Source organism: Jaculus jaculus, chromosome 8 (genome assembly GCF_020740685.1).
Source record: "Jaculus jaculus isolate mJacJac1 chromosome 8, mJacJac1.mat.Y.cur, whole genome shotgun sequence".
NCBI lineage: Eukaryota > Metazoa > Chordata > Mammalia > Rodentia > Dipodidae > Jaculus > Jaculus jaculus.
The window spans coordinates 117,409,234-117,953,235 of NC_059109.1; the positions used below are offsets into that span (position 1 = coordinate 117,409,234).

A 544,002-nucleotide genomic window follows, 5' to 3' on the forward strand; every position below is an offset into this window, starting at 1 on the left:
GAGTTGAGTTATTCATTCATTCATTTTATTTCGATATTTTGAGATAGGGTCTTGCTCTAGCTCAGGCTGACTTGGAATTCGTAATGTAGTCTTAGGGTGGCCTTGAACTCACAGTGAGTCCTTCTACCTCTGCCTCCCAAGTGCTGAGATTAAAGGCATGTGCCACCACACCTGGCTATCAAACGATTCTCTTAATGAAAGGACTGACTCTTCTCAGAACAGGGCGGTGTCAGAGGTTCTAAAAATGATAATTTACCTAAGATGGTGGAAGCCATTACACTTCTAAGCCTGAAGCTATGAGAGGAAAGCACAGCCTTTCAGAACCTGGACAGAAAGGTCCAGGCTTTAAGAAAGGCACCCCAGGACTGGAGAGATGGCTTAGCAGTTAAGGCACTTGCCTGCAAAGCCAAAGGACCCAGGTTTGATTGCCCAGGACCCAAGCCAGATGTACAAGGTGGCATATGTATTTGGACTTCATTTGCAGTGGTCAGAGGCCCTAACACACCCATTCTCTCTCTTTCTCTCTCAAATAAATAAATAAATAAATAAAAGTTGTTTTTTTTTTTTTTTAATTCTTTTTTTGAGGTAAGGTCTTGCTCTAGCCCAAGCTGACCTGGAATTCACAACGTAGTCTCAGGGTGGCCTCGAACTCTCGGCCATCCTCCTACCTCTGCCTTCCAAGTGCTGGGATTAAAGGCGTGCGCCACCACCGCCTGGCAAAAAAATAAATAAAAATATTTGATAAAAGAATGGTGCCCAACTGTATAAAGGCGACCAGTGCCACCCACAGCCAGGTGACCTTACTCTCCAACTTCATGGCAATCTCTTGCTGGGTCCTCCACTGGTCAAACTCAACTAGAAGCTACTGGGCAAGGGGCCTTGTGTTCAGGTGGGCCACTTGGGGCATGGCAAAGCTGAAGTAAGACACGGGCACATCTCTGCAGGGCCAGTGGAGGCTCTGACAGGCACACCAACCGGCCCCTACTCGGTTCAACACGCCCGCTGCCTTTTTCTTGATCTCAGCCACAACACAGACTTTGATGGCGCAGGCAGCCACGGCGCCCGCTTTTTCAGGGGTTAAGGTGCCCCACAGGGTTTCTCTCTCTGCTTTTCTTCCTCCTACAAGACATTGGCCATCTCCTACAAGACATTGGCCATCTGCAACTGCACCCACTTGCTTCTGTCCAATTCGGGTTCACAGGATGGAGGCCAACTCACTTCCAGATCTTTCTTCTTGTCATCCTGTCCATCTCTGCTGGTGCCCTGTCCAATTCTAAGGTGTCTCTTGTGTTCAGAAACTCTTGATCGCTCAGATTTTTCTTGCTGCCACCTGACTCTTCCCCTCTTCCCCTGACTCTTCTCCTCCACTCATTCACTCTATCACCTCTGGTAAGCTAGCTTTCTAGCCCTTCGCTCCTCAAAACAGTTCTGGCCACAATAGCCCCTTGATTGCTAAATTCAAAGGACTTTGTTTGCTTCTTCTTCTTTTTTTTTTCTTTCTCAGATTCCGGGGGTATATAGCTATGTTGATTACTTTCTCCTTGAAACCCTTCACTACCTTGGTTACCATGACAACCCCCCTCTCCTAGTTGTTTGTCACATCTCTCAGGCCCTTCTTCTCTTTCTCCTATGTCGCCTACCCACACCTCCATCAGCTCCTGAAGTGTCTCTAACTCCATCCAGTTGTGCCCTAGACACTCTCCCAGCCTCCTACCCCGGCCAGCTCCCTCATTCCTGAGTTTCCTTCCTGTTGACCTCTGTCTCTGAGTTGGTCCCTCCGCGAACCCACCTGGCTGTGTCCCTGTCCTCAGCTCTGCCTCTCTCAGACTGGGTCCACTGGTGTCTTCCTCAAACCAGCTCTCACACCGTGCCCTGGCCCAAACACTCATCATTATTCCCCAAGGGACCCCTGACACACAGGGAATTGGCCCCACCCTTTAACCTCAACAGTCAACGATACATTGCTGACTTTATTCACGAAATTGATCTCCCTTCCAAGAGGCTGTCACTTCCAAATGTGGTTTTAGCCTTTGCCGTACAGTATTCCCAAGCCCTAGTTCTGAACCCATTGCTGTGATGTAAAATCTTTCACCAGTGCCCACTGGCTGCAAGATAGTGGCTGAACACCGTGTGTACCCATGCAGAGAAAGATGTGTCTTCCTCAATCACTCTGCCACCTTCCTTCCTTTACATAGATAAGGTCTCTCACTAAACCTGGGGCTTGTGCCATGTTTTTGTTAGATGGGCTGATCTAGGAGCACCAGTGATCCTTCTGTCCCTACCTCCCCACCGGCACCGGGATTACAGGCAAGCCTGGTCATGCCTAATGTCTTATGTGTGTGATAAGGGTTGAACCCAGGTCTTCATGCTTGTGGAGCAAGCACTCTTACCCACTCAGCCATCTCCCCAGCCCTCATGCCTCTCATTTTCAGTCAGACCAGTGGTCACCCCTTCTGGAACGTTCTGTGCCGTATCAGTGTTCTACTGCAGCACTTATTGTACTGTATTAAATGGCCCACTTAGGTGTTGTGTGGTAGGATACTATCTTATATATTATTTGATGGCTACCCTCTTTTCCTTTCCCATTTTAAAACTTTTATATAACAGGGCACCCTACCTGGTATTGTGGAGTATAAGAAATGTAGGAGAGAGGGTCATTTAGTTTACAACACGGTCTTATGTTTTAGAAATAGCCATGGGCAGTGTGAAGCAAGTTTGCTGGATGCCTGCATGGAGACCCAATGGAGCCATGAGGATGAACCATGGGTTGCAGTGGGGACCCAGTGGAGATGCCGGGACCATGAGATGGAGGCCAAGGAGAGCTGCCATCCCCAGATGGTTTTCCAGGACTGCAAGTAGCCTAGCTTGAAGGGCAGAATTGGAATGCCAGAGACTTGTTGCTGTTTAGAATCATTAGACATAAGATTTATCACTGACTAGAGTTACTGGACTTGAAGCTATAGTGTCTGATGTCTTCCCTGGTTGTTTGAAATCTTGTATTGATTGAATATTCTTTGCTATGCCCAGTATCATCTTCTGCAGTGTGAATGTTTATTCTGTACCATTATGGGTTTGGGAGGATTTTTTTTCTTTTTCTATTATGGCTCAGTTAAAAGATCTTGGACTATGGGGAGGTATGAACACCATTGGAATTGATTAAAAAAATTATGGGGAAAAATTTATATAACAAACTACCCCAAGCTTTAGTGGCACAAGAACATAATGTATTATGTCTCGTGTTCTGGGGGTTGGCGGGGCTCAGCTGGGTGGCTCGTGCGTAAAAGCAGCTGCAGTCTGATGACGGCTGGGGCTGGACTCTCTGAAGGCTCAGAGACAGTGATCAGGAAGGCTTTGGTCGGGTCAGCTGTAGGGAAGGGGGTTGGCCACCAGCTGAGAATGCCTACGTGGGGATGCACCATGAATGGACTTCTCAAAGTGCAACCCAAAATGCAGCTGGGTTGTGAGAAGTGGGTTCCAAGACAAAGTTGCAATGTTTCTTAGACCTTGTCTCACAACCCCCAGAATGTCCCTTCTAGGACATTGTGTTGGTCAAGGCCACTATGGCCAGCCAAGATCTCTGAGAGCTACCCTCCTCTATTTCTTAGAGAGAGAGGGAGAGAGAGAGAGAGAAACTGGTGTGCCAGGGCCTCAGCCACTTCAATCAAACTCCAGATGCTTGTGCCACCCAGTGGGCACGTGCGACCTTACACGTGCCTCACCTTTATGCATCTGGCTAACATGGGATCTGGAGAGTTGAACCTGGGTCCTTAGGCTTTGCAGGCAAGTGCCTTAACTGCTAAGCTATCTCTCCAGCCCTCTTATTCTGAAAAAGATACTTTAGTTATTTGAGAGAGACAGAGAATGAGGAAGATAGAGAAAAAGAATGGGCACACCAGGGCCTCTGGCCACTGCAAACACCAGATGCATGTGCAACCTTGTGCAATCTGGCTTCATGTGGGTCCTGGGGGATTGAACAAGGGTCCTCAGGCTTTGTAGCCAAGTGCCTTAATGGCTGAGCCATGTCTCCAGTCCCTACCCTCCTCTCCTCAATGAGAGAAGGGGTATATACATACAGTGTGCGTAGGAAGCGACATGGACATCTTCACTCTCAATTCAGTGGGAGCTCTGGGGGTGGGTATGGGTTCAGTGGCATGAGCACAGTGAACACAGTAGCTCCAGAGCTCCTGGAACCCTTCAGCAGAGATGGGCATGCTTGATGACAGCAGCTTGGCTGTTATAAGGAGGAATCAGAGGGACTCAGAACTTGAAACTGAGACCATGAATACTTCCAAAGGAAGAACACAGATACCGTCTTTCTGCCAAAATGGGAATAAGAGTCTGATCAGCTAGTGGGAGGAAGGGAAATCATGTGGAGGTGTTACTAGATACTAGCTCTTCCCTTAAATTTTGAGGTACCCTGCAACAGGACTGTTGCCAAAAGCTCCCATCATGGCCTGGTGAGGCTGAGGGGCCCTGTGGAGGAAGGTGCTTGGCGAGGGGACCTGCATGTCCCTCTGGCACAGTAGTGATCGGGAGGGTGTGGCAAGTGGGTGAGGGCAGCCTTGGTCAGGGATGCCTTGGGTCAGGGGATGGCAGTGACTGGGCGGTGATGACCCAGCTAGGTGCATGTTCTTGGACCAGAGTAAAACTGGCGCTCCCAGAACACAGACCAGCCATGGAGAGAAGCAGGTGTGGTGGAAAGAAACTGAAAGAGGATTAAGATCTCTATAGGACAGGTCCAGTTTGGACTTCCTTTGTTTCCCTGGAAGTGGTGAAGTTTGTCCTCCTGAGCTGAGCAGGGCAGGTGGTAGTGGAAGGGTGAACTTGAATAATGAAACAGCTTATCCTGGTGGTGGGATTTCTGGGCCATCCTCAACCTGGCACTCTCTCCTGTGCAGTGAGTTCTGGGCCTAGGACTGCCTAGGCTCCAGCTCGTCTCCACCCACACTGCTTGGTTCAGGCCCGCACCACTTTGTACCACCTGGGAAGCTATGCCTCTGTGTGTTCTGCCCTCCTTCAGGCTGTGGGCCACCTTCATGCCCTTTCTTGAGGCAGCCAGAGGGATGGTCGACTGGACACAGCCCTTTTTTACTAATAAGAGTAAGCCTCTTGGGAAATCACTCTACACTCCAACCTTTTGATTTTGAATGGAATTCACCATCTATCATGGAACTGACCTTTATTGACCATCACTGACTGGCCATAGGGTGCACGCGGACTCAGCCCAGACTTCTGGAGCTCTTACCTGATGCTATGGAGCAATTGTCAGGTGCCAGCCCCAGAATCAACATTCTTGGGCATTGTCTCCTTGGACCCCATGATGCCCCATGGCTGGCACTCTGCTCTCCCCGTTTCACAATGAAGAACTGTTGGATAAAACAGTGAGTGGCACCTTGCACTAACAAGTGTCTATCCACCACCACTCTGGTGTCTTTCGTGTGTGTGTGTGTGTGTTGTGCATGTCCTGCTTTTGCTAGAACATCACATCTCCCAAGAGTCGTTAACAACAACAACATTTATTCATTTTCAGTGTGAACGGTCCAGAAGTCAGAGGTCCCAGGATCTCAGTTATGAGTCAGCACAGTGGTCCGAGTCTCCTTCCCCTCCTGATGGCTGTCAGAGCTCCAAGCACCATGTTTGCACCCAGCAGCACCTAGGCAGAAAGTTAAGGGGAACAGTGAAGCAACCTGACAGGTGTACATCTAATTAGGCAGGGGAGGGTGCCCCTGAAGCTGTCCAAGTCCCACCCTGAAAGTGGATCATGGCAGTTCTCAAAACAGCAAGCTGTACCTTCTTTCTAGCTCACACCATCCACTGATACCCCATGAGACAGACTTGGCGCTGGGTCCCTTGGAAGGGACTCCCTTCCACATCCCACAGCACTGTTTTACAATACTGTGATGGCTATCTTTTGACTTACAGGAAATCTAGTTGCCCTGTTTTTCTACTGTGTGTCTACCACAGTTCCTGCTTTCCCTCTGTGGCCTTGGCAGTCCTGGTTCCCCCCTCACTGCCATGCTGATGCAGGGCAGTACTGGTGTCCTTTCTGTAACCACGGCCACATTCACTCAACACAAAAACTCAGTCTCAATGAGGTCTGTGTTGTGTGTGTGTGTGTGTGTGCGCGCACATGCACACATTCAAAAGTTTTTAGAAAGATCTAGAAAAGCACACACTGTGCCCCTTACAGATGCTACCTCTGGGAAGAAGGAAATGGGGTGGCAGCAGGTGGCCAGCAGGGACTCCAGCTTCAGCTGCAGTGTTCTGTTTTTTAAAAAGAAGAATGTATTCATGTTTTGCTTGTATCATTAAACTTTAATTTGAAAAAATTCCCATTCATTTTCGGCCAATTATGCCAGCTCTGTGTGTTTGGCCCTGCTCACACGTTTGCGTCCAGGCGGGACGAAGGTTTACTTTGTGTGTGTCCATGAATGAAGCACAGTGATTAGAAAGTAGATTAAAAAGAAATGTAGCAAACAAAAGCAAAACAAAAAGGGGTGTAGAGAAAACCCATTCACAACAATACCAGAAACTAGAGAAATAAACTCATTAGGAGATGGGCATGCCGCAGGAGTGAAGGGCACGAGAGATGGGTGGCATAAATGCAGAGCACCTCCGAATTCATAGAGTAAACGGCACAGTATTGTATTGATGTCATTTTCCCCCAAATTAATCCTTGAATTCACAGAATTTGACAAGCAGGTTTTAAAATTCATGTGGAGGAGTGAGCTAAGATAGCTAAAAGGGAGATACGATGAGACATGGCATTTTACTTAACAGATATCAAAAGGTGGCAAAAAGCTATGGCAAATAAAATAGTCTGGTACTGACAGGAACAAATGGATGGATGAAAAAAAACAGGGGCCTCAGAGCCACCTAGGCATGGGGCCACAGTGTGTGAGGGAGCGAGGGAGCGTCACTCAGACCAGCAGAGAATGGAGGGACTTGTGCATCCATTGTGATGTGGTAATTGGCTGTCTGTTTGAGAAAGGTTACATGCTGTCTCAATCCAATCACAGAAACATATTCCAGATGCATTCAAGAACCAAGCACAAAGACTGCAAAATCATTACAAAAGAATAGAATCTATTGAAACCTTGGGAGTCAGGAAGGACTAAACATGATATGCAATAAAAAAAGAATAAAGGAGATTGATAAATCTGATTATAACAAAATTGGTAACTTCTGTCTAACAGAAGGATCTGCAAAGAGTCAAAAGCAACAGAGAGGCTGGGAGAAAATATCTGTCCATAAGGACAAGAGACCTCTATTCAGATGACAGTAGGGACATTCTACGTGCCAGTGAGCTAAAGACTGTCAGTGTCTAAAACAAGCAGAAACAGACAGACAACTCAGAGATGAGGATACACCTCACTAGCAAATAGGAAATACACATTTAAAAACATCACATTGGCAAATATTTGGCATGTGGCTGGATGCTGTAAATGGCATAGAATCGTGGAGGGCTCTGTGGGACAATCTGTTAAAACTGAGCCCGCATGGAGTGGGCATTGGGGCATCCCACTTCCTCATCACTGTCCGGAGATATATGTCGAGGAGGTGTGGACAAGGTTATCCTTGGGTGCTGCCCTGACAAGGGAGAGACAGGCAAGCAACTAAACATTCGTGGAGCCTGGAGATGGGGCGTGGGAGGCACTGAGTGCCTAAATACTATGACAGGCTAAAGGGCAAGAGCCTTTAGGCATCAGCAGGGCCATGGCATAAAGAAATGAGAGTGAGGGCTGGAGAGATGGCTTAGTGGTTAAGGTATTTGCCTGCAAAGCCAAAGGACCCAGGTTTAATTCCTCAGGACCCACGTAAGCCAGATGCACAATGGACACATGCATCTGGAGTTTGTTTGCAGTGGCTAGAGGCCCTGGTGTACCCATTCTGTCTGTCTGACTCTCTCCTATCTCTCTCTGCTTACAAATAAATAAAATAAAATAAAAAGATATGAGAGAGTGAAGAACATTGCTCCATGAACTATCAATTGCAGGACTCATTTGAAATACCTGTGGGGACCCCACCCTTTCCTGGCAGGAGACATGAAACTGGGCGGGGAAGAAGTCAGGTCTTCTGATGGTGGCAGAGGAGACTGCAGCTACATTCACGTCACTCCACCTCTAACAGGGAGAATGCATTCATGCTCTGCTTGTTTAATTAAAGTATAGTTTAAAAAGATTCTAATTTGTTTTCACCCAATTATGATGCCGGCTCTGTGTGTTTGGCCCTGGGAGGAAGTGCGTTTGCTGTTTGTGTGTCTGCAGAGTGAGCTCAGGCTCGGGGTTAGTAAACAGGTTGACATGGACGATGGAAAACAAGGGCCAAGCAAGTAAGAGCTGACGGGGTTGATAGCAGAACCTTTAAAGTAGCTAGGAATAATCTATCAAGAAATAGGAAAGACTTGGGCTGGGGTTCAGTTAGTAGAACACAGCCTCATATGCATAAGGCCATGGGTTTGTCAATGGCATAGGCCTGAAATCAATCCCAGCATTTGGGAGATGGAGGTAGGAGGATTGGAAGTTCAAGGTTACCCTTGGCTACATGGTGTTCAAGGTTAGCCTGGATTCCAGGAGATGCTATCTTAAAAATAAATAAATAAATAAATAAAAAGGCGAGATTTGGAAAAGCATGAAATGACAGGGACTGAGTAGGGTGCACTGGTAGCAGTTTTCCTCAGATATATCCCTAAATTCAGTGAAATCCCAATTAAAATCCCAGCAAAAATTCTTCTAAAACTTGACTGGCTGGTTCTAAAATGGAAAAGGACGAATACATGAGGATGGGCATGACACACCTGCCAGAGGCTAGGTCCAGAGCAGAACTTGTGTTTGCAGTTACTACAGCCCTACAGGAGCCAGGGGTCAGGGACAGCAAGAGCCCTGATGGGGACCATCTCTGGGGTCTAGCAGGGACAAAGGGAGCACAATAACATCATTGTGGAAATGGCTGTTACACTGGAAAACTTAATTATCCACTTTGAAATTTACTGAAATTAAATACCAATATCACACTAGAAATAAGCTTTGGGGCAGTTGTATGTGAAAACTTGAAAATAGCTATAAATAAAGAACAAAAGCAGAAGTTTCAGAAATAATGCGGAAAAATTATTGTAATTTCAGCAGTTGGAGGGCCTTTATTTATTTTTTTAATATGGAACGCTTCATGAATTTGTGTGTCATCCTTGTGCAGGGGCCATGCTAATCTTCTCTGTATCCTTCCAATTTTAGTATATATGCTGCCGAATTGAGCATTTGGACAGCCTTTATAAAGTAAGATTAGATTTTAAATTTGGCCTGGTCTGGTGGTTTATACCTGTAATCCCAATACTTGACAGCTGGTAGGAGGATCAGGAGTTCAAGGCCATCCTCAGCTACATAGTAAGTTCAAGGTCAGCCTGGGCTACATTATACCCCCATTTCATATAACAGAAAGAAGGAAAGACAGCAATAACAACAAAACAGTGGATGGCCTAGGATGAGATCCCTCTAAGTACTGCCCTGGAGAAACTTTCAGGAACAGCATGCACCTGCATGTTCTCTGTTGTGCTCTTCCCACCTAAGGAGATCTAACTAAGAGCCTATGGGTGTTTGGAAGAGGAAGCAGGGAGCACACATGAAGGAGAATGACATGGGTAAGGTTAGAAGCACCAAGGGTGGAGAGTAAACAAACAAGATGAAGTGGAAAGCACCTATGATATGGGAACATTTGTTCACAACACCTACATCAATGCTGTGGTCCTCAGGAAACAAAGCTGGGACATCAAGGCAGCGACCTCAGCCTCCGGCAGGGTAGGGTGGGGGGTGACCAGGATCTCAGGTGGCAGAGGAGACTGCAGCTGTATTCACGTCACTCCACCTTTAAAAGAGAGAATGTATTCATGCTCTGCTTGTTTAATTAAAGTATAATTTGAAAAGATTCTAATTTGTTTTCAGCTAATTATGCTGGCTCTGTGTGTTTGGCCCTGCTGTGTGCTTGTGCCCAGGGAGGAAGAGCGTTTATTCTGTGTGTGTTTGCAGAACGAGCTTGGTGATTAGTAAAAAGGTTCAGATGGACAATGGAAAACAAGGGCCAAACAAACACGAGCAGAGGGGACCCATCCACAGTTCCTGGCAAACCTTGGAAAGGGCTGAGGACTAAATTTGTTAAGAAATAGACAAGACTTTATCAGAGGGAAGGAGCAAACTTCCTTGAAAGGCACAATGTGACTACACCATGTGCATTGGTAGGGAGATGGTACGACCAACATGCCAGCTTATCCCTCTGACTTATCCCCAAGCTCAATGTAACCCCACCAAAATTTCCAGCAGAACAGATTAATTTTAAAATTCATTAAGTAGGACTACCATGCAAGAATGACTACAGCGATTTTGTAAAAACAACAAAGGTGAGATCTCTTTTGTCAGTTAGCAAAGCACATATCCAAGTTCAAGAGCACACAAACAGATCAATGGATCAGGCAGTCTTTCACAGACCTGCAATGGGGTTTAGTGTAGCAATTTATTTTATATTGCTGAGAAAAATGACCTGTATTCCATTAACAGCATAGGAACAATCAGCCATCCTTTAGGGGAGGTGGAGTAATGTTAGATTGTAAGACCATGCATATGAAATATGTGTGTGTGTGTGTGTGTGTTTTAAAATTTGTTTAAGTAAGAGACAGAGAGAGAGAGAGAGAGAGAGAGAGAGAGAGAGAGAGAGAGAGGGAGAGAATGCACACACCTGCGCCTGTAGCCACTGCAAACAAACTCCAGACGCATGTGTCACCCTGTGCATCTGGCTTTATGTAGGTACTGGGGAATTGAACTCTGGTCCTTAGGCTTTGTGGCAAACATCTTAACCACTGAGCCATCTCTCTAGCCCCTGAAATTTATTTTTTTATGATATAAAGGCTTAAATATATGTGTAAAGTATAAATATTTAATAAAAAGAAACCTGGGCTGGCGAGATGGCTTGGCAGTTAAGGCACTTCTCTGCAAAGCCAAAGGACCCAGGTTTGATTCCTCCAGATCTATGTAAGCCAGATGCACAAGATGGTACATGAATCTGGAGCTCATTTCCAGTGGCTGGAGGCCCTGGTGCACCCATTCTCTTCCTCTCTCTCTGCTTCTTTCTCTCAAATAAACAAATAAAAATAAATACTAAACAAAAAGAAACCTGCCTGGCATGGTGGTGCATGCCTTTAATCCCAGCACTTGGGAAGCAGAGGTAGGAGGATCACTGAGAATTTGAGGCTACCCTGAGACTACATAGTGAATTCCAGGTCAGCCTGGGCTTGTGTGAGACCCTACAAAAAACACAAAAGAAAAAAAAAAAGAAACAACCAAAGCCAGATGTGGTGGTGCACCCCTTTAATCCCAGCACTTGGGAGGCAGAGGTAGGAGGATAACTGTGAGTTTGAGGCTACTCTGAGCCTACATAGTGAATTCTAGGTTAGCCTGAGCTAGATTAAGACCATACCTTGAACAAACAAACAAACAAACACCAACCAAACAAAAAGAAACCAGAAAAAAATATTGTAACATTGATGTAGAAAAGGCTGCTTTAAGATTGCCCCAAAAAGTGTAGAAAAGGTCAGCAATGACTATACCAAAATTTAAAATTTCTCTAAGACAAAAGAAACCATTCCACTAAATGACAAAAATCACAATGTAGAAAAATATTTGTTACCTACAATAAAGCATTAGTATGCAAAAAGCATAAAAAGCTAAAAGACAGGGCTGGCGAGATGACTCAGTCATTAAAGGTGTTTGTTTGCAAAGTCTGATGGCCTGGGTTCAATTTCCTAGTACCCATGTTAAAACAGATGCACAAAGTGGTACATGCATCTAGAGTCCCTTTGCAGCAGCAAAATGTCTTGGCATACTCATATTCTTTTTCTCTCACATAAATATATGCATTTTTCAAAATCAACAAAAGACAAAACACTTTAAAAAATGGGCGTGGTGGCTCATACCTTTAATCCCAGTACTTGGGAGGCAGAGTTCAGGGCCACCCTGAGACTAGAGTGAAATCCAGGTCATCCTGAGCTAGAGTGAGACCCTATCTCAAAAAACAAAACAAAACAAAACAAAAAAACCCTAAAAATAAAAAAAGGAATGTGGGACATGGTGGTACTTATCTGCAATCCAGGCACTTGGGAGGCTGAGGCAGGAGTATCTCAAGTTTGAAACCAGCCTGGACTATGTAGTGAGATCTTGTGTGTAGGGGGCAGAAATGGGGGGCTGGAGGTTGGGGAATGTAGCTAGTTAGTAGAGTGCTTGCCTAGCCCGCATGAAGGTTGAGTTTGATCCCCAGCACTGTGTAAACAGGCATAGTGGCTCACACCTGTAATCCCAGCACTGGGGAGGTGATGGTAAGAGGATCAGAAATTCAAGGTCATCTTCAGCTATATAAGGATTTTGAGGCTGGGCTAAAGACCCTGTGAAAGAGAGACAGAGGGAAAGAAGGAGGGAGGGAGGAAGAAAGAGGAAAGAGGTAGAGAGAGGTAAAGGACACAGAGAAGAGAAGCAATTCCGAGGAGAAAATAGGCATGGACTCTGAACACAAAGATTTCAGCCCTGATGGTGCAGGGAGACGTACGTGCACTAACAGAAGTTTCTATTTTTCATTCACTCAATTGATGAAAACGTAAAGCTTGGAGATGTTCTGGCAGGAGGATGAATAGAAAGGCACTTTAGAGAACATTTTAGCTGCTTCTGTCAGACTTTAATGTGTGCTTCTCCTGTGACCCAACAGTTCCAGAAGACATTGTACGCGAGCGAAAAGGGAATATAATACCAATAGGCTTTTAAAGGTATCTTAACGGAAAACACTGGAAGTGTTGTAATAGCCAATCAATAGGCAACAAGTAAATAAATTGTGGTATTAAGTGCTTCCAGCCATCAGTGGCCAACTGAGAGAAGTGCTGGAGCAAACATGCAGATGGCTGCGTGAGGCGAGTCCCACAGGGCACAGTGCTAGGGAGCTGCACCCCCAGGGTGTGCACCACCTCTCCTCCGCAAACAGAAAGAAACAACACGAGGACAGACATGTTTTAAGGAAAAACACGACGGGCCCACAGAAGGCCTAAGCCCAGCTCCTGTCTACCGAGGGGCTGAGGGCTAGGGCGCAGGTGGAGACGGTGGGTGAGGGAGACGTTCTTAGCTTGAACACTCTGACTTTATTAAAAGAAAATGTATTCATGTATATTCATGTGTTACTTGTATAATTAAAATTTAATTCAGAAATTTGAATTCATTTCCAGCCAATTAGCTCTGATTTACATGTGTGCTGTGTTCTCTTTTGTGTGTCCAGGGACACAGCACATTTACTCAGTGTGTGTCTGTGAACGAGGCATAGTGATTAGTAAACTGATTAAAAGTTGGAAAGTGAAATGAAACCCTGGGCAAGTTTTTCCATTCACAAAAGCAGTGAAACTACTAAGGTACTCCAGAGTTTGCTCATTAAGAAATGTGAAAAACCCATATGACCAGAGTGGTTACCTGTCTCACACTCTGACAAGGAGGCGGGCATCACATTCACAGATGGGGAAAGCGGATGACATCTCAAAGATGTTATTTTTCCCTCTAATGCGGTCTCACTTGAGGGTTCCCCCCTCCCATGGAACTTTGACAAGCTGATTATAATACATAAAAAGAAACTGGCAATATAGCCAAGATAATTTCATAAAAGAATAGAGGGCAGGCAAGGGTACTGACCTTATCAGGCATTAAGACACATTATAAAGCTTGGCTCATTAAAATGTGGTACTGGGCCCCAAACGTACAAACAGATCCACAGCATGCAGAGGCAAGACAGAGGGATTTGGGAGAAAAGATGGTGGTCGTGGGAGGGCTTAAATTGGATATCCACTTGGAAAAAGATCCAACCGGCTCTGCCACACATTATATATCAAAGTATGTTTTGTATTGGTAATGACAAAACCATATGAAACAATAGCAGAGGTTTTGGATGCAAATGCATCAGCCCAGTCAGATGGGACTTTGACAGGGCACTTTCATAGCCATTGCAGACTTGCCTCCCTCCCGAACCTTTCACTCAGGCTTTTGGCCTGCATCCCCTCTCTCCAGCTCAGTCTGGATGAAAGGAGGTCTACAGTCATCTTCTGCCACCGGGGTAATGCTGGCATAATGCAGTTTCTCCTCCTCTGGCTTCCATTCTCTCCTACAGGGAATGTAAGGGACACTGGAGCCTTGTAGGGGGATGTGAAGTTAGTGTGAACACAGAGGATGAGCTAGGTAGGCCTCTCTAATTTCTCCCCACTTACCTGCTAAGACCCTTGCCACCCAAGACCTAAAATGCATCAATTGTTTTTTTTTTAATTCTATCATTGCAACTTCTGGAGAATTGTCAAACATTTTGGTCAAAGCAAGTTTGAATATTGACTTTTCATACTCCATTTTAAGACAGGACATACTGATTTGGTACCCAGATCTCATTGTCCTATTGCTGGGTGCTGAGAAACAGTATACTGGGATACTGCCCCAGGCCTGCGGCAGGATAAAAGTGGTGTGACTTAGTCGTGGTGGTGGGACACCAGTCAGGCAGAAGCTCCCTGGCAACATGGAGATCATGTTGCTCGCTAAAAGGTAAATAATTGAATTTTGCACCATTTGGTCAAATACGTAGTATTGCCCCAAACTAATTTCTCTTCCTTTACACTTGATCCTAGCCCCTCTGGGAGCTCATTTCAACTAATTGTCTCCATCCCTAATTGCTCAATTACTCAGGATCCACAGCCCAGAATATCTGTATGTCAGCACTGCTCTTGCCTCAAGATTAAGAATCCTGTACTCTGTTCCCTCCCCCTTACCCCATCTCCCCTCGCACCCTTCCCCAGGCAAGCCTTCGGTCCAGGCTGTCCCATAGGCCCAGTGTTTTCCCCAGGCAATGTCTTCCTCTTTACAACTTGGAGCATCGCTCCTCATGACACCTCCCGAGAGCAGGGCAGGGCCCTTGCCTTCGCCCGCCGGTGTTCCAGTCTCCTGCACAGCACCCATGTGTGGGACATTACACCTCGATGAGTGTGACTATCTGATGCTGTCACTGTCACCAAGTCCGGCTGGCACAGGGGTTCTGGGTATTTTACCTCACTCCCCAGAGGCTCCACAGTGCTGGGCATAGTGCCAGGCACACGGTGGGTGCTAAATTAGAGTACGGGAAGGTACAAACCTTTGCCACCAAAGAATGGACTCTTGCCACATCTGGGAGTCATTATCTGCTCGTGAACTTGCTCAAGCTTCCTGTCCTGTCCTTTACACCTCAAAGTCTTCCTTCTAGATTCCTTAAAGGACTCCTAGTGAGAGAGCATGCTGACATTATTCCAGTTTATGCACCTATACCCCCCACCCCATGCTCTTATTAAGGCCACTGTAAATCAGCTAATCCTGAAATCCAAAGGGAAAATTTCTGTCTTGATCTGATTGGAATTCACTGCCACATTTGACAGTGTTGATTACTTTCTCCTTGGAACCCTTCACTACCTTGGTTGCTATGGAAACCCCCTCTCCTAGTTGTTGGTAGCCAATTCTCAGGCCCTTCCTTCTCTGTCACTGGCCTACACCTTGATGGGCTCCTCAAATGTGTAACTCTGGAACTCACAGCTCTGGCCATGGCCCTCTGCACACCCTTCCTTCCAACACACTCAGCTCACTTTCTCTGTCCCTGTCACTCTGAAGGCAGTGGCCCATGCTGGGACTTCTAGTCATGTCTTTCCTCAGCCCTTCAACCTGGCATTCAGGTGACCACTGACTGGGCCCCAGTTCCTGATACTTTGGCCACCTCTTAACCATTCTCTTGTGTCTCTCACAGTTCACCCCAGGGGCATCCCTGACATGCACTTGAGGGTTATACTCAAGACACCTGGGCCAGACCCTCTCTTTTTAAAATTTTTATTTACTCATTGGGGGGAGGATGGGTGCATCAGGGCCGCCAGCAACTGCAAATAACTCTAGACGCATGCACCACCAAGCGTATCTGGTGTACATGGGTTCTAGGGAATTGAACTTAGGTGCTTAGGCTTCACAGGCATGTGTCCTAACTGCTAAGCCATCTCTCCAGCCCCAGACCCTCTCTCAATGGGACTCACTGGGAAGTCCTGGTTTCCATCCACCACAAGGGTTTTTTTTTTGAAATTTTAAAAAATTTATTTGAGGACTGGAGACGGCTTAGCAGTTAAGCGGTTGCCTGTGAAGCCTAAGGACTCCAGTTTGAGGCTCGATTCCCCAGAACCCACTTTAGCCAGATGCACAAGAGGGCACACACATCTGGAGTTCATTTGCAGTGGCTGGAAGCCCTGGTGTGCCCATTCTCTCTCTGTCACTCTCAAGTAAATAAATAAAACTGAACAAAAAAAATTGAGGGGGGAAAAGAATGAATGGGCACACCAGGGCCTCTAGCCACTGCAAACAAACTCCAGATACATGTACCACCTTCTACACCTGGCTTTTGTGGGTACTGGGGAATCAAACCCGGGCCCACAGGTTTCACAGGCAAACTCCTTAATGGCTAAGCCATCCCTCCAGCCCCACCACAAGGGTTTGATCCATTTCTTTCCAAGCCCACTGGTCTAGTAGTTATGGGGTCTCCCTCTTACCCAGAACCCCCTGACTGTGGACAGGACTTTTGATGGTGCAAACTGGAGGTTGTTGCCCTCTTAGCTTTGACTGCTGGTCAAGTATGAAAAAACAGAATTTGTTGCAGTCTGTCTAGGAGAGATCAGCAGTAACCCCACTACTAAACCCCTCTGCATAAGCTTCGAGACTGACCCAGACTCTATCCCTGTCATTTCTCACCCTTGTCCTTACTTCTCTGAGTCTCAGCTTCCTTCCATGTGAAACAGGGCTAAGGTTGGCCGGTCACCTTACTTCAGGCAGGTGCTTGGGGCTGTGATGACCAAACAGGACAATAGCTATCACCCTTTGGAACTATGAGGAGCTGGGCATACACTGAAGCCAGGGAGGATTCCCTGAGATCCACACAGTTTAACCATGACTTCTGCTTCCTTATTTGTTAATTACCACAGATGTATTTTTGGCAAAAAGAAAATATTTAAGTCTCCATTCCAGACATCAGAGTTCAGGCAGAAAATAATGATTCTGCCCCTACCTCGCTGGCTGCCTTGTTGCTAGGTGCCCAAAGGCAGAAAGAATGCATAAGACCCGACCTGGCCACCAGGCAGGACAGAGCCACAGCTAATTAGAGCTGCAGTCAGGACCCGCGGGGAGGAGGAGGCGCCGGAGAACGAACGCAACTGCAACCGCGGGGATCAAGTTCTCATGGGGGAACATGACTGAATTCTGCTCCTTCCATCAACACGCCTAATCCTTTCACCTCGACACTTAATCCCACTGCTCTGGGGCCCCTCTGCTGCCTGTCCCCACTCTGCAAGTCTGGCTGGGCCCGCCTTCCCCTGTCCCTGGGTGGCCCTAGAGGGAGGGTGGCTTCCTGGCCCTGCAGCCCCTCCGGTTCTCTGAGCCGGACTGGAGCGCTGTCCCCCGAGTGGCAAAGGTCTCCAAAGCTGTGGCCCAGCTGTGCCCTGGCCTCCCCCTGAGCTCTGTGCAGGTGCTGTACCTGTGGCCCCTCATCCTTCCAGAAGCTCCTTGCTGACTTCTGGGACCCTGTGCTCTTGTCTCCTGTGGCTCACCTGCAGTCTCCTGGGCAGGATCCATGCCGGGCCTGTCTCTAGTCAGTCCCAGTTGCTCTCAGGCCTGCTTCCTTTGAGTTCGGCCCTTTATCCTAGAAGCACATCCCCAGTTCTCTGTCCACTCTGCTGGTAGACACCCACACTTCTGTGAGTACCAGCAGGCAGGAAAACTTTCCTTCATGATCACCGGTCCTTTGAGCTTGCCTCTTTGTCCTGTACCAGGACTTCAGGTGAGAGGCCTGCAGATCTCTCCATGCATGTCTGTCCTGTCTAATTTCCATCCAGCACCAGCCTAGAACTTGTCTCCTGCCCCAGATCATTCTTTTCTTAGCTGCTTGCTGCTACAGGAAACTTCTGACTGAGGACCTAGTGGCTCCCTCCTACTTCTGGTGGGCACTCTGTCCTCTTACCCATGACTATGCTCTTTTGGATATGATTCGTGTTGATGGGTTTCCATACCAACACAGGCTCCAGAGCTTCCATTTTGCTTTGCTCACCATTTACCTGCGGTGAGGCTCTTGTTCTTAGACCCCTCTTCTCAGCTGGCATGTTCTTGCTAGGGCCAGATTACCCAAGTCGAGGGCTCCAGCTGCCATCAGTCCCAACTCAAATCTCCAGTTGAGACCCAGACCCTTTACCTAGCTTCTTGCAGACCACCTTGACAAAGATGCCCACCTTTGAATTAGCTTGTCCAAACTGAGCTCAACAGTCATTCCCAAGCCCCCATGCCTGTTCTTTCTTTTGGGTGTCTTCCCACCACCAATAGTAATGGGAAGGGCACCTTGACTCTCTTTAACCCAGTAGCAGGTCAGCGGGCAGGTTCTCCTAGCTCTATTCTCTGGGTTTGGTCACTTCTCTCTATCTTCTTGTCCCTGTAATCCAGGCCTTGCTGTCTTTACTTAGACCAAAGCTACACCTCCTCACTCAACAGCTCCCAGAAAGCTTCACATTTGCAGTGTCCACAGCAAGCCTGGTCCCATGTGCCAAGATAGTTCTAGCCTTCTACTGTCTACACGCCATTTTACTATCGGCCCACAAGCAGGGATCATACCTTAGTCATCTTCATGTTTTAAAACCTACCACCACATCTGACAGAAAGTAGGTACTCAACAGATGTTGCAGAAAAATACAGGCCATGTTCCTTCTCTCAAAACTTGTCATTTTCTTCTCTTTTTGATTCCTCTGTTACTTCCAGAATGCACAGATTTGCATTCTCACAGCAGTGATGAGGACTGTTCTCACCACCTTCATCAACACTGGATGGCCTTAAACTCCTCTCTTCCTAAGTTTTTGGTGAAAAGCTGTATTTCTGATCTTTGGCTATTAGTGACATTGAATGTTCTTTTCTTTTCTGATGGTGTTGGGGTTCAAACCCAGGGCCTCATGCATGCTAGGCAAATAATCTACCATTGAGTCACCTCCCTTCTGTCCAAAAGTGTGCTTAAGTCAGTTATTCTTTATGTTCTGTTGACATGACCTGCAAATTATCAGCTTTATTTTACTGTTGAAGTTTTGGGTAATTTCTTTCTATACATATTTTTATTATATTTATTTGAGAGAGAGAGGAAGGGAGAATAGGCATGCCAGAGCCTCTTGCCACTGAAAACAAACTCCAGATGAATGAGCCGCTTTGTGTGTTGGGCTTGATGTGGGTATTGGGCACAGGCTGGCAGGCTGTGTAAGTAAGTGCTTTTAACCACTGAGCCATCTTCCCAGCCCACTATCTACTACTTGTTGTGGATATACAAAGGGTTTTCCCATTCTGCTTTTTGCTTGTGATATTATTTGTCCTTGGAAACATGAAGTTGCAGTGTAGTCAAACTGGTTGGCCTTGGCCTTCTTGATGTCATTCTGGTTAATTTTGTTTGTTTGTTTTGTTTTAGCTTAAATAGACTCCCCATTCAGACACTGGTTAAATATTCCATTAAAAAATGTATTTTACTTAGGGCTGGAAAGATGGCTCAGTTGTTAAGGCACTTGTCTGCAAAGCTTAAGGACCCAGATTCGATTCTGTAAAGCCAGATGCACAAAGTGGCACAAGCATCTGGAGTTTGTATGCAACAGCTGGATGCCCGGCGTGCCCATTCTCTCTGTCTCTCTCTGCTTGCAAATAAATTAAAAAAATTCAAAATGATAAAAAAAATTATTTTATTTATTTGCATATGTATGTGTGGAGAGGGTGCAGCAAGGTCTCTTGATGTTGCAAAATTAATACCAAATGCTTCTATCCCTTTTTGTATCTAGCTTTACATGGTTGCTGGGGAATTGAACCAAGGCCAGCAAGCTTTGCCAGCAAGCACCTTTAACTGCTAATCCATGCAAATATTGTTTTCTCTGTGGCTTTTTGATAGGCTAATATCTCCTTTTGGCCTTTTAAAATTGCTTTTTATGATGGGTGTATACTTCATGGTGAGGCTGGAATAGTTTCTTTTTTTTTTTTTTAACTATTGGCCATCTGTATTTCATTTAAAAAATATTCATTCATTTAATTGGGAGGGGAGAGAGGAAAGAAGAGATGGAAGGAGAGAGAGAGAGAGAGAGAGAGAGAGAGAGAGAGAGAGAGAGAGAAAGAGAGAGAAAATAGGTACACCAGGGCCTCCTGCCACTGCAAATGAATTCCAGACACATGCACAACTTTCTCCATCTGGCTTTATATGGGTACTGGAGAATCAAACCCCAGGCTGTCAGACTTTGCAAGCAAGTACCTTTAACCACTGAGCTATCTCTCTAGCCCTGGAATAGTTTATTTTTTTCCTTTTTTTTTAGTTCTCATTAGTGAACTCTCATTAGTGAGTCCTTCTATCTTTCCCCAATGGTTCACTATTCCTGGCTGAATGACATAAGAGCCATGTCACCTGGACAGAGCACTAGGAGAATACAGGAAGGTAAGATCAGAAACAATGACAATGAGGGACTGGAGAGATGGCTTAGTGGTCTGAGGCACTTGCTTGCAAAGCCTGCCGGCCCAGGGTTTTATTCCCTACCACCTGTGTAAAGCTTGATGTGCTCCCCAAGAGACCCTGGCATGCCTCCCTCCACCCTCACTCAAATAAATAAACTATTAAAAACAAAAAGAGAATGAATGACAATGAAATACAGGCAGGCATTTTCAGGGTGGGAGCAGAGACCCTCTGGAAGTCCTGGCAGCAGAGAGTATGGAAAAATAGGTCACCTGTGAATGGACCAACCGCCTAGAGGCATCCAATCCTGCAAGGAAACATGACTCAGGAGTCTTATGAGAGACAGTCCCACCCTACCCCTCACCCACACCAACCTACCTGCCAGGACATGTTACCATCAGTGGGTGATCTTCTCAACCTGCTTCTGTCAAGTTCCTCTTCCTGTTGCTGTAGTCATCTTGATGGTCCCTCCATGCTCCAAGATGTGGACATGATGCAGAGTCTGGGGCCTCCCTGCTCAGTACTGTCCTGGGCTTCAAGGCGTCTGAGGGTGTGATGCTATAGCTGGAACGGAACTCAGGGATAATCTAGTTCAACTGTTTCATTTTACAGAATGGGAAAATGAGGCCTGGTGATCAGAGGTAACGCACAGGACCCTCCCAATAAGTCAGTGGAAAGCATTCTTATTGCAAAAACCCGTAAGAGGATTGATTTTGCCCAATTTGATTCCAGAGTATTTGGAATGATGGATTGTAAAAGAGTTACATAGTCAACTTGGTCATGACGTAGGGAAACTGAACACGATGTGAAAGGAATGCTGGAGTGGGGGGAAGGGGATATTTCTGCCAGCTCTCGGAGCAGGTCCTGAGTCCATCTGCTCCTCTGTGAAAAGCAAGAACCCCTGGTGATGGGAACAAACTCAACCACAACTGGGTAAGCCCAGGGGTCCTCAAATCTCAAGACTTTCAGTTTGTGACAACCCCAAACCTCTTGCACACCATGCAAGAGCTGTGTTCATAGCAGGGGTTGGTCCCCTAGTTGTGACCACTAGGTGGACATCAATTCTGAATAACCCACCCTTCCCGCTGGCCAAAGGATGAGACCCCTGGCTTGCCTTCCATGGTTATCAGCTTAGCACTGGTAGTTTTCTTCTTAGATCTAATTTCTTTTGCTTTTGAGACAGAATCTCATATAGCCCAGGGCTGGCCTGGAACTTACTATGTAGCTGAGGATGACCCTGAACTCTTGATCCTCCTGCCTGTACCTCTGGGATTATAGGTGTGTGCCTCCATGCCTGACTTTGATCGAATTTCTCATTTCAGATGTTTACTTCACATCAGCAAATATTTATTCGGCACTGCCCAGCAATGGCTTAAGGACAGGCGAGGTCGCTGGCCCAGTGCTAAGCCTCGCAGGCTGGGGTGGGCAGGTTGCTGCAAGCGTGCTATCCCAGGATAACCTCTACCGGCCCAACCAGCAGGTCCTTTCCAGCCATCTTGGGACACAGACCACCACTTGTCTACTGTTGGCCTTCCTGATGTTATTTCATTGCTTTGTAGCTTGAGGAAGATTCAGAGACTTCTTTTTTCTTTTTTCTAAAATATATTTTACTTTTAATTTGAGAGAGAGAAAGAGGCACAGGGAGATAGAGAGTAGAGACTTTTTTTTTTTTTTCGAGGTATGCTTTCACTCTAGCTCAGGCTGACCTGGAACTCACTATGTAGTCTCAGGGTGGCCTCGAACTCATGGTGATCCTCCTACCTCTGCCTCCCGAGTGCTGGGATTAAAGGCATGTACCACCATGCCTGGCACTTTTTCAGTATTCAAGTTCTTCTCTTACCTGGTTTTTCTTTTTTAATTCATGTGGGAGTACGGGCGCACACATGCCACAGAGCCCACGCCATGTCTGTGGAGGTCAGAGGATAACCTCCGGTGCCAGTCCCTCCCTTCCACACTGTTTGAGGCAGGGTTCCTTTACTGTCCTCAGTTGCACATGCCAGGCTAGGTGCCCGGGAGCTTCCAGGGATTCTCTGTCTTCCCTCCCATCTTGCCTGCGTGACTGGCCCAACTTTGTGTGAGTTCTGGGGATCCAAGCTCAGGGCCTCACACTTACTGGAAAAGTGTTTTACTCACTGAGCTATCTCTCATGCCCCTCATCTCTGGCTTTTAATGGTCTCATATCTCCTACTTGAGGTTTTCAAAGTTCGCTGCTCTTTTCTAACTGTGTCTCAGCTCACCTCCAAATCTCATGTTCTCCCCCGGGGCTCTACCTCGGCAACCCTTCTTCTTCCACTGATGACTGCTGGGAGTTCTGATAAGGACAGTAACTAAGGTAAGGCTCCAGACAGCAAAGGGACAGGGGGACTAAGGCTAGCTCTACCCCCCACCTGGGCAAGTGGCTTCATGTCTTTTGACATGACAGGCACAGTCTTGACCATGCAGGCTGCCTTGGGAAGCTCTGTGAGGTTCAGGGAGGTACTGCTGCCAAAACTGCTCATCACACTTGGTCCAGAAAAAGACTTGCCATATATTAGCTAAATAAAACGAGAATGGTCCAAACAGGCTCATTTTCACATTTCTAGCTCTTTCTCTTTAAAGGTGGAAGAAGCAACCTGCCTTTCACCTTCACTTGCTCCTTTCATGCCCTCGTCTTTCATGACATCATATCTGCCTCTGTCACTCTGCCAATCCCAAGAAGAATGGCTAAAGACCCAGCGATCCTGCTTTGGTCCTCATGTTGGTGGTAGTTGCCACAGAAAACCTCATGCTCTTTCTACTCCCACCCTGGCACCTTCTTAGGCCATCTCCTTGGGGAGGACTGGTGGGCCTCTCTGGCTGGCACCTGGAGAAGCAGGATAAGAGGCACATGGACATTGGTTGCAGCTAGACTTTGAACACTGCTCCAGCAATAGAGTGTGCCATCCTTGAGGCAATGTGAAAGGAAAAAAAAAAAAAAAACCAGCCAAGAGGGCTATAGAGATAGCTTAGCAGTTAAGGCATTTACCTGCAAAGCCAAAGGATCCAGTTCGATTCCCCAGGACCCATGGAAGGCGGATGCACAAAGTGGCACATGTGTCTGGTGTTTGTTCGCAGAGGCCAAAGGCCCTGGTGCAACCATTACCTCTCTATCTCTTTCTCTCAAATAAAATAAATAAATATTTTTTTTTTTTAAATTAAGCAAGGGCTGGAGAGATGGCTTAGCAGTTAAGGCACTTGCCTACAAAGTCTAATGACTCATGTTCAACTCTCCAGGTCCCACGTAAGGCAACAACACACAGTGATGCAGTGCTCAGTGTTGCACATGTGCACAAGGAGGCTTATGCATCTGGAGTTTGAATGCAGTGGCTGCTAATTCCCTCTTTCATTCTGTGTCGTTTAAAAAAAAAAAAAAAAAAAAAAAGGAACCTGGCTGGAGAGATGGCTTAGAGATTAAGGCGTTTGCCTGCAAAGCGAAAGGATCCTGGTTCGACTCTCCAGGACCCACATAAACCAGATGCAGAAGGTGGCACATGCATCTGGAGTTCGTTTGCAGTGGCTGGAGGCTCTGGTGTGCCCATTCTCTCTTTCTCTCTGCCTCTTTCTCTCAAATCAATCAATCAAAAAATTAAATATATATATATTTTTAAAAAGAGCCAAGAGCTCTTGAGATCATGACTTCAGCTGGCAAGGAAGCCCAAAGGCTGTTGTGTGGCTGAAAGAGGCTGGGTTGGAGGCTCAGAGATATTGGTGCAACTGATCAGCCAAAGATAGCTGGATCCAAATTAAAAGAAGATGGAGCAGGGAAAGACTGTAGGGCCAGAAAGGCAAACTAGAAGTGTGGAGGCCCAATCTAATCCTCCTGGTTTGGAGTACCAGTCACGACTGCACATCAGGCTGTGCTTAGAGGGCCTTAGGTGAAGTGGCTGTGGTGTGGGCAACATGCCTGTGGGCTCTAGTTCCTGACCGCGTAAAATGATACCAGATGGCACTCACAAAAACGGCCCTGCCTGTGGAAATAAATTTGACCAATAAGTGAAAACAAACAAAACAAAAAGCCAGCCATCAAAATGCAGCCCCCAGGTGCCCAGCCTGTCTGTGAGCAATAGGCTAGCTCCAACAGTGCCACAGCTGAGAGCCTGGGCTGCACGGAGGCTCAGCCTTTCCTCAAAGTGGGTGGAGGGTGCAAGGGCCCAAGCAGGGCTGGCATCCGCATGAGCGCTCACAGGGACAGGGTATCTGCGGCAGTGGGGCAAGACTGGAAGGAGGGCAGACAGTTCTGAGGCTGAGACCAATAGGATGCTCATGGTCTCTGAGTACAGGAGGAAGGGGACAAGGGAAGGGGAGCCGTGCATATGACCGACTCAGTTTGTGGTCTGTCAGAGCTCAGGAATCAAGGGGGGAGCAGGATTCACTGTGCTTCTGCCGCACAGCCTCTCCAGAGCGGAGGCTGACTGCAAGGCGTCCGCGCCCTGCCCTGCCCCCAGCTCACCTGCCTGCTGGAGACAAGAGATGCTCTACAAGCAGGCAAGCTCCCCACACTGCACCCGTGAGGTTGAGGGCACAGGGCAGGAAGAGAGACCAAGTGACTCCAATCCTCACATCCAGGTTCGACGGGGCACCTACCACATGTGCTCCAGTGCCAGAGAGGACACCAGGCGCCGGTGCCCTACATGAAGTTTGTATCTGTTCAGTACTAGTTCGCAAGATAATCTCTGTTCCTAAAGAGTTGCCAGGAGGGGATTCCTTTCTTTCTAGGAAAGATCAGTAAGTAACCCAACTCTTTCGGTAGTCTAGTGCTAACTGATTGAGCTACCCACCTACCCAACTATGGTGCCTATTGCCCAACAGGTACTATGCCAAACCTGGTCAGGTAGGTTGTGTCTCATCAAGGGGAAAACACTTAGGAGTCCTGAGTTGTTGGGCCCAGCAACAGGTCATGCACAACCATAGTGACCCAGCACCAGGGCATCAGTGAAGCTCTCCTCTCTCACAGACCTTTACCCAGCTGCCTTGGCTAAACATAAATATTCTTGACACTTCTACACTCCAGAGTAAAATCTTTTGATTAACTTCATTGTCTCAACACAATTTCTTTTAGTCAATATCTCTAAAGCTGAAGTAGAAGGATAAAGGTGACCGGTGTCTCATGGGAGGTGGCTTTGGAAGTGGTGAACTGTACACGGGGGAACAGGCCTCCAGGAGCATAAGCAGAATTGCAAGGTCACACACTGAGCAGTGGGAATCAAGCCTAGGGCCCCGTTACTTCCTGCCTCCCTGCCTCTCCTTTGGAAAGCTGCCACGACCAGCCCAGCGACCAGCGTGGGATGGGGACTGGCAGAAGAGGAGCTGCCCAAGTGCAGGCTCTCCACACGCTGCCCAAGAAGAGGTGAGAGGCCAGACGAATAGGAAGTGCAACCCGGAGTGGCAAGGAATTCACACGTGTCCCTGCCCTGGCTGCTCCTGAGGCTGAGCAGGCAGGGATCACTCTGAGAGACAGCCCAGTAAGGGCTGCGGCAGGGGCCACAGAACACAGGGAGTGATACCAAGGAGGCTTGGCCTTAAGGCAGATGCTAACGGTCTCATTTTAAGGTGAGGAAACTGAAGCTGGGGCAGCGGGTGTAGCAAGAGAAGCAGTATGAGCTAGGGCTTCTGGAAGCATCGCAGCAGGGCTCTTTGGTTTTCCAAGCCTACTCCTTACTCAGTGCTTGATCTCTTTCTCAGCTTCCCAAAGGCAGACAAGGTCTTCCCCATGAAGCCTCTGGCCAGCCTTTCCCTTGACCTGGAGCTAAGTTTCTTTCAACATAGCCAAACTCTTGTCTTCCCCTCCTCACACCCAGCTGCTCCTCCTCAGGCCCACCGAAGTAGACAGGACAGGGACCTTCTCCACAGCCTTGCTGCTTGTATTGCGAATACATGCAGCGTGTGAGCTACAATCCACCTCAATGCTGCTTGATTGGCTCTGGCACCAACCGCGCCACCAAACTCTTAGTGTGACAGTGCCTGGTCACCTGGAAGCTGGAGGACCTATTCTGGGGTCTGCCAGCAGTGATTTAGTGTGAGAAACCCTCGTAGTACCTCCCAATGGCTAGTGCTCTGACTTTTAACAGGCTGACCTCTTTTCCCCCACAAAGCCTTTTAGGGTCTGATTCTAAGACAGCCAGATTTTGGTGGTCTTTCATTTTACTTTTCAGCCCAGTCTATCTGTAAGCATGGAGATGTTGGACCAAGTGGTAGGAGATACACCTCATTCATTACTCACTGCTCAAACTAAACTCTCAGTATGAGCATCAGGGTCCCAGGCCTTCATTAGATCCTTCCCCAGACTCTCACAGCACCTGCCACAGGCCCTAGCTGTTGAACTGTGGGGTGACCTGCTCCATGTCATTTCCCTTCTCATTAGCCTGGGACTAGGAACTTGTGAGAGTCAACTTCACTTCACCAAGGTCTCAAGATCTTACCAAATGTGAGAGTCCAAGTGAATAAAGGGCAGACCTCCTCTAGAGCAGGAGTTCTCCTGGGCGATCCCCTCTGGGAACTCAGTCTCTAACAGGAAGTGTGTCCCAGGCACCACTAAGAGCACCCTCAGAAAGCTGAGAGTAGAAGTCTAGACAACCATCACCAGGGCAAAGAAAGATATGAGGAAAGCTTCCTGATGGAGGCAGGGTCTAACGCTCACGGACAAACATGGAGGCACGTGCAGGTGGATCCAAAAGTAGTCTTGCCACTTGCCACTAAGCTCGCTCAGCCACCTCCTCAACCGGGTCAAAGAAGAACCCTAAGATGCTGAGAGAAAGAACTACCAGAATAGGCTGGGTTTCAAAGCCTACATTTGACCTATCAGGAAACTGAGGCCAGAAGCAGGGCACTTTTCCAAAGCAGCTTGGCCCTCAGGCTCTCAGGCTTCTCCAAGGCCTGGCAGAAAAGAGACCTTCTTTTTGCTTTCCTGAAAGGTATTGGGGGGTGGGCGGCAGGCAAGGTGGGAAGCCCTGCTGGGTCCCCTGGAAATGGAGTGGACCACAGGCTCCTCATGGAAAGGGGCACAAATCTTCTGGAGAAAGGACTATACGTGACTCTCAAGCAGCCTGACCTAAACAGAAACCGGCTTTCTGAGGGAGAGCAAAATAAGCAATGAAGTTGGCTTCATTTGCTATCCAGGTGCCTCCACAGGAGAGGAGCAGCACAAAAGCCTTTGTTTGTTTGGCTTGTTTTTGGAATTTGCAGTTGTCTATTTTGTTAAATCTCCCCACTAGGCTAGAATCCTGAGGTCCCAGAGGGTCAGGCCTGGGTCCTGCCCTGCAAAACCACCCTGTCTGCATATGCAGCTCCTCAGCTAGTCAAACTCTGAAGAACCCCAAACACCCACAAAAGAACTGAGGGAGAAAAGCACCAAAAGAACAAGCAGATAGACACTCAGCAGACAGGGTCAATAAACGTTTTAAAAAATGCCTCTAAAAAAAAATTTAGAACGTCTCTAGAGCAGACACAGCTTTAGTAGCTTTTTCTTTTCTCTTCCTTCCTTCCTTCCTTCCTTCCTTTTTTTTTTTTTTTTTTTTAAACACAGGGTTTCATCTGTACTCCAGGCTGGCCTTGAACTCATAGTAATCCTCCTGCCTCAGCTGCCTGAGTGCTGGAATTACAGGTATGAGTCACTACATCTGTCTCTTTGGTGAAGGAAAAACATGGATAAGCAATGGTAGGGATGAAAAAGGAAAGTGAGGATGGGGAGTTAGTTAAAAGAACAGAAAATCACACATAGCTTTTCAGCAATAAAAGTCTAGGGAATACAGGTGATCTGTCCATGAGATTACCATATACTTGCACAACTATTTCCCTGGTCGACCCTCCGAGCAGGCAGTACTCTTGTTATTAGCGATTCAGAGGTGATGCCCAGCGCAAGGCCCTGCTGGGTCCCACAAGCCACGGCCGGAGGACCACGCGCACACCTATAGCACGCAACCACACCACTAACGTTCTTGGAGCCTTGTTTTCCGCCTGTTGGGTGGACAACCAGCCTTATTTATTCTTCCACTTGAAATGCTGTGAGGGGTTTCACTGTATTTTGACTTCAAAAGCAGCACCATAAAAACCCTTGATGATTACAGCCCCAGCTGTCTTACGGTGTTTGTCAAGGGATCAGTTACTCAAGTCTCCTATGGAGGCAACAATTTTGGGCGGGAAGCCATGGGAGCTGCAAATGTCTCATCTCTGAAAACTTTTGGACTCCCTCCTGTTCACTGCCTGGCCTGCCCCTTGCTCCCCCTCTTCCAACCCCACCATCTGCTCTCCAGAGAACAGATCAAATTTTCGGGCTAAGGTACTCTGGCGCCAAGGATTCAGCCCCTCTGTGTTTCCTTCTGCCCCCACCAACTCAGAAATCCAACACCACAACCCAAATCGACTGCAGCCACATAAAAACCACAAAGTAAAGTTTATAAAGCTTTATTAAACATTTCAAACAGCTGTGCAACGAACACATCAGAAATGAAAGCTCTAGGACAGCAGTCCAAATGTTTCACAAGTGCGGCCTCCCCTCCCGTCCCCTCACAGCCTGCCTCCAGCTCTGTCCTCTGTCTGGACCACACCGATCTCCCTCCGCAGGCAAGAGAGAGGGACACTTCCCACTGGAAGGACAACCATGCAGATCCCCAGTGGGCTGGGGCCAGGACAAAGTCTCATTTGCCAACACTTGTCATTGAAGCGCAGAGAAAATAAAAAGCAAGTGACAAGTCACAAGGTCTTCCCGCGTACTCTTCAGAGTGTGCAGTCAGTCTATGTGCGCAGGAACGGAGAGGCTCCCGGCAGGCAGGCGATGGCCACTGCTCCCCCGAGTTCTTGTCTGAACCATCCCGGAGTCCACTGTGCCAGTCACTCTGCAATCCCCATGCTAAATAAACACTGCAGTGGGACCTACTATGGCTAGCTACTACTAACCCTCAAATCAGAACACGTTCGGTAAAGCTTCTTCAAAAGGAATAGACATACATATTTGTGTACACACACACACAGACACATACACAGGGCACATCAAAAAATACCCAAACACCTATCAAGGGGATCGTGGCTGCTATGAAACACACGGCACTTTCCATTCACTCAGCTGGGTCTCCATGAACACACGACTAACTCCCTCCCGCACAGCATGCAGGAGACATGAGGAAGCCCCTCAGGAGCGCTAAGAGGCGGGAGGGAGGGCAAAGGGGGGGGGGCTGGGCCATGAGTCCAGACACCCAGGTCAAAGAGCAACATCGCTCTGTTGCTTCTTTCTTTAAAAAATGAGGCAGGTATTTACCGGAGGTCTCTGGACAACAAACAGTTGAGACATGATTTTGCCTCGCCTGCTGAACAGGGAAAGGAGGGTGAAAAAGCGAGGCTCTCGGGCGTCAGCAATCTCTTCAAATTTGAGATAAGTGCAAAGACAAGTCCTGTCTTGGACAGGTGCTCCCCCCAAAAGGAAAGGAGGAGGAGAGAACTAAAGGGAAATCAGGAGAGGGGCTGAGGAGGGAAGGAGGGGTCATGGAGGTGACAGTGAGACTGGCATTTTATCTGCCCAGGTCACACCAGGGTAGTTGATCAGGATGGGTGTAGACTCCTTGCAGTGATGAGCCATCCTGTCAGCAAGGACCCAGATGGTGACAGAACACACAACCACAAGACCACCCACGACTACAGGACTCTACAATAAAAGCACCCAGTCAGTGCTATTATTCACATTGTAAGGATAAAACATCACAGGCCAAAAAGGCGCCGTCAGGAATGTGGCACCCGCGGGGCTGCGGGATTTGAAACTCCAATGCTTGATGACCTATGTCAATGCCTCCCCTCCCGTCTTCTGCTTCCTCAGAAAGCTAACTCGGCAGCCATTAGGTGCCCACAACGCCAGGGTCATGGGCAGATTCTGGAAGCGGGGAATCAGAGCAGTGGTATAGGAAACAGTTTCCCCAGCAGCTATAGCAGATGAGGAAGAGGGCTGCCAGGAAAACCAAGGCACAGATCGTGCAAGGCTTGCGCTCCAGGAGGAAGCTGAGCAGGTAGAAACCCATGAACATGGAGTGGCTGAACCACAGGGCGGGGTTGAGGGGCTTGGGGATGAGGAGGACGGGCAGCAGCCACTGGAGGCAATACATGATCTCTGCCAGGCAGGGCCTTCACCAAGGCTGCCAGCCACCGCTGCAGGAACCGACCTAATAGGAGCCACTGGGCGCAGGTGGCTGCCCTCTGCTTTCTTCGACCCTCTCTCCAGGAGCTGAGCCGCTGTGCTCTCTGGCTGTCAGCCCAGGATCACCAAGGCAGCAGGGATCCTGAAGAGAAAAGTCAACACAACAAACAGACAAAGAACAGACAGACAGACAGACAGACAAAAAAAGAAAAAAAAAACACAGGAACAAAATGTATACTTATTTGGAAAAATGGATCATGGTCAACAACAGCAAATGTGAATGCCCTTTCCTCCCTACCCACCCATGAAGGTCTTTTTTTGCAAGTCACTAGCTTGGGCAGCCTCCTTGGATGTCTCCCCTGGGCTTCTAATGGGGGCTCCCCGGGAGGGCTCTTTGGCTCGGTCCACACAGTGGACTGGCTTAGCCTGGGTCCTGCCCAGCAGAGATCATGTATCGCCTCCTGGGGCTGCCGCCCGTCCTCAAAGGGCCCAGACCTCACAATTCCGCCCTGTGGTTGTCACAGGATGCCATGGGCTGGGTGCTGTGCCCCCATGTGGTAAGGAAGAGCTCTGTATCTGGTCCCTCACAGTGCAGGTGCTGTATCCACAGCAGTTATGTGTGCACTGCTAGCCTGGAGATGGCAGGCCATGGGTCCTCAGATCCTGGCAAGCTCTGGGAAGACACAGTAAAAATGGCAAGGAATAATTTAAGATGGCAGCAGGGGCCAGTGTTGCCTTTTCCCAATAATCCAGTATCATTTTGCCAAAACTAGCCAACTTCTTTGAAAGTCAATGCAGGACAAAATATCGCTGTGATACGGAGTCCAAACTGAACTCCCTTGGATCATTACACCTCCATCTGCTGCTGGCATGGTATAGAGCCTGACCTCTATGAGCTTTTAATCAAAATTAATATCCTGTTCACATTGGGGCAAATGCCAGTAGGTATCTTGTGCCAGGTAGCTTGCTAGAGGGAGATGCTTTCTGCTGGTCACTGGCATAGTAGGACCCTACTTGCACTCCTCATTTCGGTTTTCCCGCCTGCAAAGCCTGTGCTCCATGAAGGTTCTGCAAAGACGGGCGCTGGAAGAGGGACTCGCTTCCCTTTGAAAATTGGCCACTGCAGCCAGAACCCTTAGCGACTCCGTGCGAAACCGGTACAAAGAACTATGCTGAGGCAGACCTCCAGGGGCTTGGGGGAGGGGAGCGGAAGAAGTTGAAAACTATGCCCAAAGACATTAGGACCAATCCGTAGAACTCGACCATTCCTTTCGCGCGCACAAAGGGCGCCAAATCCTCCCGCATTCCTCCCACAGAATATACTATCACTTTAACTCACTCACTGAGCGCAGAGCTCTGGCCCAACTCCGGACAGTAGCGGCCAAGGCCGACCGCGGTAGGATCTCCCCGATACCATAAGAAGCGGGATGCGAAGAATCGGAGAAGGGTCCGTGTTGGGGGACCCTCACAGGGCAGATGACACGGTTTTAAAACACTGACTACTAGGAAGAATGCACAGCAGTGCCAAGGTTTCTAACAGGGGAACACTCGGCGGGACGGACGACCCACCCGTAGTCAGTTTTCGATCCGTGCGGGAAGTGCAGTCTAGGCCCGCACTGGGCTTAAATTTGCAAACCAGGGTGTGGATAGAGGGGCACCGCACCAAGCAGCTTACACCCCCTACACCCACCCTAGATTCTAAGTAGAGTCGTGACACCCTCCATTTTACACCGAAATTCAAAAGCGAGCACGGCGGAATCTTCTGGAAGGGGGCTACAATGGGACTCAGGAGGTGGGGGTCGGTGTGGAAAGAGCAGATGGATTTTTTTTTTCCTCTCCTGGCGAATGAGGAGCGCCCCCGGCCACCCCTCCTCATCAACACCCCCCAAGCGCGCATGCGCACTTGGGTGGCAGGAGGGTACTTAAGGCGCGGCCACTGCCGCTGCGGCAGTGCGCCCAAGAGCGGACTCCGAGACCCGTGAACCTCGGCAAACCTTCGCTCTCGACCACCCACCCACTCTTGGAACCATGGCAGCAGTGGCGGCAGCCTCGGCGGAACTGCTCATCATCGGCTGGTACATATTCCGTGTCCTGCTGCAGGTAAGCATGCCCGGGCTTTGGGTGGAGGGGACCCCCAACGCGTGCCCCCAGAACCCTTAAACTTAGCGTCGCGATTGCCGCCTCCCCGACCCATCCTACCCCGATTGCCGCGATCCCTGCCTAACCGAGTGCAGCGGTGGCACCTCGCGCCCCTGCTCGTTCCCGCGCCCACCTCCTCGCGCAGACCCTCCCCAGTGTGCCCGCGCCCAGCCGGGAACAAAGACTCAGGGGCGCGGCGGTCGCCCCGCTGCGGACGATCGCCAAGGCTTTTAGCACCTATGTGGTAAGAAAAACCCGCTACACTATAGGAGGGAGGCGGGGCGCTTGTGTGTACAGAGACTTTACAGTTCGCCCAGCAAAAAATTTCCGCCTTAAAAAATTGCGCATTGCGGGGAATTTTTCTTTAAAAAATGCACACATATATATTTACATATAGCACATGTGGGGTGGGATGAAAAACAAGTTAGAAAAGCATGTTTTAGGGAAAAAAAAGAACTTCACAAAAGAACCTCACAACAAATTAAATAAAAGGGGGAAAAATAGAGAAAACGCGCATTGCAGGAAAAAGAAATCAAAAGCACTTGGTAGGGGGAAAATGCATTAGATAAAAAGCGCACTGCAGAAAAGAAAATAGACAAAGGAACTAAGAGGAAAAATGAACTGGACAAAAAAACCACTTGGTATAAAACAATTAGAGGAAAAAAAGCCCTTCACAGGAAAAATGGGAGGGGAAAAAGCACTTCCAAAAAAGGACAAATGAGAAAATAAACGGGCAAAAGTGCTTTGCATAAAGATAAATCAGAATAAAGCGCTTTGGCAATGAACTCATTCACCCTACAAGCTCCCTTTGCAATAAGAATTCCCTGCTAAAGGAATCCTTTGCCAAAGAAATCGCATATTTCCTTCCAAGGTGTTCCTGGAATGCTGCATTTACTGGGTAGGATTCGCTTTTCGAAATCCTCCAGGGACACAGCCCATTGCGAGAAGTGAGGTATACCTAAGTTGTGGGTCCAATCAGCTTGCCGCCATGCAGCTCTCAGCACAGTTGGAAAAGCTCCAGCTGCCCTGACTCGTGGACAAGCTGCGCCTGGCCCGCCTCTCCAGCTACGCTGGACGGGCGGGCGGGGCCGGGGCGGGGCGGGGGTGGCCTGGCAGCACCGCACACACGCGCCGCGCGGCGGCCACTCCACTAAGAGAGGGCCCTTGGGTCTGTTTGTCTGTCTCTCACCGCAGGTGTTCAGGTACTCCCTGCAGAAGCTGGCGTACACGGTGTCGCGGACCGGGCGGCAGGTGCTGGGGGAGCGCAGGCAGCGCGTCCCCAACTGAGGGCCCAGCTCCCAGCCCTGGGCGGCCGTGTCATCAGGTGCTCCTGTGCATCTCGACCAGCATGGGAGCCAGCGCCGCGCAGGAATGGGGGGTCCCCTGTGCTCCCTCGTCAGAGGAGCACTTGCCAAGGTCAGTGAAGGGCTGGTAGGCCCTCGGAGAAGCAGCACCGACAATGACGACGATTTGAGATCCCTTCCCAGCCCCTTTGCACCGGTCCCACAGCCGGCGGGTGGGAGAGGAGGGGGGTGAGGGGAGCAGACCCTCGAGATCTGGGTGTAGGCACCGCATTCTGATCTGGACCAAGTCGGACAGCACCATCCAGCCCGCAAGCCAAGGCCATGCCAGCAGACCCCACCACGGAGGTCCAAACACCACACCAGCCAGCAGAATGGACATTCTGACATCACCAGCTGAAGCCCTGAATCTCGGTGCAGCAGAGAAGGCGCCAACTGCGTGCATCTGGCGGGACGGGAGGGCATGAGGGAGGGAGGAGGGTTAAGAAACGGAGTGGGGCCCTCTTACTGTCCCTTGCCTATGACACGCACATTCCTGCCTTGCTCCCCCATCCCCTTTTTCTCCTGCCTCCCAAGCCCCCTCCCCAAAATGTGTCACCTGATTCGGATCTGTTCAACCAGTAAATGAATCCCACCTTTGCCAAAACATCTTCTCCGAGCCCCCTGCCCCTCACTGATCTTGCTTTTCCCTGGTCTCACGCTGTTGTGGTAATATTGTGGTAATCGCTAATTGTGCTGATTGTTTAAGTGTGCATTAGTTGTGTCTCCCCAGCTAGATTGTAAGCTCCTGGAGGACAGGGACCACCTCTACAAAAAATAAAAAAAAGTACCTCCCCCGGCTCGCACAGTGTCCTAGGACCCTGCGGGGTGGTGGAGGCGCACCAAAAAGTTGTGTCTTGTGACTTTCTTTGCGGCAGCAACACTGGTTTCTAAAGCTGGGCAGATGTGCCTGGGGAATGGCACACTGCTTGGGAGGAGGAATGGGAGACAAGATGGGGGACACACATCCAGCCCCATTGCAACACTGTCCTGAGATAAAGGACTATTTCTCCTCCTCAGTGAGGAAAGTGACACATTCACCTGTCCTGGAATAAGGGACCATTTCCTCTCCTGGGTAGTAATGCCTTCATTTGGTAGTCCTAAAATGAGACTACAGCAGGTTAGCATGTTGGGGAAGATGGGAGGAGGGAAACGAGGTGGGAGGGAATGGCCCTCAAAATGGTGTCCAGTGGACCATGAGGGCTGACTGCAGAGTATATATAGACGTATGCCTCAGGTCTCTATTCAGGAGGCTCCTCAAGAAAATGAACAGCACGGGGGGGGGGGGGGTCCACTGGCTTGAGCAATGAATATGGGATAGGTGGTGTGGCATATCCAGGCCCTGGGACCACCCTATCTGGCCTTTCTACTTTCCAGCTCCACCCACTGGGCTCCCAGCATGCTCCCCTCCCATCACATGGGTGGAAGGGGGGGGCTGCTCTGCTCCCCTCCTCAGCAAACCAGAGCTCTTTTTACTTGGGGTCAGCCGTCTGCCTCTCCAAATGGTCCTGCCACCTGTTCAGCCTCATCTCTGGCTTTATCCTTCTCTGTCACTACACACCTGTTGCTGCGTCAACACCAAGGGAGGGGCTTGGAAGGCCATCAGTCTCTCTGGCCTCTTCTTCAAATCCCTTAGTCACAGTTGTCACAAACTCCCTGACACACAAAGTGCCTCCTCTCCTTGAACCTTGATCATGTCTACAGCCCCTGAGCAAGGCCCTGAAGTTTCTCGGGCCAGTCATCAACACCTCAAGAGAGACCTACAGCTTCATGCACATCAGAGAATTATGGGGTATGTAGTGCAGAATGTGTTCTGGTCTTGGCTTTCCTATCCATCAGCTCAGCCAGCCCAACTCTTGCCCCTCACCTTTAGTTCCTGGTAAGTTCCCAATGAAGCACATACACATCAAAGTGACAATCATCAGGACGTGAGTGAGATGTGTACTCCGAGATTCCATCTTCCTCAGTGGATGGCTATAGCTGCTACCACTGCCTTTAGATTAGGCAGGTCCCTTTGCCCCAGGGTGACTCATCGGTAGGCAATACCCACATCTCCTCCCTGAAGCCCATGTTTTGGCAGGCCTTGACACTGGGAGTTTCTGTGGTTTGCCCTACTGAACCACAGGGCCATGTACATATTTGAACATGTGTACTGAATGCACTCTCTCCTCCCCTTGGAGATGTGGGGCGGTGGGCCCAGATGCTCTAGCCTCAGCCCAAGTTAGACACTGGCTGAGTTTTATAGAGGCAGGTCAAAGCAGCATGGAGGGGTCTGGCTGCTCTGGACACAGCACATCCGGTCTCCCACCCCCAAGGCAAGAGGCTGCTGGGAACCTTAAGGTCCTTTCCTCTATCTAGTCACCAGCAGAGCTGAATGTAGGATGGTGAGGTCAAGACTTACAGGCAGGTAGCCTGTACTCCATGGGTGGAGCTGAACGTGAAATGTCCACTCTCCACTTGTAAGCAAGCACCTTTAGCTGCAGAGCCATCTCCCCAGCCCAACCTACTCCCCACTTGTGTCACACCCCCTAAGCCCAGTTATTCGGGCAGCATACTAAACCCACCCGAGAGGGAGAGGAATGTATTCATGCCCCACCCCTGTGCAATGCCTGTCCAGTCCAAACACACCTTGTTATAAAATGTTTCCACAAGCTATATGCCAATAAAACATTTTATTCTCATAGATAGCAATGAGGTTTTTTTTTCCTTTTTTTTTTTTATTACAAAGCCCTTAGTGCATGGAGCTAAATGTCCCCTTTCCCTAAGACAATTGCCACTTCTGCCCCCACAGGGCCAGGGACAGAGCAGAAGAGTTGTGAGGGGATTGCAGTGGCTTTGTAGGACTCCAGCAACAGATGGACTAAAGCCTCAGAAGGCAGCTAGTTGCCTGACCTATCAACATCAGAGGTAAGGGGCACTTAGTGCCACATCTTTCAGAGGTGTGGGGTATTAGCTGAAGCATCTGGACTGTGACTAAAAGAAGGGGTGTCTGTTTGAAGGCAGGGCAGGTACAAATTTCTTGACCTTTAGCTGTGGGGTCAGTGATAGCATGGGCTGTTGAGGGGAGCTTGTTCTGAATTACTTACTAGATAGCTATTTTCAAATTTGGATCCCCTCAGGAGCCAACACCCCAAAGGGAAATTCTAAATTTGCAGTTAATTCCTGCCCCCCCCCCCCCCCCGGATTCAAGCATGTGTGCACATGCACACAGACACAACACTGGGCTAACAACAGCCTCTTCGGGAAGACCACTGACCTCCTCCACATGCCCTGGAGACTGGTGGTCACCACCTTCTCTGAAAATAATCCCCTGTTTCCCCTCCCACAGGGCTCCTTATCCCAGCAGGATCCAGATTCCTGAGCATTCCCAGAGCACAGCCGGAAGTCAAGAGAGGAAGGCAACACATGGCTCTGGGTATATCAGACGATGACATGCTTGAAATGGAATGCATGTGTTTCAAAGATAGGAGAACAACAAAAAAGGACAGCCTAACCCAGATTCCTCTTTGAAACAAGACATTACAGATAAATGGTTGAACTGTTTTTTGGGCAGCAACTTTTAAGATGACCAATTTCAGGCAACAGATCTGGTTCCTGGAAACTGACCACGTTTTCAGCAACCAAATCTTACACTCGACATTAATTAATGCCCGATTTAAAACAAACAAATAAGCAAGATCTAACACTTAAGCTGGAACTTTTTTTGGGGGGTCCCGGTGTTGCTGAGCAGAAGGCTGACAGGAGGGTTGGACCATGTCAGGCAGGGAAGAAGAGAAGCTGTTCCCTGAAAAAGGACAAAAGGCGATCCGGACCTATAAACAGAAAGGCCGTTTCTTTTCCAAATCAGACCCCAGTTTCCCACTTGAAAGCGGACAGGTGGTGGTCTGGAAGGAAACTAGAGGTGGTTTGGGAGAAGGAAGGAAAAGGCAACTTCCCCCATCCCCCACGCTTCCTTTCCAGGCCACGAGTGTGACAGCCACCAGACATTCCGTCCCTTCTGGTGCCCTTGAGGGCCACCCCCGACACACGGGAGGGAGAGGGAGCGGGTGTCCAGAATTCGATGCAAAGTTGGAGGGAGGAACGCCCCGTGACCCGAAGCAGAGCCTCACCCTGTCACCCCAGACACCAAAGCGGGGGACCCCTTTTTATGTGCCTCTTCCCCAAACCCCTCCGGATAGGAAAACGAAAAAAAAACAAAAAAAAAAAAAAACGGCTGACGGGACGGGGCGGGGAGAGTGACAGGCCCTTGACAAGTTACGTCCCGGGTCGTGGGACAGGAGGTGTTCGCGGCGCCCCCCGCCCCGCAACAACCACCACATCCCGGGATCGCGTTGACCTTGGAGGCCACAAACGAGAACCCGGTGGTCCACTCTCAGGCCGGGAAAGGGGCTGCCCGCCGCGATCTCCCCGCCAAGGCCCAGGCTGGGGAGGAGCTGGGCCATCACCTGACGTCGGACAAGGGTGCACCCGTCCCTCCCCCCCACCCCCACCCCGGGTGCACGCTTAGGAAAACCCGGGCGAGGGACCCAGCGACGCCTAAGGTGACCCCGGAGGGCCAACATGGCGACGCGATCGCACCGAAAGGACCTCACATCCCGTCCCCGGGCAGGCTGACGCCACGGTACCTGCGAGCCCAGCCATGGCGCCGCCGCCACTGTCGCCCTCGCCGCCGCAGCCAGCCTCCACCACGGCTCGCCGCCGACGCCGCAGAAGCTGGGGAGACGCCCCCTTCGTCTCCTAAGTCGTGTGGGCTGAGGACCTCGCTTGGCTTCGGGCTGTCCACAGCGGACGCCTGACCGGACGGCACAACTCGGGTTCGCGCTCGCGCGCTGCGACCCTCAGGGTCAGCCACGCTCTGTCCTTGAGAGACTTTCTACGTGCTTCTGCAAGATTACGGAGGGCCTAAAGCGTCAAACCCGAGGAATTTTTAATCAGGCGCAGTCCGGACAGCCTCGAGCCGCGGGCCCAAGGCCCCCTCATGCATATGCAGCAGATTGTGATCCTCACTCGAACAGCTCAGCGGGCGTCGCTTGGAGTCACGGAGGAGCCTGGCTGGCCTCCCTGTGTTCCCTCCCGCCATCGGATTCTTCCACTCTGCGAAAACTTTTTTTTTTTTTTTTTCCGGGAAAACTTTCTCCTGGCTCAAAGTCTGGTCCTTTCACCAGGGCCTAAGACCCAGGCTCAGCATGTGGTTCCCCCTGGCTGATGAAATGTGTACCCCAGGCGTTTATGGGCTGGATGAGTCAGTGTGTTCGCTATTAGCTAATGGAGCACATTCCTGAGTGCCTACTGTGCGCAAGCGCAGTGCTGGAGGCTGGGGAGCGTTCTGACCCCGATTCGCTGGCAGCCTAGAGGGTGAGCGTTGGAGGACAGAGGAAAAGGCTGTCAGTAATCCCTATAGATACTTTAAAATCAGATCACTACATAATTACGCGTTGTTGGAGGAAGTGCTTGTTAGGCACACGGGGCTTGGAGTGATGGCTCAGCTCTTAAAGCGCTTGCCTGCAAAGTTCTAACGACCCCGGTTCGATTCCCCAGTACCCACGTAAAGCCGGCTGCACAAAAAGTGGTGCATGTAGTGGCTAGAGGCCCTGGAGCTCCCATTCTCGCTGCCTCTCTTTCCTCTATCTCTCTCTGCTTATAAATAAATAAAAATCGCAATGTCAAAAAAAAAAACACCCCCAAAACAAAACAACAACAACAAAAAAATCGTGGTGTCCTGTGGGGCTGGAGCAGTGTTAGGCGAGGCAAGAGTGAAGGGGAACTTATCCCAGCCGTGGAGGTCACATAGCCGGAGGGAGGGTGGGAGGTGATCAGAGACTAGGGCAAGTAATGACATTCGCATCATGGCTGTCACAGCTTTCCAGGCAAAAGGTAATGGTGGTTCATATAGATGGTAGCTTGGGGAGCTGAAAGGAAGTGGCGTGTAACAATGGATGTGGGGTGGCCACTAAGGACAAGCAGTGACCCTAGACCTCAGCGTTGGACATGATGGGGTGACGAGCCCAAGCAGCAGGGGACAATCTGGAGTGTGACTTTGAGAAGTTGTGTCTGAAATGCTTGAGCTCGGTGTTAGGTGGGGAGGGTGAAGACACAGTCTCCTGAGACTGGCACTCATTAGGGCATTCACGGTGCCCTCAGCACAGGGGTGATTTTTCATGACTCCAGGGACGGAAGGTGAGATAGGAAAGTGGGAGAGAAGATGGAGGAGGATTTTATGAGCTGGTATTTCAACAGGTAAAACACGGGGGGCAGGGGGGGGGCGGGGGAAAGGAGGGCTTAGGAAGGGGTTATGATCATGCTATATTGTTTATATGTACAAAGGTTGTCATTAAAAAGGTTGAAATAAAAACCTAGATTGATTAAACAGCTTTAAAAAGAGAAATAAAGGTGGTGCATGCCTTTAATCCCAGCACTTTAGAGGCAGCAGTAGGAGAATCGCCATGAATTCGAGGCTACCCTGAGATTACATAGGGAATTCTAGTCCAGCCTGGTCTAGACAGAAACCCAACCTTGAAAAATCAAAAATAAATAAGTACACAGGTGCCAGGAACGCAGCTGCATTGATAGAGTGCTTGCCTAGTATTCACAAAGCCCAGAAATCCATTCACAACACTACGTAACCTGGGCTCGGTGGTGTGCGGGCTAGGTGTGTGCCACCATGCCAGTTTGTAATTTGGGAGGTGGAGGCAGGAGAACCATAAGTTCAAGGTCCTCCCCAGCTACATAATGAGTTGGAGAATAGCCTGGGCCACATGACAGCCTGTCTCAAAAGGAAAAAAAAAAAAAAAAAAAAGAGGAGAAGCCAGGTGTGGTGACGCACGCCTTTAACCCTAGCACTGGAGAGGCAGTGGTAGGAGGATCGCTGTGAGTTAAAGGCCACCCTGAGATTACAGAGTGACTTCCAGGTCAGCCTAGGCTAGAGTGAAACCCTACCTCAGAAAACCAAATAATAATAATAATAAATAAATTAATTAATTAATTAAAAGAAGAAAGGAAGAAAAAAAAAAGTAGCCTGCTAGTGGCAGTGTCATGGAAAAATCTAGGTTCTTTTTTCTGCTGTCCTTGGATTCATTGCACACTCATGCCAGTCCAGTTCCTGGTGTGACATTTGAGTCAAGGTGCTGTCCACTCTTCCAGCAGGCTTGGCTAAGGCCTTTGCTGCCCTGTGGTTCATGTGCCACAGGATCAGTGCACCTGTGCCATGTACCCCAGGAGGGAAACCGAAGCCTTGTCAGTGAAGCTCTTGTTTAGAGTGGGTAGGCGCTGAGCACTGCGGGGATCTGGGACAACCAAAATTCTTCTACACTGCCCATGGTGGAGGGTGTTGGCACAGCCACTTCAGCAAACTGTGTGTCCACTCTTTTAGCACTGTGCTGTGACCTAGAATCTCCACTCCTACGGAGTGCCTCTGCCTTCATAGAGACTTGTGCAACAACGTTCACAGCAGAGGAATGTTTAGCTTAACTGGTCTGGAATTAGCCCAGCGTCTACTACTGGCAAAATGGACCAACTCATGTTGGCATAGTCAGCCAATGGAACCTATTTGTCACTCTGTAGCCATAGCTTTTGCATCAGGTTTCAAAATATTTCTATTTTTTAGAAATAAATCATATGGAGCCGGACATGGTGGCGTACACCTTTAATCCCAGTACTCGGGAGGCAGAGGTAGGAGGATCACCGTGAGTTCGAGGCCACCCTGAGACTACATAGTGGATTCCAGGTCAGCCTGAGCTAAAACGAGACTCTACCTTGAAAAACCAAAAAGAAAAAAAATCATATGGAAACCTACTTTTTTGGACAATGGAACATTCAGGAGCTGTAGATTGTTGCTAGAAAAATTTCAGTGCTAGGGATGAGATAGCTTCCAGTGAGTTGTTGGCCAGGGAGGTCTCTGATGCCCCCAAACATTATAGGCCATTGCTAAGGCCCTTGGTTTCCCACCAGGAAGCGATGGTAAGACCCTATTGCTGAAGACTCCACATATTTGGGCTGCAAGGCCACTGAGAAATTCTGCTGGAATCTTCCTTCATGTAGGCCAGCTGACAGAAAGCTGGAAGAAGCCATTCTGCATGCAGTTCAATGGGAGAAAGAAAAATCACCAGTGAGGATACTCAACAGTGGACACTGTAAGCCTTATATTTGGTCAGCCAGGCCAAATGAGCCAATGAGTGCAATAGTGGCATGTCTGTCATGGTGGAAACCAACTGCCCTCTAATTGGACAGGAGGCCCACTCCATGGGAGGGAATACATCCCCGGTACTGAAATCTTAAAACAGGGGTAGTCATGAGCCCTAGGGTTATAACATCTGCTGCTGTCTGGCTAATATTTTTTTATTTATTCATTTGACAGAGAAAGAGGGGAGAGAGAGAATGGGCGCACCAGGGCCTCCAGCCACTGCAAACAAACTCCAGATACGTGTGCCCCCTTGTGCATCTGCCTTACGTGGGTACTAGGGAACTGAACTGGGGTCCTTTGACTTTGCAGGCAAGTGCCTTAATCACTAAGCTATCTCTCTAGGGGGATAATTTGCACCTGTACTGAAACTATACTTGTCCCCTAAACAATATAGTCTAATAAGTATGTAGCACTTATATTACATGGGTCTAGACTGATGATGGATGTAGGAGGAGGTAAGTTACATGCAAATTCCACTTAAATGGGACTCAAGCATCCTAAGATTTTGAATATCCACAGGGGGTCTTGGAACCAAGCCCCTCTGGATTTTGAGTGACACATGTGTTTTATGCATAAAAGGACATATTGCTGGTACATGCAATGACACAGACTAATCTGACATACCATATGTGGGCTAAAGGAGCCAGACCCAAACCTGTGCATACTGTATGATTCTGTTGACTTCTAGTTCAAGGGCAGGGGACCCTCGCCCATGGTGTTAGCAGTCAAGAGTGGTGGCCCCGTTTCAGGAGGGGAGTGGGGAAGAAAAGGAGCAAGAGGGGCTTTGTCAAGGTAGGTGATCCCATGGAGCACCTGAGTTCAGACCCCCAGACTCCACGTAAAAACCCCAAGCCCAGTGTGTGAACTGTGAGAAGGGAGGTGGAGACAGGAGGGCTTCCTGGAGGCTCACGAATGTGGCAGTGGACAGCGATGGGTGACCCTGCCTCCAAGGAGGTGAAAGCAGGGGACTGACACGGAAGTAGTTCTCTGACCTCCACATACGGGGGCCCTCACAAATCCATGCACACACCAAATAAATTCTTGAAGGTGAGGGAGACACATCAGGGGGCTGCAAAGATGGTTCCGGGGCTGAAGGCTTTTATTTGCAAAGCTTACTGGCCTGGGCTCACTTCCCAAATCATCCAAGTAAACTAGACAGAAAAAGTGGTACAAGTATGCGGTATTCATTTGCAGCGGCAAGAAACTCTGGCGCGCGCGTGCGTGCACACACACACACACACACACACACACACACACACAGCTTTTTTTAAAATATACCTCAGCCTTTTAAAATTTATCTATTTTATTATTATTATTTTGGTTTTACGAGATAGGGTCTTTCTCTAGCCCAGGCTGGCCTGGAATTCACTATGTAGTCTCAGGGTGGTCTTGAACTCACAGTGCCCCTCCTACATCTGCCTCTCGAGTGCTGGGATTAAAGGAGTGTGCCACCACACCCTGCTTAAAAAATACTTTATTTGATGCTAAGTGTAGTGGTGCACGCCTTTAACCCCAGCACTCAGGAAGCAGAGGTAGAAGGATCACTGTGAGTTCGAGGCTATCCTGAGAGTACATAGTGAATTTTAGGCCAGATTGGGCTAGAGTAACACCCTACCTCAAAAAAAAAAAAAAAAAAAAAAAAGAAGAAGAAGAAAAAGAAAAATTTATTAGAGAGAGAGAGAGAGAGAGAATGAGTATGCCAGGGCCTCCAGCCACTGCAAATGAATTCCAGATGCACGTGCCATCTTGTGCATCTGGTTTTACATGGGTACTGGGGAACTGAACACGGGCCCTGTGGTTTTGCAGGCAAGCACCTTAACTGCTAAGACATCTCTCCATCCCCACAAGTTTTAAAAGAAACTGCATCCAGTTTTACTAAAGTCAAGGAACTTTATGAAAGCCATCCCCTCCACAAAAAAAATTTTTTTTAAAGAAAGGAGTATTAACACTTTATAATAGCTGGGAAGTGGAACCAGCCTAGATGTCCCTCAACTGATGAGTGGATAATGAAGATGTGGCACATTTATACAATGGAGTTCTACTCAGCGGTAAAGAAAAATGAAGTTATGAAATTTGCAGAAAAATGGTTGGACTTGGAATGGATTATACTAAGTGAGGTAACCCAGGCCCAGAAAGCCAAGCGCCACATGTTCTCCCTCATATGTGGATCCTAGCTACAGATGACTGGGCTTCTGCGTGAGAAGGAAAATACTTAGTAGCAGAGGCCAGTAAGTTGAAAAGGAGACATAAAGGGAAGAGAAAGGAAGGGAGGAGGGTACTTAATAGGTTGATATTGTATATATGTAAGTACAATGATTGAGATGGGGAGGTAATATGATGGAGAATGGAATTTCAAAGGGGAAAGTGTGGGGGTGGGGAGGGAGGGAATTACCATGGGATATATTTTGTAATTATGGAAAATGTTAATAAAAATTTAAAAAAAAAGGAGTATTAAAAAAAAAAAAAGCTGTTGCCAAGCAAGGATCAGAAAGTGTATTTTTGAAAGACAGCACTTCTAGTACTCTCTTGGTATTTGCCAACCTGTAGTGGGCAACTTTTTCCTGTCTCCACAAAATTGGAAGGGAGGCTGGCCTTCTCTCCTTTGTTCTGCCAGCCTCTTCCTCCCTGTCCGCCTGGGTTCTGGGACCTTGAATGGCTCAGAAGGCCTCTCTGCCCTAAAATTCAGCTAGGCTGACCTGAACTTCTTGCCAAGGCCTCCCTAACTTGTCCTCACCCACCTGACTGCTGCTCGGGCCCACTTTCAACTGAGTCTGTCCTTTCCTTACGCCCCCCCCCCCGCCCCTCCCTTTAACCCTTTGTTGTTTTGCTTTTTCGAAGTAGGATCTTACTGTCTAGCCCAGGCTGACACTACATAGTCTCAGGGTGGCCTTGAACTCATAGTACCTGGCTTTAAAAAAAAAAAACACAAAACATTAAATTTATTTATTTATTTGAGAGAGAGAATGGGCACACCAGGGCATCCAGCCTGCAAATGACCTCCAGATGCATGTGCCACCTTGTGCATTGGGCTTACATGGGTCCTGGGGAATAGAACCTGGGTCATTTGGCTTTGCAGACAGGCATTTTAACTGCTAAGCCATCTCCAGTCCTCCTTTGGCCCTTTCTGTCCACACTGCTAAGGTTTGGTCCTGGCTACTATCTTTCCTGGGCCTGTACCAGCCTCCTCTCTGTTCTCCTATCTCCTGTCTTACCCAGAATCACTGACATCCCTGCACAGCAGCCAGGGTGCTACTAAAGCGACCCTATGACTCTTCTTCCCCGGTCTTCATCTGTCACCCCCCCCCCCGCCCGCCCAGTCAGGACACTGTCTAGGGATGTAGCTCAGTTGGTAGAGCATATGTCTACCATGCACAAAGCCCGGGTTCCAACCCCAGCACTGTATTAAGCCAAGGGTGATGACACATCTGTGATCCCAATACTTGGGAAGTAGAGGCAGGAGGATCAGAAGTTCAAGGTCATCCTTGACTACATCGTGAGTTTGAGGCCAGCCCGGTACACATGAGACCCTGTCTCAAACAAACAAAAAAAAAAAAAAAAAAAAAAAAAAAGAAAAAGAAAAGAAAAGAAAGAAAGAAAGAGAGAGAGAGGGTTAGATTGATAGCTTAGTGGTGAAGACACTTACCTGCAAAGCCAAAAGACCCAGGTTTGATTTCCAGGACACACATAAAGCACAAGGCGGCGCATGCATCTAGAGTTTGTTTGCAGCAGCTAGAGCATGCCATTCTCTCTCTGTCTCTTCCTCTGCCTCTTTCTCTCTCAAATAAATAAATAAAAATAAAAATATTAAAAAGAAAGAAAGGGGAAAGAAGGAAAAGTGAGCCTCAAGACAAAGGGCACACGAAGCCTTGGCACTCAGCACATAGTAACCAACTGAGCACTGTATGGATGGGCAGGGAGCACCAAGCACACTGAGAGGGCAGAGATGGGCAATAACCAATGAAGCAAGGCTGGGCACACACACTTTCGGTGCTGCCTGACTGCAGTAACCGGAGGATGAGTGAGAGAATGAAAGACTGAGAACAAGCCCCGTCCTGTTTGGTTTTTTGTTTGAGGTGGAGTTTTGCTATGTGGTTTGGTTGGCTTAGAACTCACTATGTAGCCTAGGATATCCTCAAATTTATAACCTTCCTGTCTCAGCCACCTGAATGCAGGGAGTGCAGACGGGTACCACCATACCGGGCTTCCTCCCTTTCTCATGTGCTCTCCAAGTCTCCGATTTAACTGTTATCCAGAGTCATGGAATTCAATGGCAAATTTGAGGCTAGATGATCAATACTCAGGAATCAGTTATGTTGCCTATAAAACTATAGGTTTGTGAAATCAAACTGCTCTCCTGTTCCATTGTTCTGCTTAACATTTTTTTTGTTTGTTTGTTTGTTTTTCAAGGTAGTGTCTCTCTGACCTAAAATTCACTATGTAGTCTCAGGCTGGCCTCGAACTCATGGTGATCCCCCTATGTCTGCCCCCCAGATGCTGGGACTAAAGGCATGGGCCACCACACCCAGTTTAACAATTACTTCTTTTTTGTTGTTGTTGACCTTAAAACCCCAATGCTTATTACAAAGGTGAACCCTAATTCTTGTGATGGGCTTATCGGTAGGATTTCTGGTAGTGAGCTGGGGCCCCAGTTCGGGCCTCCAAACTTTTTGGATTCGCAGCCACGTTGTTGTTGGTGGAGGGAACAGCTACCAGCGGGGTGTGATCATACTGTATGAGGGTGTCTTTGATCTCCTTCTTGGAAGCCTCATCCACATGTTTCTGGTAATAGGCCACCAGGGCTTTGGAAATGGACTGCCGGATAGCATAGATCTGGGCCACATGACCACCACCCTTCACTTGGTCCCTGATGTCCACACCAGCAAATTGCTCCTTGCGCAGAAGCCGGGCAGGTTCCGGTAACCTGTACCCCCTCCATCATCTCCAGCGGGATGTGCCACCTAGTGGGCATGTGTGACCTTGCGCTTCTCTGACTAACATGGGATATGGAGAAGCTAACATGGGTCCTTAGGCTTCCCAGGCATAAGCCTTAACCACTAAGCAATCTCTCCAGCCCAACAATGACTTTAAAAATTTATTTATTTATTTATTTGACAGAGAAAGAGGGAGAGAGAGAACGGGTGCATCAGGGCTTCTAGCCACTGCAAACGAACTCCAGATGCCTGCGCCCCCTTGTGCATCTGGCTAACATGGGTCCTGGAGAATCGAACCTAGGTTCTTTGGCTTTGCAGGCAAACACCCTAACTGCTAAGCCATCCCTCTAGCCCTCAACAATTGCTTTTTAAGGGATCTGGGGATATTGCTCAGTGGTTAAAGATGCTTGTTTGCAAAGCCAAAGGATCCTGGTTCCATTCTCCAGGACCCTCATAAGCCAGATACACAAAGGGGCGCATGCATCTGGAGTTCCTTTGCAGTGGTTGGAGGCCCTGGAACATTCATTGTCCCTCCCCTCTCTCCCTCTCTCTCTCTCTTTCTCTACTTCTTTCTCTCTCAAACAAATAAATAATAATAATAATTTTTTTTAAGTGGTACATGTCTTTTCGCCATCTTGGAGGCCTGCTAGAACAGAACTTCTAAAAGACAAGTATGTCTGGAAGGCTGTGGTGCAAGGCCATGTTTTGCTGGTTATTAGCATTGTCCCAGGAACCAAAGGGAAATTTTGAAATTGATGGTGTTTAATGGCTGAAATCAAACTGAATTCTACTTGGGCAAGAGATGTGCTTATGTATACAAAGCAAACTTCTACCCAGCAACTGATGGTGGCAAACCCAATAAAACCTGAGTAATCTGGGGAAAGGTAATGGGGGCCCTTGGAAACAGTGCATGGTTCCAGCCAAATTCTGCAGCAACCTTCCCTCCCAGGCCAATGGACACGGAAGTCATGTGATGGTGTACCCCTCAAGGATGTAAACCTATGAAAAGTAAATAAATAAAAGTGCATTTGTGCTGGGTGTGGTGGGTACACGCCTTTAGTCCCAGCACTAAGGAGGCTGAAGTAGGAGGATGATTTCCATGAGTTCAAGGCCAATCTGGGACTACAGAGCAAATTCCAGGTCAACCTGAGCTAGAGTGAGAACCGACCTCTAGCCCCCTCTCTCCCCCAAAAGTGCATTTGTGCACTTATTTTAAAAATGTGGGAGCTGGGCATGGTGGTGCATGCCTTTAATCCCAGCACTTGGGAGGCAGAGGTAGGAGGACCACCATTGTTTGGGGCCACCCTGAGACTACAGAGTGAATTCCAGGTCAGCCTGGCCTAGAGTGAGACCCTACCTTGAAAAGTAAAAACAAAAAGGGGTGCATGAGAAATGGCTTAGCATTTAGGACACTTGCTTGCAAAGTCTAAGGCCCTAAGTTTGATTTCCTAGGACCCACATAAGCCAGATGCACAAGGTGGTGCATATGTCTGGAGTTTATCTGTGATAGCTAGAGGCCCTGGTGTGCCCATTGTCTCTCTCTTTATATCTGCCTCTTCTCTCTCTCTCTCCCTCCCTCTTTTTCTCTCATTTTTTTAAAAAATTTATTTATTTATTGATTTATTTGAGAGCGACAGACACAGAGAGAAAGACAGATACGAACTCCAGACGCGTGCACCCCCTTGTGCATCTGGTTAATGTGGGACCTGGGGAACCGAGCCTCGAACTGGGGTCCTTAGGATTCACAGGCAAGCGCTTAACCGCTAAGCCATCTCTCCAGCCCTCAATTTTTTTTTTTTTAAAGGAAGTGAGCAGGGCATGGTAATGCATGTTTTTAATCCCAGCACTCAGGAGGCAGAGGTAGGAGGATTGCCAGGAGTTCAAGGCCAGCCTGAAACTACATAGTGAATTCCAGGTCAGCATGGGCTAGAGAGAGACCCTACTTGGAAAAACCAAAAAGAAAGTGGCACATGCATCTGACATTTGTTTGCAGTAGTAAAAGAGCCTGGCATGCCCCTCACATACATACACAAGAAATAAATCCTTTTGTTGTAAGTCACCATGACTCTTACCAAGAACTAGATTCAGAAAATTGAACCTACACTGGAACAATACTTGAATTGTTAAAGCAACAAAGAAACTCTGCGACACTAAATGATTTAAAATGTAGGAAGAGGACTGTAGAGATGGCTTAGAGGTTAAGCACTTGCCTGTGAAGCCTAAGGACCTTGGTTCGAGGCTCGATTCCCCAGGACTCACATTAGCCAGATGCACAAGGGGGTGCACACGTCTGGAGTTCGTTTTCAGTGGCTGGAGGCCCTGACATGCCCATTCTCTCTCTCTCTGCCTCTTTGTCTGTCACTTTCAAACAAATAAATGAAAATAAACAACAACAAAAATAAAATGTAGGAGGAGGCCTGGAGAGATGGCTTAGTGCTTAAGGGGCTCTCCTGCGAAGCCCAAGGACCCATGTTCGACTCTCCAGTTCCCACGTAAGCCAGAGGCACAAAGGTGAGGCAAGCGCGTGGTCGCACATGCCCACTAGGTGGCGCAAGTGTCTGGAATTCAATTTCGGAGGCTGAGGCCCTGGCGCACCATCTCTCTCGCTCTCCCCCTCTCTTTCGCTCTCTCTAAAGATAAAATAAAAATTTAAAAATGTAGGAAGACATTACCAAGGTGATTTACGAATGAGGTAGCCAGGACACAATAGCTTATTCCTACTGCACGTTTACTGGCTGTGCATCCTGAAGCGAGTCACTCAACCCCTGCTTTCCCCATTTGTGAAGTGGGGAACATCAGGCCCTGTCTGATATGGTAGCTAGTAGTGGGAATTCAGTGAGTCCACACTACAACCTATCTACAGGCTGAAGAGGTAGCTCAGCACTCAAGTGAACTTCCTGCACAAGTGTGGGATCCCACATACAGCTGGGTGTAGCCACACATGCGCGCCTATAACCCCAGACCCACAAAGGGGAGCAGAGACCAAGGGATTTGCCGGGACTCATGAAAACAGCAGGTTCCCGCGTCAGTAGGCGACTCCGGTTGAAAATGAGGAAGGATGGAGGGACACACACACAGCTGTCCTGGAATTCACTACGTAGTCTCAGGCTGGCTTCGAACTCACGGCGATCCTCCCCACCTCTGCTTCCCAGGTGCTGGGATTAAAGGCGTGCCGTTCTCACTGAATACCCAAGACTCTGTAATTTATAAAGGAAAGTTTGTCTGGTTCATGGAGGCGGAGGCTAGCTTGTCCTAGAGCAAGTGCCTCATCTGGGGAGGGGCTTCTTGCAGCATCCTAACAAAGGTGAAGGTGTCCAGGTTTCTCCATCTCATCTTAGAAGGCCGTGAAGATCGTGGGAGCTCCTTCCTCAAAACCTCATTGACAGCTAAGGATTTCCCCAGAGCCCCATCACGTGGATTATGTGGTTAACATATGAATGTGCGGTTTAAAGTTTCCAGCTATGACTTTTGTGTGGGGCGCATTTAAACTACAGCAGTTCCTCCCCACCTGGCCTTTCAGAAGGCCGGATGCCTGAGCTCAAATCTCAGACTCGGATTTCACAACTGCGAGGCCCTTTTTGCTCAGTCTTGGAGCTCCCGCCCTTGGGAAGCAAAACCTGCCGATTTAGCCAGGTCTGTGGCGACACCCAGTGGTGTAATAAGAAACTGCCTAACCTTTCAAAATTTCTGTCTGCCTATTAATACAAAGAGTGATGATATATTTAGCTTTTACTGCGGTTTCAAGACACTGCTGCATGAAATACCTTAGTTACTTTTCAGCACAATCCTGTACCACATAGTCTGCTCATTTACAGAAGTGGACACAAAGGTTCAGGAAGGCCAGACATGGTGGCACACGCCTTTAATCCCAGCACTGGAGAGAGGCTGAGGCAGGAGAATTGCTGTGAGTTTGAGGCCAGCCTCAGACTACATAGTGAATTCCAGATCAGCCTGGGCTCGAGCAAGACTCTACCTCAAACAAACAAACAAACAAACAAACAAACAAACAAACAAACAAACAAAAAAGGCTTAGAAAGGTGGCATCCTCAGACTGTGGCTGCGCAGTGACACATGACTGGGCTACATTTGAATCCAAGCCATAAGGGCCTGAAGTCCCAATTCTCAGACTTTGATCCCTCTGAGTCTGGCCTGTGGATGACGAGGAGGTTAATTTCTATTGTAAACTTGACTGGATCAGGAATCAAATGAGAGACACGCACGCCTCTTGGATGGAGCTCTGAGGGCATTTTCAGGAAAGATTAACCGAGGGAGGAAGACTTCACCCAGAACGGAGCCCCTCTAACAACAGCCTACATATAAAGAGGTTCTTTTTGCTTTGATGCCAAAGGCTCCCTCCTCTGGGAGATGCAGCCCCAGATCACGTGAAACTGGAGGGGACAAGCGTCACAACATTCGTCTAACCCCGACTGAGGGTTCTTGGGCAATATACAACCTACTCAGCTGTCATGACACCCCAGAAACTAAGTTCTAGTCTCATATGCAAATAGAAAAGAGGGTTGAAGCTGGGTGTGATGGCGCACGCCTTTAATCCCAGCACTTGGGAGGCAGGGGTAGGAGGATTGCTATGAGTTTGAGGCCACCCTGAGACTCCATAGTGAATTAATTCCAGTTCAACCTGAGCTAGAGAGAGACCCTACCTCGGAAAACCAGAAAGGAAGTAAGAAAAAAGGGAGGGGAAAAAAAAGCCGGGCATGGTGGTGCATGCCTTTAATCCCAGCACTTGGGAGGCAGAGGTAGGAGGATTGCCATAAATTGGAGGCCACTTGAAACCACATAGTGAATTCCAGATAAACCAGGACTAGAGTGAAACCTTACCTCGAAAAACCATAAAAAAAAGAAGGAAGGAAGGAAGGGAGAAAGAAAGAAAAGAGGGTTGAATAGTTACATCACCCACCCTTACTCTTGTTTGAGAGACATTTCACACACAACAGAAAAGTCCTTACCAGAATGTCACCTCTTCCAGGTTCCCTGGGCCCTGTTCCAAGGCCATGTCTATTACAACCTCCTCTTTCTTTCCCTATCTGTCTACTGCTACAAACAGGGCTACAGGGGTCTGGGGAGATGGCTCAGCAGTGAAGGGAGCTTGTTTGCAAAACCTGCTGGCCTGGGGCTCAATTCCCCAGGCAACCATATATAGCTGGATGCAAAAAGTGGTACAAATAAATAAAATTTTAAAAAAGAGTTCATCTCCAGAAGTAAAAAAAAAAAAAAAAAAATTTTAAGGGCTGGAGAGCCAGGCATGGTGGTGCATGCCTTTAATCCCAACATTTTGGAGGCAGAGGTGGTGAATTGCTGTGAGTTCAAGGCCACTCTGAGACTACATAGTGAATTCCAGGATTCCAGGCCAGCCTGAGCTAGAATGAGACCCTATCTAACATAAATAACAACAACAACAAAAACAAACGGCTACAGACAAAGAAAGGAAGGTAAGATAGAGGGTCTTAATGGTGACCATCAGGGGAAACTGGCTCCTAAAACAGGGGTTTGCATCCCCACCACACTTGCACTTGGCTCCAGGGTTCTCCTGTGGGGATCAGTGGGCTTTCTAGGTATTTAAAGAAAGAGGTCCAAAAAGAAGGGGACATGAGAGCCAGATCAGCATGGGTGGGTTTCTCATTGATGTCCCCCCACACCTAGCAGGGATTGCCTGTCCCCATGAGCTCTCCCCAGGGGCTGCAGATTGGGAGGGGTATAGATCCCAAAGCCAGGATGGCTCCAGATCCTGGAGGGCTGGGTAGGCTAGTCCTAGCTGAGGCTCAGAGAAGGACAGACGTGCAACCTCCATCCCAGCACGTTCTGAGGCTGCAGAGCCCAGCAGCTTCACTACAAGGCCACCTCTCTGGGCCTGGGGTGTTCAGTCCTCCCTCCAGGGCTCCAGCTGTAAGGGAAGTGACTTCACCTCTGGCAACCCCAGATACCTTGGCTAATAAGTCCAAGCACCCCACCTCCATCCTAGACAGCTAGGATGTGTTTATGCAGGAGAGACTGGCGCAGGGCAGCACACAGTGTGTTCATCAAGGCAGGAGCTGCTCTTGGGGCCCCTAGGGTTCTATATGGGAGAGCTCTGATCCTACTCATTCCACCAGCAGAGAGACAAGTGCAGAAAATCTTTGTGGGGTCTCAGTGTTCTGCTCACAAACAGTGGGACTCACTGGGGAAAAAAAAAAAAAATATATATATATATATATATATATATATATATATATATATATATATATGCATACATACATACATACATACATAGGTTTTTCAAGATAGGGTCTCTCTCTAGCCCAGGCTGACCTGGAATTCACTCTGTATTCTCAGGGTGGCCTTGAACTCATGGTGATCCTCCTACCTCTGCCTTCCGAGTGCTGGGATTAAAGGCGTGCGCCACCACGACTGGTCTTGGCCCTGAATATACATATGTACTTATTTTTACTAGTGTGTGTAGTCATATGTTCATGTCACATAAGCACATGTGTGTACAGACGTTCTCATCCCATGTGCATGCATGCGGAGGCCAGTAGAGGTCAGGTGCCCTCTACTGCTCTTCTGCCTTATTTTCCTGGGGTAGAGTCTCTCACTGAAGCAGGAGTGCTCTGCTTTTTAGTTAGACTGGCTGATCAGGGAGCCTCAATGATTCTTCTGTCTCTACCTCCTCAGTACTGGGGTTACAGGTATGCGTGACTGTGGTGGTTTGATTCAGGTGTCCCTCATAAGCTTAGTTTTATTCTGAATGCTAGGTTCCCAGCTGATGGGGATTTGGGAATTAATGCCTCCTGGAGGGAGTGTATTGTTGGGGGCGGGCTTATGGGTGTTATAGCCAGTTTCCCCATGCCAATGTTTGGCACACTCTGCTGTTGCTATTGTCCACCTTATGTTGGCCAGGGGGTGATGTCCACCCTCTGCTCATGCCATCGTTTTCCCTGCCATCGTGGAGCTTCCCCTCGAGCCTGTAAGCCAAAATAAATCTCTTTTTCCCAGAAGCTGCTCTTGGTTGGGTGATTTCTACCAGCAATGTGAACTAGACTGCAACAATGACCATGCTGGCTTTGGGGGAAAAATTGTTTATATTCAAGGAGAGAGAGAGAGAGAGAGAGAGAGAGAGAGATTTTGAATGGGCACACTAGGGCAGATGCATGTGGGGATTTGAACCCTGGCGGTCAGACTTTGCAAGCAAGCACCTTCAACCACCGAGCTGTCTCTCCAGCCCCCGTGCCAGCTTTCTGTGTGGGGGCTGGGGGTCAGGCTTGTCGCTTGTGCTCTTACCCATAGAGCCCCTCGGGCCCTGATCATTCTTTGAATGCAGCGAAGTGACATGGGCTGCGTGCCAAGATCTTTGCAAGTGTTTTGCCACCTGCAGGGTGGTTCTGTGGTCACTGACAGGGATGGGAACCCTCTAGAGATTGCAGCAGGTAGCCCAGTCCCTTGTTCAAAAGTCATGAACAATTTTTAAAAAATATTTATTTGAAAGTGACAGACAGAGAAACAGAGAGAGAGAGAGAGAGAGAGAGAGAGAGAGAGAGAATGGGCGCGCCAGGGCTTCCAGCCACTGCAAACGAACTCCAGACGCGTGCGCCCCCTTGTGCATCTGGCTGACGTGGGTTCTGGGGAATCGAACCTCAAACCAGGGTCCTTAGGCTTCACAGGCAAGCGCTTAACCACTAAGGCATCTCTCCAGCCGTGGTTTTTTTTTTTTTTTTTTTTTTTGAGACAAGGTCTCTTGTAGCCCAACCTGGCCTTGAACTTGCTATGTAGCCAAGAATGACTTGAACTCCTGATTCTCCTGCCTCCACCTGCCAAATGCTGGGGTTATAGGCGTGCACTGCCACACCCAGTTCTGACATCATTTTGGTAAGGAGTTAGTTTTCAGCGTCCTCTCCCATCAGAGAAAAGGGTTCTCATCCCTCTTTGCAATTCCAGTCTTAGGCTTGACTGGCTACTGCACACTTTTCCTGGGGTGCTGATTGGGCCTCTCAAAGTTGAGTCCTGAACAGAAGGCAGACGCTTGCCTCCCTGCTTCACCTTCTCCATGCACAGTACGCGCCTGCTCTGCTGTCCACCCCTCCATTGGGTTAGTTGAAAACACCTTCGTGTCACCCTTGGCTCCCCCTTTCTGGGGGCTCTAACTTCAAAACAGCTCCGGAAGCCAGCAGCTCATGCCGCTGCTCACCCGGACCACTGTGATCGCCTCTGCACTGTCCCCGAGCTCAAGATCTAGCAGCTAGAGTGGCTTGTTAGAAATAAGTCAAGTCGTGGTTGCTCTGTCCTTCAACTCTTCAATGTCCTTCTTCCAGACCTCAATTTTTTAAAAAATATTTATTTATTTATTTGAGAGAGAGGGGGAATGAGAAAGAGGAAGAGGCAGATGGAGAATGGGCACACCGGGGCCTCCAGCCACTGCAAACAAACTCCAGATGCGTGTGCCACCTTGTGCATCTGGTTTACGTGGGCACTGGGGAATCAAACCTGGGTCCTTAGGCTTCCCGGGCAAGCGCCTTAACCACTAAGCCATCTCTCCAGCCCCCGGAGCTCACTTTAAAGCCTTATCAGATTGTCGTCCACAAGCTGGCTCCCTGACAACCCTCTGACCTCCTCCCCAGGCTACACCTGTCTCACCTGGTACCTTACCATTCTTAACATTATGCACTGGCCATGCCATCTGCCGGGCACCCTTCCCCAGACATGCCACGGCTTCCTTCTGCCCGTCCCACAGGCCTGCTCAGCTGCGGTCCACCGAACGAGGCTGACCTTGGCTGTTGCCTCCCTCACGCTCACAGCCCTATCATCTGGCTCCAGTTCAGTCTGGTAACATTTGTTTTTCAAATTTTTATTAATGACTTCCATGGTAATTTTATTAATGACTATCCCATGGTAATTGTCCTCCTTTCCCCCACTGTCCCCTTTGAAACTCCATTCTCCATCATATCCCCGCCCCATCTCAATCAGTCTCTCTTTTACTTTGATGTCATGATCTTTTCCTCCTCTTATGATGGTCTTGTGTAGGTAGTGTCAGGCACTGTGAGGTCATGGACATCCAGGCCATTTTGTGCCTGGAGGGAGCATGTTGTAAGGAGTCCTACCCTTCCTTTGGCTCTTACGTTCTTTCTGCCACCTCTTCAGCATTAGACCCTGAGCCTTGGAAGATGTGATAGAGATATTGCAGTACTGAGCACCGCGGTCACTTCTTTCCAGCACCATGATGCCTTCTGAGTCATCCCAAGGTCACTGCCACCTGAAAAGAGAAGATTCTCTACCAAAAGTGAGAGTAGCATTAATATAAGGGTGTGACCATTAAGAGAAGTGCCTACTGGGCGGTTTGATAAGCATAGCATATACATTTAGCCACAGTCTGGTAACATTTTACGTAATGGATTGATTTAGTATATTTGTTGCTTATTGCCTGTGCCCCCTTCCTGCAATGTACGTTGCATGTGAGCAGGAGGATTTTCCCACGGCAGGCATGGATGTGGCCCTGCGTCTAGCGCAGACACCAGGAAGTGTTTATTGAATGACTGGCTCAGAGGACCCCTGAGCGCACACACACGTGAGGAGACCTTCTCATTGCTGGAGCTTAAACCAGTGTGAAAACTAGAATCGAGCTGGGTGTCAATCCCAGCACTTGGGAAGTCAGAGGTAGGACGACGCCACTCTGAGACTACATAGTGAATTCTCGTTCAGCCTGGGCTAGAGCAAGGCCCTACATTAAAAAAAAACAACAAAAAAAACCCCACCTAGGATCACCTATCTATTATGTTAAAAGTATTTTATTTATTTATTTGAGAGGACACAGAGAGAGGCACAGAGAAAGAGAGAGAGAATGGCACCCCAGGTCCTCAAGCCACTGCAAATGAGCTCTAGATTCACGCACCACCTCGTGTATCTGGCTTACGTGGGTACTGGGGAACCGAACCTAGATCCTTAGGCTTTGCAGGCAAGCACCTTAACCGCTAACCAATCTCTCCAGCCCTACTTTATTGCTTTCAACTTCATCTCCATCCAGATTTGAGCGGTACTGGGGTGAGGTGCTGTTCTCATCCCTCCTATATTCTAGAAGTTAGATGCTAACATGCTCCATTCCTAAAAAAAAAAAAAAAAAAAAATACAGATCTCTGCCACCTTCCAGTCACCACGAGCATGGCGCAACCACCTTATCTTTCCCAGCAATGCCCTGGCCTAGTTTCTCAGCATCCTCACGAGCAAAAACATTACTGTTTTTTTTTTCTTTTAAAAATTCTAGTCACGTAAACGGGTGCAGCATTTCATTATCACTTCAGTTTGCACTCCCCTAATGACTAACTACATTGAAAATCCTTTCATGTGCGTGTTTGCTGTCTATATAGCTTTCTCTATGAAATGTTTATTTGTCTTTTTATCCGTTTTCAAAGAAAAAGTTATATAAGAAGTGAGTTTTGGGCCCAGGGAAATAGATCAGTGTACAAGAGCTCTTGCTGCACAAGCATGAGAGACCGAAACAGCTTGAATTAGTTCCCCAACACTCCTGTAAAATGTGTAGGGCTGGAGAGATGGCTTTGTGGTTAAGGCACTTGCCTGCAAAGCCAAAGGACCCACGTTCGATTCCCCAGGACTCATGTAAAGCCAGATGTACAAGGTGGCTGCATGCATCTGGAGTTCATTTGCCCTGGTGCACCCATTTTCCCTCTCTTTCTTAAATAAACAAATGAATAAAATAAAATATTTAAAAAAAAACCAAATTCACGGGCTGGAGAGATGGCTTAGTGGTTAAGCGCTTGCCTGTGAAGCCTAAGGACCCCGGTTCAAGGCTTGGTTCCCCAGGTCCCATGTTAGCCAGATGCACAAGGGGGTGCACGCATCTGGAGTTCGTTTTCAGTGGCTGGAAGCCCTGGTGCACCCATCCTCTCTCTCTCCCTCTATCTGTCCTTCTCCCTGTGTCTGTCACTCTCAAATAAATAAATAAATAAATAATGAACAAAAAAATAAAAAAAAAACACAACCAAATTCCCGTGGCTCCACACACCTGTAACCCCAGTTCTGCAGGGTTGCAGATGGGAGAACACAGGGGCCCTCAGGTCAACCAGTCTAATGGGATAAAGCAGCCGCTTGGGTTCAGTGACGATGAGAGACTCCGTCTCAAGGAAACAACATGGAGGAGCAGCAGCAGAAGTCTCCCGACATTTTCCTCTGGCCTCTGCACACATGCACATGAGGCCCACACACATGCTTATACTGCATGCTCCATACCACACATACATGCCAACATGAACAGTAAGTTTCATAGTAAATAAATGGATTATTTATTTATTTATAAGAGAGAGAGAAGGAGAGAAAGAGCCAGAGTGAAAGAGAATGGGTGCGCCAGAGTCTCTAGCCACTGCAAATAAACTCCAGATGCATGCATCGCCTTGCGCATCTGGCTTTATGTAGGTACTGGGGACTCAAACCTGGGATTTTAGGCTTTGCAGGCAAGTGTCTTAACTGCTGAGCTGTCTCTCCAGCCAAATGGATAAATAAATTCTTACATGCCAGTAGCAATCATTGGAAATGAATTGAAAAAAAAAAAAAAGGATTTATGCGCCTGGCCTTGTGGCACATACCTTTAAGCTTAGCACTCAGGAGGCAGAGGTAGGAGGATTGCTGTGACTTTGAGGCACCCTGAGACTACATAGTGAATTTCAGGTCAGCCTGGGCTAGAGTGAGACCCTACCATGAACAGTCCCCCACCACCCCCCAAAAATCTTCATGCTAGCATCAGCAAAACAAAAATATTTACCTTCCAATCCAACAAAAGGTATTAAAGGCCTCTACACTAAAAGTTACAAAACAGGGCTGGAGAGATGGCTTAGTGGTTATGTGCTTACCTGTGAAGCCTAAGGACCCCGGTTTGAGGCTCAGTTCCCTAGGACTCACGTTAGCCAGATGCACAAGGGGGTGCTTGTGTCTGGAGTTTGTTTGCAGTGGCTAGAAGCCTTGGCGTGCCTATTCTCTCTCTCTCTCTCTCTCTCTCTCTCTCTCTATCTGCCTCTTTCTCTCTCTGTCTGCCGCTCTCAAAAAAATAAATAAAAATAAAAAAATTACAAAACTGCTGAGAGAAGCCAAATATCTAAATAAATGCAGAGAGATACTGTCATAATGGAGCGAATGATTCACTACTAAGAAGCTGCTGGAAGGAGTGAGCAAGTTCTCTGGCGTCTCTTGTATAAGGACACTAATCCCATATATGAGGCTTTGCTCTTCTGAATGAATCACCTTCCCAGGGTCCTACCGTGTGACCACCACCACACTGGTGATTAGGTTTCAGCGTGTGATTGGGTGAGGGCACAAACCTTCTGCTCATAGCACCTGGGGTGGTTTGATTCAGGTGTCCTCTATAAACTGTTCTGAAAGCTAGGTCCTCAGCTGGTGGCAACTTGGGAATTGGAGCCTCCTGGAGGTGATGCATTGTTGGGGGCGGGCTAATGGGTGTTATATAGCCAACTTCCCCTTGCCAGTGTTCGGCATACTTTACTCCTGCTGTTGTCCACCCAATGTTGGCCAGGAGGTGATGTCCACTCTCTGCTCATGCCATTGTTTTCCCCTGCCATCATGGAGCTTTCCCTCCAGCCTGTAAGCCAAATAAACCCTTTCCTCCCACAAGCTACTCTTTTTTTTTTCTAATAAAATTTTGTATTTACTTAGAAGCATTCAGAATGTCAACAAAACAGCTGTATTTTTTTTTTCTTTTTGCAATTAAAGAGCGGTGTTCAGTTAACAGAACAACAATTACCTCGTATAAGCTGTATCAGAGACCAAAAAACCCCAAAAAAACAACCCACTACCATTCCCGTATATAACTGATCTGCGCTAACACAGACCTGCTTTAAATTTCCATGCCAATTTACAGCCCCCATAATGTACCAGGCAAGGTTAGTGGCTATTGAAAATACTACCAGGATAGGGTTATCTAAAGATACATTTGGCACTGTGTTAACTATACACAAAAAAAGACACTGTACAGTTTTTTAAATTTTCTTTTCTTTATTTTTATTTATTTGAGAGCAACAAACAGAGAAAGAGGCGGGGTGGGGGAGAGAATGGGCACGCCAGGACCTCTAGCCACTGCAAATGAACTCCAGACACATGCACCCCCTTGTGTATCTGGCTTATGTGGGTCCTGGGGAATCGAGCCTCGAACGGGGGTCCTTAGGCTTCACAGGAAAGCACTTAAGCACTAAGCCATCTCTCCAGCCCCACCGTACAGTTTAAAAACAAATCTTACACAGCCTTAAATTTCAACTTTTTTTGTTTATTTTTATTTATTTATTTGAGAGCAACAGAGAGAGAGAGAGAGGGAGAGGCAGAGAGAGAGAATGGGCGCACCAGGGGCTCCAGCCACTGCAAACGAACTCCAGACGCGTGCACCCCCTTGTGCATCTGGCTAACGTGGGTCCTGGGGAATTGAGCCTCGAACCGGGGTCCTTAGGCTTCACAGGCAAGTGCTTAACTGCTAAGCCATCTCTCCAGCCCTCATTTTTTTTCTTTAAAAGGAGTGAGCTAGCTGGGCATGGTGGCACACACCTTTAATCCTAGCACTTGGGAGGCAGAAGTAGGAGGATCACCGTGAGTTTGAGGCCTACATAGTGAATTCCAGGTCAGCCTGGACCAGAATGAGACCCTACCTTGAAAAACCAAAAATAAAATAAAATAATAATAATAATAAAAAAAATAAAAGGAGTGAGCTGTGTACAAGGGGGTTAAATGCTTTATAGACAAGAAAAAAACTGCACTAGAACCAACTTATTCATCACCATCATCTTCTTCCTCATCCTCATCTTCTTCATCTTCCTCATCCTCTTCCTTCTTTGTCTTGCTCTTTTCAGCCTTGACAACTCATTTTTTTCCTGCATCCGGTTTTCCTTTAGCTCTGTGGGCAGCAATATCCTTTTCATATTTTCCCCTCAGCTCTCCTTTGATTTGGGGGCGATATTCAGAACAGAACTAGAAGAAGGCAAGGAGGCCTCTTGGGTGCATTGGGATCCTTGAACTTCTCTTTTTGTCCCCCTTTAGGAGGGACATAAGTTTTCATTTCTCTCTCATAACGAGTCTTGTCCACCTTGCCCCTGTCTTCAAACTTTCCTTTTTCTTTCGCAGACATGGTCTTCCTCCTCTCCGAGCACTTCTTAGAGAACTCCGAGAAGCTGACAGAAGCATCTGGAGGCTTCTTCTGGTGTTCTCCCGGCAGGTTTGCTCAGAGAATGCGTATGATGATATTTTGACTCTGAGCTTCTTAGGGTCTCCTTTGCCCATCTTTAGTTGACTTTTTTCCTCAGCGAGACACCGAGAGTCCCCCAGTTGCCCGTTGGGCTCTCACGTGCCCTGGCGCTGTCTCTACGGAGCTCAATGTATTGCAATCCTGCAAACTGCTCTTGGTCAGGTGTTTTCTGCCAGCAACTCGAAGCTGACTGCAACAGTGCCCTTTTATTATTTTATCTTATCTACCTTTTTAATTTTGTTTTCACTCTAGCTCAGGCTGACCTGGAATTCACTATGCAGTCTCAGGGTGGCCTCGAACTCATGGCGATTCTCCTACCTCTGCCTCCCAAGTGCTGGGATTAAAGGCGTGCACCACCATGCTCAGCTCCATCTTATTTTTTTTAAATTTATTTATCTTTAAATTTTTAAATTTTTATTAACATTTTCCATGATTATAAAAAAAATCCCATGGTAATTCCCTCCCTCCCCCCTGACACTTTCCCCTTTGAAATTCCATTCTCCATCATATTACCTCCCCATCTCAATCATTGTACTTACATATATACAATATCAACCTATTAAGTACCCTCCTCCCTTCCTTTCTCTTCCCTTTATGTCTCCTTTTTAACTTACTGACCTCTGCTACTAAGCATCTTATTTTTTGAGACAGGGTCTTTCATTGAGCCTGGAGATCATCAATTTAGCTAAAGTAGCTAAGCAGAAAAGTCCCAGGGGTCCCCTGTCTCCACCTCCCCAGTGCTGGGATTACAGGTATGTGTTGTCACTCCTGGCTTTTACGTAGATGCTGGGGATCCGAACTCAGGTCCTCTTTATCCAAGCACATTACGCACAGAGCCATCTCCCCAGGCCCATTCCACTGGACTTGAGTGGTCATAGAGGCCCTCCCGTGCATCGTGCTTCTTCAAAGGGCTCACCCCCCTTTAGAAGTCAATTCAAGGGGCTGGAGAGATGGCTTAGCGGTTAAGCGCTTGCCTGTGAAGCCTAAGGACCCCGGTTCGAGGCTCGATTCCCCAGGACCCACGTTAGCCAGATGCACAAGGGGGCACATGCATCTGGAATTCGTCTGCAGTGGATAGAGGCCCTGGCGTGCCCTTTCTCTCTCTCTCTCTCTGCCTCTTTCTCTGTCGCTCTCAAATAAATAAATAAAAATAAACCAAAAAAAAAAAATAGAAGTCAATTCGCTTGGTTGTCACATGCCACTGGCTCTCCAATGGGGTCAAGAAAGGTCGTGACTTGGGCTGGAGAGGGCTCAGTGGTTGAGGCATTTTTGCCTGCAGAGCCTAATGACCTGAGTTTGATTCCCCAGTACCCATGTAAAGTCGGACTCAGAGGGTGGTGCTTGTGTCTGGAGTTCGACTGCACTGGCTGGAGGCCCTGGTGCACCCATTCTCTCTATTTGTCTTTCTTCTATCTCTCTGCTAATAAATAAAAATAAAATTTACCAAAAACCCCGGAAAAGTTGTGATTTTACAGATCGGTTGTCTTGTCTCGCGGCTAGGAGGAATACAATGTTCCCTAAGAGCTTCCACAGCCTGAGCAGAAACGGAATCCCTCGTTAATGAATCTCTTGAAATCAAGTAACCCAGGTTTGTTTCTATATAGTAACAGCAAACATGGGGGCCCCCGATTGAAGCAATACCATTCCTGATGTTGCCAGAGAGAATGAGGAGGTCCGAACCTTACAGTGTCTGTGTACAGAAACTTCCATATGCAAAGTTACATAATGCTAATGAATGAAATCAAAGATTTAAATAAGTGATCTATGTTCATGGATTAGAAGATATAATATAATGTCATTTGCCCCAAATTGATCTATACTTTAGTACAATTCCTATGAAAAGCCCAGAAAGGAGCCGGGCGTGGTGGCGCACACCTTTAATCCCAGCACTCGGGAGGCAGAGGTAGGAGGATCGCCGTGAGTTCGAGGCCAGCCTGAGACTACATAGTGAGTTCCAGGTCAGCCTGGGCTAGAGTGAGACCCTACCTCAACAAACCAAAAAAAAAAAAAAAAAAAAAAAAAGGCCCAGAAAGGTTTTGTAGACATAGGCAAATTTATTTTCAAATTTATAAGGAAAAGCACAATCTTGAGAATAATAAAGCTCAGATGAATGAAGCAGAGGTATAGAGGTATTACTGTGCTTTCTGGGAAGGGTTCGTGCTGGAGAGCTACAGAGATTTAGACAGCATCACACTGACAGAAGGCAGACACACAGGGAGTGAAGAGGGGAAACAGCCCAAAGACGGAGTGTTTGCCTGGCATCCATAAGGCCTGGGTTCTGGGTGCCTGCCTATAATTCTTGAGAGACTGAGGCAGGGGGATTGCAAGTTTAAAGTGGGACTGGGAGATACAGTCTGATCCAAGATCTTAGAGACACACACATATACATGCAGAGAGAGAAAGAGAGAGGATGAGAATATAACACACTCAATTACCATATAACCCAACAATATACTGTTGGGCATTTACCCTAGAGAAATGGAAGTTTATGTCTACACAAAAGCCTATATTTCACAGCTTTGTTTTATTTGGAGGCCATCCAGATCTCAAACAAGCTGCGATGTATCTGTGCCATGGACCACTACTTAGTAATGGAAGGAACAACAGAATCACACAGCTTGGATGAATCCCTGAAGAATTATGCTGAGGGGGAAAAAAAATCGATCCTCAGAGGTTCCATACGCATACTGTGTTTTATTTACAAAGCATTTTGAAATGACATTATAGTAATCGAGGACAGATCACTGGTTGAAGGATGTTGAGGATTGGATAAGAGAACAGACAGAGGAAAGTGGGTGTCTTTATAAGAGGGTCCTACAAGACTCTGTGGAATGATACTTGGGCTGCAAGGCCACTGAAAAATCCTGCTGGAACTAAGCTGATAACCTCCTCCATGTAGACCAGTTGACAGAAAGCTGGAAGAAGTCATTCTGCATGCAGTTCAATGGGAGAGAGAGGAATCACCAGTGAAGATACTCAACAGTGGACACTGCAAGCCTTATATTTGGCCAGCCAGGCGAAATGAGCCAACAGGCGCAATAGTGGCGCGTCTGTCATGGTGGAAACCAACAGCCCTCTAATTGGACTGGAGGTCCGCTCCATGGGAGGGAAGACATGCCTGATACTGAAAACTTAAAACAGGGGTAATCATGAGCCCTAGGGGTGTAACGTCTGCTGTTGTCTGGCTAAATATATATATATGCTCATCAAACTGCCCAGTAAGCACTTCTCTTAATGTTCTTACCCTTACATTAATGCTACTCTCACTTTTGGTAGTAGAGAACCTTCTCTTTTCAGATGGCAGTGACCTTGGGATGACTCAGAAGGTGTCATGGTGCTGGAAAGAAGTGACAGGAGTGCTCAGCACTGCAAGGTCTCGATCACACCTTCCAAAGCTCAGGGTCTATTGTGGAAGAAGTGGCGGAAAGAACAACGTGCACCTCCCCAGACACAAAATGGCCTGGATATACATGACCTCACAGTGCCTGGAGGAAAAACATCATGATATTAAAATAAAAGAGAGACTGATTGAGAAGGGGAGGGGATATGATGGAGAATGGAGTTTCAAAGGGGAAAGTGGGTGGGGGGAGGGTATTACCATGGGATCTTTTTTATAATCATGGAAGTTGTTAATAAAATAAATAAATAAAAATAAAAGAAAGCAATATATGTATGTATGTGTATATATATGCATATATATACATATATATACATACATATATATATATATATGGTTTATTTATTGGAGAGTGAGAAAGAGAAAGAGAAAGAATGGACATGCCAGGGCCTCCAGCCACTGCAAAAAACTCCAAATGCATGAGCCAACTTGTGCATCTGGCTTATGTGGGTCCTGAAGAATCAAACTGGGGTCCTTTGGCTTTGCAGGCAAGTGCCTTAACTGCTAAGCATTCCTCCAGTCCCCCCCTTTTTTTTTAAATATGAGAGAGTGAGAGAGAGGAGAAAGAGAATTGGAACATCAGGGCCTCCAGCCACTGCAATCATACTTCAGAGGCGTGTGCCACCTTGCGTGCTTGTATCACCTTGTGTGTCTGGCTTATGTGGGATGTGAAGAGTCTGACATGGGTCCTTAGGCGTCACAGGCAAGGGTCTGGCCCGCTAAGCCATCTCCCCAGCTCTACTCTTCTATTTTGACGTCATCATTTCCCTTCCTATTATGCAGATTTTGTGTAGCCACTGTCAGGGTATGAATATCACTATCAAGGCTGCTGTAGCAGGCAGCTTCAGTGAGATGAACTTCCAGACCAGGCGCAGTTATGGAGGAAGGGATATTTATCGAGGCTTACAGATCCAGGAGAAGTTCCATCATGGCAGAAGAAGCTGGCCTGCTCTTACAGGACCAGGCAGAGAAAGAGAGAGAGAGAGAGACAGAGAGAGAGAGGGAGGGAGAGAGAGAAGCACAAGCCCCAAAAGCCAAAAGCCACACAGCACGCTTCAGGAACTCCAGGCAGAACTAGGCACTTTGCATATCTTTTGATTAGAATTTCAAACCCACCACCACACCTTAGGGCTGGACCCTAAGATCCACCCAGTGACACTGCCTCCATCCAGCCAGGTGGATGCAGATGCAAACTACAAACTAATAAAATGCTGAAGGTATTGGGGGCCGTCTATCCAAACTACCACAGCCCCCTTGTGTCTGGATGACAGCATTGCTAGCACCCCTCCCCTCCCTCCCTTTGGCTCTTATGTTCTTTCCACCACCTCTCTGCCCAGGTCCCTGAGCTCTGGAGCGTGTGATAGAGATGTCTCAGTGCTGAACAGTCCACTGCTACTTCTCAGCATTTGGATGAGATTTGAGTCTCCCTAGTGGTCACTACCATCTGAAAAGAGAAGCATCTCTAACCAAAAGTAAGAATAGCATTAATATATGAGCATAAACAAATATTTAGGGTGCAATTTAGTGGGTATAATATATCCATTTAGCCAGACAATACCAGGCACATCCTGCTAGGGCTTATGGCTTTCCCTGCCATAGGTTTTTCAGTACCAGGAATAAATGGATGGAACAGGTTTCAAATCCAATCAGAGAGCAGTTGGTTTTCCCCATATCAGATATGCCACCATTTCTCCACTGGGCACATTTTGTCCAGCTGGCTAGCCAAGTGGCTTGCAGGGTTCAGTGCTGGTTGACACCATTCATGACTTTTCTCCCAAAGAAGCCCTCTGCACTCAAAGTGGCTTCAGGGTCTGTTTCTAAAGCAAGCAAAGAACAGGAGATGCCAGGTCACCTCTGTTTCCCCAGCCCCCCTGGAGCTGCAGGCTCCATGTGCCCAAGTGAGACCTGAAGTCAGTGCCCCTAAGAATATGCCACTTACAGCAGACTGTGGGCACAAGCAGAAGGCCTAGGTAGGGTGGGAAGGAGCACACTCCCTTCTTATTTATTTATTTATTTCCTTTGGTTTTGGAAGTAGGGTTTCACTCTAGCTCAGGCTGACCTGGAATTCACTATGTAGTCTCAGGGTGGCCTTGAACTCATGGTGGTCCTCCTACCTCTGCCTCCCAGGTGCTGGGATTAAAGGCATGTGGCACCATGCCTGGCTTTTTAAAAACATTTTTTAGAGGGAGAGAGAGAGAGAGAAAGACAGGGAGAGAGAGAATTGGCTGCCAGGGCCTCAGGTACAATCAAACAGACACTTGTAGCACCTAGTGGGCATGTGTGACCTTGCACTTGCTTCACCTTTGTGTGTCTGCCTTATATGGGATCAGGAGAGTGGAATATGGGTCCTTAGGCTTCACAGGCAAATGCCTTAACCGCTAAGTCATCTTTCCAGTCCCCTTTTAATTTTTTTTTCATTTTTATTTTATTTTATTTATTTGAGAAAGAGAAAGAGTGAGAGAGACGGATATATAGAGAGAAAGAATGGGTGTGCCAGGGACTCTAGCTGCTATAAATGAACTCCAGATGCATGAACCACCTCATACATCTGTCTTACGTGGGTCTTGGGGAATAGAACCTGGGTCCTTTGCTTTTACAGGCAAATGCCTTAACTGCAAAGCCATTCCTCCAGCCCCAAACTTCCTCCTCCTCTTCCTTCTTCTTTTTAATACTTTTGGGCTGGAGAGATGGCTCAGCAGTTAAGGTGTTTGCCTATGAAGCCTAAGGACCCAGGTTCAATTCCCCAGTTCCCACATAAACCAGTTGCACAAGGTGGTGCATGTGTCTGGAGTTGGCAGTGGCTAGAGGCCCTGGAAAGCTTGCTCTCTTTCTCCATAAATAATATTTAAAAAAATATTTTATTTACTTATTTATTTGAGAGAGAGAGAAAGAGAGAGGGAAAGGCAGATAGAGAGACAGAGAAAATGGATGCACTATGGTCTCCTGCCACTGCAAATGAATGCCAGATGCATTTGCTGCCTGTGCATCTAGCTTATGTGGGTCCTGGGGAATGAAAGCTGGCTCCTCAGGCTTCGTGGGCACGTGCCTTAACCACTAAGCCATCTCTCCAGCTCCTACACTCCCTTCTTAATTGGTTGAATCAAGTGAGCCAGCAACCCTCAGGCACGTGCCAATAAATCTTTGTTTCAGTTGCTTGGGCCTGGAGAGAGGACAGCTTGTCTCAGGACTTTTGCAGTGACTAATATTGCTGTGTGGGATGTTTTCCCTAAGAGGCCTCATAAGTCGTCTTCCCACTTCATCCAGGTCTTGTTTCAACTATTATCTCCCTAGAGAGGCAGCTCTCACATTATCCAAGATGCACGCCTGTTTGCTTTCAACTTTTTTTCTGTTTCAGCTCAACTTTGATGAGGAGTAATGTACAAGCAATAAAATAAAATATACTCATGTCCAAGTGCTCAGGTTTTAAAAATATTTTATTTATTTGAGAGAGGGGTAGAGAGAAAGAGAGAGAGAGAGAGAGAATGGGCATGCCAGGGCCTCCTAGCCATTGCAATCAAACTCAAGATGCATGGACCACCTTGTGCAGCTGACTTTATGTGGGTCCTGGGGAATCGAACCTGTGTCCTTTGGTTTTCCAGCAACCACCTTAATGGCTAAGTCATCTCTCCAGCCCGAGTGCAGTTTGGATGAGATTTGCCAAATCCATGTGCTCCAGCCTCGCCACCCAAGGGACAAGCCCGTCACCCCCACGTGTTCTCAGCCCCAGCAGGCACTCTCCCACCTGCTCTGTTGACTTGTGTTTGCTGTTCCCTGTCCTCCTCTGAGGGCCAGCTTCCAGATCTTCCACCGGGTCTGCCCAGTCGTCCTGCTGAGCCGCCTTTCTGTGTGGAGGGCCCGGTTGCTTATCTGCTCCTTAGGCGATGGACTTAGGGAGCTGCTTCCAATTTTTAGCTCTTATTACTAAGGCTGCTATGGACACTTTCACGCAAGTATTTGTGTAAATATAGTGTGTTAGTCTGTCCCTTCTTGCTAATGACAGTAACACAGAATGGATAAGCTTTTTTTTTCTCCTCGCTCTGGTCCAGGCTGACCTGAATTCACTCTGTCGTTTCAGGGTGGCCTTGAACTCATGGTGATCCACCTAGCTCTGTTTCCCAGCACCCAAGAGGCAGAGGTAGGAGGATTGCCACGAGTTTGAGGCCACCCTGAGACTACAGAGTGAATTCCAGGTCAGCCTGGGATAGAGTGAGACCCTACCTTGAAAAACCAAAAAGAAAAAAAAGAAAAAAAAAGAAAAAGAAAGAAAGAAAGAAAACACCCCTTCCCCCCCCCCCCAAGAAATGGTTTATTTGGCTCACAGCTCTGGTCTTACATACTTACATGGAGGGACTGGGTCTGGTAATGGCCTTCTGGCTGGACGAGCCACCAATTGGCACAGGGAGCAGCTGGCAGACCTGGCCACACTGGTTTTTACAGCAGAGCCACTCTCAGGAGAGACCATCAACCAGCCCATCTATCTTCTCACCTCATGAATGAGTCTCTCCATCCATGAGCCAACTTTTAAAGGCCCCACTTCTTTGCATGTATATGTGTGAGTGTGGGCATGCACATGCCATGCACATGTGTGGAGGCCAGAAAACAGCTTTGCAGCTGGGTGTGGGTGGCACATGCCTTTAAGCCCAGCACTCGGGAGGTTTAGGTAGGAGGATTGCTGTGAACTTGAGGCCAGCCTGAGATGATGTAGTGAATTACAAGTCAGCCTGGGCTAGAGCAAGACCCTACCTTGAAAACAAACAAACAAACAAAAATAGCTTTGGGTGTTGGTCCTTACCTTCTGATTGAGGCAGGGCCTCTTGTTAACCACCGGCCTGTGGTGGTCCGGGGGTTCTCCTATCACCACCCCCCATCTCCCTGTAGGCACACTGGGATCACGTGACATGTGGGTTCTGGGATCTGAATTCAGCTTGTCAAGCTCCTGCAGAAAGTGCTCTTCTCAGGCCTGGTCCCCCTGTCTTCTTTTTTATATTTAATTATTTTTATTTTTATTTATTTATTTGAGAGCAACAGACAGAGAAAGAGGCAGAAAGAGAGAGAGAGAGGGGAAGAGAATGGGCGCGCCAGGGCCTCCAGCCACTGCGAACAAACTCCAGACGCGTGCGCCCCCTTGTGCATCTGGCTAACGTGGGACCTGGAGAACCGAGCCTCGAACCGGGGTCCTTAGGCTTCACAGGCAAGCGCTTAACCGCTAAGCCATCTCTCCAGTCCTGTCTTCTTCTTTTTACAATACTTTATTATTTATTTGCAAGCAGAGAGAGAGAGAGGGAGAGAGAGGCACTAAGGTACCTAGCCACTGCAAATGAACTCCAGATGCATGTGCCACTTTGTGCAGCTGGCTCTATGTGGATACTGGGGAATCAAAATGGGCTCCTTATGCTTTGCAGGCAAGTGCCTTAACTGCTGAGCCATCTCTCCAGCCCCCAGGTCCCTCTTCTTAATAGCTCATAGTGAGGATTCAAATCCAACATGTGTTTTAGAGGGGTCACCCCAGACAGAAACCACAGCACGCAGGGTAGAATTGCTGGGTTATTAACCAACCTTGTATTCGCTGTGTAAATTATGTATTTTTTTCCCCATCACTTCACAGAAGTCAGCCCTCCAGGGCAGCGACTCTGCTCCGAGAATATGTGAACTGTCAGCAAGCTCAGCGCAAAGCCACCCGGAATGTATGAAAAACCGGTGGATGAGATTTAAACATCAGGGCTGGCGCCAGGGGCGGCCCGGAGCATCCTCCTTCGTGGCTGCGGGCTGAGGTGCCCAAGGGAGAGCCAGCAGGCCAGAATGGAAACCAGAGTCCCAGGCTGACTTCGTGACAGGTAGAGATGGGCAGTGCCTCCTGCCTCTTTGCTCGCTGTCCCTCCCAGACCTTCCCATCCCCAGGGCCTCCAGGACACAGAGCGCGTGGACACTCTGGCTGCGTGTCCAGGATCTGTCTCCCTTCCCCTTGCTTTCTGGACTTCTGGGAGGATGGGAAGGGGCCAGTGCTGCCTATCTGGAAGGGGGATGGCAACATGTGTGCGTTGTAGAATGGTCTGCATCTCCGAGGCTGCTGGGTGTCAGTATCTCTACCTATGTGGCCCCAGGCCTGGTGGCCCTGAATCCACCTCCTTGCCACTTCTGGGCTGCTGGTCCACTGGTCCACTGGTCCACTGGCCACAGGCAGGTGGAGAGCCCGCCTGCGCGTCTGTCGATTTCCAGCAGGGGGCGCCAACGCTCCGCGGAGAGGCCACAGAGGACCACATTCAGGATGGCTAACTGCTTCCATCACATCCCTGTCCCGGCCCGAGGCTGCTCAGATGTTTAAAACCCAAGTCTCCAATTGTACAGCACTAAACCTCTCTTTAGATTTCATGCAGATGGGAAGGGAGGGGGCCTCTACGAAAAACAGGGAGTGTTCAGACCTGCTCAGAGACAGGGGGTATGGACTCAAGAACCACTCTCAAGAGATCTTTGTGAGCTGCTAGGAAGTTCGTGAGCCAGAGTGAGTTATGGAGGGCAAGGCTGCAGTTCCAGAGCACCGCCTCATGAGCCACAGGCTGAGGCTCATTTCCTTCTTCTAGAAAATGGCTCTGCAGGTCCCCCAGTGCCCTTGGCCTTTTCTTTTGGTCCTAGCCCAGGCCAGAGGCTTCAGAGATGGTTGAAAACACTTTGCATTATCCAAAAATAACAGGCCTTTCTCCCCTTCCTTCCTTCCTTCCTTCCTTCCTTCCTTCCTTCCTTCCTTCCTTCCTTCCTTCCTTCCTTCCTTCTTTCCTTCTTTCCTTCCCTCCCTCCTTCTTCTTTCTTTGTATGCAGTCAAAGCCCTTGCCTGCCAAGCCTAAGGACCCAGGATCAACTCCCCAGAACCCACGTAAGACAGATGCCCAAGGTGACGCATGTGCACAAAGTTGCGCATATGCACAAGGTGGCGCACGTGTCTTTTTTTTCTGGTCTTTTCGAGGTAGGGTCTCACTCTAGCCCAGGCTGACCTGGAATTCACTATGTAGTCTCAGGCTGGCCTCAAACTCACAGCAATCCTCCTACCTCTGCCTCCCAAGTGCTGGGGTGTCTGTGGTCTTACTGCAGTGGCTGGAGGCCCTGGCATGCAAATTCTCTCTCCCTCATAAATAAATAAATAAGGTGGAGAGGGATTGAGGAAGAAACCTGATGTCAATCATCAGCTTCCACATGCGTGTGAATACAGGTGCAGGTACACCTATATGAGCATGTGCACACATGTGCCGTATACATGCACAGGCAACAGAAAGATAGGCAGATGAAGTGAGGAGGGGCCACTCCTCGGAGCTGCAGCTGTTGGGAGAGGTCACTTTAATGACGTAGCAGTTAAGCCTTGAGCTGAAAGATGAGCCCAGGCCAGCCAGGCAACGACCAGGCGAATAGAAGAAGTGAGTCCTGCAAAGATAAAAAGGGAAGGAGGCGAGCCTCTGGGCGTGGTGGCGCACGCCTTTAATCCCAGCACTCGGGAGGCAGAGGTAGGAGGATTCCCATGAGTTCAAAGCCCCCCTGGAGACTACATAGTGAATTCCAGGTCAGCCTGGGCTAGAGTGAAACCCTACCTCAAAAATCCAAAAATAAATAGATAAGTAAATAATAAATAAATGGAAGGGGGAGATCAGATTCACTCTTGAAAGACCCTTCTGGCTGCTGGATGGAGAGTGGGCTGGTGGTGGTGTGAACAGGAGCCTGAAGCCCAGCAAGGAAGCTGATGTTCTAATTCAGGGGAGCGACGTGGCAGAGGGGTGAAGGGCTCAGACCAGAAAGATAGCCCCAGAGGCGGGGCTTCTGCATTGATGTTGACAGGTCATGTTGTCTTGTGCAGTGGAGGAGAAAGGGAAGGATGTCACATGGCACCTTGAAAACTTGGGTGGGCATGTGTGCCCTTGACCATGTGGAAGGGAGAGGTGATTGACCTTGACCATTGATAGGAATGGAAGGATTCCAGAACAGGACGCAGCCCTCCTCCTGTCCCCCTGCCCTTGGAGTAGATTCAAGCAGCGGGCTCCTGAACTTGGCCTGGCCACAGACTGCCCTGGTGCTTTTGGAAACCCCATCCCCGTGCCCCGACCTGGCTCTGAAGTTCTCTGCTAAACTAACTCAACTAATCTGGGCCCAGTAGAAGCCTCAAACCTGGAATTCATCATCTGTTCCCACTAGGATTCTAGTGACCTCTGTCCTCCTCTGTCACATAGCCAGTCCCAGATGAGGGTTCAGGCAGTGGTGGAGAGTTTGAAGGGAAGAAGCGAGCGAGGAAAGGAAAGAGAGAGGTAGAGAGGGAGGGAGAGAGAGCGAGCGAGAGAGCGGTACAGAGGCCAGAGTGTCAGAAGCCAAGGAATAGCGGATGAAAAGAAGACACCCTTTTTATTCTGTCCTCATTTCTAAATTACTCTGGCTACCGAGGACAAGATTCCTTTTTCTTTCAAAAAGCAGCTCTCTGCGGAGCAGTACCCAGAGGCTGAATCCCAAGGGGCAGTGACTTCAGTGAGGGCGCTTCAGGCCACGTCTGCAGTCAGGGCCCAGGCCCTAGTCTTCTGGATCTTACAGGGCCCAGACATCCCTTGCCTTGGCAGGCTTGGGAGGCACATGGCACGTTCTCTCTCCCTGACTCTCTTCCCTGGGAATCGGTCTCTCAGGTCCACACGACAGCCCAGCTCGGCCCTCCTTCTTCCACTCCAGGAATGTTCCTATCTGTGTTCTATGTTCTATCTACAGGTGAAATCATTAGCGTTCAGACAGTGCAAACAACTTGCCCAAGGTCACACAGCAAGCATATGTTGTCAATAGATGTGGCTGTGGAGGTTACCAGAGACACTCCCCCCCGCACCGCCCACCTGCCCACATCCTTTCTTCTAGCAGAACACCACCACGTAACAGAAAACTGTGCCCGGGCATGGTGGCGCACGCCTTTAATCCCAGCACTTGGGAGGCAGAGGTAGGAGAATCGCCGTGAGTTTGAGGCCACCCTGAGACTACATAGCAAATACCAGGTTAGCCTGAGCTAGAGCGAGACCCTACCTATAAAACCAAAAAGAAAAAAAAAAAAAAAAAAAAAAACCAACCCAAAACTACAGATGCTCAAAAGGATCAAATAAATCATCTCTAAGGACCAAATAAATACCAAGGTGGGCCCGAGCATTAGGTTGGAGTTATGTTTGAGTCCCCATAGGCATCCTGTGCCAGGACCTCAGAGACTACCTTCACCTGATGGAACTCTTTCCCCAAAGCCAGCTGTTTCTGTCCCCGGAAATGCTTGGGAATGTCAACTGTGAGCTCTCCCTCCTCCCGTGAGTCCTGTAGCAGCTCAAATATATTATACATATTAAAAGAATATATTCTCTGGCAGCCCTGAAGGGGATAATGAAACCTATATATATATATCTATATATTTATACACAATGGATTGGCTGGAAATGCTCCGAGTATCCTCTAACTGTGTCAACCCTTTGAAAAATGACACAGGACCCACGCCTCCCCCACTGGCGGCTGGTGGGAGACATTAAAGATTTAAAAAAAAAAAAAAAAAAAAGGAAGGAAGGAAGGAGAAGAAAAAGGAGGCAGCTGTTTTTGCCCATGGCTGCGAGCAGCAAACTGTGTTTAAATATTAAAACCACCCATCACCCGGCCCAGCTGTCCGCCCCCTTCTGTGGCCTGGGAACTCAATGGGCCTCCCTTGGCTTGCTCGGGCTGAACTTGCCCGGCGGGCAGAAGCGCCCAGCCCTAGAGATGAGCTGGGGGAGGGGACCTGGGGAGCTCCTGGTCAGATCCCGGGTTTGTGGAGGCTCAGCTGGGGAATAGATGTGACGTGAGGAGGGAGGGTGTCAGCGGGGTTCGAGGCGGACGTGTGCTTCATTCTGGCTTTGGTGCTGTATGACCTTGACCTTGGAAAAGTCTCTTGTTTACTTATTTATTTTACCTACACCACGAGAGATCTGAACTGGAGTGTGGAATTTTAGGGGAGTAAGACTCCTCAGACATTACAAGCAACACTGGGGTGGGGAGAGGAGCCCAGGCCTTCCTGAGTGAGCAGTGTTTTATGTCACTACTGGCCTCTGGGGTCTCAGGCAGGGTCTGGCTTCCTCTGTGCTCCTGCTTCCTGTAAGAGAAGTGCTTTTTTTTTTTTTTTTTTCCTTTCTAAGGCTAGCCCAGGGCTGACCTGGAACTCACTATGTAGTCGCAGGGTGACCTTGAACTCATGGCGATCCTCCTACCTCTGCCTCCTGAGTGCTGGGATTAAAGATGTGCACCACCACGCCCGGTTCAGGGGAGGCTCTTGGTAGATGAGTGTGCATTCATCTGTAGCAACATTATAACAAAGGTTCTCAGGGGTGACCTGATGGGGGGGGTCTCACCCATGGCAAGACCCTTCCCATTCTATTATTCCCACCAGTGAAGAAATTCAGAGGCCAAATGAACTCCTTTGAGATTGGTGGGAGGGAAATTTCTGTTTGGTGAAGGATGGCTGTGAAGTTCCTTCTAATCTTACATTTATTTAAAGTTTTTTTCTTTTTGGTTGGAGAGATGGCTTAGCAGGTAAGGCATTTGCCAGCAAAACCAAAGGACCCAGGTTCAAGGCCCTAGGACCCATGTAAGCCAGATGCACAAGGTGGCATATGCATGTGGAGCTCACTGGCAGTGGCTGGAGGCCCTGGCACACCCATTCTCTCCCCCACCCTCTGTTTCTCACTCTCTCTGTGTCTTTCAAATAACTTTTAAAAAAAGTTTTCTTGTGTGTGCACACGTGTGTGTATGGGCATGTGTGTGTCATGACATGCATGTGCTGGTCAGAGGACAACCTGCAGGCATCTGTGCTTCGTGTTCTCAGACAGGGTCTCTTGCTGCCAAGAATGCAAGCTTTCACTTGCATCCAGCTTTATGTGGGTGCTGGGGAATCGAACCCAGTCAGCAGGCTTTGCATTCCAGGTTTGCCTGAGCAAGAGTGAGACCTTACCTTGAAAAACCAAAACCAAATCAAAACAAAACAATTTATTTATTTATCTATTTTTAGGTAGGATCTCGCTCTAGCCCAGGCTGACCTGGAATTCACTATGTAGTCTCAGGGTTGCATTAAACTCATGGCAACCCTCCTATCTCTGCCTCCTGAGCACTGGGATTAAGGGCCTGTACCACCATGCCCAGCTGCATTGGGTCCTTTAAAAATTATTTTATTTAGCCAGGCGTGGTGGCGCATGTCTTTAATCCCAGAACTCAGGAGGCAGAGGTAGGAGGATTGTTGTGAGTTCGAAGCCACCCTGAGACTACATAGTGAATTCCAGGTCAGCCTGGGCTAGAGCGAGATCCTACCTCAAAAAAACAAACAACAAAAAAAAATTATTTAATTTATTTATATGGAGAGAGTGAGAGACATAGAGAGAGAGGAGAGAGAGAGAGAATTGGCATGCCAGGGCCTTCCAGCCACTGGAATTGAACACTGGATGCTTGTACCACCTGGAGGGCATATACAACCTTGTGCTTGCCTCACCTTGTGCAGCTGGCTAACATGGGATCTAGAGAGTACAACATGGGTCCTTAGGCTTTGCAGGCAAGTGCCTTAACTACTAAGCCATCTCTCCAGCCTGCATTGGGTATAGATATTTTTTAGCAGGGCATAGTGGTGCATGCCTTTAATCCAGGCTCTTGGAAGGCAGAGGTATGAGGATTGTGGAGAGTTCAAGACCACCCTAAGACTACATAGTGAATTCTAGGTCAGCCTGAGCTAGAGTGAGACCCTAATTCCAAAAGACAAAAAAAAAAAAAAAAAAAAAAAGCCAGGTGTGGTGGCGCATGCCTTTAGTCCCAGCACTCAGGAGGCAGAGTTAGGAGGATCACCGTGTACAGAAGTGTGGAGACTCCAGAGCTGTATTACATCTAAAGGTCTTGTCCCAGCATGGGTGACACCACCCCCTACTGCATAGGTGGCGCTTCCTGTCCCTTAATCTTTCACCCTCAGCATACATACTCCATCTTCCCCCAAGACAAGGAGAGCTCACATATCATTGCAGACAGCTGGCTCAGGGGCTGGCGATGTCTCCCCACCCTTTCCTCTTTCTACGGGAGCACATCACCAGGCCCAATCAGGATATCGCTCTTGAGTGATTGCAGCTGTTTCTGATAAAAATGGCAACAGTTGTTTTTCTTGGGGCACCGCGTCACACAGCTATCTTCTTTGAGCCCCAGCTATGCTCATTGGCTTGACTCAATGCTTAGGTTGGGGTCCCGGAGCAGCCCTGGAGACAAACATGATGTGCTAGGAAGGCGGGTCCAGGTCAGGGGACTGGCAAGGGAGCAGGGCTACCTGACGGGGAAGCCAAACAAGGAGGTCATTTCAAGCAACACCCTGCCTGGTCCCAGGGGGCTGTGGGGCATAGGGCATGGTCGGGTAGAGCTTCAAACGTCTGTAGCTGTCAGTCATTGGCTAAGGGCCACTCCAGATGTGCCTGACCTCCCAGGGGCTTTGAGCACGTGGGAGCCCAGCCCCAGAACAGGCCTCTGAATGAGGTCACTTGTTCGCATGGACAAACGGAGGAGCTGGGGACACACAGAGCACACAGGAGGATCTGAAGTGGGCAGCAAAAGCGTGCTCTCCTAAACCAGGCACGGCGGCGCACGCCTTTAATCCCGGCACTCAGGAAGCAGAGGTATCAGGATCACGGTGAGTTCAAGGCCACCCTGAGACTACATAGTGAATTCCAGGTCAACCTGGGTTAGAGGGAGACCCTACCTTGAAAAACCAAAGGAAAACACACACACACACACACACACACACAAAAACATGTCATCTCCACATAGGTTAGGTCAGTTGTTCCTCACCACGGCACTAGGGGGCGGTATGATGGCTTTGCAGGTGGGACGCTGAGGCCTGAAGAGATGAGCCAACTTGCCCAGCATCACACAGCTGGTGAGCGTCAGAGCACAGCTGTCCCCAGCTCCTGTTCCTCTGCAAGAGACGGGGGATATGACTACTGTGTGGAAGAGAAGATGGCAGAGATGAGGGGAAGTCGTCAGCAGCAAGGGAGGAAAGGATGCTTGGAAAGACTTGGAGGGAGAGAGAGAGATCCAGAGGAAACTGGATGGGGGTGGAGGGAAGATCCAAACAGGGCTCTCTTCCCCTCCCCACAAATGTCCTCGGCCCAGCTCTGCAAAGTGGGGTGACAGAGGCGCCTGCTCACTGAGGCTCCGTTGGGGGACTTGAGTAAGAAAGCGCAGGTCTGGCGCCCACAGGACTGGTGGCCGTAGCTGCCCTGTCTCTGTGGGGCCAGAGGTACCAGCTGGAGCTCCAGATGTGAGCTGGACACTTGCCCGGGGACCACAGGCTGAGTTGTGAGAGTTCTGGAGTAGGTGACATCCTTGGGAAGGTCTAGTTTGGGGGCCCTTTCCACTCAGTGGGGTGTTTCGTCCCCCACTGTACTTGGGGGTAAAGCATGGAGAATCATAAATAGGGCATTCCAGGATGGTCAGGTGACTTCTCTGGGCCACTTAGTCAGAGAGGAGCAAAGAAGGTTTGATTGTGTGTGTGTGTGTGTGTGTGTGTGTGTGTTTCTGTCCCTAGGAACGTATGTATGAACACTCAGGCCTCTCTCACTCACGTGTCAGTGCACAGGCAGTGGCCCCTGCCCTGTGTCGGGCCTGGGGGTTGAAGGAGATGGAGAACCTGGCCTCAGGACGTCCACAGCCCAGGCAGGTGAGGGAGACAAGCTCCTCACACTCACATGACTGCTCCTGGCCACTCTGCCCAGTGCTCCCAGGGACAGCTCCAGGCTGGGAGAGGGGTGGGGGGACAAGGATGCCCCCAGCGCTGAGGAGGAGTCTATCAGCAGGCATGGAGGAGGGTGAAAGGCGGCTGTGCTCCAGCAAAGAGGCAGAATGTACCAATACCCAGGGGCTGTAGCACTGGGGCCTAGGCAGGCTCTGTGATGAGCTGGGTGAAGGGCAGTCGGCCGAGGCTGGTAGTGGCTTTGCCTAAAAGCTTAGGAGGGTGGGCTGGAGAGATGGCTTAGCGGTTAAGGTGTTTGCCTGCAAAACCAAAGGATCCAGGTTTGATTCCCTAGTGCCCATGTAGAGCCAGCTGCATAAGGTGGCTCATGCGTCTGGAGTTCATCTGCAGTGGCTAGAGGCACTGACACACTTATTCTCTCTCTCTGCCTCTTTCTCTCAGTCTCAAATAAATAAGTAGAAATAAAATATTTTATAAAATGTAAGTTATTGCTCTTTGTTGGACTATATTAGATCTGCCATCTGGTCTTCTAGCTTAGATATTCTGTCCTCTCCTTCATCCATTCTACTGGTGAGATTTTCTACAGAGTTTTTTTAGTTTATTAACTGTGTTCTTCATTGCTAGTAATTCTGACTGGTTTTTCTTTATTATTATCTATTTCCTTATTTATGTCTTGTATTGCCTTCTTTATTTCATTAAATTGGTGTCTTGCATCTTCTTTGATTCTTTTGATTTCCTCTTTGTTTCTTTTGATTTGTTCTTTGACTTCCTTGAACATATTTATAATTATTCTTTTGAAATCTTTCTCAGGCATTTCCTCCAACTCATTCTCACTGGAGGTCATCTCTGATGCATTAATACTTTTTGGTGGATTTATATTGTCTTGATTTTTGGTGTTTCTTGTGTTATAATGTATATATTTTTGCATCTTGGATTAAGTTAATGCTTGGATTTTCTAGTTTGCTGGGTATTCTTAGCTGTATCAATTGATCTGATGTTATATATCTTCAGATTAAGATGCTAGGTGTGGCTCTTAACACTCTCACAGTATCTAGAAAAGTGTTCCTAGGGGTTGAGTTTCCCTGCTATGGGAGTTTTCAAGTAGGCTGAGTGGAACAAAATACGGGTAGATTCTAAAATTTAACTAAACGCTGTACACATTCAATCAACAACGGCACCAAGTATGTATGCAAGAGTAGTTATTATAATAACCAGATCCTCTATCAACAAAGAGGTTAAGATTTCTGGTCTGTTGAGGGTTCCAAGTCAGCTTGTGACCAAGTGAGACCCTTCCCTGGTGCAATCCCAGTTACCTTTTTGGATGACTTCAGTCTCAGTCAAGTAGGCTGGCTGGGTCGCTGGACTGCTGTTCTGTTTTCTGGAGCTGGACACTGGCTTTTCCTGTGGGGCAAACCGAGCCTGGCAACTGTGGCCCTGCAGATGGGCACCCATGCTGCTGGAACCGCCGCCGCTGCTGCTGAAGCTGCTGCTGCTGAAGCTGCCGCTGCTGCTGCTGGGTCGGCCGCTGCCGCTGCTGGAGCCACCGCTGCTGGAACCTCTGCTGCCACCCCTGGGGCCGCTGTTGCCAGTGCCGGAGCTGCTGCTTCTGCTGCCGGAGCCGTGGCTTCCACTGCCGCTTCCGCTGCCAGAGCCGGGGCACCGCTGCCGGAGCTGCTTCGGCCTGCCTGTGTGGGCTCTGGATGCTCTGCGACTCTCCTACTTCTCTGCTGCTGTTTTAATTTCTCATACACCTCACTGTTTAGTAAAAGTGTGTGTTTTGCTGGGTTTTCTTTGGCTTTTTCTCCCCTAGGCTGCTTTGGCGTGGTTCCTATGCTGCCATCTTAACCGGAAGTCTCAAAATGTAAGTTATTTCAAGAAGCACTTTACTTTCCATCTTGATTGCCAATTAAGATGGGGAGCAGTGAGTTGGGTTGAATTTTTTTTGGGGGGGGATTTTCAAGGTTAGGGTCTCACTCTAGCTCAGGCTGACCTGGAATTCACTATGTAGTCTCAGGGTGGCCTCGAACTCATGGCGATCCTCCTACCCCTGCCTCCCGAGTGCTGGGATTAAAGGCGTGTACCACCATGCCCGGCTGGGTTGGATTTTGTGGGGCCAGTTTATTAGAGGGTGGGGAAGGTTCTGAGGTCAAGTCAGGTCATTGTACTGTGGCCCAGGGGCTCTGTTCTGGAAGGAAGGAAGCACTACCCCAAAGATGATGGTGAGAGAGGAGAGAGAGGACTAGGTAAACTGAGGCACAAAGCTGGGACTAAGGGAAACACGCTGTCAACGAACATCTTAGTTGATGCTGAAACCCTTACCCACCAGCCACCACCTTCACCAAGTGCTAACACCCCAGTTAACTGCGAACATGTGTGAAACCAAACTCATACTTGTGAGACACCCTACTTCCCGGCGAACACCCTGGTGAACAGCAAAGACGGTCATTGCCTGTGACTGCTCAGCAAAGCACAAGCACCTCTGTTGATAGCGGGCATCCACTTTAGTCAACAGCAAACACTCCCTAGTTCACAGCTAATAACTTATTTAATGACAGCATCTGAGACTGCCAGGAGGTTGGAGCTGGGTTCTAGCTGAAGGTTTATTCTATTTATTTTTTTTTTTTCTTTTCGAAGTAGGGTATCATTCTAACCCAGGCTGACCTGGAATTCACTATGGAGTCTCAGGGTGGCCTCGAACTCACGGCAATCCTCCTACCTCTGCCTCCGGAACGCTGGGGTTAAAGGTGTGCGCCACCACGCCCGGTTTAGCTGCGATTTTGGGTGGGGCAGGCATGCGCCCTGCCATCCTGCCTGTGGCCACAGTGCTAGCCGGGGCCAGGCCGCCCTCGCAGCAGCTGCTGGGTCACCTCCTCCAGCTCTGCCCACCCTGCCGGCAGCAGCCTCTGCTTGGACTCAGCTTGCGAGGGAGAGATGAAACGTGGAACGTGAAATGTATTATGTAGCTGCTGTCTGTGCGCCCCGTTCCCCCAGGGCCACCCGTCCTCTTTTGTGCCAGAGATGAAAGCCCAGGCAGGAGTGTGCAGAGCTGGGAGTGACTGGCAGCCACTCTCCTCCACTCCTTTCTCCTCCCTGTGAGCCACCTCCCCCCGCCTTCTCCTCTGTCCCTCGGGCTGGCTGAGTGGGCTCCTGTCTGTTGAACTCTACCTGGCTCTTCAGCTGTCACTCATTTCTGGATCCTTCTCTTGGCCCGTCATCTTTTCTCAAACTCTCTCTCTGCCTCTCCCTGTTTCTCTCTCCTCTTTTCCTTCCTTACTTCTCCTTTCCTTTCTTTTGTCCCTTTACACGTCATCCTCCAGATCTCAACCCAGGTGCCGCTTCCTCCTGGAAGCCCTCCCTGACCTCCAGCCCAGCTATACAGTTCTTTCTGCAACCGTGCTCTGGCCTTAAGAGCTGCTCCTTGGAACAGATGACGACAAAGCCGGGCAATGACTTAACACATCTCCCTAGCGTGTCACTCACTCTGTGCTATAGCCTGGGCTCCTGGTATACATAGATGGCTATGGTATCACTGTCTTTCTCTCTGCCTTGTCCTGGCTGCCCAGGTGCCCCAGGCAGAGAGGGGCACTCTGCCTGAACTTGCTTCTCTCTCCCCACAGCTCCTGCTGGCCCAGGGTGGACCTTGGCTCTCTGCCTCTTGTTCCCACAGCTTTCAGGGTGGGAATCAGTGACAGTATGAAGCCTGCAAGTCCTGAGGCCGCCAGGCCAGAAGGTTACCCACCACTCATGTGTTGAGGGCATGAAGTTTCCAAATAGACAAGACCCATCACTCCAGTCTCTGGTAACTCTACACACCTTCTGGCTCTGGGCTAGGCGTGTGATCTTGGAGTTTCTCTTTCTGTCTGTGGAGCTGATGGAGACCAAAAAAGAAAAGAAAAGAAAAAAAAAAAAAAGACACTGGATGTGCGTGTCATCTGAACACTAAAATGCCTCATTGGTGGCTGTGGCCACACACATCAGATGGGTGCTGTCCTCCTACATCTGGGCAGTCTGCAGACCTCAACCCCAAAAGTCCAGACTGGTGGGGGTCTTAGGATGCTGGAGCACTTCAGTGAGAGGAGCTGGAAAGGGAAAGCAGAGGCTGTTTAGGTATAGAATACCTACTGTGTGCTGGCTCGGGGCCAGGCTCTCAGGCTCCACTAGCAAAGAAAACAGACTCTGTACCTGGCTTCCCAGAAGTTCCCCCACACCACATGCCCAGCAGCCGGCTTTGAGCACCTACTGTGTGCAGCAAGGTAGAGCAGTGGTCATAACCACCCTCACCACCTCACATCTAGAGTGGTCTGCTTAGCCTTATAAAGACGTATCAGGGCTGTTAAGCGGTTAAGCACTTGCCTGTGAAGTGTAAGGACCCTGGTTCAAGGCTCGACTCCGCAGGACCCACATTAGCCAGATGCACAAGGGGATGCACACGTCTGGAGTTCCCTTGCAGTGACTGGAGGCCCTGGCATGCCCATTCTTTCTCTCTCTCTATCTGCCTCTTTCTCTTTGTCTGACGCTCTAAAAAAATAAATAAATAAAAATGAACACTTAAAAAAAAAAGAAATAGCTCAGCTAGGTGTGGTGGCACACACCTTTAATCCCAGCACTCAGGAAGCAGAGGTAGGAGGATCGCCATGAGTTCGAGGCCACCCTGAGACTAACGAGTGAATTCCAGGTCAGCCTGGACTACAGTGAAACCCTACCTCGAAAAACAAACAAACAAACAAACAAACAAAAAAATAGTTGGCTGGGGCTGGAGAGATGGCTTAGTGGTTAAGGCGCTTCCTTGGAAAGCCTAAGGACCAGGTTGGACTCCCCAGAACCCATGTAAGCCAGATGCACATGGGGGCACATGCATCTGAAATTTGTTTGCAGTGGCTAGAGGCCCTGGTGCACCCATTCTCTCTCTCTCAAATAAACAAACAAACAAACAAACTGGCTGGCCCCTCGCTCAGGGTCCCATGTGCTGGAAGGAGCTAGATCAGAGCCCAGATTCACCTGACTCTGGGGCCCTCATTCTCTGGGCTCTACCTGGCCTCTTTCCAAGTCTCAGTTTCCCTGTCTGTGCACTGATTGACCTTGAAGACCATCCAGCAGTGCAGGTCAGTGGAGGAATCTGGGGTTGGCACAGATGCCCAGGCACGTCCCTCCCCAGGCCAGGCTGGCTCAGCCACAGCGGAACCTCAGCTTCGAGTCCGGAGGTTGCATTTATTATTGCCTCCAAATGACTTTTGCATCCATTCATTTGCTGCGTTTTGATTTTGCATTCAATTTCCGGTCCATTCTAGTGTCTGGGCTACCTGGGGGATTCGAAATTGAGGCAGCCAGTCATGCTGTTTGGATATGCCTGACAGCACCCGCTCCTTGGAGGGATATGCGCCTGACTGGCCACAGCAGAGACGCTGGACATTGAGGGTTGCCTGCCGCCACCCGCTCCAGCCAGAACTGACCACATGGCTCTCCCGCCCCACCAAACTGGCTCCTCCTTATAACTTGACATGTCCCAAATGGTGACATACGGGGGGAATGCAGCCAGGGTGTGTATGGGGGGGCACGTTCAGGCATGTGGGCTCTGGATTTCAAAAGGCTTTGCCATCCTGCCAGAATGTGTAGGGTATTGGGCAGGGAGACCAGGATTCCTGTTCCAACCTGAGCCTCTGACCTCTCGTTTGATCGCAATCCATGGAGTTTTTCTAGTACAGATCTGATTCAGCTACTCTCTTGCTCTACCCTCTTGGGGTTCCCCACTGCCCTCAGCCAATACCTCCTCCTTCTTCTTTTTTAAAATTTTTCTTTATTTATTTGTGAGTGACAGAGAGAGAGAGAGAGAGAGAGAGAGAGGGAGAATGGGTGCGCCAGGGCCTCCAGCCACTGCAAATGAACTCCAGACACATGCGCCCCTTGTGCATCTGGCTAACGTGGGTCCTGGGGAATTGAACTTTGAACCGGGGTCCTTAGGCTTCACAGGCATGCGCTTAACTGCTAAACCATGTCTCCAGCCCATCTTCCTTCTTCTTTTTAAACTATTTATTTAAGAGAGAGAGAGAATATGGGCATGCCATATTGCAGGGCCTCCTGTCACTGCAAACAAAATCCAGATGCATGTGTCACTTTGTGTATCTGGCCCTATGAGGGGAACTGGACCCTGAACATGAGGCTTTGCAGGCAAGTGCCTTAACCACTGAGCAATCTCTCCAGCTCCCTCCCCCCATGCATTCTTGCTGAAGACTGGTAGGAGTAGAGGATGAGAACTCATACAAATAAGTGTGTGTGTGTGTGTGTGTGTGTGTGTGTGTGTGTGTGTGTGTCAGAGACAGAGAGGGAGAGGGAGGAAGGGAGAAGGAGAGACAGGGATCTTGCTAAGCTGACTTGCTAGAACTGGATTTTATTAGATGGGCACAAATGGGCCTAGGAGAAGTTTCCAAAGTCTCACTCAATGTGGGTCAATCTAGGAGGGAGCCTTTGTTTCTCCTAGCTTGCCAGCTCCACCATCCTGCCATCTGTGCCCATTCTTCCCTCCCTGGGACTGCAGCTTTCCATGCTAGAGGCATAAGGTACCATCTAGAGGGCACGATAGGGTGAGGGAATGGAACGACTTCCTACTTCACAAGTATCAGGGACTGTGGGCTCTTAGACGGTCAACACCATAAACTCAGCGCTCTTGTTCCCCCCCCCCCCACTCTAGCCCTGGCTGACTTGGAATTCACTTTATAGTCTCAGGGTGGCCTTGGACTCACAGGGATCCTCCTAACTCAGCCTCCCCGAGTACCAGGATTAAAGGTGTACACCACTACACCTGGCTAACCTCCATTTCCAGGAGGTCAGTGACAAGTTAAAAACCAAACACAGGGGCTGGAGAGATGGCTTAGCAGTTAAGGTATATGCCTGCAAAGCCTAAGGACCCAGGTTCAATTCTCCAGGTCCCAAGCCTGATGCACATGGTGGCACATGCATCTGGAGTTCATTTCAATGGCTAGAGGCCCTGACATGCCCATTCTCTCTCTCTCTCCCTCCCCCTCTGTCTCTAATAAATAAATCTTAAAAAAAAACACAGTTGTTAGCAGTAGTGACCTTCAGCCATGTGGCTTGATGTGGATCCATCTGGAAGCTGCAATAGTGAGTGGGGAAAAGGAGCAAACTGCAGAAGGACTTGACTTAGGTATTCTTGATGTAGATATCAAATCCCACCCATAGCGTGGTGCCATGCTCAAGCAGTTAACCGGGTGATGGGTGAGAAGACAGTGCACTCTGTTTCCCCTGAGCACTTCTTGCTCTGTTTTCTGAGAGCATTTTTTCTGGGGCGGGGCAGAGGGTGTTGGAGAGAAAGGGAAAGGAATTGCATTGGAGAGTTCCCTATAAAGGGGGAATTCAATTGCATCTGTAACTTTTTTATTATTATTATTATCAGTGGGGCCCTTTCTTCTTTTTCTTTTCAGTTTTTTTAATCAACAACTTTCATGATTATAAACAATACTTCATGGTAATGCCCTCCCTTCCCCCACTTTTCCCTTTGAAACTCAATTCTCCATCATATCCCCTCCCCCTCTCAATCAGTCTCTCTTATATTTTGATGTCATGATCTTTTCCTCCTATTGTGATGGTCTTATGTAGGTAGTGTCAGGCACTGTGAGGTCATGGATATCCAGGCCATTTTGTGTATGGGGGGAGCAGATTGTAAGGAGTCCTACCCTTCCTTTGGCTCTTACATTCTTTCTGCCACCTCTTCTGCAATAGGCCCTGAGTCTTGGAAGTTGTAATAGAGATATTGCAGTGCTGAGCACTCCTGTCACTTCTTTCCAGCACCATGATGCTTTCTGAGTCATTCCAAGGTCACTGCCATCTGAAAAGAGAAGATTCTCTACCAAAAGTAAGAGTAGTATTAATATAAGGGTATGAACATTAAGAGAAGTGCTTACTGGGCAGTTATAGTATATACATTTAGCCAGACATCAGCAGACGTTACACCCGTAGCACTCATGACTACCCCTGTTTTAAATTTTCAGTATCAGTGATGTATTCCCTCCCATGGAGTGGGCCTCCAGTCCAATTAGAGGGCAGTTTGTTTCCATCATGACAGACGCGCCACTATTGCACCCATTGGCTCATTTGTCCTGGCTGGCTGAATATAAGGCTTGCATGTCCACTGTTGAGTATCCTCACTGGTGATTTCTCTCTCTCCCGTTGAACTGCATGCAGAACGGCTTCTTCCAGCTTTCTGTCAGCTGGTCTACATGGAGGAGGTTACCAGCTCAGTTCCAGCAGGATTTTTCAGTGGCCTTGCAGCCCAAGTATGTGGAGTCTTCAGCAATAGGGTCTTGCCATCTATTCCTGGTGGAAAACCAAGGGCTTTGGCAATGGCCTGTAATGTTCTGGGGGCATCAGTGACCTCCCTGGCCAACAACTCACTGGAAGGTATCCCATCCCTAGCACTGAAAATTTTCTAGCAAGAATCTATGGCTCCTGAGTGTTCCATTGTCTAAAAGAGTAGGTTTCCATATGATTTATTTATATCCTCTTAGATTTTGATCAGCCCTCCTTCCACCTTTCCTTTATTCAATCTCTTCCCCTGACCTCACTTGGGCCTTTTCACCCCCATTATTCTATTTTCTACTTACATATATACAATACCATCCTATCATATCTGTAACATTTTGGTTCCTTAAAAAAAAATAACAAGAGATGCCGGGCGTGGTGGCGCACGCCTTTAATCCCAGCACTCGGGAGGCAGAGGTAGGAGGATCACCGTGAGTTCAAGGCCACCCTGAGATGACAGAGTGAATTCCAGGTCAGCCTGGACCAGAGTGAGACCCTACCTCAAAAAACCAAAAAAAAAAAAAAACAAAAAAACAAAAAAACAAGAGGAGTTGGGCAGATTCTCAGTGGTTAATACCTGCCTACCCAGGTTTGATCCTCCTCAGCACCCATATAAAGCAGGGCCCTTGTCTGTAATCCCAACATGTCTACTGCAAAGGGAGGTAGAGCCAGGAGTACCTGGAAGCTTGTGAGGCTTAAGGGAGACCCTATCACCAAGGAAAGTGGAAGGAGTAGAGAAATAGCCCAAATGATCTCCAAATGTGCCCTGGGTCCCACGTACACTCAACATATACATATGCACATGCATACACACAAATAAGTAGAAAAATAATCAAAAAGGGCTGGAGAGATTGAGCTGGATAAGATGGCTTAGCAGTTAAGGCATTTGCCTGCAAAGCCAAAGGACCCTGGTTCAATTCCCCAGGACCCACGTAAGCCAGGTATCTGTACAAGGAGGCGCATGCATCTGGAGTTCGTTTGTAGTGGCTGGAGGCCCCAACATGCCCTCTCTCACAAATAAATAAATAAATAAATAAATAAATAAATAAATAAATAAATAAATAAATAAATAAAATACATTTTAAAAAATGAAAGCACTGGAGAGATGGCTCCATGGTTAAAGGCACTTGTTTGCAAAGCCTAACAGCCGGGATTCAACTTCCCAGCACCCAGGCAAAGCCAGGTGCACAAAGTGGTACATGTGGTGCATGTGTCTGGAGTTCATTTGTAGTGTAAGGAGGCCCTGACACACCCATGCTTGTTTGTGTGCTTTCCCTCTCAAATAAATTTAAAAAAATTTATAGAATAGGCCAGGCATGGTATGCACACTATTAATCCCAGCACTCGGGAGGCAGAGGTAGAAGGATTGCCATGAGTTTGAGGCCACCTTGAGACTACTTAGTAAATTCCAGGTCAGCCTGAGCTAGAGGTATACCCTACCTTGAAAAAACAAACCAAACCAAACCAAACCAAAAACAATAGGCTGGAGAAATGTCTTAACAGTTAAGATGCTTACCTGCAAAGCCAAAGGATCTAGGTTCGGTTCCCCAGGACCCACATAAGCCAAATGCACAAGGTGGCACATGCAGCATCAGGAGGCCCTGGTGTGCCCATTCTCTCTCTCAGTCTACCTCTCTCTCTGCCTGCTGCTGCTTTCTTTCCCTGTCTCTCAAATAAATAAAAATTAAAAAAAATTGTTTTTGGTTTTTCAAATTCACTATATCCTCTCAAGGTTGCCTTGAACTCATGGCGAGCCTCCTACCTCTGCCTCCCGAGTGCTGGGATTAAAGGCGTGTGCCTCCAGGCTCGGCTTAAAAACAAAATATTAAAAAAATAAAATAAAATAAAAAAGCTAAGTAATAGCAGGTGTGCAGAGGATGCAAAGGTCGGTTTACCCTATGTGGGCACGTTTGGCTGGGCACGCTATGGAGGCGGTGAGGAGTGGCGTGGTTTGCGCACACCTGCCCTCCCTCCCCAGCTCATTTTTCTCACTTTCTGTTGAATTACTGCACCTCATGTCCATTGCTGCTTGTTGCGCTGTCTGTTCATTTTCGCTGCTGGGTAACATCCTATTGTGTGAAGACAGCGCAGGGCGCAGGTTCCCCAAGATCCCTCTGATGCTGCCGGTGGAGCGCAAATTGGTACAACTGCATTGGAAAACAATTCGGCAGCGTCTCACCAACTCCATCCCCAAGAGCCCCCGCCGCATACCCGCGCAGCAGCAGACAGGACTGGGACGTGTACGCAACAGCGGAGCCTGAAACCAGCCCCAAGGGCAGATGAAAGCATTGATGCACTGACACCGTGAGATGTTTAAACTCAACAAAAGGCGACATCTGAAGCAGGTCAGGCATGATTTTAATATTAGCTTGATTACATTATACATCAGATGCTTGAAAAAAATTTGTAAATAAAAAAGAAATTATTAGAGCTGGAGAGATGGCTTAGTGGTTAAGGCCTTTGCCTACAAAGCCAAAGGATCCCGGTTCGACTCTCCACGACCCACGTAAGCCAGATGCACGATTGGGCACATGCATCTGGAGTTCGTTTGCAGTGGCTGGAGGCCCTGCAATGCCCATTCTCTGTCCCTCCCTCCCTCTTTCTCTCTCTGAAATAAATAAATAAAATATTAAAAAGAAGAAATTATGAGCTTGGCACGGGGGGTGCACACCTTTAAACCCAGCACTTGGGAGGCAGTGGTAGGAGGATCGTTGTGAGTTCAGGGCCACCCTGAGACTACATAGCGAATTCCAGTCAGCCTGAGCTGGAGGGAGGACCTACCTTGAATGGGGCGGGGAGAGGGGGAGGAAAGTAACAAAAGAAACTGTAGGGTCAGAGAGATGACTTAGTGGTTAAGGCACTTGCCTGAGAAGCCTAAGGACCCAGGTTCAACTCTCTAGATCCCACATAAGCCAGACCCACAAGGTGACACGTGGGCAAGGTTGTGTATGGGCACAAGGTGGCACACACACCTGGAGTTCAATTGCAGTGGCGAGAGGCCATGGCACACAAATTCTCTCTCTGTCCCTTCTCTTACTTTCTCTCATGAAAAAAGAAATTATGGTTTTGTATGTATGTAGGTATGGGTGCTTCGTGGAGGTCAGCAAACCATCTTGGGATGTTGGTTATCTCTGTCTACCCCGTTTGACACAAGGTCTCTCGTTGTTTGCTGCTTGGAAGGACATTCTTTATTTTTTTGTTTCAACGTAGGGTCTCACTGTAGCCCAGGCTGATCTGGAATTCATTAGGTAGTGTCAGGGTGGCCTCGAACTCACGGCGGTCTTCCTACCTCTGCACCCTCCCCCCCCCCCCCCCCCCCCCGTGCTGGGATTAAAGGCGTGCGCCACCACACCCAGCTTGGGAAGGCCATTCTAGCTGCCGACTCTGCCTCCCACGGCTGTAGATGCCCCGGGATTACACCTGTTCTACCTTACATCCGGCTCCACAGGGGTGTTGTGTATCCAAACTCCAGCAGGCTTGTTGAGCGGCTGGTTTCAACCACTGAGCCATCTTCCCAGCCCCCCACCCAGAAACTGTAGGTTTATTTATTTGTTTGTTTTTTTCAAGGTAGGGTCTCACTCTAGCCCGTGTTGACCTGGAATTCACTATGGAGTCTCAGGGTGGCCTCAAACTCACAGAGATCCTCCTACCTCTGCCTCCCAAGTGCTGGGATTAAAGACGTGCGCCACCACACCTGGCTTCGGCTTTTTTGTTTTTTAAAGAGGAGGTAGGACAAATGTAAGAGCAAGAGGATGGAAGGAAAGGCACAGAATGCTGTCTTCTGGATAAGATGGCCATGACGCTCATGAACTCCTAGTAGCTGTGGTTTCCTGTACAAAACTGAGCCAGTCAATATTTCGTCATGAACAGAGGAGGGGCTCATGAGACCCCACATCTCGTAAAGCAGCTAGTGGCAGCTGGTGATTGCTGGGGGAGGGGGAGTCATGTCCTTCAGTAGTGTAGCCGCTGGGAGGGCGTAAACAACCCCCACCCATGACATGCAGGTGACCCTAATTTAATTCAGTGGATAAAAAAAAAAAGAGTGAAAGGACATAACTGGACAGCGTGCTCCAGTTATGCACATGCCCGAACACACAAGCCACGTGTCTGTGCGTGCACCTCTGCCTGCGTGTAAGGGGGACTTGGGGTGATGAGCCTGAACTTGCATATCTCCTCTGGCAAGTTCATGCACACCATCAATTTACTGTTTATTTTTATTTTTATTAACAACATCCATGATTATAAAAAATATCCCATGGTAATACCCTCCCCCTTACTTTCAATTGAAACTCCACTCTCCATCATATCCCCTCCCCCTCTCAATCAGTGTCTCTTTTATTTTGATGTCATCATCTTTTCCTCCTCTTATGATGGTCTTGTGTAGGTAGTGTCAGGCACGGTGAGGTCATGGATATCCAGGCCATTTTATGTCTGGAGGGAGCACATTGTAAGGAGTCCTACCCTTCCTTTGGCTCTTACATTCTTTCCACCACCTCTTCCGCATTAGACCCTGAGCCATGGAAGGTGTGATAGATATTGCAGTACTGAGCACCGCGGTCACTTCTTTCCAGCACCATGATGCCTTCTGAGTCGTCCCAAGGTCACTGCCATCTGAAAGGAGAAGATTCTCTACCAAAAGTGAGAGTAGCATTAATGTAAGGGTATGAACATTAAGAGAAGTGCTTATTGGGCAGTTTGATAAGCATGGTATATTCATTTTTCCAGACAGCAGCAGGCGTTACACCCCTAGAGCTCATGACTACTCCTGTTTTAGGTTTTCAGTATCAGGGATGTATTCCCTCCCATGGAGTGGGCCTCCAGTCCAATTAGAGGGCAGTTGATTTCCCCCACGACAGACATGCCACTATTGCACCTGTTGGCTCATTTGGCCTCAATTTTATTTTTATTTTATATTAGAGCAAGGGAGCAAGGTGGGGGAGGGAGAGAGAGAGAATTGGTGTACCAGGGCTTTAGCTACTGAAATTGAACTTCACATGCTTGTGGTACCTAGTGGGCATGTGCGACCATGCTCTTGCCTTACCTTTGTGAGTCTGGCTTACATGGTGTTACAGTCTGGTTCACATTGCTGGTAGAAATCACCCAACCAAGAGCAGCTTCTGAGAAAAAGACATTTATTTTGGCTTACATGCTCGAGGGGAAGCTTCACAATGGCAGGAGAAAACGATGGCATAAGCAGAGGGTGGACATCACCCCCTGGCCAACATAAGGTGGACAATAGCAACAGGAGAGTGTGCCAAACACTGGCATGGGGAAACTGGCTATAACACCCATAAGCCCGCCCCCAACAATACACTGCCTCCGGGAGTCATTAATTCCCAAATATCCATCAGCTGGGAACCTAGCATTCAGAACACCTAAGTTTATGGGGGACACCTGAATCAAATCACCACACATGGGATCTGGCGAGAGATGGAACATGGCTCCTTAGGCTTTGCAGATGAATGCCTTAACCGCCAAGCCATCTCTCCAGCCCCACACCATCAATTTTAGAGACTGTCTTGCGGTCTCTGTCCACCCTCCTTCCTACTCCTTCCTTTGCAGCCTCCTATCTCAGCTCCGTCCTGTTCTGTGGCACAACCAGCAATGGCGGGGCAGGGAGATTCTGAAAGAGACCTGCTGCTCCACAGCGTGGCTGAACAAACATGCCACATGTGGGTGCGCATGGACCCAGATCATGTCTATGCACATAGGCACATGTGCACTATAGTAGCTTGTTTTTAATATAGATTCCATGTAAAACATATTATTTATTTACTTGTGTGCACACAGAGACAGAGAAGGGAACGAGAGAAAGAGAATGGGCACACCAGGGCCTCTAGCCACTGCAAACGAACTCCAGATCCATGTGCCCCATCTGGCTTTACGTAGATACCTGGGAATTGAACCCAGGTTCCTAGGCTTTGCAGACAAGTGCCTTAACCTCTGAGCCATCTCTCCAGCCCTATCTTTCTTTCTTTTTTTCAAGGTAGGGTCTCATTCTAGCCCAAGCTGACCTGGAATTCACTCTAGAGTCTCAGGATGGCCTTGAACTCACAGCAGTCCTCCTACCTCTGCCTCCCAAGTGCTGGGATTAAAGGCATGTGCCACCGCACCCGGCAATATATTTCATATTTGGATTGGGTACTACATGGACATGGTAAACAAAACAAGAACAAAAACCCTTCACACAATGGAAAAGCAGGCATAAGAAAGCCCATGTCCCAAACAGCTGACTTCTGGGCTGATGGAAGAAGGACTTTCAAAAATTTGCTCCCCCTTGGGGCTGGGGCTGTAGCTGACTGGTAGAGCACTTGCCTAGCATGCTCACAGCCCTGGCTTTGACCCCAAGCACCTCACAAAACGGGAGTAGTGCTGCATACCTGTAACCCCAGCACCCTGGAGGTGGGGGCAGGAGGAGCAGGGGTTCCAGGTTGGGGTGAACTCTGCCTGGCTGAGTAGATGGTAGGGAGGGGTAAGCCAAGGGCACAGTGACTGATCTCCTGCTGAGAAGTACAGGGAAACAGACCCCGGTGAGATCAAAGACACTTTCTGGCTATTTCTAACTTGGGATAACATTGGCATCAACCTCATCAACCAGTAGCACGTGGCAGAGATGGCGGGACAGGCTCTTGATGCCCACCAGGGCTCCAGTCCCACTTTCCTGGAGATGCTCATCCAAGAAACATCTTGTGATATCGCTAAAGACTCCATCCTGTGCAGGGCCCAGGGCACGTTCGCTGCCGAAGGCCTGTGGCTTCCCCACTCGCAGCTCTTCTCTCACTACCAGGCCTCTCCAAGCTTGCCATTCTCTTTAAGTTTCAAGCTCCTGGTATCCAACTTCCACTCCTTCTCCTATCACTAAGAGGTCAGCTGAGTTGATTCTAGGCCTGCTGAGGCTCTGCCGGTCAAATGCAGGCTGGTTAGGGAATAGGAAGCATGACCATCTTCTCTCTCCACTACCTCTTCCCTGGCTGTTACACGGTGACATTGCCAATGTTAAGTTACAATAACATTCTTGGGCCTGGGAAGATGGTTCAGCAATTAAGGTATTTGCCTGCAAAGGCTAAGGACCCAGGTTCGATTCCCCAGTACCCACGTAAGCCAGATGCATAAGGGAGCGCATGCATCTGGAGTTCGTTTGCAGAGGCTAGAGGCCCCAGCAAGCCTGTTCTCTCCATCTGTTTCTCTCTCAAAATAAATAAAATACATTTAAAAACATAAATAAAACAAGCCACATATTATGGCACATGCCTTTAATCCCAGCACTTGGGAGACAGAGGTAGGAGGATTGCTGTGAGTTTGAGTCCTGTTGAGACTACATAGTGAATTCCAGGTTGGGTTGGGCTAGAGAGAGAACCTACCTCGAAAAACCAAAAATAAATAAATAACATTCTTGGGGCTGGAAAGATTTCTCAGTGGTTAGAGGTGCTTGCCTGTAAATCCTGCTGGCCTGGATTCAATTCCCTAGCCACCCATGTAAGCCAAATGCAAAAAAGGGCTCAAATATTTGGTGTTTGTTTGCAGTGGTAATAGGCCCTGGTTTACGTATGTGCACACATTCATGTGCATGCAAACTAATTTTTTTAAAAAGTAATATTCTTGGGGCTGGAGAGATGGCTCAGCAGTAAAGGCACTTGCCTACAAATCCTAACGACCTGGGTTTGGTTCCCCAGTACCCATGTAAAGCCAGATGCACAGTGATGCATGAATCTGAAAGTTGTTTGCAACAGCTAGAGGCCTTGGCATGCCCATTCTCTCTCTCTCTCTCCTTTTTTTCTCTCTCTCTCTCTGCTTGCAAACAAATAAATAAAAATAGTAATATTCTTGCTTTTCCCCTCTCCCCCCCCAAATTCAACATCAACCCAACTATGTAGTGAATTTGAGCTGAGTCTGGGCTACATGCAACCCTATTAAAAAAAAAAAAAAGCCAGAAGTTGGGCGTGGTGGTGTACGCCTTTAATCCCAGCACTTGGGAGGCAGAGGTAGGAGGATCACTGTAAGTTCAAGGCCACCCTGAAACTACATAGAGAATTCCAGGTCAGCCTGAGCTAAAGTGAGACCCTACTTCATAAAACCAAACAAACAAAAAAACAACAAAACAAAACAAGCCAGGCATGGTGGCACACACCTTTAATCCCAGCACTTAGGAGCCAGAGGTAGGAGGATCACTGTGAGTTCAAGACTACCCTGAGACTACACAGTGAGTTCCAGGTCAGCCTGAGCTAGAGTGAAACCCTACCTCAAAAAACAAAAAAATAAAAAACCCAAACAACCAAAAAAGACTGGGCTAGAGAATGACCCTATTTAAAAAATAAAAAACAAAAACGCTGAGCTGGAAATGTGGCTTAGCAATTAAGGCTTTTGCCTCCATGCCCCCGGCCAGCAGGGAGTTGAACCAGGACCCGAGGGGAAATTAACCTGGATGAGAGACAAGGGACAAAAAAAAGGAGACCAAGTCTATGCTCTGATCAAGGTCTCTGAATCTTTATTTTTTACACAGTGGTTATATAGGGGAAGAAAAGGAGGAATAAGCTGGCTGACGTGATTTAGGGCCTTGGAATTGTCAGGAAATCTAGAGGGGATGTAATCGGGTGTTTATCTAATCTTGCCTCAATGGCTTAACATCCTGACTGCGCGAGGCTTCACAGCCTGACCATAAACTGGCCTTTTGCAAAAGATAAGATTCTGTAAGCGTCTGTTGACCAACATTCCAGAAGCTGGATGGATCAGCTTTCTGAATAATGAGTCAACTTACGAACAGGCCCAGGCAAAATGGAGGGGCTTTTGCTCTATGGCTCCCAACACCTCCAAAGCCAAAGAACCCAGGCTCCATCCCCCAGGAGCCATGTAAAGCCAGATGCACAAAGTAGCACAAACATCTGGGGTTTGTTTACAGTCGTTAGAGGCTCTGGTGCACCTGTGTGTGTGTGTGTGTGTGTGTGTGTGTGTAGCAAAAATCTGGGCTGGAGAGATGGCATAGTGGTTAAGATGCTTCCCTGCAAAGCCTAAGGACCCATGTTCAACTCCCCAGATCCCACATAAGCCAGACACACCAGGTGATGCATGTGCACAAGGTGGCACACATATTCTGGAGTTCGATTGCAATAGCTAGAGGCCCTGGTATGCCAATTCTCTCTCTCTCATAAAGAAGGGCAAAAATTCCTGGTCCTTCACAAAAGCAGTAATAACAGTAGAAACATTTTCAAGTTCATGTTGTTGAACAATCAGAGATCAGGGGACTCGAGTCTCGAAGGTCTGCGTGCTCCCTGCCCTTCCTCCTCTGCCTCTCTCCATGTACCTCTTCTGTCTGGCTGTTCATACTGTCCTTTGTGACATCACTTATGAGGATGTAAACATCAGTGTTTTTCTGTGTTCTGTGAACCTCTCCAGCAAAGTAATCAAGCCTGGCCAGGGGACCGAGGGTCATGGTCAATGTGAAGTGTAGGTGACAACTATATTACAACCTGTTACTGACGTCTGCAGTAGAGGGTGGTGTCAAGGGACTAGGCTCTAATTTGTGCTCTGAGAGTCTTGAGCCATGGTAACTGTATCAACCAGCAGCCTAGCCACCACTGAAGGGCTCAGAGAACTGCTACCATGTGACCTGTGTGGCAGCTTCCAGAAGAGCTGCATTTCAAAGGTTTATCTTCACTGGACTTGGGCTCCCACTGTGTGGCTCTCTCCCATTGAGAACGCTGAGGAGCAATGGCTTAACATGGTGGCTCCCAGAGGCAGCCTGAACAGTGGAAACCTGCAAGATGCTAACCCAAGCTTCTGGAAGAAAAGCCTTGGAAATCTCCCAATTTGTTCTCCAAAAATGTAGGATCTCATGCAGGCACGTGTCTAGGAAAGCCAGAGCAAGGCCACAGCTGTTCACCTCTGGTGGATAAAAGGCTCGGCAGACAGGAAGTAAAATCTGAGTTTTCAATTCTCTCTGAACTCAGAGCTCATGATAAAGGCCATAAGACATACTGGTCACATTTATTATTATTATTGTTATTATTATTATTATTATTATTTTGGTTTTTTGAGTTAGGGTCTCACTCTAGCTCAGGCTGACCTGGAATTCACTATGTAGTCTCAGGGTGGCCTCAAACTCACGGCAATCCTCCTACCTCTTCTTCCCGAGTGCTGGGATTAAAGGCGTGCACCACCACGCCCGGTTACTGGTCACATTTTAGAGAAATATTTGCTTAGTCATCAGCTGAGCAGGAACTCCAATAGATATAATTGACACATCCTAGCTTTGACCTAGGAAAGTTACCATGCCAACAAACAGCAACAACCCAACCAACAGCAAACCAAGAGGCACTGATTCCCTGAGTTCCCATGTCATGGCATCCTGTGTAAAATGCAAGGTTCTTTTTCATTTGAGACCAGGTCTCATGTAGCCCAGGCTGGCCTTCTTATGTAGCCGAGGATAACTCTGGACTCCCAATCCCCCTGCTTCCACCTTCCAGAGTCCGCTGTTGAGAATGGGATGCAGGGCTTTGTGTATGCTGCTGGGGGTTATTTTGGAAGGTTCTGGAAACTTTAGGAGGTAGAGCCCAGTGAGAGGAAGTGTGTTACTGATGAAGGTTCTTTTGGGGGGGGGGGTGTATATCATCCTTGGTCTTTTCTTGTGTGTCTCTCTCATGCACTCATTCTTTCTGCTTCCTGTCCACTGTATGTGAAAAACCAGCTCCTCCTCATGTTCCAACCAGCATGTTCTCAAGCACAGGCATCAGGCAACCATGGACTGAACTCTCTGAAACCCTGAGCCAAAAGGAACTTTTCCTTCTTTAAGCTGTTGCTGTCAGGGAAAGTAATAGAGACACAAAAGTAAAAGCTAAAGGAAGGAATGTCTAGGGAGTTTGAGGAAAGGATCGGAATGTCTTACCAAACAGAGAATGGGAGACTAGCAACAAAGAAATTATTTTTTTAATGTGTGTGTAGTATGTGTGTGTGTGTGTGTGTGTGTGTGTGTGTGTGTGTACATGCATGTGGAGACCAGGGGAAGACGTTGGATGTCTTTCTCTGTATTCCATTAGAATCTATTAAAACCTGCCCCTTTCCATCTTTCATTAATTTAGGACTTTTTTTATTTTTATTTTTTGGTTTGGGGTTAGGGGCTTGCTGGTGTATCTTCCAATAAAACCAATTTTTTTGTTTGATTGGTTCTATACCTTGGCACATTCATCTTCTTTCTCTCTCCCTATACCTTGCTCTTAAATTTCCATTTCATTAATCTCTGCCCTGATCATTGTTATTTCTTGCCTTCTGCTTTTGGATTTGCCTTGCTCTGGTTCGATAAGATCTTAAGTTGCATCATTAGGTTCTTGATTTGAGTTCTCTCTTATTCATTGATTGATCGATTGATTGATTTATGTGCATATGGGAAGGTCAGGGACTCTCCCAGTGCAAATGAATGCTAGACACACGTGCCACATTTTTAAAATTATTTTTTAATTTATTTTAATTTTTCTTTGTTTATTCTTATTTATTTGAGAGCAACAGACAGAGAAACAGGCAGAGAGAAAGAGAGAATGGACGCACCAGGGCTTCCAGCCACTGCAAACGAACTCCAAATGCGTGTTCCCCCTTGTACATCTGGCTATTGTGGGTCCTGGGGAATTGAACCTCAAACTGGGGTCCTTAGGCTTCACAGGCAAGCACTTAACTGCTAAGCCATCTCTCCAGCTCACGTGCCACATTTTGTGTCCAACTTCATGAGGGTGTTGGGGAATTGAACCAGGACCAACAGACTTTGCAAGCAAGTGCCTTTAGTCATTCATCTGTCTCCCCAGACCTCTCTCTGATTTTTAAAAAAGATTGTATTTTTCTTTATTTATTTGAGAGAGAGAGAGAGAGAGAGAGAGAAGATGACTGTGCCAGGGCCTCCAGCTACTGCTAACTCCAGCTACAGCTAATGAACTCCAGATGTGTGCGCCCCCCTTGTGCATCTGGCCTACTTACTAGGGAGTTGAACCTGGGTCCTTTGGCTTTGCAGGCAAGCACAGTAACTGCTAGGCCATTTCTCTAGCCCCTCTGATTTGCTTTAACATGAGCACTTATTGTTATGAAGTTCCTCAGTAGCTTGCCTTAGCTGTAGCCCAGAGATTCTGGAATGTTGTGCTTTCATTTTCATATGATCATAGAAGGTTTAAAATTCTCCTCCAGCTGTCTTCAATAACCCACGTGTTATTCAATCAGTCAAGAGTGTACTGTTCACTCTCTAAGTACACGTGCAGGTTCTGTAGTTTCTTTTGCTATTGACTAGGTTTATTCGAGAGTGACACGAGGCCTGGAGAGATGGCTTAGTGGTTAAGCACTTGCCTGTGAAGCCTAAGGACCTCGGTTCGAGGCTTAATTCCCCAGGACCCACGTTAGCCAGATGCACAAGGGGGTGCACGTGTCTGGAGTTCATTAGCAGTGGCTGGAAGTCCTGGCGTGCTCATTCTCTCTCTTCTGTCTCTTTCTCTCTCTGTCATACTCAAATAAATAAATAAAAATAAATATAGGGCTGGAGAGATGGCTTAGCAGTTAAGCGCTTGCCTGTGAAGCCTAAGAACCCTGGTTCGAGGCTCGGTTCCCCAGGTCCCACGTTAGCCAGATGCACAAGGGGGCGCACGCGTCTGGAGTTCGTTTGCAGAGGCTGGAAGCCCTGGCGCGCCCATTCTCTCTCTCTCCCTCTCTCTGTCTTTCTCTCTGTGTCTGTCGCTCTCAAATAAATAAATAAAAATTAAAAAAAATATAGTGACATGATAAGATACAATAAATTATTTATTTGAAAGGAAATATTTTATTTATTTGAGAGAGAGAAGAGTGTGAGAAAGGGGGGGGAGAGAGAGAATGGGTGCACCAGGGCCTCCAGCCACTACAAACGAACTCAAGACGCATGCGCCACCTCGAGCATCTGGCTTATGTGGGTCCTGAGGAATCAAACCTGGGTCCTTAGACTTCACAGGCAAGCTCCATAACTGTTAAGCTATCTCTCTAGCCCCCAATAAATTATTTTATTTTATTTTTAAATTTTGTTCATTTTTATTTATTTATTTGAGAGTGACAGAGAAAGAGGCAGAGAGAGAGAGAAAGAGAGAGAGAATGGGCGTGCCAGGGCCACTGCAAAGGAACTCCAGACGCGTGCGCCCCCTTGTGCATCTGGCTAACGTAGGTCCTGGAGAGTCGAGCCTCGAACCAGGGTCCTTAGGCTTCACAGGCAAGTGCTTAACCGCTAAACCATCTCTCCAGCCCAAATTATTTTATTTTTTAAAAGGCAGCCATTATCTTGAAGGGTGTGATTCTTACTGTGTGTGTGTGTGTGTGTGTGTGTGTGTGTGTGTAAGTGTGGCTGATCCGGGTCCTCTTGTTGCTACAAATGAACACTCGGTGCTTGCACTACCTTTTATGTCTGGCTTATGTGGGTGGCTTGGGAATTGGACCAAGGCTGACAGACTGTGCAAGCATCTTAACTGTTGAGTCATTTCCACAGCTCCCTAGAAATTATTCATTCAGGGTCTCTCATCAGCTGTCCAGCAGGATGGAGTCACAAGGACTCCCCCTCCACAGGACTCAGTCACTCACACACTTTTCTCACCCCATCTTCCTCACTGACATTTGTAACATCGCGTGTAAACTTTGTTTTTTCTTTTTTTGAGGTAGGGTCTCACTCTAGCCCAGGCTGACCTGGAATTCACTCTCAGGGTGACCTCAAACTCACAGTGATCCACCTACCTCTGCCTCCCAAGTTTAGGATTATAGGTGTGTGCCACCACAGCCGGCCTTAGACTTACTTACATTTATTTATTTATTTTTGAGGTAGGGTTTCACTTTAGCTCAGGCTGACCTGGAATTCACTCTTTAGTTCAGGGTGGCCTCAAACTCATAGCGATCCTCCTGCCTCTGCCTTCCGAGTTCTGGGATTAAAGATATGTGCCGCCATGTCTGGCTTTCACTCTCTCTCTCTTTTTTTTTTTTTTAAATTACTGGGCTGGAGAGATGGTTTAGTGGTTGTTGCAGTCAGGTGTGCATTGCTAGCAGAAATCATCTGAACAAGAGCAGCTTGTGGGGAAAAAAGGGTTTATTTTGGCTTACAGACTCTAGGGGAAGCTTCATCATGGCAGGAGAAAATGATGGCATGAGCAGAGGGTGGACATCACTCCCTGGTCAATATAAGGTGGGCAATAGCAAAAGGAAAGTGTGCCAAACACTGATAAGGGGACACTGGCTATCCCATAAGCCCACACCCAACAATACTCTGCCTCTAAGAGGCGTTAATTCCCAAATCTCCATCAGCTGGGAACCTAGATTTCAGAACACCTAAGTTTATGGGGGACACCTGAATCAAAACACCACATTCCACACTTGGGGAAATGATAACTATCCAGGATGTAAAATGCAATGCATTCAGTCCATCTTTAAAAGTCCCCATAATTTTTTATCAATCCTAATGATGTTCATACATTCCCATAGTCCAAGATCTTTTAACTGAGCCATAATACCAAAAAATCCCCCAAAACACTCATAATGGTACAGAATAAACACTCATATTACAAAAGATGGCACTGGGCAGAGCAAAGAAATATTCAACCAATACAGGGCAAACATCAAACTCTATAGTTCCAAGTCCAACAACTCTAGTCAGTGACAAATCTCCAAGTTTGATAATTCTAACCAATAACAAGACTCTGGGGTTCTAATTCCACGCCTCTAGCTAGGCTACTTCCAGTTCTAGAAAACTTCATCCAGGGCTGGCAGCTCTCCTTGGCACCATTTCACGGTCCTGGCATCTCCACTGGGTCTCCACTGCAATCCATGATTCATCCTCATGACCACATGGGGTCTCCATGCAGGCATCCAGCAAACCTGCTTCACACTGCCCATGGCCATTTCCAAAACACAAGACTGTGTTACAAATTCAATGACCCTCTCTTTCCTGCATTTCTTACACTCCATAATACCAGGTAGGGTGCCAATTTGTTAATCTAGTGGGGAATAAAGCAGACTTTGAAGAACAGGACACTCCTTGAGCACTCAGGCCCCTTCAAAAGAGTCTACATTCTTCCTTTTGCCCCAGTGCAGGTCAGCTGGCCCAATCTCAAAGGTTGTAATCTCTCATATAATACAGCTGAATGGGTAGAAGTTTTAGCCCAAAGATTTCATTTCCATGCCATATCCCTCTGCTCATACCAGTCCATTTCTATGCAATGCAATCCTGCACAACTTCCCAGGACATGGGCATAATAGCAAACCTCTTACACAAACTGCTTCTAGCCCAGTCCAAGCAAAGCTCTTTCTTACCCTTGTAAGCCAAACCTCACAGTCCATAGTTCTTACTGCATTCAGGTCTTTCAACTCTGACCAGAATAATCCATTAAACTGTACTTATAGCACTGCAAGGCATCTCTTAGGCCAAGATTTCAAATCCTTCCACATTACTCTTGAAAATCAGCTCCAAAAGGCCAAAGCCACACGGTCAGGTGTCTAGCAGCAATCCCACTCCTTGGTACCAATGGTTAAGGCACTTGCCTGCAAAGCCAAAGGACTCAGGTTTGACTCCCCAGAACGCATGTAAACCAGATACACAAGGTGGTACATGTGTCTGGAGTTTGTTTGCAGTGGCTGGAGGCCTTAGCATGCTCATTCTGTCTCTCTCTGCCTATTTTTCTCTCAAGTAAATAAATAAATAAGTATCCAGGCGTGGTGGTGCATGCCTTTAAACCCAGCACTTGGGAGGCAGATAGGAGGATTGCTGTGAGTTCAGGGCCACCCTGAGATTACATAGTGAATTCCAGGTCAGCCTGGGCTGGAATGAGATCCTACCTCAAAAAAAGAGTAAAAGTAATTAAAAAAAATATTTGTGAGCTGAGAAAGAGAGAAAGGGAGGGAGAGAATGGACATATCAAGACCTCTAGCCACTGCAAATGCATTCCAGACATATGCACCACTTTGTGCACCTGTCTTTATGTAGAGTCTGGGGAATTGAACCTGGGCCAGGAGAACTTGCAAACCAGTGCCTTCACATACTGAGCCATTTCTTCAGTCCCTCTACTTTCTTATGCTCTTCTTTTAAAAGAACTCAGAATTAAGCCAGGCGTGGTGGCGCATGCCTTTAATCCCAGCATTTGGGAGGCAGAGGCAGGAGGATCACCGAGAGTTGGAGGCCACCCTGAGAATTCCAGGTCAGGCTGAGTTAGAGTGAGACCCTACCTTGAAAAACCAGAAAAAAAAGAACTCAGAATTAGACATCATGTACTGCATGCATATGTGCAAATCTGTGTGCGTGTGTTTCCAAAGGCAAACGCATGCATGTCTTTGTTTTTCCCTTTGAGGATGGTCATGGGTATGTGCTGGTGATTTTGTGTGAGCAGCTTAACTGCAGTGTGGCTGCATGCACCTCATATCAACATTTGTCACACAGTGCACAGGTGGCTCTTGAGTCTGTTTAAGGCATGCTTGTGCATGTGCCTATGCCCATGAGGTCAGGGAGCCCAAGAAAGGCCCCTCTGTAGCTCTCTGATTACCAGCCTCCTGTCGGGTGGCACCTGGGAGATGGGTAGGGTGTGAGTTGTAATGACAGCCTGTCGCCTGCACCCTCTTCCTTGCTGATGCCTGTCTGGAGACAGCCCCGTCAGCCTGGCCTCTGATGTGTGTTTTCCCTGACGGGAGGTGGCCGGAGCAGCTGTCAGGGCTTGCTGGCAAGGCGGGCTGCGGAGGTACCTGTCCGCTGCACCATGTAAAGCTGTCTTGGTGATGTGCCAGGAGCAGGAGGAGAGGGGCGGTCTTTCAGTGCATCTGGGCACCTTCTACTCTGCCCACATGGGGGGGGTGATCCCCAGGTTCTGCATATCCCTGAAATTACAGATCCACACCCCGTGCCCCAGATTTGTTTTGCTGGCTTTGACATTGACATTGATGTTGACGCGTGCGCACACCATTCCCGTTCTATATTGGATTTACACTGGGTCCTCAGGCTGATTGGGTTCCTTAGTCCTGGACTTCCAAGGCATTGGCCTCCCTCTTCTGCTAGCTGGTAAGCTTTCTCTTTCCAGTCCTTTCCCCAGTCCTCAGACTGTTCAACTTCAGCCAAGCAGGGCTTCTGTCATGCACACAACTTCCCAGGAAGGAGAATTAGGGTGGACTCCAGCCTCTGCCTCAACACAGGCATTTTAGGCTCAAGGCGGGAGCCTAGGTAAACTGAGCTCCCTCAATCCAAGGGAGCCAGGGTCAGAGTCGGACAGTGCAGGGTCTGGATCCCATGAAGGGGACACTGTTATAATAAGACCCCAGCTAGTAATAAACTTGAACAGCAGAGGAAACAGCCCATAGTTGACCTGCCTCTCAAGAGAAAGGGCCTCAGACAATGGGACTGAGTGTGGACTCCCAGGAAAGGGGCTCAGCTGGGAGGCGTTTCAGTGCCGAGAACATCTTAATCCTCAAGAGGCTGATGCAAGAGGATCTTGAAGTGAGGCAAGCATGAGCTACATACATAGTGAGACAAAAAATGCCAAAGAATGTGGCTCAGTGGTATGGAATCTGCCTAGAAAGTGAGCAAGTGTGGGGCCCTGGGTTCAATCCCCAGCACTGAAATTAAAAAAGGAAAAAAAAAAAAGCGCCTAAATGCTGTAAGAATTAGCTGTTATAAAGACCCGTCATGGTGACTGTCACACAGTGAGTGTCCTGTACTTGTTACCTGGTATGTCAGTCATATTGACTCAGTGTGCCAAGCCACACAAAGGGCCTTGGAAAAAAGGGTGAAGGTGGGCACAGCAAAGTTCCTGAGCACCCAGAGCCCAGTCTGGCGAGACTGAGAGGAAAGAGAGACAGAAGCGCTGGAGTGAGTGGTGCAAAGTCCCAACATTACAAGGCGGAGCCAGACGTAGTGGCGCGGGACCAGTTCCTGAGCGTGTGAGCCCAAACAGGCATGCCGAGCTTGGTGGGCCTTGACTCCACGCCAGGCACTGTCTCATTGAAAGTTCAGGGACGGGAATAGAGACTGTCGATCTCAGTTTTATGAATGGCGAAGCTGAGCCCTTGAGCTTCAGAGAGGTAAGACCCGCGCCGATGCCTGCTGCAGCCCGCTTCCGGTTATCTCTCCGTTGCCTGAGCTGTGCTCCCGGGATAGGCAGAGAGCTGCACAGTGGGCAGAGGTGGGTGCAGGTGCTGACCCGGCACCAGTTCTAGAACGTGCCAGGCCCTGGGTGAAGGTTTGTCTCTTGCCACATATGCAATCTTTTTTTTTTTTTTTTTTTCGAGGTAGGGCTTCACATTAGCCCAGGCTGACCTGGAACTCGCTATGTAGTCTCAGGGTAGCCTCGAACTCACGGCGATCCTCCTACCTCTGCCTCCTGAGTGCGTTGGGATTAAAGGCATGCGCCACCACGCAGGCTACGTATGCAATCTTGACCACAAACCGTTCTGCAGTCTTGGAGCCGGGCGTGGTGGCGCATGCCTTTAATCCCAGCGCACTCAGGAGGCAGAGGTAGGAGGATCGCCCTGAGTTCGAGGCCAGCCTGGGACTACAGAGAGAATGCCAGGTCAGCCTGGACTACAGCGAGACCCGACCTCAAAACAAAACAAACGTGCAATCATGGGATCTGACTCAGTTAAGTTTCCAAACCCGTGGAATTATTTCTCTGACACTGTGGGTGTGTCCTGTAAATAGACAGGAACTGTCCCCGTGACTAAAGAAGTGGGCACCTGAAGGGAACAAGGCACTGAGCAGTTGGGACGGGAACTCAGATCACTAGTTGCTCATTCATAAATAAGCAATGGTGGGCAGGGGGAGATTGTGGAGTGGGGGCAGAATTGAATCTCTCTAGGACTGGTCTTGTTGAGCCACCTAAGATAGATTGGATGGTGATAAGAAAGGCAGTGGGGAGTCCCATCAGGAGCCGGTGACACTGGGCGATGCTGACTTTGGATGACAAGCGACATGTGCAGGGAGGCCTTCTGCTGGGGTAGGAAAACAGTGTTCAGGGTAAGAAATAGCCAGGGCCGGGGCCATTAGCCTTATCAAAAAGCTGATTGCTCTTAGCAAAGTATTTAATTCGGTTTCCTGCTATTAGGGCCCCAGCCTGGACTAGCGAGATTATTAATTCTAAAGATAATCATTAGGCGAGGTGGATTGTATTTTAATATATGGCAACAGCGAGCTATTGTCATTTTTCCTTTCTATCTTGATTGCAGGTCACCCAATTAGAGCTGGCTTCCAGTGCCCCTTCCTGGAGGTAGTGAGATAAAGGCTTAATGTCCTCAAACAAGAGCTATCGGCTGTGACGAGAGGCCCATAAATATTAATAAATCTATAATTAGTCCCGTGGAAAGAGGTATCAATCCACGAGAAGGTTCCACCCATTAGTACTAAAAACCACTTTTGCTGGGAAAGCAAGACTTTTCTCTTCCAAACGCCAGGCTCTTTGTTCTGGAAGGAAGCAAGTCTTGGATATCACAGCCTCTGATCAGAGCCTCCTTGGCGACACACCACGGGAGGGTAGCCTGCCTGCTCTGAGGGGTCCCTAGGGAGAAAGGCTTAGCAGAGGAAGTGACAGGAGGATGGGGACTCCATGATCTTGTCTTCAAGTATTTTAATTTGTTGCATGTGTATGTGCAGGTGCACGTGTGTGTGGTGTGTGTTCAGGTGTGTTGCACATGCACGTGGAAACCAGAAAACAAAAATGTTGAGCTGGAGAGACGGCTTAGCGGTTCAGTGCTTGCCTGTGAAGCCAAAGGACCCCGGTTCCAGGCTCGATTCCCCAGGACCCACGTTAGCCAGATGCACAAGGGGGCGCAATGCATCTGGAGTTCATTTGCAGTGGCTGGAGGCCCTGGCGCGCCCATTCTCTATCTATCTGCTGCTTTCTCTGACTGTCGCTCTCAAATAAATAAATAAAAATTAAAAAAACTTAAAAATGAGCATTGTTTCTTGGGCACTACTCACTTTTTTTTTTTTTTTTTTGAGATAAGGTCCCACTCTAGCTTAGACTGACCTAGAACTCACTACATAGTCCCAGGGTAGCCTTGAACTCACAGCAATGCTCCTACCTCTGCCTCCCATGTGCTGGGATTAAAGGTGTTTGCTACCATGCCTGGCATTACCGACCTTTAATACACACACACACACACACACACACACACACACATAATTTATTTACAAGCAGAGAGATACAAAGAGAGAGTTAGTGTGTGTTGTGTGTTTGGGCATATCAGGACCTCTAACCACTGCAAGTGCATGCAGCATTTTGTGCATCTGGCTTATGCGGGTACTACAATGGCCTTCACCACTAAGCCATCTCTCCAGCTCATTATCCACCTTTTTTGAGATAGCATCTCTCACTGTCCTGGAACTTGCCAAGTAGGCTAGACTGGCTTTTTTTGTTTGTTTGTTTGTTTATTTTTTGAGGTAGGGTTTCACTTTAGCTCAGTCGGTTCTGGAATTCACTATGTAGTCTCAGGGTGGCCTCGAACTCATGGCGATCTTCCTTCCTCCTACTTCTGCCTTCCAAGTGCTGAGATTAAAGTAGATATTTTTAAAATAGTAATGCATATTGCTAGCCAATGAGCCCTGGGCATCCTCCCTAGCACTGTCAGTCTGGGCTACAAGTGTGCACCACTATACTTGGCTTTTTTTTTTTTTTAATAAAAACACAAGTTCTGGAAATGGAATTCAGAGATACATGCCTGCAAGGCAAGCACTTTATTGATTGAGTTATCTCCCATCCTATAATGATTTTAATTTGTAACTGAAAATTTAAGATACGACATTTTAGAGTATCAGAAAGACTTACTATTCATATAAGATTTGAGTGGCCAATGGACTAGTGAAGAGACTTATAGAGGTAGAAGAAACCCCAAGACAGAAATATGGCTGGGCAGTGAGAGGTCTTCTTTTTTCTGGTGTGCCTCACTGGTGCCCCAGGAGTTACTTTATTTTTTATTTTTATTTTTTTAAATCTTTTTCTCAAATTTTATTAACATTTTCCATGATTATGAAGAGCATCCCATGGTAATACCCTTCTCCCCCACTTTCCCCTTTGAAATTCCATTCTCCATCATATCCCCTCCCCATCAATCAGTCTCTTTTATTTTGATGTCATGATCTTTCCCTCCTCTTATGATGGTCTTGTGTAGGTAGTGTCAGGCACTATGAGGTCATGGATATCAAGGCCATTTTATGTCTGGAGGGAGCATGTTGTAAGGAGTCCTACCCTTCCTTTGGCTCTTACATTCTTTCTGCCACCTCTTCCGCATTAGACCCTGAGCCTTGGAAGGTGTGATCGAGATGTTACTCAGTACTCCAGTCACTTCTTTCCAGCACTATGATACCTTCTGAGTCATCCCAAGGTCACTGCCATCTGAAAAGAGAAGATTCTCTACCCAAAGTGAGAGTAGCATTAATATAAGGGTATATATATTAAGAGAAGTACTTACTGGGCAGCTTGATAAGCATAGTATATACACTTATCCAGACAGCAGCAGACATTACACCCCTAGCGCTCATGACTACTCCTGTTTTAAGTTTTCAGTATCAGGGATGTATTCCCCCCACATGGAGCGGGCCTCCAGTCCAATTGGAGGGCAGTTGGTTTCCACCATGACAGACATGCCACTATTGCACCCATTGGCTCATTTGGCCTGGCTGGCCAATTATAAGGCATGCAGTGTCCACTGTTGAGTATCTTCACTGGTGGTATCTCTTTCTCCCATTGAACTGCATGTAGAATGGCTTCTTCCAGCTTTCTGTCAGCCAGTGAGCGGCCTTGAACAGTCGAGCACTTCTGTCATGGTGCACCGCCCCACCTGAGACTTGAAGGTAATGGATTGGCCTACTCACGGATGGGAACCTACAAAACTTTGAACTGAAGCTCTTTCAATTCTTTTCTGACTCTCTCAGGCATTTTCTGACCAGCACAAGAAATACACAGCCTTCATGGGCTCATCTCCATGACTACCCACACACTGGGCATCACTACGCAGCGAAAGGCAATGTTCCTGCCCATGCACGAGGGCCCAGGGTCACTTCCCCGTGATGACCAATCTTCTGCTCTTCTCTAGCACCACACACAGCCCCACATTCTTTTTTTTATTTTATTTTTAAAAAATTTTCCGAGGCAGGGTTTCATTCTAGCCCAGGCTGACTTAGAATTCACTCTGTATTCTCAGGATGGCCTCAAACTCACAGCGATCCTCCAACCTCTGCCTCTTGAGTGCTGGGATTAAAGGTATGCACCACCACGCCCGGCCCATATTCTTTTTTTTTTTTAAATGTTTTTTTAAAATTTTTATTTATTTATTTATTTGAGAGCGACAGACACAGAGAGAAAGACAGATAGAGGGAGAGAGAGAGAATGGGCGCGCCAGGGCTTCCAGCCTCTGCAAACGAACTCCAGACACATGCGCCCCCTTGTGCATCTGGCTAACGTGGGACCTGGGGAACCGAGCCTCGAACCGGGGTCCTTAGGCTTCACAGGCAAGCGCTTAACCGCTAAGCCATCTCTCCAGCCCCCGGCCCATATTCTTTATAAAAAATTTTTTATTTATTTGACAGAGAAAGTGGGGGGGCTGGGAGAGAGAATGGGCACGCCAGGTCCTCCAGCAACTGCAAACGAACTCCAGACGGGTGTGCCCCCTTTTGCTTCTGGCTAACATGGGTCCTGGGGAATCAAACCTGGGTTCTTTGGCTTTTCAGGCAAATGCCTTAACTGATAAGCCAACCCTCTAGCCCATAGCCCGTATTCTTGAGCCCAGATAATTTCCGGCTCTGCTCTTTTCACTCATTATTATATCCCAGCATCATGGTGAATTGGTGGTTTTATAGCTACTATTTTCTTCCATATCACAAAAGTACTTGCCATTATAGAAATGACACAAAACACTGAGTACTCTTAACAGCAAGCCCATTATTAAAAACTTAAAGTTATTTATTTGTTTATTTGCAAGCAGAGAGGGACAGGGAATGAATATGGGCGCACCAGGGCCTTTAGCTGCTGCAAACAAACTCTAGATGAATGTGTCACCACGTGCATCTGGCTTTATGTGGACACTGGGGAATTGAATCTGGGGCCTTAGGCTTTGCAGGCAAGCGTCTTAACCAGTAAGCCATCTCTCCAGCTCCTATTTTTAAAACTTTAATAAGTAGCTGTCCCCTCTGTGGACATTTTTGGACAAGAAGGTCCTTAGTTGGAATTGACAGAGACCCAGCCTCAACTGGCTTGAAGAAAATTCACTTTGTTGGCTTAAGTAACGGGTCTCCTGACTAAGGTGTCTTCCCAGGGTTTCTATAGTAACTCCAGGTAAAACTCTGTGGGCTCTGGCTGCACATGTCCATGTTGGATCTGTCACCGAGGCTCTGAATGGCCAGTCAGAGAGCTCGCTGGGACAGAATGCCCGCCCAGAGCTGAAGGCTGGAGAAGGGAGGACTCCCCAAAAGCACTAGAGAGAAGACCGAGTAAGCCGGGTGTGGTGGCACATGCTTTTAACCTCAGCACTCGGGAGGCAGAGGTAGGAGGACCACTGTGAGTTCCAGGCCACCCTGAGACTCCATAGTGAATTCCAGGTTAGCCTGGGCTAGAGTGAGACCCTACCTCGAAAAACCAATAGCAAGAAGAGGAATGGAAGAGATGTTTCTCTGTTGTTTGGGACTAGAAATTCCTCAAGTCCAGCGAATGGGACTCATTTCCTTCATGATCTTCCTCTGTTCTTTGTTCTGTGCTCCTATATATATCGCCCCTCATATTCCTCAAGGTCAAAAAGGCCGTAGGACCTGAAAAATGAGGCATCACGTAGAGAAGATACACACTAACAGTCTGGCGACAATGAGCAGAGGGCAGGGAGATTTCTCAGTGGTTAAAGGTGCTTGCTTGCAAAGTCTATTTGCCAGGGTTTGATTCCCCAACACCCATGTAAAGCTACATCTTAAACGTGGCACATGAGTCTGGTGTTTATTTACCATATAAGACCCTGGCATGCCCCATCCCACACAAGCAAAAATAGGGGCTGGAGAGATGGTTAAAGTGGTTAAAGGCACTTGGGTTGTAAAACCTGAAGGTCAGGACTGGAGGGATTTGCAGGACCCACGTTCGATTCCCCAGGACCCACGTTAGCCAGATGCACAAGGGGTGCACACATGTGGAGTTCATTTGCAGTGGCTGGAGGTCCTGGCACATCCATTCTTTTACTCTCTCTCCCTCTTTCTCTGTCAAATAAAGAAAATATTTAAAAAAAAAAAACCCTGAAGGCCCAGGTTCAATTCCCCAGTACCCATGTAAATTCAGATGCACACAGTGGACCTGTATCATTTACAGTGGCAAGAGGCCTGGAGCCCATGCTCTTTCTCTCTCCCCTCTTTCTCAAATAAATAAATACATATTTTTTAAAAATTATATTATTTGTGAGAGAAGGAGAAAGAGAGAGGGAAGCCAAGCATGGTGGCCCATGCCTTTAATTTCAGCACTCAGGAGGCAGAGATAGGAGGATCACTGTGAGTTTGAGGCCACCCTGAGAAATGACATAGTGAATTCCAGGTCAGCCTGGACTAGAGTGAAACGCTACCTTGAAAAACTGAGAGAGAGAGAGAGAGAGAGAGAGAGAGAGAGGGAGAGAGGGAGGGAGGGGAGGGAGGCAGATAGAGAATGAGCATATCAGGGCCTCTATCCACTGCAAATGAACTCCAGACGCATACACTACCTTGTGCACCTGGCTCACATGGGTACTGGGGAATTGAACCTATGTCTTTAAGCTTCACTGGCAAGCGCTTTAACCACTAAGCCATCTCTCTAGCCTGAAAAAAAATATTAAAAAAAAAATCAATGGGAGCTAGGCATGCGGTGTAAGTAAGCTGGGTGTGGTGGCACATGCTTTTAACCTCAGCACTTGGGAGGCAGAGGTAGGAGGGTTGCCGTGAGTTTGAGGGCTCCTTAAGACTCCATGGTGAATTCCAGGTCCGCCTGAGCTAGAGTGAGACCCTACCTCCAAAAACAAAACAAAAACATAAAACAAATGAAAAAATTAACTGTGAGCCCTTGTGTGTACCAAGCCTAAACTCCTGTTGGGTCCCTGACATCCAGCCTAGGGAGTGGCACAGAGATGCTGGCATCAGATGCTGTTTGAGTAAGTGGCTGGAGCGGGTAGTAGCCTTTATTGAACACTGGGTGCCAATGCTCTAGTTCTGCGGACATCTTGACATCTTCTGCGGAGTTACTCCCATGATAACAAACATGCTATTTTATTTATGTCAGTATTAATTTACTATCGTCTGCCTGCCTAGGGTGTTCAGGATAGGCAAGATAACAGCTCTATATTTTTTTCCTTTGAACGTGCAATTTAGTGCGAGGGGAAACTGAGGCATCCGCATCAACTCCGCTGGGTGGTGCAGGGGGTAGGGGGAGGCCCAAGGTCCTGAGAAGAGTCTACACTAGTGAGAAGTAGGGTGTGAATCCCCTGAGTTTTCACACAGGTTAGAAAAGGAAGTGGGGGGGGGTGTCTGTCTAACAGCCTCTTTCTCAAGCCAGAACTGGTTTCAGCCAGTCCAGGACTGCTCCAATCTGGTCCTCCGCCTCCCTCTCCCCTCCGCTCCCCTCCTCCGCGCTGCCGCCCGCGCGCGGTGATTGACGCGGTAATTGGCGCGTAGGCCGCGGGCTAATTGAGGTGGGCTGCGGATCGCGGGGGGCAGCGGATGTGGGGAGCAGACGGAGGCGGGGGGGCGGCGGGGGGGGGGCTCCATTCCCTCCTGGACCTGGCGTGGGTGGCGTGGGGTCCTGCGGGGCCGATAGGTGATGTGCAACCTCTCCTTCCTCCCACGGGGATCATTGCAGCAGCTCTCCAAAATCTTGGGTAAAGTGTGTGTGTGTGTGTGTGTGTGTGTGTGTGTGTGTGTGTGAGAGAGAGAGAGAGAGAGAGAGAGAGAGAGAGAGAGAGAGAGAGAGAGAGAGAGAGAGACAGAGAGAAGAGAAAAGCTTACTGATGGGTCCTTGTCAATTACAGTAGCTAGGAGGCCAGCATCTCCCTCCTCCCTAGTTCTCCAAAATCTTGGGAAGATGGGGTTGAGAGAGAGACAGAAAGTGGCTTACTGATGGGTCCTTGTCACTTGTAGCAGCAAGGGGCCTTTGCTTGACAAGTAACTTCTCTTTGAGCCTGATGTTCATGATTCATTCCTTTCTTCCTTTGTTCAACACTTACATGTTGAGTGTCCTACAGGATTGAGTCCCCAAGAAGCTACCAGCTAAGGGGGAGATAAACCAGCACCTGCACTTAACAGACCATGGAGTTAAGAACAGCCCCCTCCCCCTACCCCACCGTGTGCCCTGGGCTGGCTGGGCCCTGTTCTAACTGGTGGGTTTCCTCTGCTTTTTCCATCAGGAAGAGCTGCTGTCAGGCAGAAAGCAGTTCCTCGCTTGTCTCTCAGCACACCCCGGGGAGGCGACTTCGAAGTTAGCTGCACAGCGTGGTGTGGCCCAGGGCAGAGGCAAGAAAACAGATGGGGCCCGGAGACTGGTGACCTGCAACTGGCATGGGAGGAGAGGGCACACTGGACAGGCCAAGCGGGATGACCCTTGCAGGCAATGCCCAGTGTGCAGCATAGTCTCGGAAAGGCTTGGGCTGGGTCACCAGAGGTGGCCAGAGTCCATTTCTGCTCATGTGTTTGAGAACAAGATCTGTTGTTACCAGCCAGCCTGGGTTTTCTTAGATTCTATTTGGAACAAATTCTATTTCTTTTTAAAAATATTTTATTTATTTATTTGAGAAAAGGAGAGAGAGAGAGAGAGAGAGAGAGAGAGAGAGAGAGAGAGAGAGAGGGAGGGAGGAAGAGGCAGATAGAGAGAGAATGAGCATGCCAGTGGCCTTCAGCCACTTCAAACAAACTCCAGACATGCGCCACTTTGTGCATCTGGCTTACATGGGTACTGGGGAATTGAACCAGGGTCCTTAGGCTTCACAGGCAAGTGCCTTAATCGCTAAACCATCTCTGAAGCCCCTATTTTGTAGATCTCTATGTGGAAACCGTTTATCTCAAGGCCAATCTACTTGACATCTGCACTGGACCCTGAGCTGGACTCTACCTTAAGGCCTTAAGCTATTCCCCCACCAACTAGAGTCAGCACTGTGGCCATGCCCCCCCCTGGGGTTATTCATGAGGCCAGCAGAGCCAAGGGAGCGCCCCAAAGTCTGTGGCTCCTGACCAAACCTGAAGCCCCCTTGCATGGTCCCAATGGCAGGGCCTCCTGGCTGTGGGAGCTGTAAGTAATGCCTGCTTTCAGCTTCTTTTAGCCTCTGTGGGTTGTCGCTCAGGACCACCTTTGTAAGTTAGACCCAAGCACAGGTCAGTTCCTGAGTCGTCTGGGGCTTGTCAAGAGGAGGGGCTGGAGATATGGCTTAGCGGTTAAGGCGCTTACCTGCAAAGCCAAAGGACCTCAGTTTGATTCCCCAGGACCCATGTAAGCCAGATGCACAAAGGAGGGCACATGCATCTGGGGTTCATTTGCAGTGGCTGGAAGCTCTGGTGCACACATTCTCTCTCTCCCCCCCCAACCCCGCTCTTTCCCTCTCTCAAATAAACAAATACAAATAAAATATAAAAAAAGAAGAGGAGGGGAGGGCCGGCCGAGGAGAGGGATTGGGAGGTGGGTGCCGCAGCGCCCCCCCCCCGGCCTGGCTAGAACTGCAGCAGGGGACACGGCTGCACCCCACGCCTGGCTCGCCCATCGCCAGAATTGGTTGGGACGTAAATCCATTCGCTTCTGCCCTATGTCTGAGAAAGGGGGCTCTCCCCTTCCTTGCCTCATCCCCACTGCATTCCCTTGTTGCAGCTGGGGCTAGACACCCCAGATCGGCATGTCTCGGAAGATCCCATCTGCAGGGCAGAGGCCTTTGACAGAGGCCAGCTGGACACAGTGCAGCGTGGCATGTGGCTACAGCTGACAGCCACGGGCTGCGGGGACGAGGGGGCCACAGTTTCCCGTATCCACCACAGGAGTGGACCAGTGGCAAGACCTGCAGCATCCCAACAGTGGTGACTGTCCTAGAGTGGTGAAGGCCTCTTGAGGACTTGATTGTCACCCCCTCATTTCCCTCTTACTCTCTGCCCTGTAGTAAATCTCATTCATTTGAACCCTCTCTGCTCAAACTAGGTTCTGTTTATCTGACTAGGCAATGACTGATGTATCTATATATTCCTGGGATAATTTAAAAGGTCTGGAAAAGTTCTCCTGCTCTCCTGAGGATGAGTACCATCTGGCCACATTACTAGGAAGATAATATCTGGATCTTGGTGGGTGATTCCTTGGTTTCTTCTGTGCTGGTTAGAAGCCACAGGAAGGAGAGATTTGGGCTGGGGAGGGCCTGGAGTTCACAGTAATCCTATGTAGGTGGCGCAATAGCTTTCTCTGGCCCTGTGCTCTTTTCCACATGATGCACCAGAGGGACTTTCACAAACCAGTCAACCAAGCATACCTCCTCCCTCCCAAGTCAAAGCCCCTTCTTGGCTCTCTGGTGCCCTGTCTTGAATGGGCCATCCAAGGCCAATCCCATCATACCATTGTGAGAGGGAGTAAGCAGTTAGGGCGACAGGGCCCCTGAGCATAAAAAGGCAGGATGGTCTGCACTTGCTGGAAATCAAAGGATGATCTCAGTTCTTTTCTCTTGCCTGGTTCCCTACACCTGTTTTTCCACAAACAACCTGGGCCCCTCTTTGGGAGGGAGGTCTCTCCTAGGATTTCAGCACTGTGCTTGGTCAAGTTCAGCCCCTGGAACTTGGTGTCAGGGCTTGTTTCTTCCTGAGACGGCCTCTAACCCTAACCAACCTGCTTCCCTCTGATTCACCTGAGCAGGCAGGTCGGGTTTGCCTCCATAAGCTTATCAGTATGTTTGTGAGGGGAGGGCATGCTCTCTGAGCTGCCTGATCACTTGGGAACTTTCAGCTGCTGGTGAGTTTCCCCTGGGCTTGGCCTGGGCCCAGCTGGGCTGAGCAGAGCTGAGGGGGAGAGCCCCCTAGGGCTTTTGACCCCTCCAGCTTCCTACATGGCAGGAGCTCTCTGAACTTTCTTTTCACTCTTTCCACAGTTTCCCCGGCCCTTAGCTCTATACTTTCTTTGGCTCTGTATTTCCCCTCAATGAAGATAATAATTTAATAATTATTTTTCTTGGTCTACTGTTATTCAATTCTTTTATTAAAATTAGAAACATACAGATGATTGGGCTTCTGTGTGAGAAGGAAAATACTTAGTAGCAGAGGCCAGTAAGTTAAAAAGGAGATATAAAGGGAAGAGAAAGGAAGGGAGGAGGGTACTTAATAGGTTGATATTGTATATATGTAAGTACAATGATTGAGATGGGAAGTAATATGATGGAGAATGGAATTTCAAAGGGGAAAGTGTGGGGGGAGAGGGAGGGTATTACCATGGGATATTTTTTATAATCATGGAAAATGTTAATAACAATTGTGAAAAGAAAAATAAATAAATAAATAAAATTAAAAATAATAGTGCTGAAAAATCAAATAAATTGTTCAAGAGGTTAGCACCATAAAAAAAAATTAGAAACCTAGGATTTGGGGTTCAAGGACTTTCCTGAACCCTTAGCACCCCATTACACTTGTAGGCCTTGTCAGTTCCTGTAAGGCTCTCCCTACCCCCACGGGCTGTCATCCAGCTGCTCTGGATTGCCTGTGACTATCTACTACTACCTGGACATGCTTCTTGCTCTGTTTCTCCCACCAGGACTTATGAAACCCTACTTGGATTCCCTGCACAGCTCCAGGTGCTACAGAATGGTGGGAGACATTCCGGAGCCTCTTTTTTCATCCCCACCCTCTGTTCTGCACATGCTGCTTTTTGCTTGGAATGCTGCTTCTCCCCAGCTTTCTTTTTCTTTTCTTTTCTTTTTTTTTTTTTAATTTTTTTTTTTTAATTTATTTGAGAGCGACAGAGAGAAAGACAGATAGAGGGATAGAGAGAGAATGGGCACGCCAGGGCTTCCAGCCTCTGCAAACGAACTCCAGACGCATGTGCCCCCTTGTGCATCTGGCTAACGTGGGACCTGGGGAACCGAGCCTCGAACCGGGGTCCTTAGGCTTCACAGGCAAGCGCTTACCTGCTAAGCCATCTCTCCAGCCCTTTTTTTTTTTTTTTTTAGAGAGCGAGACAGACAGAAGGAGAGAGAGAAAGAGAATTGCGCCAGGGCCTCAGCCACTGCAATCAAACTCCAGATGCTTGCACCACCTAGTGGGCATGTGCGATCTTGCACTTGCCTCACTTTGTGCATCTGGCTCACATGGGATCTGGGGAGTCAATCATGGATCCCTAGGCTTCTCAGGCAAGTGCCTTAACCGTTAAGCCCTCTCTCCAGCCCTCTGTCCGGTTTTCTGCCACTCCCCAACATTCTGATTCACTGTGTGCTGCCTGCAGGGCTACCAGAGAGTGCCTTGACCTTGGTCCCCACGCCCAGATGCCTTGAGTATTTTCCTTGTGCTCCCTGATCTCCCTCTTGCCCCACAGGCTGTTGGTTTACAGTGAGAGTCTCTGGAGGGTGGGGCCATGTCTGAGGTCACTTCTCTCAACAGTTTCTGGCACATGAAGTTGTTGAATGAAGGAAGGAGAGAAAGAAGGAAGAGAGGAAGAGAGGACAGAGGGAAGCTAGCTCATGACTAGAAAACCAGGCCACACTTTCTGGAAGGACATCACCGTGGGGGTTGTGAAGGGAGTCCTCAAGATCTTCCTAGGCAGACAAGAAAATTCAGGATGGAGCCTTCCTCAGCTCCTGGGGTCTGCAGCCTTTGGTCTGGCCCCACTGAGCTCCCCTCCCACTCTCATCTATGTGTTCCCACCTCATAAAATAAGGTGGGAAGCGTTGGAGGGAGACACCTGAAGTTCTGCTCCAGCCAGCACGGGCAAGCACTCCCTGCTGCAGGTGAGTGCATGGGGCACTGCATAGGCCCCTACGCGTGCATGCAACACACACACTCACCACGTCACACACACACACACACAAGATCCTACCTCAAGACCCACCTTCCTCTTTTTTTTTTTTTTTTTCTCGAGGTAGGGTCTCACTCTAGCCCAGGCTGACCTGGAATTCCCTACAGAGTCTCAGGGTGGCCTCGAACTCATGGCGATCCTCCTACCTCTGCCTCCCGAGTGCTGGGATTAAAGGCGTGCACCACCACGCCTGGCCAAGATCCAGCTTCTTGATGCAAATCAGATTTGGGTTCAGCCAAGTCATGGCTGTATGGATTTGGAAAATGACTTCACTTCCCTGCAGTGATCACAGAATTATATTCCAACTATGGTTGTTATGCTTTCTGCTGCTGGGGGTTTGTAAGAACCCAGAGCCTGGCAACTGTGTCCTCTTATCGTACTGCCTCTGATGGAGCCTGGAAGCCTTCAGCAAGGGGGGAGTCAGGGTTGAACTTGCTCCCCAGAGTTCTGGAGGTGGCTGTGGGGATGATGGTAGGGCTGGTGTTGGCTAGTCATTTACATACCTACCCAAATCCCATCTTTTAGTGCTTCTGGCCAATGGCTATTGTAAAGATTTTAGAGTGAAATAAAAAGAGAACCTAATTTTCAGAGTAAATTGTAGAACACAAAACAGAAGCATATCAGGCAATACTGTCTCATGAAAGTCAAACCTGTTTTCCCACTGACAACGCTGGGCTTGTCGGGAACCTCTTCTGCTGGGTCCTTGGGGTAACAGGGTCATGTAACTGAAAGAGACACATGTATGTGAGGCCTCCGGGGACTGGGTTTACAGATTCAGTCACATGTTTGCAAACGAGCCTAAATCTATTACACAAGCAATACATGCAGGGTTAAGTACTTAATTATTGCAGACAGAATTGAGAAGTCTCAGCCAGGCATGGTGACGCACGCCTTTAATCCCAGCACTCGGGAGGCAGAGGTTAGGAGGATCCCTGTGAGGTCACTCTGAGACTCCATAGTGAATTCCCGGTCAGCCTGAGCTAGAGTGAGACCCTACCTAGGAAAACCAGAAAAAAAAAAAAAAAAAGAGAGAAGTCTCCCTCCCCGATAGGCGCCCAGTCTCCTTTCACCAATAATAATTTATAGTTTATTCTTGCTTGAGAATTCCCATCCCTTTGCAAGTAGACTCACACAAATCAAATGTCAGTAGAAGAAATTATGAGATGTGAGGATGATGGCTAAAGGACACACACACACACACACACACACACACATACACACTGTGAGTGTGTGTTGTCAGAACCATGCCATGATATGCATATAGAGGTCAGAGGACAACCTCAGATGTCTGTCCTCACCTCACCTTTCAGCTGGTTCCACTCAGGGCCTCTTGTCTCCACTGCACTCACCAGGCTAGCTGGCCTGTGAACCTCCAGGGGTTTTTCTTGTCTCCGACTCCCATCTGACCACAGTAGCTTTGGGATTCCAGATGTGTGCTTCCACATCTGGCTTTACGTGGGTTCTGAAGATCTGAACTCAGGTCCACAAGCCAGCTCCCAGCCCAGATCCAGATATTCTTGATGTCAGTATCTTTTTCCAAAGCATCTCCTATTAGGGGACATTGTCAATCCCCTTGCGTCTTTTGCTGGTTTTGTGTTTCCCCATCTTCTGCATGTTTTACATCTATGCTTTGCATCAGTGACCTTCAGAGGTCCATCCTCAGCTTCTAGGGTCATCTCCCCATCCAACGAGTCTGAACTCCTTGGTGTGAAGTCCATGTGTGGGGGACTTGGTGACAGGCGGGCGCAGGGGTGTGCAAACCCAGTTCCCTTGTTGTCAGACTGGATGAACTCCAGGTAAAATGATAGCCCAGAGCTCCTTGAGGGATGTGGACAAAGTAGGAACTTTACCTAAAATCTCACGGTGGTGGTGCAGTCTCGAAGCTGGCCCTAGAACACTGGCCTCCTGGTACAGGTCATGGGTATAGGTCATGGTGTGACTTTCCTTCAAAGACTGGGTTCTCAAAGGCCATGGCTTCTGTGCTGGGACTGTCTCTTGCCCTCTCTCTCCTTCAGTACTCTCCCTGAAGTCAGCTGCCATCTATCCACCTGGATCCCCAGCTGCAGAATCTGGGAGATAATCAAAGCTTATTTCAGATGCTAAGCATGGGGCAGTTTGTTACGCAGAGCCTTGACTGGGTTTCCTTCCCACCACCAGCACAGCCAGCCCTCCTGCCTTTCAGGTGTCGGAGTCCTTTCTGCATAGGAGTCCTTGCCTGGCCCTGGGGGATTGGGTAGCGCCCTCTGCAAGCACTTGGAGGGGTGTGCGGCTGCTTCTGCCTTCTCCCTGATACCGTGCACGTCACACTTTGAAACTCAAATGGGTCTTGAACCAGGTAAGGCTGATTACAAATAGGGCTCTGTAGCAGCTTCTCGTTGCAGGGACAATGCACCCAACCAGAAGCAGCTATGGGAGGAAAGGGTTCATTTCAGCTGACAGGTTGTTTTTTTTTTTTTTTTTTTTGGTTTTTCGAGGTAGGGTCTCACTCTAGCACAGGCTGACCTGGAATTCACTATGTAGTCTCAGGGTGGCCTCAAAGTCATGGCGATCCTCCTACTTCTGCCTCCCGAGTGCTGGGATTAAATGTGTGCCCCACCAACACCTGGCTAGGGTTTAACATTTTATTGTATTTATTTATTTGAGAGGGAGAGAAATAGGCAGGTAGAGGAAGAGAGAGAATAAGTGCACCAGGGCCTCCAGCCATTGAAAACTAACTCCAGACACATGTGCCCCCTTGTGCATCTGGCTTGCATGGGTCCTGGGGAATCAAACCTAGGTCCTTTTAGCTTTGCAGGCAAGCGCCTTAACCACTAAGCCATCTTTCCAGCCCCAGCTTAGTTTTTTTAAAAAATTTTTTGTTTATTTTTATTTATTTATTTGAAAGTGACAGACAGAGAAAGAGACAGAGAGAGAGAGAGAGAGGTTGAGAGAGAGAGAGAGAGAGAGAGATTGAGAGAGAGAGAGAGAGAGAGAAATGGGTTGCCAGGGCCTCCAGCCACTACAAATGAACTCCAGATGCGTGTGCCCCTTTGTGCATCTGGCTAATGTGGGTCCTAGGGAATTGAGCCTCAAACCAGGGTCCTTAAGCTTGACAGGCAAGTGCTAAACCACTAAGCCATCTCCCCAGCCCAACTTAAACTTTCTTTTATTGATGGCTTCAATAATTATAGACAATAAACTGCTAATTTACTTCCCTCTCCAACTTTCCTCTTCACAAATCCACTCTCCATCATATCCCCTCCCCCTTTCAATCAGTCTCTCTTTTATTTTGATGTCATATCTTTTCCTCCTCTTATGATGGTCTTGTGTAGGTAGTGTCAGGCACTGTGAGGTCATAGATATCCAGGCCATTTTGTGTCTGGAGGAACGCGTTGTAAGGAGTCCTACCCTACCTTTGGCTCTTACATTCTTTTTTTTTTTTTTTTAATTTTTAGTTATTTATTTATTTGAGAGCGACAGACACAGAGAGAAAGACAGATAGAGGGAGAGAGAGAGAATGGGCGCGCCAGGGCTTCCAGCCTCTGCAAACGAACTCCAGACGCGTGCGCCCCCTTGTGCATCTGGCTAACGTGGGACCTGGGGAACCGAGCCTCGAACTGTGGTCCTTAGGCTTCACAGGCAAGCGCTTAACCGCTAAGCCATCTCTCCAGCCCCGGCTCTTACATTCTTTCCGCCACCTCTTCCACAATAGACTTGGAAGGTGTGATAGAGATGTTTCAGTGCTGAGCACTCCTGTCACTTCTTCTCAGCCCTATGATGCCTTTTGAATCATCCTAGTACTTGCCACCACCTGAGAAGAGAAGCTTCTCTAACCAAAAATGAGATATCAGCTTACAGTTTTAAAAAAATATTTTTATTTTTATTTATTTATTTGACAGAGAAAGGAGAGAGAGAGAGAGAATGGGCGCACCAGGGCCTCCAGCCACTGTAAACGAACTCCAGATGTGTGCACCCCCTTGTGCGTCTGGCTAACGTGGGTCCTGGGGAATTGAACCTGGGTCCTTTGGCTTTGCAGGCAAACACCTTAACCTCTAATCCATCCCTCCAGCCCTTGGCTTAAAGTTTTTTAAAAAATAATTAAAAAATTTTTTGTTTAGCTTTATTTATTTGAGAGAGACAGAGGGAGAAAGAGGCAGATATATAAAGAGAGAGAATAGGCATGCCAGGGCTTCTAGCCACTGCAAACAAACTCCAGATGTGTGCGCCCCCTTGTGCATCTGGCTAACATGGGTCCTGGGGAATTGAGCCTCAAGCTGGGGTCCTTAGGCTTCCCAGGCAAGCGCTCAATTGCTAAGCCATCTCTCCAACCCCCTCAGGTTACAGTTTTAAGGGAAAGTTTCATCATCATGGAGAAAAGCTTGGCAGCCAGCTCACAACATCACATACCCGCTGCAAAGAGAGAACAGCAAGAGGCAGCCCTCTCTCTGCATGGCTGTAGGGGCTAGGCCTGTCTCCAATGCACACCTCCTCCAGCAAGGCCCCTCCTCCCAAAGGCTCCACCGCATGGGGACTAAGTAGGAGGCTTAATCACAGACACTTGAGTCCATGGGACATTTACATTCAAACCACCACAGGCAAGTCTGCATCTCGGAGCCTCAGAGCTGATTCCAGGCTTCCCTCAGCACTACTCTGAGCATCCATCTCTCTGCCTGTGCCTTGTCCTATTGCCACTTGACATGTCTTTATCCTTCCCATGAAGCCCACATCCTAAACCCACCTTTCTAAAATGTAACCTGGTTCTTCTGCCAGAAACGAGGCTCCTACCCCCAGCTCCCTCAACCCACGCTCTGTCTGTCTGTCTATCTGTCTCTGCTGTTCTGTGTTCTCCTTCAGGAGTTTGTTTTCTTCTTTGATTCCTTTGAACTAGATATAACCATTTGTTGAAATCTTTGTCAGGCATTTTATCTAAAACAGTCTTGCTAGAGGTCATTTCTGATGGATTTATGATTTTTGGTGGGATTGTATTGTCCTATTTTTGTGTTTCTTGTATGTAGAGATTTTGCATCTTGAATTAATATGATGCTTGGGTTTTCTAATTATAGGCAGTGTTCTTAGCCATGTAAATCTGATTTTATGTATCTTTGGGGTAGGAGTTGAAGGTGTCAGGTGTAGCTCTGAGACCCCAAGAGAAGTAGCAGAGGTGACTCTAGCTGTTGAGTTTGTCTGCTAGTCAAGTATTGGAGTAGGCTGGGTGGGGCAATTTACTGGCAAATTCTAGAATTCAACTGAGCAATATACACATTCGATCAAAACCAGCACAGAGCACTTATGCAAGAGTGGGGATCAGGGCTGGAGAAGTGGCTTAGCAGTTAAGTGCTTGCCTGTGAAGCCTAAGGACCCTGGTTTGAGGTTCGATTCCCCAGAACCCATGTTATTCAGATGCACAAGGGGGCGCATGCATCTGGAGTTCATTTGCAGTGGCTGGTGGCTCTGGTGTGCCCATTCTCTCTCTCTCTCTCTCTGTGTCTATCGCTCTCAAATAAATAAATAAAAATAAACAAAAAATAAAAATAAATAAATAAAAAGAGTGGGGATTAAAACAAACAGATAATCGAATAAAGCCCTAAGGGTTTGTGTTACCCCACACCCTTAATCCTGTCAACTGGGAGGTTTAGATTTCTGGTCTGAAATGGGTTCCAGGTCAGCCTGGGGCCAAGTGAGACCCTGCCCCCAGTAATGACAGAAGAAAAAGACAAAGGCCTTAGAAATCAGGACACACCAAAGGCAACAATAGTCAACGCCCTCCTCGGTCCCTCTCTGCTGCGCTCTGGACCTGGCGTTCTGATGGGCTGTGCTGGATGACGTGTGTGTATGTGTGTGTGGGGGGGTGAATGAATTCTCTAGTGGTTCGGTGGCACTGGCAGTTGGGGGAAGGGAGGCTGAGCGGGGTGCCTGGAGTTGTACCAGGGCTGCTCAGCTGGTCCCATTGTGTTCTCCTTCAGCAGCCGCTCGGCGGTTCCCTGCTGTCTTCTCCTTCAGGTTTCTTGACTTTGTGATGAGGCTGGTGTGAGTGGGAAATATCCCTCCACCTGGTTTCTGCTCCTACGGCTCTGTGCCAACTGGGCAGGTGGGCACACGGATCAAGCTGCAGGTGCCTCGGTGGGATTCTGCCCAGTTTCCTTGTTTCTAGAAGATCTGAGTCTCTCTTTCTCTGCTGTGATTGGTAATAACTTACACACCCTCACTTTTTGGTGAAAGCGTGTACTTTACTGTTTTTCTGCTTATTTCCCTCCGCAGGCTGCTTGGGTGTGGCTACTATGCTGCCATCTTACCTGGAAGTCTCTCTCTGCTGTTCTGATGGCCTTTACCCAGCGTGCCATCATTCCTATTTGGGTGGGATCTGCATCCCTGCAGCTCTTTGCTCTCCGAGGTCCACCTCTTGGTGAGCGCTTGGCCCAGAAAGGTGGAGATTTGTGTGTGTGTGTGTGTGTGTGTGTGTGTGTGTGTGTGTGTGTGTGAATGAGTGCTTGCCTGGCCTAGCTAGATACACAGTGGATGAGCCAGGAAGGTGTCACCATGAAACTTCTGTCCATCTGCCTGTCCCCCACCCCACGCCCCTGAGCCACTCTTCAGACCTCGTCACCGGGGCTGACAGTCAAGACCCTTCCCATCCCATCTCTGCTCTCTCTGTTCTGCTGGACCCGCTCAGCTGCTCATAGTTCTCCAAGATCAGATGGCAACTGTTTATAGAGCTACTTCCGAGGCCCTGAGCCCAGCACCACATATCCAGCTGGCTCCTCTATGGGAAGTGCTATGATAAGCCTAGCTTTTTTAAGGTAGGGTGTCACTCTAGCCCAGGCTGACCTGGAACTCACTATGTAGTCTCAGGGTGACTTTGAACTCACAGCAATCCTCTTACCTCTGCCTCCTGGGTGCTGGGATTTAAGGCGTGTGCCACCACACTTGCCCAGCCTAGTTTTTCAGGCAAGGAAAGCAAGGCCAGGTCCCCAAGGCACCAAGCCCACTGGTGGAGGTAGATGCTATTGGGGCTCTGCCTTAGCTCTCCTTTTGTGACCCCTGAGGGTCAGTAATACAGGTCCTGTGTGCCTCACCCAAGGACAGTCTGGCCTGCTTCCCTGGGCTTAGCCAGCAGGCCAGGCAGCCCTCACTCCGGGAGTAAACTTCACCCAGTGGAGGCTCTGAGCCCTGCATCCTTGCCCCTGAGGGGCAGCTCTGAGTCTCTTGCACTTCTCCGAGAGGCCTGAGGTGTGAGCTCAGGGAGCCCTCAGCAGTAGCCACCCTGGGCTGGCTTTTTCATTTTCTTCCTGCCTAGCCTCACATCCCATGCCTTCGCCATGCTGTGATCATCCCCTAGTCCTAGGCGCTGAGGAACATTGGAAATCAGCCTTGGGAAATGGGATTTGCATCCTATCCGCTGTGAAGATATGCTGGCTGCCTCCTGGCGCGTGGTCCATCCTCCGCCCAATCCTCCACACACCCACCTGGAAGACACCCACCCCTGCTCATCACTGAGAGGAGCCATTGTACATACACTTTGATTAGGAAGTCTGCCTGACACCCCTTTCCTCACATAGACTGACTGTTCCCCCCCATACAGTGGCGGACGGACTTCTCTCCCAGCCACGCTTTGCTGGTCTTTGCTCTCCTACCAGGAGCTCTGGGAGGGATCGCACCTTCCTTCCCTCAGAAATGCCAGGCCCGTGCAGGGCTCAACACAGAGTGGGCACACTTCCACCTGGAATCCATTGCAAGGGTTCCCTCCTATACCAGCCCCGCCAAACACTTCACCTCCTTTGCCAGGGGGCACCTTGTTTTTCTCTGAGCCAGCCTGTCTGATCACCTCTACACCTGCCTCTTTTGTCACCTCCCTTTCCCGCTCTCTGTCTCTCCCTGCCTCCCTTCTTCCTTTCTCTCTCTGTCTCTCCAGACTTCCATCATACCTCTCATTATAGCCATTTATTTTCCTATCTGCCTCCCCAGCTGGATTGAAAGTCCTCCGCGGCCCACACTGTATCTTGTTGATCATTATATCCACACTGCGCCCCAGCGCAGAACCTGGTACGTGAGCATGCTAATAAATGTTTGTTGAATGATGAATTAATTAATTATCTAACACACATATCCCTGGGTTCCTGAATGGAAGGACACGAAAGTGCTGTAAATTACTGAAGACGCTGGATGGTGAACGGCAGAACCCAGCTCAAGTGCTTACACAAGAGGGGGCGTTTGAAGCCGGGGAGATGACTCAGAGGGTAAAGTGCCCAACACCTAAGCATGAGGACCTGAGCTCAGATCTCCAGTCCCTGCAGAAGAAGCTGGGCACAGCGCTGGAGAGATGGCTTAGCGGTTAAGCACTTGCCTATGAAGCCTAAGGACCCCGGTTCGAGGCTCGATTCTCCAGGACCCACATAAGCCAGATGCACAGGGGGCACACGCAGTTCGTTTTCAGTGGCTGGAGGCCCTGGTGCACCCATCCTCTCTCTCTCTCTCTCTCTCTCTCTCTCTCTCTCTCTCTCTCTCTCTGTCACTCTCAAATAAATAAATAAAAACAAAACAAAACAAAAAAAAGCTGGGCACAGTGGTGTGTGCCTGTGATCTCAGAGCTTGGAAGACAGAGACAGGAGGACCCTTGGGACTTGCTTGCCAGTCTACTCATCTTGGTGAGCTCTGGGTCCAGTGAGAATCAAAAAATCAGGTGGCTTATATTAACGCTACTCTCACTTTTGGTAGAGAACCTTCTCTTTACAGATGGCAGTGAGCTTGGGATGACTCAGAAGGCATCATGGTGTTGGAAAGAAGTGACAGGAGTGCTCAGCACTGCAATATCTCCATCACACCTTCCAAGGCTCGGGGTCCATTGCGGAAGAGGTGGCAGAAAGAATGTAACAGCCAAAGGAAGGGTAGGACTCCTTACAACGTGCTCCCCCCAGGCACAAAATGGCCTGGATATCCATGACCTCACAGTGCCTGACACTACCTACACAAGACCATCATAAGAGGAGGAAAAGATCATGACATCAAAATAAAAGAGAGACTGATTGAGATGGGGAGGGGATATGATGGAGAATGGAGTTTCAAAGGGGAAAGTGGGGGGAAGGGAGGGTATTTTGGGATTTTTTTTATAATCATGGAAGTTGTTAATAAAAAAATTTGAAAAGAAAAAAAAATCAGGTGGACAGTGATTAACTTCTGGATTCTACACGCATATGCACACATGTGCACTCACAGACACGCACACTGGATCTCACGGTGTAGTTTAGACTGGCCTCACATTCATTATCCTCTGCCTCTGCCTCAGTCTCCCAACTGTTACAATTACAAAGGTGCATTGCCTGGGCTTAAAACACGGATTTACTGGTCTAATCACTCAGAAACCCAAGTCTGAGCAGCTGCTGACATTTTCCCTTCTCTTTGTGCCTCTTTTATTTGTTTTCTCTAGATAAGGTCTTGCTCTAGCCCAGGCTGACCTGGAATTCACTATGTAGTCTCAGGGTGACCTCGAACTCTCAGTGATCCTACTACCTCTGCCTCCCAAGTGCTGGGATTAAAGGCATTCTTCATCATGCCTGGCGGTGCCTCTCTTCCCTCCCACCCCCCCCAAGGTAGGGTTTCCCCTTTAGCCCAGGTTGACCTGGAATTCACTATGTAGTCTCAGGATAGCCTCGAACTCTGCCTCCTGAGTGCTGGGGATTAAAGGTGTGCGCCACCACACCATGCACGGCTCACTATGCCTCTTACATAGCTATCAAAGGTCATAGAAGCGAGCCAAGGTAATGATTAGGAGAAACAGGTCCTGAGAGTCATGTGATTTGTTCAAGGTTACCCAGCAAGTTAGGAATGGGGCTGGCAGGACAGTTCAGGCCTGCGATACCATTCTGGACATAGAAGGCATCAGAGGGAGGGGCCCTGGCACTGGCTCATGCACCTCTTCCTGGCCTTACCCTCGTCTTTCCAAATGCCACTGAACGGGTCTGTGTCACATGCCTGGTGGGATTTTAAGATTAGCCCAACCACGTGGCAGCTGTGTGCATCTCTACCTGAGCTTGGCTCATTTCACCTGGGACGTGGGACAGTCATGGTAACCAGGTGCCCGCCTCCACCTTCGGCGAGGACTCCAGGAGGAGATGAGAGGAGAGTTCTCAGTGGAGGCCTGGAAGGAGGCAGTGGTGGTAACCAATTTCCGCTTGCCCAGGGCCATCCCATGGTCAAATCTCACATCCTAGAGACCCACTGACCCCAGGAACTGATGGGTGGGTTCTATCTGACAGGTGCCTACCCTTGGTACACCTTCAGAGGACTTCCTAGTCAGACCCACCAAGCCAGATCTCCCAGAGGAAGGGAAGGAGGGAGGGAGAGAGAGAGAGAAAGAGAGAAAGAGAGTCTTGCCCATACTGGTAAATCCTTTTCTGGAATTCGTGGCTCATTGCTGTCTAGAGCAATTGGCTGAGCAGTGGAGCCCGAGAAAATGGGACCAGGACCTCCTCTCCGCTCCCAGCTGTTGGGGACCTTGGTAGCTCCTGAAACTTGGCATGCAAGAACAGGTATCTAGGAAAGATCCCAAGCCTCACCCCACCTGACAGGCATTCTCCAACACCCGCACAGCAAGAACCGAGGCCCAGAGGGGGGCAGCAACAGGCCCCCATAGTCTCATGGCGGGTCACATCCAGCTGGCCTGATTGTATGAAAACTCAGTTTACGTGCATGTGGGGGTGGGGTGGGGAGTGGGGACACTCCTAAGTGACGGCTGTGTGGCGTAGGGAATGAGCACAGGTTCCAAGTACAGCTCCCTGAACTACACACTTGCTGAGGGCGCTAGGCCTTGGTGACGTATTTGTGAACTGAAGGTGATCATCCTGCCTGGAGTGCTGGGGGCGGGGGAGGGGGGCAGTGGCTGAGTGACCGGAACAGTGGACAGCGAGGTCCTTGTGTGGCTCTACAGTGCAGAGCCTTCCCAGGCCGCCTTCCTGACTCTGTGACTGGAGCTTCCCTGGGGCTGACTTTAGGCGTCATCTGAGCTCTCAGATCTGTAACGCTTCTCTTTCAAACGACTTGCTTGTCAAAAGCTTTGAGTAAAAGCATTTTATTTTATTTAAAACACAATTTTTACTTATTTATCTGAGAGAGACACAGAGAGTCAGACAGAAAGAGGGTAAGTATGGGCACACCAGGGCCTTCTGCCACTGCAAACAAACTCCAGACCCAAGTGCTACTTTGTGCATCTGTCTTTATGTGCGTACTGGGAAACTGAACCCAGGCCATTAGGCTTTGCAAGCAAGTGCCTCTAACCACTGAGAAATCTGCCCAGCCCAGTAAAAACATTTTAAAGGAATTTGACCCATCACTTGCTTAGTTTCTGAATGCTACTTAAATTCAAAACTATTCACGGGAAAATTTGAGCCTGAAGCACCCCAAATCTATACACCCCCAGCCCGCCTTTGTGCTTTATCATGGAGCCCACTAGATCCCCAGCCCCATGTCTCCCTGTAACCTCTGGTCCTGAGAGGAACTGAACCAGCTGAACAGAGGTGGCTTCTGGAGCCCCAACTCCAGACCCGTTCATTCCAGGGCATGAGCAGAAAGAGGAGCAGGAGCCAAAAGGAAGAGCCCGGCTTTTCCTGCGTCTGGGCTACTGCGGCATTTGGGTCATCGCATAGCAAGCTCCTTGCATTGTCCCAGACCATCTCCTGTCCGCCCTTCCAGCTCAATGAATTCAGTCACCTTCCTCGGGGACCATCCCTGGCAGGCAGCTCCAGATCGACTTCTTGCGTTGATGTCCCACCCCAGGCCCTGACGTCCTAACTGGAAACCTTTCCCTTGCTGAAGCCAGAGGCCCTGGAAATCAGAGTGGGTCCGACTTGGTGCTTTTTTGACGTGCCTCCTCGCAAGGACACCCCGGAGGTCCGGTACAACCCTGCCTCATTAAGGACGCTTAGGACAATGGGACACAGAACCCTGGATCAGTCTCGTTTGGGTCCCAAGAGGAACAGGGCCACTAGGCCTCCGGCTTGTCCCAGGTGTTGACATAGTTTAGCTCGGGCCCCCATCACTCTACCAGACACACGTCAGCTACTAGGGAAGCAGTTCAAGGGCTCACCTGGGTCTGTTGCTTAGCAACAGGCGGCTGTAAATGACATAACTCCAGACACTTTAACTAACCCCTCTGTGGCAGGCAGAGGATAATGAAAGCACAGGCAGACAGCAAGACAGAATTTGAAAACGAGAGCCAGAAACGAGCAAGTGCTGGGGAAAGTGGGACCCCCACAGCAAGCCCTGGAGGGCCTGGGATGTCTGAGTTAGGTAGCGGGCTTCTGGGTTCTCGGAAGCTCTGGGCAGGGGCTGGAGAGATGGCTCAGTGGTTAAGGCACTTACCTGCAAAGCTTAACGGCACCCGTTCAGTTCTCCAGTACTTGTGTAAAGCCAGATGCACAAAATGGTGCATGCATGTGGACTCCACTTTCAGCAGCTGGAAGCCTTGGTGTGTCCATTTTGTCTCTCTTCTCAGTCTCTCTCTCTCTCTACTTGCTAAATAAGTAAATAAGTTCTGGGTATAAGTTGTCCAGCCTTAAAAGGGATTTGCTGGGTTTGGTCCCCAATACCAGGTTAATCCTTCTGGGGCAGTAATGCCTGTAATTCCAGAAACTACCACCAGGAGGACTTTATTCACTCCAAGGACAGCCCACCCTCATGGCTGACTTGATCTAACAGATCCAAATCCCTAAATAGTAGGAGTTGACTGGAACCCAGATGGGGGAGGCTTTCTTTTTCTTTTTTTAAAATTTATTCTTTCTTTCTTTCCATGACTTTTTTTTTTTTTTTGGTCAGAGGTTGGGATGGAGGGGAAGATATGGGCTTGAAAAATGATAGGAGGCATACCCTTAATTAATAAGTAAAAGTCTCCTTCTTTTTTTTTAGCCTGGAAGGGCTCTCTGTTGAGTTTACTTAGTGAGTAATGTCCTAAAGGCCATCTCCACGATAGCAATTCACATCCTCAATGTGCAATCACACACAGGTACTTCAAATGTGACAGTGAGGGACCCCAGTTGTGCCCAGTCTTTTTTAAAACTTTATTTATGGGGAGAGAGGGAGGGAGAGAATGAGAATAAATATGGGCACACTAGGGCCTCTAGCCACTGCAAATCAACTCTAGATGCATATGCCGCCACATTGAGCATCTGGGTTTTACATGGGTACTGGGAATTGAACCCTGGGCCAGCAGGCTTTGCAAATAGATGTCTTTAACCACTGAGCTATCGCCTCAGTCCAGATGTGCCCATTCTTGACATAGCTGGTCCTTCTTAGCCCTCAGAATGAGCCAATTAACCAATCTCATCACTAGGAGGAGGCTCCTCCATTACCTAGGTTTCCCTAACCCTCTGACCCTCCTCCTTGGAGGGAGACTTTTTATTTAAAAGATATTTATATTTTATTTATTTCACAGAGGAAGAAGGAGAGCGAGAGCGAGAGAGAGAGAGAGAGAGAGAGAGAGAGAGAGAGAGAGAGAGAGAAAATGAACAGGCATGCCAGGGCCTCCAGCCACTGCAAATGAACTCCAGATGCGTGCGTCCCCTTGTACATTTGGCTAATGTGGGTCCTGGGGAATCAAACCTGGGTCCTTTGGCTTTGTAGGCAAATGCCTTAACCACTAAGCCATCCCTCCAGTCCCTGGAGAGGCTTTTTTTAAGCAGCAAGTTACTCTTGTCAATTCATGTGGTCCCCATAATGACTTTATGATCAGGGACATACTGAGCTGCTGCTCTGGGCCAGGCACTTCCCTGATGTGCATGCGAGGAACATGGCAGACAGTCTCATCAGGGGGAGAGTAAATCTGTAAATACAGACGATGGTCCGTCTTACGATTTGCTCACTTTGCAGCTGAGTGACAGTGATAACATCTACCAGAAGTGGGTTTGAGGTTTGAATTTTGATTCCCCCCCCACCCCAGTTGGCAATATGGGGTGTGATACTGTCTTGTAATGCCCACATGCAGGCCAATGAAAGTGTTCTGAGCATACTTAAGTTTGGCTGGGAAAAACTGGGTTATTCTGTGGGCTAAATGTATTAATGTTCTTTTGATGTAAGATATTTTCAATTTTCAGAGGATTTGTAGGGGAAAGTAACCTCATTGTAAGCCAAGGGGCATATGTAAATCATATGCTAGAAGTTTCCAGGCTTATGGGGAAAAATAAAGCAGAAAACAGGCTGGATACCCAGCCAATGAATTGGGCCACTGTGGCATCTGAACAAAAGCTAAAGAAGTGGGGCTGGAGAGATGGCTTCGTGGTTAAGGCACTTGCTGGCAAATCCAAAGGGCCCAGGTTCGATTCCTCAGCACCTACATAAAGCCAGATGCACAAGATGGTGCGTGCATCTGGAGTTCATTGCAGTGGCTGGAGGCCCTAGTACACCCATCCTCTCTCCCTCTCTCTTTCTCTCAAGAAGATAAATGCATAAAAATAATTTTGAAAGACCTAAAGAAGTGAAGAGCGACTCAGTTGGTGAGGTGCTTCCTTTGCCAGCACGAGGACCTGAGTCTGGTGCCCAGCACCTCTTGAGCCACTGGCCATACTGGCGAGGTGCAGACAGGTGGGTCCCTGGAGCTCAGTGGCCAGCCACTCTAGCCTAATGAGTGACCTCCAGGCCAATGAGAGGCCTTGTCTCAAGGGAGCTGGGGGGCAGTCATAAGGATGAAACCTTAGGTTGTCCTCATGCCTTTGCATGTATGTGCACACATGTGCATGCACGCCTGCACACACACACACACACACTCATGAACACCAATACCCATGAACACAATAAATAAATAATTTTTAAAATAACATTTTATTTTACTTATTAGAGAGAGAGAGAGAGGGGAAGAGAGAGAATGGTCACGCCAGGGTCTCCAGTCACTCCAAATAAACTCTAGACGCATGCACCACCTTGTGCATCTGGCTTACATAGGTCCTGGGGAATCGAACCTGGGTCCATAGGCTTTGCAGGCAAGTATCTTAATCGCTAAGCCGTCTCTCCAGTCCAAATAAATAAGAATGTTAAGGTGAGGAGTAGGTTGCAGCAGCAGGTGGGAGCCTGTGTGGAAGGAGGGAAGGTTTCAGGCTTGTAAGGTGACCAGTGTGGCTGCAGCAGGGTCAGAAAGGAGACAGATGTGAAGCCAGAGGGCTGGAAAGTCAGTGCACACGTGTCCCCAGAGGCGAGACTCTGAGTAATTCTCAGAAGGAGATGGGAACCCAGGGATGTAGGCATCAGATTTCCTAAATAAAATTACACGCTGAATTTGAATTTCAGATACAGAACAACAACAACAACAAAATTAGGGCTGGATAGATGACTTAGCAGTTAAGGCACTTGCCTGAAAAGCCAAAGGACCCAGGTTCAATTCCCCAGGACCCACATAAGCCAGATGCACAAGGGGGCACACACACCTGGAGTTCGTTTGCAGTGGCTGGAGGCCCTGGCGCACCCATTGCTTTGTCTCTCTTTCTCCCCCTCTTTCTCTCTGTACCTGCCTATTTCTGTACCTCTCTCTCTCTCTCAAATAAATAAATAAATAAAAATTAAAAAATTAATGCGATTTTGTTTTCAGTGTAAGTTCATCCCTTAACATTGCCTACGACATGTTTATCATAAAAGCCAAATGTTGTTTACCTGGAATTCAAATTTAGCTGAGCATCCTGGGTTTTACCTGGCAACCCAGCAAGGGCAGATTCTGAGAAGAGTGGTATGTTTGGAGTTGTAGTTCAGGTGAGGGGCACAGAATGAGGGACCTCATGGGGGAGGCAGGGCGCGCAATGGGCAGGTGAGGGTTGATGGGGGCTTGACCAGGCTGCTGGCAGGGAAAGTGGTGAGAAGGGGTCAGATTCTGGACACATTTTACAGGAAGAAAAAGCAGGGTATTCTGTTGGATTGGATGTGGGGAATGAACCTTTTCAGCTCATGACTTTTTTAAAAAATATTTTTGTGTGTGAGAGAGAAAGAGGTAGATAGGAGCAGATAGATGGTGGGGGCAGAGAGGAGAGAATGGGCATGTAAGGGCATCTAGCCACTGCAAAAAAAAAAAAAAAAGATGCATGCACCACAATGTGCACCTGGCTAATGTGGGACCTGGAGAATCGAACCTGGGTCCTTAGGCTTTGCTGGCAAGTGCCTTATCCACTAAGCCATCTCTCCAGCCCTAGTGGCATTCTTAAGTGACTACTTTGTAGAATGTCTAGAAGATGGGGCACAGGAGTAGAAGTAGGGAGTCCAAAGCAGAGGCAAGACAGAAGAGGGTGGCTAGATAAGAATGCTGTGTGTAATGGCAAGGAAGTGGGCGATCAAGCTGTTGGGAACCTTTCCTCTCGAGAGATGGTAATGATGCAGGTTTGGGGCTTGGCAACAGGGTAGGGAGAGGTCAACCTTTGGGGTCTCAGAGAACAGGAGTGACCATCGAGGTGGGAGATGATGAGGAGATTGACCGCCGACTTACTGTGGGCATGTCCACGTAGAGCAGCGAAGCAAGCTTCAGTAGGTACACAGCTTGGCGTTCCGGTGAAGGTGGGCACATTGGCTCCACACAGCAGCCAGAGCCTGGGAACCCGCCTTAGTTGTGCTTGCTGCTGAGAGCGTGTGGGCCGAGCTGCCCAGGAGAGGTGACTTTTTAGCTGGGACGATTAGACCAGGGTTTATGGGGAGTTGAGATGGGCACTGGGGCTTTGAATGGTGGGCAGAACTTGGGGAAGGGAAGAGATATACTGAAGGGGCACAGCACAGTCGCAGAGGTGGAGACAAGCAGCATGCATGTCTGGGATTGCAGAATCTGAGCCTAAGAGTGAGTGAGTGAGTATGTGTTTAAAACAACAAGGAGCTGGGCGTGGTGGTGCACGCCTTTAATCCCAGCACTCGGGAGGCAGAGGTAGGAGGATTGCCATGAGTTCAAGGCCACCCTGAGATGACAGAGTTATCTGGACCAGAGTGAGACCCTACCTCGAAAAACAAAAAACAACAACAAAACAACAAAAACAAAAAAACAAGGAGGGCTTAGACCTGCCCAATCAAAATCAGAGCCAACACCAGTGCTTTTCCCACATCCCACCTCTTTGGAATGCATTTCACCTCTTGGAAAAGAAGCCTCCAGACCATGGGTGACCTTTGGCAGCAGGCTCTGGGAGGAACCTCTTCCTCAGCTAAGATATCTTGGCTCTGCTTTTATTTCTTTTCTCTTTTTGAGAGAGAGAGAGAATTGGCACACCAGGGCCTCAGCCACTATAATTGAATTCCAGACACTTGTACCACCTAGTGGGCATGTGTGACCTTGCACTTGCCTCACCTTTGTGAGTCTGGCTTAGGTGGGATCTGGACAGTCGAACATGGGTCCTTAGGTTCGCAGGCAAGCGCCTCAACCGCTAAGCCATCTCTCCAGTCCTGACTCTGATTTTTTTTTCCAAATTTTTATTAACAACTCCCATGATTATAAAAAATATCCCATGATAATGCCCTCCCTCCCCCCACCTTCCCCTTTGAAACTCCATTATCCATCATATCCCCTCCCCTTCTCAATCAGTCTCTCTTTTATTTTGATGTCATGATCTTTTCCTCCTCTTATGATGGTCTTGTGTAGGTAGTGTCAGGCAATGTGAGGTCATGGATATCCAGGCCATTTTGTGTCTGGAGGGAGCACGTTGTAAGAAGTCCTACACTTCCTCTGGCTCTTACATTCTTTCTGCCACCTCTTCCGCATTAGACCCTGAGCCTTGGAAGGTGTGATAGAGATATTGAAGTACTGAGCACTGTGGTCACTTCTTTCCAGCACCATGATGCCTACTGAGTCGTCCCAAGGTCACTACCATCTGAAAAGAGAAGGTTCTGTACCAGTGAGAATAGCATTAATATAAGGGTATGAACATTAAGAGAAGTGCTTACTGGGTAGTTTGATAAGCATAGTATATACACTTAGCCAGACAGCAGCAGACGTTACACCCCTAGGGCTCATGACCACCCCTGTTTTAAGTTTTCAGTATCAGGGATGTATTCCCTCCCATGGAGTGGGCCTCCAGTCCAATTAGAGGGCAGTTGGTTTCCACCATAACAGACATGCCACTATTGCACCCACTGGCTCATTTGGCCTGGCTGGCCAAATATAAGGCTTGCAGTGTCCACTGTGGAGTATCTTCACTGTTAAGTTCTCTCTCTGCATGCAGAATGGCTTCTTCCAGCTTTCTGTCAGCTGGTCTCCATGGAGGAGGTTATCAGCTCAGTTCCAGTGGGATTTCTCAGTGGCCTTGCAGCCCAAGTATGTGGAGTCTTCAGCAATTGGTCTTACCATATATTCCTGGTGGGAAACCAAGGGCCTTAGCAATGGCCTATAATGTTTTGGGGTGTTTTTTTAAAATATGTATGAATATACAGAACCATGGAGACAGAAGACAACCTTGAGTGTTTTTCACCCATCTTTTTTGAGACAGAGTCTCTCACTGGCCTAGAGCTCACTAAGCAGGTGAGACTGGCTGACCAGCAAGTCCAGGGATCCCTTGTCACCACCTCCCTGATGTTGGCATTGCAGGGATCTGCCACCAGACCTGGCATTTTTTCTTTTAGGATTTTTTTTTGAGGCAAGCCCAAGAGACTGTTCTTTTTTGTTTGTTTGTTTGTTTTTGTTTTTCAATTCAAGGTAGAGTCTCAGTCCAGACCAGGCTGACCTGGAATTCACTATATAGTGTCAGGGCAGCCTTGAACTCAAGGTGATTCTCCTCCCTCTGGCTCCCAAGTGCTGCTAAGTCATATCTTTAGCCCTAAACTAAAAAAAATATATATTTAGGCAGGCATGGTGGCACACACCTTTAATCCCAGCATTAGGGAGGCAGAGGGAGGAGGATTGCCATGAGTTCGAGGCCACCCTGAGACTACATAGTGAATTCAAGGTCAGCCTGAGCTAGAGTGAAACTTTACCTCAAAAAACTAAATTTATATATATATATATATACATATATATATATATTTAAGACAGAGAGAATGAGAATGGGTGTTCCAGCTACAGCAAATGAACTCCAGATGCATGTGCCACGTAGGGCATTTGGCTTGCGTGGGTTCTGGGGAGCTGAACCAGGGTCATCAGGTTTCACAGGTAAGCATCTTAACCATTAAGCCATCTCTGCAGCCCAACACCTGGCATTTTTTTTTTGTTGTTGTTGTTTATTTATTTATTTATTTGAGAGTGACAGAGAGGAGGAGGAGAGAGAGACTGAGAGAGAGAGAGAGAGAGAAAGAAAGAATGGGTGTGACAGGGCTTCCAGCCACTGCAAATGAACTCCAGACGTGTGCGCCCCCTTGTGCATCTGGCTAACGTGGGTCCTGGGGAATCGAGCCTTGAACTGGGGTCCTTAGGCTTCACAGGCAAGCGCTTAACCGCTAAGCCATCTCTCCAGCCCAACACCTGGCATTTTTATGTGGGTTCTAGGGATCAAACTCACCTCCTTATGTTTTAAAGAAAAAATAGTTTACTTACTTTTAGATATTTTTATATATTTGCAAGGCGAGAGAGAGAGATAATGGGGACTACAGGCCTCTAGTCATTGTAAATGAACTCCAGATGCATGTGCCGCTTAGTACACTTGGTTTTACGTGGGTACTAGGGACTTGAACCCGAGCCATTAATTTTTGCAGGCAAGTGCCTTAAACCATTGCTCCATCTCTCTGCTTGCAAATACATAAATAATTTTTTAAAATTAGAACTGTTTAAAGAAAGAAAGGTTTGCACCCTTGTGTTGGTTTGAATGTACAATGTCCCCCATAGCCTCATGAGTTTGGGATTAAGCTTCATACTTAATCTCCCACCAGCGGCGCCTTGCTGGAGGGGGTGTGTTCCTGAAGGTGGGCCGGCTCTGCTTGCCACACTGAGCTCCCTTTATCTGCGACCACCCTGCTGTTGTGGAGATGTGATGATCAGCTGCTGTCTGCTCCTGCCATGATTCCCCTGCCATGGCTGAAACTTCCCCTCAAAATAGTGAGGCAGAAATCAACCCTTCCCTTCCACAAGCTGTTTCTGATCAGGCGTTCGGTCCCAGCAATGAGAAGGTGACTGCCACAATGCTGCACAAGGCTGGGGACAACCTCAGCGTCCGTCACTGTGAAAAAAGCATAAGCTAACCAGAATGATTCACGCCGGGGACCAATGCGCAATGATAGAAAGGAGTGAACTACACCGCCTGGGAACCAAGCTCACCAACATGACATCGAGTGAGCAAACGTAGGAGACACGAGATACACAGAGCAGGAGACCCTGGCCAAAAGTGAAACCGTGCAGCTTGAGCAGCCCCACACACCAGGGAAAAGGCACCAGTGTGTGTCTAAAAATGCAAAACAGTCACTTGCGGAAGGTGACAGCTTCTGGGAATGTAGGGTGGTGGAGAGGGCAGGGGAGCTCCAAGGACCCAAGCAATCCTCTGGTAAAGCAACTGTGCATTTGGATGATCAGGGTATTTTTGACAATGAGTGGTCTAGGGGGATGTTTTGATTGTTTATTTATTTTTTATTTTTATTTTAGAGAGAGAGAGAGAGAGAGAAAGAGGGAGGGAGAGAGAGAATTGGCATACCAGGGCCTCAGCCACTGTGATCAAACTCCAGATGCTTGCACCACCTAGTGGGTATGTGCAACCTTGTACTTGCCTCACCTTTATGCCTCTGGCTTATATCTGGAGAGTCGAACACGGGTCCTTAGGCTTCACAGGCAAACGTCCAAACTGCTAAGCCATCTCTCCAGCCTGTTTTTTTTTAATTTAATTTTTTTGTTTATTTATTTATTTAAGAGCAACAGACAGAGAAAGAGGCAGATAGAGACAGACAGAGAATGGGTGCGCCAGGGCTTCCAGCCACTGCAAATGAATTCCAGATGCGTGCGCCCCCTTGTGCATCTGGCTAACATGGGTCCTGGGGAATCGAGCCTTGAACTGGGGTCCTTAGGCTTCACAGGCAAGCACTTAACCACTAAGCCATCTCTAGCCCCTGGTTTTGTTTTTTTTTTTGAAAGAGTCTCACTACATAGCCAGGATGACCTCAAACTTGTGATCTTCCTGCCTTGTCCTGAGACTGGGATGTCAGGGGTATGTCACTATGCCTAGCCCTGAGCCTGGGTCTACAGCATATTTTCCTAATAGTGTGGCTATGGGCTTATGGGCAAGAGACCTTACCTATCTGAACCCTTTAGATCTGTTAAAAAAAAAGCATAAAGGACATGCTTGTCTCCTCCTTCTTTCCCTCCATCCCTTACATCATCATTCCTCTATTTTCCATTTGCTTTCTTAATAGGGTTCTACTCTTGCCTAGGCTGAGCTGGAATTCACTCTGTATTCCCAGGGTGGTCTTGAACTCATGGCAATTCTCCTACCTCTGCCTCCTGAGTGCTGGGATTAAAGGCATGCTTGCTTCCTTTCAACAAACATTTATTGGAAGTCTCCTATGTGGAAGGCTCTATTCAAAGAACTAACCCCAAGCTCCCTTGCTGGGCTTATATTCTCGAGGGCATGGATCAAACAAATTAACAGAGTTTCAGACAGCAGGAGCTATAATGGAAATACGCAAGCTTCAGGGAGAGAGAATTATGGGAGACCCAGCTGGGGTGGTCAGGGAGAGGGTCCCCAGAGGGATGGAGGATGAAGAGAGAGGCCAGTATGAGCAAAGGTCCTGACATAGGGAGGCTGGCAGGGACCTTGCGTATTGGAGTCACAGGGCAGCTGGATGCCAGCAGGCCAGGGTGAGCATGTCACGAGAAGCTGAGTAAGATCATGTGCTTGCAGAGTGTGTGGCATGATGCCCATGCTCAGGAAAAGCTGGTGGCCTTTTGCTCACACCTTCATGGGATTTGCAAGGCCATAGTTGAGAGGGCAAGTGGACATCTGAGGCAGAAAGAGGACCAGTACCTTGATGGCCTTCAAGGAGCACGTGTGGCTAACTGGGCTGGACTCTCTTTGTTAAATTCCCCAGTTCTATGCCAGGTTGTTCCCCACCCTGACTGGACATGTTAGTGCTTGGCTATGTGCTTTGCTTTGGCCAATAAGATGATAGCAGAGGCGTGGCCTGCAGGGACTGGGAAAGACTTGTGTGGTGGTATTAGACTCTGCCCTTGCTCTAGGCTCATCTGTTCGCGAGGAGGAGGAGGAGGCAGACAGGTGGGGACAGAGGACAGGGGACAGAGGAGCTACCTCAGCTGCCTCACATGTCTCAAAGCCAATGCTTATTCAGTACACAGACCTGGGCCTGACTCTAGTGGTTCTCAGATGCTGTTCCTTATCTGTCTTCACCCCAGCCCAGGAGAATGGGAATGAGGGATTAAAGCTAGGAATCTGGCTTGGATCTGTGGAGGCCTCACCACCAGCCCAGACAAGTCCTTCCATACAGGGCCTGGGTTTGCTATACCTTCAATGAGACCCCATGGCTAAGGGCCTCCCTGTGGGGACCATGTGCTTAATTTGTCCCATGTATCTCCCCTGGTATAAAACTCCAGCCAACTTCCCACAGAAAAGTCAAAACTCCTTAGACCAATACTCAAGGCTTGTTGCAGTCAGGTTCGCATTGCTGGTAGAAATCGCCCAACCAAGAGCAGCTTGTGGGGGAAAAAAAGAGGTTTATTTTGGCTTACAGGCTCAAGGGGAAGCTCCACAATGGCAGGGAAAATGATGACATGGACAGAGGGTGGACATCACCCCCTGGCCAACATAAGGTGGACCATGGCAACAGGAGAGTGTACCAAACACTGGCATGGGGAAACTGGCTATAACACCCATAAGCCCGCCCCCAACAATACACTCCCTCCAGGAGGCTTTAATTCCCGAATCTCCATCAGCTGGGAGCCTAGCGTTCAGAACACCTGAGTTTCAAACCTGAATCAAGCCACCTCGAGGCTCCACGTGGCATTCTTTTGTCCTCATCTGAAACTCAGTTCCTGCCACTCACCCAGAACTTTCCAGTCTCCTTGTCACCCCTGCCCCTGTTTGTGCCTGTTAGCCTTTGTGCCTGCAATTCCACCCACCCACAAAGCCTGGCTCAGCATCTCTCTGCTTTGTGAATTCTTTCCTACGGGGGTGTGTGTGTGGGGGATGGTTTGATTCTAACCAACATGCATTGAGCTCTTGCTGCCTGTTGCGAGTGGTCATCGTTAACATCTCCATCACAAGCAAGAAAAGGCTCAGAGAGGGGTGCAGAAGCCAGCACACGCATGCCGACAGCAGGAGCCCGCCCCCAGCAAGTGGGAAAATAATGGATTTGAGCACAGGTCTGAGTCTGTGTCCTAATTTGCCTCGCTGTGTCTCTTCTGCTCCCGTGAAGTGCACGGGGTCGACTCCCTCAGCCCCAGGGTCTCGTTACTTGTCAGGGACTAACTGCCATGCCCTTCTGGAGCAGCTCGGTCCCCCATCCCATCAACCACAGGTCGTCTCATGGGTAGGTTGTCGCTGTAGCTCAGGCTGACCTCGAATTCACAGCAATCCTCCAACCTCGGACTTCTCAGTGCTGGGATTAAAGGTGTGTGCCATCATGCCCGGCCTTTGTTTTTTTAAAACATATATTTTAAGTTTTTATTTATTTGAGAGGGATAGAAAGCAGGAGAGAGAGAGTATGCCAGGGCCTCTAGCCACTTGCAAACAAACTCCAGACACACATGCCATCTTGTGTACCTGGTTTATGTGGGTCCTGGAGAATCGAACCTGGATCCTTTGGCTTTGTGAGGCAAGTGCCTAAACCACTAAGCCATTTCTCCAGCTCAGGAGGTCATTCTTGCTGATCCCATTTTTGCAGAGGACAGAGGCTGAGAGGCTCACAGGACGAGGTGTCTGGCCTTGGGTCCTGCAGACAGTAAATGGTGATGCTGGGAAATACCGGGGTGATCAGATATCTCAGGTCCAGCCTCGACCTCTCAGCTGCATGGACTCTCATTTGATTAGATGTTTCAAAATACAGTCAAGGATGCCTTTTGGCCAACTCCTCAGGGATTCCGGGCTCCTCCCCGCCACCCCCCACCACACACATCCCAGCTATCCCTGCCTGTGGTCCCTATAGCCTGTGGCCTGATACTTTGACCCCTCCCCCACTCCTTGGGCCTCGGGCTGTGAAATAAACAAACACAAATCCAAATGACTTTCACTCTGCCCCTTCCAACTCAGTGATTTTGGAAGAGAATAAATACCGAAGCCAGTGGCATGAATAGAAATTAATCTAGAACTGCACAGGGATGTTTTTGAAAAAGAAAAAAAAAAAAATTCTCAATTTAAAATCTCAACACAAATAGACTCTTTTAAGGTCAAATGAAAGATAAATGTCGCCGGAAAGCAAAGAAGTCGTCGGGAGACGGGCCTCTCGCTCATTTCCGCTGCCTCTCTCATTCTGCTGTCCTTTAAGAGGGTTTGGGCTGTGTGTAGGCCAGAGGAGAACGTTGGCGTCCTCTATTCCTCCTCCACCTCGTCTCACTGAGCCTCGAGCTGCCATCTTCCCATCACACTGGCTGACCAGCAACTCTCCTGTTTCCACCTCCACAGGCATGAGCGCCCCATCTGGGTTTTTATGTCGATGTTCAGAACTGAACTCAGGTCCTCATGTGTGTGTGGCAGATGCCCTGACCCCCTGAGCCATCCCCCCAACCCTCATTCTCCCTCCCTCTGCTTCTTGGCCCCCTTCTGTTTTTATTTTGTTTTAGTATTCTTTTTTATATTTTGGCTTTTCGAGGTAGGGTCTCACTTTGGTCCAGGCTGACCTGGAATTCACCTCTGTAGTCTCAGGGCAGCCTTGAACTCACAGCGATCCCCCTACCTCTGCCTCCCGAGGGCTGGGATTAAAGGTGTGCGCCACCATGCCTGGCTCGTTTTTATTTTATTTTATGTGAATTGCAACAGGTTATTCTCTTCTATCCCTTCACCCCAGCTCCTGTTACCTTGGAAACCCTCCTCAGTGGGGTTATGGTCTTTACTGTAGGGTCTTCAAGGCCTCAGTCAGTCCCTGTGGGGGTAGTGAGGGGACCGTGTGTCAGGATGTCCTCCCCACTCTGGCTCTTACAATCTTCCTGTACCTCTTTCACAGTGTCCCCTGAGCCACAGCAGGCCTGTTTTGCCTCCCTTCTTGTCAGCCACTGGCTCTTCTTATCTGTGCGTCTGCACCCTCCAGTCTCACCGGCATAATTTCCACAGCAGAGTAGCATGACCTCGGCCAAGTCATTTCCTGGCTTTGTGCTTCCGTTTTCCTGTCATCACACTCAGAAATAGGCTCCTGCCTTGCAGAGGGATGCTGAGGATAACGAGACAGTCCTTGGTAGGGGAAAGTGACGTTTCCACTTTGTGACGGGCTCAGAGCTGGAGGGTGGGCAATGCCAGGCCTGTGCACCCTCTGGCCACTAGGCGATGTCAGTGGGTGAGCGTGGCAGATGGTTTTTGTGATCTTGGCTTCTTTCCTGTCAGATTGGTTCTATCTAGAGTGGTCCTGAGATGATATTGATTTGAAACAAAGGTGAAGCTGAGAGGTTTCTAAGGCCTGATGGGTAAGAGGCTCTTTATAGGTCAAATAAGAGCCACACAGAGGGGGAGGGATCTGCATGGAGTCTAAATGGGAGCCAGGGAGATTGTCCTGATGGAAGGGGAGCTCTCTGGCAGCTGTGGGAGAGTCAAACCCCGGGAGGAGCCAGTTGGAAGAGAGACCCGAGGACCCATCTTTTAAGAGGAGGAACACATCTTTCTTGGTCACCAATTGTCTCCCCAGGGCACAACACAAGGTCTGGCTCCATAAATATTAGCTGCAAGGCTGACTCGGTGAATGAATGTACCTGTTCCTAGAGCCTCCCAAGACAAGGCCAGAAGCCATTTCCCCAGAGCCCAGAGCCCTCGGCAGCACGTTCTCTGGCTGAAGACTGAATGCCTGCCTGTGTCTTCCAGCTGCAGCTGCTGCTGTTGCCGCCCACACATCTCTTGCAGATCAAGGGGCCCTGGGAAGGGGAATGGGCATCTCCAGGGTGGATCAAGAATGAGGGGGGCACCTGGACAGTACTTTGCCACATTGCCCAGGCCTCTGTGCTTGGCGGATTTGAAGCGTTCTGTCACCTGCAGATGGAGGATGGGACTGATGGAATCACGCTGGCTCAAGTACCATCTTGTCTCCAGGAGCACTAAACGGGCTCTGAGAAGAGAAGACAGGGACAATGGATAGACTGAGACACTTGCCAGGAGTTAAGAGTCCTGTTTTTCTGTTTTGTTTTTCGAGGTAGGGTCTCATTGTGGCCCAGACTGACCTGGAATTAACTTTGTAGTCTCAGGGTGGCCTCGAACTCATAGCGATCCTCCTACCTCTGCCTCCCGAGTGCTGGAATTAAAGGTGTGCCACCACGCCTGGCTCACGAGTCCAGGTTTCTAAAATCAAATCACAGCAAAACCCAGTAGAAAAAAATCACCCCAGAGCCCCTGGCTAGCAAGAACCACAGCAGTCATAGAACTGAGATTGCCACGCCCCTAGAAGGTGGGCATGAAGATGGAGACCCCTAGATAAGCAGGCTGCTTATGAGGGTGAGCGTGACGTGGGAGTTTGAGTGTGATAGTTTAAACATGTAGCTTCATAGACTCAGGTGCTTTATTAAAATTTAGTTGTGGGCTGTGTTGCAGTCAGGTTTGCATTGCTGGTAGAAATCACCCAACCAAGAGCAGCTTGTGGGGGAGAAAAAAAGAGGTTTATTTTGGCTTACAGACTCGAGGGGGAAGCTCCACGATGGCAGGAGAAAATGGTGGCATGAGCAGAGGGTGGACATCACCCCTGGCCAACATAAGGTGGACAATAGCAACAGGAGAGCGTGTCAAACAGTGGCATGGGGAACTGGCTGTAACACCCATAAGCCCACCCCCAACAATACACCACCTCCAGGAGGCATTAATTCCCAAATCTCCATCAGCTGGGATCTCCATCAGCTGGGAACTTAGCATTCAAAACACCTAAGTTTATGGGGGACACCTGGATCAAACCACCACATTCCACCCCTGACCCCATAAACTGATAAATACACATGATGTAAAATACAAGGCATTCAGTCCATCTTTAAAAGTCCCCATAGTTTTTATCAATCCTAGTGATGTTCATATAGCCCCATAGTCCAAGATTTTTTAACTGAGCCATAATACCAACCACACCAAATCCATAATGGCACAGAATAAACACTCATACTGCAAAGATGGCATTGGGCATAGCAAAGAAATATTCAGCCAATACAAGATTTACAACAACCAGGGCAAACATCAAACTCTGTAGCTCCAAATCCAACAACTCTAGCCAGTGACAAGTCTCCAAGTCTGATGATTCTAACAAGCAACAAGTCTCTGGCATTCCAATTCCGCCCCTCCAGCTAGGCTACTCCCAGTCCTGGAAAACTTCATCCAGGGCTGGCAGCTCTCCATGGCAGCCATCTCATGGTCCCGGCATCTCCACTGGGTCTCCACTACAATCCATGGTTCATCCTTCTGGCCCCATGAAGTCTCCATGAAGGCACCAGCAAACCCGCTTCACACTGCCCATGGCCATTTCCAAAACACAAGACTGTTTTGCAAATTCAATGACCCTCTCTTTCCTGCATTTCTTATACTCCATAATACCAGGTAAAGTGCCAATTAGTTAATCTGGGGGGTGGAGGATAAAGCAGACTTTGAAGAACAGGACACTCTTTGAGGAGCACTCAGGCCCCTTCAAGAGTCTACATGCTTCCTGTTGCCCCAGTGCAGGTCAGATGACCAATCTCAAAGGTTGTAATCTCTCAAGTGCTGCTGAACAGGCAGCAGTTCACCCAAAGATTTTTCTTTCTGTGCCATATTCCTCTGCTCACACAAGTCCATTTCTATGCAAAGCAACCCTGAACAACTTCTCAGGACATGGGCATAACAGCAAGCCTCACATAATCTGCTAGCCCAGTCCAGGCAAAGCTCTTTCTCACCCTCATAAGCCAAACCTCACAGTCCATAGTTCTTACTGCATTCAAGTCTTTCAACTCTGACCAGAATAGTCCATCAAGCTGTACTTACAGAATTGCAAGGCATCTCTTAGGCCAAGGTTTCAAATCCTTCTACATTCCTCTTGAAAATCAGCTCTAAAAGGCCAAAGCCACACAGTCAGGTGTCTAGCAGCAATCCCACTCCTCAGTACCACTTTACTGTTGCAGTCAGGTTTACATTGCTGGTAGAAATCACCCAACCAAGAGCAGATTGTGGGAAAAAAAGAGGTTTATTTTGGCTTACATGCTTGAGAGGGAAGTTCCACGATGGCAGGGGAAAACAATGGCATGAGCAGAGGGTGGACATCACCTCCTGGCCAACACAAGTTAGACAATAGCAACAGAAGAGTGTGCCAAACAAGGCTGGGCATGGTGGGGCACGCCTTTAATCCCAGCACTCAGGAGGCAGAGGTAGGAGGATAACCAAGAGTTCAAGGCCATAGTTAATTCTAGGTCAGCCTGGACCAGAGTGAGACCCTACCTCGAAAAACCAAAAAAATGAGAAAAGGGGAACATGCCAAACACTAGCAAGAAGGAGCTGGTTATAACACCCATAAGCCCGCCCCTGACAATACACTGCTTCCTGGAGGTATTAATTCCCAAATCCCCATCAGCTGGGAACCTAGCATTTGGAACACCTTAAGTTTATGGGGGACACCTGAATCAAACCACCACAGCTGGTTAAGGCATTTGCCTGCAAAGCTCAACAACCCAGGTTTGATTCCCCAGTACCCATGTAAAGCCAGATGCACAAAGTGGCACATGCATCTGGAGTTTATTTGCAGTAGCTAGAGGCCCTAGGGCACCCATACTCTTTTTCTGTCTGTCTCTCTGCTTGCAAACAAATAAATAAAATAGTTTTTAATAATTTTATTATTATTTAGAGAGAGAGAGAGGGAGAGAATGGGCATGCCAGGGCCCTCAGCTGCTGCAAATGAACTCCAGATGTGTGTGCCCCCTTGTGCACATGTGTGACATTATGTGCTTGTGTCACTGTGCATGTGGCTATGTGAGACCTGGAGATTCAAACTCGAGTCCTTAGGCTTCACAGGCAAGCTCCTTAACCTCTAAGCCATCTCTCCAGCCCAAATAAAATATTTTTTAAAAATTGAGTTTGTAACTCCAGCTCTTAGCAGGCAGGTCCTTACTAAAGAAAGAATGTCACTGGGGGAGGATTTTGGAGTTTAGCCCTACTGTGTGTTTGGGGGACAGACCTAGGTCTAGCCCTACGAGGTGTGTTGAGAGCAGTTTGAGCTCTGTGGTTTGTGTTTGCTGGTGTTTAGCTTGTTGCACTTGTTTTCATCTGCTTGGATCTACGGAAGCAAGTAGCTTCTTGCACCACTGATGGAGTTCCCCCCGGATTTTGTGAGCCTGAGATAAACCCCTTTCCCCCTGCGAGCTGCTTTTGGTCAGGTGTTTGTCCAGTGACGCAAAGGCGACTGCAACACGTGGGAAAGTGTAAAAGCAGGGGCTGAGACACAAAGCCGCGCGGTGGCCGTGACAGTCCCCAGGAGGGCTCTGCGGTGGGCACGGCAGAGCTGCTGGGTACACTCCTGTGACAGCCAGTTGCTGTGGGATGCAGGCTGCCCCCGAAGAAGTATTACTGTGAGTGGAGCCCCACAGGACGCTGACAGCTGGTGGTTTCTTGCCAGGGGCACTCCCTGTAACCGGTGGAATAAATCCTTCATTTCCGAAGGGAGAGGGAGGAGTGCATCACTGCGCCCTCAACAGCATGCTTCTCCCACCAACGCTAATCCCCCTCGCCATCCCACGGGCTCAGCAGTATCGTCCAGCTTTGCACACGAGAAGCCAGAATTTTGGAAAGTATATCAACTTGCCCCATGAATCAGTTGCTTTCTCATTGCTGGGACAAAGGGCCTGTTCATAGGGAGGGTCCTTCCACCTCAGCTGAACTAATGTAGAAGATCCCTCACAGACACGAAGGCAGATTTGTTTCCATACTGATTCTAAAGTCTGTCAAGTTGACAACCAAAGATCAACCATCACACCCCAAGCCATGCAACTAGTAACTCATTGTGGAGAGAGTCAGACTCTGGCCTTCCTTGCTCCTCAGTCCTTCCATTTCCAACCCTTCCTCTCAGCTTTCCATTTGTCATCCTCTCCCCAGACTCCACATGCTCAGTCTGAAGATCTTTCACACAGTTTCCTTTCCCCAAGCTTCACCTCCATGTGGTGAAAAGGGAGGTTGAGTTATAGCTTATTATTTTATTGTATTTTAGTATATTTTATTTATTTGAGATAAAGAAATAGAGATAGATGATAGATAGATAGATAGATAGATACATAGATACATAGATACATAGATAGATGATAGATGGTATGGGTGTGCCAGAGCCCCTTGCCACTGCACACAAACTCCATTTGCATGTACCACTTTGAGTATTTGGCTTTATGTGGGTACTGGGGAATTGAACCCATGCCAGCAGATTTTGCAAGCAAGAGATTTTAACCACTGAACAACCTCCCCATCCCCACTATTTTACATTTTTTTGCAGGGTCTCAGCAGGTACGACAGGCTGGCTTCAAACTTATAATCCTCCTGTCTCAGCCTCCCAGGTGCTGGGACTGCAGGCTGACATGCACCGCTATACCTAGAGGTATGAGATTCTTAACCAGAAGCTCTCAAAAGCCCATGAAATAGTAGGCCAATTTTTTGTATAAATGAGCATAATTTGGGGACTTAATGGACTTTTTCAGGTCAATAGTCCATGAAATTTCTTTCTTTCATGTGTGTGTGTGTGTGTGTGTGTGTGTGTGTGTGTGTATGTGTGTGTGTGTGTGTGTGCAGTCCACACATGTGGAAGTCTGAGGACAACCTTGGATGTGGGTCCTCACCTTTCACCTTGTTTGAGGCAGCGTCTCTTTAAAAGTTCACCCTTGATCCTTTTTTTTTCTTTTTTTTTTTTTTTTGAGGTAGGGTTTCACTCTAGTCCAGGCTGACCTGGAATTCACTTTGGAGTCTCAGGGTGGCCTTGAACTCATGGCTATCCTCCTACCTCTGCCTCCTGAGTGCTGGGATTAAAGGCGTGCACCACCATGCCTGGCTACACCCTTCCTCTTACCAGACTAGCTGGTCTGAAAGTTTCTGGGGGATTCTCCCATCTCCACCTCCCATCTCACTGAAGATGTGCTCAAATTACAAACATCCACTACGGTATCTGACTTTTTTATGAGAGAGAGAGAAAGAGAAAGAGAGAGAGAGAGAGAGAATTGCCATGCCAGGTCATCCAGCCATGGCAGTTGAACTCCAGACCATGCACCACCTTGTGCGTCTGGCTTATGGGGGATCTGGAGAGTTGAACATGTGTCGTTAGGCTTTGCAGCCAAGCACCTTAACCACTAAGCCATCTCTCCAGCCCTAGCATCTGACTTTTTACATGGGTTCTGGGAATCCAAAGTCAGCTATGGTCCTCACATTTGTATAGCAAGCTCTTTATCCACTGAGCCATCTCCTTAGCTTGAGAGTAGATGAGAGCTAAAGAAATAGTCTAAAATGCTTATGACTCTCAAAAGAAGCCGAGCTGGGTGTTGTGGTGCACACCTTTAATCCCAGCACTCAAGAGGCAGCGGTAGGAGGATCACCATGAGTTCTAGGCTACTCTAAGACTACATAGTGAATTCCAGGCCAGCCTGGGCTAGAGCAAGACCTTATCTTGAAGAAGAAGGAGGAGAAGAAGAAGAAGTTGAACTGGGATGGAGATATGGCTTAGCAGTTAAGACATTTGCCGGATTGCATAAGGGGGTGCATGCATCTGGAGTTCATTTGCAGTGGCTGGAGGCCTTGGCATGCCCATTCCCTCCCTCTCTCTCTGCCTCTTTTTCTCTCTTAAATAAATAAATAAATAAATTTATTTTTAAAAAAGAAGTTGAACTGAAAGATCATCTTGAGCACAGGGTTGCTGTGAGTCTGGGCCCTTGAGTGTTGAGGAACCACGGACAGCACCAAAGTCATTCAGAACCACGGACAGCGCAGAACAGTGGCTCTCCACGCAAAACCCATCAACTTCCGTATTGACCTAAAGCCTGGCTGGAGGAAGGTCCTGGCTGCCCAGAATCAGTGGGATGGTGAATTGGAATGGGCAGTAGACACAGATGGCTTCCCTCCCTCCTCATTTTTGTTAATGAAAGAGTCCCAAATGTCACAATTGTCCTCACAGTGACATCTCCCCCATCCTGGGGCTCACCCGTCCTTCTCCCCCCTCCCTCCCCACCAGTGACGAAGAGGGTTTTGAGCTGGGCAGTGGAGTACCCTAGTGACAGATTAGCGCTGCCAACCACCGACACAAAACCATTTGGTGTGGGGAAATGATAGATACTAACGCTCATTTTAAACACAGGCAACTGAATTCCTGCAGACAGGCGCCACGGCTGGAATTTAGGGCACAGCTGGTAGGTTCAGATAAGGTGCAGAAGCAACCCAACGATGTTACTTAATAATGAAAATGCGTGATTGATGCTGCTGTCTCGAGGATATAACCTCCCCATTTGGAGGTTTTCAGCTCCCAAATCATCCATTCCACTGTTGTTGTTGTTGGGTTTTTTTTTTTTTTCACCTTTCTTTTTTTGGAAAGGATATGTGTTGTGGGGAAGGGGAGTGGCAGATAAAGGGCTGTAGGATGGGGGCTGACAGCAAGAAGCTCATGATCCTAAAAGAATTTGAAGAAAAGTCCCCAAAGCTTGGTTTGAAGGAACGTGATGCTGTAAACTCATCTGGGGTAGCAAGTTCACGTGAAAAGTAATGGCTTACAGTTAACCCTCAAGATTTTTGTGGTCAAGGGCATCTTCACCACTCCATCCCCATTCCCGTGATGTCACAAAGAGCCAATCAGAGATTTGCATACAAAACTTCTGTCTCCACCTGGCTGTGAGCTCTAGGAGTGATGGGCCATTTGTGTACTGTTTCCTGGGCAGTGTGCCCCTGGGGGAGGCAACCACTCCATTCAGCATGTTCAAATCCTGTCTAGGCTAGACTACCCAAAGCTGTCTGTTTCTTGTGATGGTAAAAAAAAAAAAAAAATCACTGATGGCTGATCCCTGGAGACACCTCAGTCTCCTTCTTCTCCCTCATCTCTCTAGTCCAGCAGCCCAAGCCTGATGTTTTTCTCTCCCAAGTGGCTCTCTCATGAATTTCCAACTGTTCTATATTTATCCCCATAGCCTTAACAGACAAGTTTATCCCCTCCCCCCTTCCCCAAAGAGCCTCCTGGAATCCAGCCTCTCTACGCAATTTGTCTTTCTTCCTAGTTTTCAGAGTTACTTTCCCAACCAGAAACAGGTCATGCCCATCCTGTGCTTAAAGCCAACAGTGGCATTCAGCTTCTCATAGGAAAGCCACTCTTCTGAACTTGGCAACCAAAGCCTTGTGGGATTTGCTGCCCCTCATACTTGCTTTGACTGCAAAATCTTGTGCCTCCTGCTGTCTCTGCCCAAGTTGGCACATGTTCTTTCCTCTAATTGGCACTTCCTCTTTGCTATTTTTCAAAATTCAAGACTTCAAGACTCAAAGACCCCCCCCCCCAACCATCTCCCGCTTCCTAACAATGCCAAGTTATCTGTTACCTGCTATTAGAATGACAGTCCTTCTATAGCACACGATAAACTGTTGTACCTATCTCACCTGCTAAACGTGGGTTCAAATCCTGGCTCCACCAGCTATCAACTGACCTCCAGCACAGCACTCCTCTTGCTCACAGAGTTGTTCTGTAACAAGAGACAATCGATAGGCAGCGTCCAGCGTGGGCTCTGGAACACGGCAGGGACTCATCCAGTTCTCCAGTAGGGCAATATCGGGAGCATGGAGTCCACACGTGGCTTGGGAAATTCCCATCCTCGGTATCTCAGAAGCGGAGCCCAGGAACGAGTCTAGACCTAGACTCACTGAAGGGGTGCTCAGAAGAAAAGCCTTGCAAAAGGAGAGCAAAACGAGAGGGAAAGGAGGGGACAGGGAAGGGATCTGTCTTCAGCGGAGCCCATCTCTGTCTCCTCTCAACAGGCTCTGGACAAATGGCACCTCAAGGGCTCACCTTGGACACTCCACTGTCACCTGCCACTCTCTGTGGGGCTGTTCCCTGACGGGTGAGGGTGGGACCATCGCTCAGTAGCCCTGGTCAGCTGAGAGCAGCTCTTCAGAGAAGGGCAAACTGTTGAAAGCATTTAGTCCTACATGGGGATCGTGCCTCTGCCTGACAAGGGTGCCCAGGTGTGGTGCCACCACAGTCACAGGAAGAGTCCCTGTTTGAGGGCTGGAGAGATGGCTTAGCAGTTAAGGTGCTTGCCTACAAAGCCCAAGGACCTGGGTTCAATTCCCTAGTACCCACATAAGTCAGGTACACATGCTGGTGCATGTGTCTGGTGTTTGTTTGTGGTGGCTAGAGGCCCTGGCATGCTCATTCTCTCTCTTTCTCATGAATAAATAAATTTTTTTTTAGGGCTGGAGAGATGGCTTAGCAGTTTAGTGCTTGCCCGTGAAGCCTAAGAACTCTAGTTCAAGGCTTGGTTCCCCAGGACTCACGTTAGCCAGATGCACAAGGGGGCACACGCGTCTGGAGTTCGTTTGCAGTGGCTGGAAGCCCTGATGCGCCCATTCTCTCTCTCTCTATCTGCCTCTTTCTCTGTCTACCAATCTCAAATAAATAAATAAAAATGAACAAAAAATTAATAAAATATTTTTTATTTATTTTTTTCTCAATTTTTATTAACATTTTCCATGATTATAAAAAGTATCCCATGGTAATACCTTCCCTCCCCCCGCCCCACTTTTCCCTTTGAAACTCCATTCTCCATCATATCCCCGCCCCATCTCAATCAGTCTCTCTTTTACTTTGATGTCATGATCTTTTCCTCCTCTTATGATGGTCTTGTGTAGGTAGTGTCAGGCACTATGAGGTCATGGATAGCCAGACCATTTTGTGTCTGGAGGAAACATGTTGTACGGAGTGCTACCCTTCCTTTAGCTCTTACATTCTTTTTGCCACCTCTTCCGCATTAGACCCTGAGCCTTGGAAGGTGTGATTGAGATGTTACTCAGTACTCCAGTCACTTCTTTCTAGCACTATGATACCTTCTGAGTCATCTCAAAGTCACTGTCATCTGAAAAGAGAAGATTCTCTATCCAAAGTGAGAGTAGCATTAATATAAGGGTATAAATATTAAGAGAAGTGTTACTGGGCAGTTTGATAAGCATAGTATATACATTTTTCCAGACATCAGCAGATGTTACACCCCTAGGGCTCATAACTACCCCTGTTTTAAGTTTTCAGAATCAGGGATGTGTTTCCCCCCATGGAGCGGGCCTCCAGTCCAACTGGAAGGCAGTTGGTTTCCACCATGACAGACATGCTACTATTGCACCCATGGGCTCATTTGGGATGGCTGGCCTAAAATACTTTTTAAAAAGAGTCCTTGTTTGAAGGAGTTCAAGGTTGTGTTGTAACCAATGAAGGCTGACTTCAGAGTTTTTAGTTACCTTGAGCTTCATTCATTAAAGAATTCCACTATTCATTCAAAAAGTATTTGTTAAACATCTACTATGTCTCAAGCACTTGGTATACCTAGAGGTACATGTTAGAGCAAATGGTACCCATATATACCTCATAGTCTACTGAGGAGACTGTCGTAGTTTGAATGTACGTCTCCCATTGACTCAGGCTTTAAAATTAAACTGGTAATTTGGATATCCAGCTGCCTGGCTGGAGGAGGTGTCACTGGGGACAAATCCTAGAGTCCAGCCCTAACATGTCACTGGGGATGGATCTGAATTCCAGTCTAAAGGCATAAAGAGCCGGGATTTTGCTCTGTTGGGTCTGTGTGGGCTGGTGTTAGTGTTTACTGGCTGCACTTTTTCTCTCTGCCTGGATGTATGAGAGTAAACAGCTTCTTCCACCTTCAATGGAACTTCCCATGGGTCTGTAAGCTTGAAATAAACCCCTTCCCTCCCACCCACGTAAACTGTGTTTGGTTGGATGGTCATCCCAGCATTATGGAGCTAGCTGCGCTAGAGACAGATGCTCACCAGAGAGTTGTTTTCAAAGCGAGGTCTATGAAGAAAGGCACCAGGTCGGTCAGGGTCAGGGGTCGGTTAAGGAGGGCTTCCTAGAGGAAGAGCCTCTTTGGTGAAGACCTGAGAATATATGCCACTGAAGAAGGTGGCACACTTAGCTTGGCAAAGGAGCGTGCGTGACCATCTTCCTACTTCTCTCTTGAAGTCCTACTGCTTTAGAAGCATTGTCATTTACACCTGGGTATGGATGGGATTTTAATTATTTTCTTTGAATATTGTTTAAAGGGAATGAAGAAAAAGCCTAGGGGTGCTGAAGGCTTTGCAGAAAAGCTACAAAACAGTAGAAAAAGGGAGCTGGGCACAGAGAGGGGCTTGGTGACAGACATGCTGCTTTTGCATCTTGGGTCTGACGCCTGATTCTCTCTCTCATGGCCCCTCTCCCTCTAACAGATCTTTCAGCTGGTGGGAAGAAGCTTGAAGTTACCTGCACGCAGGGGCTGCCTTTCTTGAAAGCCAGAGGTGGCCATGTCTACCCAACACTATATAAAACCCTATTGCCCATGAGCCCTCGCCACTGCCTGAAACTTCCACTATGAGCATCTTGAAGCCTGGGCTCCAGTCCTTGGAGCTTCATTTTCCTTCCAGCTCTCCCCTGACCTGGAATCTGCTCCTTCCTCTCTGTGGATGTATGCTAGGGGTTAGATCAGCACCCCTGAGGTCCCGGCAGCCTGACCCTCAACAGGCTCCTTCCTCATCACTATTAATCTGCCAAGGCTGCAAACTCAGAGTGATCATCTAGAAGATACCCAGGCTCCCGAGCCCAGGCTAGACCCTTCTTGGTCCTCTGATTGGCAGAGACCAGGCACAGGGGCTGGGGAGAGAGCCCTGGAAAAGGCCCTCAGTCCCTGTGACCCTTTCAGTGATGCCAAAGTGATTCCTGCTCCTCAAATTGCCGCCTGCTGCTGTCAGACACGCTTCAAGGTCAAGGGTGTGCCTCTGCCCCAGACATAGCAATCATGGCTGTAATGGGCTGTAAACAGGTGAAGTTGCTGGAAGACGCTGTGGCTGCCGAGACTGGAACAATCAAGACTCCTTCCTCCTTAACCCTCTCCTGGCTCCCGACTTCCCTAGAGCTCAAACCCGGCTATCCAAAGGCTGGCTCACCTGGAGCTTCATTCATCTGCATGATAGCTCAGGAGTCCTTCACAGACGGGCAAACTGAGGCCCAGAGAACAGAGACTTGCCTGGAGTCTCAGAGCTATGATAGAGTGCAGAGCTCCTAACCTAAGCTCCTAACCACTGTTTTGTGTGTGTGTGTGTGTGTGTGTGTGTGTGTGTGTGTGTGTGTGTGTATAAGACATGGAGAAAGAACAAATAAACAAAGACAAATGACATTGGAGGCCAGTAGTCTAGAGAAAAAATGAAGACCTTTGAATCACACTGAGTTGAGTTCAAATCCTGGTCTGAATTTTTAAAAAATATTTAATTTTTATTTATTTATTTATGTGACAGAGAAAGAGGGAGAAAGGATGGGGAGAGAATGGGTGTGCCAGGGACTCCAGCCACTGCAAACAAATTCCAGATGCGTGTGCCTCTGGCTAACATGGGTTCTGGGGAATTGAACCTGGGTCCTTTGGCTATGTAGGCAAATCGCTAAGCCATCTCTCCAGTCCCCTGATCTGAATTTTGCTTGCTATGTGACCTTGGGCCCAGCCACTGCAAACAAGCTCCAGACGTATGTACCACCTTGTGCAACTGGCGTACATAGGTCTTGGGGAATCGAACCTGAGTCCTTAGGCTTCACAGGCAAGCACCTTAGCTACTAAGCCATCTCTCCAGGCCAAGATTTCTATTTTAACTAGGGATGGTTTGGGTGAGTTGAAAGGAATTAGGTGCAGGACATTCCTGGCACAGAGGCCTGTTCTTTTCTGTCCCCACCCTTCAGCAAAACAGGTGCTGAGACTTCTGGTAGAAGTGACCTTGGCCTTGTGCCTGCTGGATGAAAAACGGCGACCCAGGCCCCAAGCCCAGTCCCTCTGTGGAACCTTCTCCCCAGGAAGACAGGGACCCTGTCCGCAAGGTCATCCTGGGCCAGGAAGCTTGGAGCAGCCTCTCCCTCCATCCTGAGCTCTGCGCTGTGGGATGGGAGCAAAGACAGTGAGACCATAAATCAATGAGGAGTCATGATTCTTCCTGCATGGCCTACATGGCCATTTTATGTTGTGCTGCTACTTTTAGTGCAGCCACCGCCCTGCCTAGACGGGGGGATGCCCCCCCCCTTTTCTGAGGTGCTTCTTCCTGAGCCTGTGAGATGCCAGGCAGGAGGGCCCTGGTGAGTTGGGGCTGGATGTCACCTGGCTCCCCCTTCACCTCTTATCCTTCAGCTCTCCCCTAAGGGAGCTTCCAGTCCCCACAGGGAGAGTGGCAAGTGATCTGAGAGGAGGGAACTGGGACTCTACTGCAGACCGCGCCCATCTAAAGCTCTTTCCTCCCAGTTTTTATTTTTGTTTTGCCATGCTTAGGACTGAACCTAGGGCCTCATGCATGTTAGGCAAGCACTACGACTGAGCCACATCTGCAGCCCTCTTGCTTCTATTGTTTAGTTCTATTTTATTTTTTGGTGGGGGGGAGAATTGGGGCACCAGGACCTCAGCCACTGCAATCGAACTCCAGACGCTTGCGCCACCTAGTGGGAATGTGTGACCTTGCACTTGCCTCACCTTTGTGTGCCTGGCTTACGTGGGATCTGGAGAGTCAAACACGGGTCCTTAGGCTTCACAGGCAAGCGCCTTAACCGCTCAGACATCTCTCCATCCCTATTATTATTTATGTGTGTGTGTCCCAACTTCAAGGGTCTGTGCTCTTCTCTCACCCTTTTTGCAAACAAGGTTTCTTGATGCTGCAAGCCGGCGCCAGTCTAGCTGGCCTCCAAGCTTCAGATCTGCTGGTTCTGCCTCCTGTTGTCATAGATGCCTTATGACCACAGACACTTTGCATCTGCCTTTATGTGGGTGCTGGGCAGGACTGAACTCAGGTCAGCAGGCTTTGCCCCAACTCTTTTTGTAAAATGTTGAGCCAGAGTTTTACCCAGCGGTTCTTGAACTCACGCTGTAGTGCCCCCAGGCCTCAAACTTGTGATCCTCTTGTCTCAGCCTCCCAAGTGCTGGGATTATAGGTCTGAGCCACCATGTCTGGCTGCTCCTCCTCCCTTCTTCACCATCTGACACACTTAATATTTAATTTGCTAATTTTTGCTGTCTGTCTGTCTGTTCCAGCAGCCCTCGTGTGGGCAGCCACCCAGGTCTCTCCTTGCTATGCTCCAGTGCCCAGTGCTTAGGCAGCTGAGAAGAGTGTGGAATGGATTTAGCCTCTGAGTTGTCCTACAATTACAATCACCCACTGCAATTCATTCACAATACAGCAGTGCCAATAAATGACCCATCTGTTCCAGTCCTGTTGAGTCAGTGAAATGTAAAGGCCCTCCCCAGGGGGTCTCACAGCGAAGCCCCCACACAGGAACTATGCTGGCTGGCTGCAGTCACGTGCCTGGGCAAACTCCATACTCCGTGACCTTGGAGAGTTGTCCCCTGAGTCTCGGGTTTTACATGAGTACTGGGAAATCAGACCCAGGCCAGGAGGCTTAGCAGGCAAGTGCCTTTAATTGCTGAACCATCTTCCCTGGCCCTCTGTTTTCTTATTTATAAAACAATCAAATATGTTCCACTTAGAGACAATGAGAAAATGAGAGTGTGTTGTATCCAAGAGTGTGGCGTGCAGATAAAATAGTAACGAGAGGGAAATTCATAGTCTTTGATGCATTTGTTAGAGAGCAAGACAGGGTCTGAAGCTGCATCTCGGTTGGTAGAGCGTGTGCCTAGCATGCATGAAGCCCTGGGTTTAATTCCCAGAGCCTCGTCAACTGGGTGTGATGGGCCCACATCTGTAACCCTAGCACTCAGGAGGCAGAGGCAGGATGATCGGAAGTTCAGGGCCATCCTCAGCTACATAGTGAGATCAAGGCCAGCCCGGGCTATATAAGACCCCGTCTCAGAAACATCCAACGACAGGGCTTTTGCTTGCTCAGGGGTTAAAAGTTAAATGTGCCTGCTTGCAAGCCTGTCAACCCAAGTTCCATCATCCTCAGAGCCCACGTAAAGCCGGATGCGGGATGCAAAGTGGCGCGCACGTCTGGAATCTCAACACGCCTACAGCACCAGGCGGCAGAGCCAGAAGAATATGGAAACTCACAGGCAGCAGCAGCAAAACCAGTGAGGGAGACCCTGCCTCAAAGAAGATGGGAGGAGAGGAGAAACACATGAGGTTGTCCTTGGACCTCCACATGCACGCCGTGGTACACGGGGCCCCTTCCGTACATTATACACCTGTACACATACATGGGCTGAGAAACGGCTCCATGGTTAAGGCACCTGCCTACATACACAGAAATAAATAATAAAAAATTCACTAATAACGTAAAAGGAAATAAAAAAAAACTAAAATTGAAAATATAAAAAGAAAAAAAAATACAGTAGAGCAGCATGTGAGATGGAAATAATCCCACAAAGCAAGGTTGTGGTAAGAATGAGAAGACCAGGGCTGTGAGTTCGAGGCCAGCCTGAGACTACACAGTGAATTCCAAGTCAGCCTGGGCTAGAGGGAGACCCTATCTTGAGAAACAAAACAAACAAACCCAGGATGGGTGTGGTGGCACACACCTTTAATCCCAGCGCTCAGGAGGCAGAGATAGGAGGATCGCCATGAGTTCGAGGCCAGCCTGAGACTACATAGTGAATTCCAGGTCAGCCTGAGCTTGAGTGAGACCCTACCTTGAAAAACCAAAACAAACAACAACAACAAAAAAAAAACAACCCAAAAGGATGACATGTCTTGGGCCTTGAAAACTGTCCATACCAGTATGCCAGTGCCCAATTCGAGCGAGGTGGCTCTGAGGCAGAGGCAGATGGACATTCTTGCTATTTACTGAGCACTCACAGCCACCCAGGGCTCTGGACCATCACTATCTCTTTATTTTCATTTACTTATTTGAGAGCGATAGACAGAAAGAGAGAGAGAAAGAGGCAGACAGAGAGAGACGCCTGAGACCCCTTGTGCATCTGGCTAACGTGGGTCCTGGGGAATCGAGCCTCGAACCAGGGTCCTTAGGCTTCACAGGCAAGCGCTTAACTGCTAAACCATCTCTCCAGCCCCATCACTAGCTCTTTAGAGCTGGGACAAGACATCCAACCAAAGGCAGCTATGGGAGGAAAGAGTTTATTTTGGCTTATAGTCTGGAGGGGAATCTCCATCCCGGTGGGGAAAGCATGGCCCGAACAGGATCCTGTCACACATTGCTCCATGAAGTAGAGCTCTGGGCTTGGGGCTGGGCTAATAAACCTCTCAAGATCCATCCCCAGGGACAGCCCTCCTCCAGCAAGGCTCCACCTCCCACATTGCCACCAGGTGTGGGGCAAATATAAAGCTCATTCGCAAACACATGAGGTTGTGAGGGACACTTTACAAAGTGCTGCAGGAGCTGAGGCTCTGCGAGACTCATGAGCTGGGGACACCCCCCCCCCCCCCGTGTGTTGCAGGAAGTACCCGAGGGCAGGATGGTGACTGATTGGTGGTCTTCCTGAGGCATGCAAAGCAGGATCCCCTTCCCCCTTCTGAGTCCTAAGGCCTCAGTGACCCTACTGGAGATACTGGACTTTCTGTGGGTCAACGGGGCGGGGGGGGGGGCACCGAGGATTCCCAGCCGCTGGCAGACTGCTGGCGTGAAAGCAACTCTGAAGAGTAGGCTCCCCTGGCACAGGGGCAGGGGTCCTGACTGGCAGGAAGGAGGCGACCTCACCACCAGCTCCTTCCTCCCCAAGACTGGGGCTGGCAGCCGGATGCTCCCCAGGATGCCGAGGCGCACATCCTTCAGCGTGACATTGGAACATCACTGGGGGAGTGGAGGGTGACGGAGCACCATCCCAGGCGGTAATGGCTCCGGCGCCTAGAGGAAAATGACATAAATAATGTCCCATTAGAGGCGGCGAGCTGCTCCGTGGAGTGCCTTGTTTTGCTGGCAACATGATGGGCTTCATAAACAGACTCATTTATTTCCTGGGCCGTGTTCAGGCTAGGCGGGAGGTGTGGGGGAAAGTGATTGGATGGGGGTGCGGCTGCAAGGACACCCAGGCCCCAACTTTTGCCACATCCGACCCCCACTTGCTCAGTCCCACACCTGCTCGGTTTTTGGAAACCAAACTGCTTCGTCTACTGCTGCCACACAGGCGTCCCCCAGCCCTAGTTTGAGTGGTCTTATCTCTGGTGAGGCAGTCCCACACACGAGAAGGTATCCTGGAGACAGGCCTGCATGCAAATCCTGCCCTGGCAAGCGCGGCCTGGCCTCTTGGGTGGGTTGTGTAGCTGTTCTGGGCCGCAGGGCCCTCTTGAGAATGGTGGGGTTAGATAGTACTATCTTCCACTGAGACAGGACTGTGGGCTTCTTGGGCACAACCGGTTTCCATAAATAGTTGCTCATTTTGTCTCCTCTGCTTTGTACATAGCAGCGTGAGTTCTCTTCTCTGTGCAGGGAGAGTTCACTTCTGCTGTCTCCTTGCCTCTTGGAGTCCCTGCTTTGGGCACAGGCTCAAGGAAGCTTGGAGGATGCAGCCAGAGCTCTGGAAAGGGGGCTTGGAGTATTGTCCCAGCTTGAACACTGATAATCCACGTGACCTGAAGTAATGGGGGGGTGTCCCCTCTCTGAGCCTCTTCCTCCAAGATGAAACAAAAGATGAAACTGAAGGCCATTGCGATCTTTCTCACAATCCACTTCCAGGGTCCCAGGCCAGAGTGTCCATCCCTCTCTCCCTGTTGGGAGAAGAACGCTGCGCTGGAGACGGGGAGAATCCGGCTGGGCTCCTACTCTGTTGGATGGCTTTACACAAGGGCTGGACAGCTCTGGGCTTCTGTGTCTTGTTTGCAAAAGGGAGAGAGCAAAGCAGTCATTAGGGGGGCAGGTGTAATAAAAGTGAAATCACTGGATCAGTGGTATTCCCCGAGTGATGTACCACACACCGTTCACTGATGGAGCTGGGCCCTGGAGAAGAGAGTGTGACTATTTCGGAAGGAGAGAGTCAGGGAGGGAGAGGGGAGAGAGGGAGGGAGCTCGCCTTCGGCTCCTGGGGCACCAGACAGGGTGACGCCTGGTGGAGCACTGGCTTGGGATCCCTGTTTGCTCACACACAAAATGAACTTGGCTGCTCAAAACCACAAGCTGTATTCTGTGGCTGCTGCTCCCGGTTCCTGAATTGGTCACGAATCTCTCTGTTGCCAGGTGTGGTGAGGATCCGTCAGATGGCGGTGGGCCAGAGCCTCTGCAGGGCTCCCCTCTTCACAGCCTCATGGGCTTCCATTGATCCCTCCTCAGAGGCTTCCTGGGACCACCACAGCATGGTACCCTCAGACTGGCCATGGGCTCACAGGGTGCAGTATCCTCAACACCCCCCCCCCCGAGAAATCAGGTCCTAATGTCATTTTCACTGCACCTTATGGACACAGGAAGTCATAGCCTGCCCCATATCTAGAGGAGGGGATATTGGTTCCGCCTTCCCTGGGAGGAGCCTTATGGCCATCTTCATGAAAATCATAAGCAAGATGGGGGACACTGCTATGAACGTCTTTGGAAAACACAGTCTTTCTCAGAGTCGATGGTGAATGGGAGCTGAGCTGGCAAAGGAGAAGGGAAGAGGGTTCCAGGAGAGGATGCGTTGGTGCAAAGGTACTGAGGTGGAAGAGCCATCTGCCTCCGTTGTGGGGAAGCCTTCAGGGGGACAGTGCTAAGATAAAACTCTGGGACATGTGGAAGTGTCCATCCTACTGGGAGTCAGACAGAAAAGCCACCAGCAACAGACAAGTAACAGACAACATCACCTTGGGTTGTGCTGAGTGTGGAGAAGCCGGCGGGATCTGGATGTTGGGGCAGAGTGAGCTGTTATTTCAGGCTGGCAAGCCTTTCTGAGGAGATGCCCATCGAGCTGAGATCTGTGGCTGAGAGGCAACTGGCCAGTCACACAATGGCCTGAGAGAGACTGAGCTCCCAGGGGAGAGGCACAGGTGCCAGGGCCAGGAGACGAGAAGTGCGTGGCCGTGGGGCTGGAACTTGGGGTGCTGGTGAGCAGCTGTGTGATGACGGTAGATGGGGGAGGAGGGGAGGTCAGATTCTCCATTGCTCAGGCGAGGGGTCTGGACTGTTACAAAGCATAACAGAAAGCCATTGGAAGGTTAAGCAGAGGATAATGCAATCTGATCATGGAGTAACGGCCCCTCTGGTGCTGAGGGACTAAATTCTGGGCACAATACTTGGCTTCTCTTCCTGGTGGCAGTACAGATGTGCTGAGTGACCATGTGCTAATAACTTGCCCCCTCTGAGCTGTCAATGTGGAGAATGGGGTAGAGAGGATCAGGAAAGGAAGTGGGGGGGGCAGAAGAACATCCAGGCGAGGGATGGTGATGGCCTGAACCATGGGGGGGGCGGGGTCACAGTGGAGAGAGTGACAAGAAATGCATGGGACTACGGCAGAAGTGACGTGACTTAGTGACTGGCTGTGGAGCCAAAAAGTGACCCCTCACATTCTGGGAAAACTTGATCTCACGTGATAGGTCTGAGCACTTGGGCGACTGGCCCACAGTTACACAGCTTCCCCGTGGTGCCCTCAGGAGCAGAAGCCACGCACTGTCCCAGAATTCAGCACCTCCCTTAAGGTGAGTTCTGGACCTGCGGATGCTCCTGTCCCTGGGTCCTTGGCTTTCCTCTCTGTATGCCACTGCCGTGCCCTTCTCCTGGTGGCTCTACTCCTCTTTCCTCCCAGGATGCTTACTGGTGGCTCTGGCTGACGCAGACCCAGCAGGTGCGCCTCGCCAAGCTGTCGGCGTGATGAACAGCTTCCCTTGGCTGAGCAGATAACGGTACACACACAGGTCAGGGGGGGCCCGTGTAGCCCATCCATCAGGCCCAGAGCGGGTGGAGGCCTGGCACACCCTTGCGCCTGTTATCTGCCACAAATGTGTTTTCCCCCCAAGGTTAACAGGAAGAGTGACGGCCAGGCGTCTGACATCAGCAGCGCCAGCAAGCTGGAGCCAACTAGGCCTCCTCTTCCTCTTCCCTTTCCCTCCCTAGTCGGGCTGCTGGAAACTCTCATCAGCCTTCCCCGGAACACAGGCTTGAGCTGGGAGCACAGAATCTTTGAAATTTAGGTGTTCTGGATCCTTAATTCCTGGAGAATTGTGCACACTTTAAAAGCCATGATGCGCCGGGCATGGTGGCGCACGCCTTTAAGCCCAGCACTGGAGGGCAGAGGTAGGAGGATCGCTTCGAGTTCGAGGCCACCCTGAGACTCCATAGTGAATTCCAGGTCAGCCTGGGCTAGGGTGAGACTCTACCTCAAAAAAACAAAACAAAACAAAAAAAACCCATGATGCTTGGATCCTTTAGCTCATTTGGGTTCAAAACTTAATTGTGCCCCTTACTTGTTGCATGATATAAGTCAAAGAACTTCGTATCTCTGTGCTTCATGATGAAGACGGTAATAGTAGCTCCCCGTGGGAGGTTGTGGGATTAAAGAAGCTATTCTTGGGGCTGGGGAGATTGCTCAGTGGTTAAAGGGGCTTGCTTGCAAGCCTGACAACCTGAGTTCGATTTTCCTCAGCACCCTTGCAAAATCAGATGTCAGGTGGCACAGGCTTCTGTAATCCCAATGCACCTATGGCAATGGGAGGTGGAGCCAGGAAAAGCCCCATGTTAACAAGCAGCACCTGCAAAAGTGAATGAAGAGAAATTCCCTAAGATGCTCCTTGACCTCCACATGCATGGTAGCATGCCTGCATGCACGTGTGCTCATGCACACGCGTAAATAAAGATAGATTTTTTAAAAAAAAATATTTTTGTTTATTTATTTATTTGAGAATGACAGAGAGAGAGAGACAGAGACAGAGAGAGAGAGACAGAATGGGTGCACCAGGACCTCCAGCCACTGCAAATGAATTCCAGATGCGTGTGCCACCATGTGTATCTGGCTTATGTGTGACCTGGAGAATTGAACCTGGGTCCTTAGGCTTTGTAGGCATGCACCTTAATTGCTAAGCCAGCTCTCCAGCCCAACCTATTCTTTTTTTTTTTGCGACAGGGTCCTCATGTAGCCCAGGATGGCCTAGAACTTCTGATGCTCCTGCCCCCATCTCTCAGGTGTTGGGATTGCAAGGACATGCCCCCATATCCAGTTTAAGTTCTAATGTCTTTTTTGTTGTTGTTCATTTTTATTTATTTATTTGAGAGAGAAAGAGGCAGATAGAGAGAGAGATAGAGAATGGGTGCTCCAGGGCCTCCAGCCACTGCAAACGGACTCCAGATGCGTGTGCCTCCTTGTGTATCTGGCTAATGTGGGTCCTGGAGAATTGAGCCTTGAACCAGGGTCCTTAGGTTTCACAGGCAAGTGCTTAACCGCTAAGCCATCTGTCCAGCCCTCTAACGTCTTTTAAGTATGTAAAACAGTGTGTGGAACAGGAGTTACATCAGCAGAAATAAAGAGTTCTTGGGCTAGAGAGAGGACCTGGTGGTTACAGGTGCTTGCTTGCATTGTCTCATAAAGGGGACACTTTGCAAGGGCTGGAAGTGAGGCCATTGGAGTAATTGGAGGCATGAAGATGTTACGGAAGATCAACACCAGTCCTGCATCCCCTAGGTATTGTCTGGGACTGCTAGTGCTGTGGGATGTGGAGGGAACTACTGAGGGAACAGGATGCTGACACTGGAGGAAGTGATGGTCCCAAGAGTACAGGACTTGGGCTGCCTGGAGGGGACTTTAGCCCTGGAGATCAGAGCCACGGGCAGCAATGGAAGTGGCGGACTGGTGGAGAGAAGGCAGAAGGACCCCGGCTCCTCTCTCCAGCCTCTATGTCAGAAGTATGTCAGGGGGACTGAGGTCCACAGGGCCTCAGAGCCGCAAGCAGTATCTTGCAACATTCCTCAAGGGACTGTCCTACAAGAGACGTGCTGAGAAACAAGTTCTTAGTCATGTTTGGGAATGCTGCGTGCAAGGGCTCTGCTCTGCTGCAGATCTGCCAGGCGTGTTGCCTTTGCCGTGTTGAAGACATGGAGCCATGAAATGACTCAAAGCTCTGCTGCCGAATGGCATGGTTGTGGGATTGAGTACCCCCTTGCTCATCGGTGGTGACACAGTGTCAGCTTTTGAGTGCGCTGGGAACAAGGCAGAGGTGACGCTCGTCGTCAAGGGCCTAGCAGCCTCATGGAACGGAAGCTAATGGGTTGATTGGCATGTAAACTCATGAAGTCACATACGGTTTAGCATAGGGCTTTGCATAAAGTATATAAATGCTCACAATAAGCCATGAAACCTTCCTTTTTCTTTCTTTAGTGACCTAATCCAGGACTACAGTAGCCCCTGGCCCACAGGAGATGTCTTAGGAACAAGCCAGGTTGGTGGATACAGTTGGTTTATGCACCTATACACAGAGACACTCCAAAACACTGATACCAGCTTTTGAAATAGTAGTAGATTTTTTTTTCCAGTAATACGAATAGCATATCTTGTTTCATCTTCAAATGACTGCATTTTGTGTAAATTGTGTCTCGGAAGCAGTGGAATCCACCTAGGTGAGTTCTTTCTACGGACTATAGGAGTCATTCATTCATACTTCCATTCATTCATTCAACAAGCATTTGTGTCAGCTTTCTTAATCCTGTACAGCCCACTGAGCTCTGAGGACCCAGGCTTCTCAGCCTGCAGAGACCACAGCCTGTGCAACACACATTATGTGATGCCTTGTATATCGCAGTGGCTGTGGGAGGCCAGAGCCTGTGACCATCCAACCACGAGGGAAGGCTGCCAGGAAAAGATGGAGCCCATGCTGAAACTGAAGAGGAGACTGGAAGTTAGCCAGGGGTGATGACCAGTCTCCACTGTGGTCTTTATTTTTTATTTTATTTATTTATTTTTGCTGGGTGTGGTGGCACACACCTTTTATGAGAGAGAAAGAGAGAGAGAAAATTGGCACGCCAGGGCCTCCAGCCTCTGTAATCGAACTCCAGACGTGTGCGCCCCCTTGTGCGCATGTGTGACCTTGTGCTTGTGTCACCTTGTGTGTCTGGCTTATGTGGGACCTGGGGAGTCGAACATGACTCCTTAGGTTTAGCAGGCAAGCACCTTAACCACTAATTCATCTCTTTAGCCCACCATCATCTTTTTTGTTTTTGTTTTTCAAGGTAGGCTCTCACTCTAGCTCAGGCTGACTTGGAATTCACTCTGTAGTCTCAGGGTGGCCTCAAACTCATGGTAATCCTCCTACCTCTGCCTCCTGAAAGCTGGGATTAAAGGTGTGCACCACCATGCCCAGCACAATTTAACTCTTTTTTTTTTTGTTTTTGAGGTAGGGTCTCACTCTAGTCCAGGCTGAACTGGAATTCACTATGTTGTCTCAGGGTGGCCTTGAACTCATGGTGATCTGGTGATCCTCCTATGTCTGCCTCCCAAGTGCTGGGATTAAAGGCATGCACCACCACGCCTGGCTACCACTGTCATCTTCTAAAAAAAAATATTTTTATTTATTTATTTGCAAGGAGAGGGAGACGGAGAGAAGGGAGACAGAGAGAGGACAAGAATGGGTGCACAAGGGCTTCCAGCCACTGACATGCATGCACCATTTTGCACATCTGGCTTTGCCTGGGCACTGGGGAATCGAAGCTGAGTTGTTAGACTTTGCAAGCAAGTACCTTAACTGCTGAGCCATCTCCCCAGCCCCAGCAATTACATTTTATTGCTGGGACAAAACACTTACTGAAACAGAAGCAAACTTACTGAAGGAAACACTTTCTAGGGGAAGTTTCATCATGGTGAGAAAACATCTGGGCATTCCATCTCTGAATGTGTGGGGGAAGGAGTGCAGAGAGTGAGCTCTGAGTGGCACCAGTGGCGCTGGGCTGTAACACCCCAAGGTCCACCTCCAGCCACAAACCTCCTCCAGCAAGGTTCTGCCTCCCAAAGGCTCCACCAGCTGGGGATCGAGTCTGAAGCTGAGTCACAAACATATGAGGTTATGGGGGACATTCTACACTCAAGCGACCACATCACCCTCCTAAAAATTCCACTGATGAAGCTCCCTGATGGAAAACAACTTCTTAAAGCAAGCGTTTTCTCAGGTCCAGCTGCCAAGGCATACAGAGGTCGCGACTAGTAGAAGGACGGAGAGCCAGACTACATCTCAAGCTGCCAGAAAATCTTGCCACCGAAACTTGTCAGCAGAGCTGGACAGATGGCTTAGCAGTTAAGCCTCTCGTCTGCAAAGCCAAAGGACCCAGGTTCAGTTTCTCCAGGATCCATGTAAAGCCAGATGCACAAGGTGGCACACGCTTCTGGAGTTTGTTGGCAGCAGCCAGAGGCCCTGGCGCACCCATTCTCTCTCTATCTGCCTCTCTCTTTCAAATAAATAAATAAAAATTCAGCGGGGCATGGTAGCTCACGCCTTCAATCTTAGCACATAGGAGGCAGAGGTAGGTGGATTGCCATGAGTTCAAGGCCACCCTGAGACAACATGATGAATTTCAGGTCAGCCTGAGTTAGAGTGAGACCCTACCTCAAAAAAAAAAAAAAAAAAGCTTGCCTGCAAAACTTGCCACCATTGCCCACAAAGTTCTATTTCTGCAGGCGTGCAAAATACAACAGTTATGGAATCCTACAGGCTTGCACCAAGGTTGCAGAAAGCCACTGAGCATGGGTATTAATTGGCAGGGCCAGATCGCCTGCAAGGAAGCTCTGAGAAGTCATTGTGTGGGGCTTTGGAGGTGAAGCCTACATTGCCACAGAGATCTAGAGATACAGGAGATGCCAGAACTCTGGTACATCTGCCAAAGCAAGCTCAGGCATGGAGTGGGGCCAGCACAAGTGAGAGGCCGTGTGTGCTGCAGGCAGCGAGGCTGGGGGGCAGGGCCAGCTGTGGGTTTGGAGCCCCCAAGAGCCTCAGGTGCTAGACGTGGAGCTGCAGGATCTGGTGTTGACTCTGCTAGGTTTTGGCCTTGCTTTAGTCTGCCCTTTCCTTGCTATGCCCCATTCCTCCTTTTAGGAACAGGAATATTTGCTCTGTACCATGGTATGTGGAAGTATATGGGCTCACAGTTAAGAGATTGTGTTGAAAGCCAGGCGTGGTGGCGCACGCCTCTAATCCCAGCACTTGGGAGGCAGAGGTAGGAGGATCGCCGTGAGTTCGAGGCCACCCTGAGACTACATACTGAATTCCAGCCAGCCTGAGCTAGAGTGAGACCCTACCTCGAAAAACTAAGCAAGAGAGAGAGAGAGAGAGACTGTGTTGAAGCCAAAGGAAGGAGAGGAGCTTGTTGGAATACTGCCTTCCAGACATTAAATGGCTGTGGCACTCGTGACCTCACAATGGATGACATTATCTACACAAGACCTGAATGGTATGAGGGCAAAAAAAGAAGTGACGTCAAGATAGAAGAAGGAGGCTCGAAAAATGGCTTAGCAGTTAAGGTGTGTGCTGGTTTCATTCAGGGGTCCCCATAAGCTTAGCTGTTCCGAATGCTAGGTTCCCAGCTGATGGAGATTTGGGAATTAATGCCTTCTGGAGGCAGTGTATTGTTGGGGGCGGGCTTATGGGTGTTATAGCCAGTTTCCCCATGCCAGCGTTTGGCACACTCTCCTGTTGCTATTGTCCACCTGCTGTTGGCCAGGAGGTGATGTCCACTCTCTCCTCATGCTATTGTTTTCTCCTGCCATCATGGAGCATCTCCTCAAGCCTGTAAGCTAAAATAAACCCTTTTTCCCCACAAGCTGCTCTTGGTTGGGTGACTTCTGCCAGCAGTGTGAACCTGACTGCAACAAGGTGCTTGCCTGCAAAGCTGAAGGACCCAGGTTCGATTCCCCAGGATCCATATAAGCTAGAGGCACAAGGTAGCACATGAACCTGCAGTTCGTTTGCAGTGGCTAGAGACCCCGAAGCACCCATTCTCTCTACATATATCTGCCTTTTTCTCTCTTGTGCTCTCAAATAAATAAAATAATATATTTTAAAAGGTGACATCAAGGGCTGGAGAGATGGCTTAGGGGTTAAGCGCTTGCCTGTGAAGCCTAAGGACCCCGGTTCGAGGCTCGGTTCCCCAGGTCCCACGTTAGCCAGATGCACAAGGGGGCGCATGCGTCTGGAGTTCGTTTGCAGAGGCTGGAAGCCCTGGCGCGCCCATTCTCTCTCTCTCTCTCCCTCTATCTGTCTTTCTCTCTGTGTCTGTCGCTCTCAAATAAATAAATAAATAAAAATTAAAAAAAAAAAAGATGACATCAGTATAGAAGAAGGGGGCTGAAGAAATGGCTTAGTAGTTAAGGTGCTTGCCTGCAAAGTCAGAGGACCCAAGTTCAATTCCCCAGGACCCATGTAAGCCAGATGCACAAGGGTGCACACACATCTGGAGTTAGTTTGCAGTGGCTGGAGGCCCTGGCACCCCCATTCTCTCTTGCTCTCAAATAAATAAAGAAAATTTTTTTAAAGTAGAAGAAGGGCTAGTTGGAAAGAAGGGGTTCAGTGGAGGGGAAATAGGGAAGTGGGACAAGAGAAGTGGTGGGAGGTGATTATAATCATGATACATTGTGAATATGAATGGAGGATGTCAATGAAAAGTTTCAAACGTTGGGTGTGGTGGCACACGTCTTTAATCCCAGCACTCAGGAGGAAGAGGTAGGAGGATTGCCATGAGTTTGAGGCCAGCCTGAGACTACATAATGAATTCCAGGTCAGCCAGAGCTAGAGTGAGACACTACCACAAAAATAAATAAATAAATAAATAAAATAAAAAAGTTAAAAAATAGCCGGGCATGGTGGCTCACACCTTTAATCCCAGTACTGGGGACACTGAGGTGGAGGATTGCCATGAGTTTTAGGCCAGCCTAGGATCACAGAGTGAGTCAATCTGGGCTAGAGTAAGATGCTGCTTCAAACAACAACAACAAAAAAGATTGCCTTGAATCTCAGAAGAGACTTTGGACTTTTGGACAGTGTTGGAACTGTTAAAGACTATGAGAACTTTTGAGGTTGAACAAAATGCACTTTTTAATTTCTTTTTAGTTTAGAGAGAAGACAGAGGGAGAGAGAATTGGCGCCTCAGCCACTGCAATCGCACTCCAAACACTTCCGCCACCTAGTGGACGTGTTCGACCTTTCACTTGTCTCACCTTGGTACATCTGGGAGGTTTATGTGAAATCTGGAGAGTTGAACATGGGTCCTTAGGTTTTGCAGGCAAGCACCTTAACCACTAAGCCATCTTTCCAGCCCCCGAATGCAATTTGCTTATGAGGTAGCCATGAGTCTTTGAGGACCAGGGGAGAAACATAACAGCTTGAAAGTGACACATTTAGGGACTGGAGAGGTGGCTTAGTACTTAAGGCATCTGCCTGCAAAGCCTAACCACCCAAGTTTGATCCCTCAGTACCTATGTAAAGCCAGATGCACAAGGTGGTGCATGCATCTGGAGTTTGAGTGGCTGGAGACTCTGGTGTGCCCATTCTCTCTGTCTCTCGTCTCTCTCTGCTTGCAAATATATATACATATACATATTTGGTTGTCAAGTTTGTGGGTGATAGTTGATCTCCATTGTCAATTTAAACAGGTTCTGGAATCACCCAGGAGGCACACCTTCAGGCATGTGTATGAGAGTTTTTCCAGAGAGGGTTAGATGAGTGGGAAGACCCACTTTGAATGTGGGTGACACCCTCCTATGGGCTGGGGACCCAGACTGAATGAAAAGAACCAAAGGAGAAAGTGAGCTAAGTGCCAACACTCACCTCTGCTTCCACTGTGGAGGCAATGTGACCCCCACCCCATACCCCCACCTCCGTGCCTTCTGGCCATGCTATGCTATGTTCTCAAACCATGAACTAAAATAAACCCTTCCTTAAGTTTCTTTTTAAATAATCTTTATTTGGGATGGAGAGATTGCTTAGTGGTAAAGGCGTTTGCCTGCAAAGCCTAAGGATCCAGGTTTGATTCCCCAGGACCTAAATAAAGCCAGATGTACAAGGTTGCTCATGCATCTGGAGTTTCGTCTGTAGTGGCTAGAGGCCCTGGTGCACCTGCTGTTTCTATCTGCCTCTGTCTCTCTTTCTCTCAAATAGATAAATAAAAATGTGTTTTTAAGCCAGATGTGGTGGCGCATGCCTTTAATCCCAGCACTCGGGAGGCAGAGGTAGGAGGATCATCATGAGTTCGAGGCTACCCTGAGACTACAGAGTGAATTCCAGGTCAGCCTGGGCCAGAGTGAGACCCTACCTTGAAAAACCAAATAAATAAGCAAGTGTTTTTAAAATATTTATTTATTAGGAAGAGAAAGAGACATAGAGAGAATGGGTATGCCAGGGCTTCCTGCCACTACCAACAAACTCCAGATGCATATGTCACTTTGGTTATCTGGATACACGTGGTTACTGGGAATCAAACCTCAGCCACTAGGCTTTACAAGCAAGTGCCTTTAACCACTGAGCCATCTCTCCAGCCCCTTGAGTTTCTCTTGTCACACTAAGAAAAGTACTTAACATAATGTGTATTCCAGGAGCCCAGCCTGCCAAGGCCCTGATGGCTTGGGGTCAGAGCTGATCTTACGCCCGAGAGGAGGGAAGATGAGCTTGGTGCCTCTCTGCCCTGGTGATTGCCCTCCAGCATATGGCCTTGTGTGAGCCTCAGCTCTTAGTGGGACATGACCTCACTGGGACAATGGCAAAAGTGATGGGCAGGGGAGAGATTTGTGAACGGTCACGCATGGCATGCCACAGAGCCCTGTAAGTCCGTAACCCACGCACAGTGCGTGAGTCTCAGCCCAGCCCCGGCTCAGGCCCTGCTGGCCACGGAGGCAGGAAGTGATGCGGACCAGCCGAGTCTGCTGCCTTGCTGCCTTTGGAGTTCTACGCTTCCAGCTCTTGAAGTGGTTTGGGTCTTCCTGTGGTCCCTTATTAATATGTCAACACTCCAAGAGGTGTTAATCCATATTAGCTAATGCCTTAGTTAGCGCGCACTTTCATTAGCAGGTAACACCTCCCATTTGCAGCTAACTCCTCCGCAGAGCCAGCTGGCACTTAGTTGAGAAAAGAACCTTCAGGAATGGAGCTGGGGGGAATCAGCTCTGCCCCTCTTCTAGCCACGAGAGACCTCAGTTCCTGCCTCCATTAAGTGGGGCAATTTAGCCACAGCTCTTGGGGATGCTGCGGCTAATGCCTTACTTCTCACAGTTCTATGTATTTGTGGGTGTTCCACAGATGATTTTCATTTTAATCATAATTATATCTGTCAGCCCGAAGGGAGTCATGTTGTGTTAACCGGTGGGCCTTCCTCCCATTGCAGTAACATCTATCGCTTGCCAAGCTGCAATTGCTGGTTTGAGGAATCTGAGGGGTCACCCCCAACATGGACCTCATTGCACCCCACCCCGGCAGCAGGAAGAACACTACAGAACCACCCACGCCAGCTCTGGAAGCTTCCAGCCAGACATGGCACTAAGAGTTCTGCTCATGTCCCATGAGCAAGTGACAAGGCCACAGCTGCTGATGACGAGGCAGAAAATAGTCCTTTGCAGGGAGGCAACTGGCCAGGGGGTCGGCAACAGAGCTTCCCTCTTTCTCTCCCTTCCTCCTTGCCTTCTCTAATAGAGTCTCACGTAGCCCATGCTGGCCAGAGAAACTCATTATGCAGTTGAGGAAAACACTGAATTCCTGATCCTCTTGCCTCTGCCCCCCCCCCCAAAGAGTGTTGAAATTACAGAGGAACATCACTATACCTGGTTTCATGCAGTGCAGGGGATTGAACCCGGCACCTCATACATACTAGGATGTATTCAACTAGCTGAGCTACATTCCCACTGTTCAGTCTCTGTCTCCCTTCCCTCTTTCTGGAAGGGCTGGGGATTGAACCTGGGCCCGCAGACATACTAGGAAAGTCTTCCTCCCTTCCTCACTCCTTCCCTCTTTGTTTCCTTCCCACTTTCCTTCCTTCCTTCCTTCTTTCCCTCCATCCCTCCTTTCTTTCTTCCTTCCTTCTTTCCCTTCCTTCCTTCCTTCCTTTCTTCCCTCCCTCTCTCCCTCCTGCCCGCCCACCCTCTCTCTCTCTCTTTCTTTCTTTATTTCTTTCTTTCAGTGTTGGGATTGAACCTGAGACCTCAGACATGCTAGGTAAGCATTGTACCACTGAGTCATGCTCCAAGCCCTCAAGAGTTTTTCAGTGATCACACACCCTAGCGGTGTAGCTGGTCTATATTAGAAATCCCCATATGCATGTGTAAGAACATACAGAGAGAGAGAAGGAGGAGGCGGATGACGCAGCGTCTGTACGGGGTCACCTGCATGAAGAGGTGCTGTGTTCAAATGAAAAGTTTCCTACGTGCACCAGTTGCACATGAGGCTGACGCTGTGTGGCCCAGACCTTCTCAGGTGAGACGGGTGTGGAGACAGCCACTTAAGGAGCATTGGCTGACTGTGGCCAGGCCCACGCAGGACACTGATAGGACAGAGGGAGCGCAGTCCTTGAAGGACAGGTGCTGGACAGACCCTAAGACACACACGTGATCCTCCTCCCATTTCACTGGAGCCTCTGGCTGGCAGTGCCCTTCTCATTCCTTCATTACTAGACACCTGCTGTATGCCAGCCCCGACAGAGTACTAAGACATGGCAGTGGGTGACATTTGACAGATATAGACCCTCCTTTGAGCAGCTGGGGCCCAATAGTCAGTGGACGTTGTTGACTACACAGACAGGGACTCCCTACCTTGCACCCTGGGCTTCTGGGTTTTCTAACCAGGACGTGCTTGCGTGGGGTCCATACGACAGCATCCGTGTGTGGGCAGGGGGGAGGAGGTGCTGAAGTAAACACCGTGCACATTGAGAGGAGCGTATCAGATGCTGAGCCTTGCTGCCCTGGGCCAGAGGAGCTGCTAGTTTCATATGAAAAACATCAAAAGGGGGCTGGAGAGATGGCTTAGCCATTAAGCGCTTGCCTGTGAAGCCTAAGGACCCCGGTTCAAGGCTCCATTCCCCAGGACCCATGTAAGCCAGAGTCACAAGGTGGCGCATGCATCTGGAGTTCATTTGCAGTGGTTGGAGGTCCTGATGTGCCCATTCTATCTCTCTCTCTCTCTCTCTCTCTCTCTCTGCCTCTTTCTCCATCTGTTGCTCTCAAATAAAACTAAACAAAAAAATTTTTTTTAAAGTTATTAAAAAAAAAACATCAAAAGGATGGGGAAAGGACACGGGACACTCTCTTTTGGGTACTGTCTTGCTACATGGTCCACGTTGGCAGTGATCTTAAGATTCTCCTGCCTTAGCCTCCTGAGTGCTGGGAATATAGGCATGCCCCACTGTGTCCGTTTAATTAGAAGAGAACTTTGGGGAATGGTAAACTGTTCATTTTCTTGATCACATGGTATTCATGGACAACTCTTTAAAATGCACTATTAACCAGGCATGGTGATGCATATCTTTAATCCCTGCACTTGGGAGGCAGAGGTAGGAGGATCACTGTGAGTTCAAGGCCAGCCTGAGACTACATAGTGAATTCCAGGTCAGTCTGGGCTAAAGTGAGATCCTATCTGAAAAAAAAAAAAAATTGAACTGGAGAAATGGCTTAGCAGTTAAGGTGCTTGCCTGCAAAGCCAAAGGACCCAGGTTCAATTCCCCAGGACCCACGTAAGCCAGATGCACATGATGGTGCCTGTATGTGGAGTTCATTTACAGTGGCTGAAAGTCCTCATGCACCCATTCTCTATCTGCCTCTTCCTCTCTCTCTCAAATAAATAAAATAAATAAATAAATTAAAAAAATTTTAAAATAAAAGTAAAATATACTATTAATTGGATACATTTTATCACATGCAAATCACACCTCTGTGAAGTCTATTAAAAAATAGAAACAAGGCCGGGCATGGCGGCACATGCCTTTAATCCTAGCACTCGGGAGGCAGAGGTATGAAGATTGCCGTGAGTTCGAGGCCACCCTCAGACTCCATAGTGAATTCCAGGTCAGCCTGGGCTAGAGTGAGACCCTACCTCGAAAAACCAAAAAAAAGAAAGAAAGAAAGAAAAGCAACAAAACCAGGCATGGTGGCTCACGCCTTTAATTCCCTCACTCTGGAGACAGGTGTAGGAGAATCACCATGAGTTCGAGGCCACCCTGAGACTACGTAGTGAATACCAGGTCAGCCTGGGCTACAGCAAGATCCTATCTCAAAAAAAGGTGTGGGGGAGAAAAGAAAAGAAAAATAAAGAAATAGAGCAATTGGGAAGATTATGTACTTACTTGGGAGAGGCTCAGAGAGGTCAAGTGACTTGCCCGGGATCGCATGGAGTCAGAGAGAGCAGTGGGAAATGCGACCAGAGGCGGGGGTCCTAGCTCTCGCCCTGTGCACTTCACGACAGTGTCCATGTGTGAGTGTGGGGGTAGGGACAGGTGACAAAGTCTCAGAGTATGCCTGACTCGGAAACAGGCACCATGACAATGAACACGTACACTTCGGTTGTCTGCACAGACGAAAGCCTTGCGTGCTGAAAAGCCCCGTTCTCCATCAGCATCCACTCCACCCCGGGCAGAAGGATTTTAGAATAAAGTAACCAGGTGGCCCCAGTGTTTTGCCTCCTTCCTTCTTCAGCCCATCTGTCCTCCTGACTGCCTGGCCCCTCAGAATTTTGGGGGCTCTGCCTGCTGGGTTGTACCCCCAGCTTAATCTCCTGCCATTGATCCTGTTTATTCTTCCACTGGCTAGGGGGCCTGGAAAAAGGCTTCTGGGGGAACAGGGATCAATTGAGGAAGTTTACATTGGACCCACTCTATAGGTAGAGCAAGAGCGCTCAGAGAGGCCATGCACCTGGCTCAGATCACACAGCTTCACAAGCAGAACCGGGGCGCACCCCCTTCTGTCTGACTCGTGGCTCTGGGTCCATGGGGAGGAATACAGAAGGAGGCAGAGGGCTGGGAAGACCCTTTCCAAAGCTCCCTGCTCTCCAGCCAGCTCGGCTCTGTCAGAGGCTGAGGAGACCCCAGTACCCAAAGGGACAAGGCAGCCGGGGGTCTCTAGCTGAGTGACTATAACCCGCATTTTCCTTAATCTAAATTGAAAACTGCTCAAGTAGAAAAACCATTTCACTGCTTCATCTCTGAAAGCAGGGAGATGGAGGGGCAGGGCTGGGGCTGAGGGTATAGCCAGAGAGGACCAGGCAGGTGGCAGCAAGAATGGGCCCCCCCCCCCTGTTTCAGCTTGGCCCTGGCTGCCCCAGCCTTGCTCCATTGGCTGCCCCAGACCCACAGGGCCAAAGAGCTAGTCTGCCAGGTAGCAGCTATAGTCAGTCAACACACACTGAGATCCAACTGTGCCCTTCCCAGATCGTGAACAGGCTCCAGGGAGCGCAGGACACTCTGTGTCCTGACAGGGTTTCTCACTCCTTCTCTCCCCATGCACATGCCTTTCTCTGTCCAACAAATATGTCAGGAATACTCACAGCATGTCAGATACTATTCCAGGTGTGGGGATATGAAAATGACCCCGACCTCCTAGAATGTGCTGGGTGATAGAAAGAAAGAGTTATGAGCCGGGTGTGGTGGTGCACACCTTTAATCCCCACACTCGGGAGGCAGAGGTAGGAGGATCGCCGTGAGTTCGAGGCCATCCTGAGACCACATAGTGAATTCCAGGTCAACCTGGGCCAGAGTGAGACCCTACCTTGAAACCACCCCCCCCCCAAAAAAAAGGAAGGAAGGAAGGAAGGAAGAGTGATGTCATGGAGGGGCTGGGGAAAATGTCTAAGCAGGTTAGCACACTTGCCATGTAAGAATGAGGGCCTGGTTTACCCTGAGTTCAATCCTCAGCACCTGAATAAGCATCTGGGCATGGGCATGCACGTCTGTAACCCCAGTCCTATGAGGAGGAAGAGAGATTGGATACAGGCTGACGTAGTGGGGGTGGGTGGGAGGGGTGTTAAGAAAAACAAACAGGGCTGGGGAGATGGCTTGGCGGTTAAGCGCTTGCCTGTGAAGCCTAAGGACCCTGGTTCAAGGCTCGATTCCCCAGGACCCACATTAGCCAGATGCACAAGGGGGCACATGTGTCTGGAGTTCGTTTGCAGTGGCTAGAAGCCCTGGAGCGCCCACTCTCCTCTCTCTCTCTCTCTCTCTCTATCTCTCTCTCTCTGCCTCTTTCTCTCTCTGTCACTCTCAAATAAATAAATAAAAATAAACAAAAAAAATTAAAAAAAAAAGAAAAACAGACAGCTCTCAGTTCAATGAGAGACTGTCATATGAAAACACTTGGATGAGCAATGGAACACACACACACACACACACACACTATATATATACATTCACACCACACATAACACCCCCCCCCACATGTTCTCCCAAAAAGGAAAGAGTTATAGAATTGAACAAGACTGTCAGTGGTACGGAAGGGTCTATTCTTTGGGCGGGAGTGGGGCTGTGCTTTAGGTGGGGACATCAGGGAAGGCTTTCTGGAAGAAGTGATCTTTTAGCCAAAGGTCAAAGTAGGAGCTAAAGGTAGGAGTGAAGGCATTGATGGATCAGCAGATTGGGGTGGGATTCGCTGGCAACCTCAGGTCAGAGACTACGGCTCTGCTACCCGTCAGCTGTGTGATGTTGGATGATTTAGCTAATTTCACTGAGTTTTTTAAAAAGATTTTATTTTTATTTATTAGAGTCAGAGAGAAAGGGAGATAGAGAGAGAGAGAGTGAGAGTGGGAACGCCAGGGCTTCCAGCCACTGCAAAAGAGCTCGAGATGCATGCGTCACCATGTGCATCTGGCTTACGGGGGACCTGGAGAATCGAATCTGGTTCCTTAGGCTTTAAAGGCATGTGCCTTAACCGCTAAGCCATCTCTCCAGCCCCCAATTTCGCTGAGCTTTAAATTCCTCCCTTGTAAACATAAGGCCATTGTGAGGATTAAGTGGGTGTATGGAGGATGCCTAGCACATGCTGTTTAACCAAAGATGCAAACAGGAAGCCCCAGTGTGCGCCAAGGCCTTAGGGCAGGGAACTGAAAAGTGGGCCATGGAGAAAGGTCTGTGAAAAAGCTTGATACTGGCAAACACAGCCCCAGTACATGATGTAAAAAAAAAAATCCTGGTGTGCAGCAAAAAGGGCATAGGAAACAACCTGTGCACACCTCAGCTGGAGCTTACGCCTCTGTTCTTGCAGTCCGCACAACCCAGGGAAATAGTTTTGATCCTCCCCACTTTATGGATGAGAAAACTGAGGCCCAGAAAGGTCAACTAAGTAATCCAAGGTCACACAGCTGGGCTTGAGCCCAGATAACAGCAGACTCTCAGAGCCCACTTCCCACAGCAGTTTACTACCCGAGTTCTGAGATGGGATAGGGTAGCACCTGTGTCTGCATTGGGCTGTTTGTTGAGCTCCTGCCATCCGTTGGCTCCTGGGCTGGGCACGTTATGCAGGAAGCAGTCCGTCAGGGGTGACCTAAGTAGAATGTTTTCCCTAGACACTTTGACCACTGTGCAAATTTATACCAGCCCGTCATGTGTGTCAAGGGCCGTGGCATCAGGAAGATGACCAACCCAAGGGTGGGGTCAAGTATATCTGACCTGCTTAATGCCTTTGGACAAACCACTTACCATGGCCCGGCCTCAATCTCCCGGAGTGGGGGTAGGGCGTCCTACCTCCTGAAGCCATGAGGGTTGAATGAGATCATGAGATGGTGCTGGGCTCAGAGGAGGCCTGACCTCCGTCCTCAGGGTGAGACCTTCCTGCTGGACCACCATTCATGAACATTCTCCCTCTCCCCTTTGCTTCCCCCCTCCTCCACCTCCCCATTGCTCTGACTGTCCCCCCAGCCCTTCCTTCAGCCCCCAGCTCCAGTCTGGCCACCTGTGTAACCTCAGGCACATGCCGTGTCCCGTCTCTGGGCCTGATGTCTCTCCCCACCATGCCAGATAGCACTGAGGACATCACGCCCCCCCTCTCCTCCCTTCCTCCCTGGCTGGCCTTCTTGCCCCACCATCCATCCCTAGACTCATTTTACAGGTCACTTCCCTTTAATTAGCAGAGCTCCAAGCCTTCTCCCTTGCAAAATGGGGACGGCAAGTTCTTCAAAACCTCATTAACCCCCCTCCTCCCCACAGCCCCGCAGGGTCAGGCCTGTCTCAGGCTGGGGGACGTCACTTCCCAGCAGGTCGGAGTGTGAGTGTGCCTGGGGTGGGAGGGGCTGATGGGTTTGCTGGTTCAGACTATGCTCTGGCCACAGCATCCAGCCCAGCCAGTCATAGCCGCCTGGGGGTCAGAGGAGAGAGGGGCCCTTCAGCACTTTAATTGGAAAACTTGCCGGGGGATCAAGGGACGTGGGGAGCGGAGATGAACGGCTGCCTTCAAATGAATTAATATTTCACTTGTAGCTGGCAAGTTTCTCTGCTTTCATGTCACCTGGCTCTTTTTTCATTATTTTCTTCCTTTGAGGAGCTGCACAGCCTTTCACCGTCTCCTCTGTCGCAGCCCTAATTTTAAGGCAGACACTCTGGCGCTGCTCCGGAGAATCACCTGGGAGGAGCTTGCTTGCAACAGGGGGTGTCTGTGGGGGCTCTGGGGTCCTGTATGTCACCCCCTAACTCTGGGCTCCAGGTCAGGGTGCTTTGGCCTTTGAAACCCTCCTTCCCTTATCTAGTCTGAGGATCAAATGAAGTCATGCTCTTCGTGCCTAGCATCCACTTGAGGACCGCAGTGTCAGCGTGTGCCATGGATGTGCATTAGTTGTGAGTCCCCACCAAACCAAGGACTAACAGACTGATTCAAGAGAAATGACAAGTTATATCCTCCAAAGACCTGAATGCAAATGCTCCTGGCTGTTTTACTCCAAATCGCCCCAAACTGAAAACCATTCAACAGTCCTATCAGGTGGTGAACAGGTAAAGAAATGGCTGTGTGTCCACATATTCTTAAACTACGTGTCAGCGAAAAGAAACAGAAATGTGGGGCTGGAGAGATGGCTTAGTGGTTAAGGGGCTTGCCTGCAAAGCCAGAGGACCCAGGTTCAACTCCCCAGTGCCGTCCTAAAGCCAGATGCACAAAGTGGCGCATGCATCTAGAGTTCATTTGCAGTGGCAGACGGCCCTGACATGCCCATACTCATGGTCTCTGTCTGCTTCTTTCACTGTGTATCAAATAAATAAAAATATTTTGGGGCTGGAGGGATGGCTTAGCAGTTAAGGCATTTGCCTGCAAAGCCAAGGACCCAGGTTTGATTCCCCAGGACCCACATAAGTCAGATGCAGAAGGTGGTTCATGCATTCGGAGTTTGTTTGCAGTGGCAAGAGGCCCTGGCGAACCCATCCTCTCTCTCTCCCTCTTTCTCTGTCACATAAACAATTAAAAATAAAAATATTTTTAAAGGGGAGGCTAGAGACATGACTCAGTGGTTTAGGCATTGACTTGTAAAGCCTAAAAGTCCAGGTTTGATTTCCCCAGTACCCACATAAAGCCATATGCACGGGGTGGCACATATGTCTGGAATTTGTTTGCAGTGGCAGGAGGCCCTGGCAGGCCCCTCCCCCTCTCTCTTTCTGCTTGCCAATATATATATAAAACTTTAAATATTTTGCAAAAAAAAAAAACAAAAAAAAACCAAACAGATCTGATTCAGAGTGATCTAGTCTTCCCAGTGAGCTGCATGCAGACAGCCACCTCACCCCTCAGGTTGGGCCAGGCCTCCACCCTGACCTCCTGCACCCTCAGTGTGCCAGGCCTCCTACCCTGGGCCCCCTACATCCTTCAGTGTGCCAGGCTGCTGTCCAGTCATCTTGCAATTCCTCCACCTATGTGTCTTTCTGAGAGCCCACCTTCTTGGCTTTGGTCTCTTTCCCATACCCGATGCCAACAGATCTCCCACTCCTCCGCCCTCTGTGTCCTTGTCTTGCCTCCGGGTTCCTCGGCAGCCCTCCTCCTGTTCCCGTTACCTGTCTGTTATTGCTTGGCTATCTCTCCCTGCCTGTGGGAGGCTGGTCCAACCCATGTGTGTGTCCCTGAGGCCCAAGCCAAGACTTACGTTGGCTGAATCCATCCACCCCCTTCAGCTTCCCTCGGGAAGCCTTGGCTGCCCTTCGCCTTCTAGCTCACTCTTCTAATGACTTGGCCACAAGAGCCACTCCAGCAGCCGGGCTACCAGGGACTCACACCGGTTGGTCTAGTTGCCAAGGTCACGCAGCAGTGCTGGCTGACCTGGGACCTGTCAACTCCTTGCCTCCTTCCCCAGCTCTTGAGGCCAGCAAAGCCTGCCTCTGGCTCTCTTGGCTTTCTCTTGGTTAGATTATAATACAAGTTCTTAGTGTATTGTTGGATGGGTTTATTTATTCTTTTTTTTTATTATTTATTTATTTATTTGAGAGCTACAGACAGAGAGAAAGAGAGAGAATGGGCACGCCAGGGCTTCCAGCAACTGCAAACGAATTCCAGACATGTGCACCCCTTGTGCATCTGGCTAACATGGGTCCTGGGAAATTAAGCCTTGAACCAGGGTCCTTAGGCTTCACAGGCAAGCGCTTAACTGCTAAACCATCTCTCCAGCCCCATTAAATTTATTTTTATTTGAGATAGAGGGAGGGAGGGAAAGAGAAGAGAGGAGCGGAGGGGAGTGGAGAGGAGAGAGAGAATTGGTGCGCCAGGGCTTCCAGCCACTGCAAATGAACTCCAGACGCGTGCGCCCCCTTGTGCATCTGGCTAACGTGGGTCCTGGGGAATCGAGCCTCAAACCGGGGTCCTTAGGCTTCACAGGCAAGCGCTTAACTGCTAAGCCGTCTCTCCAGCCTGGGTTTATTTATTCTTAAATGTACACTCAGAAGCCCTCACCCGGAGCAAGTGGCGACCATTCCCAGCATGACAGTCAACGCTATCCCTGCTTTCCAAAGGTAACTATTCTCCATTCTCTCTCCATGTTCAAAACTGCTGACTCCTGAACTTCACGTACATACTTTGATCCGGTCTGACCTCTTAAACGTGACTTCTCTGACAGCATCTGCAGAAATACCATGTTGCAACAGGAGCCTTTTTTTTTTTTCTTTGTCATGACATATTCCACCAGATAGACACAAGGAACCACTCTGGCCACAGTGCGCGTGAGTCTCAGCGATAGAGAGGAGATGTCCCACGAGCACCTTTACGTTCCCTTATTCTCTGGGGCTGGAATGGCTGGAACCCTGGGTGGGCGTGGCTAGCTCCAGAAATGCTGCTCGTTGTCCAAAACGCTGCCCTGCGGGCATCCTGGGGGCTCAGCAGCCTGAAGGGTCTGAGCTGTCTCCCTGGGGCCTCTGCTTGGCTGGCTTTGGGTGCGTCCCCCTTGTTACTTTTTGGCCACTCACAGGGATCCCTGCACACCCTTTGCCATTCTTAGCAGGAGTGGCAGGGAGAGGGAGTCGAGCTGGCGAGTGGCGGTGCAAAGCTTTCATCAAGGGAAGCTGCTGGCTGGCTGAGCCAGCAAAGGTCAGGGGCCTGGCATTTTCCCCTCCACTGGTCTCTGCTCTTAGGGGCAATTAGCTGGCGGTGGAGCAGGGCGCTTAGCATACTAACCTGATCTGCTGCTCCGGGGGAGTGGCGCTCACCCTCTCCAGCCCACACCCCGCGTGCAGAGGGAGTTTGGGGTCGAGGTCCGAGAAGAGCTTCCTGCCCCTTGTCTCCCCGTCACCAGATGTTCTCTTGGGGGGAATGGGAGCAGAACCCCACACCACCCTGTGGTTGCGTGCCTTCGGGGACAGGGTCCTCCCCACGTCTCAGGCAGCTGCGACCTCACAGCACTCCTTCACGGCAGTGTTCTTTGTAACAGCTCAGAAACTAAACTGCAAGTCCACCAGAGGGGGCCAATTAAGTGAGTGATGTTATATGTTGATAAATATATAATGGAGGGGCTGGGGAGATGGCTCAGCCATTAAAGGCACTTGCTTGCAAAGCCTGCCAGCCTGGATTCAATTTCCCTGCCATCCACATAAAGTCAGATGAGCATTTCCTTTGAGGGAAAAGAGACCTGGTGCACCCTTGCGCTTAGCAGGTAAGGCGGTTCGATTCCCCAGGACCCACATAAGCCAGATGTGCGAGGTGGTGCATGCATCTGGAGTGCGTTTGCAGTGGCTGAAGGCCCTGGTGTGCCCATTCTCTCCACCCCTACTCTGTCTGCCTGTTTCCCCCCTCCAAACAAATAAATAACAAAAAGGTGCAAAACTAAAGCAATAAAAAAATGATGGCAATATAACTCAATATGGCGTGTGTACACGTGTGTGCAAGTGTGAGCAAATGTGTGTGGAGGCCAGAGGGCAACTTTGAGTGTCACGTCTCACCTCTGCCTTATTTGAGACAGGGTCCCTTGTTCACTGCTGCGCTCACCAGACCGAGTGGCCCATGAGCGTCTAGTGGATTCTCCTGCGTCTGCCTCCCTTCGCATAATAGGCACACTGGGATAAAAGATGGTGCTCTAGTGCCCTCCTTTACATGGATGCGGGGACTTGAACTCAGGTACTCAAGCTGGTGTGGCAACTGCCTTATCCACAGAGCTACCCACCACCTCCCAGCCCTCAAGGTCAGGGACTTTTTCCTCTTTTTTTAAATTATTTTTTATTAACAACTTCCATGATTCTAAACAATATCCCATGGTAATGCCTTCCCTCCCCCCACTTTTCCCTTTGAAACTCCACTCTCCATCATATCCTCTCCCCCTCTCAATCAGTCTCTCTTTTATTTTGATGCCATCATCTTTTCCTCCTATTATGATGGTCTTGTGTAGGTAGTGGCAGGCACTGTGAGGTCATGGATAGCCAGGTCATTTTGTGTCTGGAGGGAGCACGTTGTAAGGAGTCCTACCAGCTTCCCAGAGCCTGTTGAGCTCAGTGTGGTTGAGGGTGGGGGCCAAGAACAGCTTTCTGGTACCCTTGTGAGGTAGTTTGATTCAGATGCCCCCCCATAAACTCCGGTGTTCTGAATACTAGGTCCCCAGCTGATGGCAATTTGGAAATTAACACCTCCTAGAGGCAGTGTACTGTTGGGGGTGGGCTTTTGGGTGTTATAACCAGTCTCCCCTTGCCAGTGTTTGGCACACTGTCCTGTTGCTGTTGTCCATCTGACATTGGCCAGGAGGTGATGTCCACCTTCTGCTCATACCATCATTTCCCCCCTGCCACCATGGAGCTTCCCCTCAAGTCTATAAGCCAAAACAAACCATTTTTCCCCAAAAGCTGCTCTTGGTTGTGAGATTTCTGCCAGTGTTGTGAACCTGACTGCAACACCTTGGATGAGGGCCGGCAGCTGAGCAACCAGCCAGAGGCCGTCCTATGAAGGATGACTGTGAGCTCCCTGGCCTTGGATGCTTCTAAAGTCCCCTGGCATTGGGGAGAAGGAGGTCCTCTCTGCCCAGGCCAGCTCCCATGACAAGGGTATGCAGTCTAGGGAGCCACTTCTCCATCTTCTGAACATTGTCAGGGCTCTCAAGGATGGGGTGGGTGATCAGTGCCCGGCTATAGGACTTGATCACAGATGGGGTCTCCCTGGCACAGAAAACACGGGCCAAATCTGTACCCACTTTGAGAGCTGAGATAGCTGCAAAATATGGGGCTCCTGTGTTCTCTTGGCAGCCTCCAGCGATGCCTATGCTCCCGTCTTGCCCTTTGTGCTTCCCACAGTAGGAGCGGGTGGCAATGTTTCTCAGCAGATGAGTATAGGTCTCCATATTTTATAGAATGTGCTTTATGTAAAGAAAATGTCCTTTGTAGAACTCAGGATCCTTTTTTTTAAAACGTGAAACCAGACTTTTAAAAATATTTTATTCTTATATATTTATTTGACAGAGAAAAAGGGGAGAGAGAGAGAATGGGTGCCCCAGGGCCTCCAGCCAGTGCAAACAAACTCCAGACACGGGTGCCACCTTGTGCATCTGGCTTACATGAGAACTGGGGAGTTAAACCTGGGTCCTATGGCTTTGCAGGCAAAGGCCTTTATCGCTAAGCCATCCCTCCAGCCTGAAATCAGACTTTTATTATATAACATTGGAAATAAAATGCCACCACCCGATTAACTGTATTAAATAAACAACTACAACACCCCCTCCTCCAAAGGACTAGAAATGATGGCCAGGTAGTGTGCAAATGCTTCAGGGTGGAGAGGAATGTTTGTTCCTAATGAATTTACATATGATTACTTCTCATAACGTCTGATCCAATTGAATTGGCTTACCATGATTAGTAATTTAAAGTAAAATATCAATTGAAGGCCAACTTAAGCAATGGCATTAACTTTGGGGAGTTAATTCAAGATCAGTAACTGGAGAACTCTGCATGCATATATACATAAAAGTTAGGTAAATATATTTTTTAATATTTTATTTTTATTTATTTATTTGTTTATTTGACAGAGAAAGAGGGAGAGAGAGAATGGGCATGCCAGGACCTCCAGCCACTGCAAATGAACTTCAGATACGTGTTCCCCCTTGTGCATCTGGCTTACATGGGTCCTGGGGAGTTGAACCTGGGTCCTTTGGCTTTGCAGGAAAATACCTTAGCCAGTAAGCCATCCCTCCAGCCCAAGGTAAATATATTTTTAGAAAGCACTTCTGTGCCTAACATATTTCACGATCAAAGGCTAAGATTCTGCTTTTAATGAATACCATTAGAAAGGGTTATACACCATTCATCACACATCTGTCTCAAGAACAGCATGCTTTCAAAATTACACATTTTTAAAAAAAATAAGCATTAGAGTACAAACCACTACAGAGACACAGTCAAGATAATTCCAAATGCTACAGTGTTCATAGGCACCCTAGAGTCCTATTATTTTTTTATTTTACATTTTGGCTTTTTGAGGTAGGGTCTTGCTATAGCCCAGGCTGGCCTAGAATTCACTATGTAGTGTCAGGGTGGCCTTGAACTCACAGCAATCCTCCTAACTCTGCTTCTCAAGTGATAGGATTAAAGGCATGTGCTACCACGCCCAGCCTAGAGTCCTGTAATTATTTATTTATCTGCCAGGAGACTAAGAGACACAGAGTAACAGAGAGAGGGGGAGAGAGAGACTGGGCACACCAGGGTCTCTTGCCACTGCGAATGAATTCTAGATGCATGCACCAGTAGATGCGTCTGACTTTATGTGGGTACTAGGGAATTGAACCTGGTTGGCAGGCTTTTCAAGCAAACGCCTTTAAGGGCTTCAGTCCTTGAGACTTGGGCATTACAAAGTACAGTTACTAAAGTGTTGTAAGAGCTGGGGTCCAGCTCAGTGGTAAGGCAGGTACTTGGCATGGGTGAGGAAGAGGGTTTGATCCTCAGTGTGCACACATATGCGCACAGTTTTTAAGAATTCTCATATAGTAATGCACACTTTTCCTTATTTACACTTTCCCTGACAAGATCAAGCGACAGAAGCGAGAACTGGTGCACCTCGGAGCCGTGCTGAACCCCGACGGATTGCAGGAAATCCGCTCATACCTCATACCAGTGCCTTTGCAACTTGCTGCTTGTGCTCAAATTGAAGGAAATGAGAAATTTCAGTATGTGGCAAGTGAAAATAAGAATATAATTTCCCCATTCGAGTTCACAGACCCCCTGAATTCCATTTGCAGTCTGGCAGTCTCCGTTTCAACCCTGATATAAATGTATATTTATTGAAGTGGAAAGATGCTCCCAGTAGATTAGCCATGGGAAGGAGTAGGAGGAAGGCAGTGTGTGTAGGAACCCACTACTGCGAACAAAGCACGTCTGCATGTGTGTGTGTGTGTGTGTGTGTGTGAGAGAGAGAGAGAGAGCGAGAGTGAGAGAGCGAGAGAGCGAGAGAGCGAGAGAGAGAGAGAGAGAGAGAGAGGGAGGGAGGGAGGGAGGGAGGGAGAGAGAGAGAGATTCACTCAGCAAGCAGCCCATGGTCATCCGTCCTAACCCAGATCATTAACAACAAGAAAGACAGAATGAGTTTCCCCTTCCTGGGGTTGTGCACTGGAAAGTCATAATTTAAAACAAAATGTGGAGTGGTTGTTGCTTCCTTTCTTCCCCCTTCTTTCTTGCATACCTATATTTTGTAATTTTTCTCATCATGCATTTTGGCTTACTTCAGCCAAATATAAATAAAATATTTTTATCTTTTAAACATTCCTTTATTTGAGAGACAAAGACAGAGAGAGAGAATGGGTGTGTCAGGACCTCTAGCCACTGCTAGAAGGGGACTACTTGGGAAGAAGGGGTTCAGTGAGAGAGGAACAAGAGAAGGGAATGGAGCAAATATGGTCAGTCTGGGCTAGAGTGAGACCCTTTCTCAAAGACCAAATACACACACACACACACACACACACACACACACACACACATACATATATATTGTCAAATACATTATATACATGTAGAAAAATTGTCAACCATGTGTTTTGTGCCCAAGTCAGAATTTAGGATGGACGGAAATATACAAAAGTCTTAAAGGGTGAAAGTAAGATGGCTGCTCTCTCCTTTCTCCTTCTCTTCCTCCTTTTTCTCTTCTTCTTCCTTCTCCTCATCCCCCTTCTTCTTCTTAGCTTGGGCATTTGGGTAGCAAGAGATCAGGGTGCCTGAGATACAGACTGGAAAGTCAGGGGGTGGGGACCATGTTCTCACTCAACACTGTGACAAGATTCCTGAGCAAATCACCGTTACCGCTTATCCGAGCGTCTGGATGGTTGAATACAGTGACATGAGTCCTAAGAAGACGACCGTCACGTGACCCCACAAAGTCAGGCTGCTCCCAAGTGCTCTTCTCCAAGGAAAAAGTCATCCGAAGGAGTCTAGATTTTCCACCCCTTAGTCTGCAATGAGCGAAGGTTTCGCTGATTCCTGAGATGCCCCCGGTGCATTTTTCCTGTTGCCCCAGTGCCAGGCACTCCGCTTCTTTCAGAGGCGCTAATCTCTCCAGCGGCTGTACCTCTCTTGATCCCGACATTAAATGGGTTGTGCTGATTCCGGAGACACCTCAGTCCATCTTTTCTATTGTCCCAGTGGAAACACTTGGCTTCTTTATAACGGCACTAATGTCCTCATAGCTATACCTTTCTTGACTCCAGATGCATGCACTGCCATGTGCCTCTGGTTTATGTGGGTACATGGGGAATTGAACCTGGGCCCTTAGGCTTTTCAGGCAAGCACCTTAATAGTGAAGCCATCTCTCCAGCCCAGCAAAATATTTTTTAAACAAAGAAGAACGAATATGTCTGTGCCAAAATGAACTCTATCAGTAGGTAGTACTCCATCTCTGGCTGCTAGATCTGCTTCCCATGTGCCACAAAACTCAGCCCACCTCCATAGCCCACAACAGCCACCAGGAAGAGTTACTATCTCCCTGCTAAGCACTCCCTGACATCTGACTGACTCCTCACCTAGCATCATGTCAGCTTTTCTTTTTATTATTTTTAAATTATATTTATTTATTTTTGCTTTTTCTAGTGGGCATGCCAAAGCCTCTAGCCACTGCAAACGAACTTCCAGATGCATGAACCACCATGTGCATCTGGCTTATGTGGGATCTGGGGAACTGAACCTGGGTCCTTAGGCTTTGAAGCACCTTAACCACTAAGCCCCCTCATCATGTTTTCCCACAAACACACTGGTCTTTCTTTGGACTCACTCTGAGAATCCCACATCCCTCTGGCAGTGTAGAGTTGAGAGCTGAGCTCCAAATGGGGGCTGCCTTGCTTAGATTGCAAGGAGATGATCACCTCGATCCTTCCAGATGTCATCATTCTATTTGTGCCACTTAAGGCAACAATTACTTTTAAGCAGCTTTCTGTACCTAACGCACGTATTGCATGTACGGGCTGGCTCAAAACTACACAAAGGTGTTATCTCTGGTGTTATGGATTAGAAGAGTGACAAGTCTCACTGGGCTAAAGTGAGGGGCCGGCATGGCTGGGTTCCTCTCCCCGGACACTCGGGGGTTGCTTTCCTAACCCTTTCCACCTTAGAGAGGATGCTAGCTCCAGGCTTCCTTCCTGTATCTCCAACTTAGTGACGTGAGGCCGTGTCCTCCTTATGACACCTAATCTTTGGTTCTGATCTCTAAAGATCCCTGGGGATTACCTTGACCCACCCAGGGAAACCTCCCTGGTTTAAAACCCACTGCAAACTTCACTCCTTCTTACCAAGAACCCTAACATACTCATGGGCACTGGAGATTAGAAGAGGAAGGGCCCCTGAAGTGTGCAATGAATGGTTTTAGACATCCCAAGGTTCTGACCATCATTGCCACGGTCAGCGTTAGGACATTTTCTTCATCCCCAAAGACTCTTGTGCCTATCAGAAATTCCTGCCTCATAACACGCCACCCCACTAGCTTCCTTGCCCCCCAATCCTAGGCCACCACTGGTCTACCTTCCACCTCTGAATTTACCTGTGCTCGACACATTTCATGAACGGAATCTTACACTGTGTACGGCTTTCTGGCCGGCTTCTTTCACTGTAGCATAAGTCACCACTCTGATTCCTCTTTCTTGTCCAATAATACTATTGTATTACGTGCACATACCATAGTTTGTTTATTCGTCAGTTGATAGACACATGGATTATTTCCACTTTAAAAAAAAATTAATTAGCATTTTCCATGATTATAAAAAAATATCCCATGGTAATTCCCTCCCTCCCCCCGACACTTTCCCCTTTGAAATTCCATTCTCCATCATATTACCTCCCCATCTCAATCACTGTACTTACATATATACAATATCAACATATTAAGTACCCTCCTCCCTTCCTTTTCTTCCCTTTATATCTCCTTTTTAACTTACTGGCCTCTGCTACTAAGTATTTTCATTCCCACGCAGAAGCCCAGTCATCTGTAGCTAGGATCCACATATGAGAGAGAACATGTGGCGCTTGGCTTTCTATTCCCACTTTTTACTATCCCAGATAAAACTCCTAAAAAAAACAATGTGCATATTTTTTGTGTGAACATATATTTTGTCACTCTTGAGTAGGTACCTGGGACTGGAATGATCCTATGGAAAGCACATGTGGGACATTGTCAGAACCCACCACACTGCTTTGAAAGTGGCTGCTCCAATTCCTATTCCCATTAGAAGTGTACAAGGGTTCTGACTTTCCCATCTGCTCGACAGCGCTCATCAGTTCCCATCTCCTAATGCTACTATTTCTACTAGATCCATACTAGCTGGGCAGAAGGGGGATGGTATAGGTCTGAGTTGCGTTGCCCTGATGGATGAAGAGAGTGAGCACCTTGCTATGTGCTCTTAACCACATGGACACCTCTAGAGAAATGTCTATTCAGATCCTTTTGTCGCTGTACAAATTGAGTTGGTGATCTTTATTATTGTGTTGGAAGAGTCCTCAGTGCATTCTGGAAGCAGGCTCCTTACCAGATATATAGCTTGCAGATTGTGTGTCATTTGTCACACAAATACTTTTAGTTTGCATGAAAATTTTATCCATTTTTCTTGTTGCTGTTGTTGTTACTTGTGTTTTTTTTTAACACCTGGTTTATTTATTTATTTGCAGGCAGAAAGAGAAAGAAGAGAGACAGACATGTATGCTCAGGAATAATATAGCTGGGTCATATGATGGTCTTATTTTTAGTTGTTTTTAAAACATATTTTTTAATTTTAATTTTTTTAAACAATTTAGGTTCCGAAGCCCCGCGGTGGGTGGCAGCCCGGTCCAGGGAGTCGATGCCCTTCACCGGGGCTCTCTCCCAAGTGCGCTCACTTTCAGCAGCGGCGCGGCCGAGAACCGGCGGCGTTGGGAGCGAGGGAAGCCTGGACAGGCCGGAGTGCACGTGCGCAACTGTGGCCAACCGTGATGGGGTCGTGCTTCCACATTAATAAGACAGGTCTGCTGTGGGAGTCTAAAGAAGGCTGAGGAACAGGTGTCTACCATAGAAGAAGAACTTCCTGACCTGAGACCTGCCCAGAAGCTGGAGAAGCCTGGGAAACACTGGACTTTGGAGTCGCTGGACCTGCGGACTCTTGACAATTTCTGCCCAGAGTTGGCAAGATCTAAAGGACATCTGACCCAGACATTAGCAACAGCTGTGCCACAATGGAGAATTTGACCCAGATGATGGAAAGGAGAGAAAACAGTGACATTCAAGGACATGGCTGTGGATCTCACCCAGGAGGAATGGCACCGAATGAAACCTGCTCAGAGGAACTTGTATTGAGATGTGATGCTGGAGAACGACAGCAATTTAGTCACAGTGGGCTGCCAAGTCACCAAACCAGATGTGATGTTTAAACTGGAACAAGAGGAAGAGCCATGGGTTATCGAGGAAGAAGTGTTTTGGAAGCACTCTGCAGAAGTTTGTGAAGATGGTGAACACATCAAGAAGCTACAGGAAACACTTGTGAGCAAAGTCACAGCCATCTCCAAGAGAACTCTGGTTAAAGATAATGCCATTGAATGTAAAAGAGGTGCAAAGATATTTTCTCTGAGCTCAGACAGTATTACTTCAAGACAAAACTTCTATGGATGTAATTCACTTAATAAGGGTTTGGAACAGAATTTAGACTTACTTAGTTATGAGAAAGGTTGTGTAAGAGACAAAACTTATGAATGTAATGAATACAGGAAGTCATTTTACCATTGTTCACCCATGTGATAACTCCCTTTAATTGTAATCAGTGTGGACAAGACTTCAGTCATAAATTTGACCTCATCAGACATGAGAGAATTCATGCTGGAGAAAAACCTTATGAATGTAAGGAATGTGGAAAAGCCTTCAACAGAAAGGAAAATCTTACTACACATCAGAAAATTCATACTGGGGAAAAACCATATGTGTGTAATGAACATGGAAAAGCTTTTATTCAAATGTCAAACCTCATTAGACACCAGAGAATTCATACTGGGGAGAAACCTTATGCATGTAAGAATTGTTGGAAGGCTTTCAGTCAGAAATCAAACCTTCTGAACATGAGAGGATTCATACTGGAGAAAAACCCTATGAATGTAAGGAATGTGAAAAAGCCTTCAGCCAGAAACAAAATCTTATTGAGCATGAGAAAATCCATACTGGGGAGAAACCTTATGCATATAATGAATGTGGTAGAGCTTTTTCTTGAATGCCATCTGTTACTCTACATATGAGAAGCCACACAGGAGAGAAACCTTGTAAATGTAATAAGTGTGGAAAAGCTTTCTCTCAATGTTCAGTATTTATTATACATATGAGAAGTCATACAGGTGAGAAACCTTATGTATGTAGTGAATGTGGAAAATCTTTTTCTCAAAGTTTATCACTGACTGTACATATGATAAATAGTACTGCTGAAAAACCTTATGAATGTGGGCTGGAGAGATGGCTTAGCGGTTAAGCACTTGCCTGTGAAGCTTAAGGACCCCGGTCGAAGCTTGGTTCCCCAGGTCCCACATTAGCCAGATGCACAAGGGGGCGCACATGTCTGGAGTTCGTTTGCAGAGGCTGGAAGCCCTGGCGCGCCCATTCTCTCTCTCTCCCTCTATCTGTCTTTCTCTCTGTGTCTGTCGCTCTCAAATAAATAAAAATTAAAAAAAAAAACACCTTATGAATGTAATGAATGTGGAAAAGCCTTCAGCTGGAAAGAAAATCTTATTACACATCAGAAAATTCATACTGGAGAGACACCTTATGAATGCAATGAATGTGGAAAAGCTTTTATTCAGATGTCAAACCTCATTAGACACCAGCGGATTCATACTGATGAGAAACCCTATGCATGTACCATGTGTGGGAAAGCCTTTAGTCAGAAATCAAACCTCACAGAACATGAGAAAATTCATACTGGAGAGAAACCTTATCATTGGAATCAATGCGGAAAAGCCTTCAGTCAGAGACAAAATCTCCTTGAGCATGAAAGGATTCATACTGGAGAGAAACCATTTAAATGTAATGAATGCAGTAAAGCATTCTCTTGAATCTCATCCCTTACTCTTCATGTGAGAAGTCACACAGGGGAGAAACCCTATGAATGTAATAAGTGTGGAAAAGCCTTCTCTCAGTGCTAACTACTTATCATACATATGAGAAGTCATACTGGTGAGAAACCCTTTGAATGCAATGAATGTGGGAAAGCATTTTCTCAAGGATCATCCCTTTCTATACATAAGAGAGGTCATGCAGAACTCAGAAGAAGAGGACAGGAGTATGGTACCTCTGAAGACGTGACAGAGGAATTTGTACCGAGTTGTAATGTTGGAGAATTACAACAACCTGATCTCACTGGGTCTTGCTGATGCTAAGCCAAGTGTGATCTCCCTTTTGGAACAGGGGAAAGATCTCTGGATGGTTATGAGGAAGGAAACACAAGAACTGCATCCTGACTGGAAGCCCAAAAGAAGAACCAAGAACTTACCTCCAAAGGACACTTACAAAATTAAGTCATTGCAACAGACGATAACAAAAGAACATATGTGCTCTGACCTTGAGGGCACCGAGGCCAGGGGCAAGAAACATCACATGCCAGTTGGAGCAACAGCAAGGGCACCAGAAGGAACACTTGAGCCAAGCTGTGGTAACTGCTAGAAAAAGGCCCACTTCCCTTCAATGTGGTTCCCGCAGAGAAGCTCGTCCTGGAGAGAAATCCTGTGAATGTGAGAAACCTGAGAAAACGCTCCAGTGTCAGTCACGTTCCATTCAACATAACAAAATCATGACAAGGAAAAAAGTGCTGAATGTGGACACTGTGGGAAAGTCTTTAGCACTAAGACAGACTTGGTTAAGCATCAGAGATTTCATGAAAGTAAAAGTAGCAATGGAAAGAAGAAAAGTGCCTTTACTCACTGAAATTTCTAAACCTCAGAGCCCCCATACTGATGAGAAACCTCGTAAGTGTAAGGAGTGTGGGAAAGGCTTTCATTCTACCTCACAACTCAGTCACCATCAAAAGATGCACTTAGGTGAGAAACCCTACAAATGTAAGGAGTGTGGGAAGGCTTTTCCATCCACTGCACACCTGAATCTGCATCAGAGAGTTCATACTGATGAAAAGTACTTTGAATGTAAGGAATGTGGGAAGGCTCTCACACGCCCCTCCCACCTACTTCGCCATCAGAGAATGCACAGTGGGGAGAAGCCTCATAAGTGTCAGGAATGTGGGAAGACTTTCCGTTATGACACACAGCTTAGTCTCCATCAGCTCACTCATACTGGGGAAAGACGCTATGAATTCAAGGATTGTGCTAATGTCTAAGCTGAGCCTGCACCAGAGGGTTCACACTGGTGAGAAGCCCCATAAGTGTAAGGAGTGTGGGAAGGGCTTTATCTCTGAGTCACATCTTCTTCAGCATCAGAGCATTCACACTGGCGAGAAACCCTGCAAATGTAAGGAATGTGGGAAGGGCTTTCATCGTGGCTCAGAACTTGCCCAACTTCAGAAAGCACATGCTGGTGATAAGCCCTATGAGTGTAAGGAGTGTGGAAAGGGCTTTACTTGCAGCACAGAGCTTGTTAGACACCAAAAAGTTCACACTGGTGAGAGACCTCATAAATGTAAAGAATATGGCAAGACTTTTATTTGGAGATCAGAACTTATTCATCATGAAAGAAGCCATAGTGGTGAGAAACCCTATGAGTGTAAGGAAGGTGGGAAGGCCTTTGGTCATGGCTCAGAACTTAGTCGACACCAGAGGATTCATACTGGTGAGAAACCCTATAAATGTAAGCAATGTGGGAAGGTCTTTATTCGGGGTTCACACCTGACTCAACATCAGAGAGCTCATGCAGGACAGAAGAGTGAATGAAGAATTGTGGGAGGGTCATAATTGGACATCAGTAAATTCATATTGTTTTTAAAAGGCAAAAAAAATTAATTTATTTATTTGAGAAAGAAAGGGAAAGAGAGACAGGCAGATAGAGGGAATGGGTATACCAGGGCCTCTAGCCACTGCAAATGAACTCCAGATGTATGTGCCACTTTGTACATCTGGCTATATGTGGGCACTAGAGAATCAGACCCAAGTCATTAGGTTTGCAGGCAAGTGCCTTAATAGCTGAGCCATCTCTCCTGCCTGTTACTTATGTTTTTGACATATCTGTGAAACTATTGCCTAATCTAAGGTAACAATGATTTGTCACCATAGTTTTTTAAAATTTAATTTAATTTAATTTTTAAAAATATTTTTGGTTGGGCTGGAGAGATGGCTTAGCGGTTAAGCGCTTGCCTGTGAAGCCTAAGGACCCCGGTTCGAGGCTCAGTTCCCCAGGTCCCATGTTAGCCAGATGCACAAGGGGGCGCACGCGTCTGGAGTTTGTTTGCAGAGGCTGGAAGCCCTGGCGCGCCCATTCTCTCTCTCTCCCTCTATCTGTCTTTCTCTGTGTGTCTGTCACTCTCAAATAAAAATAAATAAATTAAAAAAAAAATTAAAAAAAAATATTTTTGGTTTTTCAAGGTGGGGTCTCATTCTAGCCCATGCTGACCTGGAATTCACTATGTAGTCTCAGGGTGGCCTTGAACTCATGATGATCCATTTACCTCTGCCTCCCAAGTGCTGGGATTAAAGACATACACCACATAAGTTTCTTGTTTCTTTTTTTCCTTCCTTGCTTCTTTTCTTTCTCTTTTCCTCCCTCCTTTTATCCTTTCCTCCCTCCTTTCTTCTCTTCCTCCTTCCCTCCTTTACTCTCTCTCTTTCATTCATTCTGTGTGTGTTGAGATATGGTCTCATGTAGCCTAGGCTGGCCTTGAATTCCCTATGTAACCAAGAATGACCTTGAATTTCTGATCCTCCTGCTTCTACTTCCCAAGTTCTGGGACTACATGATTGAATCATTATGACTACTTGCTCTACAGTTTCTGATGAGAGTTTAATAAACTTTAAACTTAGGGCTGTAACCCATTTTTAAAAATTAACTAATTTAGCCGGGCATGGTGGCTCACACCTTTAATCCCAGCACTCGGGAGGCAGAGGTGGGAGGATCACCGTGAGTTCAAGGCCACCCTGAGACCCCATAGTGAATTCCAGGTCAGCCTGGGCTATAGTGAGACCCTACCTCGAAAAACCAAAATAAATAAATAAATCATTTATTTTTTATTTTTATTTTTATTTATTTATTTATTTGACAGAGGAAGAGGAAGAGAGAGAGAGAGAATGGGCAAGCCAGGGCTTCTAGCCACTTCAAATGAACTCCAGATGCATGCACCCCCTTGTGCATCTGGCTAACATTCCTGGGGAATCAAACCTGTGTCCTTTGGCTTTACAGGCAAACACCTTAACGGCTAAGCCATCCGTCCAGCCCCATTTTTCTTTTTTGAGGTAGGGTCTCACTCGAGCCCAGGCTCACCTGGAATTCACTATAGTCTCAGGGTGGCCTCGAACTCATGGCAATCCTTCTACCTCTGCCTCCTGAGTGCTGGGATTAAAGGCCTGTGCCACCATGCCCGGCTCCAGCCCCATTTTTTTGTTGTTATTGTTCATGTTGACATATGGTGTGAGGTAGGGGTTTGGTTTTGTCCTTTCAAATGTGTATATCCAGTTGTTCTAGTACTGTTTGTAGAAAAGATGAGTTTCCCTCATTAATATGCTTATTTTTTTATTTACTTTTCTTTCTTTCTTTTTTTCAAGGTAGAGTCTAACTCTAGCCCAGGCTGACCTGGAATTCACTCTGTAGTCCCAGGCTGGCCTCAAACTCACAGTGATCCTCTACCTCTGCCTCCTGAGCACTAGGATTAAAGGTGTGCGCCACCATGCCTGGCCCCCATTGACATGTTTGTTCACAGCTATGTGGCCTTAAATGTGAGAGTTTATTTCTGGACCATGATTCTGTTCTGTCCATTGGTGTGTCTGCCAAGCACCATGCTCTTTTGTTTACTGCAGCTTTAAGCTTTGAAATCAGGAAATGGGACCCCTTTAATTTCGTTCTTTTTTTTAAAATTTTTTATTTATTTATTTGAGAGCGACAGACACAGAGAGAAAGACAGATAGAGGGAGAGAGAGAGAATGGGCATGCCAGGGCTTCCAGCCTCTGCAAACGAACTCCAGACGCATGCGCCCCCTTGTGCATCTGGCTAACGTGGGACCTGGGGAACCGAGCCTTGAACCGGGGTACTTAGGCTTCACAGGCAAGCGCTTAACCGCTAAGCCATCTCTCCAGCCCTAATTTTGTTCTTTAAGATTGTTTTAGCTATTTAGGAAACTGTGCATTTCAATAGACTTTTAGGATCAGCTTGTTATTTTCTATTTTAAAACATCCAGCTACGGGGACTGGAGAGATGGCTTAGCAGTTTAAGGCACTTGCCTGCAAAACCCAAGGATCCAGGTTCAACTCCCCAGTACCCATGTAAGCCAGATGCACAAGGTGGCACATGCATCTGGAGTTCATTTGCAATGTCTGGAGGCCCTGATGTGCCCGTCATCTCTCCTTTCCTCTCTCTGTCTTTCTCTTTCTCTCTCATAAAGAAATAAAATTTAGCCGGGCGTGGTAGCCCTCGCCTTTAATCCCAGTACTCGGGAGGCAGAGGTAGGAGGATCGCCATGAGTTTGAGGCCACCCTGAGACTACAGAGTGAATTCCAGGTCAGCCTGGGCTAGAGTGAGACCCTACCTTGAAAAAAAAAAAAAAAAAAGAAAGAAAAATTTAAAAACTTTAAAAACATCCATTTATATTTTTAAAAATTATCAACCGTTTTTGTGCACATACATCATGTATTTTGATCACAGCCTCCTCTCATTACTTTCTTTTGCCCCTCCCCATTTCACGGAACCTCTGCTTTTTTCCAACTTGTTCTTTTATTTTGATGTTATTTTTTTTTCCCTCAGGTCATCCAGACACGTTGAGTGGCCCATTATTGTTCAGGTCTTGTGCAGGCAATGAGAGCTCTGTGAGGTCGTGAACACAATGGCCACCTCATGTCCAGAAGACCACATTCAAAGGACTCCTTTGGTTCTTGCATTATTTCCACCACCTCTTTTACAATGGTCACTGATCCTTGGAGAGTGTGATATAAATGTCTCAGTGCTGAACACTCCATTGTCATGTCTTCTCTGCTCTTCAATGAGTTTTGAATCTCCTAGTTGTCACTGCCATCCGCAAAAAAAAAAAAAAAAAGAAGCTTCTTCGACCAAAAGTGCACGGCATTAATCTTGGACATAAATCAAAACATTTATTTATTTATTTATCAGTTCTTTAAATATTTTTTATTAATTTATTTTCAAGCAGAGAGAGATAGAGAGAAGAGAGACAGAGAGAATGGCACACCAGGGCCTTTAGCCACTGCAAAGGAACTCCAGATTCATGTGTCACTTTGTGCATCTGGCTTTTATGTGGGAACTGGAGAATTGAACCTGGATCATTAGGCTTTGCAGGCAAGTGCCTTAACCACTAAGCCATATTTCCAGTCCCCCAATTTTTTAAAATAAATTTTACTTATTTATTTGCGAGCAGAGATAGAAGAGAGACAGACACAGAGAGAATGGGCACGCCAGGGCCTCTAACCACTGCAAACGAATTCCAGATGCATGTGCCCTAAATCAAAATATTTATAAGCTACCCCCCCCACACACACACAAAAATCAAGTCAGGCATGGTTGTGCATGCCTTTAATCCCAGCACTTGGGAGGCAGAGATAGGAGGATTGCTGTGAGTTCAAGGCCACCCTAAGACTCCATAGTGAATTCCAGGTCAGCCTGAGCTATGGTGAGACCCTACCTTGAAAAACCAAAACAAAAAAAATTAGAAGGCAATTTAATGGGCACAATATATGCATTTATCCAAACAATGGTAATGCTGTCCCAGCCATAGGCTTTGGACAAGGAGTTCAGTATGTGCATGAATTTTCTCCTGTGAAGCAGGCCTCACATCCAGCCAGAGAGCAGTTGGTTACCCAGCCAACTGAAATCTTTATAGGAATTGCATTGAATTGGTTGATTAGTTTGAGGAGTGTTGCCATGTTGTGCACATTGTCTTTTGATCCATGAACATGTCTTTCTATTCATTGTCTTTAATTTCTTTCCAAAAAAGAAATAACATCAAAAGAAAAGAACAAGTTGGATAAAGAACAGGTTCAGTGAAATGGGGAGGGGCAAAAGAAAGTAATGAGAGGAGGCTGTGATCAAAATGCATCATGCATGTGCATAAAAACTGTTGATAATTTTTGTAAATATAGGTGGATGTTTTTAAAGTTTTTTAAATTTTATTTCTTTATGAGAGAGAAAGAGAAAGACAGAGAAAGGAAAGGAGAGATGACGGGCACATCAGGGCCTCCAGCCATTGCAAAGGAACTCCAAGTACATGTGCCACCTTGTGCATCTGGCTTACATGGGTACTGGGGAGTTGAACCTGGATCCTTGGGTTTTGCAGGCAAGTGCCTTAAACTGCTAAGCCATCTCTCCAGTCCCCGTAGCTGGATGTTTTAAAATAGAAAATAACAAGCTGATCCTAAAAGTCTATTGAAATGCACAGTTTCCTAAATAGAACAAAATTAAAGGGGTCCCATTTCCTGATTTCAGAGCTTAAAGCTGCAGTAAACAAAAGAGCATGGTGCTTGGCAGACACACAGATGGACAAAAATTTCTTTTTGTAGTTTCCAGACTACAAGCTTTGTGCCACCTAAGGATGGCATTCCTAAAAGAAAGAAGGAAAAGGTTGCACTCTTTCTGATGTTACTATGAATGAAAGTGTTTGCTTAACTCCAATTTTGTTGTTGTTGGTCACTTTTGGAGAGTAGAAACAGACTGATTTTTGTATACTGATCTTGTATCCTGAAATCTCGCTCAACTCATTTATAGTTCTACTTTTTAAAAGATTCCTCATAAAGTTATATATGCAAAATCATGTACTCTGTGAACATTAAAGTTCTTATTTTTTCCTTTCTAGTTCCTATGGCTTTATAAATTTGACTTTGGGGGGCTGGAGAGATGGCTCAGCACTTAAGATACTTGTCTGCAAAGCCTAATGACTTGGGTTCAGTTCCCTAGAACCCACATAATCCAAATGTAGTGCATGTATCTGGAGTTCATTTGCAGTGGTTAGAGGCCCTGGAATGTGCTCATTCATTCATTCATTTCCCCCCTCCTTGCAAATAGATTTTTTTTAATAAATAAAATACTTTAACATTGATTTTTACTTACTTTTTGTTTAATTGCCATGACAGGCTTTCAGTCAAATCTTGAGCAGAAGTGATAAGAGTAGATATATTTGTATTGTCCCTAATCTCAGGAGAAAACTGCACTTAGTTGTATAAAGTATATTATAGGTAGATATGAGTGTGTATGACCTTTATCATACTGAGAAAGTTCTATTCCTAGCTTGTTGTGTGTGTGTTTATTTATTTATTTGAGAAAGGGAGAAAGAAATAGAGAGAGAGAATGAGCAGGGCCTTTAGCTGCTGTAAATAAACTCCAGATGCATGTGCCACCTTGTGCATCGGGCTTATGTAGGTCCTGGGGAATTGATCCTGGGACCTTTGGCTTTGCAGGCAAATGCCTTAACTGATAAGCCATCTCTCCAGTGCTTATTGTGTGTTTTATCATGAAATAATGTTGAATTTTGTCACTTTTCCTGATTGAGATATCATACTGATCATAACAATCAGGGTTTTCATAAGTTATTCTATGATTTGGTACATTATATTGATTTTATATATTAATCCAACCTTGCATTCCTGGGGTAAATTCCACTTGGTCATAACAAATAATCCTTCTGTATGGTGCTAGACTTGCTTAGCATTTTCTTATGGATATTTCTATTTAGACTTGTGAAACTAATAAGTAGTTGTTTTTTTTTCCTTGCAATGTCTTTTAAAAATATATATTCTATTTATTTGAGAAAGAGGTGGGGAGAGAGAGGGAGAGACAGAGAAAAAAAAATGGGCATATCAGGGCCTCCTGGTGCTGCAAACAAACTCCAAATGCATGTGCTACTTTGTATATCTGGTTCTATGTTCATACTGAGGAATTGAACCCAGGCTGTCAGGCTTTGCAAGCAAGTATCTTTAACCACTGAGCAATCTCTCCAGCCCTTCAATGTCTTAAACAATCTTTCTATTTATTGGTTGCTTCTATTAGGAAAGAAAGGTATGGTGGCATACACCTTTACTACCAGTTCTTGGGAGGCAGAGGTAGGAGAATCTCTGTGAGTTCGAGGTCACCCTGAAACTACATAATGAATTCCAGGTCAGCCTGAGCTAGAATGAGACTGTGTCTTGAAAAACCAAAAAAAGAATCTTGTTACATAGCCCAAGCAGGCTTCAAACTCAAAATCCTTCTGCCTCAGCCTCCCAAGTAATATTATAGGAATGTACCAGCCCACACAGCTAACCAGCCTCCACATGCTGTCGACAGCAATTTTGTTAGTTGTCTGCTGTTCTCTCTGGTATCAGCCCAATGCTTCAGACCCAGACTGAACAAGAACCAACGTTGTTCCCTTCCATGTGCCAGTGTCCTCTTCTGTGATGATGAGACCAGACTCTTGAGAATTGCAGAGTTTTGCGACTGGAATAGACTCTTATTCCAGTTTTTTCCCCTGGAACCAAATATTAAAGGTTCTTCATTGCCCTGATGATAAGATATATTTGTGGTTTTGGGGGCTGGGAGATGGCTCAGCAGTTAAAGGTGGTTGCTTACAAAGCCTCATGACCTGGGTTTAAGTCCCCAGCCACCCACATAAAGCCAGGCAGGCATTCATTTGCAGTGGTAAAAGACTTGGTTCACCTCCTCCACCCCACACATGCAAATAAATAAAATTTTAAAATATATATGTAGACACACACACACAGTGTCTCCAAGGAGCAGGACGTGGTGGTGCATGTCTTTAATCCCAGCACTTGGGAGGCAGAGGTAGGTAGATCACTGTGAGTTCAAGGCCATCCTGAGACTACATAGTGAATTCCAGGTCAGCCTAGACAAGAGTGAAACCCTACCTTGAAAAAAAAAAAAAATCTCCAAGGCCTCTTGTTAAATGCAATACTAAATCCATAGGTCTGGGGAGAAGACCCCAAATCCTGCATTTCTCACAAGCTTTTGTATCATGTTGCTGCTGCTACTGATCCACGACCCATTGTGCGTAACAAAGAATCCAATCATTATTTCCCAAGCTTTGTTTACATAAGGCACAACATCATATTTTTACCATATTCTTCTTTCACCTATAAAATGAGGTTTTTTTTTTCCTTTTAACTGACTACCAATAAAATACCATCTTTCAGTGAAATTTAGACTCATCTGAGCATTAGTATGCATGAAATAACAGGTTTTATTGCTGCTTGTACTTTTAGTAATACATATTAAAAGATCTGTTCAAACATGAAGTAATGCATCTGTATACACTAGAAATGATCCCCCATACCACATTGCCCTGCCTTCTCCTGGGGCAAGTATGTCACTAGAACTTTCGGGGCCTGAGAATGTGGCTCTTGCCCTTTAAACACCATTACACTTTAATTGGACATTTTTGATTTGCGTCTCATGATTTGGGCCCATTTTTCTCTGCTGCGATTTGGCCAGTGATTCCCGTCTTTCCCTCTATTATCCGCTCTGATTAGCTCAGCTGCACCTGTCAGCCTTTATTCTTGTGAGCGAGCGGGTGGGGTGAGGTGTGCTGAAGTCATTAAAATGCAGGGGTTGGATCAGATTCACTCTTTCCTGTCTGCAGTGTTGGGAGCAAAGTCCTTGGGTCCCATATCACGGCTCCTGTTGGCAGCTCAGGGGACTCGGGACCCTGGACAAGACTGTCTGTGGCAGCCAGACATAGTGGAACACACCTTTAACCCCAGCACTGGAGAGGCAGAGGTAATGGGATTGCTGTGAGTTCAAGGCCAGACTGAGACTACATGGCAAGCACAGGATCGCGCCATGCTGACTTCATCAGGGGTCAGTCAGGAGCCCAACAGAGCTGGCTCTCTGTGGGCCTGCGTCCTTCCTCTAGGTGACTGGTGTTCTCAACTGTAGCAAGCAGGTGAATTCCATGAATTCTACCCATGTTCTTCAGAAGACAATTGCTCTTTTCCTTCCCCTATTTCTTCCTTCTTCCCTCTGCCTTTCTCTACATCCCACCCCAGGTTCTTAGACAAGGTCTCATGTAACCCAGGGCTGGCCTTAAACTTGCTGTGTAGCCAGAGGTCACCACTAACTTCTGGTCCTCTTGCCTCAACTCTCGTGTGCTGGGATTGCGAGCGTGAACTAACACACCCAGTGTTCACGCGGTGCTGAAGGTTGAATCCAGGGCTTTGTGCATGCTAGGCAAGCACTGTATCAACTGAGCTATGTCCAAGATCCCCTTTATTTTTTTAACTTTTACTTATTGGTTTACTGGGTTTTTTTTTTTTTTTTCAAGGTAGTTTCTCACTGTAGCCCAGACTGACCTTGGAATTCACTATGTACTCTCCAGCTGGCCTCGAACTCACAGTGATCCTCCTACCTCAGTCTCCTGAGTGCTGGGATTAAAGATAAACACCACCACGCGCAGCTATTTTTTCTTATATTTTTTCAATTAAAATTTAAAAAAAAAAAACTATTAAAAATGTAGATAGGGATGGACAAATGGCTCAGTGGTTAAAGGTACTTTCTTGCAAAGCTCACGGTCTGGGTTCAGTTCCCCAGTACCCACAGAAAGCCAGATATACCAAGTGGCACATGCATCTGGAGCTCGTTTACAGTGGCAGTAGGTCCTGGTGTGGCCATACTCACATTCTCTCTCTGCCTCTTTCTCTCTCTCAATAAAAAGTTGCATACACCCCTGCCCTGCTCTACTTTTGACCCTCCTTCCCATTCCCCTCTGCTGAACCCCCTTTTCTTTCTTTTTTAAAAAATATTTATTTATTTATTTGACAGAAAAAGAGGGAGAGAAAGAATGGGCACGCCAGGGCCACTAGCCACTGCAAATGAACTCCAGACGCATGCGCCCCCTTGTGAATCTGGCTAATGTCGGTCCTGGGGAATCGAACCTGGGTCCTTTGGCTTTGCAGGCAAATGCCTAAACCACTAAGCCATTCCTCCAGCCCCCTTTTATTTCTTTTTATCTTTTAAGAGCTGGAGAGAAGGCTCAGTGGTTAAGGAGTTTGCTTGCAAAGTATAAGGACCTTGGTTGGATTCCCCAATTCCTCCCTAAAGCCAGATGCACAGTGGTACTTGCCTCTGGAGTTTGTTTGCAGCAGCTGGAGGCCCTGGTGTGCTATTTTCTGCTTGCAAATAAATAAATAAATAAGTTGGGGGTCGGTGCTGGAGAGATGGTTTAGCAGTTAAGGTGCTTGCCTGTAAAGCCAAAAGACCCAGGTTCAATTCACCAGGACCCACATACAGCCAGATGCTAAATGTTGTGAATGCATCTGGAGTTCATTTGCAGCAGCTGGAGGCCCTTGCGTGCCCATTCTCTCTCTCTACCTCTCTTTCTCTCTCTCTCAAATAAATAAAAATAAAATACTTGAAAAAATTTAAATATATAATAATAATATGAAGTATAGCAAAGCTGGAATGTTTTGGCACTTAACATTTGATTCCTCCTTCTGCCTTCCCTCTGGCCTTCTCTCTTTCCTGCAGCCCCATTTTTTTTTTTTTCCTTCTCACCTTCCTACCTTGTCAGGCACGTCCAGTGGCAGCCAGAAGGGGAGCAGTGTGAGCCTAAACTGGGAAGATGGGGTGCAGTCGGATCGCGAAGCTACTGGAATGTCTGGAGAAGGACTGTGGTCTTGGAACCACCGGCCATCACGGCACAAGCAAGGCCTGGGGAAAGTGGGGTGGGAATGAGGCCCGGAGCTGGCAGTGGAGGTGGGGAAGGAGTGGTGGGGGCAGAAGCCAGAACCAGAGGGGTAGGGGTGCTGAGGTCTGGGAGGTCATGTGAGAAGAGTAGAAGCTGGAGACTGCACCCCTTTCTGCAGCTTCTGGGGGAGATGTAGTCCCCTTGTCCTCCTTCCTTTCCCACACCAGCCAGCCAGGCTGCTGCACCCCCTTGAAGAGCTTGCCCTCTCTGTGCCTGCAGCGAGATGACCCCTCACCTCTGGCTTCCCTGCAAAGACACCTTGGAACCCGCAGGCTTCTAGCATTTTACAGGCTGCTCCCCGCTCCGAGATTAATTTGTTTACTCCCTTGCCTGGAGACCAACCGAGAGAACTAATCGTCCATCAGCCCTGCTGCTCCCCCAACCTTGCCCCACCCTGCCCTCCATGTCCATTTTCTGGCAAAATATATAGTCGCCGCTGCCAAGGCTGCTTGGTAAAATGCTAATTTTCCCCTCAAATTAAAATTTGTTCCCTTATCCTCGTTTTAATAAAAGTAAAGCATCCAGAAACATTGCCGTGGCACGGAAAGGAAAAATCTGACATAATTTTCAAAATGCCTTCCGTCGGGCAGCTTTCTGAAGGGTCTGGTCCTCTCGCCCTGACCCCCCTGCCCATCTCTCCACCCCCTGAGGCAGCATTTACATTTCTTAATAGCCCCTTATTAATATTCATGAGAAGGGGTGGGTAATAATGGCTGAGCACAGAGCACTAATTCAATTTCCACCCGCCTCGGTGTGTTTACTTTATCATCAAGGGACCCCGGTTACTCAGTACAATTATTTATTCGGAATTAGATCTGGAGGCATCTGGACTGCTAACAGGAACCAAGAACAAAATGGAAGCTGGATTCTCTTTGTCCTGTCCTCCCAGGAGCCTCCTCCTGGCTCCCATCCGAGGCTCCAGGTGATCAACAGGCCTGGGGACCAGTCCACTGCTAGGCAGGCAATTCTGGAAGGAACTGTCCTGGGCTGGGTAGCGTGGGGTCCTGGCAGGAATCTCTCTTCAACATTGGTCCAAGAGGGATCATCAGACCCAACGGTGCTTAAGAGCATATCAGGCCAGAGGAGGGTCAATTCAGTCCAGCAGGGACACACACTGAGATTTAGTCATGGGCCTCCTGGAGGTGAGAGTTTGTGTCTTAAGCCCTAATAATAATATGGGAAAGTGGGGGAGGGGGGAATTATCATGGTTTAGTGTCTGTAAGTATGGAAGTTTTCAATAAATAAAAAAAAAGTTAAAGGCCAGGTGTGGTGGTGCACACCTTTACTCCCAGCACCGGTGAGGCAGAGGTAGGTGGATTGCTGTGAGTTCAAGGCCATCCTAAGACTATATAGTGAATTCCAGGTCAGCTTGGGCCAGATGCACAATCTCAATCCCCCCCCCAAAAAAAAAGTTTAAAAAAAATAACGTGTAGCCATTATCACCTTGAGTTCAATGTCACCTCCTTCAAGAAGACTTTCTTGGTCTCTAAGAGTTGTGTCACACACAGTCCCATTGCAACCCCCAGGGATGAGGTTAGCCCCTTGCCCACCTCGGTGGCCACAGCCATCTAGGGTCCTTTTCTCTCAGTACAGAGAGAGCAAGCCCATGGTCAAGAGCAAGCTTCCCTGGTCACCATGTGACCCCAGTACCCAGCCACGGCTATTACAGAAGTGTTGTCCAACAAATCCACATGGGTTTAGTGATCCGCTGTGTAGTTAGTTCTTCCTTTTATGAGACAGGGTCTCACCGTGTAGCCCAGGCTGGCCTCGAACTCTCATCCTCCTGCCTCAGCATCCCACGTGCTGGGGTTACAGGTATGTGAACTGTGCCTGGTTCCTGAGACTCTCCTTCCTTGCCTACAAATGGGAAAAAATATATATAACCACTTTGCAGGGGGCCCCCAGCATCTCAGTTTAGAGCCAGAGGTGCTGAGCTCAGAGCCTGACATGTCCACCGGTGATTCTTTTACCGTGGCCATTGTTATGTCTGGCTGGGCTCAAACAACCGTGGCAGGCCAAGACAGACCTAGAGGACTTGGGCTTTGGAGGAAGCTCTGCTCAGAAGATGAAAAGGACTCTTCCACATCAAGACATCTAGTAAGGCCTAACCTCAGTCTTCTTGTTCTCTTCTGAATTGAATGACCTGGAGAAGTTGCTTTCTTTTTCCTCCTCTGTAAAATGAGAAGAATGGATTTCTAGGCAAATTCAGTGAAGTCCCCTGTGTAATTGAGCATGGGAGCCCATTGATAAGCCAACAGGGCTCTGTGCTCTGGAACATAATGAGGGGTAGTGGTCCAGGATGGGGGTGACATAGAGGAATTTGTTAACTCGTTCTTTCACTCTCAGGGCCCAACCATGGTGGGGGTAGGGAGGGAGGATGGCATAGGAAACAGCTCTCCAGGGGCTCTGCAGCAGGTAGTGACATGGGAAAGCGGGTAGCAAGGCCGCCACAGGGTGCTGGGAAGCTCAGGCTTCCAGCTCAGGGCTCAGGGAAGAGTGTCCACAGAAGTGATGAGAAACTGGACCAGCGGGAAGGGGTTGAGTGTCAGGAACCAGTGCGAGTCCAGGGCTGGTGGGAAGAAATTGTCAATTGCCTATGATTGAAACATCCTCAGCTTACCTTCACATGCCATAGATTTCCCTGGTCTGAAAATAGTAGATGGAAAGTTCAAGAAAGAAAAAAAGTGTACGTTTTCCATGTGTGCTGTTCTGAGTAGGGTGCTGAACTCTTCTGCCCTTCGACTCCAACCCACCTGAACACGATGACTTTTTTGTCCAGTATTTCTTTTTTTTTTTAATTTTTTTTGGTTTATTTTTATTTATTTATTTGAGAGCGACAGAGAAAGAGGCAGAGAGAGAGAGAATGGGCACGCCAGGGCCTTCAGCCACTGCAGACGAATTCCAGACGCATGCGCCCCCTTGTGCATCTGGCTAACGTGGGTCCTGGGGAATTGAGCCTCGAACCAGGGTCCTTAGGCTTCACAGGCAAGTGCTTAACCGCTAAACCATCTCTCCAGCCCTTGTCCAGTATTTCTACGCTGCATACACTACCTGCTTGTTAATGACCCGGAAGCTGTCAGCCTGTGATGGTATGCTTGTATTCCAGCAATAATGGTCCCAAAATACAAGGGTACCATCGGTGACAATTTTCTTACAGTATTGTTATTCTTTTCTCTCTCTCTCCCTCTCTCTCAATTTTTTTTGGTGTGTGTATACGTGTTCATATGCATATGGGTGTACATGCCTGTGGAGGCCAGAGGTTAATATCAACTGTCTTCCTCAATTACACTCAACTATATTTTTATGAGACAGGGTTATCTCATTGAGCCTAGGATTTACCGGCTCCGCTAACCTAGCTAGCTAGCAAGTCTCCGGATCCTCTCATCTCTGCCTCCCCAGCACTGGGATTATAGTCATGCACCATCATGCTGGCTTTTTAAAAAATAGTTTATTCATTTATTTGAGAGCAACAGAGAGAGAAAGAGGCAGAAAGAGAGACAATGGGTGCACCAGGGCCTCCAGCCACTGAACTCTAGATGCGTGCACCCCCTTGTGCATCTGGCTAATGTGGGTCCTGGGGAATCGAGCCTTGAACCGGTGTCCTTAGGCTTCACAGGCAAGTGTTTAACCGCTAAGCCATCTCTCCATTCCTATGCTGGCTTTTACATGAGTCCAGACTTTGGTCCTCATGCTTGTACAGCAAGCATTTTACCCATGGAAGGGTTTCCCAGCCTCCAGTTCCTCTCTGTAAATATTCCAGCATTTGCCGCTTCTACGCTGACCTCTGGACTGTGAGCTATCGCTAGGGAGGGTGTCATGTTGTATCTCCAGCACTTGCGCACACAAATATTCCCCAGAGGTATGAATAAATGGATGAATTTTGATCACATGACTCTTCTAGCCAGGCCTCACTATTGTTTAGCAACAAAAGAGGCGTATGAGGAACATTAAGATAATAAGCACTTGTACGAAAATGATACCAAGCTGGGTGTGGTGATATAACTTACAATCCCAGCACGGGGAAGGCCGAGGCAACGTTGCTGCGTGTTTGAGGCCAGCTTGGGTTACCTATCATCCTATCATGACTTAGTCACAAACCATAGACACTATTCTACTAACGGAGTGACCGGTAAATGGGAAAAGACCCCTGTGAAGAACTTCGATGCTGGAACGCTTGGCCCACATCGGGCTATTCTGGAAGAACCAGCTCAGTGTTCTGGCTGGGACAGCTGCAAGTCAGGGCCAGGGGAGAAGGAGAAGGTAATGGACTTGAGACAGCATCTGAGAACAAAAGGCAAGGAGGATCTAGGGAGACGGCAGATGATTTAATCATTGCAGCCTCCCTCCTCCAAAACACCTGGCCCTCTTGTGCCCCGCCAAGTCCCTTCATTAAAATTTCTTGGAAATCTAGATGGGTTGGAAGGAAGTCAAGACTTGTCATCTTGAGTGCAAGGTGAGGTGAGAGAGTGCTGAGAAAGCACTGCTGTAAAAGCCAGCTGTGAAAGCTGGGCAGGTGGACTTAGGACCAGAGGGGACAGTGGGTTGACCTGTCTCAGTTGGGTTTTCCCAAATACAAAGCTGGAAATAAGGACCTGGGCACAGGAATGTATTTTGGGAGTGCTCCCAGGAAGCTGACTGAGGGGGCCAGGCAAGCAAGACCTGGAAGGAATTGGTCCTTGCCATGGGCATGGATGTTCAGTTCTGAGGGAAAATAGTTGTTCCCCCCCCCCCTTTTCTTTTTTATTTTAGAGAAACAAAGATATAGAGAGAGAATTGTCACAACAGGGCTTCAGCCACTGAGATCCAACTCCTGATTCTTGCGCCACCTAGTGGGCATGTGCTTGCCTCACCTTTGTGTGTCTGGCTAATGTGGGATCTGGGAGAGTTGAACACGGATCCTTAGGCTTCACAGGCAAGCGCCTTAACCACTGAGCAATCTCTCCAGCCCCCAAATCATTGGTTTTAAAGCCTGGCTGGGTGTCAGCCCACCGATTCCTAGTGCTCCAGGGTAGAGAATCACCCTGAGGGGTGGGTACGGGAACTCACATCCTGGGTTGTGCCTATGCAACCGTGGTGGAAGGGACCAGGGTTTCTGGGACAGCCATGAGGCGAAGGCTGGTTCTTGAGGAGAGATGCTGCTGATGTGCTGGGTACTGTGTATTCTGGTTGCCATTCTACAGGCTACAGGTGGGCAGAGGGGCTGTGGGCATGGGACAGCCAGAGAAACAGTTACATGAGACAGAGCCTCATGTTCTCCAGGCTGAGGCCTCAAAAGCCATGGTCCTCCCTCCATTTCTCCTTTCCACACTTACCAATGCCGTACTGTGTGCCAGGAACTTTGCTAGGCCCTGGGGAGGGTGTGTGAACAAGGTAGAGACCATGAGGCAAACACACAGATTTAGAAGGCAGATCATAGACGGGTGCTCGTGTAAATAGACAAGATGTTTTTGAGCATGTCAAATATCCCAAGAGATAGAAACAGGAAGGTAGAATCAAGAGAAGATGTGGGATGGTGCGGTAATAGTGGCAGGAATGTGATGAGGGTAACCAACTGCTCTCTGACTGGACGTGGGGCCCGTTCCATGGGTTGGAACTCATGTCTGGTACTGAAAACCTAGTCAAGAACTCGTGACCGGGGGTGTCATAGGTCCCAGAAGAGAAACTGCTGTTGTTGTTTGGCTAAATGGACACATTGCCTTCTAAATGCGTGTTTGTGCCCATAGGTGCTGCTTTTGGCTTTGGACAGAGAAGTTGTCTGTTTGTGATGGGTAGCAATTTCTGGGAGACTCAAAACTCATCAAAGTGCTGAGAATAAGTGACTGTTGAATGCTCCTCCCTAAATGGCTCCTCTGTATCATTCCCCCACCCCACCACCAAGGCTCAGAGAATGTTATGGACGATGGGGAGGAGGAGAGAATACACAAGACCCCAAGGAGAGGGAAGAGTGCGACGGAACACTGATGTCCCACGTGATGTGGCCGCTGAACTCGTGGACTCACAGCAACTGTGGTCGTCTGCTTGAGACCTGCACAAGAGTGGACCCTTCAACATTCTGTCATGGGTGGCAGAGGGAGTCACGAGGCCCCCACCCTTCCCTGAGGTGTCATTGGCAATTAATGGTTGCTGAGGGGGGAGGGAGATTTTTATTCAGTAGTGTAGCCACTGACAAGTTGCCTGTGCTCTGGTAAATAACCCCTAACCATGTCCATGCAGGAAAACCTAATTAAACTCAGTGGGTCACACACACACACACACACACACACACACACATGCAGATATGGAAGTAGAAGGGGACTACTTGGGAAGAAGGGGTTCAGTGAGAGAGGAGCAAGAGAAGGTAATGGAGCAAATATGGTCAAATAAACTGGACGTGGTGGCGCACGCCTTTAATCCCAGCACTCGGGAGGCAGAGGTTAGGAGGATCTCCGAGAGTTCCAGGCCACCCTGAGACTACATAGTGAATTCCGGGTCAGCCTGGGCTAGAGTGAGACCCTATCTCCAAAACCAAATATATACAGACACACACACACACACACACATATATATTGTCAAATACATTATATACATGTAGAAAAATTGTCAACCATGTGTTTTGTGCCCAAGTCAGAATTTAGGATGGACGGAAATATACAAAAGTCTTAAAGGGTGAAAGTAAGATGGCTGCTCTCTCCTTTCTCCTTCTCTTCCTCCTTCTTCTCTTCTTCTTCCTTCTCCTCATCCCCCTTCTTCTTCTTAGCTTGGGCATTTGGGTAGCAAGAGATCAGGGTGCCTGAGATACAGACTGGAAAGTCAGGGGGTGGGGACCATGTTCTCACTCAACACTGTGACAAGATTCCTGAGCAAATCACCGTTACCGCTTATCTGAGCGTCTGGATGGTTGAATACAGTGACGTGAGTCCTAAGAAGACAACCGTCACGTGACCCCACAAAGTCAGGCTGCTCCCAAGTGCTCTTCTCCAAGGAAAAAGTCATCTGAAGGAGTCTAGATTTTCCACCCCTTAGTCTGCAATGAGCGAAGGTTTCGCTGATTCCTGAGATGCCCTCGGTGCATTTTTCCTGTTGCCCCAGTGCCAGGCACTCCGCTTCTTTCAGAGGCGCTAATCTCTCCAGCGGCTGTACCTCTCTTGATCCCGACATTAAATGGGTTGTGCTGATTCCAGAGACACCTCAGTCCATCTTTTCTATTGTCCCAGTGGAAAACACTTGGCTTCTTTATAACGGCACTAATGTCCTCATAGCTATACCTTTCTTGACCTCAACTTTAAATACACTTCTTTTCTGGACACACTGCATCGTTTTCAAAATGCTCTGAGAAGACAACAGTGATTTGCTCAGGAATCTTGTCACAGTACTGAGTGCAAACATGGTCCCCACCCCCTGACTTCTGCTCTGTTTTTTTTTTTTTGTTCTCAAAACACACTGTAAATCTGGCGAAACGCAGTCAGCAATTCCCACGTCACAGCCTGGGTATTGGGCTGCCTTGAAATTCCCTCCACCAGAGGAATAAGTTGGCCAATTTTAAAGATTTTATTTATTTATTTATTTAAGACAGAGAGAGGGAGACACAGAGAGACAGACAGAGACAGAGAGAGAAAAAGAGAGAGAGAGGGAGAGAATGGGTATTCCAGGGCCTCTAACCACTGCAAACAAACTCCAGATGCGTGCACTGCCATGTGCAACTGGCTTACGTGGGACCTGGAGAATCAAACCTAGGTCCTTAGGCTTCACAGGCATGCACCTTAACGGCTAAGCCATCTCTCCAGCCCTAGATGGTCAATTTTAAACTCATCCTTCCACAATGTCTCAGGGCATGACAACATGCAGACAGGTTCTTGGCCAGAATGTAACAAATAGCCTCTAGTCCAGTTCTCATTTCTGCCTGAACCTCACGGGCACCGTCTTTATTGCTTCCATTGTAAGCTCCGGCCAAATCACCCACTAAGCTTAACTTACAGAATTCTATGCTTTTTGGTTTTTCAATATTTTATCTATTTATTTATTCATTTATTTAAGAGAGAGAGAGAGAGAGAGAGAGAGAGTATGGGTGCACCAGGGCCTCCTCCCTCTTGCAAATGAACTTCAGATACATATGTCACTTTGTGAATCTGGATTTATGTGGTTACTGGGGAATTAAACCAAGACTGTCAGGCTTTGAAAACAAGTACCTTTAACTGCTGAGCCATCTCCTCATCCCCCCCCCTTTTTTTTTCGAGGTAGGGTCTCACTCTAGCTCAGGCTGACCTGGAATTCATTCTGCAGTCTCAGGGTGGCCTCGAACTCATGGCAATCCTCTAACCTCTGCCTCCTGAGTGCTGGGATTAAAGATGTGCGCCACCACACTTAACTTTTTTTTTTTTTTTTGAGAAGGGTTTTGCTGTGTATTCCAGGCTGGTTTGACATTCACTATGTTGCCTTGGCTGACCTTGAACTTGGATTCTACTGCCTCAGCCTCCTGAGTGCATACAAGTATGGACCACCATACCTGGCTTAGTCTAAGACTCTTCCAGCCCAGTTCTCCAAAGTTAACCAAAACCCTCCCACAAACCACTTCAAAAAAGGCCTCAGAAACTCATGGTCTGGCATAGTTATGATGACAACTCCACTTCTCAGTGTCGATTTCCTATTAGTCAGTTTGCATCACTGTGACAAAATACCTCAACAAATCAATATAAGAGAGGAGAGGCTTATTTTAGCTGCTTGTTTCGGTCTGTGGTTGGCTGGCCCCGTTACTATTGGGCTTATAGTAAGGAAGAAACACTATGGCAAAATAATCTGGTAGAGAAAACTGTACACCTCATAGCAGCCAGAAAGTACAGAGAGAGGGAGAGAGAGAGAGAGATCTGAGGATGACACCTACCATTCAAAGGGACATCCCCGGTGATCTACTTCCTCCAGCTGATCCTCACCTTGTAGATTCCACCACCTTGCAATAAATTCATCCAATCAGGGTGGTAAGATGGCTTAGTGGCTAAAGTGCTTGCCTGCAAAGACTAACAACTACAGTTCGATTCCCCAGTACCCATGTGGAGCTAGATGTATGGGGTGGCGTATGCATCTGGGACTTGTTTGCAGTGACTGGAGGCCCTGGTGGACCCATTCTCTCTCTCTCTCTCTCTCTCTCTCTCTCTCTCTCTCTCTCTCTTTTTCTCTCTCTTTCTTCTCTGTCTGCTTGCAAATAAATAAATAAAAAATCAAACATTGAAAAACCCAAATATTAAGTCATGAACCCAACAATAGACTACTATTCCATCAAGGAGGCCACATTTCTTCTCTTTTCTTTCTTTGTTTCTTTTGTTTGTTTGTTTTTTGAGGTAGGGTCTCACTCTAGCCCAGGCTGACTTGGAATTCATTTTGTAGTCTCAGGGTGGCCTTTAACTCATAGTGATCCTCTTCCCTCTGCCTCCCCAGAGCTGGGATTAAGGGCATGCACCACCACATACGGCTCTTCAATATGTTTCTTAATAGCACTCCCACCTACAGACCAAGCTTTCAGCTCATGAGCCTTTTGCCCAGGGGCAGGGGGTGCTTCATATTCAAGCCACAAGACAGGTATGATGGCCGGCATCTATCATCTTAGTACTTAGAAGGCTGAAGCAGGAGGATTACTAGAAGTTCAAGTTAAGACCCGCCTTGGCAACACAGTGAGTTTCAGACCAGTTGAAGTTACAGAGTGAGACCCTACTGCAAAAAGCCAAAACTTATACCTAGGACTAGAGAGATAGTTCAGTGGTTAAAGGTGTTTTCTTGGAAGCCCAATGGCCAGGGTTTGATTCCCCAGCAACCATGTAAAGGCAGGTGCCCAAAGTGGCATGAGTCTGGAGTTTGTTTGCAGTGGTGAGAGGCTCTGGCACACCTATACTCTCTCCCTCTCTCTCTCATTCTCTTTCTCTTTGTCTTCTCTCATAAGTAGATAAATAAAAATACATTTCATATTTTTCTGTGGTGGGTTGAAAGTATCCCCACTGGCCAAAGTCCTAACCCCGTGTTCCTTTGTTTCTTGTTGTTTGTTTTTCTTTCTTTCTTTCTTTCTTTCTCCCTTCCTTCCTTCCTTCCTTCCTCCCTCTCTCCCTCTCTTTCTTTCTTCCTTCCTTTCTTTCTTTTTCCTTCCTTCCTTCCTTCCTTCCTTCCTTCCTTCCTTCCTTCCTTCCTTCCTTCCTTTCTTTCTTTCTTTCTTTCTTTCTTTCTTTCTTTCTTTCTTTCTTTCTTGTTGAGGCAAGTCCAACAGACTGGCCTTTGTGTGTGAAAGAGAGAGAGAAAGAGAGGGAGAGAAAGAGAATTGGTGGGCCAGGGCCTCCAGCCACTGTAACCAAACTCTAGGTGCATGTGACACCTTGTGTACATGTGTGTCACCTTGTGCGTCTGGCTTACATGGGATCTGAAGAGTTGAACATGAGTCCTTAGGCTTTGCGGGCAAGCGCCTTAACCATTAAGCTGTCTCTCCAGCCTTGTTTTATTTTTTGATGTAGGGTCTCGTCCTAGCCCAGGCTGACCTGGAACTCACTGTGTAGTCTCAGGGTGGTCTCTAACTTACAGCAATCCTCCTACCTTGCTTTCTGAGTGCTGGGATTAAAAGTGCACCGCCACACCCAGCTTTGGATCAGGTGTTTCAAGATATAAGTCAAGAATCTCAAGATGAAATCATCCTGGATAGGATTGGGGTGGACAATAGATCCAATGATAGGTCTTCTTTGTCTTCATCTCCTTCCTCATCCTCCTCTTTGCTCTTGTCTCGCTCTTCTTTCTCTTCTTTTTCCTTCTCTTCTTCCTCCTCCCCTCCCCCATGTCCTCTTTGTCTTTTTTTTTTTTTTAATATCTTTTGGTTTATTGAGGTAGGGTCTTTTTATTTATTTATTTATTTATTTGAGAGCAACAGACACAGAAAGAAAGACAGATAGAGGGAGAGAGAGAGAATGGGCACGCCAGGGCTTCCAGCCACTGCAAACGAACTCCAGACGCGTGCGCCCCCTTGTGCATCTGGCTAACGTGGGACCTGGGGAACTGAGCCTCGAACCGGGGTCCATAGGCTTCACAGGCGAGCGCTTAACTGCTAAGCCATCTCTCCAGCCCTGAGGTAGGGTCTTACGCTAGCCTAAGCTGACCTGGAATTCAGTATGTAGTCTCAGGGTGGCCTCGAACTCACGACGATCCCCCTACCTTTGCCTCCCGAGTGCTGGGATTAAATGCTTGTGCCACCACGCCCAGCTTCTTTGGCTTTTTTGAGACAGTGTCTAACCATGAAGCCCAGGTTCGTCTCAAACTCAACCCCTTCCTGACTCAGCCTCCAGAGTTGTGGGACTCCAGGCATGAGTCACTGTGCCTGGCTGAAAGGTTTGCTCATCAGGGAAAGGAGAAGGAGGCACGAGAGAGCCACTGTGGGGTGGCCATGAGACTGCAGAGAACAGAAACCAGGAGTGACAGGTCCACCAGTCCAAGGACTTCCGGGCTTGGCTGCAGCCACCAGAAGCAAGGAAGGAAGCTCGAGCCTGGTCCAGACATGGCCAAGTCTGTGGATCCCTTATTTTAGACTTCTGGCCACTGGAACTCTGGAAGAATACATTACTGTTCCTATGGTTTTAGGCCATCAAATTTGTGGAAATTTATGACAACGGCTCCAGAAAACAGAAGCAGAAGCCTGTGCATGCATTCCACTAACCCAGCACGTAGCTCTCAGCCTTCCCCAAGCCTCTGCTCACCTTCACGCTTTGGTGCTTGCCCCTAGAAATATTTTTTTAAATATTTATTTATTTGAGATAGAGAAGGAGGGAAAGAGAGAGGAAGAGAAGAAGAAGAGGAGGAGGAGGAGGAAAGAGAGAAAGAGAGGGCATGCCAGGGCTTCTAGCCATGCAAACAAACTCCAGATACATGTGCCACCTTGTGCATCTGGCTAGCTTACGTGGGTACTGGGGAATCGAACCTGGGTCCTTAGGCTTGGCAGGCAAGCACCCTAACTGCCAAGCCATCTCTCCAGCCCTGCCCCTAGGTGTTTTGCAAGGTTTGTACCCGAAGAGGGGAAAAGAAGCCTTTCAAGGTCTCACCCGACCCCTCACTCTGCAGGCTCCAGCTCAAGTATCACCTCCTTTCAGAATCCTGCTGTGTGTTCCCACCACCCCCATGGTATCCTCACACTGGATGTTGACATGGCTAGTCCTCCACCCACACCTGACACTGTGCTCCCTAACCACCGTCACTGTGCCTGATTCCTCTTGATGGCCATAGAGGCACCTAGCAGCTTTGGGCAAGGCAGGGACATTGATCGGCATTTGATGAGTGAATAAATGAAGGAAATGGTCCCTTCCAGTTCGGCTCTGCCTCTGTGGTCCCTGCCTCCCCAGGAAGAAGGGCTTCCTCAGAGCACTGTGGGATAACCCCTGATCACCAGCAGCAGTTGGAGAAGGGGTACCTGCTGGGACGTATACCTTAACACACACACACCCCACCCCGGCCTACGTTGCCAAGACCCTGTCAGCGGTGTGACAAACAGCTTGGGTGATGGCTTATAATGTCAGAGATGATGGAAACAGGGAGGCGCTGGCTGAAAGAATGGGTTAGGGACGCTTGTCATAACTTTATTTGTGGGAGGTGAGTTCCTGTCATCTGGGTGATAGATGGCAGCAGGGCCAGCAAATACAGACCCTGCCATTGTGTCTGTCCCCTCTCTCTAAGCCAAATGACTTTGGGGATGAAAAATGACTTCGTTGGGAGAGCCAGGGGCGGAGGGAGACTTCTGGGGGAGGGCTCTGCTGGTTGGCACCTTGGAAGGACTTTTGCTTCTTGCTCAGAACTGAATTTTGCCTAGTCTAGCCTCCCTCCTTCTCTTTCTTCCTCTTCCCCCTGCCCAAGGAGATTACTGAAAACAATCCCAGACAGATACCTTGTGTACCCTACCTCTCAAAAGTACCTTTAGGCCAGGCGTGATGGCACATGCCTTTAATCCCAGTACTCAGGAGGCAGAGGTAGGTGGATCGTCATGAGTTCAAGGCCACATTGAGACTACACAGTGAATTCCAGGTCAGCCTGGGCTAGAGTGAGACGCTACCTTGAAAAAACAAAAACAAAAACAAGTGCCTTTAGGGCTGAAGAGATGGCTCAGGAGTTAAGACATCTGCCTGCAAAGCCTAATGACCTGAGTTTGGTTCCCCAGTACCCACATAAAGCCAGATGCACAAAGTGGCTCATGCATTTGGAGTTTATTTGCAGTGGCTGGAGGCCTAGGCACACCTATTATCTCTGTCTATCTCTCTTCTCTCTCTCTCTGCTTACAAATGAATAAAAATATTTTTTAAAAACAAACAGCTAAAAAGCCAGGCATGGTGGTGCTTGCCTTTAATCCCCACACTCAGGAGGCAGAGGTAAAAGGATCATCATGAGTTTGAGGCCACCCTGGGACTACATAGTAAATTCCAGGTCATCCTGGGCTAGAGTTTGTTTGCAGTGGCTAGGGGCCCTGGCATGCCCATTCTCCTCTCTCTCTCTTTCTCTTTCTCTCTCTCTCTCTCTCTCTCTGCCTCTTGCCTCTTTCTCTCTCTGTCTGTTGCTCTCAAATAAATAAATAAAAGTAAACAAAAAAGTGAAATGCATGATATACATAGACAGAAATAATATAGTGAAATCTATCACTTTTACACTGAATATATGCCAATTAAAATATTGCCTGCTAGAGCGAGATGACAATTGTTGGGAAAAGAGAGTGTAAGAGGCAAAAGAGAAACAAGAGGATCTATACACGCTTGTTTGCTTACCCCAAACAAGTAAGTGGCTGTCCTTTTCTCCTTTCTAGCAGAACTTCCATTTGGGGGTATAATTATTCTCCAGAAAATGGCCCCGGGCTTTCAGCAGCTAAGTCACGAAGTTCCTGTTCCCGAGTCAGTGATGAGCTTGGAAGTAAGAAGAGGAACGATTCTGCCCGATGAGATATGAAGAACGTTTGCCTCAGGGCTTCTGGAAAAGATGTTTGTTGTTGTTCTCAAAAAGAAAAAGTCCCTGCTCTGTGGCAGGACATGGCCACGTCTGTGTGTAATGTCTGGAGTTACGGCAACCATCTTGTGATCCGATCGATCAAGCTAAGTGGTCAGGAGGACACAGCAGGATGTTGGGGAAGACGTCATGAAGCCATGAATGCACCGCAGAGTTTACTCTGGGAGTTGACACTCTTTTTCTCACGGTTACCCAGCTAGGTTGGGGATTTCCTTTCCCAGGCAAGGGAAAGAATTCTGAACCAAGTGGGTGTTGCCCAGCTTAGGCCCGGGGAAGGGTCTAAGGAAGCTGGGGTCCTGGTACAGGCTGCGCAGTCACACACGGGACTGGGGCCGAATCCCAGCCCGGCTGCTGGCTGGTTATGAGACTGCGGCCTGCCCCTTACTGTCCGAAACCAGTTGCTGGCAATGAGGGTAATGCTCACGTCGCAGGGCTCTGAGGGTAAAACGGGAGGCCTGCACAAGGTGGGGTGGGTGTGGAAATGCTCCAAACATCATGCTGATGACACCTGTTGGTGCTTTCATTATATTGTAAAAAATATTTTTATTTTTATTTCTTTGAGAGAGAGAGAAAGAAGCAGATAGGTAGATAGCCAATGGGTGCGCCAGGGCCTCTAGCCCTGCAAATGAACTCCAGACACATGCACCGCCTTGTATATCTGGCTTACGTGGCTCCTGGGGAATTGAACCTAGGTCTTTTGGCTTTGCAGGCAAGCGCCTTAACCGTTATACCATCTCTCCAGCCTCATTATTTTAAAAAATATTTTATTTATTTATTTATTTGAGAGTGAGTGAGAGAAAGAGGAAGAGAGACAGAGAGCAAGAGAGATTGAGAATGGGAACACCAGGGTCTATAGCCACTGCAAAGGAACTCCAGATGTATGTGCCACCTTGTGCATCCGGCTTTATGTGAGTCCTGGAGAATCAATCCTGGGTTCTTTGGATTTGTAGGCAAGCACTTTAACTGCTGAGCCATCTCTCCAGCCCATCTTTCAACCGATGTTTAAAGAGGCCCCCTTTAAGGCTGTTCTCACCTAAGCCCCACTTGCCCATGCCTGGCCCAGAGTACTGCAGTAAGTAAGGGTGGAGGTCGTAGCATGGTCTCCCTGGCTGTATTCATTATTTTTCTTATTACTGTGACCAAATACCTGACAAGTACCAGAAGGAAGGAAGAACCTATTTTGGCTTACAGTTCCGGGAGATACAAGTCCATCACGGCGGGAAAGGAAGTGGTGGCTGGTCACACTGCATCCAGAGTCAAGGAGCAGAGGGCCAGCAGGAAGTGGGGCTTTGCTATAAAACTCCAAGGCCTGCCCCGTTTCCTCTAGCAAGGAGCTGCCCTCTTAAAGGCTCCACAACCTTCCCTACCAAAGCACCGGCTGGGGACCAAGTGTTCAACCACATGAGCCTATGGGGGCCATTTCACATTCAAACCACAACACTGGGTCAGCAGGAGGTGGGAGGTGCCGGCATGGGGGGTGGGGGGCAGCTCATGGCTGCACGGTGGCATGCTAGTGGGTGGGTGTGGCGGGTGTCTGGTGGCATGGAGGCCCTTTCTCTCTGTAAGGCCGCTTGAACTTTCCACCCCTCAAACGGCTAAGCTATTCTGCCTCTGGAGGTCCTTGATGGCACTCATCACAAGTAGAAGGAGCTGTTCTCCCCACAGTTCCTAGCCTTCCTCACCAGGGAGTTAAGCTCTAGGCCAGCCCTTCCCTGTTTGGAGCTCTGTATAGCAGTCATCTTCTCGTTGCTGGGACAAAACACCCAACCAAAAGCAGCTTGTGGGAGGAAAGGGTTTATTTTGACTTATTTTTTTTTTCTATTTGTTTGTTCTTGGTGTTTCGAAGTAGGGTCTCACTCTAGCCCAGGCTGGCCTTGAAATTCACTATGTAGTCTCAGGGTGGCCTTGAACTCACAGTGATCCTCCTACATTTGCCTCCCCAGCGCTGGGCTTAGATTTTGTTGAGAGAAAGTTTACTCGTGGTAGAGAAAACATGGCAGAGCAGGCAGTTTGGCATGGCATCTTGTCACAGCATCAGGAAGGGAGTAGCCTGGGTGAGCTAACACTGGCAGGTGGGCTGGACTATAAACTGCAAAGACCCCCCCCCCCCCGTGACATGCCACCTCCAGCTAGGGTCCACCTCCCAAAGGCTCCACAAACTTAGGATTAAATAGGAGGCTCAATCACATTTTACATTCAAACCACCATAGGCTCCTTGCTCTATTTGACTCTGGCTCCCCACCATTATGTTTTTATTTTATTTTTTAAGTGGGACACTCCTAGGATCATTTTGCACACAACTTCCTTGTGTAAGGGATGTCCATTGTCCTGTTGTGGCTACTTTCATCCTGCTCTGAGTCCTCCTTCTGGAATCCATGCCTCCTCCATCCATACCTATGGTTCCCAAAGGAGTGACCAAGATTTTATTTGGCTCCATCTCTCTGGCCGTAGCTAACTGGGCCACAGGTGGACCCTGTGTCAATCCTTCCCAGGCCACTTTTTTTTTTTTTTTTTTTTTTTTTGGGTGGCGCATGCCTTTAATCCCAGCACTCAGGAGGCAGAGGTAGGAGGATTGTTATGAGTTCAAGGCCACCCTGAGAGTACAGAGTGAATTCCAGGTCAGCCTGGCCTAGAGTGAGACTCTACCTCAAAAAACCAACAAGAAAATAAGAAAAAAAAATGACATTTGGTGTCCACCTCAATTTTGTCCATATTATTATTTTTTAAAAATTTTTTAAAATTTTTATTAGCATTTTCCATGATTATAAAAATAATCCCATGGTAATTCCCTCCTTCCCCACCCCCCACACTTTCCCCTTTGAAATTCCATTCTCCATCATATTACCTCCCCATCTCAATCATTGTACTTACATAATACATACAATATCAACCTATTAAGTACCCTCCTCCCTTCCTTTCTCTTCCCTTTAGTCTCCTTTTTAACTCACTGGCCAGGCCACATATTGTAAGGCATACACCTGGAGGTTATGGGCTGTCATGTTCACACTGTGGGGAAGAAGGTAATGCTGTAATGTTGAGAATTAGGAATGTAGGTGTGCCTGGCAGGCTACCCGGAGCCAGCACCTTCTCCCTTTGTCTTAACCAATTCCAGTCGAATTTCTGTTACGCTGACGGAAACTGACCCTGACCAACAACTATCCAAACCCCAACCTTCCCAGGGCTTGGCTTGTCTAACCACTTACTTCTTTGCCTCAAGGACGGCTTTGTGTGGTCATCTCATGGTGCCCGTTTCCTAGCTCGGCGGGAACACTGGGCATGTCAGGAGCCATGGCCCCACCTCGGCTCTTCTCCCTGCACTCACTTTCCCTAGGGGACCTCACTGGCCTGTATGGCTGCACCTTAACAAGCCCAATGTCCTCACCACTTCTCCCTTAGCTCCATTCTGGACCCCATCCAAGCTCCCACCTGTGGAACATGGCAGAGATGTCGTCATAACCCGAGAGACACAACTTTAAAAAAGTATTTTATTGGGCTGGAGAGATGGCTTAGCGGTTAAGCACTTGCCTGTGAAGCCTAAGGACCCCAGTTCGAGGCTCGGTTCCCCAGGTCCCACGTTAGCCAGATGCACAAGGGGGCGCACGCGTCTGGAGTTCGTTTGCAGAGGCTGGAAGCCCTGGCGCGCCCATTCTCTCTCTCCCTCTATCTGTCTTTCTCTCTGTGTCTGTCACTCTCAAATAAATAAAGAAAATTTTTTAAAAAAGTATTTTATTTACTAATTTTCAAGCAGAAAGACAGGGGTGGAGAGAGAGAAGAGTGGGCATGCCAGGGCCTCCAGCCACTGAAAATACTCCAGATGGATACACCAATTTGTGCATCTGGCTTTACGTGGTTACTAGGGAATCCATCCCAGGTTGTTAGGCCTTGCAGGCAAATGCCTTAATCTCTGTGCAGTCTCTCCAGCCCCGATAGATAGAATTTTAAGGAGGAATGATTGACTTTGGTTCACAGTTTCAAAAGTTTCCATCTATGGTCAGCTGACTGCATTGTTTCTGGGCCATGGTAGAGCAGACCATCATGGTGGAAGGGTGTGGCAGAGCCAAGCTGCTCACCTCATGGTGGCCAGGAAGCAGAATGAGGGCATGAGCATACTAACTAGTCTCTTCCTTCTTCCCCTTTAATGCCTGCTGGGTTCCCCAGCCTGCTGGATAATGCTGCCTACATTCAAGACAGGTTTTCCCCTTAGTTAATTGTCTCCAGAAACCCCTCACAGACATACCCAGAGGTGTGTTCACTGATCTCCAAGATGCTTCCAAATTCAATCAAATTGACATTCAAGACGAACAACGGGCATCAAGATGTGTGTGTATGTGTGTGTGTGTGTGTAGTATGCACATGTGTGTGTAAATAGGCATGCCCCATGCACACATGCGTAGAGGTCAGAGGGCATCAGGCATCCTCCTGTACCTCTCTTCTTATTTCCTGTAGCAGACAGCCTCTGGTCGCTGAGATGAACTTCCAGACCAGGCACAATTATGGAGGAAGGGATATTTACTGAAGCTCACAGATCCAGGGAAGTTCCATAATGGTAGAAGAAGCTGGGACATCCATTCAAACTATCATATTTCCTTAAACAAAGCCTCTCACTGAACCTGTAGCTAGCCAGTTTTTACATTTTTTTTAAATTTATTTACGCAATAGACAGAGAAAGAATGGGCACGCCAGGGCCTTTAGCCACTGCAAATGAACTCCAGATGCATACACTACCTTGTGCATGTGGCTTACATGGGTACTGGGGAATTGAATCTGGGTCCTTGGGCTTTACAGGTAAGTACCTTTTTGCAGTCAGGTTCTCATTGCTGGTAGAAAACACCCAACCCAGAGCAGTTTGTGGGGGGAAAAAAGAGGTTTATTTTGGCTTACAGGCTCGAATAGGAAGTTCCATGATGGCAGGGAAAATGATGGAATGAGCAGAGTGTGGACATCACCCCCTGGCCAAGATAAGGCGGACAATAACAACAGAAGAGTGTGCCAAACACTGGCATGGGGAAACTGGCTATAACACCCATAAGCTTCCCCCCACCCAACAATGCACTGCCTCCAGGAGGTGTTAATTCCTAAATCTCCATCAGCTGGGAACCTAGCATTCAGAACACCTGAGTTTATGGGGGACATCTGAAACAAACCACCACATTCCACCCCGGCCCCCAGTAACTGATAACCATCCATGATGTAAAATGCAATGCATTCATCCAAGTTTAAAAGTCTCCATAGTTCTTATTAGTTCCAATGATGTTCACACATCCCCATAAGCCAAGGTTTTTTTTTTTTTTTTTTTGGTTTTTCGAGGTAGGGTCTCACTGTAGCCCAGGCTGACCTTGAAGTCACTATGGAGTCTCAGGGTGGCCTCGAACTCACGGCAATCCTCCCACCTCTGCCTCCCAAGTGCTGGGATTAAAGGCGTGCGCCACCACGCCCAGCTTAAGCCAAGGTCTTTTAACTGAGCCATAATAACAAAAAATTCCCCCCAAAAACCCATAGTGGCACAGAAAAAACATTCACATTGCAAATGTTGGTACTGGGCATAGCAAAGAAATATTCAGCCAATACAAGGTTTAAAACAATCAGGGTAAACATCAAACTCTGTAGCTTCAAGTCTAACAACTCTAGTCAGTGACAAATCTCCAAGTCTGATAGTTCTAACCAGCAACAAGTCTTTAGAGTTCCAATTCTGCCCTTCTAGCTAAGCTACTCACAGTCCTGAAAAACTTCATCCAGGGCTGGCAGCTCTTCTTGGCAGCCATCTAGTGGTCCCGGCATCTCCACTGGGTCTCCACTGCAACCCATGGTTCATCCTCATGGCCCCATTGGGTCTCCATGCAGGCATCCAGCAAACCTGCTTCACACTGCCCATGGCCATTTCCAAAACACAAGACAGTGTTGCAAACTCAATGACCCTCTCTTTCCTGCATTTTTTATATTCCACGATACCAGGTAGGGTGCCAATTTGTTAATCCAGGGGGGAATAAAACAGACTTTGAAGAACAGGACACTCCTTAAACACTCAGGTCCCTTCAAAAGAGTCTACATTCTTCCTGTTGCCCCAGTGCAGGTCAGCTGGCCCAACCTCAAAGGTTGTAATCTCTCAAGCAATTTGCAGGTGAATGGGCAGCAGTTTAGGCCCAAAGATTTTATTTTGTCCTGTGCCACATCCCCCTGCTCACACTGGTTTATTTCTATGCAAAGCAACCCTGCACAACTTCTCAGGACACGGCCGTAACAGGAAGCTTCTCACACAGACTGCTAGCCCAGTCCAAGCAAAGCTCTTTCTTACCCTCATAAGCCAAATTCACAGTCCATAGTTCTTATTGCATTCAGGTCTTGCAGCACTGACCAGAACAGCCCATCAAGCTGTACTTACAGCACTGCAAGACATCTCTTAGGCCAAAGTTTCAAATCCTTCCACATTCCTCTTGAAAATCAGCTCCAAAAGGCCAAAGCCACACAGTCAGGTGTCTAGCAGGAACCCCACTCCTTGGTACCACTTTACTGTTGCAGTCAGGTTCACATTGCTGGTAGAAATCATTCAACCCAGAGCAGTTTGTGGGGAAAAACAGGTTTATTTTGGCTTACAGGCTCAAGGGGAAGCTCCACGATGGCAGGGGAAAACTATGGCAATGAGCAGAGGGTAGACATCACCCCCTGGCCAACACAAGGTGGACAATAGCAACAGGAGAGTGTGCCAAACACTGGCATGGGGAAACTGGCTATAACACCCATAAGCCTGTCCACCACCCCCCAACAATGCACCAGGAGGTGTTAATTCCCAAATCTCTATCAGCTGGGAACCTAGCATTCAGAACACCTAAGTTTATGGGGGACACCTGGATCAAAACATACACCATACACCTTAACCACCAAGCCATCTCTCCAGCCCTAGCCATTGTTTTATTTTGTTTGTTTATTTGTTTGTTGTTTCGTTAGAGTGGCTGAACAGTGAGCACCAGCAAACCTCCTTTCTCCACCCTCTCTTGGCACTGGGGTTACAGGTATGGGTGGCTACACCTGACTTTTAGGATTCTTAGAAATAACTGTTTTAGAGGGGCATGGTGGCACATGTCTTTAATCCCAGCATTCGGGAGGCTGAGGTAGGAGGATTGCCATGAGTTTAAAGCCAGCCTAAGACTAGTTTCCAGGCTAGTGAGACCCTACCTCGAAAAACCAAAGCAAATAAATAAATAAATAACTGTTTGGATGGGGTAGCGGGAACAACATCTCAATAAGCCTTCTGGGGGTGGAGCAGGTAGAACCCCTTCAGCCTCAAACAAGCATTAGGCATTTTTCAGTGGCTGGAAGCAGCCGCTGCAGGATGGGGGAGGGGTACTTACATTTGGGGTTTGTGATAGATTACACAGAAGAAATGGAGAGTTCTGGAGGAGGCAAGGGGGAAATCGGAGACAGCAATGTGTGTCTGTGTGCTGCGTTACAGAAAGACAAGTAGACTCGCCAGTGTCAGGGGAGCCCCGGGACCTTGGAAATGTGGACTTTCCTATCTGAAGGAGAGTAGCATACAGTAGTTAAAAGGGTGCCTGCCTTCAGGGCTGGAGAGAGGGCTCAGCAGTTAAAAGCACTTGTTTGCAGTCTTATGGGCAGACAGAAGCTCTGGGGCGCCTTCACACCACTCTCCTCTCTCCCTTTTCCATGCAGCCACTGTGCCTATTGGTCCTGCCAGTGAAATGCCATGCCTCTCTGCCCACTGCCCCAAGCTGGGCATCTCTGGCCTGGACAACTAACTGTTGTCCCCACACTGCAGGGACAAGCAAAGCCAGATGCACAAAGTGGAATATGGGCCTGGAGTTCATTTGCAGTGGTGGGAGACCCTGGTACGCCTATATTTGCTCTTCCTGCCTGCCTCTTTCTCTCTCTCTCAAATAAATATATGTTTTCTAAAAAAAAAAAAAAGGGGGGGGTTGCGTTCAGGGCTGGAGAGATGGTTCAGTGGTATTAAAGGCACTTGTTTGCAAAGCCTGATAGCCTGGGTTTGGTTCTCCTGTACCCATGTAAATCTAGATGCACAAAGTGGTGCATGTGTCTAGAATTTGTTTGCAGTGGCAGGAGGCCCTGGTGCACCCATACCCACTCTCTATTTCTGTGTTTGTCTCTTTCTCTGTGTTTCAAATAAATATGTACATTTTTTTATAACAAGGTGCCTTCATCCTTTTGGGCTACTGTCAAAAAAATATGAGGGTGATTGTTTATTAGCAATCGCTTATTTCTTAATATTCTGTGTTGTAAGCCCAAGATCAGTGGACCAGCAGGCTTGATGTCTGGTGAGGTCCCGTCTCTCATAGCGCCTTCTTGCTCCGTCCCTTGCATGACAGAAGAACACAAAGAGCTCCCTTGTTCATGTAGGCTCTGCCCTAAGGACCCACAGTTATCATCTCTTGATATCGCCACAATGAGGAATGGGCTCCAATGTCTGTATCAGAGGGGACATAAACATTCAGACCATAGCATACACTAAATGCAGGGGTCCCACCATCTTGAGCTGAAGTCTGGCTACGTTTTGCTGTGTGAATCTGGACAAGTTATTTAACTATTCTGAGCCTTGAAAATGGAGTAGTTGCTAGGATTTAAAAAAAAAAATGTCTAAACACAATGAACGGTAACAAGAAGAGCCATTCGGAGTATCTGAGGACTTTGTCCAATGTCACAGAATCCACTAGTATGGTAAAAGGTGCAAACCCAGGGGTGCCTGATCCCAGAGCTACGTGAGTGACTGGGTTCTATGGGGTCATGGTCAAGTCCAGGGCTCAGAGCTCGGGGCTGGGATTCTGCACCAGAGCCCTCAGTCTGCTCCTTGGTGCTGGCTCAGCCAGCTGTGGCGCGGAGCTCACTGCTTCTCTCTCCTTCCCTCCCTTTCGGCACCCCCGCCTCTCCTGGACAGTATTTCCCTGGGGGTTCCCTTACCAATTTGCAGAGCAAAAGCACGCTCAGGCAGTTCAGGGGTGGCGCAGAGCTCAGCGGCTCTGGTATTGTTTTTAATTCAATATTTTGTCCCTGTGCACCAGCCTCCTTTATTGGATGAGAACACTGTTATTGGATACTGCCCTACAGGAGAAAATGCAGGCATACCCAGGACGATGGCAGCTGGGCTTCTCTAGAGCCTGATGAGTCAAGGCAGGGCGAGAGTGCCAGAAAATCTGCTGGTTACAAGCTGCTCTGTGACATGCACAAAAACATTAACATATGTATTTTCAACCTTTCCCCTTGCCCTCCCTGCTAGGGCAGACAGAAGCTCTGGGGCGCCTTCACACCACTCTCCCTCTCCCTTTTCCATGCAGACACTGTGCCTATTGGTCCTGCCAGTGGAATGCCATGCCTCTCTGCCCACTGCCCCAAGCTGGGCATCTCTGGCATGGACAACTAACTGCTGTCCCCACACTGCGGCTGCCCTCGGGTTCCTTGTCCTTACTGCTGACTGGCTTCTTAGGGGTCTCCTGAAAGCGTGAGATAAAGGTTTGGTATATATGGAGTTTATTGAGTGGGGAGGGGGAGAGGTAGCCCCAGGAAACCCCTACAAGTAGGAGGGTGAGACAGGGAAGTAAAACCTAGCCTGTAGAAGGTTTAATGGTGCAGGTTATGCTGTGGGCACTTGAGACTAGATGGAGCTACAAAATATCTGGCCGCGTTTTATAGGGTTCCTGCTCAGGGAATGGGAACAGAGTACTTATCTACCAAGCTGTCAGTGGGAGGCTCCTATGGAGTGGGGGAAGGTACAGATTCCCTTGTTACGTTAGGTCAGGTCAGGTCACACCTGAGACCTGATTCACAGGCAAGGTGCTGGGTTGGAAGTCTGTCCATTTTCTATTGAAATGGAAGGATACAGGATACAGATGGGAACACCATCAACTCACCTTGTAGCAGACAAACTTTGTGACTTAAAGCCCTCCGCTGGCAGGCTGGAGAGATGGCTTAGCGATTAAGTGCTTGCCTGTGCAGCCGAAGGACCCCGGTTCGAGGCTCCATTTCCCAGGACCCACGTTCGCCAGATGCACAAGAGGGCGCACGTATCTGGAGTTTGTTTGCAGTGGCTGGAGGTCTGTCACTCTCAAATAAAAATAAACAAAATTTTTTTAAAAAGCCCTCCGATGGGTCCCTTGCTGCTCTTGGCGGGGGGGGGGGGATAAAGACCCTCGTCCTTGGCTCCATTCTACCAGGACTCAGTGAGCCAGCACCCACTCACCTCTTGCTTCCTCCCCTCATCCCATCACGCCCTGGGCCCCAGCCACCCTGGCCTCCTCTCTACTCATTTATGATTTATCTCATTGCTGCCAGTTCCTCGCCCCACCTCCACCTCAGCTAGGTAACTCCTACGTATTATTCGAATCTCTGGGCACTATTACCTCCTGGGCATGGCCCTGGGGTTTTCTTCTCGTCTGAGTTTGCCTGGGCAAGGATGTGACTCACGCTGATCTTCCCCACCAGATTCCGTGCCGCGGTCCAACATGCTACCTGGTCTCTAGCAAGAGCTGAAGAAAAATTGTGCTGGATGGATGAAGAAGGCAAGAGTAGGTAAGGATTTCAGCAGGGGTCTTTCTCAGGCCAAGTGGGGTGCTGTGCACAGAGGTGGGTTGAAGAAAGGTTAGAACCTGATGTGTTCGGACAGGAGGGACGCAAGTTAGAAACGGACTGAAATGCAAGGTTGGAAAGGAGGAGAGAGACTTGGACGGTAGGGCTGTAGACCCACAAGGGAGAGAGTGTTAGGAAACTAACTCCATGCTTCTAATTAACTCACTAATGTCCCTTTGCTGTTTTGCCAGACACATCTCAGGTTGTGGGTTCTATATGTATTATTCCTTTGTATGCACTGTTCTTTGCATGTATGTGCGTATGGTGTGTTTGTGCGTGTTAGTATGCCTAAGGGCACACCTGCAGGCGTGGGTGGGTGTGCATGTGTGTGCACATGCATGTGGAGATCACAGGTCGACACTGGCTGTCTTACTCAATTGCTCTCCACCGTTAGTTTCCGAGACAGAGTCTCTCACTGGACCTGGAGCTCACTGATTTGGCTAGGCTAGCTGACCAGTAAGCCACAGGGACCCTCTGAGTCCACTTCCCCAGCACTGGAGTTACAGCTCCATGCCAATATGCTTGGCACTTATGTGGGTGCTAGGGATGCCAGCGCAGGTCTCCACCTTGCCCACTGAGCCACTTCCCACCCCATTTGTTGAACTTATTGTTTATTTTATTTTATTTATTTAAGAGCCACAGAGAGAGAGAGAGAGAGAGAGAGAGAGAGAATGGGCGCAACAGGGCCTCCAGCCGCTGTAAACGAACTCCAGACGTGTGCGCCCCCTTGTGCATCTGGCTAACGTAGGTCCTGGGGAATCGAGCCTCGAACCAGGGTCCTTAGGCTTCATAGACAAGTGCTCAACTGCTAAGCCAGCTCTCCAGCCCATTGTTGTACTTATTCTTTTTAAAAAATATTTTATTTATTTAAGAGAGAGAAGAGAGGCAGGCAGAAGCACATAGACAGACAGACAGACAGACAGATAGAATGGCATGCTAGGACCTCCAGCCATTGCAAACGAACTCCAGACACATGCACCACCTTGTTCATCTGGCTTTATGTGGGTACTGGAGAATCAAACCTGGGTCCTTTGGCTTTGCCAGCAAGTGCCTTAACCGATAAGCCATCTCTCCAGCTCCCCTTTGTTGTCCTTCATTATGACAAGCAGCTGAGGCAGCTTGAGGTCCAGGCCTGTGTCTTCAGTGTGTTCCACTGGAATCAGGGTTTGGTGAAAAATAAATGCAGGCTTTTGAGTCATGCTCCCTTGGTCTGAATCTTTGCTCAGCTCCCCCTGTGTGGCCTTGGGCAAGCCACTCATCTTGTTTTCCTCATCTGTAAAGAGAGGGTAATCTCTGGGCCTTGTGTACATGTTGGGAGGTTCAGAGACTAAATAGAAGCTTTGTCCATGGTTTAACTGCTCAAGAAATAAAGCCACTGAGCGTGGTGGCACACGCCTTTAGTGCAGCACTCAGGAGGCAGTGGTAGAAGGATCGCTGTGAGTTCAAGGCCACCCTGAGTCTACATAGTAAATTCCAGGTCAGCCTGGACTAGCGCAAGACCCTACTTCAAGGAAGAAAGAAAGAAAGAAAGAAAGAAAGAAAGAAAGAAAGAAAGAAAGAAAGAAAGAAAGAAAGAAAGCAGGCTATGTATCATGATTTCACAGGCCCACATCGATTGATCACCCACTGTATCCCATGCATACTCACCTGTGCTGAGTTCTCGATTATCCTGTGGGATAAGTGCTAAAGGCTGAGGCTAAGACCTCACTGAAGCCAGGTGTGGTGGCACATGCCTTTAATCCCGGTGCTTGGGAGGCAGAGGGAGCAGGATCGCCATGAGTTCTGGGCTAGAGTGAGATCATACCTTGAAAAAAAAACAAAACAAAAATAAAATAAATTTTAATAATCCAGCTTATTTCTCCCTGTGGCTCATGGGAGACTATGTTTCCTGTTCTTTCTTGTGCTGAGGAATTAGGGCTACTTCCGGACACTAGATGAGACTGGGAATGAATGCACCCTGGTGCTTCTCCAAGCTCGGAGGTAGTTTTTCCCAGCCAGTAACCTGCAGTAAAGGTGTCCAAGGTGGCTTGTCCACCCACTGACTAGCAAGAAAGGTGTCCGAGATCCTAGGGGACTGTGAAGCCACAGAGTGGGAGGAAGCAGAGGCCCGAGTCTACACGTAGAAGTCGCGTGTTGACAATCCCCATGGGGCTATTGTGTGAGCAAGAAATAAATATCCATGCTGGTGTTTATTACAGCAGTTAGACTGCTCCAGGCTGGCATTTCTCTCCACATTCTATGGAGCAGGCCTTCTTAAATGTTTTCCACTCATGACCCCTTTGCATCTGAGGGATTTTTAAATGACCCTGGATATATAGGTTTATTTTTTTTTAAAAAAGGTGTAAAATCAAACATTTGCCCATAATAAATTAGAGATTTCATTTAAAATGACTTTTGGTTGACATGGAATTTTACCATTCATCAAGACAAAAGCAAATTTGCATGCCGAGATAGATATGCTGGGTTATTTTTGGCTGAATATTCAATACTGCAGGACCTAAAACATCTTCAACATTATTCAGAGGTGACTGATATCTTAATTTTATAATCAGAACTCTGCTTTGCATAAATGTGTAGTACAAGATGGCAGAAGTATGCTCAGGGTCATTCCAGAAATTGCTGGAAAGTCTGTCCTAATTCCAAGCCAAAATTCAGTTAATTATTTGTTTACCTATTTTCTTATGTGTGTGTTCCACACAGCACACATGGCGCCGCCTGCGGACAGTCAGGAGATGTCTGGCTCTGCAGACAGGGTCTCTTGCCGACTGAAAGGAGCCTGGCCCGTGAACTCTGGATTCTCCTGGCCCTGCCTCCTGTGGTCCTATGTGCTGGGATCACGGATGCGTGGGCCACTTTGCATTCAGCTTTACGCGGGTGCTGGGGGATTAAAGCCAGCCAGCAGGCTTTGCGAGCAAGCACCTTTAACTGCTGAGTCATCTCCCCAGTGACTATTTTTATGAAACTCAAATCAGCAACTCAAACTGTATTAAAATTTTTTGTTTTTTGAGATAGGGGCTCACTCTAGCTCAGGCTGACCTGGAATGCACTATGTAGTTTCAGGGTGGCCTCGAACTCTCGGCGATCCTCCTACCTCTGGTGGCGCACGCCTTTAATCCCAGCACTCGGGAGGCAGGGGAATTACTTACAAGCAGAGAGAGATAGAAGAGAGACAGAAAGAATGGGTGTTCCAGGGCCTCCAGACTCTATAAACAGACCCCCAGATGCATGCACCACCTTGTGCATGTGGGCTTCACGTGGATACTGGAGAACCGAACTCGTGTCCTTAGGCTCTGAAGGCAAGCGCCTTAACCACTGAGCAATCTCTTCAGACCTCAAACAACATTTTTTGCATGTGTACGTGCATGGACATATTTGTGTGGATGCATGTGTGTGTGTGGACGCCTGGGTGCGTGTGGAGGTCAGAGATAGATGTTGGGTATTTTCTTCCATCACTCTTACCGGTTTTTGTTAATTGTTTTTTTTTTTTTTTTTTGAGGTAGGGTTTCACTCTAACTCAGGGGGACCTGGAATTCACTATGTAGTCTCAGGGTGGCCTCAAACTCATGGCGATCCTCCTACTGCTGCCTCCCAAGTGCTGGGATTAAAGATGTGTGCCACCACGCCCAGCTCTACCTTATCTTTTGAGGCAGCATCTCTCACTTGAACCCAGGGATCACTGAGTCAACTGGTCCACCTAGGCCTGAGGAATCCCCTTATCTCTGCTTCCCATGCCCTATGATTACAGGTGGCCACCACACTGGCCAGACACTTACATGGGGGATGGTTATCCAAACTCAGGTTCTCACCCTGTCGGAGGTCATCTTCCTAGCCCTTTCCCCATCTCTTTTGGTGATAAAGACCTCCTACTCATAGAACATAGTGGAGCAGTGATGAATTACTTTTAAAACGAGTAAATGCATGTTTGTTTTTTGGCATCTGTGTGCATAACGTGTGTATGCGTATAGTGTATGTATGTGTGGTGTATTGTAGAATGTATGATTCTGTATGGAATCAAGCATCATCTTTTACTAGGTTCCACCCTAAAAGCTGCCAACAGGGACCAAAGCTGGGGTCGTCATCGAGAAGTGATTACACATGGGAGGCAGTGCTACCTAGTCACACTTTCCTCCTGGGAATTGCCCCAAGGGCCTCCAGCACTCCACTACTGGATCTCAGTGGTAAAATAGCTGGGCCCTGTTCCCAGAAATGCTCCACAGGTACAATCACTTGAGAGCCCCTGGGTGAGCCGTTGACCTTGGAGAAACAAGACTATGGCTTCACATTTGCTAGTGGGAGCTTAACGCACACTACTGGCCTCACCGAGCAAGTCAGCTGGACTCAGAGAAGTTTTTACATTCTCTTCATCTCCACCTTTCTTTTACACCCCCTCCCTATGTATTAAGTTATCTTCTCATTGCTGGGACAAAATACCTGACAAAAATGCAGCTCAAGGGGTTTATTTCACCTTGCCATTCAAGGTTTCAGTCCATCATGGCGGCAGGAGCTTGAGGCAGCTGGTCCCACAGTCCACAGTGACAAAGCAGAGTGACGAAGGCTGCTGCTCAGCCAGCTCTCTCCTCCTTGACACAGTCCAGGACCCCAGGCCGTGGAATGGTGCCCCCACAGTTGAGTCTTCCCACCTCAATGAACCTATCCAAGGTACTCCCTCACAGACATGACCGGAGGCGAGCCTAATCTACATAATCTCTCATAGAAAATTCTCAGTCTGCCAGGCGTGGTGGTGTACGCCTTTGATCCCAGCACTTGGGAGGCAGAGGTAGGAGGATAACCATGAGTTCGAGATCATCCTGAGATTACATAGTGAATTCCAGGTCAGCCTGGGCTAGTGTGAGACCCTACCTTGAAAAAAAAAAAGAAAAAAAGAAAATTCTAGGTCCATTCGACAATCAGTATCAACCATCAAACCCAGGCTTTTCTTTTCCTCTTGTAATTTATACTACCTGACTGCTTCATGTATCTTTGTAAGCCACTGAACTAAGGTGGTGGCATAAATAAAAAAATATAACATAAATATAAATATGTACTGTAACAATCTCCATAGAAACATGTTCCTAAAAGACCAACAGTGGCTGCTTATCATGGAGAGGAATAGGGTGGCTAAGTATGTGTTGGGGTGGGTGTGGGAGGTGGTGTGCACCCCAAGGGGTCAGATATGTGCAATTTTACAAAGTCCGAGGCGCAGGTGTTACAAATAACTTTACAAACACCATGAAGATTAAATGATTTTTATTACTCGCTTTTATTGCTATTTGCATTTTTTTAATATATTTATTTTATTCCTTCTGTAATATTGGTTCAAGAGAGACATTGAGAAAGTATAAATAAGCAAGGGAGGGGGAAAAAAAAGCTGCCAGTATTCCACAACACGGTGAGCTATGAGCATGAGGTGGCCGAGCCTGGTTTGAATTTTCTCTCAGTATGACTGGGTCAGCAGGTCCCAGCCCATAGGGAACTAGAGCTTTGAGTCTGATGGTCTAATGTGAACCCCACCAGATAATGGAAAGGTGATGAAGAGGAGGGAGAAGAAGAAAGAAGAGGAGGAGGCAGGGGAGAAGAAAGAGAGCTATGGGAGAGTCCGGAAGGTTTTGCGGGGGCAGGGGAAGGTGTGGAGGTGAGTTGTGAGTTGGAAGGACAAGACCGTGTCGGTGGCCAGATCTGACCCAGGGAGGGCATCTGACCCTCACAGGGTGAGATGAATTGAAAAGAACAGCTGAGATGTGAGATACAGGCAGAATGGGGCCCCGTGTATCTCCAGGGAGCCCTGTGGCACCGTGGCTACAAAGACCCAACCAGGCCACAGCCCCTACGAGGACCCTGCAGCTATGGAAATGCCTCCACAGCCCACCAGAGCCAGAAACTTTGAGTCCAAGGGTCTGTTTTCTGAGAGATAGTGGGAAAGATCTTGGGTGATGGGGTGGGCAAATACTTCAGAAGAGAACACTCTTTGCCCAGAACCATCCCCCAATCTTGACTGCTGCCTTCCCCTGGGACCAGGGCAGACAGAGTTGTTGGCAGAAATGGCTTAGGAGGCTAATAGACAGTGTTTTGAAACTGTCGCTGTGTGCTGTGCAAGAAATACAAGAAGCCCCCCGCCCCCACTGTGTTTCTGCTCAGTGGGGGCTCCAGTCACAGGGGACTCCAATGGGCAGTGAGTCCCTGCTGAGGTCAGGACTTGACCTCATGCCCAAAACTCAGAGAGACAGAAGTCCTTCTGCCCGTCCTAGGGACATTTCCCTAGCACAAGTCTCTTTTCTGATTGTCTCATAATAAAAATTGATGCTCATGAAAAATGACCTCAGGGCTTCTGTTTTACATCCTCCTTGCACAAAGTCAGGTTGGGCAGGCCCCATTTGAGCAGTGGGTTGTCACAGCTGAGAGGGTCAGGATCTGAGTGGCCTGCAGGCTCGAATGCCAAATACTGCGTGTGCCCTTCAGACATGGTTGAACCCGGTTGACATTTTCATAGGGATCAATGGGAACTCTATGAGCCACTGGTCTGTCCCACTTCTGCAGAGACATGCACAGAAGTCTGAAGAGGTTCTGTGTATTGGGGGGGGGGTCAGAGGAACTCGAGCCCTGCAAATGGGCCACTAGCCCATGCATTGAGTTTTCCTTAACTGCACCATGTAAGGAGTTGTGCAACCGTAATTCCAGAAGCCGGGGAGGCAGAGACAGGAGAATCGCTGGTGCTTGCTGGATAGCTTGTCTGGGTGACTTGGTGAGCTGTGGGTTCAGTGAGTTCCTTGTCTCAAAAAAAAAATTAGGGGCTCTGCTGGGTGTGGTGGGGCACACCTTTAATCCCAGCACTCGGGAGCTGAGGCAGGAGGAACGCAATGAGTTTGAGGACAGCCTGACTATATCATGAATTCCAAGTCAGCCTGGGCTAGAGTGAGACCCTACCTCAAAACAATAGCAACAACAACAAATTAAGGTGGAAAGCAATGTACACACACACACACACACACGTCCATGCCTGGCACCCTGGGCTCACGGCTGATGGAGCCATGGTGGGGGTTACACTCTGGCACGAGGCTCCCTTCTGCCCTGGCAGGAGCACTGCCAGCCTTGCTTTCTTGGAAGACTGTGTATGTTCCTATATACCCCTGGCTGCTCCACTTCAGGGATTCTCCGTCCTGGTTCTCTGTTTTCACCTGCTGTCCCAGGTCACTTGGAAGGGGAGCCTGACCCCTGCCGTTACTGCTCTTCCCAGGGCACCATTCTTAGGCGCCTCCCACAGCTGTGGGGACCTAGAAGGGGCTGTGGCCACCTGCTGGAGTCTTTGCAGCCACGGTGCCGGTGCAGTGCCGTATCACATGCTGTAGAAACATGGGGTCCGGCCATCCATCCTCTGCGTTGGCTTGCACTCATCTGGGCCGGTTCTGACTACGTTCCACATCTCGGCTGTTGTCTCCCACGCATCTTGTTTTATAAGGGTCAGACGTCATCCCCGAGGCAGGTCTGGCAGCAGACATCGCGCAGTGTCTAAAGTGGACATCTTCTCTAGGCAAGACAGGGAATGACAGGCATTTGGAAAGACAATTTGGCTTTCTGCCCTGCATCTCCTTTGGCAATCAACCCAGTAAAGATGAGGAGGTAGAGGTGCAGAAGGGCACGTCCACTCTTGGTTCCTTTGAGGGAGGGGCACAGTTTCACTCCTGGACTCATGGGTTTGGCGAGGGTCTTTAGGCCATCCCCACGTTGTGAGTGGCCTCACAATAGTGTCTCTCTCTCTCTATATATATATATATATAGCTCCATTATAGTTATGGTGAAATAAAAGTCTCAGGTGTTGTGTAAGTCAAGTGGCTGTCGTGATTTCTGGGTCTGGCCGGGGTGGGGGGTCTGTGGCAGCAACATTGCTTGTTGAATCCTCATCATCACCTTGGGGAAGCCAAGGCTGCCTGTGATCTTCACTTGTGGGCTTTCCCAAGGGTTGCCAGTAAGAAGCTGATCGTGTTTTGTAATTATTGTGAAATGTAACCAGGGGTGTCAAAACCACAGTCTACGATATTGTCTTTAAGGTCCTATAAGCCTCTGGCTGAATCAAATGGGAGGGCCCTTATGACTCTAAAATACAGTAACATACCCATGCTCCTGTGTGTCTGCCTCGTAGGCCCTGTTGAAGATCAATCTTCGCTTGGGCCTCCCAGCACTCCAGAGGCAGAGGTAGGAGGATCATAGTGAGTTCAAGGCCACCTTGAGATTACATGGTGAATTCCAGGTCAGCCTGGGCTAGAGTGAGACCCTACCTTGAAAAACTGAAAACAAAACAAAACAAAACAAAAAAAACTCTGAGCTTGAGCCACACACTAGGCAAGCACTCTCCCAGGAAGCCACAGCCCAGCCCACCCCCCTTCCATCCATCAGCTCTAGATCACACACGCCCTTGGGGGACTAGGTGGCTGTCCTACTGTTGCAGTCCCCCACATGATGCCCAGGGGCACATAACTGCTGACCTCTTGGCCTATTGTGTGCCCCTAGAGCCATGGGACTTCGGAATGGGCAGGGAGGAAGCGGTCAACTGAAAAGAACTCGGGCTGTTAACAGAAAATCCAGCAGCCGCTGCCTCCCTAGATCCCCAGCAGTACCATTGGCTAGTGTTGCGGTCAGCTTCAGGTTGCTGGGATGAAAATCCAAACCAGACACAGTTTATGGGAGGAAGGGGTTTATTTCAGGCTTAAAGATCCAAGGGAAGTTCCATCAAATGGCGAAAGGAGCAGGCCCCCCTTTCACAGATTGAAGCAGAGACACAACCAAACAGCCATCACCCACACAAGAACAGCCCAGCAGCAAGCAACCTCGAATCTGCAGGGGCAGGATTCCCCAGAGCTCACACTTCTCCTCTGCCCCCCAGTGACATGCCTGCCTATAGCGGAAGTCTGCCTGCTACGGATAGAAGCAGCAAACTCAATGAAAAATACTTTATTTATTTGAGAGAAAATGGGTGATCTGGGGCCTTCAGCTGCTGCCATGGAGCGCCAGATGAGTGCGCCCCCTTGTGTGCATGTGCGATATTGTGGGCTCCAGTCACTGTGCGTCTGGCTTGTGTGGGAGCTGGAGATTTGAACATGAGTTCTTAGGCTTCACAGACAAAGTGCCTTAATTGCTGAGCCATCTCTCCAGCCCAGCACACTCAATGTTAACAAAACACCTGAGTCTTTGGTGGATATACATTCAAACTACCACAGAGGGGCTCTGCTGTCCAGAGGCAGGTGCTGGTTGAGCAACAGACCCTGGGAAATAGGGTCAGGATGGGGTTGTCCCATGCAGGACACAGGCTCAGTCCTGTGCAGGCCCTTGTTGTCTGCTCTTCCACCAGTTGTCATGAAGGGCCTGTGAATTCTGCCAGGCCTTTGGCCATAGTCTCCTCCAACTCCTTAGAGTTTAGCAGGATCTAAGCCCAGTAAACCCCATTTTCTTTTGGGATAGGGTCTCACTCTAGCCCAGGCTGACCTGGAATTCACTGTGTAGTATCAGGGTGGCCTCAAACTTACTGCGATCCTCCTACCTCTGTCTCCCGAGTGCTAGGATTAAAGGGGTGTGCCACCACGCCCAGCTCTGAACCTCATTTTCTGAGGACAGAAGTGGGAAGCTCCTCACAGAGGCTCCTATGTCTAATGCAGGTGGCATTAAGTGTTCTGTCATCATCAACCCTGAGTGTAAGAGGATGCAAGAGTGTGTGTGGGGGGGGGGGATGGTGTTAGCAATGGTGGATCTCTGGAGGGCGCCCAGCCAGAGGGATGTGTGGCTCCTCTCCTTTAGCTTTCCATGTGTAGGAGAGCTATTTAGACTAACCAGTCACACAAAATCTCCATACAGAATAGTACCCAACCCCAAGTCCACCCAGAGGTGTGGCACATACCGATCATAGACCACATGGCTGAAATCCTGGCTTGGCCCAGGCAGCTTATCACATGGAACCCTGCTAGCTAGTCTTAGGATGTGGACTATGCACATGGCCTGAGCATCACTCCAGAGCTCCGGGTCAATGAAATGAGCCACCTCTCGATTGTTCACTCACACAGTTTAAAGACACCTCAAACAAACCTAAGAGAGAAGCCACTGTCCACTTCTCCATCTCCCCACACGTGCTCTTCCAGAAGCAACTGTTCTCAAGCCCATAACGCCACCTGCCACCTTCCCAGCCCAGTAAGAGCACTGACCACACACGCTTGAGGGCCTGATTCACCCTGAGTTTGATTCTCCAGAAACCACATAAAAAGCTTGGCCTGGCCATACACACCTGTAACCCCCCCCCGCCCCCCACAGTCTTGAGAGTGGCAAAGAGTCAAGAATCAAAGCCAGTTTGATGGAGAACTGTAGCTCTGGGTTCAATGAGAAACTCTATCTCAAGGAAATACAGCCAATAATAATAATAATAATAATAATAATAGGGATGGACACACAATGTTCTCCTCTGGTCTCTTCATACATACCTTGTATACACTATACATATGCACCATATACTACACACACACATAGACACATGCACCCATGAAAAATAAAAAGACACTTAGGAGGTTAAAGCGCTTAAAGCCCAAAGTATTTATGACTTTATTGTGTGTGTGGGCTAGGGAATTAGAGATGGCTTTGATGGATGAACTTAACTCTCTGTCTCATGAGTTTCAATCATCTGAGGGCTTGATCCGAGTAAGAAGTTCCACTTCCCAGGGTCCCAGTGGATGTCACATCCTGGCACTCAAATGATTCATCATCCCCTCACACAATGAATAGGTCTGACCTGCACCATCTATATAACATCATGGAAATGATAGTGAATTTTAAGACTGGGTCACAAACTACATCATGGCTTCTCCTCTGCTCCCTGGGATCACTTTCTGTGGGAATGTCAGCCACTATCTTCTGGAACCCTCAGTCAAGTGTGTTAAAAGGAACCACATGGAGGGAAACAAAAACCTCAAGCCAATAGCCGCATCCACTGCTGATGTGCGAGTGAGCACTCTCGGGAAGGGATTGTTACCTTGACTCTGAACTCTGACTTATGAGTGACCCTGAGCTAGAACTATTGTGCTAAGCTGCTTTGCAATTCTTTTTTTTTTTCTTTTCAAAAAATTTTTTTATTAACAACTTCCATGTAAACAATATCCCATGGTAATGCCCTCCCTTCCCCCACTTTCCCCTTTGAAACTCCATTATCCATTGTATCCCTCCCCTTCTCAATCAGTCTCTCTTATTTTGATGTCATGATCTTTTACTCCTCTTATGATGGTCTTGTGTAGGTAGTGTCAGGCACTGTGAGGTCATGGATATCCAGGCCATTTTGTGTCTGGGAGGAGCACGTTGTAAGGAGTCCTAACCTTCCTTTGGCTCTTACATTCTTTCTGCCACCTCTTCCACAATGGACCCTGAGCCTTGGAAGGGATATTGCAGCCCTGAGCACTCCTGTCACTTCTTTCCAGCACCATGATGCCTTCTGAGTCATCCCAAGGTCACTGCCATCTTAAAAGAGAAGATTCTCTACCAAAAGTGAGAGTAGCATTAATCTAAAGGTATGAACATTAAGTGAAGTGCTTACTAGGCAGTTTGATGAGCATAGTATATACATTTGGCCAGACAGCAGCAGATGTTACACCTCTAGGACTCCTGACTACCTATGTTGTAGGTTTTCAATATCAGGGATGTATTCCCTCCCATGGAGTGGGCCTCTCATCTAATTAGAGGGCAGTTGGTTTCCACCATGACAGATGTGCCACTATTGCACCTGTTAGTTCATTTGGCCTGGCTGGCCAAATATAAGGCTTGCGGTGTCCACTGTTGAGTATTTTCACTGGTGATTTTTCTCTCTCCCATTGAACTGCATGCCAAATGGCTTCTCCCAGCTTTCTGTCAGCTGGTCTACATGGAGGAAGTTATCAGTTCAGTTCCAGCAGGATTTCTCAATGGCCTTGCAGCCCAAGTATGTGGACTCTTCAGCAATAGGGTCTTGCCATATATTCCTGGTAAGAAGCCAAGGGCCTCGGCAATGGCCTATAATGTTTTGGGAGCATCAGGGACCCCCCCCCCAGTCAACAACTCACTGGAAGGTATCCCATCCCTGGCACTGAAAATTTACGATTTAAGAGTGACCCTGAGCTAGAACTATTGCACTAAACTTCTTCTCAATTCTTTTTTTTTTTTAATACTTATACTTATTTGTGAGCATAGATATTCACAGAGAGAGAGAGAGAGAGAGAGAGAGAATGGGTGCACCATGGACTCTAGACACTGCAACCAACTCCAGTTGTATGTGTCACCTTATGTATCTGGCTTAGGTGGGTACTGAAGAATTGAACTCGAGTTGTTAGGCTTTACAGGCAAGCACCTTAACTGCTGAGCTATCTCTCCAGCTGTTCCTCAATTCTTTTTTTTTTTTTTTTGGATATCATTTTGTTTAGGTTATTTTTCAATTTTTTTAATTTTATTTTTTAATTTATTTTTATTTTTTTTAATTTTTAAATTTTTTGTTTCTCAATTCTTGAAACCATGAGAGCTAATAAATGTGCTTTGTTCCTTTAAGTCACTGAGCATTCGGGACACTTCATCATGCTACAACAGATCACTAACATACATCCTGGGTTCTGAGGCAAGGTCAGCCACTGTGCCAGCTCATGGGCTGAGGAGCCACTCGTTTCCCGCCTTAGTGCATTTTCTGTTGTTATAACAGAATCCTTGAGACTAGGAAACTTTTTTTTTTTTTTTTTTTGAGGTAGGGTCTCACTCTAGCCCAGGCTGACCTGGAATTCACTATGTAGTCTCAGGGTGGCCTCAAACTCTCGGCGATCTTCCTACCTCTGTCTCCCGAGTGCTGGGATTAAAGGCATGTGCCACCATGCCCAGCAAGAGACTAGGCAATTTATAGACAACAACTTTATTTGTCATAGTTCTGGAAGCTGGGAAGTCCAAGGCTACAGGACCACATTTGGTGAGGGCTTTCTTGACTTCCTAGGTGGCTCAGAGCATGACATGTTAAGGGACTTCAGAGAAGCAGCCAGACTATAGCTTTTCTCCTTTTTGATGTGTGTGGGTATAAGCAGATGTGCATGCTCCATGGGTATGCGTGCAGAGGCCAGAGGAGGACATCCATCAGGTGCCAATAACTCTTCCACATCACTTCCTTGAGACAAGGTCTCTCACTGAACCTGATGCTCATGCTGGTTTTTCTTTTTTTGGTTTTTTGAGGTAAGGTCTTGCTCTAGCCCAGGCTGACCTGGAATTCACTATGTATTCTCAAGCTGGCCTCGAACTCATGGTGATCCTCCTACCTCTGCCTCCTGAGTGCTGGGATTAAAGGCGTGCACCACCACACCTGGCCCATCATGCTGTTTTGTAGTTTGGACTAGCTGACCAGGGGAGCCCCCGCACTGGGTTATAGGCATGTACAACATATCCTAGCTTTTTTTTTTTTTTTTTTTAGGTAGAGTCGCACTCTAGCCCAGTCTGACTTGGAATTCACTCAGTAGTCTCAGGGTGGCCTTGAACTCTCGGTGATCCTCCTACCTCTGCCTCCTGAGTGCTGGGATTAAAGGCATGTGTGACCACCCACCAACCCATCCCAGCTTTTCATGTGGGTACTGAAGATCAAATTCAGATCCTCATGCTTGTATAGCTGAGCCATCTCCCCAGGTCCCAAACTAGCTTCTCTAACATACCTGCTCTTGAAATGGCTAACCCAGTCTCTTGATAATCCATTATTCTACTGATTAAGTAGTGATTTTACCCATTTATATATTTATACTTGTTTATTTGAGAGAGAGAATGGGCACACCAGGACCTCCAGTCGCTGTAAACGAACTCTAGATGCATATGCCACCATGTGCATCTGGCTTATGTGGGCACTGGGGAATCAAACCTGGGTCTGTAGGTTTCACAGGCAAGCGCCTTAATCACTAAGCAATCTTTCCAGCCCAATTTTATCCACTTCTGAAGGAAGGGTACCCATGACCCAATCACCTCTCAAAGGTCCCACTTTCAAATCCCATTACCATGTGACTTCAGTAACTCAATTCCAAACATACATACCCTGCATATGATCGGGGGGAGGGGGAGCAATCACACTTTTCTAACCATTTTGGTCTTAACCAATGTCCTTTTACTGCCCTCAAAGGTGAGAGCCAAATAGTTCTCCCCACCACCCTTTATCACTAGTGACAGAAACACTTTCTCTGGAGAGCTTGACTCATGAGGGTCATGCGCATGACTCAAAGATGGGGTGGGGGCTCAGAATCAGGGATTATGAGACTTGTGACATGAGTCACTATCAGTGCTACTTTTACGACTTCTCCAGACCAGCACACTTGGCCACAGAATTCTTTCTTTGTGCAGTAGACAGCATTATATCCCTGTTAGCCTCCTTCATTCCTCCCTCCCTTCCTTCCTTTCTTCCTTCAAGAGAGTGCCAGAGACCCAAGTAAAATGATCATCCTCTATTCCTCTTTTCTTCCCTTCTTCTCCTCTCCTCTCTTCCTCTTCTTCTTCAGACAAGATTCCATTTAGGTCAGGCTATCTTTAAACTTATTATGTAGCTTAAGATGACCTTGAACTAACTGCCTCTACCTTCCATTGCTAGGATTATAATGGTATATGATACCTGGCTCCCTCTTATTCTTTCTCTTAAAAAATATTTTTATTTTTATTTATTTATTTGATAGAGAAAGAGGGAGAGAGAAAGAGAGAGGATAGGTGCACCAGGGCCTCCGGCCACTGCAAACGAACTCCAGACACGTGCACCCCCTTGTGCATCTGGCTAACGTGGGTCCTGGGGAATCGAACCTGAGTCCTTTGGCTTTGCAGGCAAACGCCTTAACCGCCAAGCCATCCATCCAGCCCTCCCTCTTATTCTTGATGCCATTGTGTCTGGAACTACTACTGCTTCCTGTTGTTCCCAGAAGAATGACAAAGAGGCTTCACTGTATCTTTCATCTTCTTTGACTCACCAATAATCCTCTCGTGTGTAATTTTACACACCTTCATACCTACCCCACCTTTGATTTTCTTTTGTGGGGGACATAGTTCAAGGGGTTAAACCCAGGGCCTTGTGCATGCTAGGCAAGCGCATTAGCAGCTGAGCTACATCCTCACCCACCCCCCACTTCTGCTTATTTGAAGACAAATTCTAGTCACATTATTTCACATATAAATTTCAGTATCTTTAAAAGATAAGCATTTTTTTTTTTTTGAGACAGGGTCTTGTTCTGTAGCACAGCCTGGCCTTGAACTCATGATCCTCCTGCCTCAGTTTCTTGAGTACTGGTATTATAGGCATGTGCCACACTAAACCCTGCTGATGAGTATCCTTTTAACATACAATTCCATGAACATACCTCAACTTCTTCCCAAATAATTCCTTACCATTGTATGTTCATAAATGTTGGTTATTCCTTGACTCAGAGCAGGTCTAAGGACATAAATTCTCCTTGTATCTAATCAGACCAGGGCCTGCTGGGAGCGATAATTATTACTTAGCATTTACTAGTGTTTTGTGCCTGGACCATAAGCATTAGTATTGTTTGAAAGGGTAACTGAGCCTAAACCTTAACCATGAAATGCAAATTCAGCCAAATTTAGGCTGGAATCTTGCCAGTTACTATAACTGCGCGTAAGTAAATGGGGTCTCTACCTCTGTTTGCAGAAGCATTTAAAACTGTTAGAGGGCTGGGGCTCAATTGGTAGACTGCTTACCTAGCGTGCACAAGACTCTGGGTTCGGTCCCCAGCACAGCATATTCCAGGTGTGGTGGCCCTTGCCTACAATCCTAGCACTCTGGAGGCCGAGGCAGGAAGATCAGAAGTTCAAGAACATTTTCAGCCACATAAGAGTGGCTATGTGAGATCCTGTCTTGAGGAAAAAAGTATTAAAACTCAGTGGAGTCATACACCTTGACTTTGGGAATGAGCAGCTGAAGGAACAGAGACTCATACGGAGGCCCAGAAATTATATTTTGTTCCCCAGAAAACATATCCCCCTTCTCCTCCACTCCATCCTGTGACTTGCCTCTATCCATTCAGTGCCTGAGCAGAGGAGTCCTGATATCCTTGGCAGTGCTGTGTCTTAAAGCAGCCCAGTATTGCTATGGAAAAGCTGGATATTGCTGATATATTTGTTTTGTGGTTTTTTTTTTTTTGTGTGTGATGACTCTTTCCTTAAAGGGTGTTTCAATAAATAATTTACTGGCACAACAAAAAGATGGAGGTGACTGACGGCATCATAGAGCTCCTACAGCTTGAAGTTTAAGGGAACAAAGCAGCCCACAGTTATTTAAAACCCTTCTGCAGGGGGTCATTCTTTCACATTAGATTTTTGGAAAAGGTTACAGCCCAGCAGTTGGTCTCCTAGGTGGTGCCCTTCTGCCATCTCCCTCGTGACTGCCAGTCTGAAGTTTGGGCTCCTTGGTGAATATCACATAGATCTTTTTGAATTCTCATGTTGGGACAGTCAGCATGATCATTAGGATTAGGATTTGGGTCTAAGGATATGTGACAGCATTAGGGCCAGGTATGAAGGAATCAATCAGTAGACTGGCACTCGTTTATCAAATCAACAGCTGCCTAGCGGGTGCCAATTAAATGTCAGTATGTAGGTTCTGAGGCTATCATGGTGAGCAACACAGTATGCTCCAGACTCTTAGAGCTCTGGAAGGGAAGACAGACCCCCCCAAGTATGTGCAAAGCAAAGAAACATAGAAACACAAATGAGTGTTCTGAAGATAGTGGTCAGAAATGTCGGAGAATTATGAAGGAAGAGGGGAAACTGACTAAAATCATGAATGCACAAGATCTCAAACCTAGAGAGACTCCCAAGGAATTATCAATAGACTTTCTCACTGAGATAAAACTGTAGTCTTGCCAGTTGTGGTGGCACACACCTTTAATCCCAGCACTCGGGAGGCAGAGGTAAGAGGATTGTCACGAGTTCAAGGCCTCCCTGAGATTACATAGTGAATTCCTGGTCAGCTTGGGCTAGAGTGAAACCCTACTTTGAAAAACCAAAAACAACAACAAAAAACCAAATACCACCCCCCCCCCAAAAAAACAACCACAACAAAACCTGTAGTTTTTTGATGGCATTGAAGATTCTCCACAGCTAGGGTTGCCAGAGAAAACACAGGATGACCAGGGTAGCAGTTACCTCTTTGTTGTTGGGACAAAACACCAGACCAGAAGCAGCTTATGGGAGGAAAAGTTTATTTCAGGTTACAGTCTCAAGAGGAAGGTTCATCATAGCAGGGAATGTGTGGCAGAGCGGAGGCTGGGTGTCGCATCTTGTCACATCACTTGGGAAGTAACAGCACCAGTGAGCTGGAGAATACCCAGCAGGGCTAGACTAATAAACCTCGAGGTCTGCCCCAGAGGGACCCCTGCCAAAGGCTCCGCCAGCTGGGGATTGAGTATGAGGCTTAAACACAAACAAATGAGGCTATGGGGAATGTTTCACATTCAAACCACCACAGCCAGTTAAGGCTGAATTTCAGATAAGCAATAAAGAGCGGTCAGTGTATTGTTAAACACTGTAGGGGATCCATTTGTGCCATAAATTCACTGTTTATTTAAAATCCAGATTTTCCTGGGTGTCTTGCATTGTGTGTGTGTGTGGGTGTGGGTGGGTGTGTGCACGCATGTGTGCTGTGGTGAGGTATACACACATGTGTGCCCATGTGGCACCTTGTGTGCTTGCCTGCTGTGGGGTATGCTCACCTGCAGTGGCCCCAGAGGAATGTCGGGGGACTCCCTCCATTGCTCTTCTGCCCATTGTTCCTTGAGCTGGAGTCTATTACTAATCCCAGAATGCTGCTCTTTCCCAAGCCAATATAAATTTGGGTGGTCTCTAAGGCCTCCTCAGGCCCTCACACAGGAAGTGCTCTTTAATTGCTGAGACATTTCTCTACCCTGCAATTTAAAAACTTTTTTTATTGGGGGGGGGGGGAGAAAGACAGAAAGAGGCAGATAGAGAATGGGCATGATGGGGCCTCCAGCCACTGCAAACAAACTCCAGATGTATGTACCACATTGTGCATCTGCCTTGCATGGTTCCTGGGGAATCAAACCTGGGTCCTTATGGTTTTACAGGCAAGCGCCTTAACTGCTAAGCCATCTCTCCAGCCCCATCACGCAATTTTATTTGTTATTTATTTATTTATTCACTGTATCTACTATGTGGTGTGTGTGTGTGTGTGTGTTGTGCTGTGTGTTTGGTGTGTGCACATGTATGTGCAGATGCACATGTGTACTCATGTAGAGGCCAAATGTCAACATCAGGTGTCCTTCCTCTATACCTCATCCCTGTGTTTCCTTGACCCGGAGTCTTTCTCTGAATCTATAGCAATTTTCTCGTTTTTGCTCCTTAGAGGACTGAGGTTACACATGCGTGTGGCTATGGCCAGCTGTTTATGTGGGGACGAGGGAATCGAAGTCAGGCCCTCATATTTGAGCTCTTGCCACTGAGCCATCTTCCCAGCCTGTGTCCTGCATTTTGATGTGCTGAATCTTTTAGTTCTATTCTTAGTTTTCCCAGCCACCCTTTCTTACCTACTTCCTATCATTTTTAAAAATTCTGAGTTATTGAGTTTTTTCCAGGGAGAAATCATAATTCGTGAGGTTTATTTAGGGCAAATTGGTATCTAGGGAAAGGCTGGGGCAGTTCCACACACACGTGGGAGATCATACACAGAAGCCTCTGCAAGTAACAGACCAGAGAGGGTTAAAAAATAGTGAAGGGGGCTGGAGAGATGGCTTAGCAGTTAAGATGCCTACAAAGCCAAAGAACCCAGGTTCGATTCTCCAGAACCTACGTAAGCCAGATGCACAAGAGGGCGCATGCATCTGGAGTTCATTTGCAGTGCCTGGAGGCCCTGGTGCACCCATTCTCTCTCTGTGTCTATCTGTCTGCTTCTTTCTCTGTCACTCTCAAATAAATAAAAATAAACAAAATTTTTTAAAATATTGAAGACTCAAAGATCAGAGTGACAGAGTTCCCCCAAAGCATGACACAGATAGAAAGCAAGAAGAAAATTACTCAAGCCCAGGAAAGTCTTCCCCCACTTCCCAGCCAGGGTGATTCCAGCCATGCTGAGAAGCAGGGACAAGTTCAGGTGGATGTTCAGGCTAGGTCAGGGTAAAAGGAAGAGAAAAGAGAGAGTATTCAGGCAGAGATTACAGGCAGAAAAGAAGAGCCCCATCACCACTTTTTTCCAGAATATGGTCCAACTTGCAGGTGTTTGTTCATGCTGCTCCCTGTGCCTGGGTCAACATCTGTCCGCCATGTCCTCATCCTTTAAATGGCAGTGACACTTCCTCTGGGAAACTTTCGAGGGCAGTGCACATTATCCCCACTCCAGTACCTCAGTAGATCTAGTCCTCACAGGAGTTGACATTAGGATTCTAGGTTTTAAGGTCTGCTCTGTAAAAAGACATAGACTGCACTGAATTCATGAGAAGGAGAGGGTACTGAGGAGCGTTCCTACCTTACTACCCACTCCCCTCCACCCCTCCCATCCCACTTGGCTGTTTGTAACATCAGCATCAGAAGGTGATAAGCACTGTGCTCAACACAACCCTTGCAGCATCCAAGGAGACCCTTCATAACCTCTTCAGGTGGACTGGATTTAATCCCTACTTTGCCATTTCCACATTAAAAGATTTAAAAATATTTATATGCATTTATTTGCAAAGGGGGGCAATGGGTATGTCAGGGCCTATAGCTACTGCAAACACCATCTGGCTTTATGTGGGTACTGGGGAATTGAACCTTGGTCACTAGGCTTTGCAGGCAAGCATCTCAACTGCTGAGCCATCTCACCAGCCCCATTAAAAAAAAAATTATTGGGAAGTCTGGTGTGGTGGCGCACTCCTTTACTCCCAGCACTTGGGAGGCAGAGGTAGGAAGATTGCCGAGTTTGAGGCCACCCTGACACTACACAGTGAATTCCAGGTCAGCCTGAGGTAGGTGAGATCCTACCTCAAAAAGAAAGAAAGAAAGAAAGAAAGAAAGAAAGAAAGAAAGAAAGAAAGAAAGAAAGAAAGAAAAAAATTCTTTCTATTGGGGCTGGAGAGATGGCTTAGCTCTGAAAGCCCTTTCCTGGAAAGCCAAAGGACCTAGGTTTGATTCCTCGGGACCCATATAAGCCAGATACACAGGTGGCACATGCATCTGGAATTCGTTTGCCGTGGCTAGAGACCCTGACATACCTATTCTCTCTATATATATATTTGCCTCTTTCTCTCTCTCTTCAATAAATAATAAAAATAAAAATGAATTCATTGTTTTAAAACATTTTATTTATTTGTTAGAGAGGGGAGAATAGAGAATGGATATACCAGGGCCTCTAGCCAGTGCAAACAAACTCCAGATGCCTGCACCACTGTGGTGGTTTGATTTAGGTGTCCCCTATAAACTTAGGTGTTCTGAATGCCAGGTTTCCAGCTGATGGAGATTTGGGAATTAATGCTCATGGAGGCAGTATATTTTTGGGGGCAGGCTTATGGGTATTAGAGCCAGTTTCCCCTTGCCAATGTTTGGCACACTCTCCTGTTGCTATTGTCCAACTTATGTTGGCCAGGGGATGATGTCTACCCTCTGCTCATGCCATGGTTTTCCACTGCCATTATGGGAGCTTCTCCTCGATTCTGTAAGCCAAAATAAACCTTTTTTTTCCCCACAAGCTGCTCTTGGTTGGGCGATTTCTACCAGCAATGCGACCTGACTTCTACAGCCACCTTATGCATCTGGAGCTATGTGGGTACAGGGGAATTGAATCTAGGTCTTTATGCTTTGCAGGCAAGTACCTTAACTACAGAGCCACCTCACCAGCACTCATTTCCACGTTTTTATTTTTATTTGTTTGTTTGTTTTTGAGGCAGGGTCTCACTCTAGCCCAGGCTGATCTGGAATTCACTATGTGTATATACCTGGGACTCACAAAGAACCTCCTACCTCTGCCTCCTGAATGCTGGGATCAAAGGCATGCACTACCACACCTGACTCACTTCCACATTTAAAAAATTATTCGTTAATTTATTTGAGAGAGAGGGAGAGAGACAGAGATAGAGAGAGGGAAAATGAATGAGCACACCAGGGCCTCTAGCCACTGCAAACGAACTCCAGACACATGTACCACCTTGTGTACCTGGCTTTACATGGGTACTGGGGAATTGAACCTGAATCCTTTGGCTTTGCTCACAAGCACCTTAACTTATAAGCCATCTCTCTAGCCCCTAATTTCCCCATTAAAAACATTTTTATTTATTTATTTGCAAGCAGAGAGAGAGATAGAAGAGAGACACAGAAAGAATGGATGCATCAGGGCCTCCAGCCACTGCAAAGGAACTCCAGGTGCATGGACCACTTTGTGCATCTGGCTTTACATGGATACTGGGTAAGCGAACCAAGGTCGTTAGGCTTTGCAGACAAAGTGCCTTGACCACTTAGCCATCTCTCAAGCTCCACCTCTTTTTTTTTTTTTTTTTTTTTTTTGAGGAAGGGTCTCACTCTAGCTCAGGCTTACCTGGAATTCACTATGTAGTCTCAGGGTGGCCTCAAACTCATGGTGATCCTCCTACCTCTGCCTCCTGAGTGCTGGGATTAAAATAATTTCCACATTTTTAAAAATTTTTAATTATTTATTTATTTATTTGAGAGCGACAGACACAGAGAGAAAGACAGAGGGAGAGAGAGAGAATGGGCGCGTCAGGGCTTCCAGCCTCTGCAAACGAACTCCAGACGTGTGCGCCCCCTTGTGCATCTGGCTAACGTGGGACCTGGGGAACCAAGCCTCGAACCGGGGTCCTTAGGCTTCACAGGCAAGCGCTTAACTGCTAAGCCATCTCTCCAGCCCTCCACATTTTTTTTGAGGTAGGGTCTCTCTGTGGTCCAGGATGACCTGGAATTAACTATGTAGTCTCAGGGTGGCCTCGGAATGATGGAGATCCACCTACCTCTGCCTCCCGAGTGCTGGGATTAAAGGCATGCGCCACCACGCCTGGCTAATTTCCACATTTCTGATACAGGACCCTGAGCAACATTTTTCCTCATATGAGATGCTTTCTCTAAGTAGAATATAGGTTCCTTGAAGGCAGGAACTTATAAATGGAATCACACTTAGAGCCCAGAACTGTGTCTAGCATTGAGTGGCTTCTCAGTGTTGATTTGTTAAGTGAATGAACAAGACATATTATACATAAGGAAACTGAAGTTCAGTGAGATGGGAAGTAACTTGACCAAGTGTACACATCTCAACTTTGACCAGCTCCAGACCCAAGGTGTGCTTGTTTAATACCTGGCTCTCTGAGGAACAAGTGACAACTGTGATTTGTAGCATGTGTTAATTTATGTGTGTGTGTATGTGTGGTATGTGAGCTGTGTATATATGTGTTCATATGTGTGTGTGTGTACATGCCCGTATGTGTGTGTGTGCTCTTGTGCAAGTTTGGAGGCCAGAGGACAACTTCAGATATCATCCTTAAGAATGCCATTGGGCTGGGCGTGGTGGCGCGCGCCTTTAATCCCAGCACTCGGGAGGCAGAGGTAGGAGGATCACCGTGAGTTCAAGGCCACCCTGAGACTACAGAGTTAATTCCAGGTCAGCCTGGACCAGAGTGAGACCCTACCTCGAAAAACCAAAAAAAAAAAAAGAATGCCATTTGGGGCTGGAGAGATGGCTTAGCAGTTAAGCGCTTGCCTGTGAAGCCTAAGAACCCCGGTTCGAGGTTCGATTCTCCAGGACCCACATTAGCCAGATGCACAAGGAGGCGCATGCATCTGAAGTTCCTTTGCAGTGGCTAGAGGCCCTGGTGCGCCCATTCTCTCTCTCTTTCTCTATCTGCCTCTTCCTCTCTCTGTCTCTGTCAAATAAATAAATAAAAATAAACAAAAATTTTTTTTAAAAAAGAAAGCCATTTGTGGGCCAGGCATGGTGGCGAACACCTTCAATCCCAGCAGGAAGCAGAGGTAGGAGGATCAAGAGAGTTCAAGGCCACCCTGAGACTACATAGTGAATTCCAAGTCAGCCTGATCTAGCGTGAGACCCTACCTCAGAAAACAAAAACAAAAACAAAAACAAACAAACAAAAAACCCATTTGCCTCCTTTGACTTGAGGTCTCCATTGCCCTGGAGCTCACCCATTAGGCTAGACTGGCTGGCCAAGAGCTCCAGGAATCCTCCCGTCTCTGCCTCCCCAGTGCTTGGATTACAGGCACATACTGCCACACCTGGCGTCTTCCATGATTCTGGGGATTGAACTCAAAAGCAAGCACTTTACCCACTAAGTTATCTCCCCTGCCCTGCATGTGCCGATTTTCATGACGCAAATATCCCCACCACGGCTAATTCCAAGCTGATGCGAAACTGCTGCAAAAATTTTCTGAAAATGCAACCATGGGGTTTCGCAAATCTGTCCCTCCAAGCTGACTGTAGCATAGCCCACACTGGGCCACAGGTCTCTTTGTGGTCCGAGGTATGCACTCTGACCATGACTTTTTCCTGCCTCCAGCGACAAGACACAGTCTACACTCGTATATAAGTAGGAAGGGAAAGATTCCCAAATCGGTTCAAAGTAGATTGCACAGGCCATCCTTTATAGATATAAATCTAGTCACAAAATTCCTCTGCTTAAAACATTTCATCAGGCTCTCAATGCTGACAGCATACAATCATTCCTCTTACCACGGCCCATAAAGCCCCAAAAGACTTTCTCTTCTTTTAGGCACTGTTCTAGGCTTTGGGGAACATAAGCGTGGACATGACACCCCAGCTCCAGTACAGCCTGTAGTTTAATTAACAAGGTTGTCAGTAAGCAAAACGCCAACCATGAAATATAGAACCATAGACCGAGCGATGCAAACGGTGGAGGAAGTGCCAGGAGAACAAATAGAAGGGGTGCTTACTTGGAGGAGGAGAAGGTTTGGTACTTTGAGAAGTAAAAACAATTTCTGTGTAGTTGGGGACAGTTGAGGTGGGTTTAAATCAATGATTATAAATATCAATGGGGCTTTTTGGGTAGAGGATTAGCTCCCCTTGGAGATGGAGTCTTATTAAGGCCTAGAAAGATGTACTCTTTAATGATGGGCAGCTCTCTCATCCAGAAAATCTTTTTATATTAACACGTAGGTAGACATAAGTTCATTCACTTCCCACTGGGCCTTGTCTAGATGAACACACAGAAGTTCAGGAAGGAAAACATGATCGCCAGTAGTTTCTCAGCCAGCAATGGCTGTATGGCCTGGGACAAATCATTTTCTGAGCCAGCATGGTCCAATAAACATATAGTAGGAATCATAGTGATATCCAAATGTGTTAAATGAACCTCCTAAGCACATTAAAAAGAGTCAACTTAATTTTATAATATTTATAATACATAGTATGTATAATACATATTTTATATTTTGTAATTTTTTTTGTTTTTTTTTGGTTTTTGGAGGTAGGGTCTCACTCTAGCTCAGGCTGACCTGGATATGGAATCTCAGGGTGGCCTTGAACTCATGGTGATCCTCGTACCTCTGCCTCCTGAGTACTGGGATTAAAGGCGTACACCACCATGCCTGGCTAATATTTTGTTATTATTTTATTGTTTTTGGTTTTTCGAAGTAGGGTTTCTCTCTAGCCAACGCTGACCTGGAATTCACCGTTTAATCTCAGGCTGGCCTCCAACTCACAGTGATCCTCCTACCTCTGCCTCCGGAGTGCTGGGATTAAATACGTTCGCTACTACACCCGGCTATTTTGTAATACTTTAATTAGCCCAGTAAAAAAAAAAAAATCTCAACATGTAAATACTGTTAAATTAAAAAAAAAAAACCAACAAACACCAGTATTCACTTATGACACGTCTCAGTTCGGACTAGTCACATTTGGCTAGTGAATATCGTATGGGACAGTGCAGTTCTGAGCCTCTGGTCATTTGTGAAATGAGTATAAAATTGTCCAGCTCTCTGGAAAGGCTTGTACGCACGTGCACACGTGAGGCTCCCCGCACTCCGCCCCGCACGTAGGGGGCGTGCACTCCATCCGAGTTTCCCCGGGCCCTTCTCTCCCCCTCGCCTCGCTCCCCCAAGTCTCCGCCCCCTCCAGGCGGAAGCAGTACGGTCAAAACTGCAGCGCGCTTTACGGTAGCGGCGGCTTTCACAGCAGTGTGGCGGGCCCGCCGGCCTCGCGCACTTCTCTCCCATTGGCTCGGAGGCCCCGCTCGCCGCGCTTTACGGCAGAGTGGCCGGGAGCCGCTACTGAGCGGCCCGTGGTGTGGGAGTGAGTGGAGGCAGCCTGGCTATCCAGTGTGACTGGCCCAGGGACCATGGACGTGGGCGAACTTTTAAGCTACCAGGTAGGTGGGGCAGGGAGGGCTTGAGGGTCGCAGGGACAGAGTCCCCTCCTCTCACCTCCCTCCCCTAATCGCGGCCCCCTCACTTCTCGTGCCACCTGGGTTCCAGCCTGTCATACCACCTCGCTCCCGGAAGCCCTCGTGGGTCCTTTGGTTCATTCCTTCTCGAGACCCAAGCCCCTCGGTCTCCCCTCTCTCGGTCTGGAGCCTGGTAATCCCCCGCCCCCCGAACTCTGCTCTCGGCGCCCCCGACTCAGCGTCTGAGGCCGCAGTGGTGGGGAGCACTGATCTTTCTTGGATTTCAACCCCAGCTTCCCCACTGACGGCCGATGTGCCTTTTGGACTTGGCCCCCCCCCCCCCCCGTCGAGCGTCAAGTTTTGCATCTTTGAAATGGAAACAGCACTGACGATCTAGGAAGGTTGTCTGAAGAATGCACCACCTACTGAATGTGGATGTTCAGGGTGCAGTTAAAAGATGAGAATTGGAGCAGGAGCGGGGCTCTAGGAATCTTGTCCATCTTGCCCAGGGTACTTGTGAGGAAAAGGTGACCAGAGGTGTGGAAGGACTTGGCCGAGATCACTCAACAATTAGACTGCGAATAAAGGCCAGGTGGCCTGGCGCCCAACCCAAAACTTTACCCATCTCTTGACTGCCTAAAGAGGCTCCTTAATAAGAGACCGTAGAGCTGTCCAGTTTGGTGGTCACAGCCACGTTTGGCTTTTGTCTGAGTTGACAAGTACCGTAATTGTAAAGTCACACTGGATTTTGAAGGCAATATGAAAAAGTAGAGTTTTACATTGGTTTAATGATCATACTGATCTCATCAACTGCGGGGATTATTGATTGTATTGATTACATGATCCTAATTTGGTAGTGGGTGCCATGGTACACTTTAAACCAACATTATGTGTTTCTGTTGATGCTTTAAAACGTGGCTATGTAAAGCTGGGCATAGTGGCACATGCCTTTAATCCCAGCACTTGGAAGGCTGAGGTAGGAGGACTGCTGTGAGTTTGAAGCCAGCGTGAGACTACGTAGTGAATTCCAGGTCAGCCTGGGCTAGAGACCCTACTTCAAAAAACAAACAAAAAATTATGGCTATGAGACTAATAAAATTTTGATATGTTTATGTAAATGGACCTAATATATATATATGTGTGTGTGTGTGTGTGTGTGTGTGTGTGTGTGTGTGTATTTGTTTTTAATTTTTTTTGATAATTGCAGACAAGAATAGGTGGTTAAGATCCTTGAACCTGGAGCCCCAGGCTGCTTGGAATTGGTGTTTTGCTATTAACTGGCTGCTGTAACCTTGGACAAAATACCCCCTGGCACCTACCTTATAGGATGTTGAGAAATGAAAAGTATAGGAATGCTTGTCAAAGAGTAAACTTTAAAAAAATTTTTTTTGAAGCCAGGCATGGTGGCTCAGGCCTTTAATCCCAGCACACATGAGGCAGGGTGGGAGAATCACTGAGTTCAAGGCCACCTTGAGACTGAATTTCAGGTCATTCTGGGCTAGAGCGAAACCCACAGGGTGGTCTCAAGGGTGGCCTTGAACTCATGGCGATCCTCCTACCTGTGTCTCCCAAGTGCTGGGATTAAAGACGTGCACCACAGCCAGCTAGCATGTCTATATTTTAAGACTGGATGGTAAGACAGCATAGGAAGTGGAGGGTGTTGAGTGGTGCTTGTGTGCCTGCCTGCTGGGGAGTTGGGGAGTGGCTAGTCCACTGATTCATACCTAGAGTATTGCTGCTGGAACAGGTTCATTCTTTGTTCATAAGTATTTATTGAATGCCTACTGTGTGCAAGGTACTGTGACCACTGGGCATATGATGCTTAGTAAAAGAAACAAGGCTCTTTTTTTTTTTATTTCTTTTTTTTTTTTCAAGGTAGGGTTTCACTCTAGTCTCCGGGTAGTCTTGAACTCATAGCAGTCCTCCTACCTCTGTCTCCCGAGTGCTGGTATTAAAGGCATGTGCCACCATGCCTGGCTTAAGGCTCTTTTTATTTAAAAAAATATTGTCTAATTATTTATGAGGGGAAGGGACAGTGAGAGAGTATAAATATGGGTACATCAAGGCTTCTTGCTGCTACAAATGAACTTCAGACACATGAACCACTTTGTGCATCTGGCTTTATGTGGGTACTGGGGAATTGAACCAGGGCTGATTGGCTTTTCAAGCAAGCACCTTTAACCGCTGAGCTATGTCCTCAGCCTGGCTCTTGCTTTTTGTCTGAAAGACAAATCTAGTGGGATTTCACTGGAGAAATAAGTGAGTAAGCAAACAAATTCAGATTGTAATAAGTGCTATGAAGGAAATATAGCAGAATCCCATGAAACAGTGCCATATATTATGGTGGCTACTAGGCATGTGTCTGTTAACACCTGACATGCTTCTAGTCTGCATTGAACTTTTGTATATGTGTAAAATGTACACTGGATTTCAAACATTTAGCATATAACAATGATGTATCAGTTTTATTCTGATGACATTTGAAATAATAGTGGTTATGATATATTGGATTAAGGGAAATATATTATTAGGAATGACATCACCTCAAAACCTTTTGTTTTTCCTTTTTGTTTGTTTTCAAGCAAAACAAGAGCTTATGTAAAGTGAAAGAAAGAAACACAGACTTCTCATCAAAGCAGAGTATCTGGAAAGTGGGATCCCTCAAAATCGTTTTAATGTGGCTGTTAGAAAATTTAAAATTATATATGCCATAAGTCTGTGGTTTTCATTGTATTAATTAACTTATTTATGAGAAGGGGCAGAGAGAGAGAGAGAGAATGAAAATAGACACACCAGGGCCTCTAGTCACTGCAGACGAACTCCAGGCATATGTGCCTCCTTGGGCATTTGGCTTTACGTGGGTAGTGGGAAATTGAACCTGGGTCATTAGGCATTGCAGGCAAGTGCCTTAATCACTGAGCCATCTCTCCAGCCCTTATGTTTCTGTTGGGCAGCACTGCTTTAGAGAATAATCCCTGGGAGAATGGGACAGGGAAGGTGTCTGAGGAACCGGTATTAGCATCCTGAGGGTTGACAAGGAGCCAGGCATGTGACAAGGGTGGCCTGCTGGAGGCAGAGGGCAGCAAATACCTCATTTGCTCCAGGTGAGGCTGGTGTGGCCTGGTTGAGGAGCAGAATGAGTGGCCCCATAGCTGGAACTTAGTGAGGGACCAGGGCACTGGAAGATGATGACACTGAAGATGCAGGCAGGTGACAGCATAGGTAATACTTCCTTATGGTTAAGAGTTTGAAATTTGGAGGACATACTGGTCTCTTCTTTCTTTCTCTCTCTCTTTCTCTCTTTCTTTCTTTCTTTCTTTCTTTCTTTCTTTCTTTCTTTCTTTCTTTCTTTCTTTTTTTATGAGGTAGGGTCTCACCTTAGCTCAGGCTGACCTGGAATTCTCTATGTAGTCTCAGGGTGGCCTCGAACTCATGGCGATCCTCCTACCTCTGCCTCCCAAGTGCTGGGATTAAAGGCGTGCGCCACCATGCCCGGCTCTCTTTCTTTCTTTTTTAAAGCTCTCTTTCAACCCACTTGTTTATAGCCCAGAAGTGAACCCCAGTGGGATAGTCGGACTTAGCTGAGGTTGTAGGCCAACAGAGTGCTGTTCTGACACCAGATTCCTGGTTCCATTATTTTTGGCTCTGTTCCCCACCTGCTCTATTCATGCAATGAAAACAATACGCTCTACGACGTGAGAGGTGCATTATTTGCCTGCGCCTCCTAAGTCCCCATAACAGCCTAACAACCCAAGAACCCAAGGAGGATCCACTTAAAAAAAGTGTGTGTGTGTGTGTGTGTGTGTGTGTGTGTGTGTGTGTATGGGTGCCCATGTGCCATGGTACATACATGGATGTCTGAGGACAACCTCAGGGTATTTGTCCTCTCTTTCCACTTTGCTTGAAAGAGGATCTTCCTTGTTGATTTTTGTTTTTGCCACTTTGTGTGCACCAATCTGGCTCCCACGAGCTTTTGACTTCACCTCCTATTGCTGCAGATGCGTTGGGATCAAAGATGCCTGTGCCTTGTTGTATCTGGCTTTACATGGGTCCTAGGGAACTGAACTCAGGCTGGCAGTCTTGCAAGCAAGCACCTCTAACCACCAAGCCATCTTCCCAGCCCCACCTTACCCCCTGTTTTGGAGATGTCTCATCTAGCCCGGGCTGGCCTCAGACTTGCCGTGTATCCAAGGATGACCTCCTCCTGCCTCCTGAGTGCTCTGGTTGCACCGTGAGCCACCATGCCCAGTTTATGTGATGATGGGGTTTGAACCCAGTGCTCCGTGCATACTAGAAAAGCTCCAAGCGACATCACCAGCTCAGAAGGAACTGTTTTTAACTCCCAATGTACAGAGGAGGAAACTGAGGCTTACCCGAAGGTACCTGGCCAGAGAGAGTACTCAGGTGGTCTACTCCACAGATGGAGCCTCTGACCACTGTGCTCCACTGCCTGCCTACGATATGCCAGATGTTAAGCTCAAGGGCTTGCTGATCAGTTGTCATGGGGAATTCTCTGCATGCCCTCCAAGGTAGGCAGCGACCTACTTTTCGGAAAGGGAAACTCGAGTTAGGCAGACAAGTTACCTGTCCCAATCCAACAGCTGGCAAGCTGTGGAGCCAACACTAATGCCTGAGTTTTCCTGATTTTTGGTTTTTGAGGTAGGGTCTCACTCTAGCCCAGGCTGACCTGGAATTCACTATTAGTCTCAGGGTGGCCTTGAACTCACGGTGATCCTCCTACCTCTGCCTCCTGAGTGCTGGGATTAAAGGCGTGCACCAACATGCCTGGCAAGTTTTCCATTTTAAAAAATATTTATTTATTTGAGAGAGAGAGAGAATGGGCACTGCAAATGAACTCCAGACGCATGTGTCACCTTGTGCATCTGGCTTATGTGGGCACTGGGGAATCAAACCTGGGTCCTTAGGCTTCCCATGCAAGCACCTTAACCACTAAGTCATCTCGACACCTCAGTTTTCCATTTTTTAAATTAATTAATTAATTAATTTTTTAGAGGTGAGAAAGAGAGCAGGGTGTGGGGGGAGGAACTCCAGATGCATGTACCAACATGTTCCTCTGGCTTTTGTGGGACCTGGAGAATTGAACCTGGATCCTTTGGTTTAGCAGGCAAACACCTTAACTACCAAGCCATCTCTCCAGCCCCAGTTTTCCATTTTTTAAAAATATTTTTAACTTAATTAATTTATGTGAGAGATAGAGACAGATATAGATTGAGAAAGAGGGAGGCAGAGAGAGTATGGGTGCACCAGGCCCTCCTGCCACTGCAGACGAACTCCAGGAACATTTGCCACTTTATGCATCTCGCTTTATGTGGGTACTGGGGAATTGAACGTGGGCAGTCAGTCTTTGTAAGCAAGCACCTTTAACCACTGAGCAATCTCTCCAGTCCCAGTTTTCCTTTTTTTTTTTTTTTCAAGGTAGGATTTCACTGTAGTGTAGACTGATCTGGTATTCACTCTGTATTTTCAGGGTGTCTTTGAACTCACGGCAGTCCTCCTACCTCTGCCTCCTGAGTGCTGGTATTAAAGGCATGCGCCACCACACTTGGCTCCAGTTTTTCATTTTTTTAAAATATATATTATTTTTATTTGAGAGAGAGAGAGATAGAGAGTGAGAGAGAGAGAATGGGAACCAGGGCCACAAGCCACAAGTAAATGAACTCCAGATGCATGCGCCTCCTTGTGCATCTGGCTTACGTGGGTCCTGGAGAGTTGAACTGGGATCCTTTGGCTTTGCAGGCAAGTGCCTTAAGTGCTAAGCCCTCTCTCCAGCCCCAGTTTTCCATTTTTTAAAAAAGATTATAAGAAGCTGGTTGTGGTGGTGCCACGCCTTTAATCTCCACTTGGGAGGCAGAGGTAGGAGGATTGCCATGAGCTCGAGGTCACCCTGAGACTACATAGTGAATTCCAGGTCAGCCTGGGCTAGGGCAAGATCCTACCTTGAAAAAAAAAAAAAAATATATATATATATATATATATATATATACACACACACACACACACACACACACATATATATATTCAATTTATTTATTTATTTATTTATTTATTTATTTAAGAGCAATAGACAGAGAAAGAGAGAGAGAGAATGGGCGTGCCAGGGCCTCCAGCCACTGCAAACGAACTCCAGACCTATGTGCCCTCTTGTGCATTTGGCTAACATGGGTCCTGGGGAATCGAGCCTCGAACCTGGGTCCTTAGGCTTCACAGGCAAGCGCTTAACTGCTAAGCCATCTCTCCAGCCCCAAAAAGTATATTTTTAAGAATAGTTTAAATTGAAGCGTCATGTGCATACAGGAGAATGCATGAATCCTAGCGCCACTGATCACAGCTAACGTTTACAAAGTAGAAACTCGCTGCATGGGAACATTGAGAGCTTCGTTAACTGACTTGAATATCCCCAACATAAGAGACTCGGTGAGTTCCCTGAGACTTTAGAATTTGCATTTCTAACCAGATCCCAGGTGAAGCTAAAGCTGTGGGGACTGTTAAGATCCCTGGATCTAGAATTATCTCCATTGCTTTTAAGCACTTTTTTCCCAGCTGAGACATTCCTCTCTTCTCATGGGCATTGGTTTACAGATTTTTTTCAGCCCAAGTTACACTTTTCCCCTGCTAGTCAAGATATTGAGAGTTAATCATTTAATCTTTTTGGGCCTCAGTTTCCTCATATGCCTAATGAGGGGATTAAGCAAGACTCTCTGAGATCTCTTCTAGCTTTAAAATTCTCTGGTACTAATTATTTAGGCCGAGGGCTCCAGAGATCCCAATAGGTTTAAAAAAAAAAAAGAGCTTGATATAGTTGAAGGAATCAGGGCTGAAAATCTGGGAGATTTGGTTTTAATCCTGCCTTTATCATTACCTACCTGAGTGATTCAGGACAAGTCTCTTTCCCTGTGTGTACAATATCTTTCTTGTCACTTTTCAAGGGAGGATTTGGGGGTATGTGGTTTCTGGTTATTTCCATTGCTAAAATTCAGGGTCTAAGATGAGGAAAAAAAAAAAAAAATAGCATCAATAAATGTTCATTAAAGCGGGGTGAGGTGGTGCACGCCTTTAATCCCAGCATTTGGGAAGCAGAGATAGGTGAGACAGTGGGAGTTAGAGGCCACCCTGGGGCTATGTAGTGAATTCCAGGTTGACCTGTGCTACAGAAGATCCTACCTCAAAAAACCAAAAAAAAAAAAATAAATAAATAAATAAAAAAATAAAAATAAATAAAATAAAATGTTTACTGAAACTCTTTAATATTTTTTGCATGGTTATTAAATTTCATGTTGGGGGCAACTTGGTGGGAAGACTCTTAATTTTCTGCTGAGGTTGGTTCTCCAAGTAATAATTTGGCACGAAATGCCTCGGTATCTGCCTTATATCCTTGACATATGTTAACAATTCATTTGAGGAGACAGGAGAATTACAATGTGGACAGGAGGTGGTGAGAAAAGGCTGGAGGAAGAAACTGGTTATGCACCCAATATGGAAATGCGCTTTTTTGATGCCTTCAGGCTTAGACATCTCATCAAGAAGTGTGCCCAGCAGTTGTTGGGTAGAGAAGCTTCTGTTGCACAGGCACGGAGCTGAACTCCAGGGCGCTCTCATTAATACTCATTCTACAGACGTCTGGGAAAAGTTCTTACCTCCGAAGTTTTGCAATAAAGAATTCACATTTAGAGCAGCCTGGCTTGATGGGAATGACTTGCTTTGTGCCACGATGGGAATTCTCTTTGAGGCAGATTGGGGTCAAGAACCCTTGGTTTTGGCGATATTGCAGACGCCCACTCCTCCTGCCCCCTGTCAGTAACATCATAGCATCTCCTGGGATTGAAGGGGCCTCTGGCAATCTCTATTCTTGCTCCTTTTCCCCCTGATTTCTTTCATTTGAAATAATTTTAATGATAATAAACTGTCTGAAACCATGAAAATATTTGAGAGGAAAACTGTTACCCTAATCTAGTACATATTTTTACATGTCCACAGTCCTGTTTTGCATGGCTGGACTGTTGTACATGTACTGTCTTGTGTTCTTTTTTTAAAAAAAAATATTTTTATTCATTTATTTGAGAGAGAGAAAAAGAGAGAGAGACATAGAAAAAGAGGCAGTTAGAGAAAATGGGCCCACCAGGGCCTCCTGCCACTACAAACAAACTCTAGATGCATGCCCCACTTTGTGCATCTGCCTTTAAGTGGGCACTAATGAATTGAATCCAGGTCATTAGACTTTGCAGGCAAGTGTCTTAACTGCTGAGCCATCTCTCCAGCCCTTGTGTTCTGTTTTTATGTACTTGAGAGACGGGGAGAGCGAGAGGCAGATGGCAAGAGAGAGAATGGATTCTAGTAGGCTTTGCTCACGAGGCATTTTCCCCTCCCGTCTGTCATTTCATAGTTACCTTATGCTATCTCCTGAGGTAAGGATTGTGTGTACTAAAATTATTAAGACATGATCCTGGGCCTTAAAGAATCATAATGGGAAGGCGGACGTGGTGGTACCCACCTTTAACCCCAGCACTCGGGAGGCAGAGGTAGCAGGATCACCATGAGTTCGGGGCCACCCTGAGACTACATAGTGAATTCCAGGTCAGCCTGGTCTAGAGTGAGACCCTACCTCAAAAAACAAAACAAAACAACAACAAAAAAATCATAATGTGAGGAGTGAGGAAGGTGTTTAGCCAATTCACTATGTGAATAAAAGTATCTTGGGATGGCAGTGGAAGAGATGATTGGGAACATTCCCAAAGGACTGTATTGAGGGGGCTGGGTTGGGTTTGGTCATCATGGTAATTTGAATGTAAAGTGTCCCTATAGCTTCATGTGTTTGTTGAGTAAACCTCATACTTGTTCCCCAGTTGGTGGCACTTGAGGAGATGGAACTTTGATGGAGGAAGTGTGTCCCAGGGGGGTTGACCTTGAGGTTTATTAGCCCAAGTCCCGTACTTCGACTGCCTCCCCCTGGAGATGCGATGCCCCGTCCCTGCTCTGCCGGGCGTTTCTGCCACGACGAAGCTTCCCCTCGAGAGTCTAAGCCCAAAACAAACCCTTTCCTCCCATTAGCTCACTGCTCGTGGGTTTTGTCTTCGCAAGTGTGAAGGTCACTACAACAGTCATCGAAAAAAGGGATCTGACTTTGGAACCCAAGCCTTGATGAATGACTAGGAGTTCTGTGGGTGACAGGAGTCTGGGGAGTCATTGTGGACTGTACACAGATTGTTGGGTGGGTGTTCAGGGCATTGGGTGAGTAGATGGGAGCGGCTAGAGACCTTGGGGTCCACTCAGCTGCAGAGGCGTTAGGCTGTGCCTAGTTAGTGCTCATGTGGACCCACTCTTTACCCGTTCACACACTCGCGGCCCCGTGCGCTCCACGGTGATGGCAGCCTCCACAGCACCACTTGCCGTGATTTATTTCCCCCCATTAATCTAGCAGGTATAAAATGCTGGGCTAAGGTTACCTTAATCAGCCCATTCTTCTTGCGCACCTCTATCATTTATACTTCTTGCTTTGAAGATAGGGGCTTATAATTGAGTTTCTGAATTGGGCTTTTGTTGTTGGATGTATAAGACACATTATTGAGAACCTGAACACTTGTGTTCAAATCTGTCTTGTTTGTGGAGGCCTCTTGTTACCTACAAACCCTCGGCATATTACCCTCACCATGATGCCATTCCACAGCATCATGAAGTAGTCCCTCTTTTGCATGATAGTCCATTGCTTTTTGAAGTCTCTTTTGCTAGGAGGGTGGCTCTAAATGACAAGTAAAGAGCTCATCTCACTGACGTTCTCACTTTAGAATGTTATCCTTTTAAAGATTTTATTTTTATTTATTTATTTATTAGAGACAGAGAAAGAGTGGGGGGAGAGTGAAAATGGGCATGCCAGGGTCTCTAGCCACTGCAAACGAACTCCATATGCATGTGCCACCATGTGCATCTGTCTTACGTGGGACCTGGAGAATCGAACTGGGGTCCTTAGGCTTCACAGGCATGCTCCTTAACCACTAAGCCATCACTCCAGCCCCAGAATGTTATCCTTTTAATCACTAGATGATATTTTTCCCTCCTTAAGTCCATTTCTTCCCTTTGTAGTTTTCACTTCTGTCCCCCTCTCCCCCCCCCCCCGCCCCAGCTCATTCTTCTCACACATCACATGTTGTATTTCTGTGCTCCTGTAAACGGTGAGGAGGGAGTCCTTGTCAAATAGCATGACTCACCTGTCACCGTGTCACATGGTGGTGTTTAGTGGTGGAGTCGGTATTAGGTCCTTTTCTTATTGCGTAGGTCAAATGCCCAACACCAGCAACCTAAGGAAGGAAGGAATTGTTTTGGCTCCCGCTTGGCGAGGACTCCAGCCCGTCATGGTGGCCAAGGCCTGGTGGCAGGAGCCTGAGGCGGCTGGCCACCTTGCATCTGCAGTGGGCAAGCAGAGAGGTAACTTCCGATGCTCAGTTCTGCTTTCGCCTTTTTATTTAGTCGGAAACCCCATCCCATCAGGAGTGTCACCCACACTGAGTGGGTCTCCCCTTTTCAGCTAAACCTCTGTGGAAACACCCAGAGGTACCTTTCCTCAGTGGCACTAAGTCTAGCTAAGATGTTGGTGACGGCACATCACAGGGATGGCCCAGTCCTGCCTCGAGTATGTGTTGGAGTGTCCCTTTGGGAAAGCTTTGGCTCTGCTGGCCAGTGTGCATGCCCTGCTTCCCACAGCAGACTTCAGCACGTCTGTTAGACCCATTCCTTCAGCTGCTGTTATGTGTCCATCTTCTTTGTCATCGTGCTATCTTGCCACGAGCGTTCTTTAACTTCTTATTGACAGCCTCCATAGCTATAGGTGATACACCATGATCATAACCCTCTTCCATCACACCCTTCCTAGATTCTCCATCTGATGAATCCCTTCTCCTCCTCTTCCTTTTTTCTTCCTCCTCCTTCCTCCCCCTCCTTACTCTGTAGTCCCAAGATGGATGGCCTTGAGCTCACAGTGATCCTCCTACCTCTGTCTCCCAAGTGCTGGGATTGAAGGTGTGCACCACCACACCTGGCTGAGAATCCCTTCTTTCCAATTAGTCTGTCTTCTATTTTTATGTTATCATTTTCTCCCTTCCCCTATTATGCAGGTTTTGTGTAGGTGGCATCAGCCACTCTGAGGTCTTGAATGCCACGGCCAGTGTGTGTCTAGAAGACAGTATTGTCATGCACTCTTCCCCTTCCTGTGGCTCTTACTTATTTCTGCCACCTCTTCTGCAGTGGTCTCTGAGTCTTGGAGGGTGAGATAGAGATGGCTCACTTAGTGATGAACAGTCTACTGTCACTTCTTCTCAGCACTTTGATGAGTTTTCAGTCACCCCACTGGCCACCACCATCTGAAAAGAGAAGCTTCTCTAACCAGAAGTGAGAGTAGCATTCATATATGTGGACATAGGCATATGTATTTAGAGGGAAGTTTGGTGGTTATCAATGTCCATTTAGCCACACAACAGTAGTACTTTTCCCACCCTAGGGCTTATGACCCCCGCAGACATAGGCTTTTGTCAGGTGTTCAGTGTCAGGCAGGAATTCCCTCTTGTGGAGGGAACCTTAAATTCGATCAGAGAGCAGTTGGTTTTCCCCCCAGACTCTTGCCACAAATTAAATTTTTTAGTTTTATTTTTTTGCTATTTAAAACTTTTTATTTTGAATTGATTTTAAACTGAGGAAAAATGTACAGGAAAAAGTAGAGTTATACATACATATTTTTTCTCTGGCTTTCTCAAAGTTAGCATCATATGTAGCCAGAGTAGAACTAAACTGCGAGCTTCATTCAGATGCCAGCCTTCTCGCAGATGGTCAGGGCCTCCATTGCATGTAATTGTCATGGGTCCTCAGTCTTCCTTCATTTTTTGATTTTGAAGTGCACTAGTTATTTTTATTTATTTATTTATTTATTTATTTATTAGATACAGAGGGACAGAGGAGGGGGGCACGCCAGGGCCTCTAGCCACTGTGAACAAACTCCAGATGTATGCACCACAATGTGCATCTGGCTAACGTGGGACCTGGAGAATTGAACCTGGCTCCTTAGGCTTCACAGGCAAACGCCTTAACCGCCAAGTCATCTCTCCAGCCCATGTACTAGTTTATTTAGATTGCTGAATATTGCCAGTGCCCTCTTGCCGGTGATTTTCTTTTTTAAAAATATTTTTATTTATTTATTAGAGAGTAAAAGAGACAAGTATATAGAGAGAATGGGCCCACTAGGGCTTCTAGCAGTTGCAAATGAACTCCAGATGCATGTGTTACCCTGTGCATCTGGCTTTACATGGGTACTGGGGAATTGAGCCTGGATCCTTTGGCTTTGCAGGCAAGCACCTTAACCACTGAGCAATCTTTCCAGCCCTTGCCAGTGATCTTGGTCTTCATTGTTCTTAGTAGAGTTTGGCTATAACCTCATTCCTCATCCTTTATTCTTTGAAAATATTTTTGTTTATTTACTTGTGAGTAGAGAACGAGAGAGAGAGAGAGAGAGAGGGAGGGAGGGAGGGAGGGAGGGAGGAGAGAGGAGATTGGACTTGCCAGGGCCTCTTGCCACTGTAAACAAACTCCAGGTAAAATCACTTTGTGTATCTGGATTTATAGGGGTACTGGGGAATTGAACCTGGGCAGGCAGGTTTTCAAGAAGCACTTATAAGTGCTGTGTTATAGCTTCAGTTCATTCCATATCGTTGTAGAAGAATTCATTCATTTTCCTAGCCTGATTGACATTTCATGTGTCCACTGAACCTTCTGGCCAGAGGTCCTGCTATCACATCATTCTCTGCTTCCTCCCCTGTCCAACTTCATGTTTTAGTCAGTGCTGCCACTGTTCAGCAGACTTGAAAGAAGCCATGGCACCAAGAGGAAAGACAAGGTTCTTTTCCCTTTGCCATGTGAAGTGCTTGGTCAGAGGACCAGTTCCTCCCAGTAGTCACAGAGGTGTGAGGACATGGGAGTGACTGATTCATATTCTGGGTAGGAAAATGATTATGTCACAGTTTTTTATTTTGTTTTGTTTTGTTTTTCAAGGTAGGGTTTCACTCTAGTCCAGGCTGACCTGGAATTCACTATGTAGTCTCAGGGTGGCCTCGAACTCATGGTTGTCCTCCTACCTCTGCCTCCTGAGTGCTGGGATTAAAGGTGTGTGTTACCATGCCCGGGTCTGTGTTGTCACAGTTCTTGCTCTCATGGAACTTGCAGTCCAAAGAGAACATCTCAGGATTTCAAGTCCAAGGGCAGAGTGCCAGGGTTGTTACGGTTCCGGTACCAGGAGGACGTGGTGGCATAGTGGTAGGAGCAGCTCCTGCTGGCAGGAAGCCTTCGTGGACGAGGAGGGAGAAGGGGGAGACAGAGATGGAGAGGAAGAGGCTATATTTTCAGGAATCTTCTCTCTCTCTATATTCTATTTCAACCACCACCTCCTTACTGGAGACTCATGAGGTTTTATTGCCTAGGCAGCCTCCCAGGCAGTCTTGCTTGCTTATTTATTTGCACGTGTTTGCTTATTTATTTACACATGTACATGCATGTGTGAATGTGCCAGGATCTCAGGAACAAACAGAATGCCAGACTTTTGTGCTGAAACCCGCATGTATGCTGGGAATTGAACTTGGGCCAGCTGGCCCCACAAGCAAGTTCTTCTAACCACTGAGCCATCTCCCCAGCCCCAGGCTTTTGATTCTGTGGCATGGGGGTATGGGCCCACTCCTGTAGACTCACAGAAGATGACCCTAGGCCCACCTATTGAGAAAGACCCACTGAGGATGGTCTTACTGAGGAGCCTCCCTAATTTGGGTGGTGAAATTGGGGAAGACGGCGGCACATTTTTCATCTGGTGTCACTGTTTAAATCGGAGGACTAAATTTGTAAGGCTGAACCCAGTAGAGGAGTTTTCCTGTATAAAAATGACTGCATCCGATGTGGATGGTTCAGAATAGCCTGGCAGCACAGTGGGAGAAGAGAATTCAAAGCCCTGCTCTCTCCGTTTGTCTGTTAGGGCTCTTTAATGTTGGGCATAGCGCACGAACATGGACTGTGGGTCAGGTGGCCTGTGTTTGAATCCCAGTCCTGCTGTGTGCTAGCTGTATGACTTTGGGCTAGTTAATTAACCTCTTCAAGCTTGGGTTTGCATCTTCAAAATGTAGATTGTATGAGAGTGTCGATCTCTAGCCCATCAATTTTAAAAAGAAAAAAAAAAAAATCCCTACTTTACCCCCTGTTTTTTTCTTTTTTTATAAATAGAGGATTAAATGGGACAGTGGATAGCAGAGTGCTCAGTAAATGCTAGCCGTTAATTTATATCGGAATCATTACAAGCAAACATGCTACAGAAAAAAAATTCTGCAAAACTCAATATTCCCTCAATATTCCCAAGATCTTTGGTCCCTTGGAGTTAAGGTTTATAATTCAATAAAATGAAATGAGAACAGTTTGTCACCCACACATGCCACAGTGTGGAAATATTCTCAGTAGGTTAATGCACAGCCCTATTCCACCACAGTCAGCAGTCATTGATATCAAGAATTATGCCATCAACACAGTCATTCTTTTCCCAGGTCTCTTTCACATCATTGAGAAATCTCCATTTTCCTCTCAGCTAGAGCCAGGAATCTCATTTACAAATCACACCTTCCTTTGTCTTCCCACCTTCCCTCCTGAAGAAAGTGGTTGGTTTTGCTGAGCCCTGTGTAGCTGGAGAGAACCTGGAATTAGGAGATGCAACAGGGATTCTGGAACTTGCCTTCCCTTCTCCTTCCTGTCAGCCCCGTTTGTTTCCTTAGTCTTTCAGCTGAACTGTTCAGAATCATTTTCTTTTCCAGGGTCCAGTAGTAACTGATCTGAGAGCATGCTAAACCTCAGGACCCCAGTTCCATTGCAGTTTGGCAGATGGAAGCTGGGTTACCTTTAGCCCAGAGGTCAGGGAAGGATAGAGCGAGACTTCCACAGAGCATGTCTGCCTTTTGACTCGTGTGACATTAGTAGTCACTCTTGTTTTGCTTTTGAGACAGGATCTAGCTCTGCAGCTCAGGCTGGCTGGGAATTCACGACCCTCCTGGTTCATGCTGGGATCATAGGCATGCACTACCAGGCCCAGCAGATGATCAGTTCCTTGGTTCTTGGACCTCTCCCTCTCCAGAAATGTCCAGTCACTGATTGAGAAGGATCTGAAACCAAGTAGGGTCTCTTCTGACCTCGCTGACATTATTCCACAACCAGCTGTGACTGATTATTGAGCAAATTGTTTGGCATTATTCATGTGCTTACTCTCTTTATAACACTGAGGGCTCATTATAGATTCTGTTTGAGCTCAATTAAGAGCATGTGGGGCTGTTTTGTTTTTTTTTTTTTTCCGAGGTGGGGGTCTCACTCTAGCCCAGGCTGACCTGGAATTCACTACAGAGTCTCAGGGTGGCCTTGAACTCACGGTGATCCTCCTACCTCTGCCTCCCAAGTGCTGCTGAGATTAAAGGCGTGTGCCACCATGCCTGGCTTATGTTTTAATTTTTTTTTTTTTTTCGAGGTAGGGTCTCTCTCTAGCCCAGGCTGACCTGGAATTCACTGTGTAATCTTAGACTGGCCTCGAACTCACAGCGATTCTCCTACCTCTGCCTCCCGAGTGCTGGGATTAAAGGCGTGCGCCACCACGCCTGGCCAGGTGGGGCTTTTGATAGGCTTAGATTTTGGTATGTATCGTCCTCTGCAGGTGTGGGCTTTTGGAGAATGATATTTTCTTTGCAGCTTTTTGAATTGCCATGCCATCTTTTACCAGTCTCCCTGAGTGGGAATGCTTCCCACGGAACATGGAACAGCTGATAGCCTCTCATAAAAATGCTGAGGGGAACAGTTGGGCATTTTGAGGTTACATAATGACTCAGCTGAAACGTGGTGGGAGCTGTGGCAAGGGGAACTGTTGGGCATGGGAGGGTAAAGCTGCCGGTGGTCCTGAACCCTGAAGCTCTGCAATAAAGGAGGACGAGACAAAGACATTGCCATTGATTAGTGGGGATGGTCGCTGAAAGAAACCTACAGTGAGGTCTCTTTTGAAAGGTGTTGTGGGGCTGGAGAGATGGCTTAGCGGTTAAGGCACATGCCTGCAAAGCCTAAGGACCCTGGGTTCGATTTTCCAGGTCTCATGTAAGCCAGATGCACATGGTGGCACATGCGTCTGGAGTTCATTTGCAGTGGCTGGAGGCCCTGATGTGCCCATTCTCTCTCCCTCTCATTGTCTCTAATAAATAAATAAATAAATAAAATATATTTTTTAAGGGCTGGAGAGATGGCTTAGTGGTTAAGTGCTTGCTTGTGAAGCCTAAGGACCCCAGTTCAAGGCTTGATTCTCCAGGACCCACATTTGCCAGATGCACAAGGGGGCGCACACATCAGTTGTTCATTTGCAGCGGCTGGAGGCCCCTGGCGTGCCCAGTCTCTCTCTCTTTGTCTGACTCTTTCTCTCTCTATCTGTCGCTCTCCAGTAAATAAATAAAAATAAACAAAATATCTTTTTTAAAAAAGGTGCTGTGAGTTATATTGGATTGTACTGGCTAGCTCCTCATAAAAAGATAATCCAGGTGAAGGCCTGTAAGTGAGGTGGGAGTGCTGGTGGCTAAAAGAACCTGGGGAGTGCTGTTACACCCTCTTTTCACACCTGGGGAAGCTATAGCCCAGAAAGGGAAAGTACCTTGTCTTGAGACCCCCCCCCCACTAACTGGCATTATGGGGTTCAGATCAGTCGACTGTGTTTTCCAATTTTTTTAAATTTTATTTATTTTATTTTGAGAGAGAGAGAAAGAGAGAGGCAGGAAGAGAGAGAATGGGCATGCCAGGGCCTCTAGCCACTGTAAATGAACTCCACACACAGGCATAACCGTGTGGATATGGGTTCATGGGTCCTGGGGAATCAAACCTGGGTCCTTAGACTTTACTAAGCCATCTTTCCAGTTCCTTTTTTTTTTTTAGATAGGGTCTTTCTCTGGAATTCACTATGTTATGTTTTTGTTGTTGTTCTTACTGTTTTTTTTTTTTTTTTTGAGGTAGGGTCTTGCTCTAGTCTAGGATGACCTCCAACCCAAGGTGATTCTCCTACCTTGGCCTCCTGGTGCTGGGATTAAAGGTGTGAGCCACCACACCCAGCTTTTTTTTTTTTTTTTTTTGAGACAGGGATCTCATGTAGTTCAAGCTTGGCCTTGAACTTGCTATGTAACTGAAGATGGCATTGAATTTCTAATCCTCCTTCCACCTCCCAAATGCTGGGACACTAAGTATGTAGCACCAAGCCTGGTTCATGTACTGCTGGGGATTGAACTCAGGGCCTTACGTAATGCTAGGCAAGTTATGTCCAGCTCAGCCATATCCCCAGTGCCAATTTCCATCATTTTTTTGTGCAGATTTTTCCAGGCATATACACTTTGGTCTTCTGTGGCAGACCACAGTCTCGGCCGTCGTCACGGATGCATGCTAACTGTGCCCAGGTTCTTTTTTTTGGTTTTTCGAGGTAGGGTCTCACTCTAGCCCAGGCTGACCTGGGAGTCACTATGTAGTCTCAGGGTAGCTTTGAATTCATGGCGATCCTCCTACCTTTGCCTCCACACCCGGCTGAATCAGGTTCTTTCTTGACCTTCTGAAGTGTGGAAAGCTTTGGCTCCTGCTGCATGAAATGTTAGGGACTTGCAATCCTGTGCCTGCTTTCATTCTCCCCTTGGTGTCTGTTGCCATTCCTTAGTGTCCTATTTGATAGACTCGTACCCAGCCTCTGAGGCTTTTGTTTTGCTTTCTCTCTCTTTTTTTAAAATATTCATTTATTAGATATGTGTGTGTGTGTGTGTGTGTGTGTGTGTGTGTGTGTGTGTGTAGAGAGAGAGAGAGAATATGAATGGGTGCACCAGGGCCTCTTGCTGCTGCAAATGACCTATAGATGCATGTACCACCATGTGCATCTGGTTTGCATGGGCTCTGAGAAATTGAACCTGGGTCCTTAGGTTTCGCAGGCAAGCGCCTTAACTGCTAAGCCATCTCTCTGTCCTGTTCCACTTTCTCTTCTTTTTTTTAAAATTTTTTATTTATTTATTTGAGAGCAACAGACACAGAGGGAAAGACAGATAGAGGGGGAGAGAGAGAATGGGCGCGCCAGGGCTTCCAGCCTCTGCAAACGAACTCCAGACGCGTGCGCCCCCTTGTGCATCTGGCTAACGTGGGACCTGGGGAACCGAGCCTCGAACCGGGGTCCTTAGGCTTCACAGGCAAGCGCTTAACCGCTAAGCCATCTCTGCAGCCCATCCGCTTTCTCTTAATGGTGTCATGGAAAGTGTGGCTGTTGGATGAAGTGTCAGTAGTGTTCTTGTAGGACTCACATTAGATTGTAGAGATCGTAGCATGACTTGTCTTTGCTTTTGTACTGCATCATCTGTAGCATCTTTTCGCCCACCACTGTCATCTTGGGCACTGGAGACCATCTGGTAACAGGTGTCCACCTGGCCTTCTGTGGAATGCTCTTTGCTTCATGGCTGCTCAGCTTTCTACAGGGGAGCCGTTCACTTAGCTCTCTAACAGCCTTGATTTTGTCTCTTTTGTCAACCTTGCATCCAAATCGCCCCATCTACCAGCCCATGAAGCCTGGACTGCAGCAACCCCCTGAGGCCCCGTATGCCTGCTGGAGTCTCTTTTACTTGGCTCTCACTCCTCCCCTGCCTCTCTTCCCCTTCCCCCTCCTACATGCTCCCGCGGCTTTCAGTCCAGTGTACCTGTGCTCTCTGGCTCCCAGTATCAAGGACTGTGGATCTGGTGTTGCATTCTGCCTTTGGCTGAATTTTTTTTTTCCTCCAAGGTAGGGTCTTGCTTTAGCCCAGGCTGACCTGGAATTCACTATGTAGTCTCAGGGTGGCCTCGAACTCACAGCGATTCTCCTACCTCTGCCTCCCGAGTGCTGGGATTAAAGGCATATGCTACCATGCCCAGCTGAGACCTAAGTTTCAGCTGGAGCCCATTGGTGAGCACCATGTCCAGCCCATGTGACCCTTCTGTGACAGGACAGGCTGGGTAAAACCCTACCCAGGCCTGCCGATTTGACTGTCTACAAGGTTTTTATCTCGGCAGTGTCTCCCCTTTGCCGTTGTTTCCTAATCATTACTGGGGCTGGCAGAGAGAGAGAGAGAGCGAGAGAGAGAGGGTGTTGTTTACTGATGTTTCTCCGGCCCTGTGGCATATGCTCACAGTCAGGCTGGGAGCTAATCCAGATTTTCAGGAGTTAGTGAATTTCATTTGGATTAGTGATCCATATTGAACCTTTCGTGCTTTCATCGTTCAACAAGGCTATTAAACGCCTATTGCATGTAGGCTAAGATGCTAGGCACTGGGGCTACCTGCAGGCAAAGCCCCTGTCTACATGGAACTCACATCCAGGGAGGCAAGACAGGCAACAAACCAGAACAACCAGTACAGTTAAATCAGAGTGTGTGAACAAACAAAAATTAGGTGAAGCTGGGTGTGGTGGCTTTTAATTCAAGCACTGGTTGCAGGTAGAGGTAGGAGGATTGCTGTGAGTTCCAGGCCAGCCTGAGACTGTATACTGAATCCCAGGTCAGCTTGGACTACAGTGAGACCCTACCTTGGAAAAAAAAAATTCGGCCAGTTGTGGTGGCGCACACCTTTAATCCCAGCACTCAGGAGGCAGAGGTAGGAGGATCACTGTGAGTTCGAGGCCAGTCTAAGATTACACAGTGAATTCCAAGTCAGCCTGGGCTAGAGTGAGACCCTCCCTTGAAAAACAAAACTAAAATAGAAAAGAAAGAAAAAAGGGCTGGAGAGATGGCTTAGCGGTTAAACGCTTGCCTGTGAAGCCTAAGGACCCCGGTTTGAGGCTGGGTTCCCCAGGTCCCACGTTAGCCAGATGCACAAGGGGGCGCACGCGTCTGGAGTTCGTTTGCAGAGGCTGGAAGCCCTGCCGCGCCCATTCTCTCTCTCTCCCTCTATCTGTCTTTCTCTCTGTGTCTATCACTCTCAAATAAATAAATAATTTAAAAAAAAAGAAAAAAAATTAGGTGAAAGATAATTTCAAATGCGATTTGAAGAAAAGTGGGGACTAATGTAACAGTGATAGAAGAGGCATGGTTATTTACAAGAGAAGCTTCTAGAAGGCCTTTTGCGGAGGTAGTGTTTGGGCTGAGAACTGAATGGTGAGAAAGAGCCAGCCTGAAGAAATGCTGAGGAAGCCGCCAACACACAGGCCCTGAGGCAGGAGTGAGCTTGTGTTTGGGCGAATGTTAGAGCCCACTGTGCAAAGACAGGGTGGCAGAGGTGAGGCCAGGCCAGCATGGGGAGGACAGAGAACTCTAGCACTTTCAGACTTTCTTCTCAGGAGCTGGAAAGTTGGTATGTTTCTAGATCACTGTGCCTGCGACACCGAGAGGAGGCTGTGGCGGCATGCGGCCAGCTCGGCTGCGGAAGGGTGCGGGACTCACCTTCGCCCTGGGAGGCCGCAGCTGATGCAGTGCCCTGCCTGGGACAACTGCCTTCCCGCCTCACTTGTTTTCCGAATCTCCCAGTTCTAAACATTTAATCTGTGTTTGGCTTAACCAAGCAGCCCTTGTGCCAGGCTTGGCACAGAGAGCCTCTGTTGAGCACCCTGGCCTGGAGAGAATGAAGCAAGCAGCCCCCGGTGGATCCCAGGACAATGCGGCTGACCCTCTGCACCTGGGCACCCCCTCAGGAAGGCTTGGAACCCCGGGAACTGTGTGCTTCTGCAGAACAGCTGCAGATGGCCTGGGCCGATGATTAAATGTCGTTGCTGGTCTGCCCAGATCTGCCACTGTCCTCTCTGCCTGGTTTCACAGAATTACAGTGGATAATGAAGGGGGCATGGCCACTTCGGTTATTTGCAGCACATCTTTTTCAGTTGGCTTAGAGGGACATTTCTGTTTCTGCCAGTTGTATAAAGTGACTACAGTGAGTTGTGTCCACACATAGCTATTTGTTTTCAAATCTGGTGGTGGGGGGGACCAACAAAACCCACACCTGAAAGGAACTGTCTCTAAGGAAAGGGGGTTCTTGCCTTCCCTTGCTGCCTCCACATTCTCCAGGGGAGTTCTGCCCTCAGACCTGTCAAAGTTGGTTGGCAGGGGCTTTTCCTCCCGAGTTAGCATAGAGATCTGAGCTGGCAGAGATAACAGAACTTGCCTGTGTGCAGAGGAACGGACTTCCTTCTGACCAGAGGTGCCAGTGCCAACCACTTCCCTGGTCCTCCGTGCTTCTCTTTCGGGATGAGACTGGTAAAGGATCACTTGAGCACCGCCTGAGCCAGTCAGGTTTCAAGACATCGAGTTTTAGGGGACCCTGGGCTGCTGTGCCCGCTAAGGTAAAGCAGTGAATGTTACTTCACCGGCTTCTTATGGGGACCACCCTGTGCCTCATGAGCATCATGTGAGGAGACAGAACTCCTGATTCCCCTCCCTCTGCTTTTTGTCAGCCCTCTGCCTGCCTCTCAGAACTCACAAGGACACCAAAGGCTCCGAGGGGAAATGAGATGGCATCTGCCTCTGGCTGACATGACTTGGGCTGTGGTCGCGTGGGGATTCCGTAATGAAGATTGCAAATCACTTCCCATCCTCTTGGAGTCTGCCCCATAATTAGAAGATTAAACATTTTGTTTAAATTAGTCATTTTCCCCTCTCTCCTCGAGTGCTTCAAGCCACCCTTTGAGCAGCATGGAGACTGGCTAACTGTCTGCTACTGGGCCCATGTTCTAGAGGTGATTGTCAGCAGGAGCTCGAGGACGTCTTCGTTTAATTAAAAAAGCAATTTGGTTTCTTGCCTCACCTTGTGTGAAGCAGAGGCCCTTCTGACCACGTGAACTTTGTGACGGCTGCACGCAGGGAAAGTGGCTTTTCTCGGGAGCATGGCACCCAGCCTGGCAGGATAACACAGCAGACGGTCAGCTGGGCTCGTGTCTCACTGATGGCAGGTTGTCCCTCAGTTGGCTGTGTTTATGGGGGAAGAAGGTCATTTGTATGGCGGGTATTCCTGACTTGAAGTGGATGACAAGCAGGTCACGGAGGACCACCAGCCAAGAACAAAATGGGCCTGGGCATGTGAGAGCTGCTCTGAGAGCCAGGTTCTGTGCTGCTTGGCATTTGCATGATCTCCCATCTCATCCAAATGGCAAGTCTAGGAAGGCCCATGGGAAGTAGATAGTGGAATCTTCTTAGACCAGGACTCCCCGGGTGAAGGTAACAAAATACAAACACAGGCCTGAGGAGAGGGCTCAGTGGTGAAGCACTTGCCAAGCCAACATGAGGACTGGAGTTCAGGTTCTTAGCGCTGACATAAATGCCAGGTCTTTGGTGCCTTGCTTGTCATCCCAGTGCTCAGGAGGCAGAGAGAGGGTCCCTGGAGTAAGCTGGCTTGCTACATTGGCTGAATCAGTGTGTCCTGGGTTCAAGTGAGAGATCTTATGTCAGCAAATGTGGAGAGGGATTGAAGAAGACACCTGATGCCAGCGTCTGGCCTCCACATGCATTTGTTCACATGCATGCACGGGCGCACACGCACCCTGGAAAAATGAGAAACAGAAGGCAGGAGACTGGAGCCACCTCTTGCCCTTGCACTTGCTTCTGGTCCACCGCCAGCGTCATTCTCTGTGGGAATTGCTTGAAGACAGTCTCATTGCCTTGAGTTCCTCAAGGGCAGTGGCCAGACCTGTTTGTTGTAGAGTGCATGCTCACTAGATGCCCTTGCCTTGAGGAAGGGTGCAGTGAGAGGTGGGCGGGTGACAGAAGCAGCCGTTGTGATTGGGTGACTAAGTTTGGGTGTCTTACAGGTGCCTTGTACCATTGGGCTCCAGTATCTTCCTAGTTGCTTTCTGGTTCTGACCCTCTCCGTCCCTTTCCTCTCCCTTTCCCCTTCCTGCCCTCCCCCCTTCACTCTCTCTCTCTCTTTATTTTAAATAAGGTCTCACTATGTAGTCTAGGCTTGTCTTGATCTCGTGGCAATCCTCCTGCCTCAGCCTCCTTTCTGCTATGATTATAAGTAAGCCATCATAGCTTAGATTTCACTTTAAACAACTGGAGAAATGTGCTAGGATTTAAAGGCGTGCACAACCATGCCCACCTTGTTTATTCCACTTTTTTTTTTGTTGTTGTTGTTGGTTTTTCCAGGTAGGGTCTCACTCTGATCCAGGCTGACCTGGAATTAACTGTGTAGTCTCAGGGTGGCCTCGAACTCACGGCTATCCTCCTACCTCTGCCTCCCAAGTGCTAGGATTAAAGGCGTGTGCCACCATGCCCGGCTTTTTTTTTTTTTAATTTATTTAATTGAGAGTGATAGACACAGAGAGAAAGACAGATAGAGGGAGAGAGAGAGAATGGGTGCACCAGGGCTTCCAGCCTCTGCAAACGAACTCCAGACGCGTGCGCCCCCTTGTGTATCTGGCTAACGTGGGACCTGGGGAACCGAGCCTCGAACCGGGGTCCTTAGGCTTCACAGGCAAGCGCTTAACTGCTAAGCCATCTCTCCAGCTCCCATGCCCGGCTTTATTTCACTTTTATATGTGGTGTTGGGGGATTGAAGCCAGGACTTCCCACATGCTAGGCAGGTAACTGCTACTGAGCCAAACCCCTGGCCCTTGCCTGGGGAAGTAAGCTGTGTTTGTGAATGATCAGGACGCTGGTAAGACATCTGCCTTAAATAACAGTACATGGTAGTCATAAAAACTCAATTCCATTCCTCTAGTAACCTGAGAGATAGTTGGCATTTCTGACCTTAAAGCAACAGATAGCTTGACAGAGATATACTGTGAGTCATACTTACTGTGCTCTCTGTGCCCAGCATTATAGGCAAGAAATGAGATCAAACAGCCACGGCACTGAGTTGTATTTTGTGTTGATTAGATTTGACAGTCCATTTGTTAATTTCTTTCTTTCTCTCTTTTTCTTTTTTCTTTTTAGCTTTTTGAGGTAGGGTCTTGCTGTAGCCCAGGCTGACGTGGAGTTCACTCTGTAGCCTCGGGCTGGCCTCAAACTCACTGTGATTCACTGTGATTCTCCTGCCTCTGCCTCTTGAGTGCTGGGATTAGAAGCGTGTACCACCATGTCTGCCTGCTGCTGAAGCTTCTTCTCTTCTTTCTCCTCCTCTCTCCTCTCCCTCCCCTCCTTCCCCTCCTCCTCTTTTTCTTTCAACACTTATTGAGTACTTTTCTGTGGGGTAAATACTTACACATAGTATCTCCCAACACTAGGAATTCCTTTTTCCCCAGTAGTACTAGGAAACTCAAAGTCCATTCTGTCTTACTGTGTGTTTCCCTATGTATGGGGCTAGCTTAGCATCAAATTCTTAGGTGCTTTACATTTTGTCCAGGCCGGGAACACATGCGGATCTCTCAGAAAGCACTGGAGCCTTACCCGAGTGTCAGGAGCCTCAGGAGACATGTCACGCAAGCACAGAAACCAGATGGGAAGGCCACTTGGGTTTCTTCTGCCTGGCCTGCTGGCATCTGTCCTCTACCATCTCCCAGCTTTTTGACTTGTGTTTCCTCGATGTGGAATGAGAATGTTACTACCTCTCTAGAAGTATTGCTGGATGATTAAAAAGAAAGTGAGTTCAAGACCACCCTGAGACTACATAGTGAGTTCCAGGTCAGCCTGGGCTCGAGTGAGACCCTACCCCAAAAAATTGAAAAATAAAAAAAAGGAAGCGAAACATTACTTGTGGCCCAAAGCAAGCAGGCATTAACGGTGACTGTCTTTGAGTAATCATTTGGTGAAGAAACTGGAGGAAGACATCTTTGTGGGGTCTCTAGACCCTGTGGATCTGGGACCATTGTGCCTCTGTTCTTTGTGACTTGTTTGCCTCACTTTGCTTCTTGAGGCCTAGCCTGGCTCAGTGACACAGCTGAGTTTGAAGGAGGTGGCTGACTTCTTATGTAAAGGATAATTTCAGGCAGTGTCTCTGTGGTGTTTGGTATGTTTACTGGAATTCTCAAGTTTCTAAGTAATTTCAGTCTGAGACAAGTGAATACAATTGATGTCAGGCTGCCTTAACACAGGTGTTATAAACAAGATTAAGAGGTTGTTGAAAAGATATCAGTGGAGCTCTGGAGCTGGCTTGCCGGAGTCATTCTAAAGTGACAACTAATGGGTAGTTTGCTCTGATGGCTTTCTCTGAGCTGGCTGTAGCTGTACTGGAGATTCACCCACCGAGGTAAGTTGCTTATGAAAATTCACTTTCCTCTGTCATGAAGTGAAGTGTTAGTAACAGGCCATGCGGTCTTCCTTCTGGGCACGTTGCCTTTGGGCTGTTCAGTAAGCCCTTTGCAAAAGCAGCTACTTGTATGTTTGCTATCCTGAGCCTTCCAAGTATATTTAAGGGCAGATAGTTCCAAACAATTGTTTTATTCTGCTGTGTGCTTTTATGGGTAAGACACTTATTTATCCATTCATCTTCCCCTTGGTGTTCTTCCCGGTCCGGTGAGGAATACATTTACATTTACTTATCTGGTCTACCCCGTGCAACAGAACTAGGAAACTGAATACCTTAAAATGTTCTTGGAGTAACCAGATATTAGTACCAAATCAGGGCTGGGGAGATGGCTCAGTGGATAAAGGCACTTGCTTGCCAAGCCTACTGCCCCAGGTAAATCACTTTAAAATCTGTTTTATGGCCTCCGAGAGATAGAAGGTGGGGACAGGGTTTGTGCAAGGAATTTGTAGGTGGCTGTGATGCCTTATATTGTCAACCTGATGGGACCTAGAATGACCTGTGAGAGGTTATCTTGATTAGCTTGCGGCAGAGGGGGAAGACCCACCCTAACTGTGGTGGCACCATTCCATGGGCCAAGGTCCTGGATTGATTGTGTAAAAAGAAGAGGGGGCTGGAGATATGGCTTAGCGGTTAAGGTGCTTGTCTGTGAAGGACCCATGTTTGACTCTCCAGATTCCACGGTAGTCAGACACACAAAGGTGAGGCAAGCACAAGGTGCTCACTAGGTGGCATAAGTGGTTTGGAGTTCAGTTGCAGTGGCTTGAGGCCTGGAATGCCAAGTCTCTGTCTGTCTGTCTGTCTGTCTGTCTGTCTGTCTGTCTCTCTCTCTCTCTCTCTCTCTCTCTCTCTCTCTCTCTCTCGTGCTGTGTGCACGCCAGCAAGCTGAGTAGCAGCATTTATCACTCTGTACTTCCTCCCTGCTGATGTGACGGTGTGATGCTGGGTTCCTGCTCCTGCCAATCTTTCCTTGCCATGATGGAATCTACCCTCTGGAACTATAATGGGAAATAAACTCTTTCTTTCCTTAAGCTGCTTCTGGTTGAGATTTTTGTCCCAGCAACAAGAAGTTGAGTGATACAGTGGCCAATGCCATGATAATTCCATTTGATCATCTTTTGCATGGTCAAGTGGGCAGTCTTTTCTCTTTTTTCTAGGTAGAGAACATATTTAAACATATTATTTATTTATTTGAGAGAGGGAGAGAATAGGTGTACCAGGGCTTCCAGCCACTGCAAATAAACTCCAGATGCATATGCCCCCTTGTGGGGCTTATGTGGGTCTTGGAGAGTCGAACTGGGATCCTTTGGCTTTGCAAGCAAACACCTTTACCATTAGGCCATCTCATCACCTTTAAAAAAAAATCTTTATTAATTTGAGAGAGAGAGAATGGATGTGTCAGGACCTCTAGCCACTGCAAAGTCTAGAAACATGTGTCACCATGTGCATCTGAGTTATGTGGGTTCTGGGGAATCAAACCTGTGACTTTAGGCTTTGCAGGCAAGCACCTTAACCACTAAGCCATTTCTCCAGCCCAGAGAACATTTTTCTGATGCCAAATTTTCATCTAGGCAGAGTTCTTTTGCCAGCCTTGTCCTTATTGGGAATGGAGGCATTTTGCTAACTTTAGTGGTTTGCAAAGCTTCCAGAAATAGTAAGACCTTTGAATTGAGGAGAATAAAGTAGATCTTAGACCAAAGCAGACAGGAAGTCATCCTTTTCTGTTGTTTGTGATGGACTCATCAACAGGCATGCATTGAGGCCTTAACGCCAGATACTTCATTCAAGCTGAGCAAGAGATAAATCAGCATGCAGGTGTTGGGGAGCTCACTTGTGATCATACTGTGTCTTTAGACCTACAAGGTTGGAAAGCACTCGTTTCAGCAAGATACTCCTGTAAAGTTTTTTCTGACGTTGGTCTTCATTGAAAAATGTAGTAGCTAGTGTTCTAACAGAGTTATGTGGTAAGTTTTAAACTTTAAAGGAAATGATGGTGATACTAAGGTCCTAAGGAAGCTAAAACTATGTTTCACACCAAGCAAGAAATGAGCAAGTATTGCTGGGTGTGGTGGCACTCTCCTTTAATCCCAGCCCAGGCAGAGGTAGGATGATGGCTGTGAGTTCAAGGTCAGCCTGAGACTACATAGTGAATTCTAGGTCAGTCTGGGCTAGAGCGAGACCCTACCTCAAAAAAACAAAAATCAAGACAAAACAACAAAAAAGAAATGAGCAAGTGTTTGTAATTTCTTAATAGGTAATTCCCAACTGTTTTTCACTCATCCAGGCTGGGACCACTCATTCTTCCTTCCCATCTTCTCAAACCAACCTCACTCTTTTGTGTGAGTCTGTGTGTTTTCGAGGTAGAGTTTCACTCTAGCCCAGGCTGACCTGGAGTTCACTATTGTAGCTTCAGGGTGGCCTTGAACTCATAGTGATCCTCCTACTTCTGCCTCCCAAGTGCTGGGATTAAAGGTATATACCACCACACCCAGCCCATCCTCACTCTTTTCTTCTGTCTGTCCTGGAAATATGCATCCCTTCCTCCCAGTAGTTTTTGTTGAAGGAAGAATGCAGTTTTGAGCATTGGCAGTGAGTGACCTTTGAGACATACTTCCTTGCCCCATTTTGCTAGAGGCAGTGATCCACTGGCTAGAGACTATCAGGGAAACTGCCTGTGACAGATGTGCCATGTAACTTGTAGAGCCACTGTGTGGGCTTGCTGGTTGCATAATGCATATTACCCACACCCCTCTGATGCTAGTCTGTGTGTAATTCTAAAAACTGAATTTATTGTATTTAAGCCTCGGTTGAAAGCTATTAATTAATTACTTTTGGGAAAAAGGTCTCATTATGTAGCTCAGGCTGGCCTTAAATTTGTAATCCTCCTGCCTGAGCCTTCTAAGGGCAGGGGTTGTGGATGCATACCACCACAGTTAGCTTATAAATAGTTTTCAACAATTTTCACACACTGCTTTGTTATTTAATGTTTAAAACTTTGGAATGGACTAATGCTGATGGAGGTAACTGGGGTTCAGTGTAGGCTTCCCAAGTGATCTGGGGGAAGTAGTTCTCTTTTTTTAAAAAAAAATTTATTATTTATTTATTTGTTTGACAGAGAAAGGGGGGGGGAGAGAATGGGTGTGCAGGGCCTCCAGCCACTGAGTTCAAGGCTAACTTTTTCTTTGTTTTTGAGAGTGACAGAGAGAGAAAGAAGGAGATAGGTAGATAGAGAGAGACAGAATGGGCATGCTAGGGCTTCTAGCCACTGCTGCATCTGGCTAACGTGGATCCTGGGGAATCGAGCCTTGAACCAGGGTTCTTAGGCTTCACAGGCAAGTGCTTAACCCCTAAGCCATCTCTCCAGCCCAAGGCTAAGTTTTTGTTGTTATTTATTTATTTTGAGATAAGGTCTTAGTCTAAGGTAAATTTGTTCAGTTTTATTTCTGTGCATTTTTTTTATTTACTACTACTAATGCATGACCCATTGATATTGAGCTTGTTTTCTTATTACATGTATGCTCCAGTGAACAAACGTTCTTGAGCTGTCTTTTTGTGGATGTGTGTGAATCTCCATAGTGTGTCTGCATACCAGGAGTAGAACTTCTGGAGTCGAACACACACGTCAGTGGCATTAGGCCTCACCAGCCAGCTCCCTATTCACACTCATGTGAGTGGGTGTCAGCAGTTTCTTTCTCTCCATGTCCCCATTGATACTTGGTAGTGCCAGGTCTTGACATTGATATGCCATGGTTTTAAGGTGCATCCCTGGTCTTTAATGAATGGGGCCACTTTGAATATGTAGATAGGCTACTCACAGGGTGGCCTCAAACTCATGGTAATCCTCCTACCTCTGCCTCCCCAGTTCTGGGATTAAAGGTGTGTGCACCACACCCGGCTAGATTTTAGTTTTTAAAACATTTATTTATGTGAGAGAAATGGATGGGGGGAGGGAGGGCTGAAGAAGGAAGGGGAAGGGAGAAAACTTGCATGCCAGGGCCTCCATCCACTGCAAACCAGCTCCAGACACATGCACCACCTTGTGCATCTGGCTTACATGGGTCCTGGGGAATCAAACCTGGGTTCTTTGGGTTTCCAGGCAAGCGCCTTCACAGCTAAGCCGTCTCTCCAGCTCAGCACTTTTTTTTCCTCTCTCTTGTGTGTGTGTGTGTGTGTGTGTGTGTGTTTGAAGTAGGGTTTCACTCTAGTTCAGTCTGACCTGGAATTCACTGTGTAGTCTCAGGGTTGCCTTGAACTCATGGTGATCCTCCTTCCTCTGCCTCCCAGAGTGCTGGGATTAAAGGCATGTGCCACCACGCCCGGCTAGCATTTTCTCTTTTGTGATCAATCTGCTCATTCTGTCATATTTTAAAATCTTACCAAAGGCAGCCCCAGGAGGTTGCAGAGCAGAGGCCGAATGTTTTCAGGATGCAACACTTATAGGTCAGATGGCTTATGTGGCCGTAAAGTGATTGTGGTAGTTTGATTCAGGTGTCCCCATAAATTTAGGTGTTCTGAATGCTAGATTCCCAGCTGATGGATATTTGGGAATTAATGCCTCCTGGAGGGAGTGTAGTGTTGGGGGTGGGCTTATGGGCGTTATAGCCAGTTTCCCCATGCCAGTGTTTGGCACACTCTCCTGTTGCTGTTGTCCACCTTATGTTGACCAGGGGGTGATGTCCACCTTCTGCTCAAGCCATCATTTTCCCCTACCATTGTGGAGCTTCCCTTCCAGCCTCTAAGCCAAAATAAACCTCTTTTTTTTCCCCATAAGCTGCTCTTGGTTGGGTGATTTCTACCAGCAGTGCTGAACCTGACTGCAACAGTGATTGACTAGAACCCAGATTTTTCTGGTCCTTGGTCAGCTGCTGTTTGTACAGTGCCATCTTCCATCTTTTGGATCAGTGCGATTCTGGTGTTGCTGTTGCTGGATTGATGTTGGGCATTCCCTGCAGCACCTAATAGAGTGATGTCGACGTCTCATTAGCTCAGTAAACACTTGTGGAGTGGATGAATGAATGATGATGGTTGTGGGTGTAGCTGACAAAATGTATTCATAAGTGTGCTAAAGTAAAGGTGGCTTACCTTCCAATGGTTTTACAAGTATCTGCCTCTGTTAGCTTTGATAAATAAAGAAACCAAGTCAGCATTCAGCTTTCTGATGTACCTGCAGAATTAATCAGAGAAGATGTCAGAGTAAATCATGGACATTAAAATATAGTTTATGCTTCTAGAAAAGAAACTACACAGCTGTTGGAGGTGAGATGAATATATATTCATGCTTTAACATGAATAAAAGTTTTTTGGGGGGAGGACAATTGATAAAGTATGTTGATCTTGTATCCTGCTATTTTGTTGAAAATGTTTATCAAATTTAAGAGTTTTCTTAAGCTGGGTGTTGTAGTGACACCTTGAATCCCAGCACTTAGGAGAATGAGGTAGGAGGATAGTCAGGAGTTCAAGGCTAGCCTGGGCTACAGAGTGACTTTCACATCAGCCTGGGGTAGAGTGAGACCTTATTTCAAAAGACCAGAAGGAAAAGAGAAAAAAAAAATTAATTTAAGAGTTTTCTGGTGTGTTTGTTCATTAGTGTTTTTTTCCCCAAAATTAATTATATTCCTTAATATATGAACATATCACATGTTGGTCATATTCCCATCAGGTTATATTCTTTTTAATTTTTTTTTATTTTTTATTTTAGAGAGAGTGAGACAGAAAGAGAGAGAATTAGTGCACCAGGGCCTCAGCTGCTGCAATTGAACTCCAGACGCTTGTGCCTCCTAGTGGGCATGTGGACCACCTTGTGCTTGCCTCACCTTTGTGCATCTGATTTACATGGAATCTGGATAGTTGCACACAGGTCCTTAGGCTTCACAGACAAGCACCTTAACTGCTCACCATCTTCCCAGCCCTTAACTTTTTAATTTTTTTAATGAGAGGGCGAGACAAAGAGATAGAGCGAGAGCCAGAGAGAGAGAGAGAGAGAATTGGCACATCAAAGCCTCCAGCCACTGCACTCGAACTCCAGGTGCGTGCACTACCTTGTGAGCATGTGTGACCTTGTGTGCTTGGGTTACCTTTGGCATCTGGCTTATGTGGAACCTGGAGAATCAAACATAGGTCCTTAGGCTTTCAGGCAAATGTCTTAGGCCATCTCTCTTGGGTTATATTCTTACATCACCTCTCTGCTCCCATTCCAATTGAGGGCCCTCCTCAATATCTTATTTTGTTTATTTATTGGTTTTGTTTTTTCGAGGTAGGGTCTCACTCTAGTTCAGGCTGACCTGGAATTCAGGGTGGCCTTGAACTCATGGCAATCTCCCCACCTATGTCTCCTGATTGCTGGGACTAAAGGTGTGCTCCACCATGCCCGGCTAATATTTATTTATTTATTTATTTATTAGAGATAGAGAGAAAAAATGGGCATACCAGGGCTTCCAGCCACTGTAAACAAGCTCCATATGCATACACCCCTGTGTATATTTGGCTTACATGGGTCCTGGGAAATTGAACCTAGATCTGTAGGCTTTGCAGACAAGGGTCTTAACTACTATGCCATCTCTCCAGCCTTTTTTTTTTTTTTTAATAAAGTTTAGAATCATTTCCTCTGCAAAGAGACATATTTTGATTTGTAGTATCCTATCTATAATCCTTTTATTTATTTCCTTGTTCTTATTTTTCTAGCTAAGACTTTAAGTACTATATGGAATAAGAACACTGAGAAGAGGCACCCTTATCTTGTTCCTAATTTTAGAGCAAATGCTTGTTTTCCTCATTTAGTCTTGTGTTGGCTATAGGTTTGTTGTATATAACCTTATTATGCTGAGATATATTCCTAATTTCTTCAGGACTTTTATCAGGAAGGAATTTTGAATGTTGTCAAAAGCCTTTTCTGTGTCTATTGAAATAATCATGTTATTTCTGTCCTTAAGTCTATTTATATGATTATACCAATTTTGTGTCCCTGGTATGAGATCTGTGGTAGTTTAAATGGATATCCCCCAGTATATTTAGGATTTTACTGAAGTTTGTACTTTAGATCTCCAGCAGCCTGTGGTGTCAGTAGGCTAATTCTAGTATCTGAATTCCAGTCTAAAGGTATACAGAGTGCCTGAGCTTTGCGTGGAGTTCCTCAAGTGTGTGTGCTTGTTTATGGTTGTTGGTGGTGGCTTTTCTCTCTTGGCATGGACCTATGAAAGCAGGCCAGCTCTTCTGCCATTATAGAACTTCCCCTGGATCTGTAAGCCTCAAATCCCTTCTTTTTCCCATGAACTGTCTGGTCTGGAGGTTTATCCCAACAACCTGAGGCTGTCTGCTAGATGAACTCAGTGGTTCTTTTTTTGTTTTTTTGAGGTAGGGTTTTGCTGTAGCCCAGACTGACCTGGAATTCGCTATGTAGTTTTAGGATGGCCTTGAACTCATGGTGATCCTCCTACCTCTGCCTTCCGAGTGCTGGGATTAAGTGCTATGCCTGGCTCTTAATTACAATTTGCAAGAATTGTTGAGGTTTTTTTTTTGGCATTTATGGTCATCAGGAAAATTGCTGTATGATTTTTCTTCATTGTATCCTTACCTTTTTTTTTAAAAAATTTTTTATTTATTTGAGAGAGAGAGAGAGAAGGAGAGGCAGAGAGAAAGAGAGAATGGGCACACGAGGGCCTCTAGCCACTGCAAAGGAACTCTAGGCACATGCACCCCCTTGTGCACCTGGCTTATGTGGGTCCTGGGGGAATTGAACCAGGGTCCTTAGGCTTCTCAGGCAAATGCCTTACCCACTAAGCCATTTTCCCAGCCCCCTGATTTTCATATCAGATAATTCTGGCTTCACAGAATGAGCTTGGTAGTGCTCCTCCCATTTCTGATTTATGGAACTGTTCTAGGATGATTGGTGTTGACTCATCAGGGAAAGTTTGGTAGAGTTCAGGTGAATCCATCTAGACTTTACATTTTGGAAGACTTTTTTTTTATTACTGCTTCAGACTTGTTTGTTATGTATTTGTTCAAGGTATTTATAAGTTGATGTAATTCTGGTAGGCCATGTGTGTCTAGGAATTTATTCATTTGTTCCTAGATTTTTGGATTTTTTTAAACTGTCAGTTTTCAGAGTACTTCCTAGAAGTCCACTGGATTTCATTGGAATCTGTTGTGACTTACCCCCTTGCACCTCTAATTTTACTTATTTGGGTCTTCTTTATCTTCTGGTTAGTTTGACTGGGTTTGTTAAACTTATTTATTTTTATTTAATTTTATTCTTTTCATCTCCATTTCATTGATTTCTGCCTTGTCACTGCTTCTAGGTTCAGCTTGTTAATATTTTTCTAAGACCTTAAGTTACATCCCTAGACATCTCTGATTTTCGGGGGGAGGGGAATAGGGGAGATGGTCTTACATAGCTTAGGCTAGCTGTGACCCTGCTATGTAGTTGAGGATGACCTTGAACTTCCCCTGCCACCACTGCCTGAGTGCTGAACATAGATATACCTCATCACACTCAGTACTGGGGATTGAACCAGGGCTTCATATGTGCTAGATAAGTATCCTACCAATTGAGCTACCACTCTAGCCCTCAATTATTATTTCTTAATGAATTGTTAATTTTATTAATGTGTGGTAGCTTTGTTTATCTCTTCTGACTAGTTGGGTTTGAAGTCTGTCAGATATCAGAATAGCTAAAACCAGATTGTTTTCTATTTACTGGGATAGATTGGCTTCCATTATTTGACTCTCAGCAGTAGGAGTCTTTACCAGTAAGGTGTGTTTTTTGTAAACAACAGATTATTGAATCTAGTTTTTTTTCTTTTTCTTTTAGATGTTTTTATTTATATGAAAGCAGAGAGAGATAGAAGAGAGACTGAGAGCAAGACTGGGCACACCAGAGCCTCTAGCTGCTGCAAACAAACTCCAGATGCATGTGTCACTTTGTGCATCTGGCTTTGTTTGGGTACTGGAGAACTGAACCTAGGTCATTAAGGTTTTCAGGCAAATGCCTTAGCCACTGAGAAATCTCTCCAGATCTAGAGTTTTTTTTTTAATTAATTAATTTATTTGATAGCGGGTGGGGGCTGGGGGAGAGAGAAAGAATGAATAGGCACACCAGAGCCTCCAGCCACTGCAAACAAACTACACATGCTTGTGCCCCTTGGTGCATCTGGTTTACATGGGTCCTGGGGGATCGAACTGGGATCCTTTGGCTTTGCAGGCAAATGCCTTAACCTCTCCAGCCCCCCCTCCCTTTTAATTTGAGAGAGGGAAAGAAAGAGGCAGAAAGAGAGAGAGAATGAGAACAGGCATGTCAGTCTCTCCAGTTGCTTCAAATGAACTCTAGACGCATGTGCCACATTGTGCATCTGGCTTATGTGAATCCTGGGGAATTGAACCTGGGTCCTTTGGCTTTGCAGGCAAGCACCTTAACCCCAAAGCCATCTCTCTAGCCCCAGATCAAGTCTTTTAATCTGGCTGCAGTTTTGAGTCCTTTTACTGGTAATTAGAGGCCATTTACATTTAAAATTATTATCAAGTCATGGTTATTAATTTCTATGAATGTATTGATTGTTTTTCTGGTTGTTTGGATTTTTGCTTATTCTTTTCCCCATATTAGTTTTAGGAGTTTGCAGCTTCCTCTCTTGAACATGATAGATTCCATCATAGCTTCCCTGGGCTCATTTGTTCCTCTCATGAAATTCATTCTTTCCAGTGTTCTCACGATTGACATTGTCTTTCTTCCTTCTCTCTGTACAGCATTCTTTTTAGTACTGTCTGCAGTGCTGGTTCACTTGTCATGAGCTGCCTTAGTCGGTGCTTTTCTTAAAATGTCCTCATCTTACAGTCTATTTTAAAGGATAACTTAGCTGGATATAGCATCTTGGTTGACAGTTACTTACTTTTCGGGCTTGAGATTTATCATTTAATGTTATCCTGCCTTTTAGGGTTGCTGATGAGAAGTCTAAGTTACTCTGATGTTTTCCTTTGCAGCTTTTAATTTTGTTGCTTTGCTTGCTATTTTTTAATTTATTTGCAAGAAGAAGGAGAGAGAGAGAGAATGAATATGAATGTGCACATCAGGGCCTCCTGCCGCTGTAAATGAACTGGAGATGCATGTACCATTTAGTGCATCTGGCTTTATGTGGGAACTGGAGAATTGAACCTGGGCCATTAGGTTTTGCAAGCTAGTGCCTTTAACTGCAGAGCTATCTCTCCAGCCTACTTTTTATTTTTGATATCTTTTAAAAATATCTTTTTCTTTGTTAGAAAATAGGCACGCCACTGTAGGCAAACTCCAGATGTATGTACCACTTTGTGCATCTAGCTTTATATGGGTACTGGCGAATCCTGGCCAGAATCCTGGCCAGCAGGCTTTGTAAGCAAGCATCTTTAACCACTGAGTAATATTCCCATCTCTGTTTTTTTTTAATGAGAGAGAAAGAGAGAGAGAGAGACAGAGACAGAGAATTGGTACTTCAGGGCCTCAAGCCACTGCAGTTTGAACTCCAGACGTGTGTGCCACCTTGTACACATGTGCAACTTTGAATGCTTGTGTTACTTTGTGCAACTGACTTACCTGGGACCTGGAGAGTTGAACATAGGTCCTTAGGTTTTGCAAGCCAACTGCTTAACCACTAAGCCATCTCTCCAGCCCCCATCCCTAGTTTTGATACCTTGTCTGTAATATGTTGTAGAGAGGGTCCTCTGTGGTCATGCCTGTTTGGAGTTCTAAATACCTCTTGCATTTGGCTATCTATTTCTTCCTCTATATTTGGGTATTTTCTACTATAATTTCATTGGATAGATTTTTTTTTTTTTTTTGGTGTGTGTGCTTTCAGTTGTTTTTTTTTGTTGTTGTTGTTTGTTTGTTTGTTTTTTGAGGCAGGGTCTCACTCTAGCTCAGGCTGACCTGGAATTTACTCTGTAGTCTTAGGGTGGCCTCAAACTCATGGTGATCCACCTACCTCTGCCTCCCAAGTGCTGGGATTAAAGGCATGCGCCACCATGCCTGGCTTGAACTTTTAGTTTTTAATCTCAGCTCCTCCTTCTACCCCTTGTATTTGATCAAAATGAGCTTCCTGGCTGTATCTCAGAGTTTTTGGGTATTGCAAATATGCTTGCGTTTTTTCTTTACTGATGCTTTAGCATTTTCTCTATTCCTTCTGTTTGGCTAAACCTCTCAGTGTTGTTTTCCATTCTAACTTTTAGTTAGTTAATTGGAACTTTTCTTTTTTAGCATACATTTTTTTTTTCCAAATCTTAGCTTCCTTACTGAATTTTTTTTTTCCAAGTTGGTGACTTTTCATTCATATTGTTGATTTTCTCATCCATTTTGCCAGCTTTTTCCTCTGTTGCTGACTTTCTTCAGGCCCTGGATCGAATTCATCTGCTTGTTTGTATCTACATTCTTTGATCATTCCTACTAGTAAACTGTGGTATTTTCATTCAGCATTTTACATACTTTAGTATTTTCAGTAATCAAGGAGTTACACTATTTTAGAGGACTCATTATTTTGCCTTTTCATATTTCTGTGTTTCTTTGATGCTTTTTGTGTTTGTAGTTTGGGCAACTTTATTGGACACCTGCTCATTACCACTCAGTAAGGACACAATAAACTGTTAATAACAGTAGCAACATAAAACCATATAAGAGGGCTAGAGAGATGGCCTAGTGGTTAAGGCACTTGTCTGTGAAGCCTAAAGACCCAGGTTCGATTCTCTAGTATACACATAAGCCAGAAGCACAAGGTGGCCCCCGTGTCTAGAGTTCCTTTGTAGTGGGCAGGCCCTTGTGCACCCATTCTCTCTATCTGCCTCCTTCTCTCTTTCTCAAAATAAGTAATAAATAAATATATTTTTTTTAACTTTCACTACAAAATAATTTATTACAACACAAGCATTAGCACAAGACTCCTGTGTACAAGCCCAAAGCACTCTGGACCACCCAGCTAGGGGACTCCCTTCTTCCCCCTTGCCTTTCGGACCTCTTCTATCAGATCTTTTAGATACTGGATCTCTTTGGCCAGAGAATCTGCCTTCTCTTTCAGAGCTTCGTTCTTTTCTTCTAGCTCTTTACACTCCCCAGTGAGGGCCTCCTGCTCTGCCCTCATTTTCTGGTGGTACCTAGTGGCTGCAGTCTTATTTTGCTCCATTTTTTTAAGTTTCTTATCCAACTTTTCAACCTTGAGTTTTGCAGCCATCTCCCCAGGAGGATCATAAGGTTTGGGACGGGTAGACCCGCGGGGAGCACTTGGAGATGGCAGACTACTTGGAAATCTCCCAGAGGTAGAGGGACTGTGCTGGGGAGAGCCAGGGTAGGACTCAGGGCTCATACAGATGCCACTGTCATCATCTGAGGGGGTGTCTTCCTCCTCTACGCACCGAGGGGTGATGGAAATGTAAACCGCGGTGTCAAGCTACCTGTCTCCTTCAGAAATATCAACTTCACTGCCTAGTTCTAAACTAAAGGAATGATCTGGAGTGGAAGACAGGACCCCTGGAGAAAAGGAAAGAGGTTTCAAGAAGGCAAAGGGAGTAACCTGGTCGACTTTTGTTGAACTTTCTGGAAGATGGCCAATTGGGTTCGCTGTCTGGGGAGGCTCCTTATCAGTCTCTTGGACTAGGGGGGCAAATAGATCACATGTGTCATCAAAAGTATTCAGAAGCTCATCTGGCATGGTTTCCAAGTCAACCAAATGAAACAGGGCATCAAAATCAAACTTCAGATCCATTTTCTCCAACATCCAATCTGTCCCCGGGAAGGGATCCTCCTTGCCGGTGTCTGAGGCACTGACCAACCCACCCACAGCCAGCCATTCGGAGGGGCCCGCCTTAGCCTTGTCGCCGGAGAACCCATGAGGTTTGAAGAGCTTGGCCACCTCCAGGTAGTCGTCTAAGAGACCTAAGCTTTCTTCAGCCCCCAAACCCGACGGGTCGAAGGGGGACATCAAGTCCCCCGCCAACACCTCGCTGCTCAGGAAGCTCATCTCGGTCATGTTGCGGGGTTTTGTTGGAATCGAGGCATGTGCTTATTTCGAAGGTGTCTTTGTTGGTTACAGCAACGCTGCTGCTGGATGTCGTGAAAAGCGCCAGGGCTTAAGCCGGCGGGGGTTGCCGCTGCAGAGCCTGGTGCTGCTGCCGCTGCTGCAAAGGCCAATGCTGCCGCGGTCACTGCTGCCTCTAATGCACCATGGTGGCCGCACACCCTGCGGGCGGGAGGGAGGGGGGACAAAAGCCAGCGGCTGGCACTACATGGGTCAGCGGGCGGAGCAGAAATGAATAAATAAATATTTTTATAAACCCATACAAGAGCCAAAAATACCCTTAAAATCGAGTAAAAACCTCCAAATTGTACAAGTGGAGGACTTGTCTTCATGTTCTCAAGGCCTCCTAGTACTGATGGTCCTGAGAGAGCAATGCGCCTGTGGCATCACATAGCTCACAGGAGCTTCGGGGTTGTAGAGGTTCCTTTGCTGGGGTGGAAGAGCTCTTGGTACCTATTTTTTTCCTCTATAAAAAGAGAGTAGATAGTCATGATTTGTTGATGTTTTCAAAGTTTTTATTTATTTATTTATTATTTTTTTGAGGTAGGGTCTTACTCTAGCCCAGGCTGACCTGGAATTACTACTTGAACTCATTGTAATTCTCCTCCCTCTGCCCCCTGAGTGCTGGGTTTAAGGCATGCGCCACCACGCTTGGCTTCAAAAAGTTTTGACTTGTGAACTTGCCAGGGCAAATTAGGTATGTATGTATGTCGGGAACTTTCAGCTATTTTCTAAAAATAGGATTACGATAATTTCTTATTTTGGCCCAGCATTTTATTTTACCTGGGAGGCCTGTGGAAAGTGTGTTGTTTAGTCATCACAGCAACCTTTCGCTGGGTGGAATTTTCTGTCTCTGATGATTTTGATCTCTAATTACAAGTTTTGGCTGATGGTGGTTGTAGCATTAGAGACTGTGAGCTTTTTCAGTTGTGCCTTGAGCAAATTTGCAAGGGAGCCCTGATGTTAACTTTGGCAGGTTTCATGCCTGCAAATATTGATTGAGCCAGAAGTCCTAGTTACAAAATGTCACCAAGTGAATGTGCAGCCAGTACAGGCAGGAAACTCATTACTGCAGCTCATCTGTAACTTCTGGGTCAGGCCACTCACTACCATCTGGTAAAAATGAATGTTTGAAAACTGCCTTTTATTCTGGCTAAAGGTAATCAGGAGAGGTTAACAGCAGATGATTTCTGAACATTTCAGATTGGTTAGACCAATACATCCCCCAGCTTGAGCTGACATTCCACATGTCTAATTATCTCAAGGTGTATTAGAAAAATTTTAAACGATGAAATCCCAAAGTAATGTTAGGAAGGAATTTAATTATGTGTAGGCTGCCCTTTCTCCCCAGTGCTTAGCATTCCATTTCCTGTTGAAAGTGTTTATTCTGGGGGAAAAAAAAGGTAATGGGAAAGAAAGAAGGAAATAGGACAGCTGTCTTGAAATAATTCCTTTTCTTTCAAATATGTGTTTGCTTGTTTTGAAGCCAGTTGAATTAGAACTCATCTTTACCTAGGCTGGCCTCAAGCTCATGGCAGTCCTCCTGCCTTCGTGCCCAATGGTGGGATTATAGGCTTGAGCCATCACTGCTGGCCTGACTCTTTATGGAGAGGAATTAAGGGCAAGGAAAGTTGAAACAGCTTTCCTCAGTGTGATTAAAGAAAACATCAAAGATGGAAGGGGCACAATTGGGAAGGAGAGTAACCAGTCACCAAAGGGTTAGGAAAATTCCAGCCTGTGCCTGCCCAGAGATGTTTTCAAAAGACACGCAGACGTTGGGCAACTGACTGGGTTAAAACAGGGATGCCTGCAGTCTAGCTGATTCTGATGCCTTGGGAACTATGACAAGTTGGGCACGTCTTCTAGAGCGTGAATACATGATCAGTCTTGTAAATACAGATGGCAGAAACAAAGCAAATGACAACTATCACAAATAGTCATTTGTTGTTACTATGTCTTTCTCCAATCATTGGCTACCAAAAAGTAGTGCAAGTTGGGGAGGTTATCTGTGAGGTGTTTAGGCTTTAAAAAGGGATTTAGGGCTTAGAAAAACAGCTGAGCAGCAAGCGAGGTGTACTTCCTGCACAAGCATGGGGGGCCTGGAGGGGCCTGAGACCCTCCAATTCTGAATCTCTAGAACCCAGCTAGGCATGGCTGCGCATGTCTATTATCCTGGTCCTGTGGGGATCAGGGACTGAAGAATTGCTGGGGCTCATGAATGGCATACTCCAAATCAGTAAGAGACCATCACAAGGAAAAACAGGTGAGTGAGTGATGGAGGGACATCTGATGTCCTCCTCTGGTCACCACTGTAGGTGAGCCTACAGGGTACCACATTAGCACATATATGTGCATACTCCACATACACACTATACATATATAACAGGGGGACCCTCATCTTAAAATAGCTATTATGATCAGACCTCCTTCCCACATGAGCCTCACTGATTATGAATCTAGTGTGTCAACGGAGGTAGGAAGCTTCATGTATTGCCTTCTGTGGGCCAAACTGCCCTGCAGAAATAGCCATCCTTATGTGCAGACATTTATGCATTCAGAGACGTCTATGGAAGATGAGTTGTTGTTTCCTAAAAAACTCAAGCCTGAGCCAGGCAGGGTGGCACAAGCCTTTATTTAATTCCAGCACTTGGGAGGCAGAGGTAGGAGTATTTTATGACTTTGGTTCCAACCTGAGACTACATAGTGAATTCCAGGTCAGCCTGGGCTAAAGGGAGACCCTACCTTGAAAACAACAACAGCAAACAAAACAAAAAAACCTCAAGCATTAGCTGGGCCCGATGGGGCATGCCTTTAACCCCAGCATAGGGGAGGCAGAGGTAGGAGGATCGCTGGGAGTTCCAGGTCAGCCTGGGCTAGAGTGAGACCCTACCTCAAAAATGCAAAACAAACAAAGAAAAACCCCAACTCAAGTCTGGAGGCAGTAAGTCACTTACCAAGAGTTAAGTAAAAGGAGCAGGTTTGAAGTTTGGAAAATCTGATTTTATACTCATCCTACTTAACACATTACCATCCCAAACAGATTAGGAAGCACTGGGTTGCAAGTTTTCAATAGCAAGTTTTCTTGTAAATGGCACCTGGCTCTCCTGTCAGAGGCTAGCAGTGTGCTCCTGCATCCTGATAATAGCTTTGTTTACTTACCGACCAGTGGCTTCTTAACATGCTCATGTTCTCGAGTGGTGGCGAGTTAGTGTGGAAAGGGAAAGCGTTGTTTTGGGCACTAGAGCCTGTATTGTTCCTCACAGACAAGTTGCTTCAACCCAGTGGGCCCAGAGCGCTGCTCTGTGGAGAGGTAAGCTGGTATTTGTATCTTCCACCTTAAATTTCTTAGTTCTTCCCTTTTGTTTGGTTTTAGGCAGTTTAGCAGTATGTTGTAGCTCACTGGGTAGATCCTTTTCTGATTATCTGAGCTCCTTATTGCTGGTTGAAAAATTCCCAGCTTATTTCAAGGTTATGGACAGCTTTTGTTGATGTCTTTTATTTCCCTAATAGAATTTTCTTCTGCTATTGTGAAATTATCTTTCATGAATTATCTCTCCTCCTTACCAGGTAACTTGGAATGCTGAGCTATATTTAGATGCACACACGCACATTTATACTGTTTTACCCTGATATAAATGTGCTGTTCGCATTAATAATTGCATGGTGTTTTCATAATTTATCATAATGATACCATTATTGCTTATTATAGAAGTTCTCTTTCTCCCCCACCCCCACCCCAAGTCTAATTGAGGTCGAGGCAGACCATAAATGTGATAATATAGATTGCATGCTCAGAGGAAATGGAGTTGGCTTCATAGTGGAGTTTTAATTTAGGATTCGTTCTGGTGATGTAGCCTCTTCCTATGGTACATTACTTTGAGCCCAGTATAACTGCATGTTCTCATAGCCCCTCATTATAGCTGCAGCTTCTCACTGCTTTTTAATTAAAAAAATAGAGAGGGGGGAATGAAACCTAAAGCTTAGGTTGGATATTGTCTGGGTACGCAGGGAGTATTGCAGACAGATTGCTTATTTCATTTTTTAACTCTTTCAAAGCTTTCACGGAGATGTCTTGATTTCTATTTCCAAGGTGGAGGTAGATGGAGACACAGGTGTGCACAAATGTATACACACGCACACACACACTCACACACACAAGCACACAATAAGATTATTGAAAATTTAATAGTTTGTGTGCATTATCACTAATAAGGTCTCCTGTAAGCTTTCAGTAAGTGAAGTCCGTTTAGTGTCAAGAAGGTCACCAGTCATGTGGTTGGGTGGTGCCAAGTGCTTAGAGAGCCTTTTCTCTGCATTTGGGAGTCAGGCAGGCAATGTAAGTTGTAAAACCCTTGCAAGGCTGTTCTGGTGAATCTGAAGTTAAGAGTTAGCCATTTTTCTCTAGTCCTGTGGGCAGCTGAAACAGAGAAATGACTTTGTTAAGTGCAGTTGCTTTTGTCATCCCTTCATGTTGAGGGATACCAAATACCTTTCAAGTACCAAAGGCAATTGTTCTCCAGAGATGACTGGTGAGAAAGGTTCAGGCCTTCTGGAGTGGTTGTGTGTGACGTAAGAGGAGCTTGGCCTGAGCTGCTGACCTCTGGCAGGCTGTGAGTCCCTTTCTGGAACAACAGCTCTTTGGCTCCCTTCAGTGACATCTGTTTGACAGTGCTGACCACTTCTTTTTTTTTTTTTTTTTTTCCTTGATTTTTCGAGGTAGGGTCTCACTCTAGCCCAGGCTGACCTGGAATTCACTATGGAGTCTCAGGGTGGCCTAGAACTCACGGCAATCCTCCTACCTCTGCCTCCCGAGTGCTGGGATTAAAGCCATGCGCCACCACGCCCGGCTTCTTCTTACTATTTTTTCTTTGATAATCAGTGGCTCTTTCAGTGGTGTGTACATCAGAGAAACATGGTCAAGGAACTTACTTCTAGGAGAGGGTTTGGTATCTCTTCATAGGGGTTTCTCATAGCTGGGAACTCCAGCCTCCTCATCTTTTTCTTTTTTTAAATATTTTATTATTTTATTTATTTATTTGAGAGAAAGACATGGGGTGGGGAGAGAATGGCCACTCCAGGGCCTCCATCCTTTTTTTTCTTTTTCAAGATAGGGTCTTGCTGTAGCCCAGGCTGACCTGTAATTCACCATGTAGTCTCAGGGTGGCCTCGAATTTATGGCAGTCCCCATACCTCATCCTTCCAAGATTAAAGACGTGTGCCACCACGCCTAGAGGGACTCCAGCTTTCTGAGAGTCCTGCTGCATCCAGGGCCATTGGGAAGTGGTTCCTGTTTGGCTTTAGCAGGAAGGAGAGGCTCCTGTGTCCCTGTGCTGCTCTGTAAGGCAGCCACAAAACGGCCTGGGCTGTACTGACCTGGACCTCAAATAGAAATGTGTACCAGCTGCTAAGGATTTAGTTAGTATGAAACAGAAGGTGACTTAGCAGTTTTTCACTATTGACTACACATTAAAGTGATGATATAATGGACTAAATAAAATATATTGTGAAAACTCATTTTACCGACTTTCTTTTACTTTTCCAAACATGACTACTGAAATGTCAAATTTTGTCATTGGTGTGTATTATATTTTGATTGTCATCGCCTGCTGAGCTCTGTCTGACAGCAAGGCAGTGTCTGTCTTCTGTGCACATACGTGCCCAGTTCCTAGTACAGGGCCTCAGACACTGTCAGCACTTAGTAAATACTCGCAGAAGAAATTAATCCCATCCTTTATAACTAAGCGTGGTGAGATCCCAGAAAAGAGTAGAAACTTCTCTATTGGGAATGTTAGGTTTTTTTTTTGTTTTTTTTTTAAGGGACAATGGAAGGTTGAGAAGAAGAACAAAGAGTTCTTTTTTATTTTTTTGGTTTTTCAAGGTAGGTTCTCACTTTAGCTCAGGCTGACCTAGAATTCACTATGTAGTCTCAGGGTGACCTCGAATTTACGGCGATCCTCCTACCTCTGCCTCCTGAGTGCTGGGATTAAAGGCGTGCACCACCATGCTTGGTGTTCTTCAGATTTCTGCTGTGGGGGAAAGAAATGCTGAAAAACATACCAGGGACTTTGCCCAGCATACCCCTGTGGGAGGAGAGGGAGATGGTGGTGGCTGAGTAGGCAAGGGAGCCATGTCAGTGTCCTGACAGATGTTAAAGGTTGGCTCCAGAGGAGTATAAGCTGAGTGTAAGGGGGGGGGAGGGAGGGAGGGAGTGTGTGTGTGTGTGTGTGTGTGTGTGTGCATGCATGCATGCATGCGATAAGAAAGGGCAGGAGCAGACAGTCATGAGCATAAAAGGGGCTTCTTAGGACACTAGTCAGAAGGATGGTGAAACTGTTCTTGTGTCCAGAACCCATACTGGCCCTGCCTCGCCCTCTCACTCGGCCCAGCAGGAAGCCTGAGATTGTTCTAATTAGCTGACCACTCCCCAATGCTTAAAATGATAAAAATCGGGCAGGAGAGATGGTTTAGTGGTTAAGTGCGTGCCTGTGAAGCCTAAGGACCCCGGTTCAAGGCTCGATTCCCCAGGACCCACATTAGCCAGATGCACAAGGGGGCGCATGCATCTGGAGTTCGTTTGCAGTGGCTAGAGACCCTGGCATACCCATTCTCCCTCTCTCTCTCTCTCTCTCTCTCTCTGCCTCTTTGTCTCTCACTCTCAAATAAATAAATGAAAATAAACAAAAAAAATTAAAAACTTAAAAAAAGATAGAAATCTTTCATAGATTATGTTTTGAGTTTATGATTTAACTAACAGTGTTTTCATCTAACCAAAGACTTTTATGGCTTTATTTGTGGGTGGATATTAGTTGCCTCAAAGCTGTGTCAGTGAGAGCCCCATAATGATGGTGGGGGGGGTCACACTTTTCAGAGACACACTCAGCTTCAGGAGGGATCAGGTTGTCTCTGCAAGCATCACTGAAAAATCTCAGGCATCCTGTTCCTTCCTTATAAGCAGAACTGTTCACTACTTCTGGTCTCCAGGGATGTGATGGATTAAAGTTCTGCAGAAGGAAAGTGCTATTTCGGTGGGTGGAGATTAGTAGCGGTGAACATGAAACTCCTCCTCTAACCTTTGCAAGTGCTTTAAAGAAGTGGGTGGGAAGCTGTGTTCCAAAGAGACACCCCCCATCCCCCCATCATTTCTCCTTGGTGACAGTCTTTAGCTTTCTCCCCTTAATCGTGGCTCACTGCCTTTCCTCTCTGCCCTCTGAAATAAACAATCCCGCGGTCTCTCTCTGTGGAGAGCTCTGCAGCCCGCGCCCTGCCTTGGCTGCTGCAGCTGGCTCCAGCTAATCAGAAGCCCAGCAGGATTTGGTTTATGAGCCTGAAAGAATTCGAGTTCCCGGGGAAGAAGTTCCTTACCTGCTGGGGAGCTACAGATTTCCTGTTTGAAGCTCCTCCAGGACGAAGCGACTTTCCATCCCCCTTTCACGTGAAGACTGCCACCTTGGCTTCTCCCCTACCCCAGATCTCTTACCCACCCTTTTTCTTTTCTTTTCTTTTCTTTTTTTTTAGGGTAGAGCAGTAGGTTTTTGTATGTAAGGAAATGGGTGTGATCATAAGAGATGATCTGTCCCAGAGAGACCCAGAAGAGTACAAAATAGCAGGTGGTACCCCACAAATTAAATGTGTCTAATATGGGTCTTCCTAGCAGTGTCATCTGCTCAGAGGCACTGAAGCACCTGGCATAGAGAGCCAGCAGGGTACACCCATACGGAGAGAATGACTTTCTACCCCTGGCGGAGTGCAATCCAGCGCCAGTCACAAGGCGCGATGTGCGATGCGCGTGATGGAAATTCGTCTGTTATTACCAGACACCTTAGCAGGCTGCCAGTGAGCATGTATTTGGTAGTCACCTAGCAGCACATCACAGTGGCACGCCACCCGTGGGTACAAAAGGAGAAGCTCATCAAGGATCCCGTCACAAGCGTTTTTGTCTGGGAAGACAGAATCCTGTGCCTTGCCTCACAGTGATAATTTTGTGTATCCGTTTACTTAGTAGTTCTACTTTGGAGTGTTTTCCCTTTAGAAGCAGCCTTTTGAAGTTCACGTGAGGAAAAAAGACGATACTCCCCATTTGCACTGTAGGAAACTGTGGCTTAGAGAGATAGGTAGACAGTATGCCCAGTTGTGCTTGCTAGGTACAGTGGGTCACTAAAGCTGATTCCTTCTAAGTAAAACCTCATAGCCTTTGAGCAACCTTTCTTTTCTCTAGCTTTGGTAACCACCCTTCTAGTCTCTACCTCTGAGATACCACATAGCTCAGTGGTTAAATGCACTTGCTTGCAAACCCTGTCAGCAAGGGTTCAGCTCCCCAGTACTCACCTAAAATGAGGTGCACCAAGTAGCAAATGCATCTGGAACTTGTTCACAGCAGCAAGAGGCCCTTATGCACTCATACTCTCATTCTCTCTCAATTTTATTATTTATTTATTTTGATTTTTTGAGGTAGGGCCGCACTGTGGTCCAGTCTGACCTGGAATTAACTCTGTAGTCTCAGGGTGGCCTTGAACTCATGGCGATCCTCCTACCTCGGCCTCCCGAGTGCTGGGATTAAAGGCGTGTGCCACCATGCCCAGCTCAATTTTATTTTTTTAAAAAGAGGCCCCAATATAAGCCAGATCATGTGGTATTTCTTTCTGTGCCTGCCTTATTTGACTTAGCCTCACAGTCCTCCAGGTTCATCCAAACTGGTATCCACACACAGTGGATGGAATGACAGAACCGCTACTTTTGTTAATGATAGAAGTCTGTTCTTATCGCTGACTGGTACTCCACTCCTATTTTATTTCCCTTTCTTCATGTCTTGACAGATACACCAAGGTTGCTTCCATATCTTACCCACTATGAGCAGTGCTATAGTGAACACAGGAGTACAGCTATCTCTCTGGTGTGTTGATTTCACTTTCTTCTTTTTTCAAATATTTTTATTTTTATTATTTATTTCACAAAGACAGTGGGGGAGAGAGAGAGAGAGAATGGGCACGCCAGGGCCTCCAGCCACTGCAAACGAACTCCAGATGCTTGTGCCCCCTTGTGCATCTGGCTAATGTGGGTCCTGGGGAATCCAACCTGGTTCCTTTGGCTTTGCAGGCAGAGGCCTTAACCTCTAAGCCATCCCTCCAGACTTGATTTCACTTTCTTTGGGTATATACCCAGAAGTGAGATGGCTGGATCACATGGCAGTTCCGTTTTTGGTTTTGTGAAGAACCTCCATGCTGTTTTCCATAATGGCCAAGTTCGTTTCCATTTCCACCCATGGGAATGAACTCCTCCTCCTCAGCTGTTCTAAAGGATGTGAGGTGGTGGACCCCATGCTTTTCATTTACATTTTCCTCATGAGTAATGGTGGGCAACTTTTCATTATTTATCTGTTGGCCATTCCTATATATTCTATTATTATTTATCATCATCATTATTTGTGCATGTGTGTATGTGTGAGGCTTGTGGGGCGCACACAACATGGTGCATTTGTGGAGGTCAGAGAACAACCTTGAAGGAGCCGGCCTCTTCTCTCACCTTTTTATTTCCCCCCTGAGGTAGGGTCTCTCTTTCGCCCAGGCTGACCTGGAATTCACTATGCAGTCTCATAGGAGCCTTGAACTCATTGCAGTTCTCCTCCCTCTGCCTCTCTAGTGCTGGGATTTAAGGCATGCACCACCATGTCCCACTTTCCCCTTCTTGATTTTATTTTATATACTTGAGAGAAAGAGAGAGGATAGACATGCCAGGGCCTCCAGCCCCTGCAGATGAACTCCAGACATATGTGGGTCCCCAAGCTTCATAGCCAAATGCCTTAATCTCTGAGCCATCTCTCCAGCCCTCATCTTTTTGAGATGTGGTTTCTTTTGGATTTTTTTTTTTTTTTTTTTTTTTTTGCTGCATGTGTGTGTTAGTCTAGCTGGTCCACAAGCTTCCAGACTGTTCTGACTCTGCCTCCCCTTGCCATAGGATCACAGATGCATGTGCCACTGCCTCTGGCTTTCCATGAGTGCTGGGGAATTGAGCTCTGGCTAGTAGACTTGCAAGTGTCTTTAACCACTGAGCTCTGTCCCCAGCATGTTCTTTTGAGAAATGGCTATTGAGTCATTTGCCTGGCCTGTGTCCTTCTACACTTTGTGTTATAGAATTTGAAGTTCACAGGGCTGGAGAGATTGCTCAGCGGTTAAGAGACTTGTCTGCAGACCTGAGTTTGATTCCCCATTACCCACATAAAGCCAGATGACACTGGGCATGGTGGCCCACACTTTTAATCCTAGCACTTGGGAGACAGAGGTAGGAGGATCACCATGAGTTTGAAGCCATCCTGAGACTATACAGTGAATTCTAAGTCAGCTTACACTAGAGCGTGACCCTACCTCAAAAAACTAACTAACTAACTAACTAACTAACTAACTTACTAACTAACTAAAGTAAGCAAGCCAGATGAACAAAGTGGTTCATACATCTGGAGTCCACTTACAGCAGCTGGAGTCCCTGGCACACCCATTCTCTCTGTCTCTCCTCTGTCGCTTTCTCTGTGCTTGCAAATAAAAAAAATTTTTTTAATGGGAAAAAAAAATTGAAGTGCAATAGACCATTGGAAGTTATGTATGTAATATTCTCTGTTTGAACTATTTCTGAGGGACTGTAAAAGAAGATGGATTTGAAACTGTGCCAAGGAGGTGGGGGCTGGGGATTGTATCCTGGAAGTGATCCTAACCAGGTATCCACACATCATACATAGTTGCTTTCTACCTTGTGATTTCTGTGTACACAGGAACTTTTGTGAAGTGGTACAACTGTATAACCAAAAAATATTCCATTAAAATCTCTGTTAGATGGACATGGTAGCACATGCCTTTAATCCCAATACTCGGGAGGCAGAGGTAGGAGGAGCGGCCAGCCTGAGACTGCAGAGTGAATTTCAGGTCAGCCTGGATTAGAGTGAGACCCTACCTCAAACAAACAAACAAAAATCTTACTGTTGATGGCACATTTGCAGAATCATTAAGGGTCTAAAAAATGACCTATAGAGCCTTACTTTGTTCTCTGGGGAAGAGTGTGAGCGGTGGCACTTTTCTGTCACAGAATTCTTGGAAATGTTTAGAATGTTTCTATCCACGCGCATTTCTTTTCCAATTTTGACATCTTGTATTTCTTTTCTGTCTGTCTCAGCCCAACAGGGGCACAAAACGTCCCCGGGATGATGAGGAAGAGGAGCTGAAAACACGTCGCAAGCAGGCTGGTCCCCGAGAGCGTGGCCGCTATCGCGAGGAAGAAACAACTGCAGTTGAAGAAACAGATGATGACAAAAAACGACTGCTCCAGATTATTGACCGAGACGGCGAGGAGGAAGAGGAGGAGGTACTGTGGCCGAGCTGGGTGGAGGCGGCGGAGACGCTGGACCTGGGGACCTGGAGGCTGAAGGCCCCAGCCTCATTAGTAAAATGGAGTTCAGGAAGAGTGTTGATGGGAAGGTTAGGTGGGTAGTGGAGTCCGGGAAGGGTTTGCAGTGTGTAAAGAATGTCAGACTCTTAAGAGACTATTCCAGATAATGTGTAAATCCAGGCTCCTAGGGAACAGAAAGGAAGGGTGATTGCTGCTGACCAGAAAATGTCAAGGGCTTCCTTCCTGACTAGCCATTCTGAGGACATGTAGAAGACACTTTTTAAATGTTTTTTAAGTATTTTATTTTTATTTATTTATTTGACAGAGAAGAGGGAGAGAGAGAATGGGCAGGCCAGGGCCTCCAGCCACTGCAAACGAACTCCAGTCATGTGCACCCCCTTGTGCATGTGGCTAACATGGGTCCTGGGGAATCAAACCTGGGTCCATTGGCTAAGCCATACCTCCAGCCCAGAAGACACTTTTTAAAAAAAAAATGTAGTCCATGGACTTTGTCCGTCACTCATGTGGTAGGAGGGCTTTTGGTCAGAAGAGTGAAGTTCCAGGTGCTGTTGGATTTGGTGTGACTGAGGCGTAGTGACACATGTCTGTAACCCACCACTCAGGAGCTGAAGAGGGATTGCTTGAGCCCAGGAGGTCAAGGCCAGCCAAGGCCATATAGCAACACCCTTTCTGGGGAGGAGGAAAAAAAGGGTTGGAGAGATTGCTGAGTGGTTAAAGCTCTTATCTACAAAGCCAAAAGACCCAGGTTTGAGTCTTTAGTACCCGTGTAAAGCCAGATACTGGCACGTGCATCTGGAGTTGGTTTGCAGTGTCTAGAGGCCCTGGTATGCTCATTCTCTCTCTCTCTTTGTCGATTTGCTTATTTCTCTCTCAAGTAAATTATATATATGTATATTTATGTATTTAAAATGGCAAACATCCAAACCCACAGTAGTTTATGGAAGGAGATGCCTTTAGCCTTTCTATGGGATATTTATTTATTTTGTTTGTTTTTTGAGGTAGGGTCTCATTCTAGCTCAGTCTGACCTGGAATAAACTCTGTAGTCTCAGGGTGGCCTTGAACTCATGGCAATCCTTCTACCTCTGCCTCCTGAGTGCTGGGGTTAAAGGTGTGCGCTAGCACGCCCGGCTTCTATGGGCTATTCTTCAAGGTGTCTTTGGGTGCTTGCACTCTCTCTTTTGACTCCAGGTCCTCTCTTGGAATTCTGATCTCTTCCCATTCAGCTCTCTGGCCAGATGTTTCTCTCTCCTTGACGTCTGTCCCATCTCTGAGGTGGTCATACAAGCCAGATTCTCTTACCATCTCATTCTTTCTCTATCTTCTTTTTACAGCATGTGTCATGATTTGGAATTCTTATTTATTTCACTTGTTTGTTTTCCTCTACTCCGCCTCGTGAAAACAGGAACTGGCTTTGTTTTATTCAGTTATGTCTCTGGCACTCAGAGCAATACCTGGCTCTTGGTAGGTCCTTAATAAATATTTATTGAATGAATAAATGAATGAAGCAGAGAAGCCTCAAGGTAAAATATCAGTGATTAAAAACAAAATGACCTTGCTTTGTGTCTTTTTAAATCCTAAGTGTTTGCTTGTACATTATTTCACTCTGCAGTTTTGCTCAATATGAATTATGGAAATAGATTCTTAAGAGCCAGCTGTTTTCTTAGTTCTCTCAAAGACACGATACTAACTTTGGATTTTAAAAATGATGTAAAGCTGGGCATGGTGGCGCGCACCTTTAATCCCAGCACGTGGTGGTAGGAGGATCACTGTGATTTCAAGGCCAGCCTGAGATTACATAGTGAATTCCAGGTCAGCCTGGGCTAGACAGCAACTTTCTCCTCCTTGGGGCTTGGGCCAGTGCTAATTTGGGGCTCTGCACCGAATAGATGATGGCACTTGGGGAGTCTGTGATAGGAGAGGGCTCTGAGCTCTAAAGTTTCTTCCCCGAGGGCAGCAGACTCACAGGGCTCACACCAACCTATGTGCAGCCCGGGTCCCCTCCTTCCTTCACGGGCTTCCGCTTAGTTGGCCTGCCCTGCGGTGGTGGTTCCTCAGTAGGTGTAATTCCCGGGGAGAGCAAGGCTGATCTGGAGGCTGGGACAGTGGCTGTCATAGGTAAGTGGTTTCTAGGCCGGAAGACAGAAATGTCATGGGAGAGCAGCCCTTCAGTTAAGGGATAGGGAGAAAGAGATCGCTTTGTAAAAATGACACATGGAAGGCTATGAGTCCAGGAGTTACTTTCTTGCAGCTGCCAGAGTCCCCTTTGATGAAAAACAAGTGATGCTTGCCCCTGTGAAGTCACGTGCACCCATAAAATATTATTGTCCTTTTTGTGCAACATCACCAACATTCATCTTTCTGAACTCTCCCGCTGGTTTCTGACATTGAGCTATTGGAGAGACTGCTGTGGCCAGTGACTGAGAATGATAATTGGATTCCCCCAGTGCTGGAGAGGAATTAGAGGAGGGAAGGCCAAACCCCGGAGAGACTGGGATTTGGAAATCCCACAAGAGCTGTTCTCTCACACACAGGCTTTTCCATAGGCTGGGCGCCATGCTAGTGAGGGCAGGAAAAGCATGGCCAGAGAGGTGGCTTGGAAGTGACTTTCCTTTCCTAGAACACAGCACGACGTTGGCTAAGCCTACTAGTGTGTTGTGTGCACCGAGACTCATGCTGTTGACAGTGGCAGCATACATTACTGTGGTTTACCCATTTTATGTGTATAACCTGTTTGGGTCATTTCTGTGACCTTGAGAGACACAGGAAACATTTTCATCCCAGTCTTCCCAACCCCCATTCTTCTTTTGAGCTGATCTTCACTGGGTACCTGCTGTGTGCCAGGCATTGAGAATCAACCATGAACTAGTTAGTATCCATGGGTGATCAACCAGGGCATTTACCTTGCTTTACCCTGGTTTAAAGTTGGGGAGACTAGATGGGCCAGATCTTCCTTCTGTAGGTCACGTGAAGGATTTGGGATCTTGTTCTAAATGCCAGATGGATGAATTGAGTACAGATGTGTGGGTGAGAGTTAGCTGGACTTGCGGAGGGTTTGAGGGATATATTTAGTCTAGTTCTGTCACTGTGCTGGTTAATAGGTAATGAAGCTAGGCTGTGAGTCTTGGCCAAGCCAGGACACCAACTTTGGCCTTGGAAGCCGTCTTGGAACTGTTGACCCTGTAGAAGGGGTGGGGGCCTAGCAGGCTGCCTCATGGTCATCAGTAAAATCGAAGAACCGTGTCATGCCCGAAAGGAGTGCTCAGGCACCTTGCACTTAAACTCCAATAGAGGAACATCAAGATTTAATAATAAAATAATAGCTAGCATTTTCTGGATGCTTATAAAATCATGGATGATTCAGTGCTCTCCAATCGGATCTACTTCGGGTTCTCCTAATAGCAGCTTCTTTATTGCCGCTGGGTATGAGTTATGGTCAGTGGCTACAAGCTGGGGCGCTGGGAGCTGGGAGCGTGTTAGAGGCAGGGGGCATTGCAGCATATCAGTTTAAACCAAAATGCCAGCCCTAGATAAAACAGGCTAAAATTTCTGTGTAGTTTTGAGGGAAAGATGTTCTGTCTATAAATATTCATTTTATTTACTTTGGGTATTATTTCCGTGATGAAGCAAGAACATTCTATGGGTCTATTATTTTTTAAGCGCTACCTCTGGGCAAGGTTGCTGGTATTTATTTATTTACTTATTTTATCTTTTGGCTTTTTCAAGGTAGGGCTTCACTTCAGCCCAGGCTGACCTGGAATTCACTATGTAGTCTCAGACTGACCTCCAACTGACAGTGATCCTCCTACCTCTGCCCCCAAGAGCTGGGATTAAAGGTGTGCACCGCCATGCCTGGCTTATTTACTTATTTTTGCTTGTGCCATATAGTTGTGGCTGGCTTAGAACCAATTGTGTACACTACACTGGCCTCAGACTTGTGGCTGTCCTGTGTTTTTCTCCTGAGTGATTACAGGCACATACCACCATATCTGGTTACTTTTGTTTTTGTTTGTGTGTTTTACATACTTGTTTTCTGTGTTGTGAGACAGGATCTCACTATGTGACATAGGCTGGCCTTGAACTCAAGATCCTCCTGCTACATTCTCTCAAGGGCTGGGATTATAGGCATGTGCCACCACACCTGGCTCAAGGTTAGCTAATTCGTTAGTGCCATACCAGGGTTCCAGGTGTTCACCTGACTTCTTTTCAGTATCTTGTAAGGACTGGACACAGAAATGTATGCGAACTGCTAAGCAGTGGCGATAGCTAATTACCAACCGTTCTTCCGTGGTGGGTGCTGCAAAAACCGGCTGTGGCATGGATTTGGCCTATGAACTATAGTTTGCCACCCCTGTTGTGGGGAAAAAAAAAAAACCTGACTAAGGGTTTGCTTTTTGAGCAAGTTCTTTTGAACTTCTGAGTCTTGTCTTACCTGTACAACAAAGGAAATAGGCAAGATTACATGAGTGTGGAGTCCTAATATTTGGTATCAATGCTCTCTCTGTGCTACACGGTATGCCCCCGAAGTCTTTGCTCGATGGCCTGCAATACCTCAGACTGAATTTCCTGTGTGTTAGACACTGGCCATTATATGTGACACCCAGAAGGATCCACAGAAGCATGTGACATAGACCCTGACAGCCGTGCTAGTCAGGGAGACACAGAGTGTTGTACATTGACCAGGAAGGTCCCTGGCAGAGGGAGGTGGACATGAGAGCCACAGTAAAGGAGTGGTAGTGAAGGTGAGGTGCCTGTGTCCTGACGCTGCTGCCCTTGTCCCTCTGTGCCAGGAGGAGCCACTGGATGAAAGCTCGGTGAAGAAGATGATCCTCACCTTTGAAAAGAGATCCTACAAGAACCAGGAGTTGCGGATCAAGTTTCCAGACAACCCCGAGAAGTGAGGCTGTGTTTTGTTGCCATGTCCTATTCTCCCATTTGTCCAACTTGTTTCTTTTGTTGGCTTTGGTTTCTGTGATTCCTTCGGGACTCCCAGGCTGACCCACCTGTTTGAGAAGTCACGGGAAGGACTCAGGGACTGAGTCACTGGTGCTTAGGTGTGAATTATTATGGCAGACTGGCCTGAGAATCTCATGTCCTAGCTGGCTTCCCCCTCCACCATCAGTGATCACGTCAGCACATGCTTCCATCCAGGAGAGTGCATGGTTTCCATGTGTGGTTGGTCAGGCACTCCCTGACAATGATCACCACTACACTTCCAGACTCCCAGAAAGAAGGCAGTAGTTCAGTACTCCAGGCTGGCAGAACATTTCAAAAAGCGAAGTTCTCAGCTTGCAGCATTGGGCCAGCCTTATAAGCAGGCTGTCCTGAGGGGCCACCCTGCTATGCTGATTTATTTGTGCATTGTTCTCGGTGCTCTAAGAAAACCAGCCAGGGCTGTCAAGTGAGAGAAAGCTTTACTGCTAGAAAATGCCAAAAGCTTCTGGGGTTCAGTGGATGTGCATGTGATCCCACAAGATCTTCCTGGTCACTTTCCCTTAGCTTCAGGTGTCTCATCTCTAAGGACACAAAGTTGTTGGGACAATTACATGAGAACAGTGACCAGTGTCCATCTCAGCACCTGCATGTGGTAGCTGCTCATGAAACAAATGGTAGTTAATACATTGTTTCTGTGAGAGACCTGGCATCTTTCACTTTGTCTTTAATCCCAACTAAAAGACTTTTTTATATATAATTTTTTTTTTTTTTGGCATTTGTATTAGTTCTTTTCTCATTGCTGTGAACAGATACCCAACTAGAGCATCTTAAGGAAGGGAAAGGATTTAGTTTCAACAGAAAGTTTCATGGTGGGGATGACATGGCATGAGCAGAGATGGTCATGTTGCAACAAGAAGGACCAGGCTACAAAACCTCAGTGCCTGCCCCTCAGTGACCCACTGCCTCCAGCAAGAGTCCATTTCCAGAGGTTCCACAACTTTCCCAGGCAACATCACTAGCTGGGGACCAAGTGTTCACTCAAGAGCATACTGGGGGACATTCAACATTCAAGCCACAACTGTATGTATGTGTGTGGGTATATGGTGTACATGTGCATATGCTTGTTCATATTGTGTGAGCCCACGTGTATATGTGTTGGTGTGGAGTCAGAAGTCAACTTTGAGTGTCTGCCACCCAAGTTTCTGAGACAAGACCTCTCACTGAACCCGAAGCTCACGATTCACCCGGACTAGCTAGGCAGCAAGTCTCGGGGATTCCTCCTGCCACCACCTCCCTAGTGCTCCATTACGGGCACGCTCGTGCGGTCCTTGTCATCTTTGTTAACATCTCCATCACCTGGAAGCTGAGGGCACATCATTGGAAGCTGTGCCGTAGGCTCAGCATACTGGCAGTGTAAGAACTCACTTTATCCGTTACACTCCGTCATTGCCTGTGCCCACTTGGCAGATACCCTTCAGTGAGTTTATGCCTGTCATGGTCACCACCTACCCCTAGCTCCCATTGTTGCCCTGCTGGTAGAGTTCATTACCTACTTTTAAGGAAAAAAATTAAAAAGGTGTTTTGGAGGCTAGAGAGATGGCTAAGTGGTTAAATAACTTCCTACCCAAGCATGAAGGCCCGAGGAGCCCTGGGACTGTCCTAATTTAAATCTTCAGATGCCATGTAAACCAGCTGGGCATGGCCACATGCTCCTGCAATCCCAGTCCTGCAGGAGACCAGAGTCTGGAGAGTTGTGGTACCCCTACTAACTCCAGAATTACTAGAAGGAAACCCCAGCTCAAAAGAACATTAGGCAGAAGAGCAATGGGACAGTTCACTCGGTACTCCCCTCTGGCCTCTGAATGCAAGCAGCCCTCACCTCAGGCTAGCCTATGGTGTGCATATACCACACCACACCACACCCACTACATTGTACACACATGCACGTGCACAGAAATAAAACCCAAACAAACAAAAGGGCTGGAGAGATGGCTTAGCAGTTTAGGTGCTTGCCTGTAAAGCCTAAGGACCCAGGTGCGATTCCCCAGTATCCACATAAGCCAGGTACACAAGGTAGTGCATGCATCTGAAATTCATTTGCAGTGGCTAGAGGCCCTGGCATGCCCATTCTGTCTCTGTCTCTATCTGTCTCTCTGTTTCTCTCAAATAAATTAAGTAAAGGTGTTTTTGTAAAATAAAAAACTGACAGTGTGGGCTGGAGAGATGGCTTAGCTGTTAAGCGCTTGCCTGTGAAGCCTAAGGACCCCGGTTCGAGGCTCGGTTTCCAGGTCCCACGTTAGCCAGATACACAAGGGGGCGCACGCGTCTGGAGTTCGTTTACAGAGGCTGGAAGCCCTGGCGCGCCCATTCTCTCTCTCTCCCTCTATCTGTCTTTCTCTCTGTGTCTGTCGCTCTCAAATAAATAAATTAAAAAAAAAAACTGACAGTGTTGTCCATTCAGAAAGAGTTTATATGCTATTTTAGTTTTTAAATTCAAACATGTGAAAATTGAAATTATGCCTAAAGAACTTTGTCATGTCATAGAGCAGATAGGAAGCTATATTGTGTTTTAACCTTGAGTTCTGGAATTCTTGCTGGTACAATGTCTGCTGTAATTCTCCAGACCAGCTAGGTGCAATTAAGATGAAAATTGCTAGAGCGTATTTGAATGAGACTTTCCAGTTGAGATCAGAAACATTCAGATTATTTCCCCACATATGTGATTGTCATTTGGATCGCATCCTCCTCAATGCCTCTCTTCATTTGCCTGCATTTCAGAATCTGCTGATAGCCGTCCCTCCACAGCCTCCTCTTGGCACTGTGTGCTCTTTTCCCAGGCGTCACCTCGAGTGTGCCATTCCCATACTAAGTCTCTTAGCTCTACCCTTCATTTTTGCAGGGACAGATTGGTTAGTGCTGTGATTCTCCAGCTTGACCCCTTTGCACCCTGGAATGCTTTTCTGAGAAAATTATAGAAAACACAAGAACAGAGCTGGAGAGAAGGCTCAGCAGTTAAGGAGCTTGCCTGCAAAGCCTAATGACCTGATTTGATTCCCTAGAACCCACTTAAAGCCAGATGCGCAAAGTAGCGCATGCAGCTAGAGTTTGTTTGCGGTGTCCATCCTCTGTTTGTCTCTCTGTTTCTCTCCATGTGCAAATAAATAAAGAAAAAGAGCCACTTCCGGACATGGTGGCACACACCTTTAATCCCAGTACTCAGGAGGCAGAGGTAGGAGGATTGCCATGAGTTCGAGGCCACCCTGAGACTACATAGTGAATTCCAGGTCAGCCTGGGCTAGAGTGAGAGTCTACCTCAAACAAACAAACAAAAAAAAAGAACATACCAGCACATCAGCCATCATCACATCCCGCTTTGTGAGACGTGCCCAAAAGAAGACAAATCATACCTTAAGATTCTTGCAATGAAAGTTTGCTCCTGACAGCTCCCCTACCACCCCCAAGGATCTCCAGCTGCCTCCAGGCCTCATCCTGGGGTGGCAGGACCACACCTGAGAACTGCTGGTTGGTTGGGCGGAGGGAGTGTCCTCTCCCAGCGATTGCTGTGGTGTGGCTGCATTGAGGAGCCATCGGGTTTTGTAGTACAGTGTTTATGAACTCTGAGGTCATTTGTTAATATTCACTCTCATGGTCGAAGGAGACTGGCCTGCTTGTTTGAAGCAAATGAACATGGGCAGGCTTGAAGAACATTCTGTGTCCTGTCAGATGGAGTCCCTGACCCCGTCGTCTGCCTGTGTGCTGTTTTAATATGTTGCTCTATTGCTTTCCCACTGCCTGTCCCCCAGCCCTTACCCTTACCCTTACCTTGCCTGCGAGTCACGTGTGGTGACGCTATGCCAACTCCCCAGAGACCGCCTCTGCAAACAGTACTATGTGCTTTAAATGAGTAGGCCGACTTTGTCAGCCAAGCAGAAGAGCATTGTCTTTGTGATAGCATAGCCAACTTGAGGGCACCTACTGTATGCCTGCAGTGACACCACTGGGCATTTCATATGTGTTAGCTCTTTTAAACGTCACTGTCATTCAGTTAGGAAGATAAGGACAGCAGGATTTAGAGATAAGCTGTTCATATTTTGTCTTTGACCAGGTGGGTGTTCCAGTGGCACTTTTTCTGGGCATCCTTACACTCAGTAGTGTGTATTTGGTGGTTTACATTTGTGTTAGGCTGGGAGCTCTGTGAGGCCAGACGTGGGGATTATTTTGTTACTTGTTACAGTCGTTCCTAGGGCAGTGCCCGGCACCTCATAAGCACTTGTTGGCACACTGTTCATGCTCTTACCCAGGTCAGGCTGTCCCAGTGCAGGACTGGCCACGTGTCTCATGACTCACATAGCTCTGGGCCCAGCAGTTTTTTCCACAGTGTACTTGCAATTGAATCCTCTGCTGGTCTGTTTTGTTTTGATAATTTTCAGACTTCCTAGACCTTAAAAACTTAGTCTTAGCTGGGTGTGGTGGTGCACACCTTTAATCCCAGCACTCAGGAGGCAGGGATAGGCGGACCACGGTGAGTTCAAGGCCACCCTGAGACTACATAGTGAATTCCAGGTCAGCCTGAGCCAAAGTGAGATCCTACCTTGAAAAACCAGACCAGACCAGACCAATATATATTTGGTATATATTCTTCATATGTGTGTGTGTGTATTTACCAAGTTGGAAGGAACTGAGAGGTTCAGTCTATAAATGCTGCTGTCTGAGTCTAGGCTTACTCTCTACTCTGTCTGTTTATTCATTTGTTTGCTGAGTGGTGCTAGGAAGGGGACCCAGAACCTTGCTCATGCTAGGCAAGCTCTCTACCACTGAGCATGCTGCCCTTGGTTTTTGAGGCAGGGACTTGCAATGAAGTTGGCTGGTTTTGAGCTTTCTATGTAGCCCCAGGCGATCTTGAACTTGTGAACCTCCTGCACCTACTTCCTGAGTGCTAGGATTACAGACTGGAACCTTCACACCTGATGGTATTTTATTTTTTAAATGTTTCACTTATTTATTGGACACAGAGAGAGAAAGAGGCGGATAAAGAAAGTGATAGAATGGGCGTGCCAGGGCCTCCAGCCACTGCAAATAAACTCCAAACACAGGTGCCACCAAGTGCAGCTGGCTTACTTGGGTACTAGAACCTGGGTCCTTAGGTTTCACAGGCAAGCGCCTTGATGGCTAAGCCATCTCTCCAGCCCAATATTTTAGTTTTTATTACCCTTTATCAGTTACCTGTAATGACAAACTTTCTAACTTTCCAAAGAAACCTGTCCCATCAGTTGGCAGTTTTGACTCTTAAGATTTCAACTAAGAACAGGAAAGAATCTTAGTCAATTCTCACAAGAGGAAATCTTGCCAGATAGTTCTGGTTGCTTTCCAGAATCAGTTTCAGTGTACCTCTGAAGTGTGGTTCTATAATAGTTGTCACAAAGTTTTAGGGTCATCCAGTCAGCATGAAGAACTCTAAGTTGCTTCTTGTAAGTGGCCTGAAACCACAGTGGTACCTATAGCGGCCTTCCCTTTCACAGGCAGCTGCTGAGTTTTTGGGGTGGTCCTATGAGTGTGCCAGGTACTGTGGACCAGAGATGAGTACAAAATAGTCCCTGACCTGGCCAGGCCATTCATGATTTATTTTACATTAATCAAGGCCTCTCTAATACTTACACTGTTATTCACTACATGATGTTTATACTTTTTACACTTGACTTCTGGTTCAATGTAGTGTTTAGACCCTCTCTTCCTTTTTCCTCCCTCCCTCCCTCCCTTCCTTCCTGCCTTCCTTTTCCCTTCTTTCATTCCTTCCATCTTTCTTTCTTTCTTCCTCTTATTCCCTTCTTCCTTCTCTCCTCTCTGTCTTCTCTTCTGTGGTCCTGGGGCTTGAACGTAGGGCCTCCTGTATACCAGGCAAGCATTCCACCACTCAGCTGCATCCCCAGCCCTTGACGCAGTCAGTTTTCTGTGTGATTCTAAGGGAATCTTCCTTTTGTTACATTTGACATATCACTGCTGCCTGTCAGGGACTTTCCAATGGATGCTGTCAGCTGTTGTGTTCACTCTCTCTTTAGACTTCATGTCATATGACATTTGTCAACTTTACCTTTTCTCTATCTGCTCTCATTTCACTGACCAGGGAATAACAATGAAATGAAATGGTTGCTGTAAACAGGCCTGCAGTCAGAGCCCTTCTGGCCTCCACTGGAAGCTTCTCTCTGGGCTGGCATTCGCTATGACCAGATTCCCAGGTCTCATTTTGCTACCCAGCATCTTGTCCATTACTACTTAATGCTCCATCTCCTTTGCTAGTTCCTCAGGTATACTATAAAACATTTTTTGTCAGGTTATTCTCAGGGTCTATTTTTTAAAGTTCCCATGGTGATAAGTTTGAGCCCACTGGTTTTAGGAATTATCTAGTGCCACTGTCCCTTGGAATATTTGAATCTTTCTGGCCCTACCCTTTTTTGTTTGTGGTGCTGGGATGGACCCCAGGGCGTTTTGCGTGCTAGATCAGCACCCTACCACTGAACTACATACAGCCCCTAGTCCTGCCTGAACCCTTCCACTCACGATTCTGACGTTGGGTTCCACATTTCAGGTGATCACACTTCTGTGATCCAAAACTATAATCGATTTGCAAGCACAGAGGAAGGATTTGTGGTACTGGGGGAGAGCCTTGATAAAATAATTAGGAAGCCACTTTGAATAATAAGCAGGCAGGGGCTGGAGAGATGTCTTAGTGGTTAAGGTACTTGCCTATGAAGCCTAAGAACCCAGGTTTGATTCCCCAGTATCCATGTAAGCTATATGCAAAGGTGACATGTGTGTTTAGAGTTCATTTGCAATGGCCAAAGGCCCTGGCATGCCTGTTCTGTCTCTGCCTCTTTCACTCAAATAAATAAATAACGAATAAAAAGGGGCCTGGAGACATAGCTTAGTGGTTAAAATGCTTGCCTGTAAAGCCAAAGGAACCAGGTTCCATTCTCTACTATCCACATAAGCCAGATGCATAAGGTTACGAATATGCCTGGAGTTCATTTACAGCAGCTGGAGGCCCTGGTGCACCCATTCTGTCTCTGTCTCTCTCTGTGTGTCCTATCTGCCCTCCCTCTCAAAATAAAAATTAAAAAAATTAAGGAGGTAAGAGCAAACAAGGAAGCTTGGTAAAGGACAACAGGGGTCTGCTTTATAATACAGTGCCTCCAGGAGACTTTAATTTTCAATTCCATCAGCTGGAGAACCTAGCATTCAGAACATCTAAGTTTATGGGGGGCACCTGAATCAAAACACCACATTCTGCCCCTGACTCCCATAAACTGATAACCATACGTGATATAAGATGCAATGTATTCATCCAACTTTAAAATTTCCCATAGTTTTTATCAATTCCAATGATGGTCATACATCACTGTAGTCCAAGGTCTTTTAATTGAGCCATAATACAAGAAACAAACACAAAACAAAACAAAACCAAAAACCATAAAGGCACAGAGTAAACATTCACACTTCAAAAGATGGCATTGGGCATAGCAAAGAAATATTCAACCAATACAAGATTTAAAACAACCAGGGCAAACACCAAACTCTGCAGCTCCAAGTCCAACAACTCTAGCCAATGACAAATCTCCAAGTCCAATAATTCTAACCAGCAACAAGCTTCTGGCTTTCCAATTCCGGCCCTCCAGCTGGCCTACCCACAGTCCTGGAAAAACTCATTGCGGCTAGCAGCTTTCCTTAGCAGCCATCTTGTGGTCCTGGCAGCTCCACTGGGTCTCCACTATAATTCATGGTTCATCCTCATGGCTCCATTGGGTCTCCATGCAGGCATCCAGCAAACCTGCTTCACACTGCCCATGGCCATTTCCAAAACACAAAACTATGTTGCAAACTCAATGACCCTTCCTTTCTTGCATTTCTTATATGCCACATTACCAGGTAGGGTACCAATTTGTTAATCCAGGGGAAATAAAGGACTTTGAAGAACAGGACACTCCTTAAGCACTCAGGCCCCCTTCAAAAGAGTCTACATTCTTCCTGTTGCCCCAGTGCAGGTCAGCTAACTCAATCTCAAAGGTTGTAACCTCTCAAACAATTTGCAATGTAAATGGACAGCAGTTTAGGCCCAAAGATTTCATTTTTTTCTGTGCCATATCCCTCTGCTCACACCAGTTCATTTTTACGCAAAGCAACCCTGCACAACTTCTCAGTACAGGGGCATAACAGCAAGCCTCACACAAACTGCTAGTCCACTTTAAGCAAGGCTCTTTCTCACCCTCATAAGCCAAACCTCACAGTCCATAGTTCTTACTCCATTCAGGTCTTTTAGCTCTGATCAGAATAGTCCATCAAGCTGTACTTGCAGCACATTAGGGCATCTTTTTTTAGATTAATTAATTAATTATTTTATTAACAACTTCCATGATTGTAAACACTATCCCATGGTAATGCCCTCCCTTCCCCCACTTTCCCCTTTGAAACTCCATGTCCCCTCCCCCTCTCAATCAGGCTCTCTTTTATTTTAATGTCATGATCTTTTCCCCCTATTATGATGGTCTTGTGTAGGTAGTGTCAGGCACTGTGAGGTCATGATATCCAGGCCATTTTGTGTCTGGAGGAGCACGTTGTAAGGAGTCCTACCCTTCCTTTGGCTCTTACATTCTTTCTGCCACCTCTTCCACAATGGAGCCTGAGCCTTGAAGGTGTGATAGCGATATTGCAGTGCTGAGCGCTCCTCTGTCACTTCTTCCCAGCACCATGATGCCTTCATCCCAAGGTCACTGTCAAGGCATCTCTTAAGCCAATTTTTTTTTTTTTTGCATTTGAGGTTTTTATTTATTTATTTGCCAGAGAGAGACAGAAAAAAAAAAAAGAGACAGAGAAAGAGAGAGACAAAAAGAGAGAGAAAGAGGGAGAGAATGAGCATGCCAGGGCTTCTAGCCCCTTCAAACGAACTCCAGACTCCTGTGCCACTTTGTGCATCTGGCTTTATGTGGGCCTGGGGAATCAAACCTGGGTCCATTGGCTTTGTAAGCAAGCCATCACTCCAGATCTGGGTTTGTGTTTAAACCCCCCAAAGAAAGTCTCATCTCAGAACCTAACACAATCACAGTTCCTAGGGCTGAGAGAATACCTTGAGGTTTGGGGTTTTCTTTTGTCGTTCTGGGGGTTGAATCTAAGACCCTGCGCATGCTCTCTACTGCCGAGCCACATACATCCTGAGTCCAAGAAACAGACCCAGGCTGACCTGGGGTGAAACCCTAAAAAAAAAAAAAAAATAAAATAAATAGACATCTTTTGTGCAAGGTAGCACATGCATCTGGAGTTTGTTTGCAGTGTTAAGCCAAATTTTTAAATCCTTCCACATTCCTCTTGAAAATCAGTTCCAAAAGGCCAAAGCTACAAGGTCAGGTGTCTAGCAGCACTCCTCGGTACCACTTTGCTGTTGCAGTTTGGTTCTCATTGCTGGTAGACATCACCCAACCCAGAGCAAGCCAAGAAGGGAGTGGGAAAAAGAGGTTTATTTTGGCTTACACGCTCAAGGGGAAGCTCCATGATGGCAGGGAAAAACGATGGCATGAGCAGAGGGTGGACATGACCCCCTGGCCTACATAAGGTGCACAATAGCAACAGGAGAGTGCCAAACACTGGCATGGGGAAACTGGCTATAACACCCATAAGCCCACCCCCATCAATACACTGCCTCCAGGAGACTTTAATTTTCAGTTGCCATCAGGTGGGGAACCTAGCATTCAGAACATCTCTGTTTTCATGTGAAGTCAGATGCACAGAGTAGCACATGTATCTGGAGTTTGTTTGCAGCAGCTAGCAGCCCTGGTGCATCCATTCTCTCTGTCCTCCGCCTAGCGTGGCGATGCACGCCTTTAATCCCAGCACCTGGGAGGCAGGGGTGGGAGGACCGCTGTGAGTACCGGTTATCCTGAGACTACAGCGTGGGTTCCAGGCCAGTCTGGGCTAGAGCGAGACCCCACCTTGAACAAAACAAAGCAAAACCCAAAATCCATTGTGTCAAAAAGCACAGTGTACAAATGAAAGGGCAAATACTTTGTCTTGGTTATTCTTTTTTAAAAAACATTTTATTTATTTATTTGAGAGAGAGAGAAATAGAATGGGCATGCCAGGGCCTCCAACCACCACAAATGAACTCCAGTTGCATGCACCACCTTGTACATTGGGCTTTATGTGGTACGGGAAAATCAGACCTGGGTTCTTTGGCTTTGCTGGCAAGTGCCTTAATCATTAAGCCATCTCCCCAGCCCTAGCTTTATTTTTTAATATAGAAAACATTTATAAATGAATAAGTAAGATGAGCACCCTATTTTTTTAAATGGGTAAAGTAAAAATACCAATAGTACAAATAAACATTAGAAAATTTTAATCATTTTACTATTGAAGTTGCAACAGTTTTAAAAAGCATTCTTTCCAGTCTTGTATTGGAGAAGATATTGAGTAAATAATACCCTTTAGGAAGAGGGTAAGAGGAAACAGGCCCTTTATATGCTGTTATCTTTCTCTATCAAAATCTGTTAAGTCATGCATACACTCTGACTTGGCACTTTCCTCCCTGGGACTTTATTCCAACACAATAATTACTAAAGCCTGCATCTTAATGTCATTTGTTGTAGGAAAAAAGAAGGAAGCCATCTGAATGCCTGACAAAGGGGGATTGGTTAAATAAATTACCATACATCAACTCAAGGGCGTATACTACGTAACTGAAATTTATGATTCACAACAGAAATTGAGATAAACAGTCTTCCACGCATTCAGTGATCGATTGGCAGTCCCTTCTTGGCATTATATTGGGAAGGATTCTGAAGCCAGGTCTAGGCTCTGCACGCAGGGAAGGGTGCTTCGCTCAGTGAGAGACTTCTTCGGAGAAGAATAGGAACGACAGACAGCAGTTTGTCAGAAATTAGCTTTTCCTTTTGTAAGAAGAACGTTCAGCCAGTGTTCACAACAGCAGCAAATTCAGCATAGAATAGACAGCTGCATTGACTTGCTTTGGGGAAAAAGATATGAGTTAAGTTTGGGCGGTGTCAGAGGGCAGTTTTCTGGTATTGCTCCTCCCCTGCTTCCTCGTTTGGGGCAAGGCCTCTCGTTCTCATTCTCATGGCTGAGTTGTTAGGCTAGCTGGTCCTTGAGCTTCGAGGACATTCTCCTCTCTCCTCCCATCTCGCTGTTGGCTTCCTGAGGCGACTGTCACAGCTCTGGCTTTTACGTGGGGTCAGGGGATCCAAACTTGAGTGCTGAGGTCTGAGTGACAAACACTTTGTCCACTGAAACATCTCTCCAGACTATCAACAGTTAGCTTTGCAGCAGAAGATTGTGGACAACTTCAGTGTCCTTTCAGGTGGCTTATCTTTCTATTTCCAGTTTTAAAATGAAAAGTAGTGTTTTTTCATTATATATGTGTTTAAAAATAATGATGGAGTAACAGAGTAAGAGATAGGTCTGAAACTGGGCATGTTTTAGGAATCATGATGTCTCAATTTTGTTCTTTATGGACTCTGAATTGCGGGTCTCTGTTGTTGGTGTAGATCTCAGTATCAGGAAGGTGACGGCTCTGACTCCTGCGTGACTTCACAAAGCCTGCTTGCATTCCTTTCCACTGTAGCCTCCATTCTGTGAGTTGGGCATCTGTGGAGATAAGAGGCAAAACATGGAGTTTCTGTCTTTAAGAAGCTTGCATTCTAGAAGACACGGTGGGCATATGCTAACTGTTGTACTTGCCTTCTCATTGCTGGGACAAAGCACCAAACCAAAAGGAAGACATTTGTTTGTTTTGGCTTACGGCATCGAGGAAGCTTCATGATGTCAGGGGAAAGCATGGCCTGAGCAGAGGCTGGACATCACCTTGCCACAGCAGGTAGAAAACAGCAACAGGAGAGCGAGCCAACCTCTGCCATGGGGGCGCTGACTGTAACCCAAAGCCTGCCTCCAACACACAATACACCTCCTTCTGCTGGGCTCCACTTCTCCAAGTGCCATCAGCTAAGGACCAAGCATTCGGAACACACAAGCTTATGGGGAGCATCTAATTCAAACTACCAACAATCGTAGCACAGGGTAGTAGCAGCAAGAATAAATATTTGGTGCTGCGTACACAGTAGACATCGCTCTAAGTGCTGCCTGTGGTTTGCTTTTATTCTTCAGCAGCCCTTTGGGATAGGTAGCATTGTTATCCCCATTTATAGATGAAGAAACAGGCATAGAGAGTCCAACTGTGCGGCCAAGCCAGATTCGAGCCTAGGCTGCTGGACTCTGTGTCAGCAGTGCTTGCTCTCGATCTTTCTCAGTCAGGAGTTGTTCGAGTGCTGTATGTGCATTTAACTCATTTGCTTCTGAGAACAAACCTTCCTCTTCCCTTCGTCCCGGATGCGATAGGCTTTCCTTAGGTGTCAGGTACGGGGAGGACATGCGGTGTGAATACAGAGTAGCCCTGATCCTCACGCCTGGGCAGCAGCTGTGGGAAGGTTCAGGGTGGTCATGCGAGTGACATGTCATGATGCCATAAACTAGGTCAGCCTGACTTGGGACTGCTTCCCATTTAGTTCACTGAAGGAGTAAGAGGAAAGGAGACTTGGGGCAGGGGTGCAGCAGACTCTTGTTCCCCTCCGTTGGGTGAGGGGAATAATTGGCTCTTGATCTGAAGAGGGGAATGAGAGAAACCCTTTTTGGATTTAGCAGCATGGCTAGTCCAAGGCACCAAAGTGAATTGCACCCCAAGGGGTAGTGGTAGCTAATCCATAGGCCTGGCAGGCAGATCATTTATTGCTGCAGAATGCTTTGAGGGCCTGAGAAGGCAGCTGTGACTGCAGGAGTAAAGGAACCCCTGTAATGAGATCTGAATCCAAGATTGATTTTTGTAATGAGGAAATCGATTTCCCAAGGAAATTGTGTGACAGTATGATGTTTGGATGAGTGTACTTCTTGGTTGGTCTGTGGCAGACACTTTGACACTCGGTCTTAGTCTAGATCATGTTGCTGTTTGCCCCTGCACACCAAGAGCATCCTTGCCCTGCAATGACACTGTCCTGTTCTCCCTCCTAGGTTCATGGAATCCGAGCTGGACCTAAATGACATCATCCAGGAGATGCACGTGGTAGCCACCATGCCAGACCTGTACCACCTTCTGGTGGAGCTGAGCGCTGTGCAATCGCTTCTCGGGTTGCTGGGACACGATAATACAGATATCCTTCAGACCTGTCCTCGCGGAAGGGCTGACGCGGGGGATGCAATTACTCCCTCCCCCTGCCTGTCTCCTGTCTCTGCTGATGTGTGCTGTCACGTCTCCTGTTCTGTTTCCATTCTAATTCTCTTCCATCCTGAAACACATGCCACTCTTCACTCATCTGAAAATCAGCTTCGTCTCTATTGACAAACCTTGGGCTAATCCTTAATTGTCCCATTCCATGTCATTAATGCTAAAGCTCACCGTGATGGATCTATTTCTACATAAATGGCATTGGTTTTCAGGGTCTGAGTTTGGAGGCTTCTTCTCAAAGCCGGGCTAGGCAGATTTGAATGTGTTGATCTAAACATCACGTTGCTAACAGACAGCCCAGTGGGGTTGAGACTGGAGGAGGCAGTGAACCATGGCAGAAAGCACGGGGGTGTCCAGAAGATGGGGCAACACATCTGTTTTGTCCACTGCTTATTTAAAATAGGCTGGGCCTGGGTACCCAGTAAGCAGTAGTATTTCATATTTGTTGAATGAGCCATAGGCCTAGCCAGGGATGTCCAGTGTTTTGACAGTGTATAACATGGCATTGTCATCGACAAATGTATTGGGCACATCCATAGCTATCCTGAGACTGCAGGCCACAAGCTGGACACACATGAAACAGACAAGCTGGGTTTGACTCCCAGCTTCATTTCTGATGTAATGTGGCAGCTTAGTACCCCTTGGTATTTTCACATACAAAAGTGTTAATAGGACTGGAGGAATGGCTTAGCAGTTAAGGCACTTGCCTGCAAAGCCAAAGGACCCAGGTTTGAATCCCTAGGACCCATGTAAGCCAGATGCGCATGGTGGTGCATGCTTCTGGAATTCATTTGCAGTGGCTGAAGGCCCTGGCCTGCCTGTTCTCTTTCTCTATCTGCTTCTTTCTGTCTCTGTCATTCAAATAAAATAGATAAAATATTTTTTAAAAATAATTTATTACTCTAAAAAAAAGCCTTGAGGGCTGGAGATATGGCTTAGCAGCTAAAGTGTTTGCCTGTAAAGCCAAAGAACCACGGTTCGATTCCCCGGGACCCACATAAGCCAGATGCACAGGGTGGCGCGTGCATCTAGAGTTTGTGTGCAGTATCTGGAGGCTGTGGCACTCCTATTCTCTCCCTCTCTCTCCCTCCCTCCTTCCCTCTCCCAAATAAATAAATAGAATGTATTTTTTAAATATTTTGTTCATTATTTATTTATTTATTTGAGAGTGACAGACACAGGGAGAAAGACAGATAGAGGGAGAGAGAGAGAATGGGCGCGCCAGGGCCTCTAGCCACTGCAAACGAACTCCAGACGCGTGCGCCCCCTTGTGCATCTGGCTAACGTGGGACCTGGGGAACTGAGCCTCGAACCGGGGTCGTTAGGCTTCACAGGCAATCACTTAGCCACTAAGCCATCTCTCCAGCCCTAGAATATATTTTTAAAAAGTGTTAATAGCTTTGCCCCTCAGTGTTATGGGAGGATCAGAGAAGTTGTTTGCATGCAGAGCCCAGCTCCTGATGCATAGTAGGTGCTTAATCAGTGCTCCTTGTGGCCCAGTTTGAATCATGACTTCCCGAACCATTTTGTCCACTGCCTTTGCAATGTGTGATGGCGCTAATGGAAAAGGGTTCGATGTGCCTGTGGATGGAGTTCTGTTCATTAAACCAGGTTCTCCTCCAGTAGGTGTTCTGTTTGAATCCAGGTTTCCCAAGGTAAGAGACAAGTGTAGTTAGTCTGCTTGAGTGATATTCATGGGAAATCTGCTGCTGTTTCATGTTATTTTCATCTTTCTGGTAATCTCTCTCCTGAGAGCTTGTCTGACTAGGTTCTTTCCTGCCTGATAATTCTCACAGAAATAAATCAGTGAATAATTTTAATGTAGGCTTCTTGAAGGGCAATTTTAAGACATTTCTGATGCTTCATGTAATGCTCGGCCCATCCCTAGGATTGACGACTGTTGGCCAGTAGTTGCCATAGGGTTCTGGCTTGTAAGAGAACCGCAGTCAGCTGCCTTGTCTTATGAGCTCATTGGGTAGACGTGCTAGAGTGCATGTTAGGAGCCAGGCTTGGTGCCGGGCCTTCAGGAGCCCTCCACTGTCCTGGGTGTCCGGCAGTGGCAGTCTGTAAACGCTGTAGTTGTTATCCCAGTCAGCTTAGGCTGCTATAACAAAGCGCTGTAACCTGGGCAGCTGATAAACAACAAAAATTTGTTTCTCCCAGTTCTGATGTCTAGAAAGGCCAATATCAAGGCACTGGCAATTTTGGTATCTGCTAAGGCCTATTTCTAGTTCACAGATAACCTTTTTCTTACAGAGTTCGCACATTCATTCTCTCCTCTCTTGCTGATAATTCAAAACCTTAGTAGTGTGTCCTATCACAGCCAAAGGGTGCTGCGTGTCTTCTGTAAGGGCTCTAATGCACCCATGAGTGCTCTGCCCTCTTGACCTGATCACCTCTGAAAGTTCCCTCCTCCAAACACTGTCACACTGGGTGTTGGGGAGCGGATGTAAGCATTCAGTCTGTTGCCCACTTGAAAGTAGTAAGTGGTCCTTGCAGATTCAGCCACCAAGTGTTGTAGCTGTGACTTTTTAATCGTATCAAAAATAGTAGATTCTAGAACCTGATCAGACCTCAGCCTAGTGCTTTTTTTTGTTGTTGTTGTTTTTTGTTTGTTGTTTTCCGAGGTAGCGTCTCTTTCTAGCCCAGGCTTAGACTTCACTCTGTAGTCTCAGGGTGGCCTCGAACTCTCAGTGACTCTCCTACCTCTGCCTCTCAAGTGCCGGGATTAAAGGCGTGTGCCACCACGCCCGGCTTGGTTGTTTCTTTAGTTTTAAATCTAAGTCAGATGCAGGGCAGCTGACCGTGGCAGTCAAGGCTGGCACTCGCTCTCTGTCCCCAGCTCCCTGTCTGGTGTTCTGTCTGGTGCACCTGGTGCCTCCCCCGTGGGATTTACCATGTCCCAGGTGGCTGCTTGGTCACCCGTTAGCCTGCATATTTCTACCAAAGCTCTCTGTTTTGTTTCTGGGAGTATAGCTCTCATTCTTTTCTTCTAACTCAAAACAATGGTAATAGCGCTTCTGGCTCACCCGCTGGTTCCTACTGGGGAGAAGACCAGACTGACAGGAGCCATGCTGCTCGACATCAGTGTACTTGGGAAAGGCAAGGGCACAGATGTTCCAAGTTGTTACATTCTGGTCCTTAAAAAGGAAAAACGAAACAAAACACATCTCCTCATAATATCTTTGACAGACTGCCATTTTTCTGTTTCTTGAGAACCGCACTGTTCTTCCCCCTCTTCTATGCCAGCCTTCACACAACTGCCCTCATGATGTTTTTAAAAATCTGATTTCTAATTATGCCCTTCATCACATTTAAAGTGCACTTGAAAAAAATTTTTAATTACCTTAATTTTAATTAGATGCAGCAGTTAGGGTAAATGCCACCTTCCTTCCTAAAGAACAGTTTTCTTGACAGTGGTTTCAAGACAGGGTGAGCCCTGTTGACTTGTCGTTAACATCCCCTCTCTGGGTCAGCGTGGGTCTCCCTGCAATGTTGAGCTCTGTTTCTTGTCTTATCTGTGATCTATAATGGAAATTTTTCTTCAGGAAACGGTTGTTAACAATTTACTGTTAGACAGCTGTAACTGCCAGAAACACCTAACCATGAATAAACAATTTCATGGTAGTCATGACTTACATTTTTAATCTTTTTTAACTCTTCATTTTATCACCCAGGGCCACATGTGGCTGATTGTGTTCCCAGCAAGCCCGGGTCATCATTGTTTTGTCCTTCTCAGAGAAAACATAAGCGATAGGGATTTTAATTGGATCAGAGGCTGGTTTGTTGTAACCTTAAGAGGCAGTGGATATGAGAAAACAGCTTGCGCCCCGTCCTTCCCGCTGCAAGAAGCTGCCCAGGAGTTGATTCTGGCGCTCCGCATCACTGCCCCGGTGAGGGCCTGGCAGCGCTTCGGCGCTTGCTCCCCCGGGAGCCTGGAGCCCGGCCATGGCTGTGGGTTGACTGCAGAGTGGCATTCTCATCTGTGACGGGTTGGGAGTGAGGGAGACCCACCTTATGGCATTGAAGGGTTATCCTAAACAAACCATCCAGTGAAATCCAACAGCTCTTGCCTTCTTAGAATACTACTTTTTCAAACAATTTTCTGTAAAGTGAATCATGGAAACATGTTTAGAGCCCCTCCCCCCATGTTTCTCAGGTATTGCCATACAACAAATGTTTTTGCTTATTTTTATTTATTTGAGAGTAACAGAAAGAAAGAGAAAGAGGCAGAGAGAGAGAATGGGTGCATCAGGGCCTCCAGCCACTGCAAAGGAACTCCAGATGCATGCGCCCCCTTGTGCATCTGGCTAACGTGGGTCCTGGGAAATCAAGCCTCAAACCAGGTTCCTTAGGCTTCACAGGCAAGTGTTTAACCACTAAGCCATCTCTCCAGCCCTGTTTTTTGTTTTTTGAGGCAGGGCCTCACTCTGGTCCAGGCTGACCTGGAATTAACTATGTAATCTCAGGGTGGCCTCGAACTCATGGCAGTCCTCCTACCTCCTGAGTGCTAGGATTAAAGACATGCGCCACCATACCCGGCTAAATAACAATTTTTGTATGTGTGGTCTGGCTTAAGTCAGATTTTCCGTTTGCTTAAAGGAACAAAGGGAAAGCAAATGAAGGGATGGTGGCGATCACCCCTTGTGCTACTGAAGATTTTAAAAATCACCCTGGCACCAGATTCCCAAGCACCCTGTTTGTATGTCGCTTGCCAGGCTTGCCTCCGGCCTAGTCCTTGCTGAAGTCTTTGTCGTTGATCACGGGCAGGTGCTGGCTCCCTCCACGGTATGATCAGCATGTTTATGCTGCTAGGGGAACAAGCACTACTAACTCGCTGAAAACAAAACATTCAGATTATTATACCCTTGTGGTAGCTCTGGGAAGTGCCCTTGAGCCATCAGCGCTCTGAGGAAGGAGGGCTTGGGGCTGGTCAGGGAACCAGGGACTTGATGGGCGGCGCTGAGGGTTGCATGGTCTCTGCCTTTGCTGCGGAAAGTGTCATTCTTCCTCTGCTGCGTGCTCTTGTGGTCTTGTAGCTGCTCCAGTTGTCACTGCATGCTCACCAGGATAGCAGACCTGTAGTGTTAATTGTATTTATTTATTTGAAAGAAAGAGGCAGAGAGATAAAGATGAGAGAGAGAGAATGGGCATGCCAGGGCCTCTAGCCACTGCTTACGAACTTTAGGCGCACATGCCACCTTGTGCATCTGGCTTACTTGGGTCCTGAGGAATCCAGCCTGGGTCTTTAGGCTTCTCAGGCAAATACCTCAACAGCCATCTCTGCAGTGCTTTGTCATGACTACTGTTCTGCAATTACGTGCCCTATTCTGTAATAAAAAATATCAAGTCATCTAAACTGGATTGATTCAGTCTGCTCCCCATCCCCCGCCCTTTTGTGATTCAGGCAAATGGGATCTCTTTGGAAGGCTACTTAAGTCATCAGCGTGGTGTGTCATAAACTAAAGTTCAGGAAGGGAGAAATCTGTTATGGAGCCATCACTGGTGCTGATAGACAGCGGCTTTTCATCTGGAACAGTTTTAGGAAGAGAGGTCAAGACTACCATTTCCTAAATCGCTGTTTTGTTTCCCCAGACTCTAGAAAGCCAGGACAGCTTGTCCAGTTGTCCAGTTGAGTCTCGTGACAAATTACCATGGGAATTGGGAAAGAAGGCGCAGGCCTTTCTTAGACCAGCGGGGACCAATTGAACTTGAGCGGTTTGGGTTGAGAATGCTAAGGCGGAACAAACTGACTGAGACACACCATATTACCCTGGAGGGTGTGAGCAGTCATCTAGAGGGCCTCGTGTTACAGGCCCGCTAGTAATGAACAAGAATGGCGCTGGGATGGGTTTGAGCTGCCAAGGAGCTTCTTTTCTAATTGGACAGGGAGGGAGTTGGATCTTGCTCCGTTGATTTCCTGCAAGTACTGTCTAATAAGACTTGCATATCTTGAGCTGTTTTTCTTTCCTTCCTTCTCTCTCTCTCACTTTTTTTTATCTCATTGTTGCCTAGTCCTTACTTTTAAGTATTGAATCTTTTAAATAAATTTTATCTATTTATTTCCAGGTGTGTGCTGAGGTGGGGGGTGGATAGACCTCTATGTGTGTGAACGTATGTGCGTGTACCAGGAGCTCTTCCTGCTGCAGACCAGATGCTTGCACAACTTTTTGCATTTGGCTTTATGTGGGGAATTGAATCTGGGCTGGCAGGTTTTGCAAGTAGGTGTCTTCATCTACTGAGCCATCTCCCCAGCCCCTGAGCTGTTGTTTTTGTAGGATCTATCCTCATTTTGATGTTGCCAGAATCAAAATTACAATAGGATTTACTTGTTTTTCTTTCTTCTCATGTGTCATCTAACTTCTAGGTTATATGTACTAATAAGCCACTTTCTTTTTTTTTTTTTTCTTTAAACTTTCAGGCAAAGAGAGAAAGATTGGGCATGTTAGGGCCTTCAGCCACTGCAAACAAATTCCATATGTATGTGCTACTGTGCATGTGGCTTTATGTGGGTCCTGGAGAATCAAACTCGGGTCCTTAGGTTTTGTAGGCAAACACCTTAGCCACTGAGCCATCTCTCCAGCTCCCCACTGTTGGTTTTAAAGCCAGTTAAATATTCTCTGAAGAAAGGCAAATTGGTAATAAGAGCCCAAATGGTAATCTAGGGGAAAAAAAGGACTTCTTTTTTTTTTAACTTTTATTTTTATTTTTCAAGGTGGGGTCTTGCTCTAGCCCAGGATGACCTGGAATTCATAGTTATCCTCCTACCCCTACCTCCCAGGTGCTGGGATTAAAGGCATGTGCCACCACACCTGGCTAAAAAGAAAAGACTATGTTGCTCATGGGATTTAGGTGATATCCTGACATCCATGTTCCCGGCAGGTTAGGCTGGCAGAAGTAGGTGCTTAATGTTGAATGAGTTCATCTTCTCCATATTAGTTTGATCTAGTATTGGCTTAAACTTAAGGGTCCTGGTACATCTAGGGGCTTAGTGCCAGCTGTTTTAAAAGGAGATAAAGACCATTTTGTCTGAGCGTGAAATACATTTTCATTAATTAAGTTATATCTAATCACTGTCCTATTTAAGAACAAATAAAAACTTTTTTTTTGGTTTTCCTGGTAGGGTCTCACTGTAGTCTAGGTTGACCTGGAATTCACTCTATAGTCTCAGGGTGGCCTCGAACTCACAGCAATCCTCCTACCTCTGCCTTCCGAGTGCTGGGATTAAAGGTGTGCACCACCACGCCTGGCGAAAACATTTTTTTAAAACCCCCCATTTGTTGCATTGAATCATTTATATCCTCTGAATCTGTGCTGGTTTGTTTTCTCAAGAAAACCTTTTTGAAATGAGTGTCAAAAGCTGTCTGTTTAATGCATTGTGTTCCCTTCTTTTTAAAAAAAAAAAAAAAAAAACTAATTCTGTTGCTTGTGGACACATCTCAGTGGATATTAATAAGATTAACACTCAGTTTCTGTACCAAGACTAAGTGGGATTAGGCCCAAAACCAGAAGTAAACACCACTCATTGTCCAAGAGCTGTTGTGTTATGGACCGTTTCTTGGCCAGCTGGTCTTTTCTGCCTCACTGTTACTATACTAGCTTATTGCCCCGGTAGTGGACAGGGACAGAGGGAGCGAGTGTGGTGGCCTTTTTACTCGACATGACAAAATACGCTATCAAAAACTGTGTTTTAGTAATTCGCAGGGAGACAGGCTCTCTGTCTTTCTATTACACTTGGATGGGAGAGCTTTTACCTGCTGAAATGAAATTGTAACTGTGGGAGAAAAGCCCATCACGGACGCCTGTGAGGAAAGGCTGGGTGGGTGGCAGACCAAGCTGGGTGTTCTCTTCAGGATTGCAAGTTCCTTCACCTGCCCCTTGTTTCTTCTGGTTCTCATTTCTCTTTCCTCTCTTCCCATGACCTTCCTGCCCGTGAGTCATCTGATAATCACAATTATGGACACATAATTGTGAAATTATGCTGAAATGCTATTGGGGGGAAAGCTGGGAATTTATGTAAAGTAAGTCAGTAGTGCGATTCATAAAATGTTTGCAGGACCTGAATAGCTGATTTTCTGTTTGACTCAAGTGAGGCAGGGAAGCAGGCGAGGAGAGAGTCCATTAGAACATTATAAGAAATGACTTTTCTTGGTAAAAAGTTAAAAAGTTATCCTGTTCCTATGTAGAATCACTGCCATTGTCAATTCCCATCCCCCCAAAGTTCCTAGGTTTAATGTTTGTGCACATGCAAGAGGCCTAACCAGGCACAAGTAATACCTGGCCCACAAGTCTTCAGAAGTCAAATGAAGACCTGATCAATCTGCATGCCTGTGGCAAAACTGAAGTGTAAAGTTAGTTCTTTCAAACCATTGTTGTTAGTTCAACTTTTAGTTATTTATTTAATTTATTTATTTGAGAGACAGAGAGAAAGAGGCAGATAGAGAGAGAGAGAGAGAGAGAATGGGTGCTCCAGAGCTTCCAGCCACTGCAAACGAACTCCATATGTGTGTGGCCCCTGTGCATCTGGCTAACGTGGGTCCTGGGTAATTGAGCCTTGAACCAGGGTCCTTAGACTTCACAGGCAAGTGCTTAACCGCTAAGCCATCTCTCCAGCCCTATTTATTTATTTAATTTAAATATTTTATCTATTTATTTAGAACAAGAGAGAAAGAAGCAGATAGAGTTACAGATGAACTCCCAACACATGCGTCACCTTGTGCATCTGGCCTTACGTGCATACTGGGGAATCGAACCTGGGTCCTTTGGCTTCGCCAGCAAGTGCCTTACCCACTAAGCCATCTCTCCAGCCCCTAGCTCAACTTTTAGACTTGAGAGGCTCTTGGGAAAATGAAGGCAGTAGTAAGAGCTCTCGACATTCTGTGCGAAGATGTGAGCAGTCACCCGTGTATAGTACTCTCTTGTCTTCTGAGCATTTTAACTTATACTGTCTGACCTCTTGTACTTCCTTTTTTTTTTTTCTTTTGTATTTCTTACAGCTACATAGATATATCTGCTGGGCAAAGAATGTCACCCCTACTTCACAGATAAGGAAACTAAGCCTTAAGGACATAGAAGGGTTTACACAAGGTCACATAGCCAGTGTTAGGTATAGACTGTTCATCTTGTACAGGATGCAGAGCAAAGATGAGAAGGATGAGACTCCCCTGTCCTCCAAGTTGTGCTAACTCCTCTGTTGTGTGGTCAGATACCCAACTTGCAGTGGGTTATGTCCCAATAAGCCCATCACTAAGTTGAAAATACTGTAAGTCAAAAGTGTATGCAGGGGCCTAGAGAGATGGCTCACTAGTTAAAGGCACTTGCTTGCAAAGCTTAATGGCCTGGGTTCGATTCCCCAGTACTCATGAAAAGCCAGATATACAAGGTAGCACACGCATTTGGAGTTTGTTTGCAGTAACAGGAGGTCCTGGCACTCCTGTTCATCCACACTTTCTTATAAATAAATAGATATTTCAAAAAGAAATAAAAGACATATTTTTTAAAGATGCCATCTGAAATTTTTAAAAAATGGCTAGAGAGATGGTTTGGCAGATAAGGGGCTTGCCTGCAATGACAAAGGACTCTGGTTCGATTCCCCAGAACCCACGTAAGTCACATGCACAAGGTCGCGCATGTGTCTGGAGTTTGCATTGGCTAGTGGTCCTGGTGTGCCCATTCTCTCTCTCTGTCATTCTCAAATAAAGAAAGAAAGAACTAAGAAGTGAAAAAAGCATATGGAATGCCCCTAAGCTACCACACATAGCTCAGCAAGAGAAAACACTCGAGTGTCAGAGTCAGCCCTTGCAGTCACGTGGGTGCCTGGTCTGTCAGTGGTGTGGCAAAGAGCAGAATTCCAAAGTCTAAGCTTGGTTTCTACTGAAGACATATCTCTTTTGCACCATGGTACAGTCAAAAAAATGAAAATTCAAACCATCATCAGTTGGACTCCATTTATACACTGCTCGTCTCTGGAGGCTATTTAATGAATAATTACCACATACTAGCTAATAAGTAATCATGCATGGTGCTATTTAAGGATGTAATGATATTGTTTGTCACATGCCTAATTCAGGTCCTTGACCTATTGGTAACTGACTACAGTGGATGGTAGGCAGATGAGTGGGTGGATACCAGAGGAACTGTTGCCATGCATATTCAATAGGCATATGAATAGATGATCATGTCTTCACATCTCCTACAGAAGAACTTTCCAAGAGAATAAATATGGGAATTTCTTAGAGCATAAGGGTGAGCCACCTTACCCTGCCCAAGAAATGATGTATTAATTTATTTATTTATTTGAGAGCAAGAGACAGAGATAGAAAGAGGTTGGGGGTGGGGGAGAGTGGGAGACAGAATGGGCTCATCAGGGCCTCCAGCCACTGTAAATGAACTCGAGATGCATGTGCCACCTTGTGCATCTGGCTTACGTGGGCATTGGGGAATTGAGCCTTCAACCGAGGTCCTTAGGCTTCACAGGCAAGCACTTAACCGCTAAACCATCTCTCCAGCCCTTTTTATTCTTACCGTGGCTAGACTTTACCTGACTGTAGCCATGTTAGAACTGGCTCACGCCCTTCCATGCATTAATAGGGCAGTAGTGGCAAAGTGTTACTGTTGGGATCAGAGGGCTTGACATCCTCCCTTAACCTCAGTGGAGACTTTAGGTCTCTTCTCCGCTCTTATCTTCTTATCTGGGAAGTGGAGATCACACTTAACTTTGGAATGTTGTGAGAATTCAGCACACCATCCTTATCCTGATAATCACTTTTTTTTTCCTTCGGTTTTTTTTTGAGATAGGGTCTCACTCTAGCCCAAGCTGACCTGGAAATCACTATGGAGTCTCAGAGTGGCCTTGAACTCACAGTGATCCTCCTACCTCTGCCTCCCTAGTACTGGGATTAAAGGCATGTGCCACCATGCCTGGCTGATAATCACTTTTAATATGGTGCCTTTATGATGTGACTGTTCATCCCGGCACAGAGGGGTGACCCCCACTAACTCCTGCTGACCGAGGTAGCACTAGAGTTTCTAGGGGTTCATGTGGGGGCTTTTTTTTTTTTAATTCAAATGATTTGTTTGCCTTGGTTCACTATACGGGAAGCATGAGCCTCTGGTCTTTTGTGTCAACAGCTTTCTGGTTACTTGGTTTATAAAGACTGTAAGCATGAAGGATTTTTTTTTTCCCTCAAAGACCTTTAAGCTCGTTATACTGTCCGCTGTACTCTTGTGGGTAAATATCACCTTTAGAAGTGAAAGAGACATGAAAGCTTAATTATTTATTCATTGAGGTTATCTGGTCAGTAAACCTTGAAGAAATTTTTCTTTCAGCCAAAGGTATTCATAAAATCCCCAGAGTATCACTTAGGCAGTTAGCACTCCTGTGGTTCTTGTCAATGTGACCTGCCTCTGGTTTTCATTCTGATGCTAGTGAAACTGTCCTGGTTCGGACCCTTGTTTGCTTTTTGCCTTCCACACGTGTGGCAGCATCGGGGAGTCTCCCCCTTCAGTGTGGCTCCGCCCTCCCCAGCGTTACTGACCCCTCCGCCATCTCTAACTCTCTCAAGTGAGCTAGTTGCGCCATGCCCAGGCCCTTCCTCCTTCCTTCTCTCCCCAAGTCTTCTTTCTTCTTTTGGGTGCACATTTCAGCTTTTCCTCTTTTGTTCCTGTGGTCTTGCTGTCTAGTCTTTCTGTCCTCATTTCAAATGCTATTTTCTGGCCAGTCTTTTGTTGTTAGTAAGTCATTCCTAATCTCCCAGTTAGGTTCAGGATGCGCGTGGTTCAGTATGTATGGTCCTTGTTTGTTACATGTTGATGATTGCCTGTGGCGCGTCATTTTTTTTTAAGGTCTTTGATTTTCTAACTTCATCATTTTATGGATGAGGAGACTGAGGACCAGAAAGACAAATGGATTTTGCTTTATCACTTTACTATGTTTTATTTATCATGGGCATTCAGTAGATGTAAGCTAACTGAGCAAAGGGTGTGTGTGTGTGTGTGTGTGTGTGTGTGTGTGTGTGTGTGTGTGTATGTTTGTGTGTGGGGGGTTGAAGAAGGGAGATACTGAGATTATTTTTTTTCACAGAAGGGAAGCTTAGTTCTGTCTTTTAGCCTCAAACATAACTCCTTTTTCCTCTCTTTCATGTTTCCTTTCCCATATTTTTCTGTCCTTTTCCTATTTTTACCCACTGTTTAGTGTCCATTGTTCACCTTAAGTGGCCCTTGAGGGCTGGTAGGGCCAGGTACTGTCTCATGTCAATCTGACCCTTTATGTTTCAAACTGATTTTGTCCTTCCCCCAACTCTGGAGAGTCCTTGGTGTACACATCCACCTCCTCCCCCTGCCTTTGAAGGTGAACTGGGCCACTTATGAGCACCGAGTTTCAGGAGTTTAAATTAGGAGGCAGCATTAAAGATGCTGACCTGTTTCTCACTGGAGAAGAGGCCTCCCACATGCTCTAGTTAAAGTTGAAAACTTTTGAAAACGAGTAACTTTGTTGCCAGGAAGGGAAGAGGCCGAGTGGATCAGTTTCACATCAATCGAGAACCACTGGGAGGCAGGAACCTGTTGAAGAAATGATAGTAAAATCCAGGCACATGAAGAAGAAGAAGAGATGAAGCGATGGCGATGAACCGGAAGGGAACTGAGGGTCCCAGAGGGACATGGATGGGACTTCAGTGTGCACAAGATGCCCTTAACCCTTGTCACATGTGTCCATAGCAGTAGTTGACCTGCTTCAGGAGCTGACAGACATCGACACCCTCCACGAGAGCGAAGAGGGAGCAGAGGTCCTCATTGACGCCCTGGTAAGTGGCTCGAGCTCCCGGGCTTCAGGCTTTGAGAAAGCTGCGGCCTCGCCCCCGCCCTTGTGCCTGAGTGGTATCTGTCAATTCTGTGACAAGCTGACAGAACAAGTAAGAAACAAAAATGCAGCCAATGAGGTACTTGATTCTGTGGGACTGTGTTAGGTAAGAGACTGTAGAAGTCCAGCATTTATTAAATATCTCCCAACCTGGCCGTATCTCATTCTGTTAGTTCTATTTAATCCATCTTTTTGCCCCACCACACTGGGGTGCTATTGATCTTTTGACAAAGAGCTATTACAGATGTCTTTTTTCTTTAATTTAAAATATATTTTACTTATTTATTTATTTGAGAGAGAGAAAGAGGGAGAGAATGGGCATGCCAGGGCCTCCAGCCATTGCTAACAAACTCCAGATGCATGCGCCCCCTAGTGCATCTGGCTTACATGGGTCCTGGAGAATTGAACCTGGGTCCTTTGGCTTTTCAGGCAAATACCTTAACTGCTAAGTCATCTCTCCAGCCCCAGATGTCTGTTTTGAGCTTTACAGTCCTAGTCACAGCAAGAACAGGTATTATTATTTCTCAGTTTACAAAACCTAGGCCATCAGGGAGAACTGGAGATTGTTACAAAACCAGAGCAGTCCTTAGAGCTCTTCTGGGCCAGAGCTGCCCATGGCTGGCAAGTCTGTGTGGTTTCTTCACTCCTTTCTGTGAGCCGAGGCCAGGCCTCAGTTGTCCACAGCTGTTGTCCAGGCAACCACCAAGGCAGCCCATGCTGGCCATGTCCTTTCTAGTCTAACCTAACATGTGAGGAGGCCCAGATGCAGATGGAAACCTCTCACTGTGAGTCCTGGACTTGCTGAGATCAGAGCAGGTATGTATGTGATCAGGAGGCTCCCGGCTGAAAAGGTGCTGTGGCCAGCCCATGACAGAGGTGGTTCTGCTCCAGCCTTTTGTCCTGATTTGGCCTGTGAAGTTCTGTCCACCCAACACGTCCAGTTCCTGCTGGGATTCTGTGATCCCCCCTTCTCTTTTGTTGTCCTGCCTCTCCTCTGGTCAGTGTTAGCAAATGCTGGTTTCTATACAGTTTGCAGTTTCTTTGAGATCCCCTCAGCCACCAGTGGTGCTTGGAAAGCTGTCTTCTGGCCCCACCCGTGACCTGCTGAATCAGGACACCTGGGCTGGGGTCCCCCTGGACTCTGAGAGTTCTCTGCTGCACAACCCATTCCCTCCTCATTCTTCCCCTAAATGTCCTCGACACCAGACATTCTGTGTGCCATGCTGACTGCTGACGTGTGCTGGGAGTGAAGGGGCTCTGAACCCACTGGCTGGGAAGGACCATTTCAGAGAGCGAGGCTGAAGTCAGCAGGGCCCTGTGCGGCTGGGGCGGACTTTGTGTGGCTGCCTTTCTTCCAAGCTCCTGTCTAGAATGAGCTGCCACTTTTGTGGGCTTCGAGACCTTAATTTTTCCTTGGAACTACCGTGCAGAAGGGAAAGGACGCTGCGGGGTGTTCTTTTGTTTTGAGGAGCATCTGAAGGAAGGCTGTGGCACTTGCTGCTGCCCCGTGTGTCCCCGCAGTGTCATTTGTGCAGTCTTACCTTCCAGAGGTTAATTACAGTGGCCCTGTGTGTGCCGTCCCGCCTGCTCCCCGGACTGGTTTTAATTACCATCCTTTGCCTGTGTGAACGGAGGAGACGAGAGAGGAGCAGCTAGCCTGGCGGCTGCTGTGAGCTTACAGCAAAGCAGCCGTTCACACAAAAGCCCCCTTTGTGTTCGCCGTGTTGCCAAGCCCACCAACAAAGGCTGCATCTTGCAGATTTTATTGTCTGTCTGGAAGGAAACAGTTCATCCTCAGGCTGGGGAGCCGTTAGGTAGCTGCCATACAGGGCTTCCTGTTTGTTTAGCTTTTTTATGATTATTTTATTTTTTAAGATTTTTTGACTCTTACCGCTTTTTCCTGCTGGGGCTGGTATGAATCACAGACTTTGAGCATTCCAGACTCCTATGTATTATTTGCTTGTCTGCTACCAGTCAGAAGCCATCAGTAAATATCAGGGAGCAGAGTCGGCAAGTGGGCTTCCATTCATCTCTCCCTCCCCTTGTGCCACATTGAGGAAGAAGTTTGATAAGTATTCTCATATTACAAGGGTTGAGTTGTCTTTGTGGTTTTAATTTGGGGCCCATATCGGAGGCCTGGAATTGCTGGAGCAGAGGCTGGAGGGCGCATGGCAGGATTTACTGTGGAGTGCAGTTTGAGGTTATTGCCTTGCTCCTTTTCCCAGTTGGAAGTCCCAAGCAATAGAATTGCACATTTGTGAGCAAAGTGCTGCCCTGGCATTCTCGGGGATCTTGGAGGTTTTAAATTTTGGTTCCCATTCATTGTTGCTCCTTAGGCTGAAGGGGACTATTTGTGCATTGGAACAAGTCAATTTGGAAGTCTGGCAGATGGATGCTCCTGGGGAGTTGCAGAGGTCATGGGGGCGGGGCGCAGGCAGGTGGTGAGCATTTTTCTGGGAACTCCCTGGCTTGCCTCTCCAAAGATGCAGTCCGTGAGTGCAGTGGTCAGACAGCGGCTGGGTCTCCATTTACTGTCCCTGGGTGTGGCCTGGTCTAGGACCTCCATTCCATCCTGCTGACCCTACTTTAAATCTCAGACCTTCTCTTTGGAGCCTTTCCAACTCATCCCAGCAGAACTTGGGACACCCTAGCACCTTGTATGGCCTGCACCTTGCCACATCAGGTCACAGCCTCTGGGATGTCTGTCTTTCCTGAATGCTGGGGAGTGGTCTCTTTTCGGGGCGGGGGCGAGTGTGGTAGTTCTGTTACTTATTCACTTGGTGTCCTGGGGAAGTTGCCTGACCTCCACATTACTTTTTAAAAAATTGCCAAGCGTGGTGGCACACGCCTTTAATCCCAGCACTTGAGAGGCAGAGGTAAGAGGAATGCCATGGGTTCGAGGCCACCGTGAGACTACATAGTGAATTCCAGGTCAGCCTGAGCTAGAGTGAGACCCTACCTCAAAAATCAAACAAAAAACACACAAAAAATTATTTATTAGCAAGCAGAGAGAGAGAGAATGGACACACCAGGTCCTCTTGATACTGCAAACAAACTGCAGATGCATGTACCACTTTGTGTATCTGATCTGGCTTTATGTGGGTACTGGGGAATTGAACCTAGGTTGTCAGGCTTTGCAGGCAAGCACTTTAACCGCTGAGCTATCTCTTCAGCCCTCCATGTTGCTTTTTTTTGGTTGTTAAATTATTATATTTATTGAGGGAAGTACAGAGCCAAGGAAAAGCACCCATATGGCCTGAGCTCCCATGTGGAGGGCTTGGACAAAAGCGTGGAAAGAAAAAAGAAAGTTCAAGGAGCTCCTGCCGTGTGGGGAGCTGGAGGGGATAAAGAGCCCATGCAGGGAATAAGAGCTAGGGCCCCCCCCCGAGCCAGCCCAGGCCCAGCCAAGGGAAAAATTCACCCATAGCTGGAAGTTTCCAAGTGGTCAGAGAGCCATGCTGCTTTTCATCAGTAGGACCTGTCATACAGTACCAATGTGAGTTATCAGTGAGGTATTTAGCAAGTCTGCGGAACCGTCCAGCACTGAGGAGGCGTCCATACATGCCAGCCATTGTCCTTGTGACAGTATCATGCCTGGTGGAGATTAAGCGCTTGGTAGATGTCAGGTTACGGCAATGCCCAGCATCTGCCACACAGTGAGATCTTTGTGAATGGTTGTGGGGTGCAAACATGCTCTGGTGCAAAAAAATGTTTCAAAAAAATCTGAGTAAACTTTTTTTTAAAATTGTTTTTCAAGGTAAGCTCTTGCTCTATAGGCTGACCTGGAATTCACTATGTAGTCTCAGGGTGGCCTAGAACTCATGGCAATCTTCCTGCCTCTGCCTCCCGAGTGCTGGGATTAAAGGCGTGCGCCACCACCCCCAGCTTGAGCAAACATTTAAGAAAATCATTTGGAAAATGTAGGCCTAAATAAGACATCCAGACCTGGAGGTTTAGTTAAGAGTAAAAGCAATGAGTAGAGATACAGGCAAAATGGAGAGAGTGGCTGAGAGACCCAAGCTCTGTGGGAATCGAAAGGCAGGAGTAGGCGGTTGTGGTGGGGAAGGAAGGGTCATGTCCAACTGCAGAGTGCTGCCATATCCTCTCGGGGACACTAAGTACAGAACCGTGGAGGCCTCACGTTAGGGTACCCGGAAGTCTGGCTGTGCAGTGAATCTGGCTAAGAGCCACTGTCTGTCATCAAGAGTTTCACAGTTGTGGCTTTGATGTGGAGAGCCGGGGTTCTTGGGTCCATATCTGTCCTTGCTCTCAACCCTTCTTCAGTGTTCAGCCTTCAGCCCTGCTCTGGTTTCGCCTTGGTTGCCATTTGATTTGTGCTATTCAGGTGTGTCTGAACTAGGCAGGGGGTGTAAGGTGCTTACAGCAGAAATTTCTGTGCTCAGTCCCTGCTTATTATTTCCGTTATCTTTCTCTCCTTCATCCATATTTTCTCCTAAGCAAAATTCATCAGTTTTTCATTCACCATTTTCACTGTGTGTTGGCATGCTCTGGATCCCAGAAACTAGATAGCTATAGCTCTGAGAAGCACTGGCAAAGTCTACTGTGGGAGAGGGTGAAACAGGAGAATCACCTACAGTGAATCCCTGCTACCCAGTAAATCAGAATCAAGTGATGTGGTGCCGAGTGCCTGAAGGTCAGGTGAGATGGGCTTCTCAGGAAAGGCCCAAGCTCTGGTTATAAGCAGCAGCCAGCCATGCTGACTGGTCAAGAACATGGTAGGTCAGGGGTAGAGACTGAGATAGGAATGAGCTTGGGGGCTGGAGAGATGGCTTAGTGGTTAAGGTGCTTGTCTGCAAAGCCAAAGGACCCAGGTTCAATTCCCCAGAACCCACATAAGCCAGATGCACAAGCTGGTGTATGCGTCTGGAGTTTGTTTTCAGTGGCTAGTGGCCCTGGTGTGCCTGTTCTCTCTCTCTCTCTTTAATCCCCCCTCTCTGTCTCAAACAAATAAAATAAAAAAAGGTTTTAAGGAATGGGCTTGGTACGGGGGGGGGGGGGGGACAACCTAGAAGGTGGTCATTCTGGTGCAGGAAGCAAGGTCTGGGTCGTGCAGGCCTTTATGAGATGGCCAGCATAGACAGCTATGGACCAGGAACTATTTAGTGTCTGACTGGACATTTAAAATTTTTGTTTATTTTTATTTGTTTATTTGAGAGAGACTGACACAGAGAAAAAGAGGTAGAGAGACAATGGGCACACCAGGGCCTCCAGCCACTGCAAATGAACTCTAGATGCACGTGCCACCTTCTGCTTCTGACTTAAGTGGGTACTGGGGAATTGAGCCTCAAACTGCGGTTCTTAGGCTTCATAGGCAAGCGCTTAACCACTAAGCCATCTCTCCAGCCCTGACTGGACATTTTTAAAAGACCACTGGGCAGTGGGGGAAAGCAGGTGCTATGGCAAGATTGGAGGGTAGACTGTCACCAGTAAGGTTAGCATTCAGTCATGATTGTGATAAACCCTCAAAACTTGTTTGAGATTCTATAGATTTGGAGCTTTCTTTCTATTTTCTTTTCTTAAACATGAAATTCTGAAACTTGTAATAGATGAAGAACTCCAATCCAACTCTTAAAAGCTTGTTGGAAGGGGGTGTCAGATAGAAAAGGACTCCTTCTTCAAACGCTCTCATGTGTCTTGTTATTTTCTCCTCTTATATACATCCTCTTCGCTCAAGTGGAAAAATATGTCTGGTCGTGTGCCCTTGACCTTCATCTGAGTAAGACTAGGAATGTGGTTTGGAGGATCTGCTAACAAGCAGAAACAATCGGAGACTTATCAGAAAGCACCAGGCCTCACACAGCCCTGGTTTCCAAGGCCAGGCTTGCTCTGGCAGATGCTCTAATCCCTGAGCAGGATTTGTTTTTAGTTTTCGACTTCGTCACAGGTCCAGAAAATTGAAGGTAGACCCAAGGGGTTAGAGGAAGTAGGACAGAATACTAATTCTTACTTCTTACCAGGCGATATCCAGAGCTATGCATAATATGAATACTTTTCTCAGGGTTTTCTGAGCTAAATGTATTTTGACTGCTCTTGGCCCTCCTGCAATCAGATAAAATTGCATTTAACCCAGCTAAACATAAAGTTTCACACTCTGCAAGCTTAAAAAGGCTGCCTGTTAGAAGTTAGATTTCCGTAACAAGAAAAAAGATTTTCCTCTAGCCAGACACCCATTATCCATATCCGTTGGGCTGTAGGATTTAAGTGCGTCGCTCACCACCACCATCCCCGCCAGTTTCCAGACGGCAGAGATGGGATGCATAACTAAGAATCAAGGAAGGGGGGACGAATGACGAACGACGCAGATAGAGCAGCAGCGAGCAGTGCAAGCCAGTGGCAGCCACGGAACTGACAGGCAGCGTGATGCCCAGTAGAGCCACGCTGTCTGCTGTTAGGATTCAGGGAGGTCATGAGTCCATCGGGGTGACTTAGGGGCAAAACAACCCGGGGTTTGGTTCATAGTCTTCCCCAGATGTTCTGTTGCCTCGCACATACCCAAATCGTCTAGTTCATTAAGGCACACTTTCCAGTGGGTTCTTTGGTGGTGCTCTTGTTGGCTGTGAGGTTTGTGGGCAGGATCGAGGTCTCCTGGCAGAAGCTTTCTCTTTATTCTCAGCACTATTCGTTCTGGGTCCATTCTCTCTGCAAGGGTATGTCCTCATATTCTTCATATTCAAGAAGAGCTTGAAAAGTGTCATTCACTTGGGAAGTGGATGTCACAATTGGCTCAGTAATTTCACTGTTTCCCTAGTCCAGGTGTTGCCTCTGAGTTCTCACCCAGAAAGAGTGAAGAGGCCTTATTCAGGGTCTGTCTTTCCTCCTGTAGCTGCTGCCCTCAGGCTCTGAAGAATTGGGTCCTTAGAATGCAGCCTTCCACACAGGGCTCAGGAAGAGCCCGGTGAATGCACTCATGTCTCTCTCCTTCCTCCCTTTCTCTTCTCACCAGAGTAATAGTGTAGCATGGGGAAAAATAAAGTTTCAGAGTTGGTCGCTTTTGTCACCAGCTTTGTGTCTCTAGCCAGGCTAATTAGCCTTTCTGAGTCTTGGTTGTCTTACCAGTAGACCTGTGAGGCTTCCAGGAGAGTAAACAGAGCACTGTCTGTGAGCCGGCCAAGACCCACAGGCCGGGCGTGGCGGTGCCCTCCTTTAACTTTAACACTTGGGAGGCAGAGGTAGGAGGATCACTGTGAGTTTGAAGCCAGCCTGAGATGACATGGTAAATTCCAGGTCAGCCTGGACTAGAGAAAGACCCACCTCAAGACACCAACAAGATACACAATGAGTGTCCTTGAAGTAGGCCAGGGTGGGCACGATGAAGTGCTTGCTGTTGAGGAACTTGGCTTTTTCTTCCCCACTGTGGCTGAGAGGTGAATGGAGTGTGGGGCGGGTACTGGCTTCAAGGCAGACTTGCTACTTGAGCTGGTCTTTGGCCCGTATGCTGGGCAGCCACATTATCCTTTGATGGCTGCAGGACTCCTGATCATCCCCACTTCCTGCATGGGGAAGGTGAGACACTGGAGAGAGGGGTATGTCACCAGGCCGAGGAAAACCTAGGGGCTTTATTAGTTACCCAACCTGGCATACCTTTTGGTTACCCGTGGGCAGTCCCCCAGAACACACACTGTGCAGGTGGCAGCTCACGGTGTGAAAAGCATTGCTTCGCCCAAGGTTCAAGAAGAAGGCCTGGCTTTTAGCTCTCGCGGCCACTCTGGGCAGCTGTGTGGCGCTGGTACATTCATCAGCTCCTGCTTACCAGCTGTGTAACATGGCTACTATAGGCTCCCTGCTCGCCTCTAAATGTGTGACTCATATCTATCCAGAAGGAGAGACATTATAGCTTTGTATGCGTTGCATCTGATCCAAATAGAAGGTGTTTTGTTAAGGTCCTGCTCCTCTTAAGGGGAAGCCAGAAGTTCTTGAGAGCTAATAGTTTCATAGAAGCTTGACCTAAGAAGTTAGCATGTGTTGAGCTTAACCCTCGGTTTTGTGGTCAGCGTAAAACATGGCTGGTGAACCTTCCCACTCCATAGCTCTGACACTGTGGTGCGGAAGAGTCTTTTACTCAGATTGCTGTTGACCTGCCTCCCACAGGAGAAGGCACCAGGCTTGGTTTGAGTGCTGCCCTCCCGAGCTGTGTAACCATGTCCTGGCCTAAGTCCCCTTCGGCCCTGGGTTTGCAGATCCTTGGGGGTGTTGTTTGTGGGAATGGGAAAATCTGGAGACCCATTTGTGACGTGTGTCCCTCTCTCGCTTTGCTTCCCTGTTCCTGCAGGTGGATGGGCAGGTGGTCGCACTGCTGGTGCAGAATCTGGAGCGCCTGGATGAGTCTGTGAGGGAGGAGGCGGACGGCGTCCACAACACCCTGGGTGAGGGCCTGGGCGCCTGGCCGGGGTTCACTGCTTCCTTCCCTCATGAGCTAGTCAGTGGCCAGGTGGTTTCTGTCCCTTGGCCCCCACTTTCAGCAATGAAGACCTGTGTGAACATTTCATATAACCTCAGCATTGGTTTGGCTTGTGGTTAATAAGAGCTGAAATCCACTAAGTAGGGAGCCTTCCAAGACAAACCATGCTGGCTCCTAAATGTTTCCAAGCCTTTGCCTCCAAAAGTTAAGACAAAAAAAAAAAAAAATCCATGTATTTCTCCCTCCTGCACAAAGCATGTATTTTAAACTTTTAAATCCTTTTGTGTTGGCTTTTCTTACCACTTTCCTCCAACAGAATTATAGACTTTTGAATAACTGTGTACTTTATAGGAAGGACATTTTCTCTATCATAGAGCCAGTTTCTTTTCTCATGTATAGACTGCTCTCTAAACTCTCTGGTGATGTAGCACCATTAACTTGGCTGCCCCTGTGTCGCAGGCACCTTTAAGTAGATTCCTGTGCAGTATTTCTCCTCTTCCTTCCCCTCTGAGGTCTCCCCAGGCTCTCCCCTGCTCAGTAGACCCAACAGCCTGTTTAAACTGTGCCTGGGGGCAGTCCTCTTTCCTCCTCCAGTCGCTCTTGTGAGGTTGGCTTATCTGTAAGCAGAGCTCAAGAGACGAAAGCAGAAATTTTCTTAAGATTAGATTTCTTCTTGGCTCCTTTGTGATCACCACAGACAGATCCCTCACGTAGTTTAGGCTCTCTGCAGTGCCGATGATCACTAAGAAGGGGGAAGATGGGCGCCCAGGGAGTAAAAGAGGAGAGAACACGGCAGTCTGTGATTGGAGGTTGACTTTAGTCTAGAGCCAGAAGTTGACACTGCCATCTCTTAGCCTACTGTTGGATTTTGCAGAATCAAAAGCTTATCAAAGCCTAGCTGACTGTTCATACAAAGGGCCTGGTGTAATAAATAGGAAAGGCACCGGCCTGACAGTCTGCAGAGGTCTGTCTAGCTTCAGTGTAGGCACTTAACCACGGCTCAGATTCATCCCTGTCCCTTTCCTGAGTGCCCAGTTCTTGTCAGCCCCAGAGCAGATTACCATGGGACACGGCTAATTCAAGGGCAGCCTGGGAAAGTCCAGAACAGAAAGGAAAGATAATGCCAGATGACATAAATGCCTGATCACAGTTAGTGGAAAGCATCGTGGGAGTGCACGGAAGGGTTTCTAAATTGTCCCACGGGCGTAGGCAGCGATCAGAGAGGTGCCTAAGAAGTAGGTCGTCTGTGACTGGCAGAGTGGGGGAAGGCCCCTGGGGCCATTAATGCCACTTGCAAAGTCATGACTAGGCTTCCAGAAAGTGAGCGATGAACTGTGGGGGTAATGGCAGTGGGACTGGAGGAAGACTTTTCCAGAGTTGGAAGAACTTGTGAACCACAGCAAAAAGTGTGGTTTTGTTTCCCGGGGGCAAGAGGAAGTCCCCAAAAGTTTAAGCAGAAGAGTAAGATACAGACATAGGAGATGGAAAGCAAGGAGCTAATTTTCTTTTTCTTTCTCTAATTTATTTTTATTTTTTTTATTTATTAGAGACAGAGAGAGATTGAGAATGGGCGTGTCAGGGCCTCTCGCCAATGGAAACAAACCCCAGATGCATGCGCCACCTTGTGCATCTGGCTTATGTGGGACCTGGAGAATTATACATGGGTCCGTAGGCTTTTCACGCAAGCGCCTTAATCACTAAGCCATCTCTCCGGCCCTGAGCTGATTTTCGTACAGAGCGTGAGGAAGTAGTTGTGGGTATTTCAGCCGATTGCACCTCTGAGAGGTCCTGTGGTACTCCACTCCACATCATGTCTCCTTCCTTCAGTGAGCTGCCACCACTATTTCACTGACCCTTTGTAGGGTGACCTGGGCAAAGGAGTGAGGGGTGTGATTTTTTTCAGGCTTGGTGTGCTCTGGACATTGTGAGATAACACACACCCTAAGACAGGATGTGTGGCAAAGGGGCCCTGAAGAGAAGGCAAGCATTTAACTTACTAAGGACTGTAGGTAATTTTTTTAAATGTCCTTTTTTAGATATCATAGCCATATAATTAAAGCCTTTTCTTCCTTTGCCTCCTAATTTTTAATTTTTCTGTTCGGCCACACTCTGGCTGCTGTAGGAGATAGCAGAACCAATTATTTCCTTCCAAGTACCTGGCAGCCAGCTCTGCCAGCATGGCCTTTTCCCTCTGTGCCCGTCACTTTGTTCAATTAAGTAGATGGAGCTGGCCTCCCTGGCCAGGGGAAGAGCTGAGGGATGAGGAGGAGAGGAGGAGACTGACCCCAGGCTTCTGCCTGTCGTTGTGGGTCTCTGGGACTCTAGTACCCTAGGGACTAAGTGGGCCTTTGTCCCCTTCTGCATGTCCTGCTTGGAGGTGTCTCAGCACAGGAATCCTGGCCCTTAGCCCTTTTGTGAACTCCATCATTGTGACTTTTACTTGTAACATAACTTGAAGGAAAGAACCACGCCATCCCCCTGGTTAATCTAACCGTGACAGCACAGCATCTGGCAGGGAGGAGGCCAGGGAAGTGGGAAGAGGAGCAAGATGCCTGTCATGGGAAGCAAGCTTGCTGCCCACGGAAGCAGAGGTGCCTTCCCCGGTGACTGGTGTCTATCTCCTTCAGCTATTGTGGAAAACATGGCCGAGTTCCGGCCCGAGATGTGCACGGAGGCTGCCCAGCAGGGCCTTCTGCAGTGGCTGTTGAAGAGGTTGAAGGTAAGGGGCTTGTGGCCCTGCCACTCACATCTCTCGTGGCTCCGTGGTGGCTGGAACTCGGGGTTGGTGGGGATTGTCTGCCCCTCGCCATCTGCTCTAGTTTGGGAAGCTTCTGGTACCTCTTGCCCCTTTCCTAAATCTTGATTTTTTTTTTTTTTTAAGGCTCCCTTCCTGTTCCACGTCTTAGAGGCATCTGCTGTTAACTATTGTATCTAGTCTTCTAGAAATTTTCTGTGCATTAAGAGGAGGGAATATTGTATGTATGGGTCACAAACAAAATTATACAGTGTTTTCTTAGGCAAAGTGTTTTTCTGGTTGACTAGTATCCTGTTATACACATGCACCAAAATTATTTTGTGTGTGTGTGTATTTGCAAAGTACGGTCTCACTGTAGCCCAGGCTAGCCTGGAATCCACTCTGTAGCCCACACTGGCCTCCAGCTCCTGGTGATTCTCCTACCTCAGCCTGTGAGTGCTACCAAGTGCTGGGACTGATGGCATTACTGCTATGCCTGGCAATTTTCTTTCATACAGTTTCATGCAACTGTAGGTTGGTCTTGAACTCACTTAGTAGTAAAGGATGACCTTGAACTCCTGCCTCTACCTCCCAAGTGCTGGAATTACAGACATGGGCTCCCATGCCCAATTTAGTGGTATCAAGGGTTGAACTCGGGGGTTCATGCAGGCTAGGTAACCACTCTGCCAACTAAGCTATATCGGAGGCCATCAGAATTAACGTAATTACTCCCATTTCTAAGTTTTTGCTTCGTGTAAAAAACATCCCTGCAATGAATGTCATACATCCATACTGTTTGCTTTTGCGCTTGGCCTGGCCTATGTGTGTGATAAGTTTCTAGAAATGCAATTAATAGGCCAAAGGGTATGCACATTAACATTTTGTTAGTTAATACAAGATAATTGCCTATAAAGACTACCCTACTGATTTGAGAATATTGCTTTGTGTATCTGGCTTTGCATGGGTCCTAGGGAATCAAACTTTAGGCTTTGCCGGCAAGTGCCTTAATCGCTGAGCCATCTCTCCAGTCTGCCATTTATATATCTTTGTGCCATTCATATCCTTGTCCTTGTTCCGGTTTCAGTTAAGATGTTCATTCTCTTTCCTTCTTAGCATGGTCTCCTCCATATGTTTAACAATTTATGCTGTTCCATAGAGCGAATGAGGAGGACAAAGCTGTTAGCTTGACCAGAGGTGTGCAGGAGCCGTTGAGAATTCGTTTTCTTAGGAAGAGGCATGCTTGAAGTCGTCACGGCCTTGCTGTGCTTCAGAGTGTCATAAAGCTCCAGAAAGGCTTTGTGTGTCGTGTCGAGGCAGGTTCACACTCGCTGTCTTGGCAGAGCCAAGGGGAGATGGTGCCCAGCAGAGCACGAGCCTCTTGATTCTTTGCTTCCGACAGTATAGCTGTCCCCGATCCTCTTTAGCGATCACTCGTTCCTGTGAGCTAAGACATATGCATGGCACTCCCACTGGAGGATGCTCAGCTCGCTCAACTGTTTCCAGCAGTGGGGATGGGTACATTGTGGGGCAGAGCCCAGTGCACTGAACCCCCGCAGGCCCGCTCCCTGTCCCTTTTAGCTCTCTGCTCCGCAGGTGGCCCACCCACACATTGTCATCTTTGTGACTTCCTCTTGACCACTCCTCCAGAGGCTGGAGAGTCTTTGGTTTTGGATTTTGCTTGGCATTCGCTAAATTCAGTTTTTTCTTTCCTCAATATTCTACATCTTTTTATTCTCCAGAGCCTTGAGACATTTTAGAAGTGAGGGATGGAGGAAAGAAAAGTAGTCACCAGGTAAGGGGAGGGGACAGATAGCAGAGGTCTGAGTTGCTGGTGGGGTCTCCACAAGTTGTAGCCTCAACCTGAAAATACATGAAGTAATCGAATGTTTTTGTTGCAATAGGGAAGACAGTTCAATGGCTAAAGTGCTTGACTGTCCCAGATTGCATTTCCAGCCACTCATAGAAGCATTGCAACTGTGGGAGACCCTGGGGTGCATGCCTGCTCACACATGTGCAAATAAATAAATAGGGTGAGTTTTTTTAATAAAATCTATGCAGTCAGGACAAATTTTCCTCATTTTTTTGGCTTTAATACATTGCTTTTTTAAAATTTTTTATTAGCATTTTCCATGATTATAAAAAATATCCCATGGAAATTCCCTCCCTACCCCCCCCACACACTTTCCCCCTTTGAAATTCCATTCTCCATCATATTACCTCCCCACCTCAATCATTGTACTTACAAATGTACAATATCAACCTATTAAGTACCCTCCTCCCTTCCTTTCTCTTTCCTTTATGTCTCCTTTTTAACTTACTGGCCTCTGCTAAAATTTTCCTCATTTACTGAGACAATAAGGATCCTTTAAGCCTCCCCTGTTCTCTGAAAGGTGTTGAAATTTGCTACAATCTCTCCCCCCCCCCCCTCAGCCCCCTTCTCTCTCTGCTTTTCTGTTTTACACTTTTTTTTTCTTTCCTTTTTGGAGATTGGTTATATACGAAGGGAAATTGAGACCTTTGGGTATTTAACCTGGATTCCATTTGCTATTTTAGCAAGCGATTATTGAGTTGTGCCTTCGGGGCCCCAAATTTTATAATCCTCAGGACAGAAATAGCTTTCTTACTATTTCTAAAACAGTTTCCTTAAAAAACAAAAAAAACATAGAAAACAAACAAACAGAAACTTGTGCTGCCCAGCTCATTAACAAAAGCAAGCCCTGCTGAAGGGTGAGGCCAGCCGTGCCCATGAGCCACGCTGCACTCTTCTCTTGCCCTCCTGAGACTGGACTTGTTCTAGTCATCACTGCACGGTCACAGTCGGGGACAGACCCAGGTCCTGCCCTCCCTTCGGAGCCATGGGACTGTGGACAGTGTCGCTACCCCTGTTTAACCTGTGACTGTGAGCAGTGGCCGCTGGACTGTGTAACCTGTGACTGTGGACAGTGTCGCTGTCCTTGTCTAACCTGTGACTGTGGACAGTGTCGCTGCCCCTGTCTAACCTGTGACTATGAGCAGTGGCTGCTGTCCTTGTCTAACCTGTGACTGTGAGCAGTGGCTGCTGTCCTTGTCTAACCTGTGACTGTGGATGGTGTCGCTGTCCTTGTCTAACCTGTGACTATGAGCAGTGGCCGCTGTCCTTGTCTAACCTGTGACTGTGAGCAGTGGCTGCTGTCCTTGTCTAACCTGTGACTGTGGATGGTGTCGCTGTCCTTGTCTAACCTGTGACTATGAGCAGTGGCCGCTGTCCTTGTCTAACCTGTGACTGTGAGCAGTGGCTGCTGTCCTTGTCTAACCTGTGACTGTGGACAGTGTCGCTGCCCCTGTCTAACCTGTGACTATGAGCAGTGGCCACTGTCCTTGTCTAACCTGTGACTGTGAGCAGTGGCCGCTGTCCTTGTCTAACCTGTGACTGTGGATGGTGTCGCTGTCCTTGTCTAACCTGTGACTGTGAGCAGTGGCCGCTGTCCTTGTCTAACCTGTGACTGTGGATGGTGTCGCTGTCCTTGTCTAACCTGTGACTGTGAGCAGTGGCCGCTGGCCTGTGTGACCTGTGACTGTGAGCAGTGGCCGCTGGCCTGTGTAACCTGTGACTGTGGACGGTGTCGCTGCCCTTGCCAGCCTACTTTCCCCTTTGGCAGTGAAATGGCCATGCTCGCTGGTGGACGGTGCTTTGGGCTGTGCAGCTCCCACAAGCCAGGGCTCCAGCCAGGGGTTGTGTTGAGGTCATTGGGGAACTTTAAAAGCTGCAGATCCTCTGGACAGACTCCAGTCCTGCTGCCTCCGGCTCCACTCCTGGTGTGTCCTACCAAAAGCTTCATGTGTGATTCCAATGCACAGCCCTTCCTAAGCCATGTGTTCTCTGTCAGCGTGGCCCTCTTCTTAGTCGTCTTCGTGCTGCAGACCCACGTGAAGCTCCAGTTTAGCGGTTCGCATCTCCCCTCTGGCATGTGCAGCCTCTTCCTCAGAGCCCGCCTCGTCTGCTGTGAGCCCCCCTCTCCTGGCCCGCATTTCTCAGTTTTGAAACACTGGCTCTTCTTCCTGACCCTGCTCTACAGAGATCAAAATGTCAGGACCTCTGTCCCCTTGTTCATGCCCTGGCCTCTGCCAGCCACCACTCTTTTCTTTCTGTATTTCCAAATTATGCACTACTTACATGAGCCAGCTCAAGTCCCTGCTGTTCCTTGTGGCCTGTATCACTTTTTAGGCCTTGAAGGGAGCTTACAAATTCTACTGTGGGCCTTCCCAGACCCACACAGGTGGAGTTAGAGCTGGGGTTTAAACTCAAGCCTCCATGTTTACCATGTACTCTCTCCATAGCATGACTTTGCTACCAGCTGTACTCCCTGCCTCCCTCTCTTCCTTCCTCCCTCCTTTTCTTCCCTTCTTTTTTTTTTTTTTTTGCATGTGTCTGGTGTGTACACATGTATGTGCATATATCTTTGCATGTATGGGCACATGTTTGTGCAGGTGCATGTGTGTATACATGAATGTTGAGGCCTTAGGTGGACATTATATGCCTGCCTCAATCACTTTCCACCTGATTTTCTGAAGCAGCATGTCTCATTTGAACCTCAAACTTGCCAATTTGACTTGTTTAGTTATTTAGCTTGCCTTGAGCATCCCGTGTTTCTGCCTCTTAAGCACTGGGGTTACAGGCAGGCTACCACACCTGCCAAGTGTTTATGTGGTTGTGGAAGATTTGAAGTCAGGTCCTCATGCTTGTGTGGCAAGTGCTCTATCCACTGAGCCATCTCCCTAGGCCCATGCCTTCTTTCTTTTCTGAAAAATCAGCCCCTTAACTTTTTTTCTTGCTGAGTGTGCTTGAACAAGTCTGGGGTTCCAGCATTCACCCACATGACCCTCATCCCCACGGGGCACTTTTTTCTTTTATTTTCCTGAGGTAGTGTTTCACTCTAGTCCAGGCTGATCTGGAATTCACTATGTAATCTCAGGGTGGCCTCGAACTCATCCCGAGTGCTGGGATTAAAGGCGTGCGCCACCATACCTGGCTCAGGAACACCTTTTCTTAATCTGTAAAGTGGACACCGTTCCATCACCTGGTAAGCTTTCCTGTTGTGCTGTGTGAGTTAGTTTTCTTATTTGCTTCCCCTTCCAATTCTCAAACTGTGGTCCCCAGCCAGCAGCCTCAGCATCACCTGTTGCCTTGTGGGAAATGAAAATTCTTGGTCCCCCTCCGGCCCCGGTGCACTGAATCTTGGACTCCTCAAAGCCGGGAGGGGAACCCAGCATTCTAAGTCTAGGTTCCTGGATGAAACCCTGCTGTCATCCTGAATTTACTCAGTAATCCTTGAGTATGTCTTGAGTGAGTGACACATGGGTGATAGGCATGTTTGACTTGATTGCTTCATGCTAGGTAGCCTGACAGTATGCAGAGAGGTTCATGTTTTGTTTTTTTTCCAATCTGCCAAATGAAACCTCTAATTTGTCCTAATGAGGATCAAACTCATTGCAGATGATTGCATTAAAAGGATTAGCAGGTAAGCAGATAACTAGTGGGTGAGACACTCTATCACAGGTATTAAAAAAAAATGGGTAATACAAGCTTGCTGGGATGCTGTCTGCTATTGAAACCAAAATCAAAACTTTTCTAGAGGAAATTAAGATCCCACTAGGCTCCCAGTTAATTCAGTGTTTAACAAAAACACTTGCAGCATTCAGAAGAGCTAATGAATTAGGAAGCAGCCATGTAATACTCCATGTACAACTGGTCGATGCAAAAGTCCTTCGCCCCTGATGCCGAGAGGTTGTGACTCTGCCGGGCCCTAGCTGCTGTGATGGTTGTACAGGGCTGTCAGCGTGCCTGAACCTGTCTGTGTGCTCAGGTAGCAGAGGTGAGCTGCAGATGTGACCTCCCATGTCTGGCTGCAGGTGGTAGCATAATTGTTTTGTACTTTCCAGAAAAGCTGCAGCTCCAAGAAGGTGATGTTTAATTTTATTTATATTATCAAGGCTAGAGCATACCAAGTACACACCTAGGCTTAACTGTAATCACTCTGACAGCTAAAAGATTTAGGGTCACCGGGCAGCTTGGCTGGCAGAGCCCTGTGAGCTCCAGGTCCCACCGGTTTACCCCGCAATATGCAGAAGACGGTACCTGCCCTGCCAAGTGAGGCCTCCTCTCTTCCTTGTTCTGATGAAAAGTCTTTGTCATTTGGCAGTTTGGTATTGTATAATCAGACATATAATTTCCTTTGTCTTTGGCTAGACATGGAACATTAGTCTTCTTCCTCCCCCTCCCAGTTGGCCTAGTTTCTCTTCTTCGTCTTCCCCTCCCTCCCCGGAGTACTGCCGTCATCATCGCTGGGTTTCCTTCCCTATGTGATCATGACTTTTCACGTAGTAACTGCCTGCCACATGCAAAGTCATCTTCTAATCCACATTTCTGATCCTCGCCAACAGCGCTGCCGAGAGCACACAGCTGTGCCGGTTTCAGGTGGAGGGAGACTGCCAGAGAGGGCAAGGGTCTCACCCAAGTTCATGGACGAAGGTGAGAGGGCCAGTCATCAGGCCTGGGTTTCTCTAAAGCAGCCTTCGATTGCCGGGCTGCTTCTAGCTGGCACCACACTCCAGTTCTGAGGCACTGTGGGCCTTGGAGCTAGGAGCCGCTGGGCCTGATCAGTTTGCTTCCCTAATTACTTCTTTTCCTTCATGCCAGTTTTTCAGTCAGAGGGGGCTTATGCTTTAAGAAAAAAGGGATGCAATTCCAATTTAGGTTCTTGATTTTTTTTTTTTTTTTTAGTTTGTGAAAAATTGAAAATTACTTATTGATTTTCTGAGGAAGGAGGAGTCCTTGGTCAAGGGGGACTGGCCTGGTAGTTAAGCTTGTTTAGTGCAGTCCGACCATTCAGTGCAGCTGCCTCATGAGTGAGGAGTGAGGACGGGCATGGGTTAGCGACAGAGGAATCTGGCCAAGAACCCGGCACCAGCGAACTGTTAGGGCTGAAAGTCAAATTGGACAGTTCTGAGTCCAGTTGTCAGAAAAACGTGTAGTATTTACTATACATTAGGTACCTTCACATTATCCTGTTTAATCCTCACAGCAACTCTCCAAAGAAGTGTTACATTTATTTCCATTTCACAGATGGAGAAACAGACCCAGAAATGTTACTTGCGTCATAAATTCCTTTTACTGGTTCATGGTCCTTAGTGTCTCAGTAGTTTGTTTTTACTGTGCCCATCTATTAAGTAGTTAGGTACAAATTATTTGTACATATAGCTTAACAATTTAGTAGCTGTTTGAAAAGAAAGAACAAATATACATCGGAAGGAAGCATTTTATTTCATTCTTCTTAAAAAAATCTTTTTCAGTGTGTAATGCATGTGTGTCTTTGTGGGGGAGTGTAGACTTGCGTGTCGCACAGCACATGTGTGAAGGTCAGAGGTCAGCCTTGGGCACCAGTCCACACTTTCCACTTTCAGTCTTCCCTCCTGTTGCGCCCCATTGCATACATCAGGCTAGCTGATCCATGCGCTTCTGGGAGTTCTCCTGTTGCTGCCTCCCATCTCTGTAGGTATGCTGGTATTACACATGTGAGCAGACTGTGCCTGGCTTTTAGGGGGCTCTGGGAATCCAAACTCAGGTTATCAGGTTTACACAGCAGTACTTTTACCACTGAGCCATCTCCCCAGCCCTTACTTGACTCTTAATGCCTCAGTTTCTTCCTAATGCAGGCCATACCTTTTAAGTCTTACACAACTTTCTGAACCTTGGCATCAGAGTGAACACTGCCCCCCTCATTCCTTATCGCCAGCTGTGCCCACACAGGCCCTGTGTCTCAGCAGCTGCTGTAATCTAGCTCCATGAAGATAAGATGCCATTAGAAGAAAGGTATCTGGAGCTCAGTGGTTAGTGCAGAACTCAGTAACTGTCCAGGACCCCCTCTTTGAGAAGGTACACCCAGCCTGTGGTGAGCTCAGCATGGCACCTCAGCTCACTGCTTGGGAACTGCAGCCCGTGGCCCTTTAGTGGTGGCATGCCAGTGTTTAGTGGTGGCATGCCAGGTCCATGTCCTTTGTTTGTTTGTCAAACTTGACTGTACTGCTTTATAAAATTAATCTGAATTCAGGGGGACACTGTCAATTGCAGAATGGTGGACAAGGTGCAGGGCTCCTTCACCTCTGTTTGCTGCGGTGCCAACTTCTGTATCTTGCATATAGCAGTGGCCCCATAAGTATTTATTGAAAGGAAGAGAAAATTTCCCCCTTAAACGTGGTAGGCAGGAGCTGAGAAAACTCCAGTGAAGGACGAGGGCCATGGAGGCACAGAAAGTCACTGCTGTAGTGAATTGATAGCTTCATTCAGTTAAACGTGTCTTGTTTCAAAGAACCCTGGGTGTTGAAAAGCTGTACATAAATTGATACGGCTAAAATCACTTAAAATATAGTGAGACTGGTGACTTTGATAATTTGAGTAAGTCATTTTTCAATTAGTAAATTTTTCATTATTTTCTTAAAATTTTATTTTACTTATTTGACAAAGAAAGAGAGAATGCCAGTTTCTTTCTAATGCAGGCCATACCAGAGCCTTCAGCTGTATAAATGAACTCCAAATGCATGTACCATCTTGTGTATCTGGCTTATGTTGGTGCTGGGGAATCGAACTGGAGTCCTTTGGCTTCACAGGCAAATGCCTGAACTGCTAAGTCATCTCTCCAGCCCTGAATTTTTTTGGTTTTGTGAGGTAGGGTTTCTCTCTAGCCCAGGCTAACCTGGAATTCATTATGTAGTCTCAGGGTGGCCTCAAACTCACAGTGATCCTCCTACCTCTGCCTCCTGAGTGCTGTGATTAAAGGTGTACATCACCATGCCTGGCTCTCCAGCCCTGAATTTTTTATTCTAATAGAGATGCTCACTCTTGGTTTTCCACTTAGCATCTCTCTTAAATTAATCTCTCTCGCATGCGTATGCGTGCATGCATGTGTTATGTGTGAGTGTGTGTGTGTAGATGTTCATGTGCCACAGCACACATGGTGGAGGTCAGAGTACAACCTTGGGTGTCTGTCACTGCCTTCTACCTTGTTTGAGACAGGCTTCTCTGTGTGCAAACCAGTGTTGTTGCCATCCTCCCCCCCCCCCCCATCTCCCCTTTCTGGGAATTGTTCTCTCTCTTCCTCTGATCTTGTTGCAGGCACGGCACATCACTGTGTGTCTGGCTTTCTGTGGGTTCTGGGGATCCGAACTCATATCCTCATACTGCATAGCAGTTGACTAACCACTGAGCAGTCTCCCCAGCCCAGCCACCTTCCTTAAGGTGAAACATACTATGGACTGTATTTAAGCCCCGGCTGCTCTACAGCTTTCTTGAAAGACGGCCCCAAGCTTGCCCAAGGAGCACACAGTGCAGTCCGCACGTGTAAGCCCTGAGACAGTCAGACCTGGTGGCCTCAACCCTGCGGGGTGCGTAATGGCCTTCTATGCCCAGGAAACCGACATGGCGCTGATGGTTGCCTGATTAGGCACTGCTTTTCCTGCTTAAGTACAAAATCAATGTCCAGACAGATCTGTGAATGGGGCCAGGGTGATGGAAGTGTTTGCTCCAGGATGAACATTTCCCCTGTCCTTTGCAGGCTCACAAATTCTTTGTCATTTCAAACAAAGCAAAGGCTGTGCTGATTAAAGTTGTCATGTATGTGCTGCCTGCATCTTAAGGGTGCAGGGTACCGTGAATAAAAACCATCAGTGAGGCTTGAACCTTTACCCAAGGGGCACTATTGATGGTGAGATATTTAAGTCTCACTGCGGACAGCCATGAAAGATAGTTTCTGCAATCAGTGTCCTCTTGGAATCGCCAAGCCGCAAAGCACACAGCAGGAAAAGAGTTGTGGGTAGTAATTTAGGTGTTAAAATATTAACACATTTTTGCATGTTTAATGTGGTTTCTTTTTTAAATAGTAGGCAGATTTTGGCATACAAGCAGATAGTTTTATGATTTCAAATTAAATTTTAAGCATTAAAAAAAAAGTCTGAAAGGAGCTACTTTGTTATAAATATTTTTAGCTAAACCAAACAAGAAATTGCTTTCCTCTCAGCTTCCCTGATGGTAGTTCAGCTAATTTACAGCCTAATTTTATGGTTGTAACTTGTGAATAAAGTTTCATCTTGGGTTTTAATCTTAAAAGTTCAGCTGAGCATGGTAATGCACACCTTTAATCCCAGCACTCGGGAAGCAGAGATAGGAGGATCGCCATGAGTTCAAGGCCACTGTGAGACTACAGAGTGAATTCCAGGTCAGCCTGTGCTAGAGTAAGACCCTACCTCAAAAAAAAAAAAAAAAAAAAAAAGTTTAAAACTTTTCACTATTTGCCTTAGGCACACATAGTATCTGGATTTAAAATGTAGACTCTGAGGGCTTGAGAGATGGTTTAGTGGTTAAGGCTCTTGCCTACAAATCCAAAGAACTCAGGTTCGATTCCCCAGGACCCATGTAAGCCAGGTGCACAAGGTGGCATGTGTCGAGTTCATTTGCAGTGGCTAAGGGTCCTGCCATGCCCATTCTCTGTTTCTGTCTGCTTCTTTCTCTCTGTCTCTCTCGATCAAATAAATGAAATAAATAAAATGCGGACTCTGGGAGGGCTTCATAGAGGAGGTGACTTTCATACCCTGGTCATTAGGAGTGGCAGAGCCCTCCCATCTTTCTGCCACTTTTGATGTAGCACTTGGGTCTGGCCTCTTGAGAACAGAGGCATTGATCCCCCCGCATCTGAATCTGCCTGTCGTTTAACTTCCTCGTCTATCTCCTGTGTGAAACATTAGTTCTGGGAAAAGGAGCAAGACCCCTTAATGACTTTCTCATTCCTGTTTCCCATAGGCGAAGATGCCCTTCGATGCCAACAAGCTGTACTGCAGTGAAGTGCTGGCCATCCTGCTGCAGGACAACGACGGTGAGGCCCTCCTCGTTGACACTGTGCTAGGGCGGCGCCGCCGGCTGAGCTGGGATCCTGACGGCGAGCGCGGCGCCTCCGGCATCCCCCGGCTGCCGCCCTCGTGCTCTGTGCCGCCTTTGTCCTCTGTCAAGCAGTATCGATTCTGTTTGCTGATGTATCAGTGTTAGACGGCTGTAAAATCTGACAGCTGGCTTCATTTTTTTTCTTCCTCTATTTTTTTTCCCCCTTTTTAGAAAACAGGGAATTGCTCGGGGAGCTGGATGGAATCGACGTGCTGCTTCAGCAGTTATCTGTGAGTAATTCTTTTGCGTCCTGCCTGCCTGCCCTGCGTGAGGATCCATGACCTGCTTCAAGCGGGAGGTGGAGCTGGGGAGTGGGCGGGGGAGGAAGCCACATGCCCACGGGTGCAGACTGGAGGCGGGTGGCTCGCCTCCTTTTGTCAGGCATGGGTTCCGGAGCATGGACCGTGTGAGCCTGGAGAAGCCTTTCCCCATCTCATATGAAATTGGTGGTCCAAAGGCCACATGCTTCCTGTATGTCCTTAGGCCAGGAATTGTAATCTCGTTCATTGCCCCACTCCCAGGATTATTTGGCTCCTTCTTTTTCAGTCTGCCCAGCTAGGACTCGGGTCTCAGGGACCTTAAGGAAGGATGTGGCCCAGGAGGCTGCGATGAAAAACTGCCCTTGGCTCAGTGAAAGAGATGGAAATCCCGTTGCAATGCTGTTCTGCTGGCATCCTGAAATACTGTTAAGATTTCCTTCTAACAAATCTCATCTGTGTTATTCCAAAACAGGACTGAAAATAGATGATTTGGATAAAGACTCAAGAGTGTTGAGTGTCTGAGATGTCAGTTTGCATACAGCTTCCGTGCGGGTGCCAGCAGCCAGAGTGGCTTGGCCTCCACCCCAAAAATAGAGCTTTGTCACGTGAAGCAGCCTCCCATGCGGGGAAGGTGCACAGGCATCTTCCTGCAGGATCCGTGCCTGCCTCGTGGTAGACCGTGCGTGTGGATGCCTGCCCTGCTAGGAGGCTCTGCTCCTCACCTGCGTGGACAGAACTGCCCAAGCCCCGATTCTGAGGGAGGCTGTTGAGGCAAGATTGGCCCCTGAGTTGTGACGCCCTCAGAAGAAAACCGCTGATGGGCTTGGGGTGTGCAAGAGCCAGGATTTAGGGGTAGCTGCCATAGTTATTCCTGACCTGAGTAGTGGCTTCAAGGGCATTCAGTCTATTCATTTAGCTGTATATGTCATTTATGGAAGTTTTCTCTCTCTGTTACATTCATACTGGAAAGGGTTTCAGTTTGTGGAGTGGTATCGTATTGTTTTGTTTTTGTTTTTGTTTTTAAACATGCCTCCTTGGAACTGTCAGTCACTCATGGACCTGGTGGTCAACTGAGTGTTTTGTGTTTTTGCATGAGCTGGTATAGATTGATTTATCCCTAGAGGGTCAGAAAGCTCCGTTTCACGATCACAGATGCTGGTGAGAGTTTTGTGGTCAATGTCCTTCTGTTTCCTCAGTTGTGGAGCTATCATGCAGGCAGACTTTGAACATTGTTGGGTGGCACCTACTGCAAAGATACTGTCTCATGGCTCTGTGCTCCCGCTGTCCTTGTCTGACAGGTGTTCAAGCGGCACAATCCCAGCACTGCCGAGGAGCAGGAGATGATGGAGAACCTCTTTGACGCCCTGTGCTCCTGCCTCATGCTCAGCTCCAACCGCGAGCGCTTCCTGAAGGGGGAGGGCCTCCAGCTGATGAACCTCATGCTCAGGTGTGTTTCTGCCTTTCCTGTCCCACTCCTCACTGCTGGTCGCTGTGGTCTTTCGGTCACTTGAGTTGCCCGCATAGACAGAGCAGGGTGCACTTGCCACTGTGTTCTGGTATGTATGGGTGGTCCTCTCTGAAGTTGAGTTGATGGGTAAAGGTGCATTTTGGTGTGCTCTCGTCCTGTTGTGTCACTTGGTGACATGACCACTGCGTTGCAGGGCCAGGTCTTTTAGTTCTTTTCTTAGTGAGTTGGCTTTTGGGAAAAGCTAATCACTACCAAAGTAGTTAATTTCTTTCCTCTGTATTCCAATACACCTCTCCATGCCCTACTTGTCTATGTTTCTGCCATTGACAGAAAAGTTTCCATATTTTTCATTCCTGTTCAGTAATGAGTTGTACTTAAGATAGGAATTACGAAAACATGAAAGAGGGTTCTAGAACTTTGGTTTGCAATAGTCTCACAGACACTCCCAGTTGGAAACAGGCTTATTTTGTTTTGTGGGTTTTTAAAAAACCTGTATTTGTTTATGAGAGAAAGAGGGAAAGTGGGTGCACCAGGACCTCTAGCCTCTGCAAATGAATTCCAGATGCCTGCACCATTTGGCTTATGTGGGTACTAGCGAATCAAACCTGGGTCCTTAGCTTTTGCAGACAAACGCCTTAACCACTAAGGCATCTCTCCAGCCCCTGTTTTATTTGTGTTTACTTGTGTATGTATGTAGTATGGTGTGGGATGTGGGGCTGGTGTATGCATGTGTGTGTGCAGTGTGGTGCCCAGTGTACTTACCTGCAGCCGGGTGCCCTCGCCTGCTGTGACAGGGTGGGACTATCCGGAGGGAAACTGTTGAATGTCTCTCTTCAGTGCTCTTCATTGTTGTTATTTGAGCCGGAATTTCTTATTGATGCCAAAGCTTGCCATTTTTTCGTGATATCTGATGATTCTTGGGTTTCTGCTCCCCTATGGGGCTGGGGCTACAGTGTGGCCACACCCATGTGCTTTATGTGGGCCTTGGGGATCAAACTCTAGTGCTTTCTCAAGCCTCCTCAGGCCCTCCTGTTTGCCTAGGAAGTGGTGCTGTTTTTTAATTTTTAAAATATTAATTATTTATTTATATTTGAGAGAGACACAGAGGCAGATAGACAGAAAATGGCCATGCCAGGGCGTCTAGCCGCTGCAAAAGAACTCCAGATTCATGCGCTACCTTATGCATGCGACTTTATGCGACCCAGTCCCCTGGGTACTGGGACTCCAACCCAGGTTCTTATGCTTTGCAGGCAAATTCCTTAACCACTGAGCCATCTCTCCACCCAGGAAGTGCTTCTAACTGCTGAATCATCTCTCCAGCACAAGATAGCTTATTTTGATAACTTTTTGAGAAATGTGGCCAGGAATGAGAATAGACAGTATGAGGCAGTAACCAGAGTGGAGTGTCAGGACAAGGGGCAGTTTTTTAAATTGGAAGACACTAGAACATTGTTTGCAACACTAGTTGGAATACTTTGGTCTTAATGAAGTTATTCTTTGTGAAATTGAGCCAGAATCTGGCATATTGGAACTTCTGTTGAACTAAGATATGTCTTTGAAATTTTTTTTTGTGTGTCTCTGTGTGAATGTATGCATGCATGTGTGTGTGCGTGCATGCATGTAGGTGCAAGTGTGTGTGTGTGTAAGCCAGATGTTAATGTCAAGTGCCTTTTTCAGTTGTTCTTCTCTGATTTAAACTCAGACAGGCTCACTCACTTGCAGAGCTCACTGATTCTGCTAATCTATGCTTGCCTGGCAAGCAATTTATCCACTACATGGAACATATCCTTAGACTATAGACATGCAAATTTTCTGTTAGAAACTTGATAAGGTACTTATATGTCAGGCTGACCAAGAAATAAACACGACATGATTTCTCCTTTCAGGATCTTTAAAAAAAAACAGCTTTGTCACCCAAACGCAGCCTGTCTTTAGGTATATATTGTGTATTTTCTTTTAGTATTTTTTTCTAGTATTTTTGGGTTATTTTTTTTAACATTTTAGGCCTGCTACCTCTATAATTTTCTGTCTTTTTAATATTTTGTTTATGTTTATTTATTTATTTGAAAGTGACAGAGACAGAGAGAGAATGGGCATGCCAGGGCCTCCAGCCACTACAAACAAACTCTAGATGCGTATGCCCCCTTGTGCATCTGGCTAACATGGGTCCTTGGGGAATCGAGCCTCGCTCTGGGGTCCTCAGGTTTCACAGGCAAGCGCTTAACCACTAAGCTATCTCTCCAGCCCTATAATTTTCTATACTGTTTCTTTTTGAATTTAGCAAGCTGTGGGTCATCCTGTGATACAAGCTCTTTCTTTTGTTTTGTTTTGCTTTTTGAGATAGGGTCTTGTTTTAGCTTAGGCTGACCTGGAATTGACTATGTAGTCTTACCTACTTCCAGCCTCTAGAATTAAAGCCCTTCCCCCCCCCCCCCGAGGTAGGGTCTCACTTTAGCCCAGGCTGACCTGTCACTCACTCTGTAGTCCCAGGCTGGCCTTAAATTCACAGTGATCCTCCTACCTCTGCCTCCTGAGTTCTAGTATTAAAGGCATGCACCACCAGGCCGAGCCTTGTGACTCAGTCTTCATGGAAGCCCAGTGACAATCTGAGGACCTTGGGGGACGGTGGTGGTCTGTTGTTGACGTTATTTGCAATATTTTGCTATCATAATGGACTATATAATCTAACCCTAACCTTTTTTGTGTTTAAATGATTTCAGGTTTGAAGATCTGCACTTGTAAAATTTTTTCTTTACAAGGCTTATGGGGAGTTAGGGGACTGCTTTTGTAGGGTACAGACCAGACCTTGAGTTGATTGTTCTAAGAATCTTTCTTTGTGGGCTGGAGAGATGGCTTACTGGTTAAGGCCTTTGCCTGCAAAGCCAAAGGATCCTGGTTCTATTTTTCAGGACCCACGAAAACCAGATGCACAAGGGGTCACATGCATCTGGAGTTCATTTGCAATGGCTGGAGGCCCTGGTGCACCCATTCTCTCTCTCTCTCTCCCTCCCTCCCTCCCTTTTTCTTTCTCACAAATAAATAAATAAATACAATATAAAAATCTGTCTTTGAAAAATTGCTTTTAAAAACAAATTCTTTTTTAAATTGCAAGGAGGGCTATGGGAAATTACCCAGAAGGCTTCACTGTTGAGTTAGCTTTTCCTCTCGTGAGTCACTTGTTGGTTATCTCCTTTGCCTATCTGATGCCTGTCCTTTTGTTGAAATGGCCCATCTTCTCTCTAGCAAACAGCCTACGAAGGCAAAGCATTTGGTTTTTCGGGTCTTCTAATCTTAAAACTACACTCTTCAGGGCCTTTTCCCTAAACTCCTAAAAGGTCTGGAGTGCCCCTGTCTTTGGATGGTTGCATGCAAATGTGAAGTGAGGAATTCCTGTAGCATATGGCGTGGTGATGCGTAACAGTGGGGAGCTGAATAAATAACCAGAAGTATGGATTATTGGAGCAGTGATGCTGAGATTCTGGGAGGCTAATTAAAGAAGAGCTTCACAGACTCAGAGCCCGGGCACCTCTCCCAGATCCTGCTCTTCAGTTTTGAATGCTGAAGTTGCTGTTAGTCTCCTGCCTTCCTTTACAGTAATTAGCTCTGGTAGCAGATTCAGCATTTCCTTTTGTCCTCTTTCCATGCTCTGTGTTCTGGGTTGTTTTTCTTCTTCAGACTCTCAAATGGAAAGTTTAATTGGGAAGAAATTTTCCCCCTACTATATTTAAGTTGCTGTCTAGAGAGCCCATTCAAGACTAGGGGGCTACAAGGTCTGAAAATGTACGTGGTTGCATTGCCTTAAATCAGATGTTTTGCTTTTTTGTTGTTGTTTTGTTTTGTTATTCGAGGTAGGGCCTCGCTGTAGCACAGGCTGACCTGGAATTCACTATGGAGTCTCTGGGTGGCTTCGAACTTACAGCGATCCTCCTACCTCTGCCTCCCAGTACTGGGATTAAAGGCGTGTGCCCCCATGCCCGTTTGAGTTTTACTTTGATTCCGTCACTTGTCAGACAGTTAGGTGATGTCCACTTGCCAAGGTGGCAGGAGATGGGATGAGGGGAAGCTCAGGCTTTGGAGTTGAAGTCGCCTTCGCTTGAGGACAGGTTTTTCACATAGTACCTCCAGATATTTGCTGACCTACACTTTTAACCTTGTTGCCACTCAGCCTTTACATCTTAAAAAAAAAAAAAAAAAGACGGGGCCCAGGTCAGCCTGGGCTAGAGCAAGACCCTACCTTGAAAAAACAAAAGGGGAGGAGGGAATAATGTTAAATATGTGAAGATTTTGAGAATTAGACTATATTAAGTTGGACAGTTTTGTAGCTATTAAATCATTAATAAGACAACCTTTAAGACACATCATTAATCCCAGCTCTTGGGAGGCAGAAGTAGGAGGATCGCCATGAGTCTGAGGCCACCCTGAGACTACCTAGTGAATTCCAGGTCAGCCTGAGCTAGACTGAAACCCTACCTTGAAAAAACAAAATTATAGCCAGGCGTGATGGTGCATACCTTTAATCCCAGCACTCAGGAGGCAGAGGTAGGGGGTTTGCCATGAGTTCGAGGCCACCCTGAGACTACATAGTGAATTCCAGGTCAGCCTGGGCTAGAGTGAGACCCATCCTCAAAGAACAAAAAAGAAAAAAGAAAAATTTTGAAAAAACAAAATTATAATATACTATGTTAGCTTTCTGTAATAAATGCTAGGCCTACACAGAGGAGAAAAGACAGGATCCGTGCTTTTAATCAAGTCAAAGACTAGAAAGCAAGGTAGACACCAGTAACTGTGATGTGACTTAATGTTGTACGTGATAAGGAAAAGTCACAAGCATGTAGTTATCTTAACACACATGCATAGGTTCTCACAGAGAGAGAGAGAGGCAGATAGAAAGAGAGAATGGGCACACCAGGACCTCTAGCCACTGCAGACAAACTCCAGATGCATGTGTCTCCTTATGCATCTGGTTTACATGGGCCCTAGAGAATCAAACTGGGGTCCTTGCACTTTGCAGGCAAATGCCTTAACCACTAAGCCATTTCCCCAGACCAACCCAGTTTTATTTTATTTGACTTCTTATTAACTTTAAAATTTTTATTCTTTCTTAATTTGCATGTGTGTATGGGTGTGCCAAGACCTCTGGAACTTGTGAACAAACACCAGTTGCTTGCACCACTTTCTGCATCTGGCTTATGGATCTTTTGTAAGCAAGCATCTTTAATCACTGAACTATCTCCCCAGCATTCCCCTTCTCCCCATTAACTTTTAAGTGTTGTGTATTCTAGATACAGATTGTCAAATATATCTGTTGGAAATATTTTCCTCCTGGTCTTTGGCTTACCTATTTACTCCCTAGCTGAGCTATTATTTTTTAAATAAATTATTTATTTATTTACAGACAGGATCTCATGTAGCCCAGACTGTCCTTGAACTCTTCTTAATCATTCTGCCTCTGCCTCCCAAGTGCTGCTGTTTCTATTTTTTTTTTCTTAGATAACCAGCTCTTGGCCTATTATCTATCTATCTGTCTATTACCTACCTACTTATCTATCATCTGTCAAAGTATAGTTGGCAAGTAAAATTTGCATTTACAGTCTATAGTGTCTGTAATTTGGTTAATATCTTATATCTTTGTATACTTTGGCCTTTCAGGTGTTTTTTAAAATATTTTATTTATTATTTATGAGAGAGATAGAGGAAGAGTCAGAGAGAAAGAGAGAATGGGCACGCCAGGGTCTCCAGCCACTGCTAATGAACTCCAGATGCATACACCCCCCCTTGTGCATCCGGCTTACGTGGGTCCTGGGGAATCAAACTGGCATCCTTAGGCTTCATAGACAAATGTGTTAACTGCTAAGCCATTTCCCCAGCTCCCTTTCAGGGGTTTTTAAAAGTGCTTTCTGGGGGCTGGAGAGATTGCTCAGTAGTTAAGGCACTTCCCTGCAAAGCCTAAGAACCCAAGGTCAATTCCCTAGTACCCATTAAAGTCAGATGCACAAGGTGGAGCATGCGTCTGGAGTTCATTTACAGTGGCTGGAGGACCTAGTGTACCCATTCTCTCTCTCTGCCTTTTTCTCCCTCTCAAATAAATAAATGAAAACAAAAAAGTCCTTTCAATTTCTTGTTTCTCTGTTCTTTTCATATATTGCATTGCCCATTCCCCATATTTCTGAGTTTAATACTTTTAAAAAATAAAAGTATTTTGGGCTGGAGAGATGATAGCTCAGCAGTTAAGGCACTTGCCTGCATATCCTGAGGACCCATGTATGCCAGATGCACAAGGTGGCTCATGTGTCTGGAGTTCATTTGCAGTGGCTGGAAGCCCTCGTGTGCCCATTCTCATATTCTCTCTCTCTCTTTCTCTCAAATAAATTAATAAAATATTTTTTTAACTTTTAAAATGAAATAACAGTTTTTAAGGTTAAAGTTCTCCTCTTCGTGTGTGTACATGCAGCATGTGGGGTGGGCAGCACATACGTGCAGAGGACAGAGGATAGACTGAGCTGTTGTTCCTTAGGCTCTGTCTGCCTTCTGGAGACAGGCTTTCTCAGTGACCTTAAATTGCCAAGTAGGCTAGATTGTCTGCCAGTGAGTCCCAGGGATCCACCTGTCTCTGCCTCCTCAGCATTGAGATCACAAGCATGTGCCACCATAAATAACTTTTCTTTTAATAAAACATTTTGTTTTTATTTATTTGACAGAGAAAGGAAGGTGGGGGGGGGTGGAAAGAATAGGCACGCCAGGGCCTCCAGCCACTGCAAACAAACACCACACGCGTTCACCCCCTTGTGCATCTGGCTAACGTGGGTCCTGGAGAATCGAACCTGGGTCCTTTAACATTGCAGGCAAACGCCTTAACCACTAAGCCATCCCTCCAGCCCATAAATAACTTTTTTTAGGTGGGTTCTAAGGATTGAACTCAGATCCTCATGCTTACAAGGTAAGCATTTTATCACCTGAGCTATCTTCTCAGCCAAAACTTTCCACTTAATATTAGCCATATCACATATTTTCAAGAACTTAAAATGTGTTTTCTTATTCTAGTAATAGAAAATGTAGTCTATACAATACTTATTTTTCTAAATTTTAGCTTTTATTTATGGCCTTAAATGTATGGAATTTTTTATTTTAATTAATTAATTAATTTGACAGAGAAAGGGGTTGGGGGGGGGAAGAAAGAGAAAATGGGCACGCCAGGGCCTCCAGCCACTGCAAATGAACTCCAGACCTGTGTGCCCCCTTGTGGATCTGGCTAATTATGGGTCCTAGGGAATCAAACCTGGGTCCTTTGGCTTTGCAGGCAAACACCTTAACCACTAACCCATCCCTCCATCCCTATGGTGAATTAAAAAAAATAGTTCATGGCCCTTGAATAAAATTTGTGTTTCTAGAGTATCAAGGTCTTTAATTTGGCTAGGGAGCTGCCTCAGCAGTTAAAGGTACTTACAGAGCCAGCCAATTCAGGTTCAATTCCCAGTACTCAAGTAAAGCTAGGTGCTCAAGTTCTAAAATTATTTCCTAAATCAGTTCTTAAGATGTATTTCACCAGATATTTGTTCTATGTCATTTGCTTATTACTTTGTTCATACTTTCATTTAGTTGGGAGTGTTTCCCATTTCTTCATGAATTGTGTGCTTATTGTATTTAAAACGTTCATTCAATAAGTAAGCACTAGTGTGACCTTAATCTTGGTGTGTGTGTTGTTAGTGTTAGCTTCTTTGTTACATATAATGACGTTGAGTTCTTTTATGATACTGTATTTACATATGTTATCCCTTCCTATCACTTTGTCTTTAGCTTATGTCACTTTCTGGAACTCATGACAAAGTATGCTTTGTTTTCTAAGTCCAGTGTCAATTTGCTTCTTGGTAAATTTAATGTATTGGGGATTTTGGGTTTTTTTTGGTTTTTTTTTTTTGTTTTTTTTGGTTTTTTTGAGGTAGGGTCTCACTCTAGCCTACGTTGACGTGAAATTCACCACGTAGTCTCAGGGTGGCCTTAAACTCACAGAGATCCTCCTTCCTCAGCCTCCCAAGTTTTGTGATTAAAGGCATGCGCCACCACGTCTGGCCATACTGGGGATATTTTGAGGCAGTATTTTGCTTCAACCATGGCTGACTGAAATCATTGTGTATATAGCCCAGCCTGGCCTTGAGCTTACACTGATCCTCCCACCTCATCCTCCTCAGTGTAGGGATTAACGGCTTGTACCACCATACCTGGTTGTTTTGTTTATCTGAGTCTAGGTTTCACTCTGTATCTCAGGTTGGCCTTGAACTCACAGCTCCCATTCTGCCTCTTTCTTTAAACATAGTTTTTGTTATAGTGACTGTTCAGATTAATTCTTTTCCTGTCTTTTGTCCTTATGGTGTTCTTGATAGCTCTGTTTTGTTTTGTCCTATTTTTCACACTTCTGTTACTTTTCTTCTGTGGAAATTTGATTTCTATGATTTTTTAATATTTTTTGTTCATTTTTATTTATTTATTTTAGAGCAACAGAGAGAGAAAGAGGCAGAGAGAGACAGAGAGAGAGAGAATGGGCGTGCCAGGGCCTCCAGCCACTGCAAACGAACTCCAGACGCATGCACCCCCTTGTGCATATGGCTAACGTGGGTCCTGGGGAATCGAGCCTTAGGCTCTACAAGCAAGTGCTTAACCATTAAGCCATCTCTCCAGCCCTGATTTCTATGATTACTTTTAACTTTAACCATGAAGTCTCAGAGTGGCCTGGACCTCACAGCGATCCTCCTATCTCTGCCTCCCATGTGCTGGAATTAAAGGCATGTGCCACTATGCCCCGTTTAACTGTCAAAAACAGTTATGCTTAATTTCTTTGGGTGTGATGATTTGAAATGGTACCAGATCCCCTCAGGGAACTGGCCTCTGCCTACTCCTTTTCCCTTCATATTTCTTCCCTTTTTATATAGCAACAGATGCACATTAGGCATTTAGCCAGTCTTTTCTAAGTGAATGAGCATAAGATTTGAAGGCTGGGCATGGTGGCGCACGCCTTTAATCCCAGCACTTTGGAGGCAGAGGTAGGAGGCTTGCCATGCACTCAAGGCCAGCCTTAGACTACTTAGTGAATTCCAGGCCAGCCTGGACTAGAGTGAGACCCTATCTCAAAAAAATAAGATAAAAATAAAATCTAAGAAGCTATTTTTGTTGTTGTTGTCATGTAGAGCCGTTGACTCTTTATGATTTCTAGAAAATCCCATAGCGAGGCCCGGAGAAGAAAGAGACTTGTTAAGGGTCATGTACCTGAGAATTCAACCTCTTGCCTGAAGATGCGTACCCTCATTTCCCCTGATCATGCTTTTAGCATGTAAAGAGCACAAGCAGGCCGGACGCACAGCTAGTCTAGGCCTGGGCTTGTGGCTGTGGCCAGCACTGGGGTAGCACTCACTTGAGTCTGATCCCCTCTGGGTCCTGGAAGCTCTCACATGTCTTCTGGGCGTCATTCTCAAGCCAGAGCCCTGCTGCATACTGTGCAAGGGCTTCAGCAGACACGTCACAGGTTTTGTTTCCAGGATTGAACGTTAGTCCTCCCTCCCCGCACTCGCCTCCCAGGCCTTCCTCCCCTTCCTGCCACTACCCAGGGACAGCTGAGTGAGTGGTGGTCAGGTGATTTTTCCCTCATTCCTGGGTGGAGTGTCTGGATTTCACTGTGCTTGACAGAATCAATAAGAGGGGGGGAAACAATTTTTTGTGTGCTTTGCTTTTTTTTTTTTTTTTTTTCCTCCCTCTCTCTCTCTCTCTGCCAAAGAACAAATGAAGACATCTTAGAAGAGAAGAAAAGATTGAGGTGTAGTATTGGCAAATGTGCTCGCGCTGAGAGACAGCCAGCAGGTAGTCAGCCATCTCAGGGCACCAGAGCTACATTGCAAGAAAGCAAAAGAAGGCATTTCTCCTGTGGACTCGGAACCTTTAGGGAAGAACTGAAAGCAAGCGAGAGCCAGCTCCCGCTGCAGAGAGCACGCTTGTCTCTGAGCCGGGGCTCAGCCTGCGACAGGGCCAAGGGCAGAGAGGGTGCAGGGTGGTCTGTGGAGAGCTGCAGAAGAGTTAAGGCACGAACATGAGCCAGGTGGTACTTTTATAGTCAGAATGACTGAGAGGAAAATAAAACTCAGTGGAGCCACAGTTTATTGTGCTATTTAGCTGAGTGATCAGATTCCAAGGGTCTAGTCTGCGGAGTAAGATGAAATTCTAGTTAAGGGGAGCAGCCACTTTAGAATCGGTCGGGCTACAAAGATGGCGCTGTGGTACTGTCCTGGTGGCCCTGGGGAGAGGCAGCTTTGCTGTTTTCTTCCTGTTCATCCAGTTTTCTGTCTTCGTTACGGATGCCTCTCTCAGCAAGAGGGTTGCCACAAATAGAAGATTCCAATAAATCAGGTGTAATTTTAGCCTGTACTCAGATCATCTGCCTCGAACCACCACCAGCAAGCACTTCTCACCAGTGTGCCCTTGTGGCAGAACAGTTCCAGCTTTTTAAGAAATGGCAGAGCCAGTGGGAGAGGAAGAATTACATCGTCAGTTTCCTTGAAGATGTTGACATGAAACTTATTACTTCTGTTGTAAAACCCTGTTCCTGTTAGAAACAGAAGAGACCATTGCGATCCCAAGGGATGTGTTCAATGCAGCCCTGGGTTGTGGAGCAGAAATACAGTGAATCCATCTCGGTTATTAACTGTAAAGGCAGAAGTAAGAGAAGGATACGTAGTCACGTCCATCCAGGCATCACCAATAGTTTTGCTCTGAAGTCCTTTCAGTAAGATTTTCCATAACCCAAGGAAAGTGTCTCTGACAACGAGAATAAAAGAAAGGGTAGTGATGTGCAGTCTATCTTTGTAGGCTGTGGCAGAGTAGACAGGTAGATAGGCCACCTTGGATATTTTTAGTACTTGGATTATTTAACATGTTTTTTGTTCTTAACGAACATCTGAAGGTCCTGGTTTTATTGCTTTTTCATTCTTGTGGTCCTTTCTGGTTTTGCAAGAGCTCAGGTCCCTTCCTCTAACCTCCAGTTTCTCAGGACTGGAGCAGAGCAGCTTGCTGGTGTGGATCTGGACGGCAGCTGTGCTTCCTGCCGGGCCGGGCGCGGCGCGACGCACGTTGCAAGCCACACCGCGCGCTCCAGCCGTGCCCGCGCCGTCCATGGTGGTGTTCCCCTTCCCCAGACAGATAGCGCCGCTTCCTCAGAGATGGATGCTAGTAGTTTGCACCTGTTCGCTTCAGAGGCATGAAGTAATCCTTCCAGCAGCCTCCAGGCTGATGTTACCACTTCATGGGAAAGTGCCGGGGTTGGAAGCAGATTAAGTGAGTCAAGATTACCAGGCAGGCAGTGGCATGTAAGACCTGCCTGAGCCCTTCGGACAGCTCTTCTTCATTCCAGTGCAAATGGCATGTGCTTAAGGTAATAATTTGATGAGTTCTACAATGCGTATACATTTATCACCCATCCATAACCTCACCAGCAGCAGGATGGTGACCATGTCTTTCACACTCAGGTGTTTCCCTGTGCCCTTTGTAGTCCATAAATCCTCTTCCCTGACCTCCTTGTCTTTAGGTAACTATTGACTTATCTTCTGTTCATCATATATTACATTGCATTTTCTAGAATTTTGTTTAAATGGAGTAATGTAGCATGAACTTTTGCAGCAAGAGGGTGAGGGATCTGACCAGTGTCACGCAGTGTAATTTTATTTTGAGATTTATTCATGCTGTGTATCAATATTTTATTCCCTTTTCACTGTTGAGTGCTATTTTGTCCTGTGAATATACCACAGGTTTTTATTTGCTTGGTGATGAAAGTTTGTATCTTATCTTTTTGCTCTTAAAAATAAAGCTGAAGGGAGAACCAGGTGTGGTGGCGCATGCCTTTAATCCCAGCACTAGGGCGGCAGAGGTAGGATTGCCATGAGTTCAAGGCCACCCTGAGAATACATAGTGAATTCCAGGTCAGCCTGAGCTAGAGTGATGCAACCCTACCTTGAAAAACCAAAATAAATAAATAAATAAAGCTGAAGGAAACATTCATGTTTAAATCTGTTCTGCACACACATTTTTCCTGTTGTTCTTTACCTCATTTCACCTAGCAAATGTCATTATGGTAACTCTTTTCCTGTCCCTGCCTTCTGATTCTGTCATGTGTTATTTTCATTTATTGATTTTTTTTTCCTCTTTGTGATGATACTTAACTGAAATTCAAATATTGTAAATTCTACCTTGTTGGCTGGGGTTCTTTGTTGTTTTTCTATGACTGGCTGGTGTTGCTGGGGTTGACCCAGGATCTTGTGCATGCTGGGCCAGCACTACACCACAGAGCCATACACCAGACCCTATTCATACTCAGTCTCGCTTCTAGGATGTGAAGGTACTTAGAAGTAGTTTGGTCCTTCTGAGGTTTTCTGTTGGGCAGGACAACCCAGCCTATAGACCCGGACTAACTTTGGTCTCTCCAGACTCCCAGCTATGTCTCCTCCCTGCTTCAAGCCCTGGCATCTCTCAGGCTCCCTGCATGTGCTTCCTGATGTCAGGAACCTGAGACCCATGCAACCATCATTCTGTCTGTTTTGTCCCTTTCCCTCTACTTGTTCCAGGAAGGGAGGAAGCATTAAACCCCAGCTCTCGCTATTCCGTATTAACCCTGAGTGGAAGCTAGCTTGCTATACTTCTTTTATACTGGCTTGCTGGGGGTGGGGGGGAGGAACAGGAGGGCAGAAAACAGTGAGGTGTCTGCTCTTCTACCTTCCTGAAGAGACAACAGTCCCAAGACCTTCAGATTCTCCCGAATCGGCCTCCCAGTATTATAGGCCCACTGGGGTCGTAGACTTATATGCAGCTTTGCATCTAGCTTGATGTCAGTCAGGGCAATCAAACCCGGGTTGGCAGTCTTTGTAAGCAAGCACCTTTAAGACCATTGAGCCATCTCCCCAACCCCCATATTATACTTGTATTGTACATTTTCTCAACCATTATTGTTGGTGGATAGTAATACTTTTTTCTTACATTTGTTTATTGTCACAATTGTACAAATAGAGTCAGTGACTTTCAGTTCAGGAATACATTGTGCATTGCTCACACCCACCCACCCTTGAAATTTCTCACTGCTTCCCTTCAGTCCCTTTTAGTGTTTCTACTTTGAAATATTCTTTTGTTTCCATCTATGAAAACAGCATCTTTGGATTCTACACCCGTGACACTGACAGAACCTCATTCTTAGCAGCTGGACATTGTGGCTTATGTGCCATATGCTCTACACAGTCATTTATTGACTGGCATTTAGGCTGATTCCACATTGTGGCTCCTGTGAAGTTCCTCAGTAAACAGATGTATACCTATCTCTTGCATGCCAGCTCCGTTTCCTGATACACACCTGGGAATGGGCTAGCTGGATCACATGCTTGTTTGGAGGAGCTCCCAGATTATATTCCATACAGGTTCGACCCACATATAACTTCTCCAAATTCGAACATGTTTTGGTAACTTCATTGTTTTTATTTGATGACTGAAGAACAAAGAATCATTCCCAACCTTGTAAGCTAGGTGTGTCCAAGTGTCTCTTCTGACTTTCTGGTCCTTTGGATGAAATTTCTTGATACATTAGACAGCTCCTGAGATGGAGAGATGGTAAAGACTCTTCACTCTGCTTGCTTTGTGGTAGAACCTCTTAAACTTGAGTAATGTGTTTTAAAATATATATGTGTGTGTGTGTGTATGATTGTTTACCAGGGCCTCTTGCCAGTGAGTAATGCCGTTTCAGTGTTAAGTGTTTTTTTACACTGGACAGCTTTGCTGCATCGTGTGTCACCTCAGGCAGGTTTGGCGTCTGTGGTGGTTTGATTCAGGTGTCCCCCATAAACTTAGGTGTTCTGAATGCCAGGTGCCCAGCTGATGGAGATTTAGGAATCAACGCCTCCCGGAGGGAGGTATTTTGGGGGGCAGACTTATGGGCGTTATAGCTAGTGTTCCCCTGCCAGTGTTTGGCACACTCTCCTGTTGCTATTGTCCACCTGATGTGGGCCAGGGGGCGATGTCCACCCTCTGCTCATGCCATCGTTTTCCCCTGCAGTTGTGGAGCTTCTCCTCAAGTCTGTAAGCCAAAAAAAAAAAAACAACCCTTTTTTCCCCCCAAAGCTGCTCTTGGCCAGGTGATCTCTGCCAGCAGTGCGAGCCGCGGCTTCCACATCCCAGGCACTTCGAGGCGCTGCTGTCTCACGCCTGGCGCCTCCGTCACTGGAGGTTGTGCCGCTTACTCAGTGTTTAACAAACATGATGTTGTTTGCACGGCAGATTGGAAAGACCATGGGATACAATGAATCCTCCCAGTTCTCCTCAGAACAATGCTGCGTTATGCCCACGTTTTATTGGCTGCGGGCCATGCCTGGGATCTGGTGGGAGGAAGTGTTTGTTGTGTTGGCTCACATAGGTTCGTGACAACTCTCCATGATTGTCTCTTGCCAGTACCGTGTTCAAGGACCTCACAGCTTGATGCTGGCCATGATAGGATTTGAACAAGTCTTTCCCCCAAAGGCTCGTGTGCAAAAGTCTTGGTCTTCAGTGTGGTGCTATTGGCAAGTGGGGAGACCCTTAGGAAGTGGGGTGTGGGGGGGCTCTTACATTGGGAGCTGCCTCTGAAGATGATCGTGGGCCTCTGGTCTTTGCTCCTTGTGTACTGTCCTGGCAGTACTGTTGGCTGTTTGCCATTGCCATCTGCTGCCCCAGTCCAAAGCAGTGGAGCTACTCAGGCATGGCTGGAAATCTCTGGAACCATGCACTTTGAAAAGAAACAAAATGGCCTGGATACCCATGACCTCACAGTGCCTGACACTACCTACACAACACCATCATAATAGGAAGAAGACATCATGACATCAAAATAAAAGAGAGACTGAGCCAGGCATGGTGGTGCACACTTTTAATCCCAGTACTTGGGAGGCAGAGGTAGGTGGATCACCGTGAGTTCGAGGCCACCCTGAGACTCCATAGTGAATTCCAGGCCAGCCTGGACTAGAGTGAGGCCCTACCTCAAAAAAACAAACTAAATAAAAAATAGAGAGACTGATTGAGAGCGGGTATGCTGGAGAATAGAGTTTCAAAGAGGAAAGTGGGGGGAGGGAGGGAATTACCATGGGATATTGTTTACTATTATGGAAGTTGTCAATAATAAAAAGAAGCTAATTGTGCCAGGCATGGTGGCACATGGCCTTAATCCCAGCGTTAGGGAGGCAGAGGTAGTTGGAGTGCTGTGATTTTGAGGCCACCCTGAGACTACATAGTGAGTTCCAAGTGCTGGGCTAGAGTGAGATACTACCTCAAAAAAAACAAAAACAGGTTAATTGAGGTTAATTGCCTCAGATATTTCGTTATAGTAATGGAAAGCTGACTCCTCCAGTCATTGATCTGGCTGTCTAATTCATGGAAATCCTGAGTCCAGTAAAACAAGCTTCTCATTTGCGAGCGCTGAGGAAACAAATCTTATCATGCACATTTTAGAGCAAGCAAAAATGTCTTACCTGGTATTATCCAAATTTCTTGCTAGGATTAGTTCATGGTTCACGGTATCTAAATGATGCATATCACCTCTGTGTTCTCATTTCTCTCCTTCAGCAAGGAGGGAAAGGACTTTACCTCTTTTACTTATCCTTTAAGTAAGCTTCCTCTAGGGTTCTATTGTTCTTTTGTGCTTTTGAAAAAAATCCTCTCAGGGTAGTCTTATTCACACAATGAATTCAATTATGTCCTGTAGATTTAATAATTCTTCCATGTCCCCCCCCCCATTGCTAACCTCATTCCTGAATGTTAGACCCACTAAGTCATATTGGGATATCACTGCCAAGTCCCAAAGGCATGTGAAGTTTAACCATAACTCCTCTGCTTTCAACCCTTGTCCTCTATGCTTTTACCCTTTTTTCTGCCTTTCTTCTGCCCCACCCCGCCTGTGGCCGATGCCACCCTCACCACAGTCACCTGGCTTTGTGTCCTGCTGCCCACACATGCTTCCCCTAAGTGCCACATGCCATCCCCGTCCTGCAGGTGCTCTTGTTTCCTTGTGCTCTTTCTTCTTTTTTAATAATTTATGTATTTGAGAGAGAGGAAGAGGCAGATAGAGAATGGGCATGCCAGGACCTCCTAGCCACTGCAAACTCCAGGCGCATGCACCACCTTGTGCATCTGACTTGTGGGTCCTGGGGAATCAAACCTGGGTCCTTTACATTACAGACAAGCACTGTAACCACTAAGCCATCCCTGCAGACCTCCTCATGCTCCTTTCCTGTGTGAGAAGCGCAGCATGTGAGGTGAGGCCTCCTTCCTGCCCTCCCCTCAGCGGGTCTTGTACCTCGACCACAGGACTCTGCCCATCTCAGCTGCCCCTCGTCTGCATGCCTCTGAACCCCATGGGGAAGGCTCCATAGACAGTGAGCTGTGTTGTCGCCTGCATTCTCCACTGAATATCTGGCACCTTTGAGGTGCCTCATAAACATTTGAGGGAAGAACAAATGAGCCAAGAAAATCATACTTAGAATCCGTGTTCACTGCAAGTGTTTCGCTGTGATAAAAGAGAATAAGTAATTAAAACTACAACAGACACTGTCCCCACATACGAAGGCTCTCTTGTGCAGCCAGGCTGCAGTAGATGACCCTTAACCATTGCCCATAGGCACTCTGCTCATGGAGGCTTGCGTTGGCATTGGGCCTGGCATGATCGACAGCCCGATGAACCCAGACAAGACTAAGACAAACTGCTTGTCCTCCAGTAGAATAAATATTTCAACTAAAGTCAGGCTGAGAAAGTCAGGCCAAACAGCTATTGATTTTTAAAAGCCTGAACTTAAGCTCAATGAATATTCCAAAGTTCACCTCCATGCGGCCTGCCTAAATGGTGATCAATATGCAATTACTGCCCCCTTTAAACGTGTCTTTCTTGCGCTGCCTACCCCGGGAAGGGGCTCACTTCCAAAGTCTTTTGTCTCTTGCATTTGTGCTTAGGCAGGAGAAAGAGACTTGGCTAAACCCGACTCCTTTGCTTTAGTATGTCAACCACTTCTTTGTCATTTGTGAAATGGTTTCAATGTATGCCTAATGGTAACTGAAAGTGCCCTGTTCTGTGCCCAGCATTCGTTTCAAGAGGCCTTTTCCAGAGTGGTACACATTGAGGGTATCCTAGCTCTGTCTCCTAATTTCTGCCCACATGATTATCTGTCCTAGTCACAACCTCTGTAGATTCTAGCCTGTAAAGCAAGATGCAAGACTCCAACCGCAGTAGAAACAAACATTATCTGTGTAACTTCCTGTTAGAATTCCATCTTGAGACACAAAGTCCTTTCCTACTGAATTTCCAACCTTGTTTGACTTGCTTCTAATATTTAAGATTTCATATTTCTCATAAATGTTTCTTTTTCTCGTTGTCGTTTCTCATCGACGCCATTGCCATCGCCTCTGCACCGTCCTCCCTGCCCCAGGGTCTGCCACTCCGGTCCCCACGTTTCCCTGCTGCCAGGCTAAGCCTTCTATTATGTGCCCATTTTAAAACATAACTCAGTAAGTACGGGTTACAGCGCAGCTTCCCTGGCAGCAAAGCTAGACCCTGGTGTGGCTTTGTCCCGTCCACTGTCCTGAGCCATGTTTCGTTGCTGGTGCTTCATCACCCTGTTGTGTTGCCCAGCTGGCACAGGCTAACATGCTAGATGCCACCTCTAACACCTGTATCACCTCTCACCTTTCTCTGCTGGCAAATACCCATTCTTCAGATTCAGTACCAATGTCCATCACGGTCGGACACCTCCAGTGGCTTCTCCCAGGTAAAGGTACTGTTTCCACCTCTTACCTTCTTCAGTTTAATTTTCACTGCTGTAGGCCTTAAAAATTGTTTTTCCGATATCCGTTCTTAAAGTGCTTAAAAACAAAGAGCTTAGTGCTGGAGAGATAGCTTAGTGGTTAAGGTTCTTGCTGCAAAGCCTCTTAAGGACCCAGGTTTGATTCCTCAGCACCCACACAAGCTAGATGTACAAGGCAATGCATGTGTTTGGAGTTTGTTTGCATTGGCTAGAGAGCCTGGTGTGCCCATTCTCTCTGTCTGTCTTTCTCTCTGTGTCTCTCATAAATAAATAAATATATAAAAGACAAAACCAAGGAGCTTATAATGCCCAACAGCTAGCATAGCTTCTGCCCCAAGAAGGCATGTGTTTCCTAGCGGTCTCTCCTGCTTCACACGGTGATTGGATTATTGAAGGTGGTTTGTGAGTATCTGCCTACAGATGGTTTTGCTTGTCCATGACATAGTAAAGGTAGGAACATTCACTATAATATAGCCGGCATTTTCTTGTCATCACTGAATACCTGAATGTCCACTTTTCCTCCTGAGCTGCAGGAGCAAAGGCAAGTTCCTTCATCTGTCACAGGAAAGTTATCTAGTGAATATTTGTCAGGTTGAAGAGATTGCTTAGTGATGAAGGCACTTGCCTGCAAAAAACTAAGGACCCAGGTTCGATTCCCCAGATCCCATGGAAGCCAGATGCATGTAGTGGTGCATGTGTCTGGAATTCGTTTGCAGGGTCTAGAGGCCCTGGTGTGCCCATTCTCTCTGTCTCTCTCTCATAAATAAATAAAAATTTTTAAATATATGAAAAAAGAAAAAATATTTTTACAAATCTGTTGGTTGAACAACACATGGATGTAAGTCATGTGCTGACTTCTACTTTTTTCTCAGTGTGTCATATTCACGTGTTCTGCCCAGGTAGACTAAAAGTGTTTGGAGCAAAAGCCACATCTTACACTTTGTTGTTTCTTATGTTCACTGCCGTGCTGAATGAGTGCTCAGTAAACACTGTGTCTTGGCTTGGATGGTTGATTTACCATCTGTACCAAGCTAGGAAATGACTGGACTGCTCCTCCCTTCCCCTGGAGCGTTAAAGTAAATCATGTAAGAGTTTAGAAAATTATATTCCTTGGGGTTTGGGTCTTAAATGTCCCCAAAAGCCCATATGCTAAAGACCTGGGTCCAGCCTGTGGTGCTGTTGGTATGTGGTGGAACCCTCAAGAGCTGGAGTCTCAAGGAAAAGAGTGAGGTCCCTAAGTGAGGGCTCTTAAAGACTTCAACTTCTCTCTTTACTTCCTGGCCACCACGAGGTGAGCAGCTCTCTTGCCACACACTCCCGCTGTGTTGAACTGTGCTACGTGAGTCCAAGCAACCACCAAACAAGACCTCAAACAAGGAGTGCACCCCTTTCTTTCTTATAATTGTTTACCTAAGGTATTTTGTCATTGTGACAGAAAGCTGACTAAACACAATCCTTAGAGATCTGCAAAAGCAATAGCCCAGTGACAGGGTCACACTGTGACCTTCAGCTTCTGTGAGAGGAGCAGGAGGAAGATAGCACCTTTATTTTTTTTCTTGTAAGTAGTTTAATTTTTCTAATTTTAAAAAGTACCTGTTCACAGTGGAAAAATGAAAGACAATAAGAAGTAGAAAAAAAGAATAGATGCAGAAAAAGCATTTGTCAAAATCCAACCTGCTTTCATGATAGAAATGCCTTTGGTAGGGAATGGAAGGGAACCGCTTCAACCACTATTAAATTCTTTATCTACCCCCCCAAAACAAAACAAAACAAAACAAAACAAAAAACCCATGGCTAATACCATACTTACTGGTGAACAAGCGCTGTCTTCCCAAGGTCATAAATAAGACAAAGCATTCCCGGTGGCACTGCCCTGGACACTCCAGCCTGGGCAATGAGACAGGAAAGTAGAATGCATCCAAATCAGAGAGAGAAGCAGAATTCCTTGTTTGCAGATAGCATGATGCTAGCCTATACAATCCACTAAAAAGCTATCAGAATTAATAAAGAAGTTGAGGGTATAAAATCAATATATAAAGATCAATTGTATTTCTACATACTTGCAGTGAATGGCTAGAGGTGAAAACAACTCCATTCATTACACTATGAACAATAAAATACCTAGAAGCAAATTCAGCAAAAGAAGTCCACATTTTAAATAAGCCAGGCATGGTGGCATGTGCCTTTAATCCTAGCACTTGGGAGGTGGAGACATAAGAATCAGGTTCAAGGCCAACCTGAGCTGCTTGAGACCCTGTCCTTCCTCCCCCAAAAGATCTTGTACTTTGACACTTATAACACATTGTTGAAAGAAATTAAAGACTGTCTAAATAAATGGAGACATGTCCCATGTTCATGTGTTGTCATACTTTATATTGTTAAAATAGCAGTATTCCCTGGAGTGATGCACAGATTAACACTAACCTATGAGAAGACTAGCTGACTGTGCTTTAGAAATTGACAAGCTTATCCAAACATGTGAATAGAATTGTAAAGGATTCAGAATAGGCCAAATGAGGGAGGGAGGCTGGGAGGGAGTGGAGGAGGGAGGAAGGAAAGAAAGGAGAGAGGGAGGAAGGAAGGAGGAAAACATGGTTGTGAAGGTCTTATTTCCTAGAGGTTAGCTGCTGCTTTTGGCTGAGTAAATGGATATGCTGTGCCCATGCTTGTGTTTATCCCCACAGACTAGTCAAGAGAAGCCTCTTTTTGACATGGCCATGACTACTGAGGAGATTCAAAACTGGCCAGAGTGCTGAGAATTAGTGAAGGATGAATGCTTAGAACTAGTCAAGACAACCATAGCAACCTCTGTAAAAGTTCAGGGAACATTACAGAAGAGCAGGTGGTGAGAATGTAAGAGCCAGAGGATGGGGGAGGAGCACTTTGGGACACTATCTTCCAGACACAAAGTGACCGTTACATTACGACCTGATAGCAGCCATCACTACCTCCACAGACACAAGTTCATCAGCATTTCAACATGGATGATAAAACAGGGTGGGGGAAAAGTTATCAGAACAGAAGAGTGTCTTGTTGGAAAGAGGAAAGAGTTCAGTGAAAGGAGATGGGCAAGGTCGGGACAAGAAAAAGTATTAGGGGGATTCTGATCAAATTACATTATCGTCATGTATGACAGTTATCAATAAAAAATAGAACAAAGTAGAAAGGCTCCAAGTTTCAGAACTTATTTCAAAGCAGCAGTAATCAAGTCACTGTGATACTACTGGCTTAAGGCAGACATAGAAATCAGTGGAATATTGTTGAGAAATAAATCCTACTGTCTTGGGTCAGCTAGTTTTCAACATCAGTCCTGCAATCATTGAATGCGAAAGACATCTTTAGCAAACAATACTGGGGTAACCGCATATTCTCATACAAAACAGTGAGTTTGGACCCTTACCTCACAAAATTAATTCAAAAGTTGAATACAAAAATTAATTCAAGTCGGGCGTGGTGGCACACACCTTCAACCCCAGCACTTGGGTGGCAGAGGCAGGATCACTATGAGTTCAAGGCCACTCTGAGACTACATAGTGAATTCCATGTCAGCCTGGGCTAAAGAGAGATTCTATCTCAAAAAACAAAACAGGAAAACAATTCAGAAAGGGTCAAAGACCAAACTGTAAGAACTAAAACTGTTAGACTACTCAGAAGAGAGGAACATAGGAGTAAATCTATAACCTTAGATATAGTAGTGGTTTTACAGATAATGGCAGCAAAAGGTAAACCTCAGAATTAAAAACTTGTTTATGTCAAAGGATACTATCAGGGCTGGAGAGATGGCTGGTCTAGGTTTATTTCCCCAGTACTCATGTACATCCAGATGCACAAAGGGGTACATGCATTTGGAGTTTGTGTGCAGTACAGGAGGCCCTGATGTACCTATATTAATTCCCATTCTCTCTCTCATATATATATATATATTCTTAATTTATTTATTTATTTATCTTTGGTTTTTCGAGGTAGGGTCTTGCTCTAGTCCAGGCTGACCTGGAATTCACTATGTCATCTCAGGCTGGCCTCGAACTCATGGCGATCCTCCCTACCGCTGCCTCCCAAGTGCTGGGATTAAAGGCATGCACCTCCATCACACCCAGCAAATATGTATATATTTTTCTTCTTCTTTGTTTGGTTTTTTGAGGTAGGGTCTCGCCCTAGCCTAGGCTGACCTGGAATTCACTATGGAGTCTCAGGATGGCCTCAAACTCACGGTGATCCTCCTACCTCTGCCTCCCAAGTGCTGCGATTAAAGGCGTGTGCCACTGTACCCAGCTGTATATATTTTTAAAAGAAGAAATTTGGATCCTTATCACTGCTGACAGGAGTGCCTGGTGAGGCAACAACTTTGAAAAACAGTCTGATGGTTAGGCATAGGTATGGTGTGCTTGGCATTTCCACTCATATGTACGTATGCACTCAAGAGAAGTAAAGCCATATGGAGCTTGTGCATGAATATGTATAGCAGCATTATTCGTATGTCCTCCACACATAAATGGATCAATGGTGGGGTATCTATGCAATGAACCGTATAGCCATAAAAAGGAATGAAGTGCTGACATGATAGAGCATGGGTGAACCTTGAGAACACTATGTACGTCCAGTGAACGGAGCCGGTCACAGAGACTGCATAGGACACCATTTACGCAGTGACTGGCAATAGGCAGAACATAGATCTGTGGCTGCTTAGGCCTAAGGAAATGGCTAATGTAGGGGGTTGATAGCCAGAGGGGATGTGGTTTCTCCATAGAGTAATGAAAATGTTCTATAATTCACTGGTGATCATCCCATATATCTGTGAACATGCGAAAATCCATTGAGTTGTACACTTTAAATGGGCAAATTAAATGATATGTGAATTATGTCTCGATCAAGCTGTTGAAAGAAAGAAGAAAAAGGGATAGTAAGTCGCCTGAAATCCCATTGCCTTGAAGTCATCTTTGCTAGCATGGTGATCGGCTTCTCTCTGGTCTTAATGCATTTCTCCACATAATTGGCATGGTGCTTCATAGAGAATTTTGAATATTACCTTTTGTAACCATAGAATTTAGTCTTCCTAATCCAGAGTCTCCTAGTTATTAGTACATGTTAGCTATATCATAATGTTACCTTGGTCTCTCTGTGGGCATTGAAGTTGTTTGGTTTTTCTTTATCATTAGAATGAGTACTGCAGGAAATATATGTGTGTGTGTGTGTGTGTGTGTGTGTATAATATATAGTATATATGTATGTATTTACACATTAATTTATTAATTAGCATATATTTCTATATATAAACCCAACCCTAGAACTTCTGGTGAAATACCTTCTGAAGCGAAACCTCCTTTGTTCTCAGGGAAAAGAAGATCTCCCGGAGCAGTGCCTTGAAAGTGCTGGACCATGCCATGATTGGGCCTGAGGGCACAGACAACTGTCATAAGTTTGTTGACATTCTTGGCTTACGAACCATCTTTCCTCTGTTTATGAAATCTCCCAGGAAGATCAAGAAAGTGGGCACCACCGAGAAGGAACATGAAGGTAGGTCTCACTGGAAGGGTACGAGGAGAGGATGAATGCCTCTGAAAAGCTCTGAGGTGCGTTTGCAGAGTTGACCCCTGAGAGGTCGAGGGGTTGCTTGTTCTCACTCTGTCTTCTGCTTGTCCCTGCCTAGCCGAGCTGTGGCCGTTGTGGCCCCTGTTCTGTGATTGCTTGAGTCCTGCCGGTTCCATTTCTCTCAGGCCTGTTCATCAGGCACTGTGTGAGGGCTTTGTTTTCTTCACTGTAATTTGTGACGAGGTGTCTCACTGATGGAAGACCTTTTTGAAAAGAGTAATGAGGTGGCAACACATGTCACCTCCGGAGTGGTGCTTTCATGTATTTCTGTATTAAAGTATGATACCGCCAACGCCAGGAATTGCTGGAATAAACTATTTACTGCCCAGGTTCCCCTTTTTATGTTTCTCCTCCCCAATGGCGCACACTCCCGGCAAAATGCAGCCGTGAATTGTGACGCCGTAACCAGAGAAGTCACTGCCAGGCCAGTCTCTTCCCACTATTGTGTGGTGGCCTGCTGCGTCCCTCCCCCCAGTAAGTAGCTGCAGTGCAATCTGGACGGCCAGCGATTTATGGACATTGACAGCTCTGCTGGAGGCGAGCGGACACTTGCACTGGGATATTTACATGGTCGGATGACTGTTTTAAAGTGTGGGCCGGCGCAGCGAGGTGACAGGCAATGTGTGAGAGAGGAGGGGAACCTGAGCTGCCCGGTGCGCGTGTTGGGTCATCTTGTCAGAAGCACTCAGTGTCCCACAGTTGGTGGCTTTTCCCTCAGCAGTTAGTAGACTTGGCCTAGGCCTGTATTGTTACATCCCTTGCCCTCCTCCATCAAAGTCTGAGGATGTCACTTGCAGTGGCTAAAGGGCAGGTGGTGTGCCCTGTCTTCAGAGACCACCTCCCGTGATGAGATAAACTCTCCAGGGACTGAAGGGCCTGCTAGCCGCCGGGGGCTTGGGGGCCGGGGCCTGGCTGCAAAGCCTGGGGAATGAAGTTATAAGAGCAAGTAGAGACCTCATTTGATTCCAATAAGATATTGACCAAACTGACTGTAAATACATTAACCCCACCGCCAGCCCTTTGTGTATTGCAGGGAGGGGAGGAGATGGGCACATCCGTGCCACAGTGCACACGTGACAAGCTCAAGGTGTCTGTCCTCTTGTTCTACCTTTTGTTGAGATAGGATCTCTCTAGCTTGGTTGCTGTGCTCCAGACTAGCTGGCCCAGAAGCTTCTAGATTCTCCCGCCTCCACCTTCCATTGCCACAGGCGCACTGGGATCACAGACTCATGTGCCACCTTGTACCTGGCTTTCCGTGGCTGCTGGAGAGGACCAAATTCAGATCAGCACGCTTGCAAACAAGTGCTTTGAACCACTAAGCTCCACTGCTGACCCTTTTTCTTTCCGGATGGCAGTTCAGCAAAACCAGGACTCAGGATAAGGGCTGGGGTGGGGGGGAATCCTGGAGATCTCAGAGATGGTTTTGTAGCTGTCACTGTCCACTGCAGACCTTCTAGGTCCTGGCCCAGTTGCACTATTTGTGACCTTTTAGGCCTCACAAGCCATGGCAAAGATAATGCTGTTTTGTTTTTTTCAGATGAGGAATCAGCTGACCTTGGAACCAAACGATGGTTCCGCAGGCCAGCTGTGACTTTAGACCCTAGGCAGCATCCACTTTCCTGGTCAGTAAAATGAGGGAATAGGAATGGTGAGCTAAAACTGTGATGTGGGAGCCAGCGGACTCCTTGACGATGCGACCTGCTGCCTCCACTGAGAGGCCTGGATCTGTATTCCGAGCGTGCTTGAAAAGGATGTGAAAGAAAATAGCCCAGAGCTGGTTCTCACTCATGTGCAGGGTTCTGAGAAGAGGAAGAAGTGACAGATTCATTGAGCAGCTGTTTTCCTGCTGAAAAATGTGCCCGGTGGCGTGCTGGTAACAGAACATTGGCTTTAGAGAGCCCGCATTAGGAGTTTGATAACATTATATTAGTGAGGGCAATGGGTTGGTAAGACAGCTCCTAGAAGGGATGTTTGGGTTGTAATGGCTGGTGAGGATGAGCTCTGCATTTCACACACACTTCAGCAGCAGAAGGGAACCCAAAGGAAAAGCAGTGCCCAGTGTCTCCTGCCACCCCCAGGTGCTACCTTCAAGCAAATGCGCCCTTGGGCTCTGACTGAGAGGGTGAAAGCCGCACGGGGCATCCTGGCTAGGTTTTCTGTGCTCCAGCTCGTATGCCGCGTTAAGTCCTGTCTGCCCTCCTGACCAGTGTCCACCAGGTTTGTGTGCAAAGCCAGAGCACAGTTACCTCTACCCATTGGGAGTGCTTGTGACTGGGCCCCGCTCATTCCCGTCCCCAAGCTTGTGCCACACTCGCCTTCCGCAGCAGTGCTAGGTACCATCTCGTCATCCTTAATGTCCTTGCTTTGAATGTCACTTCCCTGAGAAGCACGTGAACCCTTGTACGAGGACAGAGCTTCCTATGTAGTGGATCTTGGCCCTAGGACTTCTGTCTCATAGCCCTTTATACCGTATAGCCAGTGGGCTTTTCTCCTGTGGTCCCACTGCTTAGTACAGTGAGTGGCCTGTAGTCGATGCACAGGAAAGACTGATGGGCTGTACACACTAGCAGATACCTCCCTGGAAGATGGTCACTGAGGACCAGCATGGGCTTGAGGCTCTCCCCAGAGCCATGCACAGCTGAAGTCATACAACTGACTTCAGTTCACGTTGATGGTTCTCTGCCTACACTTGGGATCTTTCACTCACCTTGCAAGCAGAAATAAGGAATTTACTAGCCACGTTTGACTTTGTCACATTCCTTGGAAATGGTGGCAGAAGTGCCTCTCCACCTGCATCCTTAGGGCCCTGTTTTATGCTGAACTTCCTGACTGGGGAGGCTTCCCTTTGACAAGCTTCTTTTGGTAATCCTGCTTCTAATGAAGCATCATGGGCTGCTGTTAGTTGACCAGTGCCAAAGCTCCGGAAGGCTCCCTGACCTCTCCTTTTTCTTTCTTGGCAAGTCTCAGGCTTGTCACTCCTCCTGGTTGGTTTCTTTTTTTTTTTTCTTTTTTTAATCTTTATTTATTTATTTGAGAGAGGAAGAGAAGGGGAGAGAGAGAATGGGTGCACCAGGGCATACAGCCACTGCAAACTAACTCCAGATGCTTGCATCACCTTGTGCATCTGGCCTAGGTGTGTCCTGGGGAATTGAACCTGGGTCCTTTAGCTTTGCAGGCAAGTGCCTTAACCGCTAAGCTATCTCTCCAACCCCCTCCCCTCCCCCCCCCCCCCCCGTTGGTTTCTTTAAGTCCAATCTGGTAGTGTCAGCCTCTGTCACCCCAGGACCTGCCCTGGACAGTTTAGCCTGGTATAGAACAGATATGTCCCCTGCTATTGGCTGGGTAACACTGGAAAAAATCTTAAACTCCTCTGAGCCTCAGTTTCCCCACCTCTAAAATAATGAGACTAGAATCTGCTACCCAGGGCATTCATGAGGGTCAGGAGAAATGACCCAGAGCTGGCCTGCCATGCTGGTGGGCTCTGCATCTCTAGATTGGTTCCACCAACAATAGATTGAAACTATTTGAGACAAAATGTGCGGGCTTTTGGGGTGTGTTTCATATTCCTTAAACAATATGGTATAGCATTTATTTACAGAGTATTTATATTGCTTTAGGTATGATAAGTAATCTGGAGGTGATTTAAAGAATGTGAGGGAGGATGTTAATAGGTTATGTGACATTTTTATATAAAGGACTTGGGCATCCACAGATTTATTTTTAATTCCTATGGTGGGCCCTACAACCCGCCCCCCCACAGATAATGGCTGACTTTATATGTCCAACATAGACCCCAGAACCAATTTCAAGAAGTATTAACTTTTTTTTTTTAATAACAGAACTTGTCCCTAGTCCTGCCCGCCCTCCCTGGCCTTGGTCACACAGTGCATCTTTTTTAGAGGTTATGGGGAGGACTCGACTGGGGGGGGACTTGGAGAGGGGCTAATCGCTCTGTGACAACTATGAAAACAGGAAAACTCCTTGATGGCAAGGTCAGGCGTCATGCCAGGCTACAGAGTGAGGTGGTGTGAAACAGCTGTGGCCCAATGCCAACACAAGGGGTGAGAAGAAAGAACATGTGGACTGAGGTTTGCCCGAGAAGAGGGCACAGGGAAAACTGCCCTTCTGCCCTAGCATTGCAGGTAATGGAGTTCCTCTTTTGTTGGTCGGATGAAGGAGGAAAAGAATTACTGTAATTGAAACCCATTCAGGTTTGTATAATAAAACCTTCAGAAATAGATCAGGGGAGGCACTTAGTTGGGGGAAGGGGCGGAAAGAAATCATTTGCCCTTGGGTGCAGTAGCATGACTGGCTGCCTCCCTGGTTTTCGAAAGAATAGCACAATATAGATTGTCTCCGTGGTATTACCTACTTCGGCCTGGGAGAGAAGAAAAGAGCTGGGATCCAGAAATGGCATCTGACCTTTACTTCCCGTCTCTTTTTGAAATTCTTATTAAAATGGGTCCAATTTTCCTTGTATTGCCTCATTAGGTAGGTGAGTTATTGAGTTTGTAACCGTTCTAGTTAATTGCGCTGTTTTAACAGGGTTCCCCTGGAGGCTGTTAAGAGCTGTGAGGGGGTGAGCTCCCGAGCAGTGTGTAGGTGTGTGGCGTACGTGCGGGCCATGTGTGCACAGTTCCATCTTATCGACAGTGACAGTAGTTGATAACAAGTCAGCACTTTGAAGAAGACTCTGCCTGTCATCGGCAGAGGATTGTGAATGATTCTGGTGGAGTCCACGTGTCAGGAAGATGTCTCCGCTTTGTGCCTGCTGTTCTCCTAACATGGAGATCGAGAGAGGGAGAGAGAGAGAGAGAGCAGGCCTGAGCTCTACACCTCCCAGGGCTGGAAGAGGGAGACAAAAAGGGACTCTGAGCTGGGGGTGGTGGCTCACGCCATTATTCCCAGCACTTGGGAGGCAGAGGTAGGAGGATCACCGAGAGTTTGAGGGTGTCCTGAGACTACATAGTTAATTCCAGGTCAGCTTGGACCAGAGTGAGACCCTACCTTTCTTGAAAAAACAAAAAAAAAAAGGGGCTGGGGGGACTCTGGCCAGCCCGGAGGGACAAGAATCAGGGAAGGTCGTGGTAATGACATGCCTCATTTGGGATCATCTTTCAATGGGACTTGCACTGTGGTCAGAATACAACAGAGACCTAGGATATGGGGGAGGGTTCTGTGTGCCAGGAGGAGGGCACGGAGTACCTGTCTTGCAAAAGGCACTGCTCTTCCCAGCGTTCCCCTCTCCATATCCTCGGCTCCTGCCTCTCCCTCCGGCCTTCCTTCTCAAACTTATCAGCCTGTCACTCCCAATGCTGACCTGGGTGATCCTGAAGCTTTGACCTCTGCCTCTGCCCTTGACTCCCAGATCTTCAGTCTAGGTATAGCTAATAACCAACAGATACCCCACATACATTCAGCCTCAGCCTGTTCAAGAGCAGACCTGCCCTTTCTCTGCCCCAACCCTTTGTGTTTCTCCTGCCCATTGGTGGCCCACCCCTCTGTCTGCCAGCCACGGCAGATGCCAACACCCCATGCTTAACTCTTAGATTGCCCACATGTGACTAATCTTGATTCCTCTGGGTTCTACCTTGTGAAGGTCTCTGAAATCAGCCTTATCTACTGCTACTGTGTTTGCCCTCAGCACCTCCTACAGTGCAACCCTATTCTCTCCTTGGAACCCAGTTCTTGGGTCCTCTTGGAACCTCAAAGGCATCATCCAAGTGAGAGTTTCAAAGGGGAAAATAGATCTGGGGGTAACAAGCAGTTCTGCAGCTATCTACGTCAAAACTTTGTTAGCAATTACAAAGACATACCAGACAAGAGCACTTCCTTATTAAGGGAAACAGAGAACAGGGCCACTTAGAGAGGAAGGCACTTCTGGTGGAAGGGAGATAATGGAAGCTAAAACAAAGCGCACTGCAATATCAGTCAGCCAGTGGGTTACCACTGCATGCAGCATTTACGCATAATGACCTACAGAGTCATGTTTACTTCTCATTTTGAGCATGGGGAAATGTGATCCTCAGTGAAATAATGAATTCAGATCATATATGGGGCTGAGTGACTGAACGGGGGTGGGGGGAACTGAGACTCCCCCAGCTGGAGAGATGGCTTAGTGGTTAAAGCGCTTGCCTGCCAAGCCTAAGGACCCAGGTGTGGTTCCCCAGTCCCCACACAAGCCAGATACATGTGATGGCACATAGACTCACTCATTCTGTTATAAATCAATACAATTTTTAAAATATTTATTTATGTGAGAGAGAGAATGTGTGTACCAGGGCCTCCAGATACTGCAAACAAACCCCAGATGCATGTGCCACCTTGTGCACCTTGTGTGGTTTTTTTATGTGGATCCTGGGGAATTGAACCTGGGTCCTCTGGCTTTGCAAGGAAGTGCCTTAACTGCTAAGCCATCTCTCCAGCCCTAAAAAAGATTTTTTTTTTTAAAGCAATTGTTACATGATCTTGGGTACATAGGTATATAAGGTATATATTTATGAATATTTATGAGAGAGGCAGTAGAGAATGAGTGAGAATGGGCATGCCAGTATCTCGAGCCACTGCAAAAAACCTCAAAATGCATACACAACTTTGTGCATCTGGTTTTACGTAGTTACTGGGTCCTTAGGCTTTATAGGGAAGTGCCTTAACCGCTGAGTCATCTCTCCAGCCCCGTACTTTCACCAGCTTTTAAAAGCTAAGTTGAATTGCATGCTGATGAGCTTGTTGGTGTTGGATCTCTGTTATGACCGGCCATACAACACCTTCAGTAGTTTCTGAGTTGATCCTCTTTTTTGGCTTCTATTGTCACCAGTGCTGAAAACACCACTCCTCATGTGGCAGAAGTCTGTACAGAAATGGTTGGGAAAGTTTCTATCCTTATCCCAAGCCAGGATTCATTTAACAGCCAGTTTACCAAGCTACTTTGCCATTTGGTCCTCATGACCAAACATGCATAAAACCTGTTAAGCTTTTTGTGTCTTTGGCAAAAAATACCTGAGATAAACAATCCATTTAACTCAAGTCAGCAACCAAAATAGCAATTTCTAATATCAAGCATTCCAACAGATCATTCAAAAGGTAAAGGTTGGAGAGATGGCTTAGTGATTAAGGTGCTTGCCTGCAAAGCCCAACGACCCGGGTTCAGTTCCCCAGTGCCCATGTAAAGCCAAATGCACAAAATGGCACCATGTGTCTGAAGTTCGTTCACAGCAGCTTGGAGGCCCTGATGCTCTCATTCTTTCTGTCTCTCTTCTAGCTCTCTCTGCTTGCAAATAAATAAATATTTTTTTAAAAAGATAGCTCAATACCTAATTTATGAGCTGGGGAATGACAGTAGGAAAATATTGTCATTATTTTCCATAATTCAGTTATCATGTTTCTATAAAAGTAGAAACATTGCATGTACACATTTCATGTAAAAACCTGCAATTCACAGTATGCGGAAGTCTTGAATCTGAGCTGTGTTGTTTCACAGTATTCATTGGTGTGCTGTGGTGTGGTGTTGTGTGGTGTGGCGGCCGGCATGCTCGGTGCAGAGTGCTCATGTTGTATGTTCAGAATCCATTCAAGCATTGCCAGAAATGCCTTGGATTCATTATGCATTTGATTTTGATTCAATTTTTGGCCATTGCCCATTTAGAAATCTTGTGCTGTTGCCTTTTTTGTTTTTTGGTTTTTGGTTTTTGGTTTTTGGTTTTTTTTTTTGTGACCTCCACATTCAAATCATGGAATTGTGAGCCCTAGTTTAAGAAGCTGTGCTCTGGAGTTTGTGGAAGCCCAAACGAAGCCTCTGACTTCTGGGGAAGCTTAAGAGGAGAGATGATCAATCTATGCGTATTCTTGGAAGATGAGGCATATTTCACTCTCAAACCAGTGAGGGGGAGGGACGGTGCCTATAAACATGTTTAGCTCGTTACTGTGGTACAGGCCTTTGGAGTAAGATGAGATTCAAGCTGGTGTTTTGGTCCTGTCATTTACCATTAACTTGAGGAAGGCCTGAGCCTCTGTAGCCCTTCAGCTGCAAAAATCAGCAAGGTCAGGTGTGGTGGCTCACGCCTTTAACTCCATCACTCAGGAGGCTGAGGTAGGAGGATCCCTGTGAGTTCCAGGCCAGCCTGAGACTACACAGTGGATACCAGGTCAGCCTAAGCTAGAGCGAGATCCTACCTCAAAAAAAATCAGAACAATATTAGGATTTATCTCATAAGGGGAACATGAGGATTAAGTGAAATAATCCAGATCAGATACTAAATACACTAAATATAGTCCTAATCTTGTTGATGTTGATGGCTGGAATGGGGATGGATTCCTCATTTGTACTCTTCATTTTCCTGTTTTTAAGGAGTAAATGCCTACCACCTTCCTAAACCTTCTAGTCCTAGAAGTTGTATGCCAGTGCTATGTGGCCTTCCCAGAGAGGATGTGCCAGGAAGCCCCAAACCCCTATTTCTTCTATAACCTGTGCCAGAAGTTGCAAAGATTTTGTTTCTCTCTTTTTGTATTCCCCAAGCTTAAAAGCCACGAGTCCACCCTAGTAGTAAGAACAGTGAGCAAGGGGAGAGTAGACAGTGTTTAATTGTACAAATGGCATTAAGCCATGCACTGACAAGCACTTTATGCTAAACAAGAACGTGAGTGTCTTACTGCTGTTTGGTGTTGCTATCTGAAAACCTAAGTGAACACTTTCTGGATCAATTCCTTTCCTCTCCTTTCAGCTGCCTGTCTCACTCCTGACCTTGGATGACAAAATACAGGAATGCTGAAACAAGCAATATGTTTGGCTTGGGGCTCCTCTCGTCAGGCTTGAGGAGGTGCTTTTGAGCACTGCAGCCTGGCTTCCTGGCAGTCTCTCCCAAGGAGAGGATGGCATGCATTTGCCCCTGAGGAAGACCGTGGAGGGTGTACTTGACATCCTGGGGCAGTGCTTCTCTTGTGCGGGGTGGCGGGAGGATGTATTATATCAGTTACTTTCTTGTCACTGTGAACAAATACCTGACCAGAAGAAAAGATTTATTTTGGCATTTAGCTCCAGAGGGTAGAGGCTTCCGTGGTGAGGGAAAGCTTGGCAGAGGCAGGAAGCAAGGTCACATTGTCACATCAGCAGGGAGGAAGTCAAAGGAGAAAACAGCAGGTGGGACTTCCTCTAGTAAGTCCCCACCTCCTAAGGTTCTGTAACCTTCCCCAGTACTGCCATTTTGCTACAGACCAAGTGTTCAAGTGCACGAGTCTGTGGGAGCATCACATTCGACAGGCTCAGGGCCAGCATGCATTGTTGAGCCTTCACAAGTAAGTGTCCGTGCCTTATGAATTAGGTATTTGGTTTATTAGTTGTTTTGTTTTCACTTTTGTTTTGCAGAGGAGCCTCAGAGAGTTTAGCAAGAAAGTGACAGACACAGAACCTGAGCTGGGCTCAGTGTCTGAAGCCTCTTCCGGCACTGAGGTGGCCATGGTGGTCCAGAGCAGCTCAGGCTCCAGGGAGGAAGAGGGCTTTGGTGGTCAGGCAGACCCGCTTTCAGAACCCAGCTCTAAACACAGCTACCTAGTGACCTGGAGCTCTTTCTCCTTGCTCTTCAAATTCCTCTTCAGACAAACCTTTCCACAATGTTGTGCAAAGAATAGCAATCATGGGGGGCTGGAGGGATGGCTAAGCGGTTAAGGCACTTGACTGCAAAGCCAAAGGACCCAGAACCCATTCCCCAGGACCCACGTAAGCCAGATGCACAAGGTGGTGCATGCGTCTGGAGTTTGTTTGTAGTGGCTGGAGGCCCTGGTGCACCCATTAAAAATATAAAACAAAACAAAGAATAAGGATCATGGATGCAGCCTCCGGCATGTGGCCATTCTGCAGGTGGTCATGCGGTCACCACATGTTAGTTTCCCTTCAAAAATCTTCATCCCGACCTTCTCCCAGTACTCTTGTTCACGTGCAGGGTAGACTGTAGCTTTGGTGGGAGTAAGGCCCAGCTGTAAACCACAGTTTTACATGTGGACAGGCTGGGTGACAGCAGAGAGGCACAATGGCTACTGTTCATCACAACGATCTATGGATGTTGACCCTCGGCTATGGCACCGAGGAAGTTCATCTCTGCCTGGAAGAGGTGCCAGACCCCCTCTTTCAGTTTCAAGCTCCCATTCTAGACTTCCCTCTCAGAGCCTACTTTGTATGGCTAGGTACTCCAAATAGGTGACCATGGCCTCACCCATTCTTTGGCAGCGTAAGTGGAAGGTGGACAAGCTCCCAGCTAGGACACACACATAGAAGCCCATTGATGCCAGGAGAAAGGCTGTGTGAGGACTGTCAGCGCGGAGGAGGGCTCTAGATCACACCCGTAAGCCACACCTTCCGTAGAGTATAGCTAGGAGAGCCAGGGAAAGGCCGCATATAGAAAATAAAAGGCAAGCTGGGCGTGGTGGCGCACGCCTTTAATCCCAGCACTCGGGAGGCAGAGGTAGGAGGATCACCATGAGTTCAAGGCCACCCTGAGACTGCATAGTGAGTTCCAGGTCAGCCTGGTCCAGAGTGAGACCCTACCTCGAAAAACCAAAACAAAAAAGAAAGAAAGAAAGAAAGAAAAGAAAAGAAAAGGCAGAAGGTACCAGCTGCAATGATTCCTGACCATGTCATATCTTGTAGACCGTCGGTGACAGTGTGGTCTTCTGACACCCATGCCCTGAGTGTCTAGTTCAGCCAGAGCATCTGTGTCTTTTCACTCACCCAGAGTCCTCTGAGGTTACTCTAGTACCAGGCTGTGGTAAGTCAGGTGTGAATGGGGAGGTTAGGTAGTTACGAAATGCAGAGCTGTTGTGGACATGGAGTTCATCGATGCACAGGGACCCAGTGAGGTTTTCATTTGGCACTGGCAGTCATTGCTGTTATGGTCACTATTTCATACCAAAACAAGACTTCCCAAATTTTTACAGGTTACAGGAACTGCATTAATTTCAGTTATTACTATTTCAGCTACTTTAGCACAAATTCAGTTTTGGTAGCAAGGGCCTTGGTATAAGGAAGGGGAAGAAGTGTTTATTATTCTGGTTTTCATCTGCCCAGTAGAACACCAGCCCTTCAGTAGCAGCATGAGTAAAATTCTCATTTTGGAAATACACTTTTCTACAGATGCATTTGTAGTTTTGTCAGTCTGGCTCTGTTTTTGTTTACAAACTTGATCAACTTTTATAGAAATAGATTAGTTTGCAGTTATTTCCCATAGAGAAGCAAAACATGTACCAGCAATTTCGAAGCAACGGTTGAAAAACAGCAGACCATTCGAGTTTACTCCTGTAGTGTTTTAAGTGGTGTCAGAATAGAGCAATAATTTAGGGACTAGACAGTTATTAACTGTGGGCTGTGATTTATTAAAACTCAACACATACCCCCTTCTGGGACTCACTTCCTCATATCACCATTTGAGGGTTGCTTTTATTCTTTTTTTGGTTTTTCCGAGGGAGGGTCTCACTGTGGCTCAGGCTGACCTGGAATTCATTATGTAGTCTCAGGGTGGCCCCAAACTCATGGCGATCCTCCTGCCTCTGCCTCCTGAGTGCTGGGATTAAAGATGTGTGCCACCACGCCCGGCTTATTCTTATTCTCATTGGCTTTGTGCCTCTTTTCATCCTGACAGTAACCCTGAGCTGTGTTTTCTTATTACCCACATTTTACAGGTAAGATCACTGAGACAGGAAGCGCTGGCACTTCCAAAGGCCGTATGGCTACATGTGGCTCTACCACAATTGAATCTAGGACTTTCCTGTGGTTTCTAAAAACTCTCATAGGGTTTCTTTGTTTTTTAGATTCTGTTTGTAGTTGGTTTTTTGAATCAAGAATGAGGGTTTCTCACTTGTAGTGAGCTTGACATCGCTTCCTACGTAATGTCTTCAGCAGTGTACAGCATGTGACCTCATCTCTTAGTCCCACATATTTGTGTTTGCCTCACCTGATTGCTTCTTGGCTTCAGACCCAGGAGGTTCCATTTTCAGACATCCAGTCTGCTGACCTTGCCTTCGAGAACTTTCCTTCAGCACCAGGCCTCTGTTCTCTCTTCAGTTGATCGTCTCTTGAAAATGACAACCTATAGCTTTCCACTTGAAGAGCATTGACAAAATGTTTAGGAGCTCAGGATTTTCAAGACACTCCAAATCCTGTTGCTCAGCTAGTATTGAGGCTGCTGGCCACAGTGCACAGAGTTAGGCTTTGGCGACATCCTTTTCATGTTGTCTGCCCAGGGACAGTGCTTGTAAGTATGTAAGTCTTGGGGGGAAGGGGTCAGTATTAAAAGCATATTATTGCTGTTTCTGAATATGAATAAAACAATGTTATGGAAAAGGATGGAGAGCAAGTAAAAATTAGCCCCCTCCCCTTAGTTACTGAAAATTCATGGGTGCAGTCCACTCAAACATGCTTGTTAGGATGGAGGTTATGCATGTATAATTTTGTGACAGTAGAATTCAATATATATGCTACTTTGAAACTGTTTTTACTCCCTGTGTCTGGAGTGTGGTTGGCAGTCAACCTTTTAATACACTTATGAAGCTAAACCATCTTTAGAAGGCAAGAGAGATTTCAGGTTGAGTAATTGACTTCGGAGGTAGTTCGGTTTAGAGGTACGTGCCGGGCTTGGATGGCATAGGTGGCTATTCAAGTACGGAGGGCGTGGTGGGGCTTCAGGACCATAAGGAAATGAGCTGTGGACCAAAGTCTGATGCGTCCAAGTTCATTTCACAGCATGGGAAAGGGGAGTGAAGATGCCTTCCATCGGGCATTTGTTTCATGTGTGAATATTTGAACATGTGAGCTGTGTTGGCACCACACAGATAAAATGTGAAGGGGAAACATGGAAAATAAACTTGTATATATTTCACTGCCCATAAAGAATGCAATTCCAGGGCTGGAGAGATGGCTTAGCGGTTAAGCGCTTGCCTATGAAGCCTAAGGTCCCCGGTTCGAGGCTCGGTTCCTCAGGTCCCATGTTAGCCAGATGCACAAGGGGGCGCACGCGTCTGGAGTTCATTTGCAGAGGCTGGAAGCCCTGGCGCGCCCATTCTCTCTCTCCCCCTCTATCTGTCTTTCTCTCTGTGTCTGTTGCTCTCAAATAAATAAATAAAAATTTAAATAAATAAATAAATAAATAAATAAAAGAATGCAATTCCAGTTGTGAGGTGTTAACGTCCTTCCTGGACTCTTATAAAAGCAAGCAGGTGTGATTTCTATGTGCAGTAGCCAGCAGGTTGCTGGGGAAATGCTCTGGGTATTTAATCATGGTGTAGTCTTGTTTGTTTTCTTTATAACAGGAAAACATCTTTGGCTTGCTTCTGTAGCCAGATTGATTTTGCTTGTGGGTGTCCAGATGCTGATGAGCTGTAATTAGCATAAGGAGGAGGCTGGAAGGATGTTGAACACTCTTCACAGGTAGCCAAACAAAGGAGCCACAAGCAGAGGCTGCTCTGAGGTTGAGACCTGACTGAGGTGGGGGGGGGGGGGCTGAGGATGAGCTTGGAGACTGTTGACCTGGCCGTGGGGAAGTCAGTGTAGCCAGGCACCTCTCTTTGAGGAGTCCCTTCTAATCCCAGAAGAGAGGAGCCCTGGGCTGTGCTCAGAAGACTGGATTTGCACTGCTGACCTAACCCCCTTAAGCTTCTCTTTGGGGCAAGTCATTTGCTCTCTCAAACGTGAGACTTGGATAAGATAATATGCATGAGGATGCTTTGTGTGCTATAAAAGTGTGCACGCATGCAACACAGAGGTGTATGCATCGCACGCAGTGTTTTCCCTGTTTCTTTACATTCCTTCCACTTATTCTTCTTAACACTTTTTTTTTTTGTCTTATTCCTGGTGCCAGAGTAGAAAGAAAATGATTGTTAATTCATTCCCTATTTGCTGCAGGGTTACTACAAAATAAATTAAGCATATCATTTTGATAATCACTAAAAAACATGCCTACGACTTTCTTAAATGTATTGATTAGTAATAAATCATGTCTGTGTTAAGTATGCCTGCCGGCTGGCAAACTTCTAAAATAACAATGTTTCTGGGCTGGTTAACAGGCTGATCTGCCTGACAAGGTGTTAGCCAGGCTGAGGTTCCTGTTACAGAGGATGGTGACTCACACTTACTCAAGCAGTGCTGGGTTCCAGTGTCTACATGAAATGTCCACGTGATGTTAGTACCTACCACCAGCCCTGGTGGGTTGTCACTAGCTAGTTTTATACTGAGGAAACAGCCCCCTGAGAAGTGTAGTGTGTCCTCAGGTTGTGTACACGGTTTAACACCCACTAGAATATAAAGCTGAGTTCTTCTTTAATTTTTTTTATATTTTATTTTTATGTATTTGAGAGGGGTGCAGGTAGAGAGAGGGAGGGACAGAGGATGGATGTGTCAGGGCCTCTAGCCACTGCAAATGAACTCTAGACACATGTGCCACCTTATGCATCTGACTTATGTGGGTTCTGGGGAATTGAACCTGGTTCCTTAGGTTTCATAGGCAAGCGCCTTAATCACTGAGCCATCTCTCCAGCCCAAGGCTGTGTTTTTAATACTGTGCTTCAGCTTCCCAAGGAGATTTCTCAAACCAGAAAGTTAAGTGAGTTTTAATCACCAAGGTAACAGTTCAATAACTAGCTGTTTCTACAAATGGCAGAGGGAGAATGTGATGCTGGCTGTCACATTTGGAGCAGGCAAGCACTACCAAGTTTTGTGGTGCTGGATAATATAGGATGTAAATTCTTTATATAGTTCTTAGTTTTTAGATTAATGAGCCATGTTCTAATAGTTTGTATTTATTTCATGTTAAGTTAGATTTGCCTGTAAGTCTGGCAGGGGTCTAGTGATGATGTGATGGGAAAAGCACAGCCTGGTAGAACCTGCAGAACTGAGTTCAAATGCCAGCTCATGCCAGTTGTGACCTCTTGGCATGTTACCATTAGTCCACAGATCCAGTTTTCTCGGCGTCTCAGAGTTTATGTTGTGAATTGCAGGGGCCTGGGATGAGCCTACAGCTGTCTGACTAGCTGCCAGTGGTGCCAGCGCTGCTCCTCCCACCATGCCCAGCATGCTGGGCCATGGTGAAGCGAGACATTGGCGTCTGCCTCACAGATTGGTGGTGGGGTCTGGCAGACGCTTAACAAATAGCCCTCTCCTTCTGACGCACGGGGGAACCTCTTGGAGTTGACCTTGCCTCAAGAAGCTGGTCTAGAAATACCTGTTCCCAGTATGTCTTATCTGATCAAAAGTCCCAGATGACAGAGACCATTTTGAAAATCCTGAATTTGGGGTTAAGCTTTGTCTGAACGTGGCCACACCGGAGCGCAGCCCAGTAGCTTAAGAGGCTCATCTAAAGCAGCGAGCCAGAGCTGGAGGCTCTGCAAAGACTTTGATCTGTGAGGTGCTCAGAGGGAGCCCAGCCGGCCTCTTCCACAGGTCATTTTGTACAGCTCTCCATGGTAAACACTCAGTGGGGCCACGGAAGGTGTTTGACCCCAGAAGACACAAGTGAGCCACCTCCAGCCCACCCTGAAGGCGCTCACTTCCTGCTGGAAGACCACATGCAAATAAAGGTGCTGGCAAGGGAAGCTGGAGGTTCCAAAGGAGGCAGGTTGCAAGGCGCGATGGGAAACTGCTGAACTAGACATCTCAGTTCCTGGGGAAGACTGGAAGGAGAGAAAGGGAGTAGGAATTCCCCATATGGACAAGGCCTGGAATTACTTCCAGGGAAAGGCGTAGCATGTGCAAAGGCGCTGGTCACTGTCCTGTCCTGGGAGCCACACCTGCCTCCCGTCTTCCACAGGGCCAGGGCCATGACCAGGAGGACGGAGGACCAGCCCAGGCTGCCAGAGCTGACACACCAGGAGGGAGCCAGAGCCGCAGATGGCTGTCCTCCTGGCTGTCACACGGTCCTGGTGTTTGTCTTCTAAGGCAAGCCTTTCATTTCCCCTCCACCTTGGAGTTCATGTATGAAGCTGGTCGTGAGTAACACTGTAACATAGACGCCTCTTGAATGGGAGCCTGCAGGTCCTGCCACCCACTGCCCCGTCACATGCTCACTCTGGGAACCCACTCCATCTCTCCAGGCCATCCTCTGCCTCCTTCCAGAGTCCTTTAAAGTCTGCTCGCTGCAGATCTAGAATAAAACCTGGATGGATGTGGCATGTGAGGCCAGCCCCTTGGGCCTCCCCTTGGCTACTTGCTGTCCTCCTTGCCGTTCCGTTTCCAGTGGTCTGAGCTCCGCACATCCTCCAAGCATGCCATTGTTTCCCTTCTGTGCCTCAACATGTGGTCCCTTCCCCAACCCCCTTCAGGTGGGGCCAGTTAATTATGCTTCAGATGGGTGTCTTCCCAATCTGTGTCCCCCAGAGCCTCTCTTGCTTTCCTGCTTCTCTTCTTTGACAGGCCTCTTACTTGTTCTCCCAGAGTGTCCCTGTGGGAAGTGGCTATTAGCTTGTTTGTTTCCACTCAGCTGTAGGCTCTGTCAGGCAAGGGCCACATTATGCTTGGGGTGGGTGGGGTGGATAGAATCCCTTTTCATCTTTTATCTCTGTGTATGTAGACCCAATCAGAGGAAAAAAAATATTTTATTGTGGGAATTGTCAAAATACACAGAGGAGGAAAACACATGCATATTGGTTCTTAGCCTACCTATCACACAGCTTTGATTAAGGCTTTGCCAATCTTAGGCTGGAGGGATGGCTTAGCGGTTAAGGTGTTTGCCTGCAAAGCCAAAGGACCCAGGTTCAATTCCCTAGGACCCACATTACCCAGATGCACAAGGGGTCACATGCATCTGGAGTTAGTTTGCAGTGGCTGGAGACCCTGGAGCGCCCGTTCTCTCTCCCTCCTTCTGTTAAATAAACAAAAAGACTTTGCCAATCTTGTTTCATTCCCTGCCTTCTATTTTTTTTCCCTGCAGTATTGTAAAACTTCATGTAATTTTACCTCTTATGGAGTTTTTTAATTCACGAAATCACTAACTGATATGAATGAGAGCCTGAGAGGCAGCCATTTTTCTAGCCAGAATATATCCATTAACATTAAGATCTACTGATCATTCGGCCTAGTGCCAGTAGATGTCAGAAACAGCTTACTCGGGCTTTCTCGGTGGTAGCACTATTGACACTTTATATTAGGTCCTCCTTTGTTGCGAGGGGCTGTCCTGTGCTTATAGGGGACTGGTCAGCATTGCTGGCCTACACCCACGAGAGGAATAGCAGCCTTAGTAACTACTAGCACCCTCATAGAAATTACAGATGTTGCTGGGTATGGTGGCACATACCTTTAATCCCAGCACTTGGGAGACCGAGGGAGGAGGATTGCTGTGAGTTCCAGGTCAGTCTGCTTCAAATAACCTACAAAGAAAAGAAAAGAAACTGTAGATGTCTCACTCAGTAAAATCCTTTCCTTCTTCCCTGCTGTGGAGAGCCACCCTCATAGAGAAAGGGGGGAATGTTGCTGCTCTTGAAAGCTGGGAGGGCTGTTCAGTAGTCAGTCAGGGAGAGTCCTGCTCATTACGACTGTGCTGCTTCATGCTGGGGAATAAAGTCGGTGTTCCGCTCCTGGCCCGTGTGCCAGGGTGCGTCCCACCATGCCGCGTGGCATTTCTAAAAATTACCAGGGTCAAGTCAGAGGCTTCCTAGGAGCTTGTGGCCTTGTGGTTTCCGTGAGAGTGTCTCACTGAACAGAAATGATCCTGTGGCTAGGTGAGGAGAGTTCTAGAATAGTGCTACCAGTCAGGGCTTATGGCTGCAGATGATGGCTGTTTATCACTCCCTTTTGCCAAAGTGGAGCTGGCTGAGGGAGTACTTCTTTGGGCATGCGTCTTAGATTCCAGAGTGGTAGACCAGGAGCGTTTGGTTCACAGAAATTACTGTGAAGTTGGATTTTGCCAGAAACCATCCATTTTGCATAAAGCAAAAGGACATTGGAGTTGCACTTTGTAGCTTTGTTCAGAACAGGCTCTTGGCTTATTTATCACAACTCAACCTTCTAAACAGTTACTGTGGAAAGCTGGGGGCTGGGAAACTTAATTCACCAGAGAGGGTGCTTTGGGGATGTAGAAAGAACACTGGCCTTTGGTTTATGCCTTTAACTAATTCTGCAGTCTTGGGTCAGGCCTGAACCTCTCTGAACCTCACTGCAAAATGGGATGACTAACTCACTGCAAGAGTAGCCATGAATGTCAACTGAGAAAGGGAAGCTTGGGGGCTCAGAACACTTGCTGTAAGGCCTACACCCAGCATTACCAAAACAAAAAGAAAAAAGTTGAGAAATTTCTAGCCTGGTACTTGGCATAGGACATTACAATGACTTTCCTTCTCGAAAGTGCATGTGTCTTGCCAACTCTTATTCTTTCTTGTATACCTGTAAAATGACTGCACAGGATAGATAAGAAGGCAATGGTGACATGTCCTTACTGTACTTGCCAACATATTGTTGATTACATTTTGTTAGTCAAACGATGTAAAGCTGTCTTTGTCACACACAGTGTGTTCTTTAGGGTAAGCGAACTCTCCTTCCTATGTGGGTCTCATTCTGGTTCAATCCCAGAGCATCTTCAGAGCAGCAGGGCCTGCACAGTTTTCCAGTCATTTTTGTGAACAGTCATAGAATGGTTTCGTCTGTTCGCCTCAGACTTGGAAAAACTGCTTGAGCACCCCTGAAGTCCCTTCATCTTCTCACTGTGCTGCGTGCCAGGCTGAAGGAGGCAGGGTTAAGAAGTCAGACTTGAAACAAATGAACACAAGGCTACCTTGCGTCTGCACACAGGCCTTTCTGGTCTCTGTGGCAATCAGCAGAGCCCTGGAGCCCAACAGCAGTTGGCAAGGCTGCAGCTGCCTCAGGAAGGCTTGGCTGCTTAATGTGGGAGGAAGAGGAGGAGGAGACGGGGCTATTGCACAGTGCCAAGGCAGCACCACAGAATAAGGTGAACACGGTGAAGAGGTAGGTTTAGCTCATTCTGGAATTCCACACACACACACCCGTACCCCCCCCCCCAGCAGAATTTCTGCCCAAAGCAGGCTTGCAAGAAAAGGCTTTAGGGATTGTAAAAATGTCCCCTGTGCTCTGGGGCTGTGATGGTCACCCCTGCTGTGCTGAGGCATGCTGATGCTTGCAAGAGAGTCCGGAGAGCAAAGGCCTGCACAGAGGGACAGTATGGGAGCCTAGCTCTGGGTAAGAGTCTAGGATGTGTGGTATGCCTGAGGAGACTTTGCTCTGCTCCCCCAGCCCTCAAGGACTATTTGGCAATACACAGAGCTGGCCATCAAAAAAAGCTTATTTTTTAAAATATATTTTATTTTAATTTATTTATTTATTAAGCAGAGAAAGAAGGAGAGAGAGAGAACGGGCATGCCAGGGCCTCTAGCCACTGCAAACGAAGTCCAGACAGATGAGCCACTTTGTGCATCTTACGTGAGTTCTTGGGCTGACATCAAACCTAGGTGTTTAGGCTTCGCAGGCATATGCCTTAACCACTAAGCCATCTCTCCAGACCCCAAAAAGATTCTTTACAAAGAAAACTAGTTACAGTACAAATGTTCTGGCTATCTCGTGTCAGGATCCAAGGATGTCAGCATGTATTTGATTGGAAGGGAGCGGTAGTAACTAAGTACTACACTTTTTCAACCCCTGACGGAGCTGGTAGGCCGCAGGAGCTGAGCGTCCACGGCAGCCGTCTTCATCAGAGGCTGTGCCGAAGGCCAGCGAGATGCTGGTGCTTATGGGCATTCCTGCTTTAAAAAAGAAAAGGTGATGAACTCCAGACACTCATTTCTGCCAGTTAATGACTAAGGCTTACTTTCAGAAAGCTGTATCCATCCATGCGGCCCAGCTCTGTCTGTGTATCATGATCTAGAGCGTCTTAAAGATCCCCTTGGAGATGGTGAGGGGAAAGGAAGACAGCGTACTTGCCTTTCTGCCAACAGTAGCTTCTGCTCTTTTAACTGCCACTGGATGTAGAGCTGCTGCTGAGCAGGGGTGCACCCGCCTTTGCTTGGGCTCTCGGGACTCACACTGTCACCGTGGCCTTCTTAAGGAAAGAAGTTAGGGACTGTTTGTTCTACCTTGCTCCAGTGCTCAGAGGAAAAAGGACAGGCCATTGTGGCTGCTACCCACACTTCTTCTCCGTAGGAGCACGCCCATGAAGCAGGACCCACAGTGGATTGCAGAGGGAGATGAGACTCACAGTGCCTAATGTCCCTCTCAGGCCAGCCGGCAGGCCTGGCAGCTTCCCCGTGCCGTCAGGACCCAGATTCCCTCTAGCATTCTGTACTAGCTGCCATTTTTGAACTTGCCTCATGGTCGCTGGTAGCCACTAGAGCTCCACTTATGACACCTATATTCCAAACAGCAAGAAGGAAAAGGGTGGGGGAGGGAAGGGTGAAGGGGGACGAGTCCCTTCTGGAAGTCCCAAGTACCAGTCCACTGAAGTCACTGACCCCGAGTTAGTCTCACAGCACTGCCTACTGATAAGAAAAGCTACAGGGAGTAGCAGACAGCTTCAGGTTTGCTGAGAACAATTTCCAGACCAGGCACAGTTATGGAAGAAGGGATTTACTGAAGCTTACAGATCCAGGGGAAGTTCCACAATACTTGGCTTAATGCTCCAGTTGCTTCAGTTGCAAGCCCCAAGCCCATGCCCATTGCTCCAAAGCAAAAGTTCCAGGAGACCAAAATCCACATGGTCAAGTTCATCCCATCCTACTCCTGGTACTACAGTCTGTATTCGTGAGGGTTCTCTAGAGGAACAGAACCAATAGAATGAATTGCATTTAAAAAAGAACTTATTGGATTAGCTTACAGCAATCCAACAATAACAGCTTGCAGGCCTGAGAGTCAAGGAACCCGGTAGCTGCTCAGTCCGTGAGGCTGGAGGCTTTCTGGAGAGGCACTGCTCTTCCATCCACATTGGAAAACAGCTCTGGCAGCCATTTGGGAGGAGGGGATACTGTCCTTCCCAGAGCTTCCTTAGATAAAGTCCCCTGTCCAAAAGGGGCTGCTCACTCTGGGGGAAAGGCTCATCCTGGGGGAAGGATTCCTCCTTTAGTTAATCCTTCCTGGAAGCAACCTCAGAGAACCACTTATGAGGAATGTCTGTGGATTCCTAAACAGATCAAGTTGACATAAACTTAACCATCACACAGGGCTTGTTTTGTTTTTAAGCTGTTCACATTACTTCTAAGTAAAATTAAAACAGCCTCTAGTACCAATAAATCAGAGGAGAGCCAGCTGGGGATGTGGGGTCACTGACAGTCTCAGCCAGCTTACTGTCCCTGAATGTACAGAATGCCTCGCAGAGTTGGCTCAGCCTGTACTGAGCTCCATTATCCCATGATGCTGCCCAGAGCTCGTGCGACTCCAATCACACTGCTGCTGCGTGTGTGACAGGGTTGGTGTCACTGACAGAGAAGACTGTAGGAGACAGACAGAAAAGAACAGACCAGAAGTTGGAGGTAGTTGCGTAGTAGGGTTGTCAGGCCTGGCAGCCATCTCTTCCAGCCCTTCTGGAGCCCAGGCCTGGCTTCCCCTGGGGAGGGTGGGCGGAGCCGCGCTGCTCTGCTCTTTCCCCCTGAGCTCGGGGAACAAGGCAGCGTGTGACCGAGAAACATTCCTGAGCACACCCAGCCACTCCTTGCTTGAGCGCACATTTTCCCACCGCCACAGGGTTGTAAATTTGTCAAGATAGCACTTAAATACTTTTCTGATCCATACTGCTACTAGGACGTTGCGAGAAGTCAGAAAGGGATCCCATGGGGAGGAGGAGAACGTGCGAGTCAACCTGAGCTCGCTCTGCGGCCCGTGTGCTCGCTCACTCGCTGTTTGCAGCCTCTCATCACAAGGAAAAACCAGGATGCCCAGATGGTTTTAGCTATTTCAGGTTGAGTCCATTTCAGCAGAAACAATAGTCAAAATTTCAAACAGTATACATATCAGAACTCCTTTTGGGAAAATCGCCTTGGGAACTTGTTCGTTTATATTCCAAGTTCACATTGCCCTCACCTCTTGCTTGACTCTTTCTCAACATTTTCTTTAAAAATTCAAACACACATAAAAGGTGAAAGGAAGGTATGGCGGATGCTCACATACCCGCCTCCAAGGATACAGTTAACATTTTGCTATATTTTCTTTCCCACATATTCTACCCACCCCTCCATCCATTTTTATTTTTCAAGGTAGCGTACTTCACACTTCAACACACCAGCGTGCTTATCATTAACCTGGAGTTATACGTTATGTTTAGATACAATCACACAGTGAGATACACAAACCTTGAGTGGCTCCTATAATTAGTTTCAGCAAATACATATGCTGTCGAGATGTAGAACATCTTATTATCCCAGAAAGTTCCTTCTGGCTAATGAGATCCCTCCTCCTGCCTCACGAAGCTAGCCTCTGTTGTGTGTTTTCTCCATAAGCAGGTTAGCCTCTCCGGCAGCCTCACTCGCTCGTTGGGTTCACACAGGGTCTTCTCATTTGGATGGGGCTTCCTTCCGCTCAGCGTGCTGCTTTGGACACTCGTTAGTAGTCATGGTGTGCATTGCGAGCTTGCTTGCTCCTTTTCTTTTGTAGGATGGATGACTTTTATCCCCCATGCTTCCTGTTAATAGGCTGCTTCTGCTTTGAGCCACAGGGGATCCAAGTTCTTTTGACCTCTTGGGTAAATACCTAGGGGTAGAATGGCAAGGTCATTCAATAGGTCACTCTTTTCTGGCAACTGGGGCCTCATGATTGAGGTGATGGTTGATCTCATGAACGATCTCGGTCACCCTCATCCTGTAGTCTAGGGTGAGAGAGAAGAGATCCGCAGAGGGCTCCTCTTGGACACACCAGTGTTCTTTGCATCACTCCTCCTGAGAAAGGCCTGAGATTCCTTCCAGGGGCCATTAACTATTTCAGTTCTGCTGAAGGACAGTTGATTAGTAGCTACACCCAACTGCACCATCCTCTGCCTTCTCAGTCCTATGGGGTAAAGTCCAGACTCCAGTGGAGTGTGTAAGGTTCTTGTCTAGTTCTCCATCTCATCTTCCATCCTCCCCTCGCCTCCTGCACTCTGCCCTGAGCTGTTCCCACTTGTCTTCATGCCTCAGCCTCTCCTGCTGGGGCCTGTGATGAAATCCTCGGTGTAGGATTTGGCTCATGCAGGCCCTCCCGAACAATCAGTTGCTTCAATGGGTGCCCTTTCTCAGGGAATCCGTGCGCTTTGCATATGTGTGTCATCAAGCTTGCTCCCACCATATCTTGTTACAGTATCACGTCCAGCATTGGTTGAACTGTTGCAGGACTAGGGTCAGGGAGGGCTAGGCACACCCAGCCTTCACGGAGCTTCCCCTCTGTCCGGGGCTCTGCAGCAGTGTCTCTTCTGTTTAGCCTGGTAGCACTCAGATGCCAGCTGACGGTGATTTCTCCTCACCACATCCTTCGGGTATTTTGCGCTTTGAAAGCTTCATCCAATGAAACTCTCATGATTGTGTTTGCACAAGTAGCACTAATGAGGTCAAATGCCTTCCTCATATCCCCACTGGATATTAAAGTTTTAGTATAGTCAACTAAGTGGGTCACTTCCTAGCTGTAAGACCCTAAAAGGCAAATTTCTTCTTCCAACTCAGTCACTAGTTTTTTTTTTTTTTTAATCTGTGAAATGAGGAGACTGGTCAAAAGTGCTCCTTGCTGGGAGTGGTGGTGCACACCTTCAATTCCAGCACTCAGGAGGCTGAGGTAAGAGGATCACTGTGAGTTCGAGGCAAGCCTTAGACTATATAGTGAATTCCAGGTCAGCCTGGGCTACAGCAAGACCCTACCTCAAAAAAAAAAAAAAAAAAAATGTGGTCCTCAGGATTGTTGTGTAGTAAGAGTGAGATGAGATGAGGCAAAGTGTGCAAAGCACGCTCAGAGGCACATAGTAGGTTTGTTTGCGTGTTGCCTCGTAAAGTCCCCGGTCTCTAACCCAGTGCCTGCCACATATTGAATATTCAGGAAGTGTTTCAAGAATAAGGATGCATGTATTTTGCGTATGTGTTAAAGAGGCTATATATAGATGCTCACACAGACCCATCTGTCTTGCGAAGAGTGTTTGATCTGACTAGCATCAATATTCAGCCGGAGGGGCCAAGCACACACGCGTGACTCTTCCTGGCTTGCCACATCCCCTGCTAGGCAGATGTCCATTATCATGAAATGTAAAAGGGGGGGAAATAATAATAAAGGCAGAGGAGTGTGATGTTATGGCTTGGTTTGACAGGGCCTCCTGCTACTTTAGCTGCCAGTGCTGGGCAGGGAACAGAGTCATCTGTATTCCAGCACACCGCTGCTGAAGTCAGGATCGATCTAATTAGGGTATTTTAAACATCCTTTTTGCATTCAAGCCTTTACAGAAACCAGGATGTCTGTCCATCTGGGTAGCCGGAGGCAGGTTGGCAGTGAGGTTCAGGGATTAACACAGAGATGGCGGTAATTTTAGAAGCGCCGTATGATTTCCTTAAAACAAAAGAGCTAATGGCCTTGGATGGTTGGAGGAAACAAAGGCAGCTTTGCAGCATGGCCTTGAATTTTAAAGAAGCTCTGCAAGAGCCTGCCAGGGTAGGGGCCTGGTGGGCGCAGCACAGGGCCCATTTTCATCCGAAGAATAGAATACCGTCTGCCCACATGCCTATCCATTTGGGCTTCTGGAAGGCCGGTGCAGGCCGGGTGGGCAGCACGGCCAAGACTTCAGTGCCAAGCCACTGAGACATGCTTAGGTCTACTTGTCATAGTCCAGCACTCAGATTGAGGCGTGCGCTGCACCCACCTTTCCAACTTCCCCTTGGCCCTTCGCCCTCTGAGTCTCCCACCGCATGGATCTCTTCTGTTTGCTTTTCATCTTCATTCCTTTGCTTCAGGTCAGTCCATCTGCTTGTAGCATGCTTGTTCCTGCTCTCCTCCTGCCTGCCCCTGTCCTTGAAGGCTCCGCTCCAGTACGACCTTCCCTCCATCTCCCCAGCTGCCCTGGCCAGCGGCGTTTGCTCCGGTGGTGCGCTCTGCCTCTTTCTCAGTCACCGTCACGTTCTGTGCGTCATTTTAGTAATTCTTTATTTTCAACAGCTCTGTTGAGGTATCATTGACATCTTCAAAGGTTGGAGCTTTACATTTTGATATATGTGTCTATTAGGAGCTGCAGGTGCCTCCTCTTCCTCTATGGTAAGCACAGGCCTCCCTGCCGGCCACACTGAAACTTAGTGGAGGTTCGGACAGGACACTTGTGGAGCTGGAGGCATCTCCTTGGCACAAGGGGATGAGGAAGTCACAGCTGGGAATCACTGCTCTCTACCTTGTCACCATTTTCCTTCCCTCCCCATCTCCCACTCCCCCAGCTTGGAGACTTGTTACTATAAAGACTGTTCCAGGGCCAGAGCCCTGGCTCAGCTGCCTGCACAGCCTAACAATCCCAGTTCAGTTCCCCAGTACCCATGGAAAGCCAGAGGCACAAAGTGGTACTTAAGTCTGGAGTTTGTTTTCAGTGGCTAGAAGCCCCAGTGTGCCCATTCTTTCTCTCTCTCCTTGGAAATAAGTAAACAAAATATTTTAAAAAGGTATTCCAAGTCTGTGAATGTGCCCGGAAGACCTAAACTCCTGGCTTCTGTTAACCTGCCAGCCTTGTCTCCGGAAATGACATTGAGCTCAGGGCCATTTGCTTGCCAGTGTAACGCACCCAGCTCTGCATTTCTCATAGCAGTCTGAGAAAATCTCTTTTCTGTCTCAGTTCTGACTTCTCCTTCTCCAGTCTGTGTAGCTATTCACCCATCCCTCTTTCCTACCCCATTTGTACTAGGAGCCCTTCACTAGATGTCATCTGAATCCACATGAGCCAGTTAGTCACCTGCTCGTCTTCACTCGTAAGATAGAAGGCTGCCCCACTGTGGACGGTCTTTCATCTCCACAATCCCCGGCACACAGTAGGTGCTCAAGATGCTTCACACCCTGTTATTGAGGCGAGGCCCAAGACTGAGAAGCTATTTGTTTTCTTTACAGACCACCTGTTCAGTTTTCTACTCTTCCTATGAGACCAAAGGGCAAATGATGCTGTCTAAGTGCATTGGTTTTTAACAAAAGGGAGGGCCGTCTCTGCTTAGGTACGCAGTGTCCTTCAGTGAACAGCCACTACCTACCTTAGGGCTGTCTGCATGTCTCCTAGAATCTTGTTTTATTTGGCTTTATAAGGTAGCCACACAGTGCACCGTATTTTAATTTATTGTGGGATTAAAGGGTGAGACTGAAGTTGGCCTTGATCCATTTTAGGGTTAGAACAAATCTTGAGTTATAAAAAATAGCCCTGCAAGCTGAGAGAGTCAAGCCATGTGGCCCTTGCTTTTGTTAGCAGGGGTGAGCTAGGAGGATGTGGGCAGGCTGACCTGCTCAGGGGGAAGCAATGTGGGAGGAGAGAGCTGTCTGGCAGGTGCGCTGGTGAGAGAATCCTTTATGATGCTCTTTTTGGATATGGCACATTGGCTCATTGCAGGCTGCTGTCTGATAGAGTGAGTGCTGTCTCTATCAGTACTCCTTGGATATAACGTCTCCTTTGCACACATCTCCTTTGATATAACAGATATAATTGGTGGACAGGTCAGCCCCATTTTACAAATAAGAAAACTGAGACAGGGTTGAAGCACCAAGCCTGAGGTTTAATAGCTAGGGAGTACCAGAGACAAGACTTGAATCCAAGTCTAACTGGTCCTAAAGCCACACGTAAGATGACTTAATTCACCCGTCACCTGAGTCTGGGGCAGATCCCTGGAGTTAATCTTCTCAGCGCTTGTGTATTTCTCAGCAAGGGGTCCCGGGCCTATCCTAGGGATCAGCGGCTCTTCTCACAGAGCAAGGTGCTATTAACAAAACGCCGTGGAATTTTGACTTTGCTTGTGTATAAGAGTAAAGATGAAAAGACACCGGTCCATTCTATTCTTCACAAAATGGCACCCAGTGTCAACCTGCTTGGAGTGACGACTCCTACAGTCTGGCTCTGCTGTTCTGAAAAGATCTGGTTTGAGCGTATTAGACCAGGCTCCTTACTGAGGAGCCAGCGCCATCCAGAAGTATTCATCAGATTCTGAGAAGTGTGTTTACTTTGCAGATTTTAGATTCCCATGGCCTCAGAAAGGTGCTTGTAACCTGAGGCAACACCTATCCATTGGCAGGGCCATTGCTTCTATATGCAGGAGAAGTGGGCCAGACACTTCTAACTCTCCTTCCAGCTCTGAACATTATAGAACTCTAACTGCCCTAGAAAATCAAACTTTTAGCCCTTTGCATATATACCAGACTAACCTATTGCAAATCACCCTGGAGAGGCCCTGAGGACACTAGATCTGGGTGAAGGGTGGACCAGAGCCACCCCTCCAGGCAGTTTCAGTAATTAGTGTCAGAGGCAGCCAACTGTCTGACTGTTGAGTAGGGTGCCCAGCAGGCAGGGACTCACCTGGACACAGTTTCAGTACCAGCCCTGGCACTGCCAAAATGCCGCCCCCCCTCGCAAGTGAGTTGGAACTGAACATTAGTTTAGCCTTCTCCTATATGGATCCCGTGTGCACGTGTGTTTTATTGTGTGTGGTGTGTGGTATGTTCATTTTCTCCTCTGCAGTGGAGCGACCACGTCCATGCGGCTGCATTGACAGCTCCATAGCCATCCTTCACCTCCATTTTATCCTGTCGAAATGACAGAGCGGCTGAGCGGGGCTGGCCAGCAGATAAACCTGTTATCTTCCCTGCTCTCTGTGCCAGCAGCTCTCCCCATCTCCTTGGTGCATGAAAAATCGACACCACCTTGAGCTGAAATCTGTTCTTAGGGAAGCTACATTTATTAGTAGCTAATGAAACCCTATATGTACTAAAACTTGGGATGGATGAAATTTGTCCCTATCTGTCAGGCCCCAGTGACCTATGGCAGGCCAGAGCATCCAGACAGGCAGAAGGAGCATGGACAGGTTCAGGTCTGCTTTGCTTGAAGTCCCAAACCCAAGAGTAAGTGGCACTTTTGTTAGTATATACCGCCAGTGGTCAAGGTCTCTACCGCACAGGCTGGGTGCACTGTGACAATGTATGTGAAGATCTGTGTCAAAAATGATTCTCTCATGGGTCACCTTCCTCCTTGGACATGTAATGTTCCTGGTACCCTCTGTGACCCCAGCATTCCAGCTCTCTTTTTGAGGTTTGTGAAGGACATGCTTGTGGAACTTTCTCACCCACGGCAATCAGCAAGATTAGAGGGAAAATTATTGCAAAGCAAGGTTTTGATTCAGTGTCTGTGTGAAACCCAAAATCCCTTCTTTATTTAGTTGGGAAGAAATTGCTTCTGGAAAGACTAATTCAGTAAAGTAGAGAAGACGAGCTGTTATTCATGTCTTACTCCATATGGCCTTTTACTTCATCTTATCCTCATTAAAGCTGTGGATTTTTATAAATCCACATTTACATAGTGCCTGTCTTTGGGGCATAGTGACACCCTCCCCCCATGGGTCCCATGTTCAGGCCTTGCTGGTTTGGTTTCTGGTATCTTTCCTGCCTTCTTTAACAGCATTGGGAGTTGTCCTTTTTTGTGTGTGTGTGTGTGTGTGTGTGTGTGTGTGTGTGTGTGTGTGTGTGTGTTCATGTGCATTAGTGTGGGTGTGTGTGCGACATGGCACACATGTGGTGGCTAGAGGACAACTTGGGTGTTAGTCCTTGCCTCCACCCATTTGAGATAAGGTCTCTAGTTTTTCACATGCCAGGCTGGCTGGCCCACGAGCTTCTGGGCAATTCTCCTGTCTCCACCTCTTTCCTCGGCCTAGGCATGTTAGGATTATAGACACTAGCCCTGTAGCTTCCAGCTTTATGTGGGTTCTGGAGACCTGAACTCAGGTAGTAGCACTTTCACAGAAGAGCTCTGTCCACTAGCAGCCGTGTCCCTGGGGATTGTCTTTTGCTCATGGGGAGCATCATGATATGAACAGTTTACAGACTGGGGTGAGGCAACATGGATTTAAATTTGAGCTCCCATCTCTTACTCAAGCATAGGATGGTAAGTAAGTTAACCTCTCAGAGTCTTGGATTCCAATTTAATAAAGCTGAGAATAGTGCCTTTCTCACTGCTTACTTGTAAGGTTTCAGTGAGAGATTTGTATGCTGACTCAAGCCTGGTGTCATACATGCACAATTAGTAGTACCAGTATACCTTAGCTACTTTCACATAGAGAAAGAGAGAGAGAGAGAGAGAGAGAGAGAGAGAGAGAGTGTGTGTGTGTGTGTGTGTGTTGCTGGAAAGCCGACCAATAGACTCCAGCATGCTATATTCCCAGCCCTCAAATAGATATTCAAAGCAGTGGCACTAGATCTTACATTTTGAGGGTTTTTTTTTTTTGTTTTGTTTTTTATTTTTTTTTTATTTTGGAAGTAAGGTCTCACTCTAGCCCAAGGTGACCTTGAATTCACTATGTAGTCTCACGTTGGCCTCAAACTCACAGCGATCCTCCTACCTCAGCTCCCGAGGGTTGAGATTAAAGGTGTATATGACCATGCCCATAAATTCTAATTTTTAACGAGAAATTGTCAGATGGAAATGTAGGGAAAATATCTGCAACATATAGGAAAAAGACCATGTCATTAATTTATAAAGAGCTCATAGAAATAAAAACTGGGAAAAGGCTAAGTTCACAGAAAAAACAATACAGATGTTCAGTAAACATAGTGTGATAGTTAATTTTTATGTGTTGTCATGACTAGACTAAGGGATACTCTGATAGCTGGTAAGACAGGTTTGTGAGTGTATCTGAGAGGGTGTTTCTGGAAGAGGTTAGCATGTGAATCAGTTGGCTAATAAAGAAGATTGCTCTCACCTCTGTCCGTATCCCAGCCTGTTGAGAGCTCTAATCTCAACAAGGAGGAGGAAGAAGAATAAACTTGTTCTGTTTTCTTGAGCTAAGATAGCCATCTTCCCCTGCCCTCAGACATCTTGTTCCTGCTTCTCAGGCCTTCACACAAAGAACTTAACCACAGGCCCCGTGTGCTCAGACCTTTGGGCTTACACTGGAACAACTCCTCAGGTTTTCCTGTTCCTTCGGTTTGCAGTCTACAAGGCATAAGATCTTTCCATCTCCACCATCACATCAGCTAGTCCCTTGCTGCAAATCTCTGCATACATAGATATCCTGTCAGTTCTCTTTGCCTGGAGAACCCTGGCTAATACACAGAGGAAAAAATGGTTAACCTTTTCCCTAGCAAAAAGAAAACCATGCTTATCATTTAAAGGGGATTCTGTTTTCCACCTGCCAGGTTGTCATAATTTCTGTTAGATTGCTGAGTGGTGATGTGGGGAGCCAGACAGCCATAGAATACTGAGAGTAGAAGGATAATTGGTGTGATCTTTTTGGAAGACAATTTGTCAATGACTTTTTAACATTTTCTGTTATTTTCTTTTGAACCACTAATTCCTCTAATAGGAATACACTATAAAAATAAGCGTGCGGAATCATGTTCACAGAACATAGCAAAAACAAACAACTCCAAATTGTAAATCTCTTGAAATACCTTGGAATGGGTCACTAATTAAATTATAAGTAAATTCAGTGGAATTTTACATAGACACTTTAAAAAGTGAGGGCCTGAGGAGATAGCTTAGTTGGTAAAGTGCTTGCATAAGGACCTGAGTTCAGTCCCCATAACCCACATAAAAGTGCTAGGTAGGCATGGTGGGCCACATCAACAGTCCTGTGCTGGGCACACTGGAAACAAGCAGATCCTTGGGTCCTGCTAGCCAGCAATCTAGCCTAATTGACAAGTTCCAGACCAACAAAAGTCCTTGTCTCAAGATAGGTGGACAGCACCTGAGAACACCACCACCCAAAGTGTTCCCTAGCCTCCACACATATGCATACCCACACATGCATACACACATTTAAAAAGATGAAGTGTGTGGCTGGAGAGATGACTTAGCAGTTAAGGCGCTTGCCTGTGAAGTGTAAGGACCCACATAAGCCAGATGCACTGTGTGGCGCATCTGTCTGGAGTTCATTTGCAGTGACTAAAGGCCCAGGTGCACCCGTGTTCATTTGTTTTTCTCTCTTTCTATCTCTATCAAATAAATAAATAAAAATATTTTTTACAAGATGAAGTGTGGGGTAGGATGCTGGCTCATCAGTTAATGGCACTTGCTCTCAAAGCCTGAAGGCCTGGGACTGATTCCCCAGTACACACAAAGTGGCACATGCATCTAGAGTTTGCTTGCATTGGCAGGAGGCTCTGGCATGCCCAATACACAGTCACATTTTTCCTCTGTGTCTGCTTCTTTCTGTCTCTTTCTCTCAAATAAATGGAATTTTTTTTCTAAAAAAGAATATAACTTTTCCCCTGAAAAGGTAGACAAGTTACCTTTTAGTTTTTTCTTGGGGCAGTGAGACAGTGGGAGAAGTACAAGAAAAGAAAACATTAAGTGCATTTATCTTCTGTACATTCTCATCACATGCATCTATCGCTTTTCTGTTTTCACTCATTGGCAAGCATAGAAGAGATCGGGAAATGAGCATTGAAAAGAACTTGCTGCTTCCTTTGGATGAGGGTAAATTTATCTTTGAGCTTCCTACTAGTCAAGGCAAAAAAAAAAAAAAAAAGAACCCGATAAAGTAAACAAAAAATTGATCAGAAAAGAGAAACATTTTCCTGATGTTAGTCTCTAAAAGGAATGTCACTGCCGAGATTACCTTAACCCTAGATGTGATCTCCTCTGTCTGCACCCCAAGCTTCCAAGGCACGAATAGGTTCTGATCACTTTCCTATACAATCCAGTCCTTATCCATCCAGTGGCTTTTGATGATTCCTTTGCCTGGTCGTTCCCCTCCCACACGCACAGATACACGCTCTTTCTGTCTCTTGTCTTCTCTGCTTGGTTCATACAGAGGCCAGACCCTCCCTGACTGTGTCTTCAAAGGCATTCCCTCTTACCTTGCCTCCTCTTCCTGAGCTGAACCCTGGGTTCCTAGTGGTCCTCGTCTTCCTGTGTTCCGGAGCTGTGCGTGCTCTCTGCACCGCCTACCTTCATCCCATCCACCCCTGTAGGCAGTTTCAGCCACCAGATTATGCTGCCTCGGTCCCAGCCATGCGGAGTTGGAAGAAAGATGCTAGGGGAACCTGGGGTTTTAGGAACGTGCATAAGAACTCTGTGTACAGCGTATGAGAAGAAAACTTGCTATTTTTTTTTAAACATGGTTGCTTTTTTTGTTTAATTTTATTTATTTATTTGAGAGCTACAGACACAGGGAGAAAGACAGATAGAGGGAGAGAGAGAATGAGCGCGCCAGGGCTTCCAGCCTCTGCAAACGAACTCCAGACACTGCGCCCCCTTGTGCATCTGGCTAACGTGGGACCTGGGGAATTGAGCCTCGAACCAGGGTCCTTAGGCTTCACAGGCAAGCGCTTAACTGCTAAGCCATCTCTCCAGCCCAAACTTGCTATTTTTTATATGTAACAAATTGAGGGGCTGGAAGATGGATCAACAGTTAAGGTACTTGCCTGAGGAGCCTGATGACCTGGGTTTGATTCTCCAGTACCCATAAAGCTAGATACACAGGGTGGCACACAGATCCAGAGTTTGTTTGCAGTAGCAAGATGCCCTGGCGTACCCATTCTCTCTTTGTTTCTGTCTTTTTCTTTCTCTCTGTGTGTGTTCTCCCTCTCCCTCCCTCCCTCTCTACTCGCAAATAGGCAATAAAAATTTTTTTTAATTGAATCTAAGACAGATACAGTGGTGTGTGCCTGTAATCCTAGCATTGACAAAGTGGAAGCAGGAGGATCAGAAATTCAAGGCCAGTCTTGGCTATGTAGAGTTCAAGGCCAGCCAAAGCTGCATAAGACCCTGTCTCAAAAAGCCAAATCAAACACAAAACAAAAATTGAATCTGTCAGTTAAAGGTATTTTATTGGAGCTAATGTCTTCCTAGGAAGGAGCCCTCCACTGACTCCCACACGTGGGGATGCTGCTGTAGTGGTGGCATTTGATTGCGTGGTAGCTGTGGGATAGTGTTCTCTGAATCTGGGCTAGGTGCCATTTCCAGAGGAGTGAAAGCCACTTGAAGGCTTTAGAAAACAACTAGAACTCAAGAGTGATTTGTTTGAGCCCCACGAGCAGGACTGAAAGTTTGTGTTGTATGGAAAGCTGGCTTTCTTCCCATTCATTCACTAAGAGTTTCCAAAATACCCATTGTGTGCCCAGTATGGTTTGGAATGGAGGTATAGCAGTGACAAAAGCAGACTGAAATCTCTGCCTTCCTGGAATGTGTGTTCTGACTGAAGGGAAATGGTGAACTCGAGGAGTAAATATAGATTACCCGATGAAGAGAAGACAGGAGGTAAGAGGACTCCAGGACAGCCCGTGCTGGAGCATTGCATTTTTAATGAGGCCGGGCAGCAGTCTGGTGGGGTGAAGAGTAAGTCACAGGGTAACTGGTAAGGCGCGTTCCAAGCAGGGCCGCTGAGGCAGGAGCAACCTAATGTCAGAAGCTGCGTTTAAGTGAGTGGGTCAGGAGCCACCGCTAAAGGGTGGGTGTGGCTGCTCTGGAAAATGCCCAAGGGGGCGAGGGTGGAACGAGAGAGGCTCCTTAGCAGGCTGTGGAGCGTCAGAAGCAGGGTGACCGTGCTGCGGAGCAGAGTGGCGGCAGTGGCAGCTCCGAGCTGGGGTTCTGGGTGGAATCCAGTGAGAAATCTGCCAGCACCTCTTTATGAAGGGTGTGCTCGCTCTGGAGATGGGAGAGCCTGGTCTCCGTGGACTAGATGCACAAGGCTGGGGAGGAAGGTCACAGGGGCTTTGGACACGTTAAGTTGAATGGACCTGTTAGACAGGAAGCAGCCGCATGGGCAGCGGAACGCAGTGGACATTCAGAGGACAAGACTAGCCTACAGGGTTGTTTGTGATCCATGCATGAAAATGGTCCCCAACACCGTGGGCCATGGGCAGAATGAGCAGTAATGCAGAGCGAGGGACATCTGAGACTGAGGGAGTCTGTCACTGAGGGGTGAGGCAGGAGGACTGAGGGTGGAATGCTTCTGAGGGGAGTGACGAACACCGCCGCCGTGCAGTCAGGTACGTGAACACCCCTGCGCCACTCGCCAGTCATGTGACTGAGATCTCAGGATGACGTGGGTGTCTGAAGATGCTCTCCAGACGCAGTAGTCTGTCATTCACTCTGAGCATTCCATCTCCAAATAAACTTGGTCATTTCCCCCGAGAGTAGGCTTCTGTCACCTCCATCTCAATGTCATTATTGAAGGACTTTTTTTTTTTAGCTTGTTCAATGTAGGGTCTTACTCTAGCTCAGGCTGACCTGGAATTCACTATGTAGTCTCAGGATGGCCTCGAACTCACGGCGATCCTCCTACCTCTGCCTCCCGAGTGCTGGGATTAAAGGCGTGTACCACCACGCCCGGCACCAGATTTTTTTTTTTTAATTTATTTATTTGAGAGCGACAAACAGAGAGAAAGACAGAGGGAGAGAGAGAGAATGGGCGCGCCAGGGCTTCCAGCCTCTGCAAACGAACTCCAGACGCGTGCGCCCCCTTGTGCATCTGGCTAACGTGGGACCTGGGGAACCGAGCCTCGAACCGGGGCCCTTAGGCTTCACAGGCAAGCGCTTAACTGCTAAGCCATCTCTCCAGCCCCAGATTTTTTTTTTTTAATAGCAAAAACTTTCCCCACAACTAAAGTCCATACTGTTGCCTTCAGCTGCCCTCTTTTCCATGGGTGTCATACAGTTCCTGAGGGAAGCTGGGCTGAGGAAGCCAAGGAGGCTGGCTCAGGGTTGCATGCTTACTCCCACCCCCAGCTCCTCCCAAAGCCAGTCAGCAGCGTGTAGGGGAGCGGGCCAAACCCTGTAGCATTTCTTATCTCATCCCAGGGTAGTTGCTGGGGCAAGTTACAAGACAATTTGAGAATTCAACAGAACATTTCCTATTCATTGTTCACCCATATCCTAGCCAGTATTCGTATTCTATTCACGGTTATTTCTGTAAAGGGGGGATTAGTTTGAGGTTCTGTTGTGGACAATAAAAGTCAATTAATTCTAGGCAAGATAGAAATTCTCACTTCATTTTGGTCCCCTTGCTCACATTGTCCTTGAGGATGTCATCTCTTTTGACTATCCCTTATGCCACATGCGGCTATCAGCTCAGTTTTCCGATGGCACCACTGAGATTCTTGTCTTATTAATCAATATCGTCAGTCAGCGAGGCCTCCTTACTCCTCCCCTGAAAGACCCGAAGAGGTAATAATTACTGCTCTGATCTCAGCATGTTCTCTCTTCTCCTTCCCACCCCAGAGCATGTCTGTTCGATCCTGGCTTCCCTCCTACGCAACCTGAGAGGGCAGCAGCGGACCCGGCTTCTGAATAAATTCACCGAGAATGACAGCGAGAAGGTGGGTGACTGCGACCCTGCGCAAGGGGCCTCACTTGATGCAGCTGGAGGGTGCCGGAGCAAGTGCTCCTGCCTGAAACATCTCCAGCATCAGGGCCCCCCGGGACTTTGCATCCGAAAAGTTCTGCTTCTTGTGTCTAAATCACTCCTCTGTGAGCAGGGAGTTACCCAAGGGTGGTATAGAGGGTACTTCAAGGGGATTTTCAGACCCAGTGAAGATGGGATTATAGGAAGCTTTGGGGAGTGGTACACAGGAAGGCAAGTTGAGAGAACAGGCTTTGGGTTGAGACGTCTGGATTTCAGCCTGCTTTTTCTTATTTTTCAAAACGTGTGCCACTCTGAACCTCACTTCCCCCAGCTTTAAAATGGAGACATTAGTACCCATCTGGAAGAATCAATGGGAGGTAAATTAGACAAACTCTTACTAGGTGGTAGTGAGAAAATAAGGTAATGATAAGAAAATGGTAGAGCCTGCCCTAGGTGGGCTGTGGAAGCTGGCTGGGATCACTAAATGAGATCAAATAGATAATTTCTATTGTTATCTCATATCCCAAACCAAAAGGTTTTAACCTAACAGGAGCTGACATTTGTAGAGTGACTGCTGCGGCATGGCTAACAGAACCACAGCCTTTTGCTGTGGCATGTGATCTCGTAACACTGTGGTGACCTGCGTCCATGTCAGTCACACTTTCAATAGGAACTTGAAGCTTAGAGATATCATGTGACTTGTCCAAGATCACACCAGCAATAGTAGTAGAGCTGGGATGTGAAACCAGGTTGCCGAAAGCCTGCCTGTGTGTTTGATCACAGTGTGCATGACCAGGTAATTCCAGAGGAGTGAAATGAAGGCCTAAAGCCCCCCTCCTTTTTTAAAAATTATTTTACTTTTATTTATTTATTTGACAGAGCGAAAGCGATGGGGGTGGGGGTGGAATGGGTGTGCCGGGACCTCCAGCCTACGTAAACAAAAACAAATGCCAGACGCATGTGCCTCTTTGTGTATCTTAAAGCCCCCCATTTAACATAGAGTAATTGCATTCCTGCCAGTGACCAAATAGGGCTAGAGCACAGGCTTTTGAGGATCCAGGGCTGCTTCTTTGAGCCCATCTCTGACGAGTTTTGCTGCCCCAGTAGCAGTGTAACATGGCACAGAGCCATCAGGTTAGGACACAGCATGTCAGCAGTCACCATGTGGTGACATCATCTAATGTCTATGCTCTCGCCACCATTATAGTGGGGCTGCTGTCATTTTTCTACTTCCTTATCAGGTCTTTTCCAGTTTAAAGAAATGATGGACGTGGAGACACTTGATCAAGTGATGTGAAGCACTCAAGTTAATCCAACTGAGGCTCGGGGCACAGTCTTCCTGTTCTGCTGAGGCCTTATTGGAGCAGCGCCAACATCAGCTCCTGCCCAAATACATACCAATGGGCCAAGAGTCACAGTGGCGCCAGCCTAATGAAAGACAGGACAGAGGTCGGGGCAGCTTCATGAAGTTCCTCTGTCCTTTCAAGGACGTAGGAAACATGAACCTTTTCCAAACCCACTGAGTGTCCTCTGGCCATGTTTCAAGCATGACTTTGCTAGACTTAAAACTGACTTATTTCTGAACAGAAGTCAGCCTTTTTTCAAAGTCACTGAAGGAGTTTTTCTGGCACTCTCTTCTGACTCAAAAGCAAGTAAGATTTTATTCAGGCATTTTAAAAAAAAGGAAAAAGATCAGCTTTGGGGCAGAAGCTGAACATGAAAGGTTTCAGTTGGAAAAAAAAATCTCTGTAAAGTTCTAAGTGAATTTCAAGTATGTAACTTCAGGCGCCTTCCCTTTGCAGGAAGAGGCTTGAACGTTTATTTATTTATTTGTTGTTAACAACTTGAATTCCCAAGAGGCCTAGAAGAGCCGGGCACTCCTATCTTCTCTGGGGAATGGGCCTGTGTTTAGGCTTATGCATCCTGGGCATGTGGTCTATTACACACCAGCACCCCGCTCTGGTCCTGGAGGGTCCCGAATGCTCGTCTCCCTGTCAGTGGAAGTGGCAACAGAGAGATGAGGAGTGTGCTCATCTCTCCTCACTCCTGCCTGTGAAATCCTCTCTTTCAGGTTGACAGACTAATGGAGCTGCATTTTAAATATCTGGGTGCAATGCAGGTGGCCGACAAGAAGATTGAAGGGGAAAAACATGTATGTATCCCCGCCTACTTTTGCCAATTACTGACCAGCCTCCTGTCGGGTCCCCCTCTGCTCTTCCTCTTTCGCCACAGGGCGTGTAGGGGCAAAAGTGCATCCTAGAGCCCCCTCGGCCACCCAGCGTGTCATAAAAGTGCAGCTGGTATCCGTCGCCAGCGGGCATTTGTATTAGTTATTATTCTTGTTGCCGTGCCCTCGCTGCATTCCCGACGTGTCCCTAATGCTCGTCTTCCATGTCAGAAAGGGACACACGCGTCCTCCTCTCTAAGCAGCGACAGAGACGAGAGCACAAGCAAGTTCAGGGAGGAAAGGTTCATATCGACTCTCAGTTCCTCATGGCCGGGAAGCATGGTGGCAGGGCCAGGGGCAGGAGGCAGTGAGAAGCAGAAGAGGAGCCCTGGTGCTTTTTTCTGCAGTCCAGGACCCCAAAATCAGGATGGGTCTTTCCTGGGAACATCCTCACAGACATACCCACAGGCTGTCTAAATACAGTTTACAATTAGGATTAACTGCTGCAGCTTGCTTCATAGTGTCAGGATTTCTCTCTCTCTTCCTCTCTCTCTCCCTCTCTCTCTCCCTCTCTCTCTCTCTAGGTAGAGTCTCACATTGGCCCAGGCTGTCCTGGAATTCACTTTGAAGTCTCAGGCTGGCCTCAAACTCACAGCGATCTTTCTACGTCTGCGTCACAAGTGCTGGGAGCACAGGCCTGCACCACCACACCCGGCTTAGTGGCAGGCTTTTAGGAGGAAGGATTGAGCTGACCCAGGTCAGCCCTGGCGAGGACACAAGCCCCTAGACAATCATCTCTTTCAGGAGTACCAAAAAGCAGTGTGGCTACTCAGTACCACAGGGATCAGGCTATCTCAGTCAGTCCTCAGTGGGCGGCTGCCATGGTCCTGAGAGGGACGTTCTGAGGAAGGGGATTCCCGGGATAGAAAAGCACAGAGAAAACAGAGGGGTCAGTGGCTCCAACTCCCCATTTCTGGATGGAATGCTAGAGGTCCAGAGAAGGAGTCCCAGCTGCTCTGCAGTACCAAGCCCCGGGCCTGCATGACTGCAACTGTCTTGTGCGGAGGCTCACTGGGGGTCATGCTCCCCATTTCAGCCCACAGTCTCTAGCCATGGCTTACTCCCTGCACTTCTCAACGAGGGCCAGTCTTCCTGTCTGCTGCTCAATGTCTAATCTGCATTCTGTCCCGAGGAGACACTGCTCAGTGTTTGGTTGCACTGGCTGATCCCTTCCTGGCTCCCTGCACAGTCTGCAGGAGCCCTCGTTTTCCTTGTGATTGGGATGTGCTAAATCTCTCCATTCTCACCTGAAAGACACACTTGATGCTTCCAGACCTTGCTGGCAGGAGCGAGGAGAGCATTTTTCTGCGACCCCACCCCAAGAGTGTGCAGAGCCACACCCCCCCCCCCCCCCCGTGTATTGGGAGTTATACTCCGCTCCCTGCATAGCAAAGCTAAATGGCTTGCTTCTCCCCCTCTTCTTGCCCAGCCCCCCAAACACACCTCCATTTAGGTAGAGGTAGATAGTAACTGCTTTTCACTCTTGTCATTTGCCTGTGATCTCTAAGCCAAGTAAGTGCTCAGATGTTTTCTGATTGATTGGATTGATTGGCAGGGACTTTCTTCTTGCACAGCGATACCAGGTGAGATAAAAGGCAGCGTCTCTAACCAGCAACGCGGGCTTCTGACATGAGCCTGCTCCTCGCCCGGTGCCTTTGTTCCACACCCTCCCTTGTTTTGTTCTTGTTTGAGCTTTCCTCTTCTGTCTCTTCTCCACACAGGGACTGGTACATGAGGGGCACTGAGTGAAGTACCAAGTATGCTCATCTTTATCTGCATGGTGACCAGGCACAAATGGAAATTCCACAGCTGTGTGGACGCAGTCATGGGGCTTCTGGAATGCCAGCCCAGCTGCGGCCCTGGATAGAATGTGCCAGAGAGGCAGAAGGAAGCCTAGGAGGCAGGGGCAGCATCCCAGAGTCACTGTCAGCCATGGCTTGTCATTGTACCTCATGTGGCCTGCCTGTTAGCCATACTGGACTCCTGGGTCCCCTCCAGGGTTTGATGAACTAAAAATCCAAGACAAGGGCTAGAGAGATGGCTTAGCAGTTAAGGCGCTTGCCTACAAAGCCTAAGGACCCAGATTCTATTCCCCAGAACACACATAAGCCAGACGCACCAGGTAATGCATGCACACAAGGTCACACATGCACCCAAGGTGGCCCACCCGTCTGGAGTTCAGGTGCAGTGGCTAGAGACCCTGGCATGTCAAGTATCTCTCTCTTGCTCACTTCATCTCATAAAAAGTTTGGTTTTTTTTGTTTGTTTGTTTGTTTGTTTTTTAAAGGTAAGAGAGTAGCTCTTTAGGTATTGGAACCACAGGTTATTAGAAACAGTGGTGAGATTTCAGAGCCCTGGGTTTTAATGCCAGCTTTGTCAGTTGCAGCACAGAGCTCTTGAATAGATCGGTTGACCTCTCTAAGCTTCAGTCTTTGCAGCTGTAAGATAGACCCAGTGAACCTCCTTTTGGTACTGCAAAGACTAAGCATAAAGTGGGTAAAATACAGGGCTCACTAAGCAGAAGCTGCTGGTAGTGGTAGCTGTTCTCGCTACTGTTGAAATTCCTGTGTCATCTCAAGCAAGCGAGGTGGTCCTTTCCCCTAGCACGTCACCTTGCTGGCTGTCCCGGAAGGAGCTCCCGCAGAAGAGTGGGTGCTGGCACAGTCAAGGCTTTGTCTGAGGTGAGGCATGGACATTTCAAGGGAGACCAGGTAGGCAGTTGGGCAGCAGGGCGCAGCTTGCATGTCGCTATTAGGAAACTTGGCCTGCTTCCCACAAGATTATCTGTTATCAGCATTGAAGAGGGTGTGAAATTGATTAGCACTGACGGAGAATGATGGCCGCAGCAGCTCCCCCAGCCCTTGCCAGGCTGCTGTGTGCCACAGGCAGAGGGCAGACCCTGCCATTCCCTGACAAACATCTGTCTCCTTGGTGCCAAGGCCATTTTGCTGGGCACTGGCAAACATTCCAAGGCCATTAGTGCTCAGCAGCCACGGGGCTGCGCCAAGAACCGGGGTGGGCAGGATGCGCTTGTGAGCAGTGATTGCTGCCAGCACTCAGGCTCCGTCTGGCAGAGGAAGCCACAGCACAGGTGTACTTTGTCACATAGCAACATGACCTCCTTGTCACTCTCCCTTGCGTAATCTTCCCTCCTAAGGCACAAGCAGTCTGTCTGTCTCTTTACCCTGCCTCACTGTTCAATAAGCATGTTCTGTACCAGGCACGAAGTCAGCAAGTAATCGTTGACTTGAATGCTTATTTCTAAGGCATCTGGATGACACTGACCATCAGATCAGTGATGGGTGAATGTCTCCTGCCTCGTATACTTCACCAGGGTCAAGAAATGCCAGATTTCAGTGTGTTCAAGCCACCCTTCCCTGTAAACCTCAATTTCTCAGGGCACAGTGTGCGCACTATGGATTGCACTAGACCAAGGTCCACTTGAGAGAACCCAGTCATTTGGCGGTGTTGATCAATTGCTTGCTCTGGGCCAGGAACAAGAGACCCAAGTGCCAGTAAAAGACGGCCCAGGAGTGGTGCTGCTGCCGCGGGCTGGGGCAGGGGGGCAGGGGGCAGCCACAGTCACCCCCACCCGCTCCGTGATGTGTCCACAGGCACACTGACCCTTAAAGAGAGGCATGAGTAGGACATTTCCACGCGGGAGGAACAGCAAAGCAGAGACTGCGAGGGAAGAGAAGTTATATTCTGGGAGCAGAGGGTGGGAGACCGCGGGCTCAGAGCCAGGCCTGTCCCGGCTCCCACTCTGGACACTCTGCTTCGCTGCCCCAGCCCTTTTCTTCCTCGGTGGCCTTTCATCCCTAAGGTGGATGTCTTGGTTTGTGTACTTGGAGAAATTGGGTACGTAGTGATACAGTGATGAGAATCTCCTAACAGGAAAGCTGTGGGCCCTGGGCCTGGCACCCAGAAAGGAGGTGCTCAGGCCCTTCATTTCCTCCTCTTTACAAGGACTAGTGTGCCCGTACTGCAGTAATTCCCTAGCATTGGTGACCTGATACTTCCTCTCCTCCCCCAGATATCCCAGGCCACTCTCTTGTCACACAGCCTTTACCACTGACCCCTGTCTGCCATTCATAGTTCATAATCATAGTGTGTTTGCTTCCTCTAGCACTGTAATCTCTCCTGTTCATCTAATTCTGGGGACAAATAGCCAGAGGTTGAGCCTCAGAAAAGGACTATTGCTTAGTAGACAAGATCAGTGTCTCCCCTGAGTGCTGTGGACATTGTTCCTTCACTCCCAGTTCATCCCTAGCTTTTTACATTTAATTATTAGCCCCACCATTAAAGATACTGACATGCAGGTAAATAGATTCTGTGACATAGCTACAGCAGTGTTGCAGTGTTTTGTTGGTGGTGGTGTTTGTTTGGGGTTTTGTTTGTTTGGGGGGGTTAGAAATTCTTTGGGAGGGGCTCAGTCTCACTCTAGGCCAGCTGATCTGGAACACAGTTGTAGCCCAGCCTGGCCTCCAACTGAGAGCAGACCTCCTCCCACACCTAGCTCTTGTTCTGTTTTATGTGCAGAGCTCTTGGGGCTCGAAGCCAGGGTCCTGCACATGCTAAGCAAATGCTGTACCACTGGGCGATACGCCATCCTTGCAAACTTGTGCAATGAGAAATGTACTTCTCGGGCTGGAGAGACGACTTAATGGTTAAGGTGCTTGCCTGCGAAGCCTGGGGACCCAGGTTCAACTCCCTGGGACCCACATAAGCCATATGCACAAGGTGGCACAAGTGTCTGAAGTTTGTTTGCAGTGGCTGTAGGCCCTAGTATGCTCATTCTCCCCCCCCCCAATATATATAAATATTTTTTAAGAAAGAAATACACTTCTACTTGGAAGAGAGTGTGCAGGGCCAACTGATCATATTATGCACATTTAGTTTGGAGCACAGTACTGCATCAGTCTCTACAAGGAAAGAGCTCGCTGTCATGAGTCAAGACCCACTGAGTCTTGTATTAGTGTCCTTGAAATACAAGGGCATGACAGAGCTGGGCATACCCCAAGGGCTCCTGCTTAACAGGATCTGACCCAAACCTATAAAGGCCATGTAGTGCTCTGACACCTCTGGTGAGCATCAGTCCTCATGACCAGTAAACATCTGGGGTGCTTGTCTCGGCCAATTCCACCAGGCCCCCCCCCCAAACAAGCTGAAGCTCTGGAAAGACCAAGCTCCCTGTAGGCTAAATGGGCAGAAGCTGCCGGCAAAAGACATAATTAGATAGGCACTGGCAGAATTTCTGAAAGAGGGAGGAGAGCCTGGGAGAGAGGTTTTTCTTTCTTAGTTCCTGGGAAAATTATACTCAGCAGGTTTATTCAGTAAAGTGTTCTCACCACATACTTTGCACCGTAATGACTTACAAATTGCATGCTAATTTCACCACAGTTAAATCAGTCCAGGCTTTATCCTGGACAGAAAAAAGATGGACTCTGTAATGAAACGGTATCCACAGGACCTGATGTCTTATTAAGCTGACTTGGACTGTTTCGTCAGCACGTGACGTTCACTTGAAGATTGGTATGAAAGCAGGTGATGTGCAGGAAGGAATATGTGGGGTGCATGAGGTGAGGCTCCAGTGAAATAAGAGAGGTGACCACTGTTCTGCTCAGTGTGCTGGAAGCTTCAACAGCAAGCTCTAAAAGAGAGAGGGGGAGAGAGAGAGTCCTGCTGAGAGCTTCTCTCAGCTCTTCTTTAAACCAGTGGCTCCCAAACTTCCTCAGTTCGAGAAACTTGCCAGTAGGAGGAGGGAAGCATCACGGTGCCTTTTCCCCTCCTGCCATCTTTTTTGTTGGACGCCCACAGTTTCTGACTGGAGCCCCTGAGCCCTCCACTCCTCCCTGCCACCCCTTCCCAGTCAGTGTCCTTTTTGCTCCTGGGAAAGAAGTCGTGCACGCGAATTCTGGCTCAGAACCTCCGCCACGCTCCTTGCAGTGTGGCTGTGAACCCTCACTTGCTTTTCTGACCGTCTGTCCTCCTCACTCAGTGGTGCTGATACTTCTGCTGCCTGCCACTGCCCAGGCTTACTGCAGGGCGTTCTGGGATCGGGGCTGTGTTGCCAGGGCCTTCCCCACCTACACGTCCACCGCCCGCTGTACCTGAACCCATCCCTTCCCAGACATGGCAGTCCCCTCCCCCACCCCCAGGGCCACTCCTCAGTGTGACCAAACAAAACCTTGCAGCCAGCTGCTTACTCCTGCCGCACATCCATCTGGCCAGCTCCACTGCTAGGTACCCCATCGTCTTTTCCTCCTGCCCTCGTGTAGAATAATATGTGTGACTAGTCTAGAACTGTGTCCTGCAGTTCCTTTCCCACCTACCATACCCAGAGAGCGTCTCATTGCAGGTGCGCTCGGGCCGTCTGCCTGCGCACAGTAGCCCCAGTGTTGGGGCTCACTCTGCCTGACTTGAACCTCCAGCACCTGCCACCCCCCCACCCCCCAACCTGCCACTCAAGCCACACCTGTTACCCCTCATGACAGGCAAAAGCTCTGTACCATTTGTGCTTTCTCAAGTTTGCAGAGTTCGGTGTGGTGGTACATCTGCATAATCCCCACACTCAGGAGAGTGGGGTGTGACAGTCTTGAGTTCAAGTCTACCTTGATTATCTAGCAAGACCCTCTCCCCAAAACAACAACAAAAAGGCACCTGCTCCATACACATTTGCTCATCGCATCTACTCTGCCTAGACACTTCTGTTCCATCTTCACCCTCCTCTCCTGCAGCTAGCTTGTCTCAGAGTATCCTTAGTCATTAAATATGTGTCAAGTGTCTGCCGTGTACCAAGCCAGCTGCATAGTGCTTGCCGCCAGCTCTCACAGAAAGGCCTGGCACTGCCTGAGCCCACCCTCTGCACCGCAGCCTCCTGCTGAAGTTCAGAGACCTGGTTCAGGTGTGTAGTCACAGATCCTGGCTCTGCCAACCCGCAGCCTGGGGATCAAGTCACTTAAACTCCCTGCTTCAGTTCGCTCATTTGTGAGAGGATGAGAGAAAGAGCTCTGGTCTTGTGGGGAAGATAAAGTACAGAAGTCACTAAGCATCCAAAGTTCCTGGTGCAAGGAGGGGGTGAATAAAAGACTGTTGTCAACGCTGTTGTCACAGTGTTTGGGACCTGCACACAGTTGGCTGACTCTCCTCTAAGCAAACTGATGAGGGTCTGGTCTTTCTCCTCTTCTCCAGAAGAGTCATCGTTTTCTGACTGCATCTGTTACAGTGGACATTCTCCACGCTGCCTCATGTGTTCTCAACAGTCTAATGAGCAGTTAGGGCTCCTGTTTAGGGAGAGAATGCTAAGTGCTTGGAAGTGAACATACCCCAGTAATGAAGGTGGCATGATGCTGAGGAGGAGCCTGCTGCAAGCCAGGTGATCAGTCACTTTCCTGCTGCTGGTATAAAACACCTGACCAGAAGCAACTTATGGAACGAAAGGGTTTATTTCCGTTTAGTTCCTGGGAGAAATTTCATCATGGCAGGGAAAGCATGGCAGGAGCGGGAACGAAGTGTCACATGGTCACGTCTGTGTGGGGAAAGTAGGGAGTGATGAATAGTGATGGCTCAGCTAACTTCTCCTGACTGTACAGTCCAGGAACTCAGCCCACAGGGTGGTGCAGTCCACATTCTAGAAAATCCCCCACAGACATGACCAGGGATGTGATTCCATGGTGATTCTAAACCTGCCAAATTGATAGCCAGAGATTAACCCTCACACTGGTTCAGCCACACCAACTGTACATGTGGGAACTGCCTTGTGTGCGTGCATGTCGGGTGTCCTGGTAGCTTTATTGTGGGATCTCGAGGATGTGTGAGGCCAGTCATGAAAAACTGGCAGATGTGTGTGTGTAGAAGTGACCTAGCCTGTCGTCAGTCTCTGTAGAGATCCTAGGATTCCTGTAGAGCTGCCACCTCTTAGCTCTGCACACCACCCCCACCCAGGCCTCCTGGATTGATTCCCCAGCCTCAGCTTGTACAGACTCCCTGCCTCTAGAACCCTTGTTGAGCAGCACGCCCTGTACTAGAAGCTTTTGGAGGAGGGGTTTGCTTGACAGCTCTTCGTAACTCTCCTATCTCCCTTTGCCTCTCTCTTGCTCTCTCCCACAGCGTATGTTCTCCTACTTGCTTTGAGATCGGAGAAGGGACGGCATTGCTGCATGGTGGGGTAGTCCTTTTCTGTGCCTGCGGGTAGTAGTCACCACTGGTTGGAGCTGAGTGTCCAGGCTCTTGAGTTGCATCCTCTTATTGAAGCCAGAGAGATTTCGTATTGGCTTCACAGCAACCTCTTTTATGACTGTCCCCTTCTATCAGCCAGGGGCAGCTCACTGCCTGTCAGGGGCAGATTAGAAATGGCAGCCACATGCTCACTTGTAGGGCTGTGACTGACTGCTGGGGGAGAGGCACGTGGGCAGCTGGTGATTTGGTGAGGCTCCCAAAGACAGATTAACATTTAAAGTGGAGACGTGGCTGGGAAGAGAGAACACACGAGCCTGCAGTAATGGCACCTTGATGCGCCACGTTCCACCTCCGTGGTATCTTTGGAGATGAATCTGTTTATTTTAGCAACCCCCAAACAGGCTTATGCTGCTGTGAACGGCAATCTGTTCTACTTATAATGTGCCATTCACTGAATTACCATCTAAGTTTATTCCAGCCCTCTCTTATGGAATGTACAAAATAAAACCTAGCAGAGTATCTTTTCTCTCTCTCTCTCTTTTTTTTTTTTTTTCTTAAACTCTCAAACTCTCAAATTGCATTTAGAATTTTCTGGTCTTGCCATGTCCCCTTGGCTGGAATTTGCTTCCATATGATATGAAGACAGTGTCCCATCACCTACATCTAGTGCAGATATCTAAGACTTTTCCTCCTTTGCACCTTGAGCATGAACACTGGCTTGATCCAGTTTACGGTTGTCTGAGTCCTGGTTCCACCATCCTTCCTAACCAGCTTTGTGTGCTTGTCTGAGTCCTGGTTCCACCATCACCCCCCCCCACACACACACCAGCTTTGTATACTTGTCTGAGCCCTGGTTCCACCATCCCCCCCCACCAGCTTTGTGGGCTATCTGAGCCCTGGTTCCACCATCACCCCTCCACCAGCTTTGTGGGGCTGTCTGAGTCCTGGTTCCACCATCACCCCGCACACACCAGCTTTGTGGGGCTGTCTGAGCCCTGGTTCCACCATCACCCCACACACACACCAGCTTTGTGGGGCTGTCTGAGCCCTGGTTCCACCATCACCCCTCCACCAGCTTTGTGGGGCTGTCTGAGCCCTGGTTCCACCATCACCCCACACACACACCAGCTTTGTGGGGCTGTCTGAGTCCTGGTTCCACCATCACCCCACACACACACCAGCTTTGTGGGGCTGTCTGAGCCCTGGTTCCACCATCACCCCTCCACCAGCTTTGTGTGGTTGTCTGAGCCCTGGTTCCACCATCACCCCCCACACACACCAGCTTTGTAGGGCTGTCTGAGTCCTGGTTCCACCATCACCCCTCCACCAGCTTTGTGTGGTTGTCTGAGCCCTGGTTCCACCAGGTCAGCCTGGGATAGAGTGAGGCTCTACATTAAAAAAAAAAAAAAATACAATCCACTGTTCATAGGAAGTATTTTTTCTCTCTGAGATTTAGTGAAAACTGGGAGAGGTATGGTCACGCTTACGATGTTATTGGAGTTGTGGAATGTCTCTTTAATTCCCTGTGAATCATCCTCCCCTTTGTAGAGTGCCTCATTTACATGCCTAAGTTGTTTGTAAGTGGCCTGTCAGTTCTGCATTTGTGTGTGTGCCAGGGAGGTTTAATTCTTTGATGAAAGGAGCATGGGACGAAAAAGTGAGGCACACTACCATCTCCCATCCTGCAGTCTGGCAGGCACTGTGACTGGCTTCCAGTACTTTCTCCCTCAGAGCTCTGACTCAGCTTTGCACCCCTTTCCACATCACACTATGCAGACATGACAGTGGTTTAGAGTTGGCCCCTGGGGTGAATGAACCCTGACTGCCTTCCCTGGGCCAGTGCAGGCTTCTCATTCCCAAGCAAAGAAGCTCAAGGCAAGAAAGGTTACTTGGCCTACCTCAAGACCCTAGGAGTCAGTGTTCGCGCTAGGACCAGCTCCCATTTGCCTGTCACTCTATCCTGTCTTAGCAGAATTGCTTTGTAGACCTACTGCCTCCCAGTTCAGAAACATTGCATTGTCCCTGCCTTCCTGGTGCTGGCAGAGCATCTGTTGAATGGGAAAGAAGGTGGGGGCGGCAAGAACCTTCTTTAGGTAGGAATGAGTGACTTGTGAGCTCAGGGTCCATGTAAGCAGGCTGGCCTTCAGACCTGATCTCTCACTGGTCAGTGGGCATCACTGGCACCTCCCTAGCACACTGTAAGCATGCCCATCACAGACTTCTCTGGCGTAGGCATCTTACCGGGAAAGCAGAGGGAGAGAAGCTCAGGGTGGGTTTCTTTGTATTTCTTACAGCTTTTATGTTCTCCAGAAACTCAGTCAGGTGGACAACCGGGTTGTGCTTACAGCGATTTGGGAATTCCCGGCACCCCTAGAGTTTCTTTGAGATGTCAGTTTCAACTTCATATCTTAGAAAGCCAGAGAAGGGAGAGAGAAGTTCATTAATCCATCATAATAGGTTGACCGTGCCCATACGTAGTAAGACTGAGGAAAAGAGGAGCAGTGACTGGCCATATCAGACCCTTTTAAAACAGACCAGAATTGGGAAGGTGGACCTAGAAGAAATTTGCAGGCACTGGGGACGTACCTAGGAGGGAGGAGGGCTTGCTGGGCATGCCGAAGGCCCTGGATTAGATACTCAGGACTCCATAAACCAGGGATAGTGGCATTTTGCCTGTAATCCCATGGCTTGGTATAATTAAAAGTCTGAGGTCTGGGGCTGGAGGGATGGCTTAGCAGTTAAGGCATTTGCCTGCAAAGCCAAAGGACCAAGGTTCGATTCCCCAGGACCCACATACGCCAGATGCACAAGGTGGTGCATGCGTCTGGAGTTAATTTGCAGTAGCTGCAGACCCTGGCATGCTCATTCTCATTCATTCTCTCTCTGTGTGTCTCTCTCCCTCTTTCTGTCAAAAAAATAAATAAAAATAAAATATATATTTCAAAAAAGAAGGCCAAGGTCATCTTCAACATGAAGAGTTCAAGGCCAGCATGGGCTCTGAGACTCACAGAAAAAGAAAAAAGAGAGCTGAGCCTAACCCCCTCACTTCCTTTTTTCCCTTCAGAATGATGCCTAGTCTAGTCTTCCCATTCCTTTGGATCCCTCTTCAACAGGGAGGTCACAGGGTGCTCAGCTTCCCAGGGTCTCTTCAGCAGTAAATATTCCATGCCACAGAGCTGCATGGGGCTAGATAAGGTGCCACCCTAACCGCAGTCAACCTCGCAGTGCGCACACCAGTTTCTTGGTGCTTTTGATGCTGTCTTCAGAAGCCCGAGTCGGCTTCCTCTTTGTGTGTGTGAAACGCAACAGGGGCGACGCCTCTCTTGCAGATGAGCTATTATCATATCTCAGATCTGCACTTGAAAATCTCACTTTCAAGCTGGAGCGATGCTTCAGCAGTTAAGGAGCTTGCCTGCAAAGCCTAACAACTTGGGTTCGATTCCCAAGTACTCATGTAAAGCCAGATGCACAAGTGTTACATGCATCTGGAGTTTGTTTGTAGCAGCTAGAGGCCCTGGTGTGCCCATTCTCTGTCTCTCTCTTTCTCTCTGTCCTTGCAAAGAAATAAATAAAAATATTGCTAAGAAAAGAAATTTTCACTTTTAAATTACAAGGCTTTGTGTCTATAGTTGGACAGCAAATTGAACAATATCAGGGAAGTTCAAGGAAAGAGGAAAAAGGGCAGACCAAGCTTGATGTCACTTCTTTTATTTTTAATTTTTTTGTTCATTTTTACTTATTTATTTGAAAGTGACAGAGAAAGAAAGAGGCAGAGAGAGAGAGAGAGAATGGGCACGCCAGGGCCTTCAGCCACTGCAAACGGAACTCCAGATGCATGCGCCCCCTTGTGTATCTGGCTAACATGGGTCCTGGGGAATCGAGCCTCGAACCGGGGTCCTCAGGCTTCACAGGCAAGCGCTTAACTGCTAAGCCATCTCTCCAGCCCATTAATGTCACTTCTTGTTGGTCCTTCCCATGATTCACAGCACCTCCCATGGCACCTGCCACACAGCAGTCAGAAGTGACATGATCAGCCAATGTTGACTGGGCTCTAGTAAGCAAAGAGCATTCTCTTACCCATTCTGTTGTTTCTAGCCATGGAACAAGCTTTCACCTCGGTACTCTTCCAGCCCAGCCCGTTGGCCTGCCTTCACCGTTACTTCCTGTGCCCAGGATGTCATCTGCAGTCCTGAGGCTCATTCAGATTCTAGCTCACAGTCTGCATTCCTTGGAACTTACAGCTCCACAGTCAGCCCCAATCAAGCCTCTGGCTCCCACAGCCCTCGAGACAATGGAGATGACCTATGTCATTTCATTGCTTTCTTCAGAAATGGTTTCTTCCTGTGTGGGGGCCTCCACACTGTAAGCTCTTGAGCACATGGATTGCTGGCCCAGCTCTCTCTCAGCGCCTGGCACAGTTAAGTGTGGGGTGGGTGAAGGCGGGCACTGCACTCTAGGTCCCCATGTTTACAACCTGCAGTGGCCTCCCTTTCCTCTTCCTTTTTTTATTGTGTTTTATTATTACTATTTTCTTTGTTTGTTTTGTTTTTCAAGGTAGGGTTTTGCTCCAGCCCAGCCTGATTTGGAATTCACTGTGTAGTCTCAGGGTGGATCCTTCTACCTCTGCCTCCCCCAGGTGCTGGGATTAAAGGTGTGCGCCACCACACCCAGCTCCCCCTTCCTTTTTTTTTTTTTTTAATTTTTATTTATTTATTTGAGAGCAACAGACACAGAGAGAAAGACAGATAGAGGGAGAGAGAGAGAATGGGCGCGCTAGGGCTTCCAGCCTCTGCAAACGAACTCCAGACGCATGCGCCCCCTTGTGCATCTGGCTGACGTGGGACCTGGGGAACCGAGCCTCGAACCGGGGTTCTGAGGCTTCACAGGCAAGCGCTTAACCGCTAAGCCATCTCTCCAGCCCTCCCCCTTCCTTTTTTTGTCTTTACATTGGTTTGTTTTTTCTTTTACCTCCCTTCCTTAACTCAGTGCCTACGGCAATGTTCTTACAGTAGGCCCCAAGTAGGGGCAAGGGTCTCTCTTCTCTGCATTGTACTCCTTTCCACACAGAGGAGCATCCAACAGGCTGACGGTCCTTAGGGAGTCCATATTCTGGTAACTGGTAATTTTATAATAATGAGCAATTTCACCTCTGTGTGCCTTGGTTTCTAATTTGTACAATGGGATTAATAATCCCTTCCATGCCCTCTTTAATTTTGCTCATAAGGACATGTATTGTAATAACACGTTAAGCTCTCTAGCAATATAGAAATGTAAGGTGTTAGCACCAAGTGCTTCTTGCATGAGTGAAAGTCGGGAGTGCTTTTCCCTTCCCGCGCACCCCACTGAACACACAGGCGTTCCAGAGCAAGAAGTTAGAGTTCTGAGTCGTCAATTCCTTGGACGTCAGCGCTGCCCCGTGACTACTTCCTGAACGTTCCCCAATTACAGATTACCAAGGAATTTGCTCCTAAACGAGGCTGAGATTAGTGGTGGTGATGGGCTGGGTAGAGCAGGCCCCCGCAGTCTGGAGCCCTCTGAGCCTCCTCGACAGGCCTTTGGGCGAGATGAAAAGTGGCCTTGTGTTGCTGCAGGCTGGCCCCCCGGGCAAATAAAGAAGTGCATTATCTGCGTCTAAAGTAGTCTCTGAAGAGTTCTTGCTGGAGATTGACGACCACTGATCATGATGCTAAGTCTTTCCAGTTCCAGAGAGTGGAAAGCAGCGTCCCAAGGGCTCTGTCAGTGACAGGAGCCTGCATTGTCAGAGAGAACCATGGCCATAAAAACAGTGAGAGAATTAAGAAATGGGCTGTTGTCGTCCATAGTGCGGGCTCAGTGCCTGCCATCTTAGGCTCACCGCACCTGTCAAGAAGACTAAGGTGTGTCCCTTGTCAAGCTCACAGCCTTAGTGAGATGTCCTTGCCCCAGCCCCACCCAGCTTCCTGGAGCTCACAGTCCAGGCTGGTGAAAAAAAGGCTGGCCAAGGTGGGCGTGGAAAATGATGAGGTCAGTGTGGCCTTCGGGCACATGGAGAGGCCGGATTGTCTCTGGTGTGCCAGAGTTTGGGGAGGAACAGTCATTAACTGTGAACGATCAAGAAAGGAGGGTGGGCTGCAGAGACATGGGTGGGAGATTTGGGGCTGCACTGAGAAGAACTCGCCCAGCACAGGCGTCCACACTGCTTGTTCACAGATGTGGGGAGCGGGTGAGGAAGATAGTCTACGCTCACAGAGGTCTGAACACTAACTCCAGACCTTAAGTGGGCCAGTGGGGTGGTGTGCTAATGATCAATCTGTAAGGCTGTATTGTTCTCCTCTTCTCCTTCCTTCCTTCCTTCTTTTCTCCCTCCCTCCCTCTCTCCACTGGACATATAGACAGCCTGATAGGTCTGGGGTAACAAAGATTTGGGAGGCTCAGTTCCCTTATTAGGGCTTTGGCATAGAGGGACTTTGGACTTGTGAGAACTGAAGGCAAAGTCACAGCATTCTGCGCTGGTCTTAATGGACAGCTGTGGAGAAAGGACCCTTCCTTTCCCAGCTTGACATCATGGAAGGGAAGGAGTCGTGTGGTTCATTCCCAAACAGCTGAGAAAGCTCGTTCCTGGGCGTAGAGAGGGGAGCGGGGCAGCCGGGGGGCGGGGAGGGGGGGATGGGGGAGGTGGATGCCTGAGCTCAAACGCTCACGGCAGACTCAAAACTACAACTCCTGATGAATTTTATAAAGAGCTGGCAGACAGCAGTTCAGAGCTGCCCGGCAAAAAAAACGAGCTGTGTGTAAAAAGTCAGAGAAATGCTAATTACTCTTTGTCACTGCGCCTATACATACAGACAAGTGTGATGTGTCAAAATGAGTTTGAGTTTTTTGTTGAATTGTTTGTTTGGTTGATTAATTGTTTCTTTTTTACAAGTTTAAAAAGACTTGATTTGAGCAAAAAAGGAAAGGAGGGAATATGAAGAGCTTTTACCTGTGAGAAGGCAGAGGTAGGATTTTACTCTAGTCCAGGCTGACCTGGGATTCACTATGGAATCTTAAGATGGCCTTGAACTCATGGCGATACTCCTGCCTCTGCTGTCCAAGTGCTGGGATTAAAGGCATGCGCCACCATGCCTGGCTGGCTTTTCTTTTTTAAAAAATAAATTTTTATTTTTATTTATTTATTTGAGGTGGGAAGAGAATGAGCATGCCAGGGCCTCCAGCCAACACAAACGAACTCCAGACACATGCACCACCTTGTGATCTGGCTTACATGGGTCCTGGGAATCGAACAGGGGTCCTTTGGCTTTGCAGGCCAAGTGCCTTAACTGCTAAGCCATCTCTCCAGCCCCCCAATTGCTTTTCTGAGGCAGGCTTGCACTCTGTTTCAGGCTGACCTGGAACTCACACTAGCCCAAGCTCTCCTCAGACTCATGGCAGCCTTCCTACTGTCAAGTGCTGGGATTGCAGACATGAGCCACCACTCCCAGCTTGGAATTGCACATTTTTAAAAATAAAATACAGAAGCCGGGCGTGGTGGCGCACACCTTTAATCTCAACACTCGGAAGGCAGAGGTAGGAGGATCACCATAAGTTCGAGGCCACCCTGAGACTATGTATGTGAATTCCTGGGCTAGAGTGAGACCCTACCTCAAAAAAACAAAAAACAACAACAACAACAACAACAAAAGACAGTTCCAAACATCCAGTGGCAGCTTGATTTCTTAGATTGACTATGTGGATAAGATCATTTTGACCCTGACTCATCAGATAGGAAACGTGACCTTAAGCCTGACCTCCCTGGACTCTAGTCCATGTAGAATAAAAAGCAACAAAAGGATTCTTTAGGGCTGGAGAGATTGCTCAGTGGTTAAGGTACTTGTCTGCAAAGCCTTTCAACCCAGGTTTGATTCCCCAGTGCCAATGTAAACCCAGATGCACAAGGCTGTGTGTGCATCTGTGTGTGCATCTGTAGTTCGTTGGCAGTGGCTGGAATCCCTGGCATGCCTATTCTCTCCCTCTTTCTCTCCCTCAATAATATAAAAAAGAAAGATACTTCAAGTTGGGTGTGGTGATGCATGCCTTTAATCTCAGCACTTGGGAGGCAGAGGTAGGAGGAATGAGTTTGAGGCCAGCCTGAGACTACATAGTGAATTCCAGGTCAGCCTGGGCTAGAGCGAGACCCTACCTCAGAAAACGAAAAGGAAAAAAGAGAGACTTCAGAGCAGTGGGAGAAGTAGACAGATGCGGGTGGGGCTTTGCTTGATGTGTAGCTGCCATTCTCATAGCACAGCCAGACAGGCAGCCATCCTTTGCCCCTCCACGTGTCACCCAGCCTTTGTCTCAATGCCTGTGTGTCTCTAGGACATAGTCCGGCGTGGGGAGATCATCGACAATGACATGGAGGACGAGTTCTACCTGCGGCGCTTGGATGCCGGACTCTTCATCCTCCAGCACATCTGCTACATCATGGCTGAGATCTGCAATGCCAATGTTCCCCAGGTAGGAGGGGCTCCCCAGGTCCTGTCCCTCCCTGCCTCCTTCCTGGCTAGACTCTGTTGGTCCTCTGTTTCCTGGGTGGGGTGAAAGTGACACTGTATCTCGGTGTCTGGCAGGACATCAATTGCTCTTCTTCCCAAGCCACCCTTTATCTTCCCCATTAGATTCGCCAGCGGGTTCACCAGATCCTCAACATGCGCGGAAGCTCCATCAAGATCGTCAGGCACATCATCAAGGGTGAGTTGGGTGCTGCAGGGTCCAGTCTCTTGCTGAGCCCCGACCACGACACACAGAATGCCCAGCGTCTCACTGGGATGGGTCACCTTAGTCAGCACAGAAGACCCACCCCACTCTTCTCTTCCTCAACCCCCTCCAGCTCTAGATCCTAGTCACATGACAAATAAGCACTGGGGCTCAGAAATATCCACTAAGGAGCTGGAGAGATGGCTCCGTGTTTAAGGCGATTTCCTGCAAAGCCTAACGACCCAGGTTCAATTCCCTAGTACCCACGTAAAGACAGATCCGCAGAGTGCTATGTGCATCTGGAGTTCATTTACAGTGGCACCATGCCCCAGCATGCCATTTATCTTCCTCTCTCTCTCTTTCACTTTTTCTCTACTTGCACATAAATAAATATAAAAATAGATTTAAAAGAAATATCTACTACAGAAAACAAGCAAATCTGGGCTCTATAACTGCACAGAGAAGGAAAGAAAACAGGCTCCTAACAAGATGCAGCTGGAATTATGCAAGCTAGAAAACAGTGGGTGTGGCAGATCACGAGAGTGTGGCCACCTTCTGTCCCTGCTAGTCCCCACCCCCTGGGCTAACACAGTCACCAGAGGGCGCAAAGGTTGTGTGGGTGCTGCTGACATCCAATAAACAGTCAGGGTGAGCTTCCCTCCTTTTCCCTTCCATCCCATGGTGTTTTCCCATTGCCCTAGCTAGAATGGCTCCAGAGAGGCCTCCTTCGTCCCGCAGGCTTCAGTCATGAGGCAGAACCTCTGTGCTGAGCTCAGGCTGCAGTCCACCCATGGGCTACTTAGGCACCAGCTGTGGAGCACAGACTGACACGTGCGCAGGTTTAGACTTCACAGGGCCAGGAATGCCAGAGTTCAGTCTGGGGGTGAGCACGGGCACATCGGTTTCCCTCTGGCCCCTGTTCTGCCCATTGCCAAGATGAGGGATTGGGCTGCCATGACTCAAAGGCTTACCCTTTTAATTATTCATAGCCCCCTTGCAGGGCTGAGATCGGGGCTGCTGCCCATAGAGCCAAGTCCAGAGAGGCTGCAGGGCCAGCTTTAGGTCTGCACCCTGGCAGAGCTGCTTCATGTTCTCTGGGCAGTGGTCCCAGGATCCGTGCCTGAGAGAGCTGAAGGAAGTGGCCATGGTGGTGCATGGAAACTTTCTGGGCCTCAGTGCACTCTCAGTAAATGTATGTTAGCATGACTCTCATGAAATCCAGATGATCCTCATCACTGTTGTCAGTGAGGCACAGAACAGGGACATTCCAGGACAAAGGAACAGGGTGAGTGAAGGCACAGGCCTGGATGCCACGTGCTCAGCCTAGCCTCTCCAGGCTTGATGGCATGGTACCCATTGTGCCCTTTCTCTCTTTTTTTGTAATATTTTTAAAAAGTATAAGCAGGGCATGGTGGCGCATGCCTCTAATCCCAGCCCTCAAGATGCAGAGGTAGGAGGATCACCGTGAGTTCAAGGCCACCCTGAGAATACAGAGTGAATTCCAGGTCAGCCTGGACTAGAGTGAGACCCTACCTTGAAAAACCAAAAAATTTAAATATATATATTTAAGAGAGAAAGCAGCATATAGAAAGAGAGTGAACTCACCAAGGCCCCCAGCTGTTGAAAATGAACTCCAGACACATGCACCACCTTGTGCATCTGGCTTACTTAGGTCCTGGGGAACAGAACATGCATCCTTTGGCTTTGCAGGCAGCACCTTAACCACTAAGCTGTCTCTCCAGTCCTGTTGTGCCCTTTCTGGATGGACAGTTATAAGCCCTTGGCATCTTCTCTTTTCTCCTGAGAGGAAGGGGGCCCCGGGTGCCCTGGCCCTGTGGGAGACCCTGGGTTTCTCTTCAGTATCAGAGCCTCGTGAGTTCTGCTGGCATCAGCCTTCTCCCCGAAGGTGCAGCTGTGGTGACTTGCAACCTCAGCCTTTAAGTGGCATTCACTTCCACCGCCCACGTGTTCAGTTAGAGCTTTACTGTTGTGCATTTCGGCTTCTCCCCACACCTCCTTTCCCGTAGTCAAAACAGTGATCTTTGGAGGATCAAGAAGTGGTGTTAGTGTTGCCAGCACGTAATAGGTGGATGGTTTTTTCCTCATCTATACACACACACCTGAGTTTATTCAGGATGGCTCAGCGTCTCCCATGGTCGCACTTCATCTGAGACCTGGAGTGGCCCATGCCAACTCACCGTGGGCATCACTGGGGTCTGCTCGCCAGGGATCTGGGCAAGGGAACGGCCTGAGCAGCTGCTTTTCTCCCCAACACTCTGCCCCTCTCCCTTGTGGCCTCCACACCCCCACCCCACCCCACCCCACCCCACCCCCACGCCTTTCCAGACCTCACACCCCGTCTTCCAGACCTGAACCACCAGTTCTGGCTCCAAACTCGGTCTTGAATCCATCCATTCTCCTCCATCTGCCATTCCCCACCCTGGCACCCTGTTTATGCCTTCTTGAGCCCGCCTCTCGGTGGATAATTGTTTGTGTTCATGTGTTTGTTTGCTCATTTGGTCGTCTCATGATGATGGAGGGACACCACTGCCTTGTCTCCTCTGCTCCTGGAGCATTCGGGCTCATCGTGGAATCCAGTAGTATTTGCAACCCTCCCCTGGGGATATTGGGCCAGCTGGGTGGAGTGCTAGAGATTGTGTTTTAAAAGTGTCCCCAGCACCTGTCCTCACAGAGTTTGTCACGTGGGGGACACAGATGGGCCAGTGGCCAGCTATGATTCCATACCTCTCCTTGGTACTCGCAGTCTGCTGCTAAGTACTGCCCAAGGTGTGCGAGAGGAGAGGAGTCACAGGCAGGCTGTTGTGAGGCAGAGGGGTTGCTGGGCAGGCACGTCCCAGGGGCAGAGCGGGATTCAGTGGCCTTGAGCATGCTCGGGCAGGTGGCGCAGGGCAGGGCTTGTGAGCTTTCTCCCTGAGCTGTGCATTGAGTTTGAGGTACAGTAGCGACTGCACCCCTTATTTGCCTCTCACTGGAGCACGGCAGAGATGGTTCGAGGCACTGGAAGCTGTCAGTGTAGAGGTTCTGGTCAAATGCAGGGCACCCGCTGCCCCGGTGCAGAGCAACCAAATGCCCGCCGCTGCAGTGAAGAGATCTCAGGCTCTTCCTGTTGGCGCAGCCCTGCCTGATGCTCACACGGGAAGTCCTCCCCTGTGTCCTGGGGTCTGGAGCGTGTGCAGTGTAGATGCAGCCAGGACCCTCAGGCCCCGTCACTTGGTGGTAGTCTCCTCCCATTGTCCAGGTCAGAGGGGCAAGGCTGTGATGGAGCTGGGCTGGCTTTGATGCCACCTCTCAAAGCCCATTGCACTGGCCCCTCCCCCACCTGCTTCTTCAAAGTGCATGAGAAAACAAAGCCTCGTAAAGAGAACCAGCACATCACTCTGTTGTCTTTGATTTTAATTTTGTTTTTCAGTTCGGGTTGCTTCCCTTTTTTTTTTTTTTTAACATACTAATTAGGTGCAGCTTTTTTCTTTGCTTTTATGGCCTACATATTTTCTAAGTTTTGCTGGCGGGATGACAGCTGATGCATCCCTCGAGGTCTCAGGAAAACCGCTGATGAGGCAAGCCCAGCAGGGGACTTTTCCCAGGGTTTTCAGTCCCCTTTCTGGTGGTGTGCCTCCCCCCTTTTCTGGTGGGGGTGCCAAGAGTGCAAGAATAATTGATGGCTCATTAAAGTCCTGCTTCCTACAGATTGCTTACTCGGCGCTCCCAGGTCCAGCCTTCCCCAAACAGACACAGGCTTGGGGCGTGAGCACTGTGAAGGGCAGACCCCACTGCAGGCTCTCAAAGGATAGTGGTGGTCCTTGTACCTCTGTCTCTGGTACCTGGTCACTGTGGAACAGTCTGCATGTCAGCAGGGGTCTTGAGACCTCTCTATGACAGCCAGAAATCCAGGGAAAGTGGCCCCTCACTAAGCTGCTTTTAGCCATACTTTTTGGGCTTTGATGGTTTTTTGTTTGTCTTATTTTTACTTTTTATATACACACACACAGTCTCTCTCAGTTACCTAAGTTGGCCTTGAAGTCACTCTATCCCAAGCAGGCCTTAAACTTGTGATCTGCCTGTACCACCAGGTGGGCTTAACCTCACTCTTGATAATACCAGTCCTGCAGTGACCCCAGAGTACAGAATGACCTGCCAGACTCCCTGAGGGTAGGCAGTATCACCAAACATCACCAGTAGTGTTGGGAGCGTCCCGGATGAAGATTGCACTGCACAGAGTGGAGCTTGCTTCTTGCAAAAAGCAAATCTCGTGCTGTGGCGATTGGCTTGTGCGTGCCTGCAGGCTTTCAAGAAGGAAAAAGAAATCCCTTCCATGTAGGTTACCCTCACGCCACAGGCCTTGGTAGGCTCCTGAGGCCTGGGCCCCAAGGGGCTTCTGGTCTCCTCAAAGGCTCACAACAGGTCAGCGTCAGCTGCTGAGGTATGGGAACGTAGAAGGGCACAGGGTCCGAAGCCGACCTGAGGGAGGGGCACAGAGGGCTGCCTGTGGGCTTTTTTCATCGGAATAGCAAGCACTTTATGTAAAATGTGCTATTTTAACCCATCCATCACCAGTGGGTCTATACAGAGAACGTTCTGCATCCTGCCCATGGTGTCTGTCTCCTGTTTGCATTGCCTGGGACCCTGTCCCTGGCTGGGATGACCTCCGTAAAGGACTTCATAGGGAGAGACAGACATAGATGACTATCATCTCCTTAGGTGTAGTACAAGAACCGGGACCCAGGACGCTTCTTAGTGTAAAGCCTGTGTTGAGGGTCCCAGTGGAAGTCCCTGGCCAGCTTCGTGATTGACCCCATTGACTACACGGGTGCCAGGAGCAGTCAAGGCTGTATGCAGAGAAGGCAGGAGGCTCAATGGCCCTTTCACCTGGAGGAAAGAATGAGCTGAAAGCCTCCTTATTGCCCACACTGCCCGCAGCCCTCTGAATGCCTGGATTCTTAGGGCTCAAAATCACCCCTGGAAGGCAACACACAGGTTTTTCCACACTGCTTTGGTGTTCTTGTAACCCTCGCCTCACCTCTGTCAAGCTTCAACTGATGGAATCTTTTTTTTTATTATTTTTATTTTTCGAGGTATGGTTTCACTGTAGCCCAAGCTGACCTGGAACTCACTAGTCTCAGGGTGGCCTCGAACTCCTCACAGCGGCCCTCCTCCCTCTGCCTCCCAAGTGCCGGGATGCAAGGCTTGCGCCGCTTGGGATCTTTTGCTGACTTGATGGAGGACATGTGACTTGTGCTCTCAGATGCAATTGCTACTGTGGCCACTGGGTCTTAGGAGGCAAGAAAGGGCCCTGGAGAGACACCATGTGTTCAAGCCAGCTGTCTGACAGGGCAAGAGGCATCTTAGGAACAGTTAGGATTGGTCTTCTGATTGTTGATCCTGGCCCCCACTCACTCAAGGCTGGGAGGGAGGGAAGGAAAGAACCACCCAGTGAGGATGACTGTGGAGTTTGCCGTGGGCTGCCGAGGCTTTTGTCTGAACCTTTCCACATCCTGGCTCTCTGGCCTTGGATGGCCACTTAACCTCTCTGCAAACCCAGTCTCCTCCTTGTAAGATGGGGTGCTTGCCTCCAAAGGTAGCTGTGAGAATTCAGTGAGCTGTAAAGGGTTTATGTGTCGGCCGACACCTTGAAAGTGCTGTTTTGATGCAGTGACCAGAACGGGGGGCAGGGAAGAATGCAGCCCAGTGTCACTTTCTGTATGCCTGCTCCAAAGCCCACATTTGAACCTTGGTCTTCTCTGTAAAGAAGCAACCTTGAGCAAGTACTGTGTAAGTGCTGGGAGCGAGGACTTGCTCAGTACATAGAGGTCCTTCCTTCTGGGCCCAGAGCTAGAGCAGCCTGGCCTCTAGTGCCAGCAGGGAGCCAAGTTCCTCATGGTAGCCAGAGGGTACCCCCCCCACCCTGCTGAAATGGCCTCTGGACTTAAGGATATAACCCGTCAGCACCCAGAGCACAGATGTCTTTCTCAAGTGCATTGGTTTGAAGGGCATCCCTGATGAAGGCCCCTAGCCCAGCAAAGCACACTGCCCGTGTCTCTGTCCACCCACAGGCGCAGCGTCACAGGCCAGGAAGCTGCTAGATCTGAAGGGTGTGACTCGCTTGGCTGCGTGTGTGGCCCAGGTCCTCAGTATGGGAATGCCGTCCTCCCCTCCCCCCCTCCCCACCCTCATCCTCTTGGACCTGTTAAGGGGTCAGTCACTCCAAGCTCCGACCAGACTGCCTGGAAGACATCTCACCTTGCCAGCCTCCCTCCCTTTCCCTCTTAACATAAACAGAACAGCTTGTATTCCATGTCTGCATGGTAAACCTGCTGTCTAAAGTTTGCTTTAATATTTATGCGTTCAGCACCGCTGCCTGAGTTTGAGCTCCGTCAAAGCCTTTATTCTAAGAGCGTTTGAAAATGCTGGGGAAGTAGGGAAGGGAGTTGATGTGTGTTCACGTCTCTCTCTCCAGCCAGCCTCAGCCTCCGCCGCCTCTTCCCCCTCTCCTGGTCCTGGTTCACTCTCCGCCCCGCCCCACCCCCACCGCAGAGCAGAGTTCTCTCTTCAACTAGCAGCTCTCCTTTTCCTCCCTTCCACACGCACGCAGCAAAGAGAACTCTACTCAAGACCTTTGGGAGGAATCTGTTCAATATTTATCAACTACTGCAGCAGCTGTAATAGCCAGAGGTAGCCAGCACACCCAGATCTGCTCCAGCCAGGCCTGGCCTCTGGAAGCAAAGGATGGGGAGGGGAAGGCGGGGCCCAGGTGAGGGCCTAGCTGCACTCTTGGGGCACCTAAGGGTGGTAGAGGTGCCTGCTTGCTTGCAGGTGTGGCTACCTGTCTGGGGGACCCTGGCCAGTCCCCTGCCCATCAGCTTATAGTCTATGTCTGAGATGCCAAGCCAGCCCACCCCCCATCTGTCCTGGCTGCTGAGGGCCTTTGCCACAGCAGTCCGTCCAGCGCTGACCTCTGGCTGCTTTGGGAAGCTCATGGAGCAGAAGTTGTCCCCAGAGGTTGAGAGCTGATAGAGTACAATGGTGCTTGATTAAACTGATGCCACTTTGGGGACAAGCCCTTTACCTACTCCATGGCCTTGAGGGAATTTCGTCACTGCCCGCACACGCTCTGGGGTCTAGATTCCAGCTCCTTTCCTAGCTGAGACCTGGGCAAGTTGGTGCAGTTCTCTGATAGCCCAGGTTTCCTCTTTGAGCAGGGCTGCTGCTCCACCCGTCTGTGGGGTCACAAGGGCTAAAGGAGCGACATCTGTAACTCCTGGCACCCAGTGAGTGTGACGCTGTCAGAGAAAGGGCGATCTGGACTTGCTTCCTTCCCACAGCCTGAGTGATGGTAAGAGCTGCCCAGGGTTCGGAGGTACTGGGAACAGGGTGGCATGCTCAGTTCTAGGCCTGGGCAGAAACAGTTCAAGGGCTTGACAAGGACTTGGTTCCTTCCACAGAATCTGGCTTTGCTGTTGGAAAATCACTGCCCTGGAGGCTCCCGCCCTGTCTCCACAGTCCTCCTGCCTGTCTACTAAGACGTTAGGAGAGCACCGGGTTAACTCAAACCATTAAGACTCTGCTTCCAGACGGTGCCTCTATGGCCCTGAATAGTCATTCTCTTCCTCCTGGGACAAGAGCAGTGAGGTCACTCAGCCTGCTCCTGGGCTCTCCTTGCTTCTGCTCTCCGCCACCTCATTGTCCTCCTCCAGCCTGTAACAAGAGGCACCACTGTCTTTTGTTGGTGGAGATGGGTGGCCTCACAGGAGAATTTCTGGGGAGGCACCCAGCTGGCACACATTTCAATCCTAATCCCATTTTCCAGCCTACATCCAAAGCAATAAAGAGGGGCTGGGGAGATGCCTTAGTAGCTAACATACTTGCCTGCAAAGCCAAAGGACCCAGGTTCAATTCCCCAGGACCCACGTAAGCCAGATGCACAAGGGGGCACATGCATCTGGAGTTTGTTTATAGCAGCTGGAGGCCTTGTCATATTCTCTGTCTCTCTCTCTCCCCGCCCCATAAATAAATATAAATAAACTATTTTAAAAATAAAGAGGGTAGGGTAGTAAGATGAGCACTGTGCACTTCTCCTGCTGTCTTTGACCGTCCAGCTCAGCAGGTGGGGTGCTCTGAAGAAGCCTGGAGCTCTCTCCACTGTTCTGTCCCACACCAGTCCTGGCCAGAGTTCAGGGGCCTGCCAGTGGGCCCCAGCCAGGCACTGCTGAGAAGTGGCTGAGAGGCCAGAGCCCCAGTCTCCACAAGGCGCCTAGGCTGGGGGAGAGGCAGGCAGAGTCTGGTCTAGCTGTCAGGCTCACAGGATGTGGAGGCTGAGCCTCTTGAGCCAGGCAGCTTGCACACTTCCCCAAGTGACTTTACCAGCCTGAGCTGAGGTGGCTCCGGGAGACAACTGATGTTTCTTGAACGTCTGTAATTTTTCCGAAACTCGGCTTTTCATTTTTAGAGGAAGCATCCCAAAGTCACGTGGGAACGTGAATCCTACTGGATCCAAACACAGCCCATCATGTTAGGGCATCTTCCCGCCGTGGCTGGGGCCGGGGCATGACCCCCTCCTACTGTGTTCCTTACACCTGCTCATGGAAGTCCCCACAGGAAGCCCAAAGCCACCCAGTCACTCCACATCAGAAGTCAGGGGTCCGCTTACGTGGGTGTTGCTGTTGAGATTGAAATGGAGTTTTACTGATTATTGTGCTGGAACAAGAAGGTACAAGGAGCCTGGATCCACCCAGACCTCCCTGCTGACCCTCAAACAGATGAATCAGGCTCTGTTCCCGTAGTCACCTCCTCCAGGTGGTCCCCACACTCATCTCCTTTAGGTCCTCAGCAAACCTCCCTTTCCCCACGTGGCTTCTGGCTGTCACCTGTGTATTTTGTTCACGTACTGGTTTCTAACCCTTGTTAGAAAGCAGGCGCTGCCAGATTATAGAGTCCATCTCTGTCTTCCTGGTATGCTAGGGATGAAACCCAGGGCCTTGCCCATTCACGCCAGCTAAGTGCTGCACCCTGGATGTCTTAATAGAAACCTTGGAGTTTCTATTAAGACAGCCAGGGTGGGCCCAAGAATGTGCATTTTTAGTAAATTCCCATGTGATGCAATGCTGCTGGTCAGGCCATACCCCAGAAACCACAAGCTAAGACAATGCTTAGATGCTAGGCGTCTGTCCCAGCCAATTTATGCTAGTATAGCAAAATACTTGAGACTGAGTACTTTATAAGGAATTGAATTGGGCTGGAGAGATGGTTCAGCAGTCAAGGCACTTGCCTGCAAAGCCTAACGACCCCCCAGTACCTACACGAAGCAGCTGTTTGCTGCAGCTAAAGGCCCTGGCCCACCTGTATTCTCATCCTCTCCCTCCCTCCCTCTCTGCTTGCAAATGGTTAAATAATATCCTTTAAAACACAAAGATCAGAATTGCATCTCCTCACTGCTCTGGAGGCTGTGAAGTTCAAGATGTGTGTATTTGGCAGTAAGGGCCAGAAGGCCAGGAGTGCTGTGTGCTCAGAGGAACGACAGAAGCCTCACCAGTGCGCCAGATCCCTTCTCTAAGGGCCAGACCCCATTCGTGAAGGTGGCGCCTTGTCACTCCCCAAGGCTCCGCCTCTCAGTGCTGTCACACCAGGAGGTTTCTGCATGAACTGAGAAGGGGTGCAGTGTTCACGCAGGGCAGCACCCTGTGCTGGGTGGGGGGCGAGGGAAGTCAGGGCCTCGGCTACAGAACCGGGAGTGTGACTACATCTGCCACTGCGGGGCTCTCTCCTCGGCGGAGCCTGGATTTGGGAAAGGTGTGGAGTGACGCACGCTTTGGTGCCCTGCGCGCCTGAGCCAGCCTAACTCTGTCTTTGTCCCCTAGAGTATGCAGAGAACATCGGAGATGGCCGCAGCCCCGAGTTCCGGGAGAATGAGCAGAAGCGTATCCTGGGCTTGTTGGAAAATTTCTAGAGCCTTCCCTCCTCCAAGCAACGTAGACTCTCGGGCTCCCTCCCAGGACTGTTTTTACACAGCTGTGTGTCTTTGAACAAATTAAAGCTAGTTTTGGTATCTCGGCTGTGATGTGTGACGAAGCGTCCCTGTCCCCCTCGCCCCTGCCCCAGGAGAGGTCTAAAGAAGGTCAGTGGTGGCCTCACTCTGTCCCCTGACTTTGGAAGCAACAAGGGTGTGGGCTGTGGACCATCTGGCTTTGTCCCCCACACTGAGGCTAAGTGTGTGACCGGACTCGGGCTTCAGCCACCTGTGCGAGGTCACCACAAACTTTGGAACAGTGTTCCAAACCCAGGTACCTCAGACTGCCTTGGAGACGGGCCCTAGTAGTCCCCGCTACAGTTCACCTCCCAGGGCTGCTGAGGAACTCTGAGGAGGTCAGCGCTAATCCAGCGCAGGGCACAGTGTCATTGATCTCACTTGATCTCAACTAGGCTTGTGTCGTCTCACATTGTCACGTGAGGACACGGGGTACATGAGACATTTTAAGGCCATAGCCTTTATTACATTAAAGAGCTATTGATGGGGGCTTGGAGAAACGGCTTAATGCTTAAGGCACTTGCCTACGAAGCCATAGGACCCAGGTTCGATTCCCCAGAACCCACATAAGCCAGATGCACAAGGTGGCGCATGCTCCTGGAGTTCATTTACAGAAGCTGGAGGCCCTGGCGTGCCCATTCTCTCTCTCTCTCTCTATCTCTCCCTCTCTCTCTCTCCCTCTCCCTCTCTCTCTCTCCCTCTCTCTCTCTCTCTCTCTCTCTCTCTCTCTCTCTCTCTCTCTCAATTTATCAATCTCTCTCTCTCTCCTCTCTCCCCCTCCCTCCCTCCCTCCCTCTCTCTCTCTGCCTATTTCTCTCTCTCAAATAAATAAAGAAAAATAAAATACTAAAATAGCTATTGTTAGGATTTTCCCATTTACTTATTAGTCATTGTTAACCGCTGTTAAATATGTTCACCTAGGAGCAAACACGATGTGCAGAGTTCAGTACCAGTCACCTCAGGCATGCACGGGGGATGGTGGAATGTTCCTCCGCAGTTGGGGAAGTAGGTCTGGGCAAGTGTCAGGCTGCCCCAGCACAACGTCATGAGAAGCTCAGTGCAGGCCTGGCACTGTTGTTTTAAGTCCCTAGGTGGCTCCAGCCCCCAAGGTAAGAGCCACTGCTGTAGGGAAACAGGCCTCTGGTGCTGACCCCCAACGGGCCTTCCTCAAGCTGCATCTCTGCGTGTACAAAGCGGGCTGACAGTACCTCAGCCCTCGTGGGAACAAAGAGCCCGCTGACAGACATGCGGGTGGGGCAGCGCCATTGAACACTTCCTTCCATCCCGCACATAGCGATCTGTGCCCTGACCAGATGCGCCTCTCCAGAGGTCACATCTGGCCTGAGCGAGATGAGTCTTCGCACACCAGGAGAGGCACATGGCAAAGCCGGGGTCAGCAAAAGGGCATCAAGGAGTGCCACAGCCTTACTCTGGGCCACTGGCTGATGCTGCCACACGCAGCAATGGCCCTGACAACTCACTGAACCCCAAGGGACCGGACGCCAAGCAACCACCAGATGGCAGGAGCTGAGTGTCACGTGAAGTGCTTCCCTCTGGGCAGCCACCAAGCACACTTTGCACATAAGATGGTCCCTGCTCCGCTCAGCCTTGGCTGCAGCTGAGCCAGGCTCCTGCCAGCCTGTGGGAAGATAAAATGGGTGCCGTCCCAATTCTGAGGTGAACATCCCAGCAGAGGAACAGCAGCTCACACCAGTCCTTTGACATAATCAGATTCCTGCATGGTCTACTCTGGACACTTCCTGTGGCCGTTGGAACCACACACACTGAACCCCTGCTTTCTGCCCCTACTTTTTTTTATTTATAAGAAAGAGCATGGCCATGCCAGGGCCTCCAGCCACTTTAAACAAACTCCAGATACATGTGCCACCATGTGTTTCTGGCTTAGATGGGTTGTGGGGAATCAAACCTGGGTCCTTAGGCTTCGCAGACAAGTGCCTTAACCACTAAGCCATCTCTCCTGCCCATGGCCCCCTACTTTACACCTATCCTTCCTAACTCTGCAGCAGCACCAGTAGCTCAGCCAGCCCCATCCCCACCCCCACCCCGTTGCCAGTTCCCCAATTGCTGGAAGTTGAGACTGAGGTCTCAGGGTTCAAATACTGGGGCCAGTGAGAACCCATGTCCAAAGCAAGATGTGTAACTCCCTGGCCTGTGTTCTTCCCCTGCTGTCTCTCTATTTGGAAGACAGTCTCAGGTCGCCACTGTCATTGGGCTTCGATCTGTCCCTCTGTCAATGCACTCGTTAATGAGTCAGAACAGAAATTGGCCACATGTGACCTATGGAATCGGCGACTTTTCCAGCCGAAGTGGGTACCGAAATGATCATTACTTGATCAATACTTCCTGTATTTTTAAACTTGATTGGTTTTTAGCCAGGTCATACTTCCACATGGAACCAAAGTTCAAAATTTAATACATTTGCAGTGAGGACTTGCTATCCCTCCCTGGAGGCAGCTGACTAGCCTCCCAGCATCTGGGTAGAGTTTTGCAGCCATGCCTTCCAGAAGGCCAGGCCTCCCTGTGCCACAGGGACACAGGCTTCCTTGTCTCCGTTCCCTGGCCCCTCTGTCACCCCCTTCCACCTGTCTGCTGCATCTATTGAGGAGCCCCACCAGAACCTGTTTTCCCACCAAAAATAAATAAATAAAAATTTAAAAACCCTCTGCCAAGAGCAGGTTTGAACTCAGTTCTTTATTTCCCAAACAAGAGGGTTTTCAATCCCCAGCACTGTAGAAACGTCTCACGGATGAGGCATGGGCCCTTTCCACTGTGCATGAGAACGGGGTGGGGGGACATGGAGTCTAATCCCTGGGGACCAGGACGATGCCAACACAGGCCGGTGGAACGGGACTAGTGAAGAGTCGATCGCTACTTACTACTGGTAACGCCGCGAGACAACGCAAAGAACGCTTTGAGTACCGGGCGCAGGCAGGCCTGTGCTGTGTCGCCGGGCTCGGGCTGTGGCTCCAAGATGGCTTCACAGGGCAGAGCAGCCCCCCCCTGCCGCAACTGCCCTGGCTCCAGTGAAGGCCACTTTGGCAGCCCCGGGAGTCTGAACTCCATTTCCCGATCTGCCTGCTCTTGGAGTTCAAAGCTCTCCCCATCTTGTCTATCCTGTGGGCAGGGCGGAGTGTTCCCGGGGCAGTGTACCCCAGAGGGTTCTTTTTCCCATCCAGATGTAATCCAGCCTACGCAGCATTAACCAGAATTTCAGCACAAGGGGAACAGGCCGCTGCCTCCTCCACAGCCTGCCGCTCCACACACCCGAACTCAGCAGCCAAAAGACAGACCATGTCTCACTGAGGGAGATTTGCACGCGGGCTGCATCCCACTATGTGGGGAACTATGTTAGTGATGATGGGAGCATTCCTCAGTCACACCCCAGTAGCACCAATGCCCAGGTGGCACCTTCTGCCATTACCACAAGCGTCAATTCAGTGTCAACAGGGAGACAAGACTTGCTTTCCTAGAGGCAAGACTTTTGATGAGATTTTCTTAGCCAGCAGCAGAGGTAAAGGCAGACCCACATTTTTCAATCTGTCATGTTCTTCGGTGCACACGGAAAGTGGTCGGTGTCACAGCGGTGGCCTTCGTTATCAGCGCTGGGAAAAATGGCCAGGTTCCCGGGCTCACCTTTGTCTTGTTAGAGAACACATGGCCTTGGTAGAACTTGGTAGGACTGCGCAAATCCCACCAGCCCCCCCCTCCTCAGGAAGCACCCCCTTGAATAGCAGAGCATCCCTTCAGGCGCAGGCTCCAGGGGTCTCAAGTGACAACATTTTAACACAAAGAATGGCCATATTTTGTTCTGCATCTTGCTTTTCTCTCTTTCATACACACACACACACAGGAAGCCAGTTGGCCCCTTTGTTTTCATTCACAGCCATGAATGAAAACAAAGGGGCCAACTGGCTTCCTGTGTGTGTGTGTGTGTGTGTGTGTGTGTGTGTGTGTGTGTGTGTGTGTGTTAGCAGGTGTTGAACCTAGGGCCTTATGCATGTTAAGCAAGCCCTCTATTACTAAGCTACATCCTTTTTTATTTGGGGGAGTCCTAAAAATATTTTTTATTTATTAATGTAAGAGAGAGAATGGGTATGCCAGGGCTTCCAGCCACTGCAAACAAACTCCAGACGCTGTGCCACCAAGTGCAGGCTTATATGTAGGTACTGGGGAATCAAACCTGGGTCCGTAGGCTTCATAGGCAAGCACCCTAACCGCTAAGCCGTCTCTCCAGCCCCCCTCTCCTTTCGTTTCATGTACCCCAGGCTGGCTTTGAACTCAAAACATAGTGGAGGATGCTCTAATCCTCTGGCTTCCACCAAGCACTCCATGAAATAAGGTACATCCCCAGCACCTCCCCCCCCACACACACACTTGCACACATCTTTAGTAGCCTAGCTCACCTGTAAAGCTGGGCCCTAATTTAATGAACTGCATTAGTGGACACATTGCTAGTTTCTGATCTTTGGTTGTTGCAATGCTGCAGTGAGCATCCTTGAGTAGACCATCACTTCATGTGAGTGTCTTTAAATTCCCAAGGAGAATTGTGAAGTCAAAGAAGATTCCTTTTTTTTTTTTTGGCCTGTGCATGTATAGTAAGTATGGTGTGGTGTATGTGTGTGGCATGATGTATGCATGTGTGTATGCAGATGTGCATGTCCCTTGCACGCATACAGAAGCCAAAGGTCCTGAGACAGCACACCAGTTTGGAAAAAAGAGGCCATAGTGGCTGGACTCGGAGAGAAAGCAAGCAGCTCATGGGAAGTAAAGTCAGGGAGGTGAGCAGAGACTGGAGGCGTTTTGAGAGTAGAACGAGTATGACCAGGCTTTGAAAGGATGCCTCTGACCGCTCTATAGGGGTAGTGCCCTGGAGGGCCAGTGCAGCCGAGGCCAGCAAGAAGCCCCGTCAGTGCTATAGACCAGAGGGGCCAGGCATTGGAAATAAGGGACCGGGAAGGGTGTGTGGAGGCAGACCCAGCCAGGGAGGTTTCCACAGGTGAGGCTTGGGAGCCATATCCTAGGTCGGCAGGAGATGGGCGGGGCCGTGGAGAGCCTGGCTCGGTATATAAATATCTTTAATGAATAAATAGAAGTGCTTTTAGGACTGTGAGTTCCATCATTTCCACCTGCCATAAAATTTCATTAGGAGCAGGCGCTGCAGGGGATGGCAGGGCTGCCGCAAATCAGCCCGCCCACCCTCAGCCCTGCCAGGCTCCCAGGTGACTGGGCTTGCTCCCTAAAGAGCCGTCCTCACTGCCCCCTCCCCCAAAACACACACTCACCATCCTGGGCCAGGAGGTGTCATTTCTTTCCTGTTCTTCCCAAATGCCAGGACAGGCACAGGCAGCAATGGACAGGGACTCGTGGCTTATCACCAGCAGCTGCCTCCACTAGAAAGCCAGCACCGTGTGTCCTTACCCCTACACACTTCAGCTGAGCTCAGGGACAGCAGCTTTCAACACCATGGTATTCCCGGACCCACATAACCGGGAAAGGCCACCCCTAGGTATCCAACTTTACAAATGCAAAAGCAAGCCCCTGAGAGCAGGTGACTGCTCAAGTCACACAGGCTCTGTAGGCCCAGCGCTGGAGCCGCCCTAGCCACCCCTCATTCTTGAGCACCAGCTAAGTGCCCATCTCTGGGTCAAGTCCTTGAGAGAACTGTCGCAGAGTCCTCACTGACCCACCTGTTATTTCGTTTGTTTGGTTTTTGCTTTTTCGAGGGAGGGTCTCACTCTAGCCCAGGCTGACCTGGAATCCCCTATGTAGTCTCAGGGTGGCCTCGAACTCACAGCAGTCCTCCTTCCTCTGCCTCCCAAGTGCTGGGATTAAATGTGTGTGCCACCACGCCCGGCTCTGACCACCTGTTTTGCAGATGAGAACACTGGGACTCTGAGAAAGCTAGGGTCTCGGCCACCCAGCAGTGACAAGCCAGCCATACACCCCTTTCCTGTATCCTCAGTGTATTGGGGCTCTGATTCTGTGGGGTGTCTTATGTGTATGTTGTGTGTGTGTATGTGCATGCATGCTTATATGTGTGTGGAAGCATGTGTGTGATCCCCTCATGCACATGTATGTGCACATGCACATAAAGGCCAGAAGTCGATAGTGGTGTTTTTTTCTTCTTCAAATGTTCTCCACATTATTTTTTTAAGGAGAGAAAGAGAGAAAGGGAATGAGAATTGGCACACCAGGACCTCCAGCCACTACAATTGAACTCCAGTTGCATGTGCCACCTTGTGCATGTGTGTGGCCTTGCACATGCATCACCTGTGCATCTGGCTTAAGTGGGATCAGGGGAATCGAACATGGGTCCTTAAGCTTCCCAGGCAAGTACCTTAAGCCATCTTCCACCTTAATTTTTGGGGTTTCTTTTTTGTTTGTTTTTTTAATATAGGGTCTCACTCTAGCCCAGGCCGATCTGGAATTCACTATGTAGTCTCAGGCTGGCCTCAAACTCACAGCAATCCTCCGACCTCTGCCTCCCAACTGCTGGGACTAAAGATGTGAGCCGCTACACCCAGCTTCCACCTTTTTTTTTTTTTTTAATTTAATTTTTTTAGAGAGAGTGAGGGAGAGAGAGATGGAGAAAGAGAATTGGCGCTCTAGGGCCTAACCACTGTAATTGAACTCCAGACACTTATGCGACCTAGTGGGCATGTGTGACCTTGCACTTGCTTCACCTTTGTGCATCTGGTTTACATGGGATCTGGAGAATCAGGCAAGCTCCTTAACTGCTAAGCCATCTCAGCGACCCCACCTTTTTTTTTTTTTTTTTTTTTTTTTTGAGGTAGGGTCTTGCTCTAGCCCAGACTGACCTCGAATTCACTGTGTAGTCTCAGGGTGGCCTTGAACTCATGGTGATCCTCCTACCTCTGCCTCCCAAGTGCTGGGATTAAAGTCATGCACCACCATGCCCAGACCCACTTTCTTTTTTTTAATTCTTTGTTATTCCAGTTCCTTCTCTGAGCAAATATTCCAGTTTTGTTTGAAATATTTTATTTTTATTTATTTATTTGGCAGAGAGAGAGAGAGAGAATGGGTGTGCCAGGGCCTCCAGCCACTGCAAATGAACTCCAGACGCATGTGCATGTGCCCCCTTGTGCATCTGGCTAACATGGGTGCTGGGGAATCAAACCTGGGTCTTTTGGCTTTGCAGGCAAATGCCTTAACCACTAAGCAATCCCTCCAGCCCTCCCCCACACACACCTTATTTTTTAAGAGGTTCCCTCACTGAATGCAGAACATACCAATTCAGCAGATAAGCCCCAGAGAGATCCCCTATCTGTGCTTCCCCAGAGCTGGAATTATAGGCACGTGCCATCATACTCGGCTTTTACATGCGTGCTGGGGATCTGAATGCAGGTCCTCATGTTTGCACAGCAAGCACTTTACCAACTGAGCCATCTCCCCAGCCCCACTGGGTTACGTTTCCTTTATCCTAAATCAAGCTGGGGGGAGGAGTATTGGAGGGAGATCGAGACAAGGTTTCACAGTGTCTTAGGCTGGCCTTAGAGTTGCAGCAGGTCCTCCTGCCTCAACCTCCCCAGTACTGAGATGACAGGTATGAGCTGCCACACCTGGTTTGGAAACGAGAGTCTGTAGGGACTGGGGAAATGACTCAATAGATAAATCACTCGCCACTCAAGCATATGAGTTGACAAAGCTCAGAACCCACAGACCCAGTGAGCGGCATCTGTAATCCCAGCGTACCTACAGCGAGGAAGGAGGTAGAGACCAGAGAATTTCGCAGAAGCTCGCAGGCCCGCTGGCCTGGCAAACACAGTGGTGAACCAGGAGAACATGAGACCCTGCTTAAAACAATGTCCTCTGATCCTCACCGTGGTATGTACGTGCCCACACTCATGCATATGAACACACACACATCAAAAAAGGGAGTCTGGGGCTGCAGAGATGGCTTAGCAGTTAAGCACTTGCCTGTAAGGCCTGAGGACCTTGGTTTAAGGCTTGATTCCCCAGGACCCACGTTAGCCAGATGCACAAGGTGGCACACATATCTGGAGTTCATTTGCAGTGGCTGGAGGCCCTGATGCACCCATTCTCTCTCTTTCTCTCTTTCTCTCTGTTGCCCTCAAATAAATAAATTAATATAAACACAAAATATTTTTACAAAAAGGGGAATCTGTGGAAGGACTGGTTGCAGATTGACAACAGGTACCAGTGAAGTGTGAACTGAAGGCCACTCTCCACAGCCCCTCACACTGTGCACCGACTCGTTATCTTCCAAGGTTGCCACACCTGTTCCCACGTTACAAATAGGAAAAGGAGCTCAGAAGTTCAAGGGTTTGCCCAAGGTCACACAACTCTGCCCCCAATGCCAGCTGGGGATCCTCTGGGCCCTCCACTGGCTCCATTGCTGCCCTCCACTACCCAGTGGCTGTAGGGCCAGGAAGCCTGGCCAAATGAGCAGGCCCAGCTGGCAATCTGCCTGGATGTCCAGTCATCAGTTAAGCCCATTAAGTGGCTGTGTCAGTTCGTGGCCGGGCCAGCTGCCTTCCCTCCCTGCCTCACCCAGCCTTCTGGGAGCAAGGCTCGAAGCTGCTGGTGTGAGTCTCTCTGAAACGGGGAGAGAGTTAAAGACTCACCGAGTGGATGTCACCCTGTGACCCTGTGGACTCTGTGAAGGAAGTCCTCCAGGCTGACTCACAGGTCACCAAGCTGGAGCCAGCCTGCCCATTCACGTCCTGCCCTCGGCTTCCTCATCTCCGGGGAGGAGTGGTCTATTTGGTAGTGCTCATTGACCGGGCCCACAGCAAGTTGGTGCATTGGGGTGGACCGTGGCTTGCTGGTGCGCACTCATCCAGGCACTACCAATAGCCATCTGCTGTGTTCCCTGTCTCTTCCTCTGTCAGCTGTGAACTGCTGCCTCCTTCTGTCTACCTTCCAGAAGGACTGACCTCATCTACAAGGGAGTTTGTCCACCGAGGACCAGGAGGGGCAGTGCCCTCATCATGCCTGCCCCCAAGGTTCTCCCACCTCCATCCACATCTCAGTCCCACCGCCCTTGCTAGGTGCAGGAGCCATTTGATCACCTTTCATGGGCAGAGGGAGGCTGTGAAGCAGGGCCAAAAAGACCACCAGGAGCCCGCGTGCAATGTCAGGACTCTCAGGGAGAGGGAGGGACCAAGGCTGGGAAATGCTGCTGTGGTTGGGGCGGGACCCAGACCCTCTTATTCATCATATCCCCTTCAGTCTCATTTGGAGTGACACAGTGCTCAGAAGAACAGACGCAAAAACCCTTGACCACTGGACCCCAGAGGTGCCAAGAACGGCCAGTATGGCTGAAGGGTCCCTGCCTTCACCTGAACCAGGAAGGAAGGACCCACAGAGGGTCTCACGTTCGAGGACACGAGAGGTTTCCAGAGAGGCTACAAGAGGGCCCAGGTCACAGAGGCCAGAAAGGGTCCCCTCTGCACTCCGGCTATCCACATGAGCTTGAAAAGAACAAGCTGGGGGCTGGCGAGATGGCTTAGTGGTTAAGCGCTTGCCTGTGAAGCCTAAGGACCCCAGTTCAAGGCTGGATTCCCCGGGACCCACGTTAGCCAGATGCACAAGGGGGCACACGTGTCTGGAGTTCATTTGCAGTGGCTGGAAGCCCTGGTGTGCCCATTCTTCTCTCTCTTTCTCTCTCTTTCTCTCTCTCTCTCTCTGTCACTCTCAAATAAATAAATAATAAAAAAAGGTAAAAAAAAAAAAGAACAAGCTGTCACCACCCGCTTTATAGATGAGAGACTGGGGTTCAGAGAAGAAACATGGGGCACAGCTTCTCCAAGTGAGGCCTGAGAGGAGAACTCTGAGCCCAAGAGAGCGGCCAACAGTGTTTCTCCTGCGGTGCATGTGGTGCAATGGGGGTGGGGGTGGAGGGGCGCACAAAGCAGTGCAGGAGGCAGACAAAGCAATTCTTCCAGAGCATCCCGGGGGGCTTCTGGGAGGAGGCAGCACGGACGCAACCGCGAGGGCCGGGACGCACAGTGGGTGGAGAATCAGGCAGGCGCGCATGTGGGGAGGGGCAGCTGCGTCTGGGAAAGGGCACGTGAGGCCTGGCGGAGGCAGGGGGCCACTCCAGGGTACAGAGCTGGGAGCGCCATGCTGCAGGACAGGCAAGAACGAGGTTCTGAAGAGGTCCCTGGGAGGTAGGGGGAGTTGCTGTGTTCTGAAGACCCAGGACGACCCTGGAAGGTTCTGATCCCAAGAGAGCAGTCAGATAAGCCAGTGCCCCAGATGCTCCCATCTTGTGAATCCAGACAAGTCAAGACACCGGGACAGCTGCTCTCCAGGGAAACCACAGTAGTGACTTCCAGCAGGCCAGGAGCTTCGGGATGGAGGACAGTGGCTGTGCCTGAGGGCTGTGTGGGGCAGGAGAGGGTTAGACAGGGTCATGGCTAAGGATAGAGATGGGATCTAGGTAGGCCACGTGGCCAGCATCCCTGGCCAGAGACAGAAGTCATCCATCTTTCCTGCCATCCACCCATCTTTTGTCCGCTTGGCCTTCCTTCCATCCAACATGCTCCTTGCTAGGCAGGACATGGGAACAACTAAACTGTCCCTAACTCTCCTGAGTAGATGACAGTCTGAAGGAAGATGCCACTGTGTCAAGATCATCTACAGCCCAGGGTGAGAGCACGTGATTGGGGAGACAAAGTTGGGAGGTAGGAGAGGAGAGAGAAAGGGTTACCTAGCTCTGCCCAGCTCCATCTCGGGACAGTCCATCGGCAATGTCATCACCCCAAACAAAGGGCAGTACGTTGTTAGCATTATTATCAATTATCATTAATCTAATTAACTGGCAATTACAATTAAGAACATGGTGATTTAAAAAAAAAATGCCACCTTGGATTTAAGCACCTGCTGTCCTGTGGCATCAGAGTGACTCATGTCCCCAGTTCACTGCAGTGTGGTGTGGGGCACAAAGTAGGTGTTCTGCCAGCCCTGGTTCAAAGCCACAGCTTGGATATCACCAAGAACAGTCCCCTATCCTATGTATGGGCAAACTGAGGCCAGGGAGGGTGCCATGATAGGCCCTGGGTCACCCACAAGTCTGTGGCAAAGGTAGATGCCAGCCAAGAAGTCAGTTCCCAGCTGCCGCCAGCTCCTTCAAATCTAACAGCCTTTTTTTTTTTTCTGGAAAAAATGCAGCTGTCAAGGGCAACTCTGCTACTCCCGATTAAACAAGGCAAATTCTATCGGAACACAGTCGTAGCAGCCCGCACACCTAATTACACAGGCTGGAATGTGAAAACGGGCAGGAAAATGGAAATGGGAACAAACAGTGCCGAGGAGGGACAGCAGTGGCCTCTCTCCACCACTGCCAGCAGAGTCATCACCTGGAGGTGTCCAGGAGAGATGGACCTCCTGGTCCCCTCACACCTCCCACCCTTCCCCAGAAGCCAGCCAGGTTCCCAGAGCCCACAAGGCATGGCAGGTGTGGTAGCGGAGAACTGCATAAAGGCCGGTGTCCTTCCAAAACCTTCCGGGAACCTCATGGTAGGCGGTGCCATTTCAAAGTGACAGCTGAGGTGGTCAGGACTCAGCAAGAGTGGGCAGTGAGAGCCGGGCATGGTGGCGCACGCCTTTAATCCCAGCGGGAGGCAGAGGTAGGAGGATCGCCATGAGTTCAAGGTCACCCTGAGATGACAGAGTTAATTCCAGGTCAGCCTGGACCAGAGTGAGACCCTACCTCGAAAAACAAAACAAAAAAACAAAAACAAAAAAAAAGAGTGGGCAGTGAGGGCCTGGCTTCCATACTGTCTAGTGCAGGAGGCAGGGAACCTGGTGAGGGCTCTCTCTCTCTCTCCCTCCCTCCCTCCCTCTCTCATAGCCCGATGCCAAGGCTCTGCCCTCAGGAGGGTTTTTGTCCCATTCAGTGGTGCCCTGTGCTGGAGGGAAGTTCTCTAGCCCTGTCAGTCCTGCCACAGTGAGGTTCTGTGATCACACCCCGACAGTGAGAAGGTGAGGGCAGAGGCCCTGACTGGCCACATGTCTGCCTTCCCCTTGGTGGCTAGACAGGGACAGACAGGATTGGTAGAGGGTTCAAGCTGAGCATTTGTTGGGTGTAAACCTGGCCTCTCAGCGAACTTGCAAAGGGAGAAAGCGACACTCCACTACCAGAGTGGTCATCCCAAAGGAGAGAGGTTTCTGAGATATGCAAGTGAGTGAGTGAGTGTGCGTTGGTAGGAGGATTTCCAGATGGTTCTAGAAGACTTCTCAAGGAGAGGATGTTTGCACTGAGACTTGCAGGAGCAGCAATGGAAAGAGCTGGAGGAATGTTCCAGAAAGCGAAGGGTGAGTTTGAACTGAATGAGACAATGAATGGATTCATGAGCTAACGGACAGAGGGGAAAGGGAAGCTATGAGACCACACAAGGGTCCCTGGCCCCTCCTCAGAGGCCATTGCTCCCCAGCCTCCATCACCTCTAGCCATTCTATTCTCCCAGCTCTTCCACCCCCCCACCTGGTGGCCTCCTCCAAGGTGACCACGTGTGCTTCCTTGTCAGTATTGTTACTGCACCATTAATAATCATTATTCCTCCCCCCCACACACACTCTTCATCTCCCACTGCCCCCTTGTCCTTGACATGGGCTGAGGATTCCAAGAAAATATTCTTGGACCTTCTGAAGGGCCTCATCTGACTAAAACCACCGGGTTTGGCCTGAAGACCCCAGGTTTCCCTGTGTCCTGGAGTCAGTAGCTAGCTACTCTTTTGGGCTTCCTTGGCCACTACACAGCAGACAGCAGTTGCGCCCCAGTCACCAAATGCATCAAATCCCTGTGATGAGCCACAGGATGGGACTTGTTAGGTGACAGCCCCTATCTGGACTTGGAAATGGGGCAGGAGGGCGGTGAGGCCGAAGTCAGACAGCGAGGAGGTGATGCAGGGTCTAAAACAGCCTCAACTCCTCACTGGGTTGAGGCAGTTGGATTATTTAAAAAATTTTTTTGTCTTTTTTTGTCTATTTTTTATTTATTTATTTGAGAGCGACAGACACAGAGAGAAAGACAGATAGAGGGAGAGAGAGAGAATGGGCGCGCCAGGGCTTCCAGCCACTGCAAACGAACTCCAGACGCGTGCGCCCCCTTGTGCATCTGGCTAACGTGGGACCTGGGGAACTGAGCCTCGAACCAGGGTCCTCAGGCTTCACAGGCAAGCGCTTAACCACTAAGCCATCTCTCCAGCCCTGGATTATTTTAGAAAACACACGCACGTTTGGCTGATCACATGCTGCGACCTTCCCTCAAGTTTGAGATTAGTTCAGAATTTCCAAACACTCGAGACATCTAAAATTCAAAAGCAAAGAAGACAGTTGTACCTCTCACCTGGGGTTCTATCTTCATGGGCTGGGCTGGGTTGAGCATCCAAGGGGCCTCGGATGACACCCTAGACCTGGAAGACAGGGGGTACCATCTCCTCACTTTGCAAGCAGGGAACATGAGCTCAGAGGTGGCTAGTCATTTTCTGAAACCACAAGACCAGCAGGGGCACCTCCCCAGAAAGGCCGAAGAAAGAGTCCGTGCAGGGTGTTGGGGATGCCAAACAGAGAGAAGGCCTTAAGCCGGGCGTGGTGGCCGCATGCCTTTAATCCCAGCACTCGGGAAGCAGAAGTAGGAGGATCGCCGTGAGTTCGAGGCCACCCTGAGACTCCATAGTGAATTCCAGGTCAGCCTGGGCTAGAGTGAGACCCTACCTCGAAAAACAAACAAACAGGGCTAGAGAGATGGCTTAGCAGTTAAGGCACATGCCTGTGAAGCCTAAGGACTTAGGTTCGATTCTCCAGGTCCCATGTAAGCCAGATGCACATGTTGGCACATGCGTCTAGAGTTCGTTTGCAAAGGCTAGAGGCCCTGGAGTGCCCGTACTCACTCTCTCTCTCTCATAAATAAATCTAAAAAAATAAAATAAAAAACAGAAAACCCAGAAAGGAAAGGCCTAGGATGTCCATACAGGGACACTGGGTGCCTACTGCAGAGAAGAAGGCACTGAGCAGTGGCACTGTCCCTGCCCTTTAGCGCCCTTGGCCTTCTCTGGGAAGGGGAGGAGGCTGTGGAGCTCCCGCCTGGTCAAGGGCTCATTGATCCACCACGGTCCCTGGAGCTGGTCCCCTCATCCATACCACAGGCTGCTGCGTGTTTTCTTGTCTCTGATTGTAAACAGATTTGACTAAAGAGGTAAATTAGAAGTTAATTAGAGAGAACATGATTGATGAGGTTGTTTGCCGTGATTGGGAGGCGTGGAAAGGATGGGGCTCCCTGCGTGGAGGCAAGGGGTGAGCAAGAGAGGGATGAGGAAGAGCAAAGGAAAAAGTCACAGGTGGACTCTGCAGGGGGGTCAGCGTGGCACTGTGAGAGCTTCGCTCCGGCTGCCCTGTCTCCTGGGCCCCGAGGTCAAGGTCTGGCCCCTGGGCAAGAATCCTCAGGTAGAAACTCACTGAAAGAATGCAGCTGTGGGGAACTGAGCATGGTGGTGCACGCCTTTAATCCCAGTGTTTGGGAGGCAGAGGTAGGAGGATCCACCCTGAGACTACAGGTCAGCCTGGGCTACAGTGAAACCCTACCTTGCAAAAACAAACAAAATGTAACTGGGGGCTGGAGACATGGCTTAGCGGTGAAGGCATTTGCCTGAAAAGTGAGAGGAACCTGGTTCCATTCTCCAGGACCCACGTAAGCCAGAGGCACAAGGGAATGCACACATCTGGAGTTCGTTTGCAGTGGCTGGAAGCTCTGGCATGCCCATTATCTCTCTCTCTCTTTCTCTCTCCTGCTCGCTCTCTCTCTCTCTCAAATTTACAAAATAATAATAAAAAAGAAAAAGAATGTAACTGGGGCCGGGGCCTGCTGACCTCTGGATGCTGCAACTGTTCTGGGTATGACGGACTTTGCCTGACGGGCAGCCTGGCGAGGAGGCAGGCACCTGTGCCCACTGGCGTGCTTTGCTGCAGGCCCTTCTAGGTGGACACTGGACCTCATTTTCCAGAGTCAGTGGCAAAGATGAGGTCACATGGCCAGCAGACAAGAGGCCGGGTGCACAGTAGTGTAGTAGTGTCTCTCCAAGCTTCAGCCACGGCTGCTAGTGAGGTCTGACTTTAGGGGTCCTGTGTACAACACCCCTACTTACATACCTCCGGCAAGGGTGAGCTCGCTTCCTCCTGAGGAGGCAGGCGCTACTCATCAGAGCTTTTGTCCTTGTGGGCCCAGCGGTCACTAGCCTACTTTGTTCACACCCTGAGGTGAGGCGAGACCTTAGAGGTTGTCTTGCACAACTTTCTCATTCTCCCCAGAAAGCCCCGTCCCAGAGAGGCTGTAGAGTGATTAGATGAACGGGCCTCAATGCAAAGGCTGAAGTCTAGGGACCTGGCCCCATCGTGCCCAGCACCCATCCCGGCCTAGCATTTCATCTCTTTACCCTCCCACCCATTACTTCGCTCTCATTGGCCTAACGGGACCCAGTGGGGCCCAACTGTGTGCAAGACTGAGCACAGGAGAGAGCGCCGGGCCCCCCTGGGTGCTCAACACTCAAGGGCTGGCAGACAGGAGTCCAAAAGGGAGCGTGAGGGGGCTGGAGAGAACCGGGCTAGAAGGGAGCATGGGGTAATTGAGAAAGTGCCAGAAGGCCAAGGGGCTGGGAGAACATACAGACTATGGTAGCTTGAATGTATGGCCCCCAATATGTTCAGTGTTTTATTAGCTTGTAGTTTGGATCTGTAGCCACCAGGCTGGAGGTGGTGTCACTGGGTGGATCTTAGGGTCCAGCCCTAAGGTGAGGTACTGGGTTTGAGATTCCAACTTAAAGATATGTTAACTGTGCCTAGCTGGAGTTCCTGAAATGTGCTGTGTGGTATGGCTTTTGGTTTTGGGGGGGGGCGGTGGTTGGCTTGTGTTTCTCTCTCTCTCTCTCTGCTTGGACCTGCGAAGGCAGGCCAGCTTCTTCTGTCATTATGGATCTGTAAGCTTCAATAAATATCCCTTCTTCCATAACTTTGTCTGGTCTGGAAGTTCATCTCAGCAAACCTGAAGCAAAGAAGGGAGGTCCCAGGAGGAATCTCAGGGTGTGGTGGGAGACTGTGTGGCTCTCACTGGAAGTGCCAGGAGGGCTCTTTCCTCTGTAGCCGTGGGGGCTGGAGGGGTCCGATACAAGGCTCAGTCCAGAGGGCCAGTGGGGCCCAGGATGCAGGGCTATGGCCGAGGGGAGTGGGACCCCAAGATCCGGGCCCTTCCAGCTAAAATGTGGCCTCAGAAGTTTCTGCCTTTCCCTGGGCCTTGCTCCCCCCCCCCCCCCCCGTGGACAATGAGCAGGAAGAGTGTAATGAATATGTGTGGACACGACAAGTAGCAAGTGTTGGACTCTGACCAAGCCTCTGTCCCCACTGGCCTCTGTTTGTCAGTCACGGAAATGGGGATGTCGGTGAGATGCTGAGTCCAGAGCGGGGACCGTGGCCTTCCTCGTTCCTGCTCATCTGCTCCTCCAACATCCCTAGGGAGAGAGGAGGATTGGAACATCTTCCAGACAAGGAAACTGAGGCAGGGAGAGGGGAGACATGCCCAAGGGATCTAAGCCAGTGGTGTACCCTCCCTCCCACCACAGTGGGAGAGCAGGCTGTGACAGATGAGCAACCTTGACCTACAGACGATAGAGAGAAGAATGAAAACGTGTATGAGGGCTGGGCGTGGTGGCGCACGCCTTTAATCCCAGCACTTGGGAGGCAGAGGTAGGAGGATCGCCATGAGTTCAAGGCCACCCTGAGACTACATAGTGAATTCCAGGTCAACCTGGACTAAAGCGAGACCCTACCTCAAAAAAAAAAAAAAAGAAAGAAAAAAAGAAAGAAAAAAGAAAAGAAAGAAGCTGTGTATGAAGGCTTGGGATACTGAACCTCCAAACTGCCTTGGGATTCTCAGCCTGGCCTCTCAAGGAGTCTTCTAAAGCTAAGAGGTTCAGAGAAACCCCTGGACTGTGCCCACAGCTGGAGTTGTTCCAGACAACAGGGGAACTTCCCCCTTCGGCTGCTGTGGCTTGCTTTGCAGCCATAAAAGACGGAAGCAGGGTGGAGCCATCTTGATGTTTTTACAGGTCACCTTGGGGCAGATTCCGTCAACAGGTCATCAGTGTGAGCGGCCCAGGCTACCCTGTGGTGCCTCTACCCTGGCCTCAATCCGTTGGAAGACACCTCTGCTCCTATACAGCTTCAGCAGTCTGTGTCGGGTGGGCCAACTTGTACCCATGCCCACTTGTGCCTGAAGCTTTGTGTTAGGGTTTGGATCTGAAATGTGATTTGAGTACATGGTCCCTAGCTGGTGGTGATATTTTGGAGGCTGTGGAACCGAAGTACGTCACTCTACGCAGGCTTTTGAAGATGAACCCCCGCCTGCCTCTCCCTCCACTGTGAAGAAAACAACCTGTATTCTGGAAGCCCACCACCACTAAATGAACCGAGCTGCTCTGCCATGATGGACTGACGAGATAAATCCTTCCTGCCTTATGCTGTTTCTGTCTGGTGCTCACAAGCATGCAAAGACAACTGACTTCACTGTTAGAAGGTTATTCCTTTGGCTTAATGCTACAGTTCTGAGTTTTTAAATATTTTGTTTATTTATTTACTTATTTAAGAGAGAGGCAGAGAGACGGAGAGAGAGAGAATAGGTGTTCCAAGGGCTCTAGCTATTATAAAAGAACTCCAGGCACATGTGCCACCTTGTGTATATGGCTTTACATGGGTACTTGGGATTCAAATCTGGGTCCTTAGGCTTTGCAGGCAAGTGCCTTAACCACTGAGCAATCTCTCCAGCCCTGGAGTTCTGAATTTTTTAAATTTTTATTAGCATTTTCCATGATTATAAAAAAAATCCCATGGTAATTCCCTCCCTCCCCACCAACACTTTCCCTTTTGAAATTCCATTCTCCATCATATTACCTCCCCATCACAATCATTGTACTTACATATATACAATATCAACCTATTAAGTACCCTCCTCCCTTCCTTTCTCTTCCCTTTATGTCTCCTTTTTAACTTACTGGCCTCTGCTACTAAGTATTTTCATTCTCACGCAGAAGCCCAATCATCTGTAGCTAGGATCCACATATGAGAGAGAACATGTGGCGCTTGGCTTTCTGGGCCTGGGTTACCTCACTTAGTATAATCCTTTCCAGGTCCATCCATTTTTCTGCAAATTTCATAACTTCATTTTTCTTTACCGCTGAATAGAAGGAGTTCTGATTTTTAAAGAGCCTTTGTTTTAATGGAGAGCACATTAAAGGCCCAGAACGATGCTTAGGTCAGGCCACCTACCTCTCATTTCTTCTTGGGCCTCAAGGCTCAAAGAGTCCTTGGCTATGATCAAGTAAACCCTTCCAATTTTTTTGTTTGTTTGTTTTTCAAGGTAGGGTCTCACTAGGTAGTCCAGGCTGACCTGGCATTCACTATATAGTTTCAGAGTGGCCTCAAATTCAAGGCGATCCTCCTACCTCTGCCTCCTGAGAGCTGGAATTAAAGACATGTGCCACCACACCCAGCTTAAACATTTAAGAAAATATACTTACTGTGCTGGAGAGATTGCTTAGTGGTTAAGGCATTTTCCAGCAAAGCCAAAAGACCTGGGTTCGATTCCCCAGAACCCACGTAAGCCAGATGCACAAGGTGGTGCATGCGTCTGGAGTTCGTTTGCAGTGGCTGGAGGCTCTGTGTGCCCATTCTCCCTATATGTCTGTCTGTCTCTCTCTCTCAGTCTCTCTCTGACTCTCTCAAATAAATAAATAAATAAAACTTTAAAAATTGAAAAAAAATTATTTACTTGAGGGAGGGGGAGAAAGAAAGAAGCAGAGAGATAGAGAGAGAGAGAATTGGCATGCCAGGGCCTCTAGCCACACTGTAAATGAACTCCAGATGCATGTGCCACCTACTACATCCAGCTTACGTGGGTACTGCGGAATTGAATCTGGATTCTTAGGCTTCTCAGGCAAATGCCTTAACTGCTAAACCATCTCTCCAGCCCCTGGTTTAAACTTTTCATTGACAGCCTCCATACATATAGACAATATACCATGATCATAATCCCTTCCCACCTTCCTTCCTTTTCTCCCTCTTGAATGCCCCTCCACTGGATCCTTCTTCTTTCCAAGTCTCTTCTATTTTAATGTCATCAGTTTTTTCCTCCTATTATGCAGATCGTGTGTAGGTCGTAACATCTGTGAGGTCATGAATGCCATGGCCACTTTGTATTTGGAAGACAGTATTGCAAAGCCTTCTCCTTACTTTGGCTCTTACATTCCCTTTCAAAATAATATTTTCATGGGCTGGAGAGATCCCTTAGTGGTTAAGGCATTTGCCTGCAAAGCCAAACGACCTTGGTTTGATTCCCCAGGACCCACGTAAGCCAGATGCACAAGGGGGTGCATACATCTGGAGTTCATTTGCAGTGGCTGGGGGCTCTGGCGTGCTCATTCTCCCTGTGTCTTTCTCTATCTCAAATAAATAATAAATAAATAAATAAATAAATATTTAGGAGAAAAATGTTTTTATTTATTTTATTTGCAATGAGAGAGAGAGACATAGAGGGGGAGGAGGGAGGGATAGAATGGGTGTGAGAGGGTCTCTAGTCACTGCAAATGAATCCTAGGCACATGGGCCACCATGTGCATCTGGCACACATGGGCACCGGGGAACTGAACCTGGGTCCTTTGGCTTTGCAAGCAAACACCTTAACTGCTAAGCCATGTTCTCCAGCCCACATTCTTTCTATCATCTATTCTGCAGTGGTCCCCTGTGCCTTGGAGGGTATGAAAATATGTCTCACTTAGTGCTGAACACATCGCTGTCACTTCTCACCACTTTGGTGACTTTTGAGTCTCCCCAGTGGTCATCGCCATCTAAAAAGAGAAGCTTCTCTAACTGGAAGTGAGGGGAGCATCTATCCATGAAGCCCTTCCAGTTTAGAGATGCAGAAGTTGTTACTCGGAAAGAATGTTGGGGGGTGTGACATGGAACCCAGAAAGTGGAGACCAGAGCCGAGTCTGTCTATCCCCAGGCCCACCTGTTGGGGAAAACTAAAGCCAAGTGCCGAAAGGGGCTAAGCGGCCTCCCCACCACCCAGCTGAAACCTTCACCCTAAACATGCCCTCAGAGCACAAGGAACCTCTGTGCTTTGAGGTCCAGCAGCTGTGTCACCCTGGGCACACCTCTGGACCTCTCAGGCTCCTCATGTGCAGAATAGGATGTTGGCAGGGTCCCCGAGACAGTGTGGGGAGAGGTAACCCAGCACTCATCTCAGTGGAGGGCACACAGCCGCTAGGATGTGCCGTTTACTGGACTGGACCCTGGATCAGTCACCTTCCAACTGCTGAGTCTTGGGGACTTCCTTGGGCCTCCGTTTCCTCATCTGTAAAGTGGAGTTCACCTATCTTTCAGTGCTACGAAGATTGAAATGCAACACCATGTCACCCGTGTGGCTTGTGGCTTGGTGTATTCCTGGCCTTTGGTGAATGAGGTCTGTGGTCACAGCGATCCGGAAGAAACCACCATGCCATGATATGTGTGCGAGGCCCTGAGGGCAAAGCAACAAGCCAGGTCCCCAGCCAAGGTCTTAATGGTTCCTTCTAACGGCCAGCCAATGCTCTTCAGGGGAAGGCGCTGCCTCTGAGGTGTCTGATTCCCTTCACCCTGGAAATTTCAGAAGTGTCAAGTGGAGGAGACCTGGAAGGCATGTCTGGCTGGGCAGGGGCTGCATCTGGCCTTGAGTCACAGTGTGGGAATGAGAGGCACACGGTGCTTGCCATTTCACAGCATGTTGTCTGCTGGGTGAGGCAGGCTTTCAATAGCTCATTGCACAACTTGTGACTTCATCAGAATGGTGACAGGAGGGCTGGAGAGATGGCTTAGCAGTTAAGGCATTTACCTGCAAAGCCTAAGGACCCATGTTCAATCTCTCTCCAAATCCCACATTAGCCAGACATACAGTGAGGAAAGCGCAAGGTCACACATGCCCACTAGATGGTGCAAGCATCTGGAGTTCAATTTCAGTGGTTGCGGCCCTAGGGTGCCAATTTTCTCTCTCTTAAAAAAAAAAAAAAAAAAAAAAGAATTGTGACAGGGGATGTGGTGGTGATTTCCTGGCTGTACCCTGCTGCCTGTTGAAAGGCTCACAACAACCTTTTCTTGGCAACAGGAAGTCACAGAAAAGGTTTGTCCCTAGATGGGAGAGCAAGAAGAAATGGCCCTGAGGTTTCAGGCTCAGGAGAACAACCCTAGTTTGGTTGCCACTAAGGCTGTGACCCTGCCTTTGGCCAGCCTCCATCTGAGGTCTCTGTCCACAGGCGCTTGGGGCAGCGGGCCTTGGTCCCAGTCACTCTGTGGCCTCATCCAGGATCCTTCATCTCACTGAACCCTCAGCTGTCACAGTTGGAAGATGGGATGAGCAGCCCCATCCTTGTCATGAAGATTTAATGCTAAGTCCTGTACCTAGTAAGTGCTCGATAGATGCATCTTCCCTTCCTATCGGGTCCGTGAAGACCCAGCCCTTCTGTAAGGTGGTCTGCCTGACCCTATCCACCAGGAAGCCGTGAGCCACATGTGGTCATCGAGGCCCTGTGTGGGGCTGATCCAAGTTGAGGCATGCCCTGAGTATGAAATACACACTGGATGTCAATGCACTGGTAGATGGCAAGGACTGTAAAGTGCCTCATTAGGAATGGCTCACATGACTCCGTATGGAAATGAAAGTATTTTTGACATGTTAGGTTACAAATATGTATATACATATATGTATTATTAAATTAATTTTGCATACACACTTATGCGTGTATGGTATAGAAGCATGGGTGTGTTTGCATTTGTGTGGGCATGTGTGTGTATAAGGGCACATGTATATTGGACCAGATGTCAACATCTGGTATCTTCCTCAATTGCTCTCCACTTTTTATTTTGTTGTTGTTGCTTTTTCCAGGTAGGGTCTCACTTTTAGCTCAGGGTGACCTGGAATTCACTATGTAGTCTCAGGGTAGCCTAGAACTCACAACGATCCTCCTACCTCTGGCTCCTGAGTGCTGGGATTAAAGGCATATGCCACCACACCTGGCTTATTTTTTTTAATATTTTATTTATCTATTTATTTGCATGGAGAGAGAAAGACAGAGAGTGAATGGGTGTGCCAAGGTCTCTAACCACTGCAAATGAACTCCAGATGCATGTATCACTTTGTGTATCTGGCTTATGTGGGTCCTGGGGAATCAAACCTGAGTCCTCTGGCTTTGTAGGCAAGTGCCTTCACTGCTAAACTATCTCTCCAGGACCTCTTTTTTTATTTAAATATTTTATTTATTTGCAATCAGATACAGAGATAGAGAGAGAGAGACTGGGGACCTCAGGGCCTCTAGTCACTGCAAATGAACTCCTGATATGCCACTTTGCCTCTGGCTTGCCTGGGCACTAAGGAATCAAACTTGGGTCACTGAGGCTTTGCGAGCAAGCACCTTAACCACTGAGCCATCTCTCCAGCCCTCCACCTTATTTTCTGAGATGGTCTGTCACTGAACTTAGAGCTCAGCAATTTGATTCAGCTAGGGAGCCCTGGAGGCACTACTGTCTCCACCTGCTCAGTGCTGGGATTACAGATGTGCCTCCATAACTGGCTTCTACGTGGGGCCCGAGGATCTGAACTCAGACCCTCATGCTTGTGCAGCAAGCGCTTTATCCACCAAGCCAAATCTCCAGCCCACCCTTCTCTCTCTCTCTCTCTTTTGTTTTGTTTTTCAAGGTAGGGTCTCACTCTAGGCCAGGTTGACCTGGAATTCACTATGTAGTCTCAGGGTGGCTTCGAACTCATGGCAATCCTCCCACCTCTGCTTCCCTAGTGCTGGGATTAAAGGTGTGTGCCCCCATGCCCAGCTTCCCTCTTTTTTGAGATGGGTTCTCAATGTGTACCCCAGGCTGATTGTGATCTCATGAAAATCCTCCTGTCTCAGCTTCCCAGAGTGCTGGAAATACAGGCATGACTCACCCTGCCTGGCTTTTTAAATTGTTTTTTTTTTTAATGCGCTTACTTGAAGATTCTAAATTCCACATGTGGCTCACATTTTTATTTCTATCAGCCGACACTGGTCAGATTCACACTGATAGGATCCACACCACTTCAGTCCAGCAAGGAGTCTGAAAACACTCCACAGGCAAGGCCTTGGAGCTGATGGAAACCCTGCTGGTCTGTGTGTTTAACAAGCACCAGGCTGCATGAGGAGCCCCCATCTGAGGCAGTTAATTGCTTTTGGTGGAGATTCCATTAGGATCCTTGTGGGACATGCAGTCATATGTCACGTATACTTACTGGCCCTTGGTAGAGCACAGTTGATTTCGAATCTGAGGGTCAAGGCCCAGAGGGGTGCCCTAGATGAAGTGTTCTGTCCCTTGAATTCATATGACTCCCAAGCATGGCTGCATTTGGAGTAAATAAGAAATTAAAGGTTCAAGAAGTCACAAAAGGTGGAACCCTGACCCGGCAGGATTAGTATCCTGATGAAAACAGACACCAAAGGGCCAGGGAGATGACTTAGTCAGTAAAGGATTTGCTTTGCAAGCCTGAGGACTTAATTTTGAACCCCAGAAACCAGTAAAAGAAAAAAAAAGCCAGGCTTGGTAGTGTGCACTATGTCCCCAGGGCTAGGGGGACAGAGATGGCCACTGTCTTCACAGCAGCCTACTTGGCAAGTTCCTCTGAGGGACAATGCCCATGGCTATCCTCTGGCTTCTGCATGTGCACAATCACATGAACACACACACACACACACACACACACACACACACACACACAGATATGTGTGCTTGCACTCTCTCTTTCCCTCCCTTTCTCCCTTCTTTGCTATGTGCACAAAGCAGAGGCCCTGTGAGCACCTAGGGGGAGGGCGGCCACCCCCAAGCCAGGATAAGACTCTGTGGGGAGCACATTCATGTTGTTTACACACACCGCCACCTGTGGTATTTTGTTATGGGCTATCTCAGGATACAGGCTCCCAGAGCTCTTGGAAAGGCGTCCATCTGGGAAGCCTGAGTTGGGTGTCTTTGGAGGAGCTGTCTAGCCACGGAGCTAACAATGACTGCCTGCTTCCTCGGGCAGCGACCCGGGGGACAAGAACCTGACCTGGAGTCAGGAGACCTGAGCTTCCAGCCTGGCTCTGCGCTCCTTCGATGGGGATCCTCTCAGGGCCTCAGCTGGCCGATCTGTACAGCGGGGACAGTGGTGGTTGGTCCGGTGTCCTTTCTCTGTTAAAGTGAGGATATTTTAAACTGTACTTGCAGGTGATGGTCCATGGTAGCTGGAATCTAGTGCCTTTGTGTGGTTCTTAGTCTGGCAGAGGCAGGGGCCATACTAGACAATCCCTCCCCAACACTGAGCCCAAGTAGGGACGGGGACTTCCTAGGCATCCAGGAACCCTCGGGTGGAGCGCACAATGCATGCAGGTAAGAGGGTGGTGTGCCTTCAGCTGGGCCATGTGGGCAGAAGGGACCAAGCCTGAAGGCTCATGTGACAGGTTCTGGTCCACTTGAATCACTCCTGCCAGCTTCTAGGGGAGCAGATAAGGAAAGAAGTCATCAGGGGAGAGGGGACAGGTGCCTTGAGCTGCCTGACAGTAGAGCCAAGATCCTGAGTAGCCCAAATCAGGGGACAGGAGGGGAAGACCCCCTCACTCCCTACTGTGGCCTACTGGTGCCTGTGTTCAACACAGTGGGTGTCTAGTGATTTGTCAGGTTGCTAGGTACACCCTGTCCTAACAATTATGCTAAAAGAGAACCCCCAAGGTGGAGTCTGAGGCTTTGTGGTCACAACCAGCCTTCCCAGAGGTTCTGAAGCCACTGTCACCTCAAAACCCTGTCTAGGCCAGTGGCGCTCACTCCTGGCTTTATTCTAGGGTTACTTGAGACCCATGGACTGAGGACATGGCTCAGTGTTTCATGTGCTTGCCACCCAAGTGTGAGCCTGAGTTCAGAACCCCCGGAACCCACCCAGACTGTGTAGTGCAAGCATCTGTAATCCCAGCCCACCTACCGTGAGACAGGAGGGGAAGACAGGAGCATCTCCTAGAAGCTCAGGGATCAGCAAGCCTGGCAACCACTGTAGTGAGCAGTGAGAGACCCTTCCTCAAACAAGGTGGAAGATGAGAACCAGCAACTGAAGGTAGCCTTTGACCCCCACATTCACATTATGACACGTGTGTCCACAATCACAAACATAAACACATGCCCAGCCCATGCATGCATGCACACACACACACACACACACACACACACACTAATAAAACACAGCCCAAGACCACGACCTTACCCTGGACTGTTAATGTCAGACCTCTGGGCTGTGGCCTGAGCAGTAAGTCACTTGAGGCCTGCCCCAGCCTCACATCTATGCTCAGAGCCTTTAGATGGCTCCGTACGTATAAGGGAGTTGGGGATTGCAAGGTGCATAGAGGGCTAGTAACTTGCCCAAGCTCACACAGGGAGGTGATAGCAAAACCAGTTCTTGTCATGGGCCAACTTCTCGTGGAAGGCTGAATCTCCTTTGACAAACCAGAGCTCAGGCAGATAAGGCCCACCACATCTCACTTCGGTAATGGTAGGACCATTGATAATGGTCAGGCTCGAGCCAGTGACAGGCCAGGAGATTCGATGGCCATTAGTGGAGCTGTAAGTCTTTCTCTTTATCCAAATCTTGGGCAGCAATTTAGGAAATTTAATTAAAGAGGGAGAAATGGGGACACCTCGAGCTCTCTGCCTCCTGTAATAATGAATGAAATACACCAGGCTATAAAAGGAAATGCCGTCTGAGACACAGCTTGGATGTTTTATCGCCAAGTTTTATTCGCTGATGTAAACGTAATCGTTGGCAACCGGAGCTCTATTAATGCACATATTTTCCCATATCCGGGGCCCCGCCTGCCCCCCTTCCCTCTGGGTTGGTTCGCCCACCTCCTAGGTCAGCCCTGGTGCTTCCTGGGCATGTCACTGCTAAGTCTGGAGTTCCCTGCTGGTTTCATACCCTCCTGTGGCAGATAAGACTTTAATAGAATTCCATTGCTCCTCAGAGCTCAGTAATGCATTGTGGAAATCAGGCAGCTACATGCTAAAGCTATTGTTCCCCCTTACAAGTGGGCTCCCTCGAAGCCACCAACTGTGGGGTCATGATAAGCTCCCACAGAGTCTCGTTCCCATGTCACTGAGGTGTGTACAGGCATGGCTTTGGGCTCACACTGCTCATTGTTAGGTCCTGATACATTTAAGTCATTTCCCCATGAATCAGGCAGCTCAGGTATTTCCCCCCACCCCTCGTGACATTGATAGATGAGTGAGAGGAAACCATTTAGACGGTGCTCTATGGGGCCCTGGCCCACACGGTGAATGATTTCCAATGCCTGCTTTAATTTATTTTTAAATGAAATTTGCTATTGATTCTGGATTAAAAGGACAAATCTTACGGCTGTTACCACTGACAGAGCCACAGTGCTCAAGTGACACCTCTCAAGGAGGGGAGGGAGGGCAGCCTCCCAGAGTCTAGGGAAGGGTAGAGATTCTCCAAAGAGCCTGACTCAGAGGTAAGGAGCATTGTTAGGTCCCCCCTCCTAGGGTAACGTAAGATGACCGCCTTCCCCAGTTGAAGAACTTGACAGGACGCTCGCCTTCTAAGCCTCGCTTGCGTAAGGGAGATGGCAGCGACATTTGCCTTGAGTCATCCACTGCGGGATGTTGGCTTAGTTACCCCTGGGGACGGGAGGCTTGCTCTCTCCTGGAGCATTCCTAAGCAAAACCCACTGCTTGTATCTTCCATCTTAGTGAATTCCCAGACATACCACATCCTGGGATAGCCTTCCACCACCTCCTGCCTCCACAGGACTCCATTTCCAGCGTCTGTTGTTTCGCATTTGGATCAATGAAACGGGCGAGAAGCATCACACAGGAGGGAGTATGACCTGAGGATGTGTCCTTTCCCATCGCGCTCTGCCAGCCTCACTGTACAACCCCTCTGTGGATGACTTCATCTCTGAGCTTCAGTTTCCTCAACTGCAGAAGGAGGAAGGAGTTGTGGAAGTTGTATGCGGTCTACGTGTGATAGTGACGAGTAAATTGTAAAGTGCGGTTTAAGTGGTGTTGCGGGAAATGGGCCAGTATGAGACAGTGGGAGAATCCTGAGGTACAAGACGGAGGACCTGGGTCTAGTTCTGGCATGGCTGTGTGACTCTGAGGAAGTCCTCTCCTCTCTAGTTCTTACATCCCTAAGCTGCAAAGAGGATGTGTTGAACGAGAGGTGCTCAACTATGCCTGAAGGGGTGGGCTCAAACATGGCCTTGCTTTGGGCAACCGTTCGGAGCCTCGGTTTCCTCATCTGCAGATGACAGCAACGACAGTGACAGCCAACGTGAGTCATGTGTTTCCTACCTGCAGGTCTGGTCCCAAGTACCGTCCATGTAGGTGGTGATTTAATTCCCACAAAATAATCTTGCAAAGTTGTTACTATCCTTATATCACAGAGGAGGAAACTGAAGCACAAAAAAGCTGAGCAACTTGTCTACAGCCACAGAAGTGGTCAGTGGCAGAATCTGGAACTCAGGGTATGACTTCACACTCCACTCAATAAGTACACTATCCTACCTTTCACGGTTAAGTGAGAATAATCTGAAACTCAGGGTATGATTCCAGACTCCACTTATGAGTTCACCAACTACCTTTCGGGGTTAAGTGAGACTATTAGAGTTCTTTGTTTGGGACCAGGTCCACACCATAGCCTCGGGGCTAGGAGAAGGCAGTCCCCTGTGGCTGGAGCAAGGGACTCAGATAGCCAGAGAGGGGAGGGACGCATTCATAGGGGAGACAGTGGGAAGGGCAAGAGCACAGGACACACTTAAGGAGCAAGCAGTGGCTGGAGCCCAGACACATGAGTACCAGCTTGAGAAGTCAAGATTCTCAGATAAGCATGGCCATCACAGGGCCCTGCCTAGTCATTACATCATGAGCCCTTTCAACATCAGACAATCCCTAGAAACAGGCATAGTGGCACACACCTCTAATCCTAGCCCAGGAGGGATGGAGGCAAGAGGACCAAAAGTTTAAGGCCTGCCTGGGTCACATGAATCCTTGCCTCAAAAAAAAAAAAAAAAAAAAAAAAAGCCAACCAATAAGCAGATACAAATATTTCCCAGAGGCCTGTCCTTGAAGGACCCTTAGAGGCTATAAGGTAACATTTGACCAGAAGGACAATGACAAGGACATAGAGGCAGTGTGAAACCATGTCTGATTCACTCCTCTGTCTTCTAGGGGACTGTCTCTCCTCTTGTCCCCTTTCCTGCGTCCCTCCATTCAGTCGATAGTTCAAAAGGAGGAAAACCTCAAGTGAGAGCTGGAGACATGGCTCAGAGGTTAAGGCACTTGCCTACAAAGCCTAATGACCTGAGTTCAATTTCCCAGTGCTCATGTAAAGCCAATTCATTAGCAGTGGCTAGAGGCCATGGCACACTGGTTTTCTGAAAAAGAAAGAAAGAAGGCCCCAAATTAGAGTCCCAGTTCTGTCACCATGGTCTGCTATCTGCTAGAGAGGTCTCGTGCTGGGGTTCAAAGAGATCTGGATGTCAGCCGGGACACGGCTGAGTAATCTTGAAGAGTCTCAGTTTATAACAAGAGTGACAGTATGCCTCTTATTGGGCTGTTCATTAATGAGTTGACACCTCTGTACAGGCCAGTGCTCCTTACTAACCCAGAATAACCTAAATACCGCTTTTGTGTGTGGAAAGAAAGTAAGAAGAGATAGGATGCAAAAAAAAAAAAAAAAAAAAAAAAAAGGGAAAAAAAATCCCCTTCATCCAGAGTCAAGGGAAGGGTAGAGACTCTCCAAAGAGTGGCTCTTGGGTCTGTCCATGGTGCTGAAACACACAGGAGCCGAGAGCTGTCCGTGGTCCTGAAACGGTGAACCGTATCCCGAAAGGAGGGCTGAGCTCGAGTTTTCAGGGAATTGGGTTATTGCTGGCGGCCATGGTGTGCTGCCCACGGTAATATTTGAAAGAGGCGGACGCGAGGACAGATCAGAGGCAGCGAATGAGGGTGTCTCCCTCCAGCTGTCCTCTCAAACTTTGGGCACTCTGCTCAGTGCTGGGCGCTGAATCCCAGTGGTCCCGAGGGGCGATGCTCGTCTGTCCGTGGTGCTGAAACCTCCCCTCCGCGAGCCCGCTGAGGCGCCCTCGGTGGTTTGGAAAAGATGAATGGGAGGTGGGAGGGGGAATGAGACTCTGTCTTCTGCCCCTGAAACTGAGGCAAAGGAGGGCTGCAAAAGGGCAAGGACAGGAGGGACCTTCCCCTGGAGGCAGAGGCCTTGTGCCATATCTGCGTGGGACCTCAGTGAAGTGGCTTTTCTCACTTAAGATACTTCCTCTTAAAAGGGGGGGGGATGGGCGTGGTGTTGCACACCTTTAATCCCAGCACTCGGGAGGCAGAGGATCATCGTGAGTTCGAGGCCATCCTCGAACAGTTGAATACAGAGTAAATTCCAGGTCAGCCTGGGCAGAGTGACATCCTACCTCGAAAAAAAAGAGGGGGGGATTGGAGAAAGGCTGGAAAAATGGCTTAGCGGTTAAGGTGCTTGCCTGCGAAGCCTAGGGACCCAGGTTCGATTCCCCAGCACCCCACATACAGCCAGATGCACACGGTGGTACATTCGTCTGGAGTTCATTTGCAGTGGCTAGAGGCACTGGCGCACCCAGTCTCGCTCTCACAAATAAATAAATAAATAAAATTATGTAAAAAAGACATCAAAGTAGAAGGACTAGTTGGAAAGAAGGTTCGTTGAAAGAGGGATGGGGGAAGGGGACGAGAGCAAATTGTCAATAAAGAGGAAGGAAAAGAGTGCCTCCTCTGTTAAATGGGCCACAAGTCCACCGTCCTGCCCCAACAGTTGAATCGGGGAAGGAATCGGAAGGTCTGGGGGAATGGGCGTGGTTTCGTGCCCCCTTCCTGTCCCACACTAACTGGTTCAGAGAAGGGAGGCTTATGGTCCAGAGGGGGCGATCCTGTTCACTGCGCAGGGCCCGGCATCTCTGAGCTACAAGGAGCCCTCCCACTGGCTAGCCTCATGCCCTTTGTGTAGATGCGGAAAACTGAGTCCCGGGCGAGGGAACAACAATGCCCGCTGAGGTGGAGGTGGCCTGAGGTGTAGAGATGACCACCGCTGCGCACGCTTGATTTCCCGAATCCTCCACTAATGCCTCTGCAGGATGCTATCAGCGTCCCCATTGCTCAGATGAAGACCTTGAGGTGCACACAGTGGAGACTACACAGAATCACACAGGGACCCAACGGCTGCCACGGAGCTCTCCTGGGTCTCGTCCTGTGTCCTGTGCTCCCACCCCCACTCCTTCCCCTGTCCCTCCCAAAAAAACCCTCCGCCTTGTCTCTGACTACCAACATCACCCAGGTAGCCAAGTTGAGCTGTCTGTCCCTCGGATCGCGCTGGGTCTGGCGGCGGGTGGGATGGGTGCCTCTCTCATCCCTGCTGCGCAGGGTTTGCGCTCCTGAACCCCCCTGGGTTATGCATTGCGGGAGTCAGGCCTCCCCCCGGGGTGACCTCCTCCATCCCACGGCGCCTCCCACTCCGCCTCCTCGCCAGCCTTGGGGAGGGGAGGGGAGGGGTGGTGGAAAGTTGCGAGTACCGCTTTAAAAATCCCAGCCTGGGCAAAACTTTGATGATAAATCAAGCGGCAGATCCCTCCGCCACCACCTCCTCTGGGCGGGCGAGGGCGGGGTGCGGCGGCGGCGGCGGCAAGAGCCGAGTGGCCTTCCGCGGAAGGGAAGAGTCCCCGCAGTCGGAGGCGGCCGGCTGGGCGTGCGCTCGCTCTCCGCAGCCAGGGCCAAGCCGGAGCCGGAGCCGGAGCCGGAGCGGGGCGCGGGCTGGCAGCCGAGCCGGGGTCGGTGGAGGGGAGGACGGCTGGCCAGGGACAGCTGCCGGGAGGGAGCCCGGGCAGCCGGAGGCCGCGCCGGGCAGGGGACTGTGGGCTCGGGGGCTCTGCGGGCTGCTGAGCCCAGATGTGAGGCGGAGGCGCACCGCCCCCCACCGCCGCCCCCGGCCCGAGCGCGCACCATGGGGGCCCCGCTCGGCGTGGCGCTGGGCGCCCTCCACTACCTGGCACTTTTCCTGCAACTCGGCGGCGCCACGCGGCCCGCGGGCCATGCGCCCTGGGACAACCACGTCTCCGGCCACGGTGAGTTCGGTCGCCGACCCTCCCCCCTCTCACACGGACTTCCCCAACCAAACCCCACCCGGGCTGTGCCTCTCCAACTTGACCGCCCGCTGGGGCTCGAACCCGCGCCAATCGTGACGGGAGTCCCTGGGCTCCCCCTGCTGGGTGTGTGGATCCACCCTAGCCAGCCCTGCGGATGAGGGGAGCCCGAGCGCACCCCCACTCTTGCGGAGAATTCCCCTCCACACGCGCGCGCGCGCGCGCACACACACACACACACGTTCACGCGGATACACACACCTCCGCCACCACACAAATATTCTCAGCCACGGACACGCTTAGGGCCACATTCCCTGCCTCCCACACTCAGTCCACACACCTCCTCCGAGCCCTGTCCTCGCTAGTAAATACACTGATGCCCACTACACACACACACACACACACACACACACACCAGACACTGCGCTGGTGGGCTCACCCCACCAGCTGGCACCCGGGCGTACACATTTCGCTTGGCCACAACTCTTGCCTGTCTGCTTGCAGACGCGGATACACTAACATGCACACACTTGTACACACACTTTGCCCACACACACCTCTCTGCCCACCTGCCTCCTTTTCCCCTTCGTGGGTTCAATCCCTTGTCCTCTTCCTCTTCATCCATCCTTACACCACTAAGAATGGTCAAGAGGGACATTGAGTCCTGCTAGCCCGGTGCCAGCCTCCCCTGCCAGGTGGGTGGTACCCTAGGGAAGAGGACATCCCGGGGGCCTCTGGGAGATCCTGAAGTAGTCGAGGCAGCTCCCTCCGGCCAGAGGTGCGAAGTGGATAAGAATGCCCGGTTCTTTGTCAGTCTCTGGGGATGAGCAGGAAATCTTCCATAGGGGCACCCTCACCCCATCCTTGGCTCTAGAGAACAGAAATGTGGAGCCCTCAACTCCAGCTCCCGTGGAGTACAGCAGCCCAAGTGTCAGAAGCTTCTCACCCCACGGGAGCTCAAGTTAGCCACAGAGTTTGCGTAATGTGAAGTGGGGAGCTGTGGTGGGGGTATTCCTCCTACCCCTGAGAGCCAGGCCTTGATATGGGGCAAGGGCAGATGACGCCAGAGGAGACCCTGCTTCATCCATCCCTTCTTCGAACAGTTGAACAGAAGCTGCAGCACCCATGCTGGGCACTGTCTGTGCCCAGGGCTGGGGGAGATTTGCACAAAGGGCAGGGAACAGATGAACGAACAGGGTAATTTATTCTGATAGGGAATGAGTGAGGGGTGTGTGCGGGAGCCTGGATTCAGGAAAGGCCTTGCCAAGGGTGTGATCCTCGAGAGGGGTTTCTGAAGCTCTGCTCGGGGTCTCCCCTCTTAGGGAGGCCCTACTGCCAGTACCTGTGCCTCACCATGTTTGACAGTAGCCCACCGGGCATCATTCATGCGCCTTGGTATCTTTCATCTGTCTTTGCCAACCTGGCTGGAGCAGTGGTACGTAAGGAAAGGGCTATTTTAATGCTCAACTTATATATAGGGAAAGGAAGGTTCAGAGACCCGAAGGGAGTTGCCCAAGGTCACACAGCTGAGAGAGTGGCTGAGCCAGGACGAGCCCTAGGGTCTGTTAGCCTGAGATGTTCATCTTTCAATCACAACCCTTTCCATTCAAGGGAGACTGGGAATTCCTCCCTCCCCTCTTCTCTCCTCCCTCTGCTTGTTTCGCTTCGTTCCTTGGCACAGTCGGAACTTAATACTAGGACGGCTTTCTAAGGAAGGACTTCCCTTCCCCAAGTCGCGGGTCTGACTGGTAGAAGCATGGAGCTGTGAGGCTTACACGCATCCTGTCACCAGGCACGGGATCCTTAGGGTTTGGAAATCAGCTTGTCCTTCTTGAGGAGCAGGCTTTGTCTGCCCTTCTTCTTTTTCTTTTTCTTTTTTTCTTTTTTTTGTGACAGTCCCCTCCTGCCCCTTGGTGCCAGGTATGCTGAGGGGGCATAGCCTCACCCCCAGCTGTAATCTCCCATCCCCACCTTAGAGCTTCATAAACCTGTCCAGGGTTGAGTCCACCAGCTGCCGGGGACCTGGCTGCCCTCCTGATCACACATAGCTCTGTACAAACAGGTCACCCCTTGGGGCCTCTTGCTCAGTCCCTTAAGAAATGAGGAGACTGGACTGCTCTGCAGGGCGAGGTTGCCTTCTTAACATTGCCAGGCTCAAAGTCGCCAAGAAGTGACTGCCAAGGAGCCCCCTACAGCTGCCCCTGTGCCGGCCCCGGCATCTGCCACTGCAGGAAGGGTCTGGAGCCACTCACTTAATCACAAAAAGAAACTGTTATTAATGATAGTGAGACGCGGCGAATAAGTGGGTCATGTCTAATAAGCCATTTGTGTTCAGGAGGAGAATACCAATTTGATAAAAGCTGCGCGTGCTGAAAAAAGCTCCGGAATTGCTGTTTAGCAGATTGGAGCCTGATCGAGTCATTATTTCTGGGTTCCGCGTGTCCTCAGCTGATTCGAGACATGTGGCCAGGTCAGGAAGGTGTCTCTGAGTTTAGGGTGGGGGAAGGTGGGAGTTGGAAGCAAGAGATCCTGGGGAGGAGCCCGTAGACCCCAATCCCTTAGCTTAGTGGCTGCTCATGGTTCCAACGCCATCTGAGCCCTGCCCAGCTGCCTCACTCCTGCCTGCCCTGGGGTTGCCACAGGAAGTACCCGTGGCCAGGTGGGTCAGCAAGGACATCTGTTTGCTTCCCATCTGCCTCTGACCTCCACTCAACCCCCTTTGGAGGGAGCTTTACAAAGGCTCATGCCTGCTTGTAAGAAGGCATCCGGAACTGAGAGGTGGGGTGGGCATGCCCAGGGGCTGCATGAACATGCCCCACACATGGCTGGCCTCTGACTTTCCTCCTTACAAGGGACTAGCTCAGTGCCATGCCCTCACCAGGGGCGAGAAGACAGGGAGCTGGGATATGAGATGCTGACTGCGTATGTGCCAGCTGTCCCAAGCCCCTGGTCAGTGTGAACTCACACAGGCTGCCATCATTCCCATGAGGCTGGCATCGGACACGCGAGGGAACTGAGTGCAGTAGCTAGCTCGAGGTCACCGAGCTAGGGAACTGGATTCACAGTGGAAGTGTACCTGGCAGCTCGGAGCCTGTCTTCTCTAAGACAGCCTTGGGGCGGCAGGCTTGGCCCAGTCCTGTGATGAACATCTTTCTCTGCATAGCCCTAACCCCAGTGGGGGCCCTTCCAGCTCCCCTGGGGAATTGTTAAAGCAGGAGTTTTACGGGGGAGCAGCTCAGAAAGGAGACTGGATCTTGCTAGGGCCATGGGCTGGTTTCAAACAGGCTGCTGGATTGGGTTCTGGTGTCTTGCAGGTCTCATCCGGGCAGGAGCCTGGAAGGCTAGGACCTGTCTGAGAAGCTTTGCAGACCCTAGACTCAGAGTTCCCCAGGGTGTTTGTGATCACACAGATGCCCCCAGTCCTTTGGCCAGACTTTGAATAATGGGCGACCTTGGAATCAGTATGCCCCGCTGGCCTCATGCCAGGCAAATGCTCTTCCACTGAGCTGCACCCACAGTCCATTGGCCAGAACCTTGAATAATGGGCGACCCTGGAGTCAGTATGCCTTGCTCCCATCATGCCAGCAAGTGTCCTTCCACTGAACCACACCCCCTCAGGGCCTTGGAATCTGCACTCCAGTAAGTAAGCTCCCCAGCTGATTCTTGGCATCTGGAGGTAGGAAGCCCTGCTTTAAGTAGTCACTAGTACCTGCTGGGAGATGTAAGGTGGGAATCTCTGGGTCCTCCATCCAGGTGTGGCTTGGTTTCACGGGGAGGACCCCAGAAGCCCACTACAGCACCCATTCTCCACCTAGGCCAGCACCTTCAATTGTTAATATCTTCCTTCCCCCCCCCCCAATGCAGACAAAGCTCTTGGCCTGGTCTGGTGCTTCATCCAGTGAGCGATTCCCCAGGCTGAAGTGCTCTGTGGTGCTGGGAGAGAGCAGCCAGCCAGGGTGCTGGGGAGGAGGGGCTCTAGGCCATTTGGCCAGCAGTCTGTGCTCTGAAAAATGACCCTGACTTCACTGGGTTTCCTACCAAACTGTTGTTATCTCGCCATCAATAAGCCGGCTAGTTTGGTGGTTGGAAAACAGAGAAAATTGAGTCCTGTCTTCTGAAGGTTATGATGTTAAAAATGTGTTCCCCTTTGTCTCCAGCGTTGGTGATTATTCTGTCAATTACATCTGTAAACACTCCGCCTCCGGCTAGCCAGGCTGAAGGCTTCCAGGCCTCCTGTAGGGACTCGGTCCTCGGGAACGCTTTTCCCCCAAGTCCTTCACACCAGTTGGTTTTGACACCTTGCCTATCAGTGGGCTCCTGAGGTCCTTTCCCCAAGCAGAGATTGCGTGATCCTTGCCACACCACGGCAAGGGTGGCAGACAAAGTCTCCCTAGGACAGCGAAGATACATCGCAAAACCCCATCTCAAAAAGACGAGCAAAAATAAATTAATTACTTTAAAAAAAAAAAAGATAAAAAACAGACAAACCCAAAGAGTATCTACAAAGAAAAAGAAGAAAGGTGAACTGGCCTGAGCCCATTTCTAGGTACCTGGTCACTATCGGGAACTTTAGAATCAAGCTAGCAGCTGGTGAGGGCAGAGGGGGAAATGTCAGTGCCTGGTTCAGGGAGGTGGCAGGGATTGAGTGGCTAGATGGCAGGCAAAGCAGGGGTCTGGGGTCCAAATCCCCATTCTTGCTCATTCCAAATTAATATATTTTAAAACCTCAAAGTATTTTAAATTTCACAAGGATCCCATGCTAGCAGTAAAAATCTCACAAAACTCGCTCCCATGGCTTCTAGTCCCAGCAAAGACAGAATGGGATTTGTAAAGCAGACTTCAATTTGTAGCCCCTGGATGCATATGGAATGTGTTAGCCATGTGAGTGGAGAGGTCATGGCTGTGCCTCCCTGGTCCATGGCACTCTTCCATCAGGAAAAGGGGTGGGGGGCTACTGGAGAGAGGAGGCCAGCAGTAGGGTGACGGGGAGCTGAGGGAATGGTGTTCCCCTGGGGCCACAACTCCTCCCTGCTACCCATGTTCCACCCTTCCTGAGCCTTAGCAAGAGTGGGTCCTCCCAGAGAGATGCGCTCAGGCAGAGCCCAGACGAACCTGTTACATTTTAATAGTTATGCATTTATTTTAATGTAGGCTGGGAAAATATAACCAGCACATCAAAACTGTGATTTCACAGATATGATTGCTTAGAATGAGACTAACAGGCTATTAAAAAAATAGTGGGTTAGTTTATAGGAAAACATTAAGGGCATGTTAATACAGGTGGTACCCAGACCTGGCCAGTGGGCATCCGTAGGCTACATTTAAAGGGCTGCTGTCATATATTAGAAGATGGCCATTCATTCAGGCGTTCATTCACTTAGCAAATATCAGCTGAGCACCTGCCTTGTGCCAGGCCGGGGTAGCCCCTGGGGACTCTTTAGTGAGGAGGATAGGTAAGATTCTTGCCATCACCAGTTCTCAGACAACTAAATCCACAAAGAATACTTAAGTATAAGTGGTGAGAAGGTCCAAGAAGCAGGTGTGACATTTAGCTCATGGAAGCACTCACCCCAGGGCAGTGAGAGTGCCCCCCCCCCCTCCAGTGAGCTCCCTGTCACAGAAGATGTGTGAGCAGGATCCGACCAAGTATTAGCCAGGAAAGACATCGGGGGTGTTTGACCTTATTTCTCAAGTGCTGAGCAAGTGGTCAAGAAGCCAGAGCTTAGCTGGAAGTTAATAAAGATGTCACAGCACAGGGTAGTGATGTGCTGGCACAAGTGGGGGACAGAGCTCCCATGTGGGGAGCATACCCATCGCCACACCGGCGGTAGACTAGCTGGGTCCCTGTGTTGAGAGGTGGGGACACTGGCCTTCTTCTGTTGCTCTAGTTCAGAGTGGAAATGCTAGACTTGGGGAGAGTCTGGTGGACATTGTGCTCTGCCTGCCTCCCCTGCCTCTGCCTTGCTAGGTGGCTTGGAAGATCCCGCTGCTCCCTGAGTCTCAGTTTCTCCAACTGAACAGTAACCAGCTAGTGTGTAAGGGCTATGTCTCTAGAATCGCTCCAAGGGCCCCATGTTTTGCCTCCAGTCAGCTGGTATAGGTGGGTGCTGGAGGCTGGGATTGCTCCCAGTGTGTAGTTCTTGGCTTCCTGAAGTCTTCAGGGTCATAGTCCACTCACCAAGCTGGTTTTCCCCTGCGGACTCCCCTTGGCATCCTCTCCAGTGACCCTCATGCATGTGAAGATAAGGACATGCCTGTTTCTCAGACCAAGACTCTGAGATGGGGAATGATATAGCTGACCCAAAGACACACGGGTGTGGAGGGACGTGGCCAGGCTCCAGCCCAGGTGGCAAGCACAGAGCTAAGCTCTGGCCCCTCATCTGCTTGCTCGGCTGCCAGCAGAGTATGTGGGCAATGGCTTGGTTCTGGGCAGCACCCTGGCTCGCTGCCCTGACTCGTGGGGCTAACACAATGGAGGGGCTGCCAGAATGCTGAAGCTGCCGTGTTCTGCCTGAAAGAAGCAGCCCTGGGTCCCACAGAGCACTCCCGGGTCTCAGGCAGGCATTGTCAAAGGAAAGAGTGGGGAGCCTTGGGACATGCTTTGGGCTCGTGTGACCCTGCCTGGGGTTTCCAGCACAGGGAGTGGTGTTTTGGGTGAGTGTGTGCTTACACGGTTTGGAACCCCATGGTTGGAGTGTGAACAGACTGGGAGCCAGCATGGCTATCCCCTTAGCTTGCCAGGCTGGGGGCTGGGCTGGAACCCTCTGGTGGAGGGTGTTGGGGGCTTCAGGGCCGGCTTTCATGTGGTGCCTATGGGAGGTCAGCTCAGGAGCCAAGAAAGGGTCTTGGAGGGCTGGAGAGATGGCTTAGCAGTTAAGGCACATGCCTGCAAAGCCTAAGGATGCTGTTTCTATTCTCCAGACCCCACATAAGCCAGATGCACATGTTGGCGCATGCATCTGGAGTTCGTTTACAGTGGCTGGAGGCCCTGGTGCACCCATTCTCTCTCTCTCTCTTTCCCTCCCTCCCTCTCTCTGTCTCAAATAAGTAAATAAATAATTTTTTTTTTAAATAAAGGGTCTTGGAGAGCTACCAACTAGGGACCAGCAGCACCAATTGGCTTGGTCCTTGGCTTGCCCATCTGTCTGGGTCTTTTTCCTTGGGCCCAACTTTCCTCTGGGTTTTTCAGTCACTTTTTCTGAGTCTCTGTCTTTCCAGATCTTTCTTTTTCTTTACCTCTCCATTTCTGCCTTTCAATTTTCTCTGGATTAGCTGTAGCCATCTTCCTCTGCTCTTTTTTCCTCCACCTCTTCCCCAGTTTACTCTCTGCTCTGTACACACACACACACACACACACACACACACACACACACACACCCTTCTTCAAATAGCACCTCAGAATCACACATATATTCCATATTTTAAATTGACACCCACACAATGGCAGCCAGGCATGGTGGCACACGCCTTTAATCCCAGCACTTGGGAGGCTGAGGTAGGAATATCGCTGTGAGTTTGAGGCCAGTCTGAGTCTAATTCCAGGTCAGCCCCTGGGTTAGAGCGAGAACCTACCTCAAAAAAAGAGCAGGGGAATGGGTGTGGTGGCACACACCTTTAATCCCAGCACTTGGGAGGCTGAGGTAGAAGGATCGCTGTGAGTTCAAGGCCACCCTGAGACTACATAGTGAATTTCAGGTCAGCCTAGGCTAGAGTGAAACCCTACCTTAAAAAAAAAAAAGCGGCGGCGGGGCGGGGGGAGGGGAGCTTGGGCTGGAGAGATGGCTTAGCAGGACCCACATAAAGCCAGATGCGCAATGTGGCGCATGCGTCTGGAATTTGTTTGCAGAAGCTAGAGGTGCTGGCATGCCCATTTTCTCTCTATACCTTCCTCTTTCTCAGTCTCTCAAAAAAAAAAAAATTTAAAAAGACACACACACAGTGGCCACTCAGTAAATGTCAGCTGGTCAGCAGAGTGAGTGAGTGAATCAATGAGCCACCAAACTGTGTGACGCTGGAAGGGCCACAGCTTGTCTAGACCAGAGGTACCCAGTTCCCTCAGAGGTCACAATCCTCTTGAGACTCTGGTGGGATCCTCTCCTCCCTGCCTCCAAGATGTACTGGTCTGATTTCCCAAGCATTCTAGAGGGCGTGTGGAATCCCCAAAGCCTATCTCTGGTCCCCTTTGTCAGAAGGGTCACAAAGCAGCCGTTGTTTCCCTGGCGAGGACACTAAGGGCAGGCCATAGTGAGGCTTTTGTGGGACCAGGCTAGGAGCAGCACTGGGGATGTAGCCCAGGGCCCCTCGCAGGCACTTAGTGAGCTGCCTCTGGAACTTTTCTGAGTCGGAAAGGCTTGGGTCAGGGTGGTGCAAGAGAGGAACGGGAGCACAGGCCTGCCTGGAGGGCTGGAGGAGAGACCCCTTGCTCAGAAGGCTCCCAGCGTGGTTGAAGCCTGACCAGTGTGAGCTTGGGAAATGCTGGGGTTGGCCCAGTGTTCAGGGACGGTGGCTGTGTGGTTTGCAAGGGAGTCAGGAACTGAGTGCATGCGCGCGGGCATGTAATTGCCTCGTCCTCCTGCAGACCAGTCCCTGTGCCCTTCTCCACCTGGCACGCTCCCTTCCTCCCCTCCTGCGTCGTCGTGGCTCTCCCTAGGTCTAGTGTGACCTCCTGCAGAGGTCCAGGACCCCAGTAATACCAGCCCAGTAGGCTGGCATTGGACTCCACTCTCGATAGGGCCAGATTAGCTTGTGGAGAAGGAACTGGGGTGCAGAGGCGTATAAAGGGCCCAGGTCTCCCCAGCCTGGCCTACTTAGCATGCTGCGGTGGCGGGGGGGGGGGGTATCTTGACTGACCCCTGTCCTCAGCCTCTGAAGGTTGGTTCCTAGATGAGGCAGGAAGGCCAAGAGCGGGCGGCAGGGTGTCTGTTTTGCTTTGTGAGGTTTTAAAAAAATCATTTCCGGCCTTGGAGACAGCAGCAATTACTGCCGGCTCGCTGGGGAGCTGTTTGCCGCCTGTCATCGGCCCCAGAAAAGGGTCCCTAATGGAGGCCCTGCGGCCAGAGCGCGAGGTAGTGGAAACAGAGCCGAAAACAAAGCTACACTAATGGTCTCCGGCAGGCAGGCCTGGGGGGGGGAGGGGCAGGCTGATGCCATGGGCAGGCCTGGGGCTGGGCCCAAGTCACACACCTGGCCACCCCTTGGAGCCCAGACTCCCCTGCAGCTGTTCCCCTGACCCCCCCCCCCACCAGATAGGTGATGGGTGCCCCACACACCCTCCCTTCCGCTCCAGCTTTCTGGATCTGTGCTTTTGACCAGGGTCATAATGCAAAGGCCCTGTGGTGGGGCAGCTCAGAATTCTCTGGCCTTGTGTTTGGAGGTGTCAGTCAAGCAAAGCCAGTCCTCTCTCAGGACAAAGGAGACCAGAGCCTTGGAGAGAGAGAGCCAGAGAGAGAGAGAGAGAGAGAGAGAGAGAGAGAGAGAGAGAGAGAGAGAGAGAAGCTGTAGCAAGCCCACCCTATGGATTTGAAAACATGCCAGTGTTCCTCAGTGTTGGGGACTCCACAATACCCATTTTGCAGATGGAGAAACTGGGGCCCTCAGATTTGCCCATCATGAGGAAGTGCAGTGGGAGTTTGAATCCCATAGTCCACCTATCTACTGCTGCCGCCTATGTTTCCCAGTGGGGAGAGGGCTGGGTTGGGGCAGACACTAGGTCCTAACTGAGGGTGAGGGTTGGCCCAGGCCAACTCCTAGCAAGGGGGGAGGGGTGTTCATCCTGCCACAGGTCTCCCAGCTAAGCTCCCAGCCCCCGAAAACCTCAGCTCTAGAAAACTGCAGGTGTGGGCCTGGGTCCGTTCCCCTTCCCCCCCCCCCCATGGGTCTCTGCACCTCATCTGCACACACTTCGCATCTACATTATCCCCAACTCTGTTCCCATCTTGAGGGCTCCCTGGCCCCCCTCAAGACTCCTCACATCTCATGCTCCTCTTTGTCCTGTGTCCCAGATGAGCTTAGATTCTGGTCTCAGCTCAACCCCAGGAGCCACTGCCCATCAAGGGAGGAGGGTCCACCGGCTCTGGAGCTGGGGCTGAGAAATCGTGCCTGCAGCCCCTGGGAAATGCCCTTTTGGCTCCCTCAGCACAGGTCCCCTTCTGTGGGCCTCCCACACCTGCCTCTCCCTCCCAGTGTGTGTGGGAGGAGAAGGCGAGAATTCCACTGGGGAGACCTGCTCGACTCCCACAATCCTGTAAGCGCCAGAGTGTTTTCACTCTCCTTAAATCTCCTTAGATTTGTAATTCTACTGCTGTCTTCTTCCGTGTGTGCCGGTGGCCTTGGGAGGCGACAGCCCCACCTGCCCTGGGGATGCACAGGAAACCTGGGCAGGTCCTCAGTTTCCCCATTCGTGAGGCGTATGAGAGACACCACTTCTCGGCCAGGGTGGGAATTAGGTGAGGAATCTTACTGCGGTCAAAGAAGCACTTGGGGCTAGGGAGAGGGCTTTGATGGCAAGAATGCCTGCTACACAAGCATGGGGCCTGAGAGGGCTGAGTCCACCCTGAGTCTGATTCCCAGCACCCACACAGGAAGCTAGACATGCCTGTCACCCCATACCATGGGGACTGGATATTGGAGAATTACTGGGGCTCACTGATCAGCTGTCTGACTAAAAAGCAGTGAGAGATAGTCTCCAGGAAACATGCAAAGGAGTTACAGGACACCTGAGGCTCTCCTCTGACTTCCACGTACACATCGGTACACACACATGCATACGCCATACACACGCCACACCATATATGCTATATATACACACATACACACACACACCTCGTGCTTGCACGTATGCATGAAAAAAAAAAGGGGGAAAGAAACACTTGTATAAAAATGAATGAAACACCCAGGTGAGTGGCTCATTCCTAAACCTCAGCCACACTGGATCTTAGGAACCTACTGTGTCCTGCACACCGAAACAGCCTCTTCACTTGAATTCCATTCTCAAAATAAGCCTTCAGCCACTGAACAGGCGAGAACCGGAGCTTGGAGACGTATGAAGTAGTGTAGGTGGGCACAGCCCCCCCAGCAAGTTGAAGTTTACATCCTGACCCAGAGGTCCTGAGCTGCCGCCCCCTCCTGCCTTGTTCCCTCACCTTCCTCCTGGTCCCCTTCCCGCTGAGTCCAACATATCCATACTGGGTGCACTTAAGTCGGAGCTGAGTAGCCCAGGACTACAGAGATGAAGTTGGTGTTGGATCAGATGGGACGGAAGGCAGCCCTAGGGTGTTGGCCCCACGTAGGAGAGCGGTCAGCTCCCTCCCTCAGGGACAGCCTTGTCTTGAACTTTGCCATTTCATTCCAAATTCATGCATTTTTGTGTTCACGTTCCCTTTTGTTACACATAAATGTAGTGTTCTTCCGCGTTTTGTTTTGTTGTTTCTTTTCCTGGAGGGAAGCCAGTTCCTCAAATAGTCACTGCCCTGCTTGGAGCAGAACAGACTGAAGGGACTTGTCCCATTCTGGAATCGCTCATTCCAAAGAGACTGGAAGCTTCAGGAGGATCTGATCATACTAGCAGAGAGACGCCGCCCGTCTGCGGCACAGCACGAGCCAGGCCTTAGACATGTGACCACAGCATGAATTATGGAACTGGACGGGGGGCCAGGGAAGCCAGGCTGGGGAGATAAAGTGCCTGTGGGCACTCACACTTCATCAGGACTTACACCCTAAGCCCCCTCTGGATTGAAAGAACACCTCAGCTTGGTGCTGTTCTGACTATAGCAGTGGGTCCTCTCCTGCCTCCCCTAGGAGGCCAGGAGCCCCCCGCAGTAGCCTCCTCTGCCAGGATTTACCGATACTGTCTGATTTTCATGGTGTTGATTTTTACAGTTGCCCTCTATTGATGGCAAGCAGTGCTGATTTTTCATTTATGGCAGCAATAAAAGTCTCCTTTTAAGCTGAATTTATTTAAGTAAAACAGGAAAGATGCTTTGAAAATAAATATTAAGTCAGTAACGGTGCTGGTGATGCAGGCGCCTTGTGGAAAGGTGGAGACCTTACCCAAAGGCTGGATCCAGAAAGTCCTGTTCCTGGCCAGCCCTTTGTTGTCCTGAGTCTCCCCTGACTGTACAGCTCTCACCACCCCCAGCCCTGTTAGCTTCAAGTCCAGGCTTGTCCCCTCTGCTAACAACCTTCTGAAGACACAGGCCTGTCTCTCCCCATGACCCCCCCAGAACCTGCATCTCCATCTCCTCCCAGGGCCCCCACAGACAGTTTGCTCCAGACGAGCACAATACAGGGCCACGCACACCCTCAGCCAGTGTGCACGACATCCAGACTCTTCCCAGTCCTTGTTCATGAGGTGGTTCCTGATGTGTGTATCTGTTCCCCCTGCGGGCTCCTCCTGGGCAGGGACCATGCCAGTTGGTCTCTCTCATTCCTCCCGGTAAGAAAGTACCAGAACTCCCAACTACAAACTCAGACGGCCATCTTCCCACGGAGGCACGCTGCCCGTCCTTCAGCATCTCAGCGCAGTGCCTCCCTCCACTTCTGTGCATCCGTTCCAGATGAGATGGCCGCTTCACCTCATACCCCTTAATCTCTTTTCACAGGCTGCCTGTCAGGCTGATGGCAGCCCGAGAAAAGACAAGGAGCCCTCGTGACTCCTCTGAGCCCAGCCAGGGGCTGTATAGCGCAGACCCCAGGAGGAGGGCCTGTGACCTGTTCTGTCAACCTCTCCATCCCCTTTGCCCTGGCCTCTCTTTCAGGGAGGTTTTTTTTTTATTATTATTTTAAAAATATTTTATTTATTTAGTTGCAAGTAGAGAGAGAAGGAGGAGAGAGAGAGAGAGAGAGAGAGAGGGAGAATGGGCATGCCAGGGCCTGCAGCTGTTGCAAACGAACTCCAGACGCATGGGCCTCCCTGTGCATCTGGCTTTATGTGGGTACTGAGGAATCAAACTCAGGTTGTTAGGTTTTGCAGGCAAGCGCCTTAACCACTGAGCTATTTCCCCAGCCCTCATGTAGGATTTTGTCTCCTGATACAGGAGCCAGGCGAGAGGTCCAGGCAGGTACTCTATACTCCTCCCACCACTGGCCCCTCGGGAGAGCCCCTTTCCTGCCACCCCTCATGTCCCTGGGCTGGGCACAGAGCTTCTTGGAATGTCTGCAGAGAGTCACAGTACCTAAGCTGAGAAGGAGAGGTGTCTTGATGGGGGAATTTCCCCGTCAGCTCCAGGACTGCAAGCTGACTGTGTCTCCATGCTGTGTGGCCTCAGGTTCTGCCACTCCCTCTCTGAGCTTGTAACGCCCTCTGTAAAAAAAAGAGAATCCACCCTCATCAGAAGATGAAGCATGGCTCCTTCGTACAGTGCCTGGAAAACAGTGATGCAAGAGACTAGCCCTGATGGTCCCAGGCTCTCTGAGCTGTGCTTTTTTGGGCTGCTGGAAAAGATTCAGTGTGGATGCGGGTCACGCTGCTGTGGCAGGTACTGCCAGGGTCCATTGGAGCATAGGACGATCTACCACATGCTGCCACATGCCTGCTACTGGGACGTTGTGGGAAATAGCCTGGAATCCTTGCAGGCAATGGAGACTCGGCCCAGACACAACAGGCCAGCGGTAAGAGGTCAGAAAAGAGATGACGTAATGCCCTTGGCTGCTGAAAACAGGTGCAGGGGTCCTGTGCAGAGCTCGGTGCTGGTCTGGGGATCTTTCCCAGGCATCCTCCTAGAAATGCATGTATAGAAGCTGCTGCTATGGGCCAAGGAAGCCATGTGGGGAGGGGGACTTCATAAAAAAGTAGTGGAAAGACTAGGGAGATGACTCCGCGGGTTAACTGCTTGCTCCACGAGCGTCACAACTTGAGTTTGGTTCCCCAGCACCCACATATAATGTCAAGCGTATTGGCGTGTATCTGTCATCCCAGCACTGGGGAGCCAGGGAGAGGAGAATCCATGGGGTTTGCTCCCTAGCTAGTCTAACTGAATAAGTGAGCTGTAGGTTCCGTGAAAGACCCTGCCTCAAAAATAATGATGATGATGATGATGTGGAGGGAGACTGAGGATGACAGCTGACATCCACCTCTGGATTCCACACACATGCACCCACACATACCAATGCACATCATACACATAACTTAAAAAAGAAAGTGGTAAAATACACAGAGCACAAATTACCCACGCTGGCTGTTTTGAAGTGTGTAGCTCCCGTGTTCAGGCTGCTGTGAGATCATCAATACCATCCTTATCCAGAAACCTTGTCAGCGCTTTCCTGGGGTCTTGTGTGCTGGCTGTGAACGGACTGCTCAGGGAGCCTCATGAATGGGGACATGATAATTGTCTTTAGGGACTGGCTTCATTCGGCCTTCTGGTGCCCAGTGACTGATGCCCTTTCCTTCATTTTCAAGACTGAATGATGTTTCCCGGAATGGACCTGGACCATCCCTGAAGGTTCTGGGGCAAGGACTGACATGGGACCCAGTGAGAGATGCCATCCGGGCTGGGAGAAGCACCAAGGAGCCGATGGGGCGTTGCTGAGTCTCTCTGCCCTATCTTAGCTCTGTTGGGTTTTCAGTCTGGGGCAGTTCATCCTCTTGTTCCCCAAGGCTGGGATGTGGAGGGCAGGTCTTACACAGCACAGACTGCTGGGTGGGCTGAGGGGCGCTCTCTCCAGGCCTCCTGGAGGAGGCAACCTCCTACCAGAAAGCCAGAAAGGCGGTGGGAGGGTTACGCGGGAGGAGGGAGAAGAAAGGTCAGGGGCTGGGCTGGGGGTAGAAGCTGGACTCAGAGCTGCAGGGAGCCCGGCTGGGCCCATGGCTGAGTGAGTGACCTTCAGGAACATGGTAGGTTCTAGAAGGTGGGGCGTTGAATCAACAAGCATCCAAGAGACCACACACAGGGCCCAGTGTGAGCGGTACATATTCTCTCTCCTCTGTACCCTCGTGAGGCCACAGTGACACGTCTTTAAAGATCTTTCTGGAGATGCTGAGGTTTTCGGATGGGAGGTGGGGCTATTTAGAGAACACCTGCTGTCGCCAGCTGCCCTGCCATTCATTCTCTCGCATGGCATTCTTCCCTTTTGCAGCAGTGGCACGCTCCTTTATGATCCCAGCACTCAGGAGGCAGAGGTAGGAAGATCTCCGTGAGTTAGAGGCCAACCTGAGACTACATGGTGAATTCCAGGTCAGCCTGGGCTAGAGTGAGACCCTACCTCAAAAAAGAAAAAAAAGAAAAGAAAAGAAAGAAAAAGAAGAAGAAAGAGAGAGAGAGAGAGAGAGAGACAGAGGCAAAGACGCTAGCTCAGGTCACAGCAAGGGCCAGGCGGGCAGGATTGGAGCACAAGTCCTGAAGGCTGAGCCTGAACTCGGGCTGGGGCAGGCTCGTGATGGGAAGGAATGGGCCTGATGCTGAAGGGCAAGCCAGGCAGCATCTCAGTCCCGTGCGCCAGAAGCCAAAGCCAGTAGTGTTGGGCTGGGCAGCAGCGCTGGCCCCTGCATCTGATGCCCGATATGGCCCAGGGTTAATGAGTGCGTCGCTGCCCCAATTAACCAGGGAAAGGCAGAAGACGTCGCGCTCAATCAAGCCCCTGCTCCTTCTCCTGTAGAATCCTAATTTTGTGGACTCTGGATTTAATTGTCTTCCCGAGAGCCAGCCAGGCTCAGGCCCTGGGGCTAGAGCATACACATGCCCCTCCTCCAAAATCTATAATTACACCGGCCCTGGGGACCCGCTGAGGCTTTAGGAGGTGCCTGAGCAGGGAATGGGTTGGGGGTGATCAAAGTGGAAAGGCAGATTTCACATCCAAGCTCAGTGTGAGATGCTGATAAGGGGCTGGTGTGTACAGGGAGGGGCGGTGGGGGGAGGTTGGGGTTGGGAGCCGAGAAGGGCACAGTTCAGTGATGAGAGTCTATAGTTCTCCGAAGCTGGGTTCAGTTTAACTGGTGACTCGCTCTGGGACCTTGGGCAAGTCATTCAGCTTCTCTGAGCCTCAGGTTTCCCATCTGAAAAATGGGGACATGAAGGACCACAGCTTCCCTTTAGCTCTGTTCTGGCAACAAGAGGAAGTAGGCACCAGGAGCCTGATACTGTACCTGGCATGAGACGTCTTTTTTTTTTTTTTAATTTATTTATTTGAGGGAGCGAGAGAGGGAAAGAGGCAGACAGAGAGAGAATGGACCTCCAACCACTGCAAACAAACTCCAGAGGCGTGCGTCCCCTTGTGCATCTGGCTTACGAGACGTCTTGATTTCTCTCTCAGCAGCAGCAGCAGTAAGATCTGTTGGATCCGCCCCACTTCATCCCCTGTCCTGTGTCTAGCGTGGTGTCTTCACGGGTCAGGGGAGGGTGGAGAAGCCTTTCTTCCTGCAGGAGCAGAGGGGAACTGAGGCGCAGACCAAAGTCCATGGGACAGAAATGCCCAGTCTCCTCCTGTGCACCTGCTGGTCAGACAGAGCTTGAGAACACAGCTCCGCGCAGATCACGGGCAGCCTGCTCGCTTTGCATATCTGTCTACACGTGTGGGGAGGGTGGGATTATTGGGGACAAGATCTGGGTAGTGCTGGGCTCACGGGGTGTGAACCAGCAGAGCTCTGCCCCTCCAGCCCTGGCTCTTGGCCTGGTGCTCTCTGGATTTTCCTGAACACAGGGTCACCTCCCTCTTTGGCTGCTTGGGACAGGCCCCAGGACACGTGTTCAGGTTGCTGGCTGGGGACACAGAGACCCAGATGTGCCATCAAACACACATCGTTTGATTTCTCTTTTTGTCTTGCAAACTCACAGATTGGAGCTAAGGAAATCCTGGGACCCTCAGTCCCTTCCCACATGCATGCCCTCACCTGGGAACTCCTGGCAAGTCTAAGGGGAACGAGAGATCCTGGGAGCAGTGTCTGTGGTGAGGGAGAGCTGGCAGCTATAGCCATAGCGACTCTGCTGTCTCCACAAGACAACAGCCTGTATTATTCCTCTGACCCTCCGCCCAAAGCCCTTCACTTCCTGCCCGTCTGGGGTTGAAGCCAGCAGGCACACCTTAGAGAAAGTTCTCTGACTGTGTCAGGCGGTACATGACACCTCACTGGCTCACACAGGCCTGCGCTCCCCAAGAACAGCAGAGTTGGCCGAAAGGGTCTTTTTTGGTTTTGTTTTTCAAGGTAGGGTCTCACTCCAGCCCAGGCTAATTTGGAATTCATTACGTAGTCTCAGGGTGGCCTCGAACTCACAGCGATCCTCCTACCCCTGCCTTCCAAGTGCTGCGATTAAAGGCACGTGCCACCATGCCTGGCTACCTTTTCTAAGGAGATTTTTTTTTTTAATTTTCTTTATTTGAGAGAGAGAAATAGGCAGGGGGAGAGAGAGAAAGAAAAAGAATGGGTGTGCCAGGGCCTCCAGTCACTGCAAACAAACTCCAGATGCGTGTGCCACCTTGTGCATCTGGCTTGCATGGGTCTTGGGAAAATGAACCGAGGTCCTTTGGCTTTGTAGGCAAGTGCCTTAACCACTAAGCCATTTCTCCAGCCTCCCCTCTCCCCTCCACCTTTTCTTTTAGATAAGATCTCATCTAGCTCAGGCTGACCTCGAACTCATTATGTAGCTGAAAATGACCTTGATGATCCACCTGCCTCCACCTCCTGAGTGTTAGAATTGCTGGCATGTGTCACCATGCCAGGTTCATGTGGTACTGGGGTTGTTGAACCCAGGGCTTCCTGCATGCTAGGCAAGTACTTTACCAACTGAGCTACATCGTGCCCAGCTCGGGACTCTCTTTCCTAGAAAGATCTTTGCAATCAAAGATCACTTGAATGCCTTGGACAGTGTGTATGTGAGGAATAAGGGTGTCAGGCTAAACTGGGATCAAATCCAGACTGCTGTGGTGTTGAGAAGGATTTCCCCTTGCACTGGCTGCTTCTGCTGAGCCAGGGGACCGGTGAGGAGCAGACACTACCTGCTAGGACATCGGTAGGAGTGTCCTGTGAGCACCAGAAATGCGGCTCACACGCAAACACACTCCGACGTCCACAACTGCACAGAAAAGGAATGTAAAATGTCTCACCAGTAATTTTATTACATGTTGAAATGATTTTTTGATATCTTGGGTTAAATAAAATACATTATTAAAATTAATTTCATCTTTTTAAAAAAACATCCGTGTGGTTACTGGAGAATAGCACACTCCCTGGGTGGCTCGGTCCCGTTCTAGTCTTCCGTCTGTGTTTCCATTGGAAAAAGCACTGCCCTACATGGCTGTCGCTGGGGTCCCAGTGGTGAGGGGCCTGTGGCATTCCTGCCCTGTGCTCTGGCTCACCTCAGGCCACAAGACAGGGCTGTCTCATGGGGGCACAAAGTCAGGGACCCAGCCTCACTAACCCTGGCTGCTGTACCACCCAGGCCATACCCTGCCCTCTCTGAACCTTGGTTTCTGCTGTAGCAAGAATTGCGGAGGGGGCTGGAGAGATGGCTTAGTGGTTAAGCGCTTGCCTGTGAAGCCTAAGGACCCTGGTTCGAGGCTCGGTTCCCCAGGTCCCATGTTAGCCAGATGCACAAGGGGGCGCATGCTTCTGGAGTTCGTTTGCAGAGGCTGGAAGCCCTGGCGCGCCCATTCTCTCTCTCTCTCTCCCTCTATCTGTCTTTCTCTCTGTGTCTGTCGCTCTCAAATAAATAAATAATTTTTAAAAAAAGAGTTGCGGAGGGTCTGGACCAGGGTTTGCTGGAGTGGGGAGGGAGGTCGTGGTTGAGAGAGGCTGAGTGAGGATGCAGAGAGGCTGAGCCTTTCTCCTGGTCCATGGGGTACTGTTTGCCCTTCTTTCCATAGGGACCCACAGGGATGGTTCCCACCGTTCTGTCTGCTAGACATGGCGCCCTGACTCACCCTTTAGGGAGGAGGAGAGGCATCAAGGCCGTGCCTCAGGTGTGGTATGAACACAGCCTCTCTCTAACCAGCTGTGGCCCCAGGTAGAGCCTGCCCTGGATGGGTCTGCAGGAAGACCACTCTCTGCTCTGAGTCTCAGCAGAGTCATGTGAGGGAAGCCATGACTGAATCACCTTAGTATGTCTTTTGCAGCCAGCCTCACATTCCTGGCTACCCAGATCCAACAAGGGACCTGGCCACTTCCATCCTCCCTGTGTCTGCAGAGGACTTCTGTGGTGGGTGGGAAGGGCCTTGACCCAGGAGGCCCCTGTCCCAGAACCAGGCACTGGTGGCTTATCCCTGCCCTGCCGGACACTATTCTTGGTAGATGCCCCCTGAGCCCCTTGGATTCTGCTAGAGTTGAGATCAGGAAGGCTCTGGCCACAGGGCCTGGCTCAGGACTATCAGAGGGAGCCTCTGTGGGCCCTCCTCCATTGCCTCGCCATCCAGGAGCACCTGAACTCCTACTGTGGTCCTTTCTCTTGTTGCTGGCGATAGCTAGATGGATAAGACAGGAGTGGTTGCTGCCTCTGGGGAGGACGGATAACAATGGAGAAAAACAGGATACTTCTGCACTGCTCAGTGCAGTAAGCCATTCTCTGTAAGCTGCTGCTTACATTTAAGTTTAAATGAATTAAATAAAATTTAAAATCCCAGTCTTGGGCTGGAGAGATGGCTTAGCAGTTAAGGCACTTGACTGCGATGCATAAGGACCCAGGTTAAATTCCCCAGTACCCACACAAGCCAGATGCACAAAGTGGCACATGTGCCTGGAGTTCGTTTGCAATGGCTGGAGGCTCTAGTGTGTACATTCTCTCCCTCTCCTTCTCTCTTTAAAATAATTACTTATTTTAAAAAAAAATCCCTTGGTCCATCCCAGCCACTTTTCTTTTTTAGGTAGGGTCTCACTCTATCCCAGGCTGATCTGGAATTCACTATATAGTCTCAGGCTGGCCTCAAACTCACAGCAATCCTCCTACCTCTGCCTCCCAAGTACTGGGATTAAAGGGGTGGTCACTGGTGCAATAGTGGCATGACTGTTATGGGAGTGACCAACCACTTTTGGGTTAGATCTGTGGGCCACTGACTGCTGCACTGGAGGAGATTCATGCCCAGGGCTGTACACCTGGTCAAAATCTTATAGACGCAGAGGCCCCAGGAATTGGGGAGTAAACTGCTACTCTCTACACTTGTTTTACTAAATGGACATGTTGTGCCTGTAATGTCGCCTTCTAAATATTTGTGGCTACATCCATAGATGAGAGTTACTCTCTCCCAGCTTTGATCAGAGAAGCTTCTTTTTGCTGTGATGGCAATCACTGGAGAGACTCAAAACTCATCAAAATGCTGAAAATAGCCAGGCGTAATGGCACACGCCTTTAATCCCAGCACTCGGGAGGCAGAGGTAGGAGGATCACTGTGAGTTTGAGGTCACCCTGAGACTACATAGTGAATTCCAGATCAGCCTACAGCAAAACCCTACCTTGGAAAACAGACAAACCAAAATGCTGAAAATAAGTGATGATTGAGTACTTAGCCCTAAAGAAGCATCTGTATTATTCCCTCCAAGGCCAGGGGACATTGCAGCACAAGGGACAGAAAGAACGTAAGAGCTGGAGGAAAGGGAGGAGGGCTGTGGAACACTGTCTTCCAGAAATGTCATGGTCATTGTGTTCGTGAACTCAGAGCAGCTGCGGTTTCCTGCACAAGACTGGGCCCCTGTCAGAACTCTCCAGCATAGCTAAGGGAGGATCTCCTGAGGTCCCGCCCTTCCCGGAGGAGCTGTGGGCAGTTAATCGTTGCTGGGGGGAAAGGAGACATTTTCTTCAGTGATATAGCCCATGCTTCAGTAAATTCACTCACACTCATGCAAGCAATCCTACTTAAACTCAGTAGCAGGTCACACACAAAAAGGAAGTACGAGAGGGACTTTTCATCAGCAGTGAGAGGGAGTAAAGGTGGGCAATGGGAATGAATATGATCAAAATACATTATATATAGCTGGGCGTGGTGGCTCATGCCTTTAATGCCAGCACTCGGGAGGCAGAGGTAGAAGGATCGCTGTGAGTTCGAGGCCACCCTGAGACTACATAGTGAATTCCAGGTCAGCCTGAGCTACAGTGAGAACCCACCTCAAACAAACAAACAAAAAAATTATATGCATGTATGAAATTGTCAAATAAATAAAATATGACACCTCTTTGAATGAGATGACCAGGAGCTGGGTGTGGTGGCACATGCCTGTAATCCTAGCAGTTGGGAGGTGGAGACAGGAGGATCAGGAGTTTGAAGTTAGTCTAGGCTACATGAAAGCCTGACTCAAAAATAATTAGGTAAACTGGGCATGGTGGCGCATGCCTTTAATCCCAGCACTCGGGAGGCAGAGGTAGAAGGATCAGCATGAGTTCAAGGCCACCCTGAGACTACATAGTGAATTTCAGGTCAGCCTGAGATAGAGTGAGACCCTACCTTGAAAAAAAAATAGGTAAATGGATGGATGGATGGATGGACAGATAAAATAATTAGGTGGTCAGCATGGGCCTCACTGAGGTGGTGACATCTGAACACGGTTGAAGCAGAGGAAGGAGGAATGATGTGGGAATCTGGGGAAAGTGTTCCAGGCAGAGGGTTTAGCAAGTGCAAAGGTCCTGAGGTAGGATCTCTACTGGAATACACAAGGAACAGGAGAGGAAGCTATCGTGGTGGGAAAGAATGGCCAACTAGCAGAGGGAACAGCCCAACACGGGTCCTTGGCAGTTACTATAAGGGCTTTGGCTCTACCCTCAATGAGAGGAGCGAGGACGGGCTGATGTGTTTTGTCAAATACTCCTGGCTGCCGTGTGACAACAGATTGTGCCGGGAAAGAGTGGAAACAGAAAGCCAGAGAGTTTATGGACAGCAGCATGAGGGAGATGGTGTCGTAGCTCCTTGGAGGTGGGGAGGGACTGGAGTCTGGACCCATGAAGACCAAATGTAAGGTGTTGAAGCCAAGGGAGGGAGCCACGGTTGACTTGAGCCTGCCTGGCTGGGAAGCCATCCCTGGCTGTGACCACGGCGGTAGGTACCAAGGCCCCATCCCTGTAGGCCCTTGGTTTTCCTCCCGCCTCTTAGGAATAGGAACACCCCAGCTCTCAGGGCTACAGTGTCTAAAGGCTTATAGCTCCTGCCCAGCCAGGCCTTGTGTATGCCCCGAGGCCATCTTTCCACTCCAAAGATCTGGAAAGCTTACCTGAGAGGCTTTGTGAACCTTGACCTTGGGGGGGGGGAGATCTGCTGGGTTTTTGTCTCAGCCCAGAGTCCCTTTGTTCAAGTAAAGGTCCGCATGGACGCCTATGTGTCAAGCAGAGAAAGAGGCTTCCAGATGGATACTGTTGGAAAACCTGGGTCCCCGATTGTCTGGGGGAGAGGAACAAAGCAACCCCGTGCAGGGACTTGAATCCAGAACTCAACCTTGAAGCCCAGGGCTGCCTTTTCCTGGGACGGAGGGGGGCTGGGGAAACCCCCTTTGAGCAGGACCTGGGTGGCTGAAGTCGGCAAATAAGGGGGCTGATAGATATCACATTTCCTGGGTGACCAGAAGTTGCCAGGCATCATCCAGATGATATAATCTCTCCAGAAAGAGGAAGGAATGCTAATTCCACTGCAGGATAACGTCCGTCGGGGCTGATGAGAGAAGGAGCATACGGTGGGGAGGGGCACCAGACCCTGTGCCGTGAGCATTGGCAGGATGGGGGCCCAGGTAAGGAAGGCTCCTGTGGTGTTGGGAGAATCATCTGTCTCGGGACTTGGTAGGAGTTGGACCCTGTGGGGCTGGCAGGTGGGACGGCTGCCACTGTCCCCCTACTGCACCCTGAGCACACCCCAAGCTGCCAAGAGTACCTGGTACCCAAGTACCTACCTCCTCAGGCAGAGGCGAGTCTGGAAGTTGAGCTTTGGCTTCAGGAACCAGGTGACCACAAAGGGAGGGAGGACTGGAGGCGGGTCCCTCAGACAGAAGAGAAAGAGGTCAAGGGCCCCGCAAGGAAGGCCAAGGTGTGATCTGGGGGTGTACCCCAGCAGCCGCGGGAGAGCCACAGGGGCTCTGACCACGAGTGGCTGGTGGGATTTGGATTTAGAACATGGTGCTGACTGCCACGTGCCCTCGAGCCAACACAGAGAAGCATTGGACAGGGCCCATGGAAGGATCTAGAAGAACTGAAGTTGGCAGTTCTCCTGGTCTCTTTGCTCACCGTTTCCAACCCAGCTATCATCCATCACTCCCATTTCTCTGTTTCTCTTGGGTCCTGGGGACCAAAAGCTCTGGGTCCTCAGTGCCAAGCAGCATCCGCACTCCTCCTCCTCCACCTCTTGCCCTCTTCCTAGTGCCCCTGTTTCCTGAGCCCCTGCCTGCCTATTCCCCACACAGCACTGTTCACAGAGACACCCCACGACATGACGGCACGGACGGGTGAGGACGTGGAGATGGCCTGCTCCTTCCGTGGCAGCGGCTCCCCATCCTACTCCCTGGAGATCCAATGGTGGTATATTCGCAGCCACCGTGACTGGACCGACAAGCAGACATGGGCCTCCAACCAGGTAATGTCCTGCGGTTCGCCATCCTGGGCGGCCTTGCACCCCGTCTGTGTCCTCAGCAAGTGGTGGCCGGAGCAAGGCTTGTTGGGAGGAGGGTCAGAGGCTGAGCATGGAAAAGGCCTTCCCTAGGGTCACCTAGGGAGACTGAGGCAGGGGCACTCCCTCCATTCATGGCTTGGGTGAAGTGGGTCTCATGACTGGCAGTGGCTTTAAAGTGCTCCGAAAATAATGTGACGGTATGGTTGCTGAATTCATTTCTAAGTTCACTGAAGCTTATATGCTCACATGCAGGTCAGCTCCCAGCTTTGGAACACACCACACACACACACACACAGGCTCATGTGTTTATACCTGCTAGAGCAGATGCTGGGGTGTCACGCCTCAGCCCCAGCATGCCCCCAACCCTGTCACCACCCACAGCCACCCCTGCCACACTCTGCCTGTTTTTCTCTGAACAACTGCAATAGCTGCTATTCAGCAAGACAGACAGACAGACAGAGCCCTCACCCAGAAATGTCCCCTCGTTGGCCCCACAGCCGAGACACTGACCGCTGCTATGCTCTGTGTTTCCAAAGTGCCCAGCAGGGAAAGTCTTGTGGCTTGGGTGTAACCACACTCTGAGCTTTCTTCCCCGTGTGTCTCCCTCCTCCTCTTCCCAGCAGTGCTCCCTGGCCTTGCCTCCCAAACGAGCCACTGCGTTTGTTTTGGTCTGTTTGCATCCTACATATGTGTCCGCACAGCGGCCATGCAGACCCATACATACCTGTGTGAGCACATGGATGTCCACACCTTCACGCCCAAATAGCAGCACAGTCACACATCCCCTCCAGTGCGTGCCCAAGTACATGACAGACTGCCTCACTCCTGGGGGTGACAAGTCCCCAACACGTCAGCCTGCCATATGTGTAGATGGAGCCCCCCCTCAACCGTGGCCAGATGAATCACTTAGAAGAGGAGTGTTTCGGGTGCTCCCAAGTAGTTGTGGGGATTCTTGGGTATCTGCACAGTCAGAATCTCCAGGGTGTAGGCATAACTCCAACTGCAGGTCATTCAGGGGGGCGACCTCCCGGAAGTACACACCCCTTCCCAGACAGAGACAGAGCACACACCGAGGGACGTTTCATGCATACACTTACTTCCATGATTGTGTGTTCACACATACACACCTCATTTTCATTCAAACACCTTTAGGAACCCAAACATCTACCTTGCGTGAGTGTCTCCCCTAAAACCTCTTGTCTGACTCCCTTTCTCCATCCCCAGTGGACACGGAGCTGAGGGACCCCAATTCTAGACCTCATAGCCTTTAGCTAGAAACATTAGGTTTTTTAATTTTTAAAATTTATTTATTTATTTGACAGAGAAAGAGGGAGAGAGAGAGAAGGGGTGCGCCAGGGCCTCCAGCCACTGCAAACCAATCCAGATGCGTGCACCCCTTTGTGCATCTGGCTAACGTGGGTCCTGGGGAATTGAACCTGGGTCCTTTGGCTTTGCAGGCAAATACCTTAACCGCTAAGCCATCCCTCCAGCCCAGAATATTTAGCTTTTATTTGTCATTCGACATTTAAAAAATATTTTATTTTTATTTACTTATTTAAGAGAGAGAGAGATACAGAAATAGTCAGGTAGAGAGAGAGAGAGAGGATGGGCGTGCCAGGGCCTCCAGCCACTGCAAACAAATTCCAGATGCATGCGTCCCCTTTTGCATCTGGCTTACGTGGGTCCTGGGAAGTTGAGCCTGGGTCCTTTGGCTTTGCAGGCAAGTACCTTAACCAGTAAGCCATCTCTCCAGCCCTCATTTGACATTTTTGACGAGCATGTATGCGTGTTCCTATGAATGGGGTTTCATGTGACACTTCCACAGTCGCCCACAGTGTGCAGTGAGCAAACCCAGCCCTTTACTCACCATCCTGACAGCCACCCGGCCTCCGCACTGTTCCCCCCTCACTAATGCCTCTCTCTGTTCTCTGCCCCTCCCCTCCAACAGCTAAAAGCATCTCAGCAGGAGGACACAGGGAAGGATGCCACCAAAATAAGTGTGAGTTGTGATAATGACTTTTTTACCCAAGGGTTCTAATGGAGAGTGTGCCTATAACAACAACAAAAAAAAAAAAAAAAAAAAAAAAAATTTTTTTTGGTCTGTTTTAGCAGGGAGCTTGAGCAAGAAGATGGAGGAGGGGAAGAAAAGAGAAAGGGGGAAAAATGACCCTGATCTTCTCTTTTTAAAGCCAGAGATTTTTCAAGTTCACTGAATGACAGGCGGTGGGGGGGGGGGAATGACAAAGGGAGAGAAGATGCATTCTCCCCAGGCGCGCCAAGGCCGGGCGCACCCGGGTGCTCCATGCCTGCCTTGGTGCATTTTTCATTTACAGCTGCCAGTGGGGATTCGCAAGGCTGAGCAGGCTCTTGTGCACCGTCGTGACGGACAGCCTGCAACGTCTCAGGGTGCCTGGGTCCCCGCCCTTGGGGTCCCTTGATGATATGGTTCCTGGATGCGGGGACTCCAGGACTGGCTGGGCCTGATAAACTGGCTCATTCTATCATAGCCACACTCTTCTGTGTGGGAAAGCCCCAGCAGTCTGTTTCACTGGTGGGGCGATTGAGGTCGAAGGGTCAAGACTTGCTGGAGGTCATCCCAAGAGGGACTCTTGTAGCTGAGCCTCTTGCCCCTGGCTGAGATGAGAGTTCAGTTGGCAGGAAGCGGGAAGTCTACCCTGACACAATCACCAGGCGAGCAAACAAGCAACGCGTGTGACAGTGTGCTTCAGGCGACCTTTCCCAGCCCCTCTGTTTATTCATTTGCTTTATTTTATTTATTTGCTAGCAGAAAGAGAGAAGAGTGTGTGAGCAAGCACCAGGGCCTCTAGCCATTGCAGAGAAACCCCAGATACATGTGCCTCTTTATACATCTAGCTTTACATGGGTGGTGGGGAACCAAACCTGGTCATTTGGCTTTGTAGGCAAGTGCCTTAGCCACTGAGCAATCTCTCCAGCCACCCCCCCACACACACACATTTATTTTTAAAATATTATTTATTTAACTTGCGAGAAGAGAGAATGAGTGTTTCAGAACCTCTTGCCAATGCAAAGGACTCAAAAAGTATGGGCCACTTTGTTCATGTGGCTTTATGTGGCTACTAGGGCCTTGAACACAGGCTGGTAGGCTTTGCAAGCAAGTGCTTGTAAAACCACTGAGCAATCTCTTCAGTATTATTTATTATTATTATTATTGGATTTAAGTTAATTTTTCAAATTTTTAAAAAAAATTTTTCTTATATCCCCTTTTCCCTGCTCCCATTTCCCTGAGGCCCTCCTCAGTGGGGTTATGGGTGTCCACTGTGCAGTAATGAAAGACTCAGTGAACCTATGGTCTCCACCACCCTCCAGACTGGGATTATAGACAGGGGTTGCCACACCAGGCTTCTTATGTGGGTGCTGGAAATCGAACTCAGGTCCCCATGCTTATGCAGCAAGCTCTCACACCCGCTGAGCCCGCTCCCCAACTTAAGTCCCACCCTCTTTGGCCTGGATCTCCTGCAGCTTTTCAGGGACTTGCGAAGGGGCTCACGCCCCCAAGGCCAGTTCAATGCACAGAGAGGTTGTGCTCCCAAAACAGGATTCACAGCGCCACGTGGACCTGGGATGGGGGATGTGGGGATGTCACAGCTGAGGAGCATGGAGGTGGGGAGGCTGGAGAGGAGGTTAAGGCAGGAAGGTGGTGGGTGAGGCCCTGGGACCACTAGAGCATCGTTGTGACTGCCCAGCTGGGGTCTGGGAAGTCTAGCCATTTCCAGCTCAAGGCAGCAGGCTGCCCACCCCTGCCCTCCTACCCCTGCCCCAGCACTCCGCCAAGGGCACATTCCTGCCTCAGACCCCATTTCTTGCCCCACACCGCAGGCAGAGGTCTGCATATGTGTTAACACACCCCACTGGTGAACACCCATGTGCCCTGATTGCGGCTCTGGTTTTAGGAGGGGCTCAGGGGAAGGAGAGAATTGCCTGATTGAGAGGATTATCCCTGGAGCCTGCCGGCCCCATGTGAGGGTCGTGTTGATTAGTTCAAGAAAGCGCCTGTTCTCTGTGGGAGTGTGAGGTCACCCCCAGCCCACCTCCCACAATTCCCACACCAGAGGGGCCCCTGGGGTCTGGTAGAAAATACCCAGACAAGTCCAGGCACAGCCTCTTTTGTTTGGGTCTTTTGAGGAGGGGTAGGGTCTCGCTTGCTCTAGCCTGGGCTGATTTGGAATTCACTACGTAGTCTCAGAGTGGCCTTGAACTCATGGTGATCCTCCTACCTCAGCTGGAATTAAAGATGTGCACCACCATGCCCAGCCTTTTCCACTAACATACATACACACCAGAGTTCTTTTTTTTAATTTTTAATTAATTAATTAATTTATTTATTTATTTGAGAGCGACAGACACAGAGAGAAAGACAGATAGAGGAAGGGAGAGAGAATGGGCGCGCCAGGGCTTCCAGCCTCTGCAAATGAACTCCAGACGCGTGCGCCCCCTTGTGCATCTGGCTAACGTGGGACCTGGGGAACCGAGCCTCAAACCGGGGTCCTTAGGCTTCACAGGCAAGCGCTTAACTGCTAAGCCATCTCTCCAGCCACACACCAGAATTCTTAAATACACCGGCAGAGTGGGCACACCTGCAGAGAGCCCCACAGGCTGGGTTCTTGCCATCTTGAGAGAAGGTACAAACTTCTCTTCATGGCCTTCAAGTCTCTTTGTCCTGGCTGTGCCCACCCCCAGGTTCATCCTATTCCCCCACCTCAGGGCCTTAACCCAAGCCAGGCCTCGGCTTCAAAGGCTATTCCCTTCTCTCCTTTCAGAGCTGAGCTCAAGGAGACACCTTGGACTCAGCCCCAGCCGCACCTCCTCCCCTTCCCTGTTCTTTACCTGTAACTATCCAACTTCTGTGAGTTGCTACTCCACATCTATCTCCCTGAGAGAAGCGTGGGTCCAGGGCCGCCCCTCTCTATTCATGTTCACATTGCCAGGCCTCAGCACAGCCTGGCCTGCAGCAGGTGCTTAGTGGTTTGTTTTTGTTTTTGTTTTTGTTTTTTGTTTTTTTTTTAGACAAGGCTTCACATAGCCAAGGCTAGCCTCAAACTGAATATGTAGCTGAACATGACCCTGAACTTATAAGATCCTCCTGCCTCTACCCATCAAGTGCTGGGATCCCAGTATACCCTGTTTACTTGGTGCTGGGGCTGGAATCCAGGGCCTCATGCATGTCAGACAAGCGCTCTATCCACTGAGCTATATCCCTAACATCTTGTAAATATTTATTGGTGACTATCACATATACACACAGACCAATGTATGTGTAAGTAGATTGTGTACTCAGATTTCTTACCGTGGTTTGAGAGGAATCATGTGCCCGTGCGTGTGTGTGTACAGGTGACATGAATCAGTGAAAGAGTTCACAGGGAAGTCACCAGGTCCCATATTCCATGTCATAAAAGACCAGTTTTGCTGAAACAGCTCCCAAGTTTCAGCCACTGTTAACTGGGTCGTTGGAAAATCAGTATGTGAACTGAAGTTGGCAGTGCCAGGGCCCGTGGGGGTCTTAGGGTTCCTTCAGTGGAGAGGGTGCTTCTGAACCTGTGGGGGGGGGTGGCTACCAAGGAACCCTGAGGAGGTCGAGCCTGAGGGTCAGCTATACTGGCTCATCAGTGGTGGTGCTTAGCTTGTTGGGAGCTGAGCCCTGGCTCCGGTTCTGCCACTTCCCTGTCTCCATTTCCAGAATTCACTGGTACAAGAAAGCACTTGAGGGCTGGAGAGATGGCTCAGCAGTTAAGGCACTTGCCTGCAAAGCCTAAGGACCCAAGTTCCATTCCCCAGTACCCATGTAAAGCCAGGTGCACAAGGTGATGCATGCCTCTGGAGGTCATTGGCATTGGCTAGAGGCCCTGGCATGCCATTGTCACCGTCCCCTCATAAATACATGTATAAAATAAATATTTTTTTAGGCCTGGAGAGATGGCTTAGTGGTTAAGGCACATGCCTGCAAAGCCAAAGGATCTTAGTCCGATTCTCCAGGTCCCACATGAGCCAGATGCACAAGGAGCACATGCATCTGGAGTTCATTTGCAGTGGCTGGAGGCGCTGGCAGGCCCATTCTCGCTCTCCCTCTCTCAAATAAATAGATAAAATATATTTTAAAAAAATTTTTAAAGAAAGCACTAAAAACTGAAACATGCTGGGGATTTGGCTATGTGAAAGGCTATGGTTTACGTGGTAAGAAATCACGAGGCCAGTATGTGGAAGGAGCTGACGTCTTGTCTGTAGGCAGTCCTGTGGCTGCAGGATTCTGGGTGGCAGTGGCGTGGGAAGGAGGCGGCTCACTCACGGAGTACTTGCCGTGGCCCAGGGATTGCCCGTGCTTCAGCTTAGGTATCTATCTAGGAGCACGGCCCGCAGCACCTCCCCCATTGCCTGCTTATGCCGAGGTCCCCCCCCCACCCCACCCACTGCAAGTTCTCGGGGCTTAGAGTATCCTACAGCCTGCCAGCCACATTCAAGGTCTGTGAGGTTCCCTGTGGGTCTAATGCCCTCTGCACTGGAGTTTACCTTGACTTTCTCACCAGTCTCACAAATGGAGCTAGGGCTGACTTCCTGAGTTCAGTTCTTCCTGGTTATCGGGGCACATATCAGGAGGTGACATCTGGGGGGACAGTAAGTAGATGTGTCCCGGGGGACCATAGTAGGCAGGACATGTCTCTAGAAGGCCACGGTCACTCATACCTAGTCCCCGTGCCCATGCAGGAGATGGACATTAATCTACGACTTACATGTGAGGAAAGGAAAAATGGCTGCTGTCACCATCAATGCTCTGAGCGCTGCTGTCAGGGGACCAGGCTGGGGGAGGCCAGGCGCTCCCTGAAGGGCAGAGTTGACAACTGCAAGGTCTCTGACTCCTGTAGGAGCCGTGGGCAAGTTTACAACTGACCAGAGAAGAGCAGCTCAGAAGGGGACACAGTGGCTTTGGGGAGGCCCTGGGGGGAGGGCACAGGGACTCCAGCTGTGAGCTGTAGGGGTGGTGGTCCCAGAGAGAAGGGCAGGCTTCTAGGGAAGAGCATGCAGGGAGGATGCCCTGGCTGGGGCTGGTGAGACTCCGCTCCCCCCACCCCGGCATCCCACACCCAGGCCTGGTAGAATTCAGTTGAGCTCTGAACCTGGGACTGGCCAGGCAACAGGTAGAGCAGATGGATGCCTCTGAGGTAACAACTCCTGTCTGTCCCTGAGGCCACATGGAGGCCAGGGTGACATCGTGCGCATAGACAGCCTGGCCCTTCCTCCTGGAACAGCCAGGAAGGTAGAGCACACAGCTCATGGCCGTGGCAAGCAGCTGGCTGGTCGTCAGGGCTGGTTCGCCTGGCTCTTTCGGGGCGATTAGGTGCTTAATCGCTGGCGAGGCCTGTCGATGCCTGGCCCGAGATTATGATATATGGCCAGGCGGCCTTGCAGGTCTCCCCTCTCCCACCATTCTCGGTCTCTCTGCCAGGGCTGAGCACAAATGCTTTCTACAGGATCCATGAACAAGGAAGCCCATCACCCCCAAAAGACTGCCACTGAATGGAAGGACCCCCCCCGCCCCCCGCAACACCGACAGGCTCCTGATGAGATTTGGGGCTAGGCTTCCCCAGGAAGCAGAGTAGGGACCAAGGATGATGTCACGTGGCAGAGACGTGTGGTGTGTTCTTAGGTCCTGCCCAGAGGTGGGGCTAAGGCCAGTCTGTTGGTTGCAGAATGGGGGTGGGGTGGGATCACGTGGCCTCTTGGAGTCTCTCTTTTCTTCCCTAGACAGTAGCAAATCCCATCAGACGAGCTCTAGGACATGGGGGTGATTTGAATTAGGTGGTCTGATAGGTCACCCCACAGTGCACACCCTGGTCACCCCTACTGCTGGCAGTGGCTACTGCTGGGTCTTTGGCTACTGCTCAGTGCCTGGGAGCTGAGCTGCGGCCTTGCTGGTCCTCTGGGACACTGTATTCACTGAACCAATGGATGAGTGTCTCCCAGAAGGACGAAGGGCAGGGCCTCTGTCCCTGCCTCCGAAGCCACTCAGGTCAGCTGACCCGGGGCCTTCCGTAGGCCCTGGGTGATGCTCAGCACCCCTCTGCCTGCGTCCGGATGGAGGGGGGTGGGACTCCCTCCCCAGGAGCCTCTGCTCCCAGCGCTTCGCATTATTACTCCATTAGCGCCTTGTAGGGTTGACAAATGAAGGATAATTAATATCCGTGAGGGAAACAGATGTTGAGGTAATTCGCTCCCGCTGCGCGTTGCAAGGCTTCTAACTCGCCCGAGGAACTTGGTGGGGCGTGGGAGCCTCCCTACGCCCTTGGTCAGGGTGATGGAGTCGGCAAGGCCTGGTGGGTTTCCACTGAACCCCACACCCGGGAAAGGCATGCTGGGTTCTTGGCACTCACGCGGACAGGGGTAGCTCCCAGAGTCTCCCCTGCTTTCCACTGGGAAGTTCAGCGTATGTCCTACCCTAGTGGCTCTTGCTGTACCATAATTATGCCCATGTTTTCGTACTTTATGTGGATGTTGACCAGTGGAAGGTTGTCTCAGGAAGGATGGACTAGACTCCCTGATGCAGCCACCAACTCCCTCCCCTTGTGGAGCCTCAGGAGCTCAGGGCTCTGCCAGCTCTGGGGACTCTCTGAGGGCCTGTCATACCCTCTGTCTAGTGAGGGCACATAGAGCTTAACATGAACTCAAGTCCCAGCTCCGCCACACACTGATTTGGGCTCTGAGCGAGCCGCTGCTCCCTCTGGAGCCTCAGTTTTGCCACCTGTAAAGTGGGTACACTCGTGTGTACGCAAGCTGGGAAGATGGTGGAGAAAGGCCACGGGGCGAGTCCACTCACTCAACATATGCTGTTTCTTAGTCTCTATGTGCTGGGTTGGCGGTGGCCACTGGCTGTCGTTCATGGTGGCTATGGGTTAGCCAGGGAGAGAATTCAAAGTCGGACACCAGACAAAAGGAATGGTTCAGCGTGTCGTGACAGTTATGCAGGGGATAGACAAGGAGCCGGGCAAGAGGAGGGACTTCTTGCAGGAGGTGACATTGAAGGACGAGCAGTGGTCGAGCAAGCGGAGGAAGACAAGTGGGGTGTAGCACGTGCAAAGGCCCCGAGTGCAGGAGTTTCACAAGATTTGGGAACTGATGACTCGACGTCCCTGGGGGCATGAGCTGGTTAGAAGTCACTGTGTGCATGCTGGGAAAACCAAACAAAGACTGTACATACCCTCTCAGAGACGATCTTCACCTGGGCCTGCCTGTTGCTCTGGGGGGAACAGCAGAGGTGCCCACCTGGAACCCAGAGCCCTCCCCCCAGGAACTGGGACTTGGCAGGCACAGGCTAGTTGCCACTGTCTAGAAGGCAGACAGCATGGCTCAGGGATGGGCCCACATCAGAGGCCACTCTTGAGAGGCCTGGTGGGTCTGAGCAGCCAACTGGTATGAGATGGGGAGGGTGGGCATTGCTAGATGCTAGCGGGTGGTTGGTGACGGAGCTCTGCTCTGTCCTGTCCAGCAGAGTTGTGCTTCCAACTGTAAGAATCACCCAGAAAAAAAAAAAAAAATCAAACAAAATACACAAACTAGGGCTGAAGAGATGGTTCAGTGGTAAAAGCACTTCCTTGCAAAGCCTGATACTCCGACTTCAGTTCCCCAGTACTCACGTAAAGCCAGATACCCAGAGTAGCACATGCATCTGAAGTTTGTTTGCAGTGGCAAAAGACTGACAAACCCATTCTCATTCTCTTTCTCGCTCCTTCCCTCTGTGCTTGCAAATAAGTATGCAAATAAATTTTTGTATTCTATTTATTTTGAGAGAGAGAGAGAGAAAGGTAGATAAAGAGAATGGGTGCGCCAGGGCATCTAGCCACTACAAATGTACTACAGACATATGTGCCAACTTGTGCATCTGGCTTACATGGAACCTGGGGAGTTGAATCTTAGGCTTTGCAGGTGAGTACCTTAACAGCTGAGCCATCTCTTCAGCCCCCTAGCGAAAGTTTTTTAAGATGTATAAGCTAGGCCAGATAATGATGTCACACATCTTTAATCCCAGTACTTGGGAGGCAGAGGTAGGAGGGTCTCTGTGAGTTCAAGGCCAGCCTGGGGCTGCAGAGTGAGTGCCAGTTAAGCCTGGGCTCAAATGAGACCCTACATCCAAAACAGCCAAACCAGAGACTAATAAGTAGCCTAAACTTAACAGATTCTTGCTCCAAGCAGCTGTCTCCCTACCCCATCTGTAAAGTTTTTTTTTGTATGTGTATGTGTGGTGTTAATTGTTAGCATATATGTGTGTGCATGGAGACCAGATGTGTCTTCCTTAGTCGCACACCATCTTTTTTTTGTTTTCCTGGTCTCACTCTGGCCCAGGCTGACCTGGAATTCACTATATAGTCCCAGGGTGGCCTCGAACTCACAGTGATCCTCCTACCTCTGCCTCCTGAGTGCTGGGATTAAAGGCGTGTGCCACCACGCCTGGCTCCATCTTATTCGTTAACACGGGGTCTCTTACTGAACCTAAATCAAGCCCACCGATTTGGCTAGATTAACTAGCCAGTGATCCCCAGAGAGTCCTTGTGTCTGCCTCCGCAATGCTGGGGTTACAAGGGTGCTGGGGCTCCCAACTCAGGTCCTCCAGCTTACAGAACAGCATAGCCTGGGTACATCACCAGGAGTCCTTTCTCCCTGCGTGCCCAGCTCTGACATGCCAGGTCCTAGCTCCTTCTCCACTGCTGGGCAGCGTTCCAGCGGACACACCGACCATTCTGTTGATGGACAGACATTAGAGCGTTCCCTCAGCTCGCCTGCCATTTATCTCCATCCCCCTCCCCCTTGTCTGGTGCTCTGACCTTGACTTATGGGACCGTCCTGCCATTTTGACCCCCCCCGTCCCCCCATCCTCACTCCCCCGCCCCCCACCCCCGGCCACGTGTCTCTCTGTCTCCTCCAGGTGGTCAAGGTGGTGGGCAGCAACATCTCCCACAAGCTGCGGCTGTCGCGGGTGAAGCCCACGGACGAAGGCACCTACGAGTGCCGCGTCATCGACTTCAGCGACGGCAAGGCCCGGCACCACAAGGTCAAGGCTTACCTGCGGGTGCAGCCCGGGGAGAACTCGGTCCTGCAGCTGCCCGAGGCGCCCCCGGCCGCGCCCGCCCCGCCGCCGCCCCCCAAGCCGGGCAAGGAGCTGCGCAAGCGCTCGCTGGACCAGGAGGCCTGCAGCCTGTAGCCTGGCGCCCCGCGGCCCCTTCTGCGTGCATGGGGGTCCCCCCCCCACACCCGGCTCGGAGTGGACTGCCCCAGGCTGCCCGCGGCCACCACCACCACCGTCTGGCCCTCTGCCCGCCACCCCCGCTCAGCATGTAAGCGTCCCCTCCCCTCCTTCACACCCTGCGGTGACCTGGCTCGGAGCAGGTGGCCCTGGGCTCCGAGGTGGGGGTGGGGACGACCACCCTGCGCGCTGGGATGGGGGTCGTGCCCAGCCTGGGCTGTCTATACTCCCCCCTTCCCTCCTCCCCCCACTCTGTGACCAGCTTCAGTGAGTCCCGTGTTTGCTTGCTTGGTCCCCCACCTCTCATCTCCCTCCTTGCTGCCAGCCCCGCTGGGACCTGCGGGTGTGGACTACCAGCCCTCCCTCACTTTGGACTTGAATCCTATGAGCCGAACTGTCGCCTGCCCCCCGCCCCTCACCGACCCCTGGTGAGACCTGGAGCGGCGGTCGCCCGGAGCAGGGTCACTCCCAGGGCCTGGAAGACCCGAGGGCCCCACTGCTTAGACCTAAAACCATGGCCTGGCCCTCCAGGGTGGTGGATGGGGGTCCCGTCGTCGCAGAGCCCCAATCAGAGGCTCCCAGGACCCCTGCGGGAGCTTGCACCAGCAGGACCCCTGAGGGTCTGTCTTCAAGGCTCCCCCGAGCCGCCTCTGCCAGCCCCAAAATGTCCTAGCCCCTGCCCCTCTGGAGCCTGGGATGTCCACTCAAGGTCCGGAGCGTGGTTGGAAGCGAAGCCCTCCCCTCCCCCCCCCCCCAGCTCCCACCAGTCCCCTCTCAGTTCCCGATTAGGGGATGCCCACCCTGGTGTTTGTAAATATTTCTATTGGGTCCACTCCGTCCGGAACTGGCTCAAACCCTCGGTGAATGAGGGGAGGTGGAGGAGGCCCAGGGCTTTGCCTAGGGCCGAGGGCGCCCTGTATACGTGATCCAGTCCGTGAGTACCAGCCAACCTGAATAAAGTGGTTTAAAACCAACCCAAGCAGTATCTTGTTGGGGCTGGGCCTGGGAAGGGCAGTGGGGGTAGGGCCTGGCCAGCCAGAGCCACACCAAGCCGGTGCCTGGAGCTGGTGAAGTTTGGGGAGAGGGCCTGGGATGGGGGTGGGGGAGTGAAAGAATTCTCCTCTTTGTCCAGCTCCAGTGCAAATACCAGGCACATGAATAAGTCCTTGATTCTGAGATAATCATATGTACAGAGAAGTGTATAAAACATGCTCACAGTTGTGTGACTAATTACACAGCAAATACCTGTGTAGCTGCCGCCTATCAAGCATGTCACACTCCAGAGCAGGCCCTGCCCAGCCCCTGTGTGACTTCCATGGGCCCCTCCTCCTCTCCTGGCTCACGGAGTCACCCAGTGGTGACTTTCACAGTGATTACCTTATTTTTCTTTTTTAAAAAAATATATTTATGTATTTATTTGCAAGCAGAGAGAGAGAAAGAATTAGGACACCAGGGTCTACAGCCTCTGCTAATGAACTCCAGATGCATGCACCACTTTGTACATCTGCCTTTATGTGGGTACTGAGGAATCGAACCCAGGTCCTTAGGCTTTGCAGGCAATCTGAGCCATCTTTCTAGTCCCCTTCTTTTTCTTTCTTTCTTTTTCGCTTTTTCTTTTTCTTTTTTTTCTTTTTGACTTTTCGAGATAGGATCTTACTCTAGCTCAGGCTGACCTGGAATTCACTATGTTGTCTCAGGGTAGCCTTGAACTCACAGCAGTCCTCCTACCTCTGCCTCTATAATGCTGGAATTAAAGGCGTGCACCACCACATCTGGCTTTCTTTTTCTTTTTTCTTTTTTTTTTTAAATTTATTTATTTGAGAGCGACAGACACAGAGAAAAAGACAGATAGAGGGAGAGAGAGAGAATGGGTGTGCCAGGGCTTCCAGCCTCTGCAAACGTACTCCATACACGTGCGCCCCCTTGTGCATCTGGCTAACGTGGGACCTGGGGAACCGAGCCTCGAACCGGGATCCTTAGGCTTCACAGGCAAGCGCTTAACCGCTAAGCCATCTCTCCAGCCCTTCTTTTGTTTTTATTTATTACTATTTTTTAAAATTTTTATTAGCATTTTCCATGATTATAAAAAAAATCCCATGTTAATTCCCTCCCTCCCACCCCACAATTCTTTTTTCTTTTTTAAGGGTCTCACTCTAGCCCAGGTTGCCCTGGAACTCACTGCATAGCTCAGGCTAGCCCCAAACTCATGACCATCCTCTTAGCTCAACCTCTCCACATGCAGGGGCTATGGGCATGAGCCACCATGCCCAGCTGGGAATCATATTCTTAACACTCTTTTACAAAATAGTTATTTGCACGTGGGGAGGCAGTGTGGGCATTCTAGGGCTTTTTGCCACTACAAAGGAACACCAGCCTCGTGTGTCACTTGTTGCACGCAGCTCTATGGAGATGCAGGGAAATGAAACCTGGCCCAGCAAGCTTTGCAAGCACCTTTAACTACTGAGCCACCTTCCCCTCACTCCCTCTTTTGTTGAGATAGGATCTCATGTAGCCCAGGCTGGTCTTGAACTCCAGATCCTTCTGCCTCAGCCTCCCAAGTGCTGGGATTACAAGTGTGAACAACTACTCATGGCTTAATATTTTGTTTTGTTTTGTTTTGTTTTGTTTTGTTTTGTTTCAAGGTAGGGTCTCACTCAGGCTCAGGCTGACCTGGAATTCACTGTGTAGTCTTAGGGTGGCCTCGAACTCACGGCGATCCTCCTACCTCTGTCTCCCGAGTGCTGGGATTAAAGGCGTGAGCCATTAATATTCTTTATGTAGTTTAAAAATCCGTGTGTGTGTGTGTGTGTGTGTGTAACTTTAAACAACATAGTTGAGCATTATTGTTATGTATGCAGTGCTGGGGATGGAACGCAAGCCATTGTTTATGGTAGGCAAATGCTCTACCCTCCTGCCATACACAAGTTTTCTTGGTTCAGCTTTTTTTTTTCTTTTTGTTGAGTTGTGTATAAAGGGAACAGATTGGATCTTTTAAAATTTGTTTGTTTTAAATGTTTTGTTTCTTTTATTTGAGAGAGAGAAAGAGGCGGGGGGGGGAGGGAGAAGAGAGAGAGAATGGGTGCACCAGGACCTCTAGCCACTGCAAATGAACATGCACCACCTTGTGCATCTGGGTTTACGTGGGTCCTGGGGAATGGAACCTGCGTCCTTTGGTTTTACAGGCAAATGCCTTAACCACTAAACCATCTCTCCAGCCCTTAAAATTTTTTCAAATGTCTCTCTCTCTCTCTCTCGCTCGCTCGCTCGCTCGCTCGCATGCACGCACACACAACAGGACCTCTTACCACAACAAATGAATTCCAGATGCATGTGCCACTTTGTGCATCTGGCTTTATGTGGTAACTAGAAAAGCAAACCTGGATCTGAATACTTTTGCAAGCAAGCACCTTTAACTGCTGAACCATCTCCCCAGGCCCTTGTTTGCTTTTGGAGACAGGATCTCATGCAGCCCAGACTAGCCTGGAACTTGCTATTTAGCCAAGGATAGTCTTCAACTTGTGGTCTTCCTGCCTCAGCTTCCGAAGTGCTGGGAGAGCAGGTATATGCCTCCTTGCAGCAGCTGAAGGCACCGGTCATGGACAGGGGTCTGTTTGCATCACAAGACCAGGACCCCAAGCCCTTTGCTTCTCCACAGCAGCCCCAAGGCAGACACTCCATTTCAGATGAGGACACTGAGGCTCAGAAGGGAGTGTCTAAAATGGACAGATGGACGAACAGACAGATAGATATAGGTGGGTGGATGGGTGGGTAGATGGATGTATATGTGAATGCACAGACGGATGGGTGGATGGGCAGATGGGTGAGTGGGTGGATGGACAGATGGAGGCATGACCAGCCCAATTCGTGGAGCTAGTAGGGCTTGTCTCTGCTGCAGAATCTGGGACTACCAAAGCTGTCTGGTCTGCCCTTTGTTCAGTCTGGTCAGTGGCCTTTATATGATGAATATAGTCCCTTCCAGAAATGTCCAAGTGCAAGGATGGTTCTGGAAGTCCCTTTGGGAGGGCTGAGGAGGTTCTGGTCCTTGCTAGTGATGCCTTGAGCACCCTCTCTGTGCCAGATGCCATTCCCATGAGAAGATATGGCTCCCTTAGGAGGACCAAGCTGGGGAAGGCAAGTGCCTGCGCTCCAATCTTGCCCCCGTCCCTCTCCCCTGCTCCTCACCTCCCTGGCCCTCAGTTTCTCTTTCTATCCAATGGTGACACTCCTGGGGAAGTGAAATGCATCTGCAGTGAGCCACCACTCCCACATAGGAGGAGGGCTGGAATCAAAAGACAGGTGCCTTCTGGCAAGGGTGTGCAGAGCTTGGAATGCCCACGTGCTGCAGGGAGAATGGGAAGAGAAGGGAAGGGAACAGCTGCCGTGGAAAGAGAGTGTCAAACAGAGGTGCCGCACGACTGAGCGGTTCCCCTCTCAGGCATGTGCCCAAGAGAACTGCAAGCTTATGTCTGCATGACACCTCCTGAGTGGCTATTTCTCCTTTTGTCTAATTTTTAAGTTTTATTTATTTGACAGAGACAAAGACAGAGAGAATGGGCCTGCCAGAACCTCCAGCCACTGCAAACGATCTCCAGACACACGTGCCACCTTGTGCATCTGGCTTATGTGGGTCCTAGGGAATCAAACCTGGGTCCTTTGGCTTTGCGAGCAAGTGCCTTAACTGCTAAGCCATCCCTTCAGCCCCTGAATGGATATTTCTGCAGCATCACTCACAGAGCCCCCAAGCAAGCCAGATGGCCATCAACTGATGAGTGGCTAACAGAAATGTGGCCTACCCAGAGAGTGGAATATTATTTGACAATGAAAAGGAACAATATGTCCATACAAGCTATGCTTGATGGGAGCCTTGGAAACAGTGTGGAAAGGGAAAACAGACACCAAGGGCCACATCCATTCTAGACTATTCTGGACAGAAGTGTCCAAACTAGGCAGATTCTTAAACGATGGAGAGAGACTGGGGATTGTCCAGGACTGAGAGGGAAGAATGTGGGCTCGTTTCCCTTGGGGGTGACAGGAGCACTCTAACATGGCCGTGGAGCTGGTGACACAACTGTGTAAGTATACTAAAAGCCACTGACTACACATTCTAGATGGTGAGGTGTAAGGCGTGTGAGTGATTATCTTGATAGAGCTGTAAGAAACAGGCTGTTCCCAACCACAGCCAGCACTAGGCTACAGTTAATATTTTTTCTAGTTAAAAAATTTTTTTAGGGCTGGAGAGATGGCTTAGCGGTTAAGCGCTTGCCTGTGAAGCCTAAGGACCCCGGTTCGAGGCTCGGTTCTCCAGGTCCCACGTTAGCCAGATGCACAAGGGGGCGCACGCGTCTGGAGTTCGTTTGCAGAGGCTGGAAGCCCTGGAGCGCCCATTCTCTCTCTCCCTATATGTCTTTCTCTCTGTGTCTGTCGCTCTCAAATAAATAAATAAATAAAATTAAAAAAAAAAAGTGGAGCCTGGGTCTGCCCAGAAGGTTCAGAAGAACCGCAGCAATCTCTAGGGTAGCTGCAACTCACTTCCCCCTTTGGGCCCAATATAAGAATAACTGGAGCTGGGCGTGGTGGCACACGCCTTTAATCACAGCTCTCGGGAGGCAGCAGTAGGAAGATCACCATGAGTTCAAGGCCACCCTGAGACTACATTGTGAATTCCAGGTCAGCCTGAGCTAGAGTGAAACCCTATCTCAACGCCCCCCCCCCCACAAAACAAAAATAACTGGGAGCTGGGCGTGGTGGCACACACCATTAGCCCCAGCACTCCAGAGGCAGAGGTAGGAGGATTGCCGTGAGTTCAAGGCCACCCTGAAACTACATAGTGAATTCCAGGTCAGCCTGGGCTAGAGTGAAACCCTACCACAAAAAAAAAAAAAAAAAAAAGAAGTTGGAGGAGGAAGAGAGGGAAGGGGACAACAACTACTGGGGACTGAAGAGATGGCCTAGTAGTTAAGGCACTTGCCAGCAAAGCCAAAGGACCCAGGTTCAATTCCCTAGTACCCATGCAATGGCAGATGCACAGGCAGAGCATGCACCTTCTGGAGTTTGTTTACAATGGCTACAGACCCTGGTGTGCCCATTCTCTCTATCTGCCTCTCTCTCTCCCCCCCACTCAAATAAATAGACTAAATATAAAGAAAAAATAACTGGAAGTTAGGCATGATGATATATGTCCAGCTAATCCAGAGGCTGAGGTAGGAGGATTTCTTGAGCCTGGGAGCTTAAAGCCAGCCTGAGCACCATGATGAACCCTTTCTTCACACACACACACACACACACACACAGCCTAGAGAGAGGTTCCTGATGTACTCCCACCAGCCACAGCATCTATGGCTAGTGAGGTTTTACTTTTGTGTGTGGGGGTGTGCGTGCATACGTGCATGTTGGAGGTGCGAGTGTGTGCTCATGCATGTGGAGTCCAGAGGCTGACGTCTGGTCACTCCCTGGATTGCTCTCCACTCTTTGGTTTTTCGAGGTAGGGTTTCACTCTAGCTCAGGCTGACCTGGAATTCACTATGTAGTCTCAGGGTGGCCTCGAACTCATGGCGATCCTCCTACCTCTGCCTCCCAAGTGCTGGCTTTAAAGGCGTGTGCCGCCACACCCGGGTCTCCACTTAACTCTTTAAGACAGGATCTCTTGATGCACACAGAACTCACTGATTTGACTAGACTTATCCAGTGAGTCCAGTTCTGCCAACTCAGTGCTGGGATGATAGACGCGCACTACTACATCTGGCACTTTACACAGTGCTGAGGATCTAAACTCGGGTTCTCATGCTTGCGTGGCAAGCACTTTACCCACAGTGCCATCTCCTAACCCCCCACACGGAGTTTGAATGTCCGTAGACTACCCCATTGTGGAGACAGACTATGACTTACTGTGCCAGTCCCCAAAGACTGCACACTGAGAGGGTTACCAATCTCGGGCTACTAGAAACAGCTTTACAACGAATTTCCCACATTACAAGTCTTGTGCGTACACATGCAAATATGTCTGTAAGATGAATATCTAACATTTGAATGGCTGGGTCAGAGCGGTTGTTTGCACATTTAATCTTGGTAAGTTACTTTGCACAGACGTGGAAAGCTTACACTCCTATCGGTGGCATGTGAATGTGCACCTGCCCCCCCACACACCCACTTCCCATCTCCACCATCCCAGAAGCAAAAGTGTTGATCTGGGGTGATCTGCTGGTATGCTGGGGGCCTGTAGCGGCTTTCCTGGGTGAGGGACCCAGCAGCTTCTGCCTGCCCCCGAGCCCCGTGTTCTCTGTTCCTGGAGGGACAGCTCTGAGTCCTCGTCAAGCTTCCCCTCGCCTCCTTGGCTGTCACACTGCTGATTCGTAGCAAGTCCGTGAGATGAATTTCAAATATTCTCCCTCTCTCTCTTTCTGCCTCTTTCTGTCTCTCTCAAATAAATAAACAAAAATAAATAAATAATGAGAAAGTTAAAAGAAAAAATAAGAGGGAAAAAAGCCTTAACCGCTAAACCATCTCTCCAGCCTCTCCACATCATCTTGATGCTGCTTATATTTTCCCCAGTGGAAATTTCAGTGTTATTATACTCCAAACTCCCATATCTGTGGTCTGCTTCTACATCTTCTTTTCTGCTTCTTTTTAGACATATTTTTTAATTTAATTTTGTTGTTGTTTTTAATATTTTGTTTTTATGTATTTATTTGACAGAGAAAGAGGGAGGGAGAGAATGGGCATGCCAGGGCCTCCAGCCACTGCAAAGGAACTCCAGATGTGTGCGCCCCTTGTGCATCTGGCTTACATGGGTCCTGGGGAATCAAACCTGGGTCCTTTGGTTTTGCAGGCAAATGCCTTAACCACTAAGCCATCACTCCAGCCCCTCTTTTCTGCTTTTTTAAAAAAATCTCAGTACCAACCTCTTTGCATCATTATAGTTTTATAATATATTTTAATGTATTCAAGTGTTTCTACTCCACTTCTCTGTGTAACTTTTTCTTTCCACAACTTGCCTGGCTTCTTCTTTGCTTTGTATGTGAAGTAGAATCATCTAATTAAAAAAAAAAAAAAGCTGGGTGTGGTGGCACATGCCTTTAATCCCAGCACTCAGGAGGCAGAGGTAGGAGGATCGCCGTGAGCTCAAAGCCACCCTGAGACTCCATAGTGAATTCCAGGTCAGCCTGGGCTAGAGTGAGACCTTACCTCGAAAAAAAAAAAAAGTTGGACTGGAGAGATGGCTTAGCTGTTAAGCGCTTGCCTGTGAAGCTCAATTCCCCAGGACCCACGTTATCCAGATGCACAAGGGGGCACACGTGTCTGGAGTTTGTTTGCAGTGGCTGGAGGCCCTGGCATGCCCATCCTCTCTTGCTCTTTCTCTCTGTCTGTTGCTCTGAAATAAATAAATAAAAACTAAAAAAATGGAAGTTCTCCCCGGCATGTACAAGGTCCTCTGTTGGATCCCACGCACAGTCAAAAAATTCATTTGTTATTTTAGTTGAGATTATATTAGATTCACAAATTAAGACAGTGAGAGCCGGGCATAGTGGTGCATGCCTTTAATCCCAGCACTACAGAGGCAAAGGTAGGAGGATCATTGAATTCGAGGCCAGCCTAGGACTATAAAATGAGTTCTACATCAGCCTGGGCTACAGTGAGCACCAACCTAAAAAAAAAAAAAAAAAAAAAAAAAAGAGAGAGAGAAAGAAAGAAAGAGAAAAGAAACAAAAAAAAAAAAAGAGAGAGAGAGAGAGTGACAGTTTACATTTCCTGCTGTTTGTATAAATGTGAAGGCTATTGGCTTCTATATATTATATTTTTGGTGCTAGAGATTGAACTTGGTGTTTTGTGCATGCTAACCACTAGCTCTACCACTGAGCTACACGTCCAGTCTGGTTTCTGTATTTTAACTTTTGGATTCAGCCACTTGATTGAATTTTTATTGCTTGTAATAGTTTTCTTGTGGTGGTTCCCACCTCCACCCCAGGCATCTAAATAATATTTGCAAGCAAGGTTTATCTTTCTCATTTCTTTCCAATCTATATACTTTTTATTCACTTTTCTTGTCTAATTGCATTGGCCAGTATCTCCAAAATAATGTTAAATGATAGAGCTAATAGAGAACATTTTTATCTTGCTTTTAACATTAATGAGGATATTTCCTTTTGTCTCAATGAGGATTTCTGAATATATATATTCAGAGTGTCTGGTGACTGTTTTAGGAGACTCAAACTTGAACCACCTACCCACCACCCCACTACTTCTCACCATCAAAAAGGAAAAGAGGTATGGAGAGATGGTTTAGTGGCTAAGGTACTCACCTAAGAAGCCTAAGGTCCTAGGTTTGATTCCCCAGAGCCCATGTATGCCAGAGGCACATGGTGGCACATGCAGACAGACCTCAAATCCAATCAAAGGGCAAGTGGTTATAACTTATGTGCCACTATTGCACCCATAGGCACATCTTGCCTGGCTGGTTGATTGTGTAGCTTGCAGTATCTCTTGCTGGACATGGTGGCCCATGCCTTTAATCCCAGAACTCAGGAGGTAGAGGTAGGAAGATCACCATGACTTTGAGACCTTGAGACTACATAGTGAATTCCAGGTCAGCTGGCTAGAGTAGACCTTACCTCAAGAAATAATAATAAACATAGGGCTGGAGAGATGGCTTAGCAGTTAAGGTGCTTGCCTATGAAGCCTAAGAACTTCTGTGCCAATCTCTAGGTCCCACCACATAGCCAGATGCACAGTGATGTAAGCATGAAATGTTGTACATACCCACAAGGGGGAGCAAGCATCTGGAGTTAGTTTGCAGTGGCTGAAGGTCCTGACACACCCACTCTCTCTGTGTGCCTGTTTCTCACTCTCTCTCAAAATAAATAATAAAAACAAAAATCTGTTTAGGAAAACAAAATAAATAAATAATTCTCTCCCCTAGCAGCCTACTTGACATTTTCTGGCTTTTTATAGATGACAATGAATACTGGGGAGACCCAAGACTCATCAAGATGATAAGAAGAGAGAGGACAGTGCTTAGAACTGGGTCAGTCATCTCTATCACATTATTACAGTAAGGTTCACATTGCTGGTAGAAATCACCCAACAAGAACAGCTTGTGGGAAAAAGTGGTTTATTTTGGCTTACAGGTTTGAGGGGAAGCTACACGATGGCAGGGGAAAATGATGGCATGAGCAGAGTGTGGACATCACTCCCTGGCCCACATAAGGTGGACAACAGGAACAGAAAAGTGTGCCAAACACTGGCAAGGGGAAACTGGCTATAACACTCATAAGTCCACCTCCAACAATACACTCCATCAAGCAGGCATTAATTCCCAAATCTCCATCAGTTGGAAACCTAGCATTCAGAGCACCTGAGTTTATGGGGGACACCTGAATCAAGCTACCACATTCCGTCTCTGGCCCCATAAACTGATATCCATACATAATATAAAATACAATGCATTCAGCACAACTTTAAGAGTCCCAATAATTTTTATCAATTCCAATGATGTTCATACATCCCCATAGTCCAAGATCTTTTAATTGAGCCATGATACAAAAAAAAAAAAAAAATCCCCCCAAAACCCATAATGGCACAGAATAAACATTCACACTGCAAAAGATGGCATTGGGCATAGCAAAGAAATAGTCAACAATTACAAGATTTAAAACAACCAGGGAAAACCTAAAATCTTTAGCTTTAAGTCCAACAACTTTGGCCAGTGACAGTCTCCAAGTCCAATAATTCTCACCAGCAACAAGTCTCTAGCATTCCAATTCCACCCCTCCAGCTAGGCTACTCACAGTCCTGGAAAACTTTATCCAGGGCCAGCATCTTTCCTTAGCAGCCATCTTGTGGTCCCAGCATCTTCACTGGGTCTCCACTGCAATCCATGGTTCATCCTCATGGCCCCATGGGGTCTCCATGCAGGCATCCAGCAAACCTGCTTCACACTGCCCATGGCCATTTCCAAAACAGAAGACCATGTTGCAAACTCAGTGGACCTCTCTTTCCTGCATTTCTTATACTCCACAATACCAGGTAGGGTGCCAATTTGTTAATCCAGGGGGCTATAAAGCAGACTTTGAAGAACAGGACACTCCTTGAACACTCAGGACCCCAGAGTCTACATTCTTCCTGTTGCCCCAGTGCAGGTCAGCTAGCCAATATCAAAGGTTGTAATTTCTCAATTGCAACTGAATGGGCAGCAGTTTACCCAAAGATTGTTTTTTTCTGTGCCATATCCCTCTGCTCACACCAATTCATTTCTACACAAAGCAACCCTGTACAACTTCTCAGGACATGGCCATAACAGCAAACTTCTCACACAAACTGCAGGCCCAGTCAAAGCAAAGCTCTTTCTCACCCTCATAAGCCAAACCTCACAGTCCATAGTTCTTACTGCATTCAGACCTTTCAACTCTGACCTGAAGATGTACTTACAGCACTGCAAGGCATCTCTTAGGCCAAGGTTTCAAACTTTTCCACATTCCTCTTGAAAATCAGCTTCAAAAGGCCAAAGCCACACAGTCAGGATTCTAGCAGCAACCCCACTCCTGGTACCACTTTACTGTTGCAGTCCAGTTCACATTACTGGTAGAAATCACCCAAGCCAGAGCAGTTTGTGGGGAAAAAAAGAGGTTTATTTTGGCTTACAGGCTTGAGGGGAAGCTCCATGATGGCAGGGGAAAACAATGGCATGAGCAGAGGGTGGACATCACCCCCTGGTCCACATAAGGTGGACAATAGGAACAGGAGAATGTACCAAACACTGGCAAGGGGAAACTGGCTATAACACCCATAAGCCACCTCCAACAATACACTCCATCCAGGAGGCATTAATTTCCAAATCTCCATCAGCTGGGAACTTAGCATTCAGAACACCTAAGTTTATGGGGGACACCTGAATCAAACCAGTCATCTGTATCACAGCCACCAGGGCTCAGGGAACATCACAGAGGAGGTGGTAAATATGTATGTATGTATGTATGTATGTATGTGTGTGTATATATATATATATATATATATACACATACATACATACATATATATATATATATGTATGTATATATATATGTGTATATATATATATGTATGTATACACACACACACACACATATATATATGTATGTGTATATATATATATATATATATATATATATATATGTATGTATATATATGTTGCTCTCACTGCTAACTAGAGAACCATCGCTGTGAAGATGGTGGTAGACACTGAGGAGATTCAAAACTCATCAAAGCTGAAAATAAGAGTCTATTGATAGCTCAAGCTCAACAATTGAAATTGAGATTTCTTTTATAAAAAAATTTGTTGTTTATTTTTATTTACTTATTCTAGAGTGACAGACAGAGAGAGAAAGAGGCAGGTAGAGAGAGAATGGGCACGCCAGGGCCTCCAGCCACTGCAAACGAACTCCAGCCTCCTTCTGCATCTCGCTTACATGGGTTCTGGGGAATCAAGCCTCAAGCCGAGGTCCTGAGGCTTCGCAGGCAAACATTTAACTGCTAAGCCATCTCTCCTGCCCATAATTGAGATTCCTAACGTGCCCTCCCCTAAAGCAAAACAAATGTAAGAGCCAGGGGGTGGGAAGGAGTTCTCTGGGGCCCGGTCCTCTGGACATGAACGACTAGTGCTTTCATGACCTCGCGGTGGACGTCACTATCTTGACAAGACCTACACTATTCTGAGCCCCTTGGCATTTGACATAGAGGATGGAGGGGGACGAAAAGAATGAGACCTCAAAGTAGAAGAAGGACTGCATGAGCAAAGGAGGGTGCTCAGAGCTGGGCATGGAGTGCACGCATTTCATCCCAGCACTCAGGAGGCAGAGGTAGGAAGATTGCCATGAGTTCGAGGCCACCCTGAGAATACAGAGTGAATTCCAGGTCAGCCTGGGCTAGAGTGAGACCCTTCCTTGAAAAACAAAATAACAAAAAAAAAAAAAAAACAAGAAAGAAAAAAGGAGGGTGCTCAGTGGAATGGGATGGAGGAGGGGGCATAAAAGAGGGTAATGGGATGGGAATATGTCCAAATGACAGCATGTTCATGTATTAAAATTCTCAATGAAACATTAAAAAATGATTTCACACACAGATACACACACAAAGGAAAAGAATTCTGGAGGGATGCTAAGTGCCTTGCTTCAGTCTCTCTTTTATGCACAACTCTGGATGCCAACACAGAGACACGGGTTTAAATCCCAGCCCTGGCACCTTGGAGGTATACGCTGTCAGATCTGCCTCCTCTCCATGAACTTTCAAATTTTCGTTGGAGAATTTGTGGGGCCACTGTGAAGTCAGCCTCTGGCCCAGTGAGGCTGTTTTCATTTACGGGCATGGGCAGGGGCCCGCGGGGAGCTCCAGGGTCCTCACTGCCAGCCGGCGTCTGCGTTCCCGGCTTTGCTCAGAGCAGAGCAGGGCAAGACGTCTGCAGAGACAGATGTGGAGCTGGGCACGCTGGCCACTCCGGAGTACTGGAGTAGAAGAGCCAGTGCCCAGAAGGCTGGCGGGTGGTGAAAGAAAAGTCTTCCATCCACACCTGAAACAGAGATCAATATTTAAAGAAAACCGATCAGGAAGCAAAAGTAAATAAAACGGGGAATGAAGGAATGCCAAGGTTGGCGGGAATCCTAGTCTGTACACCATCTGGTGTCTGAGTCCCCTTGACGACGTCCCCCTCTCTCTCTCTCTCTCTCTCTCTCTCTCTCTCTCTCTCTCTCTTTCTCTCTCTGCTGTCCTCAAGGAAGTCCTGGCTGTCGCTGCTGGGGCAGATGCTGGAGGACTGTGCCCACTCCTCCTCCGTTCTCTCCCCAATCCGACTTTTTCTTCTTCTCGATTATATCTTGATTTGGCTGGGGTTTCTCTACTCCTTTTAGACCACTTGTCTTACAAAAAGACTTGCCTAGTCTCAGCGTGTGAATCTTGATTAGACTGCTGACGGATCTTCCCCCCCAGTACTGTGGATTAATCTCCAGCATGTTGCGCATACTAGCCAAGCATTCTCCCGCAGAGCTGCACCCATCTTTACTTTTTGAGACATGGTCTCACTAAGTTGCCCAGGTTGACCCTGAACTTGAGGGCTCAGGCAAGCCTTGAACTTGTGCTCTTTCTGCCTCCGCCTCCCTAGTAACAGGGATGATGGGTTGCCAGCCCAGCTTGGCCACACCTCCTACTAAGAAGTCCCAGCACTCCATGGATAGAATGCATTGGGTCTACCTGCTTAGATGGGAGAAACCCTACTTCTTCTTTCCGTCCTTTCTTCCTCCCTCCCTCCCTCCTTCCTTCTCTCCCTTCTTCCTTCCTTTCTTCCTTCCTTTTCTTCTTTCCTTCCTTTTTGAGATAGGGTTTCACTCTAGCCCAGGCTGGCCTGGAATGCTCTATGTAGTCTCTAGGTGGCCTCGGACTCATGGTGATCCTCCTACCTCAGCCTCACAAGTGCTGGGATTAAGTGTGAGCGCCACCACACCTGGCTTACATTTTTATTTCCTATTTATTTATTTATTTGAGAAAGAGAGAGAGCGAGAGCATGCCAGGGCTGGTAGCCACTGAAAACAAACTCCAGACACATGCTCCACTTTTTGCATCTGGCTTTACATGAGTAGTGGGGACTTGAACCAGTGTCATTTGGTTTTGCAGACAAGCACCTTAACCACTGAGAAATCTCTCCAGACCCCTTCATCTTTATTTTCATTAGCCTTGAAGTAAAGCTTACCAGCTTTTTCTTTCTTTAAATATTTTTATTTATTTATTTGAGAGTGACAGAGAGAGAAAGAGACAGATAGAGAGTGAGAGAGAGAATGGGCGCGCCAGGGCTTCCAGCCACTGCAAACGAACTCCAGACGCGTGCACCGCTTTGTGCATCTGGCTAACACGGGTCCTGGGGAATTGAGCCTCAAACCAGGGTCCTTAGGCTTCACAGGCAAGCACTTAACCGCTACGCCATCTCTCCAGCCCAAGTAAAAATTTTTTTTGTTTTGTTTTTTTTTTGTTTTTTGAGGTAGGATCTCCCTCTGGTCCAGATGACTCTGTCATCTCAGGGTGGCCTTGAACTCATGGCAATCCTCCTACCTCTGCCTCCCGAGTGCTGGTATTAAAGGCATGCGCCCCCACACCCGGCTTCTTTCTTGAGTTAAAGAAACAACTCCTTGACTGTCACAGTGGCCTTACAGTACTGGAGGCTGACTCCCCATAGACATCGCACAGACACGTCAGGTCAGAGCACACTTGTTGGGGACATCTTGGAGAGTGGCTTACACTCATTGCTGTTGTAGAATCGTTGCTCTAAGCTGACCAGCTGCTAGATAGGTTTTACTATTTATTGTACTAACACAGAAGCAGCAATGGGGTGGGGCAAGGAGCTCACTAGCAGACCGCTTGCCTACTGTGGAGAGGCCCTGGGCTCCATCCCCCGCATAACACACACACACAAACTAACTAAACACAGCTAGGGATATGTTCAGTGGTTAGGGGGCTTGCTTGCAAGGGCTACTGGCCTGAGCTTGATTCCCCAGTATATAATTATAAAGCCAGATGCACAAAGTGGTGCAAGTGTCTGGAGTTCATTTGCAGTGAGTGGCAAGAGGCCCTGGTGTGCCCATTTTTTTTTCTCTCTTTCTCTGCTTGCAAATAAATAAATAATAAAAAAAAAACACTAAGCACAAGAAAACAAACAAAACCACATTTGTTCCCATACATACTTTATCAAATATTTTGAAAACCATATTTCAGTATGATGGGTTTCCTTAGTAGTCCTATCATTTTGTTTTACATAAATGAAAACTATTCCAGGGGTGGGGAGATGGCTCAGCGGGTAAGAATGCTTGCCATGCAAGCACGAGGGCCTGAGTTTGAGTCCCAGTGCCCCATGTAAAAAGATTAAAGGAAGAGTTTAATTTGGCTCACAGTCCATCATGGTGGGCAATGGCTGTAGAAGGTAGCTGGTCATATTACATCTGAAGTCAGGAAGCAGAGAGTAATTCTGATGGCTCATGTTGATTGATAATTTGATAAGACCTGGAATCACCTGTGAGGGATTATCTAGGGTAGCCATTAGGCAAAGCTGGGAGGGATTGTGTTGATTAGGTTAATTAAGTCATCTTAACTGTGGGAGACATCATTTCATGGGCTGTGGTGCTAACTGAATTTAAAAAGAAAGAGAAGAAAGAAAGAAAGAAAGAAGGAAAGGGAGAAAGGAAGGGAGAAGGAAGAAAGGAAAGAAAGAAAGATAGAGGATTGGAGAGATGGCTTAGTGGTTAAGGCATTTGCCTCCAAAGCCATAAAACCTCTGTTTGATTCTCCAGGACCCACATAAGCCAGATGCACAAGGGGGCACATGCATCTGGAGTTCATTTGCAGTGGCTGGAGGTCCTGGTGTACCCATTCACTCTCTCCCTCTCTCTGCCTCTTTCTCTCTCTCTCTCAAACACATAAATAAATAAAGCTTTAAAAAAAATGAATGGATGAAAGCTGACTGAAGCCAGGCGTGGTGGCACACGCCTTTAATCCCAGCATTCGGGAGGCAGAGGTAGGAGGATCACCATGAGTTCGAGGCCACCCTGGGACTAGATGGTGAATTCCAGGTCATCCTGGGCTAGAGTGAGATCCTACTTCGAAAAAACAAAAGAAAGAAAGAAAGAAAGAAAGAAAGAGAGAGAGAGAGAGAGGGAGGGAGGGAGGGAGGGAGGGAGGGAGGGAGGGAGGGAGGGAGGGAGGGAGGAAGGAAGGAAGGAAGGAAGCTGACTGAGCACATCATTCATCACTCTCTTCTTCCTCGCTGTGGACTGCATATGACCAGCTGCCTCAAGTTCTGCCTTCCCCACCACGATAGGTTGTAACCTGGAACACTATGCTGACATAGCCCTTCTTCCCTTAAACTGATTTCTTTTTTCCGGGCATTTATTTTGTCCTAGCATCAAGAAAGGAACGGAAACAGTACTGAATGCTGCTGCTCAGCCCACTTTCTCCTTTTTATTTGGCCTGGGGATTGGTGCTTCTCTAGGGTGGTGTGGTAGTTTGAATGGATGTCCCCCCATAGTCTCAGGTGTTTTATTAAAGCTTGTATCCAGCCGCCTGGGTGGAGGAGGCAGCACTGGGGGCAGATCCTGGAGTCCGGCTCCAAGGGTGTTGGAGGCGGACCTGAATTCCAGCCAGAAGATATTCAGAGAGGCCTATGCTCTGCTGGGGTCCCGGATGTTTGCTGGGGGTTTTCTGCTTGTTGCTTTTAGTGTGTGCTGGCTGGTGATGGTCTCTCTGTGTGGATGTATGGAAGCAGCTTCCACCATTGATGGAGCTCCCGCCTGGCTCTGTACGCTTGAAAGATACCCCTTCCTCCCATAAACTGTGTGTGGTTGGGATGTTCACCCCAGCAGCAAGGAACTGAGTAGGAGTTCGCATCTCAACAACCCAACCTAGAAACTCCCTCACAGACATGTCCAGAGACGTGCTTCCTTTGACTCCGGATCCCGTCAGGCTGGCAATAAAGACATGAGTGTCAGAGAGGTCTTTCAGTTGGTAAGCCACAAGGGACTAGGTGGGGCCTGCGTCACAGCGCCCCACAGTGGAGACTTGCTCAACGGCATCTGTTACTCAGCTGTCCTTCAGACAAAAGATGCACTCATTATCTAATCGGGCCCGTTCAGCTCATTCCTTTTTCTTGGCTGCAAGGACATCACGTGTGATTTTTGTTACGATGCCCTTGGTTTCTAGAGCCACTATTATCACCTCCATCCTTCAGCCCTGCCCACACCGCACCCCCAAGCAGAAGGAGGCTCTACTAGCCGAGTTGTATTGAGCCACACGAGCTTGGTATCTGAAAGCGTTAACTGTAGGCACATTTTAATAACAGCCGTTTTCTAGGCTGTGTCTATATAAATGTTCCAATTTAATATGCAAATGTGCTGCGAGTGATTGAAAATGTACTGGGTTTTTATTATTCTAGTTGCAGTTATGTTGATTTAGCCCATAGCTTTATGGTTAATAATTTAGTAAGCAACCTTATCTTTTTAATCTTCTTTTGTCCTTATGCCTCATCCTTTTCCACATTAAGGGACTCGGGCCTGCATAAAGTTTTATCTTCGTGAACAAACAATCCTTGAAGAAGTATGAATGTGAAAGAACTCCATCCAAAGGCCAGGAAAGCCTTCAAGATCATGACTTGTTACCTCCTTTGTGGGAGCTCTGCTTTTATCATGAATGTATTGACCTTCCTTTTCTGTCACGGTCTATTTTTCTTGCTATTAACATTGTTAAATCAGGTGTTTCATTTAATCTCCATGTTTATTTTCCTGGGGTATCTTTTTTATCTATCTATCTATCTATCTATCTATCTATCTATCTATCTATCTATCTATCTATTTATTTATATTTAGAGAGAGAAATGGTGCACCAGGGCCTCAGCCACTGAAATTGAACTCCAGATGCTCGCAGCACCTACTGGGCATGTGTGACATTGCTCTTGCCTCACCTTTGTGTGTCTGGCTAACGTGGGATCTGGAGAGAGATTGAACGTGGGTCCTTAGGCTTTGCAGGCAAGCGCCTTAAGCACTAAGCCACTCTCCAGCTTGAGGATTTTTTTAAATATCTGTTTTCTGCCATTATCTTGGATCTATCTTATACACAGTTCATAACTGGATTCTGATGTTCTTAAGAAAAAAAATCATCTCATAGCCTTTTGTCTTTAGTGGGTGAATCTAATCGAATCCATTTACATTTATTGTGATTACTAATATGTGTTGACTTATTTTTCTAGCAATTTGTGTGGTTCACCTCACCAGGGGGTTTGGTTTGTGTTTGTGGGGGTGGTAGGGAACTACATTTGAGATCATAATGACAACCATAGTTTTCATTTATGAGAATATCTCATTCTCTTTCATGCCAACCAATAATTACATGTGGTTTTATTTTCATACTTTTCTTTTTACCATTTGTTTATTTATGTGTGTGGCTGTGGTTGTCTACGTGTTCATGTGAGCGCAGACGTGTGCGCATCGGCCATGGTGCATGTGTGGTGGTCAGGGGACAAGTTTTGGGTCAGTCCTCGTCCGTCCACCTTAGCTGAGGCAGGGTTTCTCACTCTGGATTCTCACTCTGCCCTTCATCGTTGCACTTCCTGTGAGCTTCTGGGAAACTCTCCTGTCAGTGTGAGCATGCTGAGAGTATAGAAGCTGGCCACAATGTCTGTTATAGGCATTGTGTTTGTTTTTAATGGGATTTGGGGATTGAACTCAGGTTCTCCAGCTTGAGCAGTAAGCACTTTCTTTATTCACTGAGCCATCTCTCTGGCCCTACTGAAAGTCAGTATAGAAAATTTTAAAGTAAACTTAGTGAAGAAACAGCTGGTTGCTATAGCTAGGGGACATCCTGAACTGTATATTCAGAAAGGAGTAAATCAAAAATAGGCTAAAAGATAGGCTGCGGGTGGCCCAAGATATGGGTTGGTCGGGTCAACCTAAACTTTATGTCCCGGGAAGAGGAAAAAAAATAGTTTCCCAAGACAGCCTGGCCAAGGACTTAAACTCTGGTTATGCACAAATAAGATATGTAGACATAACTGTACAAGCTTGGCAAATACCCTTGTGAAACCCCCTCCCCTTTCCCTTCCTTGCTAAAAGCCCTATAAAAAGAAACACCCAATAAGACAAAGGTCGACTCCTCTGTCTCCTGCATGAGATACGTGTCGACCCCAGAGCTCTGGTTTCCTGAATAAAGCCTCATGCTTTTGCAGCAAGTTTGGTCTCCCGTGTGTCTTTGGGGGCGTGCTATCTCAAGACTTGAGTGAAGGTCTCCCTCTGGGGGGTCTTTCACTACTTTTTCTCTTCTTTTAAAAAATATTTTATTTTTTATGATTCAGAACATGCTTTGTCTGGATACATCATGTGTTGGTACCATCTTTTCCCTCTTCCCTGTCCCCACTCCTCAGGGGGCCCTCCTCAGTGGGGTTGCTGCTGGTATTCCCCATGGGGTGGTGGGCTACGCATTGTGGGAGCAGCAGTCAGTTATTAGGGGGAGGCAATGCCTCTGGGCATGATGTCCAAACTTCTGGCTCTTGCAATCTTTCCGCACCCCTCTTCCACAAAACTCCCTGAACTGTGGTGGGTGTGTTTTAAGTCTACATCGGCGATGAGCCCTTAGGAGCCTCTGGGTCTCTGCTTCGGTAGGTGTTAAGTGTCCTCTGCTTCCTTCACCCTGGCGCTGATTGTCAGGCTCACCATGGAAGCAGCACTCTTTTTTTTTTATTTATTTGAGAGCGACAGACACAGAGAGAAAGACAGATAGAGGGAGAGAGAGAGAATGGGCGCGCCAGGGCCTCCAGCCTCTGCAAATGAACTCCAGATGCGTGCGCCCCCTTCTGCATCTGGCTAACGTGGGACCTGGGGAACCGAGCCTCGAACCGGGGTCCTTAGGCTTCACAGGCAAGCGCTTAACCGCTAAGCCATCTCTCCAGCCCACCATGGAAGCAGCACTCTTGCTTGCCTCCCCACTTCCTCTGTGGTTTCACCTGGGCCTTGATTGAGATGCGAGGGGTGGTTTATCTCCTTGGATCTCACTACCTTTTCACGTGGGCATCCTCCCGAGCTGGGGATCCGGGAGTTGGGGAGCCAGGAGCAGGTCAATCTGGAAGGCAGAGCAAAAGGCCTGCTTCATCTAGCAAGCCTGCAGGGTCCAGGTCACCCCAAGCCAGCAGCAGGGGTACTGGGATCAGGGAACTGGGAGATGGAGAAGGAACTGGGAGCTCTAGCCTACTTACTCTGAGCACCCTCCAGAGCAGGGGACCAGGGAGTTAGGAACCCAGGGGCAGGTCAATCAGGAAGCTTTATTTTTATATATTTGTTTGATAGAGAGAGAGAAAGAGGCAGGAGGTAGTGGTTACCCAGGGCCTCCAGTGGCTGCAAACAAACTCCAGATGTATGCACCACTTTGTGCATCTGGCTTACATGGGTCCTGGGGTATCGAACCTGGGTCCTTTGGCTTTGTAGGCAAGTGCTTTAACAGCTAAGTCATCTTTCCAGGCCACCTTTTCTCTTCTCATAAGTCATTTCTTTTGCCTCTGCTAGGATCTTAAATTTATTATTTTTTAAGTTATTTCTAGAATGCTCTGCCATTGCATTCATCACAAGTGTATTTCTCAGTGAGGGGCTGAGTTTTTTGGCTTTCTTGCTCAGTGTCAGATCTCCCCAGGTGCTGTAGAATTTGGGTTCACATTCTTGTTTTGAAGAGGAATATTTCTGTCCTTCTCCTTTCTCTGCACTTGGATCAAGGCACTCCCTAAAGACCCCAGTTCCAAGCCATTCTTCTTATCAACAGTTCTGGTGGCCTGATCTCCAGTGAGATCAGACATGCCACAGATCCAGTAGTTGAATCAGGGTGGTTTGCTTCAGGTCCCGGTTGCTCTGGTTTCCTACATGTTACTGGGCAGAATATCCAAACCAGACATGGCTTATGGGAGGAAGGGATTTACTGAAGCTTACAAACCCAGGGGACAGTTCCATCAGTGGCAGAAAGCAGCTGACACCCTTTCACAGATCCAAGCACAGAGACACCACCACCAAACAGCAACCCCCCCAAAGCAGCAAACACAAAGCCAGAAGTAAAGCAACAGGGACCCACAAGCGTTCAGACTGCCCTCCATACCTTTAGTCTAGGAATCAGATCCACCCCCAAACGTACCTTAGGGCTAGACCCCAGGATCCACCTGCAGTGACACCTTCTCCAGCCGGGCACTTGGACACCCAAGTTACAAGCTTGAATAAAATACCTGAGTCTATTGGGGGTTATACATTCAAACTACCACGCCTACAATATGGCTTCCAGCCATGAGGCCAATGGTAGAAGGTAAACTTCTAGCTCCAAAGAAACACTTTGTCCCCATTTTCTCTGTAGGACTTGAATTCCTAATCACTACTGCCGACTTCTACATGCATAGCCCTGAGCTGGCAGCCTCCACTTACCTTTGTGTTTTTGTCCTTTGCTTCAAAGTTGTGTGAGTGAGTGTGTGTGTGTGTGTGTGTGTGTGTGTGTGTGTGTGTTTTAATTTAAAAGATAAAAATTTTCTGGTTTTACACTCTAAACATAGACGGTTTTATGCCCATTAGTTCTTACATGTTTTATGGAAGCATAATTTATATATAAATGTAAAAATCACCAACTTAACTGCATAAAACAGTGGCTTTTTTTGAAAAATATATGTATTTATTTGCATGTGTATGGTCATGCCATGTCTCTTGCCATTGCCAATGACCTCCAGATGCATGCATCACTGTTTGTGTCCTGCTTTACATGACTGTTGGGAATTGATTCTGGGCTGACAGGCTTTGCAAGCAAGTGCCTTTCACTGCTGAGCCATCACCCCAGCCCCACACAACAATAAAAAAATTATTCTTGGGCTGGAGAGATGACTTAGCAGGTAAGGCACTTGCCTGCAAAGCCTAAGGACCCAGGTTTGACTCTCCAGAGCCCACGTAAGCCAAACACTCAAAGGTGAGGCAAGTGCAAGGTCTCACGTTCCCACTAGGTGGCGTAAGCATCTGGCATTCAATTGTAGTGGCTGAGGCCCTAGCATGTCACTTCTCTCTCTCACTTTCTCTAAAAAAAAAACCATAGTTTAAAAAAGAGAAAAAAATTATTCTTCACCCCCTAAGCTTCCCTTATTCCCCTGCTGCCAACCTTTTTTCTATAGCCCCAACCCAGATGCCATAGCCGTGAACCTGTCCCCATAAACTGGTTCACACTGGCCAGAATTCCATGTGAGTGGGACCCTACAGCATGCTATCTTCACGTCTGGCTTCTTTCACTGAGCACAGTGACTCAGGAGCCAGCCATGTTGTAATTACTCACAGTATGATGGTTTATATCACCTGTCCGTGTGACAGGACCCACAGAGATTAATATTGATCAGGTAAATTGGGGTGGGAAGACCCACCCTAACTGTGGGCAGAACCAGTCCAGCTGTGGTCCTGGACTTCATCAAAAGGACCGAGCTGGCTGAACACTGGCACTGCTCTCTGCTTCCTCACTGTGGACCCAATGTGACCAGCTCTGCTTCAAGCCCTGCCACCATGCCTTCTGTGGTAGTTTGAATAGTTGGCCTCCAATATATTCACTGTTTTATTAGTTTGTAGTTTGCATCTGCACCTGGCATGGAGGTGGTATCACTGGGTGGATCTTAAGGTGTGGTGGGTTTGAGGTTTCAATCTAAAGATATGCAAAGTGTGCCCAGCTGGAGTTCCTGAAGTGTGCTGTGCTGTGCTGCGTGGCTTTTGGCTTTTACGCTCGTGCTTCTCTCTCTCTGCTTAGACCTGTGAAGGCAGGTCAGCTTCTTCTGCCCTTATGGAACTTCCCCTGGATCTGTAAGCTTCAATAAATCCCTTCCTCCATAACTGTGTCTGGTCTGGAAGTTCATCTCAGTCAACCTGAAGCTGTCTGCTGCACCTTCCCTGCCATGATGAACTGTAACCTTGAACTACAAGATGAAGCAAATCCTGATTCCCGTCAGGCACTTTAGCCAATCAATGAGAAGGTAACCATCACCCCCACAGCTCACTGCTTTTTGAATTGCGTTCTGTCGTGTGGACATTTTGCAAATTGTGTATCCACTCTTCTCTTGATGGACATGTGAATGGTTTCTGGTTTGCGGCTGTCAATGAATCTGCTACAGACACTGAGGTGCAAATCCTTGAGTGGCCATGTTCCCATGTTTTGCTGGGTAAACATGGAAGAGTGGGACTGCTGGGTGGTGATGGGTATGCAACCTCACAGAAATGCCTAGACTAGCTAGGTGTGGCGGTACATCCCAGCACTTGAGAGGAAGAGGCAGGAGGATCAGGAGTTCAAGGCCAACCTTGGCTGTGTAGCAATTTTAAAGCCAGCCTGGTCTACATGAGAGCCTATCAAAGCAATAAATAAATAAATTAATTAATCAATTAATTAATTAATTTCCAGACTGTTCAAAGCTGCGTTTGTATGGTTATCTGCATTGCGTGAGAATTCCAGTTGAGGAACAGGGGTTATCTTTAAAGCATAAACGCTGTTCATCTTGACTGCAAGTGACTAGAAACACTTCCGGGGGAAAAAAAAAGTCAGGGATAGAGACAAAGGCTCCCTGAAGGCAGACACCACACGTCTTGCCTTCTGCCACATCCTCAGTGCGCAGCCCCACCCATGGGGGACCTGGCTCTCAGGCACCCACTCAGGGAAGAGTGGCATGAGTAAAAGATGTGTCACTCGAACCTAGGTCCTTAGGCTTTGCAGGCAAGTGCCTTAACTGCTAAGCCATATCTCCAGTCCTGGGCCACTCTTAGACCCTTTCTCCCCCCGCCCCCATATCTAGTTAACTTTTATAGATTCCTTGGATCTTGGATCAATGGTACCTTCCTCTAGATAGGTTTTTCTGAGGGACACCGTACCCCAACACCAGTGATGTGGCACTTTTGAGAGTGACAGAGGTTTTCTTAACTGAGGGTGCTAAAGTCCTGGGCTGGTGATGTGGTGTTTTTGAGAGCAACATAGCTTTTCTTTTTCTTTTTCTTTTTCTTTTTCTTTTTTTTTTCTCACTCTAGCTCATGCTGACCTGGAATTTACTATGAAGTCTCAGGCTGGCCTCGAACTCATGGTGATCCTCCTACCTCTACCTCCCGAGTGCTGGGATTAAAGGTGTGCGCCACCACACCCGGCAACACAGCTTTTGTTAAGGTCGTGGAAAGTCAATGGTCAGCAGCGTTGTGTCCCAAGCCTTTAAGTTCAGTGTCACATGCCAAACAGGAATGAGGAATGTGGACAAGGCGTGACCAAATGACAGTTGATTCATTAAGGAAAAAGTGAGGAAAAACTCCCAAGTAGAGAGAGAGAGAGAGAGAGAGAGAGAGAGATTGCCAGCAAGCTGCTTGGTACACTGGCCTTCTGGTGGGATCTGCATAGACTGAGGTAATCTTTACTGAGCTTGGTTATTCTTCCTTAGGCTAAACCAACGAGGAGCCCTGTCATGGATTTATGTTTGATTGCCAACTTGACAGGTTCTAGAATCACCTAGAATACACCCTCTGCGTGTGCCTGTGGGGGGTTGTCTAGATTGTTAGCGTCAGGGCATGCCTGTGAGCGGCTGTCTTGATTAGGTGAACAAGTCCACAGGCTGGGGTCCTGGACTGTAGAACAAGGAGACGCTGTCTCCGCTTCCTCACTGCGGACTGAGTGGAAGCGACTGCTTCCGTGTTCTGCTGCCCCTTCCCTCCCTGCCAGGACATGGAGTGTCACCTTGAGCTGTAAACCGGAGTAAGCCCAACTTCCCTTGAGTCTTGTCAGGTATGTGGGTACGGCAACAAGAAAGAGAGTGACGCGGGCCCACATGCTCTGAGCATAACCCCTCGACCCAACTGTTGCAGTCAGGTTCGCATTGCTGGGAGAAATCACCCAACCAAGAGCAGCCTGTGGGAAAAAATAAAGAGGTTTATTTTGGCTTGCAGGCTCAACGGGGAAGCTCCATGATGACAGGGAAAACGATGGCATGAGCAGAGGGTGGACATCACCCCTGGCCAACATCAGGTGGACCATAGCAACAGGAGAGTGTGCCAAACACTGGCAAGGGGACACTGGCTCTAATAGCCATAAACCCGCCCCCCAACAATATACCACCCCCAGGAGGTGTTAATTCCCAAATCTCCATCAGCTGGGAACCTAGCACTCAGAGCACCTACGTTTATGGGGGACACCTGAATCAAACCACCACACCAACCGAGAAAGTGATGGTGTGTCACTTGCCCAAACGGAAGTGGTCACCTTGTCCATTTTCTCTCCCAGCTGGTTGTACTTGTTCTAAAGATTTTTCTTCCTTCTTCCCTTCTCTCCTCCTCCCTCCCTTCCTTGCTTTCTTTCTTGTTCTTGGTATATGTGACTGGTTTTAATTCACCATGTAACTCACCCTTACGGCCTATGGCAAGCATATCCTATTTCAGCAAGACAAGGTCAAGTTTCCCTATTGTATATTGCCCCAGCCTCCAATAGTGTCAAAGGTCATGCTGTCTTCTCCATCAGACTGTGAGGAAGGGGTCATGCATGTCTTTTTAGTAACACATAGTTACACATAATCAAGAAATCTATGTTGAGGGCTGGAGAGATGGCTTAGCGGTTAAGTGCTTGCCTGTGAAACCTAAGGACCCCGGTTCAAGGCTGTATTCCCCAGGACCCACGTTAGCCAGATGCACAAGGGGGTGCACATGTCTGGAGTTCGTTTGCAGTGACTGGAAACCCTGGTGCACCCAGTCTCTCTCTCCCTATCTGCCTCTTTCTCTCTCTGTCACTCTCAAAAAAAATAAAAATAAAAATAAATAAATAAATAAATAAATAAAAATGAACAACAGCTGGGCGTGGTGGCGCATGCCTTTAATCCCAGCACTCGGGAGGTAGAGGTAGGAGGATTGCCATGAGTTTGAGGCCACCCTGAGACTCCAAAGCAAATTCCAGGTCAGCCTGGGCTAGAGTGAGACCCTACCTTGGAAAAAAAAAAAAAAATATATATATATATATATATATATATATATATATATATATGTTGAACAAGTGAGTGAATGAATGAATGAATGAATGAATTTCAGTCTGACTAAACCCTGAATAGCCAGAGACAGAATTTCCCCAGCTAAGGATCCCAGGAAGAGGAGGAGGCTAATTAGCAATTCATTAGGACCCATTTCCAAGTCTATAGTCAATGCTAATGACTTGTTTGTTTAAAACGTGAAGTTCTGCACTCATTAAACCTATTAGTAAGTGAAAATGTGCCTGGGAAAGTCTGGCCTCCCACACTGAAGTGAAATCTCAAGACTGAGCCCCCTGTTTTATGTAGACTTTCCAGGAGTCTGTAAAGCGCAGGCTATGGACTGGAACACCCTGGGCTGGGCCCCTGGTCCTCCCTCAGCTTGACCTGGGGACTCTGCTCTATGTGCTCCCTGGGCTGTTTCATTTTTGTTTGTTTATTTTATTTTATTTTGTTTTGTTTTTTCCAGGTAGGGTCTCACTCTAGCCCAGGCTGACCTGGAATTCACTATGTCATCTCAGGGTATCCTCGAACTCACAGCGATCCTCCTACCTCTGCCTGGGATTAAAGGTGTCGCCACCACATCCAGCTTCTCTGGGCCGTCTCTACCTCAGGAAGGGGAGCACCGTGTCCAACCTCATAGCTGGCTGTGGAGATCAGAGGGTGCGTGTGCAGCCAGGATTGTCAGCTCAGCCCCTAATGGTGAGAAGAGACCAGAAGCAAGGGAGCTTTGTTTCATATGTAGTTAGGTACACAGGCCCCAAAGAATATAAGTGCCAATCCGTCCTGGCTGAGACCAAAAGGCAACTCCAGTCCCAGCCTAAACCTGACTCATCAAGATGGCGAACAGAAGCAGCACTCTGTTCTCTTGTCTTCTTGGTACTGAGAGGCAGGTTCAGTTAGGGTGACTGGACCCCTGATGGTTAAAAAAAAAAAAAAAAAAAAAAGACAGGAAAGTTTGCACTTGCTGGAAATCAAAGATGTTCTGACTTCTTATCTCTTGCCTCGTTCCCTAGACCTGTTTTCCCACAAACAATCTGGACCTCTCCTGAGAGGGAGGCCTTTCATAGGATTTAGACATTGTGGTTGGTCACGTTTCAGCCCCTGGGACTTGGTGCCAGGGCTAGCCTCTTCCTGAGACAGCCCCTATCCCTAACCAGCCAGCTGTGCCTCTGGTTCACCTGAGCCGGAAGACAGCCCACCACTATATCTACCTTTGCAAGGGGGAGGACAGGCTCTGATCCCTTGGGAACTTCCAGCTGTGGATGAGATTTTCCCTCAGCTGGACCTGGGCTGGCTGGGCCCAGTCCCAGTCTTGCTGAGCCAAGGGGAGGTCCCTCTAGCCCTTACTCCCCACATAGGTTCTCTTTCTCTCTGCATGTGTGTTTGGTTTTCGAGGTAAGGTCTCACTTTAGCTCAGGCTGACCTGGATTTTACTATGTAGTCTCAGGGTGGCCTCAAACTCATAGTGATATCTCCTACCTTTGCCTCCCAAGTGCTACTACAACCAGCTCTTAAAATATTTTATTTTTGTTTATTTATTTGAGAGACAAAGAGAGAGAGAGAGAGAGAGAGAGAGAGAGAGAGAGAGAGAGAGAGATACACAGAAATAGGCAGGTAGAGAGAGAGAGAATGGGCACACCAGGGCCTCCAGCCACTGCAAACGATCTCCAGATATATGCGCCCCCTTGTGCATCTGGCTTATGTGGGTACTGGGGAATTGAACCTGGGTCCTTTGGCTTTGCAGGCAAGCACCTTAATCATGAAACCATCTCTCCAACCCCCACATGGGGTCTTTATCTCCTCAAGCTCCCCACATGGTAGGAGCTCCTTAAATGTTTTCTTTCTTCTTTTTCCTTGGATATTTCAGGCCCTCCACATGAGATCTCTAGCCATGTGGGTGTCTTTCCTTGGCTCTGTACTTCCCTCAATAAATATAATAATTTAATAATTATCCTTTTCACCCTTCTTTATTCAATTTTTAAAATTAAAATTAGAAACAAACCTAGTGTTGGGGTTCAAGGATTTTTCTACAGTTCTTCCTTCTTGGGGCTATTTGGTGGGTATTTTTCCCTGCAGGTGGGCTCTTTGTAACTTTACATTCTTCTTCCTGAGCACCAAACAAAGACCTCTATATACATTTAAACTTAACCGATGATGCTCACCCCAACTCTGCGCCTGACTTACATGTGGACAGGGACCAAACTGAACTCCTTCTCAGTACATTCAAAATTCCATTTCAGGATGCTGGCTGGCTGCCAGTATTTCTGGGTCCCCTTTCAGTCATGGGGAGCTTTCCTTTATTTTCACTTTCCATAAAACTTTACTTGCTTAGCTTTCTTCCACTGTCTTCACACGTCATTCCTCAAGATCATGAGACAATGAACTCCTCCCCGAAACTTGCTAACACTGCCAACCCTCCCTGACAGCCTGCAGTAGGTCCCGTTGGAGAGTGTAGCTACCTTGTGAACCCTCGGGTACGTTTTCATGGCACTCCTTTGGCCGCCTCCTTGAGTTCTGTGGCTCTTGTTAACAGGGAGGCCCACCTTTCCTGTGAGGGTGCTTACAGCAGGATCATCTAGGCAGCCACTATCATCTGCATTGGCAGATGGGAACACTGAGACTTTGAGAGAAGTGCTTGATTAGCGCAGAAAAGAATTTCAGGATGAGCCAGTACACAGCTGAAGTTTGTTAGGAAGAGATTTTTTTTTTAAATTTTTATTAGCATTTTCCATGATTATAAAAAAAAAAATCCCATGTTAATTCCCTCCCTCCCCCTGCCACACTTTCCCCTTTGAAATTCCATTCTCCATCATATTACCTCTCCATCACAATCATTGTACTTACATATATACAATACCAACCTATTAAGTACCCTCCTCCCTTAGGAAGAGATTTAAAAAATATATTTATTTATTTGCAAGCAGAAAGAGACAGTGAGAAGAGAGACAAGCAGAGAAGAGAGAGAGAGAGAGAGAGAGAATGGGCTTGTGGGCATGCCAGAGCCTACAGCCACTATAAACTAGTTGCAGATGCATGTGGCACTTTGTGCATCTGGCTTTCTGGGGAATCAAACTAAGGTTGTTAGGCTTTTTCAAACAAGTGTCTTAATGCTGAGCCATCTCTCCAGCCCCAGGAAGAGATTTTTTAAAATTATTTATTTATTTAAGAAAGAGAGAGAGAGAGAATGGGCATGCTATGGCCTCTAGCCACTGCAAACGAAATCCAGATGCATGTGTCACCTTCATTGTGCATTTGGTTTACATACGTACTAGGGAATTGAACCTGAGTGGTTAGTGCCTTAACTATTAAGCCATCTCTGTAGCCCAGAAAGAGACATTTTTTAAACATAGATTTTAAATATAATTTTTTTTAAAAAAATTTATTTATATTTACTTATTTATTTATTTGACAGAGAAAGGGGGGAGAGAAAGAGAGAGAATGGGCACTTCAGGGCCTCCAGCCACTGCAAATGAACTTCAGATGTGTGTGCCCCCTTGTGTAACTGGCTAACATGGTCCTGGGGAATTGAACCTGGGTCCTTTGGCTTTGTAGGCAAACTCCTTAATTGCTAAGCCATCTCTCCAGCCTTTAAACAGATTTAAGAACAGAGGTTAACAGAATGAGAGGTGCTCAGGGAGAGAAAAAAACACATCCAAGAGTGGTGTGGTCTCCTTGAGAGAGGGCTGTACTTAAATGTCTTAGCAGTAGCCATATATATGATTTTGGTGGCTGTCAGGAGTTGTGGAGGAACTCTCATCTCTTCTTTTCCTCTTTTATATAAATGAGATTATAGGGCAGTTCCTGAACAGGATCACAGTGTGACAGGAATAAACTATGGGTCACAAGGATTGCACGAAGGGGTTAAATCATGTCTTTTTACTGTAAATGAAGGTTCCTGTGAGAGTCTTAGCGAATTTAAGGTTTACAGGTAGCAAAAGGAAAGAGCAGAGTTGGTCACATACACTTAGACATTGAGCCTGGTTCATTACTATTGAAACATTGGTATTTGAACATCTCTCTATAAAAGGAACATTGTCTTTATGTAGGCGCTTTCACAGCAAATGCTAGCTTTTCTGGAATTCTTGACTTTCAGCTGATGAGAGACTTCAACCAGTCTCCAGGGTGGGAGTCTCCTTCCCTTCCTACATTCCCTTAGTTTTCCATCTCTCTGTCCTGTCTCACCGAGCCACTTCCCAGAATTTGTCTCTGATTCTCAAGGCTGACATGGTGGCCTCCCATGCTGAGTGTCCTCCAGTGAGGCTTCCCTTCCTGGCTGTCACATGCCCCCAGCTCCCTGGGTCCTGGCAAAGCAGCTACCTTTGAGCGCTAACTCCTAAGCCCCACTACCCAGGGTTTGGCGGGTGTTAAATTGAGCCTTACAGTCCTACGGGCTAAGTGGCTGGAGACCTCCATCTCACAGAAG

The 544,002-nt window shown here is 48.1% G+C and overlaps 5 protein-coding genes, 1 long non-coding RNA gene, 1 other non-coding gene and 4 pseudogenes across 10 annotated transcripts; 5 read left to right on the top strand and 6 right to left on the bottom strand.

Annotated features, from left to right (window-relative positions):
• Positions 1-5,505: 5,505 nt before the first annotated feature.
• LOC123462975 lies at positions 5,506-19,172 on the bottom strand. Of its 2 annotated transcripts, none has more exons than XR_006638607.1 (4): positions 17,648-19,172; positions 15,175-15,298; positions 9,726-9,858; positions 5,506-5,653 (listed from the first exon to the last, which is right to left on the bottom strand). It is a non-coding gene; the product is annotated as an uncharacterized LOC123462975 (long non-coding RNA). The 2 variants fall into 2 exon arrangements; XR_006638606.1 differs by having other exon boundaries at positions 16,797-19,172.
• Positions 9,148-9,254, bottom strand: LOC123463072. Its single transcript, XR_006638684.1, has one exon. It is a non-coding gene; the product is annotated as a U6 spliceosomal RNA (small nuclear RNA).
• Positions 19,173-28,949: 9,777 nt separating the features above from the next.
• LOC101612500 (BLCAP apoptosis inducing factor) lies at positions 28,950-38,900 on the bottom strand. Its single transcript, XM_045157726.1, has 2 exons — positions 38,787-38,900; positions 28,950-30,824 (listed from the first exon to the last, which is right to left on the bottom strand). The coding sequence occupies exon 2, from the start codon at positions 30,648-30,650 to the stop codon at positions 30,387-30,389; it is 264 nt and encodes an 87-aa protein (XP_045013661.1). The 5' UTR covers positions 30,651-30,824; positions 38,787-38,900; the 3' UTR covers positions 28,950-30,386.
• Positions 32,586-35,010, top strand: Nnat (neuronatin). 3 transcript variants are annotated; one of them, XM_012950721.2, is made up of 3 exons: positions 32,617-32,782; positions 33,693-33,768; positions 34,016-35,010. In XM_012950721.2, the coding sequence occupies exons 1-3, from the start codon at positions 32,711-32,713 to the stop codon at positions 34,243-34,245; spliced, it is 378 nt and encodes a 125-aa protein (XP_012806175.1). In that variant the 5' UTR covers positions 32,617-32,710; the 3' UTR covers positions 34,246-35,010. The 3 variants fall into 3 exon arrangements, with proteins under 3 accessions (XP_004666734.1, XP_012806175.1, XP_004666732.1); XM_004666675.2 differs by having other exon boundaries at positions 33,693-33,773; positions 34,016-34,247; XM_004666677.2 differs by lacking the exon at positions 33,693-33,768 and having other exon boundaries at positions 32,586-32,782; positions 34,016-34,247.
• Positions 38,901-46,951: 8,051 nt separating the features above from the next.
• On the bottom strand, positions 46,952-52,282 carry LOC123462900 (annotated as a pseudogene).
• A 110,718-nt stretch (positions 52,283-163,000) lies between these two features.
• LOC101600465 lies at positions 163,001-188,264 on the bottom strand (annotated as a pseudogene).
• A 3,289-nt stretch (positions 188,265-191,553) lies between these two features.
• LOC105944638 lies at positions 191,554-254,371 on the top strand (annotated as a pseudogene).
• Ctnnbl1 (catenin beta like 1) lies at positions 254,323-447,058 on the top strand. The gene is made up of 16 exons (XM_004666678.2): positions 254,323-254,443; positions 303,898-304,086; positions 308,920-309,026; positions 322,121-322,260; positions 335,040-335,137; positions 343,484-343,577; positions 346,240-346,331; positions 357,175-357,247; positions 357,484-357,542; positions 358,871-359,019; positions 382,207-382,388; positions 417,758-417,855; positions 419,953-420,033; positions 436,621-436,758; positions 436,920-436,992; positions 446,871-447,058. The coding sequence occupies exons 1-16, from the start codon at positions 254,414-254,416 to the stop codon at positions 446,957-446,959; spliced, it is 1,692 nt and encodes a 563-aa protein (XP_004666735.1). The 5' UTR covers positions 254,323-254,413; the 3' UTR covers positions 446,960-447,058.
• On the bottom strand, positions 291,563-292,838 carry LOC123462949 (annotated as a pseudogene).
• A 31,097-nt stretch (positions 447,059-478,155) lies between the features above and the next one.
• Positions 478,156-514,038, top strand: Vstm2l (V-set and transmembrane domain containing 2 like). The gene is made up of 4 exons (XM_045156962.1): positions 478,156-478,281; positions 501,593-501,762; positions 503,747-503,797; positions 512,747-514,038. The coding sequence occupies exons 1-4, from the start codon at positions 478,161-478,163 to the stop codon at positions 513,020-513,022; spliced, it is 618 nt and encodes a 205-aa protein (XP_045012897.1). The 5' UTR covers positions 478,156-478,160; the 3' UTR covers positions 513,023-514,038.
• On the top strand, positions 513,038-514,038 carry LOC123462829 (basic proline-rich protein-like). Its single transcript, XM_045156960.1, has 2 exons — positions 513,038-513,155; positions 513,327-514,038. The coding sequence occupies exons 1-2, from the start codon at positions 513,052-513,054 to the stop codon at positions 513,988-513,990; spliced, it is 768 nt and encodes a 255-aa protein (XP_045012895.1). The 5' UTR covers positions 513,038-513,051; the 3' UTR covers positions 513,991-514,038.
• Positions 514,039-544,002: the final 29,964 nt, after the last annotated feature.

Coding starts and splice junctions, on each gene's coding strand:
- Ctnnbl1 (XM_004666678.2), top strand. CDS start 254,414: ATGGACGTGGGCGAACTTTTAAGCTACCAG. Junction 254,444..303,897: donor GCGAACTTTTAAGCTACCAG/GTAGGTGGGGCA, acceptor TGTCTGTCTCAG/CCCAACAGGGGCACAAAACG. Junction 335,138..343,483: donor AGGTCCTCATTGACGCCCTG/GTAAGTGGCTCG, acceptor CTGTTCCTGCAG/GTGGATGGGCAGGTGGTCGC.
- LOC101612500 (XM_045157726.1), bottom strand. CDS start 30,650: ATGTATTGCCTCCAGTGGCTGCTGCCCGTCCTCCTCATCCCCAAGCCC.
- Vstm2l (XM_045156962.1), top strand. CDS start 478,161: ATGGGGGCCCCGCTCGGCGTGGCGCTGGGCGCCCTCCACTACCTGGCA. Junction 478,282..501,592: donor CAACCACGTCTCCGGCCACG/GTGAGTTCGGTC, acceptor TTCCCCACACAG/CACTGTTCACAGAGACACCC. Junction 501,763..503,746: donor AGACATGGGCCTCCAACCAG/GTAATGTCCTGC, acceptor CCCCTCCAACAG/CTAAAAGCATCTCAGCAGGA.
- Nnat (XM_012950721.2), top strand. CDS start 32,711: ATGGCAGCAGTGGCGGCAGCCTCGGCGGAACTGCTCATCATCGGCTGG. Junction 32,783..33,692: donor TATTCCGTGTCCTGCTGCAG/GTAAGCATGCCC, acceptor TTTCCTTCCAAG/GTGTTCCTGGAATGCTGCAT. Junction 33,769..34,015: donor GACACAGCCCATTGCGAGAA/GTGAGGTATACC, acceptor CTCTCACCGCAG/GTGTTCAGGTACTCCCTGCA.
- LOC123462829 (XM_045156960.1), top strand. CDS start 513,052: ATGGGGGTCCCCCCCCCACACCCGGCTCGGAGTGGACTGCCCCAGGCT. Junction 513,156..513,326: donor CCGCCACCCCCGCTCAGCAT/GTAAGCGTCCCC, acceptor CTCTGTGACCAG/CTTCAGTGAGTCCCGTGTTT.